At 39.9% G+C, this 576716-nt stretch overlaps 11 protein-coding genes, 2 long non-coding RNA genes and 1 other non-coding gene across 36 annotated transcripts in view; 7 read left to right on the forward strand and 7 right to left on the reverse strand.

Annotated features, from left to right (window-relative positions):
• Positions 1-2761: 2761 nt before the first annotated feature.
• On the reverse strand, positions 2762-6224 carry LOC134218174 (zinc finger protein 271-like). Of its 4 annotated transcripts, none has more exons than XM_062697069.1 (4): positions 6177-6224; positions 5630-5937; positions 4742-5568; positions 2762-4631 (listed from the first exon to the last, which is right to left on the reverse strand). In XM_062697069.1, the coding sequence occupies exons 2-4, from the start codon at positions 5753-5755 to the stop codon at positions 3734-3736; spliced, it is 1851 nt and encodes a 616-aa protein (XP_062553053.1). In that variant the 5' UTR covers positions 5756-5937; positions 6177-6224; the 3' UTR covers positions 2762-3733. The 4 variants fall into 4 exon arrangements, with proteins under 4 accessions (XP_062553053.1, XP_062553052.1, XP_062553054.1 ...); XM_062697068.1 differs by having other exon boundaries at positions 6104-6208; XM_062697070.1 differs by having other exon boundaries at positions 6143-6180.
• A 14289-nt stretch (positions 6225-20513) lies between these two features.
• LOC134213726 (protein obstructor-E) lies at positions 20514-35954 on the forward strand. Its single transcript, XM_062693028.1, has 3 exons — positions 20514-20698; positions 35182-35258; positions 35334-35954. Exons 1-3 carry the CDS (start codon positions 20635-20637, stop codon positions 35847-35849), a joined length of 657 nt encoding a protein of 218 aa, XP_062549012.1. The 5' UTR covers positions 20514-20634; the 3' UTR covers positions 35850-35954.
• LOC134213724 (beta-1,4-glucuronyltransferase 1-like) lies at positions 35894-76801 on the reverse strand. 4 transcript variants are annotated; one of them, XM_062693027.1, is made up of 6 exons: positions 76372-76801; positions 42108-42198; positions 38828-38982; positions 38426-38774; positions 36236-36805; positions 35894-36171 (listed from the first exon to the last, which is right to left on the reverse strand). In XM_062693027.1, exons 2-6 carry the CDS (start codon positions 42153-42155, stop codon positions 35977-35979), a joined length of 1317 nt encoding a protein of 438 aa, XP_062549011.1. In that variant the 5' UTR covers positions 42156-42198; positions 76372-76801; the 3' UTR covers positions 35894-35976. The 4 variants fall into 4 exon arrangements, with proteins under 4 accessions (XP_062549011.1, XP_062549010.1, XP_062549008.1 ...); XM_062693026.1 differs by having other exon boundaries at positions 76338-76800; XM_062693024.1 differs by having other exon boundaries at positions 42081-42198; positions 76338-76800.
• LOC134213723 (uncharacterized) lies at positions 42224-57462 on the forward strand. Its single transcript, XM_062693023.1, has 4 exons — positions 42224-42759; positions 56135-56326; positions 56391-57197; positions 57257-57462. Exons 1-4 carry the CDS (start codon positions 42479-42481, stop codon positions 57417-57419), a joined length of 1443 nt encoding a protein of 480 aa, XP_062549007.1. The 5' UTR covers positions 42224-42478; the 3' UTR covers positions 57420-57462.
• Positions 76802-77725: 924 nt separating the features above from the next.
• LOC134218175 (uncharacterized) lies at positions 77726-83640 on the reverse strand. The gene is made up of 3 exons (XR_009981272.1): positions 83502-83640; positions 83229-83445; positions 77726-77945 (listed from the first exon to the last, which is right to left on the reverse strand). It is a non-coding gene; the product is annotated as an uncharacterized LOC134218175 (long non-coding RNA).
• A 564-nt stretch (positions 83641-84204) lies between these two features.
• On the reverse strand, positions 84205-96645 carry LOC134213727 (uncharacterized). Of its 2 annotated transcripts, XM_062693029.1 has the most exons (4): positions 96509-96645; positions 96378-96445; positions 84483-84561; positions 84205-84394 (listed from the first exon to the last, which is right to left on the reverse strand). In XM_062693029.1, the coding sequence occupies exons 1-4, from the start codon at positions 96603-96605 to the stop codon at positions 84273-84275; spliced, it is 366 nt and encodes a 121-aa protein (XP_062549013.1). In that variant the 5' UTR covers positions 96606-96645; the 3' UTR covers positions 84205-84272. The 2 variants fall into 2 exon arrangements, 1 of the variants encoding a protein (XP_062549013.1); XR_009979512.1 differs by lacking the exon at positions 84205-84394 and having other exon boundaries at positions 84445-84561; positions 96113-96445.
• A 924-nt stretch (positions 96646-97569) lies between these two features.
• On the reverse strand, positions 97570-98367 carry LOC134218176 (uncharacterized). The gene is made up of 3 exons (XR_009981273.1): positions 98149-98367; positions 97903-98043; positions 97570-97726 (listed from the first exon to the last, which is right to left on the reverse strand). It is a non-coding gene; the product is annotated as an uncharacterized LOC134218176 (long non-coding RNA).
• Positions 98368-114802: 16435 nt separating this feature from the next.
• LOC134213730 (beta-1,4-glucuronyltransferase 1) lies at positions 114803-401263 on the reverse strand. 3 transcript variants are annotated; one of them, XM_062693045.1, is made up of 12 exons: positions 399874-401263; positions 346675-346715; positions 281291-281323; positions 149867-150185; positions 137758-138496; positions 119786-120099; positions 119529-119708; positions 118490-118652; positions 118163-118428; positions 117922-118097; positions 117725-117858; positions 114803-117655 (listed from the first exon to the last, which is right to left on the reverse strand). In XM_062693045.1, the coding sequence occupies exons 5-12, from the start codon at positions 138100-138102 to the stop codon at positions 117458-117460; spliced, it is 1776 nt and encodes a 591-aa protein (XP_062549029.1). In that variant the 5' UTR covers positions 138103-138496; positions 149867-150185; positions 281291-281323; positions 346675-346715; positions 399874-401263; the 3' UTR covers positions 114803-117457. The 3 variants fall into 3 exon arrangements, with proteins under 3 accessions (XP_062549029.1, XP_062549027.1, XP_062549028.1); XM_062693043.1 differs by lacking the exon at positions 346675-346715; XM_062693044.1 differs by lacking the exon at positions 346675-346715 and having other exon boundaries at positions 137758-138517.
• Positions 320073-350007, forward strand: LOC134210444 (uncharacterized). Its single transcript, XM_062686490.1, has 2 exons — positions 320073-321047; positions 349942-350007. Exons 1-2 carry the CDS (start codon positions 320073-320075, stop codon positions 350005-350007), a joined length of 1041 nt encoding a protein of 346 aa, XP_062542474.1.
• Positions 401264-417316: 16053 nt separating the features above from the next.
• LOC134213728 (nuclear hormone receptor FTZ-F1 beta) lies at positions 417317-516499 on the reverse strand. Of its 12 annotated transcripts, none has more exons than XM_062693031.1 (9): positions 516082-516499; positions 515187-515399; positions 445955-446003; positions 429431-430603; positions 429156-429367; positions 420607-421235; positions 420398-420547; positions 420076-420333; positions 417317-420024 (listed from the first exon to the last, which is right to left on the reverse strand). In XM_062693031.1, the coding sequence occupies exons 4-9, from the start codon at positions 430510-430512 to the stop codon at positions 419923-419925; spliced, it is 2433 nt and encodes an 810-aa protein (XP_062549015.1). In that variant the 5' UTR covers positions 430513-430603; positions 445955-446003; positions 515187-515399; positions 516082-516499; the 3' UTR covers positions 417317-419922. The 12 variants fall into 12 exon arrangements, with proteins under 12 accessions (XP_062549015.1, XP_062549014.1, XP_062549026.1 ...); XM_062693030.1 differs by adding an exon at positions 479394-479410 and having other exon boundaries at positions 515187-516499; XM_062693042.1 differs by having other exon boundaries at positions 417317-420012; positions 420607-420843; positions 420904-421235; positions 515187-516498.
• Positions 500794-500868, forward strand: Trnaa-agc (transfer RNA alanine (anticodon AGC)). Its single transcript has one exon. It is a non-coding gene; the product is annotated as a tRNA-Ala (tRNA).
• A 4492-nt stretch (positions 516500-520991) lies between the features above and the next one.
• On the forward strand, positions 520992-522872 carry LOC134210445 (uncharacterized protein K02A2.6-like). The gene has a single exon (XM_062686491.1). The coding sequence runs from the start codon at positions 520992-520994 to the stop codon at positions 522870-522872; it is 1881 nt and encodes a 626-aa protein (XP_062542475.1).
• A 6818-nt stretch (positions 522873-529690) lies between these two features.
• LOC134213731 (klarsicht protein) overlaps positions 529691-576716 on the forward strand; it is a 780975-nt gene continuing 733949 nt past the window's right edge. For all 3 annotated transcript variants that reach the window (XM_062693046.1, XM_062693047.1, XM_062693048.1), the window contains exon 1: positions 529691-530466. The gene's annotated coding sequence lies outside the window, so the exon portion shown is untranslated. The remainder of the gene's footprint in view (positions 530467-576716) is intronic.
• LOC134210447 (uncharacterized) lies at positions 540917-544866 on the forward strand. Its single transcript, XM_062686492.1, has 6 exons — positions 540917-540980; positions 541043-541369; positions 541452-542228; positions 542292-542357; positions 542942-543255; positions 543310-544866. The coding sequence occupies exons 1-6, from the start codon at positions 540953-540955 to the stop codon at positions 544864-544866; spliced, it is 3069 nt and encodes a 1022-aa protein (XP_062542476.1). The 5' UTR covers positions 540917-540952.

Consider the following 576716-nt stretch of genomic DNA (forward strand, 5'->3'; position numbering starts at 1 on the left):
ACCTGGAAACTTTGAAGGTTATCAATCGGGAAATTCTACGGAATTTCTACGACAAACTTTTTGGGATGTAGACTTGACGTTCTCGGAATTTCAACTCGAAATTTTTTGAAATTCTGAAAATTCTTGGGTTTTCTACAAATTTGAACCGGCATGAAGAATTATAATTCAGATGCGTGACAGATTTTAAGCAGTGGCGCGCCTATGCAAGTGTTGGTGGCGGTGGCGCACACCTCTAGGAGGAATCAAATCCAACAGAAATTAAATTAATTGGCTTCGAGATTTGGTTTCAGGAGCTATGGACAGAGGATTGAATTTGATTTCGTTTTGACATTGTTGTTGATATTGATATTGAGTTGGATTTTGTTCAGTTTGATTTTGTTAGGTTTGAAATTTGAATTTTACTGTAGTATTTACAATGGATTTGAAAATGGATTTGTATATCTGAATTTGGAAAAGTTTACTTGGGGGAAGGGGGGGGGTTGAAAATATGAAAATTTGGCCTACGTGGTTTGTGGGAAGTTGTTTAGAAATACTTTCACTATCTCTTAAAGTAGTTCAAACGGGAATTATTTTCGAAAATCCATTCAGGCTCTCTTTTAAAAATGCCTTCGTTAATACATTTAGAAATTCCTGCACAAAACCCTCCAGAATGTTTTTCAAAAACTTCTCCAAAAATTCATTTGAGAGCTCCTCAAAAAAATTTCCTTGAATAATCTAAAAAAACTCCACCAAGAATTCCTTTGGATATTTCACCAGGGATTTCTTTAAAAGTTTCTTCGAAAAGCCTCCGGGATTCCTTCTTAGATTTCTTCCAGGAAATCCATTGAAAATTAATTAGATAATGAAATAGTTTTCGGTGGAGTTGCTAATTGAGTTTTTGAAAAAATAAAACAAATAAATTAAACAACTAACACTGAAAAAATCCGAAGGTATAACTGAAAGAATTACGTAAAGAACCATGAAGGCATTTTCGATGGAATTCCTGCAGGAAATTCTGGAAGAATTGTCGGAGAATGTTTTAAAGGAATTGCTGGAAGAAGTTCTGAAGAAATTCCTCACGAAAATTTGGAAGAAATCCCTTATACAATCTCTGGAAAAATTTTTTTTGAAGAATTCATAGAATAATTGCCGAAGAAATTCATGAGGAGGTATTGTTTTAAAAAAATGAAGAGTTGCTAAAAAGTTTTTGAAGAAACTCGAAACGGAATTTCTTGAGAAATTTTATTAAGAAATATCCGGAGGAATCGCTAAAGAAACTTTCGAAGGAATTCCTTAACGAATTTCCTATGAAATTCTTAACAACATTTTCGTAGAAATTACTGAAACAATTTTTTTGTATGCAGGAATTTCCTGAAGAAATTCGTGAAGGATTTTCTTAAGAAATCCGTAATGGAATTTCTGAAAGAATTTTCGGAGAAATTTTGTAAGACATTTCCGGAAGAATACATAGAGTAATTTTCCAAGGTTTTTTATTGAAACTTTTTGGAGGACTATCTGGAGGAATTTACTAGGAAATATACCAAGTGGTTTTGGCGCTTTGGGGATGTATTCAAGCCTTCACAATAGCTTATGTGCCGCAACAAACATAATTTGTGAGTCACCTACAGGCAGTGTTGTCTTACACTCTGTGCAAGAAATTCTGCTCTTTGATTTTACTCCATCTAAACGATGGATATTTAGTAAATTCAAATAGCCTTCTATAAGTTGCACTTACTTAGTAAAGATTGTAAAATCGTTTGGATGGAGTAAAATCAAAGAGCAGCATTTTTTGCACAGAGTGTAGGACAAAACTGCCTACAGATTTAGGTGCCCGACTGAATGAGGCTTTGGCTTAAACGAATTCCAAAGACCATTTCAACATTTTTTGTATTATTTTACTTAGTAGATTAAATTTACTAGATACAGCCTAATTCAAATTCACAACTAATCAATCAACCAATTCATTATCCATTGTTTGTCACCACACTGTCTTAGAGGCACCATCACTTGAGGTAAATTTGAAATTGAATTCTGACGAGTTCCACCTCAACAACATTCTAACAACTAACTAACAACAACAATCATAACACGAGTTTAGTACTATTCCAATCAATTCCACCACGTTGAATTGTCTTATAAATACGTATTTCGTCTCTGGAAGGCCATCTTCAGTGTCTCTTATTTTACTCGACTCGACTCAAGTTAATTGATTTTTTTATTACGATTAGTCATCGGCGTGGCAAAATTATGATCGGCGGCGCGCCGACCCAAAATCGCCGGCGGCGGCGGCGTGAGTAAAACCACCGGCGGCGGCGGCGCACAGGTCTATGCCAAACTAGCCGTCTTGATTAAATTAGACTGAGAAAAGCAACGTCTAATTGAATACACCATCTTTTTATACATTGGAACGTTTTCCATTAACCATTAACCATTTTCCACACTCCGAGAATTCGATAGTCTGCATTTTTTAACGTCCATGCTTCATGGCCGTACAGAGCGACCTTCCCCAGAAACCTGTTTCATTCTCCTTTCCAGCCTCATCTCCTCTTCCATTCAATTTTCACTTCCTTTTCCGTCAGGTAAATGATGAGAAAGACCAGTGAAGGCGATGGCACAAATCTCCCAAATTAAGGGGAACGTGCATCCTGAGCCGACGTTCTGATACCATACCCCGCCACCTCCTGCAAGCTGGTTAGCTGATCACAGTGGACTGTGTCGTATGTGACTTTGTATTCGCAGCATTTCAGCAGTATCTAACGTTGAATAAACACACAGGTGTCAATTTTGTTTACAGATAAGAGCTTTATTTATTCGCTTTTATGAATATTATATTTAATGTACGACATCGATGATAATACATGAGACCAAATGAGTTTGAATAAAAATAATAAATCAAGAAATAATTTCTTTAGATTTTATCATGTTTCCTAATTTGAATCGCTCGCAACTCTACAATAATAAATACATTCCCATAAAAAAGGAAAACCACCTTACGATAAATCCTACTTACTATACGAAGAGATGCTATCATAAATTTATCTCAGATAAATTGTATCGGTCGTAAAATAAAGATATCTAATTAGACGAACGAAAGCGTAGATTATATGTGTGTTTGCTAAGTAAAATGCCCTGGTCATTGAAAAGTTTTATTAGTCGATAGTAATGTTATCTTGAATGTTTTTTGGTGCGATTGTTTTAAGACATTTGCTATATTGATTTATTCTAGAAATTGATAATGAATCGTCGAATAGTAGCCAAATGTTGAAGAACAGTCAAAAAAATAAACAGAAAATTAATTATGACATTGTTCCAACCGAACGACTAGATAATTTAAACAAGAGAAACATATGATGCTGGACAATACCAAATATTGGAAACCAAAAACATCCATTCCATTAAAAAAAATAACAAATAAACTGCACATAAGTTGAAATAATATCCAATTTCACTTTCCCTTCGATAAAGTCGTAAGCCAAATTCAAGCGAATGAGTAGAAATCACAAAATTAATTCTTAAGAGAATAAAAAACAGAACAGAGTACAGATCATTTATCTGTATATCTTCTTATGAAATCAAGATCCTGATTTAGATCAAAACCTGAGTAGAGAACTTGTCAAATTTAGACATTCACGTTTATAAAGAATGGAAAAACAGCTCAAAACTTTCGACTCGAAACAGCTGAGAAAGGTACAAAGCAAACACACTTCGAATCTACCATAGTCTTATAATTTTTTAATGGTTCCTACCCAGTCCCTTAGAGAATTGCTGTTGGATGAGCCAGCGCTTCCATTCCTACATTGTCACTCGTATACGCCATATCGCTGGAATCCATCAGCTGATCGGGATGCTGCCCTTGATCAATCATGATAATCATCTCCCCTGGATCGTCTCGCTCCGACGCCGAGCAGTGAACCTTCATATGAAGTGTCAGCGCTTCCCTGCGCAAGAACTTAGCGTCGCAGGAACCACATGAGAAAAATTTATCATCCCGGTGAACCCTTTCGTGGCGCAGTAATTTGTCTTTGCGGGAAAATCGCTTCGCGCATTGACTGCACTCGAAGGGTTTGAGATTGCTATGAACTGCCGCAAGATGGCGATCGAGCTCGCGCTTGCGAATGAATTTCTTGTCGCACGTGTGGCAGCGATACTTTCGGACATCCGAATGGGTCAGCTGGTGGCTGTGGAGGGTGTTTTTGGACAGAAATTTCTTGGGACAATTTTGGCATGAGAACAGCAAGGCTTGAAGTGCGGACGAAGAATTCGATTGATATTCGTTATTTAGTGGAGCAACATTTGAAAAACTGGAAATGGCCGAAACGGGCGCAGCATTCGGTATTCCAGGATCATCTTCGGTTGCTGTCGGTTCGATTTCCTGATACGGATCCAAAGCGATAACCATACTTTCCGCATCGAACTGTGCTTGACCGACAGAGCCATGAGGAACGGTCGAAATAACGTGGGTCATCATCAGTCTCTGTGATTGATATTGTTCCTGTAACATTTGCTGATGCCTGACCAAACAGAGCCGCTCGTGGCTAAGCAGTTTGTCCTTCCGAGCGTAAGTATTATTGCACTTGCTGCAGGAAAACTGCTTTCCCAAGGACAGATGTATGTTCTGATGTCGGACAAGATCTGCCTTATTGGCAAAAGACCTACGAAGATAGAAAATGGTATCATTTATGTGAAGCCACAAATAGACATCAAATTACAAATTATGAACAACTCAAAATGATAAGCCGGAAATTAGGTTCTTTATACAAACCTTGGACAGACATTGCAGATGTGTGGTTTGAATCCCGAGTGGATTCTCAGATGCTTCGTAAGATTCGTATTCCTCGAAAAGCTCTTTCCACAAAGGTGGCAAGCAAAGGGCCGCACACCACTGTGCACAAACGTGTGCTTTTTGAGATCTGACCTCCGATGGAAACCCTTATTGCACTGAATGCAGATGTACGGTCGATCGATTCCGTGAACGTCACGAATGTGCGTAATAAGAGGCAACCGGATTGCGGTTTTAAACTCACAAAACTGGCAAGCGTACGGCGCCATCAAATCGTGGTCCTGCGTTTCGTGAATGTAACACGCGTTGGACATGGCGAACGCCACGTCACAATATTTGCACATGTGGACCAACTTTTTCAACTTGCTATCATCCATATCCTCCGAGGAATCATTATTCATTGCTGCTTTTACACTCTCGTCATTCGTATCTTCTTGACCGCCCACATCATCATTATCTTCTTCGTCTGAGAACAACTCTTGCAAACTTTGATTCGAGCTTTCATAGTCTTTCGTCGGATCTACAATTATGGTCTCTGCAGATTCCTCTTCCTCCTCGCCGCCAGCATTACTTCTCTCTTCATCATCATCACAATCATCTCCTAAGACTAATTCTTCTCTCTTGGAAAGCATCGCAGACTGCGGCATTGGCGGCGAATCTATTGGATCCATTATGTTCTCCTGCACAAATACCAGCTGTTTCAGTTTCTCGTCATTTCGAATGCAATTTTCCCGAAACTCCGAACAACTTTCGGTCTGCAGTAAGCACTGCTGACAAATGTGCGTTGGAAGAACGTCGGTTTCGTTAATCTGCAAAATAAAATAATTTACTAAACAATCTTTGCTAAATGAAGAACAAACTGATTTTTACCTGAACTTCGAAGAACCGACGGATTTTGCCGCTCAACGATTCCTTTCCAGGTTCGTTAAATTCCTCGCCAAATACACTGATCAGCTGTGTTCCGTCTCCCCCTAAACACAAACGGCAAAAGTCCATATCCAGTACGGCTGCCGTCGCCGTGTGGTGGCCATTCTGCAGGGAGACCACTTGGAGGATTGTATCATCGGGAACGGAAGCCACCGTGACTGTTTTAAATTTGCGTTAGCCAAACTGTTTTGGACCGTATTCCGATAACGCACTGGAATAATGCGAACTGCGATCGGAAATCGTGGGAAAGCCTGAATCACAAAATTGAAATAAAAATAAATCGACCCAAAATCCACAACGTAAACAAGATTTCTTCTCAGCATAAACAAACGCCCGAATTTCACTGAAATTTAACAAATATTGTTCATATGTATTCCTTTAACTCGAATCTGTCTATTTGTGTACTCTATCACAGACGATTTTGCACAAAAAATGTAGTATTTTCATTATTTGAACCGTTTAAGACTGAAAATTTCTAAAAATGTTTTACAACAAAGTTGTTGTTTTGGCTGTATAAACGAAAACGAAAATTGATTGCGTCGAGAAAAAAAAAGTCACACATTGACAGTTAAACGATCTCTAACACAAGAGGTGGATTCTGCAACTGATGACACGGAAAGGCAACGGAAAGGTCTTAGTGGCGAGCTATTTGCCCAATGGGCCTTTTCATTAATTCATAAGCCCATTATCCAGCTTTCCACGCTCGGTAATGGCGGCTTGTCGGTGTGTAAAAATCAATCAGTCACTGTACTGTTTGACACTAGCTGGAGGAAGGCCCATTGGCGTTCCTTGGTGAGGGGAAGGGAAAAAAGGCCTTTTCGCCAGTGAGTTTTCCTCCAGCTAGTGTCAAAAAGTACAGTAACCGATTGATATTTACACACCGACAAGCCGCCATTACCGAGCGTGGACAGCTGGATAGTACTTACTATAGTCTCTATAGAGACCTCGATAAGAGAAACGCGGATAGAAAATATAACTCTGCCAACACTGCAGCCAACCTTCTTCATTAAAGAACAATACATGAAAATTTCTTCCTTTTATCCGGTTTATCCAGGTAAAATTTTACATGTCACTATTTAATGTGTTCATATCACATGACAATACAGTCCAATTAACAAAGCAATTGCATGTCATAATCTATCATTGATTTGCATAACAAATGTAAAATGCATTTATTGCCGATTTCACCAATTTGAAGAGTTATGTGTAGATTGTGATTTGCCCGCTTCTTTTTCTCACACTCACTCTCATTTCGGGTTGATCGATTTTTGTTACTGAAATTTACCCAATTATAACCCATTACTCGTGAGTCACCTGTAAGCGTGTACACTAAATCGATTCCCGCCATGATTTGACGTCTTTTTGTTTTCAGATTGAGCACTCACACACAAATATTATACACGGAAAATCAAACTTTTTTGAGTGTATTGAGTGTGAGAAAAAGATGACTGCAGTCACATGTGCATCTGCATCTCACATGTGAGAAAAAAATCTCGCAAAACTCTTATAAAGTGCAAAAAGCGCAATATAATTTGTTCATTTATAGGTAAACGGTATTAACTCGAATTTGTGGGAAGTTATCACCACAGACAAACAGACGTAACACTAGAGAAATTTCCATCGACCATGACTTCAACGACCAATTCAAATTTGATCGATTGCGCGTTTCACAACTAGAGGCGCTAGCGTCGTAATCCTTCGTGTTTGACATTTCACTCCAGCGCCTTCTGGTGACAATGTCATACGAAACATTGTTTCGTGCAACATGCTCGCAAGATGATGGTAGAGGAGTTGGGCGATGGATTTTTCTGAAAAATGTTCAAACTGTTACGTCTGTTTGTCTGTGTTATCACTGAGGCTTCCCACGGTACACAGCGGAACCGACACAACTCCCGGCGGGGTATTTCGGACGCGTAAAGTGGACGAGAAAACACAAGCGATTCGCTCTCCGCGGTGGTCGTTTATTTACTATTATTTACATTAAACATACAATAGACAACAACATATTCACAGGGCTGGCAAGGGATTATAAACATCGTACACATAACATTAGACTTGTCCAACATTCAACACACCTCGAGGTTTATCATCTCTAACATATATCACAAAGTCCACAAAGTATTACCTCACAAAGTCAAACAAAAGTTCTACATTGCTGGACACTCAGTCTTCGGTACTCTCCCTGCGTCATCAGCCGTCTTCGTCTTCTTCACCGCTTAGTCTTCGTTATTCACGACTCATCCGGCACACAGCATCGGGTTTCTCCTCAATATTCGTCCACACAGTCATAAAAATCGGTTTCTTCTATCAGGCGCTCCTCCTCAAGCGAACGCCCTTTGCTAGCTTTGCTTTGCACACCCGTACGCCAATTCCGCTTTCTTTCCTCTCCAACTCTCAAAGCATATAATCCTCCACGAAGTTCAGCAACGGCTTCCACTCTTCTTCCGAGGCTAATTATCTCGCACTTAGCTTTGTTAAAGTTCACACTCAGTCCTTTCTGGGCAAGCTTCCGGACCGAAATCAAACCACTGTCCAGTCCCGGAACGTATAACACCTCTCTCATTACTACCTCGTTCACTTCGCCGCTGCCATCGATACACTTCAGCGTGCCTTCGCCTACTCCGGCAGATTTCACGGTGGAACCATCCGCCAACGTCACATCTCGCTTCACATTCACGTCGATTTTGCTGAAGAATGCCCGGTCACTGGTCATGTGGCTCGAACAGCCACTATCCACGTACCAGTTCCCATGCTGCCGATCGCCTCCCACGCCGAAACAAATTCGGGGGTCCCTCTTCGCTGCCGTTTTCGCTTCCGGCTCCCGCAGCATCGGGCAATTCATCCGGATGTGTCCCGGTTTTCGGCATTGGTAACAAATTCGTTCCCTCGCACGTTCGCTTCTTCTTCTTCTGTGCACACTTAATGCCCGGTCCTCACACTCACGAGACATTCCTGCACGCTTCTCCATCCGTCGGTGGTACTCGTCCATCAGCCGCTGTTTCACAAACTCGATCGTCTGGTCCGCGTCTGGCCGGCTCTCCAACGCCGTCACCAGACCGTCGTATGACTCCGGCAAACTCCGGTAGATCATCGCGACCTGCAGCGAACTTTCGATCTTTTGACCGGCACACGATAGCCTATCAAACAGCTCATCGATGGTGAACAGGTGCGTTTCCATATCCGCACCTTCTTCGTAGTTTAAACTACACAGCTTCTAAGACGAATTAAGTACTGTCCATTTAATTCCACCAGTTAATTTTCGTTATCTTTGCAGATACGTATTTCGACCACAACTGTGTGGTCGTCTTCAGTGTCTTGTACTTGACTCGACCACAGATGTGGTCGAAATACGTATCTGCAAAGATAACGAAAATTAACTGGTGGAATTAAATGGACAGTACTTAATTCGTCTTAGACGGTTTAATACATTCCACTAAACGAGCTTAATATATTTTTCTACACAGCTTCTTCAGAAGCGACACTCGCGACGTAACCGTAGCCTTTTCGTGGTACTTCTTCAATTTCTTCCACACTTCGACCGCCGATTTGGCGTCTTTCACTAACGGCAACTGATTATCTTCGACGTTAAGAATAATCATTGCCCTCGCCTTCTGATCTTCTTTCGACCATCTCGCAGTCTCTGGCTCCGGTTTATTCTCATTCACCGTATGTCATAGGTCGACACTGATCAGAAGCATTTCAATTTTTATTTTCCACGTTTGGTAATTTTTATTACCCAAACGCGCGATCGAAACTTTTTCTGCCATTTCGAAATCGTTCGTTTTCAGATAGCGCACACTGTAATCCCGTATACACACGAAGTCGGTACACAACAATGTCTTCGATCACCACCGGCTACAGTTACAGCTCGTTGCACAAAATGGTTCTCAGTCCGCACTAATTGCTTCCGAATCCAGCTTCGATGGAACGAAACACAGCTGGCAATCCGGACACTAACCACCTCCCGGTAATCACTATTTACCTTTTCCAACGTTCTAAGCTGGGGTGGCATTGTGCATCTCGATTCGAACGTAATTCTATCGAGTCGAACATGTTTGGCATTACGGGTTTCGATTCGATCTAGAAAACGACTCATCGTTCGAGTATGCTCGAGGAGGTACAAGAATAACGAGATGTTTTGGCATTATGGAAACTCGATAGCACACTGAAAAACGACTCAAGTCGAATGAAAAACACTCGTCACCTTTATAGCTTTCGAATGTTGTTCGAGAGTTATTTCTTGCTGAAAGTTTTTAATTATATTTGTTATTATTTCGCTACGAGAAGAGAATACATGTTTTATTATTGTCTCTTGAGAAAAATAATGTCATAAGTATGCCTATTTTTATAGTTTCCAGACAATATGCAATCTCTAATTATCCCGAAAACCGCATAAAAACGACTTCAACTAAAATCGGTTTTGGAAGTTTTCACGTATTTCTTGACGATTTCGATAAATCGCATGAAAAATCTATGAGGAAAATCTGCGTAAAAACGTGTATATTCCAAAATCTACGTAAAAATAAATGAGTTAAATTAAAAATCGCGCATGAGATTACCCAAGTGCATTTAACTAAAACACATGGAAACATCAAAGTAATTTATTATCGAATCCTTCTTTAGCTTTAAATTATTTAGCTCAAAATTGGATCTGTGGCATAATCTCGAATAAACATAAAACTTATGATTTGCGTCGTAACAATATGTCAATTTACAAAACAAGTCGTATCGGCATAATGTTTTAATCGGTTGCAACTGCCCAATAAATAATATTGCTTTTTAAAGTCATTGAGCACAATTTGCTTGTTTATAAATTAACTGCCAATTCATGCACTGAAGGATGCCTTTCCAACAGGCAACATGCTACACGCAGATGAAATTACTCTTATTCTCTCTGTTTACTCACATTCGCCATGCGCTGAAAGTTGTCTCTCCAGCGGGCGGCATACTAAACACGGAGACAGCTATCTCTTATTCTCTCTGTTTACATTTCGTTTGACAGAACATACTCGATTGAACTAGTACAGCACCATTCGAAATCTTGTACTGCGACTGAATGAAGTCGAACGAAATACATAATGCCGCAATTTTTTCGAAACGAATCCAAAAACTTACGAATCGAGTGATTCGATTCGAGATGCGCAATGTCACCCCTGCATTAACCACTTACTGCAGCACAGTCTAACGAGTGGAACAAATTTGCTCCCGCCGAACGACAAGCACAAAGGGTAGCGTCCGCGGGCAAACTTTCACACTATTTTTAGCGAAATCTACCGTTTTCTCCACATCACTGGGCCAATAACCTGTGGGAAGTTATTACTGAGGCTTCCCATGGTACACAGCGGAACCGACACAACTCCCGGCGGGGTATTTCGGACGCGTAAAGTGGACGAGAAAACACAAGCGATTCGCTCTCTGCGGTGGTCGTTTATTACTATTATTTACATTCAACATACAATAGACAACAACATATTCACAGGGCTGGCAAGGGATTATAAACATCGTACACATAACATTAGACTTGTCCAACATTCAACAGAATTGAGCCGTTTTCAGTATTTGTACCGATGTTTTCGCTGCTTGACAGGTCTCTTGCTCGATTGGCTGCTGTTTTTTGACGGTTTTGGCGGCACATGCCAATCCGCGTTTCTCTTATCAAGGCCTCTAGGTCTAGGTCTTACCAACATTTCTCACCAACACGAACGCACGGTTCGTGGTTGCAAACAATTGATTAATCCCATTTGATTTTTCCGTGACAGCTGCTCGTGGTTGCAAACAAACTGAATAAAAGTTTGAGTGAAATGTGCGTGTGCGTACACGCTCGCAGAAAGCCTAATATGAATAAAACTGAGTAAATAAATATTGCTTTTTGCATTGAACGTTTTCGTTTCGTCATTGAAATCATTGGCACTTATTTACCTTCAGCGACTTCTTCCGCCATAGAGCATTTGCACATTTTATTCACTCATACATCTATAATACTATCAAAAGTAACATATGACAATAACATTTTCAGTTAAAATCTCTATGTTTTGACATCGGGGCACTCAAACAACAATACTAGATTGCTTTGAGAATAAGCCATTCCCAAGTAACCATTAAGCCGTTAAAAATGACTTTAATTCGGTTCTATAGCCGTATTTAGAACATGGTTAACAGTGCTATTAAACCCTAAACTACGCTGTAGTGCTGCTCAAAAGCCACTTTTGGCGAATTATTTGGCTGATATACTGCTTGCCCCTACCTATTTTTCCACGCCTATGACAAAAATGTCAAAATTTTTAGACGAGTTGGAACGAGTTGGAATGGGACGAAAAAAAATGAAACGAAAAATATTTATTTACAATTTTAATTCGTTCTTTCTTTTTTCTTCCCATTGGAGACTTGATATTTTTTGTTAATTATATTTTATTTCCGGATTTGAACCGCTCGCTGTGTTTGGTGGAAGGATATGGTATCGGTTGTTGAGTTTGCCATCTGATCTACCAAAGAATTGAGTAGATGTATGTCTGGGAAGGGTAAATAAACTGAAGGATTCTATTTGCCTCCACATCAAGGGCGAGGTAAAATGAATACATGATGAATCTGCAACTAATTTACATGGAAACTTTCTCGTATTTATTAAACATTCTTTAAGAGATAAATAATAAATTTCGCTCTAAACTAAATCTACAGCTTATTAAGCATTCATCAGGCATATTCCTTGCATAAGTTGCTGCAGTTCTCTCTCTATACAAATGATAATCATCGTTATCATAATTATTACAGTGAACGTTCGCTAATTGGGGTTTTTCTAGTTGGGGCGCTTTTTAGTTGGGGGTTCGCTAATTGGGGCGAAACCCAATTAAAAAGCAGCTAAACGTCAGAATGTGATGTCAAAAACGCGTTGACGTTTTGTTTCCGTGTTTGGCGGGATCGATATTTTCTGGCGCGTAAAATTTTCTTTTGTTCAATGCAAAAAGTAAACAACATTGACGCTTGTCAAACCGCCCCAATTAGCGAACGGCATTCGCTAGTTGGGGTGAGGTCGTGCCCCAATTAGCGAACGATCACTGTACCATTATTACTGACTGGCATACATCACAGGTTTAAAAACAATCTCTGTTTCAAATGCGAGTAAAAGAGACAGATGATGAAATTCTATGCGTTGTTGTTATTGATTGCACTCAAATGTCATAGACTGTAGCTCTAAATTAGAAAAGATAGTTCCCTTATTCGGCTTGTATCAACAGGGCTGATCAGCATTGCATCGAAGCGTTATATACCGATAGACGGCTTCCTTTACTGCTTGAAGTTTAAACTGCCAATAAGCACTTGAAAATCAATTATATAGCTTATAGGCACTGAAAAGTTATTATATGGTTTATATAAGGCTTATTAAAGTGCTTAATGGTTACCTGGGTTTTATGAGACAGATTCGAACAGCTGATCGGAATTTTGAGTGGACGGCTCGGTCTTTGTTTTGGTAAATTTGCATGCAAACCATTATTATTTCGTGATCATCATCATCATTTCATTCCATTTTCGCAAATGTTCCTTGTAAAATGTAAATGTATGTAAAATGTAAATAAATTTCTATAACATAGCTTACAGGTCGTGTGTGCATCAACTCGTTGGCATCATTTTGTTTTAAGTTGAACTTATAGAACTAATATATGATAACCTAAAGAGCCCCGCACATAGCATACGTTTGTGTTGCATTTGACACATTTCTCATGGGAAAACAGTCAAACGCAACGCAAACGTATCCTTTGTGTGGGGCTCTTAGGTCTGTCTCATTTGGAGAATTAAACTGAAATCAAACTTAAAAGTGACATTTGAATAATTATCGAATAACCCTGCTCGCAGAACAAGATTACTTTTGACAGATATCGAATCATTTAGCATCGATCAAGGCGTCGATGTCTTATTGGAATTGCAGGGTAACACCAACCATTCTTATGACCGGGTGATTTTCTAATTTTCGAAATATCACTTGTAACCCAAGTAACCATGGAGCTATATCCAGCTTTCCACACTCGGTAATGGCGGTAATGGCGGCTTTTTTGCTATAGTGAACTCAATTTTGACAAAAATGTCACTTACACCCCTCTGCTTCTAACCCCCTCATTTATATTTGATTTCAACATGTCAAAGTAATGAAGCATTATTTCGGTCGTAAAAGGGTCTTTTTCCACTTTAAGTTAACTTTAATGGCTGTATTATTTGCAAGCATATATAGCTCCATGGTTACTTGGGTGGTTATCCAGTTTTCCGCGAGGGGTAATGGCCGCCAGCTCGCCTGCGGGTTAGTCTCTGATTTGACGTTTGTGGAGGTCAACTGGACCCACCGTTCCGAGCATTTTGATCAATGTAGTACACAAGAAGGCTCGAATTTACTTCATCAGCACCTTCTTATATCCAGCTTTCCACGCTCGTTAACTTTAAAACTGTAAATGTACATCACTGATTTATCATTCGCCGTTCCTGAGGGTATGATATTTCGTTCAAGCAATAAATGTGTGGGCCTTATAATATAGCGTTATAAGGTTATCTATCCAGCTTTCCACGCTCGGTAATGGCGGCTTGCTGCTGTGTAAAAATCAATCGGTCACTGTACTGTTTGACACTAGCTGGAGGAAAGCTCACTGGCGTTTCTGGGTGAGGGAAGGGAAAAAGGCCTTTTCGCCAGTGAGTTTTCCTCCGCTAGTGTCAAAAAGTACAGTGACTGATTGATTTTACCACGGGGATGACAAGCTACGCCATCTTTGTCACATCTTTTCTGAGCCACCAATACGAGTGCACTGCGAATGCAACATAAACAATTCCGAGGGTGAAAATGATATAAAACGAACAAAGGCATAGACAGTAACTTGTGCAAGTAGTATTCTGAAGAATAGAGCAAATAAGTTGAATATTCTTATGTTTAAAGCATGGAATCGAGTGTAAAATAGTTTTAATTTATAGTTCGTTAATTTTTCTCTCTATTTTCTCATGACTGTATCATGTTGGATTATTGAGTGGTGTGGGCGTTTTCCCTCATATTCTCCTGTAAAACGTAAACATTCAAAATTCGCGCACATACTAATGCAAAATAAATAAGTATTGGGGTAATTTGACACGGGGGGATAAATTTATCCCCCAAAAAAGAACGAACAGGCAAACCTTTCAAAATCCATAGTAAAAAATTGGATGTCGGTCCTCTGATTTTTACACACCGACAAGCCGCCATTACCGAGCGTGGAAAGTTGGATATATCTAGAATAAAAGAAAAAATATTAATTTTAGTAGTATTAGAAATAAAAATAGTATTTTTTGAAAGATATTGATCACCAAATTTTTCCTTGTTGACGGTAAACAAACAACGCATTGGTTGTTAGTGGTAACGGCAAACATCAATGTTTGCTTAGACTAAAATTTCAGTTCAGTGTCGGGAAGCAGTTGATGTCAAAAAATTTATAGCATCCGCCATTATGGCGAACGTGGAAAGCTGGATACTACATTGGTCAGAATGCTCGGAGCGGTGGGTGCAGTGTACCTCCACAATCGTCAAATCAGAGACAAGGTCCTCAGTACACTGTTTGTCATGATGACAAAAATTTGTTAAGAAAATTATTTTGAGCTTTTTAGTGGAATGTCTTCACTTGTCATAAGACGAGTTTGTACCACCACTTGATTGTACCTTGACAGATACGTATTTCGACCTCAACAGTAAGGTCGTCTTCAGTGTCTCGTACTTGACTCGACAGGCAGCCCAGTACGTTGGTACTGCCTGCGAGTGACATTTCGCAGACGGATCAAATCTTTGGTGAATGTATCAATTGTTAGGGTTGTTGCTTACCTGCCGGGCCTTAGGAACATGGTGCGCGCGGGCTACGGAGAGCGCTTCTTGGATGGAAGAACACCGGATGCCGCTGGTAGTCGATGAGCTTGACTATATCTCTTCGTAGTTCATCCGACGTGTGCCGTCATCGACTTTGACTTGTTTGGGACAGTATGCTAACGATGAACGTGATGACTCCGACGGAGGTGGTGATTTCCACTCCAACGGCTTCGATGATTTTTAACTTGAAGTCTAGCAGCAGGCGATGTTGCTCCGCAAGGCGTTTTTCCACTCCTCCCCCTCTGGAATTGTTGCACTAACCTCGGGCTTCAGGTGGGTTTCACTGCGTCAATCTCCTTCTCCTAAAGGAAATCGCTGAGCTCGACGATTGCTTTTTTCCTTTCTCATAAGGCATGGTTTCCCCAACTGTGGGTCCCGACCCCCAGGGGGGTCGCAAGCGGATTGTTGGTGGGTCGCGCAGAACAAATATTTATTGCAGCTCGAATGCCGAACCTTTTGATCATTATTTCAAGTTCGAACCGCATTTTATTTTAAATATCCATCACCACGCTATTTTATTTAAACATTTATGCCTAAGAGCTGTCCCCTTAATGAAGTAAAATAAAAACGCTAACATTTTGACAAACAATACCATGTTCGTCATTTTTTGCATTTGTACATGCAAGGTAACGTGAATATTTTTTATGTGGAAGAAGCCGAAACAGATTCAATTAATGCTTAATACTACTTGGTAAAATGCATTTTTTCATAGGTGGGTCGCGAGACATATAGAATTTTGCTAGGTGGGTCGCATACCCAAAGGTTTGGGAAGCTCTGTCATAAGGCATTAAAAACAGAAACGGGCTGAGAAGGCATCCACCACCAGAGCAAAGATTAGGATAAATTTGTTCCAGATTTAGATTAGTTTTAGTTTAGTTTTAGTTTAGTTTTAGTTTAGTTTTAGTTTAGTTTTAGTTTAGTTTTAGTTTAGTTTTAGTTTAGTTTTAGTTTGGTTTGGTTTAGTTTGGTTTTGGTTTTGGTTTGGTTTTGGTTTGGTTTTGGTTTGGTTTTGGTTTGGTTTTGGTTTGGTTTTGGTTTGGTTTTGGTTTGGTTTGGTTTGGTTTGGTTTGGTTTGGTTTTGGTTTGGTTTTGGTTTTGGTTTGGATGTGATTTGAATTTGGTTTGTTTTGGTTTTTTTTTTAGGTTTGATTTGGTTTTGATTTGGGTTGGTTTTGGTTGGGTTTGGGTTTGGTTTTTGTGTGGTTTTGTTTTTTTTGGTTGTTTGTTTGGTTTGTTTTTGGTTTGGTTTTGGTTGTTTTTTGGTTTTGGTTTGGTTTTGGTTTGGTTTTGGTTTGGTTTTGGTTTGGTTTTGGTTTGGTTTTGGTTTGGTTTTGGTTTGGTTTTGGTTAGGTTTTGGTTTGGTTTTGGTTTGGTTATGGTTTGGTTTTGGTTTGGTTTGGTTTGGTTTTGGTTTGGTTTTGGTTTGGTTTTGGTTTGGTTTTGGTTTGGTTTTGGTTTGGTTTTGGTTTGGTTTTGGTTTGGTTTTGGTTTGGTTTGGTTTGGTTTTGGTTTGGTTTGGTTTGGTTTTGGTTTGGTTTTGGTTTTGGTTTTGGTTTGGTTTGGTTTGGTTGGTTTGGTTTGGTTTTGGTTTGGTTTTGGTTTGGTTTGGTTTGGTTTTGGTTTGGTTTTGGTGTAGTTTTGGGTTGGTTTGGGTTTTTGTTTGTTTTGTTTTTGGTTTGTTTTTGTTTTTGTTTTGGTTTGGTTTGGTTTTGGTTTTGTTTTTGTTTGGTTTTTGGTTTGTTTTTGGTTGGTTTTGGGTTGGTTTTGGGTTGGTTTTGGGTTGGGTTTGGTTTGGTTTTGGTTTGGATTTGGATTGGGTTTGGGTTGGTTTTGGGTTTTGGTTTGGGTTGGTTTTGGTTTGGTTTGGTTTTGGTTTGGTTTGGTTTGGGTTTGGTTTTGGTTTGGTTTTGGTTTGGTTTTGGTTTGGTTTTGGTTTGGTTTTGGTTTGGTTTTGGTTGGTTTTTGGTTGGGTTTTGGATTGGTTTTGGTTTGGTTTGGGTTTGGTTTGGGTTGGGTTTGGATTGGTTTTGGATTGGATTTGGATTGGATTTGGTTTAGTTTTAGTTTAGTTTTAGTTTAGTTTTAGTTTGGTTTTAGTTTTAGTGGGGATTTATCTGGGTTTTCTATTGGGTTTTGTTTCTATTAGCGAACACCCAACTAAACAAAGCGGGCTTGGTGGACATAGGGCTACCACTTTTGCCTCAGTTCGTGGGTTCAATCCCAGGCTTCTTCCATTCCTCCTACTTTGTATCTTTCCATATATTTCTTATGTTCTAACAATCGCTAGAACTGGAAATGGGCTTTCATAGCATTTCCATCTTCTATCCTAGTTCTAGCAGGTAGCTGTTAGAATTCGAAATGAGCGAGAAAGCTCGTTTCGGCATCCAATTAGAAAACATATACCACCCTTTCATTACTATCATATTGGCAACCCGTTAACCAAGAAGAACCTCTGCAATAGGGGAGGAGAAGACCACCAGCTGTCATCGAGAGAAAAAGTAGAATCATTGAAATTTCACACGGTGTGGTATAGGAAATGGAGTGTATTTTTGTTATAAAACAAAAATTAAAGATGTTTTTCGAAAAAAAAACTTGGTTTAAGGGGTTTGAATTTAAAAGCACACAAAATAGACATGATATCACGATTTTTATATTTTATTCGAATAAGCAGTTAATGCTTAAGATTGTTAAATTTCTAACCCCACAAACTAAAAATTGTTTGGCTAAGTATTTTTAATTGCGTTGTAGAGGCATTTTAATCCTCATTTTCTATATCATACTAGAGTCCTATAAGAAGAGTAACGTCATGTGCCACGTTTGACAGGTCTCCTGCTCGTTTGGAACGCGCATTTGTATGGAACTGACCGACGATTCTGTTCCAATTCTGACACTTGACGACACTGTTATTAAAGTCACTGTATATCATGCCATGTCCAATTTCCATGATTCTACGTTTTCTCGAAACTTTTCCAGGTGGCAGCACCAATAAAAATTTCCGCATGAGCTCGTGACGAGTGCAGAGATGTTCTCGGCTTGCAGTGGGCTAGTGATTGCATCATCAATTCCTTCCAATCCCTGATAGAAGTTGGGGACGTGGCCAGCCCCGTTATCGACCATTTGAAATACTAGATCTATCGGACTGTGCACATTGAGTTTCCAATCGCAACCAGTTTGTTGCCGCGTTAAGGGGCCCCCAGAATGATGAACACAGCGGTGCATTTTGACAATTTAACCACTTTACTATGTTCTGAAAACTAATATATGAATATTAGAAATACTAGAATAAGAGATCGGCGAAGACGCCATCTTGTTTCCAATCGAACCGTCAAAAGCGGTTCCAATTCGACTTGTTTACTTTTTGCTTCCATAAGAAGCAAGCAAAAAGTTCAAGTGCTGCCAGTGTTATTTTCACGATTTCATGCATTTTCATACGTTGCCATTTCTACAGTTTTTCACTCCGCCGGTCTCTGGTTATAGGGTTGCTAATGAATATGTACATTGTGTGGAAGATTTTGATTTGAAAAAAAGTATTGAAGGTAACCATGTAACTCATGTATTCTCTGTCAAAATGCACCGCTGCGATTCTTGAAGACGACAGCCTTTCAAATATGACAGATTCAGAAATATTTGACTTGCATGGCAATTTTATGTAGCGTTGTCAAAAATATACATATTTAACTGATTTTCTATCAATCTTTGTAGAAAATGGCAAATTTGACCGTTTCAAAAATATTCAACCCAACTGTCTTGTCTAATGTTCCTAATAGAAAACTCATGTTAGGAATTCGCAACAGAATGTATCAGATTCCTAGGAAATTCCATCATCGTAAGCGAATTTGATCGGTTAAACCCATCCGGCAAATGCAGTAACATAACACGCATCGATCGTTTGCAAATGTCAAGGCAACTTTTGCTCATCTCTTATTGGCGCAGACACCTTCCGCCACGCGGTTTGGGCTCTTCTTATAACAAGTGCGCGCCTGCTTCGATGGGATTGGTCACAATAAAGCACACCGCATGTGGAAGATGACGTCGATCACGTTGCATGAGTGCATCTTAAAGTGGGAAGAAACGTTGGAAGAGTTATAATACCACGTTGCAGAAAACGAATACCGAGCTAATACCTACTTTTATTTCAAAGTAAGTTAACTTTTTTTTTAAATAAACTTCTTTCAAATGATGTTTTCTACAGCAATAAGTAGTGATAGTGAATCATGTAGATTCACACTAAATGCGTCACATTTTCAGAACCAGATCCAGCCAATGCACCGCAAACGCGCTATCAGTATCCGCATATATCACGCCAAAGATGTACCGCCGACTTGCTGGGAGATTTATCGCAAGATGCTTTATTGTTTTAGCTCACTGCAGGGTAGAATATTCTTTTTAAACTTTGCGTATATTTGATTTATGCACAAAAAATACCTAAGTGACCTTTTTGCGCTTGGCCGCATCTTCGCAACGCATCTTGACTTTTGAGGCATGAAGACGATCCTTAAGATTGTTGGCTACCGAAGCACCACAACAAATGCATCTCAGGGAGTTCTTTTTAGCTGTTTATGCAGTAGTCAACTCACGTATTCTTTCGCCGTGTGCCATAAAACTTGTTGGAGTAATCCCGTAAATGACGAGCAAGAGTTAATTCCTTAAAAATTCATAATAAGGCATTTAGAAAAGTTATTTCAAGATAGACCAGAGAAGAACCTTTGAAGAGTTGTGCGTGTTCGTATCGTTTATCACCCTACTTATTCTTATAAAAGCCTTCCAGTACTGTTTACATTTCTCCTCATACAGCTGCCGCGCTATTCCTTCCTATCGAATGGCGGAGATCTGTTTTGTCGCGCCAGTGAGATTCACCCCCAAAAGCACAGGCAGATGATGCTGTCGCCAAGTCACCCTTCCCCTCCTATATGCGATATAATCAGCAAAGCCGCCACCGCAGCAGCAACAGCAAAGATCGCCCAGAACATATTCAGCCACCTACTGGCTGAACGAGTGATCAGTTTTCAATTGGATTGCAGTGTGAACGGTTTGATTTGAATTTGCGCGCCAAACATCCTCGCCCCTCGTAGATCATCCAGCCAGCATGGTCCAGATCGGAGTGCTTCCCGCGGCGGCGATCGTCGCCGTGGCCCTGTTCTGCATCCACGGTAATTGTGCGACGAAAGCGATCGAGGTGTCAAATATTGGGTGAAGGTCGTGATTGGTGATTTTCTAAAGTGCAACCAGTTGGGCGACATAATAATTGAATAGTAGCGATCGTGATCATCGAAGATAGTTGCGCAATGAGGGATTAGAATGGGAGTGTGATCGTCGGAGATGAAGTTTGTTATCATGAGGCCTGTGAACGAGATCACCACTAGTAGCTGCCAATATTGAGTAATGCGTGATGGGATGGTTCCGGTGATGTTCCGAACCGGTGAAACGTAGTGAGAAGGTCATCCAACGCGATGCGTGATTGTGAGCGATGATGAATTTATAATTATGAAGATGAGTTTCGTAGGCGGTTCACCTTGAAGGTGTTTATTCCACACCGATTAGTTTAGCATATTTCTCGTTGTCGTTTAGGAAGAAGATATATTATTGGCTGGGGAATCATAGGTCCTAACGTGGTGCTTGGAAAAATGAGATCCAGCTGAAATCTCCAGAAAAGAATTCGTAGAACAATGATAGAAAATTTCTGTAGTGAAACCTGCAACATTCTGAGTCAATACATATACTAAAATAACGATTTTTTTTTAATGTTTTGTTATCTCATCTGAATGGACAATATATCTGATCAGAAAAACAAAAAAATCCTGTGAAAATGATTAAACTTTCTTAGTGGAATATCTTCACCTGTTATAAAACGAGTTTTAGTACTATTCTATAATCTATCTTATTCCACCACGTTGTAATCTTTACAGATACGAATATCGATCTCAACTGTAAGGCTGTCTTCAGCGTCTGTAAAAATTAAAACGTGGTTGAATTAGATGGAATAGTACTAAAACTCGTCTTATAATGTGGATCTCAAACACTGCATAAAAGATTTTTATTTTCCCGTAACCTTTTGAAATACCAAAGAGGTTTTTCAGGTTTCAATAGGATTGATTTGGGGGATTACCAGTTGGACTGAGGTTGAAAATCGTAGGATGAAGAACGATTAGAACAAAAATTATGTTTTGTTTGCAAAGGACGAGGCTTGTGGTTTTATTTTCGATAAATGATAGAAAACAGCAGAAATCCATGAACAATATCACAGCTAAAGGAGTTGTCCTATAAAGACAGCCAGTGTGGTATTACCGAATAAACGATTCATAATTGTTGACAGCTGAATTTCAGGCAAAGTACATAAACCTGCTGGTCATACGACTGGACATAAGTATCGTGCAAGAGATTTTCCATTATACTTTTTCGAATATTAGGGGGATTCACTTAACGGCGTAGGTTGCTGTGTATCTGTTTATGGAAATGTTTTATAGGCGATTTGAAATATGTCCCTTGTGAATGAGTGTGAAACATTTCTATAATCAGATACGCAGCAACCTACGCCGTTAAGTGAATCCCCCTATTGTCTTTTATCGCATGGAGCCATGAAGAGCGATTCGACAAGAATCTTGGAGTTAGAGGCGCCAATCTACCATTTTGTTTAAATTCGTCAGGTAGTGTCTCTCGAATGGAAGCCAATTCCAAGCAGGTGAAATCTGGGAAATAAGTGATGTATAATGCGGGATACTGGAACTAGATAAATTTATCGACTATCTTGGAACAACTTCGAAAACCTAACAAAAAACTTTCTATTTGTTGTTACAAAGATACAGTTTCTTATTTGATAATAGACGTAAATAATTTACACCATGCGGTTAGGCTGACGATACGTACCGGTACCATATTAAACGGGACAGTCCCGTTTTTAGACCTTACTGTGTTGTCCCGTCGTAATCTAAAAGATCCTCAATGTGTCCCGTTTCTTCCAGACATTCTAATTTTTCAGATTAAGTTCATTTTCGATTATTCTTTTTGAATCTCCCGAAGTATTTTTTTTTCAAATCTGCTTTGACACATATTTTTTCATTTGATTCTTTTCGGAACATTAGGAATCATTCAAAGGCTTTCTGAATATTTATTTACTGTAAAAAAACGACGGCATAAAAAATGTATAAATCAACTGAACAAAATCGTGTTTAAGGCAGCTTCAAACCGAGGAAAATTTGGCCGGGTTAAAGGCTAGATTTAAGGTCCCCACGTACTTTAAGGCTAGTTTTCATTTCAGGAGCTTGTCTGCAAATTTCGTTCCCATGTGTGTGGACGGGATTTATGGGATTCCGTAATGAAAAATTATAAATTCGGCCCGATAAAAAATACAATCCGGAGGATATCTCCGAGAGTCCGAGCTGTAAACCAGACTATAAATTGACCAGGAAAGTAAAGCGACGAAATTGCAAAAGTCCCGTTTTTTTTGGGAGCACATGGGAACAAAATCAATCGACAAAATTCCATAGGTGTGTGGAGTTTGTTCCGTTATTATTCAAGCGGGAGTCTCCAGGAAAACATTTTGCCTTGACAGTACAGTACATATGACTATAATCGAAGTGCAACGACTGCTTCGATTATTTTTTATTTGATTGTTGATGTGGATGGCCTACTTCGATGATTTCAAAGCCATTGAGTATTTACTTAGGGGAACCGTTCGGCACTTCATCCCATAGCTCATATTTCCATCTCACCAAAAACAAAGCAATGGTGTTAAAAAAACAATACTACTTCTTAGGGTGACTTGGCCAGAAGGGCTTCGCCACCGGGGTACCCCTGACTTCTGGTCACGGCCACGGAAGTCGTCTGGGGCGGGTTACAACCACCTCTTTTCCCAAGGCCGGCTCTTCGCTATTCTGCTGATCAGGGAACAAAGAAACACTACACCGTGATTTCACTTTTCTATAATTAGTTTTATTGTCACTTACTGTGTGGCGTGTCTCGTGTATAGTGTGTAGGCTGGCCAGCGATGACGGTATGCTCGAGGTAGACTGGATTGGGCGGGCGGGGTACTCTGCATGCACTCCAGACCAAATAACGTGGTCTTTTGGCCCAAGATGGCTGCCGGTGGACGATGTCGCTCCACGACGTGGTACGTTTCCCGATTAAGGAGATGGCGGCACAAAGCGAGTGATTGGTCGAACAGGGACCAAATCCGGCGCTGGTGGAAGAATCACACCTCTGCGCTAAGCACTGATGGGTCCTAATAGAAATTTGGACAGGACATTTAGGGAAGGGGCTATGCTACTGGGTTTTAACTATTTTCCGTACCTGACTCCAATGTATTGAGCAATCAGAATGATCTTGATAGATCCAACTAAACTTGATGTGGTTTCTACCACTGTAAACGCAGCGAAGATTAAACTGCGTTCTTGATTCACTTTAGTAACTTTTACCAACTTTTGTGTAACATTGATCTGCTCACTATGACGGTTGGAGTTGGAAAGAAGGATCTTCTTACCCAGTAGCTAAAACCCCCAAGACCCCCTCCTTTCCTCATGCAATCTCGGTAATCTTCCCTTCTCCTATATCCTTCCCGTTATTCCAATACATACCCAATCCTTTATCATTCCGTTAATTATAGTGTCCTGTGTTTAATGTGTGAAGTGTGCTTAACCTAATGATTACATATTTTGATTTGACGGTTGGTTTATTGGGAGTGGCTAATTTAAATATTTATTACAGCGGTTTACTCTCTTTGAGTTCATACTGAACAGCAGTATGCTCTTCTGCTCTCTATGCTTTCTTGCTCTGGACTGGGGAAATAGGGTGAACGCACCAGAATGGTAACAATGGAAATGAGTTTGGTTTGTTTCTTATTTTTGTGACTTTTATCACCAGTGAGCATGCGTGTTAGCAAAAAGAAGCGACGAGATTGGTGCTGTATTTCTTTGTTTTGCGATGAGATGAATATATGTTCAGTGAGATGGAAAACGGAACAGTTCCCCTATATAGTAAACGGCAAGTGCAATTCCACTAGCAGACAAGGTGTGAGGCAGTTGTTTTAGTGTCATTTAAATCAATTTCGATCAAAAAAAGGCTTGATTAGATTTGACATTTATTCTCATGCGCCAACCATATTCATGGAAATAATTAAAATTACATTTCTCGCTTAACTTTTCAATAGGACCTAAGTAACATTTTTTTCATGAATTAATTTGAGTACTGCAATCAAAAGCTTTCATGTTGTTCTGTTGATTGCGCTATTCAAATTAATTCATGAAAAAAATGTTACTTCCCCACGCCTCAACGTCAATAAAACAGAAAACAGCCATTCTAATTTTTCAGATTAAGTTCATTTTCGATTATTCTTTTTGAATCTCCCGAAGTATTTTTTTTTCAAATCTGCTTTGACACATATTTTTTCATTTGATTCTTTTCGGAACATTAGGAATCATTCAAAGGCTTTCTGAATATTTATTTACTGTAAAAAAAAAAACGACGGCATAAAAATGTATAAATCAACTGAACAAAATCGTGTTTAAGGCAGCTTTAAACCGAGGAAAAATTTGGCCGGGTTAAAGGATAGATTTAAGGTCCTCACGTACTTTAAGGCTAGTTTTCATTTCAGGAGCTTATCTGCAAATTTCGTTCCCATGTGTGTGGACGGGATTTATTGGACTCCGTAATGAAAAATTATAAATTCGGTCCGATAAAAAATACAATCCGGAGGATATCTCCGAGAGTCCGAGCTGTAAACCAGACTATAAATTAATTTGAAAAGTTAATCGAGATTTTATTAATGTTCTTTCCATGTTGAGATTCTTGTTATTCTTATCCGCATTTTTCTTACTTATATTCATGAAAAAAGGGATTTGGCACCGGAAATGATTGTTCCCACCCTATTGCCCTTTTCGCATTTGTCTTTTGACATTTTTTTCTTTAAAATTATTTTTTCCTAGCCTTCGAATGCCCACAACCGGCTTTAGTCAGGGTACTTTAACTATTCATAACTGGAAAAGTTTTTGATATTGGTCGATAATAAAATCCTGAATGCATGTCTAAGAGTAGATAAAAAAATCAAAATTCTACAATTAATTTAAATATTGAGAGATGCGTAATTTTCTGTTCCTTCATGTTTTTGTTCGCGTCCCCTTTAAGAGTGAAATATTTGTGGAGCAATATTTTTTCACAACTAACTTAATACAATAGTAGGTTGTGATAGTAAATGATTCACTAAAATCTTTCTAATTTCTTACACGGAAATTGAAAATAAAGACCATACATTTTGAAATTTCCGCAGCTCTTGAATTTTATCACAAAGTTTCTTGGCTTATCCAGTTTTGCAAGAGCGTTCGTCCCGTTTTTTTTTCACTGAAATGATCTGGTCAGCTTAACTATGCTTCACGTTATAATATTCTCCCGTGTTCGAGATTCTTAAGCTACGAATAGTCTTCCTTCCGACACATTCGTAGGTGGTCCGCATTTGGAAACCGAGGCCTTGTGTGATCAATAGTTCCGGAGTTTCAACCAACTTCACGGAATTATCGGAGACGAGCCAGCCTCGGGCTGAAAGTCTCTTTAATAAAGAAACAAAAAAAAAAAAAAAAAAACTTCACGGAAGTGCTTTCACTTGCAATTGCACAACATGTGAAAGATTTAATTCGAAAAAAAATATAGGTGGGTAGCCACTACCTTCGGTGGGGTTTGATCCCACGAAGCCAGTACGCTAGACAGGTGCTTTCCCTGCTAAGCTGCTGTGGAGCTACTCTGCCGTGAGTTCTGCACTCTATATGAAACCGTAAACCGACAATCCGCTCTATTTAATGTTGGAGCAATTAACAAATTAAGCCACAGCCATTGCCGCCAACTTATTCCATGCTCTCAACGAACGAATCCAAAAGACAATCAGAATACGCCAATCTTTTCTGCTTTTTTGAGTTATCCTGCCGTGAAGCAATTGATCAGAAACAATTTTAGAATTTTCTTCCAGACATCCAGACGAGATCTTGGAGCGTCTAATCATACCAGATGCGATCTAATCATACCTGGTACGATCGATATGTAGAAGATACCTCTATAGATGATTTTTCTGGTTTACCAAATAAAGAACAACTCGTAAAAATACTGCAGCAGAGTAAAATGCTTGCGTTGCCGGTAGCAACTACGTTGACACCAGGATTCTTGCAAGCAATCTGCAAAGAATTCTCCTACTATGATTATGAAAGGATTAAGGGCTAGTACTTAACACTGATTTTCGACGCATTTGGAACCATTCGTCCAATTTTGGTTGACCCAAAGAGGACATTCTCAGCGAATAGCAGCATTGCTTACAAAATTCGAGTGCGGATTGGGAGATGCATCACTCAGTATGTTATGTCCACTTAAGTTTCATTTTGCCCAGCTCAACATTTGAAGTTTGTCAATAAATCTTGTTTTTCACCCAAAAGTTCAAATCAAAATTCTTTTTATGTTCATGAACCTTTAACAAATACCGGTATTTTACGGTATTAATATTTTACTGATGCCAGCCAATACAGAATACCGGCATTTGTCAAAAATGGCCAATACCGACCACCCTAGCTACGAAGGACCTCCGTCGTTCTCCGTAGCTCAGAAGGCTACTGATGAGATTGAATTTCCAACACCAGGCACATAGCCGAACTCTCGAAATCTATTTTTAAAACCAACTTTATCACACGTATTGTTTTTGTATAATACCAACCGAGTAGGATCAGTATTTAGTTATTTGGGGGGAGGCTTTTCCTTGAGTGGAGCGGAGTCTCCTGCTTCTAATAAATTATTGGCGAACTCATGTGTGTTTACAACTGACCTGCTGGGGAATACTTCCGGCATACTCTAGATCTTCTTCTGACTAACCACTAGGCCAAATGTTAGGTACGGGTTACCACTGATGAAATTATTTCACGCACGTTTGCAAGGTGCAACATGAGTGAGATTTTCACGTAAGTTGATCACCTCCTATTGATCACCCCCTATTTTATCGAGAACTAAAGTAGGTTTGTTATAGCGTATTTTTTAGTGTTGATCCTCTAGACCAGCGGTTCCCAACCTGGGGTACATGTACCCCTGGGGGTACCTTCGCTGGCCTCATGGGGTACCTCGGACGAGAATGTGAAATGGCGGATGTAGTACAATTCCAATTAAAACTTATTGATCAAGTTTTGATAATTATGCAATTTTTTATTTCAAGACTATGTATTGTACATAATATGCATGGCGATTAGTAAATCAAAGCCTATTGAATCCTGTCCTCCAAAACAAGCACAGTGTATGAGGGGCTGTGCGACAAAAGATCAAAAGGACAAAACGTTAAATGAACAAATTTAAAAAATCTTCAATGAAATTTACCTATTCGAAACAAAATTTTGAATAATATGTTAACAACAAAATTAAAGTCTGAAGGTACGGAAACCTCCATTTTAAAGACATGAAGGCTTTTTTCCGAAAAACTCATTTGCTTCGTTGCAAGAGAATTGGAAGCAGGCCGTCTCTTAAGAGGCTCTGAAGCCTCCCTTGAAGGGACTCTGAAGCCCCTTTCAAGGGCTTGAAAGCCGCCTTTCAAGAGGGACGGGAGCCTCCTTTCAAGAGGCACGAAATTTATCATCCATGAAGATTGAAACCGTACTTTAAAGTGGCTCGAAATCCACTTCTAAGAGGCTCTGAGGCTCTGAAAACTCCCTTCAAGATGCTCGGAAGCCTTCCTTCAAGAGGGTTGAAAGCCTTTTATCAAGAGGCTCTGGAACCCCCTTTCAAGAGGCTTGGAAACCTTCTTCAAGAGGCTCAGAAGCCTCCTTCCGAGACGCTCAGAAGCTACCCTTGAAGAGGCTCGGTTTTCTTCTTGCAAGAGGTTTGTTTGCTTTACTTTAAAAAAAAACTCTGAAGCCTCCTTTTAAGCGGTTCGAGAGCCGCCTTTCAAGAGGCTCTGAAGTCTCCCTTCAAGAGGCTCATAAGTCTCCGTATAATAGACTTGGGAACTTCCCTTCAAGAGGCTCAGGAGCCTCCAATAGGCAAAAAAAGTCCTGCAGGAAGCTAGATGTATAAAATTACTTTGAATTGGAATTTTTCTCGTAATAATGCAAATTTCAGCCAACTTCATGGAGCGCAATATATCCCGTTAGTTTTCGTCGTTTTTTCATATATCTTATCTACGCTTGTTTTCATTTACACTAAAAAAATAGGGGGTACCTCAATTAACGCAAAAATCTGAAGGGGTACCTATTAAGAAAAAGGTTGAGAACCGCTGCTCTAGACAAATGATCGTTATGTGATTACATAGTTATTTTATGGATTGACAACCTTATTTATTCTTTAGTACGGTTTGTATGTTTTGACCCTCCTAAAGATTTTTTAGTGGCCACGCAATATTTTAACAGCTTCTCATAACAATGACCAAATGCTTTCGTTTTTGACGTAGGACTTACGTCTTTCTTTACTTTACTGGGTGTCATTTAGATTTTTGGAAATCGAGAGCGTTACGCTGGAAGGGAAGATTTTGAACGTTACTAGCGCCTTTATCCTTCGATGGATTTTTAAGATTTATATATCAATCGACTTGGATGCTCTCCAGCATTTTGCATATTTCATTGAAACTTAAGATTATTAACGATAAGCTATTGAAAATCTCAACTCTTGTCAAAGCCAGCAAAAATTTCATATGTAACCAATCCCGTGCATTCCTAACACGGACATCAGAATGCGGTATCTTACGGGCTTTCGGGTCTACCGGAAGATTTTCTTTGTGTATAAAAGAAGCAGTGCCTGCCGTGTGCGAGTCATTACAATTTGTGACAGCAGCGCGTACTGACGTGCTTTTTGCTCGCACATTTTTCGTTTCATTCGTTCGTTCGCTGTTTACCTACACAGCGATAGCATGCAGTCACCTGCGGTAGAACTGCCGGTGGGACTGCAAATATGCCTGAAAGAAGTGGGCGCAATTTTTTGTCATTCTGTGCTTGATGATGATCGGATGCAGTGGTGTCGGTTGCAATGGATGCAATCGTCCATCGCATCGCTCGCAGTTCACGGCTAGAGGCCGATGATGGCGGAGGCAGTGAGGGCAGCGGTGGTAGATGAAGAAGAATAAACTTAGAGAGATTTGGTCTGCTCATCCACGAAAAGTGATTGGTTTCATAATCCACATGATACCGGGATGGGTTCGAGTCATGTCATTTGACTGACCATATGTTAAGTTGTGCTTGGTACTAAACGACACGTATATTAAAACATGCACTACTAAAAATCCACACATATTTATTGGCAAAAATCCATAGATTTAACTTATGATGTATATCAGCGCACACATAACCATTGTTCACGCGAACTACTAATAAAATATATATCCAAATAAACTTTATGTGTGGTCTCGAATTAGCGATTATTTAATTTATGTGTGGTTCTATATCAATTATATTAGGGTGGAGCTATTGCAAAAAATTATAACGGCTACACATATATCTTATATAGATATTTTTGGCAGTGTGGTTATACTATAACAGTTCTGATTCCCCAGCAAAAAAAATCAACTACACTGATGAAAATAGAAATTTGATTAAAATAATTACTTACCTTTATTCGCAGAACGCATTAGCAATTAAAGATGCACAGTCAGCAATAGTGGTAATATCCAGATTAGAAAATTTCGCTGTATTACATGTAAATGTTTTAAAAAAGTTCGCAAAAAAATATTTCCAGAAGAATATTTAAACTTGACGTAGACTCGGAGTTTGGAATCAAAACATTAAATAATTTTTCGTTGACGTATTAGCAGTATCTCCTCTATTTTAGTAGGGTTACTGCTCCTTGACTTGTTTTTTATTGTTGTGATTTTTTTCAGCAGTAAGCACGCATGTTAGCAAAAAGAAGCAACGAAATTGGTGCTGTATTTCTTTGTTTGGAAAACGGGACAGTTCCCCTAAAATAGCACATTTTGCCCAAGTCTGAAAATTTTATGAATAGAATTTTTAAACTTTAAATACTATCATCAATAAGAAATCTATAAATGTCCTACATTTGCTTGAGTAAATAAGGGCTAAATAGTTTGAAACAAATTAATTATTAGTTTTATTTCCAGAAGTTTTGAAAAAAAAACAAATAGCTAATAATTCTATAGACCATGGAAGTTGACGTTTCCAATATCGATTCCTTTAATTAAACTCCATAGATCCAAAAGTAAGAAGTTAAATGTAAATACGTTACGTTTATACAAGTCCTACGTCTACTCGCGGTTATGTTAAAAACATTACCCATTGCTCGTTTTTTTCACAGCACAAAGCCATAAATATGCTAAATGATCTGTACTGATAAAAATGTCAACATTCCATCACAATTTTAGGATATTTGGATTTTAAGTTGTTGCCTCAATATGGAGTCATTCATACAAAAATTTGGCGAAAAAAAAATATATATATATCTGTTCTCAGGCTTGCAGTTTTTCGTTGATTTGACAGATTTGATGAAGGGTCGGCAGGAATAATTATTTATTACGTAGATATCATAGAAAGGGGATCAAGTCTCCCCAAATTCTTAAATTGCATGCGCTGTCGAATTCAATAACAAAAATCGTTCATGTATACGCACAGTAATTCGAAAATTCTTCGTATTTTGAAGGAAAAATATTTAAAAATCTGAGAGCACCTTTCTACTTTAATCAAAGCAAGTTCTTGGAGAGAGATCAATTTCCCCCGAATATTTTAAAAGTCGATTTTTGACAGCACTCCAAAAAATCGATTGTGTATCAATAACAACAATAATTTAAGGACTGCCATACATCAGTAAAGTCAAATACTATCCAGCTTTCCACGATCGCCATAATGGCGGCTACTATAAAAAATTCGACAGTAACTGCATCCGACACCAAAACGTTATCGACGATGTTGTATCTGAGCAACCATTTTCACTTCACAGCTAGAATCGAAAAGTATTATAATTTTATATCCATGAGGATAATCTTCATAGGGCGCTCTTTGTTAATATCGATGCTTAAACCCCAAACCCAATACAACGGAACGGCGACGGAAACGGAAAATCTGACAGAAAATATATGGGCTAACTGTCCAAGACCCTCAAAAGCTGGATACCCCCAAGAACACTGTGGTTCGGTGAAAATAAACGGTTACAAGGAAATACGTTATTCATAAGTAAAAGAGAGTGCTCGATTCCAGGCTTAGTGAGAATCTGATAGTGAGAATGATGTTTCTGCAAAAACATGGTGGAAATCGGATCATGACTGTCTAGAAAGATGCGTCAAAGCCTCGGTCAAGGCATTAAGAGCTACGCAGAATGGATACGTTTGCGTACGTTTTGACAATTTTCCCAAAACGTACGCAAACGTATCCATTTTGCGTGGCTTTTTACTCCATGAGTAAAGTAAGGAAATAATAATTTACTGGAAATAAAGAGAAAATATTACCTGATTCAAAGTTTAAAGTTTACAGTGCTTTTCAGTAGAGCAAATTTTAGTATTTTTTTTCAACATTTAAGTCCACAAAGTGGTATGACAAATGCATTCTGCAGAAAATATTGACGCAGCTTCTGTAATCAGAATTTGTTTCGGAATGTTGAAATACTAAAAGAATGTCCTGTGTCCGGCTCCGCTCTACAAGTTTGAGCAATTGTTTAATAAGGGATTAACTTGGTATCGAAACCATGGGGTCAATGGCAGTAATGGTAAAAGTCGCTCTAACTATTTGCTATCGAAAAGAATAAGTAATATCAATTACTGCTTACTTGCGTTACACTATTGAATTGCGGAAGAACATTATTGGTAGGCTTTATAAGGCCCTCTGATGATGATTACCCAATAAACTATTAATGGATATACGTGAGTAGTAAATTAATTTTGGTTCCCATAGTGGTGCTATCCATTGATTTCTTATGAGACTCGCCACTATTGGTGCAAGGGAGTCAATTTTGTTAAGGAAAATCATTGTTTTCAATAGTTTTTCAAGCGAAATCTTAAGATAAGTTGCCTTTAACAGGATATTTAAAGCACGACGCATCAACTGAAACCATCGTAAAGTGTATAAATATGATAAATCTCATTAAAACCCCTCTACCTCCACTATTGGTGCTACCACTAAGGGTACGGTTACCCTAGCACGAATAATAAGCTTCATTGCTAACGCAATATCGAGTTCTATTGAGCTCGAAATAACGATTTAAAATAACACGGACATCTATATCCATTCCATTCTGAATCCTGCCTAGGATTCATTCACACTCGTTGGATCAATGGAGATGCATGGTGCAGCTTCCAACAACTAAATCGGAACATGAATTTACCAAAACCACCCTTGTACTAGACCCGGTGTATAAATGAATAATTTTCTTCAACCTAAAATGCAAAAAAAATGTTAGTTTATAAATCTTAAAAAAGTTGTTCCTAGATTCAAATTTCAGTTTTGTCGAAATGTGATTATTATTTTCATTAAAATAAATGAACAGCGTGAAAATTGTTGCTTGGGTACGACCAGCGTCGAAAGCAGGTCAGCGTCGGAAGCAGTTACTGTCAGATTTATTTATAGCAGCCGCCATTATGGCTAGCGTGGAAAGCTGGATATTTCTTAGTGAGTCTGTGTGAAATTCGCGTATGTTTATTTACTTTTGTGATACATCGGAAATCAGAAAAGGGGATGAAGTCTCCACAGTCTCCCCTACATGTTCAAACATTGGGATTAAACTTGGGTTTAAACATGTGCGCTTGCACAGTCCATGCTCTTATTCTAGAATGCAGAAAACTTGGCCAAATGCACGGGTTGCTAGAGAAAATATTGTTGATCCTTCAAGTTTTCACGATCCCAGCCTTGTTATTTATGTCTAGAAGTTAGAACAATTCAACCAAACTTCAATGAAAATGTGATTGGAAATCTGAAAAATACTTTGCACATTATACAGTCGCCTTATCCACATCTCGATATTTAAGGGACCATCGAGATAGAGAGAGATCGGGGAATGGAAGGAAAATTAAAATGGATACTAGATCCAAAAAAGATCGTTGTTATGAAAACGACAACAAAACAAATGTCGTTTCTTGTTGTGGATGTGTTTGTTATTGTCCAAAGATGGTCTAGTAGCCTGAGGGAGTTTTCGGAAAACACTCAGTCTCTGTTATCTCACGGACTTTGCGATTTGGGCGTAACTTATTTTGTAAACAAACATTGGAAGGCGAATTCCTGCTAAAACAAGCATTTCATGAGGAAACCACGGTATGGATCCGATAGATTAAGCTTTCCTCTAGCAGATAAGGGAATTAGTTTAGGATGAAAACGCTTGCATTCTCCGGAATTCATAAAGCAATGTTTGTTTACAAAATAAGTTACGCCCAAATCGCAAATCAGTCCCGAAATATTTTTAGTATACTGGAGGAAACATTGTAATCTAGAGGACTTTTATGTTAAACGAATTCTGAGTTCAATTGTTAACTCTGTTAACCTTCTATAAAAAGCAGCATGTATCCGCAGGAAGGAGCCCCCCTAAGCCCAGCGGTAAGACGCGCGGCTACAAAGCAAGACCATGCTGAAGGTGGCTGAGTTCGATTCCCGGCCGGCAATTTTCGGATTGGAAATTGTCTCGATTTCTCTGGCCATAAAAGTATCATTGTGTTAGCCTCCTTATAAACGAATGCAAAAATGGTACCTTGGCTAAGAAACCTAGCAGTAAATAACTGTGGAAGTGCTGAATGAACACTAAGCTGCGAGACGGCAATGACCCAGTGGGAGATGTAATGCATTTAAGAAGAAGATGTATCCGCAATCAGGCTCCGCCAAAGCGACCGTGTGCCGCTGAAAGCACACAAGCCCAAGTCCTGGTGTTAGGTGGAACGATGGAACGATGGCTTCCGACGAGACAGGAGGTTTGCGCAGGCCCAATAAGCCGCCTTTAAAAGCAAACATTACGAATGACATAGAAGATAATACGAGCTGCTACCTTTTACCAAAGCTGTGGCACCACCAATTAGCTGGGAACCGGCTTCATAGTGCTGGGTAGAAGCGTCGATGCGTAATTGGGAGGCAGCCAATCAACGCAAGGATGTGCAAGCTGAGGATAAAAGGCCGTTTCTTCAACTACAGCAACATCAACGTGCACTGCTGGAGCAGACATACCGCTGGGCTACACAAATCTCAATCAAGATCTCAATCAACTTTTCCAGATCATTTCCATCTCAAAATATTTGAAAGTATAGTCTTTCAAAATTGCAAGTGGAACAATGATTCAACGACATATTTTTAACATCAGTTCTGCATTAAATAAAGAGTCCAATTTTTTATACAGAACAGATGAGTTAAATACTTTGTCATATCTTTGAGACTAAGCCAGTTTGACAAAACAAAATTGCAATCAGTACTGTTAATACTCACACTCACTAACAGTCAACTTCATCTGAATGCATCACTCAAAAAATTCCCCAATTTTTGATTAGTAGGTAGTAGCTAGATTGCGGCTTGCCTAAAATTTATTATGAATCAATCAGACGCCTATTACACCACAAGCATAAAATTAGCACAACTAATTCGCACATCTCTTTCATCACCATTCACCACCGATCAAGGACACAAAGTAGTTCATTCAGGAACATATATTTGTTAAATCATTATAGTTTAACACTTATCGATGCCAAACTAATCCTAACCTATTCGTTGTTTTTGACACATTACAGCAAACAGTCAGTCATGCCCCGAAAAGAACGGTCGATTTCCAGTTTCAGACCAATGTGACGCCTACATCCAATGCGTTGTAAGAAATATCCAACTTGGTCAACACTTTTGACTGTATTCATAATCCCTCCGCGTTTATTCCCAATCTCTTCAGGATGGAGTCCCAGAACAAAAGCTCTGCCCGGATGGGCTCCTTTTCAACGAAAAATCGAACCTTTTTGCCTACCCTTGCCAGTACCCGATCGACGTAGACTGTGGCAGCAGAACTCGCACGCAACCGGCTATTCCGACCGAGGACTGTCCCCACCAGTTTGGCTACTACAAACTGGGCAATCGCGATGATTGTGGTACCTTTATGAACTGTGACAATGGTCGAGGCTTCGTTGTTGAATGTCCCTACGGTCTCGCCTTCAACAGTGCCACCTACCAGTGCGACTGGCCAGACCTGGTTGAGGATTGCGACGCAGCTGCTTACCTTGGTTTCAGCTGCCCACCACAAGGTGATCTGATAGCACCGATCCGGTTCTACCGAGCCCCGAACGATTGTCGGAAGTATTTCCTCTGCGTTGGTGATAGCCCGCGAGTTAACCTCTGTGGTCCGGAGCAAGCATTCAACGAATTAATCAACGCTTGTGATGGAGTCGAAAACGTCACCGGGTGTGCCATCTAAAGCTGCTTTTTGTAGGATTGTAAATTATGCTACTTGAAAAATACTCAATTTCTTAGTACTTAAAGCCTAGTTCGGTATTTCAAGAATAAAACAATTAGTACAGTTTTCGCACACGTTTTAATCGATATCACAGCCGGCAGTGTTTGTTCTCTCCGTACAAGACTTTTAATTCTTTATAAATCACCTCCTCGACAAACTTTCTCTGTCTTCGCTCCAGGTCCGGTCGAGCTGCCTCAGTCAGATTTTTGAATCCCGGTTTGTGCACCAAAAATCCATTATCCAAGATGTGAAAATTGTACCCCTGGACGCACATGATATAACCCTAAAATTAAAATATTTGCTATTCAATTGCTCACAAGATTTCAATGAAAGTAACAACAACGAACCTGGGTCATTTTGTCGAACTTTCCCTCCCAGTTCAATCGCTCCTGGTACTGCGGTTCTCGCTTGGTTCCCACGTAAATCGGTTCCCATAGGTCGAAACGTCCCTCTCGCTTGGCCATCGAAAGGATGTCCATCGTTTGATTCGGTTTGTCAAATTGTAGCCACTCATCATAGTTCGGAACGGTATGACATTGAGCGCAAATTTTCTCGTGGAATTTGATGGCCTCGCCGGTGTTTAGCATCGAGAGTAGTTCGGTTTTGTTCTCCGGAACAGAGCATGTATCGGATACCTCAAATACGGGTAGAACGTAGACACTTGGTATATTAAGGGTGAACTGATACGCAGGGTTGATGACCATTTGCAGGAACATTTCGATGAAGCCCGGATTGGGGTAGAGCTCGATGTCACTCGCCAGGACGAAGTGAGTCTGAGCGGCATCTCGAGCAATGTTGCGTCCAACGTTCACTGGATAGGTGTGGTTGAATGTGTTGTCAAGTGTTGGAAAAAGAAAGGAGGCATTGTTCAAAGGGCAGTCCGGTGGTTTTTGGAGCAGCTCTCTATAGAATTGAATCTAGAGTTAAAATAAAAATAAAACCACAATCAAATTGATATACTCTGGTAATTTTGTAGAACTTCAGTCCGAAATAATAAGGTTTTCGGATTTCAGTCACATGAAAATGTTGATAATTTGAAATTATCAACATTTTCATGTGACTGAAAGCCGAAAATACTGATTATTAGCAACAAATACAGCAAAAATCCTTGAAAATTAATTAATTTGAAGCCGTAGAATTTTTAAAGTGTTTATTGGAAGATTTACCTAAGTTAGTGTCCAAAGAATTCCCAAAAGATATGCCGAGGTTAAACAACAAACGACTTGCCGAAAGTTGAACATGCTGAAGTGAATTGACATTTCCCACCAAAAACCAACCAATAATTTTTGGCGCCTTTAAGTATTTATAAAAATAAAAAACAAATAAACGAAAAGGTTCTATTTTTCAAGATTGACCTAACATTTGCCCGACTTTGAACGAACATCGAGTAAATTTTTCAGGCCGGTTGGATCGTAACGCTCGAACTGATCCCCTCCCTCCCCGTACATGGCGTTACGTAATTTGTGAAACGCCCTATACAATTTTTGACGGGAATGGTCAATTGAATGTCTACACATCTGTGTAGACGTTCAAATCGTCTTCAATTCGACGACTTTTTAAATTCATTTGCCTTTTTTAAACTTAATAATTAATAATGGATTTTTTTTAAGTATTACTTAAAGAATTTCTGAAGAAGTACAAAAGGAATTTCCGGAAGAATTCCTTAAGTAATTTCCAAATGATATCTTAATGCAATTTCCGAAAAAGAAGGAATCCAAGTGGAATTTCCTTGGGAGCACGGTTGGATGAATATCTGAAGGTATTCCTGAAATAATTTCCAAAAGAATTCCTGAAGGAGTATCTGAGATATTTCTTAAAGGAACTTCCGAAAGAATTTCTAAAAAAATTTATAAAGAAAATTCTGAACGACCTACCGGAGAACGTAGCGCAATGGATTGTAGTTTCAGCAATAATATTATTGGCTGAATTCTAATAATACTTTATTAGCCTTTATTAAAAAAAACATTTGAATCCACCATACACATTGTTGCATGCATGGAGGGCATGGAGTGCGATCCTCTCGTTTAATAAAAATAATGTGCACTCGCTTGACTGTGGATATACAACAGTAAAGCACATGTGGAGATTGGACAAATCAAGCATCCGAAAGATATTCAATTTGCAAAAAGAGAGCTAATTGCGGTGGAGGTTGGTACTCGGATTCTGATGGCTTTTCCGCACACGTAACCTTTAAGTGGCCTTGTTGTGTAGAGGTTATCACGCCTATCTAGAGAGTAGGAGGTTGAGGGTTCGAGTCCCTCCAAGACACGTGGATTCTTTTTCGCAAATTTCATATCAATTTGTCCATTTCGAAACATGTGCTGTGCATATGCACATGCCAAGATATTTAACAACGAAGATTGTTTTGTGGAATTTCCTAATAATTTGCTTTGGTAACTCTGAATATTTTTCGAAGAATTTCTCAATAAATTTTTAGTGGAAATTCCGTAAAAAGTCTTTAGTAAGCTTCGGAGAATTTCCATTGGTTGTGAGCTAAATGTATGGAGATTCTTATTATGTCCCATATTTAAACTCACCGGTTTCGGCGGAACCCGATCAAAATCAAAGTACAGATGCACCGTTGCGAACTCCTCCACCAGGTAGGACTGCCGATCGCAGTAAATCAGATACCGCAGAACCTCGATGGCTATTCCGAACTCGTCTCCTGGTGCGTAGACCGCCAAGCTGAGCGGACCTTGCCACCGTTCCAGCAACGGCACTACATTGTCCAGGAACCGATAGTCGCCGTGGGTGGTGTAGGTTATGCTTTCGTGGCACTCCAACGGGGGCCTCCTCCTGGGGCTGATGAAATTCTTCAGCACGTAGAACTCACCGCGGGTCTCAATGCGGTAGTTTGCATCTGAGGATTTGCAATTTAAGAGAGATCTAATTAAAATATAGTGATTATTGCCACGAGGAATTGTGAAAATATTACTCACTTTAACGTTTCTAACAGTTTGGTTTCATCAACAGGCGGATGATTGCTCCAAGTTTGTACGTATTGATTGTAGTTACGGTGGGTAGGATTATGGGGCGTGAGTAACCCAACAATGCAAAATAGTACGAAGCACCCAACTATTAAGGGAAGGACTAACTTTAAAATGATTAAACCGTCTAAGACGAATTAAGTACTGTCCATTTAATTCCACTAGTTAATTTCCGTTATCTTTGCAGATACGTATTTCGACCACAACTGTGTGGTCGTCTTCAGTGTCTTGTACTCGACTCGACTTGAAGAAAACAATCGCAACTTACACTATTTATACTACGCTAGGTACCTAATCTAATCTTATTTGCCTACTTTATTTACCTATACTGTAAATTACTTTATTGTTTAGGTAGAAACTTGAAGAGCCAAGAGCTGCCATTTCCCTGATCCTTATTCAACAGCGCTGTTTGTACCTGTCGGTGGATTTCCAAACTCTCAGCTACATCGAGTTTCCATGGGAAGAGACATTTCTTAAGATTTTAATATTTGATGCCGTAATTGGGTGATTTTCCTTATACATGCTCTGCTACCTTAGATCTAAATTCGTAATGTAATCCCTTATCGTTTCTCTTTTCCTTTACTCACTTCCGCCATATGTTCCTTGAACCTTATATCTAATGATCTTTTGTTTGGCCTACATAGATTTTTTCACATTAGGAACAACTTATCTTATAAACGCCTGCCTTATTCAACATTTCTACTTTATCCTTCGTTGAACCCAATAGAGACTTGAGTTGGTTGCTTCTACTGGAGAATACTAGATCGATGCCGAATTTCCTTAGTCGAGGGCGTAGCTGGTTGGTGATGTGTTTATCATATGGGACCGAAACTCTTTTCAGCGGCTCCTCTATCGGTGTCAGCGTTGTATGTCCATTTCGTCGTAGGAGTCCTTTCCTTCTTGTTGATGATCGCTCGTATAGTCCTCTCCTGGTATCCGTTGATCTTCGCTGTTTCAAGATGTATTGTAGTTCCTTCGTTTTCCTTCTTCGCTCAGGGGTATCGTCTGCATCCTGTGGATCATGTGATGAAATGCTGCCATTTTATGTTGGTACGAATGGTTCGATGTATATGGGATGACTCTCATGGTGTTCGTGGGCTTCCTGTAGATTTCGAGGCTCAATGTTGTATTTGCTTCCCTGATGACTAGTAGATCCAAGAAAGGTAGTTTACCTTCTTTTTCCTCTTCGAAGGTAAATTTGATGTCCTTATGCGTTGTTTATCGCTTCCAAAATCCTGGGTAGATCCTTTCGGTTGATGATGCTGAAAATATCGTCGACGTATCTCCACCACTTCTGGGGTAGTATTCCTTGTTCTTGTAGGTTGTTCTCCAGATTCGCCATGAACAGTTCGCACAAAAACGGTGATAGTCTGTTTGTAGTAGTTGCCACGAAATGTGAAGTAGTTCTCCGTCATGCATAGCCTTGCCAGATTTAGGTACATCTTCACCTTTCCTCGCCATGTTGTTTCCGTCCTTTGTGTTAGCAGCCAATCCTCTAGAAGATTCAGAGCATCTTTCACTGGAACGCTAGGAAACAATGCCGCTACGTCGAATGATAACATTATGTCCTCTTCTTCGATGTGTCCTGATTCCAACAACTTCTGGGCGAACTCCTGGGTGTTGATTGTGACTGACCTGCTGGGGAATCGTTTCGGCATACTTTGGAACTCATTTACCAACCATTTGGCTATGTTTTGGGTAGGGAACCCACTGATGAAACTATCTCTCGCATCTCCTTGCCGGGTTTATGGATTTTTGGTAGTCCTTTAATCCTAGGTAGAACCGGGTTTACTGTCTTCACTCAGGCTTCTCCGATGATCGCCTTACCTCCTTTATTGTTTTGTCCGTGAGTCGTATTAATCCTGGTAGCGGATCCACTCTCAAATGTCTATAAGGTCCTCCGTTGATTTTCGTCGTCATCTGTTCGTCGTAGTCCTCTTTATCCATTACCACTACTGCGTTTCCCTTATCGGCTTTTACGTAGTATACTGGTTTTCCTTAAGCTCCTTTAGAATCCTCCTTTCGTCATGGTTCGTTGTCCCGTGCCGTCCTTTTTTGATGGCGTCTGCCCCGATGTTCCTCGCTGTATTGTGATCATGTTGCTCGATGTTTCGGGAAATCGCAGTCTCCATGTCCACGATGATCTGTTCATCGTCCGATTTCTGTGTTATCGCATACCCCAGTCCTTGTTGAGGTGTGCTAGTTGTTCCTCCGTAAACTTCTGTGTCGAACGGTTCACGACGAATCCTTAGATGATCTGTCAGGTGGGTTTGTCAGTGTGAACTTCCTCTGCTGATTTCGCTCGCAAGTTGTTCAGTTTTTTCCTGTGCAGTCTCCTCTTCCGGTCTGATTCACATTCTTCTGCTTTCTTTACCTTCTTCAAAAACAGGTCGAATGATTCCGCGTTAACCTTAGCTAACTTCAAATGCATATTGTAGCACCCCAAGTTACTCGTTCTAATTTAGCGTAATGCCTCTTTATAGATGTCTTCATGAACTCGGACTCTGCTTTTTTTATTAATACTTTTTGGTACATGAGATCCCATCTTAATCTTATGGCTGACGGGCGTCAGCTTTTCTATTAGGCACTTCTTAAGGAAGGCCGCGTCCTTAATAATACTAGCGATTGTTCTCCTTAAATTGAGAAAAGTATTTCGCTCATGCCGCTCAGATGCCATTTTCAGAAAATATATTAAGCTCTTTTAGTGGAGATATTAAATTGTCTGAAAGCATACATGTTTCTCATGACATATAAAAAGTAAACATGAAATAAAATCCTATTGAAAACAGAAGAAGAAAAGGAACGATGAGTGTGAAGAGACAGCACAGAACCACCGTGAAGAGCATTTACAGTGACACATGAGATACCGACTGACGCAAGAAACATGAAAATCGAGACGGAAGAACGATGGACGAAATGAACATGCAACGCGAAGGCATGAAATATGAAACCTCGACGATAAAACAGGATATGTTCTGAAAGGTTCAAACTAACAAGGAAGGAACATGGCACAAAGTTAACGTAAGTTCACGAAGGACATGAAATGAAATCATCTGAGATCAGAAAGATGATAAGATGGTACAGGTAAATAAAATGATGTGGTGCACGGTTACAAATCAAGCTGAGTAACCACAGTTATAACACAAGTGCTAATGAACAGCTGAATATCTTAGACTATTCCACTAAAAGAGCTTAATATATTTTTCTTTAAAATGATTGATTTTTCAGGTACTCGTTGGACATTCAGTCGTTGGTAGGCCACTTTGTTGTTCGAAAACATCTTGCAGATCCGAGTAGCGTTATCTCATAGCAATCGCAACTGTCTGGAATTGAAAGAACCAACAATCAGGTTGTTGAATCCGTTAAATTGAATCTAGAACAAGGCAAACGAGCAAGAAAGTAGCGACAAATGCAGTGGGTTGGAAAAGCTAGCGAGACATGCAGCATGATTTTCACAGACTGCATACGGTGGATGTCACAAATTACTTTTGCTTGTGGAACTGTTAGAGACTAGTTAGGTGGATTTTTCCACTAAGTGACGAGTGCATCATTTAGTTGCAGTGAGCTGATCCGAACGGACGGTATACAAATCGGTTAGTGGAAATGAAACTTTTATTCGCGATGGTTGCGTTTGGTTTGTTCATTGGAGAGTGCAGTGCAAAAGGAATGGAACCGAGTGTTTTTACTATCGATATGAATGACATTCTGAACGAAAAACTAATGCCAGCTAGCTTTTTGATGTTGGAAGGACCAGAAAATCCCGAAGACCTTGTCGCAGAGAGTAGAAATGAGGCGGATGCTGTGAATCCTACAAGTGGTTTGGTGAATTTGACTCGAGAGGATGGTACGTTTGGGACGGCGTACTCAACCATGGGGTTTCATAGGTAAGATTAAGATTATACTGGCAGTGCAATTGACAATATTTGTTGAAGACTTAATGATTGGCCATAAAAAAACGTTCACATTGTAACTCGAGAATGTCCATACATATTGCATTTAGAAAGTTCCCTTGTTTCGTTATCTCCCTTTTCATCGATGCATGCATCAATTGATGATTAGAGTTTCTCTCCTTATATTATCAATTTCCCACTTTATCGGCCGCGACGATTTGAAATCTTCGCAAAGCAAATCGGCGCCAGCAAAAATGGCAATAGGATCTGTCAGATCAACTGTGAACAAAATTTTTCAAATTCAATAATCACATTATTTTCCGAAATTGGCTACTATTTTTCATGAATATTTTCATGATTTGGCTTTGAATTAAAACAGATTTAAATTAAATATATTGGCGACGATTTTAAAGGTGCCTAAAAAGTGATCTGCGCGTTTTGTTACCGGCGAAACTGACAATATCGATATTATCTAATTCAACTACTAGAGTAATAATGTACATACAATTCGAAAAAAAAATTAAAAAAGTCGAAATACGTATCTACGTAATATGTAATTAAATGGAATAGTTTTGAACGCGTCTTATGATAGATGAAGACATTTCACTAAAGAGTTCTTAATTTTTAGCTGTTGTACAATTGGTAATACGGCCGTGCACTAGTGGCGCCAGAGTTCTGGTAGGGGTAGGGCACCAGCATTTTTGGCGTAATTGGTTCATTTATATTTTGGCGACCGTAGTAAGAATTATAATTGGAGGTGTTAATCAGTCAAGTGATAAATAAATTTAAAAAAAATGTCTTAAACATAAAAAATATAAAAAAAAAATATTTAAAAACAAAAAAAAAATAAATATAACGACATTTTTATTGCATTTTATCGTCTATAATTATAAGGTCACTACGAATTTTTCGGAATATATTTCCAGAACTTTCAATTCCTGTGTGACAATGTATAGATTGTATTTGAGACATTTTTCTAGCCAGCAATTCCCAGACAAAGCCGGGGTATATTACTGACCTGAATTTTTCGGATGTTCTCAAGAATTCCTGGGAAATTCACTTCTATTTTTTTTCGTGAATAACTTAAATAATTCTTTTAGAAATACCTCCAGGATTTAAAAAAAATATCTTAAAAAAAAAAAGAATAATTTTAGAAATTCCCATAGAAACTCTTTCACAAATTATTTCAGGTATTCCTTCGAATACTATCGAAAATTTCTCCAGTAATTTTTCCGGAATTTCCAGAAAAAAATCCTTCCACGATTTTTGCACAAAATATTCCCTTTTGGCATTTCCCCAAAAAATCCCCCGGGAATTACTTCGCAGATAAATCCAGAAATTCCTTTGGAAACTCAAAGAATCTAAGAAAATTTCTTCGTTGATTCGTTTACGAGTTTATTTAGGAATTTCTTCAGAAATTCTTTTACAAATTCATTTGGAATTCGTTTGGAATTCATTTGAAAATTCCGTTAAAAAATTCATTGGAAAAAGCAAAGGAAAATCTTCCGGATATTCCTTCGGGAATTGTTGAAAAAGTTTTAGGAATACCTTCGAAAATTACTTTAGGAGAAATCCATCCGAAACTTCATTAGGAAATTTTTTCGAGAATTCTTTCGGAAATTGATTTAGGAATTTCTACGGGATATGTTTTAGGAAATCCTTCAGGAATTTATTTGAGAACTCCTTTAATAATTTACGCAAGGAATTCCTTTTGACATTCCTGCCGTGGCCGAGTGAATATCCTCAGGACAACCGTTGAATATCTGAAATCTCATGGGCTGTATCAAGATGAATACACCACTAGGTGTTCCAATCTGCCAAATTCACGATTCAGCCATCTTGGATTTTAGTATGGGAGAGCCAGCCGGTTTGTTTATGTTTTGCACCGAAAATGAACTTTTCACCCCCGCCTTCTTCTCGCCCATTAATTGGACAGATTGAAACACCTAGCTGTGTATTCATCTTGGGCTGTATACTCACGAGTATGTTCCGACAGAACCAGTAACTTTAGTGATACATAGGCGATGCATCAAACATTCGGTTTAGTATCGTCTTTTTTCTTCGTTTCGTTCTGTCAATGGAAATTTTATTTGTGTGATTGATAGCCTACTGTTTAAAAGTCGATTGCTATGATTGGAAGTTCAAAATTTATTCAAATAATTCGTACTTTTAATCATTATTTTCGTTTATTATTCTAATGCAGTCTGCTACTACCACAATTCCGCTCACATCTACTCTCTTCTATGATTATATATTTGGCTGAAAAAATCGCTAAAGAACACTTTGTTAATTTTGCCATTCTCTATCATGTTAGTCCCCAGAACATCGGTCAAACAACAAAATCCATAAATCTCCAACTATCGTTCTTTTCCATTGCTTTCATACTATTTTTGGGGCTCTTCGCCTATCTCAACCGAAGACCAAACTGTTACTCTTTTTTTTCTATTCTATATTCTACTCTACGTCCATCACTATCAAAGTCCAAACTACTTTTTTTTAATCATCCTCAACAGTAAGGCCGTCTTCAGTGTCTCGTCAAGATGCAATTAAGTGGTGGAATTCAATGGGATTGTACAAACTCGTCTTATGACAAGTGAGGAAATACTAAAAAATGTCCGAAGAGTTTGTAACGAAAATTTCAAAGGAATTTCCAGAGTAAATTTTGGAAAGAAAAAAATCTGTAGAGAATATCCAAAGGTCTAGAGGAATATCTAATTGAATTTAGGGAGGAATGTCCGAAATGAATCCTGGATGAAGTTTTGAAGAAATTCTAAAGCATTTACAAGAATTTTCCTAGAGGGATCTCTTAAGAAATTACTAGAAGAAATTATTTGGGAAATTCCTGAATAAATTGCTGAAGCTGTTTTTCAAAAAGTTTGAAGGAACTCAAACAAGGCAATTTTCGCAGGAATCTCTAAAGATATTAAAAAAAATCCGAAGGAATCCTCCTAAGGGGATTTCGGGAAGATTCCCTGACACATTTTTCGTAGGTATTTCTGAAGAATTTTTCGTAGGAATTCCGGAAAAATTACCAAATCTGCTTCCGGAGAAATTCTTATAAAAAAATCATGAAGAAAATTTCGAGGGAATCTCTTGAGGAATCTCCGAAAGAATTTTCAAGATGCTAGTGTTCTTTAAGGACTTTTTAAAAGATTCTCCTATAGGATTTTTTTTCAAGAAAATCTATTCCTAGAATTCCTTCTTTGAATTTTCGAAGAAATATCTTGATGCTTTGCAAAAGATTTTTTGTATCTATCTCCGAAGAAATTTCCTGAGAATTTGCCGAAGGAATCCCTGGAGAAAATTCCGAATGAATTCTTGGAGGAATCTACAGTTCCTTTGGAAGTTCCATTAAAAATTTGTTTGATGATTTCTGAAAGTAATTTTGGCAAAATTACGGAAGCCGAGGGAATACAATTTCTAAGCGTATTGCTGAAGGAATTCCTTAAGGAAATTCTAGTTTCTAGATTTATTTACTGAGAATTTTTGAAAAAAAAATTTGAGGAGTTTAGTAATGAATCACTGGAAGAATTTCGGATGGCTAACTTAAAGAAATGTACGATGGAATTCCTGGAGGATTTTTTGAAGGTGTGGCATCTTCGGGATGACTAATCGAATTAATTCCTGGGGCTATCCTTTTAAGAAAAAATATCTAGATTATATTCCGAACGAACTTTTGGATAAATTCATGAAATATCACCTGGATAAATACTGTAAGGCAGCGGTTCTCAACATTTTTCTTGAGTGGTACCCCTTCAGACCTTGGCACAGCTTGAGGTATCCCCCAGTATTTTTCATTTATTGGTAAGCTCAAATGTAAAAGTGGGTAATCGATTTTTACTTCAGAAAAATATATAAAGCTATTTTAGTGGAATGTTTTCAACCGTCTAAGACGAATTAAGTACTGTCCATTTAATTCATCCAGGTAATTTTCGATAACGAAAATTAACTGGTGGAATTAAATGGACAGTACTTAATTCGTCTTAGACGGTCGATTTTTCCTTGGCATTTATCAAACCTAACCATTCAATTTGATTGAATTAAAAAAAAAATTGGGCTTCCGACGAATTTACGCACTAAGATTTACGTATAACGACTTATCAATTTTTAAACTTGCTAACAATGATAATTTTCATATTAAAGTGAGTTAACATTATTTATTACATTTATATCGTGTCAACGAAGCATCGCAGTTAATAATATAATGCCAAGAAAAAAGTAATAAAAATTTGAAAACAAGGATTTTGAACTTTTTACTATGTTAATAAAATATCTTTAAAATATGGGAGCCTCAGAGAAATTTTGCAATTCTTATCAGATTTTTAGAAACGAAGGGTTGATGTAAACATCGCGTTATCAGTGAAGATAGGCAAGAGAAAATCTATTCACCTTGACCAGAAAAAACCGGTTTGTTTAATTTGTTCGAAAACTGTTTCTGTGTTGAGAGAATATTATCTTTTATTTGATTTTGAAGGAATTTTAACGACATTACGAGACCAAGCATTGTACAAAATGTGATATTTATATTGGATCATTAAAAACAGTTGGAAAAGCTGCAAAGGTAAGGTTGAGCAGTAAATATTTACAATATTGATTCAAATTATGTGAAAGAGTGAATTATTGAAGCTCTCTCCACTCGTGCAAACACCAAGTTGTACTTTCAGACTTATTAGTTTTGCACGTATTAGTTTTGCTGTTGGTGAAATTTTGTCAAAAAATTGAAACCATTCCAATTTTAAGAACGGAGAATTTGTTAAGGAATGCATATCGGCTGTTCTTCTCCTCGTCTGCCCTAAGGAAAAGCCTCCTTCAGTAGCACTAGTTTGTCACGAAACACGTTGAAGATTAAAAGTCTCGTAGATGATTTGAATACTACGTTATGAGAGAAAGACGCCTACCTCAGATTATATGTCTCCGCAAGCTATGGAAATACTGATGTGAAAAACATGGCACAGGTAGCTATCTTCTCGAGGAAAACTGTACAACGTCTTGAAATCACAGTGGAATTGACAGCTTCGACTCTAATGAGTGAAACGACGACCAGAAAAGACTTGGGGAAAGTTATTATGACCTGTATGAAGGAGCTTGGACTCTCCTTTAAAAACTGGCCTCTCATCTGATGGCGCTGGCACCGCCAATGATGGGAAAGAACACTGTCATTATGACATTAACAACTGTATGATGTCATTTTCCTGCACATTGCATTATTTACCAAAAAAAATATATGTGCGAGAACGACCAATCAAGAATATTATCATTAATAAGTTTGGACGATCGACAATCAACTCGATCGATGATCGACAATCAACATTGATAAACGCGAGGGAACTCAACCACCACGAATTCCAAATGATGTTGATAGGCATAGAAGCAGAATACGTAGATTTGCTGTATTTGCTGGAAGTTCGTTGACTTAGCCGTAGTACAATGCTTAAAAGATTTTATTCTCTTCGAAAGGAAATCGCACTCTCTTTACAAGATAAAGGAAAATCTTTTCTAGTAGATATTACCAAGCATATTGATGACTTTAATATAAAGCAGCATCACATCGAACTTTTATTTTCCAAAAATTAATACTTTGGTACAGTTGGTTACTGAAAACTTGTACATTATCCTCATCTTGTTGAAAACAGTTCATGCTGAAAACAGCTTATTAAAGTTTTCAAGCCTATTAGCTGATTTTTGAGAACACAGTAACAAAACTTCTATTTTCTCAACACCGTTTACTGCTATGATAAATGTTCCTGAAATATTTCAAATGGAGAGTATTAACCTCCAATGTGAAAACGAGCTTAAATCTAAACTTCAGAAAGAAATGTTTCTCCTTAAATTTTCCCTCTTCAGAAGCACTATGCACAGCTCTTTTGAAGAATAAAAGCAGTAAAAAACTTGGAATCTTGGAAATCAATATGCAATATTGGAGAGTACCGAACAATTCCATGTTTCCCATTAAATTTTCAACCAAAAGACCTATTGCGTAGGAAGAAAACGAAATTAAACAAAAAATGTAATTTTGCGCGCTTTAAATTATATTATTTTTTTGTCTAAAGAATTTGTAGATATTCTGGAGAAATGAGGAAAAGAAAACATCAGGTATTTGAAAATATATTAAAAAAGGTACCAAATATTTCCTGGTACGCCAGAAAGTAATAATTCTGATTTTTTTTCCCCTGGCTGAAAAAGGTTGGGCAAGCTTGTACGTGAATATTTTACGGCCTCTATGAACTCTGAGGCTACTATAACCTATTCGAAAACTGCCAATATGTCGATGTTCCAATTTTGAAGGAAACTCGCGCAGCACTCCTCTCTAATAATATGTCAAAATGGACGCCGAGTTTACCACAAGATATCTCGTCGGCAGTTCCGTTTCCATTTGCCAATAAGGACGTGTTGCATGTTACAGAATCTATCACAAACTTTATAGAACTAGCTCTTGTCAATTACAAAATATAAATTATGATGTCGTCAACATGTTATGTTGTGTTATTTTCACTACATCAATTAATAAACTTTTTCCAAGTGGGCGTAATAGATTTTAACCACAGACAAACAGACGTAACCCTAGAGAAATTACCATCAACCATGACTTTACCGATCAATTTGAATTTGATTGATTGCGCGTTTCACAACTAGATGCGCTAGCGTCGTAATCCTTCGGATTTGACATTTCACTCCAGCGCCTTCTGGTGACAGTGTCATACGAAACATTGTTTCGTGTAACATGCTCGCAAGATGGTGTTAGAGGAGTTGAACGATGGATTTTTCAGAAAAATGTTCAAGCTGTTACGTCTGTTTGTCTGTGTTTTAACCTTGGGCTTTGAACAGCAATTGCAAAATCTTACCAAATCCCTAATCTCATAAGAACTGTGCTCTTTATTCAGGACAACAAATGTGCTCAACAGAAAAATAATCTTTTCTCTCTGGTAGTAACGTCATATGAACGAAATGAACTGAATAAAAATAATAAAAGTCGTTTAAAATTTCAAGATCAATCCTAAAGTGAGTATTTTTTGCAATTATATAATACAACATCCGCCATTACGCATTTTTGTCTCAGGTATCCCTATAGACCATCAAAGGTACCCCCAGGGGTACATGTACCCCAGGTTGAAAACCGCTGCTCTAAGGAATCTCTGGGGAAATTCCTGAAGCAACTCCTGAAGTAAAGGCCTGAGAATAGTATGAAGTATGATGATGATTCGACTGCAATCCCGATACATTTGGGTTTATATTTTTGGCATGAAGTGTTAATTCCAGATTCAAAACAGGTTTTTGTTTTACTACTGTCATGATTATTGCAAGAATTTCCGAAGGTTCATTCAACTGTCCCTGACGAAACTCTTGCGAATGTTTCGGAAATTTTCGAAAATCTATTCAGGTTATTCTTCCTAAATTCATTCAACAATATATTCTCAAATTCGTCATGGAATACATTTGGAAACTCCTTCAGGAATTTCTTTCAAAATTCCTCCAGAAAATCCTGCAGAAATTCTCTTCCAGGAACTCCTTCAGGAAAAATTCACAAATTCACTCAGTAGTTCATTTGAATATTCCTCCACGGATTCTTCCGTAGAACCTTCCGAAAGGCCTATATAGATTTTTCCAGAAATTCCATTAGTAAAACAATGTAATATTCCTTTCAAAATTGATTGTACCCCGTCTGGCATATTGGTCGTTTAGCATAACGGCCGTTTGGCATAATTGTTATTTGAACTGTGTGATCAATAAGCACGATTTGTCGAGCCATTCAGCTACGTTGTTTCCACCATATGGGCAATACATGATAATTGGATGCAAGATTGTACGGCGTGGTAAATCTATATATGTACGTAAAAATTAATATCTGTCTGTATGACCCTTTTAGACTCGAAAACTGCAGAACCGATCGGCTTGAAAATTTGTATGCGGAGGTTTTTGGGGATGGGAAAGGTTCTTAAGATAGTTTGATTCCCCTCTCTGCTCTAGAAATGGGGGCTCCCTTCTTCTTCTTCTTATTGGCATTACATCCCCACACTGGGACAGAGCCGCCTCGCAGCTTAGTGTTCATTAAGCACTCCACAGTTATTAACTGCGAGGTTTCTAAGCCAAGTTACCATTTTTGCATTCGTATATCATGAGGCTAACACGATGATACTTTTATGCCCAAGGAAGTCGAGACAATTTCCAATCCGAAAATTGCCTAGACCGGTACCGGGAATCGAACCCAACCACCCTCAGCATGGTCTTGCTTTGTAGCCGCGCGTCTTACCGCACGGCTAAGGAGGGCCCACCCTCAGCATGGTATTGCTTTGTAGCCGCGCGTCTTACCGCACGGCTAAGGAGGGCTCCCATACAAATGAAAAACATATTTCTGCATAACTCGCAAACTAATCAAGCAAATGAAACCAAATCTTGACCCTCCCTGCTGAGGAAAGAGGGTGGGGCCCCTTTACAAGAAAAATCTATTTTTTGCACAACTCGAAAATTAATCAAGCAAATGGAACACAACTTGGAATGTGAAAAAAAAAGAAGTTTCGACGTTTATTCTGCCAAATTAAATCGATTCGCAAACATTCACACTTAAATTGTAAATATAAAATAGATTATTGTGCTAACTAATTAATTTTAGGAGTGACGAAGCTCGGCGGGTCAGCTGGTTAAGAATAAGGAAGCTACCAGAAAAACGGGAAAGTTTCAAATGTTAACACCAACCAGCAAGTTTTGGTTTTCATGTTAGGGTTTGTCAGAACACTTGCCCTTTTATTAGGAAACAAATTCGTATTCTCTCATACGCTATGATTCTTTTTTTTAAATAGAAATATTTTTTTCGCGCTTTTCTAAAACGCTCATGCATGCAGACATCACTTTTATTTGTCAAGCTGAGTCTATTGGTATATAGCATTATGGAACTCCAGGCCTTCTACTAGGCCATAGCTTCCCAAAATTCGGGAGGATCGCAGCCCCCTTCCATAAGATATACACAATCTTGGGGTCACGACCCACCACTTTGGGAAACTATGAACTAGGCCATATGTTCTCTTCCTAGACAGAACTGATTCATGCTTTAAAATAAGGACAAAGAGAGGAGAAGTGCATGTTTTTTTTAAAGGATTCATTTTGAAGAATGGATTATATTTTCGCTTGGCTTAAACCTAACAAATGTATCCTTTTAAAGAAGGGATCATCAAGGGGAGATCCCCTTGTATTGATCCGAGCAAATGTTTGAATTGAAAGGAACTATATCATCTTTTTCCTTCTGCTGGACCTTCTGCCATCCTTTGAAAGAAGGAATCATATCGTCCCTCGCCTTGAATTGTGCAAATTCCTGTACTAGAAGAAGGAACCATATCGTGTTTTGCCATCTGCTGGACAAGTGCAGCCTTTGAAAGAAGAGATCATATTCTATCTTGCCTTCAACCGAGCAAATGCTTGAATCGAGCGAAGGATTCATATCCTCTTTAGCTTCTGTTGGGCAAAGGAATTATTCGGAACAAAGGGATCATCACTTCCCTTTCTTTAAACCGAACAAATGCCTAAATTGAAAGAAGGAACCATATCGTCTCTTGCCGTGCATCCTTTACAAGAAGGGATCATATCATATCTTCCCTTGCCTGAGTTGAAAAAAGGACCCATATCCTCTATTGACTTCTGCCGGGCAAATGCATTCTTTGAATGAAGCAACCATATCTTCTCTTGTCGTCTGCGGGGAGATACGTTCTTCGAAAGGAGGGATCATATCTTCCCTTGCATTGAACTGAGCAAATGCTTGAATTGAAAAAGGGAACTATATCATATTTTGCCTTCTGCTGGATCTATTTTTTTTAGAAAACTCATGAATGAATTTTTGATGTAGTTCCGAAAGGATTTCCTAAAAAGATTTCCAAAGAAAATTCATAAAGCTATTTTCAAATGAATTTCTAAATAAATTCTTGAAGAAATTCCAAGAGAAAGTTCCAAAGAATTTTTCAAGTAATTCTAGAAAACTTCCTAAAGATTTTGTTAAATAATTTTCGAATGAATTTTTAAATAAAACGCCGAACGAAATCACAAATAAATTTCTATAGAGGTTATGAAGGAAGTTTTGAGGCTTTTTATCAAACAGTATTCAAATGAATTACAAGAATTTTTTCTTGAATTTTCGATGGAATGGCTAAAGGAATTACAGGAAACGGTTTCTTTAGGAATTACTGGAATAATTGCTAAATGAATTTCCGAAGAAATTGTTAAAGATTTTTTCGAAAGAATTCCTAAAGAAATGTCGAAGGAATACCTTAAGGAATTTATGAATGAATTCTTAGGGAAATTTATAAAGGAATTTCAGAATGAATTCCTAAAAGAATTTTCGAAAAAAAATTGTACATGAAGAAATTTATAGAGAAATTTCTAAAATGGATTTCCCTAGAAATTCGTAAAGGACTATTCAAAGAAATCCCTAACGGAATTTTCAAAGGAACTTCCCAGATAATTCCCAGATAATTTTCCGGAAGAAATCATCAAGAAATATTCGAAGGTTATCCTGAAAGACTTTCCAGGTGAATTCCTGAAAGTATTCTTAACCTTTTGTCTGTGCTCTGGGGTCAATATGACCCCAGGCCACTTTGAGTGGTTGCCATTTTTTTAGTTTTCAACCGATTCTCCTAATTTTTGGTAGTTTGGTAAAACTCGCCGAGATCTGTCTCCTATGTGCAAATTTGCTTGAAAAATCTTGAAAATATGCGCTACAGTGTACTTTTTTCAAAAAACTTACGTTGTCTGTGCTCTGGGGTCAAATTGACCCCAAATTGAAATTGCTATAACTTTTTTAATGTTTGGCCAATTTTGGATTTTTGGGACTGTTTCGAAAGATAATTTAATCATCTTTCAGATCGTTACCAAAGATTGACTATAGGTGGGCGGGTACATCGCGGGGAGGTGTTTTCGTGAAAAAGGGTACAAAACAGTGATTTTTTATGCTTATTTTACTTATATCTGAAAATCCTACCCATTTTGAACTGCACTTTTTCAAAAAGGTGCAGGAAGGCGTGTGCTTTGACATGAGGCATTGATTAGTTTAGAGCTTGGTCGCTAGGTAGCGGTATATTTGAATTCATTATTTTAGACTACTCAAGTAATTCCGACATGTATATGGAATTTTCCTCATTGTAAATATTCTTATCAAACAAATTTGAAATTTGTAAAGATGACGTCTTTAACAAAGTTCGTCTGGTAGGAAAGAACTGTCATGTGACGGAATAAATAATTAGAAAATTTACAAATAGGCTTCGCTAGTGTATTTGCAATATTCTTGCATAAATGAAATATTGCTTTAGCTTGAGATCCCGCATACCTACACAACACTGCACGGCACAACACGGCAACACTGTTCAGAATGTCTAGCACTACAAAGCGGTGCTCAATATAATGTGCAGTTTTTCCAATTTTTAAATTTGTGCGATAAGAATATTTACACTGAGAAGAATTCTATATATATCGGAATATCTTGAGTAGTCTAAAATAATGAATTCAAATATACCACCACCTGGCGACCGAGCTCTAAACTTATCAACGCCTCATGGCAAAGCACATGCCTTCCTGCATAACCTTTTTAACAAAGGTGCAGTTCAAAATGGGTAGGATTTTCGGATATGAGCAAAATAATCATGAAAAAATACTGTTTTTGTACCCTTGTCCACTAAAACCCCTCCCTGCGATGTACCCGCCCACCAATAGTCAACCTTTGGTAACGACCTGAAAGATGATTAAATTACCTTTCGAAACAGCCCCAAAAATCCAAGATTGGCCAAACATTTAAAAAGTTATAGCAACTTCAATTTGGGGTCAATTTGACCCCAGAGCACAGACAACGTAAGTTTTTTTGAGCACAGACAGAAGGTTAAAGGGATTTCAAAAGAAATTATTGGAAAAAACTTCCAAAGGAATTTTTGGAGAAAATAAAGAATGTCGGAATTCTCTGCAAATGTTACTTTGGAAATTCTTCCAAAATTTCCTCCTTCATGTCCCTATTTAAAAAAAATCGTTTGGAAATTCCAGAAAAATATTCTTAGAATTGCGTTCAAGATATTTGGAAGGAATTCGTGGAGTAAATTCCGAAAGAAAACTTGGAGGAATGGTCAAATTCTTGAATTAATGTTTGTACGAACATCTGAAAAAAAATCTAATAAAATTCTTAAAAGAACTTTCGAAAAATTCCTAAAGGTATGTCGTAAAAACGTACGACTGGATTTTATTTAATACGTATTGTTATCTTGGCTTGGCAGTCTTATTATTGTATCAAACGAATGTTCTAATATCAATGTTCTTATTAAGACGTTTCGGTCCGTCCCAAATTCGGACCGAAACGTGGGAACAAGAACATTGTAGTTCTTTTGATATAATAATAAGACTGCTATCCCAAGAAAACAATACGTTTTAAAACCATTTCTGAAAGAATTTCCAGAAGAATTTCTCAAGGAATCCGCTAAGGGTTTACTATTTTTTCATTCTCTATTAAAAAGAATTCCAGCCCTTGTTCTGTTCTGAGTAAAGAAGCTTCCGAAAGAGTTTGTGGAGGAAGTTCCGAGAGAATACCTGATGGAAATTCTGAAGGAATCCCTGAGGAAAACTCGAAAGAATTCTTATATATTTATGAGAGTTTTTGCACAAATTTAAGAATTTTTGAGAAAAATTCCTGGAGGAATTACTGAAGAAACTTCAGAAATATTCGAAGGACGTATTCTAAAATAAATTACTGAATGAATTTCCAATGGAATTTCCGGAGATATTTCCTAAAGAATATCCTAAAGGATATTTTTTTGAAATAACACTGTAAGAATATTCTAAGAAACTGGAGGAATTTCCTAAGAAGCTCTTTGAGGAAATTTCCAAGGAATTCTTGTAATTGCTGGCAATATCCAAAGAAGTATAATTATGAATCGACTGTAATCGTGATTGTTTGGTAAACAATCCTAATCCTAGAGTCAAAACTGGGTTTTGTTTTTCTACATCCGATTTTCTCTCTTCTAAATTCCAAACTTCTGTTGAAAGCTTCTTCTTCTTCTTCTTATTGGCATTACATCCCTAAACTGGGACAGAGCCGCCTCGCAGCTTAGTGTTCATTAAGCACTTCCACAGTTATTAACTGCGAGGTTTCTTAGCCAAGTTACCATTTTGCATTCGTATATCATGAGGCTAACACGATGATACCTAACGCCCAGGGAAGTCGAGGCAATTTCCAATCCGAAAATTGCCTAGACCGGCACCGGGAATCGAACCCAGCCACCCTCAGCATGGTCTTGCTTTGTAGCCGCGCGTCTTTCCGCACGGCTAAGGAGGGCCCCTGTTGAAAGCTTATGACTCTTAAAACGCCTAATGCGAACATGTTGAAACATGTTATTTATCTCATCTTCTACAGGAAAATGATCAACAGCTACCTATGCAACGGATTTGTCGCCAATCAAATAATGTCGGAGGTGATACCAGGCGCGATCGGAATATCTAGACGAGTTGGAACCGGTCTGATGGTTACCGACAGCATTAACCCATCATCCAAGGATACGATGCTTTATGACCAAGGCTCATCTGGTTACGTCGATTGGTTATCGAAGTATTCTTCCATTCCCGCTTTTCTTGAATCTGTCCTCCATCATATTAAATCATTTTAATTTCAGATCTACAACATTGGATGATATCTACCGTAACTACCTTTCGCCCTCAATGTCCGTCAACAGCACTGATCACTCCAATCATCGCGCGGATTTATCCCAACCCATCTCAAAACCCAGAGTCGGAGTGGACGAATACTTCGATGAAGGAGTCATCACAGGATACGCGGTGCATCATCCCGATCCACAAACTATGCAACAAGCTCAGCTGCCCTATCAAGGAGGCCACAACCCCTACCAGCATCATCGATCTTCCTACAACCCGAACCATTTCCAACATTCGAATTCACCACCAGCGTTTGCGCCACAGCCTGCTGCGAGTCACACTCACAACCAGTATGAACTCCTGCAGGGTGAAACTCCATACAACGAAGCCCGCGGAGACTACTCCTATCACACGTCAATCGGGATCGAGGAGAAAACCATCGGCAAGGGACTGGGCCTGAAAGACTTATTCGATATTGCCCTTACCACGTTGGCGTTCCTCTCGTTTGGGATGTTCATTCTGCAGGTGATCATGTGCATAACGATGACCAAAACGGATGCCAACATGATGATGATTCCGGTCGATACGGATGTAGACGGAGATGGGGCCGTGGAGGTACGGAGGAGAACGGCTCGATCCTTGCTGGATATGGATAGCGCCAGGTTGAGGGAAATAAACCAGATCGCTCGAAGGGTGCTCGACTCGATGGATGCGGCGCTTTACGCTAGGCAGGACGAGGGACAATGCGTGCAGCGGGTTATTTGCGAGGGACAGCGGATGTCGAAGGAGCTGAAGTACACCAGAGGATATTGGATCTCTATGTGGAAGTAAGATCCATAACTTAAAAAGGATTTGATGGTGATTTCATATAAAACTTGTTTTTCAGTTTGGGAATAAGCTGGTTGGCTGGAAATATGGTAGATCCAAATACCAGTTCAGGAGCAATACTCGGCTGCCTAAGGGCTATGTTAGTTGGATTGGGGGGAGGAAAATGTGACAAGGTATATGCCTGTACAAAGCCTCAGAGTACGGGTTCAATTAAGTTCTAATTCATTTAATATTGATGTGATTTCATATATTTTGACAAATAAACTAATAACGCACAAAGCAATGTTGAAGAACTGCGAATTTTATTTAAGATCAACTTTCCCACACAATCAATTTTTACGTCAACTAAAACAAAAATGCAAAAAGTGCTGTTTTTCAAGTTTGACCTAATTTTTGCCCGATCTTGAATCACATCAATGTTCACACATGCAGCACTTTTCCATTTTGATTTTTAAAATAGTAAGAGGCTTCAAAAAAAATTAAGTCCTTTGCGAAAGTTGATCTTAAATAAATCAAAGAATCGTCTGAAGCAATGAAAACGACACACCATTTTTGACGGGAAAGGTTAATTGATTTCTTGTTCCATTCCAAGCCACTTAAGATTTTCTAGAATTGGTTTATAATTTTATAAACCATAGTAAACTAAAGTTTACTAGTTTTAGAAATTAAAATGCGGTTAGTGATCTTCTTCTGATTAGCATTACATCCCTCACTGGGACATTACCGCCTCGCAGCTTAGTGTTCATTAAACACTTCCATAGTTGTTAACCGTGAAATTTCTACACCAAGTTACCATTTTTGGATTCGAAGCTAACACGACGATACTTTCATGCCCAGGGAAGTTAACAATATTTACAACCAATTTTGGGGAATTACAACAACCCGAAAATTTTCTAGACCAGACTGCAAATCGAACCCAACCACCTTCAGCATGGTCTAATCACGATAATAAACAATAAAAAAAAGTTCAGCAGATCCTCCACCAGGAATGCAGATTCAGAATATGAAATAAAAACATTGACACCCCTATACCACCCAATTCTGCGAAACACCCTCTTCAGGAAACTCTGGGAAACTCATATTACATACAAGAATACAGTGTTATTCCTTTTCTAGGATTTCTAAGGAATTCCTTCCCAGAAGTTCTGAGGTTTTGCCCCTTCAGATATTATGGAGAATTCTTCCTCCAAGGATTTTTGGGAACTTTGGACCTCATAAAACGACAATTTTCTTGAATTCCGAACAAATTCTGGGAAACTGCTTTTCCAACCATTCTGGGTGCTTCCATCTTCAGATGGAATTATGAGGAATTATTCCACCAAAAAAAATGAACCTTCTCACTTCAATCCAAGAAATCTCGCTTAACTTTTCAAAAGGACCTAAGTAACATTTTTTTCATGAATTAATTTGAATACTGCAATCAATAGCTTTCATGTTGTTCTGTTGATTGCGCTATTCAAATTAATTCATGAAAAAAATGTTACTTAGGTCCTTTTGAAAAGTTAAGCGAGAAATCCCTGTTCTTGAATTCTTTGGAAATTTTCCCCTTAGATATTTCGGAGAAATTTTTCTTCAGGAAATCTGGAAACTCGTTATACAAAAATTGTGGAACATTCTTGCTTTTAATTATTTGGAGAATTTCTCCAGCAGAAACTCAGGGAATCTCATCCTACAAGAATTCCATCTACAAAAACTCTCTGGTATACTCATTCAGAAATTTTGGGGAATTACTCATCTAAAAGATCAGGAAAAATACATTCCCCAGAAATTAGGAGTAATTCTACCTTCAGGAATTTGGAGAAATTCATCTTCCGATGATCCCCACCTTACCCCAGAACATTACGAATAACTCACCTTTCCCCAGATTATTCTTCTCTCTGATAGCTCTGGGGAATATCTTCCTCACGAATTATGAGGAAATCTTCTCCTATGAATAATAGGAAATTCCCCCATTTAAAAATTGTCTTGTCGCAGATTAGTGTAGATTGAGCACTTCCACAGTTATCAACTGCGAGATCTCTAAGTGGATTCATCATTTTTGCATTCTTGTGTCATTAAACTAACACGATTATGGTTATAGGCATAGGGAAGTATGAAAAAACTTACGCCATGCCATGAATTGAATCCAGTCACCTTCTGCATGGCTTTGCTTTGTAGCCGCCAATATAAGGAAGGCATAATTCAGAATTTTTGCTACTATCCTCACTAGGAATTACACACCCTACTTGACGAACTATTGAAGAATTCAATATCAGACCGCATCGTGCTTTCATGCTGTGCAATCAGTTCGATTTGATTAATGATGAAATTGAGCAAATCGAATCTACCTCTAGCCCAGGTGATTCGATCCATGCGAAAAAGCAAAGGATTCCACCAATTGTGGTATCTGTTGTCTAGTTTTCTGGCTTTAGGAATGAGATTTTGAGTAACCTTCAGGGGATCAAGGTTTCATTTCAGATTGCTAGGAAGGGTGACTGTCGCGTTTTGCCGGGATCCTTTGACGATCACAAACGTCTTCTTCAGTATTTAACTGAGAAGCGCCATAAATTCTTCACATACGACGACAAAACTGAGCGATTGTTCAAAGTCTTTTTGAAAGGTCTCCCTAGTGATGACAAATCACTGGATGAGATTAAAATTGAAATTTCTAAATTACTTGGATTTTCACCAGTCCAAGTGATTAAGATGAAAAAGAAATCTCGCTCTTGTACTTCCCAGAAGGGTATTTCTCAAAAATTTTATTTAGTTCACTTTAACAAAAATGAACTAAATAATATGAAATGTTTGGAAAAGGACTGTATTATGTCACATGTCCGTGTTACATGGGAACATTTCCGCAGGCCTGGGGGAAATTTCCAAAACCCCACTCAGTGCCGTAAGTGCCAAAAGTGGGGTCATGGAACCAAACATTGTCACATGGATGCTAAATGCATGATTTGTGGTGGAACCTCTCACGCCAAGGACGCCTGTCCTGTGAGAGAAGATTCCAATAAATTTAACACTAGGATTCATTCGTTCAGAAAATCGTTGTAACTAAATTTTCAAATGACTATATCTCAGTGGTTTTTCAACCGATTTTCTCAGTTTTTTCACCAACCTCTTAGCCATCTCTTCTAGTTTCTGGACATTGCAAAATATTGTATCTAGGGGTGTTCAATTTTTCACTAGAGCTGTGGGAGTAAAGCAACGGATTTAGAAAAATGCGATTTTGGAGATATACTTATATTTCATTACCAAAAATGATATCTATTCATATAGTGATGATGGAAATGATAAAATAACACATAAAAGACATCACCTGGAACATGAGAACACATTTTGAGCATCCCTACTATGCATACGTTGATAATTCGGTGCCTTTAGGAACCACTTTATGCTACAAGATGTATGAAGCTTCAGAAAATGTTTTCAAGCATGTTGTCTACTGTGAACTTGTTAAAATAAATGTAAACTATAAACGAAACATGTGTGATAAAAAATTATGATGTTCTAGGATCTCCAAATTGTCCTGGAGCTTGAATCAAATGGTCAACCGAATCAACCAAGGCTTCCATGATGTCTCATACCGCGGTATCAACACAATTATGTCCTCCGAGTATTTATCTTCCACTTGCGTCTCAAATCCAGGCATTTGAGATGTTGTAAGATCTCCAAATTGTCCTGAAGTTTGAATCAAATGGTCTACCGAATCAACCAAGGCTTCCATGATGTCCCATACCGCGGTATCAACCCAATTATGTCCTCCGAGTATTTATCTTTCGCTTGCGTCTCAAATCCAGGCATTTGAGATGTTGTAAGATCTCCAAATTGTCCTGAAGTTTGAGTTAAATGGTCTATCGAATCAACCAAAGCATCCATGATGGCCCCAGCCGCAGTATCAACCCAATTATGTCCTCCGAGTATTTATCTTCCACTTGCGTCTCAAATCCAGGCATTTGAGATGTTGTAAGATCTCCAAATTGTCCTAAAGTTTGAGTAAAATGGTCTATCGAATCAACCAAGGCATCCATGATGCTCCCAGCCGCAGTATCAACCCAATTATGTCCTCCGAGTATTTGTCTTTCACCTGCGTCTGAAATACAAACATATGAGATGTTGTAAAATCTCCAAATTGTCCTGGAGTTTGAATCAAATGGTCTACCCGATCAACCAAGGCTTCCATGATATCTCATACCGCGGTATCAACCCAATTATGTCCTCCGAGTATTTATCTTCCACTTGCGTCTCAAATCGAGGCATTTGAGATGTTGTAAGATCTCCAAATTGTTCTGAAGTTTGAGTTAAATGGTCTATCGAATCAACCGAGGCATCCATGATGTTCCCAGCCGCAGTATCAATCCAATTATGTCCTCCGAGTATTTGTCTTTCACTTGCGTCTCAAATCCAAACATATGAGATGTTGTAAGATTTCCAAATTGTCCTGGAGTTTGAATCAAATGGTCTACCCGATCAACCAAGGCTTCCATGATGTCCCATACCGCGGTATCAACCCAATTATGTCCTCCGAGTATTTATCTTCCACTTGCGTCTCAAATCCAGGCATTTGAGATGTTGTAAGATCTCCAAATTGCCCTGGAGTGTGAGTAAAATGATCTATCGAATCAACTAAGGCTTCCATGATGTCCTCAGCCGCAGTATAAACCCTATTATGTCCTCCGAGTAATTGTATTGCACCTGCGTCTCATATCTAGGCATAGGCGATGTTGTAAGATCTCCAAATGGTCCTGGATTTTGAGTAAAATGCTCTATTGAATCTACCAAAGCTATCATGAAGCCCCCAGCCGCGGTATCAACCCAATTATATCCGCCGAGTATTTATCTTTATCTTGCGTCGCAAATCCAGGCATTTGAGATCTCCAAATTGTCCTGGAGTTTGAGTAAAATGGTCTATCGAGTCAACCAAGGCTTCCATGATGTCCTCTGCCGCGGTATCACCCCAATTATGTACTTCGGGTATATGTCTTTTACTTCCGTCTCAAATCCAGTTATATGAGATGTTGTAAAATCTCCTAATTGTGTTGAAGTTTGAATCAAATGGTCTAACGAATCAATCAAGTCTTCCATGAAGACCCCAGCCGCGGCGTAAACCCAATTATGTCCTCTGAATATTTTTCTTTCACTTGCGTCGCAGTTTCCTTGAGTTTGAATCAAATGGTCTATCGAATCAACCAAAGCTTTCATGATGTCCCCAGCCGCGCTATCAACCCAATTATGACCTCCGAGTATTTGTCTTTTACCAGGCATATGAGATGTTGTACTTTATTTATGATGTTTATTGTTTATTATTATTATTATTATAATCATCCGACAGTGTATGTTTGTCTTAATGAAACTTTACTCTAAAAACCTCAGTTTTAAGAACATTTAAGAACATTACATCACAACATTACAAGTCTCGTTAAATCCGATCATCATTGATCAAATTGGTACAATCAGGTCCTAGTAATGGCGTCCTCGAGGTAAACGGAAGAAGACACTAGAATTGAACGTATAGGCAAGCACATTGATGTCCATTATCGCCAAAAAATAGGGGGAGAGGGGTGGTTACCCGATACACCAACAAGAACTTTGGTAAGTCTGCAAATTATACTCCCGGAATTCATCAATGATCATCCGCAGGCTAAACATCTGATCCGTCGTTGATCGACCCTCACGAAAACCTGCCTGGTATTCGCTGACGAAGGACTCTTCTAGCGGTCTCAGTCTGTTAAACAGAATACGCGACAGAATTATGTACGCCGAGTTCAGAAGAGTGATCCCTCTGTAATTGGCACACTCTAGTCGACTTTCAAAAGTTATGAAGAGAGGTGAAACAATCCAAAAAGGTTGGTGTCTTGGTTAAACGCAAGAGAAAGGATCACATACTACCTGGTTTATTTCGGTTTTTTCTTTTTGAATCGAGAAAATGAGGGAATTGAAAACAATTCAGAGAAGCATCGTAAAGCGATGATTTGATTCGATAGATCATTTTACTCAAAATCCAGGACAATTTGGAGATCTTACAACAACGCAAGTGAAAAATTACTTACAACTTATTACTTACTTACTTACAACGCAAGTGAAAAATAAATAAGGTAGAGACTTAATTGGGTTAATACCGTGGCAGGTGACATCATGGAAGCCTTGGTTTTCATTTCGAAAGACCATTTTACTCAAACTCCAGGACAATTTGGAGATCTTACAACATCTCAAACGCCTGGATTTGAGACGCAAGTGAAAGACAAGCTAGATACTTCATGGAAACCTTGGTTGATTCGATAAACCATTTTACTCATACTCCGGGATAATTTGGAGATCTTACAATATCTCATATGCCTGGATTTGAGACGCAAGTGAAAGATAAATACTCTGAGGATATAATTGGGTTGAAACCGCGGTATGTGACATCATGGAAGCCTTGGTTGATTCGGTAGACCATTTCATTAAAACTTCAGGACAATTTGGAGAACCTACAAAATCTCATATGCCTGGATTTGAGACGCAAGTAGAAGACAAACACTCGGAGTTCATAATTGGGGTGATACCGCGGCAGAGGACACCATGGAAGCCTTGATTGATTCGATAGACCATTTTACTCAAACTGCAGGACAATTAGGAGCTCTAACAACAGCTCAAATGGCTGGATTTGAGACGCAAATGAAAGATAAATACTCGGAGGACATAATTAGATTGATACCGCGGCTGGGGCATCACGAAAGCCTTGGTAGATTCAATAGATCATTTTACTCATACTCCAGGACCATTTGAAGATCTTACAACATCTCCTGTGCCTGGATTTGAGACGCAGGTGGAAGAAAATTATTCGGAGGACATGATAGGGTTTATACTGCGACTAAGGATATCATGGAAGCCTTGGTTGATTCGATAGACCATTTTACTCAAAATCCAGGATAATTCGGAGTTCTTAGAACATCTCAAATGCCTGGACTCGAAACGCAAGTGAAATATAAATACTCGGAAGATACAATTGGGTTGATACCTTGGCAGGAGGCGTCATGGAAGCCTTCATTGATTCGATAGACCATTTTACTCACACTTCAATACAATTTGGAGATCTTACAACATCTCAAATGCCTGGATTTGAGACGCAAGTGAAAGATAAATACTCGGAGGACATAATTGGGTTGAAACCGCGGTATGGGACATCATGGAAGCCTTGGTTGATTCGGTAGACCATTTGATTCAAACTTCAGGACAATTAGGAGATCTTACAACATCTCAAATGCCTGGATTTGAGACGCAAGTGGAAGATAAATACTCGGAGGACATAATTGGGTTGATACCGCGGTATAAGACATCATGGAAGCTTTGGTTGATTCGGTACACAATTTGATTCAAATTCCAGGACAATTTGGAGATCTTACAACATCTCATATGTTTGGATTTGAGACGCAAGTGAAAGACAAATACTCGGAGGACATAATTCGGTTGATACTGCGGCTGGGAGCATCATGGATGCCTTGGTTGATTCAATAGACCATTTTACTCAAACTTCAGGACAATTTGGAGATCTTACAACATCTCAAATGCCTGGATTTGAGACGCAAGTGGAAGATAAATACTCGGAGGACATAATTGGGTTGATACCGCGGTATGGGACATCATGGAAGCCTTGGTTAATACGGTAGACCATTTGATTCAAATTCCAGGACAATTTGGAGATCTTACAACATCTCATATGTTTGGATTTGAGACGGAAGTGAAAGAGAAATACTCGGAGGACATACTTGGGTTGAAACTGCGGCTGGGGCCATCATGGATGCTTTGGTTGGTTCAATAGACCATTTTACTCAAACTTGAGGACAATTTGGAGATCTTACAACATCTCAAATGCCTGGATTTGAGACGCAAGCGAAAGATAAATACTCGGAGGACATAATTGGGTTGATACCGCGGTATGGGACATCATGGAAGCCTTGTTGATTCGGTAGACCATTTGCTTCAAACTTCAGGACAATTTGGAGATCTTACAACATCTCAAATGCCTGGATTTGAGACGCAAGTGGAAGATAAATACTCGGAGGACATAATTGTGTTGATACCGCGGTATGGGACATCATGGAAGCCTTGGTTGATTCGGTAGACCATTTGATTCAAACTTCAGGACAATTTGGAAATCTTACAACATCTCAAATGCCTGGATTTGAGACGCAATTGGAAGATAAATACTCGGAGGACATAATTGGATTGATACCGCGGTATGGGACATCATGGAAGCCTTGGTTGATTCGGTTGACCATTTGATTCAAACTCCAGGACAATTTGGAGATCCTAGAACATCATAATTTATTATCACACATGTTTCGTATATAGTTTACATTTATTTTAACAAGTTCACAGTAGACAACATGCTTGAAAACATTTTCTGAAGCTTCATACATCCTGTAGCATAAAGTGGTTCCTAAAGGCACCGAATTAACAACGTATGCATAGTAGGGATGCTCAAAATGTGTTCTCATGTTCCAAGTGATGTCTTTTATGTGTTATTTTATCATTTCCATCATCACTATATGAATAGATATCATTTTTGGTAATGAAATATAAGTATATCTCCAAAATCGCATTTTTCTAAATCCGTTGCTTTACTCCCACAGCTCTAGTAAAAAATTGAACACCCCTATATACAATATTTTGCAATGTCCAGAAACTAGAAGAGATGGCTAAGAGGTTGGTGAAAAAACTGAGAAAATCGGTTGAAAAACCACTGAGATACAGTCATTTGAAAATTTAGTTACAACGATTTTCTGAACGAATGTATCCGCGTAAGTTTTTTTAGCGAATCAATCCTAGTGTTAAATGTGCTAATTGTGGAGGCAATCATAAATCCAATTTCTGGGAATGCCCTTCACGCAAAAAAGTTTTGACTTCCCGTGCAAAATTGATGACGGGAAATTCCAATAGGATCCCAGATTCCCCGGGTGAACATATTTCAAACTCTCAAAATCCGCAAACATTTGCCGGTCGAGTAATTCATACCCATCACAATCAACGAACAAATTTTGCTCCTACACCTCAACGGGTAACGAGCAGTTCGTCGAATTCTAATTTTTCAAACACGCCCTTTTATGCTAGCATCGCTCCAGGCAGGCAAAATTTTATTTCCGAAAATTTACCGACGATGAATGACTTTCATACCCATTCTTCAATGGGAAATAACGTTCGTTCTGACGACTCAGGTAGCATGTCTGCTTCCGACTTCGATTTTTTAAATGAACAGTTGCATGAAATGATTGATGCAATGTTCAAAGCAAATACCAAAACTGAAGCAGTTCAGGATGGTATCAAATTTACTCAAAGAATTGTTATTGGACTTCGTTTTAATGGATCCAAAAATTCTTTGAAAATTTTAAATTGGAATGCCCGCTCTTTAAAGGGTAAGGAAGATGAATTATTCAACTTCCTATCAGTTCATAATGTGCACATTGCCATTATAACTGAAACATATTTAAAACCTGGTCTTTTCATCAAAAGAGATCCAAATTATTTTATTTACCTGTGGTGGGGTCGCCATTGTCATTAATAGACGTATCAAACATAAATTATTTTCTTCGTTTGAAACCAAAGTTTTCGAAACCTTGGGAGTTTCTGTTGAAACAAATTTTGGACAATTCTCTTTTATTGCAACCTACTTGCCTTTTCAATGCAATTGGGCAGCAAAAGAATTTGTTGAAAGCTGATCTTCAAATTCTGACTCGCAACAAATCAAAATTCTTCGTAATTGGTGACTTCAATGCCAAACACCGTTCATGGAATAATGCTCAAAGCAATTTCAACGGCAACATTTTATTTAAAGATTGTTCTGCGGGATATTATACTATTCAATATCCCAATGGCCCAACTTGTTTTTCATCCACTCGAAATCCTTCGACAATTGATTTGGTTTTAACGGATTCAAGCCAGCTGTGTGGCCAATTGGTAACTCATGCTGACTTTGACTCTGATCACCTTCCTGTGACATTTGAAATCTCACAAGAAGCCATTTATAATCCAATCAGCTCTACTTTTAATTATCATAGAGCTGATTGGGATTTATATAAAACGTATATCGATAGGAATTTTGATGTTGATATTCCTCTCGATACCAAAAGTGATCTTGACAATGCTTGAAAAGGCTCAAAAACTTGCTCAGCAGTTCGAGAGTGCCCATAATTTTAGTCTAGGTCTCACTAGTCCAATTAAGGATCAGGTTACACGGAGCTTCGAAGACATTCTCAATCAAGATAATGTTTTTGACCCTTCGTTGGGAACTAATTTGAATGAAGTGAGATCTATTACTATAAAATTTAAAAATATGAAAGCCCCGGGTGATGATGGTATTTTCTACATACTTATCAAAAAACTTCCTGAGAGCTCTTTATCCTTTTTGGTTAATTTATTTAACAAATTGGCATACTTCCCAGATAAATGGAAAAACGCCAAAGTTGTTCCAATTTTGAAGCCGGACAAAAATCCAGCTGAGGCTTCTAGTTATCGCCCAATCAGTTTGCTTTCTTCAATAGGCAAACTGTTTGAAAAGATTATTTTAAATAGAATGATGGTTCATATTAATGACAATTCTATTTTTGCTGATGAGCAATTTGGTTTTCGCCATGGGCTTTCAACCACTCATCAGTTATTAAGAGTTACGAATTTAATTCGGCTCAACAAATCTGAAGGATATTCGACTGGAGTTGCTCTTCTTGATGCATTTGACAGTGTTTCGCATGAAGGTTCAATTGTAAAATGATGAATTTTTATTTTCCTCTGTACATTATCAAACTGATCCAAAATTATTTATCAGATCGCTCACTTCAGGTAAACTATCAGTATTCGAAATCTGATAGATTACCTGTAAGAGCTGGTGTTCTCCAAGGCAGCATACTAGGGCCCATATTGTATAACATTTTTACTTCTGACTTACCTAATTTAGCACCAGGATGTCAAAAATCTTTGTTTGCAGATGACACAAGTCTCTCAGCCAAAGGGCGAAGCCTTCGTGTCATTTGTAGTAGATTACAAAAAAATTGGATGTTTTCTCCACTTACTTGCAAAAATGGAAAATTTCTCCGAATGCTTCCAAAACTCAGCATATAATTTTCCCACATAAGCCGAGAGTTACTCATTTGAAACCTTCTAGCAGACATATTGTCACTATGAATGGGGTTCCAATTAATTGGTCTAGCGAAGCTAAATATTTAGGACTTCTGCTGGACCAAAAATTAACTTTTAAAAATCACATTGAAGGCCTTCAAGCCAAATGTAACAAATATATTAAGTGTCTATATCCACTTATAACCAGAAAATCAAAACTTTGTCTTAAGAACAAACTTTTGATTTACAAACAAATTTTTAGACCTGCCATGTTGTATGCTGTGCCAATATGGACTAGTTGCTGCAATACCAGAAAGAAGGCACTCCAGAGGATTCAAAATAAAATTTTGAAAATGATTCTGAAGTTGCCTCCGTGGTATAGTACCAATGAACTTCATAGAATTTCTAATATTGAGACATTGCAGCAAATGTCCAACAAAATAATTTACAATTTTAGACAAAAATCGTTGCAATCTTCTATTGCAACGATTAACTCCTTGTACCCTTAGTATAAAATAGGTTAAGTTTAGTTTAAGTTGAAAACATTGTAATTCCTACATGGTTCAATTCAACCAGAGGAAAAAATTCTAACTGCCAGAGGCAATTGAAATGTATGAATAATAACTAAAAAGTAACATAGCAAATAAGGATGATAGTGTTAAGAAAACACGGAACACCTAGTCTAAGAGATGAATGCATGTACTAGATAATTAGCAAACAAAATTAGTTAAAAAAAAATTGTATAAAATCTGGGCATATACAATTCTGTAAGCTTTTTATACAAATATTGTATTAAAATAATACAAATCTGTATTATTTCAATACAATAATTGTATTGAAATAATACAGATTTTGTATATGCCCAATTATTATACAGTTTCTGCAAGGTTCTTATGCAGAACTGTATTAAAATCTTCCATCCGCTGGTTGGGTGTAGGGGTATTCAAACAACGAACCATTAGGCAGAGTTGTAGAAAACCCTTCGCACTAGAAGTCCCCCATACAACACATTTCGAAATTCAGCTTTTGGATGAGTTATTGACAAACTACTAAATGATTGAACGCAAATTACTAAATGATCGATTAAATCCTTGATCATAACCAAACGCATACTTAGTATACGAGAAAGGCAAAACGTTTCGCTATTCTGAGAAATACCAACTTTGGGTATAATAATAATGTCTGCATCCCAGTTCGAAACCTTTTTGAAAATTAACAAAAATTCTAAAAAAAAACTCAGTAGCCAATTCCAGCGCTTAGAAAGGGAAATAAAATTCTATTAACAAATGGCGAAAAGGCTCAAAAACTTGCTCAGCAGTTCGAGAGTGCCCATAATTTTAGTCTTGGTCTCACTAGTCCAATTGAGGATCAGGTTACACGGAGCTTCGAAGACATTCTCAACCAAGATAATGTTTTTGACCCTTCGTTGGGAACTAATTTGGATGAAGTGAGATCTATTACTAGAAAATTTAAAAATATGAAAGCCCCGGGTGATGATGGTATTTTCTACATACTTATCAAAAAACTTCCTGAGAGCTCTTTATCCTTTTTGGTTAATTTATTTAACAAATGTTTTCAATTGGCATAGTTCCCAGATAAATGGAAAAACGCCAAAGTTGTTCCAATTTTGAAGCCGGACAAAAATTCAGCTGAGGCTTCTAGTTATCGCCCAATCAGTTTGCTTTCTTCAATATGCAAACTGTTTTAAAAGAATATTTTAAATAGAATGATTGAACCGTCTAAGACGAATTAAGCACTGTCCATTTAATTCCACCAGTTGATTTTCGTTATCTTTGCAGATACGTATTTCGACCACAACTGTGTGGTCGTCTTCAGTGTCTTGTACTTGACTCGACTTGTCGAGTCGAGTCAAGTACAAGACACTGAAGACGACCACACAGTGACAGTGTTTGGCATGAAGGTTTAATTGTAAAATTGATGAATTTTAATTTTCCTCTGAACATTATTAAACTGATCCAAAATTATTTATCAGATCGCTCACTTCAGGTAAACTATCAGAATTCGAAATCTGATAGATTACCTGTAAGAGCTGGTGTTCTCCAAGGCAGCATACTAGGGCCCATATTGTATAACATTTTTACTTCTGACTTACCTAATTTAGCACCAGGCTGTCAAAAATCTTTGTTTGCAGATGACACAAGTCTCTCAGCCAAAGGGCGAAGCCTTCGTGTCATTTGTAGTAGATTACAAAAAAATTTGGATGTTTTCTCCACTTACTTGCAAAAATTGAAAATTTCCCCGAATGCTTCCAAAACTCAGCTTATAATTTTCCCACATAAGCCAAGAGCTTCTTATTTGAAACCTTCTAGCAGACATATTGTCACTATGAATGGGGTTCCAATTAATTGGTCTTTTTAACTTTAACTGTGTGTTATTTCAAAATTATTGATCCTCTAGGGCTTTGGAGCTAATAATAGTTCTTCGGAATCATTTTACAAATTAAAAATTCCGACAAGAAGGAAGATGCGTTTTGAACTCTGACAACCATAGGTTGTCCGGTAGTGCTGTCAGAAACATTGAGTAATTCTCGCTGAAACCGGGCCACTATTTGCACGAGGTTCTTAAAAATGCCTAAATTTATATTCTTTCGGAAGCTTGCGGCTAGTATATTAAGGATCCGAGTTAAATTCTTCAGAAAGATGAATTCCTCGTAAGTTATACACGAAATCATTTTAATGGACCCCTCGATTTTTGTCAATTCTTGATTCACTAAAATTATCATAACTCCAACATTTCTCAACCGATCGTAGAGATCAGCATATTGTTGGAAAGAGGAAGAGTGTATCCTCAATTTGCAATAGTTAAAATAGAGGCAGCCATAATCAATTTGGCCGCCATCTTGGATTTCTTTTTAAAAACTATTTTTCCGCCATGTTTGCAACCACCGATTTTGAATATTAATACATTGATGGAAAGCTTAACTTATATTGTGCATTGTGTCAAGAAATCTCAGGTGTATGTTTTTTCTATCAAAAGTTATGTACTATTTAACAATACCAAAATTCTTGACTTATTCAATACAATAACTTGTAAACGGCTCCGTTATGCTCCAAACTTTTGAGCCCTTCATATAAAATACTGTAGTAGATATGCTTTTCATTTTTGAAACATATTTGGCTTAGAATAGTGTATGAAATCAAGGAACTGACGTCCTAGTATCAAATTAACCAAAAAATAATGTTCTTTGGTCAGATGGGCCTTCAAAAAATAATTTGATAAATCGTACATAACTTTTGATAGAAAAAATTTACACCTGAGATTTTTTGACACAATGCACAATATAAGCTAAGCCTTCCATAGATGTATTAATATTTGAAATCGGTGGTTGCAAACCTGGCGGAAAATTAGTTTTCAAAAAGAAATCCAAGATGGCGGCCAAATTCAATATGGCTGCTTCAATTTTTGCAAATTGAGGATACACTCTTCCTCTTTCCAACGATATGCTGATCTCTACGATCGGTTGAGAAATGTTGGAGTTATGATACTTTTGGTGAGTCAAGAATTGACAAAAATCGAGGGGTCCATTAAAATGATTTCGTGTATAACAAACGAGGGGTTCATCTTTCTTAAGAATTTAACTCGGATGCTTAATATACTCGCCGAAAGCTTTCGAAAGAATATAAATTTAGGCATTTTTAAGAACCTCGTGCAAATAGTGGCCCGGTTTCAGCGAGAATTACTCATTGATTTCTTGCATATTGTTTGAACTATCAATTTTCGAAGCGTAATAATGTTTAGTCCTTCCAGCTACGCACCTTCTTTGGCAAAGTGTTTCGGCATCTTTCCGACTATATGCTAACGTATTGCGTCACGTGATGGACGATAAATTGAAGCCGCTTAGAGTAAACATGTGAAAAAGTACGTTTTCCCAAGGGGCAACTAACTCTAAACTTTCGACAGTATCCAGAAATACTAACAAATACTAGTGAAAAACAACGTCATATCATTGATCAAATTGATCGAAGAGCCCTGGTTACGAAAGCATGAAAACGACGCAACCCAGTGAATACTGTCTACCCCGTTTTGTGCAACACATAATTTTAGCCTCTTTTGAAATTCTAAAAATCCCTGATCAACAATTTCTATTACCAATACTTTTAGAACGATCTTTGGGGCTCCTGTTTTGGTTTTATGGCATTAGAAATTTGAAATGCGGTTTGAATGTTTTCTAGAATCTGTAGGAGGTAGAAAACAGGTGTTTTCAAAACGGGGGAGCACTGTGTTTCGTTAACTAACCAGCAAACGCCATAACAACCGAACTAGCAACCATATCGTTGTTTGACGAAAATCATGGATACTAGAAATACCACGAAATACTATTGCGGGACAATGAGTAATATTTTCGCAAAGTTTAGAGTTGGTTGCCCCTTGCGTTTTCCCATACTAATCTCCATATAAATTTAAAACGCGATCCGGAAAGCGAGGGTGCAATCAATCAAGCCCATATTTTACACAGCTGATTGGGGTCCCAAAATGACTAAGAAAGCTTGATCTGACTTGATTGGATGAGGTTTACCTTTCCATACAACTGCGCCTCACTCTTAGGGGCAAGCCAGAGTAAACGCGACGAGCGATGCGATGCGACGCGACTCACGTAAAAGAATAACAATCATTATCAACAGGCTGTCAAATTGCACTGTCGCGTCGCGTAGCATCGCACGTCGCGTTTACTCTGGCTTACCCCTTATGTACATCTTCTCTATATAATAAAAATGAAATGGTCTGTGTTCGTATCCGTATAACACAAAAACGGCTGGATGGATTTTCTTCATTTCTCCAGCAAATATGTTCGTAATCCTTTATATAATATTTCCTCATGCTAAAATCACGGGTAAAGTTGACTAAACAATGAAAAACTAAAATTAAGTATCGTATGAAAATTTCGCATGGGCAGCTCACAACGCGTATTTTCGCCTACTATGCAGGACAACGTCTGCCGGGTCGACTAGTACACCGTATACAGAATCAAGGTAGCCTCGTAAAGAAAATGACAGTTCAAAAGTAGAGGCCTGAATAAGAGAAACGCGGATAGAAAATATGACTCTGCCAACACTGCATTCAATCTTCTTCATCAAAGAGCAACACATGAAAAGGAAGAAATGGTTTATGTAGATAAAATCTCGCTTAACTTTTCAAAAGGACCTAAGTAACATTTTTTCCATGAATTAATTTGAATAGCGCAATCAACAGAACAACATGAAAGCTATTCATTGCTGTATTCAAATTAATTCATGAAAAAAATGTTACTTAGGTCCTTTTGAAAAGTTAAGCGAGAAATCTCACAATCCGCTATTTAATGTGTCCACATCACATGACAACAGAATCCAATAAACAATGCAATTTCTATAAATGACTTGCATATATTATTGCAAACAAATGTAAAATGCATCCAAATTTGTTTATTTAAAAATGGCATAAAAACAAATTTAGTCGTTTTCAGTATTTGAGCCAACATTTTGGCTGCTTGACAGGTCTCCCGCTCGATTGGCTGCTGTTTTTTGGCGGTTCGATTGGCGGCACATGCCTATCCGCGTTTCTCTTATTCAGGCCTCTATTCAAAAGTGGCGTGATTGCTATCGCAGTATGAACGAGTGCAAAAGAAGGCTAAACTCAATCGTAGAGCGTTAGTGCTTCGTCCCTAGCAGCGATATCAGTGACGTCAATTGTTTATAGTGAAAAATTATGTTCGATAGTGCCTTGTTTCTGTATGCCGCAAACGAGGCGTGGCGCCGGCTTATTGCGTTTACGCCAGCGCCAACTCAAAGAAGATCGGCTCATCGGTCTAGCTGAAATATCTTTCACACTAAAGTTTAAAAAAAACCGTAGAGTCGTAATGCTAATGCCTAGATATATAAATACCTAGGTATACTTCAAAAACAAAACATCCAACGCTTTCTAGTAATGAAACATCAAACAAATGTGACCGATTATATATTAAGCTGAACAAAATTCAATGTGCAATGTGCATGCCTTGATAAAATGCCAACCAGCAGTAACAAATTTAGGCTTAACCCTTTATGAGGCAGACGAATCTAAACAATAACTTAACAAAAGCAACAATAGGACACAATATTGACCACTGACAAAAATCCAATCATATCCATTATGTGTGGCACACATAAATTTTGACTATAGCATTTCCCACATAACGGATATATAAATTTGCATAGCGTAGGGTATCTGTTCCATAATTAATAACATGCTCCTATATCAATAACATTCGCAAAATAGGCAATTTAGGCTCAATTTGTGTCGTGTTTTGTTGTTATCCGGCGTGCTCACTGCTGAAAAAAATCACAAAAATGCGAAAGAAAACAATTTGTGCACCAATTCTTTGTTTTCGAATGGTATTGATTTGGGTACATGGTATGAAATCAAGGAGCGGTTCCCCTATATGTGGAAACACACATAACCCTTAGTAACTAATAGCCTTTATGTGGATTTTCCAATAGCGGGTGGTTATTAACGCACACATAACATTTATTTGTAAATTTCTTAAGATTTTTGCCAATAAAAATGCGTGGATTTTTATTAGTGTAGTATTAAAGTCAAATGTATGTTTGTTATACATTAAACAGTTCAGAAACATTGAAAAATTGGTGGCAATATAGTTGCCACTTCCCGGCAAGCGGGAAAACAGGCAACAACAAAAATATAAAAAGATTTTTAACAATTTGGTTTTACGTAGAACCAATCAAATCAAGGTACGTTACATTTTTTGGTGAAGAGTCCTAGTCAGAAAACGCATTACAAGTGAAAAAAAAAATTTCGCGTTTTTTCTCCCAAGGGGGAAACCCCCTTCCTTGGGAAAAAAACACAATTTCGCCAAGAACCAAATATACAGAAAGGCAAAGCTTTTTTCACGATAATCACGTTATAATCTAACACAGGAGATTCAAAATAATTGATACCAACGGGAAAAAATATATCTTTGTCGTTTTTTTAACGAATTATAACTGAAAATCCATCTTCCACCCGAAACTTACGATCTGTTCGTAAAAAAACTGTTCTCAAATTGACATTTCAATTTTTTTATGGACCAAATTCATCTGGGGTGTTACTGGGAAGCAAATAAAGCCACTACATGTGAAATAATAAGTAGAGCTCTTGTTAATAAATAGAAAAACATATTATTTGTTGGTGGCAATATAGTTGCCACTGCCTTATAAAGGGTTAACTGTCATTGTTAGTAATGATAACAAACTACATATTCATAAAAAGATAAACAGCTCACTCGTACCATCTTAGAGGTTTATTACCTGTATTGTGATAGAGGGCCTATCTAGTGAACCAGCAATCAAATTTGATTACTTTTGGTGTAGCCTAAATTCGTCATATGTGGGATGTTCGAAGTAATGATAACGAACAATGTACCCTCCAATAAAACTTTTAGCGATTGTGACTAATGGGGATTTGGGGAAGATATGAATTCTCATGCCATTATTGGGACATTTTGAACCACAGAGACATTGCCATATTACCTCTACAAAATCGGTTTAATATGAAATGAAATAAATGTGTGTGAAGTTTGTCACCATGTGATTATGGAAATCTTTAACCAATCTCAATTTGACGTGATCTGGCGTTTATAATAAAAAGCATGACAAAATTCAATGAAAAACAGAGAATTTTAACAAGTGGTCAACTAATACCAATAAAGCAAATCATGACGGATTCGATAGTCATATTTGTAGCAGTCAGAGAAAAACTCGCATTTATGTGTTCGGCACGTATTCTAGTTCCATTATGTGAAACGAGCGAATCTATGATAGCAAAAACTTGAGCAAATTTATTCTTATCATTATCTGTGATCCGAATACATGGTTCATCGTTCTCTATCGGTATCAATATCTATCGGTATCGAAATATGTATGTTTGATTCATTAAACAACTGATAAACAGAATTCGTTAAGCTCAAACAAAATACACCGCAAAATTTATCACCTCTTTCACTTTGTTAATCAACTTTTAACTACGAGAAGAGCCAGCCTTGGGCTGAAAATCTCCCTAATAAAGATATAAAAAAAAACTTTTAACTCTTTTTATACCTGATAAAAACAATACACTGCAGTAGTTGTTTACCGTTGTGGTGTATTTCCAGCAACCGAGGCACGTGGTGTAAGGCGAGACGTCAAAACGTCCGTCGTCGATAACAGCAACAAGGGCAACTCTTCTCCGATTGCTGAAGATCGCACTCTAATTGGTTGTTTCAACAAAACAATTCAGACCTTCGTTATCGTCGTCGCTCGCCACGCTTCACTCGGCTCACGCTTCTGCATTCGCAAACAATCGCGGATTTGTCGACACTTTACGAAGAATGGCGGGAATTATCCAACCGCTCAGTTATCGGTGGAGAAGTGATGCAAAGTGAATCTTAATTCTTACACACAGAACAGGTAGCACCCGGCTGTGTCGAACTCTTCCGGACAACTGCGCTGTCAATATGCGAATTCGAATGGTTCGTGTTCTATTTCCAAAGTTGACGAACGGACTTGTTCAGATGCATCCGTACGGGTAGCCGATATCTTTTCCTATTCAGATCGATAACGATGTACCACCGAGCGGCGGGAAGACAACGATTTGATAGGTGTTATCATTGCTGGGAGCGCGTGGTGTTTGGAGGGAATGTGAGGTAAAAAGTCTACCGTTATTTGTTTTATTGTATAGAACATAATTTATAGAGCTTTATCATTCCATTTTTTTATACTTTGTTAACGAGACTTGCAGCCCTAGACTGGCTCATCTCGACGTCATTGCAAATTATTATCTCCATATATATTTTTTTCTAACGATATACATACTAACATATGACATGAACGAAGAAATGTTTGAGTGAGAGGTACACACACAAAATCGCACATGTCACTAACAAGATGAGTCCATCTTTTTCATGGACTTTCCTGCTCGTTGTGGAAGAAGCCCAATATCTATTGGTTCTGACAAGCCTTCGTCGCCGGTATCATTTACTGGTTGGTGTTCTACTACGGCAACTTTTTCGTCTGTCTCAAATGCCGGATTGACATTCACAGTACACATCCAATATTGTAACATTTCTGGTTCGGAAACTGCCTTCATCGAACACGACGTTGTGTTCTTCACATATACCTTTCTGGTTATCGTCTTGTAGACAAGATAGCCTTTTGACGCTACTACCACAGACAGTCTACTACTCATCCGAGATGATGTCCTTCTCCGATTTCGGGTCTTATTTTTTTTCGTAGCATGTACCGAAATGTGTATCATACTCTCGTGTCGAAAACGGATATTTTTAAAGTCTTTATTTACATAATTTTTAAATTAAATTTAAGTTCATTACTGCCGAGAACGTATAGATTGCAGATGTGAGGCGCATACCTGCCTTAATCGATAATATAGACGCAGCCTCATCGTTAGGCTGCATACGTTGGCTCGGTGTCGATATGTATATGTCGACCGCACCACAACGACAATCATCGTTCGTTCAAATGAACAAGAAGGACCGCCATCTTTCATTAGCCTCGTCATTAGCCGTCTCCGGTTGCTAAGTGGAACACAGGTAAGACGCGTTTCGGTGACTCTCCCGTAATGGCTTCCCGGTTGATTCCTCATGGTACAGAAATCCACATTGGCGATCCTGCCAGTTTTTCAAATTTACTTTTAATTAGGTAATAAAATACCTGGGAAATAGACGCGAATAAAAGTTTGTGAGGAATCGACCGGGAAGTCTAAACTGTTCTTGAAGACTATAAATCGCGTGATTAAATAAAAAAACATGACCCTATAATAGTATTTGATCAGCAATAATGGTGAAATCATAACACACATGAGTGTCCAATATTTGGTGTAATATTTCATGTAGCTTGTGGAATACCGCAAAAATAAGTTTCCGAGTGGCGTAGTAAGACCGAAAGAGGAAAATTGTGTGGTGATCGAATAGTGCAAAATTTAAGTGGTAAGACTAAAGTTAAAAAAATACGATTTCATGAAATAAGTGGCACAGTAAGCCCACAGAGTAAACGCCTGCCCAAATTTGAAAAAGTGGCACAGTAAGACCACTATTCTATATGGGAACGAAAACACACAGGTGGCACAGTAAGACCATAGTGTAGCATTTGTAATTCGCAAAAAAGTGGCACAGTAAGACCACTATCCGAATATGGAAAAGAAAACACTCAGGTGGCGCAGTAAGACCACATTGTGGTGGAATACACAGAATATCGAACATTTTTGAATAGGTGGCACAGTAAGTCCACTATTTGAATGAAGGAATGAAAACAATTAAGTGACATAATTAGACCACATTGTAAACAAAAAAACTATTCCGCTTTGTTAGCAAACAGAAATAGGCGCAAGTGGGGACGATAACAATGAAGATGATTCAACGTTACATTCAAAGGAAGTGGAAAGAAGCAGCAGTTCATCTATCATATCCTACAACGAAGAAAACGTAAACAGCGATGAAACCGATACCGGCGATCTTAATCTGATTGGTGGATTGATAGGCTCTCGTCAAGCATTCGGTGAAACCTCTACTCAACAAAACGATAACGCGACTTCTAATGTGTTGGTAACTAACTCGGAATCGGCCAAAAACGAGGCACGTTTGCAAAGAATGGAAAGACTACTGGAGGATCTCGCGAAGGCAATGAACTCATCTCAAGCAACGGACAAGGTAAAGAATGCCGATGATACTTGGTGTACTCCGGGAACGTTGACCAACCCAACCGATATGAACTCGTCAAACATACGGTGGGATAATATCAAATCTTTCCCAAACGGAGTGGCGGCCAACAAAATGTGGGAGGAGTGGAATCGTTATATTGAGAATTTTGAAATCGCTGCTACTCTCAATAATGCCAACGATCCAGTCCGAAGATCACAACTCTTGTTTCTCTCGGTGGGTGATGAGTTACAGGGTATCATCAGGGCAGCTAAGCTGAGACCAAGTCTAGCCAGTGCTAACTGCTACCATGAATTCGTAAACAACATCAAAAACTACCTGCAGTCCATGACTGATTCTGCCGCAGAGCACGAAGCATTTTCAAATATGCGGCAGGAAAATGCTGAGTCTGCGATTGCCTTTCACGCTCGGCTGATGGGAAAAGTGCGGCTTTGTGAGTACAGCCCAGCTGATCAAGAAAGGTTTGTTCGCGCTCAGCTTTTAAAAGGCCTGAAGAATAAGGAACTGGTTAAGGCGGCTCGTACGTATGGGTACGATACAAAGTACATTGTTCAGGCTGCAACTCGTGACGAGGCATACCAAGCCGAAACTACACCATCGAGTCCGCCTGATGTGTATGCGGTCAGCCGTCAGCGTCTACAATCACAAATCCGAGGACAAGGACGAAGATATTCTTCTCGAGACAACCAAACACGAACATGGCCGGATCAATGGGATAGGCGTGATCCAACGAAGCGACCTCGTGTAGACAATCAAAGCTTCCGACGTGACCGAGACGATCGAGGTTATCGCAATCGTTGTGCACGCTGCAACCAGAACACTCATCGTAATTATCCATGCCCGGCGTTGAGAAGAAAATGCAACTCTTGTCGCGAAATTGGGCACTACGCAGTTGTCTGTCGTAAAAAGAACATCCGGCAGATCGAAGTTAAGAATTGCGAATCTCCTAAGCAAGAGACTGCCTTTGATGACAATCAGGTATAATATTCCTTGTTTTATTTGAAATAAATCTTGAGCTTTGAAATTTGGCATCTGGTCTTTCCTTACAAAATCCGTTTCTCTCTTGTAGCATATTAACTCCTTATCCCTCGAAGATGTATTGGTGAACTGTCGGCTAGGTTCGTCTGGCCCTGTTCAGTTCTTAGTAGACTCTGGTGCAGACGCAAATGTTATCGGTGGCGCAGACTGGATCCGTCTGAAGAATGAGCTCGGAAAAGGAAACTCATACTACAAAATCCTCAACAACACAGAGTCAAAAGGTCTTCACGCATACGGCGCAACATCAGCAATGGTTGTGAAATGTTCATTTCAAACAAAGATTGCAGTGATCGGAGGAACATCAAAATCCCTACTTGCAACATTCCACGTTATTCCAAAAGGAAAAAGATCGCTTCTTGGTAGATCCACAGCAAGTGACTTAGGTTTACTTCATGTAGGACTTCATCTGCGCAGTATGGAAGCTTCAGCACAATCCGAGATATTTCCAAAAATGCCAGGGGTAAAAGTCAAATTTAGTGTTGACAGAACGGTGCGTCCGGTGAAAAACGCCTACTATAATGTTCCCGCAGCATATCGCGAAGCAGCGAGGTGTCGGCTAGAAGAAATGGAAAAACGTGGTATTATTGAACAAGTAACATCTGCTCCAACATGGATAAGCGGAATGTCCGCCGTCGCAAAAGGGAAGGATGATTTCCGTTTGGTAGTCAATATGAGGGCTCCAAACAGGGCTATCAATCGTGAATATTTTCGCTTGCCCCTCCTGGAAAAAATGAGAGTGAAACTCCACGGGTCCAAATGTTTCACAAAACTTGATTTGAGCAACGCATTCTATCACCTCGAACTTAGCAAGGAATCTCGGGACCTTACAACGTTCATTACTGAAAATGGTATGTACCGTTTTACTAGGCTAATGTTCGGGGTGAATTGCGCGCCTGAAATATTTCAGCGAGAGATGACTCGAATTCTCAAGGCTGTGAAAAATATTATCGTATACATCGACGATGTCCTCATTTTCGCCACGAATCTAGAAGAGTTGCACAAAACCGTGAATCAAGTTCTTGAAATTTTGCGGGCCAACAATTTGGCGTTGAATACCAAAAAGTGTGAATTCGACAAATTCCAGATGAAGATTCTTGGCCATCGACTCGATGAAGAAGGTTTTCATGTGGACGAAGAAAAAATCAAGAGCATCCGTCAATTTCGAGAACCCACAACCATCTCCGAACTACGCAGTTTTCTAGGTCTGGCATCCTTTATTAGTGCGCACGTGAAAAACTTTGCAAATATCACCAGCCCACTGTGGGCCATCACAACGATGAAATCATGGACGTGGGGTCCAGAACAAACCCAAGCGTTTCATACGGTAAAAGAGCATATTCTACAAAACTGTGTCACTCTGGGATTTTTCTCTGAAGATGATAAGACAATTCTATACACCGATGCTTCACCTGTTGCCCTGGGGGCGGTCCTAGTTCAGGAAAATGAAAATGGGTCAAAGAGAATTATTAGCTTTGCATCGAAGACATTAACGACGACAGAAAAGAGATACGCCCAATACCAACGAGAGTCTCTCGCTGCGGTTTGGGCGGTCGAACACTTTTCGTATTTCCTGTTGGGTCGAAAATTTACGTTGCGTACGGACGCACAAGGTGTATCGTTTATCTTGAACCGAACTAGAGAGGAATCCAAAAGAGCCCTCACTCGAGCGGACGGTTGGGCATTAAGGTTGAGCCCATATCGGTATGAAGTGGAGTACATTCGTGGGACAGAAAACATTGCTGATCCATCATCACGTCTTTATACCGGTGACGACACTGCTTTTGATGATCAGTCGAGCCCATGGGAAATAGCTTCCCTGGAAGCAAACACAATCGGTTTCCTAACAAATGAAGAGATTAAAGCAGCCACATCTGATGACCCTGATCTAAGGGATGTAATGTGCTCTCTTAAGTCAGGGATATGGGCTGCACATTTGAAGCAATATCAACTCGTAGAATCGGACTTGACTATTCGAGACCATATGCTGGTAAAAACCGGATGTGTTGTCATCCCAACTATACTTCGGAAGAAAACACTGGATCTAGCCCATGAAGGACACCCTTCAATTGCTAAACAGAAGAGCATCTTGAGGCAACGTGTTTGGTGGCCCGGTATGCCAACCGATGCCCAGAAATGGGTAGAATCCTGTGAAACATGTGCGGTTACCGGGAAACCTGAGAAGCCTACGCCAATGCAACGAATTTTCGCACCCAAAGCCGTTTGGGAAACTATAGCATTGGATTTCAATGGACCATACGTCAAATTTGGAGGAGTTTCAATATTAGTAATAGTTGACTACAGGTCGCGATATCTATTTGCTCGACCTGTCAAGTCCACGGCCTTCGAACACACGCGAAAAATTCTGGAGGACATTTTCGACCGTGAGGGGTTACCGAAATCGATAAAAACGGACAATGGCCCTCCCTTTAACGGGGATGAGTATAAAATCTTTTGTAAGAAACGCGGTATTGAAACTATCTACTCTACTCCTTTGTTCCCCCAGCAAAACGGGCTGGTCGAGGGATATATGAAGGTCATCAACAAAGCTATGACTAGCGCGTCTATTAACAAAACCAACTATCTTGTAGAGTTGCGTGAGGCGATACATGCTCATAATGCAGCAGCACATAGCGTGACAAAGATACCTCCCGAGGAGGTCATGAGCGGACGGAAAATTAAGCGTAAGCTTCCTTTAGTAGAGTACGAGAAAGTGTCTATCAACGAGGAACTGTTTGATGCTAGAGACCGTGAAGCAAAGTTGTCAGGAAAGAAGTACGAGGATAAACGTCGAGGTGCGCGACAGTGCCGGGTTAAGCCTGGTGATAAAGTGGTAGTGGAGCGTCAAACACGAAGCAAAGGTGAATCGCGTTTTTGTCCAACTCAGTACACCGTTGTGGAAGAAAACAATGGCAACTTAACGCTCAGCGATGGAAGCGTTCACATGATGAAACGCCACGTTACACAAACCAGGAGAGTGTGTGATTGGCGTAAGGAGAAATCACCAATAGAATCCTTAACGCAACCCAAGTTAACTGGAATAGATATGCGGAACACTCGCATTAAGAAAACCCCAGCTTACCTTAAAGACTTTGTTCAACCGTTAACAATAGAGTAACTTCCACAATACTACAACATTTACCAAACTTTCGAACTTTGTTTAGAATTTCCCACGAGAATGGAAGAATAAGGAGATTACAAAAATGTAATAAAATGAATTTCTAACCAAATAATGTATATCTACCTTTTAATATATTCCGAATGATCGTTGTTAAAATAATTACATGCTTGTCTGAGATTTTCTGCTTGATTTAGTTCAAAGCTTCAGCTGTCTCATTGTAGCAATTTGCTTGTTTTCTACGATGTTTTATGGGAGGTTTTGCTGATCTGAATGTGTCGGTTTCCATCGTTCCGGTTTCGTATATCACTAAAGTGAAATAATTTTGATTTGATCCACCTTTCTAGAAGTAGAAATACAAATAGTAAACATATAATTTGAAAACACGATGATACTTACTATAAAATTTACCAAAAGCGATAAAAAAACGGTGAAATTAACTTTTTCATATGAAATTTGTGATTTTTATCTACTTTTCGTTTCAATGTGTTTTGACGTTTTCGTTCAATTTAATTTAGCACATAAAACAAAAAAGGAAGAAAGAAGATGAGAAAAGTCAAATGTCAAGTAACTGTGCCCCTGTGACCGCAACTGTGCATTAGGATTAGCAACACTACAACCAGAGACCGGCGGAGTGAAAAACTGTCGAAATGGCAACGTATGAAAATGCATGAAATCGTAGAAATAATACTGGCAGCACTTGAACTTTTTGCTTGCTTCTTATGGATGCAAAATGTAAACAAGTCGAATTGGAACCGCTTTTGACGGTTCGATTGGAAACAAGATGGCGTCTTCGCCGATCTCTTATTCTAGTATTTCTAATTAGGATGGCTTGCTCGAGACTGAAATCTACACAGCAAAAAAAGTTGTTGAATATTACATCGAAACAGCTGCAACCAACTGAATCCATCGGTTGTTGAATATTACATTAAACGATGTACTCGGGAACATTCTGCGTAATAAATAGGAACGATGTAATTTAGCGACGACGTACTAAATTAAACGATGTAATCGGAGCGATGTAATATAAAGTGATGTATTCCAGTAGAATGTACATGGCAGACATGGCATTATATGAATAACATAAATTTTCTTTCTTGGTTTTCTTTATTATACTTATATTTTTCTATTTTCTAATTATATTAAATTAAACATTTGTATTTTTATAGGTTATCCTCGAAAGTGGTTTTCTGTGGTAACCATGTTCATCGGCGTTCCCATTCGTACCGGAATGCTATGCTCTCCTTCTCCTCCTCCTACTTCTCTGTCGCGAAAGGGCAAAGTTATCGACGCTGCCAAGAAATCATAGTGGATAGTAGATTCCAGATAATCACGCCGAGATGAAATTGAAGGATTCTATTAGGCCACGGATCTGCTCACCATCGAGTGACAATTGTTTCCTCAGACCGCGGCACGGAGGAGTTGTCGTGGAGGGGTTACAGGACGGCGATGCATCGACCTTGAAAAGGAAAAATAAAATTATCGGTTTCAGTCAGATGTAACAAGGAAATGAATGAGTATTTAATGTCCTATAGGATCGGGATCTTTCATGGATTTTTATGGGAATCGTTCAGGATTTCCAAAGGGAATCTTTCAAGGATTCCGAACAGAAATTCTTCAGAGATTCTGATGAGCTTTCCTTCAATGATTTCAATGGGCATTCCTTCAATGATTCCTACGGATCCTTCAGAGAATCCTTCAACGATATCAGTGTGAATCTTTCAGCGAATCCAAATGAAATCCTTCAAGAAATCCGACGCGAATCCTTTAGGAATTCGGATGGGAATCTATCAGGGATTCCGACGGGAATTCATCAGATATTGCGAGGAAAGCCTTCAGGGATTCTGACTGAAATCTTTCAGGGATTTCTACGGCAACACTTCAAGGATTTCGAAAGGAATCCTTTCAGGCTTCCGACGGGAATCCGCCAGGAATTCCGATGAGAATCTTTCAGGGATTTTAACGGCGAGACTTTATAGATTGTAGCGGTAATCTTTCAGAGATTCTGAAAGGAATCCTTTAGGGATTCCGACAAGCTTTCTCAGGGAGTCCAACCGACATTCCTTCGGGGATTCCGACGGGAATTCTTCATTATTCAAGGGATTCCGACGGGCATTTTTCCATGGGTTCCAAAGATAATCCTTCAGGCATTGCGAAAAGAATCTATCAGGGGTTCCGACGGAAGTCCTTCATGGATTCCACGGGAACGCTTCGAAGATTTCGATTCCGATGGAAATTGTTTAGGGATTCCGATGGAAATCATTTAGGGATTCCGAGAGGGATCGTTTAGGGATTCCAATGGGAATTTTTAAGGGATTTCGATGGGAATTCTTTAGGGATTCCAACGGGAGTCATTTAGGGGTTCTGACAGGAATCCTCCAGGAATTTTATCGGGGAGCCCGAAGGGAATCTTTCAGGGATTGTGACGGAAACCTTTCAGCGATTTCAACAGGAATCGTTTAGAGATTTTGATGGCAAACTTTAGGGATTTCGATGAGAATCCTTCAGGGAATCCGACGGAAATCCTTTAGGGATTCCGACGGGAATTCTTTGAGCATTTCGATGAGAATCCTTTGGGGATTCCGACGGGAATCCTTTAGGGATTTCGACAGAAATCCTTCAGGAATTCAGACGGAAATCCTTCAGGGATTCAGACGGAAATCCTTCATGGATTCCGAAGGGAATCTTCAAGGTTTGAGACGGGAATCTTTCAGCGATTCCGACCAAAATCCTGTAGAGATTTTCATGGAGTTCCTTTAGGGATTTCAATTGGAATCCTGTAGGGATACCGACAGGAATCCTGCAGGGGTTCCAACGGGAATACCTTAGTGATTTCAACGGGAACCCTTTAGTGATTCCGACGGGAATGCTTTAGGGAATCTGAATCTTCTTCTAGGCAGAATCTTCTAGGCACTTTGATGGGAATCCTTTAGGGCAGAGGTTCCCAAACTGTGGGTTGCGACCCCCAGGGGGGTCGTGAGCTGTTCAGTGGTGGGTCGCGAAAGACAAATCTTAATTCATAATTTTGTTACTATTTTGTCCCACAAATCTATTCCATATTTTGAATTAGGATCTAAGAAATAATTGGATGATAAAAGAACAACAAAACTGACGAGGTCAACGGTCTTTTTTTATACGATATTTGGGCAAGTAGAAAGAATTCCTATACAATTTAAATCTAAGCCCTGACCCAATCCAAAACCAATCCTAATCCAATTCGAGTCCAATCTAAATCAAATCCAAATCTATTTAAATTCCAATCCAATCCAAATCTAATTCAAATCCAATCCTAATTAAATCGAAATCCAATCTGAATAAATTTCAAATCCAATCCAAATCCAACCCAAATCTAATTCAAATCCCATCCAAATCCAATCCACATCCAATCTAAAAAATTGACGAAATTTTGACAAATACAACGATGGGATAAAAAGCAATTTATTATGATTTGTTCAATCTAACGCGAACTCATTTTTATCTAATTTCACAAAATCAATGCATTTGGTACCTGGTGGGTCGCAAGCAATATGGGATTCTGCTAGGTGGGTCGCATATCCAAAAGTTTGGGAACCTCTGCTTTAGGGATTTCGACGGGAATTTTTCAGGGATTCCGACGGGAATCCCTCATGGATTCCAAAGGGAATTCTTCAAGGATTGAGACGGGAATCTTTCAGCGATTCCGACAAGAATCCTGTAGGGATACCGACAGCAATCCTGTTCCGAAGAGATTTTTTTTGGAACTTCGACGGGAATTCTTTAAAGATTTTGACGGAAATCCTCCAGGGATTCCGTTGAGAATCCTTTAGGAACTTCGACGGGAATCCGACGGAAATTATTTGGGTATTTTTACGGGAATCCTGTAGGGATTCCGACGGGAATCTTTTAGGCACTTTGACGGGAATCCTTTAGCGAATCTGGCGAGAATCTTCAATGCACTTTGACGGGAATCCCTCAGGAATTTCGACTGGAATCCTTTAGGGATTCCGACGGGAATCGTTCAGGTATTCTGGCGGAAATCCTTCAGGGATTCCGACGGTAATCCTTCAAGGATTGAGACGGGAATCCTGTAGAGATTTTCATGGCAATCCTTTTAGGATTCCAACAAGAATCCTGTAGGGATACCGATAGAAATCCTGCAAGGGCTCCGATGGAAATCCTTCAGGGATTCCAACAGGAATCTTTTAGGCACTTCGATGGGAATCCTTTAAAGATTTTAACGGGAATCCTTTCGGAATTCCAACATGAATCTTTCAGGAATTCAAGCAGAAATCATTCAGGGATTCCGAAGGGAACCAGGAACCCTTTATGGATTTTTTTTAGGCACTTCGAACGGAATCCTTCAAATATTTCGATGGGAATCCTTCATGGATTTCGAAGAGAATCCTTTAGGAACTTTGACGGGAATCCTTTAGGGTATCTGACGAGAATCTTTAAGGCACTTTGACGAAAATCCTTCAGGAATTTCGACGGGAATGCTTGGATTCCGAAGGGAATCCTTCATGGCTTCCAAAGGGAATCGTTGAAGGATTGATACGGGAATCATTCAGCGATTCCGACGGGAATCCTGTAGAGATTTTCATGGGAATCCTTTAGGGATTTCAACGGGATCTTGTAGGGGTAACGACAGGAATCCTATAGGGGTTCCAACGGGAATCCTTCAGATTCCTAAAAGAATCCTTTTGGTACTCCAAAAAGAATACTACTGGGACTCCAATCAGAATCCTTCTGGTACTCCAAAAAGAATCCTACTGGGACTCCGAAAAGAATCCTTCTGGGATTTCAAAAGGAATCCTGGGATTCCGAATGGAATCCATCTGGGATTCCAAAAGGAATTCTTCTGGGACTCCAAAAAGAATCCTTGTAGGATTGCAAAAAAGAATCCTTCTGGGATTCCAAAAAAAATCCTTCATAGATACCAAATAAAATCCTTCCGGGATTCCAAAAAGAATACTTCTGGTACTCCAAAAACAATCCTACTGGGACCAAAAAGATTTCTTCTGGAATTCCAAAAGGAATCGTTCTGGGATACCAAAATGAATCCTCCTGGGATTCCAAAAGGAATCCTTCTACGACTCCAAAAGGAATCCTTCTGGGATTCTAAAAAGAATCCTTCTTGGATTCCAAAAAGAACCCTTTTTGGATTCCAAAAAGAACCCTTCTGGGATTCCAAAAAGAATCCTTCTGGGATTTCAAAAAGTACTTTTGGGATTCCAAAGGTAATCCTTCCGGGGATTCCAAAGGGAATCCTTCCGGGGATTCCAAAGGGAATTCTTCCAGGGATTCCAAAGGGAATCCTTCCAGGGATTCCAAAGAGAATCCTTCCGGGGATTCCCAAGGGAATCCTTCCGGGGATTCCAAAGGAATCCCTACAGGATCTATGAGTTATCTTGAAGGATTACATATCTGAGGAATTCCAAAAGGCTTTTCTGAGAACTTCTGAAAGTATTCTCTGAGTAATTCCGAAAGGATTGACTTCGAAATCTTGAAAAGATACTGTAAGAAATTACAGATGAATTCTCTGCAGAATCCTGTAAAGATTATCTCAAGAATCCTGAAAAGATTCTCTGAAGAATTACGAAAGGATTCTCTTCAAAATCCCAAAATGATTCTCTTCAGAATCCCAAAAGGATTCTCTTCAGAATCCCGAAAGGATTCTCTTCATAATCCCGACAGGATTCTCTTCAGAATCCCGAAAGGGTTTTCTTCAGAATCCCGAAAGGATCCTCTTCAGAATCCCGAAAGAATTCTCTTCAGAATCTCGAAAGGATTCTCTTCAGAATCCCGGAAGGATTCTCTTCAGAATCCCGAAAGGAATCTCTTCAGAATCCCAAAAGGATTCTCTTCAGAATCCCGAAAGGATTCTCTTTAGAATCCCGAAAGGATTCTCTTCAGAATCCCGAAAGGATTCTCTTCAGAATCCCGAAAGGATTCTCTTCAGAATCCCGAAAGGATTCTCTTTAGAATCCCGAAAGGAATCTCTTCAGAATCTCGAGAGGATTCTCTTCAGAATCCCGAAAGGATTCTCTTCAGAATCCCGAAAGGATTCTCTTCAGAATTCTGAAAGGATTCTCTTCAGAATTCTGAAAGGATTCTCTTCAGAATTCTGAAAGGATTCTCTTCAGAATTCCGAAAGCATTCTTTTCAGAATCCCGAAAGGATTCTCTTCAGAATCCCGGAAGGATTCTCTTCAGAATCCCGGAAGGATTCTCTTCAGAATCCCGAAAGGATTCTCTTCAGAATCCCGAAAGGATTCTCTTCAGAATCCCGAAAGGATTCTCTTCAGAATCCCGAAAGGATTCTCTTCAGAATCTCGAAAAGATTCTCTTCAGAATGCCGCAAGGATTCTTTTCAGAATCCTAAAGGATTCTCTTCGGAATCCCGAGGAGTTCTCTTAAGATTCCCAAAAGGATTATCTTCAGAATTCCAAGAGGAATCTCTTCAGAATCCCGAAAGGATTCTCTTAGAAATTACGAAAATATTCCCGTCGGAATCTCGTCTGAATTTCGAAAGGATTCCCGTCGGAATACCGAAAGGATTTCCGAAAAGATTCCTGTCTCGAAAGGATTCCCGAAAAGATTCCCATCGGAATCTCGAAAAGATTGTTGTCAAAATCCCAAAAGGCCCGTCGGAATCCTGAAAGAATTCCCGTCGGAATCCCGAAAGGATTTACGAAAAGATTCTCGTCGGAATCCCGAAAGGATTCCCGTCGCAATCCCGAAAGGATTCCCGTCAGAGTCCCGATAGGATTCCCGTCGGAATCCCGGAAAAATTCCCGTCGGAATCACGAAAGGATTCCGTCAGAGTCCCGAAAGGATTCCCGTCGGAATCCCTAAAGGATTCCCGTTGGATACCTTCTTCAGAATCTCGCAAGAATTTTCTTCAGAATCTGAAAGTATTCTCTGAGTAATTCCGAAAGGATTGACTTCGAAATCTTGAAAAGATACTGTAAGAAATTACAGATGAATTCTCTGCAGAATCCTGTAAAGATTATCTCAAGAATCCTGAAAAGATTCTCTGAAGAATTACGAAAGGATTCTCTTCAAAATCCCAAAATGATTCTCTTCAGAATCCCAAAAGGATTCTCTTCAGAATCCCGAAAGGATTCTCTTCATAATCCCGAAAGGATTCTCTTCAGAATCCCGAAAGGGTTCTCTTCATAATCCCGAAAGGATCCTCTTCAGAATCCCGAAAGGATTCTTCAGAATCTCGCAAGGACTCTCTTCAGAATCCCGGAAGGATTCTCTTCAGAATCCCGAAAGGAATCTCTTCAGAATCCCAAAAGGATTCTCTTCAGAATCCCGAAAGGATTCTCTACAGAATCCCGAAAGGATTCTCTACAGAATCCCGAAAGGATTCTCTTCAGAATCCCGAAAGGAATCTCTTTAGAATCCCGAAAGGATTCTCTTCAGAATCTCGAGAGGATTCTCTTCAGAATCCCGAAAGCATTCTTTTCAGAATCCCGAAAGGATTCTCTTCAAAATCCCGGAAGGATTCTCTTCAGAATCCCGGAAGGATTCTCTTCAGAATTCTGAAAGGATTCTCTTCAGAATCCCGAAAGGATTCTCTTCAGAATCCCGAAAGGATTCTCTTCAGAATCCCGAAAGGATTCTCTTCAGAATCCCGAAAGGATTCTCTTCAGAATCCCGAAAGGATTCTCTTCAGAATCCCGAAAGGATTCTCTTCAGAATCTCGAAAAGATTCTCTTCAGAATGCCGCAAGGATTCTTTTCAGAATCCTAAAGGATTCTCTTCGGAATCCCGAGGAGTTCTCTTCAGAATCTCGAAAAGATTCTCTTCAGAATGCCGCAAGGATTCTTTTCAGAATCCTAAAGGATTCTCTTCGGAATCCCGAGGAGTTCTCTTAAGATTCCCAAAAGGATTATCTTCAGAATTCCAAGAGGAATCTCTTCAGAATCCCGAAAGGATTCTCTTAGAAATTACGAAAATATTCCCGTCGGAATCTCGTCTGAATTTCGAAAGGATTCCCGTCGGAATACCGAAAGGATTTCCGAAAAGATTCCTGTCTCGAAAGGATTCCCGAAAAGATTCCCATCGGAATCTCGAAAAGATTGTTGTCAAAATCCCAAAAGGCCCGTCGGAATCCTGAAAGAATTCCCGTCGGAATCCCGAAAGGATTTACGAAAAGATTCTCGTCGGAATCCCGAAAGGATTCCCGTCGCAATCCCGAAAGGATTCCCGTTAGAGTCCCGATAGGATTCCCGTCGGAATCCCGGAAAAATTCCCGTCTGAGTCCCGAAAGGATTCCCGTCGGAATCCCTAAAGGATTCCCGTTGGAATCCTTCTTCAGAATCTCGCAAGAATTTTCTTCAGAATCTCGCAAGAATTTTCTTCAGAATCTCGCAAGAATTTTCTTCAGAATCTCGAAAGGATTCTTTTCAGAATCCCGAAAGGATTTTCTTCAGAATTCCGAAAGGATTCTCTTCAGAATCCCGAAAGGTTTCTCTTCAGAATCCCGGAAGGATTCTCTTCAGAATCCCGGAAGGATTCTCTTCAGAATCCCAAAAGGATTCTCTTCAGAATCCCGAAAGGATTCTCTTCAGAATCCCTAAAGGATTCTCTTCAGAATCCCGAAAGGATTCTCTTCAGAAACCCGAAAGGATTCTCTTCAGAATCCCGAAAGGATTCTCTTCAGAATCCCGAAAGGATTCTCTTCAGAATCCCGAAAGGATTCTCTTCAGAATCCCGAAAGGATTCTCTTCAGAATCCCGAAAGGATTCTCTTCAGAATCCTGAAAGGATTCTCTTCAGAATCCCGAAAGGATTCTCTTCAGTATCTCGAAAGGATTCTCTTCAGAATCCCGAAAGGATTCTCTTCAGAATCCCGAAAGGATTCTCTTCAGAATCCCGAAAGGATTCTCTTCAGAATCCCGAAAGGATTCTCTTCAGAATCCCGAAAGGATTCTCTTCAGAATCCCGAAAGGATTCTCTTCAGAATCCTGGAAGGATTCTCTTCAGAATCCTGGAAGGATTCTCTTCAGAATCCTGGAAGGATTCTCTTCAGAATCCTGGAAGGATTCTCTTCAGAATCCCGAAAGGTTTCTCTTCAGAATCCCGGAAGGATTCTCTTCAGAATCCCGAAAGGATTCTCTTCAGAATCCCGAAAGGATTCTCTTTAGAATCCCGAAAGGATTCTCTTCAGAAACCCGAAAGGATTCTCTTCAGAAACCCGAAAGGATTCTCTTCAGAATCCCGAAAGGATTCTCTTCAGAATCCCGAAAGGATTCTCTTCAGAATCCCGGAAGGATTCTCTTCAGAATCCCGGAAGGATTCTCTTCAGAATCCCGGAAGGATTCTCTTCAGAATCCCGGAAGGATTCTCTTCAGAATCCCGGAAGGATTCTCTTCAGAATCCCAAAAGGATTCTCTTCAGAATCCCGAAAGGATTCTCTTCAGAATCCCTAAAGGATTCTCTTCAGAATCCCGAAAGGATTCTCTTCAGAATCCCGAAAGGATTCTCTTCAGAAACCCGAAAGGATTCTCTTCAGAATCCCGAAAGGATTCTCTTCAGAATCCCGAAAGGATTCTCTTCAGAATCCCGAAAGGATTCTCTTTAGAATCCTGAAAGGATTCTCTTCAGAATCCCGAAAGGATTCTCTTCAGAATCCCGAAAGGATTCTCTTCAGAATCCCGAAAGGATTCTCTTCAGAATCCCGAAAGGATTCTCTTCAGAATTCCAAGAGGAATCTCTTCAGAATCCCGAAAGGATTCTCTTCAGAATCTCGAAAAGATTCTCTTCAGAATGCCGCAAGGATTCTTTTCAGAATCCTAAAGGATTCTCTTCGGAATCCCGAGGAGTTCTCTTAAGATTCCCAAAAGGATTATCTTCAGAATTCCAAGAGGAATCTCTTCAGAATCCCGAAAGGATTCTCTTAGAAATTACGAAAATATTCCCGTCGGAATGTCGTCTGAATTTCGAAAGGATTCCCGTCGGAACACCGAAAGGATTTCCGAAAAGATTCCTGTCTCGAAAGGATTCCCGAAAAGATTCCCATCGGAATCTCGAAAAGATTGTTGTCAAAATCCTAAAAGGCCCGTCGGAAACCTGAAAGAATTCCCGTCGGAATCCCGAAAGGATTTATGAAAAGATTCTCGTCGGAATCCCGAAAGGATTCCCGTCGCAATCCCGAAAGGATTCCCGTCAGAGTCCCGATAGGATTCCCGTCGGAATCCCGGAAGTATTCCCGTCGGAATCACGAAAGGATTCCCGTCAGAGTCCCGAAAGGATTCCCGTCGGAATCCCTAAAGGATTCCCGTTGGAATCCTTCTTCAGAATCTCGCAAGAATTTTCTTCAGAATCTCAAAAGGATTCTTTTCAGAATCCCGAAAGGATTTTCTTCAGAATTCCGAAAGGATTCTGTTCAGAATCCCGAAAGGATTCTCTTCAGAATCCCGAAAGGATTCTCTTCAGAATCCCGAAAGGATTCTCTTCAGAATCCCGAAAGGATTCTCTTCAGAATCCCGAAAGGATTCTCTTCAGAATCCCGAAAGGATTCTCTTGAGAATCCCGAAAGGATTCTCTTCAGAATCCCGAAAGGATTTTCTTCAGAATCCCGAAAGGATTCTCTTGAGAATCCCGAAAGGATTCTCTTGAGAATCCCGAAAGGATTCTCTTGAGAATCCCGAAAGGATTCTCTTGAGAATCCCGAAAGGATTCTCTTCAGAATCCCGAAAGGATTCTCTTGAGAATCCCGAAAGGATTCTCTTGAGAATCCCGAAAGGATTCTCTTGAGAATCCCGAAAGGATTCTCTTGAGAATCCCGAAAGGATTCTCTTGAGAATCCCGAAAGGATTCTCTTGAGAATCCCGAAAGGATTCTCTTGAGAATCCCGAAAGGATTCTCTTGAGAATCCCGAAAGGATTCTCTTGAGAATCCCGAAAGGATTCTCTTGAGAATCCCGAAAGGATTCTCTTCAGAATCCCGAAAGGATTCTCTTCAGAATCCCGAAAGGATTCTCTTCAGAATCCCGAAAGGATTCTCTTCAGAATCCCGAAAGGATTCTCTTCAGAATCCCGAAAGGATTCTCTTCAGAATCCCGAAAGGATTCTCTTCAGAATCGAAAGGATTCTCTTCAGAATCCCGGAAAGGATTCTCTCCAGAATCCCGATAGGTTTTTCTTCAGAATTTTTTAAGGATTCTCTTGAGAATCCCGAAAGGATTCTCTTGAGAATCCCGAAAGGATTCTCTTGAGAATCCCGAAAGGATTCTCTTGAGAATCCCGAAAGGATTCTCTTCAGAATCCCGAAAAGATTCTCTTCAGAATCCCGAAAGGATTCTCTTCAGAATCCCGAAAGGATTCTCTTAAGAATCCCGAAAGGATTCTCTTAAGAATCCCGAAAGGATTCTCTTAAGAATCCCGAAAGGATTCTCTTCAGAATCCCGAAAGGATTCTCTACAGAATCTCGAAAAGATTCTCTTCAGAATGCCGCAAGGATTCTCTTCAGAATGCTAAAGGATTCTATTCGGAATCCCGAGGAGTTCTCTTGAGATTCCCAAAAGGATTATCTCCAGAATTCCAAGAGGAATCTCTTCAGAATCCCGAAAGGATTCTCTTAGAAATTACGAAAATATTCCCGTCGGAATCTCGTCTGAATTTCGAAAGGATTCCCGTCGGAATACCGAAAGGATTTCCGAAAAGATTCCTGTCGAAATCTCGAAAGGATTCCCGAAAAGATTACCATCGGAATCTCGAAAAGATTGTTGTCAAAATCCCGAAAGGCCCGTCGGAATCCCGAAAGAATTCCCGTCGGAATCCCGAAAGGATTCCCGAAAAGATTCTCGTCGGAATCCTGAGATGATTCCCGTCGGAATCCCGAAAGGATTCCCGTCAGAGTCCCGAAAGGATTCCCGTCGGAATCCCGAAAGGATTCCCGTCGGAACTCCAAAAAGATTCTCTTTCGGAATCCCGAAAGGATTCCCGTCGGAATCCCGAAAGGATTCCCGTTGGAATCCCGAATGGGTTCCCGTCGGAAACCCGAAAAGATTCCCGTCGGAATCCCGAAAGGATTGCCTTCAGAATCCCGTCGGAACCCGAGAAGATTCCCGTCGGAAAACCGAAATCATTCCCGTCGGAAGCCCGAAAAGATTCTCGAAAGGATTGTCGTGGAATTTCCATCGGGATTTTGGATGGATTTGTTTTCGGAATTCCGAAAGGATTCCCGTCAGAATTACGGAAGCATTCATGTCGGAGTTCCTAGATTATTTACGTCCAAATCCCTACAGGTTCCCAATCAAAATCCCGAAAAAAAACCTTCCAGAATTTTGAAATTTCGTTGGAATTCCCGGAGAACTTGTTCGGAATCTCCTGAGGTTTTTATTCGGAAACCCTGAAAGATTTTTCAAGAATCTTAAAAATGTCTTTCTGTAATTTCATAGATTCTTATCCAATTCCTAAATAAAGGTCGATTCAAGTACGAGACACTGAAAACGGCTTTAAAGTTGAGGTCGAAATACGTATTTGCAAAACGTGTTGGAATTAATTGGAAGAGTGGTAATTTCGTCTTTTGACAGGTGAAGAGATTCCACTAAAAGAGCTTAAAATTTTCTCCCGAAATGATTTTTTGTGAATCCCCAAAGCATTCATTCTAAATCCCAAAAATTGATTCCTATCAAAATCTTAAGATTCTCAGTACTTTAGCAATCCCAAATAAATTTGCTTAACAATGCCAGAATTTCATTTGGAGTCCCAGTAGTATTACATTCGGAATCCCAGTAGGATTCCATTCGAAACTTCAAAGATTCTGCCCAGACTCCGTCTATAATTTGGGAAGGATTCCATTTAGAATCCGGATAGTTTCCCGGAAAAATTCCCACCAGGAAGCTTCTGTTATTAGAGGCATATTGACGCGTAATATTATGATATTTTTCACAAAAGAATATGTTGCGTCCAAATGATCATAACCCCCTGACCATGGTCAATGATTTTATGCTTCTTTTCGTGAAAAATGACGGGGAACTGAAAATAGGAAGAATAAAAAGGAAAATAATACTTAACTTGCGTTAATGAAGCAGTTGGGAAAGGTCAAGGCAGGTCACCCATCCCGCAAGAGCTGACAGCAGTACCGATTTCCCGGCAACCAGACGAACAGGCCAGCCGAGGGCGACCCCAATATCATGGTCATTGGTGAGAAACCTCGTGAGAAACTGCACTGGTGGAGCTGGAAGATGACGAGGATGTGGAAATGGTAATGTCCATATCATCCCAGAGGCACACAGATCCAACACAAAGCGGCGACCTCCAAGCTCTATAATTCACGTACATATTTCAGTACGGTACGGTCAGCAGGTCCCGCAGCGAGATTGGAGATGTAAACATGATTTTCCATAGCTGAAACAAGTTAATAAAAGCGTATAATAAACAATATAATAAGTACAAGCATTGATTACTTACCAGCAGCAGCGAAATGGTTTCTATCCGTATTGGATCCGTTGGAACAGGTGCGCTTCCAGTTGCCGAAAGTGGATGCAGGTCCGGAAAAGTTTTCCATTTCTACTCCACCGCATACGACTGTCGCGAACTCAACCAAAATAAACATGGCGATTGTGGCGGTCGATCAAAAAAGCAGAATCTGAGCAGTGTTGCCGAGATTCAATATTGCATTATAATTGAATGTGATAAAGCATTCAAACTGTGTAATTTTGCACATCTTGTTAATTACTGAATGGGTTGCATCTGTTTTGATGTAATATTCAGTATTATCACATATAAATAGTACACTGAAGCAATGTAATTGGAAATGATGATTATGAATCTGTGTAATTTTGAAGCGATGTAATATTACATCCAAATATATAAAAATATACATTCGAATATCGCTCTTACATCGGATTTTCAGTACGTCTGCTAGATTACATCGATGCACATTACATTTTTTTTTGCTGTGTATCTATATTGTCTGATTAAAATCCACGGATAATCGATTGAATTTACCCAAAAGAAGCGAACTATTGTATACTCGAGACCTCAAATAAATTTAATTTTAATAAAGGCTAATATTATTAGTAATTCGGGTGGAGAGTTGTTTCGAGTAATTTTATAAACATCATCAGTTGTGCTCATAGATTTTTTGCCAATAAAAATGCGTATATTTTGTTTTCCTTTTGCAATCGAATTCACTACACAGAAAGAAAAACCATTAATTAAATTAAAAAAACCATTGGTTAAAATGAAAAGTTGCGTTGGTTCTTTTTCGTAGAGAGTTGCGTATGTTTAAAATAAAAGTGCACCAACTTTTGCTTCAACGATGGTTCAAAAGTGGCACGTCACTCTGAAATTAAAAATTTGAACTTTTAAAATGATACTGTATAACTGTCAAATTCAAATGGCCACACTGTGAAAAAGGCGTATATTTTCATTCGGAATAGACCTTTCATTTTGCCCCAAAAAGAACCTCCCGACCCATTACCGTTTTTTCATATTTTCTTTTGAAGTTGAATTGAATAGTAATCGGCTTAGTTTTGTGGTTTTATTTCATTATTTGAAGCCTGAGATTAACTCTTAAAACTACTGCTAAGGCAAAGTCTTCCGGGCCACTTGTCGGGCCGCGCATCTATAAGAATATTGATACAGCCGTTTCCTCCAATCATTTTGCAGAAATATTCTATTTATCTGTAACAAAAGAAAAATTACATAAGTAAAGATCACGCTCAGACTTCGACCAGCAAAAGCGGCGCCTACCTTCGTTCTCGTCTTGGAATCTCCGGAACTAGGCCCTACTTTTGGTGGTTGGAACGAGTGTCGGCACTTTTAACTGGTTATATTCTTGTATGATAAATAAATCTTACCTCCTTTTTCCTTGGGATGCCTCTACAATTTCTGAGCTGCCTTGATAACCAGAATAATTGGACTCGGAGGCACTTCTGAAAAATATAAGCGATGCTGGATGTCGCACGAGAAGTTGCTGAATTCGACGAAATAATCATTCGCTGAAAAGTAAAAGAAAACAAACTCTCAGAACATTTCGGTATATAGGTATCAAGAATATTCACAATCGTTTTTACTTGGCACTTTTATTTATTAATGTGACTTACCTTGAAATAATTTGCTGCAATCTGCTGATGTACGAATCAACATCGATTTCTGGCTGGAGGAAGATTAAACCTAGTTTAACTAGCGAACTAGTTTGAAGTTTGTTCAATTTTAATTAAAAAGATGCTCGAGGAAACATGACCAGAACAGGACTTTCCACGGACCCGATAGAGAGCAACTGAATTTGATTGTTGTTGCCGGCTGGTTGGCTTTTGCTGTTAGGACTATAGTCGCAGGTGGTTTTTATGCGGTCAAAAATTATATTTGCACATAACATGAGATATTTGAAAACTATTCATTTTCCAATATTTGTTTAACTGATATTATTTATATCCCATAGAATTTTATAATTGATTATACAAAGTGAAATGAGGAAACTGTTGCATATTTTATATAGTAAATCTGAAATAATATTGATTTCATTAAATATTTAAGGGGTTTGTACACTAATTACGCAAAAGTTTTCGGAAAGGGGTATCTGTCATGTCATGTCCACGCAATAATTTAAACAAAAATTGAGTAACAAGTTACACGAGGGAGGTTCGAATACGCCAGAAAAAAAGTTATAAATGTGCCGTTTCCCTATATTATTATAATAATTTTTGTTTTGAAAATCTACAAGCGATGAGCAAAAATAAAAGTTCGTTTGGGAATATAATTAAGTTCCTAACCGAACTTTTATTTTTACCACCTGATATTCTATAGTGATCATGAGTCGAGAAAAATGTTTTTAAATGAGTGATCATTTGACAGTTCAACAATTTTCGTGATGAAAATGTGAACTTTTGAATTTATAATCAGACCAAACAGAAAATACTTTCAAACCCGGTATATTACTTTTAGAGGAAATATTTGAACTTTTATTTTTAAGAAATTCGTACACTTTTCAAATAGATAGTACAAAACATTCTATAAAACCATATTTGTTTTTTGTGTGTAGCGCAGTTGGTTTTTTTAGAAGAGGGAAGATGTGAGGCGCATACCTGCCTTAATCGATAATATAGACGCAGCCTCATCGTTAGGCTGCATACGTTGGCTCGGTGTCGATATGTATATGTCGACCGCACCACAACGACAATCATTGTTCGTTCAAATGAACAAGAAGGACCGCCATCTTTCATTAGCCTCGTCATTAGCCGTCTCCGGTTGCTAAGACGATCCCCACCAGTGCGTAAATAAAGCCAAAATAGCAACCTCTATCATGACGCGAACTCGCACCGGTCGTTGGCAAACGGGTTTGGGAAATGTAAACGCAACCTTCGGTGAATAGCGAGTTGGCAAATTTGGCGACCCGCTCCAACCGTTGCCAAACCATCACACGGAAATAAAGAGTAACGCATAAATAAAAAATGTGTCGCCTTCTGAAAAATTGTTCGGTTATTCATCATCAAAACCATTGTGATGGAGGTCAGTTTAGTTTGGATTTCAACTGATTGGCGGCGCTAGTGCATATGAAATAACCCGATAGGTTAGATATCTCGAAATCTGGAATTTTTAGAATATTGTCGTCTTCTACAAAGTTGTTCGGGAGGTCAAAACCATCATGACGAAAACAAGTTTAATTTGAAATACAACCGCTTGGCGGCGCTAGTGAATTGGAAATAACCTAAAAGGTTAGATATTTCGATAGTTGAAATCTTAAGAATATTGCCGTCTTCTACAAAGTTGTTCGGATGATTAAAACCATCATGACGAAAGCAAGTTTAGTTAATAATACAACCGCTTGGCGGCGCTAGTGTATTGGAAATAACCTGATAGGTATCTCAAAATATGTATTTTTTAGAATATTGCCGCCTTCTACAAAGTTGTTCGGGTGGTCAAAACCATTCCCAAGTAACAATTTTCATGCTTGTTAGATTTATTTAATTCTTATAGCGGATTTATGACAGCAGTCACCATGGCTAGTTACTCAGATTTATTAGCGATCTTATTGCTATCAATAAACCTCTAATAAATCTATTCGAAAAGCTTCAAACGTCAAATGCCGACTGGTCTTGTTAGCAGTTCTACGGTTGTAACGAAGAGCATAACAAGTCTAATTTTCAAAGCTTGATCAAAGCCATAATTTTGGGTCGTAATGTGGTCAAATGAATAACCCCAATAAGAATATTTACATTGCAAAGGGTTTATAACGGTGTTTAATAAGAGCAACATTTTTCTGATCGAAATCTATGATGGCCATATTGGAAATGGAGAACCATCCTCAAGTCAGTGAAATTTATCACTGGAATTTATGATTAGACGGTGTTTTCGCCGCAAAAGACACATTTTTGGTAAAGGATATAAAAAACAAACATATCTGGGTGTAATATCAATTAGTTTAGCGAAGATTTACGTTATTGATATTATAATAATTTTAAATTCATTGCCCAAAACTATATTATTTTGCGGGCGCGTAGTGCTTAATCTCATTTTTGCACTAGCTTTCACCATGAAATCGAGCGCGCACCTCGTTTCCATGAAAGTAGGGTAAAGTGCCCAATAGTGGACCCCCATCCAATAGTGGACCCTCCAGCCATTTTCGCATTATAACAGCAAAATGTAAACATTTTGTTATGAAATTCCATCGGGAGAACCTACCTTACAGTCCTATGATTTGATTACATGCAATGGAAATGCCATAGAAAGTAAAATTAAATGATTTTTTACAATTCTATAAAAAATAAACACGAGAGTGTCCATTATAGGAATATTTTGGGGGGTCCATGATAGGGAAGAAGAACGTCCCGAAACGGAACATAAAAATCAAATGAAGTGTCGATTATAGGGAAGCAAATTCCTATTATGGACCCCCAGGGGGTCTACTATAGGGCGAATTCAGTCAGACTTTAAAATGTAAATTTCAACGAATAACGTCGTGTACTTGAGTGTTTTATGTATGTATCGTGAAGAGGAGATGCAGAACTTGGTATTAGATGTCAAGCAGAATTAATATTTTGAAAATTTCTACTCCTTATGACAAAAAGAGCAAAATTTCGCTACTAGGGGGTCCACTATTGGGCATTTTACCCTACATTGGAGAAAAAACTTAAAAAAGTATTATTTTGTAGTCATCCTCATCATGATTTTCATCAACATGATTTTCATAAACGCAAGATTTTGTTTCTCTTTTTTCAAAGCAAATTTTTGACAGCTGCCGCAGCCAAATTCCCTTTTTTTGCGGGCGGCTTGAAACGGATTTTTATATACTCTTATAAGAGGTTTATAGTGGTAATCTAGAGAGGGCCACTTGGACATATCTTACTCTTATAGTGGTCATCAGAAGGTAATCCTGTAGTAATGGGTTTTATTGTCAGTTCTTGTAATTCGATCTTGAAAACCATTTCTAGAGCGGAATAAAACTTGAAATGTTACTTGGGTTATGACCAACGCAGGTTTAGATAAAGATATAACCGCTTGGTGGCGCTAGTGTATAAGAAATAACCTGCTAGGTTAGATATTTCGAAAACTGAAATTTTTAGAATATTGCCGTATTCCACAAAGTTGTTCGGGTGGTGAAAACCGTCATGATGCAAGCAAGTTTAGTTTTAAACACAATCGCTTAGCGGCGCTAGTGTATAAGAAATAAACTGATAGGTTAAATATATCAAAATCTGGAATTTTCAGAATATTGCCGTATTTTACAAAGTTACTTGCCATAAGACGAGTTCGTACAATTCTATTTAATTCCACCACTTGGTTGTACCTTTGACAGATACATATTTCGACTTCTACAGTAAGGCCATCTTCAGTGTCTCGTACTTGTATTGCGGTTTCAAACAAAACTTCTGGTTTGACTACCTTTTTAAATCTTACATAATAACCAACCTAACAGATAATTCGGATAACTTTGTAAAAGATGGCCACTTTCCAACTCTAACGGATTTAGAAATATTTAACCTAACAGGTTATTTCTCATACACTAGCGCCGCTACTAAACTAGTCTCCGTCATAAATGTTATGGCTACCCGAACAACTTTGTAGAAGACAAAATCTTTCTAAGTCTTATAGATCTCGAGATATCCACCTCACTAAATTATTGCATATAAGCTAGCGCCACCTAGCAGATGTGTGTCTAGCTAATCTGATAATCACAAAATGCATTACGCACATATTTATATTACAAAAGTTGGAGCGCGTTCTGAAAGATTTGAAAATAAATAATAATTTTTTCCTGATTTTATTTATTTCCGTGTTTGCCTCAATAGCAACCAGATATTCACCACCGGTGCGAAGCATGATTGCACTTCAACAACCTTGATAGAAACAACCGGTGCGAGAACAAGTGCATAAATAAAATATGAACGCATTTCGTTCCTATACTAGACACTCATTTGGATACACATTGGTCCGGATTCTTTCCAAAATTCTTTTTCTGTAGTCACTTGAAGAACCTTCGTTATGACGGAAGCAAGCTGTACCAACCGTTTCAGCTCAAAACGATTTATTCAGTCCGGTATTGCATAAAAGACTGCAAGCACACACCACGAGGGTCCGGTTGATCCATTCGGCCAAACCATTCTGTTTCGAAATATGCGGTACCACCCGCCATTTGCACCCCATCACAGATGGTACGCAGCACTTTCCTTTCGAAAACTCCCAGTACCCGTTGGTCCTCCACGAGCATCGTCCAAGTCTCGTGTCCGTAGAGAACTACCGGTCTAATAAGCGTTTTGTAGATAGTCAGTTTGGAACGGCGGCGATCGAAGTGTTTAGAGGAGTCCATAGTACGTACTATTTCCTGCCATGATACGTCTCCCAATTTCTGCTATCGTTATCGGAGGTCACCAGTGAGCCTAAGTACACGAATTCTTCAACTATCTTGATTTCGTCAACACCAATACAAACTCGTGGTGGGTGGCTTACGTTGTCCTCTTTTGAGCCTCTTCCTATCATGTACTTCGTCTTCGACGTGTTGATGACTAGTCCAATCCCTTTAGCTTCGCTTTTCAGTCTGGTGTAGGCTTCCTCTATCCTCTCAAAGTTATGTGCCATAAAATCAAAAACGGAAATCCGTTTTCGTGCATTAGCTGCCATACCTGGTCCCGATCGATTGTATCATATGCGGCTTTGAAGTCGACAAATAGATGATGTGTGGGCACTAGACTGGCCCAGCTTATTATGGGGAGAAAAAAACGTTGTCGAATTCCACGGGGAATTGTGTCTTCCCCCCAGAATTGTGTCTTTGGGTGAGAAAATCAATCTCTGAAAATTTCAGCTCAATCGCTTGTTGCATAAGCTGGCGCATTTGATTTGAAGTTTGTATGGGGATATCATCCAAAATATGTAGGAAAATACACCTCCGTCGCTCATTCGATCTGGAAATTGGTTCTGATTGCTCGATTGACCTAAGAATTGCAAAAACGGCAGTTGGTATGTTACAGGACAATTTCACAGAAAATTGTATGATGATTAAATGAACTTGCTCTTTGAGTTGAAGAAGGACCCTGCGGTTCATAGCTCGGTTTTACAGGAGCGCATTGCGAAATCATTGGGCTCAGAGGCGGAAGTCAAATTTTGTGCAGAGACCTAGACGAGATCACGTCGGAAGAAGAGCTGCGGGGTGCACTACAGGCGCAGTGCAATCTAGGCGAGGTGCAAATGTCGATCCGGATTAGGAAGTCGTACGGACACAGACAGCGATGATTCGTCTGCCAGTAACCGCTGCTCATAAGGCACTGGAAGTAGGCAAACTGACGGTTGGATGGTCAAAATGCCCATTGAAAGCCGCCCCAGAAGCGAGCAAATCTGCGCAGAGATGCTTCAAGTGTTTGGGCTTTGGACACCGGGCAGGAGCTTGTAAAGGTCCAGACAGATCTAACATTTGCTGGAAATGTGGGGAAACAGGTCATCTTGTGAGAGACTGCACGCACAGACCGAAGTGTATGCTTTGCACTTCAGAGGACGGAAATGACCATCAGACGGGTGGCTACAAATGCCCAGCCTACAAGAGGGCGATCGCAGGCCAGCAGCAGTGAAGATTTTTTTTTTCTTTATTAAAGAGGCTTGCAGCCCTTGGCTGGTTCACCTCTAAACTAGTGAAGATAATTCAGATTAATCTGAATCATTGTGAAACCGCACAGCAACTGTTATGGCAGTCTATAGCAGAAACGATGTGCGATGTCGCGATAATTGCAGAGCCGTATCGAGTTCCCCTGATAACGGCAACTGGGTGACAGATAGAACGGGTTTGGCTGCGATACAAGTCATGGGCAAATTCCCTATTCAAGAAGTGGTAAAGAGTTCATGCGAAGGCTTCGTGATTGCCAAAACTAACGGCTATGCACCTCCAAGGTGGACCGTGGAGCAGTTCTGCCAGATATTTAGGCTTATTCTACGTCTCGCACGACTCGAGACGACGATACTCGTTTCGTTGTCACGTGACACTTCTCGCCCTATTCCGAATGTCGACTCGCGCGAGGCGAGACGTTCATGTCGTATCGAGAGGAAGGATGAACCGACACCGAATTGAAGTTCACTCGGAGAAACGTCAAACTGAGAAAAGTTTATCGCGGATATTAAGATAAGAGCGAAGCATTTTTCTGTTTGATTACAAATATGTCCTTTATCAAAAATCTTTACAAAAAACACGCATAAATACAAGTTACTACAATAATGTATGCGTTTTTAGTTGTTCGTGAACCAATTAATGAAATTTTGGTAGGTTTCATATCAATTTTTGCAAAAAAGAAGTTTTTTGAAATTCGCCCTTTTGAAGTGGTTAATATGTGTTTTTAAGTTAGCTCCTTGGATTTGGTGGTTTTAGACGGTGTTTCCGGCACAGATTCCGAATTATCCACAAAGGCTTCCCCGATTACGTAATGGTAGGTACATTACATTCAATAATTCAATAATAAAACAAATAAAATCCCCATTCGCTAATTTGCAGGGAAACTATCGCTACACAGACTTGGCATCCCACACTGCGATGATAACGCGAAAAGAAAGGTTCGTTTCGCTGGAGTTCTATCATACACAACATATCTCCGCTGATGTTGATTCAGATTGTCCATACGGCTGCCGCGTAATTGCCATGGTGTGCAAATCCGGAATGCTGCAAGTTTTTACCTACGACGGAGGGACAATATGCGCAAGGAGGCTCTAGCGATTGGCCAGATTATAAAGGAGCTGAAATACCTGAAAAGTACCAAGTCCAAATGGGCCGCTCCTGGAGGAAACAACGAGCCATCTACAGAATTTCATTTTTATTTATTTAGTTAACATCTAAACAGATAACACTGAATCAACAATTTGACGCCACAATACACGGTTCGAGGCCGCATCTCTCCATCCTCGGATACGCCCCACGCTCGCCAAGTCGTTCTACAGCCATCTACAGAAGAACGTGGATTTTTACCAGAAATTTACCATTAGAAACTACACTGAACTGAATATGCCAGTAAGCAATTATACGAATTCCATCCACATCATTGCTATTTGCTTGGTTCTGGGTTCATGTGGAGTATATGGACCGCGCCGATGGAAATCTAAACTCCCGAACAGAATATACCCGAATGAAGAGTAGAATGCTGATGAGGAAACGGAGTGATTCTTTTCAGACTAGGATACTAGACCTAGGTAATCTTGTTATCGAAAATGTATCCTATTTTACAATTAGAGTTTAAATAAATGATCTAGAAAGCTGTTATTGGATTCTTCGAAAATCTTTTACTACAGTCTTCGCTAATTTTTTGAAGCATGCTATGATAACCTTGTACTTGATTCACAGAATTATTCGATAAAACTCAATTCACTAGTTATTTAGGTGATTGAACCTACAATTCTAAAACCAAGCAAGATTCATAGGAAACAGTTTGTAGTATTTTTGAACTTTACTTTAGGCATTCCTGCGGAAACCTTCTACAGGACTCTTCAGAGTTCCAATGCAGGATTCTTAGGATCAATCGTAGAAAAAATTCTTTAACAATCATTGACAAGATTTTACAAAAAATTGAAGCATGATTCATTGAGAATACTTCTCAGGATTATTAAGTAAGCCGATTCAGGATTCTGCGGACATGAGTATGTATCTTGTGTGGCAAGTACAATGGATAGACTATGCCCAGGGATTCAAGAATGTTTCCTACCCGAAAACATCCTGGAACGGACCGAGAATCGAACTCGCCATCTAACCATCGCCACCAGGCTAACTGGAAACTCAGTGATTACATTACAGTGATTACATCAGTGATAAATTACAATGCATGTGCGATGTTCTAGGTTTTCCAAAACGTCTTTTAGTGTGGACTAAAGTACCCACCAGATCAACCAGGACTTTTGCAATGTCCCCGGTATCAGGATAAACGCAATCAGATAAAATGGGCATATGCACTTCCTCAGAAGCCGATTCCCATGAATATGGTTCAAAGTTCTTTCAAGTTTTGTTCAGATCTATGTATTTACCGGATCGACCATGGCTTTTGTAATGTCCTCATCATTGTTATATACCGAAACTGGATCAATGGGTATATGTGTATCATGTAAACTAGATTCTAATAAATATGAAATATAGAAAATTGTCCAAAACGTTCTTGAGTTCAGACTTATGTTTGTACTAGATTAACCATGACTTATGTCCTCATCATTATTATATGTATGTATACTCAATCAGGCATCACGTGATTTCCTTGACTATGAGATGTTTAAGGTCCTCCAAAACGTTTTGTAGTTCAGATTATAGTATCTATCAATTAGACCTTTTGCAATACTTTTTTTTTGCGATACTTCAGTAATGGTATATGTACTGTATACCCAATCAGGTTCAATGAACATTGCGTTTCACGGAAGCACATTTTCATAAAAGTGCGATATTTTCAAAACTTGAATGAAGGCATGAATGGAGGCATACACCCATATCGCCTCCATCTTGTATAAGCATAAGCGTTCTTGCGCAATCTGGGCAACCAGTACTTTTGCAATTTCCTCAGCATCGATTTAAATCTAATCAGGTTGAATGATTATATATGTACACATAATGCACATCACAATGAACCATCCCAAGTAACTAAAAGTTCCTTTAAGAGTACGTTTTTCGCTTAAGCAGCTCTGTGAAGCTGATTAATCAAAAAACGTACTCTTAAAGGAACTTTTGGTTACTTGGGATGTTTCAAGTATTTGAGACATTATTTATTCAAGTTTTGTGTAAAACAGTATGAGCAGCGTTCATTTTCTCATGCCGAGTCAAGTACAAGACACTGAAGTCGGTTGAGGTCGAAAAAGATACAATCAAGTGGTGGAATTAAATGGGATAACTCGTTTTTTGACCAATGAAAACTAAATGGCTAAAATGGCCGACTAGGTTTAAATTTCTGCATTTACACATTACAATATTATATTTATATCTATTGATGCAAAGATATGTTATTCCTACCTCCAAGTAGACCAATGCGACAATAAAAATGTTATCGGCTCAGACGTGATAGATCATTTCCAGCCAGCGATGGCAAAATGGTGACCGGCAGCAGCGGCGTGGGTCAACCTGAACTTATTTCATGGGTTCAAAATTCTTCGGAGTTTCTCCTGTAGCTCCTCCAGAAGTTCCTTCGAAAGTTTATTCAGGAATTCCTTCGGAAATTCCTCCAGGAATTTCTCCCCAAGTTCTTCCAGGAAATCGTCCAAAAGTTCCTCCAAGATTTCCTCCGGAAGTTCTTTCACGACCTCTCGTAAGTTCTTCCAGAAATTTATCCGAAAGATTCTCCAGGTATTCTTCCGGATGTTGCTTCAGGAGTTCCTACGGAAGCTCATCCAGAAATTCCTTCGAAAGTTTCTCCAGTAATTCCTTTGACAGTTTCTTCAGGAGTTCCCCCAGATGTCCCACCAAGATTTTCCCCCAAAAGTTCTTCCAAAAGACTACAGAGATTTCTCCGGAAGTTCATTAACGATTTCCCTTGAAACCCAAGCAGCACGCGCAACATCTTTCAAATGGCTGTTTGTTCCTATAAAATTGCATTGAAGACACTGACAATACATCGAGTCACATCAAAGCCACTTTTCAGTTTTAGAAACACACAACGTTTCATTTACGTTTAAGTGGCGTCGCAATACGCCATGCATCTGACTTTTTGGATGATTTGGAGTTCAATGTGTTGCATATCAGAAACAAAACAGTTAAGTTGCAGAACTGATAACACTTCGGTTCATTGCTGTTACGACAATGTTTCTGATATGTGGCAAAGCACTTTCAGCTCAGCTGAGCAGTATTTTATTTTTGACAGTCCCCTGCATGTTCCGTATAAGGTACAATAAAGTTACAAATGACTTTGTTGTTTATGTAGTGCACTTGTAGCAGTATCTCCAAATGGAATTGATAGTGTGCTGGTTATGGTAGAAGGTTGCAAATCTCAAGGTCCATGGTTCAATTCCCGGTTGGTTTTTGTGTTTTTATTTTCATTGTAGCCGCAAGATGTTGCAAATAGGCTCCACCTCTTGCGCTTTTTGTGTCACAAAGGAGTTCCAAATACGACTTGTTGTGCATAACTCAGACCTTTAGTAAGTCACACCACAGTTGAGATTACTCACTGAGAAACAAGTGGTGTTGCTTGGGAAGTTCTTTAATTCCTCCGGAAGTTCTCCAAAATTGTCTCTAAGAACGTACGAGTTCCCTCGAAAATTCTTTCAGAAATTTATCCGACACTCCAGAAATTCCTCCAGAAGTTTCTCCAAGAATTACCCCAGATGTCCCTCCAGGATTTCCTCCAAATGTTCAAAGTTCCTTTACAAGCTCCCTCGAAAGTTCTTTCAAAAATTTACGTGTCAGTTCCTCTGGAGTTCTTCTAAGAATTTCTCCAGAAATTCCTCCGGTAGTTCCACCCAAAGGTCCTCCGGAAGTTCCTTCGGGAGTTCCTCCATGAAACTCTTAGGAAGTTCGTCCAGGGACTTCCCCAAATGATCCTTCAGGATTTCCTTCAAAAGTTCTTCCAGAAGTTCCTATTCCGGAAGTCCATTTACGAGTTCTTTCGAAAGTTTTTTTTTTATAGAAATTTGACCAGAAACTTTTTTTAGAAATTTAACAGAAAGTTCCGTCATGAATTCCCCCAGAAGATCCCCCAACATTTCTCCAGGAATTCCTCTCGAAGTTCCTTCAGGAATTCCTTTTCGAGTTCCCTCGAAAAAATTTCAGAAATTTATCCTATACTCTAGAAATTCCTCCCGAAGTTGTTCCTACAGGATTTATTTCAGAAATTCATCCGGAAGTTTATTTACGGAAGTTAAAAATACACTAATTAAGATCTAAAAAAAAATGCAATTTCATGGGAACTACGCCGGTGCTTATCGAGTAAAATTATAAAAAAAAAACGCCGTCGCCGGCTCGCACTTGCATCCAGACCTGTCCACGTATGGAAAAGAAAATCGAATAAACCTGTCATATAAGCTATGGCCATTTGAGTTTGTGGTCAATACGACCCAAACAATGAAAGAACGTAAGATTCTCTACCATGAAGATTAACGGTGATGATGCAAAAATTAATATTTTGGACCAAATGATCTAACAAGTGATACTTATCTAAAACTAAAATAAAAGCACGTGTAATGATTTGCTCATGCGATTTCCTGGTTACTTCAGAAGAAACACCAGCATTACTAGGTGAATTGATGTAGATTTTTTGTTTCCGGACCGTTCTCGTTTCCTTCTGACGTACCGACAAATCTCGCATGAAATCCTCGCTCCAGTCAGACTTTTGTCGACATAGAACGACTATCAGAATGCACTGAGAGTTCATCGAGGTTCATCCACATCGACAATTGTCACTTCATTCGACTACGGGAATCGGGTGACGCATACGACTCGACTCATGTCGATTCACACGAGACGCAGAATAAGGGTGATTGGATCAGTTAACCGATGAGGGAGGGAGTCTATCGTCGACATCACGTTCTGCAGTCCTTCGTTGATGGCAAGTATGGACTGGAGAGTTATCGAGGAGTACACTCACAGCGACCACCAGGCGATTCGCTACCATATTGGCCAACGAAATCCTGGTGCAACACGAAGAAGGATAACCAATGAACGGAGGTGGAAAACGAAAGCCTTTAACAAAGACCTATTCGTTGAGGCACTTTGACCGGACAGCAGTACCGAGATCATTGATGCGGCCGAGCTAACAAGAATGATAGTAAGGGCTTGTAACGCTACAATGCCACGAAAACTAGAACCAAGAAGCAATCGGCGTCCAGCTTACTGGTGGAACGACAGGCTCAGTACGCTACGCACTGCTTGCCTCAAAGCTCGGAGGCGGGCACAGAGAGCAAGGACGGAACCAGAGAGAGAGGAACGTAAGGCGGTGTTCTGGGAAGCCAGGACAGAATTGAAACGGGCTATCCAACTTAGCAAGTCAGACTGCTGTACCAAGAAGCACAGGAGCTGTGCCGAGAGTCAGACGCCAACCCCTGGGGGAAGCGTATCGGGTCGTGATGGCGAAGATCAAAGGCCCATCGACGCCAGCTGAAATGGGCCCGGACAAGTTGAAGGCAATTGTGGAGGGTCTTTTCCCGAAACATAGTCCGACCATGTGGCCGCCAACACCCTTTGACGAAGAAGGAGAAGCAAACCCCGTAGATCGACAAGTGTCCAATAGTGAGCTTGCAGCAGCGACTAAACGCCTGAAAGCGAAGAAAGCCCCGGGTCCGGATGGAATACCGAACGTTGCTTTAAAAGCTGCGATCCTGGCATATCCGGACATGTTCAGGAAGGCGCTGCAAAAGTACTTAGACGAAGGCAATTTGCCAGAAATGTGGAAGATCCAGAAGCTGGTGTTGCTGCCTAAGCCAGGAAAGTCACCCGGCAATCCGGCCGCGTACAGGCCTATATGCCTGTTAGACACGCTCGGGAAGCTCCTTGAGAGAATCATCATCAATAGGCTGACGAAATGTACAGAGGGAGAACGCGGGTTGTCGAATATGTAGTTCGGATTCCGTAGAGCAGTATCGACGGTGGATGCAATTCGAAGAGTGCTCGAGAGTGATGAGAAGGCGTCCAAGCAGAAGAGACGAGGAGATCGGTACTGCGCAGTGGTCACGATAGACGTGAAGAACGCGTTCAACAGCGCCAGCTATCTGTGCAATATCATGAAAAGTTATTTGCAGAGTAGAGTTCTGATGTACGATACGATCGAAGGACATAAATCGATGCGCGTTACAGCGGGTGTTCCCCAGGGATCCATACTTGGTCCAACTCTTTGGAACATGATGTACGACGGAGTGTTGACTTTGCAGCTACCCAGGAAAGTGAAAATCGTGGGTTTTGCGGACAACGTGTCACTAGCGGTGATGGGCGAGACTCTTGAAGAAGTTGAGGTGTTGGTGATGGAGACGATAGCCATGTTGAACATGGCTCTGGATTAGCGGGGTTAAGCTGCAGATAGCTCACCACAAAACGGAGATGCTATTAGTCAGCAACTGTAAAGCGATCCAGCGGATGGAGATCGTCGTCGGAGGCCATGCGATTGCATCGAAGCGATCACTGAAGCACTTGAGAGTGATGATCGACGATCGGCAGCCACATTGACTACGCCTGTGAAAAGTCGGCGAAGGCAATGAACGCAATAGCGAGGATCATGCCAAACGTAGGCGGACCAAGAAGCAGCACGAGGCGTGTCTCGTCATCGATACTGCGGTATGGGGTTCCTGCTTGGGGCAATGCACTGCAAACCAAGCGGAACCGGGAAAAGCTGAATAGTGTGTTCCGGCTAATGGCCATTCGAGTCGCGAGCGCATATAGAACGATATCGTCAGAGGCAGTATGCGTTATTACTGGGATGCTACCCATCTGCATCACCCTGGAGGAAGACATCGAGTGTTATCGGCGAAGAGACACCAGAAACGTAAGGAAGGAGGTGAGAATCTGATCGATGGCGAGATGGCAACAAGAGTGGGACAGTACGGAGAAAGGGAGGTGAACCCACCGGCTCATCCCAAACCTGTCGGTGTAAATGAACAGTTTTTATCGGGTCACGGATGCTTCCGAAAGTACTTACATCGGTGTGGACATACTAATTCACCGTTATGTCCAGAGTGTGAGAATGTCGAAGAGACTCCAGAACACGTGGTATTCGATTGCCCAAGGTTTGCGGAAGTACGTAGAGGAATGCCTGCCCTACGAGCGGACAACATCGCAGAGCGAATGTATCACGAAGAAGGCACGTGGAATGTGGTCAGCAGAGCAAATACTGTCAGAGCTGCAGCGTGGATGGAGAAGTGACCAGCGAATAAGCGTAGTCTCGGAGGAAAATCCAGTGTGAGTGCAGTGAGCAGTGTTTGGCCTCGGGTCGTCGAGGCGCCGGCGAATCGGAAGTCTCTGCCAACCGGAATCGTCGGACCGACCTTGGCACTCGAACAGCCAACCTGCTGAAGAAAGAAGAAGAAAGCGCTTCGGGTATGTATGGCACCGCCAGTGCGGACGTCTTCCACCGTCGGAATACCTCTGCAACCCGAAGACGAAATAGGCGCAATGCGCGAAAGCGTCCCTTGCGATAGCCGCTGGTAGTCGGGGCACCATCAGTGCGGAAGTTTCCTTCACCGGAACTGGTGGACCACCCTCGACGCCGGGGGGAGTCAGGAGGATTCGAGTTTGGAAGTTTGTGGCACGACCGCCGAGGGATCGAGTAGCAGTGGTTTAGAGAGTACCACACGATGCCAACGACTACACAGTTTATGCATAGACAACAAATTCATGGCTTGTTCCAAATGGCGTGGCTCCAAATGGCTGGAGCGAAATGAGATGACAGCAGCTCTCCGTCGGTGCGTGTGCACGCCACCGAGATCTGACGAGAAGAGGCCGAGTCATGGCTTGCTGCTCACCGATTGACACGCTGATGGTAAGTTCCGATATGCATATCCGAAATGTCCAGCAATTCTGGGGGATACCAGTTGGCTCTGAAAATCACGTTGCCTTTTGACACAACTAGAGTTCTATGTTGCTATGTTGCTATGCGACCATGACGTTGTCACCTCTTCGGCTACTTTCAGAATATTTTTCTCACGATCGGTTTCGACTAACTTCTACTTCGTTCCAGGTTGCCATACAACGAAGCCTATCGTTTTTCGCAGACGATGTCAAGATCTACATGATAATTAAGAGTCTAAGAGATTGCCTGGAGCTTCAGAAGATGGTAGATTGTTTTGAAATGTGGTGTTCCAGAAACTTCATGACAGTTAGCATTGTTAAATGCAGTATCATCTCGTATCATCGAAAGACCAAACCATTTGTCTTTGACTACACCATCGAAGACCAGCCTTTGCAAAGAGTAACGCAAGTACGAGACTTGGGTGTTATGCTGGATAGTGGCCTCACATTTCGAGTCCACTACTCTGATGTTCATGTAATTTCTAAAGCAAATAGACAGCTTGGATTCATACTTAAAATTTCTTCAGAATTCCGTGATCCATTCTGCCTGCGATCACTTCCTCCCGTGGAATGATGCCACAAACCTGCCTCCATATGAAGAACGTTGCCAACCTCTTGGACTACAAACCCTACAACGACGACGATCCATCGTTCAAGCTTTTTTTGTGGCGAAAATTTTAAAAGGAGAAATTGACGCCCCATCTATCCTAACCGAGATCAGTATTTACGCATCAGCTAGAAGTCTACGTCAGCTGAATTCCCTCCACCTTGAAACGCGTAACGCTGAGTATGTTCAGCATGAACCTATTAGATTTATGTGTAGTCATTGGAAAGACGTTTTTGAACTGTTTGATTTCAACTCAACCAAGCGGGCCTTTCAAGAACGACTTTCATTAAGACAAAAACTATTTGCTACGCAAAAACCAATTTTTTAAGGCACTTTTATATGTTGTATGTTTTAGTTAGTTAGTATATTAAGCCCTAATTGTTCATTAGGACCACTAAAGTGTCAGATGAATGTGTACAAATAAACAAATAATAAATCTGCATGCTAACTTTCAGTTCCTGCTGTTTCGGACAGACCTCCGGAATCTGGAATTGCTTCTGAACTGCCGGCCATATTGGAAACCACGTGTTTTTTCTAGTGATTTTTCATGAGCACGAATTGAGAAAACCTATAAATACTATAATACAACGTTATTATTTTTAAATACGTTTCGAAACGTTAAGTATGGTCAGCATGAACCAAATAAACAAACAATAAATGCTGCATCCTAGCTTTCAGCTCGTGTTCATGCCTCGAGTTGGAGTTCTCTGAAACGGTATTAAGTTCTTTAAAATCTGGATTTTTTTTACGACTAGCTGTCGCCGTCGCGGCGGTAAAATCATCCCCCCATCCGCAACTGACCAAATTCTGGGGCACCTTCGACGAAAGGTGCATCATTGAATGCTGGTGCTTACGTCCTTGTTCATTACCGACATCTACCTTCCGCGACGATGCTCATAGTAAGGAGGCCTACTCTGCCGTGAATCGCATATCTGTCCCATCTTTGCTGGGTTTCCTATTCATATGGGATAAATATGCGATTCACGGCAGTACTAGTCTACCCACTTCTTCATATATGTAGTATGCACAAATACAAACGATAATACAACTACGATCAAATCTTTTGTCCGAATAAGCCAGAGCTATGTGCAGATGCCGACTATAATGATAACATATTGTCCTCCCATGAAGTTATCCATCCCAATTCCACAAACAGTGCAGTGGCACGGAAGAACCTCCGATGGATTTCTCATATCTTCTTCTATCAAAGCAGTTCTCCAGCAGTTAATTATTGTTTGATCAATACATTTATTTCACGAGTTCGCTCACTAAAAAGAGTTGGGCGCTTGTGTTTTCCAATGTTTTCTCACGTTACTCACAGATATTTCCTTCCATCTTATCAATGCACGCGCGTTGATTTTGGTGACTTTCTATCGTTTATGTGTGTTTTTATAATAGTGTATGATGAGATTTCTTTCGTATTCGATGAAAGTGATTACGACCAATGGCTCTGAAAAGAACTAGATTCTACTAAGAAAAATTGTAATAAATAAGTGGGACCTAGGTCTGCTAATTTCCATAGTTAACGTAGTTCCAATAACGCTGAAAGATATGAAATGTTCTGTTTTGAACTCACGCTACGGTAATGTAATTTTAATATGTTCTCACTGTCGTTTGCCTCTATTGAAGTTGTGGTAAAACGTTTCACTCTATTCCCTTTATAAATTTCGATAACGGACACTAGATCTACGGTAAACACGTTACATTGCTTTGCCAGAAAAAAAAATGCTATAAGTGACGGAAACTCTCCCTAATTGAACAAATTTCGATTTGGATTGTATTAGATACAAGTTGACTTTCCCTCTCATCTGTGTGTAATAGTACTTAGCACTAGAATAAGATCAAGGGCCTGTAACTGAAGCCCTCAACAGAAATTGCGCGAAATATGAAAAGTTGGTATACACAAATGATTACTTAGTAACTACGGTTTAAAATGAGCACTTGTTTCAATTATTAAACTAATCTAATAAGCTAAAGAAGAGTGAGAACGGAAAGTATGTACAATTGAAAATTATTCTATACTCCAAGCAGTGATCGTGGAGAAAAGGGCATGATAAATGATGTTCGATTGTGGTGTTATGTAACTCTATATCGACACAAAAAACGATCCCTCTCTTGTGATGATTTTGATTGTATACATTAAACAGATTTTTTTTTAAATTTCTGGTATGCCATTCAAGGTTCAATGACTTCCTTATTTTTAAACACGTTTTACTCTTTATTCTTTCTTTAATATTCTTCAATACAATATAAGGCACTCATCTTTTAGAGAAGGAGAAGAAATCATTTCATGGAAAATAATGCTTAAACTTTACGACTCGGTTGGAATGGTTGGAAGAAAGATAGTTGTCTATTTGATGTGTGATGTTAGTTTGGTACAAAAAACGTAGTAGAAAATTGACCATTATGTCGAAGAACGATAATAAGCTTACAGTTTTGCGAAATGGAACTTGTGTAGATTTTTTAAAGAAATATTTAATTAATTTGCTTTGTATTTAAAAAGTTAAATTTTAAAACAAAATCGAACCGTTAGATCTAAGTAAACTTGGTATTAGAACTTGTTAGAAGATGAATTAGTATTATCCCATTCAATTCCACCACTTGATGTTAACTTTACAGCAGTAAGGGCGTCTTCGGTGTCTCGCACTTGACATGATACAGTTACATTCATTTGGAGTAATGTAATGGGATAGTAACAACTCGTCTTATGACATCACTTGACGTGCCATAAGAAATTTTGGAGTAATAATTTAAACTAATATTCGACAGTCAATTAACCACCACATTCTTCTCCCCTAATAGGTAAACAAAGTAGGAAAAGCAAATTTCTAACTTCTTACACATACAACTACTGTAATATGCGTTTGCTTGGATTAGAACCATTTGTTTTGTGAAATGCGATTCTAGTTTTTGTTTGCCCCTCCATCTTTATGACTTTTACTTCAAAAAGATCGAATTCCAATACTGCAGAGGCCTTTCTTAACGGACAACAGCCAAAAAGTCTGATAGTGTAGTAGTATTACGCTGCAGATGTGTTTGATTTTGTGTGTGGGTGTGTTTTGCTGGTGTAATTTAGTTACCTTTTCACTGCTTCGATAGCGTAAAGTTTTATTTCGCATTCGTAACTTCTATTTAGCATCTTCGTCTACAGAATGTTGCGTTTTGGTTACAGTGTTTGTGTGTTTATTATATGGTATTGACATTTTTTTTCTATCAGTGTAAAAGTGATTAAAAAATATCCAACGTTTTTCATGTTATCTATAATGATCTGCTTTGTTCCTAGTGATTGAACTTTCTACTGGTTTTGATCGTTTTGGTTAATGTCTCGTGATTTCCGACTTGGTTTTGGTAGTAAAAGTACAAAAGTTACCACATTGAAACGTTACTACGACTCCTTCTGTCCTTAAACTAAGAGTATAATAAGACAGTATCACCTTTCTGCTTACGCGTCTAAAACTCACACTCGTGTCACTTCTTAAAACACCTATTATTGCATTCATTATACACAAACAGACACACCTTCAATGTGCGATCATTCCGAAAATGTACAAACCCACATCGCACTCATACTCGTCTCGGCATGCTCCTTACCTAGTTACTTCCGTCTAACGAATCCCTTCCGTTTGCCCTTCTTCCGTCGACTTCCGACGTGAGGCCGCTCCTGGAGCGATAGCAGAAATCCGGCCCCAGCTGTGGCCATAGACGAAGTCAACATGGACGAAGCGACAGACGTCCCGTCCAGACTGAAACCACCACCACCGCTATAACCGTTACTTGGCGGGGCGAGCTCTTTGCTGTTCCGGCTCCAGCTAATCTCGCCACCGCCTCCTCCACCAATACCGGAACTATCCTTATACTATTGGGACATTTGTTTCCCCTTCAACTATACAGCACAGCCTTTCCGGGTACCGTACATGACCTGCAGCTCCGGGTAGATTATCTTCTTGATGAGCTGGTTGGTTTTCGCCGCGAGCATTGCCCGCTTCGGGTCCTTCTTTAGCACCTTGATGCCCGGCTTGTGCACTAGGAACGCATTATCCAATATGTGGAAATCATAGTCTAACACGCAAAGGGAGTACCCCTGAAAGAAGATTTAAAAAATCATAATAAATTAAGATCGTCTAACGCTTTTAAATCGAAGCGTACTCACCTGCGTCATTTTATCACTTTTGCCTTCCCAACTTAATCGCTCGTCGTAGTGCGGATCGGCATGTGTTCCAATGTAGATAGGCTCCCAATGGACAAAATAACCCACACGTTTGCCTATGTGGAAGACACCCAAATCTGTAAATAATAAATTCGTTAATACTAATGTTGAGCATCCACAGCTGCTGAATCAATACAAACCATCCGTTTCGTTGGCAGCGATCCACTCCTTGGATTTGGGAACTCCATGGCAGCTGGAGCAGACTCGCTTGTGGAACGGAATCGCCTTGCCCGTTCGTAACAGCTCCTGTAGTTCGGTTTTGTCACGAGGCACCGGCGAACTGCTGTCCACTTCGAATATCGACAGTGGGAATACCCTGTTGATATGAAACAATATTAAATAATTGTTTATTGATTTCTAATCCCGTTCAAATAAACAAACCTGGGATTCTTCCGCTGCAGCACCGGCTCGTTCCTAACTATCATCTCTAAGAACTTATGCACTAGGCCCGGATTCGGGTACAATTCGATATCACTAGCTAGTATGAAGTGGGTCATCGCCGCGTCGCGGGCGATATTCCGGCCCACGTTGACCGGGTAGAGCAGCTTCTTCTGCGTCTTGTAGAGCTGCGAGCTCGATACGTTGAAGTACGGCGCCGGCAGCGAACAGTTGAAAGGAGGCTCTAATACTTTTTCGTACTTAGGAACCTGCAAAAAATTAAAAATTGATTAAGATATTTAACCAGGATGTTAAATTGACGCTACTTACGTTTTTAGGAATATGTTTACTACTAAAATAAATATGAAACGTGACAAACTGACGAACTAAATGACTCTCTGGTAGGCAGTCTCGGAGATATTTGACGGCATTAACGGTGGGCACAAAGTCCGTACCCGGGGCGTGCATCGCTAAGCTGACCGGTGCGTTCCACCTGGAATAATATGATAGAGAATTAATTTCAAACTTAGTGCACATTCGAGAATTTAATAAATAACGAATAAGAGAACCATCATGCGCAACATTTGGTGTACGTTAAGTAGAAAACGTATGGAACACTTCCATTTTCCATACTATCTAAACGCAATTATTTGCTCAGCCATACAAATCTACAAAATTTCAAGCAGTAAAACATGTTTTACAAAAGTTTTATACGTCGCCAGCCAGGTTTCAAAACCAATCGAAAAGTGGTTTCTTTATTTGAGAACCATATTCCTATGAGTCTCTGGAAAGGGACAAGCTGTGTCGAGCCTTCTATCAAAAGTTCGTTTTGGAAGCGATCCTATAAAGTCTACGTACACTAAGCGACAGAGAAGGGCAAAAGGAAGCTTCTCACGTAGCTCATTTGACATCATAACCTAAAGTTTATCTAACAAAGCCTGCTATAAATCCGCCTCTACAGCTTTTTCGTCGCAATATCAATCTACGTCTCATAGAAGTGTTTAGCTACATCCCACTTCATCAACGTTTCAAAACAAACGTAACCTTGCCGTCTTATCTGATCCCGATAATGAATCATATAAAACATAAAGCATTCTGCCGCCACCAAACAAACTCCCAACTAAAAGGCTACAGGTAATTGCGGAACGTATAACTTCCATTTGATGATGTCATTAAACGGCGATGACTCGTCCATCCCAGTGAGTTGCGCTGCTGCAAGCGACGAACCTTCACCTTGGCAGTGTTGTGGGTTGCGAATGATCATACGTAATAATAATAAAAAGAGGTATCCCCCATACCCTCCACTCAGGCACAGGTGTCCGAGACCCATTCATCGTCCCCGTGTCAGACCCGAGCCGTCTTCACTTACCTCTCCAGCAGTGGTATCAGATTATCGAGGAACGTATAGTCCGCGTGTGTGGTATACGTGATGGTTTCATGGCAACGCAGCTCGCCGTGCTCGGCGCGGATGTAGTTCTTCATTACCCAGAAGTCACCCCGCTGGCCGATGTACGGTTCGTAGTCACGATCGTGACAGTTAAGCAGTGACCTGGGGGAGGAGAAATGGGCATCGTTAGTGGCACCACCACAGCGGATGAAGACATCGCAAGCCGGTCGGGTTCTCACCTTAGCTTCATGTCGAGATCAATCGACGCCGTGGTCGAGAAAATATCACTAGCATTGAGGAGACCAGCTCCAGCGCCGTTTGGGGCACCACCGTCCTGGTACAAGACTTCGGCACCGGCAGCTCTGTTGTTACCCGGGCCACCGTTGCTACCCTGGCTTGTTTCTGTTGGCACATCGAATCGACTATCATCTACATTTACGTTATTATTATTGTTATCTACATCGCGTCCGGCCGCTTCCAACAGCAGCTGGTCCTGTTGCTGGTTCTGATTTGCCGTCTGCTGCTGTTGCTGGGGTACCTCCTGGACGCTGATCTGGAATAAAGGAAAGAGCACCGAATCAGAAATAAGAAACAATTTTAACCGACATGCCACCCATCGTCGATCAAAGGGCAAACTAATTCATATCAATCAAGGCGGAATTGCTGTACGGGGAACATGAGAGCATCAATTTCAAGATCGATTTCAGCTGCCTTTCCATGTGACCAGAGCCCATTACAATTTGCGTATGATGAGCGTAAGCATCGTTGAATCACATTGGGGCATATTTTGCGTCGACACAAAACATGTCATTATTGTAATTTTCGTTTCGTTTCAACGAAATTACTCTCCCCGTCAGGAGTTCCGATAGCCTTCGCGATGCGTCATGCTCAGTTCCGTAGGTAACCACACCGGATCTGCCAGATGTGTGCTAATCGAAAACATGGACTGTGTACCGTTTTGACTCAAATCCCGAATATGACTTATTCTTTATGACTAAATTTTTCACCGGTTTGAGGTTTAGAGGATCAAGATTACAAAAAAAATATCATATGGAGAAAATTACGCTAAAAAGATGGTTGTTTAAAACCAGTTATGAATATGAGTCATGTTCGGGATTTGAATCAAAACGGTACCACAAGACAGGAAAAAAGGGGTTGAACTACTTGCCCCGGTAAGCTAATCGGTGTGATATTGAGCGATTGAAAGTAGTCCAGTAGGGGAGAACAGTCCAAAATGCACCCCCTAAGCTTTTTCGATGTTTTCACCAATATAAACAAGAATATAGAGCCATTTCAACGTGTAGATGAAAAATTTACAAAACTAGCTACATTCGGGTTGTTATGGCTTACTAACGCATTTAAAATAAGTTTAAAAAATGGGCCTGGGGAAAAATGCCCGAATATTGGTGTAAAATGACTCAACTGCGTGTAAAATAATGGTGAACGCATGGTTGTTTGTTTTGTGGATTGGATTGAACGAGAATGTTACGGATGAGGTGAAAGAGTTGCAAATCGCTAAATTTAAATGAAAATTCAAGGATTTAGCAAAAAAAAAATCCATTGCATCTCAATAATGAATAACTTATATTGAATTGTAATGGTAATATTTGTTCATAAATGTACTACAAAAGATTATATGAGTGAGGCCATTTTGCCCTGTGGGTGCTTATGCACTGTTCTCCCCTACACACTTGTTTGTCCTTGCTGAGCTGATTGGCAAGGTATCGTGTAGGAAGCTGGTTGAATGATTGGGTTTATTAATTGTTGTTGTGCTTGCAAGAATAACATATTAAGGACATAAGTCGTCCTTCAAAAAGTTGGGTGACAGTCAAGGGCGCACTAGTGGGATGAAACCTTTAATTGAAGTAGTTTAAGAATGCAGAGGATGCAGAGGATGTCCGTGTCCTACTAAATGTCCATTTGCAGTATTACCCTTTCAGCTGTATTGTTTTATACATTCTGTAGCATTAGGGCAATTATATATAGGTTGCATCCAAAGTATGAAATTATCATATCAATGATATAACTGAAAAAGAGTCAAACGATCGATTCTTCACTACATAAAGTTGTAACTTATTAGGTACTAGCAGACCCGACGAACTTCGTTTCGCTTAAAATTGATTTATTCTCTGATTAGTTTTCGAGTTATGCAGAAAAATCTGTTTAATTTGTATGGGAGCCCCCATTTCCAAATGGGGGAGGGGTCTCGAACCATCTTAAGAACCTTTCCCGGCCCCAAAAACCTCTGTATACAAATTTTCACGCCGATCGGTTCAGTAGTCTCGGAGTTTATAAGGTTCAGACAGATAGAAATTCATTTTTTTTTACTGTCAAATGTTGGTCTAGTGATAACGTAGAAAACATTTTTTTTTCAAAATAGTTTTTATTTTTATTGCATACCGTGATGTTTTATATTGTATATAAGTTCATCACTAGTCATTAAGGGTTTTGAACCCTTGAACATTACCAAAAACGATGACACGTTGGCACGAAAAGGCTAAAAGTGGAAGTGTGTGCCGCTACCGCCTGTGATTTTTGGCATCACACCACCACCGACATGTTTGCATCGGAGTGCCACTGGTCAAAATATTTTACACCAGCGATCTAAATTTGTATATAGTTTTTAAATGTTTGTATAACAGTTTTTTAATAAGGTTACTAATTCCTAAAAAAAACGATAGTCAAAGGGTAAGAGAACTGCAAAAATCTCACTAATTTTCTTGAAAATTTGAACCACATGACTTGAATAAAACAGCAATAGAATGTTTGATATAATTCCGTTAAATCGAAACCTCTTTATAATCTTCTGCATGCTGAAAAAATCACAAGAATAAGAAACAAACCAAATATCTTTTCATTGCTCTGTTTTTGATGGGATTGATATAAGAGCTATGGGATGATATTCCGAACCGTTTCCCTACATATTGGTGTGTTGCAATCTTCTTCTTCTTCTTATATATAAAAATGAAATGGTCTGTGTTCGTATCCGCATAACTCGAAAACGGCTGGATGGATTTTTTTCATTCCTTTAACCGAAAGGTTCATTATAGTTTCCGACGGGTTTATATGATATTTGCTTATGCAAAAATAACGAATTAAGATGAGTAAATCGAGCAAAACTAAAAGTTAGATTCGTATGGAAATTGTGCAGAACAGTTTACAACGCACATTTTCGCCTACTATGCAGGACAACGTCTGCCGGGTCGACTAGTGTCATATAAGTACTGAACTATTTGCAGCACCGCACTCTAGATCAATTTCCGTGCTATTGTTTCTTTTTCCTCAACCACTGACCCAAAGTTTTAGTTCACCGATTTTTTACCTTTCCCCGTCAAATTCACCAGCTTTTTGTATATACAAACCTTACGGATCCCAAGACGAATCGATTAGGGCAGTGCTGCCCAACGTACGGCCCTCGGGCCGGATACGGCCCTTGGCTCCATTTTTGTGGCCCGCGGCGTGTAAGAAAAAATACTTCATAATCGGCCCGAAAGTTTTTCAATCTGGCTCGAGAAGCTCCTTCTTATTATTTAATAATAAATACTGTAGATTATTAGTGATTAAAAAATTAAATCTGGGAAAGCACGAAGTCGAATAATACAGCACGGGCCAATTTTGCTGTTAATGAGATTTTGAAACCTTTCCAGGATGGAGAACTTGTAAGGGAATGCATATCGGCAGATTGTTATTTCGTGTGACCTAAATAAGCCTCCTTCAGTAGTATTAGTAGAGCACGGTGAAAAGTTAAAGTTTTCACAGACGATTTGAAAAGTACGTTACGTGGAAAAGCCACCTGCTTCTGATTCTACCTGCTTGCAATCGATGAAAATACTTATTGTAAAAAACAAGGCACATGTAGCTGTCTTCATAAGGGAAATTTATGATCATTTTCAAATCACAGAAGAATCAGCAGCTTTGATCCCAATGAAAGAAATACTGGTATCGGAAAAGAACACTATCGTTGTAACACTTGAAAATTGAAGCAATTGTTAATCAGCCACAAAAGGTAGGTAATTCGTATATTTGCATTTTTCACCCAAAAAATCTATATGCAAAAACGATCAATATTCGAGATGTAGCGTAGCTCGTTATCAAGAAAATCAACTTTACTTACGCGAGGAAACTCAACCACCACTAATTCCAAATTATGTTGACGGAAATGGAAGCATAATACGGAGATTTATTAATACACCTGGAATGTTTCAAATGGAGATTATTGACCTCAAATGCAACCACGAGCTCAAATCTATATTTCAGAAGGACACATCTCTTGTAAGATATTTTCTCTCTTTAGAAGTACATATCTGTGTGAACAACTCTTATCAAGAATGAAAGCAGTAAAAAGTAATTGTTGATCTTCATTATCTGCTTGCAAAACTTGACCACCGATTGTGAAATCAATATGCGTCGAGTATTGGAAAGACATGACATTTCCATGTCATGCTACATAAAAAGAAAAAAAATAGGCTCACAACAAATATTTTTCAAACGCAATAATATCGTGTTTAGTTTTTCTTTAAAAAAATTCCATTCTGTAAAACTAAATGCTATTCTGAAAAACAATATTTTACCTTTGTTATTTTGAAACTGAATAAAAAATATGTACCGCCAGCCAACGAATGGTCAATCTGAAAATTGGACCGTGGCTTGAAAAGGTTGGGCAGGCCTGGATTAGGGAGTTTTTGCAAATCGGTCAACCCGTTCCGTTCATGAGTTAAATCGTCAGGAATGGAATTTAAATTCATTTTTATTCATATACTAGCAGAGCGTACCCTGCGTTGCTCGGGTATTTTACGTTCGAAATGACATTTTCTGCGTTGATTGCGACACCGCACTCTAGATCATTTTTCGCGCAATCATATTGGGTTTTCCACATAACTGGCCCCCACGGTATACAGACTGGCCCCAATATAGTATTTTAACAAGTTTTCAACTCTTCCCTTTAAACTTACAAACTCTTTGCCCATATAAACACAGTTGATCCCAAAACGAATCGATTAGTGAGAAAATCTTGCAAATCGGTCATCCCGTTCATGAGTTATATTGCCTGCAAATTAATTTTTATAGGTATATAAAAGACTAGTCGAACCTGCCCGATCTTGCTCGGGTTGTTTTTCTTCATTCTAAATGTCAATCGTTTAGTCGTCGCCCTCTAGATCGATTTCAGTTCGAGCTTGATGATTTCCTTTGGAACCCATGAAAACGAAGCATTCTTACATTTGTTCAACTTTCCAAACAAAATGTTCTATCTTTTCAAATATATAAACACAGCGGATCCCCAAACGAAACGATCAGTGAGGAAATCTTAAAAATCGGTCCATCCGTTCGTGAGTTATAAGGCCTCAAAGGAAATGTGAACTCATTTTTTTTATAGAGAGATGAGATCATTCGAAATTAACTTCAGAAACTCCTGCAAAAACTCCTTCAGGAATATTTGAAGAAATCCCTTCGGAAATTCTTCTAGGAATTCATTAAGGAATTTCTTTGAAAATCCGGACAGTAGTAACGAATTAAGACTCCCTGTCAAAACGAAAAACCCGGGATTGCATTCGATCCATCATCATATTTCTTCGGAATTCAAGAATTCCTTAGGAATTTACTTCAGGAGAAATGTCTCCAGTATTCATCCAGGTGATATTTCTAGAATTTATCCAAAAGTTCGTTCGAAAAAACCTCCACACATTTTTTCGTGAAAAATACCCACAGGAATTGATTCAGGTGGTCATCGAGAAGTTCTTTCAGGCAAACCTTCAAAAGATCCTCCAGAAATTCCATCGTAAATTAAGTAATACATCGGAATTTCCTCCAGTGATTCATTACTAAATTTCTCAAGGAATTTCTTCAAAAATCTTCCGCAAATAAATCTAAAAATACCTCCAGAAAATTATTTATAAATTCTTTCGGAAACTCCTCCGGAATTTTCTTCAGGAATTCCTTTAGCAATTTTTCAGAAATTCTTATAGGTGTTCCATTCCTTCGGCTCCCGTAATACTGCCAAAATTCCTTTCACGAATTCCCGAACGAATTTCTTAAGGAATTTCCGAAAGAACTCCTGAAGGAATTTCCGAAATTCTTGAATGTCTCTGCACATTCCTCCAAGAATTCCTTCAGGTTTCCTGCAGGGATTCTTCAAAAAATCCTACAGGAAAACCTAAAAAAATTCTTAAGGAATACTTGCGTCTTGAGAACTTCCTCAAAACTTACTTAACGAATTATTGAAAGAATTTTGTGGTCGGAATTCCCACGGGAAATTCTTCAGCAATACCTACGGAAATTGTATCATGGAAACCATCCGGAATTCCCTTTCTTTTGGAAATTGCTCTAGAAAGTCCTGCGAAAATTGGATTAGCAAATTGATAATAGCAATTCGAACTTTTTTAAGAAATGCCTTCAGCAATTACTTCATTAATTTCACAAAGAACTTCGTCCAGTAATTCCTTGAGAAATTCCTTTGGAATTCCGTTAGTACATCATCCAGGAAATCTTTTGAATTTTTTTAATGAATTTCTTCGGACATTCCTCCGAAAATTCAATCAGTCTCAAACCTTCGAGGTCGTCTTAGCCGTGCGGTAAGATGAGCAGGATAGATCTTCATATGGCAGCTTGGCAGAAAAAAAAGGCCGTGCCATTTATATCGTCCCCAAAATTGCCCTCCACACGCTTAAAAAATCCATCTGTATATATAATGTATACATATACTTCTATATTCTTTTTGCCTGCCATATCGTAACGGAGCTATAAAATCTATACTTTCGACTCTAATTCTATCATGAATATGTTTGTCCAAGTTGGAAGATGATATTAGCATTTCCTCTTCATTGTTAATTCAGGCAAAGGGTAAATTCATGAAATGCCACCCCTTTTTAAAAAATCGATATTTCTTCAAAACAAATCGTCAAATTGAAACTCTTTTTATTGTTTTTGATTGTTTAGGGATCCAACTACATAGTGTAGAAGTCATTTGCAAAAAAAAACGACCGAGATTAAGTTGAAATCGTTCCTTGTGCAGTAAAATGGATTTTAATAAGTTAATAACTTAACACGTGATTTTTTGCACAACGTACATTTTGTCTACATAGGGGCGTCTACATAGACTTCAGAGGGGGATCCGGAAAAGTCTACGAATGTTCTATCTTTTCAAAAGAATTTCTACGAATGTCTACTAGAGGAAGGGGCGTTTGAAAATGTGAAAATATAGCCTACATAGTTTATGGATAGTCCACACAAATGTCAAAAGAGGATAATTTATAGCAAGTTAGCGTATACAGCTGGATTCAGTTAAACTCGAAAAGTTAATCGATATTTTTAATATTTTCGTTCTGTGTTTGTTATTTTTAACCAATGTATAGCACGCTCTTGAATTTGATATTCATGTGCTGTCTTACAGGATCATACTTACGGTGCATCTTCAAATGTATCTGCTAACATCTAGATTTGCGTCTGGGATTGTTTTGTTGACATTCTGCTGGGCATATGAAAGGTAAATGTTCTTAAGCAGTGGTTTCAGCGTGTTATTATTAATTTTGATATGTATTTAGGAAGTTGAGATGAACGAAACGGAAATGCAAATTTTCCGAGGATTTGACACAAAAACTCTGAGCTTCGTCGCAGGCCGAATCAATTACGACGCAAAATGTGTCATTTGCGATAGAAACGTTGGAATTGGCAATAACGGTTTTGTTGCACTTGAGTGTCAAGTGGGTACTGAAAAACACCGATAGATTATACGTTCTTCTGCGTCATTTGCCAAAGTGAAATCTGCGTCAACAGCAGCACCCAAGAAGACAAATGCATCAGTAAGTACCTACATTAGGATTTAAAACAGTCAAACGCCATCAATCGTTCAGATCTGATAGCATTGAGATGTCTCAATGCGACTCACCTAAGTTAATGTGAAGTACACAAGCTTCGTGAGACTCGCGTGCGCTACATTTTATCTGCACTTTGCAATCTTTGTCCAATCTCATCCTTTTTTGTACGCATGCAACATGTCTGGAACCACTTCTTTCGGTGGCGTTTGATCCCACGAAACCAATAAGCTAGACAGGTGCTTTCCCTGAAGGACCTCCGTCGTCCTCCGCAGCTTAGCGGATACAGATGAAACCGAATTCCTATCACCAGGAAAATAATTTGGAAAGTCTAAGCATATTCTAGTCTAGAACATCTTTATAAAACATTTTTATAAGTGTTTATGTTTACAAAAACTTTGCAAATTTGACGGGAAAAGTTGAAAAATTTTCGAAATACATATCTTAGGAAGAGTTGAGAGAAAACCCATTGCGATCGCACAAAAAATTATCTAGAGCAGTGGTCTCCAGCAGGCTTACTATCAAGGGCCGCACAGACGTTTTGAGCTGTTGAAGCGGGTCGTAGTATATTTGCAAGATTTGTTTTTCTATTTATATTGCATTAGAATATTAAATATTTGAACAATATATTGTATTTCTTTGAATCTTTTCCAAACAAAATATGTACTTGAAAGGACATTTCATTCTACAGATTTTATCGCCGTAGCTGACTTTTAGTCTAAACTAGAGGCCTGAATAAGAGAAACGCGGATAGAAAATATGACTCTGCCAACACTGCATTCAATCATCTTCATCAAAGAACAACACATGAAAAGGAAGAAATGGTTTATGTTAGGTTTATGTAGATAAAATCTCACAACCCGCTATTTTATGTTTCCACATCACATAACAGTAGAATCCAATAAACAATGGAATTTCATTTCATAATCTACTATTCGACCCGGAAGACGTTGTATACTGCATAGTAGGCGAAAAAATGCGTTCTAAAATACCCATGCAAAATGCCCACTCGAATATTAATTTTTTCGTTTTCACGATTTAGTCAACCTTACTCGTGATTTTCGCGGGATTTGAGGGGAAAGGTCAATTAGGAAAGTGTAAGGAAGTACAAACCTAATGACAAATGCCGAAAACATTCAGAAACTTTGAAGACTGATTCTTATTAGGATGATTGGCTGGCCGAAGTAGTAAGTTGAATTTGATGAGATCAATAGAAAAGCTATTTTAATTTTTTTTCTCATTAGTCTTTTCCAAAAAGAAGTTCGGAAGGACTTAGTCGTATTACTTTGCTGTTAAACGTACAGTAACAAGCAAAAAAGCTCCATTAGGCGAAAATAAACATTTTCAAAACTTTTTATTTAGAACTTACGAAAAATTACCCCACACAGCCAAAAAATATGTAAATTTACGTTTATTTTGATGCACATATTTGGAGCATGAAAACAAACACAAAAATAGCCGACCGCGTTGTAATTTCAAATTTAATTCAATTTAAAATTATACAATCGTGTGGGAATAAAGCAAATTTCATTGAAAATAAATTTAAATTTACATGACGGTTGTGATTACATCAAATATAGTTTATTTTCATATTAGACATTGTTTTACATGTCGTTTAATTTTCATTATTTTTTTGTGTACTTTTTCCCCAATGAGTAACGTGGTTTAAAGATGTTTTCTAAGAGCAGCCATGCATCTAAAGAGCTATGATACTCGATTCGAATGTTGATGCTCACGAATGTAGGGGAAGTCGACTTAAAATTACACTTTCTTATTTTCTTAGCTTTTGAAGTATCGCCATTATTGCTCGAAAGTACCATTTTGATTTGTATTCTAGGCTGTAAATTTTTATCAGTTTATTTTTTTGATTTTCGAAAATATTAAGAACAAAATACATATCCAGATAACGATATGTCTTTGTAGAAATACTAGAATAAGAAATCGGCGAAGACGCCATCTTGTTTCCAATCGAACCGTCAAAAGCGGTTAGAATTCGACTTGTTTACATTTTGCATCCATAAGAAGCAAAAAGTTCAACACTACCAAAAATATCTATATAAGATATATGTGTCGCCGTTATAAATTTTTGCAATAGCTCCACCCTTATACAATCGATATAGAACCACACATAAATTAAATATTTGCTAATACGAGACCACACATAAAGTTTATTTGGGTATATTTTTAATAAGTAGTTCGTGTGGAGAATGGTTATGTGTGCGCTGATATACATCATAAGTTAAATCTATGGATTTTTGCCAATAAATATGTGTGGATTTTTAGTAGTGAAGTGATGCCAGTATTATTTTCACGATTTCATGCATTTTAATATGTTGCCATTTCGACAGTTTTTTACTCCGCCGGTCTCTGGTTATAGGGTTGCTAAATTAGAGTAACAACGGTTTGGCTGAATCTGGGTATATGTTGGTGACATATGTTTGGTAGAAAATGTAGACCAATAGAGTGATTCAAATTTTGACTTTTTTGCTCTCCACTGCCTAAACAGTTGCATTTGCCATTTTAAGAATCGTCCTAATTTTGTAGCTAATTTTTATGTAATTTGAGTAAGCACGCACAGTTTGAAGACAGACCATTCCTTGAGGTGGCCCATGAACAATTTTAATATAATCAACACTTTGACTGCATAGAATACTTGTATGCTGAAAGCAAGTTGTTGTTGCAAATCGATTTGTCGTTTGGAAGTAAAGTTATGCAGTAAATTAAAATGATCATTATTGATATTGATGTTATTTTTCACGTGTTAAACTGAATTTCCCACGATTCAGTATTTCCTTAATAACTTTTCTTGCAAGCGACAAATCGTTTCGCAACAAAGACTATCTGTTTCTTTATTAAATTTCATAAAGCAAAATAAACCTGTAGCTACTATGGATCGCCCAATCATTTCTTCGCTTGTTTTTTTCCTTCTTCTACTCATTACTCAGCATCTTCCCATTATGCCTTAATATTAATGTGACTAGCTAAGCAATTTACAAATAATAGTTCACAAAATGCTTCTGTACATTTTCCTATTAATCAATAAGAACAGATGCTTGTTATTTTGAAATTTGTTTTTGACCTTCAATAGAATTATTTTAATAATATATCTTTGGTGCACCCAGGTCTACGTAGCTGTTATATCTACTCATAGAAGCCCTTCCCGTGACAACCATGGAGATGCAGTGGCCTTCTCGGTCTGAACAATAATATCTGTGCAAAACAGGGTTTGCAGGAATCGCTTTCAATAGATAACGAACAACGATAAAAGAAAGGCAAACACTGTTCCGAATCATAACAAACCATGATAACATATTTATCAAATTTGTAAACAAAAAAACTGATGGGATAGACAGCCCCCACAGAGAAGTGATGATTCTCGCTCATTTTGTGTTGGGAACCGCACAGCTGTGTAGAACAAGTTGAAATGCATCATCGAAGTAAGTGCTCCCCGCGTTTGGAGCTTTTTAAAAGAAATTTATCATGAGTTATAGCCTCCCAAATCTGTTATTTATCATGAAAGCTTGCGAAAAAAGTCTCTCGCATTATGCTACCCCAAGTAACATTTTTAGTTCTATAACGATCTTCAAAACCATAATTTGCTCTTCATGACCTTCATAAAACCAGCATAAAACCAAAATGTTACTGAGGACATATCGTATATGTATACAGAGATTATAGTTGAGAGACTTTTTCAATCTTTTTTGAATTCAAGGGTCCACTCGTCCACAGGACCGGGAATTGGATCCGCCCCTCTATATTGGAAATGCCGCGTCGTGAGGTCTCATTTGTCATGTACATGGAGTTTTTTTACAAACAGAGTAGCTCGGTAATTTATATTACTGAAACATCAGTAAAAATAATTAATACAGAAATCAGTAAACTCGATTCAATTAAATGATCTGTCGGTTTGCTATTGGTTTGGGTCTCTTTAGTACAGTCACTCTCAAAATTGAGCGTACAGTATGGATTAGTTGACTACATTCGAAAATTTCAAAGGAAATTAAACGGTTGGCTCGGTTGTTTTCAATGCAATTCAATATTCAGCCCTTCCTTCAATGTATGCGTACATAAAATTGTTGAAATTTTTTCTCTAAAGTTCATTTATACAAAATAATCTCAAAATACGCCTATTAGAAGTGACAAAATTGAGCGTACAGCAAATTTTTTCTATAAAATTTCTTATTGTAAACACGATTAATGTATCTTAATATTGTTTTTTCATGAATATATTTATAATAATAAACATCCGCTACTTAAACATTCAATGTTTTGAAATTAAACCATGTTTTAATCAAAATGGCGAACAAGTAAGATGTATAAACAATGCTATTTAACAATTCAATGCTGCTGGGCAAAATAGATGCTTTAATTTGTATGTTTCACCGGCATCGTATCTTATATATGATAGATAATCGAAATCGAGCGAGACATACGATAAATTTGGGAAAATTCAGTCGGTAAATGATGAAAACAGATGTAAACATACAGAGAAAACGACAAATGTTAGGAATGACATAATTCAAATTTAGTATGCCTTTAACTTAAATTTGTTTTTAAGCTAGATTATTGTCTCAGGTCTATCATTAAGAGTAATATTATAGAATCCAATCATTCACATACAAATTTCAAAAGTACAAGGTGCATGTTAAGGTACCGAACATAAAAACAGCTTTTCAACCCCGTAGAGCACTTCTGATTGAATATTGAAAAGATAGCCTAAAATCGTAATTTCATAATTAAATTTGGATTGAACTCCACGATCTGTTACCATAAGGGATACAATTGGATGATTTCCATGTGGCGAGTAAAAATAAACTTTTTTAAAAGTTCGGCAGCTTATTTAATGATATCTTGGTGAATTTAAATGATTCAACCAAATTTGTTCCTACGGTGACTGAGTCTTCAAATATAAAATGACATATTATAACGTATTTGTGTGCTGCTCTTTTATTAATATTATTATTAATGAGTGTCCTGAGCTTATAAGCTACCTATACATCGACTTTTAAATGAAGTTATACTTAATTTAAAATATGCCATTCCCAACATTTGTCGTATTCTCTGTACGTTTACATCTGTTTTCATCATTTACCGACAGAATTTTCTCAAATTTATCGTTTGTCTCGCTCGATTTCGGTTATCTATCATATATAAGATACGATGCCAGTGAAATCCATATCTTAAAACATCTATTTTGTTCAGCAGCATTGAATTGTTAAATAACATTGTTTATACATCTTACTTGTTCGCCATTTTGATTAAAACATGGTTTAATTTCAAAACGTTGAATGTTTAAGTAGCGGATGTTTATTATTATAAATATATTCATGAAAAAATAATATTAAAATACATTAATCGTGTTTATAATAAGAAATTTTATAGAAAAAAAATCGCTGTACGCTCAATTTTGTCACATCTAATAGGCGTATTTTGAGATTATTTTCAAATAAATGAACTATAGAGAAAAAATTTCAACCATTTTATGTACGCATACATTGAAGGAAGGGATGAATATTGAAATGCATTAAAAACAACCGAGCCAACAATTAAATTTTCTTTGAAATTTTCGAATATATTCATCTAATCCATGCTGTACGCTCAATTTTGAGAGTGACTGTATATCGTACTTGACTCACCTGCTTTTAATAATTTTCTATTCAATACTGACTAAAACTAAAATTGGGGTTCCAAAAAAAATTTTAGCGACATTTTAAATAACATTTCTGCATTGTTGCTTAAATAAAATTCCAAGGTTACTGAGGTTAAGGCTTAGTGACTTTCAAAACATTTCGACCAAAGTTACGATTTCAAACTCATTGTCAATACAAACACGTACCTATCTCAATAGTGAAACAAATGGTTGAATATATTTTAATAATATCTTAGCTATTTAAACAAGGCTTTTTATTATTTAAATAAAATGTTCCAATAAATTGCGTCGTTTGGAATAATTATCCAATATTCTGATTATTTGAGGTGACACAAAAAGTATAAAGCACGATTACTGTGGCTATAAACTTGAAGCCACATTCCATCACCGTAAATGTGAATTTAAAATCACTTTCCAACAATAAATGGCATGCAATATATCAAGTCCTGATACAACAAAGAAACAATTCAAATTGACCTTTTTCCGTCTGAAAATTCCTTCTCTCTGTCTACCTAGTTCCTAAAAGTTGAATCCTAATTGAAACCACAGAACACAGACATCCAACTTGAAAACCGATGCCGATGTTCGAAGTGAATGGTTTTATTTACATCACTGAGTGATAAAATTACAAATTAACTTTGCTAATTATCTGTACAAAGTTTTTATGGCCATTTTTTTGTATAAAACATTATCGTAAATTTTGCTAGGTTTACAGTCTTGCAATGCTGTGACGCATAAAGAAGATGCATGAAAATCGTATTTGTTCGAGACGATAGATAAACTTTTTTTCAATTCGTAACAATCCTTACAAACTTTAATTTTGCACAAAAAAAATGGAATGAAATTAATTGTCCGTTCTCTGTGTTGAAACCCACATGCACGCACTTATCTTCAACAATGAAGTCGGCCGGCACTACGCATCCAGACAGCCGTTAAAAGCGTCAGTCACGTATCGCATTACGACTTTTGATTCGTCGCACAGCGCTCTTGCGCACGATGATTGATGTCATGTACCTTCCTAACTATACTTCTGGCAACAAACCAGAGATCGCTTAAAAATTTGCATCTCGGTTTTTTTTCCCCTATCTTGGATCAAGGACAAGAATTCGGGTCACGCCTTATAAATTCGTCTGAGTCGTTGGACGGTTGTTCGCTTCAGGAAACGAATGCAAATTCTTCTGCAATTTGCACCAAACGGACTCCTGGGTGAGTAATTGAATCAGAAGGGGATTTTAACGCAACGATTTTTTTTCTCGGTGGTGTTGTTTTGAACGATGAGAGTACTCGAAGGGGACTCATGTTTGCAATTAAATATTATGTTTATTTGGTTGGTTAACTTGCGCGATCGTTTCTTCTTGGAAAAACTACAGAGGAGACGCAGAAGAGTCATTTCGGGCTGACAACGCGGTTTGGACTGCATTATAATTGACCAATTCTCAGAAGCTTGTTAAATATTAACTTTGATGCGCTTGATATCATCATTATCGTAATAGTCACCGTGTACGTTGGGTTTGTTGACCGAACGAAGATTGTCACCAAATATTTGTATCGTTGTTCGTTGGTACGAATATAATGGAGATCAACGGTCTAAAGTACGAGCTTATAACGGAGCAAGAAAAAAAATCGGCTTTATCTTCTCCTTTCTATAATTGTATCAGTAAAGTAATCCCAGCGATATAAAATAGTTTGCAAATTGAATAAATTGAATAAAAATATGCAAATTGAATCAACACTTTGCCTTTATCATAAAAGGTTTTTATTTCGAAGTAGCATAGGCAGGGCTGGTAGCGATAAATGCCTTTCAAAATAGTGACTTAGTGACCAACGTTGACGAAAAAAGTGACCAAATAGTGACTTTCAGAACCAGAAAAAGTGACCAAATAGTGACTTTTGTATGAAGTACTAACCAGGTAGTGAGCTGAGTTGCATTCGTATTGTTACTGAGTAACTCGTAGTAGATCGGAAACTAGGGATATCATGTTTTTTTTTCAAATCTTTATTAGAATGCTATCAGAAATCAAGAAAAGACTAAATTTACAAAATCATGAGGATTACTACTGCTGGCCGTGTGCATCTTCATCGTAACTAGGGAGAAGATGGAACTTAGCAAAGGACAATCGACTTGGCGACACCATCATAAATACCACAGAGTTGGATATTGAGGAAGGTATTCGTTGGGACATCCAGAGGCTAGCAATATGACCATGGTAAACCTTATTCCGTAGCACACGGGAGCAGGTAACGAGTTACAAGTTGTTACACTAAACCATGCTTATAATTTCAACAACGATTTTGAAGCAAGTTCTACAGCATTGTGGTAATAAAGTTTAACATGAGCTCGAAGTTTTTCGTGAAACTGCAGTTTGTATATGAAAAAGCAGAATGAAGTATAACAAATTTTGCGCTGTCTTTACTATCGATCAAAAATATTGTCTCGTTAAAATATATTCCCAAAAGTTTCACCATATATAGATGATTCAGCTGCAAGACAGTATGAAAAAGTGCTAGAAGGATGTTTTGGATTGGGCTTTCGCTAACGTGTGAACATTCGTTTTGGCACGTTGAAAAATTAACACGGTTTTTCGGCAAAAAAGAAATAAAATGATCTAATCAATTACTAGACAGAGAATTATTTGGAATCTCAAAGCTTATGAACCTTTATAATGAATCTTTAAAACTTAAAAAATCCAAAATTATGATGACAATTTTAAAATACGATTTTTAATAATTAAAAACAACATTTTCAATTGAAACAAATTTAAATACATATAGAATCCATTTGCCATTGGTTTTTTCGAAACCCTGATCTCATGAATGTTACCGAATTAATGAATCTTAAGTTTCAAGTTTCGTAAAATGTGATCTAAAATCTTGAATTTGAAATTGCTTTGGAAAACTCTGAATTTTTTTCAGAAATATCAGCGGAAGTTGATTTTATGTGGAAAACCTAGTGAAAATTTTTAGGATTTTTTTTTTCAGAAATTGTGCCGAAAATACTTCAATCCTTGTGAAATCTTTCTCCAGGAGTTCAAACGGAAATTCCAACAGAAATCCGATGGCAAATGTCAGTACAAAAACTTCCAGAAATTCTTTCATACCATAAATTCGAGGCAGAATATTTTGTAGACATTCCTACTGTCTTTCAGGAATTTCCGCGGAAACTGCACGTCAATTACTATATAAACTTCTCCGCGAATCCCTGATAAAAAAAAATCTCCTTCAAATACAAGCGGATTTTTTCATGAATTCCGGTAGAAAGCTTTTTGAGAATTCCTGTAGATATTGTTTGGTAAATTCCTAAGAAAAACCTTCCGAAAATTATTTCCCAAATTCAAGGCGAAATTTTTACGGAGTTTTATAAAATGATTAATGCGGTCATCGCTACAGAAATTATAGTGAAAGTTCTTCTAAGAGAAACAAAGTTAGGAAGCTTTTTATAACGAAGGTGGATTTTTCTCTAGATACAGGCAACTTACCCAACTTAGGAAGTAGTGCGCTGGATTCGCCTAAAGATGCGCTAAACAACCCATCAATTAGTTTGACAGATAAAACTTCGGAAGAAAATTCGGTTCGGAAGTCCCGATGTCCGAATTCTAATGTGGTGCAACGCCGACAATATCATGCTGTGTGGTTCGTCGTAGAGGGGTTAATCAATCAGAAACCAAGAAATATCTTGGAATTATGTCAAAATTGACGTGACAAAAAATGGATATTCAGAAACGATGAAAAATGACAACAAGTGAAGTTCTCCTTATAATGCTTGTTAAACGAGTTCTCAAAAGTATGATGCATTTAATAATGGCTTGGAAATATCCAAAAAATTGGGTAAGCATTGACTTCAAATGTGGAGTCCCTTCTCAACGACATTTTGCTATCGAAAACAAAACCCTACGCTCCTTATTTATTAAATTTCCACCCAAAACTTAATCCGCGCGAAGCCTCAATCGTTATGTAAATCCGCATCAAATCCGCGAGAATAGCAAAAAACCGCGAAAATCGCGAAATCCTCGTAGTTGTAACAATCCTGCGCTTTATATACGGCGTTGCCTAAACGTATGCCCAATCTTCGCTGTGTGGTCTGTCTGTGTGTCTCTCGATCCCGAAGTCCATGGTTCGAACCCACTCTGCCTTTCATAAGACGGCCTTGGAGCAATTTTTCAAACATTATATATTTTGCTAACAGATTTACATTTGATTTGGTTGATGATAATGGAAGGTACAAATGATTTTTATTTTGAACTTTTTTTTACAAACGGTGGTGCGAAAATAGTGACTTTAGTGACCATTTTCCGAAAAATAGTGACTTTAGTGACTTTTGGATGCAAATAGTGACTTTTTAGTGACTAGGCTCAAAATAGTGACCAAGTCACTAAAAAGTGACTTGCTACCAGCCCTGAGCATAGGAATCACAAACAATGAAGTGGATTTCATTGGAGCAGAATAAAATTGTCTCATAGATTTGTAAAAACATTCTACTAAGTAAACGAAATATATCCGAACTTAGTCAACGGATTTGCTATTCCAAATATTTAAAGATTCAAAACAATTCCGACTAAAAAAAATTCACCGGACCTCCAATGGGTTAATTGACAAGGCAATTTCCATTGCATCTTTCTCATTTTCTTTCAAGACGATTGTCATTCAAAATTAATTCGAAATCCTTTAACAAATGATCCACTTAATTCTCCGACACGAAATCTCACTTAATTCCGAAAAACGAATTATCAGAAACCAACGCCAGTCGAAAACTTACCCCATTTTCCTGAATTTTTAATACTACACTACTGTGCGGCTGCTGCTGCTGCTCGGCCTGCGTTTGCTGCTGCTGCTGCATCATCAGCGCTTCCCGTTCCTCCTGCCGCAGTTGCTGGGCCAGATGGGCCGGTATGTGGGTCCGGTACTGGGCGGGGGGTTTCAGCATCGACTCGTCCGAGATGATGTAGGCCGGCCCAAGGGCAAAGTTGCCCCCGCCGATCAGCACATGGCTGCACAGATACAGCAGCACCGCCACATTGATCAGGATGCTGCACCGCAGCAGCCAGTTCCTCCGGGTCAGCATTCTGATAAATTTGATCTTCTGGTCCTTGAGCTGTTTCATAAATGGGCTTTAGTTTTGGGGTTCGTCGTCTTCGGGTTGTTTCGTTTCGTATTTGCTTCAGTGCTGGTGTTCGCTTGTGCGTTGTGCTTTAGAATCCGTACGTTCCTGTTTTGAAGGTATGTGACTCAGTCGAATGAGGGGAGGGGGAGGCTGTGCGTGGCTAAGAGCAGATCGTCAAAAGGGGGACAGCAGCAAAAAGTTACTGCTGGGTATCGTGGGTATTGTTATTGTTGATAATGTTTTTGGTCCAATCAGTTCCACCGATCCAGTCGAGCGCCGCTCAAGTTTACGTCATTTCGGTCGGTTCTTCTCCGTTTGCTTCTGCCTGGGGGACCTGCTCCAGTGGTAGGCATAGAGTCACTATTTTCTAATCGTTCTGGGTTGGTGATGGAATCTGGAAAGAATGCAGAGAGAACTACGATTACTTTATTGGTGACTCAACAGCATGATGGGTGAATGGTTATTGGCTATTTTATAATGCTTGGATGATCTATAGGTTATGAATTTGAATATTTTTTTATGAACTTCAAGTTTTAACACATGTAAGCTCTAGGACTTGAATGTTTTATTTTTAATTGAGCAGATGTCAGGGCAATTGAATTGATTAAGATGTTAGGATGGTGAGAAACATAGAGCGTCTATATTTTATTGATCTTGTTAAAATTTGGAGCAGGCACATCTAGTAAATTTAGGAAGAAAAAAAAACAATCGTTTGTGAATAGATTTCAGCAAAATATATTTCGTATCTCATCAACGATGTGTGTATCTGTGGATGAAAGTAGGTTTGTTAAAATTCGGTGTTTCCCATTCAAGTGCTTCAGCGGCATTCTGTTTCGCTAATCTGTATTTTGTATTCTTTACACATTCCTTCACGGTTAGAGTTTTCTAAAAAATAATTTATTCATAAAAGTTCTTTTAAGGAATTTAATTTTAAAAATTTCACAAAAGCTTATTGAGACTATAAATACAGCAATAAAACTCTTGCAGAACCTGTTCGAAGACCACGAACACCATGAGTTGAAATCAATCCCCAATCGTCAAAAGCTTGCTTGCTTTTTATTTACTCAAAAGAAATTTCACAATTCTATTTAGTGTCATCTAACGGTTCTAAGATTCTACGATCACAGCGACATTTTTATTTCACACTTTTATAATGCTAATAAGCCATATCTACAAGCCGGCGTAGCAGCTGCGGACAATCAAAGCAATTCCCATTTCACCTAGGACTACCTTGCTGAAGATTCCAACCCCAGTGCGGCAAACGAAACAATCTAATCGTGCATAATTGTCGCTCGCTTTTCATCCCCACCGTGTTATATTCCCACCAACGAAGCACTGACCAGCTCTAGGCGCCAGATAAGCAAACAAAGTAGCATTCGGACGGAATTCCCTTCGCTTTGTTCCACTTGGTAATTCCTGTCTGTACCCACGAAGGTGTATGGGATTGGAATCGTAATATATGTGGTGTTGGTCACTTAAAGCAAAATCGACGAAACTGCACTCGATATAGCGAGCGATAACGTAACTGACTCGTCGCCCCAGTGCCAGTGGGAAGCCTGTGTGGAATCGTGAAAAAAAAACGAATGGATGACTGAATGACTTACTCCACGTTGGACTTGTCTACCATTGCACGTAGATATAGGTTCTACGGAACGCTTTACCGGTAAGAGCCAGCCGACTGCCACTGTCTTGTTATGCTTTCCCCCGGAGGTGACAGTGACGGATGGGATTGCACCCGAGTTGGCTTTCTCAACCATGTCTGGTATGCCTCGCTTTCCTATCGGTATTTAGCTGTTTGGATAGGCACCAGGCAGTGATGTCCGGTAAGGTAGGTGGTCTCTGCAGGTTAAATCGCATAATAAGTAATTCAATGGCAATCGGTACAGCCGATCACTGCTAACGAGTGCAACAACTTAAACAATTAATTTGAATTTTATATTTAGTTGTATCATGGTGAAAAGTAAATATTGTAAACTGTTTAAAAATGAATATTACTAAAGAGTAAAAGAGTGAATATTACCCATTGAATACTTGCATTGACATTTTCTTTATTTGTTGGCTTTCATGTGCATAAACATTAAATGACAAACAAGACTGATTGTCAATAGATTTGCACTTGACGATACCTAACAAATGTTTACATTCTCATTAGGCTGAGCCAACAATTGTGCAGACTTTTATTTGCTGCAAAATATGGTCAGCTGCGCTTAATTTGCCAGCCATACTTGCTTTTCCATAATATTCTCATGATCTTGGTAAATAAAATCCGCGCTGCATCGCATACCTATCATTCGCGTGCTAATAGTAAGCTGCTGGCCCAATTCTGCCGAATGATTAAGTGAAACGGCGGTAACTATACCAATGGCAATGCATTTTAGCCTCGCCAAAGTACTGACCAGCATTTGAATTATGGAACAAAATTAACACGACCATTAAAAAATGTTTTAACTTCGTATTTAATACGGCAGCTGACCTTCATACTAATTTGATCACAATGGTAACGCAATAAGGCTCATTATGCCATGTGTTTTGGATCGTGAAGATCAAATTACATCACATCGGGCGGCTTGAGGGTTCATCCGTTTTGAATTAACTACACACAGAAGCGACGCACGCGACCGCGCTTCCATACTTGCGCATTTATAACGCTATGAATGAATTAAGATCACAAATTGGTTTTGCTCGAGCGAACAAAATTAGTTTCGGAAAATAACATTTCATAAAACGAGTGCACTTCATTAGGATGAAAAAAAAAATTTAATGACGTTTGATTAATAAAATTGTTTAATATCTAAAATTGATGCTTTTAATGATTCATTTAAGGCTGTTTAAAAATTATACATAATATCCTCCTCCACTGGACATGATCATGGGCCAATCGCTTCCAATCGCCCTGACGTTTGGCGCCCTCAGCTCCTCTTCTACCATAAAAACATGGTGTATTTTTCTATTTCTTCTTCTTTTTTCTTCTTTTTATTCTTCTTACTTCTACCTCACTGGGACATTGCCGCCTCGCAGTTTAGTTGTTCATTCAGCACTTCCACAGTTATTAACCGCAAGGTTTCTAAGCCAAGTTACCATTTTTGCATTCGTATATCATGAGGCTAACACGATGATACTTTTATGCCCAGGGAAGTCGAGACAATTTCCAAACCGAAAAATGCCTAGACCGGGAATCGAACCCAGCCACCCTTAGCATGGTCTTGCTTTATAGCCGCGCATCTTACCGCTAAGATAAGGAGGACCCCAGGGTGTCTACTCATATGTAAAAAACAAAATCCCCTGATTCCATTTGGTTTGATTTTCTCAGGCGTTTCACATTATTTTCTAGGTAAACAAACGTCACATACACCCGATTCTTTTTTACACGGGGGATGCGTTCCGTGTAAACAAAGTTTTCAGTTCAAAATTTGAAAATCCGTGTAAAAAAAGTTTTATGATTTCTCGACGAATCATGCAAAATGGAGCAACTTTGCAAAAATTTTGAATGAGATTTTTTTTACACGGCCGTGTAAAAAAAAAACCCAGATCAGTCCACCTAGCGTTGGTGGTGCCTTTCTCGCGCATTAAAAAAAATAAGAAAAACACATAAGAGAGGTCGAAATAGCACTTTAGGGGGATAGATTTTACTTTTTCCATCAATTCATATGCATTTGCGGTCATTTAAATGCATTGCTGCAATCCTTAAAAAAAAAATTTTTTTTCGTTTTTGAATTTTTTTTTCCAAGGGGGCCCCTTGGCAGAAAAACAATGTTTTTTCAATAACTTTGGAACGCAATGACCGATCGGGCCAATTTTCAATAGGAAACAACTAGAGCGCAATCCGCGTCGATTGCAACTTGTTGCGAGCAAATGGAATAATACTAAATACCAAAAAGTGTGTCTCACATTTTTGTACACATACACACACACACACATACATACATACCATACATACACACATACAGACGTCACCTCAATTCGTCGAGCTGAGTCGATTGGTATATAACACTATAGGTCACCGAGTCTTCTATCAAAAGTTCGGTTTTGGAGTGATCCTATAGCCTTTACGTATACTTTGTATACGAGAAAGGCAAAACCGTTTAAAAACAGAATCGGATGTATATAGATTTTAGCAGCTAAATAATCCATTCAAACCAGTAAATATTGCGAGAAACATTTTTTAAAGGAATTTTTTGGTGGCCTTACAAAAACAATGTTGTAAATTACTTAAGAAATTCCTTCAGGAATTCCTCCGCAAGTTCACCCAAAAACTGCTTCAGCCATTCAATCAAAATTCCTTCAGGAATCCCATCGGAAATTTCTCCAGGATTTCATTTGAAAAATTTATTTGCAAAAACTTTAGAAAACATCTCAAGAAATTGTTCCGGAAATTCCTTTAGAGACGCATTTGGCGATTCCTTTGCGTTTTTTTTTTTGGAACCTTTAGGAGCTTCTTCAAAAATGTCTTTTGAAACTCCCTTGGAAATACCTTTATAAAATACTTTGCAGATTTCTTCAGATATTCTTTTGAATTTTTTTTAGGAGTTTCTTTGGAAATTTGGTTAAGAATTCTTTCGGAAATTTCTTTGAATTTTATTTAAGCATTTTTTTAAAAGAAACTTAACAAAACTTCTTAAGGAAATGTGTTGATGCAAAAATATGAGATTGCTGGGTCCATGACGTTAGGCATAAGGACGTTATGTATAATACTACCTTCTTATGTCGTGGGCTGTTTTTAGTGCATTTCATGCTTAACATCTTTTATGCCTAACGTCCTTATACCTGACACGGGCTATACCCGAGATTACTACTGTCGCTCTTGTTCGCGTGACCAACATCTAATTTGCTTGGACCTAACAGCCAAGGTACCGGTACTATAAGTGTCAAATGGCCTTGTATAGCCTATTCAGATAACGCCATTTATGATCATAAATATCATGATAAACAACAACCTGATGCCATCCCCATGCATTCAATTTTTTTTCTCAACTTCAACACGATATTTATTACGATAAATAATCTAATCGTAATCTGAATAGGATATTAAGCTTTTTGAAGCATATTTTGGCAGAATAATTTCAATGGTTACAGCGCCACTAGCGTTCTATTACTTATGGTCTTTTGAAATTCCTTGGGATTTTTTAGGAACTCATTCAGAAGTATCTTGAGGAAAACTTTAGAAAACACCTGGTACAGTTTTTCCGGATATTTTGCTTTTAAGAATTCTTTGGAAATTCGTCTAGAATATCTTTAGAAACTTCTTTGAAAAATCCAATCGGTATTTTTTCGGCTATTCTTTCAAGAATTTCTTTGGACAAAATTCTTCACAAATCCCTTCAGGTGATTTTTTTAAAAAATCCACCGGATATTACTTGGAAAATTGATCCCGAAATTCCTTCGGAAGTTCCTCCATGAATTGCTTTAAAAAATCCTCAGTAATTTTGTATTTTTTTTAATATATTCCTAAAGAATTCCCAAGGGAATACTCAAAATAATTTACAAAGCAATCCTCAATTGATTTCCCGAGGAAATTCTTAGATTTCACCAAGAATGGCTTCGAAAATTATCCAGGAATTCTTTTGAAAATGGAAAAACCGTTTTATTTTTAAACAACGATCCATTCATATTCACTACATTTTCAATAGACGAATCCAAGTAAAAATAAGAAGAAGATACACGACGGTGTTAACTTTGACAGACCCTACAGCATAGGAAGATCATTTTAAAATGCTTATAACAAATTTTAGACACTTGTCATAAGACGAGTTTATACCATCCCATTGAATTCCACCACTTAATTGTATCTTGACAGATACGTATTTCGACTCGACTTGTACGAGACACTGAAGACGGCCTTACTGTTGAGGTCGAAATACGTATCTGTCAAGATACAATTAAGTGGTGGAATTCAATGGGATGGTATAAACTCGTCTTATGACAAGTGAAGACATTCCACTAAAAAGCTCAAAATAATTTTCTTATCAAATTTTAGACTAAATTAAAATCTGATTGAAATATGATACGGAAAAAGTTCCGAACTGTATGATAGATACATTTTGGAAAATATTATAAAAATTGAGATAAGCTTCCGAATATGTAATTCAGAACATTTTCCGTACCCTACATTAATCAGATTTTAATTACAATTTGTCTATAATTTATTATAAGCATTTTAAAATTATCTCCCTATGCTGTACTGTAGGATCTGTCAAAGTTAACACCGTCGTGTGTCTTCTTCTTATTTTTACTTGTATTCGTCTATAGATTTAATTGGCATATTTATTGAAATATTGTGAGGGATTTTTTTTTCATCTTTTGAGTTTAATTCCACTCATGATCACCGGGTATTGAAATTTCCCTGATTATGTCAGAAATTCCCTGATAATTCCAGGTTTTCCAGATAGCCATCTTGTACGGTGGGGTAAAACGGACACGATCTGGTGTGAGTAATATGGACCATATGAAGTACATGCATTTTTTTCACCGAAATTTTAATTTGAATAGTTTGCAAACATGAGGGGTTTGAGTAAGTTACTTTCAGCGTGTGATAATACATTAACAACTTAGCATGTCAATTGGTGAGCAGCAAGCCATGACACCTCGTCCTCTTCGTTGTCAGATCACCCACGGAGAGCTGCTGTCGTGCTGTCATAGCCATTTCGCTTCGACCATTTGGGGCTACACATTTAGGCGGTCCTGTCAGTTTTTTTTAATCCTGACGCTGATTTCAAAAGGTGAGATGTGATCAAGGGGTTATTATTAAATTATTAAAATATTTGAGGGTTTGAAAAAAAAACACAAGGCAAGGTGGTTTGTATTACCACAAAGCGCGTCTAGAAGACCGCTGAAAAACGGATTGTGGTTTGGAAAATCACAAAGCACGTCGGGACGACCACTGCAAAACGGATTGTGGTTTGAAAAATCACAAAGCGCGGTGGAACGACCGCTGGAAACCGGATTGTAATTTGGAAAATCACAAATCGCGGCTGGAATACCGCTGGAAAACGAATTGTGGTTTGGAAATTCACAAAGCACGTCGGGTCGACCATTGGAAAATGGATTATGATTTGGAAAATCACAAAGCGCGTCTGAAAGACCGCTGAAAAACGGATTGTGGTTTGGAAAATCAGTTTCCAAAAGAATTGATCGGTTTCTCAAATGCAACACGCATAAACAACTTAGAAAAAAAAATCATTGCGTCCTATGTCAGTGGATTATTTTGCTTTTTTTATGAGAGAAGAAGGGGAATGTGGGGTTTGAGTAAGTTACTTCATTTTCGTTACTCAAAGCTCATATTTTTTAATTTCACACATATATTAAATGAACTGATTCCAAAATTTGATGATTTTAGCTTGTAAATTTAATTTTTGGTGGCTTGTTGAAGCTAATGCTGTAAAGCATCTCCAGAACAAATTTGTATGGCAAAAGAAAATTTGACTAACTTTTTTTTCAGGAAAGATTCTGAACGATCTGGTATCATGTATTAAAACCAATTTTTCGTCTTCTTTTCGGTGGTTAGTGTGGTGATTTGCTCCTAAATGCTCCAAAGCTGGAAATTAACTGCTTCAATGTTAGAATGAGGACGCTCTTAATGCTTCAGAACTTAAGGCTTGCGCCTCCAGAGGTACTAGAGTAGCATAGTATATGTTGGATAACAATTCTAAAATGAATTTAGCGTTCCAAAATTAATCTTTGGTGAAAAAGTCCAGTAACATATTAGGTTTTGTTTAGGGTTTGTTCTTGCTTCACACCTCGGAAAAAATTTGCGCTGAATTTGATTTGGGCTGGGTTTTTGATTTTCCATGTCAAAATTATATCAAGCTCTATCTGGCATAAGGGCGAATGTCACAAGACAGAAATCTCTTCGTCGACTTTGACAAGGAGGGGATTTTCTTTGCGGATTATCACTTCCGAACGATAGAAAACAATGAGAACTTGCGTTCTGAGGTGATAGACCGCAAGGAAATTCTTTGCTTGTCACTTTTATTTAAAAGAGGGGAAGTCGACGAAGAGAATTTCCTCTTGCGACGTTCGCCCTTTTACCAGATAGAGCTTGATATCACTCTCACCCGTCTAAAAATACGCAGGGACAAAATCCGTGAGCCAAATCCGCCGGAAAAATCTTATGAACTTTCCCAGAAATTCTCTTAGTTTCTCCAAAATATTAATTTGAAAATTATTATCAAGTGAAACCTCACTTCAAAGTTTTTTTGGTCATTTGCCAAGTATTACAAATCGAAGTAAATTGATCGAATAGGTAAGTGCATTGCGTATTTAGTAAGCAAATTTACTCTATTTTACAATATTGAATGCCACCGTTGCGGTCGCATTTTCACTTTTCTAAATGGTTACTAATTTTGGTTTCGGCATCCAGGTGGAATCGGTGAAATATCAAGGCAAATAATCAGTTTATTGCCTAATTTCAGGCTATAGGATAAGTTGTAAGCAAAAACAACAATTTTTAAAATTTGAAGAAATGTGTATAATGTACTTAAATGCAATAAATTACGTTAATATTACTAAAATAAATCTCGATATTTTCAGCCATAACACCCTCAATTCATATTTTTTTTAAATTTTGAGTGAGTTTTTGGGGGTGCCGACAACCTACCACCAACCAGCATGGCATAAAAAAACGCTGACCAAATTGTTAATACCAAATTGTTAATAAAATGTTTCCAATAGTTGGAATAAGTCAAAACTCTTTACTATTTATTGGCTTATGCCTGCAGGCTTTTATTGGTACGGAAATATCACCACATTACGCAAATGTGAACTATAAACAAAAGGGTTCCGACAACCGACCACCTTCTCTTACTCTTCGGAATTTCCAAGGGAAGATCGTCGGAATATCTTAATGACCTTTTCAGTCAAATGACTATTTCGGGCAACGCAGTTTTCAGTTGAATAGCCTATTTGGCGAAACGATTTTTTCGGCTGAATGACATATTTGGGTTTGGCCTAATGGTTTGTTCGGCCAAATAACATGTTTCCGTCGTTTGGCTGAAAGTCATTCGGCGGAAGGTTTTTTAACCGAATGCCATTCGACCGAGTAACACGTTAAGCCGGAAGTAATCTAGCCGACTTCCATTCGGCCGAAACAAACGTTTGTCCGAAACGGTAATTAGGTCGAAAACTGAAAACTCGAACTGATAATTTGGCCGAAAATGTCGTTTGACCGAAAATGCCGTTTGGTGGAAATGGTCGGTGGACAGAAAGACTTATAAGGCTCAAAAATGTGCTTTCAGCAGAACAACCATTTCGGCCAAACGGTCTCTTCTGCCAATTGAGCTATTCGGCCAACCGATTTATTCTATGAGAAAAAAAAAGATCGGTCGAACGTCATTTTCCGCCGCATGTACCTTACGACTAAATGACATTTTCGGCTAAATAACTTTAGGCTAGATGGGCTTTGGCCAAATGTTTTTTTCGGTCAAATGACATTCGACCAAACACCTTTCGGCCAAATGGCTTTCTGCCAAAACGACCACCATTCAAAAAATCTATTTCAAAGAGAAAATCTTTAGGTTTCAATAATGCAGAGCTTCATAAAGCTGCTCATTACCATGTATGAGAAGTTAAGCCATCTTCAAGAAAGGTCACAGACTGTTGTGTGTCTATTATAGAGAGATCACTCTTCTGAACTCGGCCTACAAAATTCTATCTGATACCAGGCAGGTTATCATAAGGGTCAATCAACGGCGGACCAGATGTTTAGTCTCCGGATGATCCTTGATAAATTATAAGAGTACAATTTGCAGACTCATCATCTGTTCATTGATTTCAAAGCAGCGTACGATTCAGTGTAAAGAAATGAGCTGTGGCGAATAATGTCTGAACATGCTTTTCAGGCGAAACTGATCAGGCTGATACGTGCAAAGCTTAATGGCTCGAAATCAAGTGTTCGGATTGCAGACGACGTGTCAATCTCGTTTGTGACCTTAGATGGATTAAAGCAGGGTGATGCACGTTTGACTTTATTGTTCAACACTGCACTCGAGGGGGCAATTAGAAGATCTGGCGTGCAGAGAAATCCCACTATCATCACACGGTCGCATATGCTCATGGGTTTGCGAACGACATCGATGTCATTGAAATCCCTCGCTATACTATACCAAGACAAGGTACACGGTTGCGGGTAGATATAGAGGAAGACCTTGTGATGGTAGTGCTGTGTGGCAATAACATTTTCCGTGAAATCAAAAAACTTCAGTGAGACGGAAACAAAATTTGCTCTTGATAAAACACTAATTCAGAGACCATTTATGAACCTGAAAGGTGAACCTTAATAGAGGCGGACCGGAAAGCTTTCGGGATTTTAGAGCGAAGAGTGTACAATATTCGGTGAAAAACTAGAAAATAATATATGAGCAGACACTGTATCAAGTGTTCAATGAAGAAAATATTGTGAATAGTATCAAATACAGCAGACTTCAGTATGCTGTTCACACATTGCAACTGTCGGAAGAATGAATCTTCTTCTTCTTCTTCTTCTTATTGGCATTACATCCCCACACTGGGACAGAGCCGCCTCACAGCTTAGTGTTCATTCAGCACTTCCACAGTTATTAACTGCGAGGTTTCTAAGCCAGGTTACCATTTTTGCATTCGTATATCATGAGGCTAACACGATGATACTTTTATGCCCAGGGAAGTCGAGACAATTTCCAATCCGAAAATTGCCTAGACCGGCACCGGGAATCGAACCCAGCCACCCCTCAGCATGGTCTTGCTTTGTAGCCGCGCGTCTTACCGCACGGCTAAGGAGGGCCCCTAGGAAGAATGAATAGCGAAAATAATATTCAACAGAGAACCTATGAAACAGCTGACCAAGGCCAGGTACGAAATAACATAATGTTAATAACATTTATCTTTTAATCAGGTACTATAGAAGGCTTGAAATCTTAGGATCTAGAGAAAATGTATTCCACTGAGTCATTGTTTGAATAGTTATTTTCATCGCCATCCGTAATTAGTTCATTTTTCCCAATGCATACGTTATGGTAATTCGAGCACTCTTTAATTAAAAATAAAATATTCATAGCAGCTTTAGTCATATGATTGAGTTTGTAACTGCCAGCATGCTTATAAGAAAACTTCATTGTTTATGAACAGTGGAGGGTGGTTTACGATTCGACCAGCTCTGTAGCTAATGAACCAATGTACATATTTTTTTTGAGAAATGTCAAAACCAGGAGGTAAACACCAGTGCCAGACTCTTAACCCTCTTTATACAATATTTACTTGGCGTATACTCCTGTGTCGGCGGCATCGGTATTTGATCAGCACTTAAGTTGATTGAAACCGTACCGATAAGTGCCGGGCAGAAACCAACCGCCCAACTAAATGCAATTCGATGCGTCCCATTCGCGGGGGAAAATATTTGCGCTTCCGGGATAAGTTGACGGCATTATAAACAAGAATATTAGATGTGCCTGCAGCGTATTGAATATGGTAGGTGTAACACATTTTTCTTAGAGAAGTTTTCTTCTAAGTCAGGCAACCGTTTTATTTATTAGATAAATCATTTTGACTTTGGCAGTTTGTTGTTCACCTGCTATAAAAAATTGAAGATTTTTATATTGAAATTAAACAGAACATCTGAAATTAACAAGAAACACTTTTAAATGGCAAGAATAAAATGACTTGTTCTTGTATAAATATAATGGAGCACGGCAAAGATGTTTGAAGAAAATGATTTGAAAACAACACCAAAGACCATTTTGATGAAAACATTTGTGTAAGATTATGATGGACTGTACGCGATTAGGAAACCACTTACCAGCGACACACGAGCAGTTCGTCAGCCTCACCGGTAAGCTCCGAGCGAAATGGGGGCCCTTCGAGGGCGCATCGGTTACTTTCCGGCGTCGTTGGCATCTATTCCGCTCCGTTCCGCTCGCGTCCCACGCTATTGCCAGTACCAGCAGCGATGATGACTGATGTCATTCCGGCCGGGTGGCTAATGTAAAATGCACTCCGGGCCGCTCCGGTTGCCGCTGGCGATGATACCGATGACAATTATGTTGATGAAGATGTTGATAACACCCGTCAGTCTAGTTGTAGAGCACGGGCAGGCAGTTGTGGTAAAGATCGCGGCTCTGGGGAAACAAAAGAAGAGGGTAACGAGATGGCCATTAGTGTCATATCGTCAGGTACATAACGCTAACTAGCGAGATAGATTGCGCCTTGGGGCGATTTTTTTATGGACGGGGACACGTGTCCCAGTTGGGTGCAGCACACCTCTTTCACCGCAAGACTATGGTCATGCGCCGCGTGTTTTTCATAATGTTTTATAACGATAAAAAAGTGGAAAAAGGAGAACAAAGAGCACACGAGTGCGGCAGATGACGCGGAAATCTGAGCTTGGGATTATCTCATTATGTGCGGCAGGCTGATTAATGGAGGTTTATTAGCGACTGACTCTATTAGCAAGCTTGGATATAACGATGAAGATTGACGACTCTGTCTGCGTTTGGTGAAGGTGAATAAGGTTGGAACAATATGCATTATGATGATCATAGAAAATCTTGGCGTAATTTAATGTTCGTTTTTTATATTTTCTTAAGCCACCTATACTCGCATATTAAAATAACATTCGCATTTTCAGATCATTCTTCAGTTAGCATTAGCATTTCGCACAAATTCGTAGGTGATACAAGCCTAGATTATTGTATCAGAGTAGCATTACATCCTTCCGTTAGATGAAAGCAAGCCACTCTTCAACATTCGATATGTGTCCTGACCACGTTATTGCGAATGCTGAGGAATGGAAAGGATGATACGTTGCACACCTAGGAAAGATGCAGAGCTCAACGACCTCTCATAGGTGCCACGGGAGGTTTTCGGAATTGTTAGTGTGAAACAAAAGTATAACAATAGGGAACGTTTTGGCAGAACGTCAAACACAAAAAGAAACAAAGTAGGAAAGGGACAAGCCTGGAGTTGAACTCACGACATCCTGCTCATAAGGCAGAAGCGATAGCCACTAGACCACCGAGCATGTCTAGGATCTTGAAGGGAAATGTTCCTTCAGTGGTCGTAAAAACTAACTTTGATTCCCATAGTGCTGCTCTCCATTGACTGTTTATGGAATGCATCACTATTGATACAGTTGCACAACTATAGCTACAAGGAAAATAATTTTATTATACCAGATATTGTTGAAAATAAACTCCGAAATGAATTTTCACAATCGAATGACAAATAATTACTCCACTACATACTACTTTCGGCGGTGACAACTCTACAATTAGTCTCATGTCGTATGAGCAACAGCAAAAACCATGTTTAAGTCAGATGCAAATCTTAGCCTTCCTACTAACCTCCCGCGCTTAGCAAGAGACACGCCTTTTCTAGGCCACAGTCGAGTACCTGCCTTCGCATAATTCGGTTAATTTCATTGCACGCACGTGATATTAATGAGCCATAAAGTTTCGACACGTACCGCAGACGCTTAACCCCGGAATGAAATCATGCCGGCAAATTGTAAGTCGCGACATGAACGCGATCGCGAAATCCTAAGCTGCAGCATGAATTGTGTACAAATGCCAATTTTATGCTAAAAACTGTATTATTGCCTGCACTCGACGAGCACGCACGAACGATCTTCTGCTGCGAGCTGCGTCGCCGCCATCGTCGCGTCAAACTCAGCTGTCGGGGGCCCAGAGTGCCCTCGTTATTCAGCATATGTGTAACACGATTTGTACCACGCCTCACTCGGTGCTCGAATTTTGTTGGCCTGAACATGAAAGTGCAGAAATACGCCCAAACTGGCAAATTTCCCACAAAGTGTTTTGTGTGATAATTTCAATGTGTTACCAAGAAGTAGCGATTTTTTCAGCTACAGATAAATCGTGTGATAGGGGAGGATGGGTTGATATATTCCGCTTTGGATTTAGTTCTCTATTTTGCCTCTAGGGTGATACCGCCTAAAAGGGGTTTGAAGGAACCAGGTGGAGAGAATTGTTGGGACTCATATTGATTAATAAAATTTAAGAAATCTAATTATATTTTCAATTTATAAAGTACAAATCGTATAATGGCTGTTAAATATCGAAGCGGAGGACCATAGTAAACATTTATTTTTCAAAAAGTCATTACTAGTGATGACATGTATTTGTAAAAGTTAATAGTAGCTAATACGTCAATGCCTTGGCTTTGATTACGCACGGTAAGCCTTCTCAAACCTATTGATGCATTTGGGTCCTCTTTCCCCCAACATATGCGCCAGTCGGCACAGTCGCGATGCAGTGTCGCTATGATACCGAAAGCTTCTCGAAAAACTGTTTCCACCGACGATACCGGCCACAGCCTGTCAACTAACGGCGAAAAGTGGATACGCGAAAACTCTTACCTTGTGTGAAATGGCACGTTTCCGTGTCATCGCAGGTTTTGGGATATTGCATTCATACACACGGCCTCGGACGTGTCGAAACTGATGGGAAAAGGGGGATAAGAGAAAGAAAATGTAGGTTCACCTGGTACCTACTTTTAATCAAAAAGCATCTTGCGTTTTGAATTTTCACTTTTCTGCTGCACATGAAGTGAAATCGGTACAGCGAGCTACATGCACCGAAACGAGACAACGAGGACGTTGTTTGCCGTCATCAGCTGATCCGGTGAGGTTTTATTTGCGGACAATGGGTTTCCAGGTGGGGGTTTAATTTGATGATGTTTGTATTTAATTCTATTTTTCGTACAACGCATTTTCATGCTCAATGCTTAGGTATGTCGTACACAACTCGAGATATCTCATTAAGGTGTCTTTGAGACGGAACCAAACGTTATTTGAGCGCTATTGCTCCAAATGGTTCTGGTACCGTTGAAACAGGTCGGTTAAAACAGTGATTATGAAGCAACAATTTTCATCAAACATTTAATTATTATGCCTACATATAGCAAATAAATTACTAGAAAACTCTCAGATCGTTTATTTGTCGTTAAATCCTTCAGAGTTGTCGTGAACATCATTTCGCCAGTTCATCGAAGTGGTACAGAATGAAGAAATTAGTAGTAACCAGCTTTCATGATTTTTAATATACTTTTTTAAAGTAAATCTGTCCATAAACAGACAATTATGATCACTTTTATTGGATTTTTTACCTCATACGACAGCTTACCCGAGTAGCACACATGTTGCATGTTAGATGCCGCAACTTATATATGACTGAATTTGGTCATATTTGAGATGCTGCATGACATTATAAATTTGCAGCATCTGAGTAGCTTCATCTCTAGCTAACTATTTATGGAATTTTGTAGCACATGCAAATACCGTCTTTCATAGGGATACAGCCGAAAACTGGATTTTCATCCCATAGTTTTTATATTCATCTAATCAAAAACGTTAATTAAAAGTAAATGTGGTTTTATTCTTCTTTTTCATAACAAGATTAATCTGTGTCTGGGAGATGAAAATAGAACAGTTGAATCATTTGTTTGAGAAACAACATATATCGCCTGTCATAAGACGAGTTTATACAATCCCATTGAATTCCACCACTTAATTGTATCTTGACAGATACGTATTTCGACCTCAACAGTAAGGCCGTCTTCAGTGTCTCGTACTTGACTCGACTTACGAGACACTGAAGACGGCCTTACTGTTGAGGTCAAAATACGTATCTGTCAAGATACAATTTAGTGGTGGAATTCAATGACAGGTGAAAGCATTCCACTAAAAAGCTCAAAATAATTTTCTTATCAACATATATCGATTTCGAGTAGAGATAGCTACTTTTCTTCGATGGGACTCGAATCCACGACCCTCAGTACGCTTGATTTGTGCTTATAACCAACTAAGCTAAGAAGGCCCATCGTTGGCGTACGCTACGGCTTAGCGGCTACTGTATGAGCCCGAGATTCCAAAATCTGACGCATAGTCGAAGCGCTCGGAATCCATTTCCCAAAATAACAGACGAAAAAAATCATACATTTACGAAAAAAAATTCACAATTTTTGTCAGAATATACGTATAAAAATCGGTTCAGAATCTATATAATAAAAATGAAATGGTCTGTGTTCGTATCCGCATGTCTCGAAATTTGTCCATCCAGCAATTCCTTCGGTAATTTACCCAAGTTTTTTTTCAGATATTCTTTCGAGAATTCCCTCCAAAAGTGTCTGCGAAATTTGTTCCACGAATTCCTTCGAGTATTCCTCTAGTACTATATTCGGAAAATTCATCAAGAGTTTCTCCAAGAATTATTTTGAGAGTTCATCCGAGAATCCCTTTGAGATTTGCTTCAAGTAATTTATGCAGGAATTCGATTGAGATTTGTTTCCGGATTTATCTCAAGATTTGCTGCAAGAATTATTTCACCGTTTTCTCCATGGATTTCATCCGTACTACTTCCAGGAAATACTTTGGGATTTCATACAGTAAATGCTTAGGAAATCGAGATTTTTATGTGGAGTTTCTCCTAGGAGCTCCTTCAAAATTTCCCCTGGATTTCATTTAGATTTTCGTCAAAGAAATCCTATTTCTTTTCATTAAATTTCTTTTCTTAGTTCTTTGTAACTTCTTCCAAGTATTTTTTGCGAATACTTGCACAAATTTCTTCCAGAATTCCTATAGGAATTCCTGCACGAATTGTTTCAAGAATTCGTTTGATAAATCCTATATAATAAAAATGAAATGGTCTGTGTTCGTATCCGCATAACTCGAAAACGGCTGGATGGATTTTCTTCATATCTTCAGCAGATATGTTCGTTATCGTTTCCGACGGGTTTATATGATATTTCCTCATGTGAAAATCATAAGTAAAGTTGAGTAAATCGTGAAAAACTAAAATAAAGATTCGTATGGAAATTTTGCATGGGCAGTTCACAACGCGCATTTCCGCCTACTATGCAGGACAACGTCTGCCGGGTTGACTAGTTAGTAATATATATCAGGAATTTCTTAAAAAATATCCATGAATTCCTTGAGGAAATTCTCCTGGGATCCCTTCAGAATTTGCTCCATAAATTCCATTAGTAGATCGTCCAGGGAAATTCCGAAGATGTTACTTCCCTCTAGAAATTTCCCAAAGAAGTTATCGGTTGGTTCCCTTTTTTTAATTCTTACAGCAGCTGCTCTAAAAATATATCTGAAAGAGTCTTCACAATTTTATTAATGAGTTCTCCCTGGAAATCCTCTCAGTTGTTCCTTCAGAAATTTGTCTAGGAGCTATCCTTGGAATTCCGCTTCCAAATAATAACTGAAGAAATGTCAATAGACTACTGAGTTCTGAAGCAGGCCAAGTTCTAGTAGCAGTGTAGAGCCATCAAAAAAAAGAAGAAAACTGCAAGAAGTTTCTCCAGGAATTCATCCAGAACGTCCTCCAGAAATGAAGGATTTCTTCAGGATTTTTCAGCAATTCCTTAGACAATTCTAGCATGAAGTTCTTCGAAAACTCATACCGAAATTCTATCGGAAATTACTTCAAATATTACTGTGGTACCACCTTCAGGAACTTATTTTACAATTTTCAGATACAGTCGACTCTCCATATTTCGATATTCTATATCTCCCTATGACGATGGTTTTCTCGGTCCCTTCAATTCACATACATTTGAGTATTCTGTATCTCAATAACCTCCTTATCTCGATATCTCTCTACCTCAATCTGGTCATATTTTGTTTCAGGATTCTCTCTCCCTATGCCGATATATTCATATTTCTAGGCTACTAGACCATTTTTGAGCAATAACAAACACATGAACAACAAGAGATGACATTTGTTTTGTTGTCGTTTTTCATAGCAACGAGCTTTCTTCAATCTAGTACACATTTCAATTTTTCTTTCATTCCTCGATGGTCCCTATCAATATCGAGATGTGGAGAGGCGACTGTATTTTCTGACATGTTGATCCGGGAATTTCGTAGGGAATTCCTCCAAAAATTTCTTAGGGATTCTTCAGGAATCATTCCATCAGCAGATACCGTGGTGCATCGAAACCCGTACATTTAAGCACTTCAGTATATGAAAAAATCTCTGGAAAATACAAATCGAATGAAAATAGAACGTTCGTCATTGATCTTGCTGCACGAGGCCTTCTATTTTTTGTGTGCTCCGCATTGAAAGCAAGAATATGAAATTACGAACAAAATCAACACCTGTCGAATCGAAATCCATCCATCGTGGACGAAATTTGAATCATACGATCATAATCCGTACAGTTATTTCATAACAAAATATTTAAATTAAAGCTGGCCAATTGTTCAGACTAACATTGTAAATAGTTGAAAATTAAACACACTCACTTTCGGTGCAATTGCGTTAAAAACGCGAACAAAATGGCGCCTGAAGCCTCGCGTTTGCGGGGTGGAGATTTGTTTTTTAATTGTGTTATTTTAATTTCATAGCCTACTTTCCATTTGAATGATCAGAAAGCTTACTGTCAGATATAAGATCAGGATAAGATAAATGATTAATAAACTAATTCCCTCAAACGCTGTTTATTGATATCTCACGAAGTGGACGGATTTCGGCCCCCCACGGTACTCCATAAATTTTCTCAAAAGCTACCCGAATAAAAAATATTATAGAAAAACCATACAAATAGTATACTCTAGGAGTTTCTACAAAAAATCCAACAGTAATTCGCTCAGGATCAGAGCCGTACAGTGTGTTCCCGGCCAACAACAGTAGCCTTCATGTAACAAATGACCTATCCTGAATAAACAGCCGAGATGATATGGCCAAAGTGAGCGCGACCCAGTGCCTTTTTTGTTGGTGTTCTGGTTTCGAATCCCGCTATGGTCATAAATTGTTTATACAGTCGACTCTCTACATCTCGATGCTCTATATCTCGATATCAACCCTCTATGTCGATGGTTTTCTCGATCCCTGCAAACATACAATTTTGCTTTCTACACCTCGATAACCTCCCTATCTCGATGAGTGTTGGTAATATTTTGTTCAGGATTCCTTCTCCCTATGTCATTATACTCAAATTTCTAAGCTATTAGGACCATCTTTGGGCAATAACAAACACATCAGAAACAATAAATGATATTTTGTTTTGTTGTCGGTTTTCATAGCAATGAGCTTTTTTCGATCTAGTGCCCATATAAATGTTCCTTCCATTCCCCAATATCTCCCTACCCTATCTCTCCTAATTGCTTCAAGGCAGGAAAATTCAAAAAAGCAAAACAAACGGCGTATTCTGACCGTCTCTCTTGGATTCGTTTTTTGAGAGCATCGAATACGTTGGCGCAATTTCTGTGGCCTGATTTGACAATTGCTTTAACATAAATTTGACCTTCACATCGGCTTCTTATAAAGTGCAGAACTCACGACAAAGTAGTTCCACAGCACCTTGAACAGGTTCGAGGCCTTGCACTATTTCACCTACCACCAAAAAATCATTGTCACCAAAGTTGAATTTGGATTGAAACTTCAAATCGATCAGAGTTGTTTTAACGGGCCTCTTCAACTCGTTTACTCGTTTAAGCATGTATAACATACTATTCCAGCGTGTCTTGATATCACAAGTTATTTTCCGAATTCAGAAGAAATACTACGACACGTACCTATTTCATAATTCCATATATTGCGGGAAAATTCTCGACGATGTGAACAATATTCATTGAAGAAAAAGTCATTGGGAATTGGACAGATGGCTAAGTGAATAGAGCAACACGTTTGAATAATGACGATGATGATCGATTTTTGCTGTATTGTGAACGTTGCCAATGATGCTTCTTACTTGTGGAAAGAATTGCGATCTATCTATCGTCTAACGTCGATTGGACGAAATATGATGAACAGACAGAGTATAAGTCATTTAAAATTTCAAGGTCTGATACAGTTACGACTATTTGATTTTTTTTAGAATTATTGTGTTTAGGCTTACAATGCAACAACCTTTAGCTGATAGATGTAGATAAAACCATTCCAGATTTTTACATCCTGACATCAATATTTGAAATACCGAAAATACCGGTATTTTCCGTTTCTAAAACCGGTATTTTTTTATTCCTTTATTTATTTGGTAGGCACTCTGTGTTACTTAACCGCTTAACTGCCGAGATCTACTGTGGTATTTTGCAGCCAGAATCCACACAGAATCTATTTTTAGATTTTTCCATTATTCATTGTTGTTGTCGTTGCTGGTCCATCTCGTCGTGAGTCCATTGTGTTCGTTTTGTCCATGTCGTGTATCCAATGATCGTTGCATTGTCCGGTTGCCATTTATCCAGGTAACGTTGGAGGAATGCCTCCGAGAAGAACAAGTTGTCAGTTGTCATCAGGCAGCCGTGACGGTGAGGCGTGCACCCCAATACGCCACCGCATAAGGCTGCGCATCCGGCAACTGACGAGGGTTTTGGTGGAGGGGCTGGGAATCGAACCCATGACCATTTGCTTGAAAGGCGAACGTGTAGCCAACTACGCTACGGGACCCCCCGAAAACCGGTATTTTCGGTACTCAAAATTGCCCGGTAATACCGGTATTACTGGTTTCGGTACTACCGGTTGGACCACCCTAGTTTTTAATTACAATTATCCGGTTCTGGAGTTCAACAAAAATAGTGTGTCTATTCGGCCTTAGCATAGAAGTTGACCACCTCAAGCCGACAACCGCAGTATCACAGTCCCTAAAAGCCATATCATAGATCATTTCTCAGAACGATGTTCCAAAACTTGATCTCCATTTTTAGTCTTAGCCTTCCGGGACTTGCATGTTCCTGGATCACTCACGCAGTCCCACCGCTCTTGTGGACAACAAGCGGACTTTTTTTTAAAGGAATTGTACTTTTTACAACGGTGCGTCCTGGAACGTTAACTCTGAACTTACTGTCCATCTGACTATTTACAAAGCATCGAAACAAATGGTATCTCTTATCCGACGTTTTTCATCAACCAGTACGTCTGATTTATGTCTTCGACTTCTTCACTTTCTTTGCACTCATTCGGATCCGAAGTATATTTGCACCGCATTCGACAAGCAGGTAAGCGTCCTCCAACTTCAAACTACTGAATATCGCAACACTCTCATCTTCATTAAATCTTCAACTGCAACAGGAAGTGTCTCGATTGTGGAAGCTTCCTAATCAAACGACGGTGGCATCGGAATCTTCAATGGCCGCAACAGTTTTATTTTATTTTTATCAAGGTAAACTTTGAAATTTTCGGGTTCTTCACTAGTTGTAAAGGCTAGGACTGACAAAACACTCGGCAGAGGGAGGAGGCTAAATACGATTCCCTCAGGACAAACAAAAATAAAATAAAATTAAGTACATATTTACCATCCTCGGAGGCAGGACAGGACTGACGTCTCCTAGGCCAGCAAATTAGGAGCCTGTTTCACAGCCTAGTCGGAAGGCATGCTGCCGGAAACCATATCTGCCGTATGTTTCTGGTTTATCCCACAACCGGCGGTACACCAACCTCTCGATAACTTTGAACACCAAATTCCAGCAAGATTGACCGGTATTGCAAACCATCTCGCTAAGAGACACTGTTTTTCGGGAATGGGCAGACGATACTACGCCGTCACCTGTCCAGGAAGGATTAGCCAGACCAATTTGAAAAGTGATGAACTTCTCTTTCTTGAAAAAATCACGTTAATAAAGACTAAAAAAAAGACCAATTTGAAATCCAGATTTTCCGATTCAGATTCAAAATTCAATCATTTCTAAAGCATTTTTAGCAAATCTAATGAGTTTTCTTTAAAATATGAATTTTATTATGTTTTCATTTTTTGCTCTCTTGACAACTTGAAGAGCACTAGAATTTTCAAATAAATATTTGTAACGGCCTTATTAAGCGCAGGAGACCCGCATGTGCGTTCCACTCTTTTTCTTCATTATTTATGAAACCCGTTATCAATATTGCAATAATAAAATTATAAAAAATCATTTTTTACTGGTAAATTGCCATTGATATGGCATTACCAAGAAAAAGTCTGAAGTTCCCTCTATTTCTTCATTATAAGGCTGAAACAAATTTTATTTTCGTCTTCTGTCTTCGCTCCCCTCGAGATTTGGGGCCAAATTCAATAAGTAGAAGGGGAATCTAAAAGTAATATTGTAAAAAAAAACACCTAGCGGTGTTGGTGCCTTTCTCGTGCAAAAAAATAATAAAAAATATGAGTGAGTGATTTTTAGCGTGTTTTGCACAAAGAAAATAGTATTTTGGCCATAACTTCTGATCCCATAGTCCAATCTGGCCAATTTTCAATAGCAAACAATGGGACAGGATTCTTAGTCGAATGGAACTTGTTGCGAGTAATTCGGCCAATGCTAAGTTCCAAAAAGTGTGTCTACAAAATTTTGTACACATACACACACACATACATACATACACACAAACAGACATCACCTCAATTCGTCGAGCTGAGTCGATTGGTACATAACACTATGGGTCTCCGAGCCTTCTATCAAAAGTTAGGTTTTGGAGTGATCATATAGCCTTTACGTATACTTAGTATACGAGAAAGGCAAAAAAGAAATTGAGGACTTTCATAGAAAAATGATTGAGAAAACTGAAAAGTTTTTAGATTTTATCATTTTTTTCATTATTTTTTTATTCCCCACCCTCTTTATTATCCAAAGACCAATAGGACAAAAGATGGAATTATAATTTATACCGGCCTAGTCCATCCCACTGAAAAAAAGTGTTGTGGTACCTGCATTATCAAAAATCGGCACAAGGAAAATATTCACTGGTTCTAAGCTCATGTCAAAACTCCTATCGAAATGGTTGCAATTCAAATATCATGTACTTGCGTTAAACCAAACAGCTCCAGACACCAACCAACCCCATTTTCAAATGAATGCATTCGATGCACCCTTTTATCCATTCTTACTGTAAAACGGTTTCTATTTTGCCATTTCATCCCGAGATAATCGGCTCACCATCACTAGACCAGAACCTCTTCACAACTGGGCGGCAAACGTTTTGAATTTCAAGCGCATTTGTGCCGGTGTGAATATTCTTTTTGCATGCTGCAGTTCTTCACAAATGCTACCAAAGTTTCTCGATTGTTGAAGAGTGGCTATGCATTACAATGCGAATTCGGCCAGATTGAGTATAGACGCATAATTTGTTAACACTCTGAAATATCTCTGCAGATTTTTTATGAAGCTTACATAGGACAATTATGCATCGAACGGAAATATAATCAAACACGAACAAGGGACTTTTGTTTCCTCGATTACTGTATGCACACGTCGTCGTCAGACGACGACTGAACCCCATCCAAACCGAGCCGTGTGTCCATTTTCACATAATACATCTGTAATTAAGGGTGAAAATGTGCAAAACTTTTACCAACCGGTGCACAATGAATGGAGCGCAACCCTTCTCGGCACAAGATTCGAACGCTGTCGGGCAGCTGGGGGATGCTGCCCTTTTGTGATTCATTGGAACCAATTGCATACATAGGTATTTCCGCCCGGGTTGTGAAATGGAACCAGCTCTATACAACAATTGCCAACCGGCGGATGACGATGTCAAAGTCTGGAATTGTCCCGTTCGGATCGGATGGGGTTTGTGTGTTCGTTCATCCGATGCGCTGCCTTCGTTTGCGGCTTCGAATTACTCTCCCCGGTAGAAGAGTTCGGCGGGAAAACATACAGGCAATGGATGCTGCAACGCCAGGAAGAGAATTTAATTTGAATTTGTTGAACTGCTTACCGAGGGGTCAGCTCAGGTTCCACTCAAGTCAGGGCCAGACAGCCCTTGGCCAAACTGACACCGACACAATCGGTAGGGTTATTGTTGAGTAATTGTTGTGTTCCGAGACGATGCGACACGTTTTCGTGTAGTGCTTAATTGGAATCGATTATCTCATACCACACCGTTTGGGAAGGATGTCGGACAATGTTGCCAAACTTGAAAGAGCACAGAAAGGTCCTATCGCTATAGATAGTGTTAAATTTATTTCTAGTGCTTGCTAAGTGGAATGTCTTGATGGTGGAAGAATAGAAAAATACTGCTTATTAGGAATTATAGGTTTTCAATTTCTGCCTTCAAGTGATTAGTTTAAATAGAGTTATCATTTCGTGTTTGGCTATCGCGTGTAGATAACAATGGCGTATTGAGTATATATACCTTAACCGATAAACCGATCCCGAATAGGATTAACCTCGAACTCATAATTCCTTCAGTAATGATTGGAACAATTACAATTTTATAATGACTATCTTAATTACGGTCATAAATGTCGCTATGGATGGGGTAAAACAAAACACTAGTTAAAGAACAAACATTTAAAGCCGTCGAAATAAAGCTGCCAGTATCTGTCAATATACAAATAAAATAATGGATTTGAATGGCATGACACAAGCTCGTCGTCCAGGCTTGTCCAATTGATTGGAAATTACCATCTTCTTCGAACAGTTGAAATTAGTTTATTTTACCCAACATCGAAAAACATTTACTGACCCAGTGACAATGGTGAATTCTTGGTATTCGTATGATATTTGAATCGTCATTAATTTCACACAGTATTTGCTTACACATCAAAGCATTTTCATTCTGATAAAGAAGCTTGATACAAGTAAAACATCCCAATGTAAACATCATGTACCAACAAATGTCGATTTAATTCGCTGTTGCAGTTTTTCATATAATGCAACGGTAGCAGCTGCGAATACGGTGGGCGGATAACATTATTCATGAATGGTAATAATCTTGTTTCTTGGAAACTATAACCGCATTCGACCGTAAAACTAATTATCGGTCAGTATGAGGCCACTACTGGCGCGTGGTCGGTCTCCGTGTTGTCGTGAGCTAACTATTATCCTAATTACACAAATGCGGCGTGCACCTAACTACAACAGTAGCAACAAGGCAGCACTCATCTAAGCAGCTACCGTCCAAGTAAATGGATTGCATTATAATCGATATGACTTGCCACCATGCTCAACGGTCACAACAGTCAGCTTATTCCATCGATTATGTGAGACCACCACCGCGGCCGCTTTCTTTAGGAGAATTGCACCAAAGCGGTAATATGTAATATGTCGCTCAGCTTCAAACACACAAAACGACTTCTTTCAATAGTTCGGTTGGCTGTTGATCGTCTGAGCTAGATAAGTAGAACTGATTCATTGGAATATAAATGACATGTTTTATTCGATGTACGATGTACTCTCATCATAATAGTCTGAATCATTGGCGCGGATTAGCCATACACAATTTAAACAGCAGTAAGTCACTGGTGTGAAAACTACTGAATCTAGATGTTGTCTGCTGACGTAAAAATATTTACACTTTTGTATTGTATTTGGAAATAAAAAGGAAACAAAACATACTATACATATGAGTAAGTATGAACACACCATTTTCAACGAATCGTAGATGGAGAAACAGCTATCCATCAGTCGAATCAAATAGTAACAGTTAGGTGTGAAGAATGTCTACACTGGGGTCACTTTTAACATGATTTGTTTTTGATTGATATGGCTTTTAGATTTAATGAAACATTGTGTTGATCCCACGAATAAAAATCAGGTGACATTCAAAAAGTCGTGGAAAAGTAGACCGAGAGAAATTGATTGAATCTATCCGCATGAAAGTTGTCTCCATTGTACCTATGACAGTTTTCGAAGATTTCTGATTCGATCTATCAAGTGTTGACACCAGATTATAAACCCAGTAACACAAACCCGCAACCTACTTCGATGACAAACACAAATCATTCCAGCTTTTCGCCAACGCGTTATTCCTCATGTCAATACGAATTACCAGTCATCTCGCAAATAATCTTGCCAATGATTCATCTGTTGGTGCTGTTATATGTGCAGTTCTATGTTCTACAGATTGCCACTTCAGTAAAGTGAACCGTCGTCGCCCTAAGTAATCGATTTCATGAGCGCCCTATTTTGCACTTGAACAAGCAACAGTCATAAATTATCCGAACGCGAGCTCATTATGAGGCAACACACACTCGGTGCATACAAAGGTAAACATGCTAATTAGCCCGGCACACCGCACCTCGCAGGCGTAGCTATAATCCATTCAGGAGATCGATTTTTCATCGACCGACTATCAATTTCTATAGCCGAACCACTAAGCGGCAGTTTAGTGCACATTGGCTTTTATCTTAACTCCCAATCCATTTCGGGGCAGCAGGTGGTCACCGCTTGCAAACAAAAGGCGAAATGATTCAGATCAATCCAATCAGGGGCGATGGGGACTTTCTTCTTCACATCAATGAATTTTAGTTGAATGTTTCATTGACTCTGCATGAAAAATATTTGTTTGACAGTAACTCAACTGTTGATCAGTTTTTGTAGGAACAACTTGAAAATAAACGCCTAATTTGAGCAACAACAGACAAACAAAAATCAATTGTGACAATGTGCGGCACTGAGAAAGGGTTATCGCTAAAGAATTAGATAGACAGGTTGTCGTGTCCGGAGGAGACGACTGCATCCGAATCAGTTCGATCCTCAGCAGCTCGAAAATACTACACTGATAAAAATCCAATAATTATATTTATTGGTGGCAAGCAGAAATTTTAACTATAGTGTTTCCCAAAGAATGGCTATTTGAATGGTCATAACACATATGTGGAAACACACATAACCTTTATTTGACTAAAGACTTTAATGTGGATTTTCCAATAGCAAATAGTTAAATGTTATTTGTGAATTTTTTGAATTTTTGCGATTAAAAATGTGTGGATTTTTGTACTTCTTCTTATTGGCATTACATCCCCACATTGGGACAGAGCCGCCTCACAGCTTAGTGTTCATTAAGCACTTCCACAGTTATTAACTGCGAGGTTTCTAAGCCAGGTTACCATTTTTGTATTCGTATATCATGAGGCTAGCACGATGATACTTTTATGCCCATTTCTAATCCGAAAATTGTCTAGACCGGCACCGGGAATCGAACCCAGCCACCCTCAGCATGGTCTTGCTTTGTAGCCGCGCGTCTTACCGCACGGCTAAGGAGGTTAGTGCACTACTTCCCGTGAAATACATCACAAAACTGAAAGGCAACTTCATTCATCTGTCACTCTCGCATCTGGTGCTCATGACTAATGTATATGCTCTCTTATTCAGTCTATATATTTCATCATATCCGTTTCAATCCCTACATCTTCCCTACATCAATCTTGTTCAAAATTCAGAAAAAAAATCATCAACAATATTCTACGCAAATCTTTGCTTACAAGTTCCTAATCAACCACTAATCTCGGAATGTAGTCATGGATAGAGCTTACCATCTAGAACATCAATCTTGCCTCAAAATCAGGGAAAAAAAAATATCGACAAAATTCTACGCAACTCTTTGCTGACTTGTTCTCACTATTTATTTGCATTTTCTAACACTGAACTCAAGTCAACTACTAATCTTGGAATGCAGTCACCAATACGCTTACCAGGTTCTAGAAAATCAATCTTGCATCAAAGTCAGAAAAAAATCATCAACAACATTCTAAGCTGTGTTTACATTTTCTACCCTCAAGTCAACTACTGATCTCGACATGCAGTCATAGATAGAGCTTACCAGGCTCTAGAACATTAATCTGGCATCAAAATCAGAAAAAAAAAATCATCAACATTTTACGCAACTCTTTGCTTACTTGTTCTCATTATTTGTTTACATTTTCTAACACTGAACTCAAGTGAACCACTGATCTCGAAATAGTGACTTTAAATTGTAGAAAAAGTGACGTTTAGTTCACGAAAATTGACAAAAGTTGTTAGGAAGTTTAGCCCTCTTTATAAGAATTTGATTTTTTTTTCTTCAAATTAATAAGGTACACTGGGGGAAGTGGAAAAGGAAAAATCGATAGTTCATGTTCAAATTATTGTAAAACCAATTTAGATGATCTAAATGCTTTCAATCATTATGGGCTCTCAAAAACAGTCCATTTTGCACCAACTATGCGGTAATTCATACCATTTTAGCCGCTAGGAATTTATAAAAATATATTTGAAATTTGGGAGTTATTTTTCCACTTTCCCTAGCCGAATGGGGTAAGTGGAAAACCCAAGTTATCTTGACCTCCAATTGTGATGAGTAGTGATATGTGATTAAAACCAAGACGGTAATTGCTCTGAGTATCGTTTGTTCAATAATTTCATTGGATTCAAGGAATAGGTCCCCAAGGAATTCTTGAAATAGGTAGGGGAGGGGTGGTTGTGCCTTCTCGAACACTAAGTGTACGTAAAATCTGTATGTTCGCCCCAAAGATGATTTTTTAGGGAGAATGAGACTTACATTGTTATATCGAACTCAGTTTTACGAATTGATATGATGTCTGTGAGTGTGTTTTTGTATGTATGTGTGTGCGCAATACACGTACAAAAGTATCACTTATTTTCATGCACTTGTTCCTACCCGAATTGTTTGCAACAAATTCCATTCAACGGCGAAACTTGTTATGAATATAAATGAATATGTATTATGGAATATATTTACCTATCAGTGCTATTTTTATCTCTCTCGTACATTTTTTTTATATGTAAAACATGTGAAAGGCATCAATACCGATAGGTGGATTAATCAGGCGTTTTCTTATGTATATTAGTCCAATCATCACCAATATCACAATGATAACAAAGAAGGAACATATTAAGATTCACAGTTATCAAAATAAACCCTGGAAGAAAGGAAACATTTGCGTGATCAGAACATTTTCCACTTCCCCCGCAGTGTTTGATACCAGGGGTAAGTGTAAAAAATTCAAATTTTTTGGTTTCATGGTACAAACCACTACAAATTGAATGTGATTAGTTTAATTGTATTACAGTAGTCACCTGTGGTGCAAAATCACCGGAAAAGGGAACAATTTATGCAAGTAAGAATTAATTTTATGAATGCAAAAATTAATTTCTCGCGAAACCTAAAATAACAGCTATATTTTTGCACAATGTTAAGGTGTGGTAAAAACTGTAAAGTCTTTACAATTGAAATTTTTTTAAAAAGAAAATTTTTAATTACCTACGCTCTAATGAGAATGTTTTCTAAAATTCCTGTCAGAGTCGTTTATTTAGGCATATTAAATTCTACACTACTTAGCAATTTATAATTAGGTCGCCAGATATTATTTGACAAACGTCATTTACGATGTTTGAAAACTTGTTATGTAACCCCTTTGTATTCGATGGGATTCAAACCTACAACCCTCAATTATCGCCAATGTTATTAACTTTCTGAACTGAACAAAGAAAAACTATACTAGTACAACATGTATCGATCCTGACAAAATTATTATTATTGTCTTTATTAACTAGACCATTGTAGGCCCTTGGCCGGCTCATGTCGAACATCCCGACAAAAGCGATATAAAGAATTTAACATCACTTTTATTACGATTGACTGCTGTTAAATTAGGTTTCAATTCGCGAATGACTGCTGTCCCAGACACTTGGAAATACGTTTCAAAGATAATAATCACAATATTTTTATAGATCCCAAAAAATTACTTTATTAAACATTAATAGCCTTATCAGACTACAAGCTTCATCGTTTATGATTTCATTTAACTCTAGTGAGTTCGAGGAATTTGGTTATTTTTAAGGCAAAGTTCAAACATCTTATTTATATTTAATAGCATTTCATCATCACATCATTTAATTCAAGTTGTAAATTGTAACCTTAACAGGCTTTAAGAATTTCATAACAACCGTAACATATGCATCGGAATTGTATTTTTACAGAATAAACCAAAGCACGGATTCTTGCCGGAGAATAAAGATCAATAATTATTAGGTTTTAATTAAAGATTCGTTTTGGGTTCCAAAATACCTTAATTAAAGGTTTCTTTGAAATACCAACTTTGACTTAACGAAGACGTTAAAAGCAACTTTTCGGCTAACAAGTTCCAAGTTTTCATTTTCCCAGATTCGCCATTTGATTTGTACATCATTCGACTGGTACATATTTAAGGTTTAAATAAATATGTACCAGTCGAATGATGTACAAATCAAATGGCGAATCTGGGAAAATGAAAACTTGGAACTGGGCCTCCTTAGCCGTGCGGTAAGACGCGCGGCTACAAAGCAAGACCATGCTGAGGGTGGCTGGGTTCGATTCCCGGTGCCGGTCTAGGCAATTTTTGGATTGGAAATTGTCTCGACTTCCCTGGGCATAAAAGTATCATCGTGCTAGCCTCATGATATACGAATGCAAAGATGGGAACCTGACTTAGAAACCTCGCAGTTAATAACTGCGGAAATGCTTAGCGAACACTAAGCTGCGAGGCGGCTCTGTCCCAGTGTGGGGATGTAATGCCAATAAGAAGAAGAAGAAGAAGAAGATATTTAAGGTTTCATATTTTTGCCTTTCAAAGTTGTACCGAAAGACTATCATTTCACTCCGAAAACGAACTTTTTATATAAGTCCCGGAAATCCAAAGGGTTATATGTCAATCGACCCAGCTTGACGAGCTGAGCACATGTCTGTCTGTCCGTGTGTAGGTGTGTGCACAAGAACTAACAAAAACATTAAACAACTTTTCATGTAGGGTTCAGGCAGGTATTTTCGTCTTTTCTTCATAGTCTCGAAAACCAATAAAAGAGAAACTTTTTTGACAAACTCATCCGTATTAAATCGTAAGCTCAGGAGATACGTTCTGCTATAGTGGAGTTCTAGCTAAAGGACGTTCCTTTCGATGGTTTTAGCCCTTATGACGATGGACGAAAATACCTGCCGTGTCCCTAGTAATCCTTAACCGATTTTCTCGCAACAAGTTGCATTCAACAGAGGGAAAATCCTTGTTGATCACTATTGAATTTGATAACGATCGACTATTGCGTTTAGATGTTATTGAGAAAATGGTACATCGAAAGGTTGATGTCTTGGCTAAATATGAGAAAGGCAGTATCACTACTCGGTGAATTAAGATGGGGTTTTAAAATGTGTTTTCCATTCTACGACGAACCCAAATCCCTGGATTTTGATCAAAATAGTTGAAAATAGTGACTTTTCACGAGAAAAAGTGACTTTAATGAGTAGAGCTTGAAAAAAGAGACTTTTTAGTGACTGACCCGAAAAAAGGGACCAAGTCTCTAAAAAGTGAACCACTACTAGGCCTGATATATTTAATTAAATGATCTTTGTTTATCGAATAAATAATTTACATTTACATTTATAAGAAAAAAAAAATCTTTGTCACACATTCTATTTTTTCAAACATTTTTTTCAGTATCAAAAATGTCACAAACGAAAATTTTTAAAATTTGGTTTTACCTTCCATTTATTTTTAAACAAAACAAGCACTCGCAATTCCAATTTTTCCACGTTTTTTCGCGGCCGTGCTCGTAATGTCGGGAGTGCCACTCTTCACAACGTACCCCGACTAGAAGTGCATAACAGAAACTGAACACAATTTTAACATATTGAGATATTTATAACTTATTTTGATACAATTTTGTTCTTATCAGCATTATCTTTCAAATGTTGTAACAGGATTTCATCATAATATGATTTTTAAAAAAATGCTTAACACTGAATTGTCCAACAGTAGGCAATTAAAATAGATGTAGCAAAGTCCTCCAGCCATAGTTATCACAATGCAGATATAATTTGAAAAAGTTGCCTTTATTGTAATGTTGTTAGTTTCATGTTCTCGAAAAATAAAAACAAAAATTTCTGATTGTTGATCACAATCTGGAGACCTATCACGACCTGTAAAAAATTCCAACTGCACATAAACAATATATTTTGTATCTGATTCTGTTATAAATTTTTATCAAAATTTGTTATTTTTATGATAAAATTGTAACAAAATTTGATAGTTTTTTGTTTCCAGTAGTGTAATTTTTGATAGAAATTTAGATATTTTAACAACATCCTGCACCATGTTTCTAACAAATTTTGTTATTAAAATTTAGCATAACATAATAACATAGGTTGATATAATTTTGATATGACCTTCTAGTCGGGACCGACGAGCGCGCAAGGAGCTGGTTGCCTCGAAGGATGCATCCTTGGTAGGGTTTGCATAAATCGCTCTCAATAGGTAAAAAAAAGAGAGGCAAAAATCTCTTCGAGTCATACCAAGCACTGAAAACAAATTCATCGCACTTGTATACAAGTGCGAAAAAAAAAGAATTAATTTCCGTTGAGGACAGGGTTTGCAGAAATCGTTATTCTTAGGCTGATGCCATACTGGGAGAGAAGAGGTGCGAATAGAAGAGTTCAGAGAGAAGCGAAGCATCCGCGTGCAAGCATCTTTAATGAGCGATGTATGGAAACCGCTTATACCTGGCATAGTGGAAGCGATGAGAAGAGGCGAGAAGTGACCGCCAAAGAGGCGAAGCAGTTCGTAGAGTGCTTTGTCGCGCGAGATTGCAAGGGAACACTTGACTTCCCTTTGTTGTTTGTTGATTTGAGTTTAACTGCGTTCGGTCTGGGGGTCTGTTTACAAATTACGTAACGCAAAAATCCGAGTTTTCAACCCCCTCCCTTTTGTGGTGGTAACAGCTGGTATTGAAATGAAAATTGAGGTTTGCGAATAAAAGTATGAATTATTTCAATGGATTGAAACTTGATCAAAGCAATCGATTTTTGAGGGCATTGGTGCCACTCTTTATTTTAAGGTCACTCCTGACAGAATCCAAGCTTCAAAGTGCTCGCGTTTTCGGGGGCACACCACTCGATACGGAGGCGGCGGACAACTGTCATTTTTGTTGATTCAGCTTTGCTGCGTCGCAACATGCGTGAAAAAATAAAAATAACAGTTGTGCGTTGCTTCCGTATCGAGTGGTGTGCCCCCGAAAACGCGAGCACCTCGAAACCTGGACTCTGTCAGGAAGGACCTTAATTTGAGCTCGATATACAAAACAAAGTGACAAAAGATACGATTAGGATACGAATTTTTGTTACTTTGATTAAGTATCACTAGAGCCACATGTTTCTGCTGGACATACTTGCCAGTACACAAGACCATGACAATTCAGATATTCGACGGATGTCCTATAACACACTTCGAAAAAGTCATGTAATTTTAGATGCTTCGAGACCGACACCCACGAGCATCATTATTGATGCGTAACTGTGTCATGATAAATGTGAAACTAGGTTCACTTTTAAATTTACACGGCTGTATTATTGAAACAAAAATGATGAAGTACCAGACGGGAATCGAACATTGGTTCGCCGCGTGAGCGCCACTCACGTTACCACCCAGCCATCACCGCTTCGTGAGGAAGCAGAGATCAAAGTGAAACAAGTTCTACATCTTTCCGCGTATGCTATGTTCATTGCATCAACCCGTCGGCTGCTTGGGTGTTGGGTGCGTGTGTTGTCATTTCATACGTTCATCGCACCGGTTGCTGTGCTTTGGGTTCGATGGATGTAAATTTCAGTTTGTTTTTCATTGAAACTGTGGCGATTGGACTGAAACTTTCGTGTGCATCCAAATTGACTGAAAGATACATCTCAATTCATATTACGTCTTGCGTTATTGTGTCAGTTTTTTCAATCACGTCACCTGTAACATTAATAATTTTTTGGTGTGTAAGGATATTCGCTCGGCCGCGACATGGCGCAGTTAGAAGCTAGCCATGCAGTGGCATTTTTTGTGTAAAAGAGAGGAAGGAGGATAACAAAAAAGACGTAAGAAATGAATACGAAAAAAGCGATGCAAAAAATAAGAAGTGCTCTCCGGTGGAAATAGACGGAGGAGCAAGAGTACAAGTGGATCTAAAAAAAATTAAAAAAAGGAAAAAGAAAAATGAAAGAAAGAAAACAAAACGCATTTGGTAGTAATGGACGGAGAGCCTAAAAAAAGTAAATCTACAAGAGTAAAAGAAAAAAATAAATAAGATCGATGGTACGAAATTTTGTGATTTTGTTGATTGATCCATGTTTATGGAACTGGAAAACTAAACTTATGATGGAAAGAAAAAGATCAGTTGTTTCTACTATTCAGAAGTAAAATATGTTAAAAAAAAGGATTTTAGAAAATTCTCTACTATTGATGCATAAAGAGTATTGAGAATGCAATAAAGTGACTTTCTGCTTTTAGAAATCAATCATATGTTATCACCACACCTCCCCCTCGTAACAAAGAGTAACATTTTTCGCACCCCTTCCCTCCCCCATACAATGCGTAACTGAGAAAATTTTAAGGCATTTTTTTTCCTTTTTCTGAAGCATGAGGGGTTTAGTATTTACTGAACACTATTAGCATAGGAACGGCACACGATTAAAACTAAGAATATCAAGAATACAGCTAGTAAAACGGAAATAGAATTTGCAACCATTGCCATTCAAATTTTAGCTTGCGAGACTGTTCTGTCGAGAAATACAATATTCGCTTGGTGTTTTTACGCATAACTACCACGCTATGTGCTTGATTTCGGTAATGACTAAAACGATAGACAAATCATGTTTATGTGGGTGAGCTAAAATAGAAGACCACGTTATCAAAGTGGTCTTGATAATGTGGTATTTGCTCAAATGCAATTAGAGGTGTGCGCCGGTCCGATATTTGTCGGCGGCGGCGGCGATTCCGGCGTCACGCCGAAAGCCATTTTAGCTGGCGGCGGCGTGAATCGGCGTGTCGATTTTTTCATTACGTTTTTTTTTGCATTTTTTCGGGATATTTTCAAGACATTAAAAGAAGAATCTGAAAAATCTAATGAACTTCTCCAGAAAATTCTATAAGTTTTTCCAAACTTTGGAAATTATTTTCGGATTTTCCACGGACACTTCTATGAAGTTTCGAGAAATCTTTAGAATTACCAAGCGAAACTCTTTGGAATTCCCAAATAAGATTGTTTGGAATATCAGCAGAAAATTAGTCGCAATTTACATGAGAAACTTCAGATTTTTCACGGAAAATTGACCTCAACTTCTACAAGAAAATCTTCGGAAATTAACGAAAAGTTTCTGTTGAGTATTCTTCGAAATTTGTATTCACAATTGCAGGAGAGTGCGGCTGGTAGAATGGTTGGTTTAACATTGACTCTCTCAGTCTAGAATAATTAAGATGGCTAGTTAGGCATGGCCAACGATAAAACAGTAAATTCTTAACTATTGAGAAATCGACTGTATATTTTTATTTCGATTTTAAGAACGGCTACGCAGTCTTGAATTATTGCAACAAGATGTTTATTTATCCGACGTTTCGACACGGGGATGGTGTCTTCATCAGGGGAAAAATACGGTATTTGTTCCTAGACTAAACAATAGACTAGGAACAAATACCGTATTTTTCCCCTGATGAAGACACCATCCCCGTGTCTACACGTCGGATAAATAAACATCTTGTTTCAATAATTCAAGACTGCGTAGCCGTGCTTAAAATCGAAAGTAAATTCTTAAGAATTTCCGCGGGAGGCTCTAGAGTTTTCAAGGAAAATTCTCTGAAATTTTCACGAGAAGTTCTCCATAAGTTTAACGGAAACTCCCTTAGAATTTCCGAGGAGGATTGTTCAAAATGTAGATTTCAATAAAAAAAATCTTTGGATTTCAACGGAAAATTGTTCGAAATTGTTGGATTTCCACCGAAAATTCTTTGTACAGTAGACGTTCCATAACTGAAAGTCATTTAACTACAATGCTCTTAACTGCAATTCGATAGTTACATCAGTGTTGCAGTTATCGGACTGCTGAACTTCAAAACGATGTCAAAGTCGATGATCTGCATTGCGCTGCAGGTGCACTTCGATTAAATCTGACGTCTGACAATGGTTTGACGTTTAGAATGCGTCACAGTTCATTTTTCATTTATTTAGTTAACATCTAAACAGATAACACTGAATCAACAATTTGACGCCACAATGCACGGTTCGAGGCCGCATCTCTCCATCCTCGGATACGCCCCACGCTCGCCAAGTCGTTCTGCACCTGGTCTGCCCATCTCGCTCGCTGCGCTCCACGCCGTCTCGTACCTGCCGGATCGGAAGCGAACACCATCTTTGCAGGGTTGTTGTCCGGCATTCTTGCAACATGTCCTGCCCATGCGTCACAGTTATCGAACGGTATTCGCTAACTGAAACGAAAACATGTTGCAGATATTGCACGACTATTATATCGTCCGAAAAAAATCTTGGGAAATTCCATTGGCCGAAAGCGACATACGGCCGAACTGCTGAACTGGCAGAAAAATCTACCCTTGCATCTACCCAAACCCCATTAGGCCGAACTGAACGATTATTTGAAACTGTTATCAGGTCGAAAATGATTTGACCAAAAATGTACTTTTACCGAAAACGATATACAGCTGTCAGCTGTTTTCTGTCGAATGACCTATTCGGCTGATCGTCTTATTGGTAAAATGATCAATTGAGCCGAACGACACTTTTCAAAGAAGATTGCAACAAAGACATGTTTGGGCCAAACCTCTTTTTCTACAAAATGACAATTTTTATAAGATACCAAACGGTCAAACGACTTTTTCAACCGAACGGCATTTTCAGCCAAATGACCTGCTTTGGTCCTTTACAAGTCCGGCCAAATTTTCCTTTTGCTTTCAGCCAAACTACATTTTTGGTCAAACCTTTTGACCTGATAACCGTTTCCGTTAAACGTTTAGTTTTGCTATATGGTACTTGGCTAGATGTTTTTGGCCTAAGGAATTTTGTTAAATGGTCAATTGACAACAAGTCTATTTCGCTAAACGAGTGGCCATTTTTGATCATATTACCCTTTCAGTCCGAGGTTCAATCATTGATATTTGGCCGTATGACCCGTCGGACTTAATGATATTTTCGGCCAAATGGACCATTCTGTCGAAAAACCATCTCGGCTAAACGGCATTATTGTCCAACGATCGTTTCGGTCAGATGACCTGCTAGGACATAAGGCTCCTTCGGCCAAATTACCAGTTCGGCCGTCTGTCGCTTTCGGTCAATGGAATTTCTCAAGAATTTTTTATCTTAAATAGAAAGAATTTTCTGAAGAAATAAAAAAAATCCTCAACAGCCGTCCAGTGATGAACTTCTTCCTGCGAAAAAATCACTCTTATGAAGGATAAAAAAAACTAGCCGTCTTAAATAATCTAGATTGACAAAGTCAACGTTAAAGCGTCCCTTTTACCAGTCACAATTTTCTAAAGAATACTCAACAGAAACTCAAAAAGAACTTTCCGTGGATATTCTGAATATTTTATTTTCCTGTAGGAATTTTGAACTCTGAAGAGATTTTCATGTAAATTCCAAACAAGTTTCCTTGGTAAACCCTTTGAGAGTAGTTCCCGTGGAAAATCTGAAAAAAAAATTCCAAATGAATATTCTGGAAAAACTTGTAGAATTGTCTAAGAAAGCTCATTCATTTTTTGAAGCGAAGAACAAAAGATTCTGTTTTGAAAATATTCAAAATGACCAATTCAGCCGAACGACTTTCGACCGAATGACCATTTTGGCCAAAAAGCATATTCGGCTATTAAGCTATTCGACTAAATGACGAAGAAGAAGCCGCCCAATGCAATGCCGCGGAAATACGGCGGAAACGGCAGTTGGTCCATATATTATCTGTCAAATGTTGCCATTTCCGTCACCTGAACAATTTGGGCTGAATATAATCTCTCTCTGTACGGTCTAAAATGCCATTAATCGTTTTTAAGAATTTACCCGGCCATGGTCTAAGAGAAAGTGCATATAGGGTGCACCCAATGGTGAAGAAGAAACTAAGCACTTCTTGCTTTGAAGCCGCGCATCTTAACGCACGGCTAAGGAAGGAAGGCCCTCTGATCAGGGTCTGATCTGCTAATTAAGAATGTAAATGGATATTTCTGCACCATTGCATAAATTTATGTCAAGTTTGAATTTAAATTTACTTTTTTTTTGACATCAAATATGAGCCGACATTAGTACATTATTTCTAAATTATTTCTCATTTCTTCGACAGATCACGCGTTGTCTGAATATTCTGACGCATACGTTAATTCTTAATCCTTCTAGAAGAAAATCCAAAAATACACCGAAGCGACAAGGAAAATAGATTCATTAAAAGACAAACAAAAATACTGTTGGGTGAGTCCGTTCCGGTTATTTCTTTCATTATTCCATACATAGAATGATCAATGATAGTTCACAATGGACAAAAGGGGAGAATTAGGAGGCACACGCGAATCAAATAGATCAATATTTTTTTAATCTAAAACAACCAGGTCAAACAACAAACCATATATGGATCATTTGATTTCCAACTGAAATAGGTCAGAGCTGATAATGATCATAATATTTATAATAATAACTCTTCAAAACACTAATAAATCTGGAAATATTAGTTGACATAAGACGAGTAAGTACTATCTCATTTAATTCCACTACTTTATCTGGAAATATGAATTCGGGGATTCTAATCTGAGTGCAGATATGTTTTTTTTTTCGTAGATATCATGCGCACTCTGCGTGACTTTGATTAATTAATTAATCAGTTTCAACTATTGAATCTATTCAACCATCACGTATGTTTTTGTTATTTTCAAGGAGAACATTTAGCCTGTCGGTAGCTACACTTTGATATGCGAAAAAGGCACAACGCGCAAAAGCCGGTTGGCCCGGTGGGTGAATGTTGATTCACCGGTTATCTGACTATTCGATGACGACAACAATTTTATCACACTGCGTGTCAACTTTGCATTAGCTTAATATCGAATAGACGACGACGACGACGATGACGAACGCTGCCACAATCTACTGGACGTTGCGTCCGCGTGATCGCCCCCAATTTCGTCGGAGCGGATTATTTGGCGGAGGATCTGAAAATGGGTATGGGGCAACAGGAACTTCGCACTATAAGTGGATCAAAGCCAGAGAAACCAGTTGATCATCTACGTTGCATTCTAATTAGATTTCGGAGGTACGAGCAACGAGCAACGACATGATGGAATCACTCAATGATAATGAGTTTGGCGTGATTCGTTACATACGCATGGATGATAGTCCGCGAATTCAAAGGTTGAGTATGGAAAATTGTCCACTTTATTGCTAATTCGTGTACAGGGTTTCAAACGAAGATCATTATACGCATTTACAATAGGCAAGACTGAAATTGTTGCTATTGGAAAATTATTCGTGGGCAATAATAGACTATGAGAACCGATTCCATTAGTTCAAAAGTAATTGTGAAATTGATGGAAAAAGCCACACGCTAGCTAATTCGATGATTATAGAAGCACGTAAAACAAAATTAGATTCTCTTTCCCACCTGATTTTGTCAGGTAAATGAAAAATATTGTAAATCTTATTTTGAAGCTTTTTAAGTTATGTACAAGCAAGTCATGTTAAGTAATGTATTCTGAAGAAACGATAGGAACCTTGATTTAAGCACGTGCTTTGCAAAATTTGTTTGAATGAATTTTACCTCCATGTAATCTTACATATATTGATTATGTCCTACCCGTTTTATGGCTGTTTTCTGCGAACTTGCTTTTAATCGACTGCGAATTTTGTTTTTCATGTGGTTTCTATATCAATAGGAATTGAAATGGCGAATTGAGGTCATATCCTCATCATTCGCCGTTCGATCGAATGTCTCACACTCACCTTGAGGGCTCACCACAGGATTAAGTCGATTAAGTATAACAAATCGCTTCCCAAGTGAAGGTGTAATATATCAATATACTCCTTCCTTCATTGGGAGTTGAAGCCAATCCCGTGGTAGGAGTGGAAAAACACAGCAAAAGGCACGATAATAAAACTGTCCCTCCGTAATTAATTCGTTGCACATTCCTTTCAGAGGCGTAAAAGCCCATGTTTGCCATCTTCAGTTCCAATACCGCAGCGGGTTAAATATAGATTGAGTTAAAGCAAGAAACCCAGCAGAGGATCGATTTCCAATGAAAAATAATAGCCAGACGATTTGTTCCCTGTCAACGTCAATTGACAATAACAGAACGCAAGACGATATCCACCGCGTGCTCGACAGAAGGGCGCCAGGTAACTTCCAATTAAGGTCCTACGCGATGCGCTACGATAAAAGGATGAATCTTCGTCTGTGTCAAAGTGGGCAATTCGCTTTGCAAAATCTACTAAATGAAATTATTGTTGCGCAAGGACAAACCACTGCTCCCATGCGAATTTGTCAAGACAAGCAGGGAGTTGCTCACGGCGCATAAATCAGAACGACTGGCCAGGCACATGTGTGCACTCGAAGAAGCTACCATACTATCGGTTTCACAAACCATCACCCTGAGGAGCTTTTTACTCTGCTAAAAGGACGAGAATGAAATATTCATCCTGCAGCTGAATTGGCAGTTTCTTCGAGTTCACCACCCACTGACTGCCCTGCCGTAGTTTCCAGCAGAGTAAACAAACTAAATGGCAAAAATCCGTGCAGACGTGAACCGTGACAGAAACTACACCACGTTCTTCCAACCTTTCTATAAACATATTTCATATGTTAGCATGTGGTTCGTGCTTGCAGCGCTTTTGTAGAGCTGAAGTCACTCAATTTTATGTTCATCGTAAAACACTTTTGGGATTCTGGTTTACTTGGCACCAGCAACTGACCGTTTGGGTAGGGGAGGCCAGTCGCAGGTGAGGGTCACACCAGGAATTTCATATTCATGAGGATACCACTTTCCTCGAAAACAGTCAACCCTGCTATCATAACGATACGGCTGGATAGGACAAGTAAACACTGCACCGCTCGTCCGTACATATTGCTTCGTTCATAGAGTTCACCAGATAGAGGGGAACATCAACAACACCGTTTTGCTGATGACTGACGCTGGCCCCATATGTACTTGTCACCCAACTGCGGCAAAGTGGTGCCCCCACTGATATGACGGATAACGTAGACAAGATGTTCCAAGAAGCGGGCATCAATCTCAGCCCTGACCGACAGCAGGTCGGAGGGGTCAATTAATTTTGATTATTCCGGGCGACTAGTCGGGTAGGTATGAATGAACGTATGACGAAACGTGGATAGTGCTGAAAATCGTGTGACTAATGATATATAAAAATTTGCATATCAACAGAAAATGGTTACAATGTGAGAAGCATGTGTAGGTTAGAATGCTTCACATTATTGGTTTGTACAAAAAAATAACATTTATTTAGATAAACCCGTTTGAAGAGAACACCAAATTGAGTCGTCAAATACAATCTAATCGATTCTTCTTACATATTTTTACAGGATTTAAAATACATAACATTTGATTTCGGTCAAAACACAGTTTTTTGCATGGTTTCTTAGAATATAATACGGATTCTGACCAATATTAAATATTATTAGACCAATACACATTTTTTTAGAACGAGAAAGCTTCAATGCAAAAGTACTTCCAACTTATATCCCTAAAGTAGTATTTAAAATAAAATAAAACATAAACGATTGATGGGATATTACAACACAGATCTACACCTATTTTCTACTATCAACCAACCACGGCCGTGACGAAATTTCTCGAATCCGGTGAGAGTCGGCTACAAGCCTTTTGCTCTCCCATCGCAACATCGGTAATCAAATTCACCACCTTATTGGACAGATAAACGGATTTCCCAACTGCATCGATGAGATCGTATTGTTTTGGTCATTTTCTACTGCCCACACGCCGCTGGATCGCTGGATGATGGAACCTGGTGGAACAATAGTCCTAGCAGAAGATTGAGCTGCAATATACACAGTTAATGAGCGTTCGGTTCGTTCGATGATTTTTTGGATACCGAACGCCCAGTAAATAAAATGAATATGAACTGTCAAAAATTGACGACCTTTTCAATAATATCTTTACCGAGGATGTAAACAAAATAACTGGACGTCGGTAAAAGTTTAACAATATTTTCGGTAAAACTTTATTTGATCAGTAGAAAGATGATTTGTTCTAGGTTTCAAAATGGAAAATCTCTAGGGTGAAAGATCCGACAGTCGTGGGTGTTCCTATAGTTGCAGTAGAGCTGTTTTAACAAAATCTACGCATTAAACGCAGCAACCAATCTAGTCCATCAATTTGTTGACCTGTCATTAGACGAAATAAAAGAAATCAGGTTTGGATTTCACGCAAAGCGGTAAAGTATCATTAAAATACCTTATCTTTTTCTTGGCTTTGTACCAATAGTTGCGGTAGTGTTTCCATAGTTGCGTGTCCCATATGAAAACAATGGGATTCGCAACTATAGGAACCCGAATTAAAAATTATCGCAACTATTGGAACACTGCACCATTAATTGGAGGTTCCATTTTAGAAGGCAATGATGAATGTTACTGCAATTGGAACACATGTCGGATGAAATATAAGTAATAACCATTTATATGCACACTTGAGGTAAGTGAAATGAAGTATAGACTTGATGGAAACCAACAAATAGTGGTGGAACGTGCTTAGTTCCTCCACTATTGGGTCTTTTACCCTATATATAAAATGAGTTACCGTGGGGCATCAAAATCCGTACACTTAACCACGTTTGTAAATAAAAAAGTCACTAGAAAATAGAAATCGAAATACAATGATATGGAAATGCTAATATCATCTTCCAAACTTGGACGTACATGTTCATGATAGCATTAGAGGCGAAAGTATAGAATTGATAGTTCCGTTAGGATACGGCAGGCATGAAGAATGTTTTTATAGAAGTCGATTTGAAAGCGAGCGGAGGGCAATATTTGTGATGGCACATATCGCACGACCTTCCTTCTGCCAAGCTCCCGTATGAAGGGGAAAATCGAAAGCAAATGAAACGTTTATCGTTGATACAAGAGCACGAAGGCTTCAACTTTTGAAGTGTTACGCATTTAGGGTAAGACGGTATAATATGCCCCCTAAGGCAACTTCTTGATAACTTTTAACTTTTCAACGCAATTTATGCAAACTTTGCGTTATTTGGTAGTCAAGGAAGTCGCAAATGCATTGCCCGTGAGTGGTCATATAAAAATATTATAGATAACATGTAATAAAGCTTTTTGAACAGTCGCGAAAAATGGATTTCAACAAGTGCCTGGGCAATACGCCCACCTTAGCCAAAGACGTTTCATAGCCCTTCATTAGTATTTTATGAATCCCATAATAAAGGTTACAAATCCTTATGCGCTTGACATTAAAAACCAACATAGGTCCATTAAAGCAGGTGTGATTTACATTTGAATATTTTCCATACAATTTGGAAGCAACTGCTGCAGGCTCGCTGCACTTGTGTCCAGTTGGTAAGGGCATATCGTCCTGCCTACACTGGGGCGTTTTGGCCAGTGAAACATGTTTTCGAAAATCGTTACATTTTTAAATATGGAAGTAATTTTACATCATATTAACCACTGAGAAAAGTTATTTTGTTGCCCAACTGAGTATTCCTGTGCAAGTTTTGTGGACAGTATGCCAGAGTCGCTCCAGAGTGTTGAGCTAACAAACATGAAAAGTTACATCAAAACTGTAACATTTTGTATTTTGCTATTATTTTCATTGTGTAATACAATAATACTTCCACATTCACATAGTATGATGGGTTTACAGATACTTATAGGTACCAACTGATTTTGACCCTCAATTGGTTATAGTTTTCTAGAAATCAAAGGGGGGCGTTTTGGCCAGGTAGGGCGCATTATACCGTCTTACCCTACACATTAAAAACTACGGAAAACATGATAAAATAATGAATTAAATCAACTCCTCCTGAATCGAAATCCGTCCACCTTGGACGATTAAAATCCGTACAGCTATTTTTTAATTAAATATTTAAATTAAAGCAGACTGATCGACTAAACTAAACTGTTAATAGTTCAATACGCACCTTGAGAAGCGATCCCTTCGATTTGTATTCGGCTTATTTTGTGTAATGATTCACAACTAGCTATTAAAACACTGTTATTTTTAGTGCAATTATGCTTTACCCGCAAAAAATGGCGGCAGAAACTTCGCGTTTGGTGGTTGGCGATGTTTTTCATTTTTGTTGTTTTAATTTCAAAGCCTACTTTCCATTTCAATGCCTTAAAAGCTTACTGTCAAGTATCTGAACAGGATAAGATAAATTATTTCTAAATTAATTACCTTTAACCCCCTTTAATTTATTTATATTAGTATTATGTGTAATAGCAAATAGATGTTTCGATGTAAGCGCATGGTGGAAATTACGCGATTATAAAATCACATTTTTTATCCTTTTAAAGCTTAGCTTAGCTTAGCTTAGCTTAGACTGACTGTACATATCAATGGTTGCTACTCCGTGATTGATCAGAACTGGTGCAAATTGCACTACGATCCAAGTGAATAGTGGTTGGGATTTACCAACTACTCTCGAAGTGCACGTTTCAGCAGCTCGCAAATGTTGATCAATAACGGCGCCGGCCAAGTCCTTACAGTCAGTTGGGAAAGGGAGGGAGTGTAAGTGTGTGGTAATTGTTGCTACTAGAGACCGAGAATACCTCTGCATCTCCACAATTACCACGGGAAGGAAGTAGTGTTAGTTGGGTGGGATAATCTGTAACATAGATCGGGATTCGCCATGGAAAGTGATGTGACCTATGCAACTTCTACACAGCAGTATTAGCATTTCCTTAATTTGTTCAATTGTTCATTCTTCGCGAGAATAAACAATCAATCGCTCAAAGTGAGCGATTGTTCATTTAAATTACGGATTAGGCGCCCGCGTTATCATTTCTTTAACTGAAGAAAAGTAAAAAAAAAAACAGGATTCAAATTGAAAATAATAAATAATAATAAAAATGATATTAATCGGAAAGCTAATGTCATTCAGCAACCCTTATTTTATCTCTATTTGAGGTTAAATAAAAATGTAAATTTACGTTCATTTTACATGTCGTTTATTTTGCATTAGTTTCGCGCGCGGGTGTGTGTCGCTTGCCGTGACCAGTATACCGTAATCAGGATCTCACTGGTATTAATCCTGATGTGCCGGTTGGCACTCGTGTTGGGCTTGTGCGCTTTGAGCGGCACACGGTCGCTTCCCAGTCTACATAAAATCGCACATGGTGCAATACAAGATGCTAAATTGGAGACGATATACATACATGTTGTGTGGAAAAGTACCTCTATCGCCTGCACTTCATCATCCTACACGACACCATATACGTTCATGTGCTGACTGGGTTTGATAGGGCCTGCTTATAGACACATGCAGCTTTTTGTAGAGGTTTAACAGAGCCCACTGTCAAACCCCACCACATCCTAGGCAGGCCCCTAACTCACAGTGGCCATGGGGAGGGGTCGTCAAGCCCTTGGACATAGTCCCTGCTGCCCCTACATTTTTTATCCTTTTAAAGGAACGAAGAAGAGGAGTAAAAGAAATAAGAAATATCGATCTTATAATTATGTGTTTTTTTTAAGAATTTAAGATCTATTGTTTTACACATATACATATCCGGAAAACATTATTTTATTATGCTAAATTATAGTCTAGGTATTATGGTTTCCATTATAACGTCCATGGATCATTTTGTAAAAACTAAAAATGTGTACACGCAAAACCACGCTAGCAATAAAACAGCAACATATTGAATAATGAAAATGGCGACTAGAATTGTTGTGTTCGGTAATTTTGTAAGCATATTCGTCGAGGTGTTTGGTAAAAATATAATTCTTACGGTCAGAATCAGTATTTTTTAACATACAGCCGAACAAAAAGTAATTGCCGAAAAAATCAGTTTTGTTTCGCAGCCTTCAGTACTTTTATTTCCATAAATTGAGTCATCAGTAAAAAAAAATCAGTTTGGACATTTGGTTTGGACATTCGGTTTAAAATCATATTTTACTGAGCTGGATCTGTAAAAATAATTACCGTACAATAGAACCCTGGTTAAGTGTGTAGGTCGAATTTGTGCATACCAAGTGCTGGGTTGAAGCTTGGGTTTGGTGTCACTCCTAGACAACAATATTTTTCTGAAAGCCTTTTTGAAATAAAAGACATTTTGCCAACAATACTTGCATTCCCGAAGCTTATTTCCCAAAAAGAAAAACCTCCATAATACAAGCCCATCTATTGTACTAACCATGAATTTATAATTATAAGTATTTCTCCAGCAGAGTTTTTTGTTCATGACCCAGATTAACAATATTACTTTTAACAATATTTTATTGATAAAAAAGCCAAAAAGAATTCATTTGAAACACTCAAATCGATTCCATTCGGAAAACTTAAAGATCGGAACAAATTCTATTGATAAGAAAATTATTTTGAGCTTTTTAGTGGAATGTTTTCACCTGTCATAAGACGAGTTTATACAATCCCATTGAGTCAAGTACGAGACACTGAAGACGGCCTTACTTTTGAGGTCGAAATACGTATCTGTCAAGATACAATTAAGTGGTGGAATTCAATGGGATTGTATAAACTCGTCTTATGACAGGTGAAATTCTATTGGATTTACGAACCAAATCCTTTGAGGCAATCACAGAGGCTACTAAAAGAATTCTGATCAGAAGCCACAAAATATTCAATTCAGAAGCCAGTAATGCTCAAAAAGATTCCATCCAAAAGTCCAAATTTATTCCGTTCGAAAGCCCAAAATGATTCCGTTTAGAGGCCCGACAGGATTTCGTTCGGAAGTACAAAAGTGCCGCCATCGGGGGTGACAATGGGTCTGGGGGCGAGAATGGGTCATCGCACTCACCGGCAATCTGGAGGTCGTAGAGCAAAATCGTTCAAGCAGGTCTCTTATATTTTTGACTTCTTGCATCTGACGACATTCAATCTATTCTACAAGCACTCTATATCGCACCCGATGACGGTGTTCCATTCGAAAGTCCAGAAGGATTCCGTTCGGAAGCCTAAAAGGATTCCATTTGGAAGCTCAAAAAGAATTCCATCCGGAAGCTCAAAAAGAACTCAATCCCCAAAAACAATCCGTTCGAAAGCTCAAATAATTCCGTTTGAAAACCCAAAACGTGTTTTATTGCTTTTCTGGCTCTCAATCAATTTTTTTTTGTGCTTCTTCTAAAGGGAAGCCCAAAAAGATTTTGTTCAGTAGCCCAGAATGCTTTCGTTAGCCATTTTTCTTAGGCTTCTAAACGAAACCCCAAAAGAATTTTGTTCGAAAAAACACTAAAAATCTGTACAGAAACTCAAAAGGCCCCGCACGATAGCTTAAAAGTATTTCATTCAGAAGCCAAAAATGATTCGGTCAGTGAACCAACGGGAATCAGGTCAGAAGTTTGAAAGGGTTCTGTTCCGAAACCCAAAAGGTTTTTTTTTTCGAAAAATCAAATAATTCTCTTCAGGTACCCAACAGAACGGAATGGACTTCATCTGGGCATACGAACAGAGATCTCTTGAGTTTTCAAACGTAATCCTTTAGGCTTCAGAACGTAATCCTTTTACGCTTGCGAAAGTTATTCTTTTGGGTTTCCGATTACAGCTTGTTGGGGGCTCGGAACGGATTTTTTTATGGTTTCAATTAGCCACCCTATAACCAAAGACCGGCGGAGTGAAAAACTGTCGAAATGCAACGTATGAAAATGCATGAAATCGTGAAAATAATACTGGCATCACTTGAACTTTTTGCTTGTTTCTTATGGATGCAAAAAGTAAACAAGTCGAAATGGAAACGCTTTTGACGGTTCAAATGGACACAAGATGGCATCCGATCGGCGAGGATTGTATTATTGTAGTATTTCTAGTTTCAATATAAAAGCTATGCAATTCAGAAACAATAGAAGAAAAAAAAAGTCTTAATGTTCTATCACTTCTCTAACTTGTATCTATTCAATGACTGAGTAAAATTGTATTGCCGTCTCTTTTTTCCCTCGTAAATTATACTCAATTTCCGTCAAAGCGGGACTAATCATCGTTTTGGGTAGTACCGTAGCCTCGGAAATTAAGTAAAATTCCCGTGGGAAAAAAGGGAAACACACTTTTACTTAGTTAACGAGTAGAAGAAGATTTGCGTGCCTTTCTTGTACAAGCGTAGAAGGGGGTCCATAATAGGCAACATGTGGAATGGAACATGAAAATCAAATAGGGGGACCATTATTCGTCTATAAACAAACCCGACGTTGCGTATTATGGACCCGGGGGTGGCCATGATAGGCATGCTAGCAACATCATTTTAAAATGCTTGCTTTAGTAGTTAAAATGAATGTTTTGGTTAGTTTTATGTACGAAACACGTTGCTGATACATGTTGCTTGTCATCTGGTGCAGCAGAACTACAATTTATCGAGAAGCTCGCTCTAGCGGAGCGACTGAAGCAAATTTCAGTCGTTAAGGGGTCCATTACTAGCACTCACTTCCTTTTGTGATTTTAAAGTATTCTGTTACTGAAAAAATATTGGTTATTGGTGGCAGGTCGTTTGGCCGATTAGATGAACATTTTTTTTATCAGATTTCGAGAAGAAATAGTAAGAAATGAGTAATGAGTAGTGAGAAATGCGAAGCATGTTATGGAAAGAGATAAGTAAGAAGTGGGAAGTGAGCAATGAAAAATGAAAAATGAAAAGTTGAATATGAAAAATGAAAAGTGAGAAGTAAAATGTGAGAAATCATCAGCATTAGAAAACAACTTTAAAGAAATAAAAAAAATGAGAAATCATCAGTAAGAAGTGAGAAGTGAGCAATAATTAGTGAACTGTGAAAAGTAAGCAGTAAGAAGTGAGAAAAATAAGTGAGAAGTGAAAAGTGAGATGTGAGAAGTATGATGTGAAAAGTGAGAAGCGAACAGTGAGAAGTAAGAAGTGAGCAGGGAGAAGTGAGAAATAAGTGAGAAGTGGAAGTGGAAAATAAGAAGTGAGAAGTCAAAAGTGAAAAACTAAAACGAAATATTGAAAAGTGAAAAACGAAAAGTAAAAAGTGAAAAGCAAAAAGTGAAAAGTGAAAAATGAGACGCAAGAAGTCAGAAGTGAACAGTGAAAAGCGAGAAATGAGAAAAAAGTGAGAAATAAGGAAAAAATGAGCAATGAAAGCGAGATGTAAGGAGTGTGGAGTGGAATTGAGAAAAGAAAAGTGGGAAGTGAGAAATGAAAAGGAAGTGAGAAATGAAAAAGAAGTGAAAAGTTAAAGTTGAGAAGTAAGATGTGAGAAGGAAAGAGCGAGAGCTGAGAAGTAGAAAAGTGAAAAGTATGAAGTGAGAGTTGAGAAACGAGAAACTAGAAATTGGTGTGTCGTTGGAGAAGTGAGAAATGAGAAATGGGTAATAAAAAGGAAGCAATCAATACCAATTCCTTCTTTCTTCTCCTTCTATTTTTCATTTTTTTTCCTTCTTAATTTTTTCTGTATCCATGTTATTCAATCTTTTCTTTTTCTTCCTCTTACTTCCTTGTTCATTCTACTGTTATCATTTTCATTCTTCTTCGTTTCTTCAGCCTTCTAACTTCTGCGTTTTTCTTTCTTCTTTCTCTCACTTCCTTTTAACTTCTTCATTTTTTTCTTCCTCTTTCCTTCTTCCTTATTTCTGTTTCTTTCTATAATCTTCCTGTGTCCATCTTTCTTCTTCCTACTTTCGTTTTTCTTCTTCTACCATCTTTTCTCTTCCTTTCTTCTTCTTCTGTATTCTTTTTTCTTTTCTCTTCTTATTTCTTCTTCAGTATGGGAGGGAAAAACGTGTCTACTGAATTGGTATTGGTAATATACAGATTTCCGGCAATTTTACCGCATCTTCGACAGCAGAACTGTACGGTCATTGTTTCACAGATGTTATGTGATTTTTTTCGTTGTCAACTATCAAACGCACAGAAAATCTGTAAATTGTATACCAAACGATTCTGTAATTGATAAATTTGGAAAATTTGACAGAAATCAGCAGTTTATTCAAATTGTGATTGGCACTTTCAAGTAGCTTGGAGTGTTATTTTATCGTTAATTTGTGGCTTCGCGGCTGTGCGGTCCATCGTCTTGACCAGGGAATCAATATTCGAGCAACGCCTAACAATATACCGTTTGTCGTCAACAGAGTTCGACACGGTTGTTTTATAAGGGCCAATGTCGCAAACGTAAACAATGCCTTTTCCTGCAAATTCCTCAACAACTAGGACCGCTCTCAGCTAACAACCACTTTGAACTTTCCGCGCCGAACGGAAGTGGAAAATACCGCCAGAAGTATCTAATCTTCCTGAAATCAGCGGAAGAAGTCAATGTTTACGTTTGCGACTTTCGCCCTTTTGAAACAACAATGTCGAGTTTGTTACTGACCTTGCAACAAGCCTTTGCATGCTCTGATATTTCCGCGAATACGATGCTAATTTTGTAATCTTAGTTAGATTCTCGAATATTTCCATAAAAGCAGAAACTATGATTGCTTGAAACCGACATTTAATGTAGAGATAATGCAAAATAACGGGATGAAAAGTCAGCAACAAAATTGTCTTCGTTTTTGTTGCTGACAAAAAGAATCGGATCTTTGGGTGTTGTGTGAATGTCATGTCCGTTGTCTCATGCTAGATGTTAGATTTTCATGCTGTGCGACCTCTGGTCGAAGACGGTGATTCTGTCTTATATAATCCTCTACAACCCTAATTTTGTTGCTGCTTTTATGTTCTCTAAAATCGATCTGAACACGTTTTAAGCATAAACAATTTTTAATTTGCGATTTCATCAATTTCACAATTCAATTTTAAAAAATTTAATGAATCTATTTATTTTTTAGATCTTTCAACATATTTGACACTATTCAATGCTGACTTCCTGCATTTTTCCTGCATCAGTTTTCAGGGTTGATTTTTTTTATTTTTTTGGATAAATATTTGCGAGCTTGTGAGTTAAAAATAGCTACTGGGAAACTACTTATCAATAAATTTTTTAAATAAAATAATTCAACTTTCGTGTTGCTATTCTATAACTAAATCAAATTTCTAACTTGAAAAATCAAATCTATTTTCGTTTAAAATGTATTTAACGTTGAAATAAAAAAATAAGCAAAACGAGTGGAAAACGTCTTGATTTCGAATAAGATTTAGAGAACATTTATCGCATCGCCGGCTTCTTACAAACGAAACATGCTGCACATAAGAGCAACATTGTAACCGTTGAAAGACAGATAACGTGTGGTGCGGTTTCCCTTTTGTATTTAGAACTTTCGCTTCATGACACGCAATTCTGATCGTCATTCACCAGTGCTCTGCACCCCTTCGGCGTATAACGTAGATAAATAACATGTGTAGTTCTATTAAAAAGTAAGCAGCCACATATCATGAACGTTCGTGCAAGGCTGCTGGTAGGTTTGTTTGCTTGCGTGCACGCAAAACGACAACCCAAGTCATGCGTGTCGTAAAAATCAAAAGTGAACACAAAGAACGCGACCGAATTCGAGTCTTCTAACAACGGAATCCCAATTCTTCAACAAATCAATAATGGATTCATGGCACGAAAACAGCTGTTGGGATAAAATGAATGCAACTCAATGTATTATAGAATGTCGATCGATGATAATTACTTTTATACAACAATTCTAAATGGAGCTTGCTTCTAGCAGTGATTGATAACCTGAGTTCATAAACTGAAAATTGTCGGTCGTTGCCGGTACAGCTGTTGCGAACCACATGTTAATGATTACAAGCGGTTTTAATGTTAAATCAATAATTAATTATTCAGACCGAGGCGCATTCTAACCTGCACGGAGCGGTAGCAGGAGGCACATGACCGATGTCGGTGACGGTGCACTGCGATGGAGCCGTGATAGAGCCTACCCATGTAATGCCCTTAAGGTATGGTCGCTCGTGTGGCTACGTGACGACGTTTTTATAAGGTGAGGCACGCATGTCCACAGGACATTTTTTGTCCGTTGGCGTAAAACGCTACAGGCCGTTTTTTGTTTTTCAAATGGAATGATTAGCATCTATCTGTGGAGCACCCTCCTATCTACAATATAGAACACATTGATTCTACCACAGAACCAACGCACTGCTTGAAGAAAGGAAGTTTCAAAATATATGACAATCCATGAAAATTTTGGCAAATTAAAAATCATAATAAATTTTATTTTATGACGATATAATAGTGCATGAGCAAGACAAAAATAATAAATGTAAGTCCCAAATAAAACAAGATTTATAATCTCTCCGACAAATACCGTGTGAACAAATATCATGAATTGTGTACTTTATAGTGATAAACAATGAAACTCTTCTTATCCTACGACCGCAAAGTTTGCTTTAGGAACCGCTTGGTGTAGCCAACCTCATTCAAACTGTCTCCGTGAGATATCTCACGGCATTACAGTCGTCTGAGATCGGAGGAACAAGCGCAAAATGAAAAACCAATATTGATATAACGTTCGTTTATTAGCACTTCAAATGTACTTCGCTGCTTCATTAATTTCGATCCATTAGTTATTCCAGAACGAGGAGAAAAGTGCTCTTAACAGAGGAAATATGTGGGATAAACCAATCTCAGAAGTTGTACATCCAAGGCGGTGACACGCTTCAGGTCGTTAAACTAATGGTCAACAGCCGAGCTATCGATGCGAAAAGTTTGATGCTGCTTGACGTTGTCTACTATTTCGTTTCGCCTCAAGGAACATCTTAATTGCCCCGGACGCAGCGCAAGTTTCGCCAAATTGTACAATTGGTTAGCCGCCGTCGTTTCTGTACCACGGCTATTAAGTTTTCGTACACGTTAAATCGTACACTGACTGATTTGGGACAAAAGATGGCATCGCCACGCGAAGTTTCTCCCGAGAAAATAGACATTTCTTTTGAAATCACCATTCATGGGAAATGCTGCACTCGGGTAGATGTCTAGACCAGAAAAATTAAACATCGATGTGTGAATTTTGACACACTGGGCCTGAACATGATTCCCGTCTGATTCCTGCAAATGTGACTCAAAAACCAATTAAATCAATAATATTTTACTATTTTTAGCGAACAATTTTTGTGTTCGCCGGAACCTATTTCTCACTTCGAAGCGATGCAGGTATTCTATGGACAAAGCATCCAATTAAGGCGAATTCGTTGATTGCACGTCGCCTTATTCGTGGGTAGATCAATCATGACGGCTTACTTGTGTATAAAAGAAGCTCGGCGTGTGACCGGCGATGCCATCAATCATTTTAAATTCGTCAAAACAAATGTTTTGATTTTCCTAACCTTTAAGGTGTGATAATAAATCATATGAAAAGACCTGGAATGATTGTTTCCAGCACCAATTCGTGAGACCCGCGTAAATCGCACCGTTTCCAACAGCCCTGCCGCGACTGATAGTGATCTACATTAGGACAGGCAGCTCGGTGGAAATCGATTTCCGACCGCATTCTTCCCACGACACCCACCGTCGCCAACAGAACCGCAGCCGAAACACCGGTAATTACATTTCCAGCTGTAAGTATGCAGAAATGGCCACCGCTCACGAAATGCACGGCTTCTCGGTCGCAACGTAGAATAGGCAAAACCCCTAGTGGGCTATGATGACCTACCGGTACCGGTCGCAGCGAGGTCAAGCGCCCATGAGCGCGTGAAAATTTATACACCAAGGTCATCGCTTCCAGAAATCTACAATAATTTACAAGCAAATTAGCACTAATGATTGGTTATTTCTGTATACGGACCGCTATAGGTCACAAGCCACGAAGAGTTTGTTTTTTGCCGGTGTCGTTATTTTGTTTTCATGTTGTGCCTGATGGCGGCGTCTAGTAGGCGACTGTACGATGACGACGACTATGATGTGGTGAACTAATTTCCCAATGGAAAGAAAAACTAAGCAATCGGGTAAATGACGAAGCTGAGTGGTGGTGCAGTGAAAGCTAATGAGAGTGGAAAAAACGCCTTATTGCGGTTCAGTGATTGCGCTCACCAGGACGTCCCGATCAGGAGGAAATTTATATATGTAGAACATTGGTACAGTTTTTGAACGTGTTAATCCACTGCACTATGGTCCAGGATACAGATTTACGCGGAAAGATGCATTTTACGCCAAAACTATATTTTTCAGAAAAAAAACTGTTGTTCTACAAAATTGTTCAAAATAGTTAGGTCATCATTATGGTTCTACCAAAAAATAGGGTGGCCCATCATATAAAAAAAGTTAGAGAATTTTTTTTATTTCTCGGAATATTGACATATTATGTTCTACAAAGTTGTAGCGTAGCTTATTCCAATCAATTTGGCTTAGAAAACTTTTTCTGTAGCTCTTAAGTTAGCTAATTTAGAGCAATTTTACCTAATTGGATTAGGGTGTAGTGGCGTGGTTATAGTGGGCGCTCTAAACATTTTAAAATTGTTTTGGGTTTCGAATCCCGTTGCGGTCCTAATTTTTTGTAAATATGCTTGTAAAATTTATCTGGTAAGGCGACGAGAAGGAAAATTTGTGGATTAAAATTAAATTATCCGGCGAGCCGGCGCTCATGAATTTATCACCCGCCATTCTATCCGGATAAAAATATTATGTGACAAAGACAAAGCTGAACATTGAACATGTTGCATTTAGGAAATCGATTAATTCCTTTAAAAAATGAACTCTAAAATAAACCTGTCTTAACATCGTGGTTTTCATTTGCAGAACAACGATATGGAAGTAAATAGATTGTATCGTTTAAATGTTAAGCTAAATTGGAATCTAATGTTATGATATTGATCTCTCAAGAAACATTATAGATTGCTGCAATAACATAAACATCTTATTCCGTCCAACTTCCAGCCTCGTGTATACACCATCAAACTGACTTTCGATATATCGATGTTGAACTTCGAAACAACCGCCTAGAAAATGATATTTATCTTGAACTAGCAAAAAATACCCAGCTTCGCCCGGGTTGCAAATGTCACATACTGGACTATTTGATGCACCGCACTCTAGATTAATTTCCTTGCGGTTGTTTTGTTTTCCTCACCAGCAGACTAAAAATTGTATTTTAATGATTTTTAAACTTTCCACATTAAATTCACCAACTTTTTGTATATACAAACCTTGCGGATCCCAAAACGAATCGATTAGGCAGAAAATTTTGTGAATCGGTCAACCTGTTCGCGAGTTAAATCGTCAGGAAGGATATCTCAACTCATTTTTATTTAAATAGATAGAAGATTTCACTGAGCTATCATACGTGAATGAGATATAATACTTAGATTTTGGAGTCATGTTAACTATCAGCCAATAATTCCAAACTAATAGCTTCGTGAATGCTGGTGTCAACAAATCTATTCTGTGTATGTGGACTTTCCGAAAGCTTTTGATCCATTTTCCATTTTCCAGCGGTCTTCGAAAGGCGCTTTGAGATTTTCCGAACCATTATCAATTTTCCAGCGGTCCCCCAGACGCGCTTTGTGATTTTCCAAACCACAACCAATTTTCCAGCGGTCTTCGAGAAGCGCTTTGTGCTTTCCCAAACCACAATCCATTTTCCAGCTGTCTTCGACACGCGCTTTGTGATTTTCCAAACCACAATCAATTTCCAGCGATCTTCCAGGCGCGCTTCCCGATCAGGAATACATAACAAAATTGTAACTCAATTCTATCAATGGTTGTTATTTAAAACAACGTGTGTTATAATTAGATAATTCGATAAAAATGTGTCTCCGGCCAGTTTTATTTCATTTCAAAATTATAACAACATTAGTTATGTATATTTACACAAAATAATTGCCTACATTTTTTGATATTGGAAAAAAAAAGCGGAGGTAATCACTTCCAGTATAACTTGAATCAATGTTCGATGTTAATAGCTAGTACAAAGTTAATTGCCTACATTATGGATGGAAATTCGGCGTATTAGCGTACCACATTTTTATATGTAATGTAGGCAATTACCATGAAAGTAGATTTTTGTACCTCATAATCCTATCAACGGTTGTTATAATGTTGAAATGAAGGTAACAACCTCTGATATAATTATGTTACGGCTAGAGGGAATTTTGATATAATTTTTGTTATTTTAACAACTAACCAGCCAATTTCATAACACACTTTGTTACATTATTTTTCTGAAATAAATAACTCCCCTTGTTAAAATTTTGTTATGCATTCTTGATCGGGTTTGTGATTTACCAAACCACAATCCATTTTCCAGCGGTCCTCGAGATACGCTTTGTGATTTTCCAAACCAGAATCCGTTTTCCAGACGCGCTCACAAACCACTTTGCCTTGTGATTTTTTTAATTCATCCAATATTTTACACATTAGCTCATTAACCACTTGAATTTAACTCTCCTTCCTGAATCAGCGTTAAGATCCAAAAAATATCCTGGCAGAATCACCAAAGTGTGTGGCTCCAAATGTCTGGAGCGATGACAGCAGCTCTCCGTCAGTGCGTTTGCACGCCACTGCTCACCGATCACCGCTTGCTGCTCACCGATTAACACGGTAAGGCCCACAAAAAAAAATCATAGATTGTCACACCCGTCTTCATAGTAAAATCTGTCAAAACTGACAAGTCTGCCAGGTGGTTTTTGCTGTTTCTCTCGGACTTCTCTTTCTTTTTCCGATGTTTTGACATCTATTTTGATAGACAAGGAGCAAAAAACAAGGTAATCTACCAAACATTTATTGAGTTTGGCAAACCTTGCAGGAAAAGGGAACGTTTGAAATATCCACAATATCTTGCAACATATTAAATTTGAGTTTTTCATAGCTCTACAAAGCAAATGCTCGTTTGAATATATTTCCGGTGGTCTTAGCCCATTAGCAGGGCTAGTAGCGATGAATACCGTTCAAAATAGTGACTAACGACTTCAAAAATGTGACCAAATAGTCTACCTTCATTTGCAAAAAAGTTACCAAACAGTGACTTTTTGTATGAAGTTTATAACCCGGTACAAGTTACATTAGCATTGTTACGCTGTAACTCGTAGTGTATTGGGAACTAGGGAATAGTGATACTCAAGGTTTTCTTTTGAAATCCTTGTCTAGGATTCTATCAGAAACAAAGAAAAGATAAAAATAGCAAAAGCATGAGAATTACTACTACTGACCACGCCCATCCTCACCGTAACTAGAGAGAGGATGGAGCTTAGCAAGAGCCCACCAACTTATCGACACCCTCATAAGTACCACGGAGTTGGATATTGAGGAAGGCATTCGTTGGGTCAGCCAGAAGCTATCAATGAGAACATGAACATTAGGGTGGTTCAAAATTTCGATTTTGCTCCACAGTGCTCATCTGATTCTTTACCATGTTCTTAGTGTCCTCTGAAAATTTGAGCTCATTTGGATTAAAACTGATTTAGCACAAGCCGTTTCAAGTTTGCATGCAAATTAGTATGGGGAAATTTATTTTTTCATTATACTGTTAATGACGCTTCCCCATCAAGCGCATGTGAAAAGAAAACCTACATAGCTAAAAGGAATACTCAACAGCTTTCACTCAGTGAAAACCGCATCTCAATTAATCGTTCCAATAATTAGTAATCGAATTTAATCTATACCGTGGTTTTCTGGCGCTAATTGCATAACTCATCAACAGGCAACATTGCTGCTCGTGGCGCGAAAGATAGCACACACAAATTCAGGCTACTATGTTGCACTGCACATTTCAGTGATGCCCTCAAAGAAGTTTAACGATCATGACTAAAGATTCGCAACCTGTCTTAAAATCGATTACTAATTATTGGGACGATTAATCAACATGCGGTTTTCGTTGGGTGAAAGCTGTTGAGTATCCCTTTTAGCTATGTAGGTTTTCTTTTGGACTGCGCTCAATGGGGAAACGTCATTAACAGTATAATGAAAAAATAAATTTCCCCATACTAATTTGCATGCAAACTTGAAACGGCTTGTGCTAAATCAGTTTTTATCCAAATGAGCTCAAATTTTCAGAGGACACTCAGAACATGGTAAAGAATCAGATGAGCACTGTTGAGCAAAATCGATTTTTTGATCCACCCTAATGAACATCTTAGATCGTAACACACCACATAAACGTATCTACCCAGCATCACGGGAACAGGTAATAAGCTACGAAGAGTTACACAACATCATGTTCATAATATAAACAACGTTTTTGAAGTAAGCTCTACAGCATTGTGGTAATAATGTTCAACATGATTATTATTTTCTTGTCGTTTAGTACCATGGTACAAATACCACAGGTGTGTCCTTAGTATTAGACGTGTGATCATTAGTTTGGTCTATGTGCGAGCAATAAAATGGTATAATTGATTCCAGAACAGAGAATTATTCGAACTCACAAAGTTTATAAATCTTGAGTAGAACCCTTAGTTAAAAAAAACTCATTAAAAAAATAAAAATTCGATTTTCCAGTTACACAGCGGTTTAATAACAAATTTGAATATAGTTTTTGTGATTTTGATATCGACATGGCATGGGAATTTGTAGTAGAAACTAGGAATTCTAGTAAACTTTATTTTTTTGTCTTCATTATCGAAACTTTTAGCCTTTTAGGCTGGCTCGTCTCGAACTATAATTTATAAATGAGAAAATGTAGTGATAAAGCTAATAAAAATGGGATACTAAAATAGCAGATAATCTAGAGCTAAGAAATATTCCAAATCTAATCAGTATTTTTGTCCTATTTTAGATTCCTCAACTCCGACCAACTCATTTATCACCACATTAAGTTATTTTATTCTTTATCACAGAATCTCTTCATAAAATATGATATACCTATCTGAATTATATTTCAATCAGAAAGTTTTGAATTCTTTTTCACGCGCTTTTATTCGCGAGCTTTTTTCATAGGCTCATGTCTTCTATAAATCTCACCAGAGTCGTTTTTTTTCTCGCGAATCAGCTCACAAAGTCGCTAAGTCATTTTCATCCAAATCCGTTTAAATTTTTGGAGGATATTCAGATGCTGAATGGAATGAGCGTGGTGAAGCAAAATCGATTTTTGAACCACCTTAGGAGTTAAGCGGAGGTGAAAAAATTGGCCTAAAGTTAAGTTTTTTTTGTCTTCAGCTTTGCATCGCAGCATGCGTAAAAAAATAAAAATGACAGTTGTGCGTTGCTTCCGTATCGAGTGCCCCCGAAAACGCGAGCGCTTTGAAACTTGGATTATGTCAGGAGTGACCTTTAGTAAAGTGAAAATGAACTAAGTGAACGGAGACGAGCCAGCCTAAGGCTAAAAGTCTCCTTAATAAAGATACAAAATAAAACAAAAAACTAAATGAACAACCTTGTTAGCAAAAATGAGCGGCGCCGTGCCACTTTCTGATTTTTTGTAAAACAAGCCTATAATCAAGTAAGTTTTTCTGTTTTCACGCACGGTCAAGCCGCCATCTAGCCTGACCTGTGCCAGAATTACTTCTGACATATCTTGCTCCTCAAATTTTACAAATTTATTTTTGCTTCTCAAATAATACCAAGGCGAGTTTAACAATCATAAGCGATTTCCATGTACTTTCCGTCATAGACGCCCTATTATCGCTCATTATTCTCCCTGACGCGTAAACATTCCTGGCGTAGAGAAACTTCGCTCAACATCGTCGTTGTCATGTAATACATAAAAAAAATGGTTGCAGCGCTCCTCAATTGCATACTTTGTACTCGAGGTCAGTACTTCGCTTTTTAACAAGCTCCATTCACAAAAAAAGATCATAGTTGACATGAATAGGAAGTAACCTGGAGGCACAATACACTTGGTGGATTTTTGATGCATATTTCTCAAATTTTATATATTGCTTCCAGATTTACATTTGATTTAGTTAATAATACTAAATGATTTTTTTTTAACTTTGTTTTACAATTGACGGTGTAAAAATAGTGATTTCAGTGACTTTTGGATTCAAATATTGACTTCTTAGTAACTAGACTCAAAATAGTGACCAAGTCACTAAAAAGTGACTCGCTACCAGCCCTGCATTAGGGGGATAGACTGTGGTCAACTTACACCGAAACTCATTTTGCGGTAATCAAACTTGTTGATTCTACAAATGAAATAACTTTATCAAAGCCATTTCAAAAACTTGTTAAGCCAGAATTCCTTAAAAAAGGGGCCGTCTTGAAAGCTAGTTTGTAGCGTATCAAATGTAATGATTTTGCTTTTTTAATCGAACAGTAGACATATACGCTAGTGATTTTGTCGTATCAGATTTTGATGTAAAATATAAACATAAATAAAAATATAAATATCTTGAGCAAAGTGGTTGAATATTCAGTTACATCAATATTGTGATGGAAATAGGAAGAGCGATTTCAATTGTATCATTTTGACTTATACGTGATCGTGACATTTTGACTGATACGTGATCGAGATTTGTAAATATTATTTTAAAATTTTATTCCATTTTATTCTTTTATCCCGTTTCAGAGAGCGAATAATGGCGCTTTAGTCTAGACATAAGAGCCATAACAAAGGTGACACTACCCCGAAATCCATAACCCCCCAAAACAGATATCGATGAATCGCAAAATAGAGGTAGTTTTAGAGGAGTTTAGATTTTTCGTCTAATTAACTAAACCTGGAAAAGTACTATTCTACGAAATGCAGTAAGCGAGCCTTCTTTCAATAGAACGCATTTTCCCGGTATAAGGCACACAGAGGAAATAAAGCCTTCTTTAATTAACGCCTTTCCTCCGCTGTAAGGCACACAGAGGAAATAATGCCTTTTTTTAAAGTAACGCGTCTGCCCTATTTCTCTCATACATACACACCCCTTTAGTCACTCACTCACCCACTTTTATTCATTCGCCCACTCTTATTCACTCATTCACTTTCACTCACTCATTTACTCTGAATCACTCGCTCTCTCTTTCTCACTCACACACTTACACACTCACTCTTACTTACTCTTATTCGCTCACTCACTCATTCTTACTGGCTAACTTACTCTCACTCGCTCACTCACTTACTGTAAGTCACTCACTCACAGTTACTCACTTACTTACTCATGCACTCCCTGTTACTCACTGTTCGGTTCCGAACGTGTAATTTTTGTTTAGTTTTTTGTTTTTGTAAATTTTCCCATACGTGATTTGAAACCATTAACCCCTAATAATAAGTAAAATCCAATAGCCATGCATTGCTATAGCCCTTTCCCCCTATTCCCAAAATGAAAAATAATTGTAAACACCGTCTTGCCTCTTCCTTGTATGTCATGTCCAATGCAATGCATGTCATGTCACCCACCAGGTTAGGTTTTTGTTTTCTTTTGTTGGCGTTGCCATCGTAATGGGTGGAGTTTATTTAGGTGTCAATTGACACACACAAACAAGAAATTCATGTATAAAAAAGCCGCTGCTGTGCAGTGAATTTGAATTTTGTATTTTGTCGCTACGGAATAAACATCGAGAGGAAAAGCGAACCAGGAGTTTTATTCTGCTACCAGACCACCATCCCGATCCAGATTCCACTGCGCCGCTGCTGGAAAGCTGATCGCTGCTGCAGATCCGCTGCCATACAGTCCACCCGTTCTGCCGCTCATCGGAGCATCGTTGGAGGAAGCCAAGGAGGAAGCAACGGTCAAGAATTGTCCCTTCGATACGATCTACATTAGACCCCACCAGTGGTAATCTAATGTGGACACCGTTTCGACTGCACACGGACAATCTGTTGCTTTCCTCAGTCAAGATCCCGCTGCTGGAGCCTCAACAAGAGACAACATTGTGTCCCAACGAGCCGATCCACTATAAGACCCTTCCGGTAATCTTTTGTGGATATCGGTTCGCCTTGCACATGGATTACATGTTGTTCTCTGGCCTGTTGAGTGTTAGTCAGTAACAAAATTTTGACTACACCCCGTAAGGAAGAGTCCGTTTCCCGTTCCCATTTGTGACGTTGTGCACCGCACACTCACTTACTCACTCTTACTAACTCACTTACCGGAGACGAGCCAGCCTAGGGAGGGGGCAGGGGCTTTGTCCAAGGGCTTGACGACCCCTCTCCATGGCCACTGCGAGTTAGACCGGGACCATCGTCCCTAACCCCTAATCCCAAGGCGTCAAGCGACCCGTGCCGAGGGGATGCATGGCCAGGGGGGTGAAATAATAAGCTAGGCCTTTAACGGAGCCTGTGGGGTACCTGGGCACCCTCCACAGTAATTGTCCCTTACCGCGTCATGCTGGGCTCTGGCGTGGTGGACCTCTTTTCCCGAGCAACTCGTGGGACCAAAATGGAAAACCAAGTCAATTCTTCAACTAGTGGTAGTAGTGTAGGCGACAACCCCTTCGCAAGTGGTGGGTTGTTCAGGTCTCTGCCTAGGAGGCCAGAGGCAATAGTCGGCAGCTCAGTGCGCAGCGCCAGCGTGGGTCACTCAACCTTACTCTCGGCTAAAAAAACGCCAGTAGGGGTTATTGACGGCCCATGGCTTGTGGAGGCGATGAACCGCAAACGCGATTGGCTTTCGGCCTTCGAGGTGGCGACGGAACAGCTGGACGCCATCATCGACTCTGCGTCATCGAAGCATAATATCGAGGTCTACCCAGACTGAGGCCCAAGGATTCGCGGACTCGGGCAAGGTCGAATCGACCGAGGGCGTGCCAGCGAAGACGGTGGTATCAAAGTCTACCCAGACTGAGGCTCAAGTATTTGCGGGTACGTCGGGGGTGACTGCTCCAACGGAGCAGACACAAAAACGGGGGAGACAGTCTCCAGGGGATGAGCTCCCTGGGGGCGCTCCAAAACGCGGAGGGTTACTACCCCGAACAAGGGTAGTGGGGCTGGGAAGCTGAACCCCGGCCAGGTACCTCCAAAACCGGGGGAGGAAGGACCTGGAAAGGTCCGTCCACTCAGGAAAGACGGTGGTAAGGGGTGACGGCAGGCTGAAAGTTCTCAGCTGCACCAGACCAGGGAAATAGAGGGGGATGACGCCTCCTGGACCCTGGTCAAGAACAAGAGGAAACCGAAGACGTCAAGGGCCGAAAATAAGGCCCAGGCGAATGAGGGTAGCAAGATGTCTAGGGTAGGCGCCAATCGCTCCAGGGGCGATGCCCTAGTCATCACGGCGGACGAGGCTAAGTACTCGGACGTTTTGAAGGCGATGAGGAGTGACGTCAAGCTCGGTGAACTCGGCGCCGACGTACGTCGAATAAGACGTACCCGGATGGGCGAGATGATCCTCGAGCTGAAGCGGGGCGTCTCGCAAAAGGGCGCCGCCTACAAGAAGTTGGCGGAGGAAGTTCTAGGCGAGACGGTCAAGGTGAGGGCACTCACTACGGAAGTGAATCTAAGGGTTAAAGACCTGGACGAGATCACCGAAGTCAAAGAGCTCGTCACGGCACTGCGGCGACAGTGTGAAGTGAAGACGCCCACGGCAGCCGTTTGGCTACGGTAAGGTCCGGCAGGGACGCAGGTAGCATTGGTTCGGCTATCTGCAGCGGACGCCTCCAAGGTAGTCAAGTTAGGGAGCGTCAAGGTGGGATGGTCGGTATGCCCTGAAGGCATATACGAGCAACCCGAAGTATGCTTCAAGTGCCTGGAACCGGGGCACAAGCAATGGGACTGCAAAGGCCCTGACAGAAGCAATCTCTGCCGACGCTGCGGATTGGAGGGACATAAGGCACAATGCTGCACGAACCCTCCGCAGATTCCCCCTCCGTTGCTTAGGAAGAAAAAAAAGCCAGCCTAGGGCTGAAAGCCTCCTTAATAAAGACACAAAAAAAACTCACTCACTCTTACTCGCTGACTCACTCCTACTTACTCGATCATTCATACTACTCACTCACTTTTACTCGCTCACTCACTCTTGCTCGTATCCTCACTTGATCAGTGTGTAGCCGCCAGACATTCTAATAACTCACGCCCCTCTAATGTTAACGTGTACTATACACATGTGGAAAGTTTGGCTTGACAAATAGATTGTGAGTAATTTGACTTTGTGTCCAATTTTGGGATCTCGGGCTCATTTAGTACCCGCTAAATTGGGAAAAAAGACGACGGAGGTCCTTCGTAGCTTAGTTAGTTAAAGCACCGGTCTAGCGTACTGAGGGTCGTGGGTTTGAGTCCCATCGAAGGGAAAGTGAAAGTGAAAAAAGTCCAATACATTTTTCAAAACAAAAATCTTCCAGATAATGTACATATAGTGAGGAAATCTTGAAAATCGGTCCAACCGTTCGTGAGTTATAATACCTTAAAGAAAATGCAAACTTTTTTTTTATATATAGAAAAATATTAGTTTATATTTATTCTGACAAGAATATGCTTGGAAATACAACCGACATTTTCATTATGCTTTGCAATACGCCAATAGTGCAAATGCTTTGACAAGACAAGAAGAGTAAATTCAGCTGCCTTTCAATGTACTATTTGGCATTGTATGTTGATGTGATTACTACTCAAATTATCAAAAATGTGAACAATTTCTGCGGATTAAAAAAAAAACATCAAAACATTGGGATTTACTTTCTAGAAATTTGAATTTTATTAGATACGTTCCTTGCCCGTTTTCATTTTAAGCAGTCTAACATTAAACAACTCAATCACACAAAAGTTGTCTACAATTAGAAAAACGCTGAAAAAGAGTATTCAATCATCTTCAACAACCACATCACGCATTCTTCTACGTCCACGACTGACTAGAATCGGAATCGATTTTATCACTACACAATCTTGTATTTATATCAATAGATACGCATTTCATTTATCGATAGCAAAATACTGACGAAATCTCCAAGAAAGGAATCAAATACGTATATTACAAAACGTGCTTGTAATACCTTCCACTTATCGAAGCATCAGAAATAGAACAAAGCTACCACATCTCTAAGGCTTTAGGCACCATCCAATTAGTTTGATTTCTCCAATAAGTCAACAATTTGGGAAGATTATATTGAATAGTACTGGATTTTGCCATTGGCTTTTCATCAGCTTTACGTGACCCGAATTCAATGCAAATATGTAAGAAAAAAGTCACAGCGATAGCTATCCTAGTCAAGCGTAAAATAGTCACGATTGCATTCAGCTAAATTGATTGAACTTCCCCATCACTTCGTGAGCAAAGCACCGAGCGCCACAATGAAATTAACGCTTGAAGGTCTACCGATTGTTGTGAGCGAAACCTACCCCAATGCATTGGCGTGCTCAAGGGAATCTTCGGTTCGTCGCAAATTTATTACCCCATCGTGGGCCTCGTCCAGTGAACCCCGCCAAGGCGACCGCAGCTCCAAATCTCCAACTTGTACACTTTGATAGCGCAAACGCCAACGCAAGGGTGAAATAATAATGAGCGGCCGGCCGCCGCAGGCGGGGCCAGCCCTCATTCGCACCGAAATCACGCAGTCATCAGACACGTACACAAATCAATTGCTGCGCTTTAATCCACCCATCAGAATGTGCTTGGGTACGTGCGTACACATTATTTTGTTGCAATAATGCGCCTATCCCTCCCCATAAAGTCCAACAGACGACCAACAATGTTCGACGTCGAGGTTCCGAACTTGACACAAATTCATAAAATTTCGCCCCGTGCCGGTCAGCTGAATGGAAACATGCTTTTGTTTTAACACAATTGGACAGCCGACTAAATATGCGCCGTCAGTCAGTGGGTCCACAACGAAAGGGAAATTCATTATGTTCATCGGAGTCGCATTCCAAACTGTTGCATGCAAGGGCAAACGACGACGCAACTCAATCAGATTTTGGTGGAAGGTTAGATTGGTCAGATGAATTTGTACCGGAAGTTGGTCATCCGTCGCGATCGCACAAATTAGCTTCAAGGAAACAAAAAGTTCCACGGCATCTCTAGAGGGTGATTCGCAACCGACGACGGCTGCTTATAACATAGGTATTGACTTGGTGAAGAATTCCATATACCTTAATCAATTATAGTGATGCTCAGCAATTTCAGAACTCACCCAACCAAGGACGCTCATGAGTCTAATACTCGACATAGGAAGATTCCTTGCGCGGATGGTCGTAAAAAAGGCGGAAAATAGCCACATTCAAGATATGATGATGACAGCATTGAATAACTCTGACGGGTGGCACGGGGTTGAGTTATGTGCGGCACAGTGCAAAGGTTCCTATCAGGTGCTATGATCGCATCGTCAAGATAAGACCCGCGTGTCGATGAGGATGATCCGAAGGACTACACAGAGACAAGCAAGGGTAACAAGGGTCTTCGGTGGATGGACATTGGCGCGTTTGCTCACACCGTGCCCGTGTCGGGCAGCACATTATTATTGCATCCGATGATTCCGACAGTATGCAACGGAACATGAAACGAGCGGAGCATGGACTGATCTCTCATCGTCAAAGAGATTGCAAGAAGATTACCTACGGTGAAGCATGATTGGCGCACGCCAATGGAGCCGGGCCTGATACTGAAAGCATCAACGGGTGCCGCGGGTAATTACCTGAAAAGAGGGAGAAAAATAGAAAAAAGTGATTATTTAATTTATATTCATGATGCTATTTATTGTCTGGGAGAAAACTAGACGGAGATTAATTGATGTGGAAGTGATAAAAATGGAGGCATAAATGAGACGTTATCCGCGCAGCAGGGCTTTATAGCACCGACGGACTGTTGGTCAATTAATATTACTGATGTGGAAATTGATTGGAATTGTATGCAAGACCAGTTTTAATCAATTAAGAGGACATTGCTGTATGTAGTAACGTGCAAAGTGACAAAGAAGAAAAAGTAATGAGTGTAAAATTGCGTTGCAATTTCTGCACTTGTTTCGTAATATTTCAAAGGCCACGAATGAAATCTAAATTGGCAATTGCAATAATTGCAAAAATTGCAAAACTCTCTTCAAGCCAATTATTTTTCAAAAAAAATTTCATTGAGATGGCTTCTTTAAATTTGAGAAAATAGAAAATGTTATTATTTTTGATAGATCTTGTATAATATCAATATATGAAGAAGCACGATTTAAAACATATATTTTATACAACTAGCGATATTGATAATGTTTTTTGTAATCTGCTTTTCCCATAATAGAAAAATCCATTTCTATTAATTTCCGAAAGAATCCTTATGTTGCAACGAGGCTCGGACACCTTCAGGAAGCCTGCTTTTAATAGGCTTGGAAGCCTCCTTTCAAGAGTCTCGGAATCCTCCTTTTAAGAAGCTCGGAAGCTTCGTTTCAAGAGGCTCGGAACCCTCCTTTCAAGAAGCTCAAAAGCCTCCTTCCAAGAGGATTGGTAGCCTCCTTTCAAGAGGCTCGAAGGCTTGCTATCAAGAAGCTCAGAAGCCTCTTCAAAGATGCTTGAAAGCCGCTTTTGAAGAAGCTCGGAAGACTTCTTTCAAAAAGCCTGGAAACCTTTTTTCAAGAGGCTCGGAATTCTTCTTTCAATGAGCTTCAAAGCCTCTTTTCAAGCGGCTTTATGAAGAGCCATACTATCGCATATTTGTCCCATATGAATAGGAAATTCAGCAAAGATGGGACTGATATGCAATCATAGGCAACATATATGTCGTTAGTTTTTAGTTTCGTTTTTTAAACATCTCATAATTAATGATTATTTTCATTCACAGTGGAAAAAAAGGGAGTACCTCAATGAATGTAAAATTTCGAAGGGGTACTTTTCAACAAAAAGGATGAGAACCATTGCGCTAGAAGCTCCTCCAGAAATTTCTCCCCAAGTTCCTCCAGCAATTCTTCCGGGAGTTCCTCAAGGAATGCTTCTAGAAGCTTCAAAAAATTCCTCTGAAGTTCCTCCGTAAGTTCCTCCAAGAATTCCTCTGAAAGTTTTTCCAGGAATTCTTAGGAATCTTCTTACAAAAACCCCGGCAATTCTCCCATTTTTTCTTCCAGAATTTACTCCATGAATTCTTCCAAAAATTCGTATTTCCACGGAAATTACTTTAAGGTCGGAGGGAAGGGTTTTCCGTTAAAAAAGCACGTGGTAGCACTCTTTGAGAGAGAAAATTGCCCAAATCAGTCCGCCAAAATGACGCTGTCAGTGTCGCCAAAATTATTTCATCATTATGAAGCTTACAATTGCTTTGTCGTAAACGGAGAACAAAAGGAATTGGCAACAATGGGGAAGAAATTTATCATTCATGCAGTGGTTCGGCGAGAGAACAGCAGCAGCGCCGATCAATCGCGCAATGAGGAAATCAAAATAAACAAACTCCAGCTGGTTTTGAAATTTGAAAACATTTGCCGTTTCTAAAACAACATTAGAAAATATCGTGAGAGGATTTCTTTGCAAGGTTTCCACACAAGCTTTGAAAAGGATTTGAGAAATAACAGTGGTGCTGGTGTTAATAAGACAAATTAGACAAATAAGATAGATAAGACAAATAAAGAAAGTTCATCCAGGAATTCCTGCGGAAGTTTCTCCAGAAATTCTTTCGGAAGTTCCTCCAGCAATTTCTCCGGAAGTTCCTCCAGGAATTCCTCCGGAAGTTCCTCCAGGAATTCCTTCGGAAGTTCTTCCAAGAATTCCTTCGAAAGTTCCTCCAGGAATTCCTTCGGAAGTTCCTCCAGGTATTCCTTCGTAAGTTCTACCTCCGGAAGATCCTCCTGGAATTTCTCCGGAAGTTCCTCCGGGAATTCCTTCGGAAGTTCGTCCGGGAATTTCTCCGGAAGTTCCTCCGGGAATTTCTCCGGAAGTTACTCCGGGAATTTTTCCGGAAGTTCCTCCAGCAAATCTTCCGGAAGTTCCTCCTAGAATTTCACCGAAAGTTCCTCCGGGAACTCTTCCGCTAGTTCCTCCAGTTCCTCTAGTAATTCCTACGAAAGTTCCCCCAGGAATCCTTCCGGAAGTTCTTCCAGCAATTCCTCCGGAAGTTTCTCCAGGAATTATTCCGAAAGTTCTTCCTGGAGGAACTTCCGGAGGAATTCCTGGAGGAACTTCCATGAGGGGCTGGCGGAGGAATTCCTGAAGGAACTTCCGGAGGAAATACTGGAGGAACTTTTGGAGTAATTCCTGGAGGAATGTCCAGAGGAATTCGTGGAGGAACATCTTGTCTTATTTACCATCAATTATTTATCTTGACGGGCAGCAGGGACTATGTCCAATTTTTTTTTAGCGGGCAGCAGGGACTATGTCCAAGGGCTTGACGATCCCTCCACAGGCCATCTGCGAGTTGTGGGGCTTGCCTAGGATGTGGTGGGGTTTGACAGTGGGCCCTGTTAAACCTCTATAAAAAGCTGCATGTATCCGCAAGTATCCGCAAAGCCGCCTGGAAAACCAATAATTACGAACAATATAAGAGATAATGCGACTCGATATAATCGGCAAAGACCTAGGCGACGAATAAAGGATCACGATTGGAAGCTTGGAACATAGAACTGCAAGTCGCTAGGTTTCGCAGGTTGCGATAGGATGATCTACGATGAATTACATCCCCGCAACTTCGACTTCGTAGCGCTGCAGGAAATCTGTTGGACAGGATAGAAAGTGTGGAAAAGCGGGCATCGAGCGGGTACCTTCTACCAAAGCTGTGGCACCACCAACGAGCTGGGAACCGGCTTAATAGTGCTGGCCAACGCGTGATTGGGTGGCAGCCAATCAACGCAAGGATGTGCAAGCTGAGGATTAAAGGCCGTTTCTTCAAGTATAGCATCATCAACGTGCACTGCCCATACGAAGGGAAGCCCGACAACGCGAAAGAAGCGTTCTACGCACAGCTGGAGCAGACATACGATGGATACCCACTGCGGGACGTCAAAACCGTCATCGGTGACATGGACGCACAGGTAGGAAGGGAGGAAATGTATAGACCGGTCATCGGACCGGATAGTCTGCACACCGTATCGAATGACAACGGCCAACAATGCATAAACTTCGCAGCCTCCCGCGGAATGGTAGTTCAAAGCACCTTCTTTCCCCGCAAAATTATCCACAAGGCCATATGGAGATCACCTAACCAAGAAACGGAAAACCAAATCGACCACGTGCTAATCGACGGTAAATTCTTCTCCGACATCACGAACGTTCGCACTTACCGCAGTGCGAATATTGAATCCGACCACTACCTCGTTGCAGTATGCCTGCGCTCAAAACTCTCGACGGTGTACAACATGCGACGAAGTCGGACGCCGCGGCTTAGCATTGGGCGGCTACAAGACGGTAGACTAGCCCAAGAATACGCGCAGCAGCTGGAAGTGGCACTCCCAACAAAAGAGCAGCTAGGCGCAGCGTCTCTTGAAGATGGCTGGAGAGATATTCGATCCGCCATTGGTAGCACCGCTACCGCTGCACTACGGTGCCCCCGGATCACAGAAACGACTGGTATGACGGTGAATGTGAGCAGTTAGTAGAAGAGAAGAATGCAGCATGGGTGAGATTGCTGCAACACCGCATGAGGGCGAACGAGGCACGATATAAACAGGCGCGGAACAGACAAAACTCGATTTTCCGGAGGAAAAAGCGTCAGCAGCAAGATCGAGACCGTGAAGAAACGAAGCAACTGTACCGCGCTAATAACACACGAAAGTTCTACGAGAAGTTGAACCCTTCACGTAAGGGCCACGTGCCACAGCCTGATATGTGTAAGGACATAAACGGGAACCTTCTTTTGAACGAGCGTGAGGTGATCCAAAGGTGGCGGCAGCACTACGAAGAGCACCTGAATGGCGATGTGGCAGACGAAGATGGCGATATGGTGATGGACCTGGGAGAACGCACAAAGGACATAATTTTACCGGCTCCGGATCTCCAGGAAATCCAGGAGAAGATTTGCCGGCTGAAGAACAACAAAGCCCCTGGGGTTGACCAACTACCAGGAGAGCTATTTAAACACGGTGGTGAGGCACTAGCTAGAGCACTGCACTGGGTGATTACCAAGGTTTGATAGGATGAGGTTCTGCCGCAGGAGTGGATGGAAGGTGTCGTGTGTCCCATCTACAAAAAGGGCGATGAGCTGGATTTCAGCAACTACCGCGCAATCACATTGCTGAACGCCGCCTACAAGGTACTCTCCCAAATTTTATGCCGACGACTAACATCAATTGCAAGAGAGTTCGTGGGGCAGTACCTGGCGGGTTTTATGGGCGAACGCTCCACCACGAACCAGGTGTTCGCCATTCGCCAAGTACTGCAGAAATGCCTCATAATCTATTTATCGACTTCAAAGCCGCATATGATACAATCGATCGAGACCAGCTATGGCAGCTAATGCACGAAAACGGATTTCCGGATAAACTGATACGGTTGATCAAGGCGACGATGGATCGGGTGATGTGCGTAGTTCGAGTTTCATTCATTCTCGAGTCCCTTCGAAACCCGCAGAGGGTTACGGCAAGGTGATGGTCTTTCGTGTCTGCAATTCAACATCGCTTTAGAAGGGGTAATACGAAGAGCAGGGATTAACACGAGTGGTAAAATTTTCAATAAGTCCGTCCAGCTATTTGACTTGTGAGCCACCCACCGCGAGTTTGCATCGGTGGTGACGAAATCGAGGTGGTAGAAGAATTTGTGTACTTGGGCTCACTGGTGACTGCCGAAAAAGATACCAGCAGAGAAATTCGGAAACGCATAGTGGCTGGAAATCATACATACTTTGGACTCCGCAAGATGCTCCGATCGAATAGAGTTAGCCGCCGTACAAAACTGACAATCTACAAAACGCTCATTAGACCGGTAGTCCTCTACGGACACGGGACCTGGACGATGCTCGTGGAGGACCAACGCGCACTCGGAGTTTTCGAAAGGAAAGTGCTGCGTACCATCTATGGTGGGGTGCAGATGGCGGACGGTACGTGGAGGAGGCGAATGAACCACGAGTTGCATCAGCTGTTGGGAGAACCATCCATCGGTCACACCGCGAAAATCGGACGACTGCGGTGGGCCGGGCACGTAGCCAGAATGTCGGACAGTAACCCGGTGAAAATGGTTCTTGACAACGATCCGACGGGAACAGGAAGGCGAGGTGCGCAGCGGGAAAAGTGGATCGATCAGGTGGAAGATGACTTGCGGACCCTCCGTAGACTGCGTGGTTTGCGACGTGTAGCCATGGACCGAGCCGAATGGAGAAGACTCTTATATACCGCACAGGCCACTTCGGCCATAGTCTGAATAAATAATAATAATATTTATCTTGACCTATTCCTACATTTGATTTCCATTTATTTATTTGGTATCTTCGTGTTAACAAATGGGAATACGCTTTTTTTTTCTCCCAAAGTAATTCCTGTAGAAAATCGCGATGGAGCTCCTGGTTTGAGTTCCAAGGATATTTTTTGGATAAATTCTTGATGGATTTTCCGATGGGTTTCCAGGAGAAAAAAAAATAGCCTCACATTTACAAAGACGATGATTTTGATCAATGCTACGTAGGCATCATCCTGTTGGTCCGTTGTGTACTATATCAAATACAAATATGCAAAGAGTACAGAACCTTCTATCAAAATGATGGTTTCCGGGTGGTTTTATAAATATTCCGCTACTCCATAAACGTAAAAATTGAAAAAAAAAAATGATCTGATTTTTTTTTGCTTTGATAGTTCGTACACTAAAATAATGCAGGTGTACGTAGTAGGGTAACAGTTCCGATAGTCGTGGGTGTTCCTATAGTTGCGGTAGTACGGTTTGCAGGGAATTCAAAAATTAAACTCAGTAACCCACATTACCAATCAATTAGTCGACCTGTCATAACAATATGGAAACAGAATAACATTGAAATTTCGATAAGAAAATTATTTTGAGCTTTTTAGTGGAATGTCTTCACTTGTCATAAGACGAGTTAATACCATCTCATTGAATTCCACCACTTAATTGTATCTTGACGGATACGTATTTCGACCTCAAAGGTAAGGCCTTACCTTTGAGGTCGAAATACGTATCTGTCAAGATACAATTAAGTGGTGGAATTCAATGAGATGGTATTAACTCGTCTTATGACAAGTGATTGAAATTTCATTTAAACTGGTAAAGTATATTTAAATTACTTAATTTTTTTCTTTCCCTTGCACCAATAGTTGCGGTAGTGTTCCAATAGTTGCGAATCCCGTATAAATCCTATGGGATTCGCAACTATAGGAACACGAATAACAAAATACCGCAACTATTGGAACACTGTACCAATAATTGGAGGATTGATTTTAGGTAACAATAAAGGATTTTGATGAAATTATGGCACGCTTCGGATAAAATAGAGATAATGAGCTTTCGGATGCACTCTCAAGGTAAGGGAAATGAAGTATGGATTAGGTGTTATAGACAAATTAGTGTTGGAAAGTGCTTAGTTCCTCCACTATTGGATCTTTTGCCCTATCGAGGTTTTGCTTTTTATGCAAACAAGTTTTGAACATGTTCACCATATAAGCACACAGGCATATGGAGACGCATGGTGCATTTTTCATCAACTCTGCGACTAAACTTTTTGTGCAAAAATTAAAGGTTTATAATATTTTGCATACCAGTGAGAGCATATTTACATCAAGCTATGATCAAAAATAACCTGGTTTTACAGGGGTAATGGCAAAATACGGAAGATTGATTTCTGCTTTGAACAGTAGGAAATGGTTTTTGATTAAACATACCTTACATTTGCTTACATCCCGACAGTTTAGGTATAAAATAAAAGTCGATTACTTGTACTTTGTTAAGCGCATGAGATTGTCTGCGTCAAGTTGCAACTAAATGACAAAAAAATCCAATAAAACTGTTTTATAAACTTTTTATTTTTCAAGTTTTTAAGTCGCAACAACCAAACGGCGTATTTAATATTATCTATCTATTATTATCTTATCTATCGGCCTTTTATCAGTGTACGCACTCAAATTAAGGTTTAAGAAAAAACTGAAGTTTTGACGAAAAAATCTGTTGTTTTTTTTTATGTATAAATTACCAATTGAAAGTCGCATGTTTGCATTCTACAGGCTTCATTACTGTGCATGTCGTATAGAAATCAGCGTGTTCTGCTCCATAAATTAACCTCCATTTGCAAATTACACCATTATAGCGTTATGACCGTATTTCCTTTTTTTTATCATCCAAATATAGTATTAGGCGTTTCCTATTCGTTTATTTACATTTTCAGCTTCCCTCCACTCGCAGAGCCCCACGCAGATCTCGAGGAATGCCTTCAAATGGAAAGAGAAGCTTCCCGCAATCCGAAGATCATCCTCGCACACGAAATCAACTACGCGCGCGTTTGGTCGATTGCCAAGCCCATCGAGAGGAAGGCCACCGCAACAACACAATAATGATTCAGAATGGTGGCGTCTTGGGGCTGTTATAGGAATGCAATTTGGCACACGCCTCTGGTCCATTAAAAATATAATATGTAGACTCCCTCGCATCGCTCCTATGTGCTGGGCCACGACTACTACCAGGGATAATGGAAGAAAGTTGAGCATCCGTCTCTCAATTTTTCAGCGCGTTCAAAATATTAGTTGTTCGTGCCGACAAGTGTTTTCCTGAAAAGTACAATCATTTAGAATTGGAATTACAGAAATAAGAAGGCTGTATCTACGTTTGATACCAATATGATCAGTAGATTTATATAAAAATATTATTTTTTTAGACTTTGTTTATTGGAATATTTTTACCAGCTTATATGGAAGACGAGTTAGTACCATGTTCGTCCATTGTCTTCCGAATCAATGTCTTATTCATATTTTGACATTCTTCAAAGGAAATGAGAAATTCCAGAACTGATGGAAGACAAATATTACACCAATTCCTTCTGCATGGATTCTTGTACTAAGGTAAATCTTTTTGTAAAAATACGAATTAAGATTAAAGTCTGAACAAACTTTAAGTTGAAACAATAAGAATGAAAGCATAATTCTAGTCGAATGGACGATGGAGGACGATTTGCGGACCCTCCGCAGACTGCGTGGTTGACGACGTGCAGCCATGGACTGAGCCGAATGGAGAAGACTGTACTGTACAGGCAACTCCGGCCCTAGTCTGCTAATAAATAAATAAAAAAAAATCTAGTCGAATTGTTATCAGAATAAAAGAACTCGTACGGTTTGCTCCTATTTACTATTTTAAAAAGTTTTCTACCAGAACTTTACCATGTTTCTCTACTTTATTTCAATCAACTGAATTCGATTCGTTAACAAAGATCGATCTGATGTTTGTCCTAAATAAACATTCCAAGTTTATTCAGAACTCGGGCTGATAGACGGAAACTCAGATAAATCGCACGGGTTGCTTGCTTGGGGATGCGTTTATTGTGCTTCACAGAAGCACAAGATAGGCAGATAGGAACTAACGACAAAAGTTGTGAACGACGAAGCGCAGTAAGTAGGATTTCCACGTCACTCAATCTGCCTTTCCCCCCAGCCAGTTGCTATCTGCTGCTCGCCAGTTTCGAAGTATAATTAAAATACTTCCTGAGCCTACAATCCAACTTCTTGGAGTAATTTGCAGCAAAAACATCGCGCAAACCCAGCGGAGGAGGAACGATAAACGGCACAATAAACGCCAAATGCGACGACCGCGACGACGAAGACGCCGCCGATTGCATGTTTGTGATTAATTGCTCCCTTTTGCAGCATCGAGAAACCAAACCACCGACCGCGCGCGCCACCTTCTTCATTGCTATTCGGCGGTGTGTCGCGGCGTGGTTTGGAATGAAAATAAGATTAGCCGCGCACCTATACCGAATGGATGCGCTACGCTAGAACGAGATGGGTGGCAAACGAGTGCTTGTTTGTAGTTAATAAGGGGTAAACAAATAAACAGTTTGTTCAACTTTTGTTCAGGCTGCAACTATGTTGCAAGGCTTGTGAGCAGCAGCTGCGGTGATTTTCTAAACTGAGGATAAATGTACTGCACACTGGGATGGAAGAGTCATCACGGTTATGAGGTGTGAGAAATTTCACTTCTGGACGGACGCAATTTTTCGCAAGAACAATAACAACTGTATGTTAAACATTACAAAAATACTACTTTGCTATTTATCAATTAGAAACCACTTTTCTAGTCTTCAATATTCTTACATTCTTATAAAATCATATAAAATCTGATTAATTTTATTTATTTAGCTTACATCTAAACAGATAACACCGAATACAAAATTTGACGTCACAATACACCAAGATCGCCAAATCGTTTTGTACCTGGTCAGCCTGCGCTCCACGTCTCCACCATCTTTACAGGGTTGCTGTCCGGCATTCTTGCAACATGCGCTGCCCATCGCATCCTTCCGGCTTTTGCTACATTCTGGATGCTGAGTTCGTCCTAGAGCTGGGCGAGCTCGTGGTTCAAATGATTTATATTCATTTTGAAACCCCCATTCTAAGCGTCATGGATACATAATATCAAAACCGGGTATTTGCAAGTTTGAATTTCGAACTAAACTTTTTCGAGAGTTTGTGGGTACTTTTCTGAAAAGCTTCCATTATTGGCAGTTCACTGTGAGACAAAAACAAGTGGGTCGTAGGTGAGCCTTTTTGTGAAGTCTGTTGCGAGACACATCTTTCACTCGCTACTTTTTTTCTCTAGAACAAGAATAAAAGATAAACGAAAATCGTGCCTTTTTATAAAATTGTTTTTTATTTTCATCATTCTTACGCTTCACTCATTTTTTGCAAAAAAATGCATTTGGAATCGAACCTGCTGAACCTGAAAAAAGTGAGAAAACGAACAAATCAACTTTTCGCGGCACTGACAGTGAAAGAAAAAATAGTAATCCTTCACCAGGTTTTTTCCTTCCCGCAAAATGATTTCTCTGCGAAAATATGCGTAAGTGAGCATCTTCTGCTCGTGAGCATAAGTGAACATTACGATCCCTGGTAGCAGTCATTGAAAAAAAAACTCTTCCAGTTTTCTGGACATACTGCTGACAAAAATCAGTCAGATCAGATTTGCTGGATGGTAATGCGTCATGCGTCCTTTTATACTTAATTCCAAGGTTGGAAGCGAAGATCTAACAGCTAAAACAGCAATCTCATCTCATCATTTGCTTCTCATACATAATTAAATACGCGTTATAAAAGAAGAATTTTACATAAAGAAATCAAAATGTTCCATGGAAAAAATATATTTATTTTGTGGTAAATGTTGTATCTATTTATTGCTAATCTTTGTATTTTTTCCGTGAAAAATTTAAATTTCCTTATGGAAAGGTCTTCTTTTAAAATTACAATTCTTGCTTTAAAAAGTGCTAATTTATTTTTGTTTTGTGGAAAATTCTCAAATGTTAATGGAAATTTTGCATTATTTGCAGGGAATCAATATTCGAGCAACGCCTAACAATATACTCTTTGTCATCAACAGAGTTTGTTACTGACAAACGCACCTAGCGACAAACCTTTATCAGAACCCGAGCACAATATGACAAGAATCATTTGCCTTGCGCGCTCTGATATTTCAGAAAATACGATGCTAATTTTGTAATCATTGTTCGAATCTCGAATATTTCCATAAAACCAGAAACTGTGATAGCATAAAACCGAAATTTGCTCTAGAAATAAAGCAAAATAACGAGATGAAAAGTTAGCAACAAGATTGTCTTCTTTTTTGTTGCTGACAAAAAAATTCGGATCTTTGTCATTATTATCTCCGACAAAAACAAAGCTTTGTTGTTGGTTCTCTTTTGTCGCTTGTTTCGCAAGCGCATTCCAAAAAAATTGATTCCCTGATTATTTGTGGAATTATTTTATTTATTTATTGCTCATACCCTGACTTCTTGTTTGGCAATTTCCTCATCTTGTTATGGAAAATTTCTAATTCTTCATGGAAATTTTATGTTGCTGCCCGTACTGCCCGTAATGTCATCGTTTAGGAACGAAACAGTCAAAATTTGAATCACTCTAATGAACAGGGTAAACAGGAAAAATTGAAGAAAGTTATTAAGCTCTTTTAGTGGAATTTATTCACCTGTCATAAGACGAGTTTAGTACTATTCCGTTTAATTCCACCATGTTGTAAAATTTACGGAAACACATTCTGACCTCAACTGAATAAATATGAGTAATTATACATGAGCATGAGCATGAGCATGATTGACCGCCCACGGTTGCTACTCCGTTATTGCCAGGTCAGCTGTAATTACACAGAGAACCAACAGATGAAGTTTGGGACTAACATCATCTTCAATGTGTAAGAACTGGTGACCCAAAAATAAGCAATACCAGCGCCGGCCGTGTCCGAATGCAGGTCAATTGAGGAATAGGTAGGATAATGTTGACATGATTCTCGCTTTGATAGAAGCCGACGAGTCATCTGCACTTCCACGAGAAATCACTGGGGTGTTGGATATATGGGGTAGGAAGTGTGGCAGGGTTCGTTTTGGTAAACGGTATGCCGTGTATAGCGTGTAGTTTGATCGATAAAAACAAAACTAATAATTTTAATTTAAGGCCGCACAAAGCAGAACAAAATTTCGGTGACCGGCTGATCGTTCTGCTTACCGCACAAAGCAAAACAAAGTTTCGATGACCGGCCGATCGTTCTGCTTCCCGAAGAAAACATGTCTGGACGCGATCTAAACTTTAACTTTCTAATTAATTTACTCACCCGCACTACGCAGAACAAAATTTCGGTGACCAGCCGATCGTTCTGCTTACCGCACAAAGCAGAACACAATTTGCATGACCGGCTGATCGTTCTGCTTAATGAAGAAAATATGGACGCGATCTACGATCGTTCTACGTCCTACAAAACACGAACAAACCTGCACTGTTTATTTCACTTTCTTATTCATTTACCCACCCGCACAACAGAACCGGACATTTAGATAATCGCGGGATCATTTTATGTCCAATACAAAGCACATAAAAACGGATTGTGTCATTTTCTTGTATTTTTTTTCTAACCAGCACTCAGAATCTGACATTTCGATAACTGCGCGGTTGTTCTGCGTCCAACACGAAAAAGCTTGCACTCACATGTTACATCAAGAAAATTGAAAAAAATAATAATAAAATAGTGGAGATCAAGTGTGTCCAGTTTTTCCAATTATATGATGAGAATTATAAAAATATAACAGAAATGCACACGCAACAAGTACAAATTTTGAATAAAATTTAATATTGAACTTGAGAGCCATTTTATTTTATATAAAAACATTTTAATTTAAGCAAGAAGTAGTGATTAATTTCAAATAACTATGCTTCTGAACTGGTGACAGAAATATAAAGTTTAGCTTTTCATCAGAGGTTGCAGAAAGATTAATAAGCCAAATGAACAAGACAGTTGATACAGAATCCAATTTCGGTGAAAATTCCTGGGGGGTTCCGGGTCTACTATTAATTTATATTTCATTGACAATCTGATAGATGAAATTAAAATTAAAAGGTGTTGCCTTTCTTTCACGTTAACCATAAAATTGCATTAGTTTGCAGATATCTGACTAATTTTACAGATTGTATTATTATTATCGTCTTTATTTAAGAGGTTTTCAGCCCTTGGCTGGCTCACCTTTGGAGCTATAACATCATAACTATTTGTACAATATTTAACTGATCTTCTGTTAATTCAAATTATATTCACTGTTTTATCTATAGATATTATGTCTTGAATGTTTCCACCATTACCGATTTTTCATTCATTGTAAAAATACTAAACTACACACATTAAACAAATATATTTCAAAAATAAAACGAGCAAATCGCAGAACAACTATATATTGCTCACTAATATCAAAAACAAATTTAAATTGCGAAATTATTTTAAAATTTATTATTAAAAAATTATAGACAGTAAGAAACGAGCCAGCCGAGGGCTACACTGCCGCGATCTGAAAAAGCGACGCCAAATTACAACATACATGTTTTACATTTTCTGTTAAATAACTCGATGAGTACAACTTGATAACACCATTTTTGCAATATGGCACACACGTCACTTCTTCAGTCTACGGCAGTCTCTATAATAAAGACAATAATAATAATGATCATCGAAAGTACTCGGTCTGAAGGAGGCTTGGGCCTTCTAGAGAACTTGCAAAATTCATAGCAAAGTAATAACCAAAATTTCATTAAAAACAACTTTTTCAAAGTATTTAAATTTAAAACTTGTATAGAATAAAAAGAAAAGCACGATGTCCTCATTCATTGGACAACTATGCGGTTACAGTCAGTATAGCTTTCTTGAAGAAGGTTAGTTGAGGAAAATAGATAATAAATTACAAATATTGAACTCTTTTAAAGTATACTAGTGAATACACGGAGGATCAAAAAAATACCCAAATACTACATTTAAACATGAATTGCAGTTTATATTATTGGTCGATATCACAGGTTCTCCATAATCTGGACAATTGAAAATTGCCAAAAAATTATCACAGTACCCCATCTAAAAGCGATCTTGGCTCAAAAAAATAGTACCATGGAAGCATTGTCGCGCTACATAAATGTGCATTTTAATCCCAATCACCTTGATTATAGCCCTGATATTCAGTAACTTGAGATTGATATAAAATTAAATGCCATATATACATTATTCTAAGTGACAATTAGATGATGGATCTTTGACATCAAGACAGTATCCATCACGTGATAAAGCTTGTAGTCTGAATAAGCAGTTTTCGTACACATAGATCTAATCAATAACAAATAAAACAATACACATTATTCAAAGTAAAACTGTAAAAAAAAACTGAAAAAAATACAACCACGACGAATATGGGAAACCTGGTTTGGCAGCTTTTGAAGCCTAAACTTTCCTTGTGAATTGAAAAACGATACAGGCGAATTTCAGAAAGGTTGTGCTTGGACATAAGGCTAGTAATTAAACAACGTCTCCCAAAGCTGTCATTTCTCTACAAAAGATGGACGATTAGGTGTCGATCTACGTGCTTCATAGAAAGCTCTACCATTTTTTTACCAAACCCTTAAAAACTCAATTTTAGATAATAAAACATGTAACTGGAAACGGCTCACCGCATATAATCTTGAAATAGTAATCTCCAACCTCCCGGGAGTAATTTTCTCTAGTGCAGCAGCTTTCTACTTCTCCATTTGGTATCGGAAGACGTGCCGTGTGCTCAGCTGCTCTCCGCACTTTTCATCTTCTTCATCGGAAGAAAAAACAGGATTTCTGAATAAATATGATTAATTATACAAAGGAAAAAGAATAACGAATTAGAATAATAAAATTAAGAAAAATAAGCAAATTGAAGTAAATCCGGCGTTCCGACAAATTAAGCAAATATAAATGATATTATGTGGACATAGATCATTAATGGAACTGATGAGTTGAAAACAAAATCACACGGGCGCCATAACCAGCCGAGCGACGGATAACTGGTTGCAAGCAACACAAACTAGTCATACGGGAAGACGAGGAGAGTTTCGACATGCGCGGAACCAGAGGAGCCCGTAAAGCCATTAGAGTCACCTCGACTACCAAGAGGCAACGGGACTGGGATAACTCTTCTAAGGGTAGGTGGACCCATCGGCTGATACCTAGCGTATCAAGATGGGTTAATAGGAGGCATAGGGAAGTACACTCTGACACAGTTCCTGTCAGGCCATGGCTGCTTTAGGTGGTACCTACATAGGTTTGGACATACGGAGTCTCCCGTCTGCCCGGACTGCCCAGGGGTCGACGAAACTGCCCAGCACGTACTATTCGTATGTCCTCGTTTCATCGATGTGAGGAGCGGAATGCTTGAGGTGTGCGGGAGGGACACTACTCCGGATAATCTTATCCAGAGGATGTGTCAAGAGGTTGAAAAGTGGAACGCGGTCTCGGCCGCTACCACTCTGATTGCCAGCATCTTGCAGCGCAATTGGCGCGCCTAGCAGCAGTCGGATAGCGTTGACTAGTGGGTAGCTAGTCCGGAGGGTGAGGTACCAACGGGTAGTCAGTCAAGTAGTAGTGGAACTAGTGGGTAGCTAGTTACGAGATAGAGGAACTAGTGGGTAGCTAGTTGAGATTTGAAGCTAGTAGGTAGCTAGTATGTGGGCGTGCGTAGTCGCACGGACCCCTCCCAGAAGTAATGCCGCAAGACTGTTCCGGGGAGACTCAGGGTCTGTGAACAGGGTGGTTTTAGCGGGTCGGCAGTAGCTAAGCCCCGTTCGCCGGTAGCCCACCGGTCTGGATACAGATTTCCACCCTACAGGAAAAAAAAGCAACACAAACTACGCCGTCAAGTGCTTTATTAAAAGGTTTAAACATTAATATTATACCAATAAATACGAATTAGCCAACTGCTCTAATATGTCTTATCTACTAAATCGACAATCTTATCGCACATGGAAAGACTTTGAATATGCCCTTGCTACAACAGAATCACAATGAATCAATCAATACAATTTTCAATAATCAAACAAAGTAAATTGCTCGATTAACTTATTTCATGTGTGCTGGAGAGTGTTGTGCTTCCTATTTGAAATACCGCTTTAATTTCCCATTCTGCTGTTAATAAATCGAGAAACTGTTGGTTACCCTAAGATTGAGGTGGAAATACGGCCAGTGCAGTGACGAAAAATAGTTCATTCAAGTTCCTAACTACTCCAATGTACCTACAAATAGACAATATTCAAGCAGAACTTTTTCCACTTCCACCATCGTTCTTCCCAAATTTTAATCAAAACCACACTACATACCGAACTGCCGGGAGTTCCTGTTACGGCTCATATACTCCGCCTGCGCTCACAATAGTTCTGCTCTACGAACGCTGCCAAATTGATTTCCTTCCGTTATAGTTGCGCCTTCCTCCATCCATCATAAGCCACAGCGCACAACGTACGACACGTGTTCGTCATCTATAATAAAATATTTCATCCATTTTCGTGCACCTGGTCCGGTACGTTTTGCCCTTTGGTGATACCGAAAAAAAAACTAAATTCGATACGCAATGAACCTGCGTAGAATCCAGCAGGTGGTGATTCCTGGCGGATTTTGTTTCGACCGCTCGAGTTGTTGCTCCGAATAAGGTGAATGTGCTATTTATTATAAATAAATGTATCACAATCCACGCTTCAATCAATACCCCTCAGTTCATTTTTCAAATTCTGACGACTCTTGGAAAGATATATGTAGTAAGGTTAAACATCAATAATGTATGAACAAGTAAAAAGAATACTCTCTTTCCCTCATACCGAAGAGCTGTATATGGTCGAAGTTCTGCAAAACCGCATACCGACTTATCATATTTTGTTCGTGGAAGGAAAACGAAAATGAATTCATATCAATTCATGCAAACATTTGTTGTAGAATTTGTTGTGGATTTGAAAGATATCCTACACGAAAGCTTGGGCAAAAATTGGGATTTTTTTTATTGGCGTTAATTACACTCAAATTAATCGCATGATATAATTTATGTGTAAAACTCGCATAGAAGCCATCAAGAGGGCGGAAATCTTATTTCAAATGCGTTTAATGCAAAATATTTACGAAACTATTTGAAAACATGAACTCTCGTAATATATTTTATGTGCAATGACTTTGAAACACGATCTATAAACTCTTGCACATAAAATTTAATAACAAGATATTAATGGCATATGAGCATGAGCATGAGCATGAGCATGATTGACCGCCCACGGTTGCTACTCCGTTATTGCCAGGTCAGCTGTAATTACACAGAGAACCAACAGATGAAGTTTGGGACTAACATCATCTTCAATGTGTAAGAACTGGTGACCCAAATAAGCAATACCAGCGCCGGCCGTGTCCGAATGCAGGTCTAATAAGGAATGGGTAGGAAAATGTTGACGTGATACTCGCTTTGATAGAAGCCGACGAGTCATCTGCACTTCCACGAGAAATCACTGGGATGTTGGATATATGGGGTAGGTATTGTGGCAGGGTTCGTTTTGGTAAACGGTATGCCGTGTATAGCGTGTAGTTTAATCAATTTAAAACATAATCGAACGAACACTAATTATTTTAATTACCGACCGCACTAAGCAGAACAAAATTGTCGATGACCAGCCGATCTCTCTGCTAACCGCACAAAGCAGAATAACTTTTTCGATGACCGGCCGATCGTTCTGCTTACTGACGCGATCTGAATCTTCACTTTCTAATTAATTTACTCACCCGCACAAAGCAGAACAACATTTCGATGATCGGGCGATCGTTCTGCTGACCGCACAAAGCAGAACAAATTATGTGATGACCGGCCGACCGTTCTGCCTATTTAATAAATCACGACTGTACTTGATCTATGAACACTGTACATTTTTTTTTTCAAGCAGCAAACAAACGCATAGAAATGATTAGATGCGCTTAAAAAAACAAATAAATAATAAAACTTATTATTACAATAAATTATCACTGAATGATTAGCAGAATATGCATAAAAACAGCATAAAAATGAGTTTATTAATATGTTTGTAGATATACTCAGTGATATTGAACGATTTGTCAATAAAAAGGGGGTGCCATAACCGAACCAATAAAGGTGCCCACAACCGAATTTATCAGCGATTCAGGAAAGTGATGAAACAAATTTTCGGGCTGAAATTTTGATGGCAGTCGTTATTGATCCACAAAAAAGACTAAATTTACCGTATGATAGCAAATGAATTACATACACAGAAAGAAATAATGAAAAGTAATCGACGCGTAAATAATAAAGACGTGGAAAATTACACTATTCTGGGCGTACATGGATCTTTTCCAACAAGTTCGCCCTAAATGTATGCAATTTACATAGCATTATGACACTTATTCGTATAAAAAGTGACATAATGCAATACAAATTGCATACATTCAGGTGAAAATATCGTTTAAATTTACGCTCTTTTTGGCATTCCCTTTATGTGCATTACTTTCGTGTAAATTTCAACAACTTTTTCTATCTGTGTATGTCAGAACAACATTATCTGCTTTCCGTCAAAAGATACGTGGAGGTGCCCACAACCGAACCGAATTTGAAAGCAAATTATTTCAATTGGTGTTTATTGTCATTCTTTCCATAATTTGCGTGTTGCTCAACTCTCAACTCAACTTGCTTACTAATTTAATCGATCAGTTTTTAAAAAATTAAGTCTCCAAATTATCAGTTGCCTAATGGGAGAATAATACTTCTACCAGAAATACTTCTATACTACAATTCCGAATTTAAAAATCCTGTTCACTTCATACCAAAATCCCAGAATTCTGAAAAATGTCATACATACATATGTGTTATTAAAGGAACAAATTTGAAGAATTATCAAATATCGAAATAAGATTGAATGTAGATCAGACAATAAATGCATGAAATAATTAAAAACAATTGAGTGTATCTCAGTGATAAACTCTAGGCCTAAAAAAACACCCAAATAAAATCCAAAAAAAAAATAAAATAAAACGATCCAGAGTAGTTGTGCCGTTAAATGAAAAATAGAACAAGAAATTCCTCCATACTGTGTAAAGGCAATTGTATGCATATACACTATTATTTTGGGAACGAAAGCAACAGAATAAAAAGTCTGTTGGCTTGCTAATTTGTATTGCTGCTGAAAAGTTAATTTCTATTGCTACAAGTTACATCTAATTGGTCACCAGGTATTAACTTGTTACTTATCTTAAACTCCTGCGTTGCTATTTTGTTAGCTTCCATTTTCAGCAAGGTCTTCTAAAAAACAAAGAAACACCGCGTTCGCATTATCTTGAAATTATCGATAAACACGTCTTAACACCAGCACTCTTCACGACATAAAATTGATCCTTAACACTCGTAATTCATATTTCTAAATCATAGCATTTCTGAACCCACGGATTGAGGAGAAGATTGCTTCCACTTTCACTTTAATTGCTTGATCCAAGATATTAATGGCATATGACTCAGAAAAACAAAAGAAAAATTGAGAGAAACAGCCACAATTTGCGGACGGAAGTGCATGGAAGATGCTATCTCGTAATTCGAAAGGAAATCTTAGTTTGGAGAACCGGATTCAAAGGTAAATGCAAGCAACTTCTATTTAACCTTCAATATCAAAATGTGTTGATCCCGATAAAGTGTTTTTGCAGAGTATGTGGTAGATTTTCGTAAACTAAACGATGCGGAATTACGGAATCTAGACATGTCGGCAACACTAGAAGTATTCCCTCTAAGGATCCGACCTCATCTTAAAGAAATCTGCAAAAACTTCGTCGATATTACAGTTTCCGCCTGGGCTTTGAGTTGGAGTCTGTGACCAAGGATCTGTCGGAACCAACCAAGACTTATTGGAAATAAGCTGCAATCGGGCAAATGCTTAAAGCCTGTCCACGTTAAATTTCGGACACCCATCTTCTAATACGATTTTTTTTTAATTTTCACAAACCGCAGAGATCAATTTTTGCATAGCTGAATCTATCCACTTTATATGATGCATTCAGCACGTTTTCATCTTCGTCCAAATTGATAAAATGGCTGAAAAACATTTGGATATTATCTCAGTGTCCGGAATTTAACGTGGACAGGCTTTATTTAAGATTTCCTGCGGGGATCACATCCGACGTTTTGGCCTGTTGGATAAACCGATGATTCGCGTCTAATCCTTTTCGCACAGATTACTGTGGCTATAACTGGCATCCTGAACATTGAATGACTCCTACGTTTTCTTTCAAATGTTAATAATTAGGTTGAAATAATAAAACCAAAAAAAACGAAAACGAAATTATCATTTTAGTTTGATTTGTTTTGCTTTTAGCAACGCGAAAAAACATTAGCAAAACTAATAAAATTGCATTGATTAAATCCCTTTAACTAGTATGTGCACCCCCAATAGGAGGTAATCCTTTTGCACTTAAAACTCATGATGATTGGATCGACAAGATTTTATAAGCACCGCACATATTTTGTAAAAGCAAAACCAACTGGTCATAATTTAAGTGCACGACATTTATAAGCAATATGCAGTTTTTTCTGAGTGTGCTATAGCAGAGGCTGACAAACATAGACTTTTTGCCTTTCTCGTACACAGAAAAAAATAATGAAAACTAAGAAGCGCGTAAAAAATAAAGACGTGGAAAATTAAACTATTTTGGGCGTACATGGATATTTTCCAACAAGTACACCCTAAATGTATGCAATTTCTATAGCATTATGTCAGTTTCTATAGCATACATCATATGAAAAGTGACATAATGCAATGGAAATTGCATACATTCAGGCGATAAAATCGTTTTAATTTACGCTCTTTTTGGCATTCCCTTTATGTGCATTACTTTCGTGTAAATTTCAACAACTTTTTCTATCTGTGTATACTAAGTATACGGTAAAGGCTATATGATCGCTCCAAAAACAAACTTTTTATAGAAGGCTCGGAGACCCATAGTGTTATATACCGATCGACTCAGCTCGACGAATTGAGGTGATGTCTGTGTGTATGTGTATGTGTGTGTGTATGTGTGTGTGTATGTGTGTATGTGTGTGTCTGTGCGCACCCCACCGAAAAAAAATGTCACTCATTTTTCAGGTACTTATCCTTAATCGATTTACTGGTTGCATTTGACGCAGAATACTCTCCCATTGTTTTCTATTGAAAATTGGCCAGATCGGACTATGGGCTCAAAAGTAATGGCCAAAATACTATTTTTATAATGCACGAGAAAGGCACCATCACCGCTAGGTGGATTATCCTTAACCGATTTACTCGCAACATGTTGCATTCGACGCAGGATACTCTACCATTGTTTCCTATTGAAAATTGGTCAGATCGGACTATGGGCTCGGAAGTTATGGCCAAAATACCACTTTTTTATAAAAAAAAAAGAAGTAAAAAAATGTCACTCATTTTTCAGGCACTTATCCTTAACCGATTTACTCGCAACATGTTGCACTCGACGCAGGATACTCTACCATTGTTTCCTATTGAAAATTGGTCAGATCGGACTATGGGATCGGAAGTTATGGCCAAAATACCACTTTTTTATAGAAAAAATGTCACTCATTTTTCAGGTACTTATCCTTAACCGATTTACTCGCAACAAGTTGCATTCGACGCAGGATAACATATTATTGTTTTCTATTGAAAATTGGTCTGATCGGACTATGGGCTCGGAAGTTATGGCCAAAATATCACTTTTTAAAAAAAAAAACATTATAAAAATGTCACTCATTTTTCAGGTACTTATCCTTAACCGATTTACTCGCAACATGTTGCACTCGACGCAGAATACTCTCCCATTGTTTTCTATTGAAAATTGGCCAGATCGGACTATGGGCTCAAAAGTAATGGCCAAAATACTATTTTTATAATGCACGAGAAAGGCACCATCACCGCTAGGTGGATTAATCAGGGTTTTTGAATTTCACTTTCTGTTCAATAAAACTATATTCGTGGGATCGAAGTGTGCCGCGCTGACAAGCAAACGTGTTTGTTTTTGTTCCGATGTTTTGCTTCCGTCGAAACTTAATAAATTATTTAATTTGGTTGTGATTTTTTATTGTAGTGTGAACTTTTTCACTGCAATTGTGACTAACTATTACGTGTTCAACTTGGTTCTGAAGATAATTTCAACCTAAAAGATTCGCGGTCTGGTAACATAAACAGGCGGATGCTTATTGTGAGCAAAAGGGACCTCAGATTGGTCATGAAAAACCAGATAGCTGAGGTGAGCTAGCCTAGGGCTGAAAACCTCTCAAATAAAGACAAAAAAAATCCAGGCAGTCTAAAATAGGTCGCTAGAGCTGCAGTAGTGCTAGCATTTTCTAACTCTCGGACTAAATCTGACTGTAAAATTGTGTAAAACAGACAGCTTTTTTACATAACATCATTTGTACTCACACTCACTGTTAAATAAAACTATATTCTTTTGATCTTCTAATCTCCAAACCTCCATGAGTCGATGTTCTATGACTCGATATCGATTCGTGGAAGCAAATTATGCCATATTCTGTGTTACTGTGATGGTTCCTTTCCATGAGTCGACGGTCTCTTCAATATCGTTCAATGTTTTTACAAGATTTACATTTTCTCAATTTTGCTCTCACCTCTCACCTCTTACCAACGCCATGTGATGACCATGTGATTTTTCTTTGAATTATTTTATGATTTTTTGAAACATGCTGCAAAGACTTTGGTGACAAATTGAAGTTACACGATCCAAATCATGAGCGAAAAAATCGTGTAAAAACAGAATCCTGTGTATTTGAAAATCGAATGCAAATGATGAGTTTTTACTGCTCTTGCAGATGACAAAACATATTCTTCGACTGTAAGATCTTTTTCCCTGCCACGTACGGGACTTCACTTAGCTTCAAATCAAGTTTGCGTCATCGCCTTCCAGTAGAGGTAGCTATATTACGTGGAATTGTCGCGTCTGAACATCTAATCAAAAAGACTTCCTCATGTGCGCGATCGCAAACAATAATCATTACGATATGATCCATCGTACGTAATTCCACTAAAGTGTCATTGACTCCCCGGGGGTGAGTTTAATAAGTTTTATCCGAACCATTACCCAAATGAGCCAATCTATTCACTCGATCGGCGCGGGGTGAGTGCGTGAAAAAAACGCACCTGTATGTTTTGTCGATTGGCCCAGCCTGAATGGCCAGTCATGCGGTCGCCCGATTGCTTATTCAACCGCACCGTCCAAACAAATTTACACCCATCCTGTGCGACGACAGCACGCGGCACGGCGACGGAGCGCGACGAATGCGCGTTTGCGGGCAACAACGCGCATGTAATGTGCGATTTATCGGCCTACTGTGACCGTAAACAACAGCAAACCAACGGGCAAGGATCGCAGGAGTAGGCCCTGCGCAACTATTCGATGCGACGATCAAGTTCATGGGGTTCGCCTCAGTCATCTTGGCGATGGTAAAACCACGAAGACGAAGCAGGTTGATACCCAGGGATGATTGGATCCTACGCCTGACTTGCAGGCATTCAGGTGTTTGAACAAAAGGTAGTTTGCGGTCTGTTAGCTATGATGAGGGAAATAAGTGGTTATTGATGAGTCGTGTCGCTTTTTACTAGGAGTCTACTGCCTCGTAATCCGACAGGGGGGTCATTGATTTGCTGAACTTGACTTTGGATCTTGCAGTAACGGAGCTTTCGCGATGAAGGTATTTACAAGATTAATTTTGATCGTGATAAACATCATGACACGGCAGAATGGCCAGTTCTCATTTTCCGGAATAAAACGCCTGAAGTAAATTTTCATCAAAATCAACCGCACTGAATCAGGGTTAATGAACAACTTTCCTATGGTTGTTTTTCTCCCTAATACAGACTATGTACGAAGCATGTTTGAAAGTGTCTAGATGGATCATAACACAAACTTCAAAACATTTCACTTCGAAAATGGTGTTCCATTAAGTGATAAAGATGACTCGCTTCTTTTCTTATTCAGTATATGGTTGGCTACTGGCATTCGTTATGTTGACGAACAAAAGTGATTCGAATAGATCGTATTACATCCATAAACATTCATATTTATCAGAGTGAGCACGAACTCCGCATAAGTTACAGTAATAAGTTGAGCCACACAAGTATCAATCCAATAAATGCCACAGATTTTCGCTTTAATGAAATCTCATAAAGTACTTCAAGTGTAAACATATCCTACTAAGCGTAAGAAGTTGCAAGACCTCAAAAGAAACATGGCTCCGATGCATGTTACCGAGAGTGAGAGGATGATTGACAAAGTTTAGCTCGCATTGCACAAATAAGTTATGGGGAGCACAGAATATGGTACTGATGATAATGATGGTGACTGATATGTTATGCAACACAGAATATTGTGACTCATCAAAAGTACACGGTTGGAATGGCCTGAATAGGGGTTTCCGCATGAATCAGTCTTTTGATTCGTTTCCCCAGTTTTGACAAGATCATGCTAAAAGCTAAATATGCAACAAGTAACGGATTTTTCCACACTTACTAATAGATTGGATGAATGGAGAAGAAGGAAAGAACAAAAATATAAATATATCGACGATTTCATCATCATTTCAAAAAAAATCAATAAATGGCATTCGTCCATTTGGCACTTTTTCCATGCTTGGCGTTGTATGTTTCACAATAAAGCATTCTCTGTTTATAGTCTCTACACAATTGTGTACGATGTTTTCATTGCAGTTTCATCGTTTCTATTCTAAACGATGTGTTCATTGATTGGTTGGGGCTTTGCAATTATTGATACAACTGTTAATCACCATGATAAAAGCTGCATTTACCAGAGCATACTGTTTACCGTTATCGAGAAATAACTTCCGTATATATGAAGATATTGTATGTGGCATGATATATCAAACGGAATAAATTCGCCTGGAACATATAAACAATAATATGTATAAAAATGATCGGGAAAGATAAGCTGATGGATTCAGTACTTTCTTCAGTTGATTCACCAAGTATTCATTGCGTTTAGTGAATATTAATATGCGGAATTGTGAATATTGAGAAAATGATTGTTTGGTAAAAGTGTGCTTTGCATCCAATGAAACGAAAAATAAAATCTTGTTGTTGATATAAAGCATTCGAATGTACTTGCCAACATCAAACCATTACCTGATCAGAAGTGCATAACTCTGTGATCAAGCATCATGCATACTATTGAGACCTTACTTACACGACCCAAACAATTCAATCACCATTCGCTTGACTCATGTGTCAGCCGTAAAGTTACACCGCTGGCAGATGATGCCATCACTCTCCGGGCATCCATTCATTGATCAATACCTAAATGACGAAAACTTATTTGCATAATTCCCAGGCGAGAACACGTCGCTGATAGTGCGCCAACTTATCGAACCGACCCGGCAATGACAGCACCGGATAGCCATCTAACTAAATTGATCAATTCCATTATCTTCTCCAATACTGTGGCAGATGAGTGCAAATGGATGGATGGCAGGGAATTGAGGCCATGACCCCCCACCCCCTTCTTTGGCAAGTACTATGCAAACAACAATTAAAACAACTTCATTCCACGGCGTCCTTGCGCATCGACAAATGATTAAAAGCAATCAATAGTGTCGATTCATTTACGGTGCTCGTGACCAACGTGTGGCGGGATGGTGCGGGACAGACGACGACCAACGACGGAGCGATACGCGGGTGGTTTGCGCGCTCATTGGCTCATTCATCGATGTGATGAAAAATTGAAAAACAATTTTCGCTGTGAGCGACTCGAGCAGATAATACTTAGCTGTTAGAGGCTTGGGGAGAGTGGTGTACAAAGGTCATGTGCGGTACAGTTATGCGATGGACAATATCGTTATTTGACACCAATATAACGTCAATAGATTCAACACACTTTCTTTAGAGGAAGTGTTAATTTAATTTAAAAATGTACATAAACTTCCGATTCGAGTTTTGTGGTAGCTAAATTTTCCGCATTACTAATAATTAACTTATTTCGTATTATAGATATGTATTGACAAATTAAATTTGCATGAATTGAATAAAGTTGGATAAAATTAAGAACAAAAATTTTGGGGAGATGCGTTATGTATCGTTCTCTTCAACACGACACAAAATAAGTCAATGCGGTCAACGAACAACGTCTGTTGTTTTCATAACTATCGTCCATCTAAGTGCGCTTGTTTGGAATGTTTTCAAAGTGGGAATTGCTTATCCCTCTGTTTGAACACGCCATCACTAATAAATGTAATAACTATCGATGAATGCTTACTCAACTGCTTACATGGTGGGTATGCGATATGTCGACTAATCTTTTTGATGGTGGCCAAATAAAAGTAAAATATGACTAAAATGAATAAAATGGATTGATTTTTTAACAAAACTTTATTAAGTTGTAGAATTGTAGACGTTCAAATATCTTTGAGACAAATAGTAGTGTTGAAGAACCATGTTTCGGCTGACTCCAACCCAGTTCCTTATGCGAATATATAAAACGTATACCGTCTATGGTTTCCGCACTTCGTAAGTGAAAATAATGTGTTGTGTTTTATGTCTCGTTGACAAAATAAGATGGGATTTATTCGGTTTGTTGTACCCTTAATTTACATTCTAAATCAAATAATGCGCTAGATCCCTATTCCAATTGACAATGGGTTTGGGTAAAAATGTGGGGCTTATTGTCAGTAGACGTGTCATGGGAATGTGCACGAAATTTAAGGCAGTCTACATTACAGACTCGAGTTTAAGATGGCTCTAAACGAGCTGAAAAACAGTAAAGCTGCTGGGAAGGACGAGATCCCGGTCGAGCTTCTCAAACACGGAATTGAGCAGCTGCATCAATCAATCCACCACATTATCCAGAAAATATGGGATGATGAAGAACTACCTGCCGGCTGGTTGGATGGCCTCATATGCTCAATCTATAAGAAAGGGCACAGACTAGAGTGTGCCGGCGTACTGTTTAACAGACTGAAACTTGAGGAGTCCTTCGTCGGCGAATACCAGGCAGGTTTTCGTGAGGGCCGATCAACGAGGGGTGATCCTTGATAAATTCCGGGAGTACAACTTGCAGACTCACCATCTGTTCATCGACTTCAAAGCAGCGTACGATTCAATGAAAAGAAACTAACTGTGCAGATAATGTCCGAACATGGTTTTCCGGCGAAACTGATTAGACTGATACGTGCAACGCTTGATGGCTCGAAATCATGTATTCGGATTGGAGACGAAGTGTCAACCTCATTTGTGACCTTAGACTAATTGAAGCAGGGTGATTCACTTTCGAATTTATTGTTCAACATTGTACTCGAAGGCACTATTACAATATCTGGCGTACACCATTTGCACCATTAACTCTACCAAGACAAAGTACATGGTGACAGGAAGAGATAGACGAAGACCTAGTGGTGTTGGTGCTGAGGTAGTGCTTGATGGGGATGTGTTTGAAGTTGTTGAAGAATTTGTTTACCTTGGAACGCTTGTGACATGGGACAATGACATTTCCCGTGAAGTGAAAAGACATATTGCTTCTGCGAATAGGGCCTTTTACGGATTACGAAACCAGCTTAGGTCCCGTAACATGCAGATGGAAACAAAATTAGCTCTATACAAAACTCTGATTTTACCAGTGGCCCTTTATGGACATGAAGCATGGACGTTAAAAGAGGCGGACCGGAAAGCTTTCAGGGTTTTCGAGCGAAAAGTGCTGCGTACAATACTCGGAGGGAAACTAGAAAATGGTGTGTGGCGCAGACGCATGAGTCATGAGCTGTATCAAGTATACAAAGAAGAAAATATTGTGAATCGTATTAAATACGGTCACTTAGTGCATGCGGAAGAAAGAATAGCAAAAACAATATTCAACAGAGAACCAGATAGGGGCCGGCGAATTCGTGGAAATCCACGAGCACGCTGGCTGCACGCGGTGGAATCGGGCCTGGGGACCCTGAACGTTCGGGGAAACTGGAGGAACATCGCTCAAGACCGACTACTTGTGGGCTTCGTGGCCGTGCGGTTAGCGACGTCAATCGTCTAGACGCATGTGCTGTGGAGTGTGGGTTCGAATCCCACCGCGGTAAGGAGAAAACTTTTCGTAAAGCGAAAAGTTCTCCACTGGGTGTTGTGTGAATGTCCAATCCGTTGTCTCATGCTAGATGTTAAGTGTTTAGTCTGTGTGACCACTGGTCGAAGACGGTGATTCTGTCTTTTTTATTATGGAGCTCTACAATACGCCAGACATAGGTGTATCGACGCTGCAGCCAACCAAGTATCAGGTAGAGGTAGGTGCAGTACAGATTCCATTCCATTTTGGCAACACGTTCGGAACATTTATGTTGCCAAAATCGAATGGTTTTTGTTTGCTCATGATACTTCACATTTCTTCACTTATTCACTCTTTTTTACGCGGATTTTGAAATCTAGGCATTTTTCTTTTTACGTCGGTTTCGGAGTTTAACTAGTTTTTAACGCGGAGCCCTAGCTTGATCCATTTTCAAGTCAAAAAGTTGCAGTAATTCAGGGATTCATCGTGTTTAGTCCTCCTGATGGAGCTTCGGTATTGACGCCTGTTATACATCGGATCCTAGGCAGATCATGCCGATGTGGTGGTGGCCTGGCTGGCATTTGAAAAAGTTGTTCGAAGTGCTCGAACCAGCGTTTCAGCTGGTCAGTTGGGTCGGTCAATAACTGACCATTCGCGTCTTTCACAGGCATCGTTGCATTACTCTTCGCCCCGCTTACACGCTTAAAATCAATAACACAGAGAAGTGTTTGCTTCACACAAAACGGACCTAATGCAGAACAACACCTAGATGAGCGACAGTTACACAGCCACAAAAATGTCTCGTACGGTCGTGATAACGGTCCTTTTTAACATGTAAACGTTTGTACAGATTCCTTGTTTCATTAGGAATCAAATACTGTTAAAAATATTGAAATCCAAGCTTCAATAAAACCACACGAGCTATTTTTGTGGCTGTGTAACTGTCACTCATCTAGGTGTTGTTCTGCATTAGGTCCGTTTTGTGTGAAGCAAACACATCTCTATGTTATTGATTTTAAGCGTGTAAGCGTCGTGAGATATCGTAGAGAAGGCGAATGTCCCCGGTTGCTGTATACAATATATTTTGTATCTGATTCTGTTATAAATTTTTAACAAAATATGTTATTTTTATGATTAAATTGTAACAAAATTAGTTTTTTGTTTTAAGTAGTGTAATTTTTTATAAAAATTTAGTATAATAACATAATAACATATGTTGATATAATTTTCATAAGACCTTCTAGTCCACGCTGCCAACTTCCGGAATATAACGAAGGACCGTTCCACCATGGCATCTTCCAGTCGGCGTGTGTGTGTGTTGAACCTTCTAATTTTAATACCCAGGTTTTTTTACACGGTTGGAATTCATTAATTTCTCGATTAACCTGAACTTTTATAGTTTTTTAAATACCATCTAAATTTTCTTTGATTTTTTGAGATTTTTTTCGTGGAGTTAACGCATTGTTTCATTGACGCTGATGATCTTAAACGACTAAAACCAAACCATGTAAAAAAAAACTGGGTGCATTGTGAATTTCGACCAGGGTCTTCGTCAGGTGAACCTTTAAACTATTTTCTGTGCTTTGTCGTCAAAATGTGGTGCATAAGTATTAGACCGCTAATTTTTTTTTTTTATTCCTTTATTTATTTGATAGGCACTCTGTGTTACTTAACCGCTACTGTGCCGAGATCTACTGTGGTATTCTGCAGCCAGAATCCACACAGAATCTATTTTTAGATTTTTCCATTATTCATTGTTGTTGTCGTTGCCGGTCCATCTCGTCGTGAATCCATTGTGTTCGTTTTGTCCATGTCGTGTATCCAATGATCGTTGCATTGTCCGGTTGCCATTTATCCGGGTGGTAACGTTGGAGGAATGCCTCCGAGAAGAACAAGTTGTCAGTCGTCATCAGGCAGCCGTGACGGTGAGGCGTGCACCCCAATACGCCACCGCATAGGCTGCGCATCCGGCGACTGACGAGGGTTTTGGTGGAGGGGCTGGGAATCGAACCCATGACCATTCGCTTGAAAGGCGAACGTGTAGCCAACTACGCTACGGGACCCCCCTATTAGATCGCTAATAGCGCTTCAAATTTTGTGATCAACATGTTTTTTGACGTAAACTACGTCTAAGGGCAAACCTCGTATACAGGGTGCCAATAATGAAAATTTCCAAATTGGGAACCGTCACGAAACCATGTAAGATTTCAAAAGTTAATAGCGACTTTATCTTTCGATAAATTTTCGAGAATTTATTATCAATAGATTCGGAAACTTTCCACTAATTCGTTAATTGTTTTAAAACTATTGATTATCAACGTAAAACTATTGCATATTTTAGTTCTTTCACGTCTGGTAAAAGATTCAGAGCTAACCAACTCCGTTCATGCATCCCCAACACGGACATCAGATTGCTGTAACGCACGCACCTTTTGGCCCACCGCTTCATTTTTCCTGTGCATAGTCGTGTCTTGCGGCCATCGACGGGTAGTTGTTGCAAAAAATTATTCACAAAGATGACGTATGTAGCAAATAAGTGGAAAATCATTGAGTGGCTGTCGTCGGTGACAGCAGAATTGTGGAAATGCAATTTTCTCCTCATTTTAACTCGCTGTCGACAAACCTGTTCTACTAAAAAATTTAAACAAATTCTATTTCAAACTAAACCGCAAACGCGCGCGTGAGAGCAGCTTTTTGAATTGACTTGTGACGATGGCTGCGCCGGTAGCGGTCCAAGTAACATCAGTATGGTCGTCGGTGGTGATTGAGAAAAATGTTTGTTCTGAAAACAGTTTAAGATAATTTTTGGTTGAAATTCGCTATTGTGTCGTGTTCACAACCTAATGTTCATATGATATTACGATTCCCATTGCACTAAGAGGTTTTACGTAGTTAACGTCGAGATGTGACAATGACGTTTCCCGTGAAGTGAAAAGACGTATTGCTGCTGCGAATAGGGCCTTTTACGGATTACGTAACCAGCTTAGGTCCCGCAACATGCAGACGGAAACGAAATTTGCTCTATACAAAACTCTGATTCTACCAGTGGCCCTTTATGGACATGAAGCATGGACGTTAAAAGAGGCGGACCGGAGAGCTTTCGAGGTTTTCGAGCGAAAAGTGCTGCGTACAATACTCAGAGGGAAACTAGAAAATAATGTGTGGCGCAGACGCATGAATCATGAGCTGTATCAAGTATACAAAGAAGAAAATATTGTGAATCGTATAAAATACGGCAGACTTCAGTGGGCTGGCTACTTAGTGTATGCGGAAGAAAACATTAGCGAATAGCGAAAACAATATTCAACAGAGAATCAGATAGGGGCCAGCGACTTCGTGAAAGGCCACGAACACGCTGGCTGCACGCGGAGGAATCTTACCAAGGACCCTTAACGTTCGGGGAAACTGGAGGAACATCGCCCAAGACCGACGATTATGGAGCCAGGCATAGGTGTATCGACGCTGTAGCCAACCAAGTACCAGGTACAGGTAGGTTCGGAACATTTACAGTGACCGGCATAATAAAAAACCCACTCGCCGTTTTTCATACAAAATGGTCAACTTTGGAGATCTAGATCTCGATTGCGTGTGAACCAATTATGCTGAAAATTTGACCAGAGCTCAGATATAACTTGAATTTTATCACACCTGAGTTTCAACCATATTGATTCATAGGGTACCAAAATGAATTTTTTGACAAAAATATATTTTTTAAATATCTTGAATTCTATAGGTTGTAAACTGATGACTTATTCAGCAAAAACGCGTATTCTGGCAACACTAAAAAGTTTGCGGAACATCCTTGTACACTGAGAGTTGTAGTTTTCAAAAAAAATCGTTTTGGTATTACTGCGATAATTGTTTACTCTATGAATCAATATGGTCGAAACTTAGGTGTGATCTGTTGTACCCCATATCGAATGTCTTCCTCTTTTGTCCATTTCAATGTCTGTCGTTAACCCTTTCGTATGTCTTCCTCTCATTGTTGTCTCCCAAAAATGTTTGTCCTGTTACAGATGTGAAACATCGCCAAGAAAGTCAACTATATGAACATCAGCATCGTAATTATTTAAGCACCCTAAATTTCCTTCCTTTCCTACTATATTATTGTATTCCCTAACCTCGACCAAACCGCGAGTCTTTCGGTTCCCCAAAACTAACATTATGTATAAGATTTAAGTAATGAATTGTTAAACTTGATTTCGGCTCCGTAACGCTTCACGGCAATTGAGCCTCCAAAATAAACGAAAGATTAAAAAAAACTTATTCACAAAGATGACGTATGTAGCAAATAAGTGGAAAATCATTGAGTGGCTGTCGTCGGTGACAGCAGAATTGTGGAAATGCAATTTTCTCCTCATTTTAACTCGCTGTCGACAAACCTGTTCTACTAAAAAATTTAAACAAATTCTATTTCAAACTAAACCGCAAACGCGCGCGTGAGAGCAGCTTTTTGAATTGACTTGTGACGATGGCTGCGCCGGTAGCGGTCCAAGTAACATCAGTATGGTCGTCGGTGGTGATTGAGAAAAATGTTTGTTCTGAAAACAGTTTAAGATAATTTTTGGTTGAAATTCGCTATTGTGTCGTGTTCACAACCTAATGTTCATATGATATTACGATTCCCATTGCACTAAGAGGTTTTACGTAGTTAACGTCGAGCGGTCGTGTCTTGTACACAACCCAACTGATTTTTTTGTTCAAGACCATTGTCAGATGTCTATGTTCTTCATCACAGTTGCCCAGTTTTCATACTTGAGAGCAAGCAAACCAAAACAATAAATTTGACAGGAATCGACCAGTTGATTCAAAAGTATAATATTGCTAATGTCGTTCCTGTTCGCTTCAGGTCAAAGTAACCTAGATGTCAGTCACGCGAACAGGAACGACATTGGCAATCTTATACTTTTGAATCAATTCTTTGACCAGGGAGCTAATGTACCGGTACTAAAAGTGTCAAACCGATGTTGGTTATGAATTCAAACATGCACTACAACATGGTGCATAAATTGAAGCTTGTTGAAGCATAATTTGGCATAATGATTTATATGACTACAGCGCTTCTAGCGTTCTAGTACTTATGGTTCTATTTATCGACTAAACCTTTTATGTAAAATCCATTTTTTTACAATGGTTGAATCAAGTTGATCACAAATCCAGCATGATTTTTGAAAATGTCATATGCCCAAATGATAGACTCTCATTCACTACGCTCTCTTTCGCTAATATGCTAAGCTATTTTCTTCAGATCTCTGCTGAAATCCGACAAAAATGATAGTATGAATAGAGAAGGTAAACAAAGAGAGGCTCTTTTTTCGGGCATTCTTCGTTTTCAAAAATCATGCAAAAAATGCTGTATGAAAAAACAGCGCCTAAAAGCATTCTAATATTTATGGTACTACTGGCTAGAAAGAGCGCATTATTATTTTTAACTAGACGACCCGGCAGACGTTGTCCTGCATAGTAGGCGAAAATGCGCGTCGTGAACTTCCCATGCGAAATTTCCATACGATTCTTAATTTTAGTTTTTTACGATTTACTCCATCTTACCCGTGATTTTCGCATGAGGAATTATCATATAAACCCGTCGGAAACGATAACGAACATATCTGCTGAAGGAATGAATAAAATCCATCCAGCCGTTTTCGAGTTATGCGGATACGAACACAGACCATTTCATTTTTATTATATAGACTAGTCGACCCGGCAGACGTTGTCCTGCATAGTAGGCGATAAAGCGCGTTGTGAACTGCCCATGCGAAATTAACATACAAATCATAATTTTAGTTTTTCACTATTTTCCCGGGATTTTGGCATGAGGAAATATCATATAAACCCGTCGGAAACGATAACCAACATACTTGCTGAAGGAATGAAGAAAATCCATCCAGTTATGCGGATACGAACACAGACCATTTCATTTTTATTATATAGAAGATAGATATTCTGGGTTCGAATCCCACCGTGGCCATACAATTTAGATAATTGTTTTGCGACAATTCTCGCGAAGTGAGCGAGAGGTAAAAGTGATGAAACGCAAAAGTAATTTCCATGGGCGTAACTACAAGGGACTATTAGACCATGTTTAATATCTTGACATTTCTAAGATCCAAATTAAATAAAACAAATTGGACAAGTTGTATTAGTTTGAAATAGCACAGAATGCGTCCTATTGCTTAGGTTACTAAAGATTTTATAGGAAATCCTGATTTAGCAATGAAATTTAATAGCAAATAATCAATCCTTTAAGATTGATTATTTGCTATCAAGGCCTTATCGATTGGAAGGCATTTCTTTCTGCAGATTTGTCTAGAAGGGGTTCTAGGAATTTTGTTGCTATTTTGTTAGGCTTCTTGAGATTGAGGATCGGTAAAACTCTAGGATTTTAGGGAGAGGTTACTAAGAGCAAAAAAAGAACTTGGATTTTTTTCGGAGGGATTTTGAAAACTTTACAGACTTATTTTGCTTTTCTATGCTCCTATTGTCGCCACCGCATTATTACCAGTTAACCAGGTCTCATTAGGCGTGATAAAATCGAAGTTCGGTGACAATTCTAGAACGAGTATTTTCTCAGACAGTTTTTTTGAAAACATATGATAATTTGCTGCTGAATTTGTTAACTAAATTGAAATGTCTATACAACTAGGATGTAGAATTTTTTAAAATTATTCTAGATTTTTCTTTCTTCTAGATTCTTCAGGAAAGTAAGATTAGATTGTTGTGGTCAGATCGCTGTTTTGTAGCTTGTAGGAATTGTCGGGCTACTAGATTGTAAACCGAAGAAAGGAATTTAACTTATTAATTTATCCAATATTTAATATACATATAATGTATTCTAGGTTCGAAGCAAATCAATAAAGCCTTCAAAGATCAGTGTCAAGCTTTACGGTGTATGCTACACCTATAGACTAGGCTATAGTGTTCTGAACCATCAATGTTTTTGAGAATCCTACGATGAACATCATTTGAAATGTTTAACTCGTCCATGTTGGGGGCCTTCCTTAGCTGTCGGTAAGATACACGGCTACAAAGCAAGACCATTCTGAAAGTGACTGGATTTGATTCCCGGTTCGGTATAGGATATTTTCGGGTTGGAAATTGTGTCGACTTCTCTGGACATAAAAGTATCAGTGTTAGCCTTATGATATAGAAATACAAAAATGGTAATTTGGCTCAGAAAGCAGCTGCGAGGCGGCAGTGTCCGAGTAGAGAATATGTATTGCCAATAAGAAGAAGAAGTAGAAGAAGTCGTCCATGGATATCTAGTAGGCCAACATACGATCAATATACATTAGTTGGGTCGAGCGAAAATGATAAACTTTTTGTGTTATGACTGTGAAAATACAAAAGTTAAAAAAAAGTTTAGCCCCCCTTAGAATTTTCATTGGTTACGACAATGGGAATTTCATCTAATGAACACGATTTTCATTTATCTTCCAATGATACCTCTAAAAAAAGATTGATGGGTAAATGTTGCTCCTTACCATAAACACCGGAAACATATTCTCCCTAGGCCCGAAAAACGCTTTTTTTGGTCTCATCGAAAGAAAAAGTCAAAACCCTGGTGGTACTAACTCTTAATGAACTGAAAAACCATGCATAGATTTTATACAATAATTATAAGATTTGTTTTTTGTGTGCAACCATACTCGAAGTACACGTTTCAGTAGCTCACAAATGTAGATCAATGGCGCCGGCCAAGTCCTTACAGTGAGTTATGAAAGCAGAAAAATATTAGTCTGTAGTTACTGTTGCTACAAGAGACCGAGAATTCCTCTGCATCCCCAAAATACTACGGAAAGAAGGTTCACCAAGGAAAGCGATGTAGCTCATGCCACATTTTTAAATAGGAACGAGCATGAGATTGAACCCACGACCTCCTGCTTGTAAGGCAAAAGGGGTAGTCACTAGACCACCGAGCTTGTCTAATTGATTTATATTTCGACCGCACAAAACACTACAACTAATGACTTTACTTTCTGACCGCAAAAAGTATAACCCGGATCCGCGTCCAATACACGTTCTGTAGCAAACTAATTAATTTACTTTCTGACCGCACAAAACAGAACTAAACACCCGGATCCACGTCCGATACGAAACACGTTCAATCGCGAAGTGTACGAACACACTAATCTTGCACTAATTTATTTACTCACCGACCGCACAAAGCACAAACTCGGATCTCGCGACTTTTCTGCGTGCTGATACGATCGCGTTCAATCTTGCACTCCGAGCAAACGCGCGCTCTATTTCCTGGAGAAATTTAAAAAATGGGAAGAATTCCCGAGAAAAAAAATTCTAAAGTATTTCTTAGAATTTCCTGAGGAAGCTCCGAAGAATCCCCAGAGAAAATTCCGTAGTATTGCCCGGGCAAATTACAGTTTCCGAGCAAATGCTGTCGTATTTTTCGAACAAAATTTCGAAGAAATTTTAATACCAATATTTTTTTTCAAAAAGGATTTTCCGAAAAAATTTCGAAGATCTTTCCGAAGGAAATGCGAATAGTTTCCCCCGAAGATTTGGAAGAATTTCCCGAGGAAGTACCTAGGAATTTTTCGAGGAACTTCCTGAAAATTTACGAAGGAAATTCCGAAAACTTACCGAAGGGAATTCCAAAGAAGAAATTCGGAAACTCTCAAAAAAATTTCAAAGAGTTTTCCATGATCATTCCGTAAGTTTTCCATTTAAATATCGAAGAGTCTAAAAAAATGTCTGTGGAAATTTAAAAAAAACCTTGAAGACTCTGAACTGAATTTTTCGAGAATTTTCCTTTGAATGTTTAGAATATTTTCTCCTGGAAATTCCGAATGAGTTCCCGTGAAAATTGGGAATAGTTGTCATAGAAGATTCTAAAGAATTTTCAAAGTGAATTCCGTGAAAATGTATGAGTTCTATTATGTAAAAAATACTTCAGTGTAGTGAATTTCACTTTTTTCATTCCTAAAAAAACTCCTCTCCAGCTACGTTGTGCTTCCAACTTTATAAGTTAAAAAAAAGAAATGAAAAACAGAGAAAAAAAAACCACATCGCATACTCTTATAAACGAAACCACTTCTGGAATAATTGAGCTAAAGCCCCTGATAATCATTCAATCGATTGCCACACATTGCGCGTAAAGTTCAACACTTGCGCGTGCGCACACTCACCAGAATCGAGTTACCCAATTAGTCCAATAATGACAACAGTACTGCACAAATGCTGCACCGCACTCGAACTCCTCTTGATTAAATGCGAACAATTAGACACTTGCTGTTCGTTGGCGGTTGAAGAATCTCCGACAGCCAGCATCTTCATATTAATTGCCATTATGCTGTTTGGGTAATAACGATGATGATGGGGCTCGAAAATCAAAATTGGTGGCACGAAACATTGGTCAATGCTGCGAGGTGTGGCCACGCAACAGAGCATACATCGGTTAGCCGGTTTTGGTGATTAAAGTTTTCCGTCCAATTGGGAGGTTATTTTTGGGGGGCTGCTCTCGGTTCGAGTGAGTTATGATCATAAAGCTGATCAAACCAAGAGTAAGCGTAATCCGGTGAAACATTCATTTAAACCCGTCAGAGTTCAGAAGTGTAAGAAATTTCTAAACCAAAGCCTAGCACTCCCAATGTAATGCGTCGGCTTGGTCAATTTGTAATACGATTCACTCCATTTATAACCTACTTAGCGGCTGGCAGAGTCATCCAGTGAGAGGTTCCAATCGTAGCAATGATCGCCGTTGTCCAGCCTCGCACAGAAGGAATCAAACAGCATGAGTAGTAGGTGCGTGCCTACGACAAGACAAGGCAACCGAAGAGCCATCCAATTAAAACTGGTGTAATCCGATATGACAGTCGGATTGCATCACCTGTCTTGCATTTTATTTTATTAATAGCAGTTAATTATGAGTTATCGTTTCTGTTGCAACGCAACGGACGGTTTTAATCTACGGTGGTAATCAACCTTCCTCCACCGAGCAGCGACCGCAGCTTCACAGCATTACATTGGCCGCGTTACAATTATTCCCGGTGAAGCTTCATTAAACAGCCATAGAAATGCCATGTGTGTCCCTTGTGGCTGACATCCCGGACGACGGCAAAGTAGGTAGCTTCTTATCAGCCATAACACATTGCACTACGCCGGCTGACTAACCCATCCGACAGGCGACGCACGCGGCATCGGAACGGAAGGATAAGGCTGCAATAATACAATTTTCCGCCCAATTAAACCATTTGTGTCTCGTTATCGGGATGCGCTGGTGAGGTGTACCTGAGTAGTTAAGAGATGAGTGTGAGTTTCATATAACGGTTGGGATTAAATGCACACGCAGATAAGGATGGTAACAAGTGTCGTCGTTAATCTCAATTAATGCAACAAAGTAACAGTGAGATACATTTGTGGTTGATATCATTGAAGTAGACAGAGAATGAAAAACAAGTTACTATTAAATGAAAGAAGAATGTTTAATTCTGAAAATTCTGTATTTCCAAGACATGAGAGAAGTTATTCAAAAATCGGTTTTCTCGTGATATGGAAGGATAAGCTAGTTTCATGAGAACACACGACTTAGAATTTTATCTATTATCAGAGTAAAGTACAAAGCTCGCAATTGATAGATGATAAGTATTTTAATAAAATATCGGTAACTTACTCAAAATATTTACCAATAATGTAACACGGTCACCTCATAACCGATATGCATACCTGAAATGAAAATAGAATAAGAACAAGATTAATAAAGAATCCTATCAGGGGATATAAACGAGAACTTATATTTATGAACAGGAAGTTGATCGATTTTTTGTTTGAAATGTTCTTTTCAAACGATGCTCTTATTGTACTCAGTATCACATTTTAAAATTAAATTACGAGATGTTCTTCAACTACACAATTGTTTTAATTTTAAGATTATCATACTAGCGAAAAAATCTCGAAGTTTTCGCCTATTAATAACTCAATGCTTAGACTTTAATTATCAAATAAATTCTGGCAAAGTTTAATAGAGAAAACTAGCTCTCTAGTTTTAACGGCTTCTACGCAATTGGCAAATTGGCAAACCAATAAAATCTGAAACTACTTCTCTATCAACTAACACAAAATGCTACATTCTGTGCGAAAGCAATCAAACAACAATGTTTCATACAATCCGTGTAAAGGTACACAAATGGGCAATAAAATAGAACCTTTCAACGCGAGCTTACAAGATTGATTCACGCTGCAATAAATCATGCTCGCGTCGCGGCGTGGACTGATATCAATTACCGACGCACAATCCTCCCGAACGATAGACATACCACAGTCGTTACCGCGGGCTCTGCCTACTTTGGCCACGCATGCTAATTGACGTTGCCATTCTTCTCCGCGGGCTGTTCATTAACCACGAACGCCTTTCTTCCGATTACATTCTCTGAATCACTGGACTTTGAAATAAGAGAATTATATTCAAAGAAACAAGTTATCATAGAATTTATTCCCATACGATCGTTTTTTAATTGACGAGAAGGTTTGTGAATGACCCTTGAATAACGACAGCCCTAGGCGTTTAGTAAGCAATGTATTTATTTTCTCATCAAAATACGACGGTATCCGCGACGCAATCCGCACATTTTCTATGCCTCAACCATCTGATGAGAGTGAGCTGTTGGCAGTGGTCAGCATAGATGCGCATTGTCCCTGCAGCCAGCGCCTCGCTGCGAACCATCAATTACGTATCGGTTACAGGGAACTTGATCGAACGTCCGACGACGCGTTCTACCCGGGTGATACTGATGGCGATTCTGTCCTGTCTCCGCCGTGTCCGGCGTTTAATTACCCCGTTGGCTGATGATGATCCATCAAAAACAATTTGCTTTTTACAAAAGTGTCAGTTTAACGATGTGCGGCATCATTCATTATGCTATGATTACATCGTCCCGAGTGTGGCTAATCAATGGCATCCGAGTTCTGTTTTCTTGAAAATGGTAATCATTTTCATCGGCCTACAGTACCTGGAATAGATCAAGGACACCGGAATGTTAAATGAGGCCATGTCATTATTCAGTAGGGAAAAACATTCTGGAATAGAATATAGATAGAAAATAAATAGAAATGGTATAGAAATATCGGTACAGAAAAGAGATAGACTAATATTAGAGGAAAATGAAATAGGAAGAATATAATATGTGGATGAAAGTATAATAAAAATTGATTCAGGATTTTAAAAACAGAACAGATAAAAAATAGGCTTAAAGCAGGAATATAAAAATAATATTCCAGCTTTGATACTATTATTTATATAAAATTAATAGGGGGAATGACGGCTTTGGCAGGTTTTGTTCTATTATTGGCAGGGGGGTTTTTTATGACTGACTAGGCTCAAATTTGGCCTAAACATTCTTTGCATATCAAAGAATATTGTGGCCAAATTTCATAAAATTTGGTCGACAAAAACCCCCCTGCCAATAATAGAACAAAACCTGCCAAAGCCGTCTTTCCCCCTAGATATGGAAGAGAATCGGAATAGGAAAACAAATTATTGAAATAACGAAGGAGAAGAACAAGGATGGATTTGATATGAAATAGAGTAGAAACAGAACAGGAATAGAAAAGGAATAAGAGAAAAAATAGAGCCAAAAAAGAAAAAGTATTGGAGAAGAATAAAAAAAATAATAGCCAAGGGAAGGACAAAAACAAAAACAAAATTCCACAGAAAATTCATAAAAAATTCATTAAAAGTTCTTCGGAATTTCAATAGGAAGTCGGAAAAATTGTTAGGGTGAAACAGGACGTTAGACAAAGTGTGATATGGTTACCGTTTATCCAAAAGCAATCCTTTTACTCCGAGGAAAATTTGATTATTCTTTTGGGCCGGGTAGATTGCTGTCCTAAGCCCTGATTGGTTGGACTCCTATAGCTGAAACGTTGACTTAGGACTGGAAGCGAATTGAGCGCTGATCTCCGGATGACAGGAAGTGTCTTGCTCTAAGTCCTATGATTGGTTGACTAGGAATTTTTTAATGCCTCCGTTAAATATCCGATAGGAATTTAAGGCAGTGGCATCAGAAGAAGTATCCATCATAAAATGGCATTCTTTAATTCGGGCTTGCTAAAGTGAAAATTGAACCTGCAATTCACCTCTCAGCAGACCATAAAAGTGTAGTGATTCACTGCGAAGATGTTTAAAGCCCCAAGGAAAGCAGATTCTTCTGCAGGGTGTAGTTTGCACCCAGGAGGCCCCTGATAGGAATGAAATTTGGTGATGCAGCCCTACGTATTTGACAAGGGCTGATAAGCTGACAATATCATAGGCCCAGATATCTCGGATACTAGAAGGGATTCCGTAGCCATAGATCGGAGCTCATCATACGGACTCGGACAATTCACATGTTCAACGGTTGCTACTTGTGACTCCTATGCCTTGAAATGGAATGGTCGATGTAGTTATGTTCGTGGTTCCTGTACTACGTGTTTAGCAACTCAGTTACCGATATAAGGAGAGCCCCAGTATTGAAACGTCGTGCGATGGAGTGATTTATATTGGCTATGGAGTACTCATCGCCCAGGTAATCCTGGCTACTGAGGGAGACTGACATCAATCAACACGCGCGTGGTCCAGTATCTTCAATAAGGAGAGGCATCTTCTAATTCCGGGCAGCAGCAGCGGCAATGGAAGCGGGCTTTTGGCATATACCCGGTTTACGCGGTGGTGAAATGGCAATATGTCTGCTTCATCGCCGGCAGACTCGGAATGTGTGGAGAGTAGCAGATTCCAACTTTGCTGGTGAAGGTCGCTTTGCTGAGCAGGTTGCGATATGCAATGCAGATAAGTTCTAGGTCATACAATAGCCGGCTGTCTATAATGGCTTGTCTGACTCGTCGTCAAATACCTCTGCTGCTGATCCTATGGGGTTTTGAAAGCATTTGGATTAGGTTGACCCTGGTACGGCAGTTACCTTTCACGGATTGAAAATGATGCAGAAAGGTATCAGAATCCCGGCTCAGGATGCACGTTCCCCTCAATTTGTGAGATTTGTGCCATCAAAAAGTAAAGAAAAGAGGAAATAGAGCTGGAAAGGAGAATGGAACAGGTTATTGGGGAAGGAGCTCTAGATAATGGCTTTTTAGTACGCCTAAAGCGAAACACATAGTAGACTGTAACAAAACAACACGTAAAGCAAAACCGTATAGATAATTTATGTGTGAAACTAAGAATTTCAAACCGACAATACAAACGGTACATTTTATAAAACACAATGTGCGTAGCATTCAAGTGGCCATTTAAAAGAGAAGCAAATCAGGCTCATGTACATATGTATGTATGTATGTCTTCCTGAGTCTTCCCCTGCATATGGTTCCACCCAAAAGTACAGACGAATTTAAAGAGAAGCTGTTTAGAAATAGACACCCCTAGCTGTGCCCCCGAAGAAAACAACCCGCCTATGTCAATGTCTATTAATTGTCTTTCTAACGGTAAATAAAATTATTTAGCTTGCTAACAAACGGTCACGAATTTTTTGTAGTATTTTTGAAAGAGTTTTTGGATTCCGATTTTCTACTGGACATTTTGGTCCTTACTCGAACCGGATTGTTAAAATGGCCGGAATTCGTCCGCGAGTAGAAAATTGAGAATAATTCTAGACCAACATTTGAAAAGGGCGTAACAGCCAAAAATTATTCCTTCTGATTCTTCGTCTACATATATAGCTATATATGTAGACGAGGAATCAGAAGGAATAAATTTTGGCTGTTACGCCCTTTTCAAATGTTGGTCTAGAATTCGAAAAGAACGATCGGTTTCGCGAGTGGAAACGTTCCCTATAGCGCGCATCCATTGTGTCAAGGGAAATTCGTTCCATAACCTCAATCGACTGATTCCATGCTCTCTAACTTTCACCTATACTCAGTGACTGAGTAAAATTGTATTGCCGTCTCTTTTCTTCCTACGGAAATTTTACTCAATTTCTACCAAAAGCAGGATTACTCATAGTTTTGAGTTGTCCTGCTTTTAACGGAAATTGAGTAAAATTTCTGTGGGATAGAAAGAGAGAGCAATACAATTTTACTCAGCCACTGAGTAGGTGAAAGTTAGCGTGTGAGGGAATCAGAAAGAGTCGACTTGTTACGGAGTGGAACAAATTGCTGACTTCTTAGGAAGTTGAACTGAGAAAACCCAGTAGTAGATACTGGTAAAGCTAGTGCTGTGTTGGAAAATAGACGAATGCAAATAAAACCCGAAGAAGCTGATAGTATAAGTGTGGAATTGGTACCTCTAGCAAAGAACGTGTAGAATTTGTACCTCTTAAGAACTATTTCTTGATCTGATGGGAAAACATCCATCATTGTCGAACGCATCGAAGCTGCACTATCTAACACAATCGTTGAAAGAGAAAGCAGAAAACATGTTCAGCGACCAAGTTCTCAACGACAATAATTTCGCTGCTGCATGGCACCAACTCGAACAACGCTTCGAGAATAAGCGGACTATCCATGTGAACGGGCTCCTGAATCTAAAGAAAATGAGCAAGGAGAGCTCCACAGAGCTTCGGCAACTAGTAGAGGATTGCAGCCGCCACGTTGAAGCACTAGAGTTTCAGAATCAACAGATGCTGGAGGGTATGTCGGAGCAACTAGTTGTCTCACTTCTAACATCAAAGCTGGATAAATCGACGCACAGCAATTATAAATTGTCGTGGTATTTGTGAAAATTTGTATTGTTTACCGTTTTTACAAGAGAGAGTGGTGTCGAAAGCACATATTAAATTAAAGATTGCAACGAACAAAAATACACCAAATCCGTAAAAACGTAGTGTTTTCACTTTATTACGTACGCAAAATATGCAAATAAATAATTATGTTGGTTGAAGAAACTCTTTGCTGAGCAGAAACAGTTGTTTCTGGCATTATCCAAACTTTGTGCGTTTCAGAACATTCTCACTCACTGCAGTGTTTATTTTTCATAGACTATGGCGTAGTGTTAGTGCCGTTGGCATTCGCTTGATTACAGGCAACAAACATTTGACAGCTTGGCACCCGCCTGGGGAAAACAGCTTGCAACCAAAGAGCTTGCCGAATTACAAGGCAACAATGGATTACCCTTAAATGCGCAATGTTGTCTTAAAACAACAAACCGAAAATACGTTTAATGTTAATAATTTCAATGGTAAAAATAGTAAAAATAGTTAAAAATATTTCCAACGATTTCTAAAAAATCGCCTTGCGCCTTTAAGGGTTAAATCACTCAATACGAATCTGTATGAGTTACTATTTATAGGAAAGTCAATTACATATGTAGGCTTACGTCGCCAGGGACTAAAGAGGGAATTCACAAAAATACCAAATATGAAACAATGAGTTCGCTAGCCATTTATTCCTTTCAAAGAAATGCATAAAGCTTTATTATTGCCTTGATTCAAGACGAAAGATTCCAGAATGGTATCAATTGAAAAACTTCCAAAGTGAAACTCAGGATGTAGATTGCATTAGTGAATCCATAGAGGTGATCATTTGAATGGAAGCAAATGAAGCTCATGTTTATACAGCGGTTCTTGTTTGGAGTCTGTTTGAGACTGACAGAAAGGAATGAAAACTATGTGAACAAAAAAACGCCATAGGCAAAACAACAAGTTTATTATAAAAACAGAACGAATAAATATATATTTGTAGGAATGTTCAAAACACGTGCAGATAAGAAAATTTTATTATACTTGGCCGCAATTTAATTGTAGCTGATCAACTGAAAAATCAATACAGGTGAATGACTATTTGAAGCTAATCCAAGCCATGCACAACAACCAATCTTTATTTGTCTTTTAAGGACCGAAAGAAGATATGCAATTGTAAATGATGTCATTCTAAGAACACCGGAGGTGACATACATAATACATTGTGTAAGCGCATAAAGCGATTCCATATAGGTGACCATTCAGGCTTCCCCTAAAGTAAAGTGACCAGACGTCCCGGATTCAGCCTACTTATCCCGCATTGTCAGGCGTCCCGGAAAACGTCCCGCATTTGATGATGAATCTGTAAAATCAGTAGATTCTATGTAATCCATACGAAATAAGATGTCTTCATCCGAATAATCAGAAAAAAAAAGAGTAACTAAGGCAGTGCATATGATACTTGAACTTGCAAAATGAAGATTTGAATAATTTTCAAAATGTAGACAGTTTCTGAAAATGTTAAAGAATTCAAGTAATCTGAAGGATCAAAAGTTGGTTTGATTTGTCAGGCTCCGGGTAACGCAGAAATCTTAGGAATCTAAACCATTTTGAATAATGTGGAGGGTCTAGAAATTTTTAGATTATACGGTATCAAAAATCTCTGGAGATATTATGAAAAGTTTAGGTCATGACAATAATCTGAATCATGAAGATCTGAGTCAATTTCAGAATCTGAAATAAAAGGGTTATCAGATAATGTATAAAATCTGAAGCACCTTTAAATCTGCAAAAATCAAAAAATCTCTAGCACCAGGAAAACTCGTGAAACATCCAAAGCTTGAAAATGAAAATTTCATCGTCTTCAACCAATAATTGTGGTTCAGACTGAACACTTGCATAAAACAATGGAATACCCAGTAGAGCAGTTTAGAAATTTTCGCTTAATTCGAAGAGTTTCCACAACAGTAGTGGGATTCGAATTCTCACTTCATAACATACTACACAATACACTATATTGAACTGCGCTTCTCACCGCACTTCCACGAAGTCTATATATTGTAAAACATTTAAAATTTCCAAAATATTTAAAAATCCACAGATTTTATGGTATTTGTTTCTATGAAATTGAGTAGTTAGCATCACTCCAGGTAATGTAGATTGATGGGATAAAAATCGGTTTTGAAGCATTTTGATACGCTTTCAAAATATATGCACTAGCCACTAGTTGACCCAGCAGACGTTATCCTGCATAGTAGGAGACAATGCGCGTTTTGCACTGCCCATACGAAAATTCCAGGGGAATCTTAATTTAAGTTTTCCACGATTTACTCAACTTTACTCGCATGAGGAAATATCATATTAGCCCGTTGGAAACAACAATGCGTATGTGGCCGAGGTTCTGCCAAATCACACCAAGCGCCAAGATAAAATTACCCATTTTTCTGCCCAAGCTTTCGATTTTATTGATTAATAATCGTATTGGATTTCCCACTACCTCATAACTAAGGATATCCTACAACAAATGTAGGTTTTGGAAGGTTATCATACAGAATTGTTAGAAAATCTGACAGTCACTGGTTGGGCGTAGGCACGGTAAGCTTTTGAGCCGCATGATCCTGAGGGTTAGATGTAACATGTGTAATGGACGTCTACCACTGACTAGAACAGGTGATCTGTAGCGTTATTCTTTATCTTTCAACCTTACTAATGTTTGGTATATCATTTAGCCAAAGACTTCTATTCAATATTGAATAATCAGGATGGTCAAGACAAATATAACAAATAAATTTGAAAATTACAAAATTGCGATGAAAAGGAAGCCTAGACTATCCTTGGCCAATAGTAGAGACAACGCCGTGTGCATGTTTTAACCCATTGGCATTTGTTGCAGTATATGAATTAGTATTCAAATAGTTTTGGCCTTGCATGAATAAAGAAGTATAGCCAAAAGTTGAAAATGTAGAGTCACAATAAATCATTACCACTAGATTGGGTAGTATGTCTATAAAAAAATACTGTATACCTTTGTCATTGGAAATTTAACGTACTTTCATAAAATCGGGTCGATTAAAACGTGAAAAAAATATTTCCACCAATTTCAAAAACCAACTAATTTAAACAAAATTATATCTTTTTTGTCCATCATTTCTCCATTATGACTCATAGTGCAAAAAAATACATATATTATCTGCTACAACACATCAAAAAATAAAAAAAAAATTGAAAATTTCGTTTCTGTGAAAATCGTTTTTGCCTTTCTCATACACTAAGTGTACGTAAAGGCTATAATACTGCTTTTTAGGTTTTATTTTCAATATTTGAAGTATTCAAGGTGATTTTGCTTAGGCTCTTGTCAAAAGTTAGAATAGAGTCAAAATGACAAACCAATGATGCAAATTACGTTTTTTGATCACAAAGAATGTATATGCAAAATTTGAGAGATATCAAAAAATACAAAATTGAAATCTCGAAAAATAATAATGATTTCACAGAGAATTGCTCTCGTTTTTAATCGTGTGACTTCAATTTACAACTAAAATCATTGCAACATGTTTAAAAAAATCCTGCATAAATCAAAGAAAAATCACATGATAATCACAACGGAATTTACCTAAGAAATATTCTATTTTATCACCACAATTCTTCGGGATTTAAACGGATTTTTTTTTCGAACTTTGGACCGAATTTCGTTTCCCCTAAATTTCCAAGTGAAATTCTTCGGCCTTCTGACGAGAAATTTTTCCGAATTTCCACGTGAAATTCTTTCGAATTTCAATGGATAATTTTTCAAAATTTCCATATAAAATTCTCTCGATTTTTACAAAAAATAAATTTCACGAGCATCCAAAAACTATATTCTACATCCATTCCAAATGGATTTTTATCCTATTTTTACGGTTTTCTAGGAGTTATTCCTATCAATTTACACGGGACGTTCTTCGAATTTTACACGGGAATTGAACGATTGTAAAACGCGAATCGGGCAGGATCGAATGTGTGAGATGAAATTAACAATGTTGAATATTAATGAAAATTCGCATAGCCCATTTCTGAATCTAATACTATACCAATATCAGCGTCTTCCATGAGAGATGGCTTTTTGTACAATTGTTTCTGTTTTACTGTTTTTTTCAAATGGAATTTCTCTTTCGTTTAGAGACCTGAAAAAAGCGCAGTTCCATTATATATCTGAGTATGGATTAATTACGTGGGGTTATTCCATTTTTAATGACGATTTTGATGTTTCCGACATAAGACATAACATAAGAAACATTAGTTATACGGAAAATCACAACTAAGAATAAGAAGTTTACAAACCATGCCCATGTGGTCAGTTCAACCGAGATCGTTCATTTAACAGTGCAGAGTAACAAAGCACATCAAAGACGGAGAACGACGAAAAAAGATGATTGACAACGTTTTACTCTTCTCTGCTTTGATCCCTTTTGGAATCTCCAGTCATAATTTGTGGATATCTTCAAATTGTAAAAACTTAAATGTGCGTAAATTTGTTCTGAATTATCGCAAGAATTTCTAAAAAAAATCTTCATTTGACGGTCATTATTCAATTATTTAAAAATCCGATAATTTCTAACCATTTTAACCTTAATTTTCTCAGTTAATTTTAACTTGTAGCAAATATGAGTTTGCAGTTGCATAAAGTCATATGATCATCAAGTATGCCTATAATACTCATGGTAAATTTCAGCATCAACATTAGAAAACGAAACTAATTTAAAATATCGGTGGATTTTCGGCAATCCCAAAATTTACTATTTCACTAGGTACTGAACTTGAATTCGGGAACAAATTGGAACAAAGTCTGAATAGCTTCATCGGACCGAGGAAAATCAAATATTCATTAGTTATCTTTGGCCCCGCATGAACCGAAAATCCCGAGGAGATCTTCAACCCGTTCTCATTGTTCTCCAAAGTACCTCCACCACGAGCGCTCGCCGGGTTGGGTAGCGCGAATCAGAAATGGTGCAGAAGCCGACGTTTTTCTTCGCCGCCGTCCTATTGTTCGCTGTGGTCTTCGTCGTCGTCAATGTCGCGCCGCCGTCGTCGTCGTTGCCACTACCGTTGCTACCGGTCGGTCAGTCGACGCGACTTTTGTTACCCGGGCAGCGCGCAGCGCAAGGGAGTCAAGTCACAGGAATTCGATCCATGTAAATAGAGCATCCGAAAGGTGTGAATTGTTCCTGAATGGGATGACGGCAAACGGAGCAGCAGCAGAAGCAGAACGAACCGCACCGGACGGTCGGTCGGTTGGGTTGGTCGGTCGGCCGCGATGGGAAAAGTAGTTTAACAAGATCGAAAGTCAAGAGCTGGGTGGAGGGTCGTTGACCGAACCAATCTTCTTTTGTCTGGCTGGATGGGACACGGACGGGTTCGCTTCACACCGCAATCCACCGGACGGACGACATTGCTTCTGTGACGGTGGACATCATTAAACGGGCAGGAAGCTTCGGGGAAAGAAGCGGAACGGCTTCCGTATGGGGAAGGCATTCAGCTAATGGGCCTACTTAAGCGTCAAATGAGGGACCCTCATCGAGAATGGATCAGCAGCGTGCATAGAATGAATAAAGAACGCTATTTTGGAAGAGTGCGCTCACCCTCACCGCTGCTGTTGCGCTTGTGGGATGAATGGTAATTTTGAATGATTGTGCTTTTCAGTTACTATGGGGCAATCAGTGGACCCACTGGACCACATTAAATTTTCTACGTAGATTGATGGGCGAGGGACGTTTCGCATAATTGTAATTACACGCCTTTTTTAAAATGAGTTGAATCGAATTTACTTCATCGGGAATGCACTTAATGAACGCTATTAGTCACTTTATTTTTTAGCTAAACTAATGGCGTGATATCGTGGGAATTAATTGGTAGTTTTTTCACTTTTACTATACCGACAGATATAAAAAAAATCTGCGGGCTTGAGTAAATATGCTTTTCATATTTAATAATCTGCCCAATAACGCACAATTCTAAAAAAATAATAGTTATCTTAATAAATTGTCGTCATTACTGCATAGAAATAAACAGTAACTTTTCTTTCGACTGTGCTAAAACTGTCAAGATCCAGGATAAGCACAATTATTACGAACGGTGGTGTAGAAAAAAATACGACATCAATATTCGATGCCCACCGAGTTGGCCATCCTAACCTTGACCAATTCAATCTGATTTGAACTGTTGACAGATACACAATTTTCGAGCTCATATAAGCCTTGACATTTGTACTTTTAAACCATAGTTGAAACCTCTTATCTGTCCTGCTATCATAGCACTTAAAGCTTCCTGTGCAGCTCTACGGTTAATGTGCCTGGCGGCTGTCACACAACAGCGTCACGTTTAACATTTAACATTTGCCATTAAATGTGTCGTGCTGCGGTTGCGCGACCCATATGCTCATTATGTCATCCCTCGTCTCTCGTTGTCACTCACTGCTGGACTATTGGAGGCATCAAAAATTGATTTACAGCCACGATTTCGCTCAAGGAAATGTCACTACATCACAGTGCGGGAGATGCGAATAGCATTGCTGTGCATGAAACGAGATTCGACATTCATCTACTCGTGTGTAGGTACACAGACTCGGATAAATGTCCCTCTTTTAATGCATATTTACGCGCGTTTTGGTATCCTATGATGGTGGCATCTTTAGATGAACATGTACGTACATTAAAAGCACTGTCTCATAGATCATCGTTTGACGATGATGCAACAGGGAACTAAATGCATCATCATGACGCTCACGTTGAACTGCAATAATAAAACAAGCAATATTCGATCCCAGTCGCATTCATTGAAGCATATCAACACTTAACTCTTAAACAGTTTTCTTTTTCTATATTGCGGTAACCACTTTCACGGTGGCATTGAAGACACCACCCATCAAGCCCGAGGTTTCTGCATGCCACTTGATTCGTTGCTTCCTCTTCAGTTTCACCGGAACCCAAATGCGGAGTGCCGGAGTGGAGGCGACGTCGTGAATTATTGCAACCAATGACACTCGGGCTGCATCGGATCGGTGTAGCAAGTCGTTGACGCGACGACGGGCGTTGACGGCCGAGCTCTACTCGCAAAAATAAACACCCAAACCCGGCAAAAGAAAGTGTGGGCCATATAACTGCACCAATTGCGTTTGGTCGATTGGGATATTATTTCATCGGGGATTTCATAACCGAGACTTTTGCATTACACTTTGTTTCGGCCTTCTGCAAGGTGAGTTAAATTTATTTAATTTTCATTATAAAACAAATTTAATACCTTGAGTTGATTATTGGAACTTATTATAGACTATGCAACTCAGACTACTCCGACGATGAAAATATAGTGACAGCAGTGACGAACCAATGTTGAACATTAAAATAGGTACACACAAATTTAATTGAATAACGAATGTTAATTTGTTTATTGTTATTAGTTACAATTTTACTCGTCGTTTGATTTTGAAAACTATTTGCTTTGTATAGTTATATGTATAATTAATGTATTCAATTTGAACTCAAATAGGGCACTGCACGGGCAAATATCTTTCTCATTCATTCCTCATGAAAGTTAGAAAACTATCAAAAGAATTTTAACATTTAGTGGCCTTGTTGCTTACTAATTTATTTGCAGTGCTTTGTAGTATAATAATAGAGAACTCAAAAGTGCTATGAACAACATCAGTAAAGGATTTTTTTTCTGATAATTTGTAAATTCATTTGAAAAACATCAACTGTGAGTTTAACAAAAAAAATCCTTCGAACTAAAATACACCCGACCTGTTATTACAACGTGTTTAATTCGAAATAATAAATTCTACGATAAAGAAATCTTTCGTTCCATACAATTAATTGACCATTAAAATGAAGAAAAGCAAAACACTCCAAACTACTGGCCGTTTTTTTCAATCGAATAAAACTTGTAATTCCATTCCGTAATCACGAGCCACAATCAGCAAACCATAAATCTCGCACTTGTTGAATCGGTCTCTGATGTGGTGCAGCTAAAAACGACCATTCTCACACTGCCCGCCATAAATATAGACACGCTTTATGAAAAAAAAAACTATCTTGGCCGATGCTAATCCTGACTTCCCTACTTGAAGGAAACCGCATTTATTTTCCTACTGCAATTATAGTTAATATAAGAATCGCGCTACCAAGCAGCTACCGTAAGTGATTGTGGCCATGATTTGTCTTCGGCTGCAGCGGTTGGCCACCACAGTCGTCCCTGGAAGGTTAATCCGATCCTTGGCTCATAACCCGCTTCCTTTGGCATGTAGTGGTGATAAATTTCCGGTGGTAAGTACCCTTCGAACGATGAAAATATTTCCATCCTTTACTCCATCCACTGCTGTTGCGGTGCGGTGCGTTCTAGCCTTTAAGCCACAAAGGTTCTCGGTGCTGCCTTCTCAGAAGGCAGCACGACGATCAACAGCTGAACAGCTGCCAACGTCTCGCAAACCGTGTCTCGTTGATGACGTTGCACAGTGTTCCAATTGAATAATGTTATCTCGCTTTGATATGAACTGTACTGGGGAAGAGAATTTGTTAAGTATTTCAAAGCATGCGTGATATTAGAATTATTCAATCGAGTTGATCTAACCGGATGAAACGGCTAACTTAACGCTTAATAAATGATGAAATCAGTTTACGGCTTTGTTCAGTGCTATAAACCAAAATGACGATTTCCTCACACATTCAGCGCGGAAAATAACATTGAGGAATCCGAGTTCAGTTGCACCCAAGAGTTTGCCAAATACTTAGAAATTCAATTGGGTGAATACTTAGCTACTACTGAGAATAATGTCCCGAAAAACAATTTTATTCAATTAGATGAATCAAAATTACACCAGCACACAGATGGACCACTTAATAAGAAACTTTACTCAACCTTTGGATACAGGAATGGTTGTTTAGACAAAACTAAACTGCAACCCCTGCATTGATATCACTGTCCCCATCAGAGCAAATAATTCCGTCTGCAGTGACCTATACTATTAATGATTCTGATTCTCCGCTGTTTGCAAGTTCAGGTAAGTTGTAAATATTGCCGAGAAAGGGTTTTTATTTCATAGTAATTTTTGGAACTTAAACAAATGCAATGTATTTTGAAGTTCTACACACATTTGTAAAACAGGGCTCTGGAGTAGCTGATTAAAATTATATGGAACTATGTTTTTAATTGAACTTGGTAAAAATTCCAAGATATTGCTGACCAAACGCGAGAATAACAGAATAATATAATCAGACCGCATCGTGCTTTCGTGCTGTGCGGTTCTTTCTCTCTTTGCGGAAGGAAGTTTTTAATACTACCCGAAGCTATTTTAATTTCAACGGTGCTTCTTAGCGCTATTTGTACCCACTGATCCCGTTACGATCTCTGCAAGGACCCGTGCCTTCGTTTTACGTTGGACCCGTTTGCGGAAGTAAAATTCCGGCAAGCGGTGGTAATCCTGCAGGGACACCGTTCTGGGAAAAAACCTCTTAGAAGGTCACGTCTCCACGCTCAGCCATGAGCATTAATAAAAACAAGAGGAAGGGGGAGTCTCTGAATTCTCCACTTCCTTCAAAGAAACAAGGTTTCAAGACCGTCCTGCCAAAGCGCGGAAAAATAGAAGGAAGCTGGAGAATTCAGATATTCCTTCTAACTCTAATATCGGAAATAATTCTTCTCCAATCGAACTGAGCAATCAGTTCGATTTGATTAATGATGAAATTGAGCAAATCGAATATACCTCTAGCCCAGGTGATTCGATTCATGCGAAAAAGCAAAGGATTCCGCCAATTGTGGTATCTGTTGCCGAGTTTTCTGGCTTCCGGAATGAGATTTTGAGTAACCTTCAGGGGATCAAGGTTTCATTTCAGATTGCTAGGAAGGGTGACTGCCGCGTTTTGCCGGGATCCTTTGACGATCGCAAACGTCTTCTTCAGTATTTAACTGAGAAGCGCCATAAATTCTTCACATACGACGACAAAACTGAGCGATTGTTCAAAGTCGTCTTGAAAGGTCTCCCCAGTGATGATAAATCACTGGATGAGATTAAAATTGAAATGGATTGGATTTGAAATGGATTTTCACCAGTCCAAGTAATTAAGATGAAAAAGAAATCCCACTCCAGTACTTCCCAGAGGGCATTAAGAATTTTATTTAGTTCATTTTAACAAAAGTGAACTAAATAATATGAAAAGTTTGGAAAAGGCCTGTATTATGTCCCATGTCCGTGTTACATGGGAACATTTCCGCAGGCCTGGGGAAATTTCAAAACCCTACCCAGTGCCGTAAGTGCCAAAAGTGGGGTCATGGAACCAAACATTGTCACATGGATGCTAAATGCATGATTTGTGGTGGAACCTCTCACGCCAAGGATGCATGTCCTGTGAGAGAAGATTCCAATAAATTTAAGTGCGCAAACTGTGGGGGCAATCATAAATCCAATTTCTGGGAATGCCCTTCACGCAAAAAAGTTTTGAATTCCCGTGCAAAATTGATGACGGGAAATTCCAATCGGATCACAGATTCGACGGGTAAAAATTTTTCAAACGCTCAAATTCCGAAACCGGTTACCGGTCGAGCAATTCATACCCACCACAATTCACAAACAAATTTTGCCGCTCGTCAACGGGTAGCAAGCACTTCAGTAAATTCCAATTTTTCGAATGTACCCACGTATGCAAACATCGCGGCGGGTAGACAAAATTCTCTTCTCAAAATGAGGTTTATACCCATGTCCCAACGGAAAATAACGGTCATGTTGTTGATTCAGGTAGCATGACTGCTTCCGATTTTGATTTTTAACTGAACAATTGCATCACATGATTGATGCAATGTTCAAAGCGAATACCATTCCTGAAGCTGTTCAGGTTGGTATAAAGTACACACAAAAATTGTTATCGGACTCCGTTTCAATGGATCCAAATAATCGTGTGAAAGTTCTAAATTGGAATGCCCGTTTCTAAAGGGTAAGGAAGATGAATTATTCAACTTCCTAAAAGTTCATAATGTGCATATTGCCATTATAACAGAAACTTATTTAAAACCAGGACTCTCCATTAAAAGAGATCCAAATTATTTTATCTACAGAAATGATCGTCTTGACAGCGCCTGTGGTGGGGTCGCCATTGTCATTAATAGACGTTTCAAACATAAATTATTTTCTTCGTTTGAAACCAAAGTTTTTGAAACCTTGGGAGTTTCTGTTGAAACAAATTTTGGACAATTTTCCTTCATTGCAGCCTACTTGCCTTTTCAATGCAATGGGCAGCAAAAGAATTTGTTGAAAGCTGATCTTCAAATTCTGACTCGCAACAAATCAAAATTCTTCGTAATTGGTGACTTCAATGCCAAACACCGTTCATGGAATAATGCTCAAAGCAATTCCAATGGTAAAATTTTATTTGAAGATTGTAATGCGGGATATTATACTATTCAATATCCCAATGGACCAACTTGTTTTTCTTCCAGTCGAAATCCTTCTACAATTGATTTAGTTTTAACGGATTCAAGTCAGCTGTGTAGCCGATTGGTAACTCATGCTGACTTTGACTCTGATCACCTTCCTGTGACATTTGAAATCTCACAAGAATATTTATAATCCAATCAGCTCTACTTTTAATTATCATAGAGCTGATTGGGATTTATAAAACGTATATCGATAGGAATTTTGATGTTGATATTCCTCTCGATACCAAAAGTGATATTGATAATGCTCTCGTATCTTTGACAAATTTAATTGTCGAAGCCAGAGGCATTGCAATTCCGAAATGTGAAGTTAAATTCAACTCCATTATTATTGACGACGATCTTCAGCTACTGATCCGTCTTAAAAATGTGAGAAGAAGGCAATACCAAAGAACTCGCGATCCCGCGTTGAAAGTTATCTGGCGAGATTTGCAAAATGAAATTAAAAAACGTTTCGCTATTCTGAGAAATACCAACTTTGAGAATAATGTCTCGAAGTTGGATCCCAGTTCGAAACCCTTTTGGAAATTAACGAAAATTCTTAAAAAACCTCAAAGGCCAATTCCAGCGCTTAAAGAGGGAAATAAAATTTTATTAACAAATGGCGAAAAGGCTCAAAAACTTGCTCAGCAGTTCGAGAGTGCCCATAATTTTAGTCTAGGTCTCACTAGTCCAATTGAGGATCAGGTTACACGGAGCTTCGAAGACATTCTCAATCAAGAGAATGTTTTCGACCCTTCGTTGGGAACTAATTTGGATGAAGTGAGATCTATTACTAGAAAATTTAAAAATATGAAAGCCCCGGGTGATGATGGTATTTTCTACATACTTATCAAAAAACTTCCTGAGAGCTCCTTATCCTTTTTGGTTAATTTATTTAACAAATGTTTTCAATTGGCATACTTCCCAGATAAATGGAAAAACGCCAAAGTTGTTCCTATTTTGAAGCCGGACAAAAATCCAGCTGAGGCTTCTAGTTATTGCTCAATCAGTTTGCTTTCTTCAATAAGCAAACTGTTTGAAAAGATTATTTTAAATAGAATGATGGTTCATATTAATGACAATTCTATTTTTGCTGATGAGCAATTTGGTTTTCGCCATGGGCATTCAACCACTCATCAGTTATTAAGAGTAACGAACTTAATTCGGCTCAACAAATCTGAAGGTTATTCGACTGGAGTTGCTCTTCTTGATATAGAGAAAGCATTTGACAGTGTTTGGCATGAAGGTTTGATTGTAAAATTGACGAATTTTAATTTTCCTCTGTACATTATTAAACTGATCCAAAATTATTTATCAGATCGCTCACTGCAGGTAAACTATCAGAATACTAAATCTGATAGATTACCTGTAAGGGCTGGTGTCCCCAAGGCAGCATACTGGGGCCCATATTGTATAACATTTTTACTTGACTTACCTGATTTACCACCAGGGTGTCAAAAATCTTTGTTTGCAGATGACACGGGCCTTTTCAGCCAAAGGGCGAAGCCTTCGTGTCATTTGTAGTAGATTGCAAAAAGTTTGGATATTTTCTCCACTTACTTGCAAAAATGGAAAATTTCCTGAATGCTTCCAAAACTCAGCTTATAATTTTTCCACATAAGCCGAGAGCTTCTTATTTGAAACCTTCTAGCAGACATATTGTCACTATGAATGGTGTTCCAATTAATTGGTCTAGCGAAGCTAAATATTTAGGACTTCTGCTAGATGAAAAATTAACTTTTAAAAATCACATTGAAGGCCTTCAAGCCAAATGTAACAAATATATTAAGTGTCTATATCCACTTATAAACAGAAAATCAAAACTTTGTCTTAAGAACAAACTTTTGATTTACAAACAAATTTTTAGACCAGCCATGTTGTATGCTGTGCCAATATGGACTAGTTGCTGCAATACCAGAAAGAAGGCACTTCAGAGGATTCAAAATAAAATTTTGAAAATGATTCTGAAGTTGCCTCCGTGGTATAGTACCAATGAACTTCATAGAATTTCTAATATTGAGACATTGCAACAAATGTCCAACAAAATAATTTCCAATTTTAGACAAAAATCGTTGCAATCTTCTATTGCAACGATTAGCTCCTTGTACCCTTAGTATAAATTAGATTAAGTTTAGTTTAAGTAGAAAACATTGTAATTCCTACATGGTTCAATTCAACAAGAGGAAATATCCTAATCACTGCCAGTAACATAGCAAATAAGGATGATAGTGTTAAGAAAACACGGAACACCTAGTCTAAGAGATGAATGCATGTATTAGATAATTAGCAAATAAAATTAGTTAAAAAAAAAAAAAAAAAAAAAAAAAAACAGAATAATATAATGTTATGTTATTAGGCACAATAGTTACCTGATAACATCTGCTATAAACTTGATTTAGGATATGATGGTTACAATACATTTTTATACATTTTTCAAATCAATATCTTCCACTTAATGTACATATTGAATTGATTTAGGATGTTGTTAAAATAACTAAAATTTCTATCAAAACTTCGTCACACAATTAATGTTGATATGTTTTTTTCTGTGTCCTGGACATTCCGAGCATCGCTACAATGCTACTCAGAAGGTATGTTTACATACACATTACTTCAGACTACCAGGTCCTTTTCGCTGCTATCTGGTCATTCACATACCAACAAATATGAGTTTTATTTTTGAAAACCAACATTTGCTTTTTGAAGTTCAATCGACAATAATTTCGAAGAATTCTAAAATCTGTGAATAAAACAATTGATATACCGAATAACACCTTTGTAACAAACTTCTAAGACGAGTTTAGTACTTTCCATTTAATTCCACCACGTTTTGTTATCTTTACAGATACTTATTTCGACCTAAAGTGGGATGCATGCTAGGACATTCCCTAGTAGCACACATGTCCCACAAAGATTACTGCAACTCATATGTGACCAGATTCAGTCACAATCAAGTTGCTGCAACCTTTGTTGTCTGACTTGTGCTGCTCGGGTTTATGGTAGTAACTATTCCTCAAACTAGTTCCCGGCCCAGCCACAAGGTACCCCTCTGGTGGTCGGAGGAGACTGCAGTGAAGGCCAGAAAGAAGCCTCCCCGAACACTCCGGAAGCTTCCCCTTGGAACCCTACCAAAGTAAGTGCGCTCCAGATCTATCGGAATAAGCACTACTAGTTCAGAGCAATTGTCCAAGAGGCTAACAGAAAACAGTGGGAAGACTTGCTTAACCCGGTGAGTCTTTCCCAATCCTAAACTGACATCTGGAGAAAAGCCATTTCCCTCAGTGGTAAGCAGAGATCTGATCCCAACCATCTCGACGTACAAGATCGGATCATTTCACATTCCCTGATTCCAAAGAACCATCGCCACCGGATCGGAAGTATCGACATTTCCGGTCAATCAGCCTTTTTTAGCAGCAAAACTGTCCTTCGCCTCATCCAGAAGCATCCTGAGGTTGGACCCTCCATGCTCAAGAACTTGCTCCTTACGCCAAAGCCCTGTTTCTGGACCGAACCAATCGAGCTTGAATTGACTTGACCTTTCCGGACACGAGGCGACTAAGAATAACGTCGCTCCCGGATCGCCTTCAAGGACTGGCAAATCGTCCTGACCGCCAGCTTCATGAAAATTTGGAAGCAGACGGAACACCAGGCTTATCGAGATGAACCAGTCTCGGACTGAAAATCTCGCAAATAAAGACAACCAATCACCAGGCTTCTGATAAAACGCTTCCGCCCTGGGTACGAAACAAGTTCTTACTTCTCTAGGGGAATGATCTTCTAGTAAGCATGCGGACCTTATCTCTCAGGATATCTCGAAGACGTTCAACCGTACCTAAACATCACAAGCTTTGCGATTGGGGGAACACTCTGGCTTTCGTCCGGAACTTTTTTACGTTTTTAGGGAGGAATACAGCCTTCAATCGTAATAACTTGATCGCCATGAGCGGGATCTTCTGCCACTATCTGCCACACATTTACGTCTTCATCTACACTATACCAATGGCACCTGACAATTGATTCCCAACCGAAAGATTGTTAAAATACTTGGGATATTGATCGACCCTGGATTGGCCTTCCTCCCTCATTGCTGAGCCGTGAGGGTCAGCTGTCGGTCAAGAATCAACTTGTTGCGGACACACTTTCAGTCCCACAGGACCAACGACAGAAGGTTACGCCTTCTAATCGGACAGGCGATAATTGATAGCAGTCCTCTATAGGACCAGAACCCACCTGTTCCACCCACCACTGCAGCGAAGTCTGCTTGCACCGAGGCTACCATTCCGTCATAGTTTACTGGCGGCAATTTGTCAAAACAGTTATCTCCATTGCTTCAGCGACATCCGCAGACCATAGGATCCTTCTTCTCCTGCGCACAATGGTCGGCGTCGGTCTTCCATCAGTGAGACCAGACTCGGACGGTTTTGCCTCGAAAGTGAAGTCGGCTTCCGAGTCACCGTTAAAAATTTATCCATCTCAAACATCCAGCTACCGGTAAAAACTGGTATTTCAGCATCAACGGAGGGTAAATAGGTAGTATCGGCATTAAAGTTTTTAGGACAAAAACATGATTTGTTTTCACTGTATAGAGCTCCAACAGGCGTAGCATATTAAATGATTCATCTTCCAAGTCGTAGCGGATTATAGTCGCAAAGTTTTAGATAAGATAAAATGTTCACTTGATTATAAAGTACTTTTATAATGGTCGTCTGACAGATCTCGTGTAATACTTAAAATACTTAGAAGAGCTAGCACTCCTTCAAAGCCAGTATCTCGGGGCGTTATAGAAGAAGGGATAACTCGAAGTCATTTTGTAGGTTGTTGGCAGAGCTGCTTACACGAAGTTCGACGGCTACAAATATTGGTACACGGATGGATTTGTTTCCAACCTGGGAGTCGGCCTTGGGGTGACCCTGAGATAATAATCGGCTGCTGCCTGTCTGTTTCCTACAGCCGTCCTACCCAATGCAGTGTTTCCTCCATTTTCATAGTTACCACGAACCTTACCAATAAACCCATTCCGGTCTTCACCGTGTCTGCTAGCGTGACAGCAGCACCGCAAAACCAGCACTCCAAGCACCCTTCCCGAGTTTACGACTTGTGCCAGGAACCCAGGACATTGCGAGTGTTACGACAGACCTTTCCCTTGGTGTAGGATACCAAGGCCAACGTTTCTCAACTCCATTTCCCTTGGCTAACGTGGAAGTGTGGATGAAAAAGTCGTCAGTCAGGACTAGGGAAGAAACAGGAATGCAGACATTTCGGAAAATAAGGGAAGGCGCCATTCCTTGGAGCGGCTTGGCCAACCAACACATTGTTTTCTGGTTACGCGCTGGGCGTGCTCATTAATTAAGAGTCAAGCGGATAGGACTGGATGTATATGAAAAAAAACTCCTCATCCTGAACGCGTTAGATTTTTTTCTGCCTCGGAAGTCTAAAGGAACATTGTTTAATTTGAAATTAAAAAAACGATGGGAACTACTTCCTCGACATTTTCAGTCTTGTTTAATGTACAGAGTAAAGTGGCGAAATATGGTTTCAAACGCACTAGCAAAACACCGAAGGGCACTTGACTCACCATTTGACAATTAATATATGAAACTGACGTTTAAAGCCAAAGAATTTGTTCTGAAATGTTGCCTTGTCAGCAACAGAAATTGCTCAGTCCAAAACATGTCTTAAAATGTATCAGACACAAACATATAATTTTCACTGACTTAGACTATTACCAGAATTTATATAACATCGGTTCATATATTCTTCACGAATGCATTATACCAGCGGTTATCAACCTGAAGTACATGTACCCCTGGGTATCTTCGACGGGCTGAGGGGGTACCTCGAATGAAAATGCATAATGGCGGATTTTAATCAATTTTAATCAAAACTTATTGATAAAGTTTTCACATATGTATTTTTTTTTATTTCGAAAATTTATCTTCTACATTATTATTATTATATTTATTAACGAGGTTTTCGGCCCTAGGCCGGTTCACTTCGAAATCTTCTACATAGTAACTCAAAGGCTATTGAATCCTTCCCTCCACAACCAACACAGTGGACGAAAGGTTGTGGGACAAAATATCAGAAGGACAGAACGACGAAAGAACAAATTTTAAAAATCTTCTATGCAATCTACCTGATCTAAACAAAATATTGAATGATATGTTAAGAATATGTTTCTGAACTAAAATTTAGAGTCTACACGTTTGGAAGCCTCCATTTGAGAGACATGAAAGCTTTTTGTTTTCTCAATAAGCTCAGTTGCTTCAATGCTAGATGATTGGAAGCATGCTTCTACGCTTCTAGAAAGTCTCTTTCTCAATAGCTCGGAGTACTCCTTTCAAGAGGATCAGAGGATTCCTTTCAAGATGATCGGAGGACTTGGAAACCTCCTTTTAAAAGGTTCGGAAACCTACTTTCAGTGACCTCCTTTCAAGAGGCCCAAAAGCCCCCCTTTAAGAAGATCGGAAGCCTACTTACTAGAGACCCAGAAGCCTCCTTTCCGAAAACTCGGAGAGATTCGGAAACCTTCTTTCAAGAGGCTGGGAAGCCTACTTCCAAGAGGTTCAAAATCTTCTTTCAAGAGGCTCGGAAGCCTACTTTCAAGAAGCTCGGAAAGCTCTTTTCAAGTAGTTCGGAAGTCTCGTTTCAAGAGGCCCGGAAGCCTCCTTTCAAGAGGATCGGAAGCCTCTTTTTAAGAGACACGGAAGCCTCCTTTCAAGAGGCCCGGAAGCCTTTTTTCAATAGGCCAGCAAGCTTCCTTTGAAGAGGCCCGGAAGCCTGCCTTCAAGAGGCCCGGAAGCCTCCTTTCAAACAGGCCCGGAAGCCTCTTTTGAATAGGCTTGGAAGCCTTCTTTCAAGAGGCTCGGAAGTCTCCTTTCAAGAGGCCTGGAAGCCTGCTTTCAATTGGTCCGGAAGCCTGTTTTAAAGAGGGCCGTAAGTCTCCTTTCAAGAGGCCTGAAAGCCTTCTTTCAAGAGGCCCGGAAGCCTTTTGTCAAGAGGCCCCGAAGCCTTTCTTCTGTAGAGATCCAAAGAAAGTATACGTAACAATCAATCCCCTTTCGGACTTTAGATATGAGCAATAGAGAAAAATAGAATAGAGAAAGGCAATTTAAGGCGATAAAGATTCATTCGTTGTATAACTGAAGACCAAACATAACTTGTTAAGATTTTCATCTCGAATACCCTGTACTGAAAATAGCAATTATTACATCTTCAAGGGGCTCGCAATTCATCTTTCTAGAGGCTTGGAAACCAACGTTCAAGAGACTCAGAGGCGTCCTTTCAAGATGCTTAGAAGCCTCCTTTTAAGTGGCTCGGAAGCCGCCTTTCAAGAGACTCGGAAGCTTTTTTCCAAGAGCTTGAACTTGATTGACTGCCCGTAGTTGCTACTCCATTATGACCATATCAGCTGTTCTTGCACAGAGAACCAATAAATGTTTGCTTGGGACTTGCACTCATCTTCAATGTACAAGTACTGGTGATCTCATTTGATTGGTCTTACTGGCACCTGCCACGTCAGAATGCAAGTCAATGTAGGGAAGGGGGAGGAAATGATGATGCAATCATTCGCCCACTGCAAGCCGAATATACCTCTGCACTTGCCACGAGTTTATACGGAATTTAATGGAAGTTTTTAAGTTAGATTCAAGAGGCAGAGTTCCATCTTGGTTAACAAGCTGTCAATGTGATAGATAGGAGAAAGCAACTGATGAAATTTCCAATTGGATGTAAGAAACGAGCTTTTCAAGTTCATTTCCAATTCCAGCAGCTACTGCTAGAATAGTCAAGTTGAAGATGTAGGATAGAAATGGAAACGGTATGGAATCCATTTCCAGTTCTAGCGATTGCTAGAACATGAGGAATATAGAGAAAGATACAAAGCAGGAGAATGGAACGGACCTGGGATTGAACCCACGACCTCCTGCATATGAGGCAGAAGGAGTAGCCAAATGACTACCAAGCTCGGAAGCTTCGTTCCAAGAGCTCGGAATAATGAAAATTTCAGCCAACTTTATGGAGTGTTATATATCCCGGTTACTGTCAGTTCAATTTTTTATGTATCTTATGAGTTACAATTATTCCTATTTACAGTACAAAATCCCCTGTATCTCAATTGATGCAAAAGTGCGAAGGGGTACCTCTTAAGAAAAAGGTTGAGAACCGCTGCACTATACTATCGTTTGCAACCATAAACGAGGTAGGCATGATGTCGGTATTTCGGTATAAAAAAACGGTCCAATATTATCGGTATTACCGGTAGACTACCAGTTCCAGCACAGTGCAGTATAAACTCGGCGGAGGCAGCCGTCTATGCGTCTACATACACTTTCGAGAGGCCGGAACTGGTCCTCATAGATTCTACCAGCATGATTGCATTACTTCAGAGCGAACACCCGAAGCACCCACGTGTACCAAAGGTACCTCGGGAGAACCTGGGTGCGCTAACTAACGACAATGCTAGACCGCAAGTTTGGAACGTTTTCGGGCATCCAGGACACCCTAACCGCGATGTTAGTCGCAATCCCGATGGCGAACAGGCCTTCCTTTGTTCAACCCAGAGTGCTAAGTCCGTCCCCCAGTAACTGCCAGTGCATCACAGCCTGGAGAACATGCCCCGACCAGTAGATGCTAACTGAATTATATCAAAACTTGTAATTCTGTTACAGCATTTTTTTAAACAGCGGTCTTCTAGATTTAACAAAAATATAACTAAATATGTTTTCAATTGAACAAAAATATAACTCAATGTGTTACTTGAAAAGTGATGAAAATAACTGAAATTATTACCAATTATGTTATTGAAATGAACAAAATGATAACTGGTTGCAGTGTAACCACGGGGTGGTTTTGGACATATACCCCCCCCCCCCCCCAGAGACAAAATTTTCAGGAGAAATTTTTTTTTTCGAAAGAAAAAATGTTCAGAAAACCCCTCTCAGACCAATTTTCTGGCTACGCCACTGACTGGTTGTGTTATAAGTATTGATATTCATAATTATTATATCACATTGTGTTATAATCATGTTACGCCGATCATATAGTATTCTGTTCTTAACCGGGACAGAGAATTTAAAACAAAATATTGCATATATTGTTTTTTTTTCTGTCGTTATTTGAGAGGTTTTTAGCCCTAGGCTGGCTCACCTCTGGATATATATATGGCTCGGCCAACACTGCAGTAAATATTATTCATCAGCATATGAAAAGAAAGAAATGCACAGATAGAAAAAGTTGTTGAAATTTACACGAAAGTAATGCACATAAAGGGAATGCCAAAAAGAGCGTAAATTTAAACGATATTATCGTCTGAATGTATGCAATTTGTATTGCATTATGACACTTTTTATACGAAAAAGTGTCATAATGCTATGTAAATTGCATACATTTAGGGGAAACTTGTTGGAAAAGATTCATGTACACCCAAAACAGTGTAATTTTCCACGTCTTTATTATTTACGCGTCGATTACTTTTCATTATTTCTTTCTGTGTGGTTTATGTACACAGACAGAAAAAGTTGTTGAAATTTACACGAAAGTAATGCACATAAAGGGAATGCCAAAAAGAGCGTAAATGTAAACGTTATTTCCACCTGAATGTATGCAATTTGTATTGCATTATGTCACTTTTTATACGAAAAAGTGTCATAATGCTTTGTAAATTGCATACATTTAGGGCGAACTTGTTGGAAAAGATCCATGTACGCCCTCAATAGTGTAATTTTCCACGTCTTTATTCTTTACGCGCTGATTACTTTTCATTATTTTTTTCTGTGTAGATAAAATCTCACAATCCGCTATTAAATGTGTCCACATCACATAACAATAGGATTTAATAAACAATGCAATTTTATTTCATAATCTATAAATAACTTGCATATTGTATTACAAACTACTGAAAAATTCATTAAAATTTGTATATTTAAAAATGATATAAAATCGAATTTAGCCGTTTTCAGTATTTGAGCCAACATATTGGCTGCTTGACAGGTCTCCTGCTCGATTGGCTGCTGGTTTTTGACGGTTCGATTGGCGGCAAATACCTATCCGCGTTTCAGAACAATCGGTTAGCACGGGGATTTCTACCTTTCCCTCAACTCATTCTCTTTTTCCTTTCTGCCGTTTCAGCATGAAAGGTGCGATATCAGTTTGCTTTAAGGTCACTCCTGACAGAATCCAAGTTTCAAAGTGCTCGCGTTTTCGGGGGCACACCACTCGATACGGAAGCAACGCACAACTGTCGTTTTTATTTTTTCACGCCTGCTGCGACGCAGCAAAGCTGAATCAACAAAAATGACAGTTGTCCGCCGCCTCCGTATCGAGTGGTGTGCCCCCGAAAACGCGAGCACTTTAAAACTTGGATTCTGTCAGGAGTGACCTTAAAATCCATCGTCAGCACCACAAACGATTGATCTCGCGACTATTCCAAGAAGCGCTCACTTTTGATTTTGATTACCATAATCGGACAACCTGAAATTGCTACTCGAAACATAGGACAGAATACAAACAAGATTAAGGCACAGACACAGTCTGTGGTTAAAGGCATAGCTTACATGTTTCTTTCTCCAATCTTTACCAAACCCTTGGAGCACACTTATTCCACAAAGGTTACTGTAACTCATATGGGACTAGATAATATAATTCTTTATCAAGTTATCTTAGTTTTGTGGTCTCTCGCTAACTTTTTTCTTTTGATAAATATTAAATTTTTGTAAAAAAAAAAGTCAAATACCTATTTATTTTTGCTAATTTATATTTATTTACGGTATATATACTGTTGCTTTGAAAAAAATTGAAATCTTCACAATTCACATTTCATATTCACTTTGAAATAGATAAATTTTTGATAATATTTTTACACCACTTTTTCTAAGGTAAAGTTAACTTTAAAAATCAAAAGGGATTAAAATCGATAAAATTTCTAATGGCGAAGGTCAATTACCCATTAGTACTCTTTTACAATTGGCCTGACTTATGTCCAGGGTGCAACCACTGTGCGTCGTCTTCTAAGCAGATGCAACAGCTCACGCGGCACAACCCTTCTTATCCTAATCCACACGACAGATCCAATCCACCGATGGTAGTCACCACACCGTCATCATCGTTTTCACCGACGACGATACAACAAGGGCATATAATACCTATCTACAACAACGAAGCTCGTCGAACATAAGTGCATGCCATATGAGACGCGCCTCCATCGAACCAGCCAGCCAGCTAGTGCAGTGGTGCGCGAATGGGAACAAACCGGCGGCGTGGCGTTGGCGATGACGGCAACTGCGCGGGATATCAAATTGAATTAAATTAAATTGAATAACAAGATGAAAGCAAGATGGGTTGGCTTGGGGTATAAATAAGAAAACTACCAGACGCAGCACCACCCAGCGCACCAAGCTTCGTGGCATCATTCTGACGAGGACGAGCTGGGTATCACTTGCACTTCGTTTGCTGCAATCAATGGCCGGGCTAGAATCCTTTTGTATCCATTTGCAGCACTCACTGATTGGTTGGTAGGTTGTCTGGGAGCATTCTTTCCTCCGCATTCTCCAGCTCGCAGTCATTCAATATCTCATCACATGTTATTATGATCCAATATCCTTCTACCATCGCCGCATCATCGACCTGCTACTTCGGGAGGGGTTGGTGGTCTTGGAAATGCGAATTCCACATCCCATCCCTATGTTTTGCGTCTTCAGCGGACTTGTGTGAGAGAGAGTAAACTGCGGGGAGGTAATAGCATTTGATGGTGATGATGGTTGATGAAGGTCGATAAAGAAAAAGTACGATCGCTATTACAGCGGCAGCAGTAGGCTTTGCCGAGACATTGCCTCCATCGACGTCATCGTTGCCATCGCAGTTGGGGCCGAAAAACAACTGCCCGCGGCAAGGCGGCGACCGGCGCCACGATTCATTAAACTTGAAACCGATTCGATGCGGTTCAGAGTAAGGTGATGTAGTCGATTGAATTTATTGCACCGATACCCGGTGGATGATTTGAATTCTTCAATAAACCAAGCTAATTCCGATGAAGAAAATTAACCGTTGTTGTTCGTTGTACAGGTTATTAAATGAGAAATTAACTTCAGCAGTTAGTTCAATGAATTATCAGCTGAGACTGGCTGCCGGCCCCAGCATCCAGCCACGAACAGGAGCATGAAGTTATTCGCCAGAAAGTTTTATGATGAAAGACATCTAACGCCGTTCTTGTCGAAAGTGAGAACTTTTTCGAGAAAAATATTTGTTACCACACAGATAGAAAATCCACTGAAATTTACGCTAAAAATCATGCACATAAATGGAACGCTATTATTAGCGTAATTTCATACGGGATATAGCCTAAATGTATACAATATTCGACGTGAATCGGCAATATTGCATACAAGTTGTAAGCAATCTTGTTAGCAAAAGGAGCATTTCAGCGTAGAATGGCGTAAATTTTCGCATGTCGAGTTTTACGCGCTGTCTTTTCTTCATTATTTTTTTCTGTGCAGTGTTGCTGGAAGGTGTCCGCCATCACGCTTCCCGGTCTGAGGTCGGCGCTGAGGTCGAAATACGTATCTGTCAAAGGTACCATCAAGTTGTGAAATTAATTGGAATTGTACGAACTTGTGTTATGACAAATAGAGACATTCCACTAAAAGCTCAAAATAATTTTCTTATCATGTCCAGATATTTGCAGAATCTGAAGTAGCGTTGGGAGCAGGATAACAGATTTTGGGTGCCTCATAGAATGTTTCAACTTCAGACCATAACATAAATAATATCATATGGATATCTATATATAAAATATATGAAACAAAGGTGGTATTTGTACGATCGCGCATCACTCAAGAATAGACAACCCAATTTTCGCTAATTCATATTCGGTTTCTTGTATTTACTATGAAACTGAAAACATTTGAAAATCAAAATCCAATCTCTTCAATGCAATGGTTTTTTGTACATCAGTATGAGAATTTCAAATCTTGATTATCTGTATATATAACAAGAAGTTGGCATTATGAAGACCCAAAAGTGGGGGTGGTGGACCTGTAAGCAAAGACACTTACACGAAAAATAAATGTCTCTACTAGGTATTGTATTATATTCCTAAAAGTTTAATTTTATCTCAAATGTCATTGGATTTTTAAATTGAAATATTTTTTTTCAAGTGTTTTTCTAAGGTTTAGAACAAGAGTACTAAAGCATCGTTCGGACATAGCCAGCAATCAAAACACTTTCTAGTATTGATGTGTATTCTACTAACAAACAATGCATTAAAATCAACGTATGCTTTACGACTGCCAAATGATCGCCAGCCTACAAGGAACATCCAAATTAACTTCATTCACACTACACTACTCATCAGCGGCGATTTTATATCCCTTTCCGCCCGAACTGGTTGCAAATTAGAAGCAATAAATAATTTGATCGACAGAGAGAAAAAAAGCTACGAGCATAAAACTTAAATAGCCCGACACGATCACATTCGCCTAGCCAAAACGCGACAAGCATATTCAATCGAATCACTTAATTTTATATTCAGCAGTTTCGGACCGAAGGAAACCGAGAACCTCTTCGGTGATCTGGGCAGAGCTCTCATCAAAAGTCAAAAGATACTTTATATGTAGAGAGGAAATCGTCAAAGTTAAGTTTCATTCACCATCACCGAGGATCACCTTGGCCACGAAGAATGACGACAGGTGGACGAGATAAATGCTGATTTTTGTGCTCAAACAAAACACCTTTCAAAGAAACGGATTTTGAACCTATGTTTGGAAAATGATCATATTTTAACAATCCAATATTTCTACCGCAAGAAAGATGTTGATTATTAACTTAATAACTTCCCCAGTTTTTTTTAATTCAAACGACTGTAAAATGTAACAAGAACTTATCTAACACTGATTGATACGCTATCCCTTCGATAAATATCAATTCACCATTTCAATTCACCGAGCAGTGATGCTGCCTTTCTCGCATTTAGTCAAGACACCAACCTTTTTTTTTAAATTGGTTTATTTGGTTTAGATCAATACATCTAAACGTCTCTCGTGGGTCCTCCAGCAACAAATATAAGCATCGTGTACAGCAATATAACTTCGACTCACATAATCTTACCGACTCCGTTCAACTTGATGGTGGACAAGGACGCGTCACCTGTTGCTATCTCTATTGTTGGAATATCAGGTAGTGTGCGACTCTTCACTGTAGATCGAAGATGGATAGGAGGTAGGCGCCAGTTGGTTGTAGTGGCTCTTGGGTAGATTAAGAAATATTGTAGATACCTATTGTTGAATAAAGAGAACTGCAGCTACTGGCAGAAGTATCAGTCAGTAGCCTGCCGTGGTGTAGAGAGGGAACTCTAGTTGTTATTCTTTGTGAGGGGGTTCCCTTCACCGGTCAACATCTATTACCCTTCATCGGACGTCGGACGCCGCGGCTTAACATTGGGCAGCTACAAGACGGTAGAGTAGCCCAAAAATACGCGCAGCAGCTGGAAGTGCCACTCCCAACGGAAGAGCAGCTAGGCGCAGCGTCTCTTGAAGATGGCTGGAGAGATATTCGATCCGCCATTGGTAGCACCGCAACCGCTGCACTTGGCACGGTGCCCCCGGATCAGAGAAACGACTGGTATGATGGCGAATGTGAGCAGTTAGTAGAAGAGAAGAATGGGCGAGATTGCTGCAACACCGCACGAGGGCGAACGAGGCACGATATAAACAGGCGCGGAACAGACAAAACTCGATTTTCCGGAGGAAAAAGCGTCAGCAGGAAGATCGAGACCATGAAGGGACGGAGCAACTGTACAGCGCTAATAACACACGAAAGTTCTATGAGAAGTTAAACCGTTCACGTAAGGGCCACGTGCCACAGCCTGATATGTGTAAGGACATAAACGGGAACCTTCTTACGAGCGTGAGGTGATCCAAAGAAGGTGGCAGCACTACGAAGAGCACCTGAACGGCGATGTGGCAGACGAAGATGGCGGTATGGTGATGGACCTGGGGGAATACGCGCAGGACATAATTCTACCGGCTCCGGATCTCCAGGAAATCCAGGAGAAGATTGGCCGCCTAAAGAACAACAAAGCCCCTGGGGTTGACCAACTAGCAGGAGAGCTATTTAAACACGGTGGTGAGGCACTGGCTAGAGCGCTGCACTGGGTCATTACCAAGATTTGGGAGGAGGAAGTTTTGCGGCAGGAGTGGATGGAAGGTGTCGTGTGTCCCATCTACAAAAAGGGCGATAAGCTGGATTGTAGCAACTACGGCGCAATCACAATGCTGAACGCCGCCTACAAGGTACTCTCCCAAATTTTATGCCGTCGACTAGCACCAATTGCAAGGGAGTTCGTGGGGCAGTACCAGGCGGGTTTTATGGGCGAACGTCTTTGGCCACATTTTTTGTAATCAAATAAGGTTGGTGAAGTATATTAGAATCGTTCTTCGCCGGGAGTTTGAAAATGGATTCTGTACCAATACCACACATACCAATTTCTTTTTTCTCGTGATCAGAGATCTAATGCAATGGCTTGCTATATTGACTTAATGCAATCTGTGCATGGGTCTCAGACTAATGCAATCTGTGCATGGAAATCATTCAAGATTGTCATAAAATCATGCTTTTTCTGGATGGGTGTATAATATGAACATTGAACACTAATGAATGCGATCAATCGTGCAGTAGTTAATCGATTTACCGACCTTATAAAGCAGAACCGAACGATGATCGCGCGATCGTTCCGCATCCAAAAGAAAACACGAGCAAACGTGCACTGAAGGTTTCTCTTTCTTATTAATTTACTCACTCGCACAAAGCAGAACCGAACATTTCTTTGATAGCGCGATCGTTCTGTGCGCAAAAGACAACACGATCAAACGCGCACTGTCTATTTGCTTGCAATAACAATTTTATTTGCCAAGAGATTTAGCTATATTTTAAATTAAATTATCCCATACGAAATAGGGAATGCGATCGATCACTTGATCTCCTGCTCATGAAGCAGAAGCAGTGATACAAATTATCCAGGAGTTTAAATCTGGTTTGCGGGATAGATGAACCAGCGGCTACGAGGACAATCTTGGAGTAGTCGGGAAGCGTTAATATTGAATCTTCAACATTTTTCAACATCATTGGGACAGTGGATCGAATCTCTTCTTTGGCTCATCGTTTTGTAGAACGTCTGCGTGCTCCAAATCGGCCAGCCTGTTCCAGCCGGACAGCTATAAATCACTAAAGAAGAAGAAGCCACCAAGCCGCTGTGCCGAGCCACAGGGCTGTTAGGGGAGCGAAGCGTACTATCCGTCCCCAGGGACCGTCATCCCACCCGGCCGTTGCGCCATTTTGGACCTAGCGTCCACATTCGGACCCCAACGGTCACATCCGAACCCAGCGGTCACATTCGGGCTCCAGCGTTCACATCCGACCCCATTCGTAGTGCCATTTCCGGACCCTAGCTGTCATTTTCGTGGACAGCTACATCATCATCGAGTCTTAGCATCAAACTCGATTGGCCGTAGCCACCGTATAACAAAAGTAAATCAACTGAACCATCTAAATCAGTAATAGTCCAGTCTGAACCAGTTGTAACTTTATACGTTGTCTGGAGTCTACCATAAAAAAACAACCCACAATGGACGAAACATTGGTGCCGTGACCACGATAGTACCTGGAATCAATTTCCCTATGGCGAGAAAGGGAGCTGCTGCAATAGTTGAACGATCAAACTTTTTCATCTGTACTGTTTTGGATAACGTCCCAGCAAACCCGTGCTACCAAGTCGGATCCCAAGCATCCAGGGCGATCAGCCTGCCGTTCCAGCCGGATCCAGTTGGGCTGTTAACTGGATCCGGAAGGCTACAATCCACGGCGAACTGTCGTTGATCAACAGTTCCATGTTGGGCAGGTTGCTACAAAAACTATTCATATGCAACTGAAGACAGAGTGTTGGATCTTTCAAAAGTGGACTGTATAGGTGATTCTTGGATGGTGTGGAAGCAGATCTCTGGGTTAGAAATTGTTGCTCGTGTCCCGTAGTGACGGAGACGGGTGGAATCAGAAGTGCTTGGTGACTCCTTTCCTGGATAGCCCACAGGCCGTGAAGTCCCTGTGACTTCACCTCGATGGTGATGGACTGGATCAGTTCCGCTCGACTGGCACCACCTTAATTTCACTCAATAAACACTCAACGGAAGGGTAGTGTTCATCCCAGAGCACCACGGTATTATGTGGGCGGACTTCAGGACATTGATACAAAACCACGGATTAAATGTGTGAAGTGACACTTGATTTATTTGCAGTTTCTCTACACTTATTATTACACTTCATCCGACCGTTTGCCGGGTCTTATACTACTTTATCATTATTAGAGCTTTAGCCAGCTCGGATAATTACACTACACGTGTTATCACTTGCCTTTTGCCAGGCCAACTTCAAATTCATACTTATACACGGAAACAAATGCATACCCACAGGCATGAATAAAAAATCATGAATCAGGTCAGTTCATGAAACCATGATTATAATTCATAATTTCAGGAACATTATTCATGGTACTAGGCAATCCTCGTCAGTCGACAGTATGCAGTAAGTATGAAGTAAGAACGGCTGAGAGGTAGCACGCCGGACTCTCGCTCAGTGTACTCGAGTTCAATTCCCCTGTTGAAATGTTTTTTTATTCTGTCGATCTTTATAACTTATAACGCATTGGTTGCGTTACGCGAAAATAAATCTTGAAATCATGATTTATATTCATGGTGTATTTTCGTAGCATGAAAACACGACGGATTCATGGAATCATGAATTATTTTCTCATTTCTGGGAACGGATTTTTACCCGTGTACTGAATACTGCACGACGAGCGCGCATATTTATATCACTCTGCCGCGCATTCTAGAAACATCACGCAGCACGTGGAGTATTCCAGGCGTACCGCGTACGTTATCGATTATGACGATGATGATGATGATTATGGCGATTCCCCTATGCGCGCCACTGCTCGCTGACACATCTCTCGCTTCCGGTGGTACTCACCGCGGCGACGCGTCGATGATATGCTGACACTCACTCTCTCGCGTCGTCGGCGACGGGTGTTGCTTCGATAGACGTCGTGTCGGTGCTGCTGTTGTTGTTTATGTTCCCATCGTCGTTTTGAGCGTCGAGTAGTGGGTCGAGTGCATCAATCGATAGATTGGAGGCGCGTGCTGTTAGTGGCTAAGAATTTCATCTTTCACTCCGCCATGCGGACTGAACCAAGTTTTTTTATTGTCAGGTTATCCGACTTGTCAATATCCACAACTCAGCCATCTTGGATTTTTGTATGGAATTTATGCTCGTTTATTTACGTTTTGCACTGAAAATTTATGTTTCCCCCCCGCGCTGGTTATTCTCATCTACTGATGAAGTCGGATAACCTGTACATAAAAAAAATCTTGGACTGAACACAGAGTTTGACCTCCAGTGTAAGCGTAGAGGTTTGAAAAGGTCAGCAACATAAAATATCCAAACAGAATAAGAAATTTTCCATAAAAAATAGGAAATTGCCAATGAAGAAATCAGGGTGTAAGCAATAATTAAATATAAAATTTCCCCAAATAAAGCGAAATTTCCAAAAAAAAAATGAGAATTTCTTACAAAACAAAAATTTATAATCACTTTTAAAAGCAAAAATTGCAATTATAAAAAATAATTTTCCGTGAAGAAATCAAAATTTTCATTGAAAAAAAAACACAAAATTTCCATTTATATCAATATTAGCAATAAACAAATACAAAATTTTCCACATAATGAATATAAAAAATAAATAATTTCCACAAAATAATCGATAAAGAACAGTTAAATAATAAGAAAATTTCCATTAAGAAAAAAAACAAAAAGCAATAAAATTGATTAAATTTTCCATGAACGCTTTTGAAGAAGGGTTCATCTATGTAAAAAATGCTCAGTTGAATTGCTTTGTTATGTTAAACATCTCAAAAATCCGCCCAGCCCGTTGTTGGGGGCATAGAGTGTGATGCACTAGAATAATAAATAAGGTGTGCTTGACTGTGATTCATTTATGGAAATTTTGTATTTTCTCCAATGGAACATTTTGACTTCTTCACGGCAATTTTTTCTTTAATAATTGAAATTTTTGCTTTCATGAGTGCATTTTTTTTGTGGAAAATTATCAATTGTTCATGCAAATTTTGCATTAATTGGGGAAACTTTATATTTATTCATTGCTTGCACACTAATTTCTTAATTAGCAATTTCCTATTTTTATGGAAAATTCCTAATTTTTTGGGGGGAATTTTTACTTTAGTCTTTGGATGGAGGCTGGAAAAATATATTAATAGTCCATTCCCGAAGCAGATAGGGGCGATGATGAAGGCGTATCAGTTGCGCAGCGATGATGCTCATAAAGGAAGAAAGCGTTTTGGAAGTCGGACTGATTACCCTCGGAGACGTCCGGAAGAAAACTACTGGTGACGGCAGTATCTTGATTGTGCACTCACAAATGGGTCTGGACTAGTCACTCGGGTTGGAGTGCCCGGGGAGCCTGGGACGCTGGGTCTGTTGTCACTTATAACCCAAAAAGGCTTCCCATTCGGCATAGCGGACCCGGGGTGCTAATCAAAGCTCATGGTGCTTCATGGTCATGGTTGATTAGCTTGCTGCTACTCGATGGCTTACATTTCTCATCGTCAGTTAGGGAAGTAAAAAGCATCCCAATAACGCCAGATACGGAGTCCTCCGGAGGAACACCGTCCTTGCACCTTAATACGGCTAGGAATAAGCGAAAGGAGCATCAGTCTCCTGACTAACTATGTATTTGTTGAATATTTGGGGTCTTTGGGATCAGGTGTGGTGTATGTTAGACTTCCTTAGGAGTCGATTCAATTATAAGACAGCTTTGGGCGGAGTCTTTGCAACAGACTCACCATCTGTTCATCTGACGACCAACTGGCACAAACACACAACCCTACTTCATCGAGCGCAATTTCTAGTGAAGCATGTGTTTAGCTGCCAGACAATACTCATCCCACTCGCTTGGCATTGTACAAAATTAAACGTGTGAAAGAGTTGGTTCTGAAAGTAAATTGCAGAGGCCCTGCGTAGATTAGTAGGGAAAGTAGCTGTCTAGCGTACTGGAGTCGTGGGATCAAACCCCACCGAAGAAAGTGGTTACCTCCAATACATTTTAGAATTAAATCTTTCACATGTTGTGCAATTGCACAAATCGAGTTTCAGACATACATAATAATTAATTACCACTCCGGATGAGTTCCCCGGCAATTAGGCAATTAACTTTTAATATACATTTTTTATTCGTTTTCAAAGCAGCGTACGATTCCGTGAAAAGAAATGAGCTGTGGCAGATAATGTCTGACCATGGTTTTCTGTCGTAGCTGATTAGGCTGATACGTGCAACGCTTGATGGCTCGAAATCAAATTTTCGGATTGCAGACGATGTGTCAACCTCGGTTGATGCAATTTCGAATTAATTGTTCAACATTGCACTCGATGGCACGATTAGGAGATCTGACGTGCAGAGAAACGGCACTATAGTTACTCGGTCTCATATGCTCCTGGACATTGCGGACGGTATCAACCTCATTGGAATCGATTGAAAGCTAGTAGGGAAGTCCCACTGAAGAAGGAGACGGCGAGGATATGCTTTACCATTAACATTACTCAATTCAAAGTACATGGTTGCGGGTAGAGATAGAGAAAGACCCATTTTTTAGCCCCTTGATTTAATTATTTTTTAGGAGTATTTTTTAATAAGTTGTCCCCAATAACTAAAAAAAAACGAATCGACATTAAGAAGTTGAGGGAAATTGTTTTGTTTTATTATAGACTTTATTTCGCCTAAGATTGATTTATTCTCTGATTAGTTCTCGAGTTATGCAGAAATTTCTCAAGAAAATTATTTAGCTCTTTTTTAGTGTAATGTTTTCACTGTCATAAGACGAGTTTAGTACAAGCTTAGAATAAAACAATAGAAAGGTATTTGATTTGTTTCTTATTTTTGTGATTTTTTTCAGCAGAGAGCACGCATGTTGACAAAAAGAAGCGACGAAATTGGTGCGGTATTTCTTTGTTTTGCGATGAGATGAATATATGTTCAGTGAGATGGAGATCGCAACAGTTCCCCTATATAGATTTTACTTGTTTTATTACAAATTTTATTAAAAACTAGCGGAAAATACTTTGCCCGGGTGTTGCAAATGTCACAATGAACTTATTTGCATCACCGCTCTCTAGATCAATGTCCGTGCGTTTGTTTTGTTTTTCTCAACAGCTGGCCCAAAATTGTATTTTGTATTTTTGTATTTTTTACATTTCCCCGTTAGATTCAGCAACTTTTTGTATATACAAACCTTGCGGATCACAAATCGAATCGATTGGGGGAAAAATCTTGCAAATCGGTCAACTTGTTCGCGAGTTAAATCGTCAGGAAGGAAATCTCAACTCATTTTTATTATATAAGTTTTTTCTGCTCTCTTTAATTATTCAGACTTGATCTGAATATAGCATCAAAATCAGTTGTTAAGAATTAAAAATTCTTAAAGTTATCTACAAAACCGCAACCTCCACCTTGCCCTCTAAACTTGAAAAAATGTCAGCAATTCCAACAAATAGCATTCAATGGGACAAGCAAATGACAAACAAGCCTTTTTCAAAGGCGCAAACATTTTGACGCAAAATAGCAGCACAATTCGCTAATAATGTTGCTCTATGCACCTGGCACCTGTTTCACTATTCATCATGGCATGTTTTTCGGAACGAACCATCCTGACGTTCAGTCGGTCGAACCAACGCAATTCGACGTTGACAACACTTAGTCAGGGTCAAATATCGATCCGATCGAAATAGGCACCGATAATGGAAGCGGACTGCGAGGTTATAACAAACCCGTAACAAATCATATTATTGAAAAAAAAAAAATGATCATGCAGGACAATTATTGTGTTTTTCGAAGTTCAATACAAAACTACTTTTTTATTTTAATACCAAATCTAACACAAACAGAATCTTGTTTCATCGTAGAAAGTTAATGGATATAAAGTCAAGCCAATAATAAGTGACGAAAATCTCAAGTCGAGGAAGCCGCTAAATGTGCCTTTGAATGATTATTTCCTTCAACTCGAGTTCAGTTCGATTCGGGCACAATTCGGACTATTTTTGGTCGCGTGGTTTGCCTGTTTGTTTGTTTTGGCTCGCGGGAAGACCCATCACTACGATTGCATATTTCATTCATAAGGCAACATCGACGACAATGCATATATAGCATATCACATCACCACACCACCGCCACCCGAGCAGCACCGATTCCGGACAGGATTGCGTGTTTGTATTTGGTGTTGTACCTTCGCGGTCATATACAGAGGCGAATGAGTGGAAATATTTTGCTTCTTTGTTCCAATACCACTCCTGGTGGTCGAATGAATAAGTGATATTAAGTATTTTTGGAACTTACCTTTTAGAATTTTGAACCGTTCAGCTGAATAATCTGGAAGAAAAGAGAAAAAACAAAATGTTGAATTGGGTCTGGATTTGATTTAGGCATACTCCATAGGAAATCTGCAAATTTATTCTAATCCCAACGATGAACAAAAGATAAAAAACCCTGATTAATCCACCTAGCGGTGATGGTGCCTTTCTCGTGCATTGTAAAAATAGTATTTTGGCCATTACTCTCGAGCCCATAGTCCGATCTGGCCAATTTTCAATAGGAAACAATGGGAGAGTATTCTGCGTCGAATGCAACTTGTTGCGAGTAAATCGGTTAAGGATAAGTGCCTGAAAAATGAGTGACATTTTTTACTCAATTTTTCTATAAAAATGTGGTATTTTGGCCATAACTTCCGAGCCCATACTCCGATCTGACCAATTGTCAATAGGAAACAATGGCAGAGTATCCTGCGTCGAATGCAACTTGTTGCGAGTAAATCGGTTAAGGATAAGTACCTGAAAAATGAGTGACATTTTTTTCTGTAAAAAAATGGTATTTTGGCCATAACTTCCGAGCCCATAGTCCGATCTGACCAATTTTCAATAGGAAACAATGGCAGAATGTCCTGCGTCGAATGCAACTTGCGAGTAAATCGGTTAAGGATAAGTACCTGAAAAATGAGTGACATTTTTTTTGGGTGGGTGCGCACAGACGCACACACATACACACACACACACACACACACACACACACATACACACAGACATCACCTCAATTCGTCGAGCTGAGTCGATCGGTATATAACACTATGGGTCTCCGGGCCTTCTATAAAAAGTTTGTTTTTGGAGCGATCATATAGCCTTTACGTATACTTAGTATACGAGAAAGGCAAAAAAGTTATACATACGACATGTGGTTTTCTACGAATAGTTTTACACGACACGCATCATAATAGTGTAGAATAAAATTTATATTGAAGCCCTAAGCATCCTAGTCTTTCCTGTATATCCGATTATTGTACTGATGGATCATCAGTGATAGTTAATACAATACGAATTTTCATATAGATTACATGTAACAGTGCAGTATATCGAAGAACTGGTTGCGGAATGGATACAGAAAGCAATAAATCTAGCAATTTTGGAGCTAGGTCCCAGTAAAACATTTAGTTTGGAATTAAGAAAAAAGCAACTAGCACAACCTCTGGCAATCAAAACAAAGTTTTGCTCAAACTTCTGAATGCGACCGATTATTATGAAGCTACACTTGCGAATTGTTGTAAGTGTTATGACTGTGAGTTTTAAACATTAACAAGTACAGCACTGTACAGTGCACATCTGCACACTGCACACAATAAGGGAAGATAAAAGTGTATGAGATTAAAATAAATATGGGATTATGAACCGGGAACTAAGAAAAACCAAGCTACTGAATTTTAAATATAAAACAAATGTTCTACTGAACCTCCACTTGACTTCCAATGTACTCCGCTTTTGAAGCCCTCAAGGAAAGTTTTACCCCAGTCATCGCGATACCAAAACCAGGTCAAACACTCGACTACGCTACGCTGCTGCTGCGTCGTCCAATTTCACACCACATGCAGCCCGGATTGACTAATCCGGCGGTTTTGCTTTTCTCCACATGCATTTCCTGTCTGGCACTGGTTCTTCCCCTTCACAGCCCATCACGGCAATGACGACGCGACGCAACAACCAGCCAGACCGCGGGATCGAACCCTGCACAAACGATTCACTCTCACTTCGGCTCAGCCCACTTTGGCACACCGTTCCAATTCGCAATGCGTACCGCGTGTGCAGCAGCGTCGAACCCGTCCCGTCCATCCATTTTCTGATTGATTCAGCCTTCAGCTGGCGAATCGTTCATTGTTCTCCGTCGACTTCTTCACAGACTTTGGAAATGGAAATTTGGCTCGCTCCACTTGAAGATGTCCGAACCGAACGCAGGAACTCTATTACCGACGGCTCAATTATCGCACGCGACCACGTTTTTTGGCGCGCAATTCCCCTTTCAAAGGAAATGCCAATGGCTGTTGAGAGTGGGTTCGGCACAGTGGTTAACCTCCGAACAAAAGACGGATGAATATTCAAAAGGTTGCTTGAGTTGTTGAAAAATGCAAAACGGGTACGAATCAAAATTTAATGAAAAAAACTTTCAATAGAAACAGTTCACAATGAAAATGATGAAATCTTCTGATTTTCAGGACTCAGTAGGCGTTTTGCCAAAATTCAGATTTTTTATGAAGAGGAAGTGATGTTAAATAATCATTCTAAAATGTTAAAAAATCGACAAAATATTAAAAAAAACTCAGCTTAATTCACCTAGCGGTGACGATTTATTTATTTATCATCAGACTAAGGCCGGAGTGGCCTGTGCTGCACATAAAAGACTTCTCCATTCAGCTCGGTCCATGGCTGCACTTCGCCAACCACGCAGTCTGCGGAGGGTCCGCAAGTCGTCCTCCACCTGATCGATCCACCTTGCCCGCTGTGCACCTCGCCTTCTTGTTCCCGTCGGATCGTTGTCGAGAACCATTTTCACCGGATTACTGTCCGACATTCTGGCTACGTGGCCGGCCCACCGCAGTCTTCCGATTTTCGCGGTGTGAACGATGGATGGTTCTCCCAACAGCTGATGCAACTCGTGGTTCATTCGCCTCCCCCACGTACCGTCCGCCATCTGCACCCCACCATAGATGGTACGCAGCACTTTCCTTTCGAAAACTCCCAGTGCGCGTTGGTCCTCCACGAGCATCGTCCAGGTCTCGTGTCCGTAGAGAATTACCGGTCTTATAAGCGTTTTGTAGATAGTCAGTTTGGTACGGCGGCGAACTCTATTCGATCGGAGCGTCTTGCGGAGTCCAAAGTACGTACGATTTCCAGCCACTATGCGTCTCCGAATTTCTCTGCTGGTATCGTTAGCGGCGGTCACCAGTGAGCCCAAGTACACGAATTCTTCAACCACCTCGATTTCGTCACCACCGATAGAAACTCGTGGTGGGTGGCTCACATTGACCTCTCTTGAGCCTCTTCCTATCACGTACTTCGTCTTCGACGTGTTGATGACTAGTCCAATCCGTTTAGCTTCGCTTTTCAGTCTGATGTAGGCTTCCTCCATCCTCTCAAAGTTACGTGCCATGATATCAATGTCGTCGGCGAAACCAAATAACTGGACGGACTTCGTGAAAATCGTACCACTCGTGTCAATCCCTGCCCTTCGTATTACTCCCTCCAAAGCGATGTTGAATAGCAGACACGAAAGACCATCACCTTGCCGTAACCCTCTACGGGTTTCGAAGGGACTCGAGAATGCCCCTGAAACTCGAACTGCGCAAATCACCCGATCCATCGTCGCCTTGATCAACCGTATCAGTTTATCCGGAAATCCGTGTTCGTGCATTAGCTGCCATAACTGGTCCCGATCGATTGTATCATATGCGGCTTTGAAGTCGATAAATAGATGATGTGTGGGCACGTTGTATTCGCGGCATTTCTGCAATACCTGACGTATGGCGAACACCTGTTCTGTGGTGGAGCGTTCGCTCATAAAACCCGCCTGGTACTGCCCCACGAACTCCCTTGCAATTGGTGTTAGTCGACGGCATAAAATTTGGGAGAGTACCTTGTAGGCGGCGTTCAGCAATGTGATTGCGCGGTAGTTGCTACAATCCAGCTTATCGCCCTTTTTGTAGATGGGACACACGACACCTTCCATCCACTCCTGCGGCAGAACCTCATCCTCCCAAACCTTGGTAATCACCCAGTGCAGCGCTCTAGCCAGTGCTTCACCACCGTGTTTAAACAGCTCTCCTGGTAGTTGGTCAACTCCAGGGGCTTTGTTGTTTTTCAGCCGGCCGATCTCCTCCTGGATTTCCTGGAGATTCGGAGCCGGAAGTCGCATGTCCTGCGCGCGTGCTCCTAGGTTCATTACCATACCACCACCGTTGTCTGCCATATCGCCATTCAGGTGCTCTTCGTAGTGCTGCCGCCACCTTTGGATCACCTCACGCTCGTTCGTAAGAAGGTTCCCGTTTATGTCCTTACACATATCGGGCTGTGGCACGTGGCCCTTACGTGAACGGTTCAACTTCTCATAGAACTTTCGTGCTTTATTAGCGCGGTACAGTTCCTCCGTCTCTTCACGGTCTCGATCTTCCTGCTGGCGCTTTTTCCTCCGGAAAATCGAGTTTTGTCTGTTCCGCGCCCGTTTGTATCGTGCCTCGTTCGCCATGCTGCCATGCTGCATTCTGCTCCTCAAATAACTGCTCACATTCGCCGTCATACCAGTCGTTTCTCTGATCCGGAGCCACCGTGCCTAGTGCAGCGGTTGCGGTGCTTCCAATGGCGGATCGAATATCTCTCCAGCCATCTTCAAGAGATGCTGCGCCTAGCTGCTCTTCCGTTGGGAGTGCCACTTCCAGCTGCTGCGCGTAGTCTTGGACTAGTCTACCGTCTTGTAGCCGCCCAATGTTAAGCCGCGGCGGACGACTCCGACGCGTGTTGATCACCGTCGAGAGTTTTGAGCGCAGACATACTGCGACGAGGTAGTGGACGGATTCAATATTCGCACTGCGGTAAGTGCGTACGTTCGTGATGTCGGAGAAGAATTTACCGTCGATTAGAACGTGGTCGATTTGGTTTTCCGTTACTTGATTAGGTGATTTCCATGTGGCCTTGTGGATATTCTTACGGGGGAAGAAAGTGCTTCGGACTACCATTCCGCGGGAGGCTGCAAAGTTTATGCATCGTTGGCCGTTGTCGTTCGATACGGTATGCAGACTATCCGGTCCGATGACCGGTCTATACATTTCCTCCCTTCCTACCTGAGCGTTCATGTCACCGATGACGATTTTGACGTCCCGCAGTGGGCATCCATCGTATGTCTGCTCCAGCTGTGCGTAGAACGCTTCTTTCTCGTCGTCGGATCTCCCTTCGTGTGGGCAGTGCACGTTGATGATGCTATAGTTGAAGAAACGGCCTTTTATCCTCAGCTTGCACATCCTTGCGTTGATTGGCTGCCACCCAATCACGCGATGGCGCATCTTTCCCAGCACTATGAAGCCGGTTCCCAGCTCGTTGGTGGTGTCACAGCTTTGGTAGAAGGTAGCCGCTCGATGCCCGCTTTTCCACACTTTCTGTCCTGTCCAGCAGATTTCCTGCAGCGCTACGACATCGAAGTTGCGGGGATGTAATTCATCGTAGATTATCCTGTCGCAGCCTGCGAAGCCTAGCGACTTGCAGTTCCATGTTCCAAGCTTCCAATCGTGATCCTTTATTCGTCGCCTAGGTCGTTGCCGATTGTATCGAGTCGTATTATCTTCTATGTCGTTCGTAATAGTTGTTTTAAAGGCGGCTTATTGGGCCTGCGCAAACCTCCTGTCTCGTCGGAGGGCCGTCGTGTCAGGGCTGTTTAGCGTCCCACCTAACACCAGGACTTGGGCTTGTGCGCTTTGAGCGGCACACGGTCGCTTTGGCGGAGCCTACTTGCGGATACATGCAGCTTTTTATAGAGGTTTAACAGGGCCCACTGTCAAACCCCACCACATTCTAGGCAGGCGCCACAACTCGCAGATGGCCTGGGGAGGGATCGTCAAGCCCTTGGACATAGTCCCTGCTGCCCGGTGACGATACCTTTCTCAATACAATTGTTTCGTTTAGTATGGTCTCAGTTTGACATATAATAAATAATTGCCCCTCCCCCGGGCTACAAAATGGTGGGTTGACATCAAGGAAGGAGCGCTGAACAAGTTCCACAAGTTCCTATATCGCGCTCCCACGGGTCGTCCGATGACAAAAGACCGCCAGCTAAGGGTTGTGTACTTAGCTGGTAGTGCATCCTGGGCAATGTTGTCCTTCTGACATCAGCTAGAGTGAGAAGGTACGCCACGAGCGTCTGTTCATCAGGAGGTGCGGCTCAAACAGCGTCTGCCTGGTACCCAGCGGCTGATAAATGAAATACTGTATCGCGTCAGCTATACCTAAGGTGGCAGCCCTAACAGCGCGATGTAGATAACGCGACCCCGGTAAGGTAGCTTATTGAAGATTCTCAAATACCACGAAAAATGACTTCTGACTCGTGAACTGCAGAAGGTTGGAGTGAACGAGGCCGATGGCCTAGATCCGGAGAACGTGAATTCCGAGCTGTGGACCCCACGACCAACACTGCATTCAAATATAACATCTATCAGAGCGGCGGCGGAAAAGCAGAGCCTGGAGTTGGTTTCGTAGTAATGGGCAAGCAGATGAAGCGAGCGATGGTGGAAACCCATCAACGAACGAATCTGTGTGTTGAGGATACGGGGCAAATATTCTTCAATTACAGCCTAATCAACGTTTACGCACTGACAAACGATAAACCCGACTACGTGAAGCACACGTTTTATGAATGTCTTGATAAAGCCTATGGAAAGTCAGAGTGCCCAAAGCATGACGTGAAAATTGTTATCGGAGACGCTAACGCTCAGGTCGGTAGAGAGGACTTTTTCCATCCCATAATTGGTAGGGAAAGAATTCACTCCGCTACCAATGACAACGGCCTACGGTATCAATGACAACAAAAAAACATCCGAAAGCACACCTTTTTTTTCATGAGCAAGGGTAAACGGAAATCTGCATCCAGACACCTGAGGAGGTAGTGTGGGGATGGGTATGTCATGTAACTCTTACCCGACCCACTAAAACCAAAACCCTTTCGCCAGTAACCTCACCACCACCCGTCTATCGCAAGTAACCTAGCGGTCCGTACCATAATCTCACGTTGGAGACGAGCACCCCGACAACAACCACCGCGCATGAACCGCAATGACCTCTATCTCTACATACGGAGGTCCCCGCAGCCCACCCGCGACATGTTGGTCGTCTGGGCTATCAAAGTGTTTACTGCATCACAGGTGCCCTTACTGCATTGGTTGGTTTTGCTCAAGACGCCACCATTGCAGTTTCGACATAATCTGTTGAGATACTGTGTTCAACGCATTTCATATAACTTCCTCCCAGCACATCTTCTCGACGAGGTTGTCCGGGGTTGTATCCATACCGCTAACAAGCAGCATGGTTTTGCGTTCTACCTCGAATCGCGGGCAATCGAACATCACATGCTCTGCCGACTCTACCTCACCTACACATTCTGAACACTCCGCATAGTCTGTGAAGCCAAATCTGTGTAGGAATTTTTTAAAGCAACCATGTTCAGACAATACCTGTGTTAGGTGGAAGTTGACCTGTCCATGTTTCCTATCGACCCAGTTGGACAAATCCAGAATCAGTCTGTGGGTCCAACGACCTTTGACTGCGGTGTCCCATGCTTTTTAGCATTTGACCAGCGAGGCTGCTCTGTTGACACGTCGCACTTGCACCGAGTCCCTTTCGTTGTAGCACTCCACATCTTCCTCTGGGAGTATGTCTATCGGCATCATACCAGCTATAACGCTAACCGCCTCATATGATATGGTGCGATATGCGCTCGCGACAAGTAGTTACATCAGCCGGTGTACTCTGAAATGTTTCTTTACATTGTACTCGGCCTTTAGTACTACGTCCCATGCCGGTACGCCACAGCGGATGATAGACAATGCTGCGCCAGCTATCAGCCTACGCACCGCAGATCTGTTGGATATCATTCGTGATAAAGAAATTATCGCCAATGAAGAACGCTAACATGCATAATCGACGTGGCTCGTAAAATTGAGTTTATCGTCGATCATCACGCCATCAGAGATCTCACGGAGTTAACTGTGCAGGTCCCTACTCTTACCCTCGCTTGCTGCAACCATTGGCGGTTATACACCACCACGACTTCCGTCTTGTGATGTGCAAGGGACACCCGCCTCGAGTTGAGCCATTCCTCCACTCTGCCAATCGCGTATGAAGCCTTCAGTCTGACTTCGTCGAGAGTGCGTCTACCAGGTCTCCGGCCTCAATTATCTCATCCATGCCCTTGCACTGGATGTTCAAAACTGGGCACAGGGCTCTAACTTGAACCCCATCACCCAGGACCTCTTCTGTCAACTTTTTATACTCGGAACTCTTTCGAGCAGCATCCCGCTTCAAGACGAGAATCATCTCGCCTTTCCGCGTTCTTCGGATGCAGTTGACATCCCCTCCTAGACTAGAGAGCTTCTCGTTGCCTCTCATAGTCTTTAAGACATCGGCGTAGCTTTTATCGTCAGTCTTGACGATAATCGCTTCGCCTCTGTCTTTTCGCTTGTCACTGCCTTCGGAAGGAGCACACTTTTTCACACGGGCTCTACCCTTCTTAGCAGTGACCTTCTCCACTCCTTGTGTCGCACTCCTTGCGACCTGCTGACGACTCCGTTTCGCCTTTTTTGGGTTCACGACCTCCGTCCACGGCAGGTCCTCCTCCCGGCGATCCACTGGTATCCTCCTTGGTGGAGGTACCGTTTTTCTCTCGGTCCTATCCGCTCGGACCCTCTCGGCTGTCCGAACCGCTTATTTTTTTAGCTACTTTCTGGTCCGCCTACTGCGTGACCTCACTTAGCTTAGAAATTGCTCCGCTGATTGCCATCCGAAAGCACACCTGGAGACATCCAAATGGTGAAACTTGCAACCAGATAGACCATGTTCTGGTGGATGGGCGCCAATTCTCGGATGTTATCGATGTGCGGATATTCAGAGGTCCGAACAATGACTCTGATTGACTCTGAAATTCGATTACGGTTGTCAACGTCAACTGTATCGAACGAAAGATCACAGCGAACGATGCGTTACAATATCCAGCGATTGTCGGCGGAAGGAGTATCGGCTGAGTACCGCCAGAAGCTCGACGAACGGATAAGTGCAATCAACGTTAGCGAGAACATCAACGATCTATGCGAGTCGATCCATGGAGCGGTGAGCACAACTGCACGAGAAGTGGTAGGCACTGCATAGAAGCGACCCAGGACGGGTTGGTTCGATGTGGTGTGTCAGAGAGTAACAGACGAGAAGAACGTTGCCAGAAGCCGGATGTTTGTGTCGGGTACCCGATCGAATAGAGATCGGTACAAGGAAGCAAGAGCAGCCGAAAAACGAACCCACCGCAGGAAGAAGAAAGAATATGAAGAACAAGTGATTAGCGAGGCGCAGGAAAAAATGAAGCAGAATGATATGCGGAGGTTTTATGAGACTGTCAATGGCATGCACAGAAAGCGCCTTTTCCCGTCATGTGCAATGACCAAGAAGGGGATTTGCTGACAGATAAAATCGAAGTGGCTGCCAGGTGGAAGCAACACTTCAAGACGTTATTGGATAGTGGAAGTGACGGTGCATCGGTGAACAGAATAAATATCAGCGACGATGGACAAGCTGCCGCCTACACTGGATGTGGTTATAAAAGTTATTAAAGAGCTGAAAGGCAATAAGGCTGCGGAGAAGGACCAGCTGCCGACTGAACTACTCAAACATGGCAGTGAACAGCTTTATGAAGTTCTGCACCATATTATGTTGAAAAAATGGGAAGACGAGGAATTGCCTGCTAGCTGGATGGACGGCCTAATTTGCCCTCTCTTTAAGAAAGGGCACAGACTGGAGTGCGCCAATTACTGAGGAATAACCCTCATTAATTCGACGTACAAAATTATGTCCCTTATTCTGTTCAACAGATTGAGACCGCTTGAAGAGTCCTTCGTCGGCGAATACCAGGCAGGTTTTCGTGAGGGCAGATAAACGACGGATCAAATGTTTACCCTGAGACAAATCCTTGATAAATTCCGGGAGTACAACTTGCAGACACATCATCTGTTTATTGACGTACAATTCAGTGAAACGGAATGAATTATGGCAAATTATGCTAGAACATGGGTTTCCGGCGAAACTGATACGGCTGATTCGTATAACGTTGGACGGATCGAAATCAAGTGTAAGGGTTGCGGATGAAATATCGATATCATTTTTTACCTTAGATGGTTTGAAGCAGGGTGATGCACTCTCGAATCAACTGTTCAATATAGCGCTCGAGGGAGCGATTAGGAGAGCTGGTGTGCAAAGAAGCGGTACCATTATCACAAGATCGCATATGCTCCTGGGATTTGCGGACGATATCGATATTATCGAGATTGATCGCCGTGCCGTGGAAGAGGCTTTTGTGCCTTTTAAGAGGGAGACAGCGAGGATTGGACTCACGATCAATACCAGCAAAACGAAGTACATGGTCGCTGGCAATCAACGTGGGTTCATTAGTGGTGGTGGTAGTGAAATGGTGCTGGATGGTGAAAAATTTGAAGTGGTGGAAGAATTTGTGTATCTTGGGACATTAGTGAAGTACGATAATGATGTTACCCGCGAGGTGAAAAGGCGTATTGAAGCTGCAAATAGGGCTTATTACGGTCTTCGTAACCAGCTTGAGTCCCGTAGTCTGCAAACAAAAACAAAATTCGCGCTGTATAATACTCTGATTCTTCCAGTGGCTTTATACGGCCATGAAACATGGACGTTAAAGGAGGCTGATCGGTGAGCTTTCGGAGTGTTCGAGCGTAATGTGCTGCGGACAATGTTCGGCGGTAAACAGGAGAACGGTATCTGGTGGCGTTGCATGCATCACGAGTTGTACCAGGTGTATAAATGGCTGGATATTGTTAAGCTTATACAACATGGCAGACTACGGTGGGCTGGACACGTTGTTCGTATGCCGCAAGAATGTCATGCGAAGATAATGTTTAGTAGAGAACCCGGAAGAGGCCGCAGGCTTCGGGAAGGCCGCGTACACAATGGCTTCTTGCAGTTGGAAAGGACCTGAGGGCGCTCAATGTTCAGGGCGACTGGAAGCGATTGGTCCAGTGGAGAAAGATACTCCATTCGGCGTAGGTTCATCGAAGAGCTGTAGCCCATCAAGTATCAAGTATTTTCATTTTTAGACCTATTTTACATTTAATTGGTCGAACTATTCACAACAAATGAACGAATAAAATAAAACAATTGAATTTCCAATTGATTACATTAAAATAAATTAGTTCAGCAATTTATCAAGGGGTGGGCGGACTTCGATCTCCCATGGTAAAGTACAAATCTGGCCATGTTTTGGTGTTTTCAGCTGAATATTAATATTCTGAAATCTTTTATGTTTGTCTCACTTGTTTTCGAAAGAAAATAATCAAAAACAAATGAGTAAAAAAATGAAATACAATATTTATTGTTTCTTATATATTCGTATATTCGCCTTTATAAGAAAATTAGAACGACCTTTCTTTCTAGCCACAATGACGAAATACTCCCATGTGGCATCGCCACGAATGATTGAATAAGATAGCAGCAAAATCCAATCCTCCGTGATGATTTAATAAACTGTGCTACCGCCTGCTCACTATATCTTAGCAACTGACGCGAACCAGAAACGAACGAACCCAAGCTTCCCAGTCTAATACCATCCGTCAAGTGGTCAGCCATAAATCCGCGGACGGGTAGAATCATCAGCAACGAGATTGCAGTCCATCGTCGGCCGCCGTCAATCGGAGCGGTAAAACGATTAACCAATTGTATGTAAATTTCCCCTCTATGTACTGACTGAGAAGATCTAGCAGGAAGACAAATTCGAGCCCTTTGCAGTTAGTTATGCGCTTCCTCCCAGCAACTGACGAATTTGTAAACCACTGTCATCGTGCTCGTCACTAAACACTTGAACATACATACGGTGCGCCGACCGATGCAGTGTCGGCCTCAAAGGTGCATTGTTGTGACCGACCGCAAAAAAGCATCACTAGTCGTAGGGTACTAAGCCGTATACTAACAAAAAATATAAAGACTTGCATGCTTAGTGCCGTCGTCGTCATCGTCGCTCGTTGCGGTGGTGAATGCGGAAAAATCGCACTGCATAACCCAACAACTAACTGTAAGGTACCGACATCCATTACCACAGCGGAGGCACACTTTACTGCTCTTTAGATAACTGGATGCAGCTGGCTGGCTGGCTGGATGTCGTTGACGGTCGAGAGAGAGAGACGGGATTTGGTGGGTAACTATCGGTTGCTTTTGTACTGTGTTGGGTGCTGCTGAACGAACGCCCATTGTTGCTGACGGAGCTCGTGAAAGGTCACACTCCCTACAGAGGTAATGGTTGCTGTTCGAAAAGGTCGTTTTGGGGTAGGTTTAGTTGGATTTGTTGGATTAATGTTAGTATATTGAACATATCGGTAATAAAAAAATATATACCATTATTATCAAACTCAAAATATTATGCTTGCTTTTATACGTATCATATAACATCTAAGAGTTTATAGCATTGCACATTTAATTAGCGACACTGAAAACGATCCTAACCTTGCCCTAACTTGTAACAGCAAAACTATAATCAAGTAATGGAACTAAATGGAATAGTGCCCCAAAATGATTGAATTTTTGAGCTTTAATGTTCAATCAATTTCAATGCATCGAATTTTATCTGTTAAATCCAAATCGGTATTCAATTTGTACATGAGATTTACTTCTATAAAAACAATACGGTTAATTTCTGCAGCATAGCAACAAGATGCGCAAAAGTAGGACAATGTCCATAATGATAATTGAAAACATTGTTTCGGTACTAGATAATCCTCAGATTGTCTTTGCTAAGCTACAATTTGAAAAAAAAAAAATATGGTTTATTCGTGGACTAAACTGCCAGTATATGGTCCACAAATCTCACCCCTGAAGCCTTCATTTCTGTGGTACATTCGAATATAAATACATCTCTTCCTACAATAAAAATACATTTCCTAGCATCAAACCTGTATAGTTTTGCATTGATGACTTTTGAGCTGCATCTAATGCAAAGATGTTTCTAGGCAACCTGCTATTCATACTTTCACTCATCATGCCACTGCATGATGTTAAACCACATTCTGCATCACATCCCTCTGTTTACAAAGTTCGTGTCAAATCCACATTCTCAGAAAGTGCTTCGACGCCTTTGAGTCAACTAAGTCAACTATTTCAGTACCTTCGTACATCTTACAAATGCTCACACGTCGTCATCCGCCCTCATCTTCGCCAACCACCCACCACCGCTTCGATGGTACAAAAGAGACAGAAATTTGACTGCTGAGCGTCGACTTGCTTTCGGATCCTAATGGTGACAAAACGAAACATAGAAGACGACACAAAGTGCGGCGACAACGGCTCTACGACACAACGACGGCTAGGCTCCATACCCTTAATTCTGTGGCAAAGAATGATGCGAATTTGATGCTCGTTTGATATGCAAATCGAGCCGCCACTGACTGCCGCCGGCGCGGTTACCACTAAAACCGTGCTTCCTCGCTCATTGCATTGCTTGCAAGTGGCAGCGATCAAGTAGGTAGGTACCTACTGGGCACAGAGCAGATCCATAAATACACGGCTTGTGTTGCTACTGCAGATAATGCAGCAGTCGCATGATGTGTCAACAGCGAGGAGGAGATGAAAAACGAGTGAGCGCTGTTAGATACGTACCGTACAGGACCGATGCTCGCGCACTGAATAAAAAAATATGATTACATCTAACGTGTAATGATTAAAAAAATATTATATGAAAAACTTAAAAACAATACAAGAGAGATAAAAATGTTTCATCTGAAAAATAGGTTTCAGCATTCAAAATCTTCATCTAGATCGCTCTTTTTTCACCATTTACTCCGCTACAAATATTTAATGATAATGAGTGGTACTCGTAGGTAGGAGGTAGAAAAAAAAATAAAAAAATTAAAACAAATAAAATAGAATGAAAATGTTCAACTGTCTAAGACGAGTTTAGTGCTTTCCATTCACCAAGTCGAGTCAAGTACGAGACACTGAAGGCGGTCTCACAGTTGAGGTCAAAATACGTATCTGGGGTACCTGGGGCAAAAATGCGGATGTTGTATAAAAATTGCAAAAAAAAACTCAATGTTAGGAAATTTTTTTTTCATGCGTATTTTTTTCCAAAAAGTCAAAAAAATCCAATCTCAAAAAGTCAATGGCCGGAAACTCGAGAAAACCGCGAAAATCGATTATTGATGGAGTCGTTTTTTACGCAGTTTTTTGGCTGCTAACGAAAGATCGAAAGACGAAAGTACGTATGGGAGCGCAAGACTGAAAATAATTCGGAATTAAGCGACACTATTATCGAGACTGGCATACTTTATATATTATTTTTTCTTTATTGAATAGATTTTCAACTGGTTCATCTCTTATATAGTTATTATGTAAAGTTACACATGATAAGAATGTTGACTAATTCATAATTCTTACTTGGTGATGTTAATTGGTAAAAAAAACTAGTCCTGCTCAATGAAGCATGGGACAGAATGTTTCGTATGCGCTACAACAAGAAAGGAAACTACCGTTGAAAGGAGCATTTTCGAACAACCGAGCGCTAATTTTGAAATACTGTTAAACAGAAGTGCAACGCAAATTCTCTTGAAAATTGAAACATCGTGGGGTGACAGTCTAACATTTTCTTACGCTTCATACAGAAAAAGTAAAGCGGAGAAGAGGTTCCAAAAACCAAAAAAAAAAATCTTTACGTAATTAGCCTACCGCATAAAAGATTTCTCGGTGTAAACCAGTGGTGCTCAGCATTTTGGGCGTTTCCCCTTAATTTGCTTGTCACACAATAAAAATGGGCTTTCATCTTACAAGTTAGTACTTGGACGAAAGCTTTCAAATATATCTATCAGCTGAGGATATTAAAATAGATATAGGTGTTGAAATCACTCTGTACGACTTGATCAAAGTAAAATTACCGCCCGCGGACCGCACCTTTGTTTTGCATTTATTGTTTCGTTCGGAGTGAACTTAACAAGAATATCCGCAGATAGATACCTATATTAAAACTTTCGACCAAGTGCTCATTTGTAAGGTCAAAGCTCATTTTATTGTGTGTTATCACAAATTAAGGCAAAAAAGCACCCTAACTGTTGAGCACCACTGGTGTAAGCAGTAGTCACACTCAGTCGTATATGATTGTGATCCATTCTCCTTACCCAAAGAAGGCATGATCTAACATTTTTCGTCTCATAAAATACCAACGGCACCAACTGAGATTGAGCCCAGGCACACTGAAATGAGAAGCAGGAATGCTGGCCACTCAACCACCAGCGCCGCAGTGTTTCAATCATTTGAAACCATTCATAGCTCCAGTATCAGAATTTCAAAATTCTTTTAGTTACGCCGGTTTTTGATTATAAAATAATATAAGAAATCCATATTATGTATAAGCTTTCAAAACTTCTCTAAGAATGAAAAATGACTAGCCCAAACCGGGTCTCGTCTCGAACCCAGAATGATCTGCTTTGCAGCAATTCATATTTCCGCTGAGCTATCGGAGGACCAGGATGCATATCACAGTATTATAATCTCAAATAAAACCCCATGATACTACATTTTCAAAAATCTCATTAAAATTTAAATTACAAGACGAATTGAACTCCTAGCAGAGAAAAAGATATAGCAAATAGTACCTACGAAAATCTCCATGTATAGAATTTAGACCAAAGTTAAACTTACGAGTCACAATAAGTTGAGCAGAATTTTCATAAGAATGTGATAATTTTCCAAAGGTCAAGAAACAAATAGTTTTGGCAATTAGAAGTAGCAACGTAAAAGGTGCAATTATGGAGGAGGAGTTTTCATAAAAAATGTCGTTCAAGAATGACGTCACATGTTTAAGGGGGAGGGGTCCAAGATTTTGTGACAGTACATATACTAGGTACACCCGATTCCTTTTTACACGGGGGATGCGTGCCGTGTGAAAAAAAATCCGTGTTATTTCGAGAAACCGTGCAAAAAAAATCCGTATTATTTCGAGAATCCGTGTAAAAAAATCCGTGTGAAAATAATCCGTGTAAAAAAATAATCGGGTGTATACAAAAAAGCGTGACAGAGGGGGTGTCTAGAAATCTCAAAAAGTAATGGACGTCATATTTGAATCGCCCCAAAGATTAAAAATTTAAATTTGCGAAACCTGTGAGAAATTTTATTTAAAAAATGTATGGCAAGTAATCTACCATCTACCAGAGCTGCGGCAACACACATGAGCTGGGAACAGCTTTCATAGTGATGGGCGATATGCAAAGGCGCGTGATCGGGTGGTGGCCGATCAATGAAAGAATGTGCAGGTTGAGGATCAAAGGCCGGTTCTTCAACTTCAGCATAATCAACGTCCATAGCCTACACTCCGGAAGCACTGATGATGATAAGGACGCATTCTACGCGCAGCTGGAACGTGAGTACGACAGCTGCCCAAGCCACGACGTCAAAATCATCATAAGAGAGGAGGAGGAGTTTAGACCGACTATTGGAAAGTTCAGCGCTCACCGGCTGACGAACGAAAACGGCCTACGACTAATTGATTTCGCCGCCTCCAAGAATATGGCCATTCGTAGCACCTACTTCCAACACAGCCTCCCGTATCGGTACACCTGGAGATCACCACTGCAGACAGAATCACAAATCGACCACGTTCTGATTGATGGACGGCACTTCTCCGACATTATCGACGTCAGGACATATCGTGGCGCTAACATCGACTCTGACCACTATCTGGTGATGGTTAAACTGCGCCCAAAACTATCCGTCATCAACAATGTTCGGTACCAACGACCGCCGCGGTACGACCTAGAGCGACTGAAGCAACCTGATGTCGCCACTGCATACGCGCAGCATCTCGAGGCAGCGTTGCCGGAAGAGGGTGAGCTCGATGGGGCCCCTCTTGAGGACTGCAGGAGTACAGTCAAAGCAGCCATTAACGACGCAGCGGAGAACAACGTCGGGTATATGGGTCGAGGTCGACGGAACGATTGGTTCGACGACGAGTGCAGACAGATTCTGGAGGAGAAGGACGCAGCGCGGGCGGTCGCGCTGCAGCAAGGTACCCGGCAGAACGTGGAACGTTAAAGACGGAAGCGGAGACAGCAGACCCGCCTTTTCAGGAGAAGAAACGCCGCCTGGAAGAAGCGGAGTGCGAGGAGATGGAACAGCTGTGCCGTTCTCAAGATACACGCAAGTTCTATCAGAAGCTCAACGCATCCCGCAAAGGCTTCGTGCCGCGAGCCGAAATGTGCCGGGATAAGGATGGGAGCATCTTGACGGACGAACGTGTGGTGATCGAAAGGTGGAAGCAGCACTACGAGGAACATCTGAATGGCGCTGAGAGTACAGGCAGTGAAAGTCAAGGCAGCGGAGGAGATGACTACGTCAGTTCAGTGGACGATGGAAGCCAACCAGCTCCCAACTTGAGGGAAGTTAAGGATGCCACCCAACAGCTAAAAGCCAATAAAGCAGATGGTAAGGATGGTATCGGAGCTGAGCTCATCAAGATGGGCCCGGAAAAGCTGGCCACTTGCCTGCACAAACTGATACTCAGAATCTGGGAAACTGAACAGCTACCGGAAGAAAAAGGTGACAAGCTGGAGTGTGAGAACTTTCAAGCGATCACCATCCTTAATGCCGCCTACAAAGTGATATCCCAGATCATCTTCCGTCGTCCGTCACCATTAGTGAATGAGTTCGTGGGAAGTTATCAAGCCGGCTTCGTTGACGGCCGCTCGACAACGGACCAGATCTTTACTGTACGGCAAATCCTTCAAAATGCCGTGAATACCAGGTCCCAACGCACCATCTGTTCGTTGATTTCAAGGCGGCATACGACAGTATAGACCGCGTAGAGCTATGGAAAATTATGGACGAGAACAGCTTCCCTGGGAAGCTTACCAGACTGATCAAAGCAACGGTGGATGGTGTGCAAAACTGTGTGAAGATTTCGGCGAACACTCCCGTTCGTTCGAATCGGGCCGGGACTAAGACAAGGTGATGGAATTTCGTGCCTGTTGTTCTACATCGTGCTAGAAGGTGTCATGCGGAGAGTCGTGTGTATCAGCCGGGTACGATTTTCAACAGATCCAGTCAATTTATTTGCTTCGCGGATGACATGGACATTGTCGGCCGAACATTTGCAAAGGTGGCAGAGCTGTACACCCGCCTGAAACGTGAAGCAACAAAAGTTGGACTGGTGGTGAATGCGTCAAAGACAAAGTACATGCTTGTGGGCGGAACCGAGCGCGACAGGGCCCGCCTGGGAAGCAGTGTTACGATAGACGGGGATACCTTCGAGGTGGTCGAGGAATTCGTCTACCTCGGATCCTTGCTAACGGCTGACAACAACGTTAGTCGTGAAATACGAAGGCGCATCATCTGTGGAAGTCGGGCCTACTACGGGCTCCAGAAGAAACTGCGGTCGAAAAAGATTCGCTACCGCACCAAATGTGTCATGTACAAGACGCTCATAAGACCGGTTGTCCTCTACGGACATGAAACATGGACAATGCTCGAGGAGGACTTGCAAGCACTCGGAGTATTCGAGAGACGGGTGCTTAGGACCATCTTTGGCGGTGTGCAAGAAGACGGTGTGTGGCGGCGAAGAATGAACCATGAGCTCGCCCAACTCTACGGCGAACCCAGTATCCAGAAGGTAGCTAAAGCCGGAAGGGTACGATGGGCAGGACATGTTGCAAGAATGCCGGACAGCAACCCTGCAAAGATGGTGTTCGCTTCCGATCCGGCAGGTACGAGACGGCGTGGAGCGCAGCAGGCGAGATGGGCAGACCAGGTGCAGAACGACTTGGCGAGCGTGGGGCGTATCCGAGGATGGAGAGATGCGGCCTCGAACCGTGCATTGTGGCGTCAAATTGTTGATTCAGTGTTATCTGTTTAGATGTTAACTAAATAAATGAATGAATGGCAAGTAATAACATTTCTTCGTTGGGGAATTCAAAACTCAAATCCAAACAACACTCAGATCATAGGTTGTGATTCCGAATGGTCATTAGGCCGAATCAGAAGTGAGAGATGAGAAGTAAGTTTTTCCTTCATTCTTCTTTCTTTTTTTCCTTATTCCCTTATCCTTCTTCCCACTTCTTCTTCCTACTTTCTTTTTATAATTTTTCTCCCTACTTAATTTTTGCGTCCTCGTTCTTTTTTCTTTCTTTTATTTATTTTTTCTTCCTTTTTTTTCTTTTCTTAAACTACCTTCTTTCTTCATCCTTCTTCTTTCTGCCTTCTGTATCCTTCTTTATACCATCTGATTTTTGCCTTCTTCTTCATCCTTTTTTTCCTTCTTCCTTTTGTCCTTGGTCTTCTTCCTTCTTTCTTCTGCCTTTTGCCATATTTTTTTCTTCTTTCTTCTTTCCATTTCCTTCCTTCTTCTTTTATACTTATTCCTTCATCCGTCTTTCTTCTTTAATCTTCTTCCTCCTTACTTCCTTCCTTTTTCTTTCTTCTTTAATTTTTTCTAATTTATTCTTTATTTTTCTTTCCTCCTTTTTATAGCCGGCCCGGAGACTCATAGCGTTGCAAACCGATGGACTCAGCTCGAATAATTGAGGTGATGTCTGTGTGTATGTGTGTGTATGCACAAAAAAACTTAAACTAAAACAACTTAAAAACGGAGCACAAACTTACACAGCTTTCACCTGCGCACATAGATAACAGTTTGAAGATTGAGGTATGAAACAGAAAAAGAGTTACCAAAAACATTAGAATGAGACAGATGGGAGCTAAGCAGCGCAATGACGCATCGAGCGAGACGATGCTTTGCTGTCCTGTTCCGACCTATATACACTGCATTGAAATTACTTGTATCGGTTCTGAAATTGAATATTCACTGAAAATGTGACACATTTCTAGTATTTGAAGTGCAGGTAGTCGATTGTCTTATTCTAGAATTCGTGTTTTAGACAAATCGATTTGGGGATCATTCTCAATGGCATGTATCGTCTTTTTGAATTCATCTTCACCCCCAATCGCTCCGTCTAGGCAAAAAGATTTTATCCGACCTAAGCGATTGATGAGAAAACGATGACCAGAGAGACGATTTTTAAGTAACTACGCAACCATTTAGGGGAAAAGTGGGTAAAACCGACACCTTAAGCTACATTACAGCTCCTCAATCTATGAAGCAATTTTCCGGTCTATAAATTTCATATAAGCATAATTTGGCCCTTTAAGCATCAGTCTATTAAGTCTCACGGCAATATTTCTCGATTGAATTTGATTCCTGATGAAATCGCGAACAGTCTATTTTCTAGCCGAATCAATTAGGGTGCGGGTAAGATCGACACCCTGTGAGGATGAAAACCAACACACCAAGTAAGGACATCAAAACAAATTCAAATGCAGTATCAGCATAATTGAAAATGTTTAATAACAGTCTTTTCTTGAAATTCATGTTTAGGGTTCACTCATAAACGATGGTTGAACAAAATTGTATATATTAAAAACCATCACCGCGTTCAACATTTTCTTTAGGTTCTTCATTCTTTGGATGAAACATACATAAAGTATATGAATGTTAGTAACAAATTTACTAACTATTGTAAATATTGATCTACATTTCAATTTGTATTATTTTCTAAAAGTTTTTTATACCAGCGATTTAATATTAAAGTAATGGAGTAATGACAGAAAATAAAAATAACCTGTTTTGTAGGTGACAAGCTTCATGTTAAAAGTGTTGAAAATGGATCACGAAAGTACAACACTAGGAAACGGATTGAGCAAAAACCTACGGGTTTTTGCGCTTTTGTTATTCGACCTGCAGATTATCCTTCTGACTCTTTCAATAACTGGTGCAATGAGAAGCACGCCCAATAAAGCGCTAGACGCTTTGCTCCACGTGCTACCATTGGATCAATTTATTCAGTTAGAAGCAGAGAAGAGTGCTTTGAAGATCAAAAGAGATTCAAACCTCTTCGAAGGTGACCAAAAAGGACATCTTAGTATTCTAAACAAAATAAATATCAACTCACTTATCACAAACAATGATGACTGGATGAGGAGAAAATACAACTTTTGTCGTTGTTTTGATGTAATTAATCTTGAGCGAAATACATGGGCAAACGGTGGACAAGCAGCAAAGAATGCTTTGAAATCACCAATATGTAGATCTAAACTCGTTTGGGAATGTGTTCAGTCACTCCAAACCTTGGGTAGTCGTAACAAAGTGAACCTGTATTGGGTTCCTGGTCATTGTGGCATTGAAGGCAATGAACAAGCTGATATGCTGGCCAGACTTGGTTCATCTCGACAATTCATAGGTCCCGAACCATTTTGTGGTGTATCTGCGTGTTCTCTTCGAATGGAACTCAAATCTTGGGAACATTGTAAAATAGAGGACATTTGGAAAAGCACATTGATTGCGAGGCAGTCTAAACGTTTCATCACACCTAACATATCTATCACTCGCAAAATTTTAGATCTTTCAAAAAAAGATCTTAACACATACACAGGCCTTATAACAGGCCATTGCCCGAGCCGATATCACTTGAAGCTGTTAGGAAAACTTCAAGATGATGTATGTCGTTTCTGCGGCATACATGTAGAAGACTCGGAACACCTGTTATGCCATTGTCCGGAAATTTTTAGATAGAGTTTACAGTTCTTCAACAAGAAGCCTCAGAAGTTTGGAGAACAAGTCCCAATATGGTAGTACGATTCATCAGTACCATAATACCGCATTGGGATATCGCTTGTAGTTAAGGTAATGCAATTGCTCTAAATAGTAATGATGCGTCAACTTGACAAACCTAGATCAAATGGGGCATATATCACAATAGATCCAACAAATGGTCGCAGTAATTAAAATACCCAACAAGGAAAAAAATCCTTCTGACTTAATATTACCCCCTAGACCTGTCATGCCCAATGATAATTATACTTAGCATAATCATTCTGTGACTTAATTATATTAACCTTCTCCTATAATAATTCTTCAATACCTAAAATGCATTAAGCGACTGATAAGTCCAGTAAAACAGAGGAATTTTTGCGATCCGAAGGCAGGTCTCGAACTTACCTAAATTGATAAGTTGAGCTACATGTGGCTGTTTATATTTAATTAGAAAAGTCACTATTTTTCCACAACATGTATAAAATGATGTTCAATTATGGATAAGAGATGGACTACATAATGAAAATCAACAAATTGTTGTCGAATAAGCTTATACACCGATTCAAAAAATTTAGATAACTCATCTCGTCAATGGTGTTCAATGCTATTTTTGGTTTATATATTATAATCTTCAAAGATTTGAAGTTTTATCATTTGAAATTTGAAGATTTGAAGACAATTCCTCTAACACAAGTTACGTAATGCCGTTTGGGCGAATTGGTCGTTTGGCCGAAATGTGAATACGTCTGGGAAATGTCCATTGCTGGGTAATATGGCTAAAAATGCCAAACCGCTTGGCCAAATGGCCCTTTCTTCCAAAAAACATTCCGACCAAATGACATTTTTTACCAAACGACTTTTTCGGTTATAAAAAAAAAACATCAGAATTTCCACAACAAGATTTTCTCTTCTTTTAATTGAAAATTTTCTCTTCTTTTAATTGAAATTCTTTTAAAATTTTCTAGAAAGCGCACTGAAATAAAAAAAACAAGTGTAGGCTTTCAACGAGTATGTCGTAATAGTGTTTTTTAGATTCTTTAGATTTCGGAATTTTCATTGGAAGTTCTTCTTAGTTTTCACGGAAAGTTTTAGGAAAAAAAATTCGGGAGTTTCAATGGGATGTTTTGGGGATATCAATCATGAAACTTTACTCAAAATTTAATTGGTTCTACGAAATTTTCACGAAAAATTCTGCGAAATTCTTCAAATTTCAATCGACGTGGAAAATTATTGATCATCGGCGTAACAAATTTGAAACGGCGGCGGCGCACACCTCTAAGAAGTTGGAAAAAAAATGCTTTTGAAATTCCGTAAAATGTCCTTTGGAAATTTTAAAAACGGATATTCTGAAAATTTCCCTCCGGAAATTCGAAAAAAAAATCCCGAAAACAAACCCACTGTAAATTCCTGAAAATTCCCTCTTGAATTTCGGAAAAATAGCCCTAGAAATTAAAAAAATCTTTCGAACATTCCGTAAAATTTCTCTGCAAATAACAAAAAAATCCTCCGGAAATTCATAAAAAATACAGATCCCGTGGAAATTCCGATGCATTTTTAGTGGAAATTTTCCCTAATACCCAAAAAAACTTCGATGAATTGTATCACAAATCTCAATAAAAAGTTCCGTTGATTTTTTGGGGAATTTCCTTTGAAAAATATAAAAAAATTGGAGGAAATTCCTATGAAAATTCAAAGAAATGTCATGTAGGAATTTGAAGTAATTTTCTGTAATATTTTAAAGAAAATCTTAAGGAATTTGGTTAATTTTTCTACAGAAATTCAAAAGAATTTCATTTAGAAATTTAGTGAAAATTCCGAGGTTCTAAATAAAAATAGAAAAAATCCACATAAAACTGCAAATGATTTCAATAGAAACCAATTTGCCTTTTTCATTCTTATTTTTTATTAGTTGATCAGTTTACGATCACGAACGGTATTATACATATGCGGAAAGATATGCACATTACTACACTATTTCACTCAACTCGAAAGTTTTGTGTAGTTGAGTAATTATTAGTTAGATTAGTTTAGTTATTAGATTAATTATTTTATTCAATTTTGTTATTTTTTTATAATTTTATATAAATATAATAATTTTACTCAACGTTAGAGAAAACATTATTAACCTTTTGTCTGTGCTCTGGGGTCAATATGACCCCAGGCCACTTTGAGTGGCTGCCATTTTTTTAATTTTCAACAGATTCTCCTAATTTTTGGTAGTTTGGTAAAACTCGCCGAGATCTGTCTCCTAGGTGCAAATTCTCTTCAAAAATCCTGAAAATATGCGCTACAGTGTACTTTTTTCAAAAAACTTACGTTGTCTGTGCTCTGGGGTCAAATTGACCCCAAATTGAAATTGCTATAACTTTTTTAATGCTTGGCCAATTTTGTATTTTTGGGGCTGTTTCGAAAAATAATTTAATCATCTTTCAGGTCGTTACCAAAGATTGACTATAGGTGCATCATGGGAGGGTTTTTCGTAAAAGGGTACAAAATAGTGTTTTTCATGCTTATTTTACTTATATCTGAAAATCCTACCCATTTTGAACTGCACCTTTTCAAAAGGTTATGCAGGAAGGCGTGTGCTTTGATATGAGGCATTGATTAGTTTAGAGCTTGGTCGCTAGGTGGCGGTATATTTGAATTCATTACTTTAGACTACTCAAGTAATTCCGATATATGGAATTTTCCTCATTGTAAATATTCTTATCGCACAAATTTGAAATTTGTAAAGATGACGTCTTTAATAAAGTTCGTCTGGTGGGAATGGACTGTCATGTGACGAAATGAATAATTAGGAAATTTACAAATAGGCGGCGATAGCGGACTTGCAATATTCTTGCATATATGAAATATTGCTTTAGCTTGAGATCCCTCATATCTACACTCAAGTTGTATTCGGCAACATTATTCAGGATGTCTAGCACTACAAAGCGGTGCTCAATATAATGAGTACGTCTTCCAATTTTTGAATTTGTGCGATAAGAATATTTACACTGAGGAGAATTCTATATATCGGAATATCTTAAGTAGTCCAAAATAATGAATTCAAATATACCTCCACCTGGCGGCCGAGTTCTAAACTTATCAACACCTCATGCCAGAGCACATGCCTTCCTGCATAACCTTTTTAAAAAAGGTGCAGTTCAAAATGGGTAGGATTTTCGGATATAAGTAAAATAATCATAAAAAATCACTGGTTTAATACCCTTGTTCACTAAAACCCCTCCCCGCAATGTACCCGCCCACCAATAGTCAATCTTTTGTAACGACCTGAAAGATGATTAAATTATCTTTCGAAACAGCCCCAAAAATCAAAAATTGGCCAAGCATTAAAAAAGTTATAGCAATTTCAATATGGGGTCAATTTGACCCCAGAGCACAGACAACGTAAGTTTTTTTGAGCACAGACAGAAGGTTAATGGAGGATGCCATACCATACTTGTTTCTAACCGTGCTCGTAAACTAATGCAATGCAGCATACCGTACAAATGATGATGCTGTGCTCGCTCTGAGCAATCTAGCTGAAACTTGACTTCTGCGGATTCCCCCGGTATACATTGTGTGTTTCTTGTTGTTGCCGTTCGATGCAGTACGACGCCGTTTGACGACAACACCATCAACTTGGCTTCAGAGGGTGGAGACAGGTGCTTGGCTACTCACATCTACCGTTGTTGTTGTTGTTGCTGGTGCAGCGTGTTTGCTCTAAATTTCATGCATGTTGGAATGTGCTCACTACCTCAACTTAGCCGACCCTGCTGACTAACGTGTGTGATTACGGTTAGGTGAACACCATGAACGCATAAACGGATTAAAAGTTCGTTAGCAGAACTGGGTTAAATCGATTGTTTCCCAAGCTTCCGGAAGCTAATGACATGTGCACGTTGCAGACTAATAGTCAAGCCAACCACATACAACAACGGACAGTCTTCTGCCTTTAGTTTATCGCAATGAAATGGGTTTTAATTAATCATCGTTTAAGCTTATTGCAATTGACACAATTCGAACTTATGCAAATTTGATGACCCCGGATGGCATCCTCTCGGCACAGCTCGACTCGAGTGTGCTATGCATTGTGCTGCTGTTTGACCCAGTTAAATTCCCACGCCACCCGAGCAGGCCCAGAAGTTTAAGGTGACTGCAAATGTCACTCTCGTTTGCTCTGCCGAAAAATAAAAGCAGTGCGACATCAGTAGATCATGGTCAACACTATCCTCCGCCTCCCCGCAACACAACACACACACTGGGCGCAAAAAAATGCGGTTTCCGAGGTGGTCTATATAAGCAGGCTCCGATGAATTCCGCATCTGACGTAACGAACCGGGGCCGTTTTATAATGGATGGATATGGGTTGGCTCGTGCGTGGACTCCGGTTTTTGTCGTCTGGCAGGAGGAGAACCGGTTTGTTTGAAGAAACTGTCAGGCACCACCAGCGCGTAATGAACGCGCTTTTGCCGGACCCAGTCGTTTATCATCTTGCGGCGTACAAGGGGGAGAGTGTAAACAATACACATTTACACCAAAATAAACAAACACCTACAGGCAAGTTGCGGTACTAACTAAAGTGTGTTTGATTTGGCGCGCTTTCATGGGCAAGTTGTCGGGCTCCGTTACAAAACCATTTCCGAATGGTCGGAAGTGGAAAGATACACACTAATTTTTCTGTCTTTGTATTTCAGCATTTTTCGATATCTTTCCGGAGCAAACTTAATTTCCGCTGATATCTCAGTAACCGTTGGTAGGATACGACAAACATTTTTCTGAGCAATCGTATTTTTGTCGAAGTTCAACTTTGAGATTCACTGAAACAGAAATCACTAGATGTGAAATGGACAGCATTACTGAATTGATGCTGTTTGAATAATTGATATTGCATTTGGACTTTGTATTACAGAGATGGTATCATCGATGATGCATTGAAGGGATTAATATTAAGCGTCACAAAATCATTACGGTGACATGGAAATATGCATAGCTTTTCGATGGTCATTTAATTTTTAATGTGATACAGATTAATACTGTTCACGGTCATTCTGATGAGAAATAACGCCAACAGCGAAAACATGAATAAATGATTGCGAAAATACTCACTAGAGATAGGCAAGTAGTTTATTGCACTTCAATGAAATTTCCATAATTAGTCCTTTTATTATTGTTTTAGTTTATTCAGAAGGCTTTAAACTAATCGCTTATTCATTCACCTCTAGAACATGTTAAATATTCTACAAATGTTGTAATAATTCTGTTAGTTTGAAAAATTTCAACTTTTTGGTTTCAGCTTGTTTGCTGTTGCTTAGAGCCTCCCTTATGTTCTTGCTTATACCTAACCTATTCCTTATGTTATCAATTGTTTTACATCTGGTTGTCGTATCCACTCCGAATTAAATTTAATTTAACCCTCCTCGGTCGGATTCGTCAATGTGATCATCATATGATGATTGTTTGTGCTTTCATTCTTACATTTAATGAAAATAAAAGCTAGCAAGCAGTAGACTGAAAAGAATTGAATAAAGCTTTGTTCACTTATTAAAACTGCAAGAATTGTACAGGGTTTGTATTTATTTTAATAATCGAATGGTCAATCGTATTCACTACATCCTTCCCCTTCTCTACTCATTTCATATATTTAAAGACAGTTATATTGTAACAGGAGGCTCTCCTTAGCCGTGCGGTAAGATGCGCGGCTACAAAGCAAGACCATGCTGAGGGTGGCTGGATTCGATTCCCGGTGCATGCCAGTCTAGGCAATTTTCGGATTGGAAATTGTCTCGACTTCTCTGGGCATGAACGTATCATCGTGTTAGCCTCATGATATACGAATGCAAAAATGGTAACTTGGCTTAGAAACCTTCGCAGTTAATAACTGTGGAAGTGCTTAAAGAACACAAAGCTGCGAGGCGACTCTGTCCCAGTGTGGGGATGTAATGCCAAAAAGAAGAAGAAGAAAATTGTAACAGATGTAAAAAATTGGTTTGGACTAAACAAATACTGCCCTCCTTCGCAAAACAGCACCACAATCATAGGAATCCTATAAATCATGGTTCATTCATTTATGTCTATTAAGTAAAAATGACTAAATAACACTGAAAAAATATTTAATGAGAATACCTTTTGTGTGTAGAAACACTTGAAACCCAAGTTATTTAACAGCTTTTCAAGCTTATGTTTGTATCTAAAAAAAAAGATCTGAATGCAATTCAAAAACAATACGAATCCAAATCCAATCCAACTCCAATCCAAATCAAATCCAAATCCGATCCAGAATAAATCTAAATACAATCCAAATTCAAAATCAATCAAAATTTAATAGAAATCCGATGCAAATCCTATCCCAATTTGATCCAAATGCAATCTGAATTTAATCCATATGCAATCCACACCCATTCCAAATCCGATCCAAATCCATCCAAATCCAAATCCAATTCCAATGCAAATCCAAATCCAATTCAAATTCAATCCAAACTCCATCCAAATCCAATCCAAACCAAATTCAAAATCAATCAAAATTTAATCCAAATCCAATCCCAATCCAATCCAAATCCAATCCAAATCCAATTAAAACCCAATCTAAACCCAATTCAAAACCAATACAAAATCCAATCCAAATCCAAGTCAAATCCAATCCAAATCAGACCCATTCCAAATCCAATTCAAAATCAATCCAAATCCAATCCAAATCCGACGTAAATCCAATGCCAATCCGATCCAAATCCAATCTGAATACAATCCAAACACAATCCAAACACATTCCAAATCTGAACCAAATCCAATGCAAATCCAATTCCAATTCAAATCCAATCCAAATTCCATCCAAATCCAATCCCAATCCAATCCAAATCAAATTCAAAATCAATTCAAATTTAATCCAAATTCGATGCAAATCCAATTCCAATCCAACTTCAATCCAAATCCAATCCAATTCCGATCCGAATCCAATCCAAATCCAATCCAAATCCAATCCAAATCACATTCCCAATCCAAATCCAATCCAAATCCAATCCAAATTCCATCCAAATCCAATCCCAATCCAATCCAAATCAAATTCAAAATCAATACAAATTTAATCCAAATTCGATGCAAATCCAATTCAATCCAACTTCAATCCAACCAATCCAATTCCGATCCGAATCCAATCCAAACCAATCCAAATCACATTCCCAATCCAATCAATCCAAACCAATCCAAACCAATCCAAATCAATCCAAACCAATCAAACCAATCAAATCCAATCCAAACCAATCCAAATCCAATCAAATCCAATCCAAACCAATCCAAACCAATCCAAACCAATCCAAACCAATCCAAACCAATCCAAACCAATCCAAACCAATCCAAACCAATCAATCCAATCCAATCCAATCAAACCAATCCAAACCAATCCAAACCAATCAAACCAACCAAACCAATCAAACCAATCAAACCAATCAAATCCAAACCAATCAAACCAATCCAAACCAATCAAACCAATCCAAACCAACCAACCAATCCAAACCAATCCAAACCAATCAAATCCAATCCAAACCAACCAAACCAATCCAAATCAACCAACCAATCCAAACCAATCCAAACCAATCCAAACCAATCCAAACCAATCCAACCAATCAAACCAATCCAACCAATCCAAACCAATCCAAATCCAATCCAAACCAATCCAAATCCAATCCAAACCAATCCAAACCAATCCAAACCAATCCAAACCAATCAAATCCAACCAAACCAATCCAAACCAATCCAAACCAATCCAACCAATCCAAACCAATCCAAACCAATCCAAATCCAATCCAAACCAATCCAAACCAATCCAAACCAATCCAAATCCAATCCAAACCAATCCAAACCAATCCAAACCAATCCAAACCAATCCAAACCAATCCAAACCAATCCAAACCAATCCAACCAATCCAAACCAATCCAAACCAACCAAACCAATCCAAACCAATCCAAATCAACCAAACCAATCCAAACCAATCCAAACCAATCCAAATCAACCAAACCAATCAACCAATCCAAACCAATCCAAACCAATCCAAATCAATCCAAACCAATCCAACCAATCCAAATCAATCCAAACCAATCCAAACCAATCCAAACCAATCCAAACCAATCCAAACCAATCCAACCAATCCAAACCAATCCAAACCAACCAAACCAATCCAAACCAATCCAATCCAATCAAACCAATCCAAACCAATCCAAACCAACCAAACCAATCCAAACCAATCCAAATCAATCAAACCAACCAAATCAATCCAACCAATCCAAATCAATCAAATTCAATCAAATTCAATCCAAACCAATCCAATCCAAACCAATCCAAATTCAATCCAAATCAATCCAACCAATCCAAATCAATCCAAATCTAATCCAAATCTAATCCAAACCAATCAAACCAATCCAAATCAATCAAACCAATCCAAATCCAAACCAAATCCAATCCAAATCCAATCCAAATCCAATCCAAATCCAATCCAAATCCAATCCAAAATCAATTCAAATTTAATTCAAATCCAATCCAAATCCAATCCCAATCCGATCCAAATCCAATCTGAATATAATCCAAATGCAATCCAAACCCATTCCAAATCATATTCCAATCCAATTCAAGTCGAATCCAAATCAAATTGATTCTGATAAAATCTAGTCTAGTCTAGTAAATTATATCCAATCCATATTTAATTCAATAAAAAAATCAATCAAAATCCAATCCAAATGGAAAAAATAGAGGTGGAGCGTAGCGAGTAAAGCTGAGTGATCAGGTTCAAAATAGCTTTGAGAACTTGAGAGATGTGGCCTTGACCGTGGCGTCAAATTGTTGATGCTGTGTTATCCGTTCAGCTAAATAAACCAAATGAATGTTACCGACGAGGAATCCCGTTTCCTATTGATAACGGGATCGAAGCTATGGCCAAAATATCACTCACTTATTTCAACTTATTTGCTCGTAGTAAAGCTGTCAGCCTATAAGGCCGAAGGTCATTAGGACAAAGGTTCATTGAGCCGAACGGTCATTAGGCCTATTGAGAAGTAAGAAGCATAACGTGAGAAATGACAAGTTTTTCCTTCTTTTTTCTTTCTTCTTCCTTCTTTTTTTCTTTCTTCTTCCTTCTTTTTTCTTTCTTCTTCCTTCTTGTTTCTTTGTACTTCGCTGTTTCTTATTTCTTCTTACTTTTTTCTTCTTTTTTGTTCCTGTTTCCTTCTGTCTTCTTCTTTCTTTCTTCATTTTTCATCTTACTTTTTCTTCTTTATTTTACTTTCTTCCTTTTTTATTCTTCTTTCTTATACTATATTTCTTCTTCTTTCTTACATCTTCTTTTTTCCTTCTCCCTTCTTCCTTCTCCCTTCTTCCTTCTTCCTTCTTACTTCTTTCTACTTCTTCTTCCTTCTTCCTCTTCTTCCTTCCTTCTCCTTTTTTTCCTTAATCCTTCTTCCTTTTTCTTTCGTCCTTCTTCTTCCTTCCTCTTTCTTCCTTCTCCCCTTTTCCTCTTTCTTCTTTTTCCACTTCTTCCTTTTCTCTCTTTTCCTTATTCCTTCTTCCCTCTTTCTTCTTCTATTTTCCATAATGGGACAATTTCCTCCAGCCTCCATAGTAAGTGAAATATATCAATGATGGCAAATTTATTTTCGAATTAAAAGATTTTACTTTTCCATTCACTTCCACTATAATCATTGATTCTAGTGGAAGTAAATAGAATAGTGAACTTAGTCTTTTAACCCTTTAACGCTTCCCCTAAGACGCTCAATAATAATTAATCATTATTTCCGACTATTAGTACCAAGGATTGTAATCAGGATTAAAATACTCTCACAAAGAATCTTAAAACTCAACATTTTCTTTGAGTATAAACTGGCCTGACAGCATTACAAGCCGCTGAATTTCTCAGCTCATAATTCAAACCAAATGACAGATAACCAATAACAAACTTTCGAAGATCTATTTTTCTTTGAAACCTATTAAGCCCAGCCAAGTGGAATCCAAGCACAGACTTTCCACATAATAAACGCAATGCGACTCGTGTTTTGAACTCTCAAAGTCCAAATCGACTAGCTGACATTACATAAGGGAAAACTTCTGGACCATAAAATAAACGAAATCGAGATCTGTTACGACCCCGACAGGCCATTATCACTTTGCGCCCCAATACCTTTGGCAAGGGTTTCCCTGTTCTGCCCTTGGGGACCAAAGCAGCAGCAGCATCGATAAACGATTACTAGGGCATTGCCGAGCTGGCACATCCAAAGACATAATCTCCCCCAAAGAGCCATCATTTCGAACTGAGCAAACAAAACCACCCACAACAAAGCAATGCAATGGCGAACAGCGTGCTTGGGCACTATAGATTTAAGTTTGGCCATTTTCCAAATTTTCCGAAATCGTATCTTAATTAAATGGTGCATGGTCATTGGCGTTGCCGAGAGGAGGGGATGACGGGGGGTGGATGCACGAAACAGCTGACAGAGGCATACGGATACAAGAAACAACTTCGATTGCTGCATGATAGAGGAGAATGAGGTAGAAACGCTTAATCGGTATATAATAAATAAATCCCATTTTACTAGATAACATAAAAATTGACAAACAAGAACAATTGAGCTTTGAAAAAACTGCAACACAAATATTTTAAATTTAATATTGTGTTCATATAATTAGTGGCATAAAACATGAAACGAAAATCATCAAAATAAACTCAATATCAATACAGAAAACAAATAAAAGAAAAAGTATTAAATTGTTTGGAGTGACCGTTTTATACCATCGTACTCTAATTATTCCACCCGGCCCAGTTGATCAAAACGTTTGCCGAATAGTTCTACCCGAAACGACAGAACATGGTGGCACACAGTAGCTAGATAGCGTAGTTCTACTGTTACGATTCGGAAATAGGCTTTGGCTCTAGCGAAATTAGACCACATCCATTTGTAGCATTGAGAGAAAAAAAGCATGAAGACATTTATGGGGATTTTGTTTTTCGTCTTCTTCAATGGCTATGCATTTCAACTGGAATTTGGCCTGCTTTTCAACTGATGAAATTTCCACAAATAATAATTGAAAGTTTTTCTAAATATGCCTTCCATTACATGAATATGTATCTTGTGTGTCAGGGTGTCGAGAATGTTTGCCTTTGCTCGCAAGACCAACTGGTATCTAATTTATTTCGGAGTTATTAGTTTATTTTTTAATTGATGGCTGTTTCTAACGTAATTTGTCATAATGAATAATTTGGATGAGATATTTGCATATTTTCCATTTTAGATATCATTGTCGTCGCAGATTTTGTTAAAAACTGTCAAAGCCATATCTGCATTTCTTGTTTTCAATTTGTATCGAATATAATATCATGAATGGACAATCAACCTCTGGAATCCCTCATTCATGATTTTCAATTCGACTAAGCTTTTCAAAGCACATTCAATTCGAGCTGGCATGTGACTTCCAGTTTGCATTTCCATACGAGTACATAGCCAAATGTACAGAGATGTCTAATCTCCTCGATTTGGCTCGTATTTCCACACGAATCAACGATAAATCCAATCTCCGAAGGGAACGTCGACAGACAACGAGGCACTCTCCGACACTTTTTGCTGAAATAAAATTCACTCACCACATTAGCCAGGGTGACATAAGCCCCCAGGTCCACCTTCGAAGCCGGAGCAGTAGAGCACACATTTGCAAACGAAAACGCCCCAGTCACGATCATCTATAGGACAGGCCTGGCAGCAGCAGCAGTAGCAGCTGCCGCCAGTCAGCACTGAGTGAGCAGCCTGTTTTCATGTTTCATATTTTTCCGGTGCTAGTTTTTATCTGCCCATCTAATGCCCCCAAGTAGTGTGATACGGTCTTCTAGTTCTGTAGTGTATCGACCGACCGACCAACCGACGTATCTATTTGACAGTATTTTCTATCGCATGGCTGCAGGCGAGAGCAACTTATAGTGGGCTATTCCGCAACCCACCACCGCACCCGGTCGGTGTTGGCGTGGCATTATAGAGAGTATGACCGACCCACAGAAACTAGTTCAAATGACGACAGGGTCGCTTTTAATGGAGTGCCTTACCAATAGGAAAGTGTTGATCCGTAAATGCAATTTTACCTCTTGTGGGGTTTGGAAAGTTTTGTGCTGCACTGCTCTTGAAATTCTAGAAGTGGGAATGGATGAATCTTCAAACTTTCAGAAGCACTCAGTCTCGTGTTCAATGGCTTACACTCGAAGTCGTCATTCAGACCTTAATAAGCAAATTGAACTACATCGTACGCAATCCAAATGGCTATGCAAATATTCAAATTAAATGCCACAGAAAATTTATTAAATGAGAATGAAAAAAAAATGTTTGTATCGATCTTTCGTCGACTTAAATATTTCCCCATAAAGTGAATCAACGACATCGGGAAGACAGATCCAAACCAACGAGCAACATTTTTCATCTTAGAAAATGCCCACGAGGTCGACTGGGATTGAATCCTGGGCCTGATGTAAAATATAAAAAAATGAGCTTTTATTTTGAAAATAAGTAGTAATAAGTAGTGATTTTTACTGGCTGGGAATGTCAGCTGGAAAATTGTCGCCATAATCTTAAGCACTTTCACAAGAATTTCCCAGCAAAAATAAACCGAAAAAAGAAATAAAAAAAATCAAAGATTTTGATCTTATCCAGCTTTTTACACTTGCCATGAGTCAACAAAATATGTCTGGTTTACTTTAACCGATTCAAAACGGATTTTTTGTTCTTTAAGTACTTCCACAGTTATAAATTCCGATGTTTCTAAGCCATGTTACCATTTTTGCATTCGTATATCATGAGGCTAACACGATGATACTTTTATGCTCGGGGAATTCGAAACAATTTCCAATCCGAAAATTGTCTAGACCGGCACCGGGAATCGAACCCAGCCACCCTTAGCGTGGTATTGTTTTGTAGCCGCGCATCTTACCGCTCGGCTAAGGAGGACCCATACTGCTTAAAAAACGGATGCAAACCATGAAAAGTAGAAATAGGGGGGGAAATTTTGGAAAAGACACTTACGTACTGCACAGGCCACTTCGGTCTTAGTCTGCATATATAAAAAATAATTTAGTGATCTTCTAATTGAAACTGTATTGCAGGAGCTTGCATTTCCTAAAAATAATTTAAAAAATTAGATGTCATACAATACAACAAGTATACGATAAAAAATCAAAACATATTTGCTACTTTTTTTTCTAACCGTATGTATAATCTAAGCAATACTTATCAACCAAATGTTTCGTGGAATCTTGAAACAAAACATAAAACAACAGAACGTGACATCCCTCAATTTTCGCAATCTTATCTGCAATCCATGCTGACAACGGATAAAAGCGAAAACTGCTTCTGAACATGTGCATTTGCTGCATTAGTGTGGCAGGTTTAGGAATACCCAAAAGACTTCCATCAACATTTGATAAGTCAATATCTGAATGTTTCGCTAATTAGTGGTGATTGATTTTTGGATGATGATTACCCCAGTTACAACCCCGGCACCAACAACCGATTCTGGGTACAGTCATTAATTATCCAAGAAGAAACCTTCGGAAAATAACAGTTCGAAACAAATTCCATCCAAATTTGAGTCACTCTAATTCCCAAGCTTTCGATTGTGAGGGTGCCCTTTCGCCGTCGTTGACGACGTGGGAAGCAACCCAAGAAGCCGGTTGCATACAATGTGGCGGGCCCCAAACCATTTTTCTCCCCCCGGTTGGTGGTGGTGTAGGTATTATGCGATCTTCGGGCATCTGCTATTAGTTGGCGCGATCACATCACGTTTCAACGTTTTAACTTTTGAACTGTCTGCTGCAATCACCTCCGAATTGGCCTCGGAGCAGCACAATCCGGGAGAGTCTGACTTGCTGCGTGCTAAATCGTAAATCATTATCGGAAAATTGGCCAAATTGGCAAAATATGCTAAACCTACCGTTCTGGTGCGAATTCCCACGGCAAGGCCACCCCGGACGGAGGGGTCCGGTGTTCACACCTGTTTCCATACCACAGCTATGGTCTGCTAGTCAAGACCCAAGATTGAATTGAACCCCGTTGGAAAAGGATGAGCTCGATGAAAAGCACGACCTGTGATCATACAAAATATAACAGAATCATTGAATCCAACGCCCGAAGGCGTTCGCTTTGTATTTCAACCTTTTTCGTTTTCGCGCATCAGAATTAACTCTCGGATCATCAATTGGAGCCCAATCCCATCGAGTGAACTCCACTATACGAAAGGTGGCCGTATTGATAGAATGCTCATAGTATAGTTGAAATTTTTCATAAAATACTGTGAAATAGTTCTTAACTTACAAGTGAGAAAAAATATTCAGAAGAATGATGATTGTTTGTATATCTGATCAAAAACCAAAATATCGAAACCGGATGAACCTGAGCCATAATTAAATGGTCGATCAGATTTCCAGAAATTTTTAATGTAGGTTTTCGGATCATAACTAGTACGTGTAAATATGTATCGAAATAATGATGCATTAAAATTTCCACTTTATTGCCGAACGATTGATAACCTGACCGGAGGTTCAGTCGTGACGTTCGACAGGGACGGATGGAAGATGGCTAAATTGGGGGTCCAACTAAACAGCAGGTTGCGAAAATTGTGGGAACCGATCGCGCATTGTTTCCTCGGCCATCCTTTTGCTCGTGATCGGTTTGGGCCATAGATCGGATCGTTTGCTTTTTTTTTATTTACAGCAGTCCGTAAAGTGGTGCCGTTCAAAACTCGATAGAATAAACAAAACAAAAGCGAACCAAGAAGTTCAAGTCTCTCTCTCTCGGTCGACTCGACAATAGACAAGTCGAGTGTTGCGAATAAGGCCTGGGGCGTTTTTGTTGGTGTCTCTCCTCTAGAGGGCACGGATACAGCTACTCGGATGGCCTTTGGATTCGATGCTGAAGGAGGTGTGAATTGTGATGTTAATTTCCGATTGATGAAAAAGATGATGATGGTTCCGTTGGTGGCCGAGGATTCCGTGCCTTGAACTCTGTGCTCAGCTTAATGTCGAGCTGTAAACTGAAATCATTTGAAATTTAATAGAGACTGGCTTTGGTATTGAAGTTGTCCTTAAAATTTAAATAAAGTTGGTTTCATTAGTTTAAATCGGATGATGGTAAACTCTAATGGTAATTTATTATACTAGCGATGTGTGCAAGGTTTTCATTGTTCCACACGAAATCACACACTTGGTCAAGTTTTAAATGATTTCTTTAATTATTTAGTCTACTTCAAGAAGCGCTTCTGAAATAGTTTCTATCGATGGGGGAGGTAAATTATTATAGAAATTTCCAAAAGATGTATAAAATTATTATGGAGAATTCCAATAGTTTTGGTATTGTTTTTTTATCATTCTGTGATTGTTTTAAATGTACGCAGAGAATGTGTGTCTTCATGACCCCTCAAGCAATGGTAGGATCATTTTTTCATAAACTAACATGATTATGGGTCGACTGTTTTTTTGTCTACTTCTCATAATGTTTATTATAATTAGGGTTCAAAAGTTCCTCCAGTGCTTTCTCTCAATCTTACGTTACGCGTTTACGTTGAAGTGACGGCGGTTACGTTTGCTTACCCTGCACAATAGAACAGCCCCATATAAAGGAGTGGCCAAAACTACCAAAAGGCCAATTATGGATTTCGACGAGCTGAGACGAAGGCAAGTGTAGCCAAACGAACGTGTCTTACAATTAAATGGGATAGTAACAGCTCGTCTAACTCGACAAGTGAATAAATTCCACTAGAAAGCTCTAAATAGTTTTCATACAGTCAAACCTCCATTAGTCGATATTAAAGGGACCATCGATTCATAGAAATATCGAAATGTGGAATAGAAAATCATTGGAAAGCTTTTCGAAGTAGCCCAGAAAATATTTTTAATATGGCAAAATTTGCTTCCAGGAGTCGATATCGAGTTATAGAACATCGACTCATGGAGGATTGACTGTATCAGTATGTCGGGTGTCCAACGAAAGGCTGAAACACGTAAGACTTAATACTCATATGACTGAACTGGAAAGGAATTTATCAGCAGGCTGGAATATATCTAAAGACTGGAATCAGCAGGATGCAATAACAAGTTGAGTGGTCAAATAATGGATAATAAATGAAGAAACAAAAATGAAATAAAACAAAAATAAGGAATTGAGAAAAAAAAAGAAAAACAAAGAATTAAGAATAAACTACAAAAAATAAAGAATAAAAAATCAAAAATAAAGAAGAAAGAAGAAAGAAAAAATAAGAGGAAGAAAGAATGGAGAAGGAAGAAATTAATAGGAACAAGGAAGAAAAAAGAAGAAAGAAAAGAGAAGAAGAGACAGGAAAGAAGAAAAAAGGAAGAAAGGAGATGGAAGAACAAAAAAGGAAGAAAGAAGGAAGAAGGGAAAAAATAGAAGGAATGTGCGAGAAAGAATAAGTAAGGAAGAAGAAGGAAGAATAAAGGGAGATGGAAGAAGAAAGTTGGAAGAAGGAACAAGGAAGAAAGAAAAGAGATTGAAGAAAGTAGTTGAAAGACGGAAGAAGGAAGAAGAAAAATGGAAGAACGAATAAGAAAGAAAAAGGAACAAGGAAGAAGGGAAAAATAATAGTGTTCAAAAAGAAAGGGAGTGAATTCATGCCCAACGCCGATAGCGCGAAGTGTTCGCGCTCCTCGATTTCAAATAGCACCAACAACGGCATACACAGTGCGCATCGGCAACAATCAGCGATGAGAGAGCATAGAAGGCGAAACGAGTCATCATCATCGCCATCATCATCATCATCATCATCATCATCATTATCATCAACATCATGCACGCCTAGAAGGAGCTACGCTGTGCCAGAACATTCCACGTCCTTCTGGAACATCAAGCGTGGAGATATAAATATGCGCGCATTGCGCGTGTGGCTTCAGTTATATTTTTACCCCGCGTAACGTACGTAAGTTAAGTGATGTTTCATAAGTTTGTAACTAGTAAAGTGTAGTGAAATAAAGTGAGCGTTTCGTTAAACAGTAACTTGCCAGTGTTTGCCTTCTTGTCCGAAAAAGACGTTTTCGTACATTGGTCCTTCGAACCGGATAGCGTGAATCCAGCAATCCAGAAGGCAAGGCAAGTTTCGCGAAATCGTGTACGGTCGCACTGTGAAGAATCGCGTAGCGGGTCGGTTAGTGTGCGCGAAAGTGATAGTCACGGGACCGTGGTAACAGTGTCCGTCGCTGTAAGGGGGACTGTTGGTTTCGAGTAGTTCACTATTTTAGTAGTTCGTCGGTTTTAACGGTAGCAACGCAGCTACAGTATCCGATACAGTGCTTTGGCGCGCGTCAGTCGTCGATTGTAATTTAATTCAGACACGAGCAGCTGATTATTTCAACGACGTCACCGGGCAACGGCACATCAATTTTCGACAGAACAACGAATCCACAAAACGTTTAGCATGGTTCAGTTAAATCAGCAGCGTGTGGTTATTCTCGGACGCCTGACACGGATCGAGGTGTTTATCCGAGACATCGAATCGAAGCCTGGGATTACAGCAGCATTGGTTCGAGCGCGATTAGAAGTCGTCGACCAATGCTGGGCAGATTATGACTCAGTACAAACTGCCATCGACGCAGAAGAAGACATAAACAAGGAAGAAGAAGAAGAGAAACGCGCAATCTTCGAAGATAGATGTATGAATGCAAGAGCTGCATTGCATTCAATCATCGAAAGATTGCAAGGATCAGGACAAATGATCGCGGGTAGCAGGCATTCTCAATACCAGCAACCTGCAGTGGAACCACAAGAAATAGCTGTGCAACTGCCCACATTAGAGTTGCCAACGTTCAGCGGTGAATACACTGATTGGCCGACATTCCGAGACACGTTTGATGCGCTCATCAATAAAAACGGACAGCTATCAAACGTGCAAAAGCTACTTTACCTGAAATCAACCCTGCAAGGTGAGGCAGCGAACATGTTGGATGCTATGGACATTACCGATCATAACTACCGCATAGCATGGGACCTACTTGTGGAGAGGTTTGAAAATCTACGACTAGTCAAACAAAAACATTTGAAGGCACTGTTCACAATCAAGCAGGTGCCTGAAGATTCGTCAAAGGAATTGCGTCGTTTGCTAACTGAGTGCCAGCGGAACGTTAATGCACTGAAGCAACTTGGCGAGGCCACTGATCAATGGAGTACAATTCTGGTATACATGATCACCAGCAAGCTTGATAGAGCATCAAGACGAGATTGGGAAAACCAGACCCAGGACAACGATTCACCGACATACGAAGAGATCATCCAATTCATCACCAAAAGATGCCACACGTTGGAAATATTGATGACAGCGAAAAGTGAACATCACATGCCTATGCATTCTAATCCACAAGTGTCGTTTATGTCAACGATCTCAGTGGGATGCAAGGTATGTGAAAGCAAACGTTACCATCCGATATGGAAATGCAAGAAATTCATCGCGATGAGCTATACAGCAAAGAAACGTAAGGTTAGGAAGCTGAAGTTGTGTTTCAACTGCTTTTCTTCAAAGCACGAAATGGGGAGTTGTAGTTCTAGAGGCTGTAAAATTTGCAATGGAAGACATAATAGCTTGTTGCATCGGTCGAGCGATATCAGGCAATGTCAGGTACATGATCAACATAGTCAGTGTTGCGTGAATTCATTTGCTTTTACAGCAGAACCAATTCAGCGGATAAAAGGAAAACACCAAAAATATTCAGCAGAGTTGAACAGCAGAAGCTCTGAATTGCATAGAAAGTACAATCCAGAGTATCCATCACGCATCTTCAAGGTACTCTCAAGAACTGGCATACGGAGAACAATAGCCAAGAATCAGATTGTTGAAGGCGAGCCTTCAAGGCCGGCGGTATGTTCAAAAAGAAAGGGAGTGAATTCATGCCCAACGCCGATAGCGCGAAGTGTTCGCGCTCCTCGATTTCAAATAGCACCAACAACGGCATACACAGTGCGCATCGGCAACAATCAGCGATGAGAGAGTATAGAAGGCGAAACGAGTCATCATCATCGCCATCATCATCATCATCATCATCATCATCATCATTATCATCAACATCATGCACGCCTAGAAGGAGCTACGCCGTGCCAGAACATTCCACGTCCTTCTGGAACATCAAGCGTGGAGATATAAATATGTGCGCATTGCGCGTGTGGCTTCAGTTATATTTTTACCCCGCGTAACGTACGTAAGTTAAGTGATGTTTCATAAGTTTGTAACTAGTAAAGTGTAGTGAAATAAAGTGAGCGTTTCGTTAAACAGTAACTTGCCAGTGTTTGCCTTCTTGTCCGAAAAAGACGTTTTCGTACAAATAGGAAGAAGAAAGAAAGTATAAAAAAGGAAAAAGGAACAAGGAGAATGAAAAAGGAAGGAAGAAGAAAACAGGAAGAAAGAAGGATAAAGAAACGAGGAACAAGAAGAAAGAAGGTATAAAAAAGAAAGAAGGTTAAAAGAAGGAACAAGGAAGAAGAAAGAAGGAAGAAATAAGAAAAAATAAGGACAGAAGATAGATAGAAGACAGAAGGTAGATAGGAGTAAAAAAATGAAGATGGAAGAAGGAAGAATTCAGAGGAAAAAAGGAGAAGGAAGAAGAAAGAAAGAAATTAGGAAGAAGGAAGATGGGAAAAGGTAGAAAGAAGAAGGAAGAAGAAAGACAGAAGAAGGAATGAGAAAGACAGAATATGACAGAAGATAGAAAAACTCAAAGGTGCAACCCAATCGGGTTGTACGCAAAGGTGACGTAGGACTACGTAGCTATACGAAATTAAGGGTATTTTTCATCATAATTTGTGTGAATTTATTAGCATTGTGCAAACTGCTCGGAGGTCAACCGAATCAAGAAACTGAAAGTAGCTCCCAGTTGGATGAACCAGCCGTAGAAAAGGAACGACTCATCGGCCGCATCGCCACTGAAGCGTTCGACTTCCGCCCGCAATGGAAGTGTACATGCATCGTTTTCTATAGCGCTGGTGGCAAAGTGAGCGGTACTTCAAGAATAAATTACAAACAGTCCTTTTCAGGACTTAAACTATTTATCCAAGAAGAGGTTTTGACCGTTGGGAAAATTGTTTACCCAGACAAACAGACTGTTTGGCTGTTTAGACGACAATGACGATTTTGGAAAGATTTATTGTTTTTAATAATGCGCCATTTGAAAAACTAAGGCAGCTAAACGACATTTTTCACTAAGGTGGCGTCTTCATCGATTTGGCCGTCGTCGACGGAAAGTGAAATTTTCTGGCAAGATTCTTTGGTTTTGTTTCGTTAGTCATTAGAAATGATCGATTTTTTTCGGGTTACCATCGTTTGGCGACAACAGAAAGTTGCCCTTTGGTAGCACAACCACAAGCGCGCGTCGGATGGAGATGATGCAATGAGTTTGTTCAAATGGATGGCGTCAGTAGCAGTCAAATGGAATTTCCTCCCAAGATTTTGATTTGTTGTTGAGGTTGAATGACGACCACCGACCGACCAAAATCTTGTTCAACCGCTCTCAGCGAAATCCCGATCAAAATGGCTCGCGCGCGCCGAACAGCAGCTTTCTTGTAATTAATTGCATATTATTCGGCAACTCGGCCGTACGAAAACCATTTTTTGTTAAATATCTTGGCTGTGCATATGCGCACAGCATATGCTTCGAAATGGACAAATTGATATGAAATTTGCGAAAAAGAATCCACGTGTCTTGGAGGGACTCGAACCCTCAACCTACTACTCTCTAGATAGGCGTGATAACCCCTACACAACAAGACCACTTAAAGGTCACGTTTGCGGAAAAGCCATCAGAGTCCGAGTACCAACCTCCACCGCGGTTAGCTCTCTTTTTTGCATATTGAATATCTATACAGCAGAGTGCGATTGATTCGCATTCTATAACAGCCCGCCCAGCCCGTTCGAGTCCCTCCAAGACACGTGGATTCTTTTTCGCAAATTTCATATCAATTTGTCCATTTCGACACATATGCTGTGCATATGCACAGCCAAGATATTTAACAAAAAAATAGCTTTCTTGTATTTAATAAGTTAAGTCCGTTAGCCCCGCCCCTTTGTGATATAATGTGCACTCATAACGATTAATGAAGGGGCGGGGCTAATGAAATTACTTCATTAGATATAAGAAATTTTCATTTAAACATTAATCTTTACTATGATCAGCTAATTGTCAACAGTCCCGTTATATCTTCTATTTGGCGTTATGGTTTCATGGTAGTAAGGAAAAAGTGTTCAAAATGTAACGATAAGTGCTTCAAATCATGATACGATTTTCAAACGATTCTTAATCGCTGGCGAGTTTTTATCATCTGATAATTTAAAAGTAAGATCGCGGGTGAGTTTGATCATCCTCGATATTTTGAAAATTTGATTTTCCCACCCCTGCGCGAGCCATTTCGATCGGGATTCTGCAGACAACGGATCGTTCGGAGGATGACAAATTCTAAGAAACCTATAAAATTATCTCGCAAGATTCTGAATTTGGTTATGAGATGTTGTTTATCTAAAATGCGTATTGTTGCGAGGAATGACAACGGAAATTTGACTGAAGACGAAGTTTCTTCATATTACAAAACATTATCTTTCGGCACTAAATGTCCGAGTGACGTTCACCGATGGGTGGTTGCTGTAGATAGTTTCCACTGAGGTGGCGTCTTCATTGATTTTATACAAAAGCCACCACTGTATACAAAAAAATGGTGGACCCGACTATCCGAAATAAACTTTCTTCAAACTGCAAAACTCAATCGTAAATAGCGAATTTGATAGCGCGTCGGAGGGACATGATGCAGTAAATTTGAATGGATGGAATCACTAACAGCAACCAATCTACCACGCCAAACCCGATGCCACCGAAACAGTCCATTTTCGCAATTAACTCTTTCTTTTCATAAAATGTTGGTCCTGAGAAGAACCAATTTTTCTTTTCCCAATGCTCCTTTCCAACTAGCTGACACCACAATTTGTAATAAATTTTCAGCATCGGCACTGGCGGTGCGAGATCGCCACAGTGCTATTTTTATGATCAACCCAACATCTTTCTTCATATGAAATGCTGGTTCGTTGAGGTTGAATGATCTGCAGCAACACATCGAACACCACCAGCGCCTCCGTGATGCTGTGTCCGCTCCGCACACACTAATTTTTTATCGCTGAAAACCAGCAAAATTTTGCTGTTTAACCAGCAATTTTTTCAGCAAAAATAATTGCTGATAAACCAGCAATGTCTGACCCGACGGATGTGACAGTATGTTCAGCAAAATCGAAGGTTTGTTTGCTGAATTTTCAGTAATTGATAAGTAGATTAGTTTTGCTGTATTTCCAGCAATTTAATAGAGGATGAATAAAAATGCAGTGGTTTTAAAATTTGAACTAGACATTAGAGAGAGCTTCTTGGGTAGCCCCATTGGTTAATAAACAACAAATACGTAAAATTCTATTAATTAAATTATTTTATTATTATTTAAAGATGGCTCAGCGCTACATAATTTTTCCATCGATGAAGTGTACCATCGCTCTTGCAGGAGATGTAATTTCCCAATCCAAAGTGGACGAGTCATTGGAAGTGACATTAATGTCCGCTATTATTGAAAAAAATTAAAACACATGTTTGATCAAACTTGAAATTAAATAGAAATCATGTACTTACAGAGATTTGGCCGAAACAGCAAGAATACATTCTTTTATTTCTACTTTTTCCACTTAAAATGACATCTGGTTGACAGGTTGGGCTTTCAGAAAAACACAAACTGCTGTTCAGCACAAACTACGTTCGGCAATTGAATTTTACTGGATTCCAGTATTTTATGAAATCGTTTGCTGATTTCAGTAAAACGTCGTTCAATATGCTGATTATCAGTCAAAAACTTTTTGATAGCTGGTTTTCTGTAAAAATGTGTGCTGTATTCCAATACATGTCGAACTGAAAAGCTGTATTTCAGCAAAACGTCCAATTGCTGATAGTAATCCAGCAAATCAAATTGCTGGATCATGAATCAAAAATTTGGTGTGCAGCGATCGCTTTAATGCGTCTGCTCTGCGTAAAACCTTGTTCAAACTGAGGATTAGATCCAAACCTGCAAGTGATTGATTTTTGATGTCTGTGCTAGTGATGCATGTACGTGATTGGCTAGTGATGCATGTACAAAATCGGAACAAAGATTATGAATTATTATTTTTACTATGGTTTGTGGTTTTCCGGAAAGTAATCGAGTAATAAACTATTGCAATTGGTCAATCAGCATGCATCAGAAATAAGTCCTGTATTCACAATTTAAAAAAAATACGTACAGTTATAGCTAAAGCCGATGAGAACAAACATTCTGTATGTTGACTTGTAAGTATTGATTCGACCCAGTCTTTCGATAAAGTTGGCCATAACTATCTTCGGACAATGCTAGATAAATTTGGTTTTCCTCAACCAATGGATTTCTGACAGAAAAAATAAAAATAAAAAGCCAGAAAGACAGGGATGTCTTCTTAGTTTAATTTTTTTGTACATCATATAGCAAACCAATAATGGGAAGATTGTCTGATAGCAAAACTGGATTTTCGATGTATGATAAATTGTATTGAAGTAGGTTGTATACTATTTCGCCGAAAAACATTCTGCAGAATTTTCGCCTTCTTTGAAAAAAAAGACATCTGCCCAGTATAAGGCAAAAGGAGAAGATAATTCCTTCTTGAAATGGACACGTTTGCTCTATATAGGACGAAAAATCGTCCTCAAAAAGATACATCTGCCCAGTTCAACTTAGGAGAGGAGATAATTCCTTCACTGAAGGGGCCCGCCCGCCAAGTATAATAAACGGTTTGGGGCAATTAATTTTTTGAAAACTTCTTCTATTCTGAGAGGCCTTCCTTACCGGTGCGTCAAACAAATAGCTGCAAAGCAAGACTATACTGAAGCAGGAAAAGCCTTTTACCATTCCCAATATTTCGGTGTACTCGGGAACCTGACAAGGTCATATCATTACAATGTTGAAGCATCATTTATGTCGGTAATAGCTTTACCATTAGGGGCCCTCCTTAGCCGTGCGGTGAGACGCGTGGCTACAAAGCAAGGCCATGCTGAGGGTGGCTGGGTTAGATTCCCGGTGCCGGTCTAGGCAATTTTCGGATTGGAAATTGTCTCGACTTCCCTGGGCATAAAAGTATCGTCGTGTAAGAAGAAGATAAGAAGAAGAAGAAGAATAGCTTTACTATTATGATTTATTAAATTCGTTATTCCATACATACGTTTCAGCAAACTTCGATGTTATCACCCCGGGTTATGCTAGTAGCAAATATGTATTTAATCACGGATTCAAAGAAACTAAAGTTTGAACTACAGGTAGAATTAATGTGGTCATACACTACTCCGTAATAAGAATGCTTTTATTTTTCAAAATAGGTTAGGTTTCAGCGAAATTGAACTGAAATTTTGATGGATTTTTACTTCCAGAAAATAGTTCAGAATCCCAAACGGATAATGTTCAGAAACTCAAACAAAATCCTAATCTGACTCTTTTCAAAATTTCAAACGAATTCCGGAAGGATACTGCTTCGAATCTTGATCGGAATTCTGTTCAGAATCACGAACGGATACTCTTGAGTTTTCCAAACGGAATCTATACAGAGTCCCAAACGGATTCTTTTCAAAATCTCAAATGGATTCTGTTCAGAATTACAGACGAATTCTGTTTAGAATCTCAAACGTCTTGAATGGATGCTTCTTAGAATTCCGAGCGAGTGGGATCACAGAACCCTTCGTTATTTGCTACGACACGTTATAGTACACAATAAACGTCAACCATAAAAAACTTAAGATCGAAATTACAGAATCGATCGACATCATCATTTGGAAGAAAAAAAAACAGCTTAACATATGTTCTGCCAACTGAGTTCTGCCAACTGAGAACAAAATGTCCTTACAAGTACATATTTTATTTCAAAAAAGATCACAGGAATAAATTATTAAGTTCAAATATACAATATTTTGTAATATGCAATATGAACTGAAAACAAATGTTGCAAATATACTGCAGCCCGCTTCAACAGCTCAAAATTTATTTGCGGCCCTGGATAGTACGTATGCTAGGGACCACTGCACTTTGGTTCAGGATACAGATTTACGCGGAAAGATGCATTTTACGCCAAAATAAAATTTCTTAGAAAAAAAAATTGTTCTAAAAAATTGTTCGGAAAAGTAAGACCATCATTATGATGCTAAAAAAATGGGTGGCCCATTTTATAAAAAAATATTTGTAAAATAAACTTTTTCGGTTGCTCTTAAGTTGGCTAATTCAAAGCAACTTTACTTACTTGGATTAAGGTGTCGCTCAAAAAACCAGTATTTTTGATCTTCTTTTTTTTTTGGTTTTGAATTTTCGGAAAAGTCGCCTACGGATGACTTTAAGAGCTCAAAAAAAGCAACTTTTTATGAGTAAATATGCTCAATATCTTTTGTCGATCAAAAGTTATAATCATTTTTCTGTCAAATTTAGGACATCCTAATCCTAGTAAGTAAAATTGCTCTAAACAAGTGAGCCTAAGAGCTACAGAAAAAGTTTAGTAGATTGAAAAAAGCTGCGCTACAGTTTTGTACGATATTTTATGTCAATGTGCGGCAAAATAAAAAAAAATACGTTTTTTTAAATGGGTCACCCTAGTTCTCGATAACTCGGGAGATAATGATAAAACTAATAAAAAGTGATAAAGCTGTAGATTTTTTATTTTTATTTTTTCGCAAATTTCACCCTTTGAAGACTTTTGGGGCTTTTCAAGGCGCATGTTTCGCTATAAGAACATTGTCTGTATGTCTTTTCTTTCTCAATTTATTTGTCAAAAATATAACATTAGTAAAATTGATAAAACTTGAGATAAAAAAATAAAAAATCTCCCAATTTTTTAACACAATAAAGAATATGAGTGGCTCTTTCAAAAGCCGTGTAAACATATTTTTTTGGTTTGCACCAATCGGAGATAAAAACGTCACAAAAAACGTCACTTTGACAGAAAAATGATTATAACTTTTGATAGGCAAAAGATATTGAGCATATTTACTAATCAAAAGTTGCATTTTTTGCACTGCTATAAGAGTTCTCTTGGAGCTGACGTTCTGATATTTTGGAAATACATCCATGAATTATTTCGGAGAATCTTCCAGCCTTTTCTTCTCGTAAATTACTTAAGAAATTCATAAGGTAATTCATCCAAAAAATCCTTCAATTATTTTTTCAAGAATTACATCGGAAATTCCTCCTGCTTCGAACATTTCTTCAGACTCGAAAATTCTTTTAAGGATGCGTTCATAAAATCCTCCGGAAATTCTTCCGCGAATTGCTTTGAAAACTCCTTCAGGAGTTCTTTCCGAAATTCCTCTATGTATTCCTCCAGAAATTTTAGTTTCATCAAAAATTTCATTCCATCGGATTTTCTTCCAGGAACTCCATCAAATCTTTAAGTACGAAATTCTAGGAGTTTCTGAGTTCTTTCAAAATTTCTTTCAAAAATTCCTCTAAAAAACTTTAGAAAATATCTCACGGAAATGTTTCGGAAATTCCTCCAGAAAACTCATTTGAAAATACCTTTATGAGTATTTTTGTAAATTCCTTCAAGAACACTTTCGGAAGTTACTTCAAGGACTCCTTCGGAAATTCCTCCAGGAGTTCCTTCGAAAAATTCCTTCGGAAATTCCTATAGAAATTTCTTCAGAAATTCTATTGAAATTACATTTAAAATTAAAAAAATGATTTTTTTAGTAGTTTCATCAAAATTTGTTTTAGAAATTCCTTCATAGCATTGTATAGCATAGTATATCATGAACCCTTACACAAATTGTAGATGGATTTTCAAAGATAAACATATCCATGGCCAATGTAAAATCCGCTGAAATTAAGTGGACCCGTTTTTCTCCACACACCTGGCCACGTCCTTACAAGTGTTTTTATTTTATAATAAACCTATTATCTGCTCAAGAAAGCACTCGTAATCGAAACAGCTTTAACAGACAGAGGATAACAAAATAACGGACAGAAAATTATGAATATTTATAATAAATATTATATATTTACATTTATAATAAATATTTTTTGGGAAAAAATTTAAAATATGAACTGATCACAACCGAACTGCAACACGGAAAATCTGTTCAGATTAAGGCTTGCCCCAGATGACAACGATATGCGTCCCAAGCGGTGATCAGATTCCGTACGTGAGTCAACCGTACTTATCTACGCATACATAGACACCAATCAGCTGGATCCCGGTCGTGTGTAAAGAAATTGAATCTTGATTTTCGATTTGGCCAGATTACCATTACGCCACGAAACGTTCATCGTACTTTAAAGACATCACTATCGTGTAAAAAGACGTCTTTTTTTACGCCAGATTTCCTTCACGGCCTACTTCGATCCCAAATAGATTTGGAAATTCCTTCATCTTCGAAAATTTCTTCAGAAATTCCTTCAAGAATATTTCCCTATTATCCTCCAAACATTTCTTTGGGAATTCTTCCAAGAATTCATTCGGAAGTTCTTCCAGAAATTCCACCGAAAATTCCTTTAGTAAAACAATACACTGGTGGAAAAAAGTATAAAGACAAGCTCGGTTTCCATACAAAATGGCCATGTTGAGAAGTCAATATCTCGATTCTTAGCGATTCGATTAGGCTGATTTTTTGCCAGCAGACCTAAAATGACTTGAATTTTTATTCAATGAAAGTTATATTTATGCATATATTCTACTTATACGCGTTTCTGCTGGAAATAATTATAAAGACAGGTCTGTTGTATGGAGCCCCATATAAAAAAGTGGTGTTTTTATAATTATTTCCAGATTCGGAGGTCAAAATCATTAGAGATGTATACAATTCACACAAAGATCGAAAGTTCAAGTGGAAAACAGGTGCCTAGTAAAATTTTAGCCAAATCGAATCGCTACGAATCGAGATTTCGATTCTCAAACATGATGAAAATGTATGAAAAACATGCTTGTCTTTATACTTATTTCCGGCGGTATACATTCCCAAACGAAACTTTAACAAAATTCTGAATGGAATTTAAATACGAATTTCTGATGGATTGGCTCTGCATTTGAGGTCAGTACTACGGATTTCAACAAGATCCATTCGCCGAAAAGAATATCATAGTTGACCTAACTATTTGCACAATATACTGCTTAGATCTTTTTTGGTAACGGGCTATACGCAGGAGATCGTGGGTTCAATCCCAGACCCGTTCCATTCCTCTTACTTCGTATCTTTTCATACACTTCTCATGTTCTAGCAATCGTTAGAACTGGAAATGGGCCTTCATACCGGTCCCATTTTCTATCCCTATACCTACAACTTGATTAGTTCTAGCAGGTAACTGTTAGAATTTGAAATGAGCGAAAAAAGTCTCGTTTCGGCATCCAATTAGAATACACCCCTTTCATCACATTGGCAACCCGTTAACCAAGACAAACCTCTGCCATAGAACCTAACCCCCAGAATCCAACAAAATTCCTCGTGACGAGTGCAGAGGTGTTCTCGGCTTGCAGTGGGCGAGTGATTGCATCATCAATTCCTTCCCATCCCCGATAGACCGTGAGGACGTGGCCATTCAAAAATACTAGAGCTCATTGAGGCTGGAGAGCAAATCCCATACTTCCATCCATTGGATCCTTGTGCGCAATTGGGATTGCTCTGGTCAATCACGGAGTAGCAACTACGAAATGCACGGTCATCATGCTCATGCTCATGCTCAATATACTGCTTTGATCTTTTTTGGTGTATTTTTCTCAAATATTATATAATGCTACCAGGTTTACATTTGATTTAATTGATGATAATAGTAGGGACAAATGAACTTTTTTCACAATCGGCGGTGCAAAAATAATGACTTTAGTTACCATTTTCCGAAAAATAGTGACATTAGTGACTTTTGTTCAAATAGTGACTATTTAGTTACTAGACTCAAAATAGTGATTAAGTCACTAAAAAGTGACTCGCTACCAGCCCTTACATAGGATAGATTGCTCCAAAGATTGAAAGTAATCAGTTGATAAAGATAAAATTTGACTTCAATTTCAAATAATTTCAGTATTGTTCCGTTAATATGGATAAATGATATTGGAGACAATAAAGATCAATGGTTCATGTGAATAAGCGCACTATCTATACAATCTGTTCTGTCCAAAACTATGTAGCTCTGGCTCGAAAAAAGAAAAGCATCATGAGGGCCCATTCACAAACTACATGACGTTTTAGGTTGTGAGAGGGTACTTGTCTGAGCGTTAAGGACTTTATAAATTTCCGAACCCTACCATACATGAAGCATTACTAGAGGCCTGATGTGGGTTGAGTTTAGCGTTTTATGTAATTTACGAATGAAACTTAACCGCTGAGTGGATTAACCTGTTTTTACAAAAATTCTCAGCAACCTAATCGCAAGCATCGGATATTCTATCTGCAGCTTTCGGTTATTTTCTCCAGTACGGGTTATTGGTGAGAATGTTTCGATTTTAGAGTTTCACCTATACTACCGTAGTGCAACAAATCGAAAGCGCATGCCACCATTTGGCTACGGGTGCACCCAGTATTGTCCAAAAAACTTTTGGTTAATTATGTCGCTATACTAATGGAAATAGTGAAATAAAAATGATAGCTGACATAGTGTGGTTGTTATCCATTCATCTGATGTGCGAAAGCAGGTATGTTCACTCAGAAAACTCTTTTATTGGGCAAAAGAAAAACTCTAGCACAGCCAGCCTGCATAAGCCAACGAAACATGGCTGTTAAAAAACCCCCCTGGGGGTCGCGACCCACAGTTTGGGAACCTCTGGGATAGATTGCTCCAAAGATTGAAAGTAATCAGTTGATAAAGATAAAATTTGACTTTAATTTCCCGAATAGTATTCAACTGCAATTACCTCAAATACTTTCAATGTTGTTCCACCAATATGGATAAATGATATTGGAGACAATGAAGATCAATGGTCCATGTAAATAAGCGCACTGTTACAAAAACAATGTGATCTAAGTTCCATGCACAACAGAATTTTAACCTGTCGTAATCTGTTCTGTCCAAAACTATGTAGCTCTGGCTCGTTGGCTAATAAACCAACGCAATCAAACAAACGAGTATCACGGTCGTTATTCAATTAACATTTATAGAATTCCATTCGTAATCAAACACCAACAATCCACCACTCTTATGTGCGTGAACACTATGTTTTATCCTAATTAAACTACATTAAACCCGCATTCATGATCGAATAATTGCGGTTTAAATTAGATCATTATCATAAAAATAAATCCTACTCATGAAGTCAACTAAACAATGACAAAATCCTAAATAGAACTAATACACCTGTACCGGCAGCGGAATAGGCTATTATTATGAATTTTTTAGCAACACCACAAAATCATTCAGAAGAGCAAATAATAGAACAGCAATTCACAACTGCCGCAGCAATAAAATTCCATTTTACTGCACCACCAAATCTCGTGCGTTGAAGTTATATTGCATGCAACCCCGAACAGCCCGAATGCACCGAAAATTGTACACTCTAACTTTGAATAACTCAGTGACTGAGGCAACATATATTGCCGTCTCTTTTTCTCCTATGAAAAAATTACTCAGTTTCCATTAAAAGCGGGACTACGCATAGCTATGGGTAGTTCCACTTTTGGCGGAAACTGATTAGAAGAAATGAGACGGCAATACAATTTTACTTTGTAATCCGGAACAGAATTGACATTTTTGAAAGAACTTGTTCAATTTGTCTATTAAGGTTTTACAAAGACTTTCAGATCTTAAGCTGACGATCTTATAATGAGTCTATAATAGTAACTATGGTTAAACCAAAAATGTTTTATTCACAAACGGACACCCCGAGTAGCAACGGCATATTTCTTCGTTCACTGGAAAATGCACTTTCCCAATCCACAACGTGCCGACCGAAGCCACTCGGATTCAATATTTTCGGTCGGGTCTTGCGGTTGAATAACAATTAAGTAATATTTGCCGTTTTGGCCCGTATTCAAAAAGTGGAAGTCGGCATCTTCTGCCCTGCTGCACCACCCTGCCTGTAACCTACCGGGTACGGTAAGGCAGGCGGGAAATCTTCTTCGCGCCCCGTGGCAAAATCACTGAACCAGCTATCATCGTCGGTCGGTCCCGTCTCATGTCGACACGGCCGGCCATGCATATTGGGCCAATGGCATGAGGCACAAGCTCTTCAGTTTTTTAACGATGTTGATTTTATTGGTACACTAGTCGCTCGCCTTAAGTAGCCGGGGTGCTTCTCCTCTCTTATTTTTGCATAATGCCGTGTAATAACAGAGGGAAGCCACTTGTGGCAGCGAAATAAAACAAAACGCTGGAGATCTGCTATTAAGTAAGTTATGCTTTGAAGGCAGCTGAATGAATGTGCCGTAAAAATGAAATTTCTAGATTAAATGGATTTCAGAATAAGTTACAGAGAAATTAAAAAATAAATCAAAATGTCAATATCCAAATTAAAAAAAGCACAAACCTAAAAAATAATTAAAATTCAGTGAAAAATGTTTATATTCAAAAGGTGAATCGAACTTCCTCACATTTTAACGTTTATTACAAAAGGGATTTGAACGAAAAATTGAAAATTCGAAAAAAAAGTTCACTATTTTTAGGAAATTCTTACTTGAAAATTACTATTTTTATGGGCCCTTTTCAATTTAGTCAGTTTTTAACAGTTCGAAGTTTGTGCCAGACAGAGGCCGAGTTTGCGAAACTCGTTTCGAATCGGAGCAGCATCCAAATCGAACAGCCAACCGGGCTGATGATAGTAGTTATAGTAATATCAATATATAGGAAGCGGGCGTTTCTGGCGCGGAAATGCTAAATAATTAATTAGATACTGTGCCAGCAATAAGAAACGGTACCGTGGCAAAGGTCAATAAGCTTCCAAGGAAGAGAGCAACGGGTCGGGTAAGGATTCCCCATAGCGGCGGCGGGCGATGGGATACATTATTGATTGAGTTTAAAGGCCGTAGTCGACGCCACCCGCCAATTATCTGTTGCTTGCATCCCCTTCCCGGCGTTGTTGGGTGGGAAAAACGATTGCTAAAAAGGTTCACAATTGGTACGACGACGCTGGAATGAGTAGAAACCTACAATGTTTGAGTATTTAGACTGGATCCATTTCAGAGCCGGAATCGAAGCAACAAATCGAAAGCAATTACGTTTGTCTTTCTTGAGCTAATGACTCTCAAATGTCAAAACAGACGGCTGCTGCCTCAAGTCCTCCTGACGGGAGGTAATTGATATAACATGTTGACTTGCAATCGAAGTATGAGATATTTCGATGAGGATTCCTTGGGATGATTTGGGATTTGCGCTCCAGTGCTTTTCTTGAACCTGTTGAAAGCCAGCTGAGATTTTGAGCAAAAATTGTTGAATTGTTTGTCTTATCTGAGTACCATTATGGATGTGGCAAGTTAAATTTAATTTCGAATTTGTTGCATTTAGGCGTTCATAGATATCTTAGTACTTATATGAAGAGTTCAAGTAATTATGATAGCTTTCTCCTGCTCGAGTAAGTGAAGGCAAATAATCGAAAAACTTTCGAAGTAACATATTAGTTGTAGAATGGCTATTTGCACAATGTTTAGACATGAATCAAAGTATGGACTTCAATTAGGACTTGTATTAAAGCTTTCGTTAGTAAGGGAAAACACGAATCTTTGACAAGACAAAAATAATGAAAAAATGCTCTTAAACAAAGAATAATAGGTACACATTTAGATGTTCTTCCTCAATGGCAGCTGTTCACTAATTAATAAGCTTCGTAATTTCAAACAAAAAAATTGGAAATGCTTTATTTTCCAACCGAGTATTGAAGTACTTTATGTAAATATTGTTATCATTTACTGTTTCATAGTATTTTGTAAACAAATTTCACTCAAACTAATTGACGTGGTTCGTTTAATTCAACTTGAATTGAGGCGAGGAACTTATATCAAAAATCCACAAGGCTCCGCTCAGAACTTCAAAAGAATTCTGTTAAAAAGTCCAAAAGGATTCCGATCGAAATTTCGATCGATCGATCAGTCCGTTTAGATGCCCAAATTAATTTCGATAGAAGGTCAAAAGAAATTATTTCGAAAGCCCAAAATAGTCAAAATAGGGGCCCTCCTTAGCCGTGCGGTAAGAAGCGCGGCTACAAAGCAAGACCATGCTGAGGGTGGCTGGGTTCGATTCCCGGTGCCGGTCTAGGCAATTTTCGGATTGGAAATTGTCTCGACTTCCCTGGGCATAAAAGTATCATCGTGTTAGCCTCATGATATACAAATGCAAAAATGGTAACCTGGCTTAGAAACCTCGCAGTTAATAACTGTGGAAGTGCTTAATGAACACTAAGCTGCGAGGCGGCTCTGTCCCAGTGTGGGGATGTAATGCCAATAAGAAGAAGAAAATAGTTCCGTTCGGAAGCCCAAAAAGAATTCCGTTCAAAAGCTCAAAAGGATTCCGTTCAGAAACTCAAAAATTCAGAAGGATTCCGTCCGATAGTCCAAAGAAAACCCGTGTGGAAGTCCAAAATTCCATTCGGAGTTCTAAACGGATTCCGTTTGGATTCACAACTGAACTTCGTTTAGAATCCCCAAAGAAATTATGTTGAAAGTCCAAAAAAATACTAAAGACCAAAGGGATTCCGTTTGGAAGTTCTCCGATCGGACTCCGATCAGATGAATTTGAATTTGAAATGAATTTTAATCTGAATCCCATAAGAAAAATAATTTCGAATGACCAAACGAATTCCGTTCGGAACCCTAACATAAATTTCTATAGACGGCCAAAAGAAATAATTTCGAAAGCCCAAAAGAGTTCCGTTCGGAAACCCAAAAAGGATTCCGTTCAGAAACCCAAAAGGCTCCGCTCGGAAGACCAAAATTATTCCGTTGAGAAGTCCGGTCGGAAGTTCAAAGGATTCTGGTCGGAGGTCCAAAAATATGTTGATCCGAAGACCGAAAGAATTCCAATTGGAAGCCCAAAACGATTCTGTTCAAAAACCAAAAACGATCTCTACGGAAGTCAAACAAGATTCAGTTGGGAAGCTTCGAAAAATTCCTCTCGCCTGCTTAAAAGGGATTCCGTTTGAACACCCAAACAAATGTTTGATTCCGTTCTGAAGTCCAAAAGGATTCCGTTCGAAAGCTCAAAAGGATTCCATTCAGAATCCGAAAAAAAATCCGTTCAGAAGCCCAAATGAATTTCGTTCAGAAACCAGAAAAATATTCCGAAAGCACGAACGAATTCCTTTAGGAATCCCAAAGCGATTCCGTTCAGAATTTTAAAAGGCTCCGCTCGGAAATCCACAAGGGCTCTGTTCTGAAGCTCAAAGGGATTCCATTAGGAACATTAAAAAGGTTCCGTTCGGAAGCCCAAAATTTAAAAGAATTCCGTTCGGTGGCTCAAAAGGATTTCGTTCGCAATCACGTTCGAAAGTCCAAAAAAATCGTTAAGATGCCAAAAAGAAATTATTTCGAAAGCCTTAATGATTTCCATTTGGAAGCCCAAAAAGGATTCTGTTCAGAATAAAAAAACCAAAAGACACGCTCAAAAATCCAAAAGGATTCTATCCGGGAACCCAAAATAATTCCATTCGGAATTCTAAAAGGATTCCGTTTGGATGCTGTATTTCGTTCATAATCCAAAAAAAAATACTTTTAAAGTTCAAGAAATCCGCTCGGAAGTCCAAAATGATTTCGTTCGAAACCCCAAAGTGATTCCGTTTGGAAGTTCTCCGATCGGATGCCGATCAGATTCCCAAATTTATTTTATTCTAAAGCCGATAAGAAATTATTTCGAAAGCCCAAAAGAGTTCCGTTCGGAAACCCAAAAGGATTCTGTTCAAAAGCTCAAAAGGATTCCGTTCAGAAACCCAAAAGGCTCCGCTCGGAAGACCAAAATTATTCCGTTGAGAAGTCCGGTCGGAAGTTCAAAGGATTCCGGTCGGAAGTCCAAACATATTTTGATCCAAAGCGCAAAAGAAATTATTTGTTAAGACCAAAAGAATTCCGGTTGGAAGCCCAAAATGATTCTGTACAAAACCAAAAACGATCCCCACGGAAGTCCAACAAGATTCAGTTGGGAAGCTTCGAACAATTCCTCTCGCCTGCTTGAAAGGAATTCCGTTCGGAGGCCCAAAAAAGATTCCTCTTGGAAGACCAAAAGGATTCCGTTCGAATACCCAAATAAATGCCGTTCAGAAGCCCAAATATATTCCGTTTAGAAGTTCAAGACGATTCCGTTCAGAAGTCCAAAAGAATTCCGTTAAAAAGCTCAAAAGAATTCCGTTCGGAATCCGAAAAAAATACCGTTCAGAAGCCCAAAACGAATATCGTTCAGAAGCCAGAAAAATATTCCGAAAGCACGAACGAATTCCGTTAGAAAGCCCAGAGGGATTCCGTTAGGAAGACCAAAGGGATTCCGTTCAGAATTTTAAAAGGCTCCGCTCGGAAATCCACAAGGGCTCTGTTCTAAAGATCAAAGGGATTCCATTAGGAAGTTTAAAAAAGTTCCGTTCGGAAGCCCAAAATTTAAAAGAATTCCGTTCGGTGGCTCAAAAGGATTTCGTTCGCAATCACGTTCGAAAGTCCAAAAAAAATCGTTTAGATGCCAAAAAGAAATTATTTCGAAAGCCTTAATGATTTCCATTTGGAAGCCCAAAAAGGATTATGTTCAGAATCAAAAAAAAAACAAAAGACACGTTCAAAAATCCAGAAGGATTCTATCCGGGAACCCAAAATAATTCCATTCGGAATTCTAAACGGATTCCGTTTGGATGTTCAAATGAATTTCGTTTAGAATCCCCAAAGTAATTATTTTCAAAGTTCAAAAAAAAATCCGTTCGAAAGTCCAAAATGATTTCGTTCGAAACCCCAAAGTGATTCTAAAATGAATTTTATTCTAAAGCCCATAAGAAATTATTTCGAAAGGCCAAAAGAATTCCGATCTGAAGTCCAACATGAATTTCGATAGAAGTCAAAATAAATAATTCCGAAGCCCACAAAAGTTCCGTTCGGAAACACAAAAGGGATTTTGCTCAAAAGCTCAAAAGGATTCCGTTCAGAAACCCCAAAAGGCTCCGCTCGGAAGATCAAAATTATTCCGTTTAGAAGTCTGAAAGGATTCCGGTTGGAAGTCCAAAACTATTCCGTTCGAAAATCCAAGAGAATTTCGTAAATTTTGATCAGAAGCCCAAAAGAGATTGTTTCGAGAGACCAAAAGAATTCCGATTAGAAGTCCAAAATGATTCTATTCAAAAGCCCAAAACGACCCCCTTCGTGAGAAGCTTCGAAACATTCCGTTTGCATCCTTAAAAGAAATTCCGTTCGGAGGCCTGAAAGGATTCCGTTCGAGTAACCATTAAAATTTCGTTCAGAAGCCCAAAAAAAATCCGTTTGGAAGTTAAAAAAATCCGTTCAGAAGTCTAAAAGAATTCCGTTCGGAATCCGAAAAAAAATCCGTTGATAATCCCAAAAAAAAATTCGTTCAGAAGCCAAAAACAAAAATTCGAATTCTGGTTCGGAAGCACAAACAATTTTGAAAGGCTCCGCTCGGAATCCAAAAGAGTTCTGTTCTGAAGCTCAAAGGGATTTCGTTCGGAAGTCTAAAAAAATTCCGTTCGAGAGCCCAAAATTTAAGAAAAAATCGATTTGGTGGCTCAAAAAGATTCCGTTCGCAGTCACGTTCGAAAGTACAAAAAAATCGATCAGAAGCCAGAAAGAAATTATTTTGAAAGCCCAAACGAGTTCCGTTCAGAAGCCCAAAATTGTTCCGTTCAAAAACCTAAAAGACTCCGCTGGGAGCTTCAAAAGGATTCCGTTAGGAAACTCTTAAGAAATTATTTCGAAAGCTCAAAAGTATTCCGTTCGAAAGCCCAAAAAGATTCTGTTCGGAAACTCAAAAGGATTTTGTTCGAAACCCAAGAAAATTTCTTTCTAAAACCCAAAAGGATTCCGTTTAAAAGTCTAAAAAGATTCCAATCGGAAGTCCAAAGTTTACAAGAATTTTGTTTGGAGGCTCAAAAGGATTCCGTTAGGAATCCCAAAAGTATCACGCTCAGAAAACCAAATGAATTTCGTTTAGAAGTCAAAAGAAATTAATCCGGAAGCCCAAACAAATTCCGTTCGGAAGCCCAAAAAGGTTCCGTTTAGAATCACACAACACTCCACTAGGAAGTCCAAAAAGATTCCGTTCGGATGCCCCAAAGAAATTATTTCGAAAGCTCAAAAGTATTCCGTTCCAAAGCCCAAAAGTATTCTGTTCGGAACCATAAAAGGATTCTTTTTGATAGCATAAAAGGAGTCCTTTCGTAGAATCCTAAAGGCATCGCCCGGAAGCTCATAATGATTCTGTTTAGAAGCCCAAGAGGATTCCTTTCGGAAACTCAAAAGGCTCCATTCCATTCCATTCCATTCAGGATTCCATTCAGTAGGCCAGTATGATTCCGTTCAGAGGATTGAGCGGATTCCGTTCAGAAAACCAAGTAAATTTCGATCAGAAGCTCAACAGAAATTGTTAGAAAGCTCATACGAATTCCGTTCGGCAGCCCAAAAAGATTGCTTGGAATCCTAAAATAATTCCATTCTAAGGCCCAAAGGAAATCCGAATTCGAAAGCACAAATGCATTTCGATCAAAAGCCCGAAAAATATGTCAACGGCCCAAACAAACTTTGTTAAGCCAAAAAAAGATTCCGTTCGGAAGTTCAAAATGATTCCGATCGGCAGCCCAAACGGATTCAGTTCGGAAATCTAAAAGGCCCAAATGAATTTCGTTCAGAAGACTTAAAGTAACTATTTCGATAAGCCCAATCGAATTTCGTTACGAAGCCAAAAATGAATATCATTTGGAAACGGACTCCGTTCAAAAATCGAAGAAGAATACCCAAATGTATTTCGATCAGATGACTAAGAGAAATTATTTTGAAAGCCCAACAGGATTCCGTTCGGAAATCCAAAATGATTCCGGAAGCCTAAAGAAATTCCGTTCATATTTTCAAAAAGATTCCGTTCGGAAGCTCCAAAGAAATGATTTCGAAAGCTCAAAAGAACTCCGTTCGGAAGCTCAAGAAGATACTGTTTGGAAACACAAAAGGAGTCAGAAACAAAACCTGGACGTCTCCGATCGGTAGTCCAAGAAACAATGTCGAAAATCCAAAAGAATTCCGTTTGAATGCTCGAAACAATTCTGTTCAGAAGCTTAAAATGAGTCTGCTCAGAATCCCAAACGACTCCGCTCTGAAGTCCAAAAAGATTCCGTTCGTAAGCCCAGAATGATTCCGTTCAGAAGCTCAAAAGGATTTCTTTCAGTAACCTAAAAGGCTTCGCTCAGAAATTCGAAAGGATTCCATTCGGAAATCCAAAAGAATTTCGTTCGGAAGTACAAAAGAATTCCGTTCTAAATCCCAAGATAATTCCTTTCTGAGGCCCAAAGGGGATTGCCTTCGGAAGTCCGAAAGAAATTATTTCGAAATCCTAAATCGAATTTCGATAAGAAGCCTAAAAGAAAACTCAAACGAGTTCCATTCGGAAGCCCAAAACGAATCCGTTCGGAAGCCTAAAATGATTTCATTCAGAAGCCCAAAACGATTCCTTCCAAAAACAAAAAAGAGTCATCTCGAAAGTCCAAAAGGATTCCGTTCGGAAGCTTCGAAGAATTTTGATAAAAAAAAAACTCAAAAGTATTCAGTTCAGAAACCCAAAGATATTCCGTTCTGAGGCCCGAAGTGATTTCGTTCGGAAATCGAAAGAATTCCCGTTCGGATATTCTTTCGGAAACCCAAATAAATTTCGATCAGAAGCCAGAAGATTTCAAAAGCTCAAAAAGATCCTGCCCGGAAGCTCAAACGGGTTTCTTTCTAAATCCCAAAAATGTTCCATTCAAAATCTCAAAGGGTTCGCTAGGAAGTCCAAAATGATTCCGTTCGGATGCCCGGACGAATTTTGTTCAGAAGCCCCGAATAAATAATTTCGAAAGCTCAAAAGGCTTCCGTTCGGAAGCCTAAATTGATTCCGTTCAGGGACCAAAAGGGATTCGGTTCGATAGTCCAAATGAATTCCGTTCGGAAGTTCAAACTGATTCCCTTCTGAGGCCCGCTCGGAAACCCAAATGAATTTCGTTCAGAAGCACAAAAAGATTCCGTTCGCTAGCTCAAAAGGATTTCGTTCGGAAGCCCAATATTATGGGAAACACAAAAGGAGCCAGATACGAAATCTGACCGACTTCGATCAGTAGTCCAAAAGGAATCCGTTCGGATGCCCAAATAATTTTCATTCAGCAGCTCCGAGGAAATTATTTCGAAAATCCAAATCAATTCCGTTTGGATATTCGAAACAATTCTGTTCAGAAGCATAAAATGAGTCTGCTCAGAATCCCAAAAGACTCCGCTCGGAAGTCCAAAAGGATTCCGTTCGTAAACCCAGAATTCTTCCGACTACTTCGAAAACTCAAACGAGTTCCATTGGGAATCCTAAAATGATTGCATTCAGAAGCCCAAAACGATTCTTCCAGAAACCAAAAAGGGTCTGCTCGGAAGCCCAAAAGGATTCCATTAGGAAGCCCAAAAGGATTCTGTTCGGAATCTTCAAATAATTTTCATAAAAGGCTCAAAAGTATTCAGTTCGGAAACCCAAAGATATTCCGTTCTGAGGCCCGAAGTGATTTCGTTCGGAAATCCAAGAAGATTTCGTTCGGATATTCTTTCGGAAACCCAAATGAATTTTTATCAGAAGCTAAAAAGAAATTATTTCAAAAGCACAAAAGAATGCGGTTCAGGAGCCCAAAAGGATTCTGTTCGGAAGCTCAAAAAGATCCTGCCCAGAAGCTCAAATGGGTTTCGCTCTCAATCCCAAAAATGTTCCATTCAGAATATCGAAGGGTCCGCTCGGAAGCCCAAAATGATTCCGTTCGGATGCTCGAACGAATTTTTATTCAGAAGTCCCGAATAAATAGTTTCCAAAACTCAAAAAAGATTCCGTTAGGAAACCAAAAGGGGTTCGTGTGGATAGTCCAAACGGATTCCATTCGGAAGTTCAAACTTATTTTGATCTGAGGCCCGCTCGGAAACACAAATGAATTTTGTTCAGAAGCCCTGAAAGATTCCGTTCGAAGGCTCAAAGGGATATCCAAATCAATATGGTTCAGAAAAAGAAAAGGAGTCAAAGAAGAAACCTGACAGTCTTCTTTCGGTAGTCAAAAGGGAATCTGTTGGGATACCCAAATGAATTTCGTTAAGCAGTTCCGAAAAAAGTTATTTCGAAAATCCAAAGAACTCCGTTTGGATACTCTAAACAATTCTGTTCAGAAGCACAAAAGGAGTCTGCACAGAATCCCAAAAGACTCCGCTCGGAAGTCCAAAAGGATTCCGTTCGTAAACCCAGAATTCTTTCGTTCAGAAGTTCAAAATAGTTTCTTTCAGCAACCCAAAAGCCTTCGCTCGGAAATCCGAAAGGATTCCTTTGGGAAGTCCAAAAGAATTCCATCTTAAGCCCGAAAGAAATTATTTCGAAAGCCTAATGCATTCCGTTCGGAACTTAAAAATGGATTTTGTTCGGAAGCCCAAATGGATTTTGACCAGAAGCCTAAAAAAACTATTTCGAAAACTCAAACGAGTTCCCAAAACTATTCTTCCAGAAACCAAAAAGGGTCCGCTCGGAAGTCCAAAAGGATTCCATTAGGAAGCCCAAAAGGATTCTGTTCGGAATATTCAAATAATTTTCATAAAAGGCTCAAGGTTCGGAAACCCAAAGATATTCCGTTCTGAGGCCCGAAGTGATTTCGTTCGGAAATCCAAGAAGATTTCGTTCGGATATTCTCTCGGACACCCAAATGAATTTTTATCAGAAGCTAAAAAGAAATTATTTCAAAAGCACAAAAGAATGTGGTTAAGGAGCCCAAACGGATTCTGTTCGGAAAGTTAAAAAAGATCCTGCCCAGAAGCTCAAATGGGTTTCGCTCCCTATCCCAAAAATGTTCCATTCAGAATATCGAAGCCTCGGAAGCCCAAAATGATTCCGTTCGGATGTTCGAACGAATTTTTATTCAGAAGTCCCGAATAAATAATTTCGAAACCTCAAAAATGATTCCGTTAGGAAACCAAAGGGGATTCGTGTGGATAGTCCAAACGGATTCTATTTGGAAGTCCAAACTTATTTTGTTCTGAGGCCCGCTCGGAAACACAAATGAATTTTGTTCAGAAGACTTGAAAGATTCCGTTCGAAGGCTCAAAGGGATTCCGTTCGGATATCCAAATGAATATGGTTCAGGAAAAGGAAAGGAGTCAAAGAAGAAACCTAACAGTCTTCTTTCGGTAGTCAAAAAGGAATCTGTTGGGACTCCCAAATGAATGTCGTTCAGCAGTTTGGATGATCTAAACAATTCTGTTCAGAAGCACAAAAGGAGACTGCTCAGAATCCCAAAAGACTTGGCTCGGAAGTACAAAAGAATTCCATTCGAAAGCTCAAAAAGATTATGTCCGGAAGCCCAAACGGGTTTCGTTCATATCCCAAAAATGTTACGCTTAGAATCCCTAAGCTCCGCTAGTAAGTCCAAAAGGAATCCATTCGGATGCCTGAACTAATTTGGTTCAGAAGTAAAAGGTATTCGGTTGAATAGTTCAAATGGATTCCGCTCAGGAGTCCAAAATTCTGAGGCCCGTTCGGAAACCCAAATGAATTTCGCTCAGAAGCCCAAAAAGATTCCATTCGCAAGCTCAAAAGGATTTCGTTTGTAAGCCCAAAGTTATTCCGTTCGGAGACTCAAAAAGATTCCGTTCGGAGGCCATATGGGATTCCGTTTGGATGCCCAAATAAATTGCGTTGAAAATCCCAAAAGAAATTATTTTGAAAACGCAAACCAATTCCAGTTTGAAGCCCCCAAGGATTCTGTTCAGAAACCCAACAATAATTCTCAAAACAATTCCTTTCGGGAATCAAAACAGTTCTACTTGATGTGTACCGTCAACTGGGGGGAAGATGATCATTGAGGTGAAGATGATCATTTGATGTGTCAGTCAAAAGTGCCAATTTTTTTTATGAAACGGTAGTCAACAATATTCTCCGTTCAAGTAATGTTACTGCTAGGTAGAAATCCGAGTTTTTCGATTATAATCATGAAAATGTATTTTGTGGAAGAAAGAGAGAGATAGTAATAAATGACGCTATTTTCGTTTCAAATATTGACTTCGTAGACTTCTTTACGTAGTTAATTCAACATTAATACAGATAACCTAGCGTATTTTGACTACTAGGTCATAATGGTTTTAGTAGAGCTGTCTTGATCATCTTCACCCCAAGCCAGATTATTAAAAAAATGTGTGGTAATTTAATTTATTTTAATAAATGCGAACGCATTTCAGAAAACTAAAGTTGTTGATTATTGCAACGTATAGCAGTACATGTTTTGAAAATATTTGTTTCGATTTAAGATGTAAACACACATTGTTATTGCATGTTTTGTCTTAAAAATGATCATCTTCCCCCCAGTTGACGGTATTTGTTCTTGGACTCGGACTTGAATTTGTGAGCTTGAGTTCGGTATTTGATTTGGGCTTTGATTAGAAGTTGGATTCATATTTAGATACTTGGATTTGGATTAAGATTGGGCTTGGATTTGGGCTTATTTTTTAACTTGGATTTTTATTTGCATTTGGTTTGGATATGGCATGGAATTAGAATTTGAATTTGAATTGAATATTGGTACCATATCCAAAGGTAAGAAAGCAACGACCCAGTCAAGTGATTTGACGTGCCTTTAGACGAAGTTATTAATTTTGCTGGCCTGTTAATTCCAAAAAAGGAAACTATGAACATGGGCCACACTTCAACCCCGCCCGCTGTTACGAAAGATGGATCATTGCACATCTTGTTTACTATTTGGCAAGCAACCAACTCTCCAAGTGCACTCACCAATAATATCCAACCGAACGTGATTACTGGTTCTCTGTTATCTCCACTCATGAATCGCGTGCTCTTCTGGCGAGCTTACTACAGTCAGTGGGGCTAAGGTTTGTAAGCAAACTCGTTGAAAAAGGAGGCGAAAAAGCGAAAATAGATGCAAGATTCACTCTCGATTTTTTCCTCCTATTCCGATCGGCAATACGGTTGGGTCCGAGGGTAGGCACCCCCTCGAGATAATCTCCGTGCTCGATGGTCCATGGTAGGCGTTACCGTAGATTTTTACATTTGAAATTGATTTTTTAAACAATTAGCAGTGGGTTTGTGGTGCCACGGGGATGATCGACCGCAAAATCAATTGCAGTCGGAAAATGGTGCTTCGCCGATGGACGGGAGAACAACGGAAAACTAATTCGAGCAATTATTGGCCTATGGAACGGAGTATAGTGGAGAATTGCATAATTTAGTGATTCTCGAAGCATTTTTGAAGTACAACTCATCAACAATAGCTGTTCAAATCGTAGTACAACAACTTGGAAATTAAATTATATCAAATTCAGTGCTGATAGACATTGGACAACCATTGCTAGTCATTGAATTTGACAAAAACACAGAAAATCGCAGTAAATTGAAAATGTCCCTCCAAATAATGAGAGGGTTTGAAGTTAATGAATTGACCATGTTACACAAAAATCTCTATAATTTGATTCGTGTTGACAACGGGAAACGGAATTGGGAAACGCTGACCCAATGACGATGGGTCAACGTATTTTCGAGGGATGCGAAGGATGAGAGAGGCAGCCGCGCGATCATACTGCAACTGACCGATTTTTTTTTGTTTGCAAATTTCCTTCAAACTAGGCAAACCAATGCCGAGCGATTACGGGGTTTGAGTGAGGAGAACGGCTGCGATGGTCAGCTTTTAAGCTTGAACCAAAAGTGGCGATGGTTAGAGTCGATAATTCGTCCAGCTCGAAGGTTGGCGGCGCTCGAAGGCTTCCAGATTGCACCGTTGCTGTTGGAGCGCTGATCGTTTGAATATTTTTTGACGATTATTCTGGCTGAGACCCGAAACGATGATCTGCACGGTTATGCAAGTGAGTATTGATCCAAATATTTACCGTTTACGTGATTATAGGCTTCCAGTTGGAGGCTGACATACCTGAAAAACATGAAGAGAAAGGAAACTGCTGTTAGTTTTACTGCAGACACAGCTGAAGGAAAAATGGTCCACTGATGAAAACGTTTACTCCAGTTTTTTCGACGACGATCAACCTCAGCAGACCGCAAAGAGCAGACGATCGACCCACTGAACGATGCTAACCCAAATTCCTCCGACAAAAAAGTATTCAAAACAAATTATCCACACACAACGTGTGTCTAGTCTTGGTTTGTTTTAATCTGTTTTTTACATGGAGCTTTTTGCTTCTCAAGTACGCCGCTCCACTCGACTACCGTGCGCCACGCCACAGGAGTCGTCTGGATCATTCGAATGGTATCAGTTACACGTGTACGGATCGAAACCTAGGCTGTATTGTGGCGGTGGAACGATTTTCAACAATCAGTGGCCTTGCTGTTGAGCAAAAAATTGATTCACTCACCTGTGAATGAGTTGAAGCTTTCCTGCATAAGTGAGGGTTTGAAAATTTTAACTCAGCGACAACTCAGCGACAATATACACGATGTCCATGTTTGATATTTTCCCTGATAGGGGACTTTATTCCAAGCAATTTTGCTGAATATAGTGTTTACTTTTATCCATTGTGCGATTTTATACACCCATTTTTATTTTGGGATCATATATGACCCTTTGGGCCTGAAAGGGTTGACACACTGAGACCGCTCGAGGAATCCTTCTTCGGCGAAAACCAGGCAGATTTTAGTGAGGGTCGATCACCAAAGGATCAGATGTTTAGCCAACGGATGATCGTTGAAAAAGAGCGAGAGTTCAGCTTGCAGACTCACCATCTGTTCATCGATTTCAAAGCAGCGTATGACTTAGTGGAAAGAAATAAACTGTGGCAGATAATGTCTGAACATGGTTTTCCGGAGAAACTGATTGGGCGGACTCGTGCAACGCTTGATGGCTCGAAATCAAATATTCGGATTTCAGACGAAGCACAACCTCGTTTGTGACCTTAGATGTAATGCGGCAAAGTGATGCAATTTCGAATTTATTGTTCAACATGGACATGAAACGTGGACGTTAAAAAGGCGGAAAAATGTTAATAAGATGCTAAAGAAGATGCCAAATACGTACAAGTTGTACGTGACTGGGGCAGAATTCAATGGGCTGATCACTTTGTGCGAATGTCGGAAGAAAGAATAGCGAAAACAAAATTCAACAGAGAACCATTAGTCGGTTCTATTCAAGACCACCTATACGAAAGAAAGCTGATCCATTGGGGGTTCGCTATTTCAAGCGAAACTCATTTAAAAAGCAGGGGTGGTATTGAGCATCTCGATTCGAACGAAATTCTATCATATCGAGCATGTTTGGCATTACGACTTTCGATTCGATCTCGTAAACGAATTATCGATCAAGAAGGTACAAGAATAGCGAGATATTTTAGCATTATGGATACTCGATAGCACACTGGAAAACGACTCAAGTCGAATGACGTCTTCAGTGTCTCGTACTTGACTCGACTATGTCGACAACACTGACGCTTGTGAAAACGTCCAATTAGGGGTGAGGGGTGAGGTCGTGCCCCAATTAGCAATTTATCACTGTACACTAGAGTGATTCAAATTTTGACTTTTTTGCTCCCCGATGCTTAAACGATTGCATTTGCCATTTTAATGATCCTCCTAAATTTTTAGCAATTTTGGATGTAATTTGACTGTGCACACGACATTTGAAGTTTGTATGGAAATTACTGTGAAAACTTACCCTTATGTGGAATACCGTTCTATGAGATGACCCATGAACTATTTAAATATAATCAACACATTGCCTACACAGAATACTTCTCAAGCTGAAAGGCAGTTGTTGTTTCGAAGCGATTCCTCGTTTGGAAGCAAAGTTATGAAGAAAACAAAAATGCTCATTATTGATATTGATGTTATTCTTTTACGTGTTAAATTGAATTTCCCACGATTCAGTATTTCCCTAATAACTTTTCTTGTGATCATCAAATCGTTTCGCAACAAAGACGGCCTGTTTCCTTTTAAATTTTTTTATGTTGCCGATGTACTCATATGTTTTTAGAGCTTTTCCATGAAAGTTATTGTTTTCATACTAATTTCCATACAAACTTCAAACCGCGCGTGCTCACTCAATTTACTTCCAAATTAACTAAACATTTAGGTGGGTTGTTAAAAAGGCAAATGCAATCGTTTAAGCATGGGGGAGCAAAAAAGTCAAAATTTGAATCACTCTACTGTACACAACCCTTTCTATTATTTCTAAAAAGAGCTATCGGATTGTCAAAACTTTCTAAATCACTTGAACGATAGTAGAATTGGGAGCCATTCTCGAAAGGTTGCCTGAAGTATTGCTTTATTGAGGTCCAGGGGAAGGCAACGCTCGAAAACTGCACGCAAAGATATAAAAGGAATAACAATAACGGGGAAGGGTCGTTTGACCGAAACCCATTCGGTCGAAAGCCATTTAGCCAAATGCCACTAGGCCGAAACCCATCTGGCCAAGCCATTTGGCCGAACGGGTCAATTGGCTGAAAGGATTGTACGACAATTCCCCGAATAACAATTCCCCCGAATGCAATTTCCCCGAATAACAATTCCCCGAATGTAACAATTCACCGAATGTAACATTTCGCCGAATGTAACATTTCCCCGAATGTAACAATTCCCCGAATGCATCTCCCTTCTGCGGTAAGACGCGCGGCTACAAAGCAAGACCATGCTGAGGGTGGCTGGGTTCGATTCCTGGTGCCGGTCTAGGCAATTTTCGGATTGGAAATTGTCTCGACTTCCCTGGGCATAAAAGTATCATTGTGTTAGCCTCATGATATACGAATGCAAAAATGGTAACCTGGCTTAGAAACCTCGCAGTTAATAACTGTGGAAGTGCTTAATGAACACTAAGCTGCGAGGCGGCTCTGTCCCAGTGTGGGGATGTAATGCCAATAAGAAGAAGAAGAAGAAGAAGCATCTCCCTTCTTTTTTTAGTGCGGCACAAGGCGATGGGCATTAAGTAAGTCATGCGAGCAAAGGCCTATGCTTGCCGATCCGGAGCTTGGGAGTTCGATTCTCGGTGCAGCCTAAGATGCTTCAGGGTGGGAAGCATTTTCGGCGCCTTGTGCACAGTGTAACTATTGTACTTGCTACACAAGATATTCATGCAACTGGCGGGTACCGGAAAGCTTTCGATAACTGTGGCAATTATAATAGAACACTAAGTTGAAAAACTGCCCATGTTTCAGATAGAATGTAAAGCCATTGAAGATGAAGACAATGCGCTGAAAGAAGGCAATGCTTTCTTCAAATAAACGCATTTGATCTGTATAAGACGAAATGAAGAGATAATGCTTTCTTCAAATTAATAAGTTTGCTCGGTATGATGAACGCATCTGCCCGGTTTAAAGCCAAGGGAATGTCTTCTTAAAATGAACGCGTCTGTCCGGTATAAGACGACGGTAGGAGATAATTCCTTCTTTAGATGATAGCATCGCCCGGTATTAGGGGAAAGAAAGTGATAATGTCTTCCTCAAATAAACACATTTGCCCGGTATAAGGCAAAGAAGATAGACAGCCCCTTCTTTAAATAAACTCGTGTGTCTGGAATAAAGTGAAAGAATGAAGCAATGCCTTCTTTAACTGAGCGCGTCTGTCCGGTGTAATGAGAATGGAGGAGATAATACCTTCTTCATATTAAGGCCTTTCGAGACAGAAATTCTGTCAGCAATAAAGCAAAAAATGGGGGGATAATTCATTTACTAAGCAAGTAGCACGTTTGCCAGGTATAATAAATGATTGATATGAAGCAATTATATGTTATAATAACTGCTGTTACATTACACCACACTTATCTGAGAAAATGCTAATTCGTTTAATATAACAAGCTAAAAAACGGCATTCTTCCTAAGATCATTCTGAAAAAGGAAGAATCCATCGAAAATCACACTGCGAAAGTTACAGACCGCCTAATGCTATATTGAGAAAATGAATTCGGGAAAACGTTTTTCGGATAAATATAATACATTCAATACATATTGCGTAATAAGGGATCTTATTTTTTTCCTTATGCTGGCCAAATTCGCCTGCATTAAAATAAGAGATCAGATTAGTTCTTATTCTCATTCTCAATTCATTCATCTTTGTATTTCGAGACGAGTCAGCCTCGGGCTGAAAGTTTCGGTAATAAAGATTAATAAAAAAAATCTTTGCATTAGTTCGAGCTAACGCCTATTTTTGAAGGACCACATCTACCATTTGCTTACTTTGTAAAAATGCCTTCTTTTAAAGAATGCATCACATCCCTCATTATCATATTCAGGGCAGATACATGTTATTAAAGAACGAATAATAACATTCAATATCTGGTGAAACATCCACTGAAGAAGGGACACATTTACCATTGCACTATTCCGAGCAGGTGCATGCTTTTTAAAGAAGGAATTACATTCACCATTGCCTCTTTCCGGGCAAACGCATTATTTTTGTTTACAAGGATTTACATCCACCATTACCTCCTAAGAAAACACTGTACTCTGATATCTTTATAATTCAACAACACATCTTGGAGGATCAAGAACTACAAATACTACCAAAGGCTATTCAGCTGATAATCTCACTCTTGAATGTATCTTTGAACGCTGCTTTTTTCGGACACATACAGTCGATTGCGAAGATGTGTTTACAAGAGGTATTTTATTTTCGGGGAATTGTTCCATTTGGGGAAATGTTACATTCGGGGAATTGTTACATTCGGGGAAATTGCATTCGGGGAATTGTCGTACAATCGGCTGAAAGGGTCATTTTGCCGAAAGGGTCATTATGGCCAAAAGAGTCATTTGGCCGAAAAGGTTATCCGGCCGAAAAGGTCATTTGGTTGAAAAGGTCATTTGGCCGAAAGGATCGTTTGGCCGAAAGGGTCGTTTGGCCGAAAGGGTCATTTGGCCGAAAGAGTCGCTTGATCGAAAGGGTCATTTGTCCGAAAGGGTCGTTTGGCCGAAAGGGTCATTTGGCGGAAAGGATCTTTTGGCCGAACAGGACATTTGGCCGAATAGGTCATTCGAAAAGTGAGAAATTAGGAGTGAGAAGAGAGACGTTACAATTCTAATTTCTCAACAGACGTGAAACGTCCTACTTCGCACTACTCACTTTTCACAGTTCCGGCTAAATGTCTTATTCGACCAAATGTCCTATTCAGCCAAATGACCCTTTCCGGCCAAATAACCCTTTCGGTCAAATGACCCTTTCAGCCAAATGACCCTTTCGGTCAAACGACGCTTTCGGCCAAATGACCCTTTCGGTTAAATGACCCCCCCGTAACGCTGGGTGGACACCTTTGTGTGGTGTGTTACGGTGTAAGATCTACCACGGTCACACTGTCATCTACAGGCAAATCTTGACCAAACGAATACCCTCCCCAATATTCAACACCGTGGTACTTATGAGGGTGTTGCTGAGTCGGGGGGCTCTCGTTAAGTAAGTACAACAACAACACTTCCTTCCTCTCCCAAGTTACGGTGAAGAAGGGCGTGGCCAGGAGTAATGCTTTTGGATTTTTTATCCTAGATTGAAGTCAAGAACCACACCCTCCTTGATTTTTTATAGCAATCTGAATAAGAATTTCAAAAGAAAAACATGGTTATCACTAGTGTCCAATCTACGAAGTACACCGTAATTATGCTATGCTATGACCCTTTCGGCCAAATGACCCTTTCGTCCAAATGACCCTTTCAGCCAAATTACCCTTTAGATCAAATGACCCTTTCGGCCAAATGAACCTTTCGGCGGAATTACTTTCAGCCTAATGGTCTGTTCGGCCAAATGGTAAACTCGGTCTAGTGGCATTCGGCCAAACGACCTATTTCCCAACAATAACAATCAATAATAAGGAGCTGTCAAATCGTATGGACGCTTCGCATCGCACTTCGCGTCTACTTTGGCCGCATCCTAAGGGGTTTTGGATCTAGTGATTGGACAGGATGTTTTTATTTATTTTTTAGGTTGGGCAATGGCGTTGGGCAATGATTCCGTGCACAACCGCATATATTATATTATATGCGGTATATTATATGCGGTTGTGCACGGAATCATTTCCCAACTCCACACTACATGGGTTACTTTTTTTCATCTATCGCATTTATCTGACAGGCTCAGGCGTGTATAACACTTAACGGATCCGAGATTCTTTTCGATATTTACACTTGATATCATTATTATTTACAATTAGTTAGGGGGAAGGGACATAGACCAAGATACTCGTGGTGACTCAAAGTTAGATTGGGCTATGACTGGTGTGGCGTAGCGTCGTGCTCGAGTTATGGTTTTCCAGGGAGCATCTAGCGGAAGGACAAGCTTCATAGTACACGGAACAATAAGACAGAGACAAGAGAAAAAACTGGGAAAGAAAAAAAACTAAATATTAGACCACAGATAACAGATATTGAGGCTAGCATACGATACGTGTGTAAACATCCGCAACCGTTAATTCAAATATATTTTAAATTGAGACTGCGTTTGGCAATCGATTGGAGATGGCGCAAAGATCATTGTTATTGAAAACGCAGCCCGAATGCGGCTGTCAAATGCATTGGCTGCGTTCAACGGTTGTTAATCAGCTGCGTCCGTGTGTACTGCCGCAATCAGCTGAGTAGATGGCAGTAGTGGGCCAACGTATATCAATTCAAAAGTTTACACAGGATTTTCAAGATTTTCAAGACGAGCAAAGAAAAGCATAGATGACCTGCATATAAACCATATCGCAATCTCCCAACATACCTCTTACTTCCCGGAAGGGTTGTTTACCTCGGGCCACAAGGGTAACCAATAGTTGCTCTCTGAAGGCTTCATTTTTAAATGGGTTACATTCCCACTGCCGTAATCTGAAAAAGTTATACGTCACGTCACGCCACGCCATTTTCCAAAAATAGTGGTAATGGGTAGTACTCATCGAACTCTTTAACAGAAAAAAAGGAAAACATGCATGCTGTAATTTGGCGCTTATGTCAATTTCTTAGATTACATCAGCCCAGGTGTCTGTTTGCAAATTTCCTTTTACCATTGGACAAGAAAACCAAAGGACAAGGACAGAAAATCCAAAGGAGTTTATTTTCAATTTATAAATCAAACTCACGAACTAGAATTCCTTTGAAATGGAATTTAGTTAATAGCCGTTGCTGCATTCGCCACATAAAATACGCTGAAAATGGAAAACAATACTACGGCAACCAATCGATAGTAATGCGTTAATCGCCGTACACCAACAGCCACAAAATGACCAGCTAATGCACCAAAAAGTCTACCAGTTCGATATGCATAGTCAGTGCAAACAAGAAAAAGTGATTTTATTGCTAAACAAACAAAGTATGTTTTGATCGAAAACAAGAACTTCAATAACGCAAGCAACTCTTAAATAAATGATTGTTTGGCTTTCACTCATTTGACCTAATTTGTTTGTTTGGACTTTGTTTCTCTTCAATGGATCATGCGGTTTTGTTGCACAATGTACTGTGGGAATATGGTGGTCAAATTTATATCCTTCCATCGTTGATTCGCGTTTACCAGTTAGTAGATTTTCAATTGTCAGCTTAACTTGTAAGAGTCAAACTTGACACACTGTTTTGGTCTAAATTCTCTTAAAATGAAAAGTAGTGGCGAATAAATAGTTTAGTAGGAGATTTAAAAATGTAAGAGTTTCAGACAGTTTCAGACAGCTTCACTTGAAAAAAAATTATAATGTAATACACAAATAACCAAAACTTGTTGTAATTTTTTTCTAAATCGTAATATTGTATGCGAATTTTATGTAACATGTTGCAAGTGACAACACACCTCTCTATCAAAACTAAATAAAATACGAACATGACCTAAAAAAAACTATCTGTATTATATTGGCATAAACAGCAGTGGGGAACTTTTTATGACCACCTAGTTGTAAAAGAGCTTCTCATAATAATGGGGGCGGTGAAAAAGGGGTAGCTCGAAACCGTAGTGTACCGTAGACAAAACAAATGCGTGTGCCTCTACTGGAAAGTGATTATGTTGAAAAACAGGAGGAAAAGCAAGGGTCTAATGTAAACATCTATAATAACTATAAGGAGAAGGTTAAAATGCCCCTTTGTTAGAAAGACGATGAGTATTTAACCGTGCTCTAACATAATTTTGTTCCTGTCATAAGACGAGTTTGAACAATCCCATTGAATTCCACCACTTAATTGTATCCTGACAGATACGTATTTCGACCTCAACAGTAAGGCCGTCTTCAGTGTCTTGTACTTGACTCGACAAGACACTGAAGACGGCCTTACTGTTGAGGTCGAAATACGTATCTGTCAGGATACAATTAAGTGGTGGAATTCAATGGGATTGTTCAAACTCGTCTTATGACAGGTGAAAACATTCCACTAAAAAGCTCAAAATAATTTTCTTATAATTTTGTTTCATTTGTCAACGATTGAATAATCTGGTTGAATCATTATTTGTTCGAACATGTTTTGACGATCATGCATCCTGTCGCACCGGTACGTTTCATCCCATTATCCCCCAGTGTAGGTGCAAAATGCACATTATGCGACTTTATCAGGCTGGAATAATTAATGACGAGCCAACAGCACATGTTGGTCGGTCGGTGGAAGATAGTTTGTGCGCACGAGACGAGCGTGCGAATGAAAAACACTCTTCGGGAGGCTTACACATTTCTTTTCCAGTCAGCCATCGCAACGCAACGCAGCGTTGGAAATCCAAATGATAATCAGCGGAGGAGGGGTGGCGTCGTCGTCGTCGTCGTCGATAGCAAGGGGAAAATACGCCAATTAGCAACAAGCAAGTCAATTGTTTTCCAATTATCTTCAGTTCCCCTTGCACAGTGTGTTGGTACGGATGAGTGTTGGTACATAATAGTTCAAAATTGAGGGCTGTTGAAGTGTGATTTTAATTTTGGTTGAGCTTCATCGCACATCACGGACGCTGGATTCAGTCAAGGTGCTACCTATTGCGGACGAGTTTATTATTAGGCAATTCGAAAATTGTTCCTCCAAATGGCGACGAGTGCTATCGTGCTGCTGAGTCTCGAGCGCTGTTAGTTTGTTTCGTTCAACTGACCCATACTTTCGTTCTCGAAGGCGGAAGTCGACAGTGCGATAAGAGCCCCCGTGTTGAAGAGTGTCGGGCACTTGTGTCTTCAAATTTCCACTCAGCGTGCACTACTGTTGCCAGGGTCTGCGTAATTGTTTGGCCACTCAGGCTGGGAGAAGGCTACCCCAGTGCGTGATAGATTGCTTTATTTGGAGATTCTTGGTCTATGTTTGGGTGGAGCTTTGATGGAATAATTGGCGGATTCCACGCCAACCAGTGCAGGGGTTGGCTATATCCTGTGAGCCTCCAGTTGAACTTTGAACATGTATGTTTACGAGGTCGAGTAAGAAAGATTAAGTTGAGTTCAGACTCAAATTTTGCATCCAAAAGTTTGAATAAAATTGGCTTGTTATAACTAATAATGAAAAAAAAAGTATTTTTGAATATTTTTGCTTTTTTGTATATCGACAGACTGGGAAAATTTATGTCAATATATGTATGTATGCGTTGCGTATTAACACTTTAGATACCTTTTTAAGTAGACTCATTATTTTTGTTCTAAATTAAAGAATTAAAAAAAATCTATGTCGCTCTAAATGAACAAGAAAATAGACAAAAACACCAGAGGTCGTACAGAATGAACACTTAACATCTGGCATAAGACTACTAACAGGACACATCAGGAAAATCTTTCGATTATGAAAAGGTTCCTCACCGGGCGGGAACCGTACACATATTCCATAGCACATGCGTCTAGACGATTGACGTCGTAAATCGCATGGCCACGAGGCAGACAAAAAACTAATACCCTAAAATTATTTAGCTTTCCAAGTGAGGTTTTCTAGTTTTTGACATACGTATAAAAATACTGCGGGTTACCATAACGAATCGATCAGTCATAGTTGCTGGGTTCAAATTTGAACTGCAGGGGTCGATCAGAATAGTCAATAGTTTAGATAGTCAAAGTGTTCTGGTGTCTCTTGAAAGGAGGCTTCCGAGCCTCTTGAAAGGAGGCTTCCGAGCCTCTTGAAAGGAGGCTTCCGAGCCTCTTGAAAGGAGGCTTCCGAGCCTCTTGAAAGGAGGCTTCCGAGCCTCTTGAAAGGAGGCTTCCGAGCCTCTTGAAAGGAGGCTTCTGAGCCTCTTGAAAGGAGGCTTCTGAGCCTCTTGAAGGGAGGCTTCCGAGCTTTTTGAAAGGAGGCTTCCGAGGCTCTTGAAAGGAGACTTCCAAGCCTCTTGAAAGGAGGCTTGAGCCTCTTGAAAGGAGGCTTCGAGCCTCTTGAAAGGAGGCTTCCAGGCCTCTTGAAAGGAGGCTTGAGGCCTCTTGAAAAGGAGGCTTTGAGCCTCTTGATAGGAGGCTTTCCAGGCCTCTTGATAGGAGGCTTCCGGGCCTCTTGAAAGGAGGCTTCCAAGCCTCTTGAAAGGAGGCCTGAGCCCTCTTGAAGGAGGCTTCCAGGCCTCTTGAAGGAGGCCTGAGCCTCTTGAAAGGAGGCTTCCGAGCCTCTTGAAAGGAGGCTTCCAGGCCTCTTGAAAGGAGGCCTGAGCCTCTTGAAAGGAGGCTTGAGCCTCTTGAAAGGAGGCTTCTGAGCCTCTTGAAAGGAGGCTTCTGAGCCTCTTGAAAGGAGGCTTCCTGAGCCTCTTGAAAGGAGGCTGGAGCCTCTTGAAAGGAGGCTTCTGAGCCTCTTGAAGGGAGGCTGAGGCCTCTTGAAAGGAGGCTCTGAGCCTCTTGAAAGGAGGCTTCCGGGCCTCTTGAAAGGAGGCTCGGGCCTCTTGAAGGAGGCTTTCGGGGCCTCTTGAAAGGAGGCTTCCAAGCCTCTTGAAATGAGGCTGAGCCTCTTGAAAGTAGGGTTCCGGGCCTCTTGAAAGGAGGCTTCCGAGCCTCTTGATAGGAGGCTTCCTAGCCTCTTGATGGGAGGCTTCCGAGCCTCTCGAAATGAGGCTTCCAAGCCTCTTGAAATGAGGCTTCCGAGCCTCTTGAAAGGAGGCTTCCGAGCCTCTTGAAAGGAGGCTTCCGAGCCTCTTGAAAGGAGGCTTCCGAGCCTCTTGAAAGGAGGCTTCCGAGCCTCTTGAAAGGAGGCTTCCGAGCCAGTGTTGTGCTGAATCATTATCAGACGATAATGATTGCAATTTTCATGTGAAAACTTTTCACGTGAAAACAGTAGGCGAGTTGTCGCCGGCGACAACTTCTCAAATTATGTACTCAAACGATAATAAGCACAGAATTTTCATTCAAACATTAATCTTTACTATGATCAGCTAATTGTCAACTGTCCAACTGTCAACTGTGTATATCTTCTATTTGGCGTTATGGTTTCATGGTAGTAAGGAAATGTAACGGTAAGTGCTTCAAATCAAGATACGATTTTCAAACGATTCTTAATCGCTGGCGAGTTTTTATCACGTAAAAATTTAAAAGTAAGATCGTGGGTGAGTTTGATCATCCTCTATTTTTTGAAAATTTGATTTTCCCAACCCTGTTCCGAGCCTCTTGAAAGGAGGCTTGAGGCCTCTTGAAAGGAGGCTTCTGAGCCTCTTGAAAAGAGGCTTCTGAGCCTCTTGAAAGGAGGCTTCCAGCCTCTTGAAAGGAGGCTTCTGAGCCTCTTGAAAGGAGGCTGAGCCTCTTGAAAGGAGGCTTCCAGGCCTCTTGAAAGGAGGCTTCCGAGCCTCTTGAAAGGAGGCTTCAGCCTCTTGAAAGGAGGCTTCCAGGCCTCTTGAAAGGAGGCTTCTGAGCCTCTTGAAAGGAGGCTTCTGAGGCCTCTTGAAGGAGGCCTGAGCCTCTTGAAGGAGGCTTCCTGAGCCTCTTGAAAGGAGGCTCTGAGCCTCTTGAAAGGAGGCTTCTGAGCCTCTTGAAAGGAGGCTTCCTGAGCCTCTTGAAAGGAGGCTTCTGAGCCTCTTGAAAGGAGGCTTCTGAGCCTCTTGAAGGAGGCCTGAGCCTCTTGAAGGAGGCTGAGCCTCTTGAAAGGAGGCCTGAGCCTCTTGAAGGAGGCTTCCAGGCCTCTTGAAAGGAGGCTGGAGCCCTCTTGAAGGAGGCTGAGCCTCTTGAAAGGAGGCTTCCGGGCCTCTTGAAAGGAGGCTTCTGAGCCTCTTGAAAGGGAGGCTGAGCCTCTTGAAAGGAGGCTTCCGGGCCTCTTGAAAGGAGGCTTGAGCCTCTTGAAAGGAGGCTTTCAGGCCTCTTGATAGGAGGCTTTGAGGCCTCTTGATGGGAGGCTTGAGGCCTCTTGAAAGGAGGCTTCCAAGCCTCTTGAAAGGAGGCTTGAGCCTCTTGAAAGGAGGCTTCTGGGCCTCTTGAAAGGAGGCTTCTGAGCCTCTTGAAAGGAGGCTTCCGAGCCTCTTGAAAGGAGGCTGGAGCCTCTTGAAAGGAGGCTTCCGAGCCTCTTGAAAGGAGGCCTGAGCTCTCTTGAAAGGAGGCTTCTGAGCCTCTTGAAAGGAGGCTTCTGAGCCTCTTGAAAGGAGGCTTTGAGCCTCTTGAAAGGAGGCTTCTGAGCCTCTTGAAAGGAGGCTCTGAGCCTCTTGAAGGAGGCTTCCTGAGCCTCTTGAAAGGAGGCTTCCTGAGCCTCTTGAAGGAGGCTTGAGGCCTCTTGAAAGGAGGCTTTCGAGCCTCTTGAAAGGAGGCTTCCAAGCCTCTTGAAATGAGGCTTCCGAGCCTCTTGAAAGAAGGCTTCCGAGCCTCTTGAAAGGAGGCTTTCGAGCCTCTTGATAGGAGGCTTTCGAGCCTCTTGATAGGAGGCTTCCGAGCCTCTTGAAAGGAGGCTTCCAAGCCTCTTGAAATGAGGCTTCCGAGCCTCTTGAAAGGAGGCTTCCGAGCCTCTTGAAAGGGAGGCTTCTGAGCCTCTTGAAAGGAGGCATACGAGCCTCTTGAAAGGAGGCTTCGGAGCCTCTTGAAAGGAGGCTTCCGAGCCAGTGTTGTGCTGAATCATTATCAGACGATAATGATTGCAATTTTCATGTGAAAACTTTTCACGTGAAAACAGTAGGCGAGTTGTCGCCGGCGACAACTTCTCAAATTATGTACTCAAACGATGATTAACACAGAATTTTCATTCAAACATTAATCTTTACTATGATCAGCTAATTGTCAACAGTCCAGTTATATCTTCTATTTGGCGTTATGGTTTCATGGTAGTAAGGAAAAAGTGTTCAAAATGTAACGGTAAGTGCTTCAAATCAAGATACGATTTTCAAACGATTCTTAATCGCTGGCGAGTTTTATCACGTGATAATTTAAAAGTAAGATCGCGGTGAGTTTGATCATCCTCGATTTTTTGAAAATTTGATTTTCCCAACCCTGTTCCGAGCCTCTTGAAAGGAGGCTTGAGCCTCTTGAAAGGAGGCTTGAGCCTCTTGAAAGAGGCTTGAGCCTCTTGAAAGGAGGAGGCTTCGAGCCTCTTGAAAGGAGGCTTCCGAGCCTCTTGAAAGGAGGCTTCCTGAGCCTCTTGAAAGGAGGCTTCGAGCCTCTTGAAAGGAGGCTTTGAGCCTCTTGAAAGGAGGCTTCTGAGCCTCTTGAAAGGAGGCTGAGCCTCTTGAAGGAGGCTTCGAGCCTCTTGAAAGGAGGCTTCTGAGCCTCTTGAAAGGAGGCTTCCAGGCCTCTTGAAAGGAGGCTTCCGAGCCTCTTGAAAGGAGGCTTCCAGGCCCTCTTGAAAGGAGGCTGAGCCTCTTGAAAGGAGGCTTGGAGCCTCTTGAAAGGAGGCTTCAGGCCTCTTGAAAGGAGGCTTGAGCCTCTTGAAAGGAGGCTTGAGCTCTTGAAAGGAGGCTTCCAGGCCTCTTGAAAGGAGGCTCTGAGCCTCTTGAAAGGAGGCTTGAGCCTCTTGAAAGGAGGCTTCTGAGCTCTTGAAAGGAGGCCTGAGCCTCTTGAAAGGAGGCGAGCCTCTTGAAAGGAGGCTCTGAGCCTCTTGAAAGGGAGGCTGAGCCTCTTGAAAGGAGGCTTCCTGAGCCTCTTGAAAGGAGGCTTCTGAGCCTCTTGAAAGGAGGCTTGAGCCTCTTGAAAGGAGGCTTCCAGGCCTCTTGAAAGGAGGCCTGAGCCTCTTGAAAGGAGGCTTCCAGGCCTCTTGAAAGGAGGCTCTGAGCCTCTTGAAAGGAGGCTTCTGAGCCTCTTGAAGGAGGCTTCGGAGCCTCTTGAAAGGAGGCTTCCTGAGCCTCTTGAAAGGAGGCTGGAGCCTCTTGAAAGGGAGGCGAGCCTCTTGAAAGGAGGCTGAGCCTCTTGATAGGAGGCTTCCTGAGCCTCTTGAAAGGAGGCACAAGCCTCTTGAAATGAGGCTTCTGAGCCTCTTGAAAGGAGGCTTCTGAGCCTCTTGAAAGGAGGCTTGAGCCTCTTGAAAGGAGGCTCTGAGCCTCTTGAAAGGAGGCTTCTGAGCCTCTTGAAAGGAGGCTTGAGCCTCTTGAAAGGAGGCTTCCGGAGCCTCTTGAAAGGAGGCTTGAGCCTCTTGAAGGAGGCTTCCAGGCCTCTTGAAAGGAGGCTGAGCCTCTTGAAAGGGAGGCTTGAGGCCTCTTGAAATGAGGCTTCCTGAGCCTCTTGAAAGGAGGCTCTGAGCCTCTTGAAAGGAGGCTGGCCTCTTGATAGGAGGCTCTGAGCCTCTTGAAAGGAGGCTTCCAAGGCCTCTTGAAATGAGGCTCTGAGCCTCTTGAAAGGAGGCTTCTGAGCCTCTTGAAAGGGGAGGCTTCGAGCCTCTTGAAAGGAGGCTTGAGCCTCTTGAAAGGAGGCTTGAGCCTCTTGAAGGAGGCTTCCTGAGCCTCTTGAAAGGGAGGCTTCTGAGCCTCTTGAAAGGGAGGCTTCTGAGCCTCTTGAAAGGAGGCTCAGCCTCTTGATGGGAGGCTTCTGAGCCTCTTGAAAGGAGACTTCCAAGCCTCTTGAAATGAGGCTTTGAGCTCTCTTGAAGGAGGCTTGAGCCTCTTGAAAGGAGGCTTCTGAGCCTCTTGAAGGAGGCTTCCTGGAGCTCTTGAAAGGGGAGGCTTCCTGAGCCTCTTGAAAGGAGCTTTGAGCCTCTTGAAGGAGGCTTGAGCCTCTTGAAAGGAGGCTCTGAGCCTCTTGAAAGGAGGCTGAGGCCTCTTGAAAGGAGGCTGGAGCCTCTTGAAAGGAGGCTCTGAGCCTCTTGAAAGGAGGCTTCCGAGCCTCTTGAAAGGAGGCTTCTGGAGCCTCTTGAAAGGAGGGCTTCTGAGGCCTCTTGAAAGGAGGCTTTGAGCCTCTTGAAAGGAGGCTCTGAGCTCTCTTAAAAGGAGGCTGAGGCCTCTTGAAAGGAGGCTGAGCCTCTTGATAGGAGGCTTTCAGCCTTCTTGATAGGAGGCTTCTGAGCCTCTTGAAAGGAGGCTTCCAAGCTCTTGAAATGAGGCTTCTGAGCCTCTTGAAAGGAGGCTTCCTGAGCCTCCTGTAAGGAGGCTCAGGAGCCTCTTGAAAGAAGGCTTCTGAGCTCTCTTGAAAGGAGGCTCTGAGCCTCTTGAAAGGAGGCTTCCGAGCCTCTTGAAAGGAGGCTTCCGAGCCTCTTGAAAGGAGGCTTCCGAGCCTCTTGAAAGGAGGCTTCCGAGCCTCTTGAAAGGAGGCTTCCGAGCCTCTTGTAAGGAGGCTTCCGAGCCAGTGTTGTGCTGAATCATTATCAGACGATAATGATTGCAATTTTCATGTGAAAACTTTTCACGTGAAAACAGTAGGCGAGTTGTCGCCGGCGACAACTTCTCAAATTATGTACTCAAACGATAATTAACACAGAATTTTCATTCAAACATTAATCTTTACTATGATCAGCTAATTGTCAACAGTCCAGTTATATCTTCTATTTGGCGTTATGGTTTCATGGTAGTAAGGAAAAAGTGTTCAAAATGTAACGGTAAGTGCTTCAAATCAAGATACGATTTTCAAACGATTCTTAATCGCTGGCGAGTTTTTATCACGTGATAATTTAAAAGTAAGATCGCGGGTGAGTTTGATCATCCTCGATTTTTTGAAAATTTGATTTTTCCCAACCCTGTTCCGAGCCTCTTGAAAGGAGGCTTCCGAGCCTCTTGAAAGGAGGCTTCCGAGCCTCTTGAAAGGAGGCTTCCGAGCCTCTTGAAAGGAGGCTTCCGAGCCTCTTGAAAGGAGGCTTCCGAGCCTCTTGAAAGGAGGCTTCCAGGCCTCTTGAAAGGAGGCTTCTGAGCCTCTTGAAAGGAGGCTTGAGCCTCTTGAAAGGAGGCTTCTGAGCCTCTTGAAAGGAGGCTTTGAGCCTCTTGAAAGGAGGCCTGAGCCTCTTGAAAGGAGGCTTCTGAGCCTCTTGAAGGAGGCTTCTGAGCCTCTTGAAAGGAGGCTTCTGAGCCTCTTGAAAGGAGGCCTGAGCCTCTTGAAAGGAGGCTTCTGAGCCTCTTGAAAGGAGGCTGAGCCTCTTGAAAGGAGGCTTGAGGCCTCTTGAAAGGAGGCTTCTGAGGCCTCTTGAAAGGAGGCTGAGCCTCTTGAAAGGAGGCTTGAGGCCTCTTGAAGGAGGCTTCCAGGCCTCTTGAAAGGAGGCCTGAGCTCTTGAAAGGAGGCTTCTGAGCCTCTTGAAAGGAGGCTTCTGAGCTCTTGAAAGGAGGCTCTGAGCCTCTTGAAAGGAGGCTTCCTGAGCTCTTGAAAGGAGGCTTCCTGAGCCTCTTGAAAGGAGGCTTGAGCCTCTTGAAGGAGGCTTGAGGCCTCTTGAAGGAGGCTCTGAGCCTCTTGGAAAGGAGGCTTGGAGCTCTTGAAAGGAGGCTCTGAGCCTCTTGAAAGGAGGCTCTGAGCCTCTTGAAAGGGAGGCTCTGAGCTCTTGAAAGGAGGCTTCTGAGCCTCTTGAAAGGAGGCTTCCTGAGCCTCTTGAAAGGAGGCTTCTGAGCCTCTTGAAAGGAGGCTTCTGAGCCTCTTGAAAGGAGGCTGAGCTCTTGAAAGGAGGCTTCCTGAGCCTCTCTTGAAAGGAGGCTTCCAGGCCTCTTGAAGGAGGCTCTGAGCCTCTTGAAAGGAGGCTTGAGCTCTTGAAAGGAGGCTTTGAGCCTCTTGAAGGAGGCTTGAGCCTCTTGAAGGAGGCTGGAGCCTCTTGAAAGGAGGCTTGAGCCTCTTGAAAGGAGGCTTCTGAGCCTCTTGAAAGGAGGCTTCCGGGCCTCTTGAAAGGAGGCTTGAGTTTTGATAGGAGGCTTCTGAGCTCTTCTTGAAAGGAGGCTTCAAGCCCTTTCTTGAATGAGGCTTCTGAGCCCTCTTGAAAGGAGGCTTCTGAGCCTTCTTGGAAAGGAGGCTTCTGAGCCTCTTGAAAGGAGGCTTCTGGGCCTCTTGAAAGGAGGCTTCTGAGCTCTCTTGAAAGGAGGCTTCTGAGGCCTCTTGAAAGGAGGCTTCGGGCCTCTTGAAAGGAGGCTCTGAGCCTCTTGGAAAGGAGGCTTCCGGGCCTCTTGAAAGGAGGCTTCTGAGCTCTCTTGAAAGGAGGCTGAGCTCTTGAAAGGAGGCTTCTGAGCTCTTGAAAGGAGGCTTCCTGAGCCTCTTGAAAGGAGGCTGGGCCTCTTGAAAGGAGGCTTTGAGGCCTCTTGATAGGAGGCTGAGCCTCTTGAAAGGAGGCTTCCAAGCCTCTTGAAATGAGGCTTCTGGAGCCTCTTGAAAGGAGGCTTGAGCCTCTTGAAAGGAGGCTTCTGAGCCTCTTGAAGGAGGCTTCTGAGGCCTCTTGAAAGGAGGCTTCTGAGCCTCTTGAAAGGAGGCTTCCGAGCCTCTTGAAAGGAGGCTGGGGCCTCTTGAAAGGAGGCTTCTGAGCCTCTTGAGGAGGCTGAGCCTCTTGAAAGGAGGCTTTGAGTCTCTTGGAAGGAGGCTTCCAAGCCTCTTGAAATGAGGTTTCTGAGCCTCTTAAAAGAAGGCTTGAGCCTCTTGAAAGGAGGCTTCTGAGGCCTCTTGAAAGGAGGCTGGAGCCTCTTGAAAGGAGGCTTGAGCCTCTTGAAAGGAGGCTTCTGGGCCTCTTGAAAGGAGGCCTGAGGCCCTCTTGAAAGGAGGCTTGAGCCTCTTGAAAGGAGGCTTCTGAGCCTCTTGAAAGGAGGCTTGAGCCTCTTGAAAGGAGACTTCCTGAGCCTCTTGAAAGGAGGCTTCCTGAGCCTCTTGAAAGGAGGCTTCGAGCCTCTTGAAAGGAGGCTTCCTGAGCCTCTTGAAAGGAGGCTTCTGAGGCCTCTTGAAAGGAGGCTTCTGAGCCTCTTGAAAGGAGGCCTGAGGCCTCTTGAAAGGAGGCTCTGAGCTCTTGAAAGGAGGCTTCTGAGCCTCTTGAAAGGAGGCTTGAGCCTCTTGAAAGGAGGCTTCCAGGCCTCTTGAAAGGAGGCTTCCTGAGCCTTCTTGAAAGGAGGCTTCCTGAGCCTCTTGAAAGGAGGCTCTGAGCCTCTTGAAAGGAGGCCTGAGCCTCTTGAAAGGAGGCTTCCAGGCCTCTTGAAAGGAGGCTCTGAGCCTCTTGAAAGGAGGCTGGAGCCTCTTGAAAGGAGGCTTCCAGGCCTCTTGAAAGGAGGCTTCCGAGCCTCTTGAAAGGAGGCTTCCGAGCCTCTTGAAAGGAGGCTTGCGAGCCTCTTGAAAGGAGGCTTCCGAGCCTCTTGAAAGGAGGCTTCCGAGCCTTTTGAAATGAGGACTCCGAGCCTCTTGAAATGAGGCTTCCGAGCCTCTTGAAATGAGGCTTCCGAGCCTCTTGAAATGAGGCTTCCGAGCCTCTTGAAATGAGGCGTCTGAGTCTCATGAAAAAAGGCTTCTGAGTCTCATGAAAAAAGGCTTCCGAGCTGAGCTTTTCGGTTAAAGAATCCATGCCTCACAAGTGGAGGCTTCCGAACGCTTAGATTTTAGATTTTAATTACTCGACGTTTTGTTATTTTGATGTTTTGTTCCACAGCTGGGCTGGTTGTAGTGGCTATTGCGCGAACCCGGTCATGAAGTGGTGCGAAGCTAACAATGTTGTTGCTGTGCCGAAGAAGGCAAATCCGTCAAACTCACCAGAACATTGTTCGATAGAAATATTCTGGACAAGCTCCGAAAAATAGGAAAGATCTCTAAAAACGACATGGATTTGAAGAAATAGTGGATAAAAGTGCGTAGGGAAGACAGCCCAAGTATTGCACAGGATTTGATGAGTGCCGTTGAGGTTGAATAAACCATCTTTGCAAAAACATTGCTTATATGTTTTTATTTATTCGCCAAGAGTTTCAAAAATATCCGACTCAAAATGTTGATCAATTTTGTCCATCGCATTTTTTTTCAGTGCGGTCTTTATTTGGTAAGTTTGTTCTACATTTCCAACAGCAAAACGTTTGGAAATCAGCTCGGTAAGCTGTTGAACGATCTGTCGAAAATAGTTTTGATGATCAAGCAGAAAATATCGAAAAGTTGGGTCATTTATCCGTAACATTCGCCGTACAGTTCTATAATATTATATATGTTTTTTGGGGCATTGGAATTGTTACCAACTGAATAAACAACACGAAATCTTCAATAATGATTCATTATTCGATTACTGCACTGTTTATAATTAAGGCAGTTACACAGATAAAAATATGCTGTGATTTTAAATGCACATATTTGGAGCATGCAAATAAACGTAACATTCAATCGATCTTGCTGTTCTTTTAAATCGAATTCAATTTAAACTGTGCTTGCTTGTAAAATTCAGTCAAATTTAATTGAATATCGAATGTTAATTCGTTTAACGGGATAAGCTGTAGTTTTACACGTCGTTGAATTTTCAAAACTATTTGTTGTAAGAACCAGAGGGATGTAACAGACATTTTGAGTTGACTAATAGTGAAACATGCGTTGGTTTTAGAGCTTTACGGCAATATGTTCATATAGTTTGTACGTCAAAATTCACAGAAAATTAGTAATTTTTTGAACTTCCTTGATTTGTACGGAACAATTTTCCTGGAAAACTTTACACTCATTTATCTCAAATCTAAGATTTTGTCATATACATCTCTTTACGCATGACTCCCTCAATTAACGTATTTCATTAAATTTTATTCTTTTTGTGAATTTGCTTCAATTGTCAAAAAAATGATACCATAAAGTACAATTTATCAATTTATCAATGGTAAAGTTCTAAATCCCAAAGGATTGCCCAATCACTTCGGATTAAATGTTCGAATATTTTCAAAATTGTTCGAAGATGTTGCTACCAATCATGTCCAAACCGAAACATCAAAATCTTATAGTGAAAATTAATAAAAATAAAGGCAACGTTTTCATTTTTGATTAAGCCTCCAAACGTCTTGAGCTCGATTCGATGATAAACTTTGTACAAGGTGCCTAGATGACAGACACATTATGAGACATTTCTGACAACACTTTTCCTTTGAACACGCTGTCGGATTCATTACGGTTCATTACGTATCAAGCCAGAATCTTATTCAATATAAACTGTTCCGAAGTGAGATGAAAATTACTGTTTCATCAACTGGCGCCGTCCATTAGCGCGACCATAACAAAATCTCAAATAGGATCTCGATGCAGCAAAGAAAAAAAAAACACCCTAATGATGCTAATAAAACCTTCGCGGACAGAGAGTCACTCGTATGCGACTCACTTCTCGTAAAGTAACCTCTCCTAGACGGCGGAGGGCGGTCATCGGTGTTGTGTACCCTAATCATAAGAAGATTACCTGCGCGCGTGTTCATCCTCCGGTGGATTAATAGCCTAAACGTTGAACCGTGATGCCTAGGGCTAGCCTTCGGCAAACGGCAATCAACAGTCAGGCGGCTCCGTTTTGAAGCCCAAGTCGACGTGTTGGGGGAAAACATGTATGTTTGAATTAGGCTTAACTGTCGATGCAAGTACCCAACCATTAACTACCGGGGCCATGCATTGAGAAATGGCGCTCATCATGGTGCGGTCGATGCACGCCACAGATCTAGGGAAAAAAAACGACTGCTTTTGAAAGGTCGGTCGTAAAAGCTATCGGAGGGCTTCTGGAAAGGTCGTCGGTGGGAAGGTCTTAAACAGTGGCAATCATCGGCAAGCGATGAATTAATCCAGAGCATTTGGCGTCTAATGAATGGATATTGGAACGTAATGGGGCGAATGACGGTTCCAGAAATAGCGCATGGCAGCTTTTGTATTTTGTTTCTGTTTACGAAAGCGCCTTCGATTCACCATTTGTGGTTAATCATACTGATTAGTGCTGTTACTTAACCTTCATGATTTGGGGTTACCGAGTGACGACAGCCCAGAGCCGTCACGTCATCGGTACATAATCCATTTTAATGCTAAAGTGCCATCACCGCACCGGTTGAATCTTCCAGTTTATGGACGGCAATGTGACTTCAGTTGGTTTCACAGTCACTTTATTTATGTTTTTTCTTTTGAGCTCATCATAAAACGGGTGATGATTCTGAAAGCATAATCCATTCGATGATTGCTAGTGGCATTTGAAAGGGCACGTAACGTTGAATGGTGGAAAACGTGTCATCAGTCGTATGAAAATCTTATTGAAACGCCTAGCAGTGAAGGTGCCTTACTTATCTCGTTATGTAGCTTAGTGTGGCTGATAGGAATTATTAAGATTCGTAAAAACACCACATTTATTTTTCTTCATAAGTACCATAAGCCAGGGACACTTGAATCAGAAGGGCAGTTTTGGTTGCTCTTGACTAGCTCTTGACCAGATTTTAACCTTTTTTTACTGAATTCAAAATGATCCAATAATTCAAAAGATATCGATGTAGGGGAACGGTTCGGCACTTCATTCCATAGCTCCTATTTCCATCCCATCAAAAACTCAGCAATGAAAAAGAATTTGATTTCTTTCTTACTTTTGTGATTTTTTTTCAGCAGTGAGCACGCATGTTAGCATTATGCATAAATTATGAACAGTTAAAGCTTGTTGAATCATAATTTGGCAAAATATCTTAAATGACTACAGCGCCACTAGCGTTCTAGTACTTATGCTTCTACTGGGCGTCCCATCAATGAAGGACTTATATGAGAACGTCCCACCAATGATAAAATCAAATCAACTAAATATGTATATAAAGATTCTCTTATCTGAGCTCTCATAGAGATATTGATATAATACCATGCGAACAAAATATCACAAGTCAGTCAAAAAGCCGCTTGGTGCGGTTTGGCTGAACCCCGACCATTTATCAAACTTATTTTGATTTATTTAAAATTTTGAGCAGTTCAATAAACGAAAAGTTTACCAATATTTTGTTCTGTAAATTCACTATTGGATTCTTCGAAAAAATCTTCCATCCACAAGACTCAGTAGAAAATGTTCTCTAAAAAGGGAGGTGAATTCTCTAACAAGGTTTCCAAACAAACGAACAAAGTTTGTTCTTCGAAAAGATTTTTTTTTGTTGTTTTCATTTGCTGCTAAGCTGCTGAAACTTAGAATACCGCGAGTTTTTCGGCTCGCCAAAGCTAACATTATGGCGATTGAGTCTTTAAATAAATGCAAATTAAAAAAAGAGCTGCTGAAACTCGTTTGATACTGTTACAATCGGTTTTTCAGATTCATCTTTAAATGCTATCCTGAAGGGATTTCTACAATAAATCAGCAAAAGGCCGCAAACATTTTTCGAGAATTCTCTAATAAATTCCATCAGTGGTGGAATGTCTTCACTTGTCATAAGACGAGTTTGTACCATCCCATTTATTTCCACCAAGTATCATTTTGAAATCAGATTGTTGGTTTGGCTTGAAATAATAAAACGTGATTGGGGGTCCTCCTTAGCCTAGCGGTAAGATGCACAGCAACAAAGCAAGACCATGCTGAGAGTGGCTGGGTTCGATTCCCGGTGCCGGTCTAGGGGAATTGTCTCGGCTTCCCTGGGCATAAAAGTATCATTGTGTTAGCGTCATGATATACGGATGCAAAAATGGTAACTTGGCGTAGAAACCTCGCGGTTAATAGGTAACTGTGGAAGTGCTGAACAAACACTAAGCAGCGAGGCGACAATGTCTTCTTGAGGAAGCTGGGATGAAAAGAATGCAATAGCTGCTATGATCTGTCATGTGACTGTGGAGCAGAGGAATGTTAGGCTTGTTCATGTTATATGCCTGTCCATTCCACACACAGTGGTGAAACTGAGCAACTTTGCAAGCGGCAAATCGCATTGGAACGTGCTTCCCCACACGAGGGGCGTACTGAGCTTAAAATTGATCGCTTCGGGACTGTGTGTACAGAAATAAAAGTTAGTGCAATCGTCCAACATAATTAACACCGTAACATAATTAACACACGAGACGGGAAACCTTGCCAAGAGGCATCTGCAATTGAGGTAAGGAAAAAATCTACAATATAAGGAATCGAAAACTAACTAAAGAAGCATCCGGTTGACTGGTGTGGAAGCAGCCGACAAACAAAAGGTAGAACAAGCGAAAATCAGAATCGAAACAACGTGGAGCAGCAAGGCTACTATCGCCGAAAAATCAGGAAATCAATCAGTGTTCGGATTGATCAAAACATAGCAATTGTTGGAAAACTCCAGCAGATCGCGGGTTCTTTATCCTAACTTCTTCTTCTACTTCTTCTTCTTCAATGGCTCTACAATCCAACTGGAACTTGGCCTGCTTTTCAACTATTCTATTCTATTAGCAGTTCTTCAGTTATTAATTCAGGGCTGTTACAAAATGACCAAATTCCAAACCGCGAAATCCGCGACTAGCAAAATGGAATCCGCAGATTATTTAATAGTATGAACAGGGTTTGCAGAAATCGTTCTCAATCGATAACGAACAACGATAGAAGAGAGGCAAAAACCTCTTCGAATCATAACAAGCCATGAAAACAAAACTATCGCACTTGTATACAAGTTGAAAAAAAACTGATTCGGATAGGCGACCCCACCGATGGGGTTCGATAAAACGATTTGTTCTCGCTCATGTTATGTTGGGGACCATATCTTTTTCGCACAGCTATGAAAACAAGTTGAAATAAGAATAGGAACAGTTGGCAACTATGAACTCAGTTTGGATTCTAAACATTCAAACTGACATCGATACGAGGTTCTAAGTAGGTTGTCCAGATGGCGTTGGATCACTTAATGATAATTTTGAAGAGCAATAACATAAAATGAGTTAACTTTTAAGAAACCCAGAGGACTAGGATCCTGAAGAATGTGATTTTGCCAAACTGATTCTCCAGAGAATCTTGCACAAAAAAGCTTGGAGAACTCTCTGACAAATAGATGCAGAGGCGGATAGAAATGTTTGTAAGGTCTGCGGATTGTTTAACAAACCGTCAATATATGGTGTGGTGTCCTCGAAGTGAAGAATGGAGTTATCATCACTGCATAGTTCATATTGGAGCAGAGCGGAATACAGTAGTTGCGCGATTCTGCTCCCCATGAACATACAAGTTCCCAGTCGGAGGGATTCCATCGTCTATTGATCACCCATCTATTGCGAGCTGTGGATCATCGGATTTGTAACCAACCGTGATTTCCCATGGAGTCTCATTTTCTGTAATGTGCTAAAGCATATGCAGTGTTGTAAAATGTCATTGGCATTCATTTGTCTTTTTTTCTCGAAACCTTTTTCAGAAGCGGAAACTTTTTTCAGAAGAATTGATAACAACCAGCATAATTACGTACGACAACCAGCATGCTTAAATTCTGTTCCGGCGGTCCCAGGTGCGAATTTCAATGCGTTCAATGCTGTCACTCACGCGAACAGCCAGAGCTAAAGAGTCAAAGTGTCGTTCCCCAAATTGTAATAATGAACCACGATATTAGTAACAACATGGGAACCACTCTCATAAATATTGGAAACAAAGGCTAACTTTTAAACACAATTTGGCGTCCCGGCAATCCAGAATTACAATATGATCAATTTCACCTGTCATAAGACGAGTTTATACAATCCCATTGAATTCCACCACTTAATTGTATCTTGACAGATACGTATTTCGACCTCAACAGTAAGGCCGTCTTCAGTGTCTCGTACTTGACTCGACTCAAGTATGTATAAACTCGTATTATGACAGGTGAAAACATTCCACTAAAAAGCTCAAAATAATTTTCTTATCATGATCAATTTGTCAGGTAAACAGACGGTCTATCAAATATCGTGAGGATATCAACCAACATTCATACGATAACTAAAATATGTTAGGATCCCAAAGTATTGCTTACCCCTCATACACTCCTATAAAAAACATTAACATTTTGAATTTTCAAGAGAGTGTAAATATAAATCCGCGATTTTCGCGACAACGTTTTAAGGAACCGCGATTTTCGCGACTGGAAGAGCAAATCCGCGACAAATCCGCTTAATTCGTGAAAAACGCGAACGTTGAAACAGCGACTGTTGTAACAGCCCTGTAATTGAAAGAAGATTTACCAGTTAAGCACGCATCTTACTTTCTTACAAGAATAAGAAAGCAGATGTGTGATTTGGTCGTAAGATCATTCAAGATTACCTTTGTATGGGTCCCATCCCATTGCATAATCTATGGCAATGAGAAGGCGGACTCGCTGGCAAAGGTGGGCGCACAGGAAGGTGAAGTTTATGATCTCGAACAACGACTATTTCCCATTAGTCCGTCAGAGTACTCTTCAAAATTGGCAAATGAATTGGTCACACAATGAACTTAGACGGTGGTTATTTTCCATAGTTCCTAAAGTTTCTGCACGTGGTTCAGAGGTGAGGACTTAAGCCGAGGCTTTATTCGCACAATGTCGAGACTTATGTCTAATCACTATTCACTAAACGTACATCTCCATAGAATAAACCTTGTCGATAGCAACTTATGTAGGTGTTGAGCCGGTTACAATGACATTGATCACGTAGTTTGGTATTGTTCGGAAAACGACGCCTCCAGAGAGCAACTATTGGATACCCTTGTGGCCCGAGGTAAACAACCCTACAGGTCTAGAACAATATTTTTTTCTCAGTTTTTTTCTTGTCTCTGTCCTATTGTTCCATGTACCATGGCCATTCGGAAAAAGCTCCCTGACGAATCTCAACTCGGGCACGACGCTACGCTACTCCGTTAATGACGTCAAATACCTGGATGAGCAGCTGGAATACCCCAAACCTAAATTCCAACCCCGTCCGTCCTAAAATTACGCAATCTAACCTTGACTCTCCACGAGTATTTCTACTACTTTTTATTAAAGAATTTAACATTTTTTCAGGGCCATTTTTACACCGTAAGGCCATTTTTACACCGGCGGCGGCGGCGTCGGCGGCGTCACGCCGTAAGCAATGTCCGGCGGCGGCGGCGGCGGCGTGAATCGGCGTGAAGAATTTTGAGCAGAGAAAAAAAATATCACAAGACATATGATGCTTTTTATTATTTTTTGACGTAAACTACGTCTAAGGGGAAGACTCGGAAATGAAAATTTATAAATTGAGGACCGTCACGAAATCATGTAAGATTTCTCGCTTAACTTTTCAAATGGTCCTAAGTAACATTTTTTTCATGAATTAACTTGAATACAGAAATGAATAGCTTTCATGTTGTTATGTTGATTGCGCTATTCAAATTAATTCATGAAAAAAATGTTACTTAGGACCTTTTGAAAAGTTAAGCGAGATTTGTATCATTAATAGGTCCTTTATCTTTCAATGAATTTTGAAGATTTATTTATCAATCAATTCACAAACTCTCCACTACTTTGCCAGTATACTATAGTATTGAAACTTTTGATTATCAACGCTAAACTATTGAAAAGTTTAGTTCTTTCATGTATCATGCATCTCCTATACAGCACGTTTAAATTCTTTGTAATTGCCTACTTTTAGGGTATTATCAATTATTAAATTGGAGTGTATGAATGAGGTGCTCTAGCTGCTAGTAGAGATGTCGTAAAATCCCGATTAATCGATTAGTTACTAATCGATTACTCTTGATTGTTGTCGATTATTGAATCGATTAATCATTGTATAGTAATCGATTCAAAATTAATCGATTATCACAATCGATTCATCGATTAATCGAAATAATCAATTAATTTTAGACATCCTTATGATGTCGTAAAATTCTGATTAATCGATTAGTAACTAATCGATTACTCACGATTCCTCTCGATTATTGAATCGATTAATCGTTGGGTAATAATCTATTCAACATTAATCGATTATCACAACGATGAATCGATTAATCGAAGTAATCGATTAATTTGCGACATCTCTAGCTGCTAGACAGTGGGGTCCACAAAGTGGGAGGGGCTGCTAAAGCTGGGTAAGTAGTAGGTAGTGTCCGTGGGATGGTTTCTTCTTTTCTATATAGAGCGGAATGATTGGTTCAGTGTACTATATTTGGTTTTACGTAGTTTACGTCGGGCGGTCGTGTCTTGTATACAACCCTTAAATTTTTTTTGTACAATTACTAGCTACTGTCAGACTAATGGGGTGAACATCCTAATAGGTGTAGCTTGTATGTCCACAGCAAAAGTTTACATCACATCCTCCAATGGACATTGCCGCATCACAGCACATAAGTTCATTGGAAAGTAATTTGGATACTAATCCAGAAATTCGTTTGGAAATTCCTCAAGATATTCCTCAGAAAATTCGAAAAAGGAATTCTAAGAATTAATTAAGATGTTCCCTAATGAATTCCTTCAGAACTTCCTCTAAGAATTCCCTTGAAAATTTATTTGGGTATTTCTTCGGAAATTCGTTCCGAAATTTCTTCAAAAGTTCCTTCAGGAATTTCCTTACAAATTACTTTAGAGGGATTGCTTCGGAAATTCCTTTACGGAGTGTTTTGGGAATTTTTTTTTAGAAATTCATTGGATAACTTTTTCAGGAGTTCCTTTGAAAATTCCTTTAAGAAAATTCGCATGGAAAATCTTTCAAGAACTTCTATAGAAATACCTACGTACACTGTTTTAGGAATACAATCGGAATTCCCTTTGGGAAAAAAAACCTTTGGAATTAGACTTGTTTTTTCTTAGAAATTCCTTCAGGAATTTGTTTTCGGATTTTTCTAATAAAAATTCTTCCAATAACTCCTTAACAATTTCTTTTGAAACTCCCTCTGGAATTTATTTAGAACTTTCTCCAGGATTTTTTTCCAAATTTCCTTTAGAAATTCCTCCGGACATTCCTCCTGAAATTCCTTTAGCAACTTTTCCAGAAATTCCTGTAGATCTTCGAAAATTTCTTTTAATATTTATCTAAGAATTCTTTCGGGAATCTCTTCTGAAATTCTTTTGGAAAATCTTCGGAAATTTTGTTTGTAAATTCATGCATTTTTTTTAAATCGTTGTTTACGTGTTTTTTTAAATAGAAAATAAGTTTAACACTCAAATTCCCTCAGGAGTTTCTTCGAAAATTCCTTTAAAATTTCTTCCATATTATGATTTGTTCCGAGATTATTCCTGCAGAAATTTTGTATAGCTTACTGAAGGAATTTTCTAAGGACCTCCTGGAGGAAGTTCCAGAGGAGTTTCTGAAAAATAAATAAAAGGCCTTTCCGGAAAATTTTCTGATGGAATCCCTGGATGAAAGTCCATATGAATTCCTGTGGCCTTCCTAAAGAGATTTTTGAAGAAATTCCTGGAGGAACTTCCGACTCTATTGTTGAAGGAATAACCAATAGAGAACCTGTAAAGACTTTCGAACAGAATTTTAAATGAAGGATTTTTTAGTGGATGTTTCAAACAAATAGCTATTGAAATTTAAATAGAAATTCATATATTTCTCTAAGAATTTCTTCGAAAATCTGGACAGTAGTGAAACAAATTCAGTTTTGACTCTAGAATCAAGACTACACGCCAAGAAAAACTCCCAAAATATCGAGATTGTGGATATTCGGATATTGTCAAGAATTCCCTGGGAATTTACTGCAGGAGCTCCGTCGAAAATTTCTACAGATTTTCTCGAAAATATTTTAAATAATTCCCTAGAAAATATATTCAAGAATTAATTCGGTAAGACATCATGAAACTCATTCTAGTATACCTTCAAAAATTCTGTCAGGAATTTCATCGGGAATTTCTTCAAAAACGTCCACAAATGAAACCAGCTTTTTCTTTGAAATTTCCCTTAGGAATGGCTTCGGAACTTCTTAGGACCTTAGGAAATATCCTAAGGAATTCTTCTGGAAATTCTTATAAAAAATCTTCTAAGATTAATTTTGACAATTCCATCAGGAATTCCTTCAAACATTCTTTTTGTAAACAGTTGTAATGGGTTTGACGCGCCATTCCTCAAAGAAGCCACCCATCGAAAAGCTCAAAAAGGATTGTGAATCTATTTATTAGTCTGTTGGATTACACTGTTGAAAGGAGATCCCGCGATCTTCACGTAAGTGTCTCTGCTTACGGGTCTGCTGCCTCCTTTTTTTGCTCTTCGTACAGCAGTGCATTGAAAGCAGAATGGTATTCAAATTCGACTGTAATATTGGGTGGAGCCGTATGCAGAGCAAGACTCAAGCCAGAATGATCGATAACTGTATGTGTGCATACTTTTGAAAAATTCCTTCGGAAGTTATTTTAACAATTTCTCTGAAACTTTTCCGGGTATTCCATAAGACACTCCATTCCCCTCGAAAGTTCATCTAGTAATTCTTTCGGAATTTCCTCCGCCATTTTCTTCCAAAATTCTAGGACGAATTTTCAGATATCAGATATAATGTCCAAAGGAATCACCGACATTCTTAAATTCCTTCAAGACATTCCTCCAAGAATTCCTTCTGAATTTTCTCCAGGGATTCCTTCAGAAAATCCTCCAAAAATTACTACAAAGATAGATCCAGAAATTCCTCAAGACTCTAAGCAATTTCCTCAGCTTCATTCCTTCAGAACTTTCTCCAGGACTTCCTTTGGAAAATATTTCAAGAAAACCCAGAAATTTATTTGGGTATTGTTTATCAAAATAAAGTATTGCGTATTTATTTATTAGTCTGTTGGATTACACTGTTGAAAGGAGATTTTCTCTATCTTCGCGTAAGTGTCTCTACTCTGCCTCGGATATTCATCTAGAATTTCCTTCGGAATTTTCACCACCATTTGCTTCCAAAATTCTAGGACGAAATTTCGGATATCTCCGTTCGAATTCCAAAAGAACTCCTAAAGAAATTGCTGATATTCTTAAATTTCTTTAAGAATTTTGTTGAACATTCCTCCAAAAGTTCCTTCAGAATTTTCTCCAGAAAATCATCCAGAAATTACTACGGGGATAAATTAAAAAAAAACCTCAAAACTCTAAGAATTTTCTTATTCCTTCAGAATTTCCTCCAGGATGTCCTTCGGACATTATTTCAGGAAAACCAAGAAATTTCTTTGGGAATTTTTTATAAAAATAAATTGAACCCGTTTAAATTCTACCAGACTGGGAATCCAAATTCAACTTTCATAGAGTTGACTTGTAGCCGCAAATGTAAGCACTAGACCAATTAAGATATGTAACATTCAAACCTTTAAAAAGATGATGAACCACCCAATGCGACCAGAATGAGGTTATTCCACAAGAAGTTACATATGAGATTAGAAGTTCATCGCTACGCTCGTTGATTTGTAGGTCTGTTGCCAAGAAGCTCTTGGATGACCTAGCATTTAACACGCCAATGCCGGTAAAAGTGACAGAGATAAAAACAATTCTGCTAAAGGTATAACAGCTATTTAATCAATGCCTGATAGGTTGCCTTGGTCCGGTAGATGAAAACGCACTACATATTGTGATTTTTGAGTTGGCCAACCATCGGCGTGAAATACGAAACTCGGCGGCGTGGAGTCAATCGGCGTATGGCGCGCCGCCGACACCTTGACCGGCGTCGGCGTACGTCAATAAGTGTCGGCGGCGGCGGCGTGGTGCGGCGGCGCACAGGTCTAATGGGTACGAGTCATGTCATATGACTGACCATATGTTAAGTTGTGCTTGGTACTATTAAAATAATTCTGATTCCCCAGCAAAACAAATCAACTACATTGATGAAAATAAAAATTTGATTAAAATAATTATTTTTATTTACTTGCAGAAGGCATTAGCAATTAAAGATGCACAATCAGCAATAGTGTTAATATCCATTTCAGATTAGAAAATTTCGCTATACATATTACATGTAAATGTTTTAAAAAAGTCCGGAAAAAATAATAATATTTAAATAAATTTTATCTTATTCTTTGTTTTTCATTTTCTGAGTAATTGTATTATTAAACTTGACATAGACTCGGAGTTTGGAATCAAAACATTAAATAATTTTTCGTTGACGTTTTTTCAGTACCTCCTCTATTTTAGTAAGATTACTGCTCCTTGACTTGTTTCTTATTGTTGTGATTTTTTCAGCAGTAAGCACGCATGTTAGCAAAAAAGAAGCAACGAAATTGGTGCTGTATTTCTTTGTTTGGAAAACGGGACAGTTCCCCTAAAATAGCATATTTTGCCCAAGTCTGAAAATTTTAGAAATAGAATTTTGAAACTTTAAATACTGTCATTAATAAAAAAATATATAAATAAGGGCTTAATAGTTAGAAACAAAGCAATTCTAACTATGTATTTAATCATTAGTATTATTTCCAGGAGTTTTGAATATACAAATTGCTAATAATTCTACACAGCATGGAAGTTGTCGTTTCCAATATCAATACCTATAATCAAACTCCATAGATCCAAAAGTTTGTAGTTAAATGTAAATACTTTACGATTATACAAGTCCTACGTCTACTCGCGATTATGTTGAAAACATTACCTATTGCTCGTTTTTGTTTTATAAAAATCGTATTTTGGCTATAGCTTTTGATCCTATTGTGCTTGGAAAGAACATATAGCCTTTAGGTATACTTAGTATTATCATTAGCAATACCACTTCATTTCGGTAACATTTCTCAACTCAAATTATGACATGAAATACTTATCTCCAATGCAAGAGAAACTCTAGTGTACAAGAGAGCCAGCAAGCATCTATTTTACGAACTAAATGGGTCACTTGCACGCTTCTGCGCAACCGATCATTGGTCAAATGTGCACTTGAAGAAAACTCATAAAATTTATTGCGCAGATCAGCAAGAACAATATTCCGCCGCATCAATGCCAGCCCTCGAGCCTATATTCATACTCCAGTTAACCGATTACATGTCGGTAATTGTGCACTTGTTTACCCAAAAAGCAACTAACGAGCCCCGGCGGCGGCGACCGCTTGCTTCTTGGCCGACTATCAGCAAACTTATTTTACGAGCACATGAACAGCTCCGGTTATCGTATGACAAACATCTCGCGAGTGTTTTATCTAAATCAGCACCTACCAAGAGAAATACCATCAATGAACGGCTTTGGGGCGTTTGTTTCTGATACCAACTGCCGTTTTACGTTTTTGTTACTCCCCCCTCACGTTTGATGTCGGCATGGGAAGCCGCAAAACGTGTGAATAGTGGTTCGGAATAAGTTGGCCCGCTTAAGATTAGCTCCTCCACGATGTTGGCTATCGCATGGATGGCTGTCGTAATTGGGTGGAATTAATTTATGAATCAAGTGAGAATCTCATTAATTTGCTCCATTTTGTGGAAAATTAATGCCTATTTTCAGTGCAGCAATATGATGTATTGTTTAGCTTCGTTGAACATTCGGAGACTGATTTGGAGGAGAGCATAATTGATCTAGTTACAGCTTCCACGAAACGTGAGAATGTAATCAATTGTAATTTGGTACTGTAATCAATTAACACGACAAATCGTAATTACATTATATGATTAATTCAAAATTAATTCAAAATACATGCTACTTCACCATATTGAAAATGTGCCAAACCAAATTGAGATTGATTGCTATTGCAAACAGAGCTGTCCACAAAATGTCATTTCTATATAAAACGGCTATGGCACCCCAAAAGAAGACAATGAAACAGTAGTTTTGCCATTTCCTCCAGTTGGCCTTCATCGTTTCTCCAACTAACATGTCTGTTGCATCACACCTGGTCTAAAATTTGGTTAGTAGGTAGTGTGTTGTATACAAACACCGGTTCAGACAAATTAATTCCACAACCGATCGGTTCTTGTTTGGTTAGATATGCATCACATATTTATTCACCAATTCGACGTTGAATCTTCATTCACCGAAAAACTGCGTAGCCTCGATTTTAACTTTTCTGCTTGTATATCCACAATCGTAACAATCGATCTCTTGAAGGAGCCCACATTTTGGAGGATGTGTTTATATTTATCCTCCAATCGCTCAACCGTCTGGTGCAGATCGTCGATTACCTCACAGCCTCACAGTCACAGTTCAACCGACGAACGATTGAAGATCGAATTTTGCTAAATCCAATCAATGAATGCCCATTCGGTGGATCCAACAGGCGCGAACTACGATACAATAGCGAATCGAAACGGATCTAACTGAAACCATAAAGCCCATTCAGATCGGCGAGTTTCTCGTCTATTTCTCAACTCTGTCGATTTAACAGCCGTCGGATAGGGGTTTCTTCATGCGATTCAATTTTCCTCCGAGTCGGAAAAGGTAAATGAAAAAATGACTTCGATTAAGTGCGAGGTCCGAGCATGTACCGCGCTGGAAAAATCAATTATTCTTAAAGGCCACGTTGTGCTGCACACGACACGCCACCCGATTCGTCCCCAGAATAAAACCGCCATATAATCTGGCATTTACGGAACAATGATTGAATAATTCCTGACTGATGACCACAAATCGTCGCGCGCCAAAACGTAATAACATCGGCCATAACGTTACTCAATCAGCGGGAGGCGCGCCTGCACATGCGGTTCCAGATAAAAACTAGGCTTGTGATTTAATAAACATAAGACCGAGGCGCGGGAGAGAGAAACACCTACTCACAATCAAGAAACCAAACCGACCGGTATAAAACTAGAAACGATCTGCATAATTTACACTTGTGCGACCATATTTTCCATTTCCAGCGTCCTCTCTAGGGCACAGTTGTTTTTAGACTTTTTGTTTTGCTCGATAAGAGTGACGACCGTAAAACAGGATTACTTTGAAATTGGTGATAACATAGATGAAACCAATTGTATTCAATGGAAAATCTAAATCTAATTTGTACACAAAGAACTAATTCAAAATAATGGATTTGTTTTAGAACGAGAAAGGAATTTACCAAATTCCTTGATTCGAATAGTGGCAACACAAGCAAGCCACCCCCATCCCACGGTAGATACCTGCACGATCGAGATGCGTGCCGCATGCCGGATAAAGGAATGATTGATCCGGTTTGATCAGACCACAACACAGATGAGTGTGTGCAGCAGCCTATTGCATAGTCGGGTTGCATACCTTCGAATCCCTTCGGTGGTTTTCTTTCCTCATTTAAACCCCTGCAGCACCGGCGCGGCGGCGCAGCACGATGGATTCAGTGAAGAAAGTGCATGCGTGAGTCAGACCTCAGCTCGAGAAAGTCAAGCGAGCTGGTTTTGTTTTCTTGCGCGGTTCCAGCAAAATAAAGATTCTTTGACCTCGGTTTTGGGTTCCGTCACGCTCCCTTAATCGATTGTATGTGTTAAACGAATACGAATGATTAATGACTTCCGCAAGATTGAGTACAATAAGAAACACAAATAGCACCTTGTTTTGTAACTTTCAATTTGAAACACTCGAACGAAAATTGAACCAATTATTCTCGTCTCGTGAGAGACTTCACTTGAAATGTCTCTATTAATCTTCGTCAGCGTTGAAGACCACCATCAGAGAGGGCAGTGATGAATCATGACGCAGTGGATCGCAAGGTGAATCCCGAAGTGAGTGGACTCGTGTGTAACCTAACGAAGAAAATTAGCACGGGTGAAGAGCAACAAATTCTAGTCGCCAAGAAAAGTGTTGATTGAAACCTTTTATTTTTACCATTCCCTGACTGAGCAAAACAATATTATTTTTGATGAACACTTCGGAGCAAAATCTGTTTCGCTGATTTTGTCCAAGTAGGACTCATACGTAGAGTTGTCCGATTATCGATCGGTTAATCGAATAAAAAGCTCAATGATCGAGTGATTTTGAATCGATTGTCTTCTTCTCAATAATCGAGATAATCGATTTGTTTGCTTCGATTAGCACAATAATTTTTGCAAAAATTTAACAATTTATTTTCTTCTTACATTCACAGGGTGTCGACTCATTAAAAAAAATCCCTGATTTTTCCATGGGTTTTCGTTAAATTTCCAGGATTATAAAAAATACGTTGAATAAACACATAACATTTCGAAGCAGCTTTCGCGTCTTTATGTTGTACAAGTTGCAGATTATTTTATTATTTTTGAAATAAGGTATAAATAAATTTGAAGGGTAAATATTTTTTTTTTTGTGTCTTTATTAAGGAGACTTTCAGCCCGAGGCTGGCTCGTCTCCGATGAAGGGTAAATAGGAAATCGATAATTATAGAAGTGCAGATTAATCAGATAAGCAAATAATCAGTAAAAACGTTGTTTTTATTGAAGGCGACTGTCATTAATTCTGCGGGCAGCAGGGACTATGTCCTTGGGCTTGACGATCCCTCCCCAGGCCATCTGCGAGTTGTGGGGCTTGCCTAGGATGTGGTGGGGTTTAACAGTGGGCCCTGTTAAACCTCTATAAAAAGCTGCATGTATCCGCAAGTAGGCCCCACCAAAGCGACCGTGTGCCGCTCAAAGCGCACAAGCCCAAGTCCTGGTGTTAGGTGGGACGCTAAACAGCCCTGACACGACGGCCCTCCGACGAGACAGGAGGTTTGCGCAGGCCCAATAAGCCGCCTAGAAAACCAATCATTACGAACAATATAAGAGATAATGCGACTCGATATAATCGGCAAAGACCTAGGCGACGAATACAGGATCACGATTGGAAGCTTGGAACATGGAATTGCAAGTCGCTAGGTTTCGCAGGTTGCGACAGGATGATTTACGATGAATTACATCCCCGCAACTTCGACGTCGTAGCGCTGCAGGAAATCTGCTGGACAGGACAGAAAGTGTGGAAAAGCGGGCATCGAGTGGCTACCTTCTACCAAAGCTGTGACACCACCAACGAGCTGGGAACCGGCTTCATAGTGCTGGGAAAGATGCGCCAACGCGTGATTGGGTGGCAGCCAATCAACGCAAGGATGTGCAAGCTGAGGATTAAAGGCCGTTTCTTCAACTATAGCATCATCAACGTGCACTGCCCACACGAAGGGAGACCCGACGACGAGAAAGAAGCGTTCTACGCACAGCTGGAGCAGACATACGATGGATGCCCACTGCGGGACGTTAAAATCGTCATCGGTGACATGAACGCACAGGTAGGAAGGGAGGAAATGTATAGACCGGTCATCGGACCGGATAGTCTGCACACCGTATCGAATGACAACGGCCAACGATGCATAAACTTCGCAGCCTCCCGCGGCATGGTAGTCCGAAGCACCTTCTTTCCCCGCAAAAATATCCACAAGGCCACATGGAGATCACCTAACCGAGAAACGGAAAACCAAATCGATCACGTTCTAATCGACGGTAAATTCTTCTCCGACATCACGAATGTCCGCACTTACCGCAGTGCGAATATTGAATCCGACCACTACCTCGTTGCAGTATGCCTGCGCTCAAAACTCTCGACGGTGTACAACACGCGTCGAAGTCGGACGCCGCGGCTTAACATTGGGCGGCTACAAGACGGTAGACTAGCCCAAGAATACGCGCAGCAGCTGGAAGTGGCACTTCCAACGGAAGAGCAGCTAGGCGCAGCGTCTCTTGAAGATGGCTGGAGAGATATTCGATCCGCCATTGGTAGCACCGCAACCGCTGCACTAGGCACGGTGCCCCCGGATCAGAGAAACGACTGGTATGACGGCGAATGTGAGCAGTTAGTGGAAGAGAAGAATGCAGCATGGGCAAGATTGCTGCAACACCGCACGAGGGCGAACGAGGCACGATATAAACTGGCGCGGAACAGACAAAACTCGATTTTCCGGAGGAAAAAGCGCCAGCAGGAAGATCGAGACCGTGAAGAAACGGAGCAACTGTACCGCGCTAATAACACACGAAAGTTCTATGAGAAGTTAAACCGTTCACGTAAGGGCCACGTGCCACAGCCTGATATGTGTAAGGACATAAACGAGAACCTTCTAACGAACGAGCGTGAGGTGATCCAAAGGTGGCGGCAGCACTACGAAGAGCACCTGATTGGCGATGTGGCAGACGGAGATGGCGGTATGGTGATGGACCTGGGAGAACGCGCGCAGGACATAATTTTACCGGCTCCGGATCTCCAGGAAGTCCAGGAGGAGATTGGCCGGCTGAAGAACAACAAAGCCCCTGGGGTTGACCAACTACCAGCAGAGCTATTTAAACACGGTGGTGAGGCACTGGCTAGAGCGCTGCACTGGGTCATTACCAAGATTTGGGGGGAGGAAGTTTTGCCGCAGGAGTGGATGGAAGGTGTCGTGTGTCCCATCTACAAAAAGGGCGATAAGCTGGATTGTAGCAACTACCGCGCAATCACATTGCTGAACGCCGCCTACAAGGTACTCTCCCAAATTTTATGCCGTCGACTAGCACCAACTGCAAGGGAGTTCGTGGGGCAGTACCAGGCGGGTTTTATGGGCGAACGCTCCACCACGGACCAGGTGTTCGCCATTCGCCAAGTACTGCAGAAATGCCGCGAATACAACGTGCCCACACATCATCTATTCATCGACTTCAAAGCCGCATATGATACAATCGATCGGGACCAGCTATGGCAGCTAATGCACGAACACGGTTTTCCGGATAAACTGACACGATTGATCAAAGCGACGATGGATCGGGTGATGTGCGTAGTTCGAGTTTCAGGGGCATTCTCGAGTCCCTTCGAAACCCGCAGAGGGTTACGGCAAGGTGATCAGGTAACAGGTATCAGAACGTCGGCTCAAGGGAGCACGTTCCCCTCAATTTAGGAGATTTGTGCCATCGCCTTCACTGGCCTTTCTCATCATTTACCTGACGGAAAAGGAAGTGAAAAGGGGAAAGGAAGAGGAAGTGAAGTTGGAAAGGTGAATGGAACCATTTATAGGAAAGCCAATTATGTAGACTCACACGCATTCAGCTAGGGACTTAAGAGAGGTGTCACAAAAACACAGAGGACGTAACAATGGACGAACGTCAAGGACGAGACACAGAGTGCACTGTGAAAAAAACGCATAATGCGAATCCATATAGGTGACAATCACAAAGTACATTGTAAAAAGCGCATAATGCGAATCCATATAGGTGGCAATTTGTTGAAAACTAAGTAAAACACATATTCATAACCCCACTCTTATTTAACCTCACGTTGAGATTGAACAAGAGTAACCGAAGCCGAACGTCAAGGACTAGACACAGAGTACACTGTGAAAAACGCATAATGCGAATCCATATAGGTAACATACACAAAGTACATTGTGAAAAACGCATAATGCGAATCCATATAGGTGACAATTTGTTGAAAACTAAGTAAAATACATATTCATAACCCCACTCTTATTTAACCTCACGTTGAGATTGAACAAGAGTAGCCGAAGCCGAACGTCAAGGACGAGACACAGAGTACACTGTGAAAAACGCATAATACGAATCCATATAGGTGACAAACACAAAGTACATTGTAAAAAAAATGCATAATGCGATACCATATAGGTGGAAGTTTGTTGAAAAACTAAGTAAAACACATATTCATAACCCCACACTCACGTTGAGATTGAACAAGAGTAGCCGAAGCCGAACGTCAAGGACGAGACACAGAGTACACTGTGAAAAACGCATAATGCGAATCCATATAGGTAACATACACAAAGTACATTGTGAAAAACGCATAATGCGAATACATATAGGTGACAATTTGTTGAAAACTAAGTAAAATACATATTCATAACCCCACTCTTATTTAACCTCACGTTGAGATTGAACAAGAGTAGCCAAAGCCGAACGTCAAAGACGAGACACAGAGTACATTAACGCATAATGCGAATCCATATAGGTGACAATTTGTTGAATACTAATTAAAACACATATTCATAACCCTACTTATATTTAACCTCACGATGAGGTTGAATAAGAGTTGCCTATTATCTCGGAGAAGTAAAAAGTCAACTACGCCATAGCTCCGGTTAGCGCAGCGAGGGCTAAAATACTGTGAAGCGGGCCCTGGTGCTTCACAGGCTCCGTTTGCGGTTAGGTTCTTATTAGACCCCCCTAACCATTCATTCGTAGGCACAGTAAGCATAAAGCCGCATCACACCGAAAATTAGGGGTCACCTGTATGGTGGACTTTTACCACTGGAACAGGCAATCCGTAATGTTATTCTTAGCCAGATAACCAGCTGCCGACACCACACGGCTATCTAGGCTGTTCGTGGAGAGAAGTTGACATTGACTTTATGTCAACTTTTAATGTGGCCGAACAGCCAGAGCGCTGCACTGGGTCATTACCAAGATTTGGGGGGAGGAAGTTTTGCCGCAGGAGTGGATGGAAGGTGTCGTGTGTCCCATCTACAAAAAGGGCGATAAGCTGGATTGTAGCAACTACCGCGCAATCACATTGCTGAACGCCGCCTACAAGGTACTCTCCCAAATTTTATGCCGTCGACTAGCACCAACTGCAAGGGAGTTCGTGGGGCAGTACCAGGCTGGTTTTATGGGCGAACGCTCCACCACGGACCAGGTGTTCGCCATTCGCCAAGTACTGCAGAAATGCCGCGAATACAATGTGCCCACACATCATCTATTCATCGACTTCAAAGCCGCATATGATACAATCGATCGGGACCAGCTATGGCAGCTAATGCACGAACACGGTTTTCCGGATAAACTGACACGATTGATCAAAGCGACGATGGATCGGGTGATGTGCGTAGTTCGAGTTTCAGGGCATTCTCGAGTCCCTTCGAAACCCGCAGAGGGTTACGGCAAGGTGATGGTCTTTCGTGTTTGCTATTCAACATCGCTTTGGAAGGGTAATACGAAGAGCAGGGATTAACACGAGTGGTACAATTTTCAATAAGTCCGTCCTGCTATTTGGTTTCGCCGACGACATAGATATTATGGCACGTAACTTTGAGAAGATGGAGGAAGCCTACATCAGACTGAAGAGGGAAGCTAAGCGGATCGGACTAGTCATCAACACGTCGAAGACGAAGTACATGATAGGCAGAGGTTCAAGAGAAGACAATGTGAGCCACCCACCGCGAGTTTGCATCGGTGGTGACGAAATCGAGGTGGTAGAAGAATTTGTGTACTTGGGCTCACTGGTGACTGCCGAAAATGACACCAGCAGAGAAATTGGGAGACGCATAGTGGCTGGAAATCGTACGTACTTTGGACTCCGCAAGACGCTCCGATCGAATAGAGTTCGCCGCCGTACCAAACTGACAATCTACAAAACGCTAATTAGACCGGTAGTCCTCTACGGACACGAGACCTGGACGATGCTCGTGGAGGACCAACGCGCACTTGGAGTTTTCGAAAGGAAAGTGCTGCGTACCATCTATGGTGGGGTGCAGATTGCGGACGGTACGTGGAGGAGGCGAATGAACCACGAATTGCATCAGCTGTTGGGAGAACCATCCATCGTTCACACCGCGAAAATCGGACGACTGCGTAGCCAGAATGTCGGACAGTAACCCGGTGAAAATGGTTCTAGACAACGATCCGACGGGCACAAGAAGGCGAGGTGCGCAGCGGGCAAGGTGGATCGATCAGGTGGAAGATGACTTGCGGACCCTCCGTAGACTGCGTGGTTGGCGACGTGTAGCCATGGACCGAAATGGAGAAGACTCTTATATACCGCACAGGCCACTTCGGCCTTAGTCTGAACAAATAATAAATACTGTCATTAATTCTGAAATTATGAATATTTAATAACATTGAATGCTTAAACTCTTTCTAGGTTCACTTTAGGGAATTTTAAACATTACGAACCTTTAATTTAATTTTATTATTATTTTAATGTCATTTTATAGTTCCTTCAAAAATTCCTCCTGAAATATCTTGAAAAAATCATCAGAAATTCATCCTTGAAGAATTCTTTCGGAAATTCAATTGGAAATTATTCCAGTCATTCTTTCAGGAATTCATTCTAAAACTCCTCCGGGAATTAAATTAAATTCATTTAGTACAACCTTAAGGAATTCTTTCGGAAATTTCTTTACAATATACTCCGAAGGAAACCTTTTAAATACCTTCGGAATTGTCTTTCTTTCTATTCCACAAAAAAAATCTTCGGAAATTATTTCTAAAAATACTCCGAAGAATCCATTCTCTCAGTAATTCTGTACTTTCGAAAAATTCCTCCAGGAATTGCTTCAAAAATTCTAGGAATTTTTAAAGGAATTTCCGAATAAATTCCTAAAGAAATTTCAGAAAGAATTCCTGAAAGATTCTTCCGAAAATTCTCCGAGAAATTCCTTTAAATATGCCTTCAAAAGTTACTTCGAAATTTTTTTTAGGAATTCCATGCAATTCTTTCGAAAACTCCTTAACAAGTTCTTCGCAAAATCTTTTAATTATTTGCTTCAGATATTCCTTTAGGAATTATTTGCAGGAATTTCTTCAAAAAATCATACAAAAATTTATTAAAAAGGAATCTTGGCGTGAGTATATGTCCAAATTTTAGGACAAATGTTCAATTTGATGGGTCAACTTCGCCAGTGTTCAAGTCCACAAGAAACAAATTCTGTCCTTCCTTAATTGTAAGACGAGTTGTTTGACAGCTAATTTTAAATTTGTTTACTTGATCGGCTTCCATAATGTAGAGAACTTGTTTACATGTTGAGGCTTTCTATTAACCATTCGATACTGAGAAATCTTGTGCGAGATTCGTCTGTAATAATGATAAATAACCATCAAGAACGAATATGAATGGCATTCATTGTTGCAATACATTAGTAAAATCTATTTGGTCAACCTCCATGGTAAACTTAATAAAAAGAATGGAAACCATGAAGACATGTTTAGTTTGTTTCCACACCAATTCCCGTATTTCAAATTTCAAAAAATCTGAATTTTTACCTCTGCGCACAAGCAAATATTTAAATTCTAAGTAATTCAGGGGTTCATCATATTTAGTCTATGCTACCGGTAAATGTTTCGGTACTCACCATTTCAGGACAGATGAGGTATGTACTGCCCCGATAAAAGTCGACTTTTGACGATTTTCTTACAAAAATAAGCATAATATTGCCTCCTATTGAAAAAAACTGGCTTTGTTCTAGAAATTTGATAATCTAAACCCACTTGATCCAGATAAAGGAAATTATGTAAAATTTTCAGAAGGATTGCAGACTTTATCAATCAATTTTTTTTTGTGTTTCTTCATGTAAAACGAGTTTGAAAAATTCAACTGCATATTACTCACTTTGGAGACAACTGACATTAAACGCTATTGCGAATAGAAGCAGTACCGTTTTGGCTCAAATCCCGATTCCGAACACTGACGTTTAAGCGCCCTAATACTAAAACTTTCATTAGTTTTCTGCATTGAGGATCAATATTAGAAACGAATTTAAGCTCCTGTGGAGAAAATTACACGAATAAAGTCAAAATGGCCGTTTAGGAGCGAGTGTTCGGAATTTAAGACAAAACGGAACACTTCGTCGAGATCTCAGCATTTTTGTTTAATTTCCTGAGCTGGGCACCGCCGAGTTTCAGCAAACATTGTTTTTGCCGAGATCTCAGCGAAAGTGACGTTAGGTTGCTGAGATACATTCAATATTTTGCTGAAAACTAGTAATAAACGAAATTTCCTGCCGATTTTGTTTCCTCTCTTTATTGAGGAGATTTTTAAATGCACCTTAAGTTCATCACAACTTTTTTTCTGCCGATGTTCCGTTCTGAAATGTACAGCGGTGCCCGATTTTGCCGAGCTCTTAGTGTGAATACCCACCATTTTTGATTGACTGTAATTTTGTAATCACAGCAGAAAGCAAACTCCCCACTTTCCTCAGCAAGCATTTATTAGCATTCCTGGAACAGTACCTATCAAAGGTTAAGTTTGACTTCAGCCTGGAAAAAGAATGTATGTCCAACAACATGCGACGCAATTTTAAGTGTTTCTATGGTTTAGGACGTCTGAATGATCGACTCAAATTAAGTAGCCTATATGATTTACCGAACAATCAATTCTATTTATATGAAACGTCCAATTCTTTTCAGAACGACCTTGATTTCAGACTAAAATATCAATTAGATTTACTAGGACTTTTGCGCTGTCCTCAAATGGAACAGTTGAAAAGCAGGCCAAGTTCCTGTTGGAATGTAGAGCCATGGAAGAAGAAGAAGTTCTACGAAAATTTGATTTTCATGAATTTGATAGGCTAAAGATCCCCCAAAGCATTCTGAACTCAGGCAGTATCTAACAGGACTTTTGCAATATCCTAATCATCGGTATACGCATGGATGATTTGAACTTCAGCACGTTTTAAAGTACCATGATAAACCTTCCAAATCTTAGTACATTTAAGGGGCATTAATTGTATGTAAGCTTATTAAATGGATACACTATGGCAGCGAGTCTCTTGAAAGGAGGCTTCTGAGCCTCTTGTAAGGAGGCTTCCGAGCCTCTTAAATAGAGGCTTCCGAGCCTCTTGAAAGGAGGCTTCCGAGCCTCTTGAAAGGAGGCTTCCGAGCCTCTTGAAAGGAGGCTTCCGAGCCTCTTGAAAGGAGGCTTCCGAGCCTCTTGAAAGGGAGACTTCCGAGCCTCTTGAAAGGAGGCTTCCAGGCCTCTTGAAAGGAGGCTTCCTGAGCCTCTTGAAAGGAGGCTTCCAGGCCTCTTAAATGGGGGCTTCCAGGCCTCTTGAAGGAGGCTTCCGAGGCCTCTTGAAGGAGGCTTGAGCCTCTTGAAAGGAGGCTTCCGAGCCTCTTGAAAGGAGGCTTCCGAGCCTCTTGAAGGAGACTTGAGCCTCTTGAAGGAGGCTGAGGCCTCTTGAAGGAGGCTTCCAGGCCTCTTGAAGGAGGCTTCTGAGCCTCTTGAAGGAGGCTTCCGAGCCTCTTGAAGGAGGCTTCCGAGCCTCTTGAAAGGAGGCTTCCGAGCCTCTTGAAAGGAGGCTTCCGAGCCTCTTGAAAGGAGGCTTCCGAGCCTCTTGAAAGGAGGCTTCCGAGCCTCTTGAAAGGAGACTTCCGAGCCTCTTGAAAAGAGCGTCTTTGCAGGTCTCGTCTCAGTACGGAAGAATTCCCGAAAGAACTTCCGGAGGAACTTCCTGAGGAATTCCTGGAGGCACTTCTGGAGGCATTTGTGGAGGAACTTTCGATGCAATTCCTGGAAGAACTTCCGGAGGTCTTCCTGGTGGAGTTTACGGAGGAATTTGTGGAAGAATTTCGGAGAATTTCCAATTCATGAAATAGGCTCACGCCGACCCAAGCCGCTGCCGATCAGCAACGGCGTGACGCCACCACGCCACCGTCGCTGGCTGGAAATGATCTATCATGCCGCCGTCGATAAATTTTCAATCGGCGCACAGGTCTACTTTTTGTAAATAGCACCGCAGACAACAATGATTTTCATAATATAACTTTCAGCGCCTGTGGTTAACACAAATCATTTTTGAGTACCTGTCAAGAACTTTGTAAGCCTTTTCGATAAGAAATTATGGGTTCCGTTCACGTATTTTGCCTTTTTGTAGGCATAACCTTAGTAAGATGTTGGGGTCAAAATGACCCAAAACGAAACTTCAAAGTAGAATAACTCAATATTTTATGGAAATAAAGGATCTGAAAAAATGTTTTTTAAGGTACAACAGGAACGACCCCACAAAAAAAGTTACGAATAAGAAATGTAGATGCTTATAGAATAATCAAATTGTAAACGAATTACAAACTTTACACACCGTTCCAAAGATAAACTCATCAATTTTGTGGCTATGTGGTGATACGCTGGTTTCAGAGACAATGGCCATCGGAAAACGACTTCAACGGGGACCTTGTCGGTCATATAAGGGAATCATAAAGATCGCTCCATATCTGTCTTTCGATGGGTAATTCTTTATAGATTCTCATAAAACGGGGATGTATGGTACACAGGGAATCAATATTCGAGCAACGCCCAACAATATATCCTTTGTCGTCAACAGAGTTTGTTACTGACAAACGCACCTCGCAACAAGCCTTTGTCAGAACCCAAAAACAATATGACAAGAATCATTTGGCTTGCATGCTCTGATATTTTCGAGAATACGATGATAATTTTGTAATCATAGTTAGATTCTCAAATATTTCCATAAAAGCAGAAACTATGATAGCTTAAAACCGAGATTTGCTGTAGAGATAATGCAAAATAACGGGATGAAAAGTTAGCAACAAAATTGTCTTCTTTTTTGTTGCTGACAAAAAAAAATCGGATCTTTGTCATATTGTATTATCTCCGACAAAAACAAAGTTTTGTCGTTGGTTCTCTTTTGTCGCTTGTTTCGCAAGCGCATCCAAGAAAAATTGATTCCCTGATGGTACACAAAATAGTTTCCGACCAAATGGCCACTCCTGGAACCTGCAAGGTGCCCTCGGGGAACCCGTACAAGGGGACACTTCTATTTTTACACCAAAATATGCCGTGCGACGGTTCTTTCGTCGTGATTTTCACCAAATAGATGATCATGCGCTTAAAATAGACTACCGACCTCATTGGCCACTTTTGGGACCTATGAGGTGCCCTCGTGGAAGCCGTAGAAGGAGACATTTCCATTTTTACACCAAAATATGCCATGCAACGGCTCTTTCTTCATGATTTTTCAACAAATTGATGGTTATGCACTTTAAATCGATTAACGACCACATTGGCCACTCTTGGAACCTACGAGGTGCCCTCGGGGAAGCCATAGAAGAGGATATTTCCATTTTTAGACCAAAATATGCCGTGTGGCAGCTCTTTCTTCATGATTTTCCATCAAATGGATGGTTATGCACTTGAAATCAAATTTCGACTATATTGGCCACTCCTGTAACCTGCAAGGTGCCCTCGGGGAACCCGTAGAGAAGGACATTTCCATTTTTACACCAAAATATGCCTAATAGATGGTTATGCACTTGAAATCGATTAATGGCCACATAGGCCACTCTTGAATGCTATAAGGGGTGGAGGCTTGAATTTTTTGCCCACATAGAAAACTATGTGTAAAGATTAAACACTGGAATGATTGATGAGTCTATTGGTATATAGCATTATGGAACTCCAGGCCTTCTATCTAGGGGTATGTGGCGGGACCATCATCATCAAATGCATCCTTCGAAAGAAGAGAACATATATGTCTGCCTCAAACCGAGCAGCTCCCTGAATTGAATAAAAGGACCATATCATCTTTTGCCTTTTGCCGGGCAAATGCAACCTATAAATGAAGGAATATCATCTTCCCTATGCCTCTACCCGAGCAAATGCTTGAATTGAAAGAAGGAACCATGTCATCTTTTGCCATCTGCCGGACAAATGCATCCTTTGAAAGAAGGAACCATATCTTCTCTGGCCTTCTGCCGAAAAGATGCATCCTTTGAAAGAAAGGATCATATTCTACCTTGACTTTAACCGACTAAATGCTTGAATTGAAAGCAGGAACCATATCGTCTTTTGCTTTCTGACGAGCAAATGCATTCTTAGAAAGGAGAGTTCATATCTTCCATTGCCTTAAACTAAGCAAATGTCTGAATTGAATAATGGAACCACATCCTCACTTGCCTTCTGTTGGGCAAATGCATGGAATTATATCGTCCCTTTCCTTCAACTGAATAAATGCATACATTGAGAATAAGAACCATACACAGGGTCCGTAATGCTCACTCAATCTCAGGAGCACAGGATGCTCTTTCACGGTAACTTTCGGGGAGAAATCACTTTTCGGGAAAGAAAAATAGTCTGGTGAGTGATAACAATTTTTCGCTGATTGATGTTCCTCGCTATAAACAACGAAAATAGATTCTTCATGAGCCAGAAAAACGCTTGCTTTGTTTTCATCGAAACGAAAAGTCGTAACCCTGTCATGTCATGCATATTCTGCCTTGTGTTACGCCAGACAAATACTGTACCGCTCATAAAAACAGAGTCGGGTGTACTCTGATGTAGCGCGTAACGGTGTAAATCCGGTCATATTGCCAGGCTCGGTACAACATTGAAGCTGACAATATGACCTCCCTAACCCCAAATCCCAAGGTGTCAGGCGACCCGTACTGAGGAGATGAATGGCCTGTAATGCTGGGTAGACACCTTTTTGGTGGTGCATTACGGAGTAAGATCTACCAAAGTGTGCTCTAGTTCTTACTATTCTTGTTAATACTTATTAGTGATGGTCGGAAGAGTATGGAACGAATATAATTTGCTTTTAGATTACCCATCTTTTGCACCTTTTGGATGGAGTCAATGGAATAAATTATAAAACGTAACTCAATCTACGATGGTTTCGAAGCCGACGACATGAATCTCCAAGCTCCAGAGCGCTGATTAATTAGGAAAGAAGCGGATACGAATTTTGTGGATCAGCTAAACCCTCTGATTGATAAGAGCTCTGTGTAAAGGTGAGATTCCGAAATGCCAAACGCAATGAAATCAGATCTCTGTACAAAAACGAATTCGGAACTTATAAGAGGAAGCAAAAATATGTCTGAACTTCAGTACCGATGCATGGTCAAAATCAGTATTATTGTTGGTGCCGAAACTGAGTGAGTTGGTATAATCCATTTCTCGGAGGGTATAAATAGCGGTACCTCAATCTAAAGAGGCCTCACATTAAGTTTGAAAAATATCTGAATAAAAAACGACTAGAGTAACCGTACCCTTAGAGGAGATAGCACCAATAGTGGAGGTAGTAGGGTTTAATGAGATTTTTCATAGTTATACACTTTACGATGGTTTCAGTTGATGCGTCGTGCTTTAAATATCCTGTCAAACACAACTTATCCTAAGATTATTTACCCCGAAAAACTATTGAAAACAATGATTTTCCTTAATCAAATTGACTCCCTTGCACCTATGGTAGTGCAACTGTTACCCTACTTCATTTCTTCTCAATAGAAATGGAGCAGAAAGAGATGCACTAAACAAATGACACGGGTATACTACAAAAAATCAATAAAATGGACGCAGCACTTCATCCCGAACAAAAAAAAAACAACTTTTACCATCGTTTAAGCATAGGAGAGCGAAAAAGTCCAAATTTGAATCACTTTAATGAGCATGATTGACTGCCCACGGTTGCTACTCCGTTACTGCCAGGCCTAAGAGTAATTGACGGGTGCTTCCCAAATGATAAGATAACCTTGTTTACAGTTGTCAATCAATGTTAATAAAACTGGCAAATTGGTAGCAAATCTCAGAGTCTATTGATAAATAAATCATAAAAACTCATTAAAAAATAAAGGCGCTATTAACTTTTAAAATCTTACACGATCCTCAATTTTGAAATATTGTGCATTTAGAGGCATGAAATAAAAATTTGATGAATAATTTTGTCCATCAGTGTAGCTTTCAACGAATTATTAGCAAGAGCATTGCGAGACTCTGATATTTGACTGGGTTTGTAAGAATTAGAATATCCAATGTTTTTTCGTTAATAATCAATAGTTCCAATGGACTTGAAATATTGCTGAAGAGTTTCTGATTCGATTGATAATATAATCTCGAAAATCCATCGAAGGATAAAGAAGCTATTACTGTTTGAAATCTCTCCTAATTTCGTGACGCTTTCGAATTTGGAAATTTTCATTTTACACCCTGTATCCGAGTCTTCCCTGTGGGGAATAAAGTAAGTCTGAAAAATGCATTTGCATTTGTTGGTCACATTGATGGATAATGTGGAACGTATTTCTTATTTCATGATAAAAATAATGGAATAAACTAAAATATTTAAAAATGACATTAATAGAAAAAAAATGATATCGAATTTGAAATTCAATCGTAGTCGGCATTTGAAATGCCAGCATACTAAGAAGCTAATGAGAAGAAATTTGAATTTTAATCTCAGTAGACTGACAGGAATTCTAGATGATTCGAACTGTGAAAATAAACGATCATTCAGTGTTATGTATTTGAGGCGTGAACATGCGAATTATCCTTCGGTGTTCCGCGCTTGTTTTCGTTGGTAAAAGGCAAATCGGAAGATGAATTTGCTTGGCTACGACAATGGCGCAGTCGTTGCTCCCTACAAGGTAAGAAAGGTCAGCAGTAGAAGAAAAGCTGAATGAGGCAAAAAAATATGATAAGCCTCCGACGTGAAAAATATAGCAAAAAAAATGATAAGCTATGATTGGTGAAGGGTAAAAAAAAAGGTAAACCCCAAACGAGATATGGCAAAAAATAGTGGTAAGCCTCAGTCTAAAAAAATGGCAAAAAATAATGGTAAGCCATTCTATATAAAAGGCAAAAAAATAATGGTAAGCCTAAGTTGGAAAAGAGAACGGCAAAAAAAAAAGATACGCCATGATATGCTAAGGGCATATAGAAAGAGAGAGAGAACGCGAAGAAATAAAATGGCAAAAAAAAAAATTAAGAAAAGTCATGAAAAAAATACATCGGATTTGGATTGGATATATATTGGATAGATTTAATTTGGATTGGATTTGGATTGGATTTAGATTGGATTTGGATCGGATTTGGATTGTATTTGGATTGTATTTGGATTGTATTTGGATTGTATTTGGATTGTATTTGGATTGTATTAGGATTGTATTTGGATTGGATTTGGATTGGATTGGATTTAGATTGGATTTGGATTGGATTTGGATTGGATTGGATTTGGATTGGATTTGGATTGGATTTGGATTTGGATTTGGATTGGATTTGGATTGGATTTGGATTGGATTTGGATTGGTTTGGATTGGAGTGGATTGGATTTGGATTGGTTTGGATTGGTTGGATTGGTTTGGTTGGTTTGGATTGGATTGGTTTGGATTGGTTGGATTGGATTTGGATTGGTTTGGATTGGTTTGGTTGGTTGGATTGGTTTGGATTGGTTTGGATTGGTTTGGATTGGTTTGGATTGGTTTGGATTGGTTTGGTTTCATTGGTTTGGATTGGTTTGGTTCGTTGGTTTGGATTGGTTTGGTTTCATTGGTTTTGGATTGGATTGGTTTGGATTGGATGTGGATTGGTTGGTTTGGTTTGGTTTGGTTGGTTTGGTTTGGATTGGTTTAGATTGGATGTGGATTGGTTTGGATTGGTTTGGATTGGTTTGGATTGGTTTGGATTGGTTTGGATTGGTTTGGATTGGTTTGGATTGGTTTGGATTGGTTTGAATTGGTTTGGATTGGTTTGGTTTCGTTGGATTTGGATTGGTTTGGTTCATTGGATTTGGATTGGTTTGGATTGGTTGGATTGGTTTGGATTGGTTTGGATTGGTTTGAATTGGTTTGGATTGGTTTGGTTCATTGGTTTGGATTGGTTTGGATTTCATTGGTTTGGATTGGTTTGGTTCATTGGTTTTGGATTGGATTGGTTTGGATTGGATGGATTGGTTGGATTTGGTTTGGTTTGGTTGGTTTGGATTGGTTTAGATTTGGATTGGTTTGGATTGGATGTGGATTGGTTTGGATTGGTTTAGATTGGTTTGGTTGGTTTGGATTGGTTTGGATTGGTTTGGATTGGTTTGGTTGGTTTGGATTGGTTTGGTTGGTTGGATTGGTTTGGATTGGTTTGGATTGGTTTGGATTGGTTTGGATTGGTTTGGATTGGTTTGGATTGGTTTGGATTGGATTTGGATTGGTTTGGATTGGTTTGGATTGGTTTGGATTGGTTTGGATTGGTTTGGATTGGATTTGGATTGGTTTGGATTGGTTTGGATTGGTTGGATTGGTTTGGATTGGTTTGGATTGGTTTGGATTGGTTTGGATTGGTTTGGATTGGTTTGGATTGGTTTGGATTGGTTTGGATTGGTTTGGATTGGTTTGGATTGGTTTGGATTGGTTGGATTAGATTTGGATTGGTTTGGATTGGTTTGGATTGGTTTGGATTGGTTTGGATTGTATTTGGATTGGTTTGGATTGGTTTGGATTTGGTTTGGATTGGTTTGGATTGGTTTGTTTTGGTTTGGATTGGATTGGTTTAAATTAGATTTGGATTGGTTTGGTTTCATTGGTTTGGATTGGTTTGGTTTCTTTGGTTTGGTTTGGATTTTGTTGGTTTTGGATTGGATTGGTTTGGATTGGTTTGGATTGGATGTGGATTGGTTTGGATTGGTTTGGATTGGTTTGGATTGGTTTGGATTGGTTTGGATTGGTTTGGATTGGTTTGGATTGGTTTGGATTGGTTTGGATTGGTTTGGATTGGTTTGGATTGGTTTGGATTGGTTTGGATTGGTTTGGATTGGATTTGGTTTGGTTTGGTTGGTTTGGTTGGATTTGGATTGGTTTGGTTGGTTTGGTTGGTTTGGATTGGTTTGGATTGGTTTGGATTGGTTTGGTTGGTTTGGATTGGTTTGGATTGGTTTGGATTGGTTTGGATTGGTTTGGATTGGTTTGGATTGGTTTGGTTGGTTTGGATTGGTTTGGATTGGTTTGGTTGGTTTGGATTGGTTTGGTTGGTTTGGATTGGTTTGGATTGGTTTGGTTGGTTTGGATTGGTTTGGATTGGTTTGGATTGGTTTGGTTGGTTTGGATTGGTTTGGATTGGTTTGGATTGGTTGGATTGGATTTTGATTGGTTTGGATTGGTTTGGATTGGTTTGGATTGGTTTGGTTGGTTTGGATTGGTTTGGATTGGTTTGGTTGGTTTGGATTGGTTTGGATTGGTTCGGTTGGTTTGGATTGGTTTGGATTGGTTTGGATTGGTTTGGATTGGTTTGATTGGTTTGGATTGGTTTGGATTGATTTGGTTGGTTTGGATTGGTTTGGATTGGTTTGGATTGGTTTGGATTGGTTTGGTTTGGTTTGGATTGGTTTGGATTGGTTTGTTTTGGATTTGGATTGGATTGGTTTAAATTAGATTTGGATTGGTTTGGTTCATTGGATTTGGATTGGTTTGGTTCATTGGTTTGGATTGGTGATTTATTGGTTTTGGTTGGATTGGTTTGGATTGGATGTGGATTGGTTTGGATTGGATTTGGATTGGTTTGGATTGGTTTGGATTGGATTTGGATTGGTTTGGATTGGTTTGGATTGGTTTGGATTGGTTTGGATTGGTTTGGTTGGTTTGGATTGGTTTGGATTGGTTTGGATTGGATTTGGATTGGTTTGGATTGGTTTGGATTGGTTTGGATTGGTTTGGATTGGTTTGGATTGGTTTGGATTGGTTTGGATTGGTTTGGATTGGTTTGGATTGGTTTGGATTGGTTTGGATTGGTTTGGATTGGTTTGGATTGGTTTGGATTGGTTTGGATTGGTTTGGTTGGATTTGGATTGGTTTGGATTGGTTTGGATTGGTTTGGATTGGATTTGGATTGGTTTGGATTGGTTTGGATTGGATTTGGATTGGATGCCTAACAGCTCTAAACAAGGAATTCCTAATCGAAAAAGAAAGAGTGGGGACGGTGAATATTGTGGGAATAAAGTAAGTCTGAAAGTGCATTTGCATTTGTTGGTCACATTGATGGATAATGTGGAACGTATTTCTTATTTCATGATAAAAATAATGGAATAAACTAAAATATTTAAAAATGACATTAATAGAAAAAAAATGATATCGAATTTGAAATTCAATCGTAGTCGGCATTTGAAATGCCAGTATACTAAGAAGCTAATGAGAAGAAATTTGAATTTTAATCTCAGTAGGCTGACAGGAATTCTAGATGATTCGAACTGTGAAAATAAACGATCATTCAGTGTTATGTATTTGAGGCGTGAACATGCGAATTATCCTTCGGTGTTCCGCGCTTGTTTTCGTTGGTAAAAGGCAAATCGGAAGATGGATTTGCTTGGCTACGACAATTCACGTCAAAAAATTCAAGAAAATTACAATAGAATACATGAACGATAATACGACACAGAACTACAGTGTAACAAAACGTAAACAGTAAGATTAATTCCCCCAGAAGAAGCCGAAACGTCGGGCAGTTAAAACATTATTGTTTGAACAATTTGGACTGTAAAGCCGAATCCCATTACATATATTCATCAATCGAGAAACCATAGACTTAAAATTCACCTGTGCGGAATTCGGTGCGACACTTCCGTAGTTGGGCAGATTGAAACAGTGTGAATAATGCATAATAAAAAAAATAAATTGTTTCTGCCTTGAGTGTAGGACTGATGAGAATTGATGGATCGTTGAACTGATTATTTATTGATCTGATTCCAATTGACTTCGACGATGTATTACACTATGCACTTTATGGTCCTTTCCTTATACAGCATTATATGAAGTGCTCTAACACCACCCAGTAAATACCCACTCGAGCGGATGTCCCACAAAGATTTCAAACTTACCGAAGTGAAACAATCGCTTGATAAAATCTCCGGATGTCTGACGTTTTCTTCCCTCAATCCACTCCGCACACTATCAGTAAATAGAGAACACCACTTAAAAAAAGGCCGTCGTCATTCGCAGACAATCATCCGTTGGAGTACAGCTTAGACGCTTTGTTGTTTACTGCATCGGTACCACTTCTTCTGCTCTCGTTAATTAAGACCGCGGAAAATTACACTTTCCAAAAGATTGGTAAACAAAAATTTTCCTCACCACCGCGATACCAAGAGTATGTCGGTACAAGCATGGAAGCGATTCCGAAAACGTCACTTTTCACTGCCGTCGCCGCACCACATATGTAGGAACCTGCTGCACATATCTCAGCATGGAAATACTTGCTGGACTCCGCAGACTTTCGGTGCTTTATGTGTGGGAGATCCGATATTTTTTTCCACTTCGTCAGATCTTGGACAATATAAAGCAAGAGTTTGTTGTTTACACTCGAAAATCGCTTTCGCAGCCTACCGCTACGCTATCGCCTTGCTAGCGAGCGAGAGTCCGATTCCAGCTCACGTTGTGCAACTATCGTCGAGGGAGAGCTCAACTATCACCACTCTCCAGGCACAATACACACATTTACAACTCACCACTTCCTACAATGTTGTTTCTTTCCACAACGCTTCTCGGTCGCCACTGTCAACCTGATGGTGTCACCTACACTCACCACCCGCCTTCCCGTTTCTCTTGAAAACTTGTTATTTGATATTGACCAATCATCGAAAAAATATTTCAAAGTTATGTCAACAGCACTTCCAGGCTTGCAAAATGTCTACTGACTTGAACTCTCTTGCCTAAAAGGGCTAGCTGCGGTAGTCGGCGGCAATCCGATTATCAATTGAATGTGCTGAATTTGTCATTCGAAATGACCTCCCACTGTCAGCGATAGTATTTCAGCATCAGCTTCTTTCACTTGAATTGCCTCTTATCTGTAGTCACGCACGTTACAACATTTGCCATTCACAGCCGTTCAGCCTTATCAAAGAGAAAAGGCGTCGTTAATGTCATGCACACAATCCGCAACACTCATTCACTAAAAAAGCCAGATATCGTGATTATTTTTACTCGCTGCTCTATCGCGTAATATCGTTTACTTGCATAAAGTGTTCGGGCAGCTTCTAAGAAGCTATGCACTGCCTGCGAGATGCGCTAATGTCAAAACTGTAAATCTCTTCCCCGCAGAAATTCGCTTCCCATCAAATAATACATCGGCGGAATGCCCCAAAAATGTCTTTTTCACTCTTTGTATTTTCGTTGGCGATGGTTCCTCACTACCGTGCCCGCATCGCGTTCGGCAGCACGACTCCGAATAGCAGAACTTCCAACAACCTAACCGCCCGGACGACCACGAAAGACTGAAATTTTGTGCGAGAAAAAGTCACCATCTAGAGGGTAGCGCGAGAACGCTTCAAACTCCCAAGGTGATATCGGCTCGGCGCACCACTCTGATGGTTGGGAGCAACATTCAGTGAGAGCGCGATAGTGTTCCTTCGATGAATGAAAGTGTGTATAGTGTTGTCATGCCCAGAGACGATGGTATTATATCTATAAACGATTATATCTATAAACAACGTCTCTGGTCATGCCATGCATGCTCACGATGTTTTGTTGTGATGGTGACCAATGTTGGAGGTGATTTGGTGGGTGAGCTGTCAATGGTATGGTGGTGAAATTTTGTGAATGGTTGGATTTTTCAGTGTAGGATGAGTAATATAACCATGACAATGGGCTCAAACATAATTCAATGTATAATATACAGTATATTATACTGAATACTAATTCATAAAGTAGCGGAAAGAGTGTCTGTCTGGACGTGCTTTTCGAAATAAAATGGAACACAGTTAGAGAATAGTATTTGATCGATCAGAACTACTACAGGTCTCAAAGATGGTTGTGATGGTTGACACAGTGGACAACACGTGAAGAGCAAGCTAATTATTCCAGCATTAAGAAGCATGATGATGATAAGGTAACGTACTAACGTACATGTAGAGATGTCGCAAATTAATCGATTACTTCGATTAATCGATTAATCGTTCTGATAATCGATTAATTTTGAATCGATTACTTCCCAACGATTAATCGATTCAATAATCGACAAGAATCGAGAGTAATCAATTAGCTACTAATCGATTAATCGGGATTTTACGACAACTCTTAGATGTCGATTACTTTAATTAATCGATTCATCGTTGTGATAATCGATTAATTTTGAATCGATTACTATACTCAACGATGAATCGATTCAAGAATCGAGAGTAATGATAAATTTTCAAAAAAAGCTCAAATTACGGGGGCACCAGTTCTGATAATGTATTACAACTTGTGTTACACAGCTGTGTGTAGAAATATGTTCCCCAACCAGTGTTGGTAGAATCATATTAAAATCTCAACCATCGAGGCATCATGCACGAGCTAACTCGCTTGTGATTCTGTAGGGAGAGCGTCAAAATGCAATCAAGGCGTATGTTTTGTTTACATTTGGATTTACTAGTCATTGTTTTAAGCGAAAAAAATTAATTGCATTCAACAATTGAGAACACGTGAAAATCATGCAATGATGCAAATAGCGATTCGAATCATGAGCGATTATCTGGGCTATGATTCTAATGGTATTTAACTAACGCATGATTTGAATTGGGCAACAAGGACCCGGGCAGCGGGTTGTGGTGCCCGCCTACACTAATAAAAATCCACACATTTTTATTGGCAAAAATCTGAAGAAATTTACAAATAAATTTTATGTGTGCGTTAATACCACTCGCTATAGGAGAATCCACATAAAGGTTATTAGTTGATGATTAGTCCCTATATATGCTATGCGAATTCACATAACGGTTATGTGGGCAATGCTATAGACAAAATTTTTGTGTGCCACACATAATGGATATGATTGGATTTTTATCAGTGTAGGATGTGCTGTATAAAAAGCTGCATGTATCCGCAAGTGGGCTCCGCTAAAGCGACCGTGTGCCGCTCAAAGCGCACAAGCCCAAGGTGTTAGGTAGGACGCTAAACAGCCCTGACATGACGCTTCCCAACGAGACAGGAGGTTTGCGCAGGCCCAATAAGCCGCCTTTAAAAACAACTATTACGAACCACATAAAAAATAATACAACTCGATACAATCGGCAACGACCTAGGCGACGAATAAAGGTTCACGATTGGAAGCTTGGAACATGGAACTGCAAGTCGCTAGGTTTCGCAGGTTGCGACAGGCTAACCTACGATGAGTTACAACCCCGCAACTTCGACGTCGTAGCGCTGCAGGAAAGCTGCTGGACAGGACAGAAAGTGTGGAAAGCTGGCATCGAGCGGCTACCTTCTACCAAAGCTGTGGCACCACCAACGAGCTGGGAACCGGCTTCATAGTGCTGGGAAAGATGTGATTCGATGGCAACGAGTGATTGGATAGCAGCCAATCAACGCAAGGATGTGCAAGCTGAGGATAAAATGCCGCATCTTCAACTATAGCATCATCAACGTGCACAGCCCACACGAAGGGAGACCCGACGACGAGAAAGACACTTAGTGTTCTATGCACAGCTGAAGCAGACATACGATGGATGCCCACTGCGGGACGTCAAAATCGTCATCGGTGACATGAACGCTCAGGTAGGGAGGGAGGAAATGTATAGACCGGTCATCGGACCGGATAGTCTGCATACTGTTTCGAATAATAAAGGCCAATGATGCCCAAACTTTGCAAACTTCCCGCGGAATGGTAGTCCGAAGCACTTTCTTCCACCGCAAGAATATCCAAAATGCCACATGGAGATCACCTAATTAAGAAACGGAAAACCAAACCGACCACGTTCTAATCGACGGCAAATTCTTCTCCGACATCACGATTGCTCGCAGTTACCGCAGTGCAAATATTTAATCCGACCACTACCTCGTTGCAGTATGTCTGCGCAGACGGTGTACACGGGCTTCATTCTATAATCACCTGGCACTGGCTAGAGCGCTGCACTGGGTAATTACCAAGGTTTGGGAGGATGAGGTTCTGCCACAGAAGTGGATGGAAGGTGTCTACAAAAAGGGCGATAAGCTGGATTGTAGCAACCACCGCAAAATCACATTGCTGAACGCCGCCTACAATGTACTCTACCAAATATTATGCCGCCGACTAACACCAATTGCAAGAGAGTTCGTGGGGCAGTACCAGGCGGGATTTATGGGTGAACGCTGTACCACAGACCAGGTGTTCGCCGTACGTCAGGTATTTCAGAAATGTTGCGAATACAACGTGCCCACACATCATCTATTTATTGACTTCAAAGCCGCATATGATACTATCGATCGGGACCAGCTATGGCAACTAATGCACGAAAACGGATTTCCGAATAAACTGACACGGTTGATCAAGGCGACGATGGATCGTGTGATGTGCGTAGTTAGAGTTTCAGGAGAAATCTCGAGTCCCTTCGAACCGCGCAGAGGGTTACGGCAAGGTGATGGTCTTTCGTGTCTGTTATTCAACATCGCTTTGGAGGGAGTAATACGAAGGGTAGGGATTGACACGAGTGGTACGATTTTCACGAAGTCCGTCCAGTTATTTGGTTTCGCCGACGACATTGATTTCACGGCACGTAACTTTGAGAGGATGGAGGAAGCCTACATCAGACTGAAAAGCGAAGCTAAACGGATTGGACTAGCCATCAGCACGTCGAAGACGAAGCACATGTTAGGAAGAGGTTCAAGAGAGGTCAATGTAAGCCACTCACCACGAGTTTCTATCGGTGGTGACGAAATCGAGGTGGTTGAAGAATTCGTGTACTTGGGCTCACTGGTGCCCGCCGATAACGATACCAGCAGAGAAATTCGGAGACGCATCATGGCAGGAAATCGTACGTAATTTGGACTCCGGAAAACGCTCCGATCGAATAGAGTTCGCCGCTGTACCAAACTGACTATCTACAAAACGCTTATTAGACCGGTAGTTCTCTGCGTGGAGGATCACGCGCATTGGGAGTTTTCGAAAGGAAAGTGCTGCGTACCATCTATGGAGGGGTGCAGATGGCGGACGGTACGTGGAGGAGGCGAATGAACCACGAGTTGCATCAGAAATCGGAAGACTGCGGTGGGCCGGGCACGTAGCCAGAATGTCGGACAGTAATCCGGTGAAAATGGATCTCGACAACGATTTGACGGGCACAAAAGGCGAGTGCATAGCGGGCAAGGTGGATCGATCAGGTGGAGGACGATTTGCGGACCCTCCGACAAACGATAAATCCGACGACGTGAAGGACACGTTTTATGAATGTCTTGATAAAGCCTATGGAGAATGCCCAAAACATGACGTGAAAATTGTTATCGGAGACGCTAACGCTCAGGTCGATAGAGAGGACTTTTTCCGTCCCATAATCGGTAGGGAGAGCCTTCACTCCGCTACCAACGACAACGGCCTACGGCTAGTAAACTTCGCTGCTGCCAGAGGGATGGCCATTGGGGCAGCAGGGACCATGTCCAAGGGCTTGACGACCCCTCCCCAGCTGTCTGCGAGTCAGGGGGTTCTGCCTAGGAGGTGGTGGGGTTAACAGGGGGCTCTGTTAACTCCCTCCCAAAAACCACATATCCGCAAGCAAACCCTATCAAGCGACCGTGTGCCGCTTAAAGCATACAAGCCCCTAACCCCGAATCCCAAGGTGTCAGGCGACCCGTGCCGAAGGGATGAATGACCTGGGGGTGAAACAATTAGCCAGGTCGTTAACGGAGCCTGTGGAGGTTCCACAGAGTGAGGGCTGCTTCGGCGGCAAGCGGGTGGCAGTGGGTGGTACCCACACACCCCCAAGTGGTGCACATGTGGTGCAAGCGAACGGGAGTTGGGGGTATTACTCGTAATACCCCCACAGAGTGAGGGACAGAGTGTATGGGTGAGCACACAAGTAAGTCTCGCATGGTACGCATGGTTGGTAGTGTTAGAATGACTGAAGTCTGGTGAGGCCTGGCAGAAGTGTCGGGGGGCAGATCCCTCTGCGGCACCTCAGAAGTAGGGGACACGAAAGTCTCGCTGCGTCTGGCAGGAGTGTCGGGGGGTTGATGCTTCTGCGGCACCTCAGAAATCGGAGACATGTAAGGTAAGTGGTGCCACCCCGTTGCAGGATGGGGAGACCACCACACTGCCCAGTCAACACAACATCGTATATGATGTCACAAAAGATGCTAAAGTGGAGGCCATATAGGTACTTCCCCATACAATATGTAAGTATATCGCCTCCACTTTAGCATCTTATATTGCATCATATACGATATTGTGTTGACTGGGTGGCTGAGGACTATATGGGCTTCGAAATGTCAATAGGTGGGTGCTACCTGCAAAGTACCCATTTTTCGAACCTATTGGCCGTATCAAAGCCCGAGTAGGGGAGTGTTAGGCACGCGTGACGTGCCGGGTGTTCCACGCCCAAACGATGCACAGGAGGTGCACAGAGTGGATAAAAATGGGAGATGGGGGTATTACAACCCCCACTGAGTGAGTGACTGAATGTCAAAGAGAGTGGTGCACAAGTGGTGCAAGCGATTGGGACTGAATGTATGAGCGAGCACACAAGTCAGACTCGCATGGTACGTATGGTCAGAGTGGCTGCTTAGGCAGTAGTGTGATCCGGCTGTCAGGGACGGAATGAGTGAAGTCTCGCTATGACTGGCAGGAGTGTCGGGGGGTTGATGCCTCTGCGGCACCTCAGAAATAGGAGACATGAAAGGGTCTGCCTCGTAGCTGAGGTAGGAGCGGCATAGGAGCCACCAACCTAGGGTCGCCTCCGGCTTGGTAGACAAGTGGTGCCATTCTGTTGCAGGACGGGGTGAGCACCACACTGAATGAGGACTGTCTATTGTCGTTTTCGTTTTTGCGGTGTAGCTGCACCGGGTGTACACTTTCTGCACTGAAATTGTTCGTTTTTGGTTTTCGCTCTACACTCAAACCCCACTTTTTCGTGCACCGTACGGAAAGTGTAGCACGCATAAAATCGAGAGTGTAGCTTGTTCGAATGGTGGTGTTACCAATACAGCCGCATGCCACGTGCTTGTTGCTGTCAAATTCTGTTTTGTTTTGGCTTCGGTTTTGATGTACCGGGTGCGCGTTGGAGTTAGATTTTTTTTAATAAAGTGGGAATGGTAATTGCGCGTTTTAATTCTATTTATCTAATACAAAATAAATAAAAATGTAGTTTTATGTATGTCATAAGAGAAGGATAATTAAAAACAGTGAAGGACATTTACTAATCGATTAGTTTATAAAAGTTAGGCTATGAATCATGGTAAAAGAAATTGCTTACATTCAACTAGTTGTATTGTATTCTAATTCATGTTCCTGCTATTAAATTTTATCTTTCGTTACCTTGACCATCGGTTTGAATATATTATTAGTCATGAAATTATTCTAATAAACAAGTTTTTTTTGTGGAACTTGAAAATAATTCCAAAATTTTGAACCAACATTAGAACTTGTTCTTCGAAGTTTCTTTTGGAAAAATCAACTAGCTTGAGGTGAAGAATCATTCCATAAACTCTATTGAATTCCAAGTTTTTGGTATTTGCAAAGGATTTTTACAACCTTTTCAGATTTTGAATATTCAGCTTTGATCTATTGAGATTTTGTTAATTTTTATTATCTTATAGAATCTAATGACTCAATAGCAATAATTACAGTCTTGCTTTGCTAGCTCACATTTTATTACATGGGCCACCTTTTAGTGGAGCCTTTGCTGGTTAATCCATGGAATTGAAAACGTAGTTGAGCATATTTAGCATAATTGAACATAATTTGTGAATTGTAATGTTTAAGTCGCAGTCCATATGTTCAAATGGCTGACAGGTCACCTCTTAGAAATAAAATTCAATAGATGAGGCGATGTGTTATAGCCTATTCAGATTACGCCATTAATCTTAATAAATATCATGTACAAATGGAATTGAAAATTGAATGTATGTGGATGGGCATCAAGTTACTCTTTATCATATTTATTATAATAAATGGCGTAATTTTAAACGGCTATTAGCTCAATCAGCATATCACGAATGTAGATATATAACAAGATTAGTTTAGAATCGAGCTTAGAATGTATAAACTGATTCGAGCTGTTTTAATTCGTTTAATAAATATCTTTGCAAAGCAATATTTTATAAAACTGGAAAACTTTGGAAACCAATTTCATTTATAACATATTCTACTTACAATGTTATAAAAACTCATATGTGAATATGTACGTTATGTGGAAGATATTAATTTGGAAAATGTATTGGAGGTAACCACTTTCCCTTCGATGGGACTCGAACCCATGACCCTACAAAAACCTGAAATGGCCCAAGAATTCCCAATGAAAACCCAAAAATCAATCTACTTGTAGTTATGTATTGTGATTAATTGGAATATGCTTTTGCATATGTTAATACTTCCATCATAAACAAAGAAGTTCTTAATGAATCATTGGCTGTGAAATTTTGCAATATTTGATTCGTTTTGAATTATCATGCATCGTTTTCATGATCTGTCAGACAGTGAGTACTGTGTTCAGCTTTAGATAATCGATGCAATTAAACTGAAAGTAAAAGTAAAATGTCTATAAGAGTGACACTATTCATACAATTTCAATTTAATCCCAACAAGAATGATTGGAATAACATACATATTTCAAAGCAGGCAGCAAGAACAAAAACAAATATGACAGAAGCATGGAAGATGACCGATGTCACACATACTTTTGCAATCTTATTGGGACTGCACTGAAAATGTTCGTTTATGTGGTGCAAAATTATGCACTTTCCGGTGTAGCTACACCACAAAAACGAAAACGACATATGTTGTGCAACCCCCGAACAACTTGACATTTAGCCTTAGTTTCGCGTACCCACTTGAAAATCGCAGATGGCGCTTCGAAACATAAACAATGGGTCCATCCTACGCCACTGTCACACTTTTTCTCCATGGAAGTCATGTTTTTTGTTTCGTCATTTGTTGTCTCCAAATAACAGACAGGATCCTCATTTGAATAGGGCAGATTTTTAATTGCGAAATGAATATGAAAAAATAAAATGAACAAAGAGGAAAACAAATAATGTTTCTATTATTTGTTCGTTTACTTATTGTGCTCAAGCGCTTTAAGCGCAACGAAGTCAAGCCCATTATTCATTGTTTTACAATTTTGCAGCATGATGCTCAAATAAGGATTAGATAATTAAGAGAACTGTAAAACTGGCTGAAAAAAATCGAAATTCCTTTATGAAAAGGCAGTTTCATTATAATTCACAAAATTACGCATAATGTTTCTCATTTGGAACACACTTTTAATAAACAAAATAAAATAATGATCTCGTCAAAATTTCTCGATTTATTTCGTTAGTCAATTCTTTGGCTAATTTCAGGTGAACCGTAGAAGAATATTCGTAAAGATATGTATTCGTATATACTGAAAGACGATAATATATAAAACTGAGAATGCCGATTGTGACACTCTCAAAAACCTTCTCTATAATTTATTTTGCTTTGCTCAATAAAAAATATTTTTTTGTGGAATTAATTAAATGGCTTATTAAACAACCTTTGGTAAAAAGTTATAAAAATTTATTAACGAAAAAAAAACATTATGTACTTAAAAAATTCAAATTGTCACTTTGAGGAACGAAAAGGTTTTTACCTATCACCAATTTTATTCCATTTTTTTATTATGTATGTCTAGTACTAATAAGACATTTTATGAGACGTTCCGTGGTGGCCCGATTATTTACTTTCAATGTTTTGTTTTGGTATGATTCTGCGTGAACATTCCGTTAGGTCCGAACACAAAATAATGTTTGTAACTTTTTCCTTATCATTCGTTTTTTCTTCAGCATTTCATGCTTAGAATGCAATGATATGAATAATCTAACGACACATTTAAGGAATCATATGAAAATCTTTGTACTAACGCCCTGGTAGCCGAAAAGTAAAGCAGGTACAATTGAATGATGGGACCCATGGGAATGTTCATCGCGAAATTACCAAACAAACGGGCTCCCACTAATTGTCAAAGAAGATAAACACAAGAAAACAGCTGTTTCGATCTGTCTCATAAAATGCCTTATAGTGTAATTTGAGAAATGACATTTAATAAACTTATGTACAGATACACAAATAAATTACTGTTTTTTTTTTGGAAAATCGCGCTTCCGTTTCACTAGTAGATTATTTTGTTAATTTTGTGCTTTGAAAAATATTTACAGGGACTTATCCTGATTTGCTTCGCATGTATCAACTTGCTCTCATCGAGGAATAATGTCCCACTATTTTTCTACTGGGCAGCTCATCACCACTATACTAGGATACTTACAATCCTGTTCTGTTCTACAGGATTCGCCAATGCGTTCAGTATCTATATTTAAAATTAATAGGAAGAATCTGCCTTTTGCACTTTGCAGAATTCCGCTGGTGTTACTTTCTAAAGCTACATCTTCCGTGTCCATTCTTCCAACTTTCTTAGTTTTGTCTCCATGATACCGCCGTCGGGGTGACAAATGGGGGTAGAATGGGTCACTGTTTCAACTACATGAAATGGTTGTAAAATAGATTGAATGTATCAGAGGACAAGAAAGCTGAATTATTAGAGGCCTTTTTGAACTATTTTAGTATCCGCGCTCCTGACTGTCGGTGAAGGTGCTGACCAATTCCCACCCCTCAGGCCCATTGTCACCTCCGACGACGGTACTCCATATTTAAATGTCTGTATTCCAAACCTAATATAAAATTGTCTGCCTCCAAAATTTGAATAAATTTCCAAGTTATGCGATACGATACGCTGAGCGATAAACCGTAATCCGAGAAAATTAATCTGCCCCAACAGCCTTAAGGCGGTCATCTTACTACTCAGCTACGGAAGCCCCATTCTCCTTTGATTAATTCAAGTTTAGATTGATTTTCATTTACCATTCTTCTGCGTTGCACATTAATTCCATTTTCGCCCTATTCGTGAAATGATTCGATTAATCTCGAGTTTGACAGGACCACCAGGACCAAAATTTCGGGGTACAGTGACATTGTACTGCATATGTCAAGTTGCTCCCGGGTTGATGTTGTGTGATGGCGGCATGGGGTACCCCCTGCAGGGTCTTGCAGTCTTCTCCTTGCAGTTGTTTAAGCGGCATAGGCAGGTGAGTGTTGGGGCACATGTGGTGCCAGTATGTCTTGTGCAAATGTGTTGCATGGGGAGTGTCGAAGAGTTGAGGCGCATACGTGCACTTGTGTACGTCATGGAGGGGGCGCAATGCCCAATAGTCATCCCCCGAAGTATTGCTTAATTGCGGGCCGGGGGAATGACTGGAGAGGAAGGAGTTGGTTTTAGTGGGTCGGGAGTGGTGATCCCATCCCCACACTACCTGGGTTCGCCTCCCCAGGTGTCTGTTTGCAGATTTCCATTACCTTCGTTAAAAAAAAAGAGGGATGGCCATCAGTAGCACCTACTTTGCACGAAAGAATATCCGAAAGCACACCTGGAGACACCCAAATGGTGAAACTTGCAACCAGATAGACCATGTTCTGGTGGATGGGCGCCATTTCTCGGATGTTATCGATGTGCGGCGTACAAAATTATGTCCCGTATTCTGTTTAACAGATTGAGACCGCTTGAAGAGTCCTTTGTCGGCGAATACCAAGCAGGTTTTCGTGAGGGCCGATCAACGACGGATCAAATGTTTACCCTGAGACAGATCCTTGATAAATTAGGGGAGTACAACTTGCAGACACATCATCTGTTTATTGATTTCAAGGCGGTGTGCGATTCAGTGAAACGGAATGAATTATGGCAAATTATGCCTGAACATAGTTTTCCAGCGAAACTGATACGGCTGATTCGTATAACGTTAGACGGATCGAAATCAAGTGTGAGGATTGCGGATGAAATATCGACGTCATTTGTTACCTTAGAAGGATTAAGCAGGGTGATGCACTCTCGATTCTACTGTTCAATATAGCGCTCGAGGGAGAGATTAGGAGAGCTGGTGTGCAAAGAAGCGGTACCATTATCACATGATCGCATATGCTCCTGGGATTTGCGGACGATATCCATATTATCGGGATTGATCGCCGTGCCGTGGAAGAGGCTTTTGTGCCTTTTAAGAGAGAGACAGCGAGGATTGGGTTCACGATCAATTCCATCAAAACGAAGTATATGGTCGCTGTCAATCAACGTGGGTTCATTAGTGGTGGTGGTAGCGAAATGGTGCTTGATGGTGAAAAGTTTGAAGTGGTAGAAGAATTTGTGTATCTTGGAACATTAGTGACGTGCGATAATGATGTTACCCGCGAGGTGAAAAGGCGTATTGCAGCTGCAAATAGGGCTTATTACGGAATTCGTAACCAGCTTAAGTCCCGTAGTCTGCAAACGAAAACAAAACTCGCGCTGTATACTACTCTGATTCTTCCGGTGGCTTTATACGGCCATGAAACATGGACGTTAAAGGAGGCTGATCGGAGAGCTTTCGGAGTTTTTGAGCGTAAGGTGCTGCGAACAATACTCGGCGGTAAACAGGAGAACGGTATCTGGCGGCGCCGCATGAATCACGAATTGTACCAGGTGTATAAAGGGCTGGATATTATTAAGCTTATACAACACGGCAGACTACGGTGGGCTGGTCACGTTGTTCGTATGCCGGAAGAACGTCAAGCGAAGATAATATTTAGTAGAGAACCCGGAAGAGGCCGCAGGCTTTTTGCAGTTGAAGAGGACCTGAGGGCGCTCAATGTTCAGGGCGACTGGAAGCGATTGGCCCAGGATCGAGTCCAGTGGAGAAGGATACTCCATTCGGCGTAGGTTCATCGAAGAGCTGTAGCCCATCAAGTATCAAGTAAGTGTGTTGAGCTTGACACTTGATTGAATAATCTGCAGCATGAATCTAATTATTTTGGCAGTTGGCGGCTTGCCAAGACCTGACCAAATCCACTTTTCTTACTAAAGAAACTTCCAAAATCTGGATGCCTTCCCTAGTAGAATGTAATGCAAACATCATGATCCAAAAAGTTTTTTTTCTCGAGAAAGAACCAGATCAGAATGCAATTTCAACAAATTCAAATTCTCTGCATTCCTGCATTCCAGCACTCGGAACATAAATTGAAGCAAAAAGCAGTCAGTGTATGAAGAACTGTGGGACAAAAGATCAAAAGGACAAAACGTCGATTGGACAAATTTTAAAATTCGTCGATGTTATCTACATGATCAAAACAAAATGTTTAATAATATGCTTTATATCTAAAGTCTAGAATCTGAAGGTTCTCTTTTTGAGAGACATGAAAGCATTTGTATTCGAAAAGCTCAGTAGCTTCGATGCAAAAAGCTTGGAAGCCTCCATTCAAAAGGCTACTTCCGCAGCGCTCGTAAGCCTCCTTTCAAGAGGCTCCGAAGCCTTCTGCCAATATGATCGGAACACTTTCGCCAAAAGGCTCAGGAGCTTTGTTTCAAAAGGCTTTCTTTCAAGAGGCTTGAAAGTCTCCCTGCAAGAAGTTCGGAAGCCTCGTTTCAAGAATTCTTCGGAATTTTGTTTTCCAGGGGCATGAAGGCCTCTTTTCAAAGGTTAGGAAGCCTCCCTTCAAGATGTTCGGAATTCTTTCAAGAGGCTTGGATGACTCTTTTCTAGATGATAAAAAGGGTACTTTCTAGATGCTCGGAAACCTCCTTTTAAAAGGCTCGGACGCTTTCTTCCAAGAGGCTTGGAAGCTTCCTTCCGAGAGGCTTGGAAGCCTCCTTTCAAGATAGAGGCTCGGAAACCTCCTTTCAAGGGGCTTGGAAGATTCATTTTAGGAGAAGTTGAAACACAAACATTATTTGTAAATTCTTGGAAATTTCTATATGATATTTTTTGGGATTTACTAAGGAAATTGTTCAAAATTTGCGGAGTAAATTTTTAGAAAGTTCTATGGGGAATTATTCCAAAAATCAATGAGAAAAATTTTTGAATGGCCACCTCAATTTGTTTTTTTTTCTGTTTGGAATTTGATTTTTGTTGTAATGTTTTTATATGATAATGTATTCGAATAACTGAATAACGTAACACGTGATTGATGTCCATATTATTTCGAAATGCATATGATATTTTGTAAAATTTGGAAATGTCTACGTAGACTTCAAAGGGAGGATGGGTTTCGTAAAATTCTACGAAAGTTTACTAGGGGGAGGGGGATTTGAAAATGTGAAAATTTGGTCTACGTGGTTTGTGGATAGCCGCAAAGGGTACCTCTCAAAAAAGGGTTAAGAACCGCTGATCTATACCGTAGAGCAACTATAACTGACCGGCGCCTGCTTCTTACCCATCTTCCGTCTACTCTACAGCGTTGCGCACTACCTGAACTTCCAAAACTCCTCCTTTGTGTGCACGCTTCGCTTTTCTCTTTGCTCCTCCTCACACCGAGCCTCTAGTCCTCAGTTGCTCCTCACCGAACAATTCCTCCTGGTTCAATCTGTTGCCAGCACAAATGGCCCACACTCCGAAGTTTGTACGGCAACCTCTCCAGCACATGCGCCTGTACAAGTGGCCCGATTCCAATGCTCGTACAGCGCCTATCGATACTCAACCAGCCACCAAAGAACCGAAAAATCCAATCTCCTGATGAATTCCGTCCGACACTACCCACGACTTACGCGGCCAAAATTATGCGGCCGATCCATGATCCCACTGTGATGACGTCGACGGCCAATCCATCATCACTAAGCTGTAGATCCGAAACCGTTCCTGGGCCCATAATCTGTTGGCGATAAAGGAACTTCCTCACAAAGAACAACAAACACTTATGAGTTCTATCTACTCCAATCCTCGGCAGGCTACTGACTGATACCTCTGCCAGCAGCTGCAGATCTCGTCATTCAACAAAAGGTATAAGCTAGAGGATTCAGTTTCAGGATTCAGTTCATAGCAGAATTTTGCCTAGATTACTTTTCACTTAGTTCATTGATATTTAGACAATTTAAAATACGATAAATAATCATAGCAATCCAAAGACCCAAATTGGATATGTTATTATCATTCTTTAATCTAATTGGATATGCATCCAACATTTGTTCCATTCCAAGCCACCTAAGAATTCCAAGAGCTGGAGTACAAGCCTGAAGGTCAATACGCGTAACGGAAGATCTATTTACTACTTTCAGACATGCAACATGCTCTTAGTGATCATTTGAACCAAATTGGATATTAATATGAATATTCAAGAATTACTAAAATTGGAGTACAGGCCTTAAGGTCAATACGCATATCGAAAGAATAATTTTCTTCTTTTAGGAATACATCGTGCTTTTAGTGATTATTTAAATTGAGTAGGACTTGACTTCTTTTTCAATGATTATCCAATTTAATTCTATGGATTACTAAGGGCAGGGACCATTTTACAAAAGCGATAACTGCCTTTTGGGTACGCGTGACGACATCAAGTCCTAAACTGCAGTGAATTTTTGAATGAACTGGAAAAGAACACTTGTCATAAGACGAGTTAATACAGTCCCATTGAATTCCACCACTTAATTGTATCTTGACAGATACGTATTTCGACCTCAAAAGTAAGGCCGTCTTCAGTGTCTCGTACTTGACTCGTACTTGACTCGACTTATGGAAAAGAACAATTTTTGAACGCAATTCAATTCTATGGATCGCAATCAGCATAACGGATCAAAAAAGCTGACAGTTCTCAAGGAGCTGAAAGCCTATACTTCAGGTAATTCTTGGTTGAACTGGGATCCAACAATAGTCAAATTTGTAACCATTTTTCATGGGTCATCTAGGCGTGTAAGACCGTAAGATCCATGCTTCAGGGAGTTCTTGAATGACCTGGAACGGAACGGTTATTGATGGTGGCTCCAGGCGTACGGATTAAAAAGAGTATGAACCATTAAAAACAGATCATCAGTTACGCGTGTAGATCCGAAGCCTATATTTCAGGGGTTTTGGGGGAACCTGGAAGGGGAAGCTATTGAAGGCATATTTAATTTGGATTAAATAGAGCATAAACTATTTTCAAAAAGAGATAACAAACCTTTGGTTCCGTGTGTATACTTCAAGGCTTATACTCCAGGAAATTCTTGGATGGCCTGAAACACAATTGTATATATCCAATTTCATTTCATGGATCAAATAGAGCAGAAGCCATTTATAAATGTATATAATCCATCTAGTAACGCGTGTAGACCTTAAGGCCTATACTCCAGGGAATTCGAGGAATGACCTAGAAAGGAACTCTTATTGAAGGTGTGTACAAATTGACGGGCATGGATTATTTTCAAATAGAGAAAATAATCCTCAAGTCCTATATTCCAGGAAATTCTTGAATGAACAGGAAAAGAACAGCTATTGAAAGGGTATCCACTTTGATTAACTAGATCGAATAGAACATGAACCATTTAAAAAAAGAGATAACAGCCCTTTGGTTACGCGTGTAGACTTCAAGGCCTAAACTTCAGGGAATTCTTGGGAGAACTGGAAAGGAAGAACTATTGAAGGCGTATTCAATTTGGTTCACTAGATCGAATAGACCATGAACCATTTAAAAAAGGGATAATATCCCATTGGTTCCACGTGCAGGCCAGACATCTTGCACGCGGACAAAAAAGGATGAGATTGAGTAAAGACTGCTACGCGCACAAAAAATTTAGCGCACGAGATTCTCACGAAGCTTATGTACCTCAAATTAACATTAGTGAGTCGAATTGAGACATCTCAATGCGATCAGTTCATGCGCTGTTTGCTATGGCAAACCTTTGCAAACAGCAGCGAAGGTCCATAAAACAAGTTTGGCGGGTAATTTTTATTCAATAATATCGTTGCGTCGCCTAAGTAACGCCAGCTAGGCATTCCTAGCACATGAGATGAGTCTCATGAGACTTAGTTATTTTATGTTCACTAGCTTCTATCGTCGCACCGAATCGATGCTACGTGAGCTTGTGTAGTTCATGGTACACTGTCTCATCCATGTATACACGAGAATTAAGAGACACTGGTGTAGACATCAAGACCTATACACAGGGAATTCTTGGATAAACTGGAAAGGAACAGCTATTGAAGGCGTATCCAATTTGGTTCACTAGATCGCATAGGACATGGACATCAAAAGGAGATAACAGCCCTTTGGTTACGCGTGTAGACCTTATGGCCTATACTCCAAGGAATTCTTGGATGACCTGAAACGGAACAGTTATTGAAGGCGAATCAAATTTAGTTTCTTGGATCAAACATTCAAAAAAGATATAAGCCCTTTGGTTACGCGTGTAGACTTCAAGGTGCAATGCCAGTTCTGATTTCTTTATTTTAAATAGTTGTATCTAGAGTAAATGTTTCATTCAGCGTTTAATAGCTTCAATATTGTTGGCATGGAAAATCAGTTGCTTCAGTTGTTTCCCTCCGATCGCAACTGTTAAGGTATTTCGGATCACAAACAACTACTTCCAGACATACTTACGTTATAAACTGATATTTATTTTAATAAAAAAAAAGTTTTTAAATTTTGTTCCCATTCCGACATGGTGCGCCTGCCGCAAGGCTCAATTAGTTACTAATCGAGCCAGGAGCCGCTCACCAAAATAGACGCAAAGAGAGAATGTACGGTGCGCGATGCTGATTGGGAGGATATTCCACGGGTCCATCCGAAATAAACAAAAAAAAAAGATGTAAACCTAAAAATTCGTTTAAGTACAATAAGATAATGTGTTTGCTTGCGTGTAGTGTCTGCTGTTGAGTTTTTTTTTCATTTCGTTCTCACAACGATGAAACGTCTATTGCTGTGCTGAAGTATTGTTTCACGGTTTCCAATGATTTCAGTGTTTTCAGAAAACACATTACGGCAACGCAAAAATAAAAAAAATAAAAGTTTTAAATAGATTAAATCAATAAAAACAGATACGGACTTTTCAACAGGGTTCGAGTAGTAAAAAGTACGTTCCTAAAAATACTGCAAATTTTCCAGTTCGATTATTTTTTACGACGAATTTATAGCTGTTTTGCGTCTGCGTTTTGCCGTCTCTCCGATTTAAGTAGCTGTATATTTTGCTAGGGTTTTCTGTGTTTTTCTTCCTCGTAACGGCTGGTTTTATCATGCTTTACACTAGGGCTTAGTTTTACACTTAAATCATCACATATTTCCGCATTTTCTTGGAAAACATATTCATCGTTCTCTAGAAGGTATATTGTTCTGTTTATGCTTTAAAGAATATTTACACTGAAAAAAAGTGAAATGAAAATCACGTCTTGCTCTCACAGAAATCTGATAATTGGTTCGAAACGCATGTTCCTCGTGCGTTGTTCGTCGTTAAAAAGCTGGAAATGCCCTCCAAAAATGTTTTCATGTTTCTTATCGGTTTGGAAGTTACACATTTAGAGTAGAAAAAACAGTATTGCACTTCACATACAATATTAAAAACATTTGATCTAATCCTAGCTTTCCAGGGAAGCTGATTCCTCACTTTAAGCTATTTGTGTTGATCCGTCGATTGGGTGTTATTGTATATTGCAACTATTAAAGAGTTTTGTTCATTACTTCACATCGGACCATAAAAAAACACGTTTCGAAAAGTTTGTCTTCCCTCCTAGAAAAGATCACTTGTGTGCAAATTCTCTTTCGTCATGAAGTGATAGATTTGCTCTTCATGGGAGGGTGACTTGCAGTATATCTCATAATCTAACACTAGACTAAAAAGTTCAGTCATTTACGCTTACTAAATGTTTTACACTATTCGGTTGTTCTATCTCCTTCGTATAAAATTATCTTAAATCTATCGCAAAAATTGTAATGTTTCCTTCATGTTGTTACCAGAAAAAGGCACACTTCTTTCTCATGTTATTTTTTGTTTTTTCATATATTTTGCTAGATGTAAAACTGTACTGTTTTAACCATTTTCTACGTTACCTTGGCAACGGGGCTCCACAGGCGATATAAACGCGTTATACCGTTCGGAACGAGTTGCTTTGATTGAGTGTGCTGCATCTTTCTTCATTAGCCAGAAAAAGTTGGAAACCGTTTGTTACGTTAATGGGTGTGATGAGAAGAAAAAGTAGTTCTTCTTTAAATGAGATGGAATTGTGCCTGCCTTAATGTTAGATTTGAAGATCTTTCGATGACACGATTTCTTATTTATCTACTAAAACTTAAAACAATATATATCTCAGCTGTGAACGATTCTGTTCATTCAAAATAAAAACATACTACCCCATTCTTCGAATGACAAATCACACATGACGGATAAGGGAAAACTTAAACACTTCTTGACTCTTTATAAAAAGCGTACCTCAACAGAAAACTTGTATCAATCAACAATACAAAGATTTGCGTCTAGTGTAGTTAAAATGAGAAACTATTCATGCCTATTGTTCGCTATTTTAACGTTTCTTAATAGAAATTACAACTTAACTATGAGCTCTGTCTTACAATTCTATAAGGAAACTTAATGGTTATCTATGCGATATTTTTCCAATTTTAATTCGTTTGGAAGGGTTCTTCTATCAGAGTGAGAATATACCCAACTCAACCTTGAAACGTTTAGAACGATTGTGAATGATTATCGATAAAAATATTACATGAGTTGTTTAAATAAAAAAATCTTCTTGCAACAGACAAATATAAAATCGCAGAAAGGAAAAAAATAAAAATCTATTAAACATCTGGCTAAAACTATGTAAAAAGAATAAAATAAACTCGCTCTACTTATTGGATTAAGAATTAAAATCACAATGTCTAAAAGAGTTTTGATTTATGTTTACGCTTGCTTTCCTTCGCAGGAAAACATTTAGAAGTTGCGTTTCATGCTAAGATGATTGCTGTAGAAGCGGCTCAATTTTCACTTCTAGGGACAGACAGTTGTAAATGATAGGAAAAGAGAGCTGCAGATGCGTGTGAGTTTTTTGTGTGGCATATTGTGGCGTTCCTGCGCCTACTTCGATCAATCTCGTTGTATTGCCACGCCTACTAGATTTAACTGATGGACTGGGGCACTTCATCTCGTCCAAAACACTAGAATTAATGAGGCACGGTCAGTTGTTTGTCTTTTGCTAGGGTCCTAACCCTTGTCTCAGTGCTCCCCTCGGAGCAGTTCCATCAGCAAGTTAAACGAAGGCTCTTCACCGTCCTTCGGTTTGATTGTTAACATCTCCTTGCCCACCTGAAAGGAAAGCTGCAAATCAGTTCGACTTCTGAATCCTTTAGATATGCTTAATCAATCTACCTGACACGTGCGTTGAAGTTCCGGAATCCTCAACAACAGCTCTCCAAACTTGGCCGGCGTTTCCGGATAGTGCGCTAGCGTGTATGCTTGAAGGGCTTGAAGCGCTTTCTCCTGACTGGCACGAACTTTCTCCGATTCCTTCAGTTCAGAAGTATCAGACGAAAGCAGAACGATCACCTTCATGGCGACGTACTCATAACGATCAACCCGAAGCCGTCGCAGGTGATCGGTGAGGTTGAGCATTCGCTCTATACACGTCTAATGGGAAAATTCAAAATAATCATTCTCTTACGTTCAAGATACTAAGTTCGTCAATACCAACCTGCAACCCAGTGTGTTTTGCCTGCTCCAGAGTGATGGACTTTCCGAGAGAGATCTTGATCTCGCCGGGAGTCGCCATGGATCGGAAGCAACATGAAAACAGCAGAAGTTCACACCACGAATTGATCAACAGGCAGATTTGATCATCGATCTAAAATTGATAAAATTAGAATTGCTTGACCATTCGGTACTCCACCCAATAAAACTCACCGAAATATTCTTGAAAAGAGGCAAACTCTTGCACCACTTGACGATTTTGTATAACCGGTGATCCGCAATGTTGCACAGGTTCGCAATCAAATCCGGACTGCTTTCGCTCGAGATGCCCGCACTGGAGAGCAACGGATTGGCCGCGATGGCAGCACTGCTGACCGGCGGTGCCGGCTGGTTCAGGCGTGCCAACTCATTCGCATTATACTGCCACAGGTGTTCAACGTCCATGATTTCCTGCAGAAGTTCCATCCATGGCAGTTCTGATTTTCTATGCAAACCATCAAGTGTACCCACCTGCAGTAGCTGTGGAATGCCCGGTCGCATGTGATTGCCACCACCGAGATTATTGTTGCCAAGAAGTCCGCTGACGCCGTTGGAATTGCTGTTGAAGTCCTGGTGGCCGGATTCAACCTTCAGGTGCTGACCGGCAAGATTGACGGCCCCACCCGAAGAAAATGGACCACCAGGGCCACCACCACCGCCGCCCCGTTGCGGCATATTTGAGTACGGAAAGTTGCTGCTGCCATCGTTGTTGCCTCCCAGGGACGGACTGAGGATTGTTCCAGGGAGTGTGTACGAGCATTGGTAGGTGGATCGGCCTCCCCGGGTGCGGTCCTCGCGAATGGCTGCAATCGGAGAACAGGAATTTTGGTCAGTGAGCGTCTTGTTGGTTGAGTTTCGCCTAGTTTCAAATCGAAGGGTAAACTAACCAATTCTTATCAAATAAAATAATTTAGGAGAGTTTTCTTTCATTAGCATGAATCCTTGCTGTGATTAGTTTCTGAATCTTGGAAGTACACGCTACCAGTTTTGCAGAGGAAAGTCGCTGTACACTTCACATGGAATCAAAGCCGCCACAAAACATGAACTGAAGCAGAAATTATTTGAACGATAACGATATGAACCGGCCAAGGGCCGAATATCTCGGTGGACGTCGAACTTGTTTTTGAGATCACTATCTTTGCAGGGTTGCCTTTCGACATTTTACATTTATTGGTAATTCTGTAATCATGGTTCGCTGAGAATCTGAGGTTCACCTCGAGCATCGTTCATAGCTAAAGTCGTATGTGGTCGAATGACCTTTCTTATAATACCGGCATTCCGAGAGGATTTACTGCAGAATTAATAAAATCAGGGGCCCTATTGCGCATCTCGATTCGACAGCACTTTCGTTCGACGGTTTATATGGTTCACTTGCTGCGATTCAAAATGTGTTATGCCACCCAGTTTTTTTATAGAGCGTTTTTTTTTCTTATTTGAATACGACCAACAACTTGTTTTAGACTGTCAGGCGACTGACTTATCTAAGACAGCACCTTAGAAGCTGCATTAAGAATGTTGATTGCCCTCGGCGTTCTTATAATCTTGTTTGCTGTCTTCTGGCAGTTGCAGCGGTCAGGAAGGGAGGCACAGCCACGAACGGCTGAACGATGGGTGCCCGCATCGTTTTAGATGTAGGAGAAGGACGTAGTCAAATTAGGAAGGCTGGGGTTCAAAATTCTACTGGAACGAAAGAAAGTATCTAGATTTCCGCAAGCAGTACCTAATGACCGCCAACTTGCTGTGGGTAGTTTCAGATTTTACGTTTGTGGAGGCCAATCGCACTCACTGTTCCGAACATGCTGACCAATATTGTAAACAAGAAGGTGTTTATGCAACGGATCCACACCTTCGTATTTCTACATTGGTCAGATTTCTCGACGCAGTTGACCTCCACAAACTTCCTATCAGAAACTACCCACAAGCAAGTTGTCAGCCATTACCGCTCGCAGAAAACTGAATTTTGTCACCTGGATCAGCTTCCAAACCATTTGTTTCGTAAATTTATTTATTATCAGACTAAGGCCGGAGTGCCCTGTGCTGCACATAAAAGACTTCTCCATTCAGCTCGGTCCATGGCTGCACTTCGCCAACCACGCAGTCTGCGGAGGGTCCGCAAATCGTCCACCACCTGATCGATCCACCTTGCCCGCTGTGCACCTCGCCTTCTTGTTCCCGTCGGATCGTTGTCGAGAACCATTTTCACCGGATTACTGTCCGACATTCTGGCTACGTGCCCGGCCCACCGCAGTCTTCCGATTTTCACGATGTGAACGATGGATGGTTCTCCCAACAGCTGATGCAACTCGTGGTTCATTCGCCTCCTCCACGTACCGTCCGCCATCTGCACCCCCCCCATAGATGGTACGCAACACTTTCCTTTCAAAGACTCCCAGTGCGCGTTGGTCCTCCACGAGCATCGTCCAGGTCTCGTGCCCGTAGAGAACTACCGGTCTTATAAGCGTTTTGTAGATAGTCAGTTTGGTACGGCGGCGAACTCTATTCGATCGGAGCGTCTTACGGAGTCCAAAGTACGTACGATTTCCAGCCACTATGCGCCTCCGAATTTCTCTACTGGTATCGTTATCGGCGGTCACCAGTGAGCCCAAGTACACGAATTCTTCTACCACCTCGATTTCGTCACCACCGATAGAAACTCGTGGTGGGTGGCTTACATTGACCTCTCTTGAGCCTCTTCCTATCATGTACTTCGTCTTCGACGTATTGATGACTAGTCCACTCGGTTTAGCTTCGCTTTTCAGTCTGATGTAGGCTTCCTCCAACCTCTCAAAGTTACGTGCCATGATATCAATGTCGTCGGCGAAACCAAATAACTGGACGGACTTCGTGAAAATCGTACCACTCGTGTCAATCCCTGCCCTTCGTATTACTCCCTCCAAAGCGACATTGAATAGCAGACACGAGAGACCATCACCTTGCCGTAACCATCTACGCGTTTCGAAGGAACTCGAGAATGCCCCTGAAACTCGAACTACGCACATCACCCGATCCATCGTCGCCTTGATCAACCGTATCAGTTTATCCGGAAATCCGTTTTCGTACATTAGCTGCCATAGCTGGTCCCGATCGATTGTATCATATGCGGCTTTGAAGTCGATAAATAGATGATGTGTGGGCACGTTGTATTCGCGGCATTTCTGCAATACCTGACGTATGGCGAACACCTGGTCTGTGGTAGAGCGTTCTCCCATAAATCCCGCCTGGTACTGCCCCGCGAACTCTCTTGCAATTGGTGTTAGTCGGCGGCATAAAAGTACTTGTAGGCGGAGTTCAGCAATATGATTGCGCGGTAGTTGCTACAATCCAGCTTGTCGCCCTTTTTGTAGATGGGACACACGACACCTTCCATCCACTCCTGCGGCAGAACCTCATCCTCCCAAACCTTGGTAATCACCCAGTGCAGCGCTCTAGCCAGTGCCTCATCACCGTGTTTAAACAGCTCTCCTGGTAGTTGTTGAAACCCAGCGGCTTTGTTGTTATTCAGCCGGGCAATCTCCTCCTGGATTTCCTGGAGATTCGGAGCCGGAAGTCGCATGTCCTGCGCACATGCTCCTAGGTTCATTACCATACCGCCACCGTTGTCTGCCATATCGCCATTCAGGTGCTGTTCGTAGTGCTGCCGCCACCTTTGAATCACCTCACGCTCGTTTGTAAGAAGGTTCCCGTTTATGTCCCTAAACATATCGGGCTGTGGCGCGTGGCCCTTACGTGAACGGTTCAACTTCTCATAGAACTTTCGTGCGTTATTAGCGCGGTACAGTTCCTCCGTCTCTTCACGGTCTCGATCTTCCTGCTGGCGCTTTTTCCTCCGGAAAATCGAGTTTTGTCTGTTTCGCGCCCGTTTGTATCGTTCCTCGTTCGCCCTCGTGCGGTGTTGCAGCAATCTCGCCCATGCTGCATTCTTCTCCTCAACTAACTGCTCACATTCGCCGTCATACCAGTCTTTTCTTTGATCCGGAGCCACCGTGCCTAGTGCAGCGGTTGCGGTGCTTCCAATGGCGGATCGAATATCTCTCCAGCCATCTTCAAGAGATGCTGCGCCTAGCTGCTCTTCCGTTGGGAGTGCCACTTCCAGCTGCTGCGCGTAGTCTTGGGCTAGCCTACCGCCTTGTAGCCGCCCAATGTTTAGCCGCGGCGGACGACTCCGACGCGTGTTGATCACCGTCGAGAGTTTTGAGCGCAGGCATACTGCAACGAGGTAGTGGTCGGATTCAATATTCGCACTGCGGTAAGTGCGGTCGTTCGTGATGTCGGAGAAGAATTTACCGTCGATTAGAACGTGGTTGATTTGGTTTTCTGTTACTTGATTAGGTGATTTCCATGTGGCCTTGTGGATATTTTTGTGGGGGAAGAAAGTGCTTCGGACTACCATTCCGCGGGAGGCTGCAAAGTTTATGCATCGTTGGCCGTTGTCGTTCGATACGGTATGCAGACTATCCGGTCCGATGACCGGTCTATACATTTCCTCCCTTCCTACCTGTGCGTTCATGTCACCGATGACGATTTTAACGTCCCGCAGTGGGCATCCATCGTATGTCTGCTCCAGCTGCGCAGAGAACGCTTCTTTCTCGTCGTCGGATCTCCCTTCGTGTGGGCAGTGCACGTTGATGATGCTATAGTTGAAGAAACGGCCTTTTATCCTCAGCTTGCACATCCTTGCGTTGATTGGCTGCCACCCGTCATGTGTTGGCGGCTCTTTCCCAGCACTATGAAGCCGGTTTCCAGCTCGTTGGTGGTGCCACAGCTTTGGTAGAAGGTAGCCGCTCGATGCCCGCTTTTCCACACTTTCTGTCCTGTCCAGCAGATTTCCTGCAGCGCTACGACATCGAAGTTGCGGGGATGTAATTCATCGTAGATTATCCTGACGCAACCTACGAAGCCTAGCGACTTGCAGTTCCATGTTCCAAGCTTCCAATCGTGATCCTTTATTCGTCGCCTAGGTCGTTGCCGATAGTATCGAGTCGTATTATCTTCTATGTCGTTCGTAATAGTTGTTTTTAAAGGCGGCTTATTGGGCCTGCGCAAACCTCCTGTCTCGTCGGAGGGCCGTCGTGTCAGGGCTGTTTAGCGTCCCACCTAACACCAGGACTTGGGCTTGTGCGCTTTGAGACGCACAATAGACGGACATAGTCCCTGCTGCCCCCAACCATCCGTATGACAAATAATCGAGGTCGGAATTTTGGCCCTCCCTGTTGCGACAAGTGACGTCCTGGATCGAATATTGCAAACTGTGGTGTGAAGTTGTAGTTTTTCTCCATCCAATCGTCATTGTGCAATGCAAAGGGACGCCACATAATACTCCTTCTATATTATTTGTTTTCAGTTCCCTCCATTTCCCTTGGAATCCATTCCCAGCGGAATCGACTGTCCTCGATTAGGTTCTTGAAGTTCCAATGACCACCACCACCCACATATGGCCTTTGGCATTACTTATCCACGCTTGAGTATGTTCTTTGAGTCCTGCTGAGCTTTTATTGCTGGAATAAGCAATCGGTCTAGTCTCGCCATCGAGGTCCTGGATAAGAGCAGTACCCGTCCCTAAAATCAATTATCGAAAAACACTTCGCGTTTTCTAAGCGTTTTAAAATCTTCAGGATATTGATGAACGTAACTGTCTTTCACTGTCATACTGTTTAGCTTATGTTAGTCTCGACCAAGATGAATACAGTAGTAGGTGCTCCAACCTGTCAAGTTTGTGGAAGAGAAGACGGCGGGGGTGAAAAATTCATTTTCAGTGCAAAACGAAAACAAACCGGCTGGCTCTCCCATACTAAAATCCAAGATGGCTGAATCGTGAATTTGGCAGATTGGAACACCTAGTGGTGTATTCATCTTGGTCTCGACCAGTGTTATCCTACACTCAGTACAAAAAAATCTGCACTTTGATTTTACTCCATCTAAACGATTTTATAGTCCTAACTAAGTAAGTGCAACTAATAGAGGGATATTTGAATTTTCTGAATGTCATGTCAAACTGTCCAAAAAATGCACGCCAGAGCCACAGGAGCGCGCGTGCTGAAAATACACTCCAGTGAAAACACTCCAGTGTATTTTCAGCGCGCGCGCTTCTGTGGCTCTGGTGTGCATTTGTGGTGCCTGGTGTGCATCTAAATGCATGACATTTAGAGAATTCAAATATCCCTCTATTAATTGCACTTATTTAGTTAAGACTATAAATCGAGTAAAATCAAAAAGCAAAATTTTTTTCACTGAGTGTAGGACAACACTGATCTCGACAAACTCTAATTTTTGCGTTGGACTATTTGACCGAAACTAACGGAATTGTCCACTTACTGTACTTCTTTATAATGTCCATCCCTCTGACTGAAACCTTGCATTTCTGCATACCGTGCTGTGCCCTTATTCCGTTCACCTAAGACAATGCGCTATGTCTAAAAGCTCTAAAAAATAGCCGTTTATTATTTTGAAGCTGCAATTTCGCTACATAGTGTCATTTGCTATATACAATTGAAAATAAAATATGTTGGGATGCATTCATAGACTTAGGCTCCACTAGTGAAAAAACATTGACAAATTATGTGGTCCTAATTCCAATCAATTCTAATTCCAATCACCCAATCAATCTAATTCCAATCACCCGAAAAACATTTGATTTCTTGAAGATGCTGATACCAGGCATCATTTTTCTCACAAATCCATCTTTTCATTTATTATAATATTGCAAATAAAAAGCTTAAAATGTTATTTCCTTCCAAATTTGAAATACAATGAATGATTTTCCTTAGTATAGCCAAGTTGACTGTTTTTTCGTTTGTTTCACTTACCATTCGAGATATATTCAACATGAACATTGATGCTAGCTGCCCAGTTGCATCAGGTACCACAGAGAAGGCCAGATACTATTCCTTATCGAAGTTTTACACCTTATCCTCAACGTAATTTTGACTAGACCCTGGATACTAGGGCTTTAATTCTGACCTGAACCTTCCAAAACAATGTCTCTGTTTGTTTGGAATTGTTCGTACCACTGTTTCGTTGAAATTGAATATTCTTTAAAGTTCCGGTTCTTTATAGTACCGGATAACCCTACTTCTACGAAGTATTCACTAATTTCGGTAAAACATAACCTTATTTGCAGCTCAGAGAGGGCAGTGTTTTTTTATAGAAGTTCGCCAAGAAATTTCCGGATAAAGCTTTTAAACAAGAACGCCACAATTATGGATTGTGCTGTTTAAAACTGTCCGTATTCTCCGGAAACCCTTTCTTAACATTGTCCAGCATTCACTTTATAAATCATCATTAAATCATTAACTGAAAAAACTGTATTTTTCCAGCACGAGTTGAAAAAGGTCCCATAACCTGTCGTTAACGGAATTCCTTTCGGTCTGCCTGCTTGCGGGATAAAATTTCAAATGTTCACCATTCACCACTCATATGGCTTCATGTACGATGTACCTTTTTGCTCATAGATTAGATTCTCAAACACAAAACTTTCGGAATCCATCCTCCAAACCCAATGAACGGAATAAGGAACGAGTAGATTTAGATGTACCCTTATTCCGGTCAAGATATTTTTCACTTTTCAGCATTTTCTATCGGGAAAATACAGGCAACAATTTGGTAATACGCTATAATGTTACCTGTTTTGTCTTGTTATGCTGCTGTGTTTGAAATCCAGGACAAATTTTCACTTAAAAATGCTTAAATATTATGACAGACGTTCTTGGCAAGTGGGTTAATGAAAACAGTCAAAATGGCGCTCGTAGTGACGACCAACAAATTTTGTTTAAATTTTCACTATTAATCGCTAAAAATGACGCTGGTTTTCATTTCATTTCATACATACATAACCATAGAAAAGTATAAGGATATTTTTCTGCTGTTTGTAGACAAAAACTCTTTATTATTTATCATTTTGTCTTGCGTGAACGGAATTAGGCGCTGATTGGAATAAGGGCACAGCACGGTATATCTATTTTTATATTTTTGGTGCAGATCGGTACATTAACTTGTGTCGAAGGGCTTCGCTCCCTCTTTCAGCACGAAATCATGTTCGATCAACTATGTTCATCTCAGATTCTTGATACTGGGAAATTTGAACACCATTTTTACCTGAATGACCTGTATGACCTGTAGACTCGATCCTAGGCAGCTCTCCCACTGGCTTCAATGCTGTGAAGACTATCGTTTTTTAAGTCTCAGTAAATTGGCCTACTTGCTGCGAATCGTTACCCGAGTCTGTCATTAAATGTATGCCAAAGTTCCACCAGAAACAGGGCCCCACGTTGGGCGCCAACATATATAGCACGCAAAATGCGGCTAATGGTTTTGCCGTATCCTGTTCCATTATCGACTTAGGCTTAAGTGATAAATGTTTTCTCAACGGTAGGGTGCCAAAATTTATATTATTGTTTTCCATGTACATTTTCGTTATCGATCGATTTAAAAATAATTACATTTTTTAATAATTTACAAAATAGTGACCATGCTATAAAAGGCAAAAAAAATGAAGAATTGTCCTTCATCTTCGACGATGAACATCTGTTACGATTTGTTCACACCCTGACTGACAAAACTGAAGATGATATAATTGATTACGTTGTACCTATCTACGATGTCAATGGTCGGAAAATTCTACAAATTAGATTTACACATTTGAGATCATTCATCCTTTCTGCACTCTGTAAAATCTATCCAGCGTGCGAATAATCAGTCACATTTGTAAACAGAAAGCATAAACTCACCTTCCAATTTCATCCCCTTCTGAAGGCACTTCTCAAACCGGCACGCTGGGCACTTCTTCCGGGTGGCAATCGTCACCGGACAGGCGGCTCCCCTAAGGCACTGGTAGTTCTTCCGGTTCTGCACGGTTCGCTTGAAGAAACCCTTGCACGACTCGCACGAGAAGATCCCGTAGTGGAAGCCGGAGATTTTGTCGCCACATATGGGACAAGGGCTGCAATTCGAGAGTTATGCATTAAAAGACTTAGTGTTATTCGAATGTTCAACGGAAGCTTACCTGTTGATCAACTGTTGCCGGGAGATTCCCGGGGACGGCAGATGTTCGCTGTCGAAGACCGGTTCGTCTTGGTTGGCGAGCTTCAGCGCTTGTTCGTTGTCAATCATCGGTTTGAATAATACTGAGTGATGCAGCGGAGACCCGTTGTAGGACCCGCCGGTGAACATATTGTGCCGTCCTTGGATGGGGGAATGCGTTGGACTAAACTCGGAACTATAGGAGTAGCAACTACTGTGGGAAGCGTCGCTGTTGTTGCGACTCAGCGATGGAGTGTAGGGTGCATGCCGGGACGTTAGGGGGGACTGACTTGGGGAACTGTGGGTGTAGACGGAGTGGATGGCAGAGTCAGGACTGGGATTGGCTGGGAGGAGAGTCGTTTTTGAGCGAACGAGGAGGGGTGAGTGGATTGCTGGAAGGTTTTCAGCGAGCCCGTGCTCGTACTTGAGGTTTATGACATCGGGGAGTTTCTTAGCGTTAATACTACTGCTAGTTGGAATGGAATTTGCGTAGCTGGAAGCTACGTTATGGTTGATTAAAGGAATGCCCACTTCCGGTTTGATAACTCGGTTTGGAAGGGGCGAGCTACTGCTACTGTGATTGGCGGTCAGGGCCAGTGGTTCCGTTATCCCTGGTCCAGTGGGTTCTTCCTTGGCCACTAAGAGCGGATCTGGTTTGGCTTCCGTCCCTGGCCCACTTGGGCCACTGGAACTGTTTTCGTTATCAATCATCATCGCTTCTGGTTCGGATAGTTCACCCTCCCAGGACATTGGCCGTGGCAATCCCTTGCTAGCGCGACTATCCTCTCTCATGTTGACCTTGGCTGTCTTTTCTATGTTTGATAGTTCTGTATCAGACTCGTCGGATTCTTCCATTTTTGGCACGGTTATTCTGATGCCAACGTTGCCGAAAATCGTGCTGGTGCTGGCGTTCGGAGTGTTACTGCTGCTACTACTTCCGGAACTGGTTCCGGAAGATGGTGTAGGAATCATGCTGCTCATGTTGTTGGTCGGATTGAAACTCGGATCATTCTCACAGTTGATCGTCGTTACCGAAACGTTTCCTCGCGACTCCGTTGATGTCATTCTGCTAGCTGCTTCGATTAATATTCTTCACACATACACGGCACACGGGACATGCGATGCTAAGACAATAATATTGAAGCAGAAATCATTTCTGAAAAGAGAAAATCCAAAGAAAGGTCGAGATAAGTCAGGTGGCGTGAAGTCATCAAAAGATTAAAATAATTCAATTCAGGAAATGGTCACAAATTACGATGTCGAATTGGTCAAGGTCATTGAATTTCTAGAGCTGAGTATGAATTGCTGCTATTCAACAACACGTTTATTATTTCCGTTTTATGGCCCATAACACTACACCTGAAAAATTCTGCTTGTGAATTCTTATCAGACTTCAACCTTCCAGTTCGAACCAGACAACAAAAGATTAAAGAGTAAATCTCACTCGTCACACGTTTTTAATCCTGGTTTTTTCATCACTTTGTCTAGTTCCTCAAAAACAACTAACTTTTGGCACACTCACATACAACGCTTGATAGACAAAATCACATCTCATCCCTCTACGGATATCACATTTCAGTGATTATTTATGCTGAATCCTCAACAAACCAATTCAAACAGAGCTACATGAAAAACAACAAATCGCTTCGAATCCCGTACAGTCAACTAGAAAACAAGTTGCAGCAGCAAACAGAATCGGTTCGACTGCTACCTTCAACCTTCCATTCCTATATCTCCGCGAGTCCCTATTCCGCGCGTCGACTTCACACACGTTCGCCTTCCTTACTGTACTTTCAACTCACTCGCTCACTCTTTCAATTCTGAATAAGCCCCACACGGTTGGAAATCATAAAAAAGCAAAGAAACACAACACAACCGATCAACACCAACACTCGTTGCCGTTTCTCTATCTCCGAAGAAGTCCAAGCCGCGGACAGGATCCCATTCAAATACATTCCATCACTACAGCGCCGCATGAACCGACCACAGCGTGGTAGTGGTGCTACCTCCGTTCGAACTGAATGACTGGCGAGCAGCCAGCGATATATAGCTGTGTAGACACGACGACCTTCAGATATGTTGGATTTGTACGCAACGACCTTGCATGTGCGTCACACCGTTCGTCGTCATCCCACCAACACACGCCCATTCCACGTTGTGCAAACACAACGCCACACCGAAATGCGAATATGGGGAGTAAACACAACTCGCAGCGATAATACAACACAACACCGACCGCTTGGTGATGAGCTTGAAGCGAGCTTGGCTTGAACGGAACGACAAAGCCGGTCTCTGCGCGCTGCTGCCCCATGTCGTGTCTGCACTCTGGTTCGGTAGGCGCGCGGAACGCGATGATTTGCATTGTAAATTAGTGTGGGGCTCGAAACCGACGAACTACAGTCGACTAGACGACGGATGGGTTGGCTCGGTGGTCGCGGTCGGGCCAGCGCGCAATACTTTGCTTTGGGGAAACAGTGGAACTGAGCTGCCAGATATGCGACAGATTAACTCAGGTGGGGCTTGTGTGATGGGGATACGATACTGACCACTGACCATCAGGGATGGGAAAAATCAAATTTTAGAAAAATCGGGAGAGATCAAACTCACCCGCGATCCCACTTTTAAATGATCAAGTGATAAAAACTCGCCAGCGATTAAGAATCGTTCGAAAATCGTATCTTGATTTGAAGCATTTACCGTTACATTTTGAACTCTTTTTCCTTGCTACCATGAAACTATAACGCCAAATAGAAGATATAACGTGACTGTTGACAATTAGCTGATATTAATAAAGAATAATGATTGAATGAAAATTCTGTGTTTATTATCGTTTGAGTACAAAATTTGAGAAGTTGTCGCCGGCGACAACTCGCCTACTGTTTTCACGTGAAAAGTTTTCACATGAAAATTGCAATCATTATCGTCTGATAATGATTCAGCACAACACTGCTGACCAGAGACTTAAAAAGCATAAACGACAAAGATTGACCATGTCTTCGTACATCTGTAGGACTGTAGGAGACTGCTGGACCTTCAATCCCTTCTAATACACTATAGGTTCTCAACTGTTTGCATTTGACAAGTAGATTTCCAGCTATCAGTCTCTATTGGCATTTAAAACGACATGTTTTTTCTACGAACGATTTATTTAATCTTTTTCAAGTGTTAGAAAATATCGCTTTTTGTCTGGTGGTTTCTGAGCTCACTGATTATCATGAAAACATAAATAATATCTTCAAATGAATCGAAAAATGATTGGTAATAAAGGTTGAAGAAAACCTGGTTCCAGTAATATTCGTTGTCCACCGTCATTTTGTATTGAATGTGTTTTCTAAGCTCTGGTGGTGCCAGTAATATTGTATTCGATGAAGTGTTATTCAATGCAAGAACAATAGGCTTTGAAAACATCCAGCGCCACTCGCCAGGGTTTCTAAGCTGGAACCATAAACCAAAAAAAATTATAGCTCGAACTAAAATTTAATGCCTGTTGCCTACAACACCTACGCTTTGTAACTGCATGTACGTCATTCCGCTATGAAAGCCTCATAGGAACAATAGGCCTTTTCACGTGACACTGCCGAGACTGCACTTGTTTACAACCGCTGAACAGGCCTGCAAGTCCGAAGCTGTCACTTTCATAGAAGAACTGTCAATTGACGATAAAATCAGCTGTTTTTAAACGTCTCGTGAAAAGGCCCATATGCTTGTACGAATTTTCGATTATGTCCGACTAGCAACACTTGTCACACCATTTCTTATATCACGGAAGAAATAAACTACCCAATAGTGAGTTTAATTCACCCAACCTCGAACATCCGTACGGGAAGCCAAAATTGAGTAAGTAGGGTCGAAGTAGTTTGCCTTTACTCCCATGTTAAAAAAGTACCCAACGGAAAATTTATTGACCCAAATTTAAGTTTAATTCACTCAATTTCGACCTCAGGTAATAAAAACTCAACATTGGCTTCCGTATTGAACTGGCGTCGTTGGATTGTTTGGCTCTTTGTTGTTTTTGACAACAAAAGAAAAGAGTGGATGAAAGCGAAGAGAAAAAATAACTCAAAAGTAAGTTTAAAAGTACTCAATTTTGGGTACTTTTTTTCTTCCGTGTACATGTTGCTTGTTTTGAACAAACACCACTTTCCCAACCGTGTGTACACATCCCGCAGCAGCAGCACAACAAACCAAAGTGAAAGAATGAATTCCGCCTCACACAAACAATGAGGACGATGGTGACCGAGAGGCTTGTAGGAAACGCGGAATTTCACCAACAACCCCAAGCGTGTCCACCAACTCTTCAGGAGGTTAACTTTGGGGAGGTATCGCCGGTTTCCTTTCCTTTTAATATCTTGGTTTAGCGGCCAAGAGAAACTAGAAGACAAAGAAGGAATCACTGTTTCCAACGCACAGCACGTTCAACGTTTTAAAACTTTGTGGCAACATATAAACAACAATCGAGATTCAGTTTCTGTACCTAGTACGAATGCATTTCCAAAACGCAATATTCAAAAGTAAACCGAGCTTGATGGGTTGTATTTTGGCTTACCACAAAGCGTTAACTACCTTTCACGAGAACATGTGGTTTTTCACTGTGTCACCTGAAATGCTGAATGCTCGAAGAGTTTCCACAGTCTTCCACTTGTAAGAGAAGCACACGATATAAGCACGATACGGTCTTCTTGCACAGTGGCCGAAAGGCGAACAGAATCTATGTATGATCTATTTACAAAGATTGAAAATTTTGACTTTTGGAAGATTGCCTGCATATCGATCATGAATATGTGGACAAAATATGAACTATTCCATTTAATTCCACTAGTAGAAACTCGTCTTATGACAAGTAAATACATTCCACTAAAAGCTTTTGTATCAAAATAATGTATGTACAGGAATAGCCTGTTGAAGATCCGTCCTGATTTTTTTTATTTCGCCTGGTCTGACTGATCAATCCAATTTGATTTCAACTTACCGCTCCTTTCGTTACCATCAGCTCACTATCAAGAATTGGTATTTGATTGAGTGTTTGTACATCATTCATTCCTCAGCTGATATTTTTCATTTATTCTTTATCATTTGGCATATACTCAACTTGTGTAAGGACAATTGAAATAAGACGAGCTAGTGCTGTTCCATTCGAATCCACCACTTTGTAGCTTTACAGATGCATATTTTGGAGTGATGAAAAGGGTCGACTTGAAAAATCTCCATCCTGGACGATGTTCAGCTATCGCCTTAACCAGTTGCCAAATTAGATTTTAGTCGACTTCTTTTAATTCATTATTGAGGCTGCGCCGCCATGAGCCTCTGGGTCTGCCTCTGCTACAGTGTCCAGCTAGGCTCCAGTCTAGTACTTGTTTACAGATTCTGTTTCCGTCTTTACGTAAGGTGTGGCCGACCCAGCTCCACTCCCGATCTCGAATTTTAGTTGCTATCGGTCTCTGGTGACAACGCTGTAGTCTAAGATCCAGTTGTGAGATCACCAGGCACGAATTATGTTCCACAAGCATAAGTTGATGGACACATGCAGCCGTGAACCTTCTGTCTGTGCTAAAAAAAACCTACGTTGTCTGTGCTCTGGGGTCAAATTGACCCCGAATTGAAATTGCTATAACTTTTTTATTGTTTGGCCGATTTTGGATTTTTGGGGCTGTTTTGAAAGATAATTTAATCGTAACCAAAGATTGACTGTTGGTGGGCGGGTACATCGCGGGGAGGGGTTTTAGTGAGCAAGGGTACAAAAACAGTGATTTTTCATAATTATTTTACTTATGTCCGAAAATCCTGCCCATTTTAAACTGCACCTTTTTCAAAAAGGTTATGCAGGAAGACGTGTGCTTTGGCATGAGGTGTTGATAAGTTTAGACCTTGGCCGCTAGGAGGTGGTATATTTGAATTCATTATTTAAGACTACTCAAGATATTCCGATATATAGAATTCTCCTCAGTGTAAATATTCTTATCGTACAAATTGAAAATTTGTTGAAATGGGTCTTGATCAAAGGTCGTCTAGTGGGAATGGACTGTCTAGTGACGGAAGTAATATTTTAGAATTTTACAAATAGGCGGCAAATTGGCTAATCTTTGGTAACGCATGTAGACCCAAAGGCCTTAGTTCCAGGGTTTTCTTGAATGACCTAAAACATATTCTGTGAACACATTCTATTATTTGCAGCATCGCTGGAGCAGGTTGAATGCAAAGAAAACCTTTAATGAACTCTACCACAACATTCTCTACCACAATATAACAGCTCATTAGCACCGCATCTTGGAAGAAGTGCTCATTATATTGAGCACCGCTTTGTAGTCCTGGACATCCTGAACAATGTTGCCGAATACAACTTGGTTGTAGGTATGAGGGATCTCAAGCTAAAGCAATATTTCAAATATGCAAGAATATTGTAAGTACACTAGCGCCGCCTATTTGTAAATTTCCTAATTATTTATTCCGTCATATGACAGTCCATTCCCACCAGACGAACTTTGTTAAAGACGTCATCTTTACAAATTTCAGATTTGTGCGATAAGAATATTTACACTGAGAAGAATTCCATATATCGGAATTACTTGAGTAGTCTAAAATAATGAATTCAAATATACCGCCACCTAGCGACCAAGCTCTAAACTAATCAATGCCTCATGTCAAAGGACACGCCTTCCTGCATAACCTTTTTGAAAAAGTGCAGTTCAAAATGGGTAGGATTTTCAGATATAAGTAAAATAAGCATGAAAAATCACTGTTTTTGTACCCTTTTTTACGAAAACTCCTCCCCGCGATGTACCTGCCCACCTATAGTCAATCTTTGGTAACGATCTGAAAGATGATTAAGTTATCTTTCAAACAGCTAAAAATCCAAAATTGGCCTAACATTAAAAAGTTATAGCATTCAATTTCAATTTGACTTCAGAGCTACAGACATCTTTTTGAAAAAAATACACTGTAGCGCAAATTTTCAAGATTTTTCAAGCGCACCTAGGAGACAGATCTCGGCGAGTTTTACCAAACTACCAAAAATTAGGAGAATCGGTTGAAAACAAAAAAAATGGCAGCCACTCAAAGTGGCCTGGGGTCATATTGACCCCAGAGCACAGACAAAAGGTTAAGTATTCTCCACTGATATACACCATGTTAAACTCGGAAAGGCAGCCCTTGCCTTCTTGATTTATACGCCTATGTAGATCTTGATACCGCCGTCTGACGCCATTTGGCTACCAAGATATTGAAAGCTTCGAACATTCTCCACTAACTCCCGGGCTACTGTGAAGCTGAAAGAGATCGCCGTGTTCACATCCAACGAATTGATTTTGATGACGTTGACGATTAAACCTGCCGCAGAGGAGCTACCGGCAAGGTCGTTGAGCTAGAAATGTTACAGTTATAGGCTGCCATAGCAGCCCGCGGTTTGGTTCACGGTCAATCGCACCTACCAGAATCTCGTCGATTGCGATTAGAAACAGTAGCGTTGTCAATGAAAACGAAATAAGGGGAACCTTGGCATTCGTTGACCTGCTCCAGACTCCAGAATGATGTGGAGCGCGGCATTATGGTCAACACAGGATCACATCGATCTTCTCCTGAATCCTGAGTATCGTATCGGGCTTTGGCTCCTCTGGCTGTTGTTCGCTCTATCGCGGCATCTCTTTGTTTTTATATCTACCTCCAGGTCTCATCGGTGATCCATTGTTTTCTCTGGATGCACAGTTTTTTTTTAATCTTTCAATTATTTGGAAGGCTCATTTGCCGTAAAACGTTCCGGAGACGAAATCAAATTTAACAATACATTTCTTGATTCTTATTCATAGTGTTAGTTCTGGAGAACCGAAAGACTCGCGGTTTGGTCGAGGTTAGAGAATACAATAATACAGTTACGATGCTGATTCTCACAAAGTTCACATACTTCGCGATGATTACTATATGTAACGAAACAAACCAACCTTTTTTTTGGGAGACAACAACGAGAGGAACACATCATCTTCTTCTTATTGGCATTACATCTCTACACAGAGACAGAGCCGCCTCGTAGCTTAGTGTTCATTAAGCACTTCCACAGTTATTAACCGCGAGGTTTCTAGGCCAAGTTATCATTTTTGCATTCGTATATCATGAGGCTAACACGATGATACCTTTATGCCCAAGGAAGTCGAGACAATTTCCAATCCGAAAATTGCTCAGCATGGTCTTGCTTTGTAGCCGCGCGTCTTACCGCACGGCTTAGGAGAGGAGGACATACGGAAAAGATTAACGGCAGATATTGAAATTGACTACAAGAGACAGACATTCGTAATGGGGTACTCGAGATCAAGGCCCGCCATCCCTAATAGGGTTTGGTTGTTTTCTTCGGACGCGGAGATGTTCATTTAGCGCAGATATGGGGCCACGATGCTCCTCGCACGCCCACAGGACATGATCGATGTCCTGATAATCCTCGCCGCAAACACAGACATTTCCTTCCGAGAGCCCCACTCTGAAAAGATGTGCATTTAAAGTGTAGTGATTGGACATTAGACGACACATGGTTCAAATGAAATCTCGTCCCATATTCAGTTTTTTGAACCATAGACGCTTTGACACCTGCGGGCGAATTGAATACAGTCAGCTACCCATCTCTCCATTTGTCCATTTTTGTTGCCAGCTGATCAAGGTTTCCTGACGAACTAATATGAAAAAATCATCGAAGGTGATTTTCCGATCGTAAATATCACCTTCCATGCCCACCTTAGCCAAAGAGTCCGCTTTCTCATTTCCCGGGATCGAGCAATGAGAAGGGACCCAAGCCATGGTGATTGTAAATGACCGTTTTGATAAAGCACTCAAAGCTTTCCATATCCCGTTCAGAAGATATGCTGAGTGCTTCACCGATTTCATTGACCGAACAGCCTCCAAGGAACTTAGACTGTCGGTGAAGATGAAAAAGTGGTCAGGAGGTAGGGATGCGATTTGCTCGAGTGAATAGTGTATAGCTGATAGCTCAGCAGTATACACGGAACAAGGCTCTTTGAGCTTAAAATAGGCGCAATGAAAAACGTTAAAAACACCGAAGCCAGTGGAGTAATCGATTTTTGACCCGTCTGTGAAAAAGGTTCTCTCCTCGCTAGCGTGCCCGTATTTGCTTGCAAATAATGGAGGTATGACCTCCGCACGAAGGTAGTCTGGTATTGCATGAACCTCCTGCTTCATGGACAGATCGAAAGCTACAGAGGAACTGTTATAGTCTAAGAAGTTAGCACGATCAGTGTCTACAGAAGAAGGGCTTACCTCCAGCGTTATGTAACAGTGGAAAACACTCATGAATCGAGACTGGGGGTTTTGTTCAAGCAGCTTCTCGAAGTTGTCAATGACCAATGGATTGGGAACCTCACAGCGGATGAGGAACCCGAGAAATAATTCCGCGAAACGATCTGTCAGAGGCAGTACTCCCGAGAGTACTCTCAAGCTCATCGTATGAGTCGAATTCATCTAACCTAACCAGTATCACGTACTGAATCCGTTGAAGCTTCAGCATGTGTGTTTTAGCCGCGGACTGGAAGCAAGAACTATCGTATTCGAGGAACAACAAAATGGTTGTTCGATACAACGTCATTAGATCCTCGGGATGCGCTCCTCACCATATTCCAGTTATTGATCGCATGAAGTTGATCCATTTCTGGCATTTTCGTGTCAGATACACAATGTGCCTCCCGAAGGTGCATTTCGAGTCGAACCAGACCCCGAGGTATTCAGAAGATATGCTATGGGTGATTGTCTTACCCATCAGTTGAAGCGGGAACTTCTCCGGAGAGAATTCGATACCCAGCTTCGCAGCCCATGTGGACAAATTGTCCAGAGTATCTTGCAATGGTCCTTGCAGATCAACTGCGGTTACCGAAACGGATACAACGCTATCATCTGCAAGCTGTCTTAACGAGCAACTTAACGAGACATTCATCAATGTCTCTGTCGTAAAAAATCTAAAGAAGGGGGCTCAAACATGAGCCCCGGAAGAGACCCATGTAGCTAATTCGTGAAGTTGCATAGTCACCATAAGAAAAACTCATACGCTTCTCTGACAACAAATTGTACAAATAATTGTTCAAAATTGGTGAAAGACCACACGAGTGAAGTTTGTCGAATAAGACATCGATGCAAACTGAATCAAAAGCCCCCTTAATGTCCAAAAACACTGAGCCCATTTGCTCTTTTTTAGCGAAAGTAAGCTGAATTTCTGAAGAAAGCAACGCAAGACAGTCGTTCGCTCCCTTGCCCCTGCAGAAACCAAATTGTGTATCTGATAAAACAAACTATTTGATACAACCCATTTGTCTAGCCGGAAGAGAATCATCTTCTACAACAGCTTCCGAAGACAGGACAGCATCGCGATGGGGCGATACGAATTACGCCAATAAGCGTCTCTTCGCGACGTCCGGGGGGTTTTTGAGCAAATTGAACCTGATTCTATCCATCCCCGGAGCGGAAATGTTACATGAGAGGAGAGCAAGCGAGAATTCAATCATCGAAAAGGGGCGATCCATATCATTCCTGTCAGCAAAAGTATAACGTAGATCTTGTTTCACCGGTACCGAATCCAGACAAACTTTCTTTCCGAAGTCAAGTATCCACCCCGACGAGCATTCACGATCTTCGTTTACGGACGACGCGTTGCACATTCTTCTCTCGACGGCCCACAGAGTTGGCATTGAGGTCTCGCGCGATAAACCTTCAACAAAAGTGCGCCAATATCCGCGTTTTTTCACTTTGACCAGTTTCTTGAACTAGATCTCGAACGCGATGTACCGTTTGTGTAGAACGATCGAACCGTGTTTTCGAAATTCTTTGAACGCGGCGGATTTCTTGCGATAAAGTTGTGTACACTCGACATCCCACCACGGAGTGTGTGGTTTCCTACGAACCGTTGCTCCTGGCACTGGCCGGCTTTGTGCCTGAAGAGCACTGTCAAGGATCAACTGGAAGTGCTTCTATCGACTGCACGCCATCAGTTATGGCCTATACATATGGAATTTCAGTAGAAAGTCATGGGGGAATCACTGTAATAATTCCCTAAAGACTTCCTGGGATCTTCGTTTCCAAAAGGTGCTTCCGAAAAAAAAACACTGAAGAAATTACCGAAAAAATTATCGGATAATAACCGAGCAAGTTTTTGGAAAGGACCGATCAGCCTCGGGCTAAATGTCGCTCCAATATAGATTTAAAAAAAGTTTTTTGAGAAATATTCCAAAAAGTTCCTGGAGTAAGTTTTACTAAAATTACGAAGCAATTCTGAGACACATTTCATTCATACTCAAAAATATAAAATGGATCAAATTAAATTAATATTTCGTTTTTTATCAAACCTTGAACATTTCAGAACTTTTGTGAAAATTGATTAGATTGAGAATATTGTGGTAACAAATCAGTCTATTTTCCCGCAAATTACTGTGCTGACTTTTGATCCAAATCATTATTAAACCTATTGTTGGTATCCCACCATTGGTGCTGGTACCGCCAGTGCTCTGTATTGGTAGCAAAATCTGAAGTGTGAAACTTTATTTTTTCACAAACAAAATGCCAATGGCCAGTCAGTTCACTAAGGCTTATACTTTATATCTGATAGTTGTTCAAGGATGTTAACGATCATTCAGTAATTTGCGTTCGATCATTTAGTAGTTTGTCAATAACTCATTCCAGAAGCTGAATTTCAAAATGTGTTTAATGGTGGACTTCTAGTGCGAAGGTTTTTCTACAACTCTGCCTAATGGTTCGTTGTTTGAATTCCACTAGTTACGGAGTTATAGCTATAGTTTCAGCAACTTAGACTAAATGATAACAAAATTCCAATCATTTAGTTTAAGTTACTGCAACTAGCGCTCTAACTCCCTTATTAGTTGAATTCTAATAACGAACCATTAGGCAAAGTTTTAGAAAAACCTTCGCACTAGAAGTCCACCATACAACATATTTTGAAATTAAGCTTCTGGAATGTGTTATTGACAAACTACTAAATGATCGAACGCAAATTACTGAATGATCGTTAACATCCTTAGTTCTCTATAAAAAAAATGTTTGTCAAACAAACGTCAACAACAATAGATACTTCACTGAGGCTTCCGCATAATCGTCTCAACTGGCTTCGGTGCTTTCAACGAGAATTCCACCTTCTTCCAAAAAATTCAAGTACCGTGTTCGGTTTCTATCGGATTATGCTTTTGGATAATTTCCGATCTGTCCGTAAACCATTATTTATCTCGGCCCTGAGATCCAAATCCAAAGATCTATACGCCAAGGAGATCCTTTGAGTATGCATCTCTTTTTCCTATACCTCCATCCCCTCCTCCAGAAGCTCACATCCATATGCAACAATCCTTTAGAACTCGTCGTGGCCTATGCTGATGACATATCCATAATCGTCGTTGATGAAGCTAAATTGTCATTGATCAAGAAAACTTTTCTGGACTTTGGATTATACTCGGGTGCGAAGGTTAATCTAACCAAGACGACATCTATAAACATAGGACCTCAAAGGGAGAGAATGCAGTACGTGGAATGGCTTAACACTACGGAGTCGATCAAAATCTTGGGAATCGTCTACTTCAACTCACAAAAGCGCATCATTGATTTCAACTGGGCGGATGTTATAAGAAAAACTTCTCAACTAATGTGGCTTTTCAAGCAACGAGTTCTAAGCTTGCATCAAAAAGTTGCACTTGTCAACACTTATGTGACTTCGCGACTATGGTTCATGGCATCAGTAATCAGCATCTCTAACTACGCAGCAGCCAAAATAACATCTCGCATCGGAAGCTTTATTTGGTCTCGTTATCCATGTTGGATTGCTATGGAGCAACTATCTCTACCAGTGGACAAAGGTGGACAAAATCTCCACCTTCCAATACAGAAATCTGCTTAGTCGTTTTCTGAAGTGCCATGAATATACCCCCTTCGCAGTATCGTTTCTGGAACAGATGCAGAATCCTCCAAACATCAATGGAATCCCAACACTGTACCCTTGTCTAAAGCGGATAGCTAAAGAGCTGCCCTATCTGTCTGAAGCCATAATCATGACTGCATCAGCACCAGCAATACTATCTGTTTTCCGAAGCACTGTTAAGGTGCCTAAAGTAGTACAACAAAATCCGAATGTGCTGTGGTGTAGAGTATGGCGTAATATCAGAAATAAACTTCTAACTACAGCGGAGAAATCTACCTACTATCTTCTTGTCAATGGAAAAATTCCACACGCTGCGCTTTACCATAGACAAAATAGAGTGAATAATCCAATGTGTAGTCTGTGTCCAAATGCAGAGGAGGATCTTGAGCATAAATTAACAGCCTGCGTACGAGTGAATCATCTATGGCAGAGGTTCCCAAACTTTTAGACATGCGACCCACCTAGCAGAATCCCATATTGCTTGCGACCCACCAGGTACCAAATGCATTCACTTTGCAAAATTAGATAAAAAGGAGTTCGCGTTAGATTGGACAAATCATAATAAATTGCTTTATACTCCATCAGTGTATTGTCACAAATTTCGTCAATATTTTAGATTGGATGTGGTTTAGATTTGGATAAGATTTGAATTGAAGTTGGATTGGATTTGGATTGGATTTGAAATTTATTCAGATTGGATTTGAATTGGATTTCGGTTTGATTAGAATTGGATTTGGATTGGATTTGAAGTAGATTTGGATTGGATTTTAAAAAGATTTAGATTTTATCCCAGAATCGAAAAGCATTCAGGAAAATTCGAGAAACAAGGCTCTAAAAATGTTTATGGTTTATGTGAACTTTATATTAGATGTCAATTGTTGTTTTACAGTACTTGAATTTGTTTTATGTTGTAACTGCCACTAGAATAAGATGTAGGTACTAAATAAAAGTTTCTATAAAAAAAAATATTTTATTTCCTCGCACAGTCTCAGTTCTTTTTCTGTTTTTCCAGCTACTGACCATTCGCATTTCGCAAATGGCAAAACCGAATCCAGTGCGGACGAGGTCTTGTTCAGTCGATTACCAGTTTTGGCAGGAAATATGACCGACTGGTAGTCCTTTCTTTGTTAGGGACGATACAAGTAAGATGTCGAATAAATGACAAAATTAAAAACGGTGCAATTTGAATTGTTTGGAAATGTTTTGCTTCTTGAAAACGAAACAAATTGCGGGTTATCAACTCATTTTCGGCCTCAATTTTGGAATGAAATGCAAATGGGGCCCTCGAAAATCTTCCTGCATGGGCCCGTTCCAAGTCCTAATCGGATATGTTCTTCCATAATATAAATTAGTAAAATGATTCTCCGTAAAATTTAAAACTCGACACGAAATGTTAAAAAAACCGAAATATTTTTGCCTTTCTCGTATACAAAGTATACGTAAAGACAATAGGATCACTCTGAAACCGAACTTTTGATAGAAGGCTCGGAGACCCATAGTGTTATATACCAATCGACTTAGTTCGACGAATTGAGGTGATGTCTGTATGTGTGTATGTATGTGTGTGTGTGTGTGTGTGTACAAAAATGTGAGACACACTTTTTGGTACTTAGCATTATTCGATTGGCTCGCAACAAGTTGCAGTCGACGCGGATTGCGGTCTAGTTGTTTCCTATTGAAAATTGGCCCGATCGGTTATTGCGTTCCAAAGTTATTGAAAAAACATTGTTTTTCTGCCAAGGGTCCCCCCTTAGAAATTTTTTTTTCAAAAACGAAAAAAAAATTTTTTTTCAAAGATTGCAGCAATGCATTCAAATGACCGCAAACACATATGAATTGATGGAAAAAGTAAAATCTATCCCCCTAAAGTGCTATTTTGACCTCTCTTATGTGTTTTTCTTATTATATTAATGCGCGAGAAAGGCACCACCAACGCTAGGTGGGTTTATCTGGGTTTTTTATTATTTCGTTTTCATATAGGTAACTTTATACTTGAATAATGCCACTGTGTACCGCAACGAAATAGCTCCACTACGCATGTGTGTCACAGCGCCACTGCCGCACAGTCGTCCACCTCAAGCTCAATCCGTTCACTTTTAATCATGTTTGTCGTTCGGTGACTCGAAACATCGAGTCTCCCAATAATATTTAGTTACTGAGATACAAACTGGTATATGTGCAGTATGAATCATGGGTTAAGTTGGGCAATTCTTCCACACTACAGGCAGGAGCACAAAACATAACAAATAAACAAAGCTAAATGTTTGAAAAATCGTTCCCATTGAACTGATTTGTCGTTAGAATGAAGGTAACATGAAACGGTGTTTACAATAAGCAGTCTACCAACACGAGGCCGCGATTCATTCCACCACCCAACCGACAATGGATGATAAGTACATTCATCTTTTTTGACATTTTCCAACTCGAACAAGGCCAAAGCGTACACTCGAAGTCGAAGTTGCTATCCCTGAACGGTATTACGGTGGATGGGTGGTCTGACCGAGAGAAGAGACCGCTTGAGCACCCATATCCTCCGCCCACGAGACACCATCGAGTGTGATTCAGTGATGAGAACGAAGTAGGCTTCTTATGATACACTCCGGACAGCATAGACAAAACATGATTCGATGGGGATGGGACGACAAGAAGGGAAGAGAGCTGCCAATGATGGAAAGGTCGTCGACGTGAGCCACCCATGCGTTGATGATGGAGAGCAACCCTTTCCCCTAATACTGGTCGCTATGGGAGGAGGACAACCGGATCGAGTCAGTGGAAATGGGCTGACAGCGGCTGTGTTTCGTGTGTGGCGTCAAGTGCGCGCGATGGTCGGTGGAAGAACAGCCGAGCCGAGAGATGCGAGGTGATAACTAGTTGTGGGTCTGCGGTTTGGGGCTGTGGGGCGGTGTTGGCGATGCGATGTACGGAAACCGTTAATCGGCCGAACACTCTCTATACAAGGCAGGACGTAGGTCTACACTTAAACGAACTGTGCGGTTGACAGTGGTAGAGACAGTCGTCTTCGGTGTCGCTCTGTGTTCGTTCTTTGCCAGTGGTATTGTGGCTAGAAGAAGAACACGCTGGCAAGTCATTGAGCAAGGCCGGTAGAAGGTCGGGGTGCGAGCAGCACCGTTGTGAAGCGGCCGGTGGTGAAAACAACTTTTTTACAGTCAGCCTCGAGCGACCTAGACACAGTGGGCTGGATAAAGTTTTATTGCCCTCGGGCACTTAGAAAGCTATGTGGAACATGTTCGTGTTGATGAGAAATTTTATTTAACAAATTAAATATTTTTATATTGTTATAAGTTTTGTAGAGTTGTAAATTGCAATGTTCTATTTATTACATACTTGATGCCTTACATCATGCTTGGCAAAAGATCATAGACAGGTGAAGACATTTCCACTAAACAAGATCATAAGTAATGTTCTGTTAAAATATGAATCATGCTCAAACTCAAATTGATATAACAGGCAATGAAAATATGTTTTCAGTTGTCAGAAATTAAGCAAAAACATTAATATTGTAAACATTAAAAATATCAGGTCCGTCATTTTATTTTATGTGATGCTATGAAAACGATCTAAAATTATAAATATGAAATTTTCACTTACCGATTTGACACAAATTCATTTTAATGCAAGGCCTTCCGCATGAAAGATTCTGCAAAATAAACAGATATGAAAAAAGAATTTAGTTTCAGATAACAAAATAATTTTTCACTACAAAATACTAGAATTTTAAAAAGATAAAAAATTAAAAATTTATTATTGAATAGAAACCCTAAACACTAATAGCCCACGGTTGGCACGAAAATAGAAATCCATTCAAGAGAATTACTTCTTCCTACATCGTCATTGGAATAACCACCATAGCGCGTATCAGCTTTGGCAATGGCCCAGCCGTGTGCTGACACGATACGAGTTTGAATGCATTTATGATTCACAAGGTTAACGCGTTGCTCAAAAGTTGGTAACCATCACAATTTATATCACCTAAGTACCAATAAACTTCAAGCATAATGCCATTCATTTCATCAACTATAATTGCTCACTCCTTTCTTCCCCCGCAGGATACCCTAAGGTAATGAACCATAACCATCATTTCGTATTTTCACTCATCGCCATTGTTGTCTGCTGACAAAGTCAGACAGGAGGGATGCTGTGTGTCTTAGAGGTCGTCTCTCCGGTGAAGCACCCACGCGCGATTGTCATCAGACTACGGCGACGACGGCGGCAACGATGAGCGCAATATTGTTTCCATATGAACCCAACGCTGTTCTAACCAATTAGAGACAGAAAAAAAAATCAAAACAACCAACGGTGATGACGAGATGGCGAGGTGGAAAATTTTCGAAACAAACTTGAAAACACTGACTGGCTGTGGGCATTGCTTGGAGACACGGAGATGAAAGAAAATGAGAATACCACGCAGATCAAATCCCGTGGCCGGATAATGATCGTTTCCGATCGAAACTGATCTTGAATGAATATATCGTCGTTGTAACAATCTGCGGATTGCTGCTGCTGCTGCTGTAGTGGGTTGTGATTGTTGCAGTTCCATTGCATAATCCTCACGCGATGCAGTCAATGGCAAACCTTGCAGAAAGGCTGAAAAGGCCCTTTCTCGTTGTTTAATTGCCACATTCATTGAGACGAGAGTATTGAATGTCTCTTAAAAACTTCGAATAATTCACTTACTGGTTTATAGTCTTTCTATATTAGTTGAAAAAAAACAACGCTAAAATTTTGTGTTAATTTTACTTTACTGGAATTTTTATACCAGTTTATACTAAAATAAATTAAAAAACCGATTGATAAAAGTAAATTAATGTGTTTAGAATTAAAATAATATTCAGTACAGCGTATTAAAAATAAAATGATTATAGATGTGCTTTTAATATTGTTCATCGTTAATGAAACTGGATAATTGAATACTTTCCGTATTCGAGAATCGTGTGAGACCTGATGCCTACGTTAAGTTGTCGTAATTGACATTGAAAATGAGTAATTATTGTGCAATCTTCCAACCCACTCAGCTTGGGGTCGAGGCTTAAATAAACACCTACTCGTATAAAGCTGTTTATCCAAGCTCTTCTCATTTCAAGGTTAAGCGACGGAACACGACATTGCTATTAAAAGGCACAGGTCAATAACCTTCATTCTGTTTGGATTTGATAGAAGCAGTGATCATACTAAAAATCAGAATTTATTTCGACAGAGGAAGCAGAAGTAACAAGAACACTTATATAATTATAATTATTATCAAAAATTGAAATGGGACTATAATAAGGACTTAATCTAATTTACATGCTTTAAGCATCATAAAGGCAGTTTAATTTAATACTGACAAATGTTTCCGAAATACTGAATGCAGCAAGTAGTAGTAACTTTCTTTTGTGAATTTATTTATTCATAATTAATTTATTTATTGTGAATTTATTTATTCAGACAAACTATTTGGGATCCGAAAAATGACCAGCAACTTTAATGGCGATTAAATAAAGAAAATAAATATGAATACACAGGATGTTGTTTTTACACGATTTTTTTTTCGCTCGTATTTTTGATCGTGTGACTTTAATTTGCCACCAAACTCTTCGCAACATGTTTCAAAAAATCCAGAATAAATCAAAGAAAAATCACATGTTAATTAATATACGTGAAACATTTAGGATGAGTGGAAAATTGAGAAAATTTAAATCGCGTAAAAACAAAATCCAGTGTATTCAAAATGCAATGTTAATTTACTGACATTTTCCACTCGGGTCTGTACGAATTAAAAAGCTTTACGTACATCCAAACCACCGACAGGCCTATTCCAGATTGGATATTTCTTATTCTGAAAAGGCTCATTGACGATTCAGGCAACTCCAGCATTAAGTTTTTGCTAAACCTACTAGTTTAAATGAATTCGACCATCGACCAACTCACGCCAGAATATAATTTTCATGACTCATTATCTAAATCATTGAAATTAATTAAATCGTAAGATAATATCAAAGAGAAATGTAAATAAATTGCCAACCAGATGAAAAGTTATATTTGTTATATTTTTATGTCGATTGCGAAGTTTGTATCTTAACTAAATTATTATTGAAATTGAAGTTGACCATGTACTGTTGTAGTGTTGGGCATGTGCTGTGCACGTTTTTATCGACTTACCGAATGCGCAATTTCAAAATGATTTGGCGCAAATTTGAAATACCATTTAACCCTTTATAAGGCAAACGAATATATACAATAAATTAACAAAAACAACAATAGGACACAATGTTGACATGATATTAAATTCAAATGTACATTAAACAGTTCAGAAACATTGAAAAATTGGTGGCAATATACAAGGGATGGACAAAATAATTAGGATAGGCTAATTTTATGTCAAATTTGATGTGTTGTAACTATCTTAGTTATCATCCGATTTTGACAATTCAGGCTTGCCCGAACTAGAAAATTATTGCAGTTTGACGGTATGTCCATGGAACCGACTATGGCCACCGGATTCCGGAGATATTCCGGGTTTTTCGGAGGTAGGTTCAAAACCGTAAATTTGAGGTGGATATTAGGAGAATTTGTGGTTAAAAATTGAATAATATTAGTAACCACAAATGAAGTAGGGCTCTTGCTAATTGGAATCATATATTGAGATTTGGAATCGGACCAGAATCAAGTGAGATATGGCCATTTCTTTAAAATCTGTTCCGATCGATACTTATCAAAGGAGTCAGGCCACAACTTCATTTGAATCTCGCTTTTTGATAGATCGTCCACTATGATTTTATTCTAGAAGGCCTCTAATGTGTCCAGAATGAAAAACCAATTGAATAAACGGATCCTGGAGTCGCTGGGATGTCCCCGGGGAACCTGTGAATGGGGACATTTAAGTTTTAGCACCAAAATCAGTCATTCGACGGCTCGTTTTTCATGGTTTTCGATCAGGAAGCGAAGTATGAATAGAAAATGGTCCATTGACGGCTCTGACCGCTTCCAGGATCTACGGATTGGCCCCGGGGAGCCTGTGGAAGGGGACATTTTAGTTTTACCACCAAAACCAGTCGTTCGACGGCTCTTTTTTCATGGTTTTCGATCAGGAAGCGAAGTATGAATATAAAATGGTCAATTTACGGTTTTGACCGCTTCCAGGACCTACGGATTGGCTCCGGGGAACCTGTGGAAGGGGACATTTCAGTTTTACAACCAAAACCAGTCGTTCGTCGGCTCTTTTTTCATGGGTTTCGATCAGGAAGCGAAGTATGAATATAAAATGGTCCATTGTCGGCTCTAACCGCTTTCAGGATCTACGGATTGCCCCCGGGGAACCTGTGTATATAACCTGAATAAAAACCTGAAATATAAGTATGAATATAAAATGGTGCATTGATAACTCTGACCGCTCTCAGGACCTACAGATTCCCCCCGAAAAACCAGTGGAAAGGAACATTTAAGTTGCAGCACCAAAACCAATATCTCGACGGCTTTTTTTCGTGATTTTTGATCATAAAGCGAAGTATGAGTATAAATTGGACCATTAATGGATCTAACCGCTTCCAGGACTTACGGATTGCCCTCGGGGAACTGTGGAAGGGAACATTTTAGTTTTAGCACAAAAACCAATCATTGGACGGCTTTTTTTTCATGGATTTCAATCAGAATGTGAAGTATGAACAAGAAATGGACCATTGACGGCTCTGACCGTTTTCTGGACCTACGGATAGCTCACGGGGATCCTGCCTACTTCATACTTCGCTTCCTGATCCAAAGCCATGAAATCAGAGCCGTTGTATGACTAGTTTTGGTGCTAAAACTAAAAAGTCTCCTTCCACAGGTTTCCTGGGCCAATCTGTAGGTCCAGAAAGCGGTCAGAGCCCTCAATAGTCCCTTTTATATTCATTTCTCGATTCCTAATCGAAACCACTAGAAAAGATCCGTCGAATGACTGGTTATGATGCTTAAAATAAAATGTCTCCTTCAACAGGTTCCCCGGGGTCCAATCCGTAGGTCCTGGAAGAGGTCAGAGCCGTCAATGGACCACTTTATATTCATACTTCGCTTCCTGATCGAAAACCATGAAAAAAGAGCCGTCGAATGGCTGGTTTTGGTGGTAAAACTAAAATGTTCCCTTCCACAGGTTCCCCGGGGCCAATCCGTAGGTCTTGAAAGCGGTCAGGGCCGTCAATGGATTATTTTATATTCATGCTTCGCTTCCTGATCGAAAACCATGAAAAAAGAGCCTTCGAATGACTGGTTTTGGTGGTAAAACTAAAATGTCCCCTTTCACAGGTTCCCCGGGGCCAATCCGTAGATCCTGGAAGCGGTCAGGGCCATCAATGGACCATTTTATATTCATACTTCGCTTCCTGATCGAAAAGCATGAAAAAAGAGCCGTCGAATGACTGGTTTTGGTGGTAAACCTAAAATGTCCCCTTCCACAGGTTCCCCGGGGCCAATCCGTAGGTCCTGGAAGCGGTCAGAACCGTAAATTGACCATTTTATATTCATACTTCACTTCCTGATCGAAAACCATGAAAAAAGAGCCGTCGAACGACTGTTTTTTTTTGTAAAACTAAAACGTCCCCTTCCACAGGTTCCCCGGGTCCAACCCGTAGATCCTGGAAGCGGTCAGAGCCGTCAATGGACCATTTTCTATTCATTCTTCCCTTCCTGATCGAAAACCATGAAAAACGAGCCGTCGAATGACTGGTTTTGGTGGTAAAACTAAAATGTCCCCTTCCACAGGTTCCCCGGGGCCAATCCGTAGGTCCTGGAAGCGGTCAGAACCGTAAATTGACCATTTTATATTCATACTTCGCTTCCTGATCGAAAACCATGAAAACAGAGCCGTCGAATGACTGATTTTGGTGCTAAAACTTAAATGTCCCCATTCCCAGGTTCCCCGGGGACATCCCAACGACTCCAGGATTCGTTTATTCAATTGGTTTTTCATTCTGGACACATTAGAGGCCTTCTAGAATAAAATCATAATGAACAATCTATCAAAAAGCGAGATTCAAATGAAGTTGTGGCCTGACCCCTTTGATAAGTATCGATCGGAACCGATTTTAAAGAAATAGCCATATCTCACTTGATTCTGGTCCGATTCTGAATCTCAATATATGATTCCAATCAGCAAGAGCCCTACTTCATTTGTGGTTACTAATATTATTCAATTTTTAACTACAACTTCTCCTAATATCCACCTCAAATTACGGTTTTGAGCCTACATCCGAAAAACCCGAAATATCTCCGGAATCCGGTGGCCATAGTCGGTTCCATGGACATATCGTCAAACTGCATTAATTTTCTTCTCAGGCATGCCTGAATTGTCAAAATCGGATGATAACTAAGGTAGTTACAACACATCTAATTTTACCCAAAATTTGCCTATCCTAATTATTTTGTCCATCCCCTGTAGTTGCCACTGCCCGTCAAGCGGGACAACATTGGTGGCATTTTAGTTGCCACTGCCCGGCAAGCAAGAAAACAGGCAACAACAAAAATAAATAAAAGATTTTAAAAAATTAGGTTTCACGTAAAACCAGTCAAATCAAGGCACGTTACATTTTTGGTTTTTGGTGAAGAGTTCTTGTCGGAAAACGCATTATAAGTGAAAAAAATTTTTTTTTGCGCTTTTGTTCGTTAAAAATCCAAAAACCAAATATACAGAAAGGCAAAGCTTTTTTCACGCTAATCACGTAATAATCTAACACAGGAGATTCAAAATAATTAATACCAACGGGAACGTAATAATCTAACACAGGAGATTCAAAATAATTAATACCAACGGGAAAAAATATATCTTTGTCGTTTTTTTAACGAATTATAACTGAAAATCCTTCTTCCACTCGAAACTTACCATCTGCTCGTAAAAAAACTGTTCTCAAATTGACATTTCAATTTTTTATGGCTCAAATTCATCTGGGGTGTTACTAGGAAGCAAATAAAGCCACTACATGGGAAATAATAAGTAGAGCTCTTGTTAATAAATAGAAAAAAATATAATTTGTTGGTGGCAATATAGTTGCCACTGCCTTATAAAGGGTTAACCACTAACGCTAGTCGCTAACCACTCGTGGGCTTCGTGGCCGTGCGGTTAGCGACGTCAATCGTCTAGACGCATGTGCAATGGAGTGTGGGTTCGATTCCCGCCCCGGTAAGGAGGAAACTTTTCGTGATCGAAGAATTCTCTACCGGTCCACTGGGTGTTATATGTCCTGTCCGTTGTCTAGGTGTTAAGTGTTCAGTCTGTACGACCTCAGGTCGAAGACGGTGTTCCTGTCTTTTCTTAAAGTACCAGAAGCTACCACTTCCTTGATCTTTATTCAACAATCGCATTTGTATCTGACGGTGGATTTCCAAGCTCTCGGCAATTTTCGGGTTGGAAATTGCCCAGGGAATAAAAGTATCATCGTGTTAGCCAAAAGATATTTTAGTTACAAGATAAAGATTGTCGCTGTCCGGAACATCTTTTGCTGGCGAGGATAGAGGATCTAAATGTCAGCGAAGGAAAAATACATACGATTTGACAGTTAGGTACCACACATGTTTCGGACAGCAGAACAAAGGGAACCGAAGCGACAATCTTTATCTTGTAACTAAAATATCTTTTTGTTAGCCTCATGATATACGAATGCAAAAATGGTAACTTGGCTGCGAGGTGACAATGTCCCAGTGGGGGATGTAATGGCAATAAAGAAGAAGAAGTATGAAAAATTATTGGTGCGGTGAATCAGTTATACAAAGAGAGTTTGATTGGTGTAGTTGTTGATGAATCACAGTTCTGTGTGAAAAAATGTTCCTGCTTCTGCGTTGGTGGCACGACCGCATAATGAACAGTGTTATTGTGGATTGGATTGATAGAATTCCTCTTGATGGGATGCCTGCTTTCAAGAGATTCTTTTTCTTGGTTTGGTGGGACGCCCGAAAGAAAAATGGTGTTATCGCGAATCAAAATGATCACAATTTCGCATGGTGGGACGCCCGCATTCAAGAGATTCTTACTCTGCGTTGGTGAGACGACCGTAAGAATAAAGGTGCTGTTATTGTTCAGAATGATCACAATTTCGTGTGGTGGGACGCCCGCATTCGAAATATTCTTCCTCTGCGTTTGTGGGACGACCGTAAAAAGAAAGGTGTTATTGTGGTAATAAATGATCACAATTTTGCGAGATAGAATGCCCACATTCATGAGATTCTTTTTTTTGCGTTGGTGGGACGCCTCAAAAAGGATAGTGTTATTGTACATCGAAATGATCACAATTCTGCGTGGTGGGACGCCCGCATCTAAAGAGGAGAATGAAGAATTTGGTGCTTAACGTGATTTACCAGAGTTTATTTCACCTCGACATACCACGGGTGGGTGCGCTGTCACACGAACTGCTTCGTGAGAGGAGCGACTATAGGGTAGGTTGGCACACCTGTCACTTAGTTTGTCACGCATCCAAGAGATTCTTCCTTTGCGTTAGTGGGACGCCTTTATTTTAAATATTCTTCCTTCCATTGGTGGGACGCTCGTAAGAAAAAATAGTCAACCGTCTAAGATTAATTCCACTACGTTTTGTAATCTTTGCAGATACGTATTTCGACCACAACTGTGTGGTCGTCTTCAGTGTCTCGTACTTGACTCGACTTTAGTAAGTCTAACTATGATTACAAAATCAGCATCGTATTCTCGGAAATATCAGAGCATGCAAGGCAAATGATTCTTGTCATACTGTGTTTGGGTTCTGATAAAGGCTTGTTGTGAGGTGCTTTTGTCAGTAACAAACTCTGTTGACGACAAAGGGTATATTGTTAGATGTTTCTCGAATATTGATTCCCTGATAATAGTTCACTAAGTATAGTACGCAAACCTTTCACAATATGATTCAGTGAGGTCAAGGAAGCAACAATGTTTGATTATTATTGAATTATTACAGTTTGATACTAAAGTATGATAATCAGCTACTTTATAATAATTATAACAATTATAATATAATAAAATTATAATATTATAATATTGAAATAATTATTTGATGCCATATTCAGATGTGCTAGAATTGCGGTTAGATGGCATAATAGCAATCGTTTGAAGGCATTCAGTTTTGGCTTATTGTGGATCGGATTGATCATAATTCAACGTAGTGGGAACTTCGCATTCAAAAGAATTTTCTTCCCGCGTTGTTAGGACGCCCGCAATCAAGAGATTCTTCTTTTGCGTTAGCGGGCCGGGCCACCCACAAGAAGAATGGTGTTATTGTGAATCAGAATGATAACAATTTCACGTGGTGGGACGCCTTCATTAAGATTCTTCCTTGCGTTGGTTGGACGCTCGCAAGAAGAAGAGTGTTTTTTTTAGATCACGATGATCGCAATTCTGTGTGGCGGGGTGGAACACTCGTATTCAAGAGATTTTTTTCTGCTCTCGTGTGACGCCCGCAAGGAGAACAGTGTTATTGTGGGTCGGATTGATCACAAATCTGCTTTGTGGGACGCCCCCATTCAAGAGATTTTTCTTCTGTGTTGGTGGGACGCCCGCAATCAGAAAAGCATTATTTTAGACCCGAATGACCAAAATTCTTCCTAGTGGAACAACCGCATGCAAGATATTTTTTTCTTCTAAGATGGTCGAACGTCCACAAGAAGTAAGGCCACAAGTGCTCGAGAAGATTGATATTATTGACAATAAATATCCGCCCATAATCAAAAGCTGTTAATACAGGCCTGCCCAACCTTTCCAAGCCACGGGCCAGTTTCCAGAATTTACACTTGCTGGCGGGCCAGAAAATATTCGTTCTACCTTTTTGATTATTATCAAAATTATCAGTGTTTTTTCGTTTTTTTATATAAAAAAAACACGATTTTATTGCGTTCAAACAATCTTTTTTGTTTTTGTCGTTACAGTAGGGATCCATTTGACACATTTCAGGTAAAATATTAGAGAACACTAACAGAGGCTACTTCAAGGATTTTGCACATCATGCTTTAAAAAAGATTGAAGGAAGACGATCGGCACCAGCCCCTGTAATAACGTCAAGATTTTCAAATTCAGACAGAGCATCTTGTATTGATGTAAAGAGTCGAAATATCCATCCATCGGGACCATCGACTCATGGAAATATCGAGATGTAGAATAAAATATCCTTGGAAAGCTGTTGGAAGGGACCATAACAGTAACCCATAACATATTATTTTTAATATGACATAATTTGCTTCCAAGAGTCGATATCGAGTCATAGAACATTGACTTATGAAGGTTTGACTGTATGTCCTAAACCATTTTGACCAATTTTTATTTCCAATTTCAGTCGAATGTTAACAACTAACATGGAAAGCAAAATTGAATTCACAAACTGATGAAATAGAGCTTTATTTACGGTAATTTTGCAGAAATGGTTCGAGTGTAGCATATTTTTTTGAAATAGATTGTAAAAATTAAATCTTTCAATGATGCATGTCTCTTTTTCAGTGAAATCGATCCTAAAGGCTTCCGATGACATACATGTCATCTGTATACAGCAGTCGAATGAATTTAGAAAAACATCATTAATGGCCATCCCAAAGACAAACAAGGGAGAAGAAGTCAGCTTACGGCAAAATATGAGCGCAGACATTTCAAGGAAAATGCCAAAAAAGTAAATCATACCAAACCGTACAGAATTGCTACGTTGAATCAAATATGATATATTAACTATAATATATTAACTATAGTACTTAAAAATCTTTGGTTGAATGCTATCAAGGTAATATGAACTTAATTCTGCCAAGCAACGAAAACTTGAAGAAGCGCAGAAGACGCGGCAAGCTCTTCGACAAAAACATAATAACTTCAATTTTAATGAGATGTACATTCCCTGCATAAGTAAAGTGATGAATGTAGTTTCTTCGGTCGAAAATTTCAATCTTGATGGTCACAATACTATTTGTGCGATATGCACCTATAACTGGTTGTCAAAATTTGTCGAAACCTTGGTGATAAAGTAATGATGATTATGCGTTTTTTTTTATTTTCGAAGAAATCTTTCGTTGGTGTGATTATCGACGGGAATTAAGGCGGATGATCACATCGAAATGCTAGAAATAAGCTTAATCAAACACTGCGAGTCATTCATGAAAAATTCTTCGGAAATCGCTTCAGGAAAATCTTCCAAAATTCCGATTAGGACAATTTCTTTAAAAAAAATTTCACGATTTCTTTTGTAAATGGCTTTAGGAATATCTGCGGAAATTGATTTAGGAATTCCTTCGAACTTTTTTTTAGAAATTGCTGCAGCAATTATTTCAGGAATTTCTTAAATCAATCTTAAATGGGACTGTACAAACTCGTCTTATGACAAGTAAATACATTCCACTAAAAGCTTAAAATAATTTTCGTATTCTTAAATCAATTCTTCCAGTATTCCTATTATTATTATTTTTTTTAAATTCCTTTCTTTATTTGATCGGCACTCTGTGTTTCATAACCGCTACTGTGCCGTGATCTACTGTGCTATTCTGCTGTGCAGAATCCACATAGAATCTATTTTTAGACGTTTGTTATTGTTATCATTGCCGGGTCCATCTCATCGTGAGTCCATTGTTGTCCATTTATTCATATCGTGAATCCAATTTCTGGTTACATTGTTTCGGTTGCCATTATCCGGGTACGTTGGAGGAATTCCTCCGAGAAAAACAATTTGTCAGTCGTCATCGGGCAGCCGTGCCGGTAAGACGCGCACCCCAAAACGCCACCGTTTGGGCTGCACCTCCGGGGACTGACAAGAGCCTACCTGTCAAATCGTATGCATTTTCCTTCTTTGACATTTAGCTCCCCTATCCTCGCCAGCAAAAGATGTTCCGGACAGCGACAATCTTTATCTAGTAACTAAAATATCTTTTGTAGCCAGCTACGCTACGAGACCCCCCTAATTATTATTATTATTATTGAAGTTCTTACGAAATTTCTTCAGAACTTCATCCAGGAATTCTTTCGATTTTTTTTAATTCCTTCGGATAATCTCTGAAGAAAATTCTAAAATAATTCGTATAGGAATTTCCGAAGAAATTTTCGAAATTTTCTTAGAATTGCTTCTTTGAATTTTCAAAAGAATGTGTTGGGGAATCTCCAAAGGAATTGCTGGATTTATCTCCGAAGTAATTTTCAGAGGATTTTCTGAAAAAAAACTCTACACTAAATTCCGAAAAAATACTTGTAGGGATGTCCAATGATATTCATATTCTTCTTATTGGCATTACATCCCACACTGGGACATTGCCGCCTCGCAGCTTAGTATTGGAAGTAAATGAAAGCACTAAACTCTTCTTAGACACTTGAAAACATTCCACTAAAAGAGCTTAAATATTTTTTCTTCCAGATTTGTTAACTGTGAGGTTTCTAAGCCCAGCTACCATTTGCGTATTCGTATATCATGAGGCTAACATGATGATACTTTTATACCCTGGGAAGTCCAGAAAATTTCCAACCCAAAAATTTCCTATACCGGACCGGTAATCGAACCTAGCCGCCTTCAGCATGGTCTTGCTTTGTAGCTGCGCATCTCACCACACGTTCCGTTGTCACTTTCGTTAGCAATTCGTTCGTAAGCTCCCAAGGAAATTTCTGAAAATTAGTCCTAGATTTGTGGAAGGGATTATTGCTGGAAATTCCGGAAGATTCTGGAATTACTGGAGGAATTTCCGAGGGAATGGAATTTCCGATGGTCTCCAAAGGAATACCTGAAGTAATTTTTGAGTTTGATGGTTTTGGAAAATTGGATTTGGATAAATTGGACGATTGCATTGCATTTTATATTTGAAACTGGACGACATTTTTTATGGATTTATCGCTTGACTGATTACGCCCCCAATTGTAGTTCTTTCTACTGACGCCAAATTATAAATAAACGAATTACGCCAAAAACGCTGGTGCCCCACCATTACCAGGGCTCTGGCGCCACCAATGATATAGATATGATCCGTTTGCGAGGAAAACAAGTCAGGTAATCGACGAATATATTTGACGTTGCAAAGTTGCAGCGCGAAGCTCCAAGGACTTGACACTATCTTTGTTAATTTAATTTGAAACACAAACGGATTGTGGTAATTATCCAAGTGAATTTCAATTATCCTCTTCTCTCTATTTATCGGGGCACTCAGGGAAATAAGGATTTGATTTACATAATTAATGTTTATACTAACTTTCCTGGGATTATCCTTTTCATTTCATAGACTTCGCACCTTTTTAGCTCATTCATGTATGATCTTGGAGCAGAAAAATAAAATTAATAATTTCGGAATCAAATGAATTTCAGAATATAGCAAGCAAACCAATAGCCTATGATTAGTTTTTATACCAATTATTGTTAGTGTTTAAACTTGAGCCTCAAGTAAAGTTATAGATTATCATATAATCAAAATGCTTGACATCCCTGCATGTGTACAAACAAGTCCGCCACAATCCCGAGCAAAGCAATAAACACCATCAGCAGCAAACGACACAATAATGCCCACAATAAAACGTACAAAGTTCAAGGTCAAATGAGCGTATCTCGCCCACAGCAGTGCACCGGCAGCGACGTTAGGTGCCTGCAATCGGTCGTCACAGAAGGGGAGCAAGAAAAAAAAGCACAGCCAGGAACTTTCGCTCAATCCCGCACGCGGCACCGCGCCCCGTTTGCCATATCATGCTGATAGCAGCAAGTGGCGATGCCGAGCAAATAATCGTCGTTCGCGCTTTGTCGTTGTTACTTTAGCCGGTTCGAAGCGGCACCGTACGTCGTCGGAAAATTAAATGGCTACGGCGTCGATAAGCGTATTCACAGTGATTACCGAAATTATAATTCAATGCTTTGAACTATTGAATTTGCCAAATGGTAGAATTCGACTAGTTGAAATAGCTTTTCTTATTTGTTACGTTCTTTCTGATTTTATGATAGTGGTTGAATATAGTACGAACTAGTCTTCATCAATTATAATAACATCTTCCCACACAAGCTTCACATGATTAAAATTAAAACAGCAAAAGCAAAATTTATCAAAAAATGTTCTATACCTTGCTAGAATATTAAATCATTCTCAAAAACATCTGACTCATCGTTATATATTGTTACCTCACTCGGCCTTGAAGACGTAATCTAATTCACGTCCAAGTGAGAGGATGTATTTGAGCGATGTTTTCATCAAACTGAGCACATTCGGCCACCAATTAATATTAATTAGTCAACACATCTATTCTAGTTTCAAACGGGTTTTACAATTTACATTAATTTGATCCACCTTTAATGCTTCATTGTTACAAATGAAGAGTCAGAAAAAAGTCACCTGTCATGCATAAGACGAGTTAGTACTATTCTGCATTTAATTCCACCACGTTCGTGTTTTATTTTTCTCTTCAAGAGAAAGTCGCCATCCAGAATTTTCTCTACGCATCCTCAATCGATACATATAGGTATTTTAAGTTTGTTTCATAAATCATTTTATGCTAATATAGTTACGTTTTGCAAGTATTCGAAGAATTCGTATGTGAAGATCAATTTTCTCTCGTCCTCACTTTCTAACCGAATTACAGAAAAAGTCCCTTACGAGATGTACCTAAATCCTGGCTACTCTGACCAATTTTTTCCAGATTAATTTCAAATTTTGGAATTCTTTTACATTCTTACTGCCTTCGAAATTGTTGTAGCTAGCTTTGTAAGCAAAACAAATGCCGTGATAATGCACGAATAGTAAAGGGATATACAACGTGATAGGGAAACTATTCCATAAACATCTTACAAGACTAATTTTATTTTTTTGCGGACGTGCAATTTTACTGCTGAAAATAATAATAAATAATTTCCAATCATTCGTTTTTCATAGAATTAATATGAGTGCTATGAGATAAAGACTCTTTAAAAAAAAGATACATGACGGTGACGGTAGCACCTATTTCTTGTTTCCAGTGATAAGTGTATTTTGATTCCCCAAACCAACACAAAGGTGTTATTTTCTTTGGCTCGGAACACGCACAGTGCTTGCCGAAGGAGATCAGGCAGATTAAATGAATTAACGGTGAAAAAAATATCTGCCGAGTTCGTTCTCACAGCACACTCCACATACCCACCGTCACCGGACACTCACAGTTGGAAAATAAATTGTTCAACACACATTCAGTATTTGTACTGCCATGGAGCCCCGGGCTGGCCACCGCCGTCCAATCGGTTCCATTCTCTTCAGGTGGGAACTGGATCCAGCATTCGAACGACATGTGGATGACCATCACCTCGTCTTGCTCAATGCGGCAACCTCAGCACAAAGTAGGTAGGTAGAGGAGGAACCTACCTACCTGTGTAACATTTGCTGATTTGCCGAGCTGTGACGGTAGGTGTCTCTTTCCTTGGGGCCCTAAGGCCGTGCTCGTCCTTTACCTACCCCTGTTCGCGGTTTTAAAGCAGCGACGGCGCGGCTCGGGTGGTTTGCGCAAGCAAGCCTGTCATGGCCTGAGATGCACTTGCAAGCAAAGCGGATCGGTTTACAGGACGTGCACCAGCGCCGCCGATCGCCGCACAAAATGTGGTCAAGCCAGTTATCTACAACGAAAGGAATTTCAGGAATCCACCATCTCATTATGCTGCGCCAAAAATAATAAAAATAACGATCTCCTCAAGTGACCTCAAAAGCCGATGCACACCTTCGAGTTGGGGAGGCAACCCGGTTTTCGCTACTTGGATCGAAAGATTGTGACTTCATTTGGAATGCGACTGACCTAGCACTCCGGATTAACTGATTAACTGGAGCCGGCCAACACGAGAATGTGCTGCGGCAAGGACCCCGACGAAACGGTAAACTTTAAAGCTTCACTAAATCAAACAGCAACGGGCAGAGATACCGAGACGCGTCGTCGGTAGTTAACGAAACCAGAAACCGCTGCCGCTGTGAGACATTGAACTTTGTTGGATCGATAGCGATTGATGTGTTTTGGTGATGCGGTGGCGAAGGCGAAGGTGACGTGAGGTGAAAGCCCGTCGTGGCGGGCGGATCCAAGTAGGCATAGCTGGATTTTCATGGCGCTTGCTTTGCATATCACGTCTAATCGCGGAATGGGCGTGTGACGCGATGTGCTACCTGGGGAAAACCATGGCCAGGCGCAGACGACGACGAGCAAGAGCGGCAACGGTGATTGATTATGCTGGAATGTAAATAACTTGGAGAGCAGATCGCGTTTATAGCGTGTTGCACAAATAAATTGTCAACTTGACGGACAGATGTGGCTACTTTGTTAATATTCAGAAAACTGAAATTTTTTGGCTTCTAATAAGTTTTTAACCTATAAATTACTGTTTCTATGAATTCGGAAGAAATTATATTCAATCTGAATTTCAAATCAAAAATCTTTTCACTCAATTACTTTGTATCTCCCTTCCTTTCCTATTTTTATATTATTACTGACATTACAGAATCACCTTGCAACCAAGTGTTTATCAATTTACTGTTCATGCCTTCCTCCTTTGTGCATATTCTCCAGAAAAATCTTCACATAGAAGTGAACTACAAAAGATTGTTACTATAGAGGATTGCGCCGTCGAGTTATAATTTCCAGGCGAGTTATAATTTATCATGCTCGTCTACGTTTTTCAAAGCCATTTTGCGTAGAGTGGTAAATAGAATCAATGGTTGTGCTAACTCACTAAAATCTAAATGTAAACTCTCCTAGCAGATTGCACATTCCAGGCCGTTATTCATACAGTCTCCTAAGACTGCCTTTATAAAAATTTGTTATTCTAAAAAGGTAAGCAGTATACATTCAAAGCGACTTTCTCTAAATCGAAGACCGACGAGAACTAAATTTGCTGTAACATTCGTTTAGAAACCAACCCCTATTTGAAAGGAGTACCGCGTAGACGTTAGTGAAGTTGAACAAGTATAGGAAGCACTAAACGTAAGAGTGATACTAAAGCGTGAGCTTATATAAAACTTTAATAATTTCTTCTACACACAGGAAGTTTTAACTAACTGTAAATCATCGGTAGTTCATTTTTTCGGAAGACGCTCCCTCCAGTTGGCACTCCAACATCAAGTTTCTTACTTCTAAATTCTCTCTTTTTTTATTTCTCATTTCTCACTTCCCACTACTCACTTTTCACTTCTTACTTCGCACTTCTTACTTCTCATTTCTCACTTCTCACTTTTCACTACACTTTGAATTTCTTACTTCTCACTTCACTCCATTAATTTCTAACTTCTCATTTTTTATCGCCTGAATTGAAATTAATTCCTCAAATTAAATTCTAAAAATACGTAATTTTTTATTTTTTTTTCAAATTTTGCGTATAAAACTGCAATGATAAGGAGGATGTTTTTGAACTTTTGATGGATTTTTGAAAAAACAGTATATGTTATTCAAAACTATTTTTCAATGCCAGAATATGATTCTGCAAAAAAAAATTTGAAACGAAATGCCCATACTACAACCGCCGAAAGAGTAGCCATTTTCCAGAAATTTCGAATTCAATTTCATAAGTGTTAAATAATTAAGAAAATGTGGCATTTTTATAAGTTTTTCGTGATGCTCCATAAAAAACTATGTTTGCCTTAACATAATTGTTTATCCAAGCAACTTTCTCTTTGACATTCACATGACTGACTGAACGAACAGTTCAAAAGTTATAGAAAGAATTCTGTAAAAACCGCTCATATTGAAGGTTTCCACTTCTGTGCATTCAAAAACTTTAACTTCCAGTCAAGTGAATCACAAAGAGAAAGTTGTTGGAACATACATGAGTTGAGGCAAACATAGTGTTGTTGATGAAGCATCGCGAATAACTAATGAAATGACAAATTTTCTTAATATACTTATTTTCTTAAAACACTTATGCAATCAAGTTCGAAATATTTTAAAAACGACTACTCTTAGGACGATTGTCAGTATGGGCATTTTAATTCAAAATTATATTCTGGCATTGAAAAGTATGTTTGAATGACATAAATTGATTTTTCAAATCAAATTTTTCAAAAGTTGCTCTTATAAGAAAACTATAGGAAAACTTTTGTAATAATTATGAAACTGAACTTCTTAGGGATTTTTGCATGCTTAAAATACTTTATGGGAAAATTTTCGCACAGCAGATTTTGCATCATACAATAATTGTTCCACAAAAAAAAATATTTTCACACTCTTTGAATACATTTGTATCAGTTTTCACACATTGTTTAGTTTGCAGCGAGTGATTAAATTAAATGGTGACAAACGCGGGTCAAGTAGAAAGCAGAACATTTGAGAAGTCCGAGTTTATGATTGTGCTTTGAGCAGTCAATAAGTAAAGCTTGTTTGTGCATGCAGAACGATCGCGCGATCATCCAAAATATGTTCTGCGTTGTGCATCAAATACACCCGATTCTTTTTTTACACGGGGGATGCGTTCCGTGTAAAAAAGTTTTCAGTTCAAATTTTGAAAATCCGTGTAAAAAAAGTTTTATGATTTCTCGACAAATCATGCAAAATAGAGCAACTTTGCAAAAAAATGTCATGTGATTTTTTTTACACGGCCGTGTAAAAAAAATCCGCGAAAAAACGGAATCGGGTGTAAATAAATCAGTGCTTGTTTGTGCGTGTTTTCTAAAAATCCGCAGCAGAACGATCGCTCAATCATCCGTAATGGTCTGTTTTATGCGGCCGGTAAATACATTAAGTTTTAAATGCACTTTATTATATCCTATCCCTTAGATCGCATCGCTTACTGAAGTGAATCCAGATAAATTATCCTTTGTAACTAACACAATGTCCTATCCCAAGACAGACGTGGAGATGCAGAGGTATACTTGGTCTCTAGTAGCAACGAGAGTCGGATTAACAATCCTTTCCTTCATAAATTACCGTAAGGACATACCCGGCGGCGTTATTGACTGAAAATACTTGAGCTTTAGAAACGTGTACATTGAGAATGGGTAGCTAACCCAAGCCTTATTCATTTAGTTCTCTTTTCTATTAATTCGAATTCTAGTCAATCACGGAGTAACAGCTACTAATTGTACGGTCATAATGATCATGCTCATGCTCATTGATGTAATATCATGTGCAACAGCTTCAAACCAGTAAATGAATATAGAATACTTTTATTTACTGCATAGGGCATTCCGGTCTTAGTCTTTGAAATAAATAAACAAATAAAGAGAATTGTGCAGAAAAAGCTTACACTAATAACGATCGTTTCAATGGTGATTAAAGGCGTGATGATCGAAATTGAAATAATCATTCTAACGAAGTGTGCAATTATTGCTAAAAAACCCAGATTAATCCACCTAGCGTTGGTGGTGCCTTTCTCGCATTTAGTTAAGACACCAACCTTATATGGCGCTTCTATAGTTCGATGTACCATTTTCTTCATAACTTTTAAACGCAATGACAGATCGTTATAAAATTCAATAGTGATCAACAAGGCTTTGTCCCCTGTCGAATGAAACTTGTTGCGAGAAAATCGGTTAAGGATTACTATACGAAAAGTTGTCTAATGTTTTTTATACCTTTTGTGCACACACATACACACACACATACACACATACATACACGCGGACAGACAGACATGTGCTCAGCTCGTCGAGCTGAGTCGATTGGTATATAATACTATGGGTCTCAGAGGCTTCTATAAAAAGTTCGTTTTCGGAGTGAAATGATAGCCTTTCGGTACAACTTAGTTGTACGAGAAAGGCAAAAAAGGACACATTCGTAAGCATTGTCGTTAATCAAGAAAAAAATCTGTTTAATTCATTACAAATGAGCAAATACTGACGACAGTTCCCAACACAGACAACTTTAACAGAATGCGTGTTAACTTAATGCGTTATAACTCAAATTCGAGCAAGTGAGTGGGTCACCAGTGATTGCAATACCTAAGAAGGCTGAAGACATAAGAAAAGCAATAGATTACAAAGTTTCGTTAAAAAAAGTTCTTGTAAAGAAAATTATATTGAGCTTTTTAGTGGAATGTCTTCACTTGTCATAAGACGAGTTAATACAATCCCATTGAATTCCACCACTTAATTGTATCTTGACAGATACGTATTTCGACCTCAACAGTAAGGCCGTCTTCAGTGTCTCGTACAAGTCGAGTCAAGTACGAGATACTGAAGACGGCCTTACTGTTGAGGTCGAAATACGTATCTGTCAAGATACAATTAAGTGGTGGAATTCAATGGGAAAGTTCTTGTTCCCAACACTCATCCCACACTGTGAGTTCCACAATCACAAAGAAGTAATTTTTGATCTGTGAATATTTTTGAAGGTAACAAAGCCTTTAAACGCTTGATGTACAACCCCGAATCAAGGTGCGTCAAGATGTGATCCACCTGACTCCTTATGTTCCCATTGGACCATGTCCACCTGAAGCCTCGTTAGAGTTAACCTGAGTTGTTCTTACAGCGAAATTATTCAAACAAAGAAATAGCTTCATCTGAAGTCCATTGTCGTTCAATTGATCGTGTCCAGCAAACTTTCCGATGAGCATCGACTCATCAGTTTACAAGTTATGGCACGATAAATGGCTATTATAAGCTCCAGCGATCACCAGGTTATGAGCACCTAAGAGCACCTAATTCGGCATAAAAGTGATCTGCATTCTGATTAGACGCGTGAACGTTCAAAACATGAATACCGCCATCGGGGGTGACAATGGGTCTGGGGGGTGAGAATGGGTCATCACTCTAACCGGCAGCCTGAAGGTGGTAGAGCAAAATCGTTCAAAAAGGTCTCTTATATTTTAATCTTCTTGCCCTCAGATACATTCAATCCATTCTACAAGCATTCTAAGTAGTTGAAACAGTGACCCATTCTCACCCCCATTTGACCCATTGTCACCCCCGACGATGGTACTCCGAAATGTATCGACCTACAATGACATAGCTAATTGAATGGTATCTCAGCTGCAGAGTCTACAAGTCTACATACCTGAAGCTCATCATGCTGAATATTGACGCTAGACAAGTTACTCCTTTTGAGAAGAGAAAATGAGAATTGATGTCCTCGCGTTTGCTTTCTGAGCGATAGCTATTGGATGTGGTGAATGGCGCCGACGTGATGAAAATTCATGTGTTGAAAAAATGCTTCCAAAAGATGGAAAAAGCAGACTTGAATCTTCTACGATATGAATGGTAACAGTAGAGTTTGTCAAAGATGGATCAAATCGCAGGGAACTCTCCTTTCGAGTGTTATGCACAAATATCTTAATATTGAGTAGGTCTGCCAGAATAACTAGAGAAGCTCTTCCTCCATCGTGACTCCCAATTCTCAAACGAAAAGAAAAGTCACTTACGTCCTTCAAGCATGTACAGGGTACTCCACAGGAAGAAAGAAAATCCAACGAACGATGATCTAACTCATCAGCTACGAAACAACGGAACAGGAACAAAGTCTCAGCGGAAGAATCAACTCTTACTAGGTAGTTGATGTATAATTGAGTGGAACAGAGTGTCATGACTGCTACCGTACCATTTCACCTGTGTATTATAATGTAACCATTTGCTCAACACAATTAAACAAAAAAAGTAGAAAAAATATCTGAACTGGATAGCTGAAACTCGGTATCTCTTGAACTGTACCTCCACCGGTGTCTAATCGAGATCCTGCATCCCAGATACACACCACACTGTCATAATGAGTCTTCGCTGATTCCATGAGGCAATCCGGACGGCTGTGCTCTTGCAAACCGAAACCCCGATAGTAAATATTATGGCGGGGGAGGTCAACTACTTCGGAATGTGCGGATCGGAACTCGAATTTGGAACCCTCTTGATGAACAATAATTATCGCTTGATAAACAGTAGCGAGGGCTGAAATTGACTCTTCGCCGCCCCAGAATCCGCTTGTTTAGAAACATTTCCACTTTCTCGTCAATAGTGCAATACCCCAAAAACTCGGCTGCAGCGTGAAAAGCTAGCTGATCATAATAATATGGTAAATTATTCCGAATTTCCGCAACAGCAGCTAAACGTGCCTGCTGGCTGTACGACTTAAATAGATGATGTTTTGGGGATATTCCATAAACCTGATGAACGATTGAACCGAAAAGGAAATCTCCAGGAATCTTCATGAGCCAGAAACGATTTCCACTTCCATCCACAATCTGCTCCATCCCAAAAGCAATGTGTAGTATCGGTGAATAAAACTTAAAAAAATTGCCGAAAGTTCTATGAAGCCAAGAAAGACTAGCAAGATTGAACTGAAAAAAAATCCAACTCTCGGCATGCAAGAGATTGTGAATTATTCATTGTATCTTCTTCTTATTGGCTTTACATCCCCACACTGGGACAGAGCCGCCTCGCAGCTTAGTGTTCATTAAGCACTTCCACAGTTATTAACTGCGAGGTTTCTAAGCCAGGTTACCATTTTTTTACATTCGTATATCATGAGGCTAGCACGATGATACTTCTATGCCCTGGGAAGTCGAGACAATTTCCAATCCGAAAATTGCCTATAGGCCGGCACCGGGAATCGAACCCAGCCACCCTCAGCATGGTCTTGCTTTGTAGCCGCGCGTCTTACCGCACGGCTAAGGGCCCTAAGGTAAGGATGTATTGTATACTGATGATTATATAATGACTTGTATACTACAAATTCAAGACTACTGTATGAGTGAGTTACTGATAGAATTGCAATGAAGCAAAAGTACTGTTCTGTATTAGTATGAAAATGGAAGGCCTCGAAAAGCAAACTAACGTTTTTGTTAATTTTGTTATTATTTATGTAAGATTGCATTAAAGCTAATAAGAAATCGTTTTTATTAATTGATAGGAGTGTGAATGCTATATATGAGAATTTTGTATATGTGTGGAGTAGGGTGGCTCAAAAGTGGCTTTTATGGAAAAATGTATGCAGAAACATCCAAAAACAGTGATTTGCAGTTGGACGGCACAATTTACGATCAAGAACCATGGTACTCATTCAGTTCTTGTAGAATTAAATACAGAATGTCTTCCGAAGCCCTCGGATTGTGCAAATTGAGGTTGGGAAGCAAATCCCATGCTCCATCCACTGGTTCGATTGCTCTGGTCAATCACGGAGTAGCAACTACGAAGTACGGTCATCATGCTCATGCTTATGCTCCCACACTTATCCCACACTGTGAGATAAGAAGATCTGTAAGAAGTGTTTGACGAAGAATTGATGAACTGTTTGTAATATTGGTCTAACTAAACGATAAGATCTGTACTAGATCTTCGAATAATTTTTTTATCATTTCAACTCTGTGCGGAGACAAAACGTGAATTTCAAGTTGTTTCAATTCTAGCGAATGAAAAGTGTCTTATTAGCTAAATTACAACAAAACCCCTAAACCCATCTTAACAGTTTTATCCTTCACCTTCCCGCACAAACTATGTCAGCAATGCATCTTACAAAGCGTTATTAACACAAGACGAACCTACCAATACAGTGCTCTACGACAGAGGAAGTATATTACTGGAGTGGAGAGAGACGTTTGTCAAACGATTTTCCCGTTGAAATTAAAAATAATTTATTCTTAAACAAAAAATGCCGTAAATGCGGACAAATTCATACGAAATTTCCGTACCAATACAAGAGATTTCTGGATTTCTGGATTTAGATTTTGTTTTTATATAGATTCAAACGTATTTTATTTTTGTATTGATAAACGGTGTTTTGCAATAATTCTAGAATGTAATGACTAATAAGAATAGTAAAAACTATTCATCGAATATTACTTCAACGGGATGAATCAATCGTCTTCGAATCTTCGAGCTTTTTACAATTCGAGAACGAGAAAGGCAAAAAGGCCGTTTTATCCTTTTCACAGAATTCATTTAGTATTGTTTCAATGAAAAAAAAAAACTTTTCAACTGTTATATGACGAGTACTATTTATTCCATTTATTTCCGCCACGTTATGCAAAAAATATGAATTCCACATAGAATTGCTAATCGGATTCCATAGTTCCATTCAATAGTATCAATTATCAACCAATTAGAAATAATTTTCATTATGTTCGATTGCCTTTGACAGTTTGCACGCGAAAGGAGGTTAAGGACTCCTCCATTATACATATAACACGTTCTGTACCCTACCAAGCGGGTGGAATGCCACCAGCAAGTAGCCTTAGCTCACGAACACCATAAATACATTAAGTCGATGGCTCGCCCATCGGATCCCAACCACATCCGTCCGTCACTATAACTCCTACCTTCCGAAGATATGCCGCTTAAAAACTCCAATCTCCGGACACCTTGCTCCTAGCTCCATCAGTCACCCACCGTAACTGTAGAATTATCGACTAACTGCAAGACGACTTACGACTGTTCATTGAGCTGTTGTTCGCTGCAGTGCAAAATACCGACCAACTTCGCACGGAAAGCCCAGGCTCAGAACGAACACGATCGTTGCTAAGCCGCAACGCAAGAGACTCACGTGCCACCGACCGGCAAGACTCCCATGTTGGTAACTACGCTACCAACAACCACCGTGCGAATCGATTGTAGGTTAAAGCAATTTTGAAAGTTAAATTACCTTCAAAAAGCGGAGCGGAGCCTTAAGCGGAGGAGAGCGCTTACATGCGCTCCTTACTCAACGAGTCGTTCGATCTCGCTCGCTTTCGCAAGAATGCTTCTTTTTTTCCAATCCACCGCCGACCTACCAACCTTTCCGCCCGTTGTTGGAGGCTCGAACATGGCTGATCTTGTCCCCACCGTGTTGAAGTGGTTGGGCACGGAAAGAAATACGATTCAATTCTTTCGTGTGATCGATGTCATTTGGAACTTAAAAATGTTCTAAAGTTACTAACAAATGTGTGTCAATATCTGATCTTTCAATTAGCTCGAAATTCTACTAACATTCGATTAGCAATGGATTAAAACCAATATGAACCAAGCGAGTGCTACATTTTCCCACCGTGACTTCATTCCAATTTCACAAAGTAAGTCAGTGCCGTGTAGTGCTTGCTCGGAGGCTAGAGTTCATTCACTTGTGCCATGTGCCGTCAACCAACCGTCGCGATCGTGGCCATTGCCGCGAATGTTCAACCCGCAACCTACTCGCGGTCGGTATTCTACACCTACTCGTCTTCCTCTCCATCATCACACTGCACAGCCGATAGAGAAAGAAAAGGTGAACAATCAATGCGAATATGTATACTGAAACGACTTCTCCTGGCGGGTTCGTTGATGACAAACATCGCTTTCCTAGTGACGATTCATAATCCAGCCGACCGACTACCCTAAGCAACCAACGAACCTAATCGATTCACACGTACCTACGTACGACGACGACACGCTGATCATTTCTAGCTTCAACAACATCGGATTGATGTACTTTCGGATCACGTAGCGAGAGTCACGCGCATGTAAACACCTAATCCCAACAAAGAAACGCTCATAATGCCTCCAATCGAGCATGTTTCGGTAAAACGGCGGACATCACTTCCTCTTCCAACACAGTAGCCGGGTGCGCTCCACGGCGGAGTAGAGCAACATTCAAGGTCATGCGCCATCAAGCCGCGAAACCAGCGCCTACTTCGTCGACTGTCTGCCCGCCTGGCTGTGTTGCTGTTAGGTTGTTATTAAGTGGTTTTTGTTGATTTAAAGCTTGCTAAGCGGCCGACAGAGTGCGGTGCGCTAAAAACACGAGATGATTGCGCCGCGCGCACGCTTTTGCAGTCATTGTTGTGTCTAAGTAATTGCTCTTGAATTTGCATACTTAGGGCGATAATGTGCACCGGAATGCTGCTGCTGCTGCTGCCGCTACTGCTGGAGGTCGCAGTTATGCCACGATAGGAGCGTAGATAATTTGAAAGAAGGGTCACACTGCAGCCGTAAAATGCGGGTTAATATTAAGGTCGGTGATTTGTTATTAATTGTATTGCTTTATTATTCTAATCTATCACCTGTCGGTTCGGATTGATCTTTTTTTCACTTCATTTCTAGTCTTCATTTTCTTCTGCAATGATTTATTTAAGCAAGCCGTTATTTCAATGATAATACAAGTTTGTGGAGGGGAAAAATTAATTCCTAGCTTAGTATCTATAAAAGTTTCTGTTTGCATAAAAATTCATTAATTGCATATCTGCGATCATTGGCGCAGTTAAACAAGGGCACGATAAAGCACGTGAATATTTGAAAATTGAATATTTTCACTGAAATTCAACTATATTCGCCAACATTGCTCTGAAAAAAAACTGATAACTCCTTTGAGAGGGCTTTAGGACAGTTCTTCGAATGACATTTCGTACACGTACCCGAAAGGACATTTGGTAGAATGGACATTTAGTCTAATGGACATTTGGTCGAATGGACACATTAATCGAAGGAGATTTTGCCGTATAGAAATTTAGTTGAATGTTGAAAATAATTTCAGCATAATAGCTCTGTAATAGATAATTCAGTAAGATGGATAATTAGTCAATAGATTTTTGATTAAATTTGAATAAAAAAAAATCCACATAGATACATGAATGAATTGAGGAATTCAGTGGACGTGAGGAAGTTTAACCAGCAACGGAAGAAACAAATACGAAAGCCTATGTGCATTTTTTCGCATTTTTTCATTCACCGAAGGCAATATCCTGTCGAGATTATTAACCGTTTTCCAATGAATTATTTGGCTTTTTTAATTATTGACTAAAGTTTTTTTTTTAAATATCTATTCGACGAAACGTCATTCGCACCATTCATGTATTCATTCGAAAATCTGCTTTCGACTAAAGCGGACGACGTAATGTCCTTTCAACCAAACGTCATTCGACCAACTGTATGAAGATTCTCCATTCTACAATCTACTTTCGACTAAATGTACATTCGACATAGTGACCTTTCCACCAAATGTCCTACGTCTCAAGAGGACTAAAAATTCATTTACGACTAAACGTCCATTCGACGTAATGTCCTTTCGATCAAATGTCATTCTACGAAATGGTATAGATTCTTTTGAGAGCCTCCTCGGAAACTTCTACAGGAATTCCTTAGAAAATCCATTCAGGTTTTCCTTCGGAAATTTCTTTAGTGAAACCATGCAATATTCTATCCGAAATTTTGTTCGAAGAATTCATCCGGAAATTTACTGTACTGAAGAATTGAATAGTTTCTGATGGGATTCTTGAAGGAATTTCTGAACGAGTACTGAAAGGAATTTCCGAAGGAATTACGGAAAGTACTAATGAAGGCATTTCATTAGAAAATATTTGCAGGGCAAGAATAGTCAAAGATTTTCCAAAAGGATTCGCGATGAAATTCCTGAAACAAAGTTGAAGGAGCTTTATTTCTATTTCTGATTCCTTTAACAAGCTACTACACTGCCCATGATCGCATATTTGTAACACTCGCATTTTGGTTTACTTTGTAAAAAGCCTGTGAACCGTTCAGAACGCTCAATTTACTGCATCTAATCCCACAACAGTAAAATAGACTTTACTATCTTGCTTATCTGTGGTAAGCTGGAAATGATTGAGTTTGTGGGGAGGATTGACAAACGATTTACAAAATCAACCAAAATGTTACAAATATGCGATCATGGGCAGTACAGGCCTTTTTGGTTCTCCAAAGCGTCCTGGAGTTCAGAATGTGCGCTCTACCCGATCAACCAAGTCCGATATAGTAGGCTGAACTCGAGAACGTTTTGGGGTACCTTGAATATCTCGTACTCAATAAAATTGTGTTTACATGAAACACATATGCTTTTTGAATCGGATTGGGTATATACCGACGATGAGGATATTACAAAAGGCTTGGTTGATCTGGTAGATATCGAGAGCTGAGCTCGAGAACGTTTTGGAGTACTTTGAACATCTCGTATTCAAGAAAATTAGGTTTACATGATGCGCGTATACTTTTTGAACTGGTTTTTGTATATACCGCCAATGAGGACATGGCAGAAACCTTGGTTGATCTGGAAGATAACGTGGGCTAAACTCGAGAAACTTTATGTGCATCTTGTTACCGAATACGTTAACAAGCAGTCAACTAACATACTCTAATTTTGATTTAAAAAAAATACCATTGAGAAACTATGCATGTAGTAGTGTAGTACCCATAAGGTGGAAGAGGCAGTTAAATTGCCAACTATTGAAAGTGTAGATACTAATGCTAAGCGTCAACTCCCTACGAGTGAAGAGGCGAGTCAAAAGGCGTTGAAGGAAGTTCCGGGGCGAAAAGAGGAAGAAGAGAGAGGATGAGAAAAAGGGTGTGGAACAAGCAAACGGAAAGTTTTTTGGAAGACGTTGATGAGTACAGACGCAAGAAAAAAGGTGAAGAAAAAGCGATAGTTGAAAAGCAAAAGGTGAATCCCGGTGAAGAGCTCGGTAAAAAGAAGGTTCGTGATTCCGGAGAAGGCTAAATCAGTAGACCGTGATCAATTAGCCCAAATTTCTGCGAGGTTTTTTTTACAAATCAGCTAAAACCTGTTCATGTTAAATTTCGGACATCCATTTCTAAACGCGATTTTTGAACATTTTTACCAACCACTGAGACGATTTATTTACATGGAAGCTCAATCTCTTCGCTTTACTGCTGGTTTCAGCATGTCTTAGCTCTTGTTCAAATTGATGGAATGGCGACAAATCAATTGAACATTGTCTAACTGTCCGAAATTTAACGTGGACAGGCTTTATCACGTACCCCTAGCCATCTGGCGATTACGGTTGCCGCCAGGGTCCCGACTTCCGTAGGCTAGTCGTTTCAGTTCGTCATCGAAGAACCCAGAACTGGCCTATCCAAAATCCGACTAACTGCTGCCCCCGAGCCGGTCAGAGACCTGCTGACAATCTTTTCTATTCGATTGGGGCCAGCGCCCTGTCATCGGTGTGGGACCGATTACGTGCCATACTCTACCGACGGACCCAACCTAGTGCCTCTAGCCTCCACTGACCTGGGAGCTACCATCCGGCCAATCCAAGGCCAACATCGAGTACACCTCAGGCCCGAAGCGCCGAACGGAATTTCCCGGTGCATGAAATCGCTTCAAGATCCGTAGTTTCGTCTCCACAGTCATCCCGGCAGTGACCGCCGACACGTCTGTTCCAGTGTCGAATCAAGCCGGATTCTGCCCTACAGAGGCCCCGTCCTCGAGCGCTATTTTTCAAGCCCAACGCGAAGAGATCATTTCGCTCCTCCTAGGATCGTACCCCGCCCGAAATGGACAACAGAATGGCCTACCAGCTGACCTCGCCCGGCCGAAACTCGCCGATCTCCAAGGTATCACAAATGCACCAATCGAAATGATGAAAAGAACTTAAAAATAAATAAGTAAAAATGTATTAGCTTTCAATCACTTCAAGTACTAGACCTGTTGTGCATGGGATTTCCTTGGCTCTGTGTTGTCCTCTGATGTACCTTTGTCTGTGTGTCCCCTAAGCATGTTCAAGCCGGCCCTGACGAGAAAAGCAGAAATATGAGGGAATTCTTTGAGGAACTCCTTGAGTTCAGGTCTTGATGATCAACATAAACAACAAAGCGTTTTACGGGGCCTCGATCCTAATTTGAAGCTGGCAATGGTACTTCATAGACACAATTAAACTATTTTTTATCAAATCGCAATGTTACCAGAACATCAACTGTACTCCAAACTATTCTTGAGTTCAGATCTTGGAGGTCTACAAGACCAACAGATTGATTGATAGGCACCTGAGCTTGCCTGGCGCCTATCATGGGATACCATTACAGAATATAAAAACATTCAATATTCCCAGAATAGCTACGGTACTCCGAACTATTTTTGAGTTCAGATATTAAAGGTCTGCAACAGAGTGATTCATAGGGTCCAGACTTGTGTTTTCGTTGGAGAAGCATCATGGGACATCATTACACCATTTTTTGGCGGTAATTTCGTGCTAGAAGATCTTCTTGTTGATCGATCTGAATATAAAGAATTGAACTCATGAACAGTTTGGATTGTCGTACATGTTCAACGAATTCTATAATGTGTCTATAATGGTGGAACGAAGTCCCATTGAGCTATTCCAGCCCATAAAAGTAGTAGGGACTTCAAAGATCTTCTTGTTGATCGATTTGAATATTTGGATCTGAGCTCAAGGACAGTTTGGAGTGTCGTAAATATTCAACGAATTCTATAATGTGTCTATAATGGTGTAACGAAGTCCCGTGGAGCTATTCCAACTCATAAAAATAGTTCAGATATCGGAGATCTTCATGTTGATCGATTTGAATATTAAGATCTGCGCTCAAAGACAGTTTGGAGTTTCGTAGACGTCGAACAAATTATGTTATGTGTCTATAATAGTGCAACAAAGTCCCGTGAAGCTATTCCAACTCATAAAAATAGTTGAGACATCGCAGATCTTTATGTTGATCAATTTGAATATTAAGATCTGAGCTCAAGGAAAGTTTGGAGTGTCGTAGATGTTGAACGAATTTTGTAGTGTGTCTGTAATGGTGTAATGAAGGACCATGAAGCTATTCTAATCCATACAATAGTGGGGACATCATAGATTTTTGTGATCGATTTGAATTCAAGGACTGTTTGGAGTATCGTAGACAGGGCAGGCGCAGGATTTTATCATAAAGCAATTCAATTTCAATTATTGAACCAGAATATGGTAAAGTATGGTGTTGATTCCTTAGACCATCAGAATTACAACTCAAACATAGTTTGGATGCTCTAGCAGCGGTTCTCAACCTGGGGTACATGTACCCCCGGGGGTACCTTCGCTGGCCCTAGGGGGTACCTCGGACAAAAATGCGTAATGGCTGACGTATTAAATTCCAATCGAAACTTATTGATGAAGTTTTTATAATTGTGTATTTCGTTCGTTTTTATAATTTGTGTACCCTTCGGAAGCCTCCTTTTAAGAGGCTCGAAAGCCTCTTTTCAAGAGGCTCGAAAGTCTCCTTTCAAGAGGCTCGGAAGGCTCCTTTCAAGAGGCTCGGAAGGCTCTTTTCAAGAGGCTCGGATGCCTCCTTTCAAGAGGCTCGGATGCCTCCTTTCAAGAGGCTCGGAAGCCTCCTTTCAAGAGGCTCGGAAACCTCCTTTCAAGAAACCTGCTTAGAAGCATACTTTCAAGAAGCCAGCAGCGTCCTTTCAAGATGCAAAAGAAGCCTCCTTTTAAGTGTCTCGAGAGCCGCCATTCGAGAGGCTCGAAAGCCTCTCTACAAAACGCTCAGAAGAATCTTATCAAAAGGTGCAGAAGCCTACCTTCAAGAGATCCAGAAGCTCCTTTCAAGAGGTACCGGAAACCTACTTGCAAAAAGTTCGGAAGGCTCTTTTTAAGAGGCTCAAAAACCTACTTTCAAGTGAAACGGAAGCCTCCTTTCAAGGGGCTCGGAAGCCTTCCTTCAAAAAGCTCGAAATTCTTCTTTCAAGAGACTTGGAAGCATTCTTTCAAGAGGCTCAGAAGCGTCCTTTCAAGATGCAAAGGAAGCTTCCTTTTAAGTGGCTCGAAAGCATACTTTCAAGAGGGGGTACCTCAATTAATGCGAAAGTTTGAAGGGGTGCCTCTCAAGCAAAAGGTTGAGAACCGCCACTCTAGATCATCCTAGTGCTCGTAACCTGACCTGTGCAATATTTTTCCTGGATGGAACAGTTAATTTTGAACTTTTTTTCTAAAGAAAGCAAGGCTCTATCTATTTAAACTTATTTTTGATAGCTGATTTTCGTCTTGGGTCATACATGACCCATCCGTATTGAATCGGTTGAGGTATTTCTGGGCGAATTCCCATAGGAATTTCCAGTATAATTTCCTAAGAAACTTCAAAATGAAGTCCTAAAAATATCCAAAGAAATTTCTAAACCTGTTTCCGAAACAATCCCTATCTGAATTATTAAAAACCTTAAGAAATTTCCGAGGGAATTTTCAAAGAAATCCGCGAAAAAGGTTCTCAAATATTTTCCTTACGTATTTCAAAAGGAATTTCCGAAGAATTGTCTAAAAGAATTCGTAAATTTATGTATAAATTAATGATTTAAAAAAAATTGAAGGAATTCCAGAAGCAAGTTCTGAATTCCGATAAAATTTATGTGGTAAATTATGTATGAAGTATGTCTTAGAATTTTCTATGTATGTATGTCTATGAATTAAAGTATGTCTTAGAATTTTCTAAGAAACATCCGAAGGAATTTTCAGATTCACTTCTAAAGTTATTTCCGGAGGATTTTCCTAAGAAATTCCTGGAGGAGCTACAAATAGTTGAGTGTCCAAATAAACTCTTGGAGAAACTCCTTCAGGGTTCCTCTGAAAACTCCTTCTGGAATTTGTTCAGAAACTCTTTAGGAGTTTCCTAGAATTTTGCTCTAGAACTTTGGAAGGAATTCCTAGGGGAGTCTCTAAAACTATTTCTATAGAAATTGCCGAAGGAATTCCTGTAGGCATTTCTGGAGGTCCTAAGGTTTTCCTAAGGAAATTTCCGGAGGAATTCGTTATGGAAATTTTGAACTGATTTCTGAGGGTAACAATAAAAGAATTCCTGGAAGGATTTCCTAAGAAAATACTTTATTCATTTCCGTAGGATGTTTTGAAGAAATACCTCCGGCATTTTTGGAGGAATTTTAGAATTATTTATGGACAAAATTTCGAAGAAATAACTACCTGTAGCTGTTTTCGAAGGAATTTCTGGAACAATTCTAGGAATAGTTGCTCCTGTAGAAATGAATTTCTCCGAAAATTCCAGTATGTATCTGTACGGAATCTGTTTGGAATTTCATCCTAAAATCCTCTATTTTTCTTCGAAAATGTGATCAGGAACTCCTTCGGAAATTCCTTTAAGAATCCCATTGGAAACACTTTGAAAAACTCCTTCGGAAATTTCTTTCCGAATTCATTTCGAAAATTCCTTTAAGTTCTTCTCTGAAAACTCCTTCATGAATTCAATCGGAAATTCTTTGAAGAATTGATTCGGAAATTCCTCCTAAAATTTATCTAGAAATTCCTACAGGAACTCCTTCACAAAATACTCCAGAAATTATTTCTAACTACTCCAGAAATTTTTTCTATGATTATTTTAAAAAATGTCGATACACATATCAAGCTTGAAATTACAATACCAATACTACAGACAAACAGACGTAACACTAGAGAAATTACCATCGACCATGACTTTAACGATCAATTTGAATTTGATTAGTTGCGCGTTTCACAACTGAAGGCGCTAACGTCGTAATCCTTCGAGTTTGACATTTCACTCTAGCGCCTTCTGGTGACAATGTCATACGAAACATTCTTTCGTGTAACATGCTCGCAAGATGGTAGTGGAGAAGTTGAGTGATGGATTTTTCAGAAAAATGTTCAAGCTGTTACGTCTGTTTGTCTGTGTCAATACCTTACTCGACATTGGCTGACTTAAGCCCTAAAACAACCCAACATTAGTTCCGACGTTGACAGAACTTTTGTCGAATATCGACAATACATTAGCGCGACATAGAGCATGCTTAAATTCTCAGAAAAATATTTTAAGCTTTTTTAGTGGAATGTATTATTCCGTCTAAGACGAGTTAAGTACTCTCCATTTAATTCCACCAATTATTTTCGATATCTTTGCAGATACATATTTCGACCACAACTGTGTGGACTTAAAAAGTCGACTTAAAAAGTCGAGTCAAGTACGAGACACTGAAGGCGACCACACAGTTGTGGTCGAAATACGTATCTGCAAAGATATCGAAAATAATTGGTGGAATTAAATGGAGAGTACTTAACTCGTCTTAGACGGCATACATTCTCAATAACTCTATATATATTTTCCAATACCTCGGAAGAATGTTGAGAATCGTGCGAAATGAATAAAACAGTAACATTAATGTAGACTCCATAAGATGTGACCTACATGAATACTCATGATAATTTACAAAATTATTTTGGAATCTCTTTCCAAATTAAAATTATTTTTCAAAGTCTACGTTATATCGCGGAAAAATGTACTCTTTATCGAGTGTAAATTATACGTGATGAACTTATTAATTATTATAAAAAATCACGCAAATAAAGTAATTAAAAAAAAAAGAGTGTAAATTATATCGGGGGTACGTTATATAAAATTCCCCAAAGCACAGCTCATGACATAAAGGCAGAATTATCCATCGCGGACTCGTTCATTATTTGCATCTTTTAAGGTAGTTTATGACTCCACGTACCTATTTTGGAATTTTCGTTTTAACCAAACAAACTAATTGATATCTTACCATCATTTTCTACGTACCTGGAAAAAGAAATAAAAAAAATATTAAATTTTCAATATAATTTGGATGATCGAATTAATTATATTTTTCAAATTGTAGTAATATTAGCACATTGGTATTCCCATCTAAATGACAATGTTTTTCAAGGGCTAATATTATCAACCCACTTACTGCAAACGCGGTAGTGCTCAGTTCCGCGCCTGTTGCTGGCAAACATCAACAGAAACTATTAGCCCTGCTTAAGTAGCTCGACTTATACCTACGTACCGCTCTTGCAGTCTCCTTTTCACATCCAGAACGACCTCTAAGCTATTAGCTACTTAAACAAAGCTGTCTAGTAGAACGGACGACGACGCCTTTGTTGATCAAAACGATCGTGCTTGAACGGCTATGCACTAAACCGGGCGTCTTCTGCTACTACTGTACCAACGAACTGGCAATTATTGCCGCCACTGACTGCAGAGATTATTATTTCTTCTACATTGTAGCCGATTTTTGTTTGAAGTGCCATTAGATGACGCGAGTACGTCTCAGGTTCAGGAAATATGGGCGTTAGGGTTTGACAAAAAACACTAACATGAGCTTGAGCATGTTCTAAACATGTGGGTGGAAGCCCTGCAGTATATTCGCAATCACCGAAAATTGATTCAATCATCACATAATCCACTTGATCTAAAAAATTATCATCGATGCACCCTAATGGTGAGCGTTGTCACTCGGCCGGTCGGAAATCCATTCTATGAACCACTTTGAGCTCGCGGATAGCCGTGAATTGCCGTTTTGCTTATTATTTATTTTCCGCAGCGCAGCAGCAGCGGTAGCAACAGTTGCACTCGGTTTTATCGAAACGCGAAACCTTTCAAGGACACGCGATTCATGCGCCAATTTGGCCGCCCGGCTGGGCTGATTGCCTTCCCGCCCCACTACCTCTTCGGGGCTGTGACTTGTCCGGTGCGGGTCGGTTGCTGCAACCACATTATTGTTAGAGCCCCGGTGTCGCTCCTTCAAGGAAATCGGATGTAATGATTTAGGGGTTTAGTTATTTAATATCGTTTTTTTTTCTGCTGCGCTCCATTCTGCCGGTAATTGCAGGTATGCAGATGCCTTGCACAAATATGTTCTGCCCACAGCTAATGTCGTTTTAATTCGAAGCTGAGCGGAATTGCAGGTCTACGTTGAATCGACGCCGGTCGGTAATGGTCGAAATTGGTGATTTCGCGACGTTATAGGGATTGAAGCGTGGAATGGGCAAATACATTAAGTAAGTGTAGTTGCAATAATTGATTTCAGATGCTTGAGGGATTCGTGAATTATGTTATAATAATTATAAAATAAACATCAATTAATCTTTTATTATCACGGTAAGAACAAAGTGGGGTTAATCTTCCGGGACTCGCCTGGTCCTGGATCACTCACGCAGCCCCGCTGCTCTTTTGAATAACAAGCGTGCTTTTGTCGAAGGTGTTGTACTTTTTACAACGATGCGAGTCCCGGAAGATTAAAAGAATGCACTATTCCATGTACTTCCACTATAATCACTTTGTATCAACAGACACGTATTTCGTTTTCTACTTGAAAACATCTTCAGTTAGATAAGAAAATTATTTTGAGCTTTTTTGAGCTTTTTAGTGGAATGTCTTCACTTGTCATAAGACGAGTTAATACAGTCCCATTGAATTCCACCACTTAATTGTATCTTGACAGATACGTATTTCGACCTCAAAAGTAAGGCCGTCTTCAGTGTCTCGTACTTGACTCGTACTTAAGTCGAGTCAAGTACGAGACACTGAAGACGGCCTTACTTTTGAGGTCGAAATACGTATCTGTCAAGATACAATTAAGTGGTGGAATTCAATGGGATTGTATTAACTCGTCTTATGACAAGACATCTTCAGTGTTTTGTTATAGACTGAAGAAGTTTTAAAGTAGAAAACGAAATACTTATCTGTTGATACAAAATGATTATAGTGGAAGTAAATGGAATAGTGAAATCTTTTAGCTCTGTGAGATTTCCCCTAAGACGCTCAACAATAGTTAATCAAGAACGAAGTGGCTAACCCCATCATAAATAATCGTATTCCAAGAACATTATTCAAGTCTCATCTCCGTAAAGAACTACCGGTCTAATACATGTTTTATAGATGGTCGACTTTGCTAGATGATTAGCTTAATTGAATCAAGAAGAAATGGGAAATCCAAAGTCACGATGTGTCTTCTTCGTTTTGCCTTTCTCGTATACCACAACCATAAAACAATTATTTAAAATGTTGTATAAAATCTTGGCATATACAATTCTGCAAGGTTTTAATACACGAAATGTATGCTTTTTATACAGATCCTGTTTTAAAATAATACAAAACTGTATTAATGGTTGCATTGAAATCTTCCAAAATTGTATATGCCAACAGTTATTGTAAGGTTCCTATGCAGAGTGGGATAATGGCTAGACTGTCTTCCGTCCCCTAAAACCGTGGCGGGCCTTTTAGCACGCTGTCTAATCCTGCCACCAAGCTTTGCCTGCTGAGTGGAAGTAGGCTCAGATGCCCTTTCCTGACTTACGCTGATCTGGCTCTGAACACGTAAATGTCACACCTTGCATGGCGTCCCTGCATACATGCAAAGATAACATGGAGGTGGTAAACCCCTTTCCCAAGGGGATTTGGAGAGGTTTCCTCCCAGGGAGGCGGAGAGCGGAAAGACGGAGGCTGCAACTAGCAGCACCGGAGTCTCCTCAGCAGTGATGAGGTATAGCCCTATTATCACGCTCGGCAAGCCACTGAAGCGGGTGGTCGCCGAGCAACTCGATGATATCATCGAAACAGAAGCTTAGGATACTCGAGTCGCGAGACAAGAACAGGATGCGTTTATCAGGTGGGTGGTGGGAAGAAGGTGCCCAAACCGATGCCTTCTTCTTCCTTAGAGGAGCGACTATGGCCCAAGAGGCGATTGATTTCGCCCTGACCCGAAGGGCATCGACCCGAGAAAGTGACTTCTCGGCCCAAAAAGGCGGAAGGCACCAACCAGGCGCAACTCGCCGGGCCGCCAGAATGTTCCAGTCGGCCTGTGCCATTGGCACAAGCAAATGAAAATCCCTGGCAGCTGGTCAGTAAGGCATAGCGGAAATCGAACGCATCTCGACCCGCAAAGAAAGTTAAGGACAAAGGCGAGGCCTTGTTGGTGAAGACTGATAAGGAAAAGTACGCTGAAGTCCTTAAATCGATGCAGACGTCCGAAAAGCTGTTGATGATGATAATGATTATGACGATATTGACGATTGTCATCTCTGTTTTATTATTCGCCAGCCGTAGCTTCTTGTTGCGCAACCATTCCTCGATGATTGATACTGATCAATCAATGCGATCAATTCGACCTCTTCGATGCACGCTTATTGTTGCGTTATCGACTAATCCAGCTAACTTCACTCCTGACGAGAGCTTCAACCTCAGCAGACCATCGTACATCAGCTTCCACAGCAGTGGACTCAGGATTGATCACTGCGGAACACCTGCCGTGATGAAAGCGAAAGTGAAAGTCAAACAATCCTCTGTCTCATAGATCAGTACCCGATGCTGGAAGTAGCTTCCCAGAATCTTGCACAGCCCTACCGGTGCTTCCGGCAGGCACCGTTGAACGCATTCCGCACATCCAATGTTATTACTGTGCAGTCATGGATTCCGCGACGTTTGTATTCGATGGTGACCTTTGCAGTTTCTAACTCCGATTTAATGGCGCCCAGTGTTGACCGTCCTCTCCGAAAGCCGAATTGCTCACTCGACAATCATCCCATCTCCTCCACGTACGGCGACAGTAGGGCAGTTCACATTTCAAAAATGTTCGAAAATTCCAACTCCCATATGTCTATTAGCATCATTTTGATAATATAGGAATCCTGGCAAAATTTCAGGAAATTCGGTGGCCATTTAGGGGTGGCGCGAAGTCAATTCATGTTTATATGGAAATTTGTATAGGAAAAACTTAAAATTTATTCAAATCTCCCTACAACTGTCAAATCGTGATGAATTCATCTCAACATCCCCAACCTCCATTTTTGGAATCAAACGTCAAAATTCGTTATCAAAGGATACAGTTTTGATAATTGTGTATTTTAATTTCAAAAATTTATATTGTACATAATATGCAATGCGATCAATAAATCCCAATTGAATTCTGCCTTCTACATCCCGCACAATGTATGAAAGACTGCGGAAAAAAAGATCGAACGTGCAAAGCGTCGAATGAACAAAATGATTTTACTGATCCGTCTTAAAAATGTGAGGCGAAGGCAATACCAAAGAACTCGCGATCCCGCGTTGAAAGTTATTTGGCGAGATTTGCAAAATGAAATTAAAAACCGTTTCGCTATTCTGAGAAATACCAACTTTGAGAATAATGTCTCGAAGTTGGATCCCAGTTCGAAACCCTTTTGGAAATTAACGAAAATTCTTAAAAAACCTCAAAAGCCAATTCCAGCGCTTAAAGAGGGAAATAAAATTTTATTAACAAATGGCGAAAAGGCTCAAAAACTTGCTCAGCAGTTCGAGAGTGCCCATAATTTTAGTCTAGGTCTCACTAGTCCAATTGAGGATCAGGTTACACGAAGCTTCGAAGACATTCTCAACCAAGATAATGTTTTTGACCCTTCGTTGGGAACTAATTTGGATGAAGTGAGATCTATTACTAGAAAATTTAAAAATATGAAAGCCCTGGGTGATGACTGATGATGGTATTATCTATATACTTATCAAAAAACTTCCTGAGAGCTCTTTATCCTTTTTGGTTAATTTATTTAACAAATGTTTTCAATTGGCATACTTCCCAGATAAATGGAAAAACGCAAAAGTTGTTCCAATTTTGAAGCCGGACAAAAATCCAGCTGAGGCTTCAAGTTATCGCCCAATCAGTTTGCTTTCTTCAATAAGCAAACTGTTTGAAAAGATTATTTTAAATAGAATGATGGTTCATATTAATGACAATTCTATTTTTGCTGATGAGCAATTTGGTTTTCGCCATGGGCTTTCAACCACTCATCAGTTATTAAGAGTTACGAATTTAATTCGGCTCAACAAATCTGAAGGATATTCGACTGGAGTTGCTCTTCTTGATATAGAGAAAGCATTTGACAGTGTTTGGCATGAAGGTTTGATTGTAAAATTGATGAATTTTAATTTTCCTCTGTACATTATTAAACTGATCCAAAATTATTTATCAGATCGCTCACTGCAGGTGAACTATCAGAATTCAAAATCTGATAGATTACCTGTAAGAGCTGGTGTTCCCCAAGGCAGCATACTGGGGCCCATTTTGTATAACATTTTTACTTCTGACTTACCTGATTTACCACCAGGGTGTCAAAAATCTTTGTTTGCAGATGACACAGGTCTCTCAGCCAAAGGGCGTAGCCTTCGTGTCATTTGTAGTAGATTGCAAAAAAGTTTGGATATTTTCTCCACTTACTTGCAAAAAAGGAAAATTTCCCCGAATGCTTCCAAAACTCAGCTTATAATTTTCCCACATAAGCCGAGAGCTTCTTATTTGAAACCTTCTAGCAGACATATTGTCACTATGAATGGGGTTCCAATTAATTGGTCTAGTGAAGCTAAATATTTAGGACTTCTGCTAGATCAAAAATTAACTTTTAAAAATCACATTGAAGGCCTTCAAGCCAAATGTAACAAATATATTAAGTGTCTATATCCACTTATAAACAGAAAATCAAAACTTTGTCTTGAGAACAAACTTTTGATTTACAAACAAATTTTTAGACCTGCCATGTTGTATGCTGTGCCAATATGGACTAGTTGCTGCAATACCAGAAAGAAGGCACTCCAGAGGATTCAAAATAAAATTTTGAAAATGATTCTGAAGTTGCCTCCGTGGTATACTGCCGCTAACCGCAAGTCGAGCACATCTGTATATGGAGGCCCATATACAGATGTGCTCGACTTGCGGTTAGCGGCAGTATAGTACCAATGAACTTCATTAAATTTTTAATATTGAGACATTGCAACAAATGTCCAACAAAATAATTTCCAATTTTAAACAAAAATCGTTATTATTATTTATTCAGGCTAAGGCCGAAGTGGCCTGTGCGGTATATAAGAGTCTTCTCCATTCGGCTCGGTCAATGGCTACACGTCGCCAACCACGCAGTCTACGGAGGGTCCGCAAGTCATCTTCCACCTGATCGATCCACCTTGCCCGCTGCGCACCTCGCCTTCTTGTGCCCGTCGGATCGTTGTCGAGAACCATTTTCACCGGGTTACTGTCCGACATTCTGGCTACGTGCCCGGCCCACCGCAGTCGTCCGATTTTCGCGGTGTGAACGATGGATGGTTCTCCCAACAGCTGATGCAACTCGTGGTTCATTCGCCTCCTCCACGTACCGTCCGCCATCTGCACCCCACCATAGATGGTACGCAGCACTTTCCTTTCGAAAACTCCGAGTGCGCGTTGGTCCTCCACGAGCATCGTCCAGGTCTCGTGTCCGTAGAGGACTACCGGTCTAATGAGCGTTTTGTAGATTGTCAGTTTGGTACGGCGGCGAACTCTATTCGATCGGAGCGTCTTGCGGAGTCCAAAGTACGTACGATTTCCAGCCACTATGCGTCTCCGAATTTCTCAGCTGGTGTCATTTTCGGCAGTCACCAGTGAGCCCAAGTACACGAATTCTTCAACCACCTCGATTTCGTCACCACCGATGCAAACTCGCGGTGGGTGGCTCACATTGTCTTCTCTTGAACCTCTTCCTATCATGCACTTCGTCTTCGACGTGTTGATGACTAGTCCGATCCGCTTGGCTTCCCTCTTCAGTCTGATGTAGGCTTCCTCCATCTTCTCAAAGTTACGTGCCATAATATCTATGTCGTCGGCGAAGCCAAATAGCTGGACGGACTTATTGAAAATTGTACCACTCGTGTTAATCCTTGCTCTTCGTATTACCCCTTCCAAAGCGATGTTGAATAGCAGACACGAAAGACCATCACCTTGCCGTAACCCTCTGCGGGTTTCGAAGGGACTCGAGAATGCCCCTGAAACTCGAACTACGCACATCACCCGATCCATCGTCGCTTTGATCAACCGTGTCAGTTTATCCGGAAAACCGTGTTCGTGCATTAGCTGCCATAGCTGGTCCCGATCGATTGTATCATATGCGGCTTTGAAGTCGATGAATAGATGATGTGTGGGCACGTTGTATTCGCGGCACTTCTGCAGTACTTGGCGAATGGCGAACACCTGGTCCGTGGTGGAGCGTTCGCCCATAAACCCGCCTGGTACTGCCCCACGAACTCCCTTGCAATTGGTGCTAGTCGACGGCATAAAATTTGGGAGAGTACCTTGTAGGCGGCGTTCAGCAATGTGATTGCGCGGTAGTTGCTACAATCCAGCTTATCGCCCTTTTTGTAGATGGGACACACGACACCTTCCATCCACTCCTGCGGCAAAACTTCCTCCTCCCAAATCTTGGTAATGACCCACCGTGTTTGAATAGCTCTCCTGGTAGTTGGTCAACCCCAGGGGCTTTGTTGTTCTTCAGCCGGCCAATCTCCTCCTGGATTTCCTGGAGATCCGGACCCGGTAGAATTATGTCCTGCGCGCGTTCCCCCAGGTCTATCATCATACCGCCATCTTCCTCTGCCACATCGCCATTCAGGTGTTCTTCGTAGTGCTGCCGCCACCTTTGGATCACCTCACGCTCGTTCGTAAGAAGGTTCCCGTTTATGTCCTTACACATATCAGGCTGTGGCACGTGGCCCTTACGTGAACGGTTTAACTTCTCATAGAACTTTCGTGTGTTATTAGCGCGATACAGTTGCTCCGTCTCTTCACGGTCTCGATCTTCCTGCTGGCGCTTTTTCCTCCGGAAAATCGAGTTTTGTCTGTTCCGCGCCTGTTTATATCGTGCCTCGTTCGCCCTCGTGCGGTGTTGCAGCAATCTCGCCCATGCTGCATTCTTCTCTTCCACTAACTGCTCACATTCGCCGTCATACCAGTCGTTTCTCTGATCCGGAGCCACCGTGCCAAGTGCAGCGGTTGCGGTGCTACCAATGGCGGATCGAATATCTCTCCAGCCATCTTCAAGAGACGCTGCGCCTAGCTGCTCTTCCGTTGGGAGTACCACTTCCAGCTGCTGCGCGTATTCTTGGGCTAGTCTACCGTCTTGTAGCCGCCCAATGTTAAGCCGCGGCGTCCGACTTCGACGCGTGTTGTACACCGTCGAGAGTTTTGAACGCAGGCATACTGCAACGAGGTAGTGGTCGGATATTCGCACTGCGGTAAGTGCGGACGTTCGTGATGTCGGAGAAGAATTTACCGTCGATTAGAACGTGGTCGATTTGGTTTTCCGTTTCTTGGTTAGGTGATCTCCATGTGGCCTTGTGGATATTTTTGCGGGGAAAGAAGGTACTTCGGACTACCATTCCGCGGGAGGCTGCAAAGTTTTATGCATCGTTGGCCGTTGTCATTCGATACGGTGTGCAGACTATCCGGTCCGATGACCGGTCTATACATTTCCTCCCTCCCTACCTGTGCGTTCATGTCACCGATGACGATTTTGACGTCCCGCAGTGGGCATCCATCGTATGTCTGCTCCAGCTGTGCGTAGAACGCTTCTTTCTCGTCGTCGGGTCTCCCTTCGTGTGGGCAGTGCACGTTGATGATGCTATAGTTGAAGAAACGGCCTTTAATCCTCAGCTTGCACATCCTTGCGTTGATTGGCTGCCACTCAATCACGCGTTGGCGCATCTTACCCAGCACTATGAAGCCGGTTCCCAGCTCGTTGGTGGTGCCACAGCTTTGGTAGAAGGTAGCCGCTCGATGCCCGCTTTTCCACACTTTCTGTCCTGTCCAGCAAATCTCCTGCAGTGCCACGACGTCGAAGTTGCGGGGATGTAATTCATCATAGATCATCCTGTCGCAACCTGCGAAACCTAGCGACTTGCAGTTCCATGTTCCAAGCTTCCAATCGTGATCCTTTATTCGTCGCCTAGGTCTTTGCCGATTATATCGAGTCGCATTATCTCTTATATTGTTCGTAATGATTGGTTTTCTAGGCGGCTTATTGGGCCTGCGCAAACCTCCTGTCTCGTCGGAGGGCCGTCGTGTCAGGGCTGTTTAGCGTCCCACCTAACACCAGGACTTGGGCTTGTGCGCTTTGAGCGGCACACGGTCGCTTTGGTGGGGCCTACTTGCGGATACATGCAGCTTTTTATAGAGGTTTAACAGGGCCCACTGTCAAACCCCACCACATTCTGGGCAAGCCCCACAACTCGCAGATGGCCTGGGGAGGGATCGTCAAGCCCTAGGACATAGTCCCTGCTGCCCGCAGACAAAAATCGTTGCAATCTTCTATTGCAACGATTAACTCCTTGTACCCTTAGTATAAAATAGGTTAAGATTAATTTAAGTTGAAAACATTGTAAGCAATTGAGGGCAAGCAATTGAGAGGCAATGTAAGCAATTGAGAGGCAATTGAAATGTATTAATAATAACTAAAAATATAACATAGCAAATAAGGATGATAGTGTTAAGAAAACACGGAACACCTAGTCTAAGAGATGAATGCATGTATTAGATAATTAGCAAATAAAATTAGTTAAAAAAAAAAAAAAAAACAAAATGATTTTTTTTTACTAATGCTCGGTTTCTTCGATGCAAGAGGATAAGAAGCATCCTTCTACACATCTTGGAAGCCTTCTTCCAAGCAGCTCGGAGGCCTCCTTTCAAGTGGATAGGTTGCCTCCTTTCAAGAGGACCGTAAGCCTCTTTTTAAGAGGCTCGGAAGCCTCCTTTAAAGAGACGCGGTAGCCTCATTTCAAGATCCTTTCAAGAGATTCGGAAGCCACTTTTCAAGAGGCTCATAAGCCTCCTTTCAAGTGGCCTCCTTCAAAGAGGCTCGGAAGCCTATTTTCAAGAGGCTCGGGAGCTCCTTTCAAAAGGCTCAAAATCCTCCTTTCAAGAAGCTCAAAAACCTTTTCTTCTAAAGGCTCAAAAGCCTCCTTTTATAGAGGCTCAAAAGTTCAAGGCTCGGAAGCCCCCTTTCAAGATCCTTTCAAGAGGCTCGGAAGCCTCCTCCATTCAAGAGGCTCAGAAGCCTCCTTTCAAGAGGCTTAAAAACCTCCTTCCAAGAGGCTCAGAAGCTTCCTTCCGAGAGGGTCAAAAGCCTCCTTCCAAGAGAGTCAAAAGCCTCCTTCCAAGAGGCTTGGAAGGATCCTTTCAAGAGGCTCGGAAGCCTCATTTCGAGAGGCCTAAAAGGATCCTTTCAAGAGGCTCAAAAGCCTTCTTCTAAGAGGCTCGGAAGCGTCCTTCCGAGGCTCAGAAACCTTCTTGAAAAGCCTCTTTCCAAGAGGCTCAGAAGCCTTCTTGAAAAGCCTCTTTCCAAGAGGCTCGGAAGCCTCCTTTAAAGAAGCTCGGAAGCAGCCTTTCAAGAGGCTCGGAAGCCTATTTTCAAGAGGCTTAGAAGCCTCCTATCAAAAGGCTCAAAAATCCCTTTCAAGAAGCTCAAAAGCCTCCTTTCAACAGGCTCAGAAGCCTCCTTTCAAGAGGCTAGGAAGCCTCTTTTCAAGAAGCTCAAAAGCCTTCTTTTCTAGAGACTCAAAAGTCTCCTTTTCTAGAGGCTCGAAAGCCTCCTTTCAAGAGGCTCGGAAGCCTCATTTCAAGATCCTTTCTAGAGGCTCGGAAGCCTTCCTTCAAGAAGTTCCCTTTCAAAAGTCTGAAAAGCTCCTTCCAGGCTCAGAAGCTTCCTTTCAAAATGCTCGAAAGCCTCCTTTCAAGAGGCTCGGAAGCCTCATTTCAAGATCCTTTCTAGAGGCTCGGAAGCCTTCCTTCAAGAAGTTCGGAAGCCCCCTTTCAAAAGGCTGAAAACCTCTTTCCAGGCTCAGAAGCTTCCTTTCAAAATGCTCAGAAGCCTCCTTTCAAGAGGCTCAGAAGCCTCCTTTCAAAAGGGTCAGAGGCCTCCTTTCAAAAGGCTCAGAAGCCTCCTTTCAAGATGCTCGGAAGCCTCCTTTTAAGAGGCTCGGAAGCCTCCTTTCAAGAGGCTCGGAAGCCTCCTCTCAAGAGTCTCGGAAGCCTCTTTTCAAGAGGCTCAGAAGCCTCCTTTCAAGAGGATCGGAAGCCTCCTTTCAAGAGGCTCGGAAGCCCCTTTCAAGAGGCTCAGAAGCCTCCTTTCAAGAGGCTCAGAAGCCTCCTTTCAAAAGGCTCGGAAGCATCCTTTCAAGAGGCTCGGAAGCCTCCTTCCAAGAGGCTCCAAGTCCCCTTTCAAGAGGCTCCAGAAGCCTCATTTCAAAAGGCTCAGAAGCCACCTTTCAAGAGGCTCAAAAGCCTCATTTTAAGAGGCTCAGAAGCCTCCTTTCAAGAGACTCAGAAGACTCCTTTCAAGAGGCTCAGAAGCCTCCTTTCAAGAGGCTCGGAAGCCTCCTTTCAAGAGGCTCGGAAGCCTCCTTTCAAGAGGCTCGGAAGTCCCCTTTCAAGAGGCTCGGAAGCCTCATTTCAAAAGGCTCAGAAGCCACCTTTCAAGAGGCTCAAAAGCCTCATTTTAAGAGGCTCAGAAGCCTCCTTTCAAGAGACTCAGAAGACTCCTTTCAAGAGGCTCAGAAGCCTCATTTCAAGAGGCTCAGAAGCCTCCTTTCAAGAGGCTCAGAAGCCTCCTTACAAGAGGCTCAGAAGCCTCATTTCAATAGGCTCAGAAGCCTCCATTCAAGGGGCTCAGAAGCCTCCTTTCAAGAGGCTCAGAAGCCTCCTTTCATGAGACTCAGAAGCCTCCTTTCAAGAGGCTCAGAAGCCTCCTTTCCTCAAAAGCCACCTTTTAAGAGGCTCAAAAGCCTGCTTTCAAGAGGCTCAAAAGCCTCCTTTCAAGAGGCTCAAAAGCCTCCTTTCAAGAGGCTCGGAAGCCTCCTTTCAAGAGGCTCAAAAGCACATAACATATAGGCATCTTTGCCGTGGAATGTGGTCCTTCCATGATTTGGGAATGCAAGCGAACCTAGCGGTGGAAGTCAAGCTTTACCGAACAACGCGCATAAGACAGAGCGGCATCGCTTGCTTTGCTGTCTCTTTCTTTCGCCTTGGATATACGGGAGTGCCGTTCGTCGATTGTGAAATACGCAAAGAGCCTACTTTGAAACTTGCAGTTTGTTCTATGATGTCTATCTGTTTTGTGCTCAAAAACCTCCTTCTAAAATGCTCGGAAGCGTCCTTTCAAGGGGCTCGGAAGCTTTCTTTCAAGAGGCTCGGAAGGCTTCTTTTTCGAGAGGCTCAAAAGCCTCCTTTCAAGAGGCTCGGAAACCTCATTTAAAGATCCTTTCATGAGGCTCGGAAGCCTTTTTTAAGAGGCTCGGAAGCCCCCTGTCAAGAGGCTCGGAAGGCTTCTTTCAAGAGGCTCGGAAGGCTCCTTTCGTGAGGCTCGGAAGCCTCTTTTCAAGAGGTTCGGAAGCCTTCTTTTAAGTGGTTAGGTTGCCTCCTTTCAAGAGGCTCGGAATACTTTTTTCAAGAGGCTTGGAAGCGTCCTTTTAAGATGCAAAGGAAGACTCCTGAAGAATTTAACGAGCTGATTACAATTGTTGGTGATTTCATGAATGGAATAATCTCCCTCCTACCAAGCTTTCAATTTGAAAGGACGTGAAGAGTGTCAGCATACTAACTGATCTCTCTGTAACTTGTGATATTTTCTTCCACACGATATGGACTCTTAGTCCTGTCACTGGAGGAAAGATATCGAATTTTCGGTCTATCTGCATTACTAACTTTTCTTTTCGACGCCAGACTGAGATGAAAACTTTCTAAACCTGTCCAACCAAAGGTCAACCATCTTTCTCAGCGAGGTTGGTCCGTCCGACCGAGCCGAGCACATGTAATTAGTTGAATGAACACACCCCTTCCACCAGTAACCCCATACCCAAGGCTTACATTGCATTGGTGGTGACTTAGTACAAATACTGTACAATAATACTAAGAACGGGTTAGATTCAATGAATTAAAACATCCAGAAAAATCTAACATCTTATAAATAATTCGTAACACTCTAAAAGACGTTTTCAGCCATCGCTGTTGATAATTGCAGATATCGAGACATTCAAATGATTCGAATGATCATCAATATCCACTGAACATAATGAAAACGTTTGACTGCATTATTTAACGCCTTCTTAATTTCATTTCCAACCTGTGTTCTCAACCCGTACATACTACTAATAGCATGATTAACGTTTTTACTCTGATCCCTTTGCAGCTGTACGTACACTGGTCAAATGCATCTCGCTGACCGTGACGGCAACGACTTTGTACCCAGCATAGTTCCAATCTCCTACCACAACTTCTCCCCGACGACCACAGAGCGAGTTCTCTGCATGCGCAGCATTCTCCGGCAATAGATTAGTGCCAATGTCCCTCATCTAACCTAACCCTACCTCTCCCCACGGACAGCACGTCGATCGATCGGTGGTTCTGATTCTTGAAGCGGCGCGGAGGACTTTGCACGAACCAGTTCACCTCTCAATCCGTAGTCGTCGCCGTCGTCGTCATCGTCGTAGTCGTTGTCATCTGGTCCATGTGGCGGAGCGCGCACGTCGGTTTCTAGTTCTAGGAGCCGATCAAAGTTCCACTCGAATAGTTTGAGCGCGGCGCCCCACACACAAAAGGGGGTCACGACAGAAATCAATCAAACTACAACTGACAGACAGCACCCAGGCTGCGCTGCACCGCACTACTCCGCCCAGCCCCAACCGTAACGCGGTGCGACTGTTGCCCGGATGATCTGCCGAAGGTGCCTCAGCAGAAGTACGGCAGTGGCAGCGTGTCAATTTTGCTTCGATTGACTTTGGAGCGAGCGGTCAGCGCCGGGGGCGACGTCAAACGGCAGCGACAGAGGGGAATGAACCGTTATCTTCGAGCTGGACCGGACTGCGAACGGACACATTTGGCGGCGGCGACGGCTGCTTTTAGTGTCGCGAAGGCAATACCCATTTAACCGTGGTAACGGGCTTGGGCTTGGAAAATCAAGTTGTTTTAGAACAGTGATCGTGATTGGGAGAGACATTTAGAATGCTAGAACAAATAATAGTACCTAGACTTTTTATTCCAGAAGGGTGATACTGGTTTGGAACAGTTTTTAAAAAGATTACATTATTATTTGGTCAAAATATGTGAGGGCAGAATATTATCAACAGTTGAAAATTATATTTTGCAAAATTCATGAAGAGATCTACTTTCGTAGCTCAAACGTAAGATTCGAGTATGAAAAGTAGTTGTTGCAGCCTGAAACTTGCAGATGGCTGGGTTCGAAATCAGTATATAAAAATCAGCATTCATGTTAATTGAAATAGAAAATAAGTTGAAACGATATATAAAATCTCTAAAAATGTTTTATTTTTCCTGTCCAAATTTAAATCAGATCCTTTACTTATTGAAGATTAACCTTCACATATTAGTTAACAATCAATATAAAAATCAAACTTCTCGCTGATTATATGAAGCCATAATATCACTAGCTACTGGTGAAACTTATTCAAATGCGCATTCGTATACAGAGTACAGGTATTTGCAACAAACATATCGATGGCACGGCAACTATCGCAATGACACTTCTCTGGTCCTCGACGATGATATAATATATGCATGGAATGTGCCTTTTTGTATGCTCTGGCAAGACGCATAATTTATCTCATACGTCAAGCATAAAAACAACTTTGTAGGCTCCTCCAACAACGACGATGACTGACTGTTGTCAGCCCGTGCGTTGTATGCCGAACCGTGATTCGAATGCGCAATTACTGAATTTGACCCCAGCCTAAACTTAGGTGAGTCAGCGAACCGGTTGATTTCGGTGTCGAAACACTGAAACAAATCAGCGTACTAATTAGCCTTCCTGGGCCCAATTCACGGCATTAGATCGCCCGGCACCGATATCAGTGGACAATCTCGATACAAATTGAGCGCTTGTTCCAGAGAAGGCGATAAAAATCACTCCATTACCATTCGTCCGGGCTGCGGTGGGTTCGAACAGAACATGTAGGCCCCAGTTGTAAAAGCTGAACCGGTCAACCGTCGAGAGACTATTACTAAGCAGTGAAATATTTCCTCTCGAAAAGTGATAGGATTGCTGCAACCCGATACGGTTTACCTTGCAGAGCTCCAACACGGTCTGCTTGTTCCTGCTCCCACTCCCAGTGTCAGCATTCGATATATCACCCCCAAACGGCTGCAGCAGCCGCCACACTTATTAGTAGCGCTCATTTCATATGAATTTCTACGGTTTGGACATTTGTATGCAACCGCGCACTTCGTCTCGTGTCCGGTCCCAATGGAAACCACTTGGACCAACGTGCAGGGCCTTTGACGCTTGTTGGACGTGGGGCGAGGAGATGTGGATAGAAATCCACCGATAGGAGTGCCAATTTTCAATGTAACCAACATTTTTTCTTGCTCGCCGCGAATGTGACTTAAACAACTTACTACAGAGTTTGATACACTTTTCCAACTCTTGTACCAACAGCAACGACCGAATGACGACTGGAAAGCGGCTGCAAATCAACCACCAGACTAGCAGGGGACCCGGCTTCCACGAGCCGCCTTTACTCTGGTCGGTCGGTCAATCCGTTTCCACTTCACTTGGCCGGTCACTCCGCCTTGGGCTCGGGCTCAGCCTTGCTGGTTGGTTGATGTTTTAGCAGCGTATTCGACGGGCATGCAGTACAAATGTGCGAACGAGGTTCTCCTCTCGGTTGTTTCACAGTCGGAAAGCCGTGGGCCGTTGCTGGTTGATTGCATTGAGCTGGTTCAGAAAAGCTGCATTGGGTTCTGTATGTTTTTTTTTGGGCTGCAAGTTGCAGCCGAATGTAGAAAAATGAAATATAGGGGTTCTAGTTTGGTGGTAACAAGGTTCACCAGATGTTACATTCGGAGCAATGTAGCAGCTGAACAATAACCTTGTTTCCAGTTTTGGAGAATAAGGATAAAGCATAAATCTACGATGACTCATAATAAAAGGCCATTTACTTTTAGTCATCCTAGAATGGTTGAATGATTGTGACCAATTTGCGAACATTCCCAGTCAACACAAGATCATATATGATGTCACATAAGATGCTAAAGTGGAGGCCATATAGGTACTTCCCCATACAATATGTACGTATATCGCCTCCACTTTAGCACCTTATGTTACATCATATACGACTTTGTGTTGACTGGGTTGTCATAGTCGCTTTTTGTCTTGATGAACGATTTAAGAAAACATTAAACAAACATTTGAGTACTTTACTAAAAGTGAAGAACTGATCCCTGTATCAAAATTCACAAAAATAAAGTAAAAAAAATACTTTACTATGCCTATTTACAACCCGTCTCAGACTGGAATGAAAGTTCGTCCTTGGTTTCTAATATCTGCACCAAAAATCACAACTATACGATTTCAGTTCTAAGAGCATTTATAGAATTCAAAGAAGTAACCTGGATTAGTTAAAATCCAAAATTTAAATTTACTATTCACCAAAGGGGGTTTTAACTTCTGGTTTATATGGTTTCTACAAAACCATCCATTCCATGCAAAAAGAATTATTTATTAGATTTCTTATTTCTTGCCGGTTGTAACTGGCAATAAATTTTTATATTAGCAGATTTAAATAAAAAAAACTTTTTTTTTTGTTGTTTATTGCGTCCAGTACGAATCAATCGCAATAAAAATCCATATATTTGAGGACGAACTTTTCGGAATCCAATGTTGCTCCACCTCACGTTTTCAAGGGCACTATTATCAAAACTGAAGCAACGAGCAGCTGCTATCTTTTTATTCTACGCTTGCTGCGACGTAGAAAAAAAACAAAAAAAAAATAGTGAGATTGGTGCGTCTGAAAATGCGAGGCAAATGCGAAAACATAAGAATGCAAAATAAATTCTTTCAATAGTTTCTGATTATGTTACGGAAATTGCTGTAAAGCTTCTATCAGAATTCCGTCTACGTCACCAAAGGAACTGCACAGAAGAGTTCTGTGTGACCCGAAATGGCCGGAGCGAAATGAGCCGGCAGCGGCTTTCCGTAGATGCGTGTGCTCGCCACGGACGTCTGACAAGAAGAGGCCAAGTCATGGCTTGCTGCTTAATCGGTAAGGTGTAAATCGCTGAAGTGTAAATCTCTGAACAAACCCCACATTCCCCTTCTCCTTAATTAAAGTAAAAAAAATAATCACTAGCGTAGGATACAATACTTTTTTTTCCTGGGTTATTTACTCGAGACAAAGAAAAGATCCGATACATTTGAGAAACCAATTAAAACATGCGAAAACTGAACTCCAAAATAAGATAATGTTAGGGGCCGTACACATATTACGTAAGCACTTATCGGGGGAGGGGGAGTCGTTTAATATCTTACGCTCTCTTTTGTATGAAAAAAATCTTACAAGGGGGGAGGTGGGGGGGTTAAAAAACCCAGAAAAATTGCTTACGTAATAAGTGTACGACCCCTTAATCCTAGAGCAACGATATAGAGGTCAATAAATTCATAATTCTCACAGATTAAGATATACTAACGCAACTGATAGCTCCATGTACACGAGCGACGATAATCGTTTGAAACAGCGGTTCACAACCTGGGGTACATGTACCCTTGGAGGTACCTTCGCTGGCCCCAACGGGTACCTCGGAAGCCTTCTTTCAAAAGGCTCAGAAACCTCTTTTCAAGATGCTCGGAAACGTCCTTTCAAGAGGCTCATAAGTCTCCTTTTAAGCGGCTCGGAAGACTTCTTTCAATAGGTCCAGAAGCCTCATTTCAAGAGGCTCAGAAGACTCCTTTCAAGAGTCTCGGAAGCCTCCTTTTAAAAGGCTCAGAAGTTTCTTTTCAAGAGGCTCAGAAGCCTCCTTACAATAGCCCCGGAAACCTCCTTTCGAAAGGCTCGGAAGCCTCCTTTCGAGAGGCTCGAAGTTTCCTTTCAACAGGCTCAGAAGCATCCTTTCAATAGGCCCAGAAGCCTCCTTTCAAGAGGCTTAGATGCATTCTTCCAAGAGGCTCGGAAGCCTCCATTCAAAAGGCTTGGAAACCCCCTTTCAAGAGGCAAGGAAGCCTTCTTTTAAGCGGCTCGGAAACCTCCTTTCAACAGGCTCAGAAACGTTCTTTCAAGAGACTCAAAAGCGTCCTTATGAGGAAGCCTCTTTTCAAGAGGCTCAGAAGTTTCTTCCAAGTGGCTCGGAAGCCTCCTTTCAACAGGCTCAGCAGCGTCCTTTCAAGAGGCTCAGAAGCGTCCTTTCAAGAGGCTCGGAAGCATCCTTTCAAGCGGCTGGGAAACCTCCTTTCAAGAGGCTCGGGAGCGTCCTCTCAAGAGGCTCGGAAGTCTCCTTTTAATAGGCTCAGAAGCCCCATTCCAAGAGGCTCTATGCTAAGCTCGGAAGCCTCCTTTCAAGAGGCACGGAAGCTTCCTTTCAAGAGGCTTGGAAGCCTCCTTTCAAGAGTCTTGGAGGCCTTCTTTCCAGAGGCTCGGAAGCCTTCTTTCGAGAGGCTCGGAAGCATCCTTCAAGTGGCTTGGAAACTTCCCTTCAAGCGGCTCGGAAACCTCCTTTCAAGAGGCTCAGAAGCCCCATTTCAAGAGGCTCTAAGTCTCCTTTTAAAAGGTTCATAAATCCCCTTTCAATAAGCTAGGCAGCCTCCTTTCAATAAGCTTGGAAGCCTCCTTTCAAGAGGCTCCGAAGCCAATTCTTTCAAGAGGTTCGGAAGCATCCCTTCAAGAGACTCGGAAGCCGCCTTTCAAGAAGCTCGGAAGCCTCCTTTCAAGAGGCATGGAAGCTTCCTATCAAAAGGCTCAGAAGCCTCCTTTCAAGAGACACGGAAGCCTTCTTTCAAGAGTCTTGGAAGCCTTCTTTCAAGAGGCTCCGAAGTCTCCTTTCAAGAGGCTCGAAAGCCTCTCTTCAAGAGGCACGGAAGCCTCTTTTCAAGAAGCTCAGAAGCCTCCTTTCAAGAGGCACAGAAGCTTCCTTTCAAGAAGCTTGGAAACCTTCTTTTAAGAGGCTTGGAAGTCTCCTTTCCAAAGGCTTGTAAGCCTTCTTTCGAGTAGCTTGGAAGCCTCCTTCCGAGAGGCTCAGAAGCCTTTTCCAAGAGGCATGGAAGCCTCCTTTCAACAGGTTCGGAAGCCTCCTTTCATGAGGCAAGTGAGCACCCTTCAAGAGGCTCGTAAGCACCCTTCCAGATGCTCGTAAGCACCCTTTTAAAAGGCTCACAAGCTTCCTCCTCCAAAAGGAGAAAGCCTTCTTCCAAGAGGCCCGGAAGGCTGCTTTCAAAAGGCTTGGAACCCTTTTTAAGAGATTCGGGAGGCTCCTTTCAAAAGGCTTGGAAGCCTTTCAAAAGCAGGCTCGGAAGCCTCCTTCCAAGAAGCTCGGAAGCATTCTTTCACAAGGCTCGGAAGCCTTCTTTCAAAACGTCATAAAAATTACGTTAATAAAGATAAAGAAATCGTTTGAAAAAGCTTGGAAGCCTCCTTTCAAGAGGCCCGGAAATCTCCTTTTAAAAGGCTTGGAAGCCTCCTATCACGAAATTCGGAAGCATCCTTTCAAACGGCTCAAAAGACTTTTATAGGAGGCTCGGAAGCCTCCATTCAAGAGGCTCGGAAGCATCCTTTCAAGAGGCTTGGAAGCATTCTTTCAAACGGCTCGGAAGCATCCTTTCATGAGGCTTTTAAACATCCTTTCAAAATGCTTGGAAGCCTTTCTTAAGAGACTCGGAAGCCTCCTTTAAAGAGGCTCCGAAGACTCCTTTCAAGAGACTCTGAAGTCTCCTTTCTCAAATGGCTCGGAAACCTTTTTTCAAGGGGCAAGGAAACCTCCTTTCAGAGGCTCGGAGGCCTCTTTTCAAAAGGCTCGGAAACCTCTTTTCAAGAGGCAAGGAAGCCTCCTTTCAAGTGGCTCAGAAGCCCCATTTCAAGAGGCTCGGAAGCATCCTTTGAAAAGGCTCGGAAGCCTCCTTTCAAGAGGCTCATAAGTCTCCTTTCAAAAGGCTCATAAGTCCCCTTTCAAGCGGCTCGGAAGCCTCCTTTCAATAGGTCCGGAAGCCTCCTTTCAAAAGGCTTAGAAGCTTCCTTTTAAGAGGCTCAGAAGACTACATTCAAGAGTCTCGGAAGCCTCCTTTCAAGAGGATTGGAAGCCTCCTTTAAAAAGGCTCAGAAGTTTCCTTTCAAGAGGCTCAGAAGCCTCCTTTCAATAGGCCCGGAAACCTCCTTTCAAGAGGCTCGGAAGCCTCCTTTCAAAAGGCTCCAAGTTTCCTTTCAAGAGGCTCGGAAGCCTCCTTTCAACAAGCTCAGAAGCGTCCTTTCAAGAGGCTCAGAACCGTCCTTTCAAGAGGCTCGGGAGCATCCTTTCAAGCGGCTCGGAAGCATCCTTTCAAGAGGCTCGGAAGTTTCCTTTCAAGAGGCCCGGAAGCCTCCTTTCAAGAGGTTTAAAAGCCTCCTTTTAAAAGGCTCAGAAGTTTCCTTTCAAGAGGCTCAGAGGCCTCCTTTCAATAGGCCCGGAAACCTCCTTTCGAGAGGCTCGGAAGCATCCTTTCGAGAGAGAGGAGGCTTGGAAGGCTCGGAACCCTACTTTCAAGAGTCTCGGAAGTCTCCTTTCAAGCGGCTCGGAAGCGTCCTTTCAAGAGGCTCGGAAGCATCCTTTCAAGAGGCTGGAAAGCATAATTTCAAGAGGCTCCGAAGTCTCTTTTCAAGAGGCTCCAAAGCGTCCTTTCAAGAAGCTCGGAAGCCTCCTTTCAAGAATCTCGGTAGCCTCCTTTCAAGAGGCACGGAAGCTTCCTTTCAAGAGACTCGGAAGCCTTTTTTCAATACGCTAGGAAGCCTCCTTTCAAGAGGCTCAAAAGCCTTCTCTCAATAGTCTCGGAAGCCTCCTTTCAAGAGTCTCGGAAGCCTCCTTTCAAGTGGCTCCAAAGTCTCCTTTCAAGAGGCTCTGAAGTCTCCTTCCGAGAGGCTTAAAAGCCTCCTTTCAAGAGGCTCGGAAGCCTTCTTTCGAGAGGCTCGGAAGCCTCCTTTCCAGAGGCTCGGAAGCCTCCTTTCGAGAGGCTAGGAAGCCTTTTTTCAAGAGGCATGGAAGCCTTTTTTCAAGAGGCATGGAAGCCTCCTTTCAAGAGGCTCGGAAGCCTCATTTCATGAGGCTCGTAAGCACCCTTTAAGAAGCTCGTAAGCACCCTTCAAGAGGCTCGTAAGCATCCTTTCAAAAGGCTCGCAAGTTTTCTCCTTCAAAAGGAAGAAGCCTCCTTTCAAGAGGCCCGGAAGGCTTCTTTAAAAAGGCTTGGAACCCTTTTTAAGAGACTCGGAAGCTTCCTTTCAAGAAGCTCGGAAGCCTTTCAAAAGGAGGCGCGGAAGCCTCTTTTCAAGAAGCTCGGAAGCCTCCATTCATGAGGCTTTTAAACATCCTTTCAAAATGCTCAGAAAACTTTTTTCGACGATGGAGGTCCTTCGTAGCTAAGTTGGTTAAAAGCATCAGTCTAGCGTACTGACAGTTATGGGTTCGAGTCCCATCGAAGGAAAGTGGCTACCTCCAATACATTTTTTAAATTAAAATCTTTCACATCGGAGTATTTCGGAACATTATAAAATTAAAGGTCTAATTAACTTTCTGAAAATCGTTAAAAAATACAGAAAAACTTTTTATATAGGGTTACTGCTCCTGGATTTCATCTCATAGCTCCGATATTGGTCCCACGAAAAACAAAACAATGAAAAGGTATTTGATTTGTTTATTATTTTTGTGATTTCTTTTTTCAGCAGTGATCTGTTCAGCAGTGAGTTTTCAGCGATCTGTATAATGTACTTTTTATTACCCTTTATAATAGCCGATAGATGGAATAATCCGGAGTCTCAAATAATGATGACATCTATTCAAAATGTATAAATCAGATAGAAAACGTTAACAAATCGAGGTTCGACATAATCGGGGCGTGATAATTTATTAGTTTGCCAATTAAACATAATTGTAAAGCAAACTCAACAGATTCAACAAAGTTGAGACTTGTTCACATAATATCAAAAGCATCATATCTGCTACTATCGTAGTTTCTATTTTTGTCCACATAAAACATTTTAAGACTCTTGTGCGAACCACAATCTGGGATCAGTGAGTATTACTCATGTCTGAAGCACCCTGAAGGCCGACCATATCTGACTCAGATCTTCATATGTAGGTTGACCAAACGAAACAAACGGAAATGACCGAAATTTCTTCCCCATCAGATAGCAGAAGACAATCGCAGCCCAAATTGGCCACACGTGTGGAATAACTAATTTGTTGACACAAGCACGACTTAATTCCCCCCGTGGGACCGTCCATCCTACCGAACGCAGTAAAAACACTCTAGAGACCGCAGTAGTGAAACGGCACCAAAATGACTAACGCTCAATTCATGCATGCAGATTTGAAATAGAGTAGCGCAAGCTGGTAACAGCCCTTCTCCAGTGTTGGACGCAACGACCGAAAGGTTAGTTGACGCTCTTTTCATCAGCCTCCCTGCGCAGTACCCGGCCCGCGCTGGCCCGGTTGAAGTGGTAACTCAATTGACTGGGACCTGCATCAACCGCAGACTGCTAACCTTTCGGAAGAGGAATCTCCACCACGTATAGTCATCGTCGTCGTTGTCATCGTCAGAGTCGACGTACACCGCCGTAGATGAGTCATTGTTCATGAGGCGGTTCAGTTTGTAACCGTATCATCTCTTTCTACACTGCTAGTCGAGCGGTTAGTTAGGTGCTGGTGCTACCTACTCTGCAGTTCATCGTAGAACAACCGAATGGGTGGTCATGGGTGGGGTGGCGGAGTTAGTGGCATGAATGGGGCTCTCGAGGATGGAGATGGGATTCAATTTACCGTAAATCGAAACGAACGGCCGGCCACTGCATCGCCATTGGAAAGAAGTGAGTGAAAGAGCGATATACAGTAGCGTCGAGATGCTTTGTGGGCACACAAAGAGCAAGGCAACGACCATGAGAAGGTTCCGATGCGGCCGGTGATGAACGATGATCGTTTCGGAACGAGCGGAACAAGAGAACGGGGTGGACGAAAGATCACTTGATGACCTTGGGCTGGTTGAGACTGATGGACGGTATTAATTTTAAATATTAGATGCAGTCTCGTAGTGAGGGAACTCGATGTTAAGTGTTCATTTTTTTGCTGCTGTCTGAAAATTAGCCTATACGGGAGATATGCAAAAAAACTGATCATAACTTGATTGGCTTTGACATTTGAAGATTCACTGATTTGGAAATTTAATATCATCTGACTTTTGCCAGAATGATTATTTTTTTATTTGATGATTATAAAGTTTTTTTTTTAGTTTTAGTTTTTGTCTTGTAGAAGACATTGTCTTGTGCAGGTTTTTTTTTTAAATTTATAATGACTAATGGAAATATGTATATTCCTGTTTTAGTCTAAAAAACCTAAACTTTTAGAAACCTCACAGTTACGACTATGAAAGTGAAAAGAAAGTATTGGAAGAATTTTGTGGAAAATCTTGATAAAGATACCTAATAATCTAAATTATAGTCAGAAACAAGAAATTTACGAAAACATTATCATCTTTCTCCTGACTTGTCTCCTTTCCATCCAAACATTCCCTTGATTATTTTCCTAAATTATGTACATTTTTTCGTTCTATTTTCTGTACGATTTTAGTTAAAATTTTAAAATGTTTTGAACATAGCACATGCGTGGGGTCCTTTATATGCTACGTAATCATTTTACATCTGATTTAAACACCACCGTGAGCTTATAACGAATTTAGTTGCAGTACTTTAAAGAAGCAGCGCTTAATAATCGTCTGACAGTCTCACGTAGCACACATCATTCTATTATTTTAAACAATTCAAGGAACTTCTGAAACAGCTGATTACATTCTCCAAAAATATTACCATAATTGTATGGGTGTGGATGTATAAACGATTTTTTTTAGAAAGCAGAATAGCTATCCACTTAATTGAACGATTATTATGTTTATGAATTATTTTATCTATCAAGGAAGTTAGTTCCAGTTCTAGAAACCGTCCCCATGTATTATTTCACCTTATAGACCAGAGAACATTATCCCGAGGAGTAAATTAAATTAATCATGGGAATAATGTTTCACAAAAATGAATTTGCGGCAAGATGTTTAATAGTTTAATTCATTTCACAGTAAGTTTAGTTCCAATCTATCCCCTTGTTGGTGACAACATTTTTCTTGAGAAACAAATCAGCAGCGTTACTAAAATGAAGATATTTTTTTGGTTGAATAGTTATTTTTATTTTATTTATTTTGTTTTGTTTTTCAGTTAAGGCCGCTACAAATATTTAATTGACTTTTTGTCCTACTGGTCTCCGAAAGGTCAAGGGGGGGGGGGGCTAAAAAAAATTTAAAAATGAAAAAAAAAAAAAAAACTCCTCGGATTTGTTAAAGAATATTTTGAAAATCCTCAAATTTATCCGAATATTATTTTGTTGCCCCCTCAAAATATTATTGCTTTGCAAAAAAAAAAGCCGAGGGGAGGGGAGACAAAATAGTTTTTAAATATTTGTATCGGCCATTTGAAATAAAAATTCAGTTATTTCCCAGGAGTTCCTTAAAAAAAAATCATCCCTAGATTTCACTATAAATTCAATCAGGAGTAACTTCTAAGATTCCTCTAAGACGTCTCACTAGAATCCCAGAAGAAATTTATCCTGTAACCGCAGTTTGTCCCAAAGGTTCTTCCATACAATTTCATACAGGATTTCACTTGATATTCAATCAAGACCTGTGCGCCGATTGAAATTATATCAGGGTGCCAGATAATTTTCAGCCAGAGCCAGCGGAGGTGATTTGCGGCAACGTGAATCAATTTCGTGCATTTATGTTTTTCCAGGATTTCCTTCGGAAGTTTCTCCAAGAATTTCTCCGCAAGTTCCCCAGAAATCTCTCCAGAAGCTCAGTTAAGAATTTATCCGCAAGTACCTCCAGGAGTCCCCCCGCAAGTTCCGCAAGGAATTCATCCGCAAGTTCATTCAGGTCTTCCTCCGCAATTTCCTCCAGGACTTCCTCCAAAAGTTCCTCCAGGAATCTCTCCGAAAGTTACTTAAGAAATTTCTCCGTAAGTTCCTCCAGGAATTCCTTTGGCAGTTCTTTCAGAAGTTCCTCCGGAAGTTCTTCCAAGAATTCCTCCGAAAGGTCCTCCAAGAATTCGACTAGGACTCATAGGAATTACTTCAAAAATTTCTCCGTAAATCCTTTCAAAAAACTTTTAAAATCACATTTTAAATTGTTGCCTTAGAAATTTCCACGTCTCCTTTCTCAGAATTTTCACCAGAAAATCATTCAGAAATTCCCATGTAAACTCCTCCTGGCATTCGCTCTGTGATTACTCCAGAAAATCCACCAAGATCTCTAATTAATTACTTCGAGGTCTTCCAGAAATTCCTTATGAATTTCTTCATAAACTCACGTAGAAGCCCTTGATAGACATCTCCCACTCACGCCCTGGGAATTCTTACAAAAATTGCTACAAGAACTGTCCCGAAAAATTGTCCAAAATTTGTTCGGGGTTCTGTCAGAAATTCCTTGAGAAATCCGTTTGAAAATTCATCTGACAATTTCTCCAGCTATTCATCCAAAAATTTTGTTAAAGCTCTTTTGGGGCTACCTCCCAAAATTCCTCTTGAAATTCCTTTGGAAATTATTGAAGTAATTCTCCCGCAAGAAACACCGGAATTCTCAAAATTTCTGAGGATACCTCCTCTAAAATGTCTACAAAAAATCATCTAAAAAATCCTTCATGATTTTCCGATATTTTTTCCAGGAGTAAGTAGCAATAACCTCGGAAATTCTTCGAAAAACTCTCCCAAATTATCTTTCAGAAGCTCCTCCATGAATTCTCCCAACAATTTCATCAAGAATTTCCCCGAAAATTACTTCGAGAGTTTCTCCAGAAATCCCTTTTCCCCAGAACTTTTTTCATGAATTCACGAATTTCTCAAGCTATTCTGCATGGAATTCCTTCAAGAACTACTCCGGGAAGTTTCTTTTTTAGGAAGAATTTTAGAAGGAATTCTTGTGGGAGCATTCGAAGGAGTTCCCAAAGGATTTCCTATTGTAAGTTCTGGAGGAGAGGATCCCAGATGGATTTTTTGGATTTCCTGGAGAAATTTTCAGAGGAATTCCTAGAAAAGTATCGGAAACAAATCTAGGAGAAATTCTAAAATAAGAAGTTTTATTTAAATGAAGTTCATAAGGAATTTTCAGAGGAAAATATTTTTAAATTTCCAAACAAATTTTAAATAAAGTTATGAAATAATTTCAGACTTTTAGTAGAGTGTTTAGTAGATCGCCATCTTATAATTTAGATTTAAAAACTTTATCGACAAACATCACCTCAATTCGTCGAGCTGTGTTGATCGGTATATGGAAGTCATCAGCCTGTCATCAAAACATCGTTTTTTAGTGAACATACAGCCTTTTCGTTACACCTTGGTGCACGAGAAGCGTAAACAGAAGAACTAAAACATGGAGAACTGAAATTCACTTGTCATAAGACGAGTTTGTACAATCCCATTGGATTCCACCACTTAATTGTATCTCGACAGATACGTATTTCGACCTCAACAGTAAGGCCGTCTTCAGTGTCTCGTACTTGACTCGACTATCCTAAGTCGAGTCAAGTACGAGACACTGAAGACGGCCTTACTGTTGAGGTCGAAATACGTATCTGTCAAGATACAATTAAGTGGTGGAATTCAATGGGATTGTACAAACTCGTCTTATGACTAGTGATGATTGATATGTTAGATTATTCATAAACACTTCGAAAATACATGTTTTCTTATTATATCACCGTAAAATTAAAAGATTTGCTTAGAAGGCTCAAATTAACCATATTTCCCCTATTTTGCTCTCGATTCTCCTCAAGTTTATTATGCATTCAATACAGTGGATCATGAAAACCTTTTCGTAAAACTGGAGAGGATCGCTGCCGTAATCTGAAAAAGTGACGTATACGCCATTTTCCAAAAATGGTGTTAGCGAGTAGTACTCATCGAACTCTTCAACAGAAAAATGGAAAACATGCATGTTGCAATTTGACGCTTACGTCACTTTCTCAAATTACGGCAAATCGGCGATTCATCAAGCTCTGTGATGTGATTCCCTGTTGAACAGGTGTTGACCTCATTTTAAGATGGAAAATCACATTATTAAAGTAAAAAAAAAAACCTGATAAACCGCTCGGTATGAATTAATATAAGCTTGTCCTCTGATTTTCTCGATTTTTATTAACGATGCCTCACTGTTGCTACCTGTTGTCTGCCGCTTATTTTACGCAGGTGACACGGAAATTTACAGAATAATAAAATGCGAAACGAACTTCTTGGAGCTTCAAAAGATAGTGCGTGCCTTCTCAAATTAGTGTTCGCGTAATTTGTTGCACCTATGTGTCGAAAAATGCAACATCACTACGTTCCACCGTAAGAACATGCCGATTATCTTCGACAAAATCCTCTTCGGACGTAGTCTTACCTGATTACAGCACTTGAAGGATCTCGGCGTTCACTCCAATAACATCGCCAGAGACAATCGATTATTCAGCTAGATATTCAGAATTGACGAGTTACGTGATCCATTATGTCTCAGTGCCCTCTACTGTTTGACCGAACAATTTTGAAATCGAATATGACAGCACTAGAGCTCATTATTCCATGCCAGAAGGATCTCCCGCATAGCAACTATTAAAAAAAAGTTCGGTTGCAGTACGCGGAACGTTGTAACCTTCCGCGAATAGAATTGCGTGAGGTGAGGCGGCCAATTGCGCAGGGAAGCTACATTGGAGGATATCGATAGTTCTGCTCTTTTCCGTGATTATCCTTTAAAATGTATTAAAAATCACGTTAATAAAATATTAAAAAAAAATAAAAGACGGTCCTGGTCTGATAACTCAGTTAATTGTATACGCTCCCAAGAGGCAACTCATGCGACGTGATTGTTTGTGTCTGAGCCCACGAAGCAAACACTATGCTCTACATGAGCCCATTTTTTTCAATAGCCGCAAAGTATACCTTCAACTTTTTCTCCCTATTCGATTTTAATATTTCTTAGGAAGTGTTTCGTTAGCTGATGCTAATTCTTTTCCGTACCGCTGATCGGTTCCAGTAAGCATAATTTATATTCATTGAGACATAAATTATTGTCAGTTGGATTATAAATGTTAAATGGAAGTTTAATACATAAATAAATAACTGACCACTTCTTACAAATAGCATACCCTGATATCGTCATAATATTTCAGTGCAAAATATTGATATTGTCGTCTGATCTTTTATCTCTTATATCACTCATCAAAAAAAAAAGAAAAAAATTATAAAGGCTTCAAGCCGGATGGAAATATCCCAATAAATAAATATCTCATGTTGGTATCAAATTACGATTTGTTGTAATTGAGCTATTTTCTTCTGCTCGGGTGATTTAAATCGGAGTGTAGGTTCAAGCCCTACAAGCAGCCGAAAGTTGTTCTACACGCTTCAGAAAAAACATGGCGAGCTTCACTTCAAGCTATCAGTTCTCCTTAGGGAAACATTTTCCGCGAGGAAAAGTGGTATTTCGCTTCCATTTAATAAAAAACTCTTTTAGTTGCGACGAAATCCAAAACTGATCAAAAACTTCAAAACCCTATCAACAACACTATCAGGTATTCTTTAATTAAGAATTCTAGAATTCTATTCTTTCTACAAAGTCGTATTCCAATGTTTCAACTGGACCAAAGATTGTTTTCAATTTCAGTAGTCCTCAGACTTCTGAATTTCAGTTTCTTCTCAAACTTTTAAAATTCCTCTACGAAATTTTTAAAATATAGATAGGAAGGCAGATTTCAAGAAGTTCTTTATAAAATTCCAAAATGTTCCATGAAATTCGGCTATTTTAGAACGAATCCACAATTTTTCATTTGAACACCTGAGAACACCGCAGAATCTTAGCATTCTACTAGGGGGTGATTCAACTATGACGTCCACTAATTTTTTGGATTTCCAGACCCCCCCCCCTCCCCTCTCTGTCACGCTTTTTTGTATACCTAGTATATGTACTGTCACAAAATCTTAGACCCCCTCAGACCTGTGACATCATTATTGAACGACCCCTAGGAATTTTCAGGAATCAGGAGTTTGCAAATTTGTTTTTACTACCTTTTATTTCATAACTGCAACCCACCGAAATGTCTTCGAACAACATGTGTTCCAGCAAACTAAATTGATCAAATCGAAGCCAAAATAGAATAACTCGAAATCCAATCCTAACACTTGATGATTCGGTTTTCGATTACACGCAGTTCGACGCACACTAATTACTTATTGTACAAATCATTAATTGTCCAACCAAAAAAACGACATTGCGTACGCCTCCACAATAATCAAACACATCGCATCGGTTTGTTTGCGCACTTCAAGTTTATGACTCACTCCTTAATCCCAAAAGAACGACCCAACCAAGGTATTTCAAGGTCTTTGATTGTTCCGTTCTTGAAGTTTTTTTTCGCTCGAAACGCTTTTAATAACTAGGTACTATTATTGTGAAAATTCTCGTGTAGAAACATTGATGACGATATGCCATTCCATCTATTCTGCGTCCAGTCCATATTGATTCCCGTCATCCTAACGACGCCGCACCTATCGCCTCCCGATTTGATTCATCTTTTTTATAGCTAATCCTCCTTCCCGTGGCCTTCGCTTCTGGAGTTGCCATTCCGCACCAGTCAGTGCACGGCCTTCGTGGTTTCGTCAAGTGTGTGAGCGTTTTTATTATTATTATTCATCATTTGCTGCTGTGTGCGGCGGCAACAAGGAAAAATCGCCAAAGTTCAAGGTCATTGAAATGTCGTCGTCATCGTCAAACCGAAATAAGGTCGTTGTCACTTGGGCTTGGGCTTTGGTCGTGGTGGTTGTGCGCTCTCTGTCTCGCTGCCAGGGCACACGATCAAATTGGATCGGAGCTTTTGAACAAACGATCGTACGTACGTACGAACGACCTCGATCGCAAACATACACACACAGGCGCGTGGGCATGGCTAATATGGGAAGTTTGAAGGACGCTGCTCTTTTCTCTTTTGGCTCATAGGGGTCAACCCTGTGGGAGGTGGGTGGTTGTCGGGAGGGCGGCGACTCGAGTGAAGAAGCACTGATGGCCTCGGTTCGGTTGAGTGTCGTTTGCGCGACGGGAAAGAGGAAACGACGAAAAGATGACCTTCGCGAACGTGTGCGTGCGAACCGTCGCCGTCGTCGTGACATTGTGCCGCCCATTGTAAGCAGCATTACGGATGGGGTTGGGCGGTGGGTCTTTTTGTCGTCAAATGACACGACCATGATGCGGTACTTTTATTATGGTTTGCTTCCTTCCTACTCCCATTCCAAAGTATAGTCATAAGCTCAGTGTGGTAGTAGTGAGCGAATGGTTTTTGTGTGGATCTTCTTTAGTGGCTTGCGCCATGTTTGCTTTCATGGGTGGATATGTCGGCCTCCACAAGGATGATCGCACGACAGCGCAAAGGAGCGCGGGGTGGTTTTCTAATTCTTTGCTGCCAAGTCGCCGTCTTCCCAATGGGTGTGTAGTGCCATTTGAAATGTGTGGCTTTGCTTCTCGATGTTTTTGCGCCTTGATCTTTCCAGAGTCGCCGTGTGCGCAGTTTGTTGACCGGTTCCGCTGCTTTCTTCTTGATTAGAAAAAATGGTCAGCGATGAATCTTGCAAAGCGATTGCGTTTTTGAATAAATTAAACCAAACCAGATTTTAAAACATTCATTAACTTTTTCGATTATCTGAAGAAAAAGCAGTTTGAGTGAGCTTCGAATTCAAACGATGGTTGATGAAATATATAAAACTGAACAAGATGATCAAAGCTAAAGGAATAGAGATGGAATTCGAGTGTTAGTATAAAAGATCTCACTAACAGGGAGATCTTTAATGAAGAAAATGCATCAAAATTCACTCTAATATAACATTATACCTAGAGTTTGTTGACATGAAATTTAACAACGCGTGGATTCAAAAACATCTTTGCGAATGATCAATTATTATTGTACTTCAGAGTAACATCAGTAGTGATCAAAACAAATGAAAATTGAACTTCGATCTCAATACTAGGGTTTGAAATTTATTCTCTAAATGCACGTTGCGGCAGCTCGTCAGTTGGGGAAGGAAGAGAATGTTAGCTTGTGATTATTGTTACTTCCACATATTGAGAATGTATCTGCATAACAACTGGAACGATTTAGTGAAAATATTAAATTTTATCCATTTTTCTAGTGGAAATGAAACACAAATTTATCATTTATTTAGTTTACATCTAAACAGATAACACTGAATCAACTATTTGACGCCACAATACACGGTTTGAGGTTGCATCCCTCCATCCTCTAATGTGCTCCACGCTCGCCAAGTCGTTCTGTACCTGGTCAGCCAACCTCGCTCGCTGCGCTTCACGCTGCCGGATCGGAAACGAACACCATCTTTGCAGGGTTGCTGTCCGGCATTCTTGCAACATGCCCTGCCCATCATACCATTCCGATTTTAGCTACCTTCTGGAAGCTGCGGGTTCGCCATAGAGCTGGGCGAGCTCGTGGTTCATCCTTCGCCGCCACACACCGTCTTCTTGCACACCGCCAAAGATGGTCCCAAGCATCAGTCTCTCGAATACTCCGAGTGCTTGCAAGTCCTCCTCGAGCAGTGTCCAAATTTCATCTCCGTAGAGGACTACCGGTCTTATTAGCGTCTTGTACATGACACATTTGGTCTGGTGGTGAATCATTTTCGACTGAGTTGATGCGCCTTCGTATTTCACGACTAACGTTATTATCAGCCGTTAGCAAGGAACCCAGGTAGACTAATTCATCGACCACCTCGAAGGTATCCCCATCTATCGTAACACTGCTTCCCAGGCATGCCCTGTCGCGCTCGGTTCCGCCCACAAACATGTACTTTGTCTTCGATGCATTCATCATGTGCACAGCTCTGCCACCTTTGTGAATGTTCGGCCGACAATGTCCATGCCACCCGCGAAACAAATAAATTGACTGGATCTGTTGAAAATCGTACGCCGGCTGTTACACCCGGCTCTCCGCATGACACTTTTCAATGTTGAACAACAGGCACGAAAGTCCATCACCTTGTCTTAGTCCCCGGCGCGATTAGAACGAACTGGAGCGTTCGCCCGAAATCTTCACACTGTTTTGCACACCATCCACCGTTGCTTTGAACAGTCTGGTAAGCTTCCCAGGGAAGCTGTTCATGTCCATAATTTTCCATAGCCCTAATCGGTCTATACTGTCGTATATCACCTTCATATCTATAAATAGATGGTTCGTTGGAACCTGGTATTCACGACATTTTGGAGGATTTGCAGTACAGTAAAGATCTGGTCCGTTGTCGAACGGCCGTCACCAAAGCCGGCTTGAAAACTTTTCACGAACTCATTTACTATTGGTGTCAGACGACGGAGGATGATCTGGGATATCACTTTGTAGGCGGCATTAAGGAAGGTGATCGCTCGAAAGTTCGCACACTCCTGTTTGTAGAATTTCTTGTAGATGGATCTCCTTTCTTCCACATCTCTGGTAACTGTTCAGTATCCCAGATTCTGATTATCAGTTTGTGCAGGCAAATGGCCAAGTTTTCAGGTCAAATCTTGATGAGCTCAGCTCCGATACCATCCATACCAGTGGCTTTATTGGTTTTTAGCTGTTGGATGGCATCCTTAACTTCAATCAATGTGAGAGCTGGTTGGCTTCCATCGTCCGCTGAAATGACGTAGTCATCTCCTCCGCTGCCTTGACTTTCACTGCCTGTACTCTCAGCGCCATTCAAATGTTCCTCGTAGTGCTGCTTCCACCTTTCGATCACCACACGTCGTCCGTCAAGATGCTCCCATCCTTATCCCTGCACACCTCGGCTCGCAGCACAAAGCCTTTGCGGGATGCGTTGAGCTTCTGATAGAACTTGCGTGTTTCTTGAAAACAGGACAGCTGTTTCTTCTCCTCGCACTCCGCTTCTTCCACATGGCGTTCCTTCTCCTGAAAAAGGCGGTCTGCACTCTACGTCGAACCAATCGTTCCATCGATTTCATCCCACCCACATACCAGATGTTGTTCTCCGCTGCGTCATTATGGCTGTTTTAACTGTATTCCAGCATTCCTCTAGAGGGGACCCATCGAGCTCACCCTCTTCCGGCAACGCTGCCTCGAGATGCTGCGCGTATGCAGTGGCGACATCAGGTTGCTTTAGTCGCTCTAGGTCGTACCGCAGTGGTCGTCGGTACCGAACATTGTTGATGACGGATAGTTTCGGGCGCAGTTTAACCTTCACCAGCTAGTGGTCAGACTCGATGTTAGCGCCACGATATGTCCTGACGTCAATAATGTCGGAGAAGTGCCGTCAATCAATCAGAACGTGGTCGATTTGTGATTCTGTTTGCAGTGGTGATCTCCAGGTGAACCGATACGAAAGGCTGTGTTGGAAGTAGGTGCTGCGAATGGCCATATTCTTGGAGGAGGCGAAATCAATTAGTCGTAGGCCGTTTTCGTTCATCAGCCGGTGAGCGCTGAACTTCCCAATAGTCGGTTTAAACTCCTCTTATTGGCCAACCTGAGCGTTCAAATCTCCTATGATGATTTTGACGTCGTGTCTTGGGCAGCTGTCGTACTCACGTTCCAGCTGCGCGTAGAATGCGTCCTTATCATCATCAGTGCTTCCGGAGTCTGGGCTATGGACGTGGACAAGCTGAAGTTGAAGAACCGGCCTTTGATCCTCAACTTGCACATTCTTTCATTGATTGGTCACCACCCGGTCACGCGCCTTTGCATATAGCCCATCACTATGAAAGCTGTTCCCAGCTCGTGTGTGTTGCCGCAGCTCTGGTAGATGGTATGATTACCTCTAAACGTTCGCAATATTGGTCCCTTCCAACAAACCCCCGGCAGCACTACGAAGCCGAATCCACGGTCTTTGAACACATCGGCGAGTATGCGTGTGCTGAAGTTGAGAGATTTGCGGTTCCACGAAACAAGTTTTCAATCGCTAGTTCCTTTTCATCGCAGTGGTCTTCGCCTATTGTTCCGGTCCGTACTCTTTTGTTGATCATTCGTTACGGGAGTTTCATTTTAAAGGCTGGCTTGCAGGTCCTGACACCAAACCCCCTAAATTTACGGTGGACCATGGTGCACAGTTTCATTTGGAGTCCCTCGCTGACAATCAGACGATGATCCGCCAGTCTTAACATGGAGAACAGACGCTCAGTAAGACTTGCTCCGTAGATGAGCAAACCCCCCCTTCCCTGTCAGCATACGACCATAGCTCCTACCAGGGTTGGTTACCCGATCTTCCCCAAGGTTGCTCGTATCCCGGCCAGCGCCACGAGGAGGTAGGGATAAGGTTGGAGGTTGCTGGGTAAGAGTCTAAGGACCGCGAGATGGGTCTATTTTATTCCTTAAGTTACGCGAAGTACCAATGATACGCTTTACCCAGCATTTGCCATGCCGAAATATCAATCAAACTATTTAAAATATAGCAATTTAACGAAATTTAACTACATATTTAAAATATAGCACATGCCCTTTGTGTGTGTAGGAAAAATGTATCAACGGCAGAGGTTCTCAGTCATCCATTAAATCCCTGGAGTTAAGTCTTAAAATCTACACACGTAACTAAAGATCAATCGGATTGTTTTCATTATGGTATATTCCGTTTTGGATGTATAGAATAGAATATGCCAACGGCAGAGGTTCCAGTCACTCACCCGAAAAATCCCAGGAGTTATGTTTCTCATGTAGACCTTAAGATCTTACTGCAGGAATTTCTTGGATGCGTGATACATGTTCCGTGAATAGAAAACAGTGATTTGGCTCCGTAATGCACAAGGTCACATGCGCCCACCAAATAAATTATAGAATATATGTATCTTGTATGCACACATGAACTTGTTACACGAAAATTAATTAACATTTCATAAGCTCACTTGTCATAAGACGAGTTTGTACAATCCCATTTAATTCCACCACTTAATTGTACCTTGACAGTACGTATTTCGACCTCAACAGCAAGGTCGTCTTCAGTGTCTCGTACTTGACTCGACGATAAGCTTTCATTTGAGTGGAAACGAGAATATGACTTTCATTAATTGATACTTGATTCTCCAAGCTGACTTCCAAGCTGTTTTTAATGATATCGATGATATTACGAAACAAAGGTAACTTTCTCGTAGATTTTATATGTTTATCGGTTAAGTAAATTAATGTACTGACTGACCTGACTATGGTGTCCAAATTACATATAATGTCCATATTGTAAATAGGCCACCCCAGTCTAAGGCTGACTAATTAAATAAATAATTGTGAATAGGGCAGACCGCAGTTTAACAAAGTATTTACCCATAATAAGCAGTTTTTCTACAGGTTAGGCATATAAGAGATATGGCCAAAAATAACATAAGTTATCTATAAAAATAGTAAAAGCCAGTACGATAAGTTTAAAAAAATAATTTATTCATCTTAAATTAGGAGTTATTTTTTTTACAAAATTGTAGAACACTGCCATAGTATATTAGGAACAATCACTGCAATCTAATAATATTAGATTATTATAATTATTAATTTAAATCCATGTGACGATGTCCCATATTAAAATTTTGAGGTCAAAGTCACAAACATTTCTCTGTCTTTATTCGATTCCAATCAGACGCTGGTTACCATCCGAAGCGCTTATCTCCGCAGTCTACCGCTCGAATATGAAACAGAAACTCAAACCCGTAACCCGTGTGAAGTGAGAAACATTTCCCCACAATATAAAATGAAAGATCCAGCGTGTCACAAAACTTACTTCTTGGTCCCAAAGGTTTTCACTGTGTTGCCTCTTTTTTTTTTCTCAAATATATCCAAGGAGTTTCGTGGTGATTTCGCTCGGTGCCTTTCCTCTCGCATCCGTCGACGACAATTTCGACGACGAGCGCACCAGAGTTTATTGACACTGGCCGACGACTGTGCTGTTGCTTTCCCACCACCACTATTGCGCTGCAAACACTCACTGCTGCATCTGGTCGGCACAGGTAAGAACCATCATTATCATCAGGGTAAGAGTGAGACAGAAAAAGTGTATGTGCTGCACAAAGCTCAGAAGAAAAATAATAAAAAAAACAACACGATCGCCTTTTATGCTGCGATGGCTCTCCTTGGCACTCTCTTCTTGCCTTGTATCAGCTTCCTTTCACACATTTACGAGATTTGCACAACACCGACCGGATCGACGAAGGTTGCTCTGAGGGCCACTTAGTCGTCGCCTTGATTCTTGGCTGCTTTGTTGGACCTTTCTTTTGCAATCCACGACCTCCAAGCCAGGACGGTCTCTCTTCTCGTTTATGTTTTATTCCACCACAAACACCTTTCCATTATTATTGTTGCTGTTGTTGTTGATGTTATTACATTTGTTTCAGCTCACCTTCCTCGTTGCCAATGTATTGGTGCACGGTGTAAATGAATTGAAATCGAAACAAGGTGAACAAATTTTAAGCATAAGAAAATCTGCACTTTTTTATAGGTTTAACCACTAAACTTGACTTTGTTTGTTACTGACAACTACCGAAGTTTTCCCCGGAAAATGTGAAATAAACGATTGTTTGAATAACAGCATTTGTCTTCAATTGATTCTGTACTTAAACTTCATCTTTGTCCTGTTCACTATTCAAAGTAAATTAGGTCTACCATTCACTTTAACTCACTTTCTGATCGTTTTCATCATCACTGAACAATCAAATCATCGCCAAGGTCGATTGTTTCTTTTCCTCGGTCGGCATAAACAAAAACACTAAATTGCACAATGGAAACAGCACGACAAAATGAATCAAAGCAATCGTCGAATGAAACTATCGCAAAAGTAAACACTCCAGCCTTTTTTTCTTGGCTTCCGTCTCGCTCTTTCTTCTTCGCAGGTATCCTCGCTGAACCGTTTCCGTGCTCAAACTTGCTACCACACTGATTTCGAACAATGTTTGAAGGGGTAATTAATATTTTTCGAAAATACTGTTTACTGAATAGCGTGAGGTGCGAATGGGAACAGAAGAACGGAAGATAAAACCGAGAAACGCGTTCACTCTCGCTGCCGACTCGAACTGAACTCGTCTCAACCGCACGCGGTGCACTCTACTGAACCGCGAGTCTGCTATTCGTTTCCGATCGTGGGGCGAGTGGGCTTCGCGATGTTTGTTGCGTGGTTGCGTCGCGCTTCGCATTCGGCCTCGAAGGTGAGAAAGTCATATTGGAAACGGTGAGTACGAGCGAGATCGGGAGTTGGAACACATTGCTTCCGAAGTTATCGTATGAAAGGGACAGAGATAGAGCAGAGTAGGAGTGTAAACGAGTAGCAGCAAGTGCCGTTATTTATTGTTGCTTGAAACATACTCATACACATCTATCATAGGGTGACTGCAAGAAAAAGTGACTGGGAAATTTCTGGTGTTCGACACGAGATAGCGCTATCAGCAGTTGATAAGTCCAGTGCACGAAAAATCACCTTCTGTTTTTTTTTCAAACGATCGTTTGTAAAATGTTTTGCACCTTCACCTGTCCACAATAAGAAGAAAGGAGGTATACTCAATTAAGTTGAAAATCGGAATGGAGGACTATCGAAGTTGGATTTCTCGCAATCCGTACGTTAAACCCAACTTCGATAGTCCCCAATTCCGATTTTCAACTTGACTAGCGATATTTTGGCCCTTATTATGAATCCTACAATCTTCTTCTTTTTATTATTGACATAAGATCCTCCTGGAACAATGCCGCATCTTAGCGTAATTAGCAAATAATTATATTTTATCAGTTGTACTGAGGGTAATGAGTTCGAGTTAAATTTTTCAAATCAATATCTTCCGCATATTTTACAAATTCACATCGAAGTTCATCTAGCAGTAAGGTTCCCTTTCTCGTGCGTTATTTAAAAAATAGTATTTTAGGCATTGCTTTTGAGCCCATAGACCGATCCAGCCCATTTTTAATAGGAAACTATGAGGAAATTCCAAGACGAATACTCTTTGTTGTAAGCAAATCGGCGAGTTAAAAATGAGTGGGCTTTATGAGCGCAGTTTTGCGCGTGTACGTTTTACGTGCCAGCGAAGACGGTGGTGCCAAAGTCTACCCAGACTATAGTCAAGTATTCGCGGTCACGGAGCAGACACAAAAACGGGGGAGACAGTCTCCAAGGGATGAGCTCCCTGGGGGGCGCTCCAAAACGCGGATGGTTGCTACCCCGAACAAGGGCAGTGGGGCTTGGAAGCTGAACCCCGGCCAGGTACCTCCAAAACCAGGGGAAAAAGACCTGGAAAGGTCCGTCCACACAGGAAAGACGATGGTAAGGGGTTACGACAGGCTGAGAGCTCTCAGCCGCACCAGACCAGGAAAATAGAGGGGGATGACGCCTCCTGGACCCTGGTCAAGAACAAGAGGAAACCGAAGAAGTCAAGGGCCGAAAAGAAGGCCCAGCCGAATGAGGGTAGCAAGAAGTCTAGGGTAGGCGCCAATCGCTCCAGGGGCTAAGTACTCGGACGTCTTGAATCCGAGATATGATCCTCGGCACTCACGACGGAGGTGAATCTAAGGGTTAAAGACCTGGATGAGATCACCGAAGTCGAAGAGCTCGTCACGGCACTGCGGCGACAGTGTGAAGTGGAGACGCCCATCATAACCGTTCGGCTACGGAAAGGTCTGGCAGGGATTCAGGTAGCATTGATTCGGCTATCTGTAGCGGACGCCTCCAAGGTAGTCAAGTTAGGGAGCGTCAAGGTGGGATGGTCGGTGTGACCTGTGGGCATATACGAGCAACCCGAAGTTTGCTTCAAGTGCCTGGAACCGGGGCACAAGTAATGGGACTGTAAAGGCCCTGACAGAAGCAAGCTCTGCCGACGCAGCGGATTGGAGGGACATAAGGCACAATGCTGCACGAACCCTCCTAATTGTTTGATTTGTTCCAGCAAAACTGCGAACAGCAAGCACCCCATGGGGGGTTCGAAGTGCCCGGCGTTTAAGCGTGCTGCAAAATCACAGTGCAGGTAACGCAGCTAAACTTGAACCACTGTGATGCAGCTCAGCACCTGCTGTGTCAGACAGTTGCTGAATGGGGGACGGATATCGCCATCATAGCGGGTACGCGCCAAGAACGGTAATTGAGTCACCGATGGATCTAAAATGGCGGCTATATGGACAACGGGGAAATACCCAGTCCAAGAGTTGATGTCTTCGACACACGAGGGCTTCGTCATTGCCAAAATCAACGGGGTCTTCTTCTGTAGCTGCTATGCACCTCCCCGATGGTCGATCGAGCAGTTCGGTCGTATGCTGGATTGCTTGACGGCTAACTTGATGGGGCGTAGGCCGGTGGTGATAGCGGGGGACTTCAACGCTTGGGCCGTGGAATGGAAAAGCCGTTTCACGAATCAACGGGGGCAGATCCTGCTGGAATCACTGGCCATGTTGGATGTGGACTTGGCCAATGTCGGTACCAAAAGTACTTACAGCTGGAACGGGGCCGAGTCGATTATCGACGTTACGTTCTGGAGCCATGGCCAAACGAGTAGTTTGAACTGGAGGGTAGATGATGGCTACACTCACAGCGACCACCTGGCGGTTCGCTACAGTATCGACTATACGACCAGCATTCAGCGAACGGAAGAAGTGGCGAGGCCTAGCCTTCGTATGTGGAAGACATTGTACTTTGACGACGAGGTGTTTAAGAAAGCGCTCCGCCGCGAGCACATGTGCAATGCTATCGGTCTGAGCGGCGAGCAGTTGGTAACAGTACTCTCGCGTGCATGCGATGCCACCATGCCTAGGAAAGTCCATCCTAGGAATGGGAGGCCACCGGCTTGCTGGTATGTGGGGCCAGCTTGGGGCACGGCCCTGCGTATTAACTGCTACAGAACGAAGTTAGAAAGTACGTGTAGGCTAATGTGCCTAAAAGTTGCGAGCGCGTACCGTACCGTGTCGCACGATGCACTTTGCGTCATAACCTTTATCCCAAGTAGCACACATGTCCCACATAGATTACTGCAACGGATATGCGACTAGATTTGGTCACTATCAAGTTGCTGCAACCATTTTAGTCTGACTTGTGCTGCTCGGGATGATGCCTATTGACATCGTTATCGGTGAAGACATAGAGTGCTGCGAAATGCGTGGCACGAGAGGCATCCGTAGGACTGTCAGGTTGGCCTCAATGGTCAAATGGCAGTGTGCGTGGGACAGTTCCACTAAGGGTAGATGGGCACATAGGTTGATACCGGAGATAGGTACATGGGTCAAAAGGGGCCATGGGAAATCACTTTCCACTTGACCCAGGCCATGGTTGCTTCAGACAGTATCTACACCGGTTTGTACGTTGTGCGGTGTGCGCAGGTTTAGAGGAAACCGCGGAACACGTGAAATTGCCAGTGGTGCACCGGTTAGCGTTATCAGCGCTAGTGATAAAGAGAAGTTGTTTCCCTCGTTAAAATTTCGTCCGGCTGATTTGTCGCTGGTGAATTACAGTAGAAATGCTATTCAACTACTTGGAATGTGCCCCGTGATGGTGAAGCATACCGGCAATACCTACCGTTTGATGTTGTACGTTGCGGAAAACCGAAAACATCCACTCGTAGGACGAAGTTGGATGAAAGCGTTGCGAATTGATTTGCAACAATTCTACGACGAAGTGCAGAACGTAATCGAAACCAATCCAGCAAAAAGTACCTCTGAAGCAGTGAAGGAATTAATCTCGCGTTACAGTAGTGTCTGTGACAGTACAGTGGGAAAGGTCAAAGGGTTACAAGCTAAACTGCGTCTGAAACCGGACGCGCAACCAGCGTACTTGAAAGCAAGACCAGTACCCTTCGCGATGATAAGGGCTGTCGAACAAGAAATAGAAAAGGACGGAGGACGATTGAGGACGGAGTGCTTGTTAAAGTTAATCATAGTGCCTGGGCAACACCAGTAGTTCCGGTAGTGAAGCTTAATAACAAAGTGCGTCTTTGCGGGGACTACAAAATCACAGTAAACCCTAAGTTGATTGTGGATGATTTGCCAACCGTGGAAGAGCTGTTCGCGAACGTCGCCGGTGGTGACAAATTCACAAAAATTGTTTTGTCACAAGCATACCTACAACTGGAGGTAGAGCCAGAACAACAAGAAATTCTCACATTAAACACCCACCTTGGCTTGTACAAGCCAACAAGGCTCATGTATGGGGTAAGTTCAGCACCAGCCAATTGGCAGCGGTTAATGGAGGAAATTCTGAGCGGCATACCGGGTGTAACTGTGTTTTTCGATGCCATTCGTGTTACTGGACCGAACGATGAGGTGCACCTACAGCGGTTAAGTGAAACGGTTAAGTGAATACGGCATGCGCATCAACCTTGATAAGTGTCAGTTTTTTTGCGGAAGAGATTGAGTATTGCGGGTACATTGTTGATCGACAGGGAATCCACAAAGTGCAAAAGAAAATAGATGCTATGCAGAACATGCCTGTGCCGCAGAATAAAGAACAAGTGCGATCGTTTGTTGGGTTAGTGAACTATTATAATATATACGTATACGGTTGGTTCTTTCCGCATTTGAGCAGTGGTCCAAAGTGTGCGACCAAGCCTTCATGGAAATAAAAAAAGAAATGCAGTCGGATCGATTCCCCGCCCACTACAACCCGGAACTACCGTTGGTGCTGGCAACGGATGCCTCGCTGTATGGAGTTGGTGCAGTGCTTAGCCACATCTTTCCGGATGGATCAGAAAAGCCGATCCAGTACGCATCTCAAACACTCAACGATACCCAGCGGAAATACAAGCAACTGGATCGGGAAGCATATGCCATCGTTTTCGGTATCAGAAAGTTCTATCAGTACTTGTACGGAAGGAAATTTGTGTTGTATACTGACAACGAACCAGTGAAACAAATCTTTTCCGAAACTAAAGGTTTGCCAACAATGTCTGCACTGCGAATGCAACATTACGCTACGTTCCTACAGTCCTTCAATTACTCGATTAAGTTTCGCCCCACAAAGCAGCACTACAATGCTGATGGTTTCTCACGACTACCGATCGATGTGAAAACACCTGATAACGTTGTTGAGGAGAGTGATTTGTTGGAAATCGGCATCATCGGAACACTTCCGCTCACAGTCGAGGATTTAGCAAAGTCTACAGCTGTCGATGTTTCGGTAAAAGTGCTACTCCATGGGTTAAAGAATGGCAGAGCGGTAGAAGGGAAAGACCGTTTTGGCGTAGATCAGAATGAGTTTTCCTTGCAGCAAGGTTGCATTATGCGGGGAATACGAGTGTATGTGCCTCCTAATCTGCGTGGTAAAGTCCTTGAAGCGCTACATTCCTCACATTTTGGCACTACTCGCCTCAAATCTCTCGCTAGAGGCTATGTTTGGTGGGAGAAAATGGATAAAGATATCGAAAATCTGGTCCAAAATTGTGCTGCTTGTCAATCGACACGACCGAATCCAGTGAAGGTTGCGGTCCACTGTTGGGAGCAACCTAAACAACCTTTCGAAAGAGTACATGTGGACTTCGCGGGGCCATTCATGGGAAGCTATTTCATGGTTCTCGTCGACGCCTACACGAAATGGCCCGAAGTCAAAATCATGCGGGATATAACAACGGCATCTACTATCACAGCGTGCAGAGAATATTTCACGACGTACGGAATACCCTGTGTACTAGTGAGCGATCGTGGCGTGCAATTTACTGCAGGTGAGTTTCAGAAATTCCTAAACTTAAATGGTATTTACCATAAAATGGGTGCCCCGTATCATCCTGCTACTAATGGGCAAGCCGAGCGGTTCATTCAAACGTTCAAAAACAAGATGAAGGCTCTTAACTGCAATAAATCAAGCATGCACAAGGAAATTTGCAATATTCTTTTGAACTACCGCAAGACAATTCATCCCTCGACAGAAAAATCTCCGTCCATGCTGTTGTTTAACCGCCAAATTCGTTCTCGTATCGATCTGATGATACCGGGACCAATACATTCGGACAAAGTAAATCCTGTCGGTCGAACTATTCCTGAGGGAGGAACGGTCGCCGCTCGCGACTTTCTGGATAGTGAAAAGTGGAAGTACGGCTACGTCATCGAGAAACTTGGCAAACTTCATTACAACGTGCAACTCGACGACAACAGAATCTGGAAACGCCACATAGATCAGCTTCGAGAAGTAGGGCAAAATCTTCGTGCAGAACCGCTCCCGATCATCAATCAGCTGCCGTCTTCTACGATTCCAAGACCAGACGAAACACCATCGTTGCCGTTGGTAACACCACCGAATTCGGAAGCTACCGCTCTGTCGAAAAGGTCTACCATAAATGTTTCTCGAGAATCGCCTTCTATTTTTAATCAGGATGAGCAGACATCGATTCTAGAAATGCGGCCAATCCGACCGGTAGTGGAAACGACGGGGGACATGGTCAAACCTAGTCCCATACCTCGCCATATGCCCAGAAGATCAACCAGAGTGTCGAAGCCACCGAGGCGGTTGAACTTATAACTACTCATCTATTGATATTAAGTGAGGAAGAGCTGTTATAACGTTACATTTTCTCTCAGTGCAATTGAATTGTTTTTGTTGAGTTATTCTTACCGTGTCACGGTACTTGTCAGTTGTAACAATGAGATATGGAAATAAACACGCGGAATAGTATAGTTCGGTATTCGGTGCTTTTTATTCGTTTCCCCGGTACGAAAATAACCTCGGTCACAACAATATCATATTGTTCTCGACGGGTAGTGAAAGAACAGAACTTTCATATAAGTGCTTGGTAATCGTATTTACTTGTCATAAGACGAGTTTATACAATCCCATTGAATTCCACCACTTAATTGTATCTTGACAGATACGTATTTCGACCTCAACAGTAAGGCCGTCTTCAGTGTCTCGTACTTGACTCGTACGTACGAGACACTGAAGACGGCCTTACTGTTGAGGTCGAAATACGTGTCTGTCAAGATACAATTAAGTGGTGGAATTCAATGGGATTGTATAAACTCGTCTTATGACAAGTGAAGACATTCCACTAAAAAGCTCAAAATAATTTTCTTATCAATCGTATTTAATTGATTCTAAATATCAATACAGTATCCCCCCGCTTATCCGGACCTCGCTAGTCCGACGACTCGTTAGTCCGGATCTCGCTAATTCGGAATTTTCCGGATTAAAAAGTATCAACATCCATTTAAACACATTATGCTGTCAGTTTTCAAATTTTTGCTGTGATTTTGTTTTGGTTCATTTGTATGGATCTGACAGTCGGATTAACGAGAGAAACCCCGATAGTCCGGCCATACATTTGTCGGATCAGCGGGGGTATACTGTACTTAATGATTTTATTCTGTCAAACTTTATTTCAAATGCCGAACACGCAAGGCAAAAATTGTCTCAAACTCAAAACATTCAAATTCCAACCACCACATTAAATGCACTAAAATTCAAGATACCAACGTTATTTCATAGTAGAACAATGATTATGTCCTTGATCTGTACGCCTGCCGATAAAATTTGTTAATTCATTTAGTAATTCTCCTTGTAGTGAGTTTTCAGAATATGAGTCGTTTTGGGATTTGAGTCAAAACGGTAGATCTTGCAATAAATTTATAGTTTTATTTGGAAAAACAAATGTTCAATATTATTTTTTATTGCTTTAGATAAAAAACTATGACAATACAAACACAATAGAAATTATTGTTTTATGTATCCAAAGGTATAAGAAAAAAAATTCCTGCTGTTACGGTAACTAACATCCCTTTATTTCTATTGTAAAAGTCTAAATAACAATAAGTATTTTTTAGGTGTAGGACAATAAATTGTATTGCATTTGTATTGTAAAATTCAGAATACTTTCAATTGTTATTTTAATATATTCTTTCGTATTGTATCGTATCAAAAAAGTTAAGCCCAAACACAATGTCAGCGGAACGGCAACGGAAACGGCAAATTTGACAGAAAATATATGGGCTAGCTGTCATATTTGCCGTTTCCGTTCCGCTAACATTGTGTTTGTGGCTTTACTGATTTTAATTATATTTTTTTTGAGAATCAGAAAGAATAAATTTTGGCTGTTACGCCCTTTTTAAATGTTGTTCATTAATCAATTTTGAGAATTCCGTTTCACATATTCAAAACTATACAAACATTTTTCTGATTATGTTGAATAAATCTCTTACATTTTGGTGCACTGAACACAAACTTCATCCTACCAACGTCTGCTAGCTGATTCGAGTACGCCCTTTAACGATTATCATTCGGATTGTGGATGATTCTCATTCGGTTGAATCAGACGACAATAACGAATACTTTTGGATGATTATCATCCAAAATCAAGCTGAGACGCATGTCAAAAACGAATTTACAGAAGATGTTGTTCGGAGTATTATAGTTCGGAATCTGGATGATATTTAGACGATTTCAATGTGAATTTAAGTTGAAAACGAAAAGAAATGTTAGTTATTTATTTGGATTTCTTGCATTTTTTTAGAAAAATAGTTTACACAAAATATTCAAATGTACAACTAAACTTTATTATACAAATTCATCATTATATAACAGTCACTAACACATTTTAGTTTCACCCGGCAGACTTTTTTTCTAGAGCGGCATCGAAGATTACCGTTCCGTTTGTTCCGCCATCGGTATGCTCTATCGGAGCCCAAACCTTATTTTGGGATTTACTTGAATCGCCGCCTTACTTCCTTTTTATTCGAAACCGTTTTTGTTGCTTGCGTTTCCGGATCGGGGCTCCATTCTCCAAACTGGAACTAAAATGGACAAAATTAACGAGTTATTATAGTTTCTGTTTGTAAAAATATCACGGAGGAAGATACCTACTTCGTAGAACATTTTCCAAATAGATAATCAGCACTTAATCAACGAATAAAAGACGAATTTAATAAAAATTTGATCCTCGTTCGTGCTCCGGTGCTGCGATTAGAAATGATTGCTCGCATCAGGCGACCGCGTTCTTCCTCCTGCCAGCAACGCTGCAGCGTCTGAGAATCATCTCGCTATTGAATGATTTACATCAAGGGGCACACCTAAGCAATTTATCATCCGATTGGTGGATGATTTTCGCATTGGTCGATGTTATCCAGCAATCAGATGACGTTTCATTCGATAGTTGTATGCAAAATATATGCCTGAGGAATGCATTTCATCCCAAATTTTGATAATGTATTAGTCGCTCGTGTGAGTCTTTCGCTTGTTGGAGGAAGCGAATTATCGATAGGTAAAATTACAATTCCTTCGTTATTAGGAGGAGGTTTGGGTTCAGTGTGGGATGACGATTGTACCACCGACAAACCGACGGGCCTGTCTAATTCCAAAATTGGCAAAATAATTAAACGCCGTTTTACTTGCAGTGTAGTAACTCGTTCTGTCACTGCTGACATAAGCGATCATTTGACAAAAGAATTCAAGAAAGAGAGAAGGGAAAATGCGCGAGAATCGACCAGCTGTTCGGTGTAAACATTATATGCACGCTTTGAGTAATCTACACAGCGATGTTAATTAAAATAAACCCTAATTAAAAATCCCTTCACAATGCTATAATTGACAGTAAAAATCCTATACCATCACTACAGAAAGCATTTTAGCTTAGAAAAATAATTCTATCATGAAAATAATGAACTTTATGGTAAACATTCTCAGATGGAATATAAACCCGAATATAGATTATTATTCGATAGCTGATAAAATTCATCGAAGAGTGCATGCTCTAGTTTGCCCACACACATGTGAGAGCTGTTGTGTAAATCATCGCACAGATGGAGTTAGTGGAATAAATTGCCAAGAATTTTCAAGAACTGTATATGGGAAGGCATGTCGGTTTGTCGGTGATTGTACTGCCGCTTCTAATAATAAATCGAATTCTTATTTAAAAAAATTGAGAATTCTTGAAACCGCTAAATACATCCCTGAGCTTAACGAATAACTTAGCAGCGCCGCCATCGGTTTAAACGAGAATCATCATTCATTCATGCTCCGGAACAGTTTCGTTGTGTTATGGACTGCACTTGATGAGCACACGACAAAATGCAATAATATACCGGTAGTAGTGGTAACGAACGTACCTTCGCCGCTCGCAACCGGACTATCCGTCAATGGGAGATCAGCTCGGAAACTACGCCAACAACATGCCCGAAGAAGAGCACACACACATGCGTTGGACAGTAGGATGGGGTAGTTTTGTATGCATGGAATAAGAGCAAACTATAAAATTTTAATAATGATTATAATCTCAATTGACCTTTCCCGTCAAAAAATTTTATTCGCTCAATCGATTCTTTGGCTTATTTAAGATCAACATTCTTAAATTAAATCTTCTATATATATAAAAACCAATCTATGTATGTATGTTCGCTAACTACTTCTGAACCACTTGGCCGATTTCAACCAAATTTGGTACAGACATTCTCTATCCTCAGGGGAAGTTAACAAAGGGGTGGGATGGTCATGTAGACAAGGGGGAGGGGTGGTGGGAGGGGGTTTGTTCAGAAAACGAACAATTCTGGGTAACTTTCCACTCCCAGGACCGATTTCAACCAACGTTTGTACACATGTTCCCTAAGAGGAGGTAGTCATAGGGGAGGGAATTTGGGAAAGGGGGAGGGGGCTGGACGGAGGGGTTTTGTTTAGAAAACGGGCAATTCAAAGTAAATCATGAACCCCTGTACCGATTTCAACCAAATTTGGTACACACATTCTACATCATAAGGAAAAGATAACAAAGGGGATGGGATGGTCATTGGAAAAAAGGGGAGGGTATAGGGGAGGTGTTGTCTTTGGAAAACGAGCAACTCAGTGTAACTCCCAACCCCCAGGACCGATTTCAATCAAATTTTGTACACATATTCACTATGAGGAGCCGATCGTACGGGAGGGAAATTTGGATAAGGGGGGTAGGGGTCTGAAGGGAGGGGTATTGTTCAGAAAACGGGCAATTTAGTGTAACTTCTGAACCCCTGTACCGATTTCAACCAAATTTGGTACACACATTTTCTATCCCTAGGAGAAGATAATAAAGGGGGTGAAATGGCCGTTGAGAAAAGAGGAAGGGTAAAGGGAAAGCGGTTGTCTTTAGAAAACGGGCAATTCAGTGTAACTCCTGACCCCCAGGACCAATTCTAAGCAGATTAAATGATTAAATCATTCAACTCTATGATTAAAGATTATGATTAATGAATTATAATTTTTTGAAAATGATGACTGATAATGATTAATGATTAAATTCATTTTTGACAATAATTAACGATTATGAATAACGAAAAAAACCGTTGGATTATGATTAACGATTACCGATCGTGATTAAATGTTGACACACTATGTGTATGGTTAATGATTAACGATCGATATGATTAATGATTGATGATTATGAATGATCAAATTGCATAGTGATCCATAATTGAGTAACCTTTATTCCAAATTTTAAAAGGTATGATAATTATATGATAATGATTCAAGATTAATAAATAAAAGCAAGGTATGCAATGATCCAATGTTCCAGCATAACTTCTGTACCCCTTGCCCGATTTCACCCCAATTTGGCACAAACATTCTTTTCTTAAGAAGGCGAAGATGACAGGGATCGATCAACTCAACACTTCATCGAAATCATGGTTTGCCCAGAGAAAAGCAATGATTAAAGTGTTTCCTTCTGGACGGTAAATGTGATCATTTCTTTAAAAATAGACGTTTTTCCGGAATAAGGCATCGGTGTATGTTTTTCCTTCTTTAGAAATAGACGTTTGCCCGGAATAAAGCGATTTTGGGTTTGATCCCATTTTCAAAATCAGTCAATGTTTTCAAATGTAATCTACCTTCTTTTAATCAAATGATGAAATATCAATAAGAAAACACAATTATCCTTTTGACCTATTCCAATTCCGATGGTGAAAAAAACTGCGAATTAAACTGGCAACTCCGAGCAAGGCCGGGTACATAAAGCTAGTAACCTATATTTTTGAAGTATTTTTAAAATTTAAAACGAAAATAAAAAAAAACGAACGAATTGAACGAAAATCGGGTGAATGTTTCTGGCCGGTTAACACGTGCAGCACTTTTTGGGTTTTGTTTTCGATTTTAAAAATAGTTAGAGACTTGAAAAATAATAGACTGAGACAATAAAAACGAGATATAATTTTTTACGGGAAAGGTCAATTCATACTCTAGTACATATTTACATGCAGTGTCATGGTTATATTTTTATGTAAACTACGTCTATTAAAGTAAGTTCATATTTTTAACGTCAGTAGCGCCTTTACCATTCGATGGACTTTAAAGACGTTTGTATATATTGACCAATATGCCAGTTTTATTGAAACTTTTGATAATCAACGTTAAGCTATTGAAAATTTACATGAAGCGCTTAAGGCATTTAAATAAGCATTTAATCGTCAAAGTGTATGCAAATAACCTTGGGATGCATTAACCACATCACGTTGAATCCACCAGCGAATCGAGAAAGTCATCATCACTTTCCATATTTTGAGTTTCCTTCGAAACCAGTGACATAAGTAATCAAATTTATTATCTTGTAATATTAGAGCATGATGGCACTACATTCCTCAATGCACCAATTTTTTTACGCTGTTTCCGTCGGACGGTCGTGTCATGTTCATAGCCCTTCTAATTTTTTGTCTTTAATATAGAGCACTATTCCAAGGATACTTTAAACAACAGTAAAATAATTGTCAATTTTCAAGTCAAATATTTTATTTTGTTTATTCCCTTTGTCGATCCTTTGACCTACTTAAGAGCAACTATTTCAAAGAACCCACATTTTAAAGTTCCTATCTATAAAAAAACGCAAAAACCGAAAAAGATTCTGCTCTACAGCATGAATCGATCTGAAGAACTCGTTAGATGTCCGGGATCCAATCGGGTTGAAAACGTGATACAATCAGTGGTAGACAATACCGGGAATTGACAAAATTGGGTTAACACTGTATACAATTTTGATGTATAAGTAAATTCCAAAATAATTTTCAGAAAAGAATAGTCGAAGTGTTTATCTTATAAAACCATCACTTTCCAGCAATCAATGTTGGGCAGTTTCTCCGGATTTCCCCAGTATTCAAATGTTGATGAGTAGTTTATGTGCTATTTTCAATTAGTTACAACCTATTTTAGGACCACCCTTGCATTAGTATCAAATTTTAATCCACCGTCTTTCGTTAATATTGTCTGTTCATCCATACACGCACGTATCCGACTCCAGTCCATCAGTGCGATCAGTGCTGATTCGCCTGCAGGAGTGTGTGTGTGCAAGCCTGTTCTCGGCTCCGCAGTGCAAAGACTGTCTGGCTGCTTGCCGAGATTAGTGTTGAGTTGTGAGTTGTCGGAGACAGAGTAGCAAACGTTCGTAGTGGGTATTGAATGGACTTGTACCGTTTGTCGTCGTCGCCGCCGCCGTCTTCATCGTCGTCGTCTCAAGAGAGGAAACGCGTTACGCGGTCAAATAGTTCGGTTTTAATTCGTCGTCCCTTCATTTTGAAATGCAATTTTAGTGAACTGAGCGAGGAATTACGGTAGAAGTGTTTGAAATTTGTGATTTGCAACATTTTAAGTGACAACAATAAAGGGGAAACTAGTGAAAACAGGTGAAAAATATACAGTTTCTTCCCTAGTGCTGGAAGATTTCAGAATCTGTGGAGCTCTGTTGCAGAGCTGGGTCATTGGAAGAGAAGTGTGTGTTTTTACAAAGGTGAAACAATCGTAAGAATATATTGGAAAGAATATCTATTTGTGCATCTGAAGAAGGTTGGAAGTCGATTTCCGTTCGCAATTATTGTTCTGCAAAAAGTGTTGGTGTGTAGACGCGAGCGTGTGTGTAAATCGTGCAGATTAGTGCAAAACATTCTTGGATCCAGCAGCGGCTCACTCGTTCGTTAGCCGAAGTCGCGAAGGTCTCCTGCGGTGTTGGCACGATCGGAGCAAACCGAAAAATAGTATCTTCATTGACAACACAATATTGTGGTGCAACAGCAGCAGCAGAAGCAGCAGAGGAGTAGCAACAAATACGGCTAGCTGCTAATCATACTGCGTTGAATATCGCAGTCCATCATCGACCAACAGCAATCAGCAATTGAATGTAATGACAGGCTTGTGTTCTTTTTTTTTGTGCATGGCATACAGCAAACTTCCACGTAAATATGTGTATGAATATCAACTTTTTCAGTAATATTGGCATTGCTAAAAAAAAAAAATACTTATCATTATCTTTTATACCTATAGATATAATATCTAATCACTCTGATGCAACCTAATTGAAGTTGGCCTTGACCGGAAGCGATTCGGAAAATGTGCCACTTTATCGTGGGTTGCTTAGAGCGAATTCGCTTTTTTAGTCGAAATTTATCTACATCGAAGGGAATATTCTAATCCATGCAATACCTATAATAGGAATAAATTAATCCAACCGTAGCTTGGTGTTTGTGTCATTGCATTTCTGTTTTGTTACCTTATTTCAAAATCAAGAAAAGAAGAATAACCCTAACAGAAATGTTAGGGTCACGTGCCAGTTTCTGTTCTGATAAGCACTATATTTTCTATGGGTGATTAATATTGTTATTTCGCAAAAAAATCTGCATGCTTTTGCAGTTTTTCCATGGGAAATATGTCAAACGCAACGCAAATGTATCCTATGTGCGGGGCTCTTTAGCCTGGCGGTAAAATGCGTGGCTAAAAAGCAAGACCATACTGACGGTGACTGGGTTCGACTCATGATCCAATCCAGGATTTTTTGGTCTTTTTCAGTCATACGTTCTACAGTTAGCTACAGGCCCTCGCAGTTAGTCCGCAGAAATCCTGCAGGATTTGCTGAAGGTATTTTCCAAAACTCTTAAAGCATTTTTTTGTTTTTTTTTCAAGAATTTTGCAGAATTTGTCATTCAACAATCTCACATTTCCTGGATAAGGCAATCCCTAAAATTCTTAGATTAGGAATTTTCTAGATTTGTCGAAAAATAAATATTCAAGAAAAAACGGTGAGAAATACCTCTTGACTAAGAACTTCTTCGGAATTCGTGGAAAAGGAACACCCAGAATGTACGAGGTGAACCGGCCCAGAGCCGAAAACCTCATTAATAAAAATATTAATAATAATAACACCCCAGAAGCTCTGTAGAAGGAATTTCAAAGAACTCATGAGCAAGGACTTCTCAGTAAGAGTAAAACTTATGATGAAATTTTTCTTTACGAATTCTATTGCTTTGTTCGGCCAAAAACACGTGTTGTCTATCTGCATGATTTTTTGCGTAGAAACGGAGTCCTTTAAGGTCTGAGGGAAGCTCTCTCGTGATAGAGCGCTATTTTCGTACTAAAATAGCTATAACTAGGAATTGGAGAAGAATTATACTAATACTATTTCCCAAATTTGAATTAAGCTCTTAATATTGAACTATTGTACAACTGAAATTTTCGCAATTTTTGATTTGAGGCATGAAGGAACCGAATTTTGCAAAACCCAACTGACAAAAGTTTTGAAATTTTTCAACGATCATTTTGATGTCATAAAAAGTATATGTGACCGCATCAAAGTCTTTTCTTTAAGTTTTCTAAATTCCATACAAAAATTACCATTTCGGGAGAGCAGCCAACAGAATATTTGTATCTAGCGTGACACTAGAAAAAAGCGTATTCCCATTTGTAAACACGGAGATACCATGACATCAAATATAGGAATGGGACGACATAAATAATTGATAATAATTAAGACAAATAAGACCAATAAGACAAATAAGATAAGTTCCTCCAGGAATTTCGCCGGAAGTTATGATTTGTTATTATTTGCCTCATTTGTCTTACTTGTCTTATTTATTTTATTTGTCTTATTTGTTTGTTTTATTTCTCTTATTTGTCTTATTTAAACCAGTACCACGGTTATTACCCAAATCCTTTTCAAAGCTTTTGTGGAATCCTTGTACAGAAATTCTCAAACGATATTTTTAAATGTTGTTCTAGAAACGGCTCATGTTTTCATTTTCCAGTTTCCAGAGTTTGTTTATTTTGGTCTCCTCATTGCGCGGCGCTGCTGCTGTTATCTCGACGAACCACTGCATGAGTAATAAATTTCTTCCCCATTGTTGCCAATTCCTTTTGTTCTCCGTTTATGGCAAATTCTAGAGCAATTGTAAACTGCATAATGATGAAATAATTTTGGCGACACTGACAGTTTCCTCTCTCAAAGAGAGCCACCACGTGCTTTTTTAACGGAAAATCCTTTCCTCAGTCAGACATTAAATATCCGTTCTGACACACATCTTGATTTAAAGGCCAACTAGAGGGGTTGGTTTGAACTCATAGTAAACCACGTTTCGAGATGCAGTAGAACTTCGTCGATGGTAGAACTATCCATGGAGTAGTATCGACGATCGTTTCCGAAAATGTACGCCTTCGGAAAAGGAAAGTCCAAAACAAAACATTTTTCGAAATAATCTTTTGTTATCCAACGGCATTTGTCTTCTTTCAGCACCTCAATCTGATACTTTTCAATGTTTAGCTGATGAGACTGATGAGAGCATTTGAACTTTTTTGCGGTATACGTTGGCTCAGTAAATCCTTGTTGTTGAAGGCAAGAGAAAGTGAACGAAGTCCTTTCGCGTTCATAATTTTAACTGGTCTTTAACAGTCGAAAACGCAAAATTTTCGCTTTTAAAATGTTGTACCGTATACTTTTTGCCGCGGTTTTTGTACAATTCGTATAATTCTCGCGTGATTTTTGAAAACGTCGTAAGTCCAAATGAGAGACTCTCTTCCATTACGCTCTCTTTTGCTAATATCTAGGCTAGTTTAAAATTGGTTGCAATATTTTCACCTCAGCACACTAGACAAAGCTATTTTCTTCAGATCGGTGCTGAAAAATCCAATGTAAATGTTAGTAAGGCTTTGTAATAATCGAAAGAGAAAGTAAACAAAGAGAGCCTCTCTTTTGGACTTACGACGTTTTCAGAAATTACGCTAGAATTGTTCAACGCGCTTGCGGAATGCTTTTTGGTGCGACGGCATTTTGAGCAAAACTGAGCAATAATAAACGAAACAAAAACTACTAACTGAAAGATAAGCTAACACTTACACACTCTTATTTCTCTCCGAGCTCGTTTGCTGTTGAGCATGGAAGCCTCGGAAAAAATCCAAAATTAGTTTTTAGTTGCCACCGATGCGGATGCGCTTGCGAAACAATCGTTAAAAGAGAACCAACGACAAAGCTTTGTTTTTGTCGGAGATAATAATGACAAAGATCCGAATTTTTTTGTCAGGAACAAAAAAGAAGACAATTTTTTTGCAAACTTTTCATTCCGTTATTTTGCATTATCTCTACAGCAAATTTCGGTTTTATGCTATCGTAGCTTCTGCTTTTATGGAAATGATTGAGAATCCAACTGTAATAACAAAAATAGCTTTGTATTTTCGGAAATATCAAAGCCATCAAGGCAAATGATTCTTGTCATATTGTTTTCGGGTTCTGATAAAGGCTTGTTGCGAGGTGCGTTTGTCAGTAACAAACTCTGTTGACGACAAAAGGTATATTGTTAGGCGTTGCTCGAATATTGATTCCCTGGTTGCCACCCGTTGAAGAAGTAATTCCTTCAATTTTTTGAATTACCGGAAATTCGTTTGGATTGGAAGAAGAAAATTCTCCGAATTTCCCAAAGACGAAATAATTCTTGGGGAATGAATTTCTAAGAATTGCTGTGAAAGGATTTTTTTGAATGCATAAATTGTAACATTTTTTTCTAATGCTGAGATTGTGGCACACAAATAAACAAAGCGGCATCTAAAAAAGAAGCATTTTCTCAAGATGTCTGTTATCAGTAATAAAATCATGTTTATAAAAATGAAAGTAGTGAGAAGGACCACAAACTAAGGACTAACAAACGTTGTGGACGGAAATAGAGGGTACTGTCCGAATGATCATTTATCCTATAGGAAAAAATTCCTCAGCACCCCTGGAATTCCTCCTAGTGTAATCGATACTAAAAGGCCGTTGGCATAGTCGTGTCAAATTACATGAGCTGTTCCACACGATTAAAAAAAGAGTAAAATCTTCGCCCACTTTTGTCCAAAATAAGGCAAAAAATAAAGGACTACTTAAAAATTTCCCTTTATCAGAACAAGGTAAATAAAGTAGCCTATTCTACTTGTAAAGCACGCATTCGCCCGGAGTAAAGCAAATAAAAATGGTAACTCCGTCATTATAAGCACATATTTGATCAAGTGAAAGGATAAATGCTTCTAAAAAATAAAATACTAGAGAAGTGAGTGAAACAGCTATGAAGCATAGGAAAAACCCCATCCCGTGATTTTGAAAGTTGTAGGTTACAGTTTTGGTTTTATTAAACTTATAAAAGTAGAGAACGAACAAAACATTGATGCAGCCGAAAAATCAGCGCTTCGCCCTAGCGGCTGCTGAAGAAGCAAAACATCGAGCCCACAATGGCCTTTATTTTGCTGATGGGAAAAGAAAAAGATCGTGTGCCTGTGTAAGTGTTTCCAATGTTTCGGTGCTGTAGTACGTGAGCGAGCAGCAGATCAAAGGCACACAACAGAAAGAATAATAATAATCGTGTGTGGTTGCTGACGGACTGTTGGCCTCTACTAGCTCCCTACGAAAACGGGATATTTTGGTGCTTCGTTACTTTGGCTTTTCAATGGACGAGAGTGATCTGCGAAACAACTAGTTTGCAAAAAACGAAAATGTGGCTTGTCTACTATTGAAATGGTGGACCCTCCTTCCTTTCGTCAAGTAAAAAATTGCATAACTTTTTTGCCACCAGCAAACTAGCGAACGAACAAAAAACGCATGCAATTTGTTCGGTCGCGCAGCAGCCGTCGAAGGTGAGGCAAAAATTCGGCATCGCAGGTATCGTGAACTTATTTACAGGTGCTTCTCAATTATATGGATCATTGGATTCTATAGACGTCGTTTATATACTCACTGTAGTTGTTTTGTAAAAAATGGTTATAATATTTTTAATAGGCTTGTAAACAATTTACGTTCGTTATGATCTATATACGCTTGTCATAAGACGAGTTAATACAATCCCATTGAATTCCACCACTTAATTGTATCTTGACAGATACGTATTTCGACCTCAACAGTAAGGCCGTCTTCAGTGTCTCGTACTTGACTCGACTAGTCAAGTACGAGACACTGAAGACGGCCTTACTGTTGAGGTCGAAATACGTATCTGTCAAGATACAATTAAGTGGTGGAATTCAATGGGATTGTAATACTCGTCTTATGACAAGTGAAGACATTCCACTAAAAAGCTCAAAATAATTTTCTTATCTATATACGATTTATATACGTGAATCGAATTAAAATATCTTAAACAATCAGAAGAAATTTTCCACCAATTTCATCGACATTTGAATGGAGAAAAAAATTACACTAAAATCGATATTGACCTGTATGATCTGATCTGCCAATTCACGAAGCAAATCGCTTCGCGTCGTAAATTGATAATAATTGAAAATAGGTCTTCAGCGATCCAATCTCAACGTACGGAGCTCAGATGGATAAACAACCCATTCATAGTTAAACAAACTATTCGATTTCCAGTTTCTTTCGTTGATTTGATCTCCAAACTTCCCCTACATCAGCACTCATTGATCTCAACTCTATTCAAAACTGCGAAACTGCGAGCTTTATTTTCCGGCAAGTAGCCGTGAAAAGGCCCAAAGTAAATCGATTACCCATGCACGTTGACCAAAACGGTAAACCTGTGCGGCTGAGTTCCTCCGCATGTGCAATTCCTGCGCGGTAGGTAGACGGATGTATTTTGCGGTCATTTTTTTCCCCACACCTGCTATTTTGCGATTCTGACCAAGTCCGGTAAGTCGTAGTAGTAGGCTGCGAACATGATTCAGCGCACAAACACCTGCTCTCGGTTACCTCGATCCGGTCCATGTTGAGCGGTGAAGTGCCTACCTACCAAGTTGGATTCAAGGTTCTCGGAGCTGAAGTATTGAATTGTCGGGAGCATTTTCGAGGTAGCTTTTGACTGAAGAGTTATCCTTATCTGACAGTTTTGATTTGTCAGGAAATTACGGTCAAGTACCTAGCTTCAAGCTATTTTAAGTAGTTTTTTTTTAATACTAGGGAAAAATGCCTAGTATAAGAAACACCGAACCATCACTTTCAGCAATGTATCCGCCAAAATATGTTATGAAAACCATTAGTATCTCGGTGGCGAACCAGTTTTTTTTTGAACTGATAAAGCCACCTGAATAAATAAATATAAAAGCCTAATAGTATCTGTTTCGCATTAATGATTTGCATAAAAAAAAGATGGGTTCTGAATTAAACATCTTCGTAAATGCGTTGATTAGTAAACAGTTTGTATCATAAGAATGCTGATTCTATTGATTTTACAGCTGCTTGTTCATCGTCTTCAATACAACAATGCTGGACCCATACCGAACGTCGCCTTACTTATCCATGACATATTCGTAGCTTTGCCAAGTGCTTCCCTAAGATGTAAGTTCGATTCGATCTTACTACATATCAAGTCGAACTCCAAGTTGCTTGACTAAGTTTGAAAGTTTTAAATCTGCTGGTTTTAATTTCAAAATGGAAAATAAATTATTTCTTCTACTTGTAAACGTCACTATGAAAAATTTATTTTCAATTCATTTTTTTAAAACCATAATGTAATGAAGTTTACCGCAATTTCCAATCGACTAATGATAACATTAGGGGATTAGGGTGCCAATGAAAATGACATGTTCGAATTTCAAAAAACGACATTGCTCACAAGTTTTATACCCCAAAATATGACCCCATGTCCGATTTAGAGGAGAAAAATTTTCATCATCTGAAAAAAAAGTCCCTAAAGTGTTCTAAGAGAAAAAATCATTTTTTTTAAGTGACCTCAGATCATTACATGCATGAAATGCATTTTTAAGTCATTTGGGATCAAAATCAAAAATTCGATTTTCGACTTGTCCTTCGTCCCCCATTGGGAAAATTTTCATGGGTAATAATTTCAAAACTTTGATGAATTTTGGGCAACCCTAAATCATGTCCGATGAGCTCAAATTTGACATGGGGTCATATTTTGGGGTAATGAAACTTGTGAGCAATGTTGTTTTTTGAAATTCGATGACAATTTTTTTTCCATACATTCCATTGGCACCCTACTGGACATTGCTCTGGCTGGATGAAGATCTTTCAAGTCGGCCTTTTCTCAATCCTCGGAGTACGAACGGAAGCGTTTACCTTTCTGCAAAACGCTGCCCGACACTGCAACCGAGTCTAACCGAAGGTGCGTCGTTGTTAATAGTTCCCGCAGCGCACTTTTCAGAACTTGCACCTAAACATGTCTGCTTCGCATCCGAAAGAGGAAGATGTGCAAAAACGCCGAAATTCGAGTGAAAAAAATCGCGTAACAAGCGATTTGTGTAAATAAAACCGCGTGAAAAACGACTTGAAACGGTATGAAGCGTTGACTCTTCCTTGATCGAATGGCCCAAGAAAATTGAAAATCCATCGAGAAACGGCTGAGATATTAATGATCAAAGTCCATCATATTTTCGTGACGTTTTTCATTTTTTGCAATCGTAAAATGTACCCCGATACAGAAAAGACAGACGTAGTTCTACGTCAAAATAACGGCTTTGTTTGAATTTTGTCTCAATGTCTTAATTCTTTTGGAAATTTAAACATTTTTTGCAAATATTTTCACTTCTGGAATTATTTCCTGAAAATTCTACCGAAACTGTTTTAGGAATTTCTCCGAGAATTCATTCTGGAGTTCCATCAAAAAACCCACCCAAGATTTTATTCGAAATTCTGAAATGTTTTTATGGACTCAAACCAGGAATTCCAACCAATTTCTCCGAACAATTACTTCAAACATGTTTTGGAAGATTAGGTAGTTGGGAAATTCGCCTGAAATTTCACTAATTTTTTTTAAAGAATATTTTCATAAATTTCTCTGCATATTCAAAACAAGAACTCCTCTAAGAAGTCCTTCCGGATTTCCGTCAGGAAATTTCAGAAATTGTTTTTTTTTGTAATTTTCCATAAAAATCATTCGGAAAAAAAGAAATACCATGTGAATTTCGAAAGAAGGAACTGTAAGAAACATTTCAAGAAGAATTTTCAGGGGTAGTTTCGAATGATTTTCTAGAGGAAGAATTAACTACTAGTAGGATTTCCGTTCAGATTCTGAAGGAATTCCAGAGGAATTTCGGAAAGAATTTCTGAAAAACGGAATTCCTCCACGAGTTTCTTTGAAAATTCCTTTGTTTACTAAAATATTTTTGCAGGAATTGCTTCGGAAATTCCTTTGTTTCATGCAGGGACTTCGGAAATTACTTCGGAAATTCCTTCAAAAATTTCTTCAGGAACCCTTCGATTTTTTTAGGAACTCATTCGAAAATTTCTTTAGCAATATATTTGGATTTTTTTCGGGAAAATCTTTGGTTTTTTGACGATTCCTCCGGGAATTCTTTTGACATTTTTTTTCAGATGGTCCTTCAGGGATACCTTTAGAAATTATTTCAAGAAATCCTAAAGGAGATTTCTCCAGGTATTCCTTTGCAAATTTCTTCAGTACGGTAATTCCTCCAGGCATTCAATTAAAAATTACGCCGTTTACAGAAATTGCTTTCGGAATTCCTTCGGGATTCCGATAAGAAATTCATTCGGAAATTCCTTTTGGAACTAATTCGGAAATTATAAATTCCTTTGTAAATTATTGTATTATTATTTCTATAAAAATGTCTTTGAACATGCTTTGGAAACTTTATCAGGAGTTCCTTAGTAAATTTTGTTAGGAATTTCTATGGAAATGTTTTCATGAGTTTTTTCCGTAATGCCTTAACTAATTTCTACGGCATTCGCAAAAGTCCTAAAAAGTCATAAAATTTCGGGTGAATTCCTGTAGCAATTTTAGAAAGAATTCCCTCTCCTTGTGAAATGGTTTATGTGATAAGGAAACTTTCAAAGTAATTCATTTTCAGATAATTTTCCGAAGGATATCTGATGAAATTCTTAATTTTTAAAATAACTCCTAAAGACATTCTATAGAGTAGTTCTCGATACCATTTTCAATGGATTTCCCGAACAAATTCTCATTGAAATTTCTGAAAAAAAGAGTTTCTCCAAAAGTTTTAACGAAAATTCTTTCGGAAGTTCTCCAGAAAATAATAATATCTAAATTGATTTTTGCAGATAAATTTCGGCATAGGGGAAATGGCGGCGTCGGCAGGTTTTGTTCTATTATTATAAGGGGGGTTTTCTATAACTAATTATGCTCAAATTTGGCATAAACATTCTCTGCAAATAAAAGAATTTTGTGGGCAAATTTCATAAGACTTGGTCAGCAGAAACCCCCCTGACAGTAATAGAATAAAACCTGCCGAAGCCGTCATTTCCCTTATATACACAAATTTCAAAAAAATATTCTATTTGGTGGGTCACTTGCTCCATCGTGCCTCAGTTTAACTCCGCTAGTTACCAATACTGTAGTATCCAAACACGTTATATTGAAATAACGTTTCAATTATCGTATGAATGTTTCTGAAGTCTTCGCGATATTCCGTTAAAAAGAATTCTGGATCCCCGAAACGCCGAATTGTGCCAAGAGCTTAGTCCTTTTCTCCGAAGCTTTTGACAGTGATTCCCCTAAATGTTGTTGCAACAAATGTGTTTATTATTACGGTTTGGTTCTTTTGGTTTCTCGTTTCTTTGCTTACTTATGCCTACTATGTCATTACAATAGTTGGGACTCAATAAGAAACCACTAAGTCACTAAAAAGTCTCAAAACATGTCACTAAAAAGTCTCTTTTTTCGACCTCAAGTCACTTAAGTCACTTTTTCTCGCAAAAAGTCACTATTTTCAACTATTTTGAAACTATTAACTAAGTTTTTTTTTAAATAAAGCTTTATTTATCCGTCGGATGATGCTTTGATCATGGCGGAAATGAAATTACGGATCTTGGAAAAATGATCGTTCAGAACCTTCGCTAGCCATTTAACTCGCTGCTTTTATTGGCATTTCACCAGTAGCTATCTAAAGGTGTTTTATGTCAGAATTTATAGATTGGTATATAGTCATGCAAGCAGGAGACCTGCTGATTCCAATTTTGACTTGATTCCTATTTTACCGAGAGCTATATTGCCGTGAATTGCATATCTCTCGCTTAACATTTGAAAAGGGCCTACAACCGAAAAGTAAACAAATCGTTTTTTGCTACCCTTCGACAATAAAGCTTAATACGTACCAGTTGTACACACGTTTTCTTCAGAATTGTTAAAAATGTTCAAAATAAACTGTTTTTCATAGAAGACCTATCAACTATTTATTCTGCATTATTTTATAAGCCTCTACTTTCAGAAGACCTAACATTGTTTACTTTTTGTTTTATTCATAAGTCTGCCTCGAGAAAAGGCCTATTCATTATTTTTTTTCAATTATTGCTAAGCCCATTCGTAAACAAGGCCAACCCCTGTTATTGTTTTGAAGTATGGAATAAGGCTTTTTCAATCACACGTTTTCGTTTTCGTTTCGAAAAAAGCAGTTCTAACACAGTTTTTAAAAAATCTATCGCCTGTTATCACAAAATAATGGACAACGGTTTCTCTTTGCTAATTGGTAAGTATATTAATGTATAGCTGTGATAAATAAACGTTTTTATAAGCTCGAATTCATTCCAGCTGCCGCTGCGGCCTTGGATACTAGCCATGACCGACGTGATTCAGATGATACATTTCTGTTCAGAGATGAACGGAATGCAATTTCCTTCCTTAATGTGATAACCTCAACACCAAAGAAGGAAATAACAAAACCGGAACATCCATTACCACTGGATATGTCATCAGCTAATTTGAAAGAGGAACCACTGAATCTATCGTTGGTAGAAAATCAACCATTGGATTTGGCAATGTATAGAACAGGATTGCTGTCACGTAGTGTTGACACTAATAATAATGTGCGCAATGAAAGACGTCCGTTGAACTTAATCATTGGAAACCATAAAGTCTGTGAGTACAGTATCCAATAAGATTCATTGTATTTAGGTATACGCATAATATATTTACAACTGCGAATAACAATATTTTACAGGTACGCAATCCAAAGATACTTCCGTTAGAGTACCTTCCAAGGACGACTCCGGGAAAAGATGTATTTCTACTGCAGACCATTCCGTTATCCCCAAACGTGAGAAACATACCAGAGTTTGCCCATATCCGTCACCAATGTACAGACCGCCGGTGCAATCCGGTTTGACAAGGTCAAAACAGTATGCTATCGACGATAGGTTTGAAACTGATTCACCGACGTCTAGATTGCATTTAACCACCGCAACCACCGGACCAAGAAAACCGCAATTATCTACCACCAGTCTGATATCCGGTTCACCGAAACCGACACCAAAACGTTTCGACGAGAGATGCGATAATATTGCCGATAGTGACTCACTTACAATGTCCGCCATCTCTGGAATCGGTGTATTCGAAGATACGACAGTCCATGTCACTCCAACAGCACTATCCGATGACAAATGTATCCGTAGCTCTGACACTGACAATATTGCACAAAATCTATTCGTTGGAAGTCAAAACAAAGATTCATCAGTCAAAGAAACTCCAACAGCAACAGCGCTTTCTAGTACACATGCACATACTAGTATAAGGGGCAAAGCATTGAAAGACGTTGGCCATTCTGCAGGCACTCTGAATGATGAAGAAGATGATGATGCTCCTATTGGGGACGCCACATTTTTGGACATGTTTTCAATCGAGGAATATTTTGAACCATACCATAACCATACGATTGTGGGTCTTTACGAAGATGATGTTGAAATCGACGTTGATGACCATTCTGGCGACGATGAAAATGGTGATTTTTTTTAAATATAGGTATGGTATTTTTTGGTTGTATTAACGATTAATATACTTACAGGCAAAGAAAGCAACATACAAAATCGGGAAGAACGGCTGTCTCGAATTGACAAAAGCGTGGAGAAAGGTAATCACTTTTGCGCTTGGGGTAATCCCTTTTGCGTGTGAGAGAATGAGTAAAGCCCGTAGTCCATTGTTCGTGTTAATGATAAATATTATGACAAACAGTGTACTAGCTTAATGCTTATAGATTATTATTCATTGTTTTATGTAACACATAAATTCAACATTCCCGAAGAATCCATTTTAGATGAGTCTAATGTATCGTTTAAAAACAAATTTTAAGAAATTTGCATTTCCGAAGCACACGCACTATACAACCACCTCGATTCCGTCACCACCGATAAACTCGTGATAGGTGGCTAGCACTATTTTCTCTTGACCCCTTCCTGTTATGTACTTCGTCCTCGGCGTGTTGATGACCATTCCGATCCGCTCAGCTTTCTATTTCAATTTGATGCTTGTACATATTTTCATGACAGAGAAAGCTTAAAAAAGACCGCAAGGGAATTGATAATTGAAAGTTCGTTTTATAAGGGATCTGCATTCGTTATTGAAAACTAAATGCATGCTCTTGCTCCACTTTACTGTATTAGTTAAAAAACACTACTAACACTTACATGCAAAAAATGATAATTTATGATATTTCAGGTACTGATGTGGATTACGACATGGGATTTCAAGAAATTTCCCAGGAGGAAGTGCCGAAGCAAAGCAATGCTTGTTGTAATAAGGTGAACCAACTACGTAAAGTAAAAGGATTGTCCTACAGACGGTCAAACGGATCTACCGTTCCAGCTCGGAACATAAAAGCACCGTGTAAATGCGCAATTTTGCAGTGCTATGCGAAATATTCAAAGGACCTCCGAAATTCACTGCTTTCGAACCTTCTGAAGCTCTCAAAATCTGGCCAAAATCAATTTATCTCGAATCACATCTCTTCAACTCCAGTGGCATCTTCAACCGTAATAATAATCATTTTTATTCATTAACATATATAACATAACAGTTTGTTGTAGGTCGTGAATTCACGTCGCTCGTATACTAGAAAATATTTCCTACCCGGGGTCGGAGGTATGGTAAGAGTATGCAAGACTATGTTTCTCTCAACGCTTGATATCTGCGAGAAGAAAGCTCGCTGTCTTGCAGAGAAAAAGATTAGGAACGATGGCGTAGCTTTGGATGATCGGCGGTGCTTCAACACATTCAGGAACCCCATCTCAAAGGAACACATGGCTTATATTAAGAATCACATCGAATCATTTCCTTCATACTCATCCCATTATGGCAGAGCGAAATCTACTAAGAAGTTTCTGAGTAGTGATTTAAATATCGCTAAGATGTACGATCTGTACGCTGAAAGATGCGCTAAAGACAACATCGATCGTGCACCTGTGCATTATAATAGTTATCGTTTGATTTTCAAAACGTATAACTTAAGCTTTCGAAAGCCAAAGGTAGATACCTGCGACACTTGCGACAAGTTCAAAGTGGAATTGAGTGCAGCTACGAACGAGACCATAAAAAATGAGCTGTTGAAGAAGCGCGAAGATCACCACCGGCGTGCCAAACTAGTATATGATCGCAAAAGGCAAGATGTGGAAAATGCAAAGAATGATGAAGGAGTATGTACCGTAAGCTTCGATTTACAGAAGTGCTTACCCACTCCTCACTTAACGACGGGACGTGCGTACTATAGCCGCCAGCTATATACATATAATCTAACCGTTTTTGTAACACACCATGGCAACAATGCAGCCCATTGCTATCTCTGGGATGAAACTAAAGGCCGTCGTGGGTCGCAAGAGATTGGATCGTGCGTGTATAATTTCATATTGTCCTTCCTGCATACGTCAAACAATCCTGTTCGGCGATTGAATTTATACTCAGACAGATGCAGTGGCCAAAACCATAACTTTGTAATGTGTATGATGCTGGCATATGTATGTGAAAAGTTTGCCGCCCTCGAACAACATATGATCATCACTCACAACTTTATGGTTTCTGGCCACTCGCACATGGAGGTGGATTCGATCCATAGTGCCATAGAACGGGCGAAGAAAACTAATACCATGGACATCGAAATACCGCGGGATTGGTCAATCCTAATATCGCAAATTAGGAGAAGAGTACCAATCAAAGTGATAGAATTGGATTCAAAAGACCTTCTGGCAATCAAGGATTTGAGTGCACGATACAAACGGCCAAAGTTAAACGCTTCGGGTGAATTATTGAATTTTCAACAAATCATGACATTCGAATACCGCACCGACACCATAGGAAAAATATTCTATAAAATCGATCCTATGGTAGATTCGTTCCTTTGCTTCCAAATCGGGTGTGAATCTAATTTGAATGGAACTCCGTTACCAGATCTAGTTCCGATAACCCTCGAACCTTTGGAGCTACCATCAGCCAAACTGGAAGATTTGAGAAGCTTGTTACCTTATGTGAAGAACAAGCAGTATTATCAAGCGTTCTTGAAAACCATCGTTGCTCCCAAGCGGGGTAGAAAAAAGAAGAATCTGGATCAAGATTGTTTTGAGGGTGATCTCTCTTTGGAAGAACTTTCGTGAAATATAATGGACATGGTTTCAAAAAATATTCTACATTTGTATTTATATATTTTTTCAAAATAATCTGTAATCACTTTCAAAAGAATATCGCTATAATATCTATTATGATATGTTTATAAATCACCTGATATCTCTAGATGGATTCCAAGCATCTGCAAGCATGTGTCCCATGATTTTTATATCAATATGGGACAGTGCATATACATACGACGACAGTATGTCAGTCCTACCATACCTACCAAGAATATATGCTAAGGCTTAAATCCGATCATAATCATTGCAGCTTATAGTCGCACTTTCCACAAAAAAACTGCACAGAAATATAAAATAGAACATGCTTCAATCTCAAATTATTCCTTGATAACATAATGGGACCGATTTGCGATTACCAGCAGCACTTATTCTCAATTAAGCTGAAGTTAGAGAGGAATTTTAAGACGGAATTCCAATTTACTTTCTTCATCGTTTAAAGCATAATGTTGCAGTTTGAAATATACGGTTTAATTTAATAATTCATTGTATTGCAATATGTATCTGGAACCATGCTTTATTAGTAGTCTTTTAAAGCTCGTCAAACGTGAACTATTAGAATATTTAGTATATGTACTCGGCGGTAAACAGGAAAACGGCATCTTGCGGCTTCGTATGAATCTCAAGGTATACCTGGTGGCACACTACGGTGGGCTGGACACGTTGTTCGTATGTCAGAAGAGAGGCCGATAGAGAGAACCCGGAGGAGGTCGTAAGCTTCGTGGAAAGCCGCGTACACGATGGATGTTTGCAGTTGAAGAGGACCTGAGGGCGTGCAACGGTCAGGGCGACTGGAAGCGATTGGCCCAGGGTCGAGTTCAGTGGCGAAGGATACTCCATTCGGCGTAGGTTCATCGAGGAAGAGCTGTAGAATTATCAACACAACACAGGTATATTTGTTTTGGTAGATTAATCCCCGGAATTGAAATCGCATTCCAACTGGCTGCTCAACGTACAACATTGCCATTTTCCACACTCACATCCCTGAAATCAAGCATAAATTCCATAGGTTTGGCATTATACAAAAAAAATCCTGGAATAAAATTACCTACTGCTCTCCAGTACTCAGTAATCACATCGCGTACTGCTCCGCATCCAGTTTTGCAAATGTACTTAAACAGCATGTAAAGCTATTTATGTTCACGAATCATGTCTTGGCTGTTGACTATCTTTCGAAGAATTAGTAGGTAGATAACCAGTTCACTTACAGGAACGTTCTAGATATTCTTTTTTATTAAACTTTGAATAAAAAATTCACATCCATCAACTTCTGCAATTTGTTTACGTTATAAGGAAGGGCCTATGCCTTGTTTGAAGTTGCAAGCAGACTTATCAAAAGGCTTATTCCAGGCGATGACAAGTGAAGTGACGTAACAAAAAAGGCCTATTCCTCGAGATATTTTAGAAATGGGCCATACCGCGCCAACATTTTTTTTTTTAATTTTTTAATTTTTTATTGTCAACTTTATGATAATTTTAAGTACGGTAATCTAAAAGGCCTATTTTGATGTTCTACTGGTGATGCTGAACACTTGAAAAATTAACTTTTTCATTAAATAGGAAATAAATGAATGTGCAACATGTTTATAATCATTTTTCTCGATTGTTTACATTTTGTTTGTAGGCCCTTTTCAAATGTTAAGCGAGATCTGTCCCAACTTTGCTGGGTTTCCTATTCATATGGGACAAACATGCGATTCACGGCAGTATAATAGTATTGTTATAGTGTATTTTTGTTAAAGATCCTCTAGACAAATGATCGTTATGTGGCGAGCTATTTTTTTGATTGACAACATTTTTTAACAATTATTTACTGTGTTTTGTCCCTCCTAAAGATGTTTTTAAGTGGCCACGCAAAATTTGAACAACTTCTCCTAATAATGACAAAGCACAAAGCCGTTAATATGCTAAATGATCTTTACTGATAAAAATGCCAACATCCCACCACATTTTCCGGATAATTGGATTTTGATTTGTTGCCACACTATGAGGAGACTTGATCCTTGAGACTCGAGAAGTTTGGCAAAACAAATTCAAGAAAATTTAAATTGTTCTCAAGCGGCTATTTTTATCGAATTCCATAGCAAAAATCTTTCATGAATACGCACAGCAAGTTGGAAAATCTGCGTATTTTGGAGGAAAAATATTTAAAGTTCAGAGAGCATGATCCTGCAGGTCGTGCGTTCAATCCCAGGCTCGTTGTACCTGAATCTTCCTAATATTTGCACTTAAAATTCCAATAACTACCGTGGCACATATGACAAATTGTAGAGTTCTCTGCATCTTTCTTAAGTAGGTGTTCAGCTAATCCAGTGAACGTAATTTTCACTCATTCTCACAAGAAGAGAATGCTCATTCACGCAGATTTTTGCCTAGAAATCATTTTTCGGAAAATAAAAACAGGTCTTATGAGTGATAACCATATTTCGCTCACTTCCAGTGGCGTAAAAATTTGATCTGCTCGCAAGACTACTCATAGTTTTGAGTAGTCCTGCTTTTGACTGATATTTAGTAAAATTTCCGTGGGATTAAAAGAGAGGGCAATACAATTTTACTTAGTCACTGAGTAGATAAAAGTTAGCGTGTACGATTTTCGTTTCTCTTCTGAGTTCGTTCTAAAGCAGACCCCAGACGACGGAAAAATGTTGACAAACTCTTGATTATTGAAGAAAAAGATTGATGGTGTGAGTGCCATGCCGGCTAATCAGTAAAAATATTGAAGAAAAGTTTGATGAGAAAAGCATTTTCAATATATCTCTCGTCAGATTACGAAAAAAAGATTCTCATTCGACCCGAATTGAATCTCAAAATCTCAAAACCCGAATGAAAATTTCTAGTATATTTAATGGGAAATCCTTCACTATTTTAACGTGAAATTTGATTTGGAAGAGATTGTAGTTCCTCAAAAAAAAAAACTGCAAGAATCAGCCCTATGATTGGCGATAAGGGCAGTAGGGGCAATATGAGCCACCCTCATTTTGAGCTTATTGACAAGTTTTATCATGTAAAAGTTATATTATCTTTAAGACAATGCTCCACATATGCCTTAACGTGTAAACCGCTTTAAAATTCAATTCAAACATGAAAAATTACTTGAAAATTTAAATTTTCGCTGAATAGGAAAAATTATTATAAGATTTGAAGTTCATAAAAAGGTTTTGACACAAAACTGATTAAAATACAGGTCAAAAATGCATCAAAATCAAAATATCAGTTATACCTAATTGAATATTGTGCACACATGTTTGTACTGATAAATATCTGAATTTATCAAACAACTTTTTTTTTCCAAAACCTTGATATACGGACAAGTTCAAATTTCAGTTGCCAATTAGAACAATTAGAACAACCAACGTGTTCGTACCTTCAAAGAATTGGAAGGCTGTAAGGCCGATACAAATATTTAAAATCTATTTTATCTCCCCCCCCCTCGGATTTTTTTGCCAAAAATAATATTTTAAGGGGACAACAAAATAAAATTCGGATAATTTTGAGGATTTTCAAAACATTCTTTAACAAATCCGAGGAGTTTTTTGATTTTTTTTTCATTTTAATATTTATTTTTTATTATCCCCCGCTTGACCTTTCGGAGACCAGTAGGACAAAAAGTTAATTAAATATTTGTAACGGCCTAATTGGGTTTTTTTTTTTAATTTTGAAAAACATGTTGATTTTTTTATTCATCCGATAGACCACCTTTTTCTGAGCTACAACATATTTTTTTCACACTCATAGACCCTAAATTTAAAGTTTAAAATTGTTTTTTTTTTAAATTTGACTGCTTGGCCGTTAGCTCACAGGTTGACAGATAGGCCCATAGTAAAATCAAGTTAAATTATATCTTAGGTTTTTCAAAATTAATTTAAAATAGTTCCCGTGCAACAAAATTAATGACATTTTGGATTAAGGCTCGGTTTTTATAATAGATTCATGATATGTAATAATCTCAATGCCGCTAAAAAAAACCCAAACCAAACCACGAGTCTTACAGATCCCCAAAACTAACATTATTGTATAAGAATCATGGAAAATTGTATCAAAAACATGATTTCGGCTTCGTAACGGCAAATGAGCCTTCCAAAATCGATTATTACGAAAAATTTTGACCGATTTGTAGGAAAATAATGAAAATTGGTTGAAAAATTAATGACTTCTAGAGTCTATCATTTTTTCGTGACGCGCTCATTTTTTAAACTTTTGAAGTGTGTCCCTGCATCTGTATCGAGAACAAAGAAGTATTCTACTTCAAAAAATCATTTGAATTATCACATGAATTTCTATTGGTAATTATGTTAGACCTCAGATTGAATGAGGTTGTATTAAATCTTATTTGAATCACTCCCGATTTTATTGTAAGTGCATTTTAGATGTTCGCGAATGCTACGAAGCATAGAATTCAAATTTTATCTGAACCAACGTTCAACATCTTAAATCAGCGTCATGATTCTTACATTGCTCTAGATGATATAAATATTCCATCAGCGCTTTCCAATTATCTTGCGCAAAAATAAGATCATCCATTTCTTTATAAAATATGACAGCATCCGAAATCAATACAGCTGCCGGCCGGTCGGTCGGTCGGCCGGGCACGCCTGGTGAGGGCGAGCCTTCTTCCAATTCGTATCAGAACGCATGCGCTCCCGTTCCCGTCAAACATTACTTCCGTTATTACGTCAGCTGTTTCTCGACGATGTATGTGTATGTAGGACTGCGGGCACAGCATCATTCATCGGGAAATAACCTTGAGAAAGCGGCACCTTCAATAACAGATGATTCGTATTTGTAAACATTAATTTCCCCCTTTCAACACCAGGAATCGAGGCGCAAACGCACTTTGCTGCTGCATTGTCTCGACGATTCGTGTCGAAACCCCCATATTGGAGGATGATGGTCGCGTTCCAAAAAGCAAACTCACTCTTATTGACGCGTTTCACTTTTGTCCGGTATCCGACTCCCGTTTGTTTTCGAATTTTCGGAACCCACTGCTGTTCATGTGTGCTCGTGCTACAATTGAAGGTTACGATCGATCAGCAGGTTGCTTCCGGCCAGAAAGGGCTTTTCCACTCGAAGGGAAACAAACGAAGACGACGTTTTCGCTTCTGTTTCACGGCTGCTGGCTGCAGACAGCCAGACAGGAGAAAGTTTATACGCCACGGTTTTATTAACCCGCTTTTTGCACGGTCCTCCGCTGTTGTTGTTTTTTTGGGGGCAAACATCTCGGAAGCCCTTTAATCGCGTGGCTCCCTGCGGGAAAAATTCAAATTCAATTTGTTGATGACTGGTTGGATTTTTTTTTTTCGGTGGGAGCTTCCGCCTCAATTGTATGCCGCGTCGTGTGAGTCGCCATGCGCTGGTCGTCCACAACCCGGTGAAGTGTCTTGCTAATTGAAATCGAACTTTTTGCGGCCTCTCTATTTGCCTATAGGTCTGCATCGACCCTGTGATTTCCACGCTATTAATGACTACCGAATGGGGAGCTTAAAGATCATTCCGAGGCAGAAATAATAAGATAGTATGGCACCCGTTTCGCTTCCATTGGTGCGAAATTAATTTTTCGCAGACACTTTTTGCGTGGCGTCGAGATGGACGAATTTTTACTTCCTTCTTTCACGAACGAAAAAAAAAATACGGTGTGCTTTCTATAGCGAGGGTTGTCATTTATTCAACTACGGAGCTATTGACGGCGTTACTTTATTTATTTCTTCGTCTTGAATTATAAAAACTCCTCAGACTGCTTCTTATCTAATATTTCTTATTCTATTCTTAAAAACTAGTTTAGACACATTAAAATCAAAAGCAGCACTTGCACTATTAAACGACCGAAAACAGTTTTCCAGAGGGTTGTTAAAACCATATGACGTCCTGTGACGCTGAATCATAATAAGATCGCGTTCACGCAGATGCCGAGAAGGAGCGTAAAACGTAACGTTTTGCAATAAATATGGACACTGCACGACATTTTTAAAATATCGAAAACAAACAGCCTTTGCAGATTAGTCCGACGAAGCGCAAGTGTCTCCAGCCCTATAAGTTTGCAGCGGCTGGAATAGTCCGGGAGGTTTACAGGATCATTCCAGGGAAGCCGACGGAGGGCGTATCTGATGAAACATCGTTGAACCTTTTCAATCCTGATAGATTGTGTCACGTGGTATGGGGACCACACACATACTGCATACTCCAAGATACTTCGCACCGTTGAACAGTATAGTGCTTTGAGTGCATAGATGTCCGTGAAGTCCTTTGTATTTCGACGAATGAAACCCAATGCAGCAAATGCTTTCGCGGTAGTCATGCTGATGTGCTCATTAAAACGAAGCTTGGTATCAATGGTCACCCCCAAATCGCGGATCAAATCTACACGTTCTAATTGAGTGGAACCTATCGTATACCCATTTTCGATACGTGTACGTGTACGTGTACGTGTTACGACAAGACTATCAATCATTTATTGATCTTAATTGACTTTTGCTTGAATATGGTTGAAACAATTTTTTTTGCAATTCACACGAAAACCTTAAAATGAGTGAGAAATTGAATGATGTTGTGAACGATTTTACTACCAACTAAAATTGGTATTTAGATAAATTTACATTATGTTCAGAGTTTGGACTTCGAAGATGAAATCTAGATATCAAATTTTATTTCACTGTGCAACTGTAGCCTGTAGCTTACATGGTAACGCTGGGGTTGCAACCACGGACGACAAGCCAAGCTCAAACAAATGCATTCATATTCTTCATTAGGTTGTTTATAAACTCTTTGCCGTGCGAATCTGTAGTAACATCAAAACACGCATATCAAAACTAATAAAATGAATCCAATGTTGAATCATCATCCGCCTTCCTAGCGTTAAACGCAAATTGTTTAATTACATTGTTCAGCACACCAATAAAAGCCAAAAATTAGCATTGTCTGTAAATGCCTCCGAAATAAAAAAAAAATGCCTAACCCGAATGAGCATGAACAGTAGTCCAACACGCACGCGACCGCCACCCTCCACTAATGAATATATAACCGTCGCGTCCTCGGCCGTACGGCATGGAGCATTATTGGAACAATCGGCAAACATTCTCACACACACATACGCGCACATACACAAAACAAAAATGCGACCCACAAAAAGCTAACCCTACATTATGTGACCAGCACTGCGCTGAGTTGTGGCGGCTCAGTAGCAAAGGGTAATGGAGCGTGGCCACAGGCACCACAGCCGAGTTTTCTTCTTGTCGACTCCACGTGCAATTCGGGTGGTGGTGGTGTGAGTGTTTCGACCCCCAAATTAGCAATGGTCGAAAAAGTACAACCAACATTTAAAAGGCTCGTTGGCCGAGTGATGGGCGTCGCAGACTTCCAAATTCAGTGTTGATCTTCGCATAGTGCGCCTTCTGCATAATTTCTCCACATCCAAAAGGGAATCATAAAAGTGGTCTATTTCCTAAATATTCTCCGCTGCATGTGGCACATTGGGTGCTACTAAAGAGTCAAAACTCGAGAAATAAAACCATTTATCTCTGCGTATCTTAATTTGATTAATTTTTATGGCATCATATTTTCATTTTAGGGTCTCGATTTATGGAGACGCGTGATGCCAACCTAATCAGTATTGGAAATCAAATGTGTTAGTTGCTTCACTTTCCATTTTATAAGGCATAGATCCGTATGAGTTGTAAATCAAATTAGGGACTCCGCGCAGTAGCAACATCGGATAAACCAGCAGTGTTTTTTGGCACACAAGAAGTTTATTGTTCAAATTTCGAAGTAAAAAGCATAGACTAATAAAAGCAAATCGGATAAGCTTTTTACTCATACATTTTGTTGAAACAAATCTGATACATGGCTTTCCTAGTGATTGATTTCGTCGAAGCTGATTTTGCGTAGCCTTGTAGCAAAACACCTTTCGCAGAAGAAAAAAATACATTCCGCGAGTCACCATTGCCACACACCGATGGTCGTTTCTTATCAGACGAAAAGAAAAAAGTATGAAAATGACGCGAATCGTCGTCCATCATTATCAGTCATGAGAAATGTAAACTTGTGTAATTCCACACAAGCTTATCTTACAGTGAAGATAATAAAAAGTTTGACCTCATTGTTGTAATTGGAACCATCAACTGACGTAGTCCCGGTAGCAAATGTCGAAGTTTGCCGTTGTGATTTACGGTATGTTGTGGTTTCAATTTAAGTTTGCCTACGAGGCGAAAACCAATGACGAATACAGTGTGATAGTGTCTGTATCGAGAAATTGCAACATGAACTTGGCTGAGACGATTTGTTGAAAATTCGAATTTTCAGAGGAAATTCATTCGAATTTCCAGAGGAAATTCATTCGAATTTCCAGAGGAAATTCATTCGAATTTTCAGAGGAAATTCATTCGAATTTCCAGAGGAAATTCATTCGAATTTCCAGAGGAAATTCATTCGAATTTCCAGAGGAAATTCATTCGAATTTCCAGCGGAAATTCATTCGAATTTCCAGGGGAAATTCATTCGAATTTCCAGGAGAAATTCATTCGAATTTCCAGGGGAAATTCATCCGAATTTCCAGGGGAAATTCATTCGAATTTCCAGGGAAGATCCATTCGAATTTCCAAAAATTCATTCCAGGGGAAATTCATTCGAATTTCCAGGGGACATTCATTCGAATTTCCAGGGGATATCAATTTGAATTTCCAGGGCAAATTCATTCGAATTTCCAGGGGATATTAATTTGAATTTCCAGGGGAAATTCATTCGAATTTCCAGGTGAAATTCATTCGATTTTCCAGAGGAAATTAATTCGATTTTCCAGAGGAAATTCATTCGAATTTCCAGGGGAAATTCATTCGAATTTCCAGGGGAAATTCATTCGAATTTCAAGGGGAAATTCATCCGAATATCCAGGAAAAATTCATTCGAATTTCCAGGGGAAATTCATTCGAATTTCCAAGGGAATTTCATTCGAATTTCCAAAGGGAAATTCATTCGAATTTACAGGGGAAGTTCATTCGAATTTCCAGGGGAAATTCATTCGATTTTCCAGGGGAAATTCATTCGAAATTCCAGAGGAAATTCATTCGAATTTCCAGAGGAAATTCATTGGAATTTCCAGAGGAAATTCATTGGAATTTCCAGAGGAAATTCATTGGAATTTCCAGAGGAAATTCATTGGAATTTCCAGAGGAAATTCATTGGAATTTCCAGAGGAAATTCATTGGAATTTCCAGAGGAAATTCATTGGAATTTCCAGAGGAAATTCATTGAAATTTCCAGAGGAAATTCATTCGAATTTCCAGAGAAAATTCATTCGAATTTCCAGAGAAAATTCATTCGAATTTCCAGAGGAAATTCATTCGAAAGAAATTTCCTCTGGAAATTCGGATGAATTTCCTCTGGAAATTTTTTTTCATCCGATTGGATGAATTTCCTCTGGAAATTCGGATGAATTTCCCCTGAAAATTCGGATAAATTGCCTCTGGAAATTCGGATGAATTTCCTCTGGAAATTCGGATGAATTTCCTCTGGAAATTCGGATGAATTTCCTCTGGAAATTCGGATGAATTTCCTCTGGAAATTCGGATGAAATTCCTCTGGAAATTCGGATGAATTTCTCTGAAATTGGATGAATTTCCTCTGAAATTGGATGAATTTCCTCTGAATTTGGATGAATTTCCTCTGAAAATTCGGATGAATTTCCTCTGAGTAATTCGGATGAATTTCCACTGAGAAATTCGGATGAATTTCCTCTGAGAATTTCGGATGAATTTCCTCTGAGAAATTCGGATGAATTTCCTCTGGAAATTCGGATGAATTTCCTCTGGAAATTCGGATGAATTTCCTCTGGAAATTCGGATGAATTTCCTCTGGAAATTCGGATGAATTTCCTCTGGAAATTCGGATGAATTTCCTCTGGAAATTCGGATGAATTTCCTCTGGAAATTCGGATCAATTTCCTCTGGAAATTCGGATCAATTTCCTCTGGAAATTCGGATCAATTTCCTCTGGGAATTCGGATGAATTTCCTCTGGAAATTCGGATGAATTTTCTATGGAAATTCGGATGAATTTCCTCTGGAAATTTGGATGAATTTCCTCTGGAAATTTGAATGAATTTTCTCTGGAAATTTGGATGAATTTCCTGTGGATATTTGGATGAATTTCCTCTGGATATTTGGATGAATTTCCTCTGGATATTTGGATGAATTTCCTCTGGAAATTTGGATGAATTTTCTCTGGAAATTTGAATGAATTTCCTTTGGAAATTCGGATGAATTTCCTCTGGAAATTTGAATGAATTTCCTTTGGAAATTCGGATGAATTTCCTCTGGAAATTCGAATGAATTTCCTCTGGAAATTCGAATGAATTTCCTCTGGAAATTCGAATGAATTTCCTCTGGAAATTCGAATAAATTTCCTCTGGCAATTCGGATGAATTTCCTCTGGAAATTCGGATGAATTTCCTCTGAATTCGGATGAATTTCCTCTGGAAATTGGGATGAATTTCCTCTGAATTCGGATGAATTTCCTCTGAAATTCGGATGAGTTTCCTCTGGAAATTCGGATGAGTTTCCTCTGAATTCGGATGAATTTCCTCTGGAAATTCGGATGAATTTCCTCTGGAATTCGGATGAATTTCCTCTGGAATTCGGATGAATTTCCTCTGGAATTCGGATGAATTTCCTCTGGAAATTCGGATGAATTTCCTCTGAAATCGGATGAATTTCCTCTGGAAATTGAATGAATTTCCTCTGAATTCAAATGAATTTCCTGAATTCAAATGAATTTCCTCTGAAATTCGAATGAATTTCCTCTGAATTCGAATGAATTTCCTCTGAAATTGAATGAATTTCCTCTGGAAATTGGATGAATTTCCTCTGAAATTCGGATGAATTTCCTCTGGAAATTCGGATGAATTTCCTCTGGATGAATGAAAATCCTCTGGAAATTCGGATGAATTTCCTCTGGAAATTGAATGAATTTCCTCTGAAATTGAATGAATTTCCTCTGGAAATCGAATGAATTTCCTCTGAAAATCGAATGAATTTCCTCTGAAATTCGAATGAATTTCCTCTGGAAATTGAATGAATTTCCTCTGGAATTGAATGAATTTCCTCTGAAATCAAATGAATTTCCTCTGGAAATTCGAATGAATTTCCTCTGGAAATTCGAATGAATTTCCTCTGGAAATTCGAATGAATTTCCTCTGGAAATTCGAATAAATTTCCTCTGGAAATTCGGATGAATTTCCTCTGGAAATTCGGATGAATTTCCTCTGGAAATTCGGATGAATTTCCTCTGGAAATTCGAATGAATTTCCTCTGGAAATTCGAATGAAGTTCCTCTGGCAATTCGGATGAATTTCCTCTGAAACTCGGATGAATTTCCTCTGGAAATTCAGTTTGAATTTCCTCTGGAAATTCGGATGAATTTCCACTGAAATTCGGATGAATTTCCTCTGGAAATTCGGATGAATTTCCTCTGGAAATTGGATGAATTTCCTCTGGAAATTCGGATGAATTTCCTCTGAATTCGGATGAATTTCCTCTGGAATTCGGATGAATTTCCTCTGAAATTCGGATGAATTTCCTCTGGAAATTCGGATGAATTTCCTCTGAAATTCGGATGAATTTCCTCTGGAAATTCGGATGAATTTCCTCTGAAATTCGGATGAATTTCCTCTGGAAATCGGATGAATTTCCTCTGAATTGGATGAATTTCCTCTGGAAGTCGGATGAATTTCCTCTGAATTCGGATGAATTTCCTCTGGAAATCGGATGAATTTCCTCTGGAAATTCGGATGAATTTCCTCTGAAATCGGATGAATTTCCTCTGGAATTCGGATGAATTTCCTCTGGAATTCGGATGAATTTCCTCTGGAATTCGGATGAATTTCTCTGAAATCGGACGAATTTCCTCTGAATTCGGATGAATTTCCTCTGAATTCGGATGAATTTCCTCTGAAATTCGGATGAATTTCCTCTGAATTCGGATGAATTTCTCTGGAAATTCGGATGAATTTCCTCTGAAATTCGGATGAATTTCCTCTGGAAATCGGATGAATTTCCTCTGGAAGTCGGATGAATTTCCTCTGAATTCGGATGAATTTCCTCTGGAATTCGGATGAATTTCCTCTGGAAGTCGGATAAATTTCTCTGAAATCGGATGAATTTCCTCTGAATTCGGATGAATTTCCTCTGAATTCGGATGAATTTCCTCTGAATTCGGATGAATTTCCTCTGGAATTCGGATGAATTTCCTCTGAAATCGGATGAATTTCCTCTGAATTCGGATGAATTTCCTCTGGAAGTCGGATGAATTTCCTCTGGAAATTCGGATGAATTTCCTCTGGAAATTCGGATGAATTTCCTCTGGAAATTCGGATGAATTTCCTCTGGAAATTCGGATCAATTTCCTCTGGAAATTCGGATCAATTTCCTCTGGAAATTCGGATCAATTTCCTCTGGAAATTCGGATCAATTTCCTCTGGAAATTCGGATCAATTTCCTCTGGAAATTCGGATCAATTTCCTCTGGAAATTCGGATGAATTTCCTCTGGAAATTCGGATGAATTTCCTCTGGAAATTTGGATGAATTTCCTCTGGAAATTTGAATGAATTTTCTCTGGAAATTTGGATGAATTTCCTCTGGAAATTTGGATGAATTTCCTCTGGATATTCGGATGAATTTCCTCTGGAAATTTGGATGAATTTTCTCTGGAAATTTGAATGAATTTCCTTTGGAAATTCGGATGAATTTCCTCTGGAAATTTGAATGAATTTCCTCTGGAAATTCGAATGAATTTCCTCTGGAAATTCGGATGAATTTCCTCTGGAAATTCGGATGAATTTCCTCTGGAAATTCGGATGAATTTCCTTTGGAAATTCGGATGAATTTCCTCTGAAATTCGGATGAATTTCCTCTGGAAATTCGATGAATTTCCTCTGAAATTCGGATGAATTTCCTCTGGAAATTGAATGAATTTCCTCTGAAATTCAAATGAATTTCCTCTGGAAATTGAATGAATTTCCTCTGAAATTGAATGAATTTCCTCTGGAAATTGAATGAATTTCCTCTGGAAATTGAATGAATTTCCTCTGGAAATTCGGATGAATTTCCTCTGGAAATTCGGATGAATTTCCTGCCTAATGTCATGTCGGATGAATTTCCTCTGGAAATTCGGATGAATTTCCTCTGGAAATTCGGATGAATTTCCTCTGGAAATTCGGATGAATTTCCTCTGGAAATTCGGATGAATTCCTCTGGAAATTCGGATGAATTTCCTCTGAATTCGGATGAATTCCTCTGGAAATTCGGATGAATTTCCTCTGAATTCGGACGAATTTCCTCTGGAAAGTCGGTTGAATCTCTTCTGAAAAGTCGGATAAATTTCCTCTGGAAATTCGGATGAATTTCCTCAGGAAATTCGGATGAGTTTTCTCTGGAAATTCGGATGAATTTTCTCTGGAATTTCGAATGAATTTCCTCTGAATTCGGATGAATTTCCTCTGAATTCGGATGAATTTCCTCTGAATTCGGATGAATTTCCTCTGAATTCGGATGAATTTCCTCTGAAATTCGGATGAATTTCCTCTGAATTCGGATGAATTTCCTCTGAAAATCGGATGAATTTCCTCTGGAAATCGGATGAATTTCCTCTGAATTCGGATGAATTTCCTCTGGAATTCGGATGAATTTCCTCTGGAAATTCGGATGAATTTCCTCTGGAAATTCGGATGAAATTCCTCTGGAAATTCGGATGAAATTCCTCTGGAAATTCGGATGAAATTCCTCTGGAAATTCGGATGAATTTCCTCTGGAAATTCGGATGAATTTCCTCTGGAAATTCGGATGAATTTCCTCTGGAAATTCGGATGAATTTCCTCTGGAAATTCGAATGAATTTCTTCTTGGAATTTGAATAAATTTTAAATTCGGTTAGATTCCTCTGGAAATTCGGATGAATTTCTTTTGGGCATTGGGTTGCATTTCCTTTTGACATTCGAATGGATTTCCTCCGGACATTCGGATGAATTTCCTCTGAAAAGGCTAATAAATTTCCTCTTGGAATTTGAATAAATTTTAAACATTTGAATACAAAATTTGTTTATTTTTGCGATATCCAATTCATAATATTGGAAGAAAAATCTGTTTTGCCTGATTGAAAAGATAGTCTAGATCAATTTTGGAAGTGGCTTTTCGTCTACGTATCTACGTGTTCAGAAAGTTTATTGAAATCTGAAAAGGTGCTGCTAACACTTGATCGAGTTTTGCCTTCTTCAAACTTTTGTTAGGAGGCTTCAGGACACGAAATGTTATATATTGATCGTCCCAGGCTCAGCGCGTAGTTATTGGAAATCATCATTTTTGCTCAAGGAACTCCTGTAAAACGGTCAATTAGAAAATCTTTATTGTGAGCAATGCGACCTATGAAGTGGGATATAATTTAGTACATTGAAAATATCTTACTCACGTGGGGGGAAATGCTTATGTAATCTTCCGGTCAATGTCATCATATAGTGCATATACTCCTGTATATATACGATTGTGATGCATCACCAGTGCTACGATGTGCACGTATTACCTGGCAATCTAACTGCATTGATTGTCTGCCTTTTCAGAATTCCCAATAATATTCCGTTTAAATATCACAAATGGTGGTTAATTGTTTGTGCTAAGGGAAAGAAAAGTGCAGTGGGTATCGGCCAAGTTCCCCCTGGCGGTGCTAAAATGATAAGCGGGAACAATACCTAATTCCATTTAAATCTTTTAGTATCATTAGTGATTAGCACGCGTTATTATTTTATGTGGGGGCACGCATGGAACATATTTTTCAACGCGGGTATCAGGCGGCTGACCCATGCTCGACCAAAATAGTAAAAATTAGCTAGAATATTTTAATTTTGTTTGATTATTTTTATTTTATTTTTATTTTTGTCATCAAATGATTAGGAGCTTATTTTCAACATCACATAACGCAAGAGAGGGTAAAACTCTGCGTTGCATAGAAAAGTTTAGGAGGTCCCCGATTCGGTGCAATGTTGCACTGTCGTGTGGGGCATGGTTGTCCCGTGTCGTTTATGGCGATGTCGTTCCCGCATCTATGACGCCTTTGCTTGAACAAATCATTTTATGTAATGGCGGGACATGTTAATAATTCATTCTAGTTCTCAAATATTTTGGTAGATACTTCTGGAGGCTGTCAAGGCGGTGGGAGGGACATTGCCTATGAGTGGCAGAGGCGGCTGTGCTCTGGGCGGCAGCATGGTGAAAGCAGTTTCGGGATAGTTAGGATTCAGTTTTCATACTTAAGAGAATATCTAGAGCTTTCACGAGCTTTATTTAGTAGCATAGGTTATCAGTACTCGTAATATACTTAATTCGGTAGGCACGCTTGGAACACATTTTTAACTCAAGTTCGACCAAAATTGTAAAATTTAATTGATTTATTTTAATTCAGTTTAATTATTTTAATCTTTCTGCGTCAAATGGTTAGGTATTTGTTCCCCCACCCCTTCTGCTCCCTCCTTTTCTATTTTATGTTTCCAAACTTAAACCAACGTGATCACACTAATCCCAAACTGCACGTACCTCTATCATATCAATCTACATACGAATCTACATACAAGAAGCGACAATCACCAGAAAACGGATTTCAATCATTTCCCTTTTACCATAAGTATAAATCATCTAAGCTATAATAAACTCTATCGTAGCGATCCCGAACTGTCTAAACATCTAAACACTGTCTATTATGAACATAAACACAACCGTTTCTATCTCTACAAACATTTCTCTAATAAAAGGTTCCATAGCAGTCGCTAGAGCCGGAAGCGGTCAACAAGCCGCTCCATACTCTCCTCCTCTATCTTCTATTATCTCACAATTTTACTACCCTGAAACTGAACTGTTTCGGACCCCTTATGGGTCTGAAGCAGAGGACGGGACACTCGAGCCTACCAGTCAGTGGATGGAAAGGTCCGTTGTGATAAAGGGTCTATCACAAGCCTCGGATAACCTGGAATAAGTTTTCCACGAGTCGAGTTCACATTGATTTCATGAGTTCTATAAATTAATCGTCACGTTGAAAATTTAAGCCAGCAGTGTAAACGTATTGCCTAATGTCATACAACGTAGATTGGCCACGGCCCGGGGATACGTTGAGTATAACAAGAATATAACAAGAAAATATCTTACTCACATTGTTGCGTATCAAACCGGCTTGCTCGGTATTTTCTATTTCTTTCTTGTTTGGCACACCTTCTTTGTGACTTTTTTCCTTTGATTTTTTTGCAGGATCTTCACGTCTCAAAGCTCTGCAATCGTCTTCATGGACTTTCAGTTCTAACGGCATGTTCGTTCCTGAAGGTTTTGTCATTCAGCTATCCTAGAGTTCTTCTTTTTTATCTTGATACTCTAAAATGTTTTTGGTTTAAGAGTAATTTTTTGAATGGCTTGAAATAACGATCTTTCTACATGAAAATTTTTTCATCTCTTTTAATTTTTATCATTACAGGCTTCAACATCATTTTATAGAAAAGTTATTCAAAACATAATCGATAACTCGATAAATCTTGTCATGTCAGCACTGTGGAGACATTTATGGTGTGTGAGTCTGTGAGTTATTTAAAATTATTTACGAAGTTACTACAGATCTCCACTGTTTCCGTAGATTTTATCAAACACCTCCATCGAACAAGATATCATTTGACACTTCTCCCTCACAATAATTTAGCAATGACTTCTATACACTTATACTTGTAGATTGTAGCTTACATTTTTGCTTTTCGTTATCTGTATCTTGAGATAAGAAGGGAACCTTCGAAAATATTTAGCATCGAGTCCCACCAAGTTTGTATCCGGCAATAAACGTGCTAATGGTTGCCAAGTTGCTCAAGTTATAGTTGAAAGAATGCTTTGAAAGTGTCTACAAAGAATTCCTTAACATTCAAGCTAATAGAGAATGTTCTTCTAGAACTCCCCTGAACTCTCAAAATTTCTTTTGGTATTTTGGACAGGTTTTCTCTCCCTTAGCTTTGAGTATTTGAGAACATAAAATAATCATTGTCTTCGAGTGAAATGCCACTCTAACTAATTGAATTGTTCATGGAAATCTAATTCATTATTGTTTAGAATTTCAATTAAAATAACGGCACATGTGGTTCAACGTTCTGATACCTGACCATATTCATCGGTATGCGAGGAATGCGTTGGTTACATCATGAGAACTCCAAGAACAACATTTCCGAGCATTGTCTTGACAAATGAAGCTCTAGTTATCTTGTTTCTGTAATATCTTCATGCTCTGCAGCAACATCAAGATATGTATCACACACACCTAAACCAACAAACTTATGCGATCGTGCTGTGTAATCATCGAATCAAGTAAAACAAAGCATCCCATTCAAGACAACAAACAGCCACCACCCACAACAAGCGCTTCCTCGCTGCATGATCGCTTAGTCAGCGACCAGCGAACATTTCTGAACCCTTCATTAGCACCGTAACCATAAAAACCGCTCGTAACACATTGTCCGTATAGTGATAGTATTTACAACCATGGGCACATCGACCAATTATTACCATGCCCCCCTTCTGGGTCGTAAAGCTGTTCAATGCACCGCAGCGTCGCCGCCGCGGCTAGGGCGGGGAACGAGGGTACTTGGCAAGCCTCGATCGCTACCAGCAGCAGCAGCAGCAGCGGTCCAAGGTTTTTAATCACATGCTCGTACTCGCATTCACATTCACATTCCCTCATTATCAGCAGCGTCCAAGTTCGTCCGTCCGGCCGGCTTGCGGTTAGTCATCGGCCGGAGCTATTCTGAGTCCCGCTCGCTATATGTTTTATGCAATCGTCATTTCGCCCGCTGTCTTAGTTAGACATCAACCGGTTGGATGGTCGGTAGGTTGGATGGTTATCAGTTCAGGAACGCCATCTCCGAACGAGTTGTCATTTGTTTGTTTGCATTTGGTACCATACCTGCTCGGTCGACACTCCATAAACGATAGCGTTTGTTTTATGTTTCGGAAGAAGTTTACGAGATGGAGGACCCCGCGGGCGATGCGGCGATGGGACGCTGCTGTGTCTTTACCGTGTTAACAAAAGTCATCAAGCGAGTATGTACCCACTTGTAGACCTTGTAAACTGGAGAGTCCCGTAATGGGGAGCGTGATGGAAATAAGCTTGATAAGTGCATAGTAGTTAATATTCATAATTACTTTAAATAAATCAAGCCGTTATGACCGGAGCTGGGAAAGAGTAATGAGTCGCGCATGAGAGTTTGCTCGGAGCGTGATTAAGTTGTTCCCGCACTGCTCCGTCGCGTTGAGTTCGATGTTTGCGGGGGAGATAGCCGATCCACCAACGCTCAATCGGGGAGAGTGGCCAAGAGGCGACGACCGCAAGGCAACAGCCAGGGTAGTCTTATCTCGTTACCCATCGAGCTGGGTACAGTTTTGTCCGGGCGGGCGGTGGTCGCCCTCGCTGTGTTGTAGATGACGATGATGGGTCTACACAAGACCATGAGCTAATGAAGGGTTTTATGAAGGTGAGATTCAAACGCTTTCGCAACCCACCACTTGCCTCCTTGAGGGCGGGCGATCGTAACGCAACAGCGTCGAGTACCGAGAGTACATGTCCAGTGCCTGCCAAGTACGGGCCGAGATTAGTCAAGGCGGATCAAAGCGAGATCGTAATCAGGTGTCAAATAACCGGCAATGGGTTAGGCGTGGACAGGTTGGGTAATTCGATCCTCGGATCTCGCATAACTATCGATAATCGGATGGGAGGAACTTTGTTTTTTGCGTGTACAGATGCGAACGATCCTAGCCCAAGGCACCGAGAAAATAGATCCCTGAAGGGTGTGGTCGGGTTGTGAGATAAGCAGCACCGTTAAGTTTCCAATCGGTGGTAATAAACTATTACCGTGATTACAAAATTGAAAGCCTTGGCCGTCCGTTTTCCAATCACGGTCCTGATAAAATGATTCATTAGCAGTATCATTAGTTCACCGTCCTTGGTTGGATACGTTAAATGAAATTGAGTGTGTTTTCTAATACAGATCCTGCTGGTTTGCGTGTAAGGTCAGAAGAGTTTATAAAAATTACTGTTTTGTAATACATGATTTTACAAAAAGAGTTTGCATTCAAATTTACACTGAAAATTATTCATAGTGATGCTATAATCCACAGCTCAATTTGAACCTTAAAAATTCAATGCAGTAACCTACACGGTACAGGGCTTTGGAAGTATTCAATGTTGAAAAAGGGAAAAAATGTTAGATTGCTCCTCGAACACAATATTAAATTGGTGGACATACAGTTTCTAGAGTGTACGCAGAAATTCTTTCCTGGTGGTCGGAGCCGGATCCAATCATCCGCAATTAAAAAAATGATAATCCATGGAAAGACCCTGTTTATGAAATTTTACGATCCTGTGAATTTGTTACAAGAGTTTCAGAAATAGTTTCTGATTGGTGTTATTCTGCAGCGATTTTTCTAGAAAAATGATTTAAAAAATACAGCAGTTACTGTTGCAACGCGCCATATATACGAACATCGATTTATCGATAAATGGTCTTCAGTTCCGGCATGTTTTATTTAGTATTCGCGAGCTAAAGCTACGATGGATAGTCCTACAGATCTTCAGTTTGTCGCCAAACGTTTACATATTCTAAAGTATAGTACCGACCAACCACGGTTAATAATATTTGTCAGACCATTCTAAATTTAAGAAAAGGCCTCTCATTGTACATAGAATTTATTCTAGATTTGTACGAACTTGTATCCATTTTTTCTGTCAATGAAAAATGAAAACAAAATCTCGCACTTATCTTCTCTGTATTTTACCTATCCTACGATGGTCGTACACTTCGTGTTGTCTTCTGTGTATACACTCACGATTCGCAATTTATTATGACTTATTCTTATTCGGGGGGCTATATTTTATGATAAATTCCTTCAGGAAAGCATTACACAATTGCTGGACGAGGTCCAACAATAAAATTAAATGAGCAATGTCATGGGACTACTTAAACTTCACAAGATAATATTATGAAAATAAACTACCAATTTTGTCAGTTTTATTTTGCAAACATGTGAGCTTAGCACAGAATAAAAATCACAAAAATAATTAACAAAAATATTGCATTTACCGTTATTTCTAATGTTGTTCTCAATAGCAGTGATTTTAATGTTTTGTTTACCGAGGGTTCGCTTCATCATCACTTCGATCATCACTGATCGATTCACCTTGTCCGTTGCCTACTTGGCTTTCTTATACCCGTCGGATCGCTATCAAGGTTCATCTTCACCGCGATGGTACGCGACCAGGTCAATTACAATCGCAAACAAAATTATTGGAGATCCTGATATGTTTTCATAAAGTTTGAGCAGCCGCATGCCCCGTTTCATTGTAATTTGTGTCATGCTGATTTCCAGTACTTCAGGCTGCTTATTCTTACTATTTGCTAATCTAGTTCTTTGTCCTGTCATAGCTCAATTACCATCATTGCTTCGTTAGATATTTTTTCGGTTAAAATTCCTCGTTTCTTCGATTGTCCCTAGTGTTGTTAAAGGTCATCTGCATGTCATTTGGCTAATTTATTTAAAACTTTTTTTTATAAGCCTACACGGAACCGCGAAACAACTTACTTTATGGTACTCAAATCCGCCCTTGCGTGGAAGAAGCTAAAAATAAGTAAAATGCGAAAAAAAACCCAGTGAGTACTTTGCCTTTACTCCCGTGTTGAATTTTCACCCACTATGAAGTTTCACCAACTCAAATTTATGTTATTTTCACTCACCCGAGACTATGGTGAAAACAACTCAAATTTGGCTTCTTCCGCGGAACACGTTGGGTCGATGCAGCTCTCTTTGTTTATACTTTATAATATCATGCATGAGCAGGCCTGGTAGCGAGTCACTTTTTAGTGACTTGGTCATTATTTTGAGCCGTGTCACTAAAAAGTCACTATTTGCACTGCCTATTTTTGCATTGCCTATTGTAAAAAAAATCAAAATGAAAATCATTCGTACCTACTATTATTATCAACCAAATTAATTGTGAATCTGGTAGCAATATATAAAGTTTGGGAAATGCCCCAAAAAGTTCCAAGCGTGTTGTGAGGTTCGTGAGTTGTGGAATCGTGAGGTTATTCCCGATTCATGTCGACTATGATCTTTTTCTTCACGTATGGAATTTGTTGCTTAAGGTTGAATAAGTATAGAGTACAAAATTGAGGAGTAATGGAACTAGAACCACGTCTATTGAGATTCTGGCACAAGTCCAGGCTAGATGGTGTTTTGACCGTGCGTGAAAACAGGCTTTGCAGGAAGTCGTGATAGAAAAAAATGCTTGATTAATGGCTTCTTCAAAAAGAAAAAAAATGAGACGATGCTCCTCCATTTTTACTATAATTTAGTGCTGCTAACACCGGTAAGATTAGAACATGTTCGTATGAAAAAAGCTCGCGAATAAAATCGCCTAAAAAAAGGATAATGAAACTTTTTGAAAAAAACGTTTTGATTTCAATTATTTTAGAAATATCACATTTTGAAAAAAAAAATCTGATTATTAACAATTTAGAATAGATACCCAGAAAATTATTGTGAAGGATAATGAATCGGTCGGATTTTTTAAATCTATATCATATAAATGAATTTCGGTCTGTCTGACCCTTATGGACTCAGAAACTACTGAACCGATCAGCGTGAAAATTTGTATGCAAACAGCAAAATGAGATCAAAATATGAAATCAATCATGATGATTCACATTTGAAAACAAATTATGATTTCAATTTGATGTTAAAATTAAAATATGTTTTCTATATGCTCTCATTATGTTTTCAGACTTTGCTCAGGTACCTTCGCTTGGCGTGTTTCTTAATATGATGCCATAGTCACATTGCTAGCTTCAGGCTCATCCAACGTATACCATCCTCAATATCCAACTCCATGGTTCATATGAGAGTGTCGCAGTCACTGGCATTTTGCTTCCATCCTCTGCCTCTTTACGGTGAAGATGGGCGTGACCAGTAGTAGTAATATTCATGCTTTTGTTGTTTTTACCTTGATTTCTGATCGCATTCTAGATTAGGATTTCAAAAATAAAATACTAGTTTGCAATCTACGAATTATATCATAACAATGCTAATGCAATTTGAACTCTATCCCCGGTTTAAAACTTTATACAAAAGTCACTATTTGGTCACTTTTTTGTCATTGTTGGTCACTTAAGTCACTATTTTGAACGGTATTCATCGCTACCAGCTCCTACGCCTGAGATAATTTGGTATCGCGTTTCTGAAAAAAGATTTGGAGACTCTGCTGTTTAAAACCTTTTGGGTGAAACATTTCTACGTACACACTTTTTTTTATCGGAATCTTTGCAATTTGTTAAACTTTTATCGAGATTGCACAGCCGAGCTCCAGCAAACACGTTTTTTGCTAAGATTTATGTCAAAGTTGCTGTAAATCAGCAAATAATTTGCCGGAAATAAGCTCAAGAATAATTTTTGCCGGGATATCAGTATTTTTTTGCTGGGTTCACGGCTGCGCGGATTTTTGCCGAGCTGCAAAAATAAAACACTAAGTGTGTAAGTGATCTCCCATAAAAAGATTATTTTTCATAATGTTTTCGTAAGAAGCAAAATGAGTGGTCTCTCGACATCTGCTCTGATAAATACATAAGGATTTTCAAAATATATTTTGATGATGACAATTTAGACATTTAAAGTTGCATAAACTTCCATCGAGAAAAACAGTGAATTTGTTGGTAGGTAGCTCGAACTTCTTGTTAAGGCTTTTCAAAGTCCTGGAAAAATTCTTAAAGTTTCAAAATTATTCCTGTGTTTCAGACTTATAAACTTTGTGTGTCGAATTAAATCTATGTCTAAAAATCCAAAAAAAAATTTCTATTATAAAAGAGTGCCATTTTTACACACAAGCGATGATTTTACGATTAAGTTCAAATCCATAGTAAACATTATTGCATATTATTCAGTATGACTTGCCTCAAAATTGTGCTTTTCCATTGATGAAGGGGGTGGACAATTTTAAAAAAATATTAAAAAGAATCAAATAAAATAAAACTCAGATTTCACTTGTCGTAACACGAACTATTTCATTTAATTCCATCACTTTGCAAACATTGATCAGTGCCTCAGACTTAAATCGACTTTAGAGACTAAAGACGTCTTTACTGTTCAGGTCAAAATACGTATACTTGTAAAGATTCCGTAGTAATGGAATTCAATGGTTCATGAAAAGTGCAAACATTCCACTAAATAAACACACAATTTCCTTTTCATCGGATTTGGAAAATAATATTTTTTTTAATTTATTGCTCCTTCAAATTGGAATTTTTGGCCAAAGGATATAAGGGGGAGACATTTCGAAAATTATTTGCATCGGCCTTATTAACTTCATATAAAAGTGAATTGTTGTCACTGAAAATGGAATTAAAAGTCACTTTTTGGTGACTTTTCCTGCACCTGAAAGTCACTATTTGGGCCCTTTTTACGCCAGTGTTGGTTACTAAAGTCACTATTTTGAGCGGTAATGATCGCTACCAGCCCAAAGATATCAAAATAATTGGTGGAAATAAATGGAGAGTACTAAACTCGTCTTAGACGGTTGAATGACAATGTCCTTTTCTGTGTTGAACTTAATGTAAAATTTAAAAAAAAAAAACAATAATAAAGAATTTGAAAAAATGTCCTTGAAGACGAGCCCCACAGGCTGAAATTGTGTTTAATGAAAACAAAGAAACCATTTCCTCAGCATCGGTATCACAGTGACTTTCAATCACCGAGCTCGGTAAAATTTAACTGACTTTTTGAATTGCTGACTAAAGTAGGTAATGTTCAGTTACTGAAAACTCTGATATAACAAAATGCTACTGAATTGTCAAAAAGTATCGATCAAATCAGTACTTGTTATTACTGAGTTATTCGGCAAACTTTTCGTTTATTTTTTAATTGCTGAGTGTTGCGGCGGAATTTTCCTGGCTCGAATGAAACGGTTTTGAAAGCAGTGTTCTCCATTACACACAGCTTCAAAGCTGGAATTTTTAGCTGGACCAATTAGTAACTATAAAATATAATATAAAAGTAACTTACAATCTAGTTTTTTTTTGTGTCTTTATTAAGGAGACTTTCAGCCCGAGGCTGGCTCGTCTCCGACAATCTAGTTTCCAATTCAATTTGCAAGCCGCCGAATTCATCACAACTGCACTCTATATTTCCTCAGCACATTCAATTTACAGTGTTGCTAGTTTCACAAATACTATCAACTTATTTTAACAATAATTATTCAATTCACGAGCTACAGGTTCCATTGCCACTCTAAACTATTCTAACAAATTTTATAGCATAAGTATGAAAACATTTGCATACATATAAACGCCAGTGTTGCTAGTTTCACAACACATGTCATACTCCACTCAACACTGAGTTTTCCAGTAAAAAATATTTTCAAAATTATGATTCAAAATATTATAAAAAATGTTGCAAAAGTCTAAATCTTAGAACCTTATTACGGTTTCAAAATTGGCTACGTAACACAACGAAATGTTTGTTTTTTTTATAAACATGACATTATTCAGTTGTACGTCAAAATCAATACACAATTCCTTGCTTTTTGGTGTAGATAAATGCTTTTTCTTCAATGTGAAAAAAAGGTAGCTTCTGGCACTTAACGTTTTTGTCACTGAGCCATTGATGTTACGGAAAAATTAGACCTAAGTGGTGGGTCTCAATCTGCAGTCCTGCGACAACGAAATACTCCTCCCAGAAGAGATCTTCGAGACAGTTTTTACAGTGCGATATTCTAGCAGGCTCCACAAAAACACAATATACTGACTTTAGGGGCAATGTCCGGCTTTGTAAGCAAGCAATGAAGAGCAGATGAAAATGGTTAAACTTGATTGCTTTGTTTGACAGTAGCGTAGGATAAAATATGAGACATGATGTCGTCGTAATAAAATATTGTGTATGCTGAAAACTCAGTAACTTCTGGTGCAATGTCAGTAAACACATTGCCAAAGTCATTGCCAAAAGCTCAGTACTGAAAATCAATGTAGACTGTAGTGTTTGAAAACAATTAAAGCAAATCAGTTGTTAAAAATGGAATTCCGGATTTTCTCAGCAATTTCAGGGTGGCCACCGAACCGGGAAAAACGGGAAAAGCGGGAAAAAGACGGGAAATTGAAGTCACCGGGAAAAAAAGCGGGAAAACCGGGAATTTGGGACCTGTACCGGGAAAAACAAATTTTCGTCAAGTTAAATTCGAAATTCTTTATTTAGATGGGTAGAAAACTGGAAGAAGAAAACAAAATTCTAAAAATCTTAAATTTAAAATTGATTAAATTACGAATCGAATGTTTTGATTGTCCAATATATGCTTAAATCTATTTTAGAAAACAAAATGGTTGGGATTCAGCGAAACCGCACAAAGTGCATTTTTGACTGACTTAAGACTGATATTTTGTTCGTAGAATAAAAACCAAAAATAGTTCAGGTCAATTCATTCGTACATTTGTTGTTGGACATACTCAGTTAGAAGGATATACGACCTGCGATCAATTCTGCTACACGAAAATGTGTGCAGGAATATGGGTAATTTTTCATTGGCGCTTGGTGCGATTTAGTCGAACCAAATAATGATCTTGATCGGAAACAAATATCATATTATAGAAACAAATATCATATTATAAAACATCTATTTAAATAAATTTATTTTCTTAGAGAGGTTTAATTATTCTTTTAAATTATCTTTCTCACATAATTTTGCGATAATTTGAAAAGCTTCATCAGTTACTTAAGAAAGTATTCTTTCTGTTAATAGTCTGAATAAGATAAAATCAAGAGCCGATCATCAAAATATGTTGGTTGTCGAAGGTTTTGTATCCAGGAAAAAATATTTACCGCTATATTTGCCGCTAAGAAAAGAATCAAATCATTGTAATTTGATGTTATTTTGGTATGACCATGACCATGTTGATTAAATGCCGGTTGACACTACCTACATGGCCACGAAGGGCACGATTTCAGCGTGACTGTTGATTAAAGCATTTTGCATAACACGTTGTTGGTAATTCAAGCAACTATTTCAAAGGTGCGGTACAAATTATTAGTTGCTTCGAAAATAAAACACCTAGTTAAAGGTGGTTAAAGCTCAAAAATTCTTACCCTATTTTTTTCAAGCTGAATAAAAACCGGGAAAAATTGACAAAATTCATCGGGAAAAGCGGGAAAAAACCGGGAATTCGAAAATCGTATTTCAGTGGCCACCCTGCAATTTTTATACATAGTTTACGGTGCAAAAACCGTAAAATACTTTGCAGTTTTAGAACCTAGAAGGTCTGAAACAGCTTGTAAATGTGATACATTTTGCCGATGTGTACAACCCAGCATACTTATAACAGATTTATTTTTATTTATTTTAAGTATTTGTAATAGTTTTCAGAGGCCCTCCTTAGCCGTGCGGTAAGGCGCGCGGCTACAAAGCAAGACCATGTTGAGGGTGCCTGGGTTCGATTCCCGGTGCCAGTCTAGGTAATTTTCGGATTGGAAATTGTCTCGACTTCCTTGGGCATAAAAGTATCATCTTGTTAGCCTCATGATTAGGGTGGCTCAAAAAACACTTTTTCAAATTTTTTGATGGGCCGCCCTCTTATTCGGTTCTATTTGATGCCCTGATGCTCTGGACAAAATTTCAGCCAAATCGGTCAACGTTTGGGTGGTGCTAAAGTCGTTTGAAGTTTAAATGGGAAAATGTATGCAGAAACATCCAAAACAGTGATTTGCAGTTGGACGATACAATTTACGATCAAGAATCATGATACTCATTCAGTTCTTGTAGAATTAAATACAGAATGTTATGTTGAAAACCGCGAGAAGATTAGATGAGCCTACTATGCATGCAGCCTACTACGAATGCAAAAATGGTAACCTGGCTTAGAAACCTCGCAGTTAATAACTGTTGAAGTGCTTAATGAACACTAAGCTGCGAGGCGGCTCTGTCCCAGAGTGGGGATGTAATGCCAATAAGGAGAAGAAGAAGAAGAATAGTTTTCACAGCATCTTATGAACAACTGTGTGTTAGAAAAAATTAAAAAAAAACAGAGGGGTTGTGTACAAGACACGACCGCAAGGTATCAAACATCGTTGCGATTGATTTTTCTACTGTAACTAAGCGACTGTGTTTTGTACATTGAATCTTCTCGGATCAGATTTATTTTGGATAAAAATTAGCCTTGAAAAATCTTATTTATTTACAATAATGCACTTTCCTAATCACGAACACCAGCAAAACCAAATAAGAAACTAAAGAGAAGGTTTCACTTGACTGCAACTGATGCCATTCTTACGAATTCATTTTTGCAGCATCTCCGTCTGACGCGCGTTCGTGATTCTGCTACCGAAGGAAACTTTCTGACGTCGCTAAGCGATTAATTTGCACTTCGAACAAAACTCGTCTCGGATAACCTTTCCTTGTATAGAATGGTGGTCCTGTGAAGATTAAATTAATTTCCAATTAATTCCAATTAATTTCACTTCGAACCAAGTTCGTTCATGCTTAACCTCCCCTTGTATATAGAAAGAACAGATCAATTTCCAATAATGCGCCTTCCGAATCACTAAAAGCAACCACCCAAAAGTCCGAAGCGCGCTTGTGATTTTGCTGCCAAAGTCAAATGTTTGCTGTCGCCAAGCGATGATGATTTGCACTATGATAAAAGTTTGTTTCGGCTCAACCTTTTCTTCGATAGAATTGAGGTTTATTTTCAATAATGCGCCTGTCCGCTCTCCGTGACCACTCAGCGTGGATACTCGAACAGGATCTTTTTATACCAAGAGAAAATGAAACGATGGATCAAAAGGCCCATGACTTACATTATTCTGATGTCCGTGTTGGAAAAGCATGAACGGGATTGGTTGGTTCTGATATTTTGGCTGGGTACTACAAGTATTGAAATTTTCAATAGTTTATCGTGAATAATCAAAAGTTTCAATGAAATTGGCAAACCATCAAAAGCTAAGGATTCTATTAACGACCTAAGTCTTACATGACTTCGTGACGGTCCCCAATTTTAGATTCTGATTTGACACCCAGTACCCGCGGATAAGGCGTTGTCCAACGCCAAAAGTTGTTCTGCAATAATTAAACCAAAGATTTACTTTACCAATGGGATAGTTTAGATCTTACACCGTAACACACCACGCAAAGGTATCTACCCACCGTTACGGGGTAATAATGATATTTACATTATATCGGTCAAAAAGGCGATTCGTATTACACTGCTTAGCACGTATGGCATGAGGCGGGAAAATTGTATGTAATTAGCCCCAGAAAACGACTGCATTCAATAATGTAGTTCTGAAAATTAAAAATGATTCATTTTGCTCGTTCAAGGATTTTTGAAATTTTTGTTTTTCTACTTCTACGTGGTACTTTTCAAAATTATGTATGAAAAAAACTGTTTTTTTTATAAAAAATTATGGTGCTGGTATTTAGTTGTATCAATACTTTCATGCCTTTCATAGTACATTCTAATAAATTGATACTGACATCTGTTTGTGGTGATTTCGAGTTATAGCAAAGGTTACATGTCAAATACATAACATACGAGGTAATTTTTCAGTTCATTTTACCTAAATTACGACACCTAAATTAGTAAGCTCTTAAGATCTTCTTGATAGATCTCACTTGTAAAAAAACACAAGTCGCAAATCTGAATTTCCATACATGTAACCGTTAAAAAAATAACGATACACAACGATAATGATGACAAACGACTAAGAGAAAGGAACCTGTTGACGTTTACGGCTCAGGATTCCACGGGCCAAATCCTTTCGCCAAACCACACGGTCAAAACCTCACCAACGAAATGATTGATTATTATCGCAAATGGACCCCATCTTCCATAAGTTATGGATAGGTACCACACTTCGAAATTGAAAGACTTGTTTGCATCATCCGACACGATGGCATTGGCGCTCGCTAACACTCTGTTCCGCTCATAATCCGGCGGCTTTCCAGCTTGTTGTGGGTGTGTCGTAGTTGCAGATTTTTGCTCGTCATGGTCCAATCTCCGAGCGAGATCGAATGCGTCCGTCAAATTTTGGAGAAATTCAATTAAATTTGCTTGCGACTTCCTATTTTCGGAGGAAAAAAAAAAACAAAAGAAAACAGTAGTACTGCGTTGAAATGATGTTTGCGTTAATAAATGATCATATACAAGTTTGACGCAAATGATTTCTTCCGATATAAGCAGGTTGGAAAATCAATAATCATTAAGTTTATTGGATTAATAACACAAAGTCAGAGGAATAGGCAAATCTGTAATGATCAAATGAAGATTAAGTAGGCGGATGATGATAGAAAAGAGGATAATAAAAACGTAAAGATGATTACAGAAATGATCAAGTATTATCGATTCGGGTTAAACCAAATATGTTTCTTTTCAAATGGTTTAGTGTTCTTCGAGAAACCTGTGTATGAAATTCTGACCCTAATTATGTAAATGTAAAGGTCCACAAATTGAATTGAAACTTATCATATGTTTAATTTAATATTTTATTTAAATTTCGATCTCAAGAAATAAATAATTTTTGTCGGACGTTTATTTTTATTATTTTTTGTAATTTGTGTAAATGTCTATAATAGATAATCTATACAATGCTATATGAAATTTGAATTTTATTAGCTTTTTCCAAGATATCAAATTTCAATCTAAGCTAAATTACTTAACAATTTTGGCTTCACACGAGTTTTATCGCCGATTTAGACTGTTTGAATAATGTCATTCCCAGCAACCATCCACCACGAGAGCGGTGTTCATCATTGAGCCATTGCCGGTGCAGCATCGTCAGTCGACATTTGATTGCATTTTGATAAATTGTCAACCCGCCTACTACGACGATCCCTCTGTCTGTGGTCTTTCGCCCCGCCACACACGGACGGAACAACTCGGAAGAGGATCCGACCATAAACCTTCGCAACATCGTGTCTCATCGATATGCGTCCATGTGTTAGATGGCGCTTGAATATGCGTGAGATTAGGCGAAGATGAAAGCTGTTAGATAGGCAACACGAGTCGCGATCCGATCCCAACCCGCCACAGTAGAATGTGACACAGCGTTTGTTGGATAATCGGGGCGCGACTCATTCCAAAACAATGCAAACAGTCGTCGTACCTACCCGTCGTAGTGGCTAGCAAACCCCCCAAGCGAGCCGACTGTTCGACTTGCGTTGATTATTTATTTATGTTTAATCACGTGATTATCCGGCAAACAAGTACCTATGTAATCGTTGGAAAGGAAAATATTCCTTCCATCTTGATCGACCTGGATTGATGGAAACGACGATGTCGGTGGCAGCGATAGCGCGGCAATGGCGCTTCCCGGTTACTTAACCGGCGATCCAGCGCAAGCGTGAGTGCAACCGTAATAATTATTTATGTTTATTGATAGTAATCTGTGCACAAACGTCATCCCAGAGGGAGCCATATTTGCCGCCTTTTTCAATCGTCGTCGTCGTTGCCGTCCGGTGGGATGTTGATCGCTTGGATTTGCAATTGCCGGGCGACAGTAGCGGAGCTAGTGTCGATTGGTACAAGAAATGAAGGATGATGCTTTGTGTAAGTGTGAAAAATGATTTCTTCAAAAAGTTCTTGAGTACAGATTTGAAAATTTTACAAGCTTTAGATCGATAACACGACACAACTGTCCCATATTTGCTAAAATCTGTTGCAATATGATACAGTATTGATCTAATAGCCATCTGGGGTTATTCTTCATCTCGAAACTCAGTTGAGGTGACAAACATATGCTCTTAAACCGATATCCAGCATTCGCGAGAGACTTTTCAGTCCTAAATTTGTTTCATTTTAAAACGACAAACAAACATTCGGTACAAGTCTATTAATAATCACTAATACTGTAGAGCTGGTGTATGCAGTCGAAATGCAAAATAGTACCTTTCGTGAAACTTAATGTGTTATTAAGTTGTGCAACTGAACTGTGTTATGAAGTTTCCGCAATAACTCATCAGCAGTAACCTATCGGGGTTTTAAATGCAAATTGAATCACAATATTAAAAATAGGCTGTTGTATGAAAATGAAAGGTTGGCAATACTTGTTGATTCGGTGATCAACGATTGTGGACTTTGTGGTAAAGTCGCCGATGGATCAATGGTCATACGATTCATATGCAATAAATAATTGTGTTGACATTTACTTTTTTTTCGTTATTACAACACCTTGGTAATGTGGTCATCGAGGGATTGTAAAAGTAAGCACATCCAAGTTTAGTTCTATGTTACTTTTTGTAAGACATTTTGCAGCTCAACGATTGAGAGCGTAAATTGTACTAAAGGTGACTGTGCGATATAATTGTACTATTTATCATCCTTATTAATGCATTTTTCATTATACACAAGAAAGGCACAGTAAGAGTAAGGCCTATTGTAACAAACAAACAAACAAATTAATTTGACTTTCAAAACTTTATAATTTTTCGGCTGGTTTTGTTTAAATCGCCACATTTTTTTAAATTTTTACTGAAAATTCGTTACAATTTTTGTGAAAAATTTGTTTCCATTTCCAGGAAAAATTTGTTTAATATTCCATAGAAAATTCGTGAGACGTTTGTTCCAACTTTCGACTTATCACAAAAAATTGCTTAAATTGCGGAGGGCAATTGGTTTGAATTTTCGCAGGAAATTAGTAATAAATTTCCATAGAAAATTCGTTTTAGCTTCCACGAGAATTTTGGTTTCTTTCAAACTTTTACGAGAATTCATTGAAATCCGAATTTCTGTCAAAAACACTCCCAAGGAAATCC

Source organism: Armigeres subalbatus, chromosome 2, assembly GCF_024139115.2.
Source record: "Armigeres subalbatus isolate Guangzhou_Male chromosome 2, GZ_Asu_2, whole genome shotgun sequence".
Taxonomy (NCBI): domain Eukaryota; kingdom Metazoa; phylum Arthropoda; class Insecta; order Diptera; family Culicidae; genus Armigeres; species Armigeres subalbatus.

What these genes read in the sequence shown, in the direction of transcription:
- LOC134218174 (XM_062697069.1), bottom strand. Translation starts at nt 5,755, where the DNA reads ATGGACTTTTGCCGTTTGTGTTTAGGGGGAGACGGAACACAGCTGATC. An exon ending in GTCGGTTCTTCGAAGTTCAG is followed by an intron (nt 5,569 to 5,629) that starts GTAAAAATCAGT and finishes TTTATTTTGCAG; the next exon opens with ATTAACGAAACCGACGTTCT. An exon ending in ATCTGCAATGTCTGTCCAAG is followed by an intron (nt 4,632 to 4,741) that starts GTTTGTATAAAG and finishes CTATCTTCGTAG; the next exon opens with GTCTTTTGCCAATAAGGCAG.
- LOC134213726 (XM_062693028.1), top strand. Translation starts at nt 20,635, where the DNA reads ATGGTCCAGATCGGAGTGCTTCCCGCGGCGGCGATCGTCGCCGTGGCC. An exon ending in GGCCCTGTTCTGCATCCACG is followed by an intron (nt 20,699 to 35,181) that starts GTAATTGTGCGA and finishes GACACATTACAG; the next exon opens with CAAACAGTCAGTCATGCCCC. An exon ending in ACGCCTACATCCAATGCGTT is followed by an intron (nt 35,259 to 35,333) that starts GTAAGAAATATC and finishes CAATCTCTTCAG; the next exon opens with GATGGAGTCCCAGAACAAAA.
- LOC134213724 (XM_062693024.1), bottom strand. Translation starts at nt 42,155, where the DNA reads ATGTTTTCGAACAACAAAGTGGCCTACCAACGACTGAATGTCCAACGA. An exon ending in AAAAATCAATCATTTTAAAG is followed by an intron (nt 38,983 to 42,080) that starts AAAAATATATTA and finishes ATCATTTTAAAG; the next exon opens with TTAGTCCTTCCCTTAATAGT. An exon ending in ATCGGGTTCCGCCGAAACCG is followed by an intron (nt 36,806 to 38,425) that starts GTGAGTTTAAAT and finishes TTTTAACTCTAG; the next exon opens with ATTCAATTCTATAGAGAGCT.
- LOC134213723 (XM_062693023.1), top strand. Translation starts at nt 42,479, where the DNA reads ATGAAACTTTTATTCGCGATGGTTGCGTTTGGTTTGTTCATTGGAGAG. An exon ending in TCAACCATGGGGTTTCATAG is followed by an intron (nt 42,760 to 56,134) that starts GTAAGATTAAGA and finishes CATCTTCTACAG; the next exon opens with GAAAATGATCAACAGCTACC. An exon ending in TACGTCGATTGGTTATCGAA is followed by an intron (nt 56,327 to 56,390) that starts GTATTCTTCCAT and finishes TTTTAATTTCAG; the next exon opens with ATCTACAACATTGGATGATA.
- LOC134213727 (XM_062693029.1), bottom strand. Translation starts at nt 96,605, where the DNA reads ATGGAAAACTTTTCCGGACCTGCATCCACTTTCGGCAACTGGAAGCGC. An exon ending in AAACCATTTCGCTGCTGCTG is followed by an intron (nt 96,446 to 96,508) that starts GTAAGTAATCAA and finishes AACTTGTTTCAG; the next exon opens with CTATGGAAAATCATGTTTAC. An exon ending in GAAACAATTGTCACTCGATG is followed by an intron (nt 84,395 to 84,482) that starts GTGAGCAGATCC and finishes ATTTCTTGGCAG; the next exon opens with CGTCGATAACTTTGCCCTTT.
- LOC134213730 (XM_062693043.1), bottom strand. Translation starts at nt 138,102, where the DNA reads ATGAAACAGCTCAAGGACCAGAAGATCAAATTTATCAGAATGCTGACC. An exon ending in GTAAACATATTCCTAAAAAC is followed by an intron (nt 118,429 to 118,489) that starts GTAAGTAGCGTC and finishes AATTTTTTGCAG; the next exon opens with GTTCCTAAGTACGAAAAAGT. An exon ending in CTGCAGCGGAAGAATCCCAG is followed by an intron (nt 118,098 to 118,162) that starts GTTTGTTTATTT and finishes TCATATCAACAG; the next exon opens with GGTATTCCCACTGTCGATAT.
- LOC134210444 (XM_062686490.1), top strand. Translation starts at nt 320,073, where the DNA reads ATGGTTCAGTTAAATCAGCAGCGTGTGGTTATTCTCGGACGCCTGACA. An exon ending in CGATCTCAGTGGGATGCAAG is followed by an intron (nt 321,048 to 349,941) that starts GTATGTGAAAGC and finishes CCCATGTTTCAG; the next exon opens with ATAGAATGTAAAGCCATTGA.
- LOC134213728 (XM_062693031.1), bottom strand. Translation starts at nt 430,512, where the DNA reads ATGACATCAACGGAGTCGCGAGGAAACGTTTCGGTAACGACGATCAAC. An exon ending in CGGCAACAGTTGATCAACAG is followed by an intron (nt 429,368 to 429,430) that starts GTAAGCTTCCGT and finishes CTCGAATTGCAG; the next exon opens with CCCTTGTCCCATATGTGGCG. An exon ending in GAAGGGGATGAAATTGGAAG is followed by an intron (nt 421,236 to 429,155) that starts GTGAGTTTATGC and finishes CTCCGATTGCAG; the next exon opens with CCATTCGCGAGGACCGCACC.
- LOC134210445 (XM_062686491.1), top strand. Translation starts at nt 520,992, where the DNA reads ATGCAGTCGGATCGATTCCCCGCCCACTACAACCCGGAACTACCGTTG.
- LOC134210447 (XM_062686492.1), top strand. Translation starts at nt 540,953, where the DNA reads ATGGACAACGGTTTCTCTTTGCTAATTG. An exon ending in CATTGGAAACCATAAAGTCT is followed by an intron (nt 541,370 to 541,451) that starts GTGAGTACAGTA and finishes AATATTTTACAG; the next exon opens with GTACGCAATCCAAAGATACT. An exon ending in CTCCAGTGGCATCTTCAACC is followed by an intron (nt 543,256 to 543,309) that starts GTAATAATAATC and finishes AGTTTGTTGTAG; the next exon opens with GTCGTGAATTCACGTCGCTC.